Source organism: Poecile atricapillus, chromosome 8 (genome assembly GCF_030490865.1).
Source record: "Poecile atricapillus isolate bPoeAtr1 chromosome 8, bPoeAtr1.hap1, whole genome shotgun sequence".
Taxonomy (NCBI): Eukaryota; Metazoa; Chordata; class Aves; order Passeriformes; family Paridae; genus Poecile; species Poecile atricapillus.
In genome coordinates, this window is record NC_081256.1 from 7640837 (window position 1) to 8075597 (window position 434761).

General features: G+C 44.4%; 11 protein-coding genes and 59 non-coding genes across 89 annotated transcripts; 6 read left to right on the forward strand and 64 right to left on the reverse strand.

Annotated features, from left to right (window-relative positions):
- Positions 1 to 7037: 7037 nt before the first annotated feature.
- On the reverse strand, positions 7038 to 69029 carry ARMC8 (armadillo repeat containing 8). 5 transcript variants are annotated; one of them, XM_058843816.1, is made up of 23 exons: positions 68840 to 69029; positions 66888 to 66964; positions 53758 to 53829; positions 43334 to 43476; positions 43135 to 43232; positions 35715 to 35807; positions 32228 to 32287; positions 30972 to 31052; positions 29594 to 29669; positions 29418 to 29508; positions 26007 to 26067; positions 23034 to 23234; positions 21022 to 21117; positions 19582 to 19664; positions 19213 to 19294; positions 17937 to 18023; positions 16787 to 16879; positions 16164 to 16313; positions 14412 to 14507; positions 12356 to 12451; positions 11821 to 11893; positions 10789 to 10882; positions 7038 to 9536 (listed from the first exon to the last, which is right to left on the reverse strand). In XM_058843816.1, the coding sequence occupies exons 1-23, from the start codon at positions 68882 to 68884 to the stop codon at positions 9503 to 9505; spliced, it is 2082 nt and encodes a 693-aa protein (XP_058699799.1). In that variant the 5' UTR covers positions 68885 to 69029; the 3' UTR covers positions 7038 to 9502. The 5 variants fall into 5 exon arrangements, with proteins under 5 accessions (XP_058699799.1, XP_058699801.1, XP_058699800.1 ...); XM_058843818.1 differs by lacking the exon at positions 53758 to 53829; XM_058843817.1 differs by lacking the exon at positions 32228 to 32287 and having other exon boundaries at positions 68840 to 69028.
- Positions 69030 to 71876: 2847 nt separating this feature from the next.
- Positions 71877 to 78454, reverse strand: DBR1 (debranching RNA lariats 1). The gene is made up of 8 exons (XM_058844284.1): positions 78192 to 78454; positions 77979 to 78103; positions 77802 to 77882; positions 76693 to 76778; positions 76087 to 76311; positions 75178 to 75258; positions 73655 to 73800; positions 71877 to 73174 (listed from the first exon to the last, which is right to left on the reverse strand). Exons 1-8 carry the CDS (start codon positions 78386 to 78388, stop codon positions 72499 to 72501), a joined length of 1617 nt encoding a protein of 538 aa, XP_058700267.1. The 5' UTR covers positions 78389 to 78454; the 3' UTR covers positions 71877 to 72498.
- A 16216-nt stretch (positions 78455 to 94670) lies between these two features.
- On the forward strand, positions 94671 to 133963 carry PPP2R3A (protein phosphatase 2 regulatory subunit B''alpha). 2 transcript variants are annotated; one of them, XM_058843583.1, is made up of 13 exons: positions 94671 to 97010; positions 109068 to 109328; positions 111573 to 111676; positions 114117 to 114219; positions 115967 to 116041; positions 121009 to 121095; positions 123313 to 123469; positions 124880 to 124928; positions 125408 to 125497; positions 126464 to 126639; positions 127112 to 127230; positions 128000 to 128106; positions 131722 to 133963. In XM_058843583.1, the coding sequence occupies exons 1-13, from the start codon at positions 95037 to 95039 to the stop codon at positions 131810 to 131812; spliced, it is 3393 nt and encodes a 1130-aa protein (XP_058699566.1). In that variant the 5' UTR covers positions 94671 to 95036; the 3' UTR covers positions 131813 to 133963. The 2 variants fall into 2 exon arrangements, with proteins under 2 accessions (XP_058699566.1, XP_058699567.1); XM_058843584.1 differs by lacking the exon at positions 94671 to 97010 and adding an exon at positions 102334 to 102749.
- A 5256-nt stretch (positions 133964 to 139219) lies between these two features.
- MSL2 (MSL complex subunit 2) lies at positions 139220 to 154409 on the reverse strand. The gene is made up of 2 exons (XM_058844081.1): positions 153768 to 154409; positions 139220 to 141784 (listed from the first exon to the last, which is right to left on the reverse strand). Exons 1-2 carry the CDS (start codon positions 153907 to 153909, stop codon positions 140187 to 140189), a joined length of 1740 nt encoding a protein of 579 aa, XP_058700064.1. The 5' UTR covers positions 153910 to 154409; the 3' UTR covers positions 139220 to 140186.
- Positions 154410 to 164044: 9635 nt separating this feature from the next.
- Positions 164045 to 187430, forward strand: PCCB (propionyl-CoA carboxylase subunit beta). The gene is made up of 15 exons (XM_058843431.1): positions 164045 to 164240; positions 165813 to 165932; positions 168230 to 168298; positions 169413 to 169469; positions 171509 to 171622; positions 173103 to 173213; positions 173523 to 173631; positions 174538 to 174658; positions 178321 to 178402; positions 179902 to 180025; positions 181324 to 181431; positions 184805 to 184905; positions 186095 to 186193; positions 186398 to 186491; positions 187161 to 187430. Exons 1-15 carry the CDS (start codon positions 164082 to 164084, stop codon positions 187280 to 187282), a joined length of 1590 nt encoding a protein of 529 aa, XP_058699414.1. The 5' UTR covers positions 164045 to 164081; the 3' UTR covers positions 187283 to 187430.
- A 152-nt stretch (positions 187431 to 187582) lies between these two features.
- STAG1 (STAG1 cohesin complex component) lies at positions 187583 to 351456 on the reverse strand. Of its 2 annotated transcripts, XM_058843429.1 has the most exons (35): positions 351329 to 351427; positions 346599 to 346677; positions 312281 to 312415; positions 305275 to 305377; positions 296063 to 296227; positions 284465 to 284561; positions 257067 to 257143; positions 253882 to 254086; positions 251230 to 251381; positions 247059 to 247132; positions 240642 to 240765; positions 234851 to 234949; positions 231382 to 231461; positions 229528 to 229635; positions 227191 to 227305; positions 224772 to 224889; positions 223592 to 223695; positions 220713 to 220805; positions 220502 to 220591; positions 220118 to 220321; positions 218634 to 218704; positions 216348 to 216435; positions 214866 to 214946; positions 210354 to 210446; positions 207590 to 207764; positions 206705 to 206844; positions 204967 to 205068; positions 203351 to 203499; positions 202224 to 202352; positions 198675 to 198880; positions 196329 to 196500; positions 194509 to 194619; positions 193557 to 193671; positions 192146 to 192226; positions 187583 to 192062 (listed from the first exon to the last, which is right to left on the reverse strand). In XM_058843429.1, the coding sequence occupies exons 3-35, from the start codon at positions 312307 to 312309 to the stop codon at positions 192039 to 192041; spliced, it is 3774 nt and encodes a 1257-aa protein (XP_058699412.1). In that variant the 5' UTR covers positions 312310 to 312415; positions 346599 to 346677; positions 351329 to 351427; the 3' UTR covers positions 187583 to 192038. The 2 variants fall into 2 exon arrangements, with proteins under 2 accessions (XP_058699412.1, XP_058699413.1); XM_058843430.1 differs by lacking the exon at positions 346599 to 346677 and having other exon boundaries at positions 351329 to 351456.
- Positions 351457 to 352188: 732 nt separating this feature from the next.
- Positions 352189 to 358700, forward strand: SLC35G2 (solute carrier family 35 member G2). 10 transcript variants are annotated; one of them, XM_058844431.1, is made up of 3 exons: positions 352189 to 352326; positions 356191 to 356264; positions 356947 to 358700. In XM_058844431.1, exon 3 carries the CDS (start codon positions 356969 to 356971, stop codon positions 358196 to 358198), a length of 1230 nt encoding a protein of 409 aa, XP_058700414.1. In that variant the 5' UTR covers positions 352189 to 352326; positions 356191 to 356264; positions 356947 to 356968; the 3' UTR covers positions 358199 to 358700. The 10 variants fall into 10 exon arrangements, with proteins under 10 accessions (XP_058700414.1, XP_058700417.1, XP_058700416.1 ...); XM_058844434.1 differs by having other exon boundaries at positions 352200 to 352326; positions 354491 to 356264; XM_058844433.1 differs by having other exon boundaries at positions 352261 to 352378; positions 354491 to 356264.
- A 603-nt stretch (positions 358701 to 359303) lies between these two features.
- SCLY (selenocysteine lyase) lies at positions 359304 to 364680 on the reverse strand. Of its 5 annotated transcripts, none has more exons than XM_058843800.1 (14): positions 364547 to 364680; positions 363982 to 364076; positions 363798 to 363910; positions 363609 to 363709; positions 363315 to 363471; positions 362895 to 363022; positions 362623 to 362787; positions 362190 to 362296; positions 361816 to 361852; positions 361392 to 361475; positions 361144 to 361246; positions 360886 to 360961; positions 360055 to 360247; positions 359304 to 359562 (listed from the first exon to the last, which is right to left on the reverse strand). In XM_058843800.1, exons 2-13 carry the CDS (start codon positions 364029 to 364031, stop codon positions 360088 to 360090), a joined length of 1281 nt encoding a protein of 426 aa, XP_058699783.1. In that variant the 5' UTR covers positions 364032 to 364076; positions 364547 to 364680; the 3' UTR covers positions 359304 to 359562; positions 360055 to 360087. The 5 variants fall into 5 exon arrangements, with proteins under 5 accessions (XP_058699783.1, XP_058699784.1, XP_058699786.1 ...); XM_058843801.1 differs by having other exon boundaries at positions 363982 to 364134; positions 364547 to 364665; XM_058843803.1 differs by lacking the exon at positions 364547 to 364680 and adding an exon at positions 364396 to 364414.
- Positions 364613 to 368880, forward strand: LOC131581487 (uncharacterized). Its single transcript, XM_058843806.1, has 2 exons — positions 364613 to 364752; positions 365385 to 368880. The coding sequence occupies exon 2, from the start codon at positions 365418 to 365420 to the stop codon at positions 366264 to 366266; it is 849 nt and encodes a 282-aa protein (XP_058699789.1). The 5' UTR covers positions 364613 to 364752; positions 365385 to 365417; the 3' UTR covers positions 366267 to 368880.
- A 2884-nt stretch (positions 368881 to 371764) lies between these two features.
- On the forward strand, positions 371765 to 384211 carry LOC131581627 (autoimmune regulator-like). The gene is made up of 12 exons (XM_058844108.1): positions 371765 to 371905; positions 372001 to 372175; positions 372278 to 372430; positions 372529 to 372600; positions 372704 to 372817; positions 372930 to 373054; positions 373210 to 373287; positions 373579 to 373694; positions 373765 to 373974; positions 374064 to 374160; positions 374531 to 374591; positions 384129 to 384211. The coding sequence occupies exons 1-12, from the start codon at positions 371765 to 371767 to the stop codon at positions 384209 to 384211; spliced, it is 1425 nt and encodes a 474-aa protein (XP_058700091.1).
- LOC131581841 (5S ribosomal RNA) lies at positions 376556 to 376674 on the reverse strand. Its single transcript, XR_009278160.1, has one exon. It is a non-coding gene; the product is annotated as a 5S ribosomal RNA (ribosomal RNA).
- On the reverse strand, positions 376908 to 377026 carry LOC131581839 (5S ribosomal RNA). The gene has a single exon (XR_009278158.1). It is a non-coding gene; the product is annotated as a 5S ribosomal RNA (ribosomal RNA).
- On the reverse strand, positions 377264 to 377382 carry LOC131581871 (5S ribosomal RNA). Its single transcript, XR_009278189.1, has one exon. It is a non-coding gene; the product is annotated as a 5S ribosomal RNA (ribosomal RNA).
- Positions 377619 to 377737, reverse strand: LOC131581882 (5S ribosomal RNA). The gene has a single exon (XR_009278200.1). It is a non-coding gene; the product is annotated as a 5S ribosomal RNA (ribosomal RNA).
- LOC131581893 (5S ribosomal RNA) lies at positions 377971 to 378089 on the reverse strand. Its single transcript, XR_009278211.1, has one exon. It is a non-coding gene; the product is annotated as a 5S ribosomal RNA (ribosomal RNA).
- LOC131581904 (5S ribosomal RNA) lies at positions 378326 to 378444 on the reverse strand. The gene has a single exon (XR_009278222.1). It is a non-coding gene; the product is annotated as a 5S ribosomal RNA (ribosomal RNA).
- Positions 378678 to 378796, reverse strand: LOC131581842 (5S ribosomal RNA). The gene has a single exon (XR_009278161.1). It is a non-coding gene; the product is annotated as a 5S ribosomal RNA (ribosomal RNA).
- Positions 379034 to 379152, reverse strand: LOC131581845 (5S ribosomal RNA). The gene has a single exon (XR_009278164.1). It is a non-coding gene; the product is annotated as a 5S ribosomal RNA (ribosomal RNA).
- On the reverse strand, positions 379386 to 379504 carry LOC131581855 (5S ribosomal RNA). The gene has a single exon (XR_009278174.1). It is a non-coding gene; the product is annotated as a 5S ribosomal RNA (ribosomal RNA).
- On the reverse strand, positions 379742 to 379860 carry LOC131581863 (5S ribosomal RNA). Its single transcript, XR_009278181.1, has one exon. It is a non-coding gene; the product is annotated as a 5S ribosomal RNA (ribosomal RNA).
- On the reverse strand, positions 380094 to 380212 carry LOC131581864 (5S ribosomal RNA). The gene has a single exon (XR_009278182.1). It is a non-coding gene; the product is annotated as a 5S ribosomal RNA (ribosomal RNA).
- On the reverse strand, positions 380450 to 380568 carry LOC131581865 (5S ribosomal RNA). Its single transcript, XR_009278183.1, has one exon. It is a non-coding gene; the product is annotated as a 5S ribosomal RNA (ribosomal RNA).
- LOC131581866 (5S ribosomal RNA) lies at positions 380802 to 380920 on the reverse strand. The gene has a single exon (XR_009278184.1). It is a non-coding gene; the product is annotated as a 5S ribosomal RNA (ribosomal RNA).
- On the reverse strand, positions 381157 to 381275 carry LOC131581867 (5S ribosomal RNA). The gene has a single exon (XR_009278185.1). It is a non-coding gene; the product is annotated as a 5S ribosomal RNA (ribosomal RNA).
- LOC131581868 (5S ribosomal RNA) lies at positions 381509 to 381627 on the reverse strand. Its single transcript, XR_009278186.1, has one exon. It is a non-coding gene; the product is annotated as a 5S ribosomal RNA (ribosomal RNA).
- On the reverse strand, positions 381864 to 381982 carry LOC131581869 (5S ribosomal RNA). The gene has a single exon (XR_009278187.1). It is a non-coding gene; the product is annotated as a 5S ribosomal RNA (ribosomal RNA).
- LOC131581843 (5S ribosomal RNA) lies at positions 382216 to 382334 on the reverse strand. The gene has a single exon (XR_009278162.1). It is a non-coding gene; the product is annotated as a 5S ribosomal RNA (ribosomal RNA).
- LOC131581870 (5S ribosomal RNA) lies at positions 382572 to 382690 on the reverse strand. The gene has a single exon (XR_009278188.1). It is a non-coding gene; the product is annotated as a 5S ribosomal RNA (ribosomal RNA).
- LOC131581872 (5S ribosomal RNA) lies at positions 382924 to 383042 on the reverse strand. The gene has a single exon (XR_009278190.1). It is a non-coding gene; the product is annotated as a 5S ribosomal RNA (ribosomal RNA).
- LOC131581873 (5S ribosomal RNA) lies at positions 383279 to 383397 on the reverse strand. The gene has a single exon (XR_009278191.1). It is a non-coding gene; the product is annotated as a 5S ribosomal RNA (ribosomal RNA).
- Positions 383635 to 383753, reverse strand: LOC131581874 (5S ribosomal RNA). Its single transcript, XR_009278192.1, has one exon. It is a non-coding gene; the product is annotated as a 5S ribosomal RNA (ribosomal RNA).
- On the reverse strand, positions 383990 to 384108 carry LOC131581875 (5S ribosomal RNA). The gene has a single exon (XR_009278193.1). It is a non-coding gene; the product is annotated as a 5S ribosomal RNA (ribosomal RNA).
- Positions 384212 to 384341: 130 nt separating the features above from the next.
- LOC131581844 (5S ribosomal RNA) lies at positions 384342 to 384460 on the reverse strand. The gene has a single exon (XR_009278163.1). It is a non-coding gene; the product is annotated as a 5S ribosomal RNA (ribosomal RNA).
- A 237-nt stretch (positions 384461 to 384697) lies between these two features.
- Positions 384698 to 384816, reverse strand: LOC131581876 (5S ribosomal RNA). Its single transcript, XR_009278194.1, has one exon. It is a non-coding gene; the product is annotated as a 5S ribosomal RNA (ribosomal RNA).
- A 233-nt stretch (positions 384817 to 385049) lies between these two features.
- LOC131581877 (5S ribosomal RNA) lies at positions 385050 to 385168 on the reverse strand. The gene has a single exon (XR_009278195.1). It is a non-coding gene; the product is annotated as a 5S ribosomal RNA (ribosomal RNA).
- A 237-nt stretch (positions 385169 to 385405) lies between these two features.
- On the reverse strand, positions 385406 to 385524 carry LOC131581878 (5S ribosomal RNA). Its single transcript, XR_009278196.1, has one exon. It is a non-coding gene; the product is annotated as a 5S ribosomal RNA (ribosomal RNA).
- A 233-nt stretch (positions 385525 to 385757) lies between these two features.
- On the reverse strand, positions 385758 to 385876 carry LOC131581879 (5S ribosomal RNA). Its single transcript, XR_009278197.1, has one exon. It is a non-coding gene; the product is annotated as a 5S ribosomal RNA (ribosomal RNA).
- A 236-nt stretch (positions 385877 to 386112) lies between these two features.
- Positions 386113 to 386231, reverse strand: LOC131581880 (5S ribosomal RNA). The gene has a single exon (XR_009278198.1). It is a non-coding gene; the product is annotated as a 5S ribosomal RNA (ribosomal RNA).
- Positions 386232 to 386464: 233 nt separating this feature from the next.
- LOC131581881 (5S ribosomal RNA) lies at positions 386465 to 386583 on the reverse strand. Its single transcript, XR_009278199.1, has one exon. It is a non-coding gene; the product is annotated as a 5S ribosomal RNA (ribosomal RNA).
- Positions 386584 to 386819: 236 nt separating this feature from the next.
- Positions 386820 to 386938, reverse strand: LOC131581883 (5S ribosomal RNA). Its single transcript, XR_009278201.1, has one exon. It is a non-coding gene; the product is annotated as a 5S ribosomal RNA (ribosomal RNA).
- A 237-nt stretch (positions 386939 to 387175) lies between these two features.
- On the reverse strand, positions 387176 to 387294 carry LOC131581884 (5S ribosomal RNA). The gene has a single exon (XR_009278202.1). It is a non-coding gene; the product is annotated as a 5S ribosomal RNA (ribosomal RNA).
- A 236-nt stretch (positions 387295 to 387530) lies between these two features.
- LOC131581885 (5S ribosomal RNA) lies at positions 387531 to 387649 on the reverse strand. The gene has a single exon (XR_009278203.1). It is a non-coding gene; the product is annotated as a 5S ribosomal RNA (ribosomal RNA).
- A 233-nt stretch (positions 387650 to 387882) lies between these two features.
- LOC131581886 (5S ribosomal RNA) lies at positions 387883 to 388001 on the reverse strand. Its single transcript, XR_009278204.1, has one exon. It is a non-coding gene; the product is annotated as a 5S ribosomal RNA (ribosomal RNA).
- Positions 388002 to 388234: 233 nt separating this feature from the next.
- LOC131581846 (5S ribosomal RNA) lies at positions 388235 to 388353 on the reverse strand. Its single transcript, XR_009278165.1, has one exon. It is a non-coding gene; the product is annotated as a 5S ribosomal RNA (ribosomal RNA).
- A 237-nt stretch (positions 388354 to 388590) lies between these two features.
- Positions 388591 to 388709, reverse strand: LOC131581887 (5S ribosomal RNA). Its single transcript, XR_009278205.1, has one exon. It is a non-coding gene; the product is annotated as a 5S ribosomal RNA (ribosomal RNA).
- Positions 388710 to 388942: 233 nt separating this feature from the next.
- Positions 388943 to 389061, reverse strand: LOC131581888 (5S ribosomal RNA). The gene has a single exon (XR_009278206.1). It is a non-coding gene; the product is annotated as a 5S ribosomal RNA (ribosomal RNA).
- Positions 389062 to 389298: 237 nt separating this feature from the next.
- Positions 389299 to 389417, reverse strand: LOC131581889 (5S ribosomal RNA). The gene has a single exon (XR_009278207.1). It is a non-coding gene; the product is annotated as a 5S ribosomal RNA (ribosomal RNA).
- Positions 389418 to 389650: 233 nt separating this feature from the next.
- LOC131581890 (5S ribosomal RNA) lies at positions 389651 to 389769 on the reverse strand. The gene has a single exon (XR_009278208.1). It is a non-coding gene; the product is annotated as a 5S ribosomal RNA (ribosomal RNA).
- A 233-nt stretch (positions 389770 to 390002) lies between these two features.
- On the reverse strand, positions 390003 to 390121 carry LOC131581847 (5S ribosomal RNA). Its single transcript, XR_009278166.1, has one exon. It is a non-coding gene; the product is annotated as a 5S ribosomal RNA (ribosomal RNA).
- Positions 390122 to 390358: 237 nt separating this feature from the next.
- LOC131581891 (5S ribosomal RNA) lies at positions 390359 to 390477 on the reverse strand. The gene has a single exon (XR_009278209.1). It is a non-coding gene; the product is annotated as a 5S ribosomal RNA (ribosomal RNA).
- A 233-nt stretch (positions 390478 to 390710) lies between these two features.
- Positions 390711 to 390829, reverse strand: LOC131581892 (5S ribosomal RNA). The gene has a single exon (XR_009278210.1). It is a non-coding gene; the product is annotated as a 5S ribosomal RNA (ribosomal RNA).
- Positions 390830 to 391066: 237 nt separating this feature from the next.
- Positions 391067 to 391185, reverse strand: LOC131581894 (5S ribosomal RNA). Its single transcript, XR_009278212.1, has one exon. It is a non-coding gene; the product is annotated as a 5S ribosomal RNA (ribosomal RNA).
- A 233-nt stretch (positions 391186 to 391418) lies between these two features.
- Positions 391419 to 391537, reverse strand: LOC131581895 (5S ribosomal RNA). Its single transcript, XR_009278213.1, has one exon. It is a non-coding gene; the product is annotated as a 5S ribosomal RNA (ribosomal RNA).
- Positions 391538 to 391773: 236 nt separating this feature from the next.
- LOC131581896 (5S ribosomal RNA) lies at positions 391774 to 391892 on the reverse strand. The gene has a single exon (XR_009278214.1). It is a non-coding gene; the product is annotated as a 5S ribosomal RNA (ribosomal RNA).
- Positions 391893 to 392129: 237 nt separating this feature from the next.
- On the reverse strand, positions 392130 to 392248 carry LOC131581897 (5S ribosomal RNA). Its single transcript, XR_009278215.1, has one exon. It is a non-coding gene; the product is annotated as a 5S ribosomal RNA (ribosomal RNA).
- Positions 392249 to 392484: 236 nt separating this feature from the next.
- Positions 392485 to 392603, reverse strand: LOC131581898 (5S ribosomal RNA). The gene has a single exon (XR_009278216.1). It is a non-coding gene; the product is annotated as a 5S ribosomal RNA (ribosomal RNA).
- A 233-nt stretch (positions 392604 to 392836) lies between these two features.
- Positions 392837 to 392955, reverse strand: LOC131581899 (5S ribosomal RNA). The gene has a single exon (XR_009278217.1). It is a non-coding gene; the product is annotated as a 5S ribosomal RNA (ribosomal RNA).
- A 233-nt stretch (positions 392956 to 393188) lies between these two features.
- Positions 393189 to 393307, reverse strand: LOC131581848 (5S ribosomal RNA). The gene has a single exon (XR_009278167.1). It is a non-coding gene; the product is annotated as a 5S ribosomal RNA (ribosomal RNA).
- Positions 393308 to 393544: 237 nt separating this feature from the next.
- On the reverse strand, positions 393545 to 393663 carry LOC131581900 (5S ribosomal RNA). The gene has a single exon (XR_009278218.1). It is a non-coding gene; the product is annotated as a 5S ribosomal RNA (ribosomal RNA).
- A 233-nt stretch (positions 393664 to 393896) lies between these two features.
- LOC131581901 (5S ribosomal RNA) lies at positions 393897 to 394015 on the reverse strand. Its single transcript, XR_009278219.1, has one exon. It is a non-coding gene; the product is annotated as a 5S ribosomal RNA (ribosomal RNA).
- Positions 394016 to 394252: 237 nt separating this feature from the next.
- LOC131581902 (5S ribosomal RNA) lies at positions 394253 to 394371 on the reverse strand. The gene has a single exon (XR_009278220.1). It is a non-coding gene; the product is annotated as a 5S ribosomal RNA (ribosomal RNA).
- Positions 394372 to 394604: 233 nt separating this feature from the next.
- LOC131581903 (5S ribosomal RNA) lies at positions 394605 to 394723 on the reverse strand. Its single transcript, XR_009278221.1, has one exon. It is a non-coding gene; the product is annotated as a 5S ribosomal RNA (ribosomal RNA).
- Positions 394724 to 394956: 233 nt separating this feature from the next.
- Positions 394957 to 395075, reverse strand: LOC131581849 (5S ribosomal RNA). The gene has a single exon (XR_009278168.1). It is a non-coding gene; the product is annotated as a 5S ribosomal RNA (ribosomal RNA).
- Positions 395076 to 395312: 237 nt separating this feature from the next.
- On the reverse strand, positions 395313 to 395431 carry LOC131581905 (5S ribosomal RNA). Its single transcript, XR_009278223.1, has one exon. It is a non-coding gene; the product is annotated as a 5S ribosomal RNA (ribosomal RNA).
- A 233-nt stretch (positions 395432 to 395664) lies between these two features.
- Positions 395665 to 395783, reverse strand: LOC131581906 (5S ribosomal RNA). The gene has a single exon (XR_009278224.1). It is a non-coding gene; the product is annotated as a 5S ribosomal RNA (ribosomal RNA).
- Positions 395784 to 396020: 237 nt separating this feature from the next.
- LOC131581907 (5S ribosomal RNA) lies at positions 396021 to 396139 on the reverse strand. The gene has a single exon (XR_009278225.1). It is a non-coding gene; the product is annotated as a 5S ribosomal RNA (ribosomal RNA).
- A 233-nt stretch (positions 396140 to 396372) lies between these two features.
- Positions 396373 to 396491, reverse strand: LOC131581908 (5S ribosomal RNA). The gene has a single exon (XR_009278226.1). It is a non-coding gene; the product is annotated as a 5S ribosomal RNA (ribosomal RNA).
- A 236-nt stretch (positions 396492 to 396727) lies between these two features.
- LOC131581909 (5S ribosomal RNA) lies at positions 396728 to 396846 on the reverse strand. The gene has a single exon (XR_009278227.1). It is a non-coding gene; the product is annotated as a 5S ribosomal RNA (ribosomal RNA).
- Positions 396847 to 397083: 237 nt separating this feature from the next.
- On the reverse strand, positions 397084 to 397202 carry LOC131581840 (5S ribosomal RNA). Its single transcript, XR_009278159.1, has one exon. It is a non-coding gene; the product is annotated as a 5S ribosomal RNA (ribosomal RNA).
- A 4989-nt stretch (positions 397203 to 402191) lies between these two features.
- Positions 402192 to 418771, forward strand: EFHD1 (EF-hand domain family member D1). Its single transcript, XM_058844421.1, has 4 exons — positions 402192 to 402595; positions 410131 to 410278; positions 416013 to 416147; positions 417136 to 418771. The coding sequence occupies exons 1-4, from the start codon at positions 402300 to 402302 to the stop codon at positions 417268 to 417270; spliced, it is 714 nt and encodes a 237-aa protein (XP_058700404.1). The 5' UTR covers positions 402192 to 402299; the 3' UTR covers positions 417271 to 418771.
- Positions 418772 to 434761: the final 15990 nt, after the last annotated feature.

The following is a 434761-nucleotide window of genomic DNA, read 5'->3' on the forward strand; positions in this document are numbered from 1 at the left end:
AACATCCCACACCTGCCCTCCAGGTGAACCTGGGCTGGACAGGGCCCCATGTCCCACCTTCCCCTGTGCAGAACAGCCCTCCTGCTGTCCTGGGCCAGGTCAGCAGGGACAGCAGAGGATCTGCCTCTCCAGGGTCACCTGCTGAGCTCTCAATCAGGGGACAGCAAGAGCTGGGGGAAAAGCATTCCCAGGGACAGGCCAGCAGAGAGCTGCAGGCTTTAGAGATGCCTTAGGGGCAGCAGGGCACACACAGGTAGGACAGTTTTGCTCCTCAGAAATGTCATTACCTTAGACCACACACAGAAAGGCAGTGCCTGTGGTAGTGGCTTAGGAGGTTGCCTGCACAGGGGAGGGGATTTTTGCAAGGCAGTGGCTCTGCTTTAGCACTATGCTAAATCCCTGGGGAGCTGAACTTCTCCTCTTGCATGCACATCTACAGGTGTTTGAAGCTTTGGTGACCCATTACCACCACAGGCTCTCCTCCATGTAAACCTTTCCTTTCCCCTACCAGATGTTTCAGGACGGTCTTCTGCAGCAATGGTGCATCTGCTCCTCTTACAACAGCCACTAATTCTCCTCCCTGAAAGGTGTGGAAAGCAAATTGGTCAGCAAGTGCTCAGGTTGTGCTCTCTGGGCTCTGGAATTCCCCACAGCAGCATATCACCCACAATATATGTACCAGGCCCTCCTCCCCTCAGAGCTGCTCTGCTCCACAGCAAGAGGAAAACCTTGGAACAACCTTTTTTTCTGCCTCCTCATCAGCCTCAGGATGAAGCAACACAGCTTGTGAGAGGAGAGAGGTCCTGCAAAAGCAGCGTGCTGAACCTGAAGACTCCACAGGGCAGCACATTGGCTGTATATTCTTATCTGCACAGCATTTGATTACCAGCAGATACAGAGCAAATAAAATTGTCCCATCACATGTTAAAGAAATAAAACATCCTCCCAAAAGAATTGTTATTCCCACCAGCAGGTCATGTTTATTGCTATGCAACCACTGGGAAAGTATTTTTACTCACTGTATAAAAGAGAAAGACAGGCTCACATTGTCCTCTGTATTTTTCCAGAGCATCAATGGAATCAGCCTGAGCCTAAAAGGAATGTAAAATAAAATAGATGTTTCTAGAAAAGCATTTCTGCTCCAGAGGGATGCACACACAAGTGCCTGGACTCAGACACCCTCAGCTGGCTGGTACTCACCCCCCACAAACAAGCACACACCTCTGGGTCCCAGACTTAGGGGGACAAAATGACACTGGTCAGAACCAGGGGCACAGCCAGCTCACAGCTCAGTTCCAGTGCCTGAGAAGGAGGTAGAGCTTCTGCAGGAGGTGGAGCAGTGCTCCTGTGGGACAGGGATATCCATTCCCTGCAGCTCGCCTGGGTGAGTCCCAGAGAAAGAGCCTGAAAAGTGAATTCAGGCCTCCTGCCCATAAGGACTGAGACAAGTGCCAGGAGGAGCTGTAGTGGCAGCAGAGACAGGAGGGCTGAGCCATGAGAAACGTCAGTGCCCTCGGCTCTGTCCTCGATGCAGAGCTGCCACCAGCCAGGAAAGGCACCAACACACAGAGTCATCACATGGCTGAGGCAGGGAGGGACTTGTGAAGGGCTCCAGCTCCACACCCTGCCCAGGGCAGGGCTGTTCTCAGTGATGCAGGAGGTTGCTCAAGGCTGTGTCAGTTTTGAGCTTTTCCCAGAATCAGCTCTGCAGAGCACTCTGGAAACTTGTCCCAGTGTCCTACACTCACACTTGAATACTTTTCCCTTCTATTTACTTGGACTTTTCCCAGCTGCAACTTATCCCATTATCTCTTGTCCTGTTGCTGTGTTTCCCTGACAGACATCAGTCTCTGCCTTCTCCATCCCTGCCCCCACACTGGACATCTGTCCCTTTTCCTCTCCAGGGTGACCAAATCCAGCTCCTTCAGCCTCTTCCTCTATATCAGAAGCAGTATTAATGACTCTGTATAATGTTACTTGCTTAAGTAGGAATCTGAAAAGCATAGAGCAGTTGAAACCTGAAAATACATAATTATATTAATTCTTATAGATATACCCAAGCCCCCGTATGTGGCAGGTTCACTCCCAGCAGCTGCAATTCCTGCACTCCTATGGTTCAGGCTAAATATTGGAAAGATAAGTGATTTCAGCCCTTAGACTTCAGCTGATTTCAGAGGACTGGGTATTTCAAGCAGTGCCAAGTGAGATCTTACCACAGCAAAATGCAGGAGATTACTGCCAACTTCATTCCTGACTTTTTGGAACAGATTCACTACTGGTTTGCATGGACCACACCAGGCTTGAAACACATCAACAACTGCAAGCAGGAAAATAGGTCAGAAGGAGGTACAAATGGGTCCGTTTAGACACAGACCAATAGACCACATGCTAGAAGGGCTGGATTTAGCTCTGAACTAGAAATCCTTGCAAGGTTTGAAATGCTGCATCAGAGGACAAAATAACTTTACAAAATAACAAGCTAAGAATGACGTGGAGGAGTCTTAAACAGAAACATGGACATAGCTGGGACCTTGGAGGTAGCAGATTTCCCAGGGAAAAGCACTGCACAGAGGTAGAGCACATGAGGTTTTCCCAAGAACCTTGGGAGTCAGGCCTGTTCCTTGTGCTGGGGACAGTCCTGTTCCAAGCAGTGGAGACTGGACCAGCACTGCCTGGATTGCATGATGACTGTCCCATATAAATGAAGAGGACTATAATCTCCTGCTGGTCTTAACTCGGTTAGAATAGTTTTTTTTCCTTCCGTTCAGTGTAAGGGGAATGGAGAGACTGACTAAACATCCTTAGCGCTACTAATTCCTAAGAGTCCTGCTGTCCTTTTAACACAGAACAAGAGCAATTCAGTGTGCTGACCAAACCCTTACCAATGAGTCCTTTGAGACACAGCATTTCTTCCCAAAGCTCCTGGCTAGTAATGTTAATCTGTGTGGAAAATTGAAAAACACGGTAAAAGCCACAGTAGTTCATCAGGTACTATCCACTTGCTGCAAACATACTGACAAATCCCTCCAGAGGGACACACTTGCCTGAAGAGGCATTACCTGAGCACTCAGGAAACTCCTGACTGTGATTCTCTCACCTCTGTCCAGCTGATAGGGATGTCTCACAAGATCCAAGGAAAGGCAGATGGAAAGGGCAGTAGCATCCAGCCATGGGCAAGTCCTCCCCTGTTTAGTGGCACTACTGGAACAGTGGCTGCCTGGGGATCCCAGACTCAGTTTGCAGAGAGCAGTTCTGGGGATTGGCTCGGACCCCCAAACTGCGATCCCAGACCCACAGCTCCTTGTCAGGATCTCCATCAGCCTGCCCAGGGTTCCAGTTGAACCACACCTTGTTCAGGCCCAGTCCTCACAGGGTTTATGAATACCTGATTCTCCAGCACCATTTTCTCACCTTGCCTGCACACAAACTCTTCTATTTGAGATGTTTCAGCCTTGATAAACTAAACTAGTAAATACTCAGGTTCCATGATGTGTGGGCACTAGGGGGTGGTCTGAACCCAGCATATCCTTACCTGAATTCCCAGCTGTTATCTAAAGACTTCCAAAGCACAGTGAACAGAGAACACAAAATTCTAGGCTGGGAGGGGCCTTTGGAGCCCTTCAGCTAATCTCCTGCACAAAACTCAGTGTTAGATCAGCTTGCTCAGGGATTGACCCTGTCAAGGATGCCCTAGATCATTCCATACACAGCACCACCCTCTCTACACTCCCAATTCTGTTATTAGAAAGGATATCATCCTTAGCATCTTCCCCATCTTACAGGACTTGACCTTCAGTATGTGGAAAAACATAGCAAGTTAAAATAAAAAAGACTTCTTGAGAAATTAATCTGGTTTTGTTCATCCTGAACAATGAAGATTCCTAATTCCTTCCTTAGTGGGTATTACCAACTCCAACTACATTTAGAATGCAGTGGAAGACAGTAAGTTGCACCAAGGCCAGCTATTTCACAATAATTAACACCAATGGGCATCAAAGGGCTGCTAAAATCTCACAGCCAAGAATTCCAAGAGTGGAAACTCCAGTGCAAATGAAATACCCTCTCACAGGTGTTCAGAGCTGTGTCACTAGGGGTCACACAGGGCAGTTTCTCCAGGGCCCTGTCTCATTCAGCGAACAGGGTGTTCAGATATCTCATTTTATTTGCCTGTTCAGCACATGACCCCTAGCTTAGTTTTCTCAGAGAACATCTGCAGAACTACAAAATTTAATTATTCCTAGTGCTGGGACCACCCTCAGAGTGTTTCACAGAATCCTAATGAGTCTAAATGATTTATGATAGTATTTTGTGATAATGAATTTGGCCACAATTTCAACTGCTGGACTCAAGCACTGCTGCACTCTTCAAGATGCTTTGCTAATTTGGATATCCTGAGGCTGCTTGGACTTGGCTTTTCTCTAACAAAACCAGACCCCTTCCAGGACATCCCCTAATGTCCTACACAGGTTCAGCTTTCATCTGCAGATGTAAAAAATCCCAGTTTTGCAGATGTAGACCTGGATTTCCCTTCACTGCCAAAGGGGCAGAGTCAAGTTCCCCATCCCACAGGAACACAGCAGCAACAGAAACTCTTCCTACCTTCATAAGGTGCCTGTTTCCTTGTTGCACGTGTTCACATTTCCCAGTTTAAACAGTGAATAAACGAGATCATAGAGCCCATAAACTCTTCCATTATTTCTCTCTCGTGAAGACTGAACTGCTCTCTAAATTTGAAGCAGACCTGCAGAACTCATTTTTGGTTTTCAATGTTTTTGCAACATAAACTGCTCTTAGAACCCCCTTCTCCCCATCTAGTAGTTGTGAAGCATCACTAGGTCATCTATGCAGTGTTAAAAGGAAAAATTCTTCTACACCTCACCGTGAAATAGATTTTTCAGCCTTTGAGTCTTTCTTGTACCTCCCAGCTTCTCTACCTTTACAGAAATCTTTCTGAATATGCATGACCTGGTCAGAAATGTCCAGTAACTCTTGCCATCCAGGAGATGTGCCAGCCCCAGTTCTCTACTCCTAAACATGCTCTGAGCTATTACCTCACAAAACGGAGGCATTTTGGTCTCTGACAGCAGCCAAACCTGTGCAAGGCCCCAACAGCCCCAAACACAACCTGCAGCAGCCCCCTCTGCAGCCCACAGCCCTGCCTGGGGACACCTGTGACCTGCCAGATCCTCCCACACTTCCCAGCTGCCTCCAGGAACGCCTCTTCCCCTCAAGGATCTCGCAGTGGGGCTTTGCCAGCAGAATCTGAGATTCCCCAAGACCACACCCCATCCTTAGCACTTTCTGAGTTTACAAGGTCTGCTGAAGGCCTGGCTACTACTGACCGGCAGCACTACCTCCTTTTTCTTTGCGGCCATCGTTCTGCAGGAACAAGGTCCCTTGAGCAGCTGTCCCAAGCACAAAGCACTACAGGTGGCTTCTAATCACCTGGATCCAAGTGCTGGCCAACCTGCACCACAGAGAGATCTTTTTACCTGTTTCTGCTGCTCCAGCCCAGACACAGCACCCACAGTATCTCCCCGGCCCTGCTGCAGTGCCCCAAACCTGGACGCACCTTCGCTCCAAGAGCCGAGGTGCTGCTGCGGGGCCTTAGCTGCCGCTCCCTTCCAGGGCCTTGTGCAGCAGCTGGCAGGACCCCAAGGCTGCCATGGCAGCGCTGGCATCGCCAGGGCAGCGTCAGCCCAGCCCAGCCCAGCCCACGCCGTCCCTCCCCCGCGTCCAGCACTGGCTGCAGCCCGCAAGTTCAGCTCCATCTCCCCTGGGAGTCCTGGAGCAGCAGCTGCAGGTGGAGCCTTTCTGCCTCCTGTGCCTGCCCCAGCTGCCTGGCACCCCCCAGCCCAACTCACCCTCCACTCCAGTCTGCCCACCTCGCTCCTAAACTGGGGGCTCAAAGCAAGGAGTGGGATCCAGGCGTGACCGCGCAGCACTGAGCAAAGGGGACTGCTCCGAAACAAGCTCGGTCTGGGGAGGTTTGTGGTTTTCCCTCCCTCCCTGCAGTGAGAGCAGTGCCAGCGCCCAGCACTACTTTTAGGCAGGGCTGCTGCTCCTACCCCATCCCTTCCCACACCAGAGCACACCGGGCTGCAGGGGCACACCCTGGAGCTGCTTCTTGTCACCCAGCACACGACACCTGCTGGCCTGGTCCTCCAGCTGCTCACCATCCTCCTGGCTGAGCATTCAGGTTTTCATACATCAATGCCCCAAGAATGTCTCTTTTGGAGGCAATTTGCCTGCAGAAAAGCCCTGATGATTTTGACTGCCACTGTAAGTTTGCAAACTGACAGCTCTTGTGCTCACATTTCAGGAGTACCGAAGAAAGCCCTTTTAAAGCCATTTTCTACTCTTCAAGAACCTACCCTCAGGCACCTCAACTATTCCTCTGCCTGCTGTGTCACTGCTTCAGCAGTTTTGTGGAGGCACAGCATCCACAGCAATGGGTAAATTCTGTAAAAAAAAATTATTTTTTTTTTTTAAATATGAAATGTTTGCCTTTAGAATATTGTGGCACAAGCTGCTTTACACAGGTTACTTGGCTTCTTTTATTACCACAACACAAATCTGTGACTGGAACAATAGCCACATGATGTTTTATTTGATTTTTGGTGTGGGTAAAACAGTCCAAACGTGGAATGAAGCTGGTGGGGAGAGCCAAGGTCACCAATGTCTGACAGCTGGTGTCCCAAATCCCCTGCTCAACTGTTCACTTTATGGCATGTGTAACCTCTGAAAGAAGGACTCCCATCACTAGACCCAGATATAAAGAGAGGACATACTTATCAACATCCATCAGGATGGCTTTTCAGCAGAGAAATGGCCCAAGAACAGCAGAAATCCTGGTGATTCATAAGATGTCCAGACAAACTTTGCTTTGGTTCTGTAAGCAACCCTGGAATTCACAAGCTGCTGCTACCTCATTAAGTTGGGAATGCTCTGGGTGACCAGGAAAGTCAGTCCCACTGTGAATCTCAGGCCGTAGAGAAGCTGGCAAAAAGACCTCATATTTCTTCAGGAAGCTGAGAAAAACCTAGATGTTCTGGTAAAGTTCTTTTTATTTACAGTATTCTTCTTTTTGTACATACCTATAGCAACATCAAAAATTATTCACAAAGTTTAACTGAATGTAAAAATGTTCTCATCCAACAGTTTGTCCTCTCTATACCTGTGGAAAATGCCAACTGTTCTCATGCAGCAACAAGATTGTCTGAGCATTGGTTTTTAGTTTTTCTTGCAGAATTTTAGGAAACCTCAAAACTTGTACAGAGATACTTTTACTCACCTTTTTTCTTAACACCTGTAGGCACCAAAGTTCTATAGAATCAAACAGATTTGCTTCCAGAATGTGAGTTGGGGAAGGATAAGAAGATATACATAAGAACTCGAGCTCCTAAACACAGACAGGAGTGCAAATGGAGCAGGGAGATGCCCACTGGACAGTTTTGCATTTACAATACCTGCCTCAGAACTTTTTTCTCTGTTCAAGCAAAAATATATTTGATTGAATTTTATAAACAAGACTTTGCTTCTGAGCACTGAGTTTTAACAAGTTCTCACATATTTTTACTTTCCATTTTGCTCAACCCCCAAAGTCCATCATGAAACATTTGCAGAAGGACGTTAAAAAACTGCCAGTCACTTACTGCAATGCCTGGGGAAAAAGTGTCAGGTGCTCACTTTTATTTGTCTTTGAGAGTGGAAGAAGTTACATGAAATGCAGATATTCTCCTTTGCAACCAAGTGATAACAGTTATCTGATATACAGCACATTCAAATTCCAGGCCAAACTGCGGTCACATTTTCTGACACAAAGAGTTACCTTGGAAAAAAGTAAGGCTGTCATCACAATTTGACCTTCTGATTAGAAATAAAATATTTAGATAATTATCAAAATTGGTTAGCGAAGTTACAGACTTCTCCTCTTGCTGCAGCCTTCCTGAAGCTCAGTGTAAGAGAAGAAGGATTTGGTTTAAGACATTGGCTGCAAACTCTAGTGCCTGTTAGTGCTATGTAAATACAGTGTCTGGAGAGTCTGACTATGAGCTGTGGTCTAAACTGAAAGGGGACCTGGGCAAAGTCAGAACCCTGAACTGCTTGAGGAGACTGGGAAGCCACTGGGCTCTGCCATTCCAGCCTGACCTCACACAGTCCCCTTCACTTGCATTTGTGTTTCCCCCTGCACACTTGCAGGCACCATTTCAGGAATATACACAGTCAGGGCTTCTGGATGCAGTCACAGCCCACCAATTATCCAGCAATCTAAATCCATGCACATGTGTATAGCTGCATATATACAGAAAATCTGTAGCAACATTACTGAGCTATAAAACAAGACCGAAGCCCCAGTTTTTCCATCCCTTCCCCAACTTAATGCACCCAGCTGATCATTTTTGGAAATAATTTGGAAGTCGCTTAACTATTTGTGGAGAAAAAGGATGCAAAACAAAAGCAATCCCTTAATCCTGCTTGCCAGCTCCTTCTAGTCTCTGGAAGGTGTAACTTCTACAACAAACTGCTCCGCTGATATCAGTGATCAGCAAATCCTTCTGACCATGAATAAGCCAATCCTTCAGCAATTAGCTGACCAAGTTCCTGGCTGGCAAAGCAAGACCTTATTCCTGCTGATCTTGCAGCCACCTGCTCCTTTCTGGAAAGCATCAGTCATGCTAACCCTGAAGTATGAGCTTGTTTTCTAAAAATGTAAAGAAACCCAAACCCAATCCAGTTGGCCCATTCCATGAATCTGAGCATGTCATCCATACCAGGTGGCCTTGTATTGTGGCAAAGAACTCTTGGACCTTGTCAGTATAGAATGTGCTGCTTGGAATTTGGAGTCTATTGTCTCCCTCTATTTTTCTCTTTAAAAAGGAAGTATAATGTAAGTTAAGCTGAAGTTCAGAAATGCATATATTTTACTTAAAAACATTCATCTGTTCAAAATTCAAAATAAACTTTATGGGATACAACAGTTTGGTTTTTTTTTTTAAATAACCTTTCATTCAAACGGTATATAATTCAAAGTATTCGTACAGCAAACAATGGTTAACCCTTGAAAACCTGTAGAAAAAGATTTTCACACAAAAAAAAGGAAAACCAAAAGTGAGGTCTCATACCCACACACTCAGCCCGGCACACGCACGCACTCGAGCACCCACGCACCCACACAAGGCTGCAGCAAAAGCAGAGAATTGGAGGCCCAAAAGGAAAACGATGACTGATTGTTCTATCTGAGAGTCCAGGTAGCTCAGGAAAAAAAAATCTCAAAAAACCAAAACAACCCCCCCAGAGTCCTCTGAGTAAAGAAACTACCTCAAGAAAATTCTCAAGTGCACTGGAGACCTGATCATGTGAACTGTTTCTGCAAAGCAGCTCCCTGCACCTGAGAAAAATGCAGCCCAAGGTGACTTGTGCAAATATAAGGAGTCAGGAGTATCTCCTGCTATTCCTTAAGTAGACATGAGGGGTGTCCATAGATTCAATTAGTCTTTGATCATGCAAGGTACTGCTGGAGTGCTGTCTTCGCCCTGCAAGAAAGAACAACCCATTAATTACAGGAGTCTGGCTTCAGCAGCAGCAGCAGCTTCATGGGCAGGCTCAGAGTGTGTCAGCAGACAAGGGGGGAGGATGGCTGAAGAAAAGGTTCCCTCACTTTGGAAGGATCTGGCCTGTGGTAGAGAAATGCTCTGGGTGGGCTGTAACTGTTAAAGAATCCACCTGGCATCCAAGGATAACCTGATCTAGCCAATGACACTAGATGTGGGGCTCGGGATGTGTGTTATATACATACACCTTCCAAAATCTTCAAAGAGCAGTCACTGAAGAGCAATTGCTTTCTATAATACAGGTGTACCGTGAAAAGCAGGTCTTTGAGTTGAGAAATCAAGGAGTGTCAACTCAAAATACACTGAAGGCATACTAGTCCTGTTAGGAATCCTGTAGGAGTACTGCCCTCACCAAAAACTTACAGTGAGGTGAGAGAGAGGAAGGAGCCAGTCTAATAACGCAATTTATGTAATCTTAATATTGCACAACATTTTTGTTAAAACAAAACCACCTCTTACCAGTCTGGGGTTACAGTTCCATTATCACATGGGCTAATTCTGAGTTTCCTCCCACCTGAAGTGAGATGCTTTGCTCTTCCTTTGTCCCCCACAGCTCCCAACCTGCTATCATGACCTTAACAGACTTTTCCAGGACCTGATACAACTCATCAACACACAAGAAGATTATTTATTTGTTTCTTCCCAGCTTCCTGCCGTGATCACAAGCCATAATAGCTCAAGGAGGGGGCTGGTGTGGCAGAGGTAGGACATCAAAACGTTTCTGATTATCATTTTCAATGCTAATACTCCGGCATAGATTTTAAGATGAGAAGCCCTAACTTTACTACAAAGATGTCTAAGAACACTAGAACATCTTTCTTAAAACCAAGAATACCGAATTTAATGCATTTTAAAAACAACTGCACAGTTTTGAGTTGTGTTGTCTGAGTGTGATATCTTCCAAAGATCAGATTTTCTCCTTTACTTCATGGAAAAAATATGGGCTGTTGCTAACTGTAGGTGGGATCATTGCAAAAGGTTAACATAAAACCCCAGAAATTGTCAGTAACTGTTTCGGTTTTACATGTGTTTGGGAAGCAGCCAGATGATCTGTGTGGATACTAACACAGGTAACAGCACAGGTGTGTGCAAAGTTACTGCTGGGCTTAATTAGTTTAAAATAATTTAATTGTGATTAACAACTGTGGTGATCCTGTATTATCTTCATACTCACTTGTCACACAGATTTGGATCTGAGGACTGACTCAGTTTATGTAGAATATCTACTATTCCCATGTCTCGGAGTTTGTCTTGGCGCTCCTGTGAACCTGCAAGAACAACAAATCACATTGTTGGGAGTGGCACCAGCCCAAGTGTCTCCAGGAGAACAGAGAGGGGTGGGCACAGAAACCAGCTAAAGTGGGGGTAAGGAGCAATGTCCAGCTAGAGAACAGCCATGGAAACACTCCCTCAGCTCTGCCTGCTTCCCCAGAGAGCTCCAGCTTCTTTTGCTGTGCTCTGTGTCCACATGTTTGGAGCCAAGAACATCTTGAAGGCAAAAATCTTTATTCTAAGGTATCCTGACTTCAGCTGTTTTATTCTTATCTCTGTGATTTCACGGGATTTGGACGCAGAGAACACTCCCCTGGAAATGTTTCTGAGCCTGTCTTCTGCCCTCTCCTCTTCTCACCATATCTCCCTGAGCAGCACCATCCTTCAGCCCCCTCCTGGTAACCTCCTACTCTCCCAGGCCATGATTTTTCACCAAATGCCTTATCCATTGCTCCCAGTTCCACCCACAAGTCTTTTAGCTGGTTTCAGCCCAAGCCACTCAAGCCATCCATACTGTGGAAAATTTCTTTGCCAGAAAACCCCTTCTAATCCATTTATTCTCTCCAGTGAACATGGTCCCTCCAAAAATGAGTTTCTACAGCTCCTTTAAGAACAGGAAGCTCTTAAAAGAATTCTCTTCCACTTCAATTATTTTGAGGCTTCACAGAAATGCTACAGGTGAAAACCTCCCACTGTGTCTCTCCAGCTCCTGTTTATTGTCACTGTGTCCTTGTGTCTCCCCCTGAAAGCTCTCTGCATCCTCCTCAGTGTCTCCTGACCACACCCAAGTATTCCATACTACACCTAAAATGACGTTTTCCCTTACACTTTGGATCCCACTGCATTGTGCACTGCAAATTTTGATTACTATGCACCAAAAGCTTTTTGATCGGGATAGTAACATGTTTGTGCATTAATAAGGAGGGTTTCTTACCTTCCTCTTCATTCCATATGAGATTAGATATACAGAACATGGCAGCAAGCTGTAGTTTAGCATTTGAATGACTCTAAATACAGAAAAATAGAACTCAAGTTTAGAAGAAGAAATTCAGAAATTCACAAGACTTATATTTTGCCATTCATCATGTAATAAATTAAGATAGCAAAGCTGAGACTAATTCTTATCTACAACTTCTCTCAAAGATAGGGCCATAATACAAGGCACTTGAGTGGTCAATCACTTCCTTCCAAATGTTTACTGACCTCTCCAAGGTATGACTTTTCTAAGTTCATTAAATGTTTTCTATGTAGATGATGTCACTGTAATGTTTTTATAGGAAATAATCCTTGGATTTTCCTTTTAGTCAGTTCCTCTGTACACCTCTGCTATACAGAACTGCACTTACACCCCACTGGTTATATGGGAATTAAATGCATGATAGTGAATAATTCACAAAATCCTAAAGCACTCTCCCCTTTTCATTCCTGCAAAAGACCAACACAATTCCTTTAAGAGAAATCCCCCCTACCATGTAGTATTTGATTTTCTGCAGGATGTCATCATTGGTCATAATCAGTTCTTTTGCTGTCGTGCCATCTGCTATATTGGCAAGGATACACAATGTCTGAAAGAGAGAAAAACTGGGAAGTTATTTGGCACCAGATCACATCCCATGACAGCTTCCCTGACAGCTCTGAACTCAGGACAAACAATTCCTTTAATTAGTTTTAATATCTTTAATCTGGAGTTTCCAGCTTGCTCACATCTAGGGCCAATGCCAAGGAGTTACCAGCTGTGGGGAGCAGCCCTGGCCAAAAACATTCATCACCATTTTAAAATGAAGAGCAGCACTCATTAATTCATTGCAAGGAAGTACATTTTAAGTCTGTTATGGAAATCTGCAACATACAGAAAAGAATAAATGCCCTGGAATATAGAGCAGTCTGTTCTGTAGCAGTGGCTGGGGGTAAAGGAAAAACAACAAACCCCAACCATTTCCACCTTGTTCTTCAGGCCAGGAAAAGGAGAGACAGAGGCTTTTCTGCTGATCTAGCAGAGGAGTAATTTGTTTTCAACAAGTCTAATCACAATCCCAGCTGTCACCTGCAGAGGTAACTCCAGCTACTTCTGCAGGTGCTTGTTTCTTGCAAATTAGAGAAGCCATCTCACAGGATGCCCTTGAAGCACCCTGGCCCATGTTGGCACTACCTGCACAGACCTTTGACTGGCACAGCCCCTTCCCTGGCTCTCAGGGGCACCAGCAGATGCTTCACAAACTCTTTCCCAAAGAGCTCTGGAAGAACTTGACCATGTTTTCTGGACAGGCTGGGAGGACACTGGAGTATGATCAGCACTTGTATGGTGCTTGTGTCTAAGCTGCACTGTGCTGCATCAGCAGCTGCAGAGACTAATTACTTCCAAGCTGCTAATTACATCCTGATGAGGCTGGCAGTGACAGAGACAAGCACTGTCCTGCTGCAAGTAGGGGTTCTGGTGTGCAGACAGGTAGTACTGGATCTTGAAATAAGAGCCAGCTGCACCACAGGGACAAAGGAAATGCTCAGTGGATATAGGCCTCAAATTCCAAAGACCATATTCGGCCTCAGCCCTTTTCCAGACTATTTCCCAGGTATGCTGGTTCTCCTGCAAAGTAATTGAGATAGGCATGGCAAGGTAAATAACCTATGGCAATAAAGGCCATTCCTGTCACCACAGCTTTATCAGGAAGACCTATTTAGAAAGACAAACATGGTTAGTTCTCATCTGTACCAGAGCCATGGTGTCACTAAACTTGCTAGCAGGAGTCTTTGGGGATTTTTTTTACTAATTTTGCACTTAAATCACCAAAGAAGGCCTGTTGGTCTTCAGCCTGTTCAGGGATTTAGACTAGCTCTACTCCTACACTCATTTCCCAGGCTGTTTGCTACCCATATCAACCTAAGCCAAAGCAATCCTCTGGTATCTCCCACAGCTCCTTGCTCCCCCCATCCTTCCCCACTACACACCCCATATGAGGAACACAGTTCTCCCACTACCCATCTTGTCTGGCATGAGTTACCCAGCCAAATCCTGCCCACCTATCCTTAAACTGCTGCTTTAGCACCCCCACAGCAGCTGTCTCTGTACATTGGTTCCAGGATGCCATTCCCCACTGGCCATCTCCTCTTTCCCTCTGCCTTTCCTCTTGCAGATTGCTTTTCTTAAGTTTTAACTTGTCAGGCCAGGTCCCTCCCCACTTTTTCCTGGGCTCCACCAGGATGCTCTTTCCCCAGCTAGTGCTTCTATTCCTACTAATCCCTTCCTGCCATGCAATGGCCCCAGTTTAATTCTTCTGCTCTCACATCCCTCCTCTATGCCAAACCTACATTTGCAAAACCAATTTGAATTCAGTTCAAACAATTATGTAACAATCCATTAGAAAGAAAAGCATTCTTGTAGGTGCTCAGGTTATTCCTCTGACAGATCTCAGTAAAATATTCACAGCACATCATAATCCCAAACAAAAATGACATGTTGTGAACAGTAAGCATTTTTTGCTCTCTTATATTTTATTCTGCCAAGACAGCACAAAACAGAAAAGATACCTGCTCTTTGACTTCTATATTGTGCTCCCCTTCCAGAATGAGGGTCACTGCTTGCATGATTTGCTTCCCATGAGTGCTCATTATGTGGTCTATGTGCTGCCAAAGCAAGAATGAAATACATTTAGTGTAATTCCCCGGAAAAGGAAGGTACATTCCCACTTGAATCACTCCAAGTGAGGAGTAGCAACACTGCACACAGAGCACTGCTCCCAGTTAGCTCTCCCAAACCAAGAATTTATGCAGAAACACTTCAGAACATTCTTCTTCATGTGGAGCCTGCTTTTGTCTGAGAGAGCATTGCATGGGCCCTGGTGGTGCTTTCCCTGTCACCTGTAGAGGAGACACTGCTGTCCCAGTAGCCAGGCTGAGGACTGAACCCTGCTGACCCAGGCTCTAAATGGGTGGTGCTGCAGTTGGAAACAATCACTTCTCTTCTGATAACCAAGGGGTAATATCAGAGATGGGCCAGAAAACTGATGTTTCTTCTCTGGTATTTGCTACTCTTGAAGGGATACTGTGCCCAGGTCCAGTAGCCACCTTTCCAAAGCCTTAGAGGGCACAGAGAAATAAGCCAGATGCATTGGTTATTGTCTGGGAAAACTGCCCTAAGTTGACAGGGTCACAGCTCAAAGGTCACTTGGTGACAGATTATGAGAGAAGATGAAACAAGATCTACTGGATTAACTATACCCAACCTTAGGAGTGGCAGCAAACAGGCACGAGAGATGACCAGCACGTGGCACACTAAAATTCTTTAAGACCTCAGGGATTCTTGTAGGACTTCTTAAAATTGCTAAAAATGGGTTTTGATTGGAAAGCTGCTGAATGAGTTACTTTGAAGTGAGTTTTGGGTAGAGGTTGAAAATGGCTGGTTCTGGCTCTAAAACCTACCACAGGAAGCAGTGAAGCTGGCCCTTAGCTACAGATGGAGAACACCTTAAGTGACAGTGAGAATTGTCAGGGTGAATTCAATGAAAGACAGGCTATTAAGTGCCTTCACATTAAGACAGAGCTAATTTTCTATGGAGGTTATTGAGACTCAATGAGTAAAAATATCAGAAGATTTTTTTACAGCGACCTTTTTCTGGTAGAAACACAGTAAGTGATAAATGGACAGGAGAGGCTTCATGGGTTTTTTCCCCTCCAAAATGTTGGCTTGCCAAATGTTTGCTGCATCCCTCTGTTCTTCACAGGGGATTACCTTTCTTTTCCTCCATGAATATTTCTTTCTCCCTGTCAAAAACAACTCCCGAGCTTACATTTTCCAACCATTTTATTTCAGGGTGCAAAATGAATGTCTGCATTTTGTAAAGGCACAGTCCCACAGCCAAATTCACAAAGACAGTACTGTCTGTGTAGATGGATAAGAACAGAAGTATTTCAAGTGCCAAGGAAGAAGAAAGACAGGTATCTCTAAGATCTGAACCTTCCCATACACTGACTCAACGGTGCAACCCTCGGTGTTGTTGTGGACAAGTTTCACAGAGAAACTGCTATGAAAATAATATTGCTAAAAGCTAAATGCAATGGAACTGAACATTAAATGAAAATGTCTAGCTCTGATAATAATTACAATGTTTCCATGGATGCAGAGGATTCTTTCCAATACTTTCTCATACTGATTTGCACGTTTGCTTACAGATATTTGAATAAATCCAAATGGTGTTAAAACAGGAAAATGTCTTGCACAGAAGCACTGGTTTGGCTGTTGTTTGGTCAGCTTTCAGAAGGTCTGTTTGCAGCTCTACTTACTGGGCGAGTGGAGAGAAGATTCCTGAGCAGTCCCAAAGTTTTCATCAGAACATTTACATCGGAATCAGAAAGCAACTGAAACAACTGCTCTGTGCTCAGACCTCGCAGGATGTCTGACTTGATCTTCTGTTCTGCTTGAAATGCCATATTCTGAAACAGACACACTTTGAAATTGATTTTTTTTATCTGAACACCTGGGCTTTCACTCTGTTAGTAGACTATTCCCTACAAGAATACATCCTTCCTAAATTAATCTTGAAAAAAGGCTGTAATTTATGAGCAACTGCTACACAGTCAATTCAATTTCCACATTGCCTTACAGCTAACCCGGTTATTACCTGCTCTTATTTACCCCGGCATGCTACTGACACTACTTAACAGCTTCCCTGAATGATCCTGGCAACAAAATTAGTACCAGAACTGAAGAATTTATTTTACTTTATGGACTAATGGATGAAGTGTTCCAGGCTGATGCTGTTTTGCTTCTGCAGTTTGGTGGAACGACAAGCCAGATTTCAATTATGTAATTTTTAATAACAACTGACAAGTTCTACAAGATATGTTCACAAACCTTTTTAAGGAACACAGTGACAAGTGGGATTTCATTGGGGTGTCCTACTCACCATTAAAGCCCAAATGCCGTTCACTCGCAAGGCAAGATTTTCACTCTGGGTTAAACTACATAGAAGTTCTATGGCTCCTGATTCTAAAATAGGCTGAAAGAAGGAGGGAAAAACAGATCTTTACAACACTACTTAGACTAACTGCATATATGAAAATTATGTAGAAGAAAAGGGTAAAATGTAAAAAAATATCAGATGCCTTACAGAGGCTTTCAAATCTAGTACTTCTAAATATTCCTTCCCCATACAAAATCAATTTTCTTTTGACAATGTTTTTGACATGAAACAAATATCCTGACAGAAAATCCAGTATTTCACTGAAATTTGAAGTAGAAACACTGAAAAAAAACAACCCCTCACCAAAACCCCAAATTATGAAAACCAATCAAACAAAAAACACACACACACACAAAAAAAACCACTAAACCAAACTATCAAAAACCCACAAACAAACAAAAAAAACCCAAAACCCCCAACCAACAAAAAAAGCCCCATGGCCAGTGAACTGTTCTTGGCATTATTTCTGTTAATTTTCTGTCTCACAGATATAATTGAAACCACCAAGACCAACTGAAAATTTGGAAATCCAAAGTGCCCAGCAGGTTCCCACATACAGCACAATCTTGTAAATATTTTCTGTAATTAAAAAGTATTTTAGACTTGGGGAGTTGTTGCACTGCTATGCAGTGTTGATCTGTGTGTACAATCTGTATGAAATACAGACTCTGCAGAACCAGACATCCTGTACTGTTCATCTGAGAACAATAAAACCACAAGACTCAGCTATGCTAGCATTTTCAGCATTACAGTAGCAGTAATTCTCTAAGACAATGGATCACATTGCAAATTATCAGTGTGTTTTCTTCTTGTTTATGATCTTTTTAGATAACTGTGTTTTACAAGTAAAAAGGAAATGACAAAACTTCATGTCTACGTCTTTTCTTTAGAGACCAAAGTAACTGTCACAGCACTGTAAGCAGATGGTTTTTTTTTTGTTCCCAAGCTATCAGTGGCACAGGCTCTGTAACATCACAGCTCCTTAACATGTCATAAGCAATGGCTGCCAATTAACACACCTTTATGCTAATTGAACCATTGTGTAATCTCACTTCAGCCCATCCCCTTTCCCTGCTGCTGGCTAAGTACTCACCTCCTTGCTTGGAGAGAATTCCAGAAGAAGATTGCATAGCGTGGAAGATGCTACTACAAGAATTTCATTTGGAGCATTCTGTAAAACCTGCAGTCACAGAGGGGAGAAAAAGGAATTCTGTTAGTAGGATAATGAAGAGACCACTAAAATGGAATATCTGAAATTATGCTGTAGCTGGATATTCCAGACTTCAGGAGGTGCTTTGATGCTAGCAGTACAGACACAGACAATGATACACGTCACAGGGCAAGCTGGAGCAATGCATTATTTCATGGAAGTCAGATTTGAGAGCTTTCAGTCCAATTTAGCAGAAATCAGTGGGGACAGGCCCTGCTCTGCAGAGGATACATATGCAGAGGAAGCTCCAGGAGGAGCCTCTTCAACCCCTCTGTACCTCATGCTAAGCACAACACAGCAAATTCCGAACGAGCATCCTCTCAGAGCCTGAGACAAGTCATAGTCCCTTATCTCTGCCTGGATCTCCAGCAGCATCAGTTCCTAAACCAAACATGTTCCTCCCTTGTTCCCTACTGCAAACAACACTTTCTGTGCTCTGGCCATTTCACTTTTGAACAGTCAAGTCAAACTCACTTTAGGAGATTCCTATAGGTGTCAATACTGCCCAAGCCTGCAGATTTCGTCTATTCTGCATTTTCAAGATCTGTAAGATGTTGAAACTGATGAACTGTTTTATTTATCTGCATTTATGACAGTGACATTACAGGATGAGAGATGACATACATCTTAAACACTTGAATCTCACTTAATCTTGTGGAAAATTGCACTATATGATAATGTGTCTTTTTAAAGGTCTTTCTGAGCTCTTTGGTTTCAGCTATAGAATCTGCACTGAGATGCAAGAGGCAGAGAATTACAGGAAAAAATACAGATCTGAATTCTCTTGCAGGGGTCACAGACCTAGTATGAACTGGGCCATCTAGTCTGAGTCTGAAATTAAGGGACATCTGGTACTTGTAGTGTCCTGTATGAACACTGAGAATAATTTAGCTTCACTCACTGATGACAAAAACCCTCCCAAAAACAACTATGAAAAAAAGGAAACAAAAGGCCAACTAAAAACCAAGCATGAATCACACATTTGCTGATGTTGCTTTTTGTGACTTACAACTCTCTTAAGAGAAGGCCACGGGATTTTGATTTCTAGGTAATTTTTATCATGATTCTACAGCAAGGCATGCCCATTGAACGGACACCCTGTGCTCCTTGAATGGACCAGAACACTCCAGGCACTGAGACCTGACTGCTCCTCACTTACCTTCATTAAAGGCTTCCATACAGCATGATCCTGAAAACTTGTCCTGAGCTGCTGGACAGAACGGGACAAACTGTGCAAACATCTGGAATAGAAGACAAATTTTTTCTGTGAGACATGCACACCCGCATGGACACTGCTGAACACACCCTGCTGCTCCACAAGGATTACTGAGCTGGGAGGCAGGCAAGGAGAAGCCTGGGAACGGCCAAGAGAAAACCCCACACCAGCCCAGAGTAACTGCCCCTCTCCCCCAGGAGAGTTCCCAACAGCAGAACTGAGTTCAGAGCAGCTCTCAGACAGTCAGCAGGAGCTGTCCCAGGTGTAGCACAGACTGTGACAGAGGTTCTGCATGGATGAGGACAGGCTCACCTGACTGCAGCCAAGCGCACCTTGATGCTGGACTCAGACAGGCCGTTAACGATACGGTCCATCATGTTCTCGGTCTCAATGATCTGGGCCAAAGAACTCAGGTCAGTGCACAACTCAACAGCATTCATGGCTTGCTGGGTTTTTGGCTACAGTATTTTGAATGTTACATATAAAAACTGCAGCTAAAACCAGCACACCAAACTCTCTTGCCAGATTAAGTTTTGTTTATCTACAGACAATTCGGAAATTAAAAAATCTGCATTCTCTGTTCCACCGTGGCTTTTGATCATCAAGGAACAAGAAGGTGATTTTTATATATATACAAATCTTCTATCTATATACACACATATACATGGATTACCCTTAAATGTCATATTAAAATGAAAGTGAGCATGTGTGAGTGCACACAACATATACAACTACAGATCAGGTTGTAGAGCTGCGTGGATAGAAAATATCCAGTGGCTCATCTGCCATATTTAGACAAGGCCAGCACAAACACTTAAGACCAGTATAAAAGGAAGTTAATACCTGGATGAATGATGGATTTTGCATAATAAATCTACTTTAGCATGTACACACCCACTGCTTATTAAAAGCTGTGTAAAAGAAGGATCCTCACTATTAACTAAAGCAACAAAAGAGGAGCTTATGAGGTTGAATTTTGGAGATCCTGAGTGGTTCCCCACTGATAAATCCTCCTGATGTTATCTTTGCACCCTGTGTTTTTCTGCCCCCTTCCTTCTGCTTTTCCCCTTTAACCAGCAAATATACTCAGAAAACATTCCTGTCCTCTAAACTTGCTACATGACACTAAATCCATGATTAATTTAAAAACAAATGCTCCTTTTAATCATTCATTTATTAAGTTCCCTCCACTTTCCACACATTAATTTTTAACTATGTGAGTGCTCCAAGCAACCAATCTCTTTGCTGTAATGTTTGAATCACCAACAACTATGACAGTGCAAGGCCCCGTGGTCACTTGAGAATCAGGAAACAAATTCCGACTTTGTTTCCCAATATGAGCAGACTTTCCAGGGTTTATTTTTTTTTTTTTAACAGTTATTATATAATAGGATAAATGAGAACAGAGGCGTATTATCGCTCTCAGAACACAAGTTTCAGAAATTTCTCATATGCCACAATATTCCTTATGAGTAGCCAAGTACCAAAAACATTGAAAGACAACTCCTTGTGCAAGTGTAGTTCATCAAAGTGAAGATGCTTACATAACTAAACTTTTGTTATGCTCTGATAGCAAGACATTAATTTTTGTTCCAATTCTATGCAATCTGAAAGTTTATATTAATGGAGGAAAGAGGTCTCAATTTCGAGCTATTTACATCATAATGGGGAAAATGGCTGGGAGGCTGGGAATTGCTGCCTTCCAGCTGCCCCTTTGGCTGAGCACTGTCCCAGCAGCCTCCCCAGGCTCACCTTTTTGCGGATGTCCTCGTCGTTAGCCCCCAGGGACGCGTAGAGCTTGAAGGCGGCCTGGCGCAGCTCGTGGGCGTGCTTCAGGTCATGGTCCAGCTGGGGAATACAGCACAGACACCAGGCTCAGCCACCAAAGCAGCTGCAGTGTGATATTCTGATTTATTTTAACTGGTGCTTACCCACTCTCTCTCTGCTCCAGGGGCAGCCAGACGCACTAAGTGCTGCTCATGTCCACATTTACCAGCTAAATTCAATAACCAGAGCTAAGAATACGGTTCATTCCTCTGCTGAGTCACAGAGCAGACAACTTTGTCTTCAACTTGAGGCCAAAACAAGGTTAGGTTAGGTCTCTATCAAGACCATATTCAGGTAAAAGCTATTTTTATCTCCCAACAGAAACTTACAGGAACTATCCAGGAGTGAAAAATTTGGGAGAGAATCAAGGGAAATTTTATAAAGAGAACTGAAGCAAAAGCAGGAGCCAAAGTTGGTCTCTAAATCTCAGGCCATCTTAAGGAGGGTGAAGTTGGATATCAGGGAAAAGTTTTTCCCCCAGAGGGTTCTGGGACACTGCCCAGGCTCCCCAGGGAATGGGCACGGCCCTGAGGCTGCCACAGCTCCAGGAGCATTTGGACAATGCTCTCAGGGATGCCCAGGCTGGGATTGTTGGGGTGTCTGTGCAGGGCCAGGAGCTGGACTGGATGATCCTTGTGGGTCCCTTCCAGCTCAGGATATTCTGTGATTTTATGATAATTAATGGGAGAACTAAAGGCATCATAAAATAGCCGTGTTTGAGGTTGACCGTGCTTGGAACACAAATTTGGGCCCCCCGATCTCCTCATGTTCTCTTCACTGTGAGAATAATTCTGTGACTCTCACTGCCCTCAAAACTCTGTACCAAAGTGTTCTACAAAACAATGCAATCTTCAAAGTCTACACAAAATGCCAGGAAAATGACAGTCTAAGATAGCAAAGTGCTGATATAAAATAAATGTCAAAAATTAAGCTCTATGAGTAACTCTCTCTAGTGCAGCTATATTGGAGCAAAAGTATTATATAATTGTTATAAATATTTTAAGCAGACAAGTTCTCTATTTGGCAGATTTCTTGCTCACTCCTCATGTAGTTTTACCTTATGGGGTGCAATTCCAAGCACTCTGTCCAAAGCCAGCACCCTGGATTCCCAGCTGGCTGCTTCTACAGACTTATTGCATACTCAGAGCACTGTCATAATATTTAGAATTGCCCCACTCTCTTTTGGAATCTGATCATAGTTTTGATACTACAGCCAAAGTCCATTATTCCTCAATAAGTTGCTAGACTACTTTTTGCTCAGTTTTTTATACTGTAACTAATTTTTTAATATTTCATTTGCATTTTTACAGAGAATTCAAGAGGCTCTCTGTGTAGAAGTAACCCCATTCTATAAGGGTCAGAGAAATGAACCTGTATCTTGGGCCAGTTTCATAAAAAAAGCAAAGATCTGTAAGGTATTTTTTGGTACTTTCTAATAACCAGACTCAGTAAGACTCCAAGGTGTATCTGGTCTGTTTATCCAACGTCTTGCAAGTGCAGATAACTCATAATACAAAACAGTGCAAAACATACACGTTTTTGTGCTTCAACACAACAGAACCATCTCTGAACTTCAGATTTTCCACAAACCTGACCTCAGAGTTGGAAACAAATCTCTCTTCACAGGGACTATTATCTCTTATGAAGCTGAAATGTACTGGTTCCTGAAGGCAAGATGTTTAAACTTAAAGGATGGCAAGACCAGATACACACACTTTGGTGTGGTTAATGAAGTCTCCAAAAAGCAGTGACTGATATTTGGAGATATTGGATATTGGAGATATTGGAGAGTACAAACATCAAGAATTAAGTCCTGCTGGACTTTCAATTGAGGATCTCAGTCATCAGGTTTAAACAAAATTAAAAACCCATCATGAGCTCATTCATTTTCAGTTTTGCCCATTTCCCCAGGTTCAGAGCCGGGTCAGGGAACGCACCCTCTTGATGTCGGTGATGGCACTGACAGAGCTGGGGTACTTGAAGTAGTCTGCGAGCATGACGATGAGGTGGTCGGTGATGCTGGCCATCCTCTGCAGCTCCACGTCCGTCTCAATCAGGTAGGCCAGAGTCTCTGCCCCCTCCACCCGCTCCTCCAGCAGTCTGTCCTTACTGCACATTCGAACCAAGCATGGCAGAGTCTGCAGAGATTAAAAAAAAAAGGACTTTCTAGTGTAGCTACATTGATAAAGAAACTCCAGAGAAATGAAACAACTGTCCTACAGCATTGTTCTTCAGATAAGAGCTTTCACACACATACATTTCAACGGGTACAAAGACTGCACACGCAGAGGAATTGTTCAGGCATTGCTAAGTGTACAACTGGCTATTTTCAAACAACTTCTCACACAGCCAAAATGATGCAATGTTTAGAAGTGACCATGGACAAAGTTTGACAAAACCTCAAAAAAAAACCCCAAAAAACCCTCAAAAGTTGATATTTGCACAGGCTTGTTCTTACTACGTACCAGAACCAAAAGTACCTAAGCTGCCCTCAAGAAGAACTTGACCCCTCCTGCCCTTCTGTGATCCAGGATTAACTAAGGACAATGCAGTCAGAAATAATCTCAGGGTTCCTTTCCCACACACTGGCTGCCTGCAGCAGAGGGCAAGGGTGGAATACTCCTCAGCAGCATATTTGATCAACCAGAAAAGAAGCTAACCTGGAATCCAGGTTCATTCTGCCTTCCCTGACATCTCTCCTACCTCGGTTACACCCACAACACAACGGTTTCATTATACTTTCTCTACTGAAACATCAAAACCAATCAAGTCTTTCTTTACCTGAAGCTCAGTGAAAAGTACTTAACTCTGGAAAAGACAATTCTCCAAGGGCTGGGACTCTGCTCCCTCAAGCCTTCCCAAATATGAAAGTGGACAAGGAATAACACCAAGGTTTGTGCTTGTGCAACATCACCAAGTTCAACAGAGTAACTCTAGTAAATGTTGCTCAGAGTTATGTTTTGGGGACCTGAAATAACATATACCCATTGATTGTTCAAATGATTAGATAGATAAACATCTTATCTCCATTGCACAGGAAGTAGGATGTGCCTACATATTTTAGAAACCCAGATGCCACCTCAAAGATTATCACTGAAGTTGTGAATCTTGCAGGTAATCCAGTGAGCCAAAGCACCCCCTTCTGCATACCTGGCCTTGAGCAAGCAGGGAAGATTGTACATAGGCTCTCAAAAAATTATATTCATGTGGAGTGAAAAAGAAAATAAGTGGAATTCCATGTCTAAATCACAAAGACAATATACCTCTTAATTCTTTCCAAGGTCAAATGGCCTGAAATGAGTTATTTCTTGGAATTTAAGGGCTGGGCATTGTTAAGTCACTGGCTGCATGCACCCAAGAAACACAGATCTCATGTTTTTCGACACTAAGCAATTCCATATGTTTAAAATTAAACAGAAGCAAGAATTCTGACAGACACATTTTAACTGTTCCATTGGACTTACAGATCAGTACAATTAATATCATTAATAAGTACAATAAATATCATTAATATTATTACAGATCAGTGCAATTAATGCACAGGAGTAGAGGGCTGTGTAGGGGTGTAAGATGGAAAGCCACAATGCACACCTGGCCAGGAGATAAATGTCTGGAAATGGACTGTAAAGATAAAAGGAATATCTAATTTCCATGCTAGGGATGGGATGTATCTGGGTTATCTGGACAGTTCCATTATTAGGACTCCAGAGAAATCATTTCCCTTCCCATCAAATACATTATTTATCAGCCTCCTCTGCCCTTCTCAAGGGATTTTATTTTTTCCCCATGTTGCAGGCCAATCCACTACTCAAACTGAGCAATGAAAGTAAATTAAAACCATTTTGGAAACACACATCCCTGACTGGCCCACAAATGCAAAAAGTTTGATAGCAAAGGGTCAATAATTCCTGAATGTTAAAGGGGCCATGACTTAGTTCAGCAGAGGTCAAAGGATTTGTGACTGGATTAACCACAGGGACACTGCAAGTATGAGCTCCTGGAGCAGGAATCACTGGGATGGTTTGAACAAGGCAAAGGTTCTGTGCCTTCCTTCTCCCTTCACACTTTTGTCTACTCCCAAATACAACACATTTAATTCCTGAGCCTCAAACATGGATTTGTGCTGAAGCTGCTGTTGCTGTGAGCTGGCCCAAGCAAATCCCTTTACAAAGGTTTGAAATGATGGTGGTTTTCCACAGGGCCCACATGGCCCAGCACATGCAGCTCCACAGGGCAGTGTCCAGCTCTCAACGATGACCTGCCACTGCCAGCAGGCCCTGCTCCCTGTCCCAGGACAGGGCAGTTCTGCAACACACATATCCTGACCAGGGTGCAGCACAAAACGGGGGATTTAAGAAGGAAAGACGTTTCCAAAGAAGAAAGAGGTTTGCAGGAGAAACAGGTTGGGAGAATGGAATTGCTGTCCCCTGTTTGCAGGTGTTGTAAGGAGAAAGGAGAGCAGAGAATTGGAGTGTCAATTTGGAACAAAGCTAAGGAAGAGGATGAGGGAGAAGGATGCAGCTTGGCTTCCTCAGCTGCGCAGTACCAGGTGCCTGTGCAGAACAGATGCCAATATGCACACTGGAATGAACTGTGCATTACATTTTCTTGCACAGAAAGACAGGAGGGGTGGGCCTTTGTCTCAGACAGCACGTAGTTTTTTTATCTATCATTACTTGGAAACAAAGGGAAATCAGGGAACTATATTTTAATTTAAAGTCAGAAGAACTTGGTGCTTTGCAATCTTTGGTATAACAGATTTTATGCTACCTTTTATATGAAAAAATAAAATCAGGATAGACCTACATGAGAAAACCTTTTGAACAGAGAACTGTTTAAGCAGCTGTCATGGCTAGCACAAAAAGAATTATTCTGCAATTACAAGGTAGTTGAAGCAGGACACAGCTCACCTTCAGAACGATGCAGGGATCGTCCGTCCGTATTGCTCCAGCTCTGCACATGGAAGTAAGGCTGCAACAACACAACAAGACACAGTCACCTACCACAGCTTTGATGCACTTCAGCTGCTGCAGAACACCTGTCCTAATGAAACATCCTCCCCTGTGTTTGATTTAAATACATCAGAGCTTACTAGGCTTGGGCACACAAACTCCTACAGGTTCACTTTCAGGCAGGTTTGCAATGCAGGAGCAGTGATCAATACACACAGCACTGGCCACAAAGGGTCACACCACCACCCTGTCTGACCCCCCAACACAAAAGGAACAACCTGCACTAATGTAAAGGTGCAATACACTCAGATCTTCCTGCAAGTACCTGTCCCTGGGGTGTGCAGCCATCAGGAGAGAACCAGCACAGGAACACAGCCTGACAGCCCAGGCACAAACACCCAGGCCCTGCCCCAGCCCAGGAGAGGTGGAATTGTTGTGCTGCCTGTCCACAGCAGGGCTTTACACTCTGCAGAAACCAGCACACCCTCACTAATGATGAACCCAGCCAAGGCTCTGACACTGCACCAAGCCAGCATTTGTTCCTTATTAGACAACAGCTCACAGTGGACATGACAACCACAAGGTCTCACCAGCACACAGCATCAGACAAATTCTGAGTTCTTTGTTAATGTTCTTGTAAAGAGCTCCAAACTACCAGAAATGCAAAATAGTTCACCCACAAAAAAAAAAGGTGTTCTACTTTGAAGTGGTTTTGTTTTTACCTGCTCAGCTACAAGGCAGTGGAATGCAGCTGGAGGGGAACTGCTGAGTACCAGTATACCTTGTTTAAGCTTCTGAACTAACCATTGGAACTGGCTTTTATCATGTCACAGTGGAGATTAAAAAATATAACTGTATTACAGTAAAGGTAACTTAAAACTAACATGTTGGACCCTCAGTTGGGTGGGAAGTTGAACATAGGGTCAATCAGAACTGCTCAGCTAAGAAGCAGCAATATGCTCATATAACCATGTGTTTCATCATATCCCTGAGCTCCTTCCAAGGGCCCAGAGTGAGTTCCTTCACTGATCCTCATTCTAAATACAGCCACCGCTAAAAATTCCACAATCAGAACCCTCTTAATATACTACTTCTCAGAAAGTAAGAGATAAGATTTGAATGCACAGAGACCTAAACTTGTACCAACTTTTACATACTAAACTTTTATTGCCCAAGCCTTGCAGCTAACAGCAGGAAACTCATTTTCACACCTGCACAATCAGGAGGAAAGCACCCATCCTGCAGCTGCCATTTAGTCTGGTGAGACCCTATTTGCTAAGCAAAGTAGCTCTATTTCAGTAATGAAAGAAATTTTCGACTTCAGGTAACATAGGCTTGGCTTAGGTGGAAACAATTCTGGTGATTTGATCAGGAAAGGTTACTGCTTCACTTATAGCTGCAGAGCACTCTCCCATGGGGCATCCTGCTCTTTCCTCTGTCCCAACACTGCTGCTCAAGGGAAGGATCTTTGCTCCATTTCAATCAAGAGGTAGACCAAATCTACTTCAATTGTTGAGGGAAAAGAAAGGGAACTTCTTAAAGTAGTCTTGTATGCCAGTCTGGATTCAAATAGAAATTTTAGAGAAGGTTCAAAAGGAAAAAACCCTTCTAGATCTGTATTCCAAGGAGTCTAATGATAAATCAGAGGAACTGTAGATTAACTGACTGAAGATAGCAAGGTAGGAGTAAAATCTAATTTACAAGCAGGAAAAAAAGATGATCTGTGCCAATTTCACCTACTACTCTTACTAGGAAAAAGGAAGAGAGAGTCTGTCTTGGAGGCAATTAGGTAGGGGATGGACCTACAGAAGGAAAACCAGCAGGGATTTGCAAACTTCAGGACTGCTCTAAAACTGAGAGCCCTAAGAAGGATGAGTGCCCTGTGGACTAATTAGAAACCAAATCTGAAATTCAAGACACTGGTTTGTCTGCCATTTTCCTGCAATTTTCTTTTGCTGCTTTTTACCACATCACTCACTTTCATGCTTTCAAAGGTCCAGCTGAGCCAAAGTGCTGCAAAGCAACAGCAAAACCTGGGTTGTGTACCTGGTTCCTTCAATCAGCAAAGAACACCAGTAGAACTGGGAATGTCCATCTCAAAACAATCCTTAACTCCAGTCTGTCTTTATGACTTGTCAACTGCTTTAAATCTCGAGATTAGTAAAAAAAAATTACTTTTAAGTATGTCATTCTCTATGTACCTTCTGACCTCTCAAAAAACACATAAATCAATCAGAACTAACTGCTACAGTGCAATTAATTTAATTTGCCTTCTTCACTAAGAATTGCCTAACAAAACCAGAAAAACCAGACTGCTTGGGCCAATTGTGGTTGGAAGGGAGGCTGGGAGGTCCCATGACATACCTCCTACATGGAGTGGGATTACCCAAGAACCCCCCTCATACACATGCACATCACTGAAACTGCTCTCATGAATGAGTTAGGGCATCACAATCTGGCAGCATGAGCAGAGAGTCACAGATCCTACCTACCCTACCTGTTCCTCATCCAGAATCAAGAGACTTGTACTGACACAAGTAGCTGTGAAATTGTTTGGTGAACTCAGAGAACTCACTGATCCTTGTCAACAAAAGCCATCAAAAACTAAAAGAATAATCAAACAACTCATCAGCGACCAAACTCCTGAGTTAAACTTAATTTTAGTAGTTTATAGCAATGGGTGATTTTAGCTCTTTAACCCCCTGGAGTGATTTATTTCACTGCTATCAATACAAGAAAAGAAAAATGGTCCTAAAGGGTGGCAATCCCAGCTTATGGCATGAGCATAACCAGGGTGCTGCTATTATGGAACTGGGTCACATCTTGTCACTGGGTAGGAAGTCATTATGAATATGAACACACAAATGTGCCCACACCAGCAGGGAAAGCTGAAGTACAAAATTAATTAACAACATTAATTCTGCTGTATGAGCACATGAAGCCTGAAGAATAATCTATTTTATTTAAAACAGTTGAGTAGAGGGACTAATTCTGCTCTCCCATCATCTTGGTACACAGTCTCCAACACAGCACAGCCACCAAGGATAATACTTCAGGACTGTGCTCTGCCTGTTCAAAGCAAAACTTATAAAATCCAAGATACATGTGAAAACCCATGTGGCTGAACACACATTCCCCACAAAACTGCTGCCCAGTGATATTTTTCCCTGTTTATGTACAGCAAAGAGTGAAAGTTACATTACAAAATGGGGTGAGAGCCACTTGCTCAAGGATTTAGATAATGCAAACAGTATCTCTAATTACTCCTAAGATTTTACATCCCGTATTACTTTGGAACGAGGAAGAAGGGAGCAGTTAACAGTAAGGATTAAACTCCCTGCTACTTCCCCAGTTCCTGAAGACAATTACCATTTGGCTGACGTGAGCTGCATTTCAATGGGCTTGTCCCTTTGTAACATCTTCACAAAAATCTGTGGTAACAATTCTCCATCAACAGACACTGCAAAGAGAGAGAGCTCCAAGTCATTCTCATTCAGCCAGGCAAAAAGTGAGTGTCAAATCAGCAGCAGCAACATTGCACTCACCATTGACCAGAGTCATGGATACCTGGGGGTTTTCAAAGGCTAGAACTGAGAAGCATTTCAATGCCTGCATTCGGACCTGTGTAAAAACATAATAATATGAAATATTAACACTGGCTTCAAAGTAAAACTGGGCTACACTGCTGGATAGGCTTGTAGAAAACAATGCCGTATAATCAACAAGATATGGAGATGGAGAATAAAAAGCAGATGGAAACATCTAACTCACACCCCGACCTTTGTCATCTCCCTGTTGGAACTACCTTTCTGTAGGGGATGTTGTAAACTCTGAAGAAAACCAGCAAGGTTAAAACTTGGGAACTAAACAGGAAATGCTGGTCTTATTTGTAATACCTCACAAATGTGTAAAAAACAACAGAAGAACAGAAGCATGTAACAATAGCACTTTTACTTTTCAGGACTCATAAGTACATTAGAGAATCAGAAATATGTACCCTTGAGATTTCTATTTCAGAAGCCTTTAAAGGTGGGCTTAATAAAATGTCTAAAGAGAGCCATCCAACTGAAGTGATTCCAAACTAATCTTAAAACAAATATACACCGTAAGTTTTACTGCCATTACACAGCCTCAGGTACCACCTGGATGAAAAGGATGGACAAATTTCCTCATCTTGGCTCCTCCTTCTTCAGTCCAAAGTTTTGATTTAATCCATGTTTCATGGCTGCTTAGTTTCTGAAATCTTTGTGACTTCTTTTTTGACACAGGGAAGATCAACCATTATCACCTTCCCAGATCACAGAACCTAGATTAGGTCAGATATTAGTCTTTGACTTGCCTTTCTCCAGCTTCACATATTTAAACTGTACTCTTGTCTTCGCAAGTGGAAGAACTGAGGAGGAGCTGACTGTCCTGACTGCCAAGTTACAGGTAGAGTGTGATGCTTGTCCTCTGAGATGGCACTTTCAGATGGTCCAGGATGGACTTCCAAAACATAACAAGGCAGCTGAGACTCAGGGATTCAGGGAGCACAACACACAGGCAGCTGGTGGCCTCCACACATTCCACAATCATCTATTTTTAAAGGTATGACTTCCTTTTTAGGACAGACCACATTTGCTTCTCTTCAGCTTAACTTCTTAATCTCATTTATTGTTCAACAAATGAGACCATTTGGGTTGCCAAGTGCCTGTTCCTCTTTGGAGCAATGTAGGCAGCCCTGTTTTCATTACTGCTGCATTAACTTCACAGTACAATAGCTCCGGTTTTGACAGAATATGACAAGTAAAAACAACTGTTATTCTACAAATATACATCATACCTGTTTATAGCTTTGGTTCACAGGCACAGACGTTTTTACAATCTCCATTTGAACTCCTTTCATAAACATGTGTTAAACATAGAGTAGTTGTAATGTCTTACTTTGTAGGAGGTGGAGACCAACAGATGTGCGATGTTCTGAACAGCTCCATGGTTAAATAAGATTGTCTGGTGATCTGGACCCTTCAAAGGAAACAACACAGGCTTTTTAAAACAACATGTAAGACATTTCCACTATCTACAATTCATTGTTAAATATTTAAGACACATTTCCTAACATTTACTTTGTAATCAGCTGGCATAACAATTTTATTTTATTTTTTATATAAACAACTTCAACTCATATTTTTATTGCATTTGTCCTTTTCTGGTAATCATTTCCATTCTCTTCTTCAATAGGCAATGACATTAGTTCTCACAAATGAAGAAACATGGATAGAGAACTTCTGTTTCTTCTCTTCCTACTGGAAACAACTGAAAGCTCCTGATTTTCTCTACAAATTACATAAAAGATCACCAGTCACTAATGTCTTCCACACTGTTAATATTAAGCATTTTCAACAATTCTAAATGCATAAGGGAAGGGATTTCTTCTAAAACTGGTTCCAGACAGAGTAACAGTACTTTGAGAGGAGATTGACATTTTCTCTAATCTTTCATTATTTATTATTTTAGTTTCAAGCATATTTGGCCATAAATCCAGCCAGCCATCACCTATTTATTGACTTCAAGATCTGAGTTGGCAATGGCTGATATGTCATCTTTTTGCCAAAACAGCCTTTGGAATTAAACACAAATACTAAATTTTGCAGGAGAAAGGTCTCAGAACTTCTGTAGCAAGACAAGGCTTGATAAGGTTGAAAAAACACCATGAAATCTCAATACCTGCAGCCCTCAGCAGTCTCTTGCCAAAGCTGATCTGTGACTTGGAAACCTCTCTTTAAAAGTAGGTTCATAGCTCAGCTCATCTCTGCATTAAGCATAGACTATGCATATTTAAATTCAGCTTATAGGACACCACAGCATTTATCATCCCCCCCATGCATTTCCTTGGCTAATCTTCAAGTGAAGAAAGTCCCTTCACTCCTTAATCTCTTGTTCAAGCCCAGCTCTTACATCCTGGGTAGGCATCAGTGACACATTATCTTCAAATCTTTGATACAGCTGAAATCAGATTCCTCTTGCAGTCAAAAGAACATTTTTAGAGGATCTCTTTTCTCTAAGAAAAAGGCATAAAATTACTTTCAGATGTAACCTATCTGGTGCTTTAAGAGATGCTTCAGCTGCTACTGCCACCAAGAGCTTTCTACCAAAAAATGCAATTAAAACAGCATGGTTGAAGGAGGAAAACCACTTACATTGGCACACAGAAGTGGCTGAGGCAATGAGTTAAAGCCGCAGCTATGCCAGTGTTGGAACTGAAGAACAGATATTGAAATACGTGAAAAAAATGAGTGAGTTTAAAGTAAAAGAAATCATATTGCCCTAGATTTAGTAAATTCCCAAGTATTAGTGATTCCTCCATGGGATGCAAGTGGAAGAATCTGTGCAAGCAGGACAGATGCCTGTACAGAGGTGACACCTGGGTGTATCCGAGTTGCACAACTGAAAATATTTAGTCTGTACATGCTGTGTTTGCACACACCAATCAGCACAACCAGGTAAGCACTAATCCATAAAGAGGGACAGCTGCAAATATGAAAGTGAAAACTTGAGAATATGATGATAAGCATTTCCAAGCAGTTCAGGTCCCAGTTTAACAGCAAGGCTGCCTGGTTTTGTTCTATCTTGGGTACAGTGGCAGAGTTCCACTCCTCTGACGGTGATCTTGTTCTCCAAATATGAATGACTGAGGTATTTGAGGAATGGACATCACTTCTTGCACAATTTTCCATCATAAAACACCAATTTTCAAGGAAACATGAGGGTAGCATAATGTGCAAGCACCTAAGTGCCTTTGTCCCTTGGGGCAGGGATCCAGCAGCAGCCCAAGGTCACCCAAGAGAAGAAGGCCTGGAGGAAGCTGCCTTGATTACAGGTTTATCCTGGACCCTTCTCAGACACGTGATTTTAATTTTCACACGGCAATGAAATTTTTACTTATGCAGAAATGTCACCACTTTCAAGTCTAAGTTTCAAAAGTTTTGTTTTTTTAATTATTCATACAACCATGTGTTTCCAAACATATACCTTACCTCTCTAGTTTGACCACTCAAACAGTAAATTCTACCTGCTCACACCACTTACTCTGAAAACAAATGAACTGAGATAGAGAGACTCTTTTTAAAAGTAAATTTTGACTTGCATTTTCACATCCCAGGTACATCAGCCTCATTTCAGTTTACTTATTTGCTTCTATGTTGACAGAATCCTGGCTCTGTATATTAAGAACTGCATTTGCTGCTCTGTAAATCAACACTTTCCCTTGCTCAGGATGGCTCTTCTCCAGGGGCAATGCTCCCCTGCCATTAATTTTAACTCTAAACATGCAGGGAGAAGCAGCAAAAGAAAGCAGCAAAAGCAGAAACCAGCAGCAATATGCTAGGAACCAAATGATGGATTCCTAGCTCTAGAGAACTGGTCTGAGCTTTTCCAGGGAAACGGGAGAAGGCAAGGCAGAAACCTGAGAAGCCAACAGAAGATGCTGGAAAGGCAGAGAAAGAAATGGCTACACCAGATGTGAGCTGAGAACAATGCAGAACAAGGAAGGCAGGAGCTAAGTCACTATTAATTCAATTAATACATCTATTGAGATGAGGAAAAAGAGAAATAAAAGCAGCGATGCCTCTTAGAAAATATGCTAAGCCTTACCTAAATACAAAGGTTTATTTCTAGTAACTTATTGCTCCAGGGAAAAAAGTAAGCAAGGTTCTCTCACTCAGGCCTTTTGGAGGGAGATGGAGTCTTCATTTAAAATGCTGTGAATACTGAAATTTACAGTATATATATATATATATATATATATATATATATATTATAAGAATGTACTTTGCCTATTCATTGAAGTGAGAAAATCCCCTCCAAATTTCTCTTCACTGTATTAGATGTATTTTGTTCTGTCTGAAAATACAATAATTGGCATTATAAACCTGAAACCCCAAAACTAAACAAAATAGAAGGGGACATTTCAGATTTTTGCTGAACAGCTGGATTTGCCTGGGCAAGAGAATGAATTCTTGATCAATTTAATATTCGTGATGATTTGTTTACTCAACCTCAAATATTTTTCTTTGTTATGCAGCTGTTTATTCAGCAAATACGATCATTCCCTAACACTCATTCCCATCACCGTCTTTCTTTTGCAGCCTAATTTCTCCCTGTTTACACAGTCAACAACTTCTTTCCAAAAACCTGATTTTTTTCCAGACATTCACTGTAAAATCTAAGAGATTTGGGGGATGGGAGAGGCACTCAAAAACAGAATGGTGAGCTCAGAAGACCATCCTCACTTGTGAAGTGACTGGGCATTTGCGCTGTAAATAGCATTTCAGACATGCGAGCCACCAGGAACTGCTGGAGCTGCAAGGAAATAACTCCTTTGGGATAAGATGATGATAACCGTTTTCCTTTGTCCCAGCTAACAGGGTTTACATAACCAGAGCCAACCCCTGCTTGTGCAAACCAACTCTTCTACCATCCTATAGTTAGTCCTGGGTTATTTTTCTCGTAGGCCAACATGGCCTGATTTTTCACCTGTCTGAGCTCCTCAGCTTGTTAAGGAGACTTTCAAGGGCCACTTAAACAGGAGGTGCCTCACTTGTGCATTTTTCTTCCTAAAACACCAAATTTTTTCCACTATTAGGTATATATGTCAACTTTCATGGTCCAGTGTAGGATTTCATCTTCATGTTTTTTGTAAACATTTCCCTAAATATTAGCAGCTGAGTTCTATCTCTATATCCCACTAAATGGACAGTTTCAGTCCTCAGCTTCACTTAGCAGAAGAAGTGCAATAGGATGGGTGTACATAAATAACAGTCAAGGCAGGAGAACATAGATAATTAACAAAGGAGGAATTCACAGTTCCAGAGGACTCATTTTAAGTGATAAGGTAGAAAGACATTTTTCAAGGTAAATACTTACAAATTCATAAACTTAGGAACTTTCTCATTTGTTAGTACACAGTGTGTACTTTTTAGTTTTAAACTGTTACTAAAAGGGAAAGATGCTGTAAAAAGCTCATTTCCTACCCCCTCCCCCCAATTATGTTGATACAGTTATTGTATAACTCACTGGTACAGTAACTCCCAAAAAACTGCAACAATAAAAGACAGTAATGTGTAGAAACCTGGAGAGGGGGAGGGGAAGACAAAACTTTGGGGTGGAGTTGCTGCTGGTTTTAAATCAGTTTTCTCATATCAACAGAATTGCATTACATAGCAGGAATGAACATGTATCTGGATGAACCTGTAATTGATAGAGCTCAGCTGAGAATAGCATTTCTTTTCCTCTCAACCAACAGCACCTCTGAGAGAACGGTCTCTGTGTTTAAAACAGTGAAAGCAGCTGCACAACCTCTGCAAAGAGATGCTCACACTATCCTGAGACTTTCAGAGGAAAACCAGAAGTGTTACAAGATTTAAAGTGCTAAAAGTGAAGACTGATACTTGCCCAGACTGTCAGCTTTGTTTAGCAGCCGAAGCCTATAAAACCTCCATATTTGCACATTTTCTTCTACTGCAGAGCAGCATATACTGACCCCAACAAATCTGCAGCAAATGCAGAGTGGTACCAGTTCAGTCATTACTGGCCCAAAATTCCTGCCATGAAAAGTAGCACACACACACACAGTTCTTACAGGTCAGAAACACAAGTTGCATAGAGAACATGAATTGTCCTTCTTACTTTGCAGCAGTGGGAGAAGATCTGACATATGTACTCTTGTGTGTATCGAGACCTACTGAGCAGTGCCATGAGGTGGGAGATAACTGTAGCATCCTGCAAACAAGTGAGAAAAAAGAGAGTGTTTACACTGGATTTCAGCAGAGTTTCTTTGCAGTTTGTAACTTAAAGGAGCACTCCTGATTCTGCACTCAAGAGTTCTCCCTTCCACCAAAACTTTCACGGATACAGAGCAAGACCATTAATAGCATTTCATTAAAAGCTGAAGGCACAAATGACAGTTCTGAGCCAAATCCCCATGGAAAAGAAATAAAAGGTCAGTGTAATTTGAATAAATAGGAACAACAAGAATAAAACTGCAATTTGCCTCCAGAATATTTAGGACAAAACCAATAAAGGAATGGGTGGGGAAAACATATAAAAATCAAACATGGCCACTGACAGGATTAGTCCAGGAGTTGCTTTAGTGCTGTCTTACCACCAGTGTGGCTGACTTAGCTCTTCTCCCAGCTCTGAGTCCAAGGGAGAAGGGAGGGAACACGGTGCCAGCCTGGACAGGGCACAGTCCCCTGGAACTGGTTCATGGGGAGTTATCATGTCCTTTGCCTTGCAGGCAAACACACACTGTAGACACTGTCAGTGTGTGTGACACTAGTGACAGAGAACACCAAATAAATCAGCGAAAGAAAACCCTCATACTCCAGTGGAAGGTTCTCTAAGCCAAGGCAGGGGGCTGAAATGAGATGATCTCTAAAGTCCCTTGCAACCCAAACTTCTCCATGATTCTGTGGCAAGTTCTCTTCTGCAAACACATCCAGTTATTTATCTCTGTGGTGAGTTACAAAACTATAGTGTTCTAAAGCTTTCAGTTACTTTTACCAGCATGTTTTAGTGGCAGGAACTATGGTGATATTAAAAACAACAATTGAGTATTTTAGTTTGGAAAGGGATAAACTAAATTACTTCCATGAGATAAAGGAAGCTGTGCAAAGGGAAGGATTGAATGAGCCTTCCTTTCCAAAGCACATGTGCTATATTGGCCCAAAAAATCTAAGTTAGACTCTGTTTTATCTGCACAATGATGAATTACAACCCTCTGATTTAGAGAGAGATGAACTGAAATTAGAGCAAAACCTTCTTGCACCTCAGCTCCCATGACAGCACTGAAAGCAGCACCAGCCTGACTGTTCAGTGACACTATCTGCAGACAGACACACTGGTTATGAGAAGTTTTATTTCCCAATTACCTGGGAAATTTCCCACCAGACTTTTTAATATTGTCAAAATAAACATGTACCAGTCTCCCCTATTTGCACAAATATTTGAGATTATACAAAGCTTTGCAGTATTTATTTTTTTAATAATTTTTATTTATGTATATACACAATTATCATACTTATTTTAAAAAACATTTCTGCTGACAATCTAGCCCTCATTCTCTACAGAAAACAATAGGACAAGAGAGCCAAAACACACTGAGCATAAATCAAACATGTTTCTACTGCTTGTTTCTCACCAACTGGAAAGGATCAACATGCAACAGCCTCATTTGGCATCTCAGCATCCTACAGAGAGAAAGTTATTTATGAAGACTTTCTCCCAGGTACACCAGCCATATATCCATGGTCATTTCATGCTTATGTGCATACGAAGATCAAGGGACTACGTATTTTAAGCAATATTCTCAGGGTTTGGCCAACAGCAGCTCCATCTGATCTGCCTTTACACACAGCCCAAAGCCAAACTTCAGAACCCAAAGGCCGGCAAGGGACTGGTTTCCTAGCAGTGCAATAGTGGACATTCAATCCCAGAATGGATTGAATGTCAGCAGTCATCTGGTCCCACCTCCCTGCTTCAGCAGGGCCATGCCAGAGCACAGGATTGTGTCAGACTGGAATACCTCCAGTGAGAGACACTTTACACTGTCTCTGGGCTGTCTATTCCCAACTTTCTGAGTTAAAGCAAAACCAATTGATAAAATACCCAGGATTCCTCTGTGTTTTAATACATTTGACCCATTGAAACAGATTCTTGTCCTTTTCTGCAAATCTTCAGCACCTGAAGGCATCAGGCCCCATCAGTGTTCAACACAACATGGCATTCATTCCTAAGAGACTGCTCAGTTACAAAGCTCCCCTGAGACACAACCATCCAGAAGCCAGGAGGAAAGGGAGAAGAGAAGAAAGACACCCCAGGATTCACAGGCAGGAATGTTTTAAAAAAGGAGCTTCAAATTATAAGATGCAAGACCTGAAATCTCCTGCAGGGAAATCCCCGATTATGAAACCTGAATTATTTCAAAGGATTCAACTACAACTATTAAAGCAGCACATATTTGAATAAAATAATTATTCAGTTAAACTCTTTTAATCAACACAAATGAATGTGCAACATCTCTCCATCTGTATCTAACACCAGGGAAGGAACCAACAAACACTTATTTCGCATCCTCGCCAGTGACATCCTTGTGCAATGGTCCAGTTTCACCTAAAAATCCAACAGCAGTGATCACAGGAGTATTCCAGCTGCAGTTTATAGATTTTTGGTAAAGATCTAAGTGGACAGAAATTGAGCCTCAAACTGTTGGGAAGCTCTACAGTAGAGCTACAGAAATGGGAATGAAATGGCACACGTGATTTGTGTAAGAGAACATTTTACTGACCGGTGTGGCACCATGACCCAGAGGTAAATTCCTGGATGGGAAGGTTTTCATACTGGATGGTGAAAACCATTTTCATTTAGCATTTATGAGACAGGGCTGTTCTGCCACCAAACATTGTGGGAGGGTACTTGTGGTGCCACTGTCACCCCACCAATGTCATTGTACATATAAGAGTTAATTAATCCTTGCAACTAACACAGTGACAGTCCCCTGAAATTCTGCCAATTCACAAAAAAGTGTAATATTAGATATTCTTGACTATACCTTTAAGAAGCAATTCTTCATAGATATATTTTATACACCTTCTCATCATGTTCCATCAAATCTGAAGTGTTGTGAGTATGAAAAGGTTAAAAACTCTTGGGAAGTTCCAAGAGTGCTCTTTTAATGTGTCTGTAAGAAAATTGTTAATTCTGCTCTACAACTCTGCTAAAATATCCAACCTGTAAAACAATTTTGGCATGTTGATCAGAAAAGAACCTAGAAAGAACAAAGGGATGTATGGACATAACTGACTTACAACTAAATGTGAATAGTGATTAGGCATCAATGTGAGGATACATAATTCTGCTTTTATTCAGCATTGATACCTAAGTAACAAAGGATCTTCCTAGCAACCCTAGTGAGATTGAGTCTACACTCATAAACTACAGTTAAAACAATGAGATTCACAAACCCCTTAAAATGTTGACCGCTAACAAAGTAGTTCCAGGCAGCTTAGGACAAATACTTCTATATCACATATATTGTCTTGTCCATACAAACAGAACTCAGAGAGAATTAACAGTTAAATTCATCTACTTGGATCCTAATACCTAATTTCTTCATATTCCCTTTCAACACCAAAACAAAATGCATAAAGACCTATTCTTAAAACATTTGTTTTTAATTGAGGGTTGCTATTCTTTTTCCCAAGCCAGAGAACTGAAATGCTACTATCCACCCAAATAATTTGAATTCAAGCTCTATAAGCTAGAATTGATTCTTTTACAACTCTCATATTTAGGAAGCAGTGTGCACTGGAGAACATTCAGTCTTGCTCCTGGCTCAGCCACAATAAACAGCCAGAAGGAAAGAAGGAATAAGGCATGAGAGGCTGACCCAGATTCCTCCCTTAGGATCTGTGGATCACTGAGCTGTGGTGGAGCACGTGTATGCTTGGCAGCGTGGGTACATTGCTCATTAAACACCTGGTTATTAACCAGTGTAAGATATCCTGATCCTCTCAGGTGTGCCTCCTCCCCTTTACCAAGCCTGGCCAATACCAGGTGACATCAGGTTTTCCATTCCAAACCTGCCCAGGAAGCAGGAATGTCTTTCACTCATAATTTCTAGAGACTGAGGCTTCTGAAACTGATTCCTCATTGTTTCAACAGGACAGAGTCTCATCCTGCTACAGTGCCTTCACTCCCCAAACTCCTGTAAAAGGAAAGGACTCCCAGCAGGGAATGCACCTCCTCTTGCATGGCCAGCACAGCAGTCAAGGACAGCAAGTTCCCACTGCAATTGTATCTGGGTCCCACCGAGGAAGGAAAATGGAATCACAACTGAGAACATCTGTCAGGAAACATGCAGAATGCTTTCATGGGCTGGAAACATTTTCTGCCACTGAATCCATTCTTTCATTTTCAGTAAGATATCAGGAGATGAAGTAACAGGATCTCAGTCAAACTGGATTTATCTTAGTGCATCCATCTACTCAGCAACCCAAAACATACCCAGCTATGGTGAGCTGGCTGGTTCACACGGACAATAATCTTGGAATTTAAAGAAGTCTGAACATATATCTGCACCTCAACAGATATCTCCCCCTGGACTCCATGTCATTCCTCATTTCCAAGTGCAGCATGGCCACTAACTGGGTCTCAGCACCAAAGCCTGCGCCCTGCCTGTGCAGGGAGCCTCCATTAACAAGGATTCCTCTGGTACAGCAGGTCTGGATATAACCTGGTGTCACAGCTCAGCATCAGATCCTAAAAGCCTGCCCTTTCTGAGAGCTCAGTGTTCATCCAGCTCAACAAAGATGATAGAGGGATGCATCTGCACATTTTCTCAGTACAAACTTTAAATTCCTATAGGAAACTGCCCAAATGATTCCACCTCTGAAGAGTTATTTTATCCTTGGAACTGAACAGAATTAATTACACAAAACTGTCAGCAGTTTATCCTTCAGGCTTCTGTCCATAAGGAAAGGCTCAAGAGGAAAGGTGTAGTTCTGACACCCAGCACTTCTGCTGGGAGAAATATTCTGGTTACTGTGGATGATGTGCACCTGTTACAAACAGAAAGGAATGTTTTAGACAGCTTTCTTTAAAGCACTTGTATACACTGGATTTTAACTGAGAGGTCTTCTGAAACGGCCAGAATGAGGAGGTTTGGAAATGTTAAGCTAGCTCCCAATACCTTGTCTTGGAAACAGTCCTGCCCAAGGTTTGAGAGAGCATCCTCTCTCTGCAGTCAAACCATGAAAAGATTCTGGTAACGTTTCAATAGACACAACTCAAGATGCAACTTTTCAGAAGTTTTTTCCAGAACTGCTGGGCAGGAATGAAAAGCCATTGACAAATTTGGTCTCCTACCTTTCAAAACAGGACCTGAAAAGGGCAGAACTTGAACAGACCTTCAAGTGCTGCAGCTGCATAGAGATGGTGACAGCCTCCCCGGAGCTGCTGGGACCAGAAACAAAGAGGGAGCAGGGTGGCTAAATGGGAACTTTGAATTCTTCCTGTTGTTCTCAGTGTTGGAATGTCTACCATGAAGTGTTCATTAGGACCATAATTACTTCTTTAATTGCAAAGCCAATGTCTCAACTATTGCCTTGTGAAACACAGCTTGCAGCAGTGTGGGCTGGGGCTGTACCTTCCAAGAGATAAGAAAAACATATTTTCAAAGGATCTGTATTCAGTACTTTTCAAAGCATGGCTTTGAGTATCCTCATAAGAGAAGGGAAAAAAAAGGATTTTCAGAAATAGGATCTTAAACAATCATAAAGTACTTAACTTTGAGGTGTCTAACTGGAATGGGAAATGGGAAAATGGGTTTTACAGGTGAACTAAGGAGCAAGGACTCCTCATCAGATGATCATTTCCTGTAGTAATGGTTATTTCCAGGACATCCCATTTGCCTGAAGGACTGGGGGAGCAGCTGATGTCATTGCTGTGCAGCCAAGAAAGCAAAGCATGAAACACCACATCCAGTCTCTCAGGCATATTGTTGCCATGTTAGTGGTTATTTCTACAGTAATGGTGGTTCTTTCCCATTTCCATCCATATTCTACCCTTTCCTCTCCCCTCAAGACATCAAATTTCTCCTCCAAATAGGGAGCAATTAAAAGTCCTTATTGAGGACTGATCCCCAGGAGAAGATATGGACTGTTAATGGATACAGTCATCTTAAACCCCTCTCTGGATGCTGAGACCAGGAAGCAGATGCCTCTGCAGTTATCAACTCTCAGAGGCTGATTTGGGGGAATCTGGGAAAGACAAAAAGCCCTTGGATCACTCTGGAGAGGTGCCTTTGGTGTTCACACATACAATATGCATTGAGGTTTTCCATGCTGAACAATCATAAAACATCTGGAAAAAAGGCAGTGAACAGTGGAGGACAAAGCTGGTTGATTGTCTACACACACTAAATGCAAGCTGACTTTCTGAGATGGACTAACTTGCAGATCAAATTCAAAATAGCTGTACGGTGAGTCCATAAAAACAACAAGTTTGCATACCTGTGTCTAGAATGAAAATGTAAAAATTCATTGGAAAAAGGAACAGAGAACAAAACCAGATGTTGCAGCAGTGCATAACAACTAAACAAAAAATCATAAAGAAAATCTGTTGACTATTAACAGCCAAACTTTGGAGAAAGTATGACATGAGAGCCCAGCTGTGCCCTTCTCTTTAAGCATCAAGACCTCCTCAGCAAGCAACAGCTCCCTATGAGTGGGACCAGAGTGGTTCTCATTGTGGCACCTAGCTAACCTCAAGCTGGAGCTGCTCTGTGACCTCCCCCACACTGAGGCAATGCTCCCATTTTCCAAGCAGGAAGAGATTGTTGGTCCACTACAGCTTTCATTCCATGGCTCACCTTATCCCTTACACTGGGACAAAGGGAGCAGCTAAACTCTCCTTGCCCCTCCTTCCCATTAAGAGGTAGTGCCTGGGTTTGGGCAAACCCCAGAGACAGCAGTACCTTCAGAGAGGGCCTTGCCGAGTCCCCTAACCAGGGCCAGCACCAACAGCCCTGCTGGCACATGCTCCAGGATGAACTCAGGATTACAGCAACTGGAGAAGCACATTTTCTATCCTCCTGTCACTGAAATGCAAATCATACATATACCAACTAAGAGCAGAGACATTTTAGAGGTGAAGCTCTTCCACTGGAAGTGCAGAAACTGAGCAAGCCCTCTCCCATCTGGAGAGGGAAAACAGTGTTAGATCAAACTTTAACTTCCAGAAAGTAACTGTTGCCAGTACAGCTCTGATAATAGTACCTTTGAATACCATTTAGAGACAGTTTTTCCTCCTTAAGATTGCACACAAGTCTGAACGTGTAGGTATTTTCTTTGTCAGTGGGCTATGTAGGTGACCAGTTCATATCAAACCAGCCATAAATGTTAGGGGCACTGAATACCCTGAAGGGAGGTGAGGAGTGCCAATGCTGTTGCTCAAACAAGGCCTTGTTACTACTCCAGATAACAATATTTTTTCACTCCCACCCTCTCTATAGCCTTTAAAAAGACATAATAATCTGCTTACAACTTACTGTGTACAGCAGATCCTCTGGAGTTACAGGGCTGATGAAAATGGTACGGAGACATCGCAGGCAAGCTTCAATAAACTTCAAATCTGGCGATAGCAATCCTATAAATATATGGGCAAACCAAAAATTCAGTCTCATTATCTTTGTTTATTTCAGTACTTTAGGAACATTTACTAACACAGATCCGCTAAGGGATGAGTACCTTGCAATAAGGCTGGGATAATATGGCAGTCTAGGAGGGATTTGACATTGTTCTCTGTCCCCATAGCAAGGCTGCCCAGGACCACTGCACATTCTGTTCTCAGCTCTGTGCTTGAGGTCTCTTGCTGGAGTAAATACAGCAACCTGCAAACACAAGTATTTTTAGAGGAAAATTCATATGGAAGAGAAAATTTAAGTCTAAAAGAAAATAATCTGAATCCTGCTATGTGAAGGGGTTGAAAACCTTAATAGAAAGATGTAGACTGAGTAAAAGAGTAGAGTAACACTTCATTCACAACCTTTTCACACTGGGTGTTCCTACACAACTTTTACTTGGTGTAGAAAAATACCCCACTGCTTTTTCTTAAAAAGGTGCTGTCACAGTACTGACATCCAGGATGGGGCTTTCAGGATAACAGAGAGATCCCAAATTTCAGTTAAAGGAAATGAGTTTGCAGTTTGAGGCTGATGGGAAAGGGAACCTTAACCCCTGATTACCACTGTGGGGATGGTTATCTCTGGCAGTGATTTTTTCTGGGTCACAAGTGCAAAGGAACTCCAGCACCAAGTACAAGCATGGGGAGGGCTGAGAGTAATCTGAGTTTGGAACACTGAGAAATGATCACATACACAAAGAAAGCCCAGTAAAGTTTTACATGCACAAAGGCAGCTGTATTGGGGCTAAGCAGGATCACTTCAAGCCTAAGGCACATCTTGCCAATGGTACAGTTTGGGTCCAAATCAATTTGGATTATATCTACAGTACCAAGAAGCAAAATACATAATCACTGGTATGCAAAATCATCACTAAGGAAAAATAGCACTCCCTCAATCTTGTGGAATCAGGTAGCTTTGCATTAACCTCCTTTGCAGGTAACCTGCTCCTTGTATGCAGAAATGTTCAGTCAGAGAATCATTAAAGTTGAAAATGTCCTCTCAGATCATCAAGTCCAACTGTTAATCCAGCACTGCCAAGGCGACCACTGACCCATGTCCCCAAGTGCCACATCCACATGGCTTCTAAATCCCTGCAGGGATGGGGACTCCACCACTGCCCTGGACAGCTGTGCCAGGGCTAGGCAAGCACTTCCAGGAGGAATCTTCCCAGTATCCAAACTGAACCTACCTAGCACAGCCTGAGGCCATTCCCTCTCCTCCTGTCCCTGTTCCCTGGGAGCAGAGCCTGACCCCCTCCAGCTGTCCCCTCCTGTCAGGGAGTTGTGCAGAGCCAGAAGGTCCCACCTGAGACTCCTTTTCTCCAGGCTGAGCTCCCCAAGCTGTTCCTGGCACTTCAGCCCCTCCCCAGCTCTGTTCCCTTCCCTGGACACACTCCAGCCCCTCAGTATTATGTCCTAAGAAGACTTTTTTGCCCAAAAAGGATTTTTTAAAAATTCAAAAGCACATGAAATTCTGAAGGCTTTTCTCTTCCAAGGAAAGTAATTGCTATTTTCTTTCCCATTAACACTCCACACGTGGAACAAATGTTACAGCTCTGCTTCTCTTAAAGAGCAAAAATTAAACACTGACTACAATCTAAAGTCTAACATGCTTAAAATAGAAAGCCTTACCTACACTTTATAATTAGTGAAGATCAAAATTTAAGTTCCCATTTTACATACAATAAGTTTTTGAAATACTGATAATATCCTTTTCTACATCTTTAAAATAAGTCTGAGGTTCAGATCAGGTGTTCCACAGAGCTAGACATGCATATTGTAATATTTTCTATTTCTGTCTTTAAAAGACAGAACTGACACCAAGTAACATTGAAAATTAAGCAGTTCCATGACAAACTACAAAATTACAAAAAGTTTCAAGTGAGGAGAATCCACATAGTCACTAAAGATAAAACTGTTAATTAATAAAGTACTGTCAAGCATTAAAGGCAAAGATCCACATGCTTCTGTTGACCATGGGAACATCCTGGACTGGTTTGTTGTACCCAGGCTTTAGCCTACACAAATTCAGCAAAGATGTAATGCATTCCTCTTTTACATTAATATCATCAGAATAAAAAGGTAGAAAAATGGCATTTATGTGCAGGGGACAGAAGAGAAGATCATAATTTGGATTTTGGAAACTTAAAAATATGATTAAGGCACTTTCATACCTTAGCTCATAGTTCACATGTTCTAAGATCATGGTGTCTCTGCATAACCTGGTTCCCTGATCTGCAGCCTTATCCCTCATCAGCCAGCCTTTGGATTCCAAACCAGCAGAAATACTGGAACAAGGCTCTGCTTGAACCACCTCAACACACTTCTGTGTGCTTTAGGGGAAAACAAAAGCACAGACATACAGAAAAGGCATTCTAATCACCAAAAATTGCTAATGCTCTTGTTGACACTCTTCAGCCTGTGGTCCTGCAGCAAACTTCATTACAACTAACAGGAAATTAAATAAAGCTGACGGATAGATCTCACAACATCTTCATGAGCATTTTCCAAGGTTTTAAAATTCAGTATTTGGATATTTTTTGAACTTCTATAAGGCTTCTTCAGATATTTTCCACTTACGTTTATATAAAACACAACTTCTGCCATTTGTCCCTGCCCTTCTAAGAGCAATTAAGTGATTAAGGCTTTTTTTTCTCAGATGCCAGGAACGATATCCAGGAAATCATATCCAAATGAGGAAGGACAGCAAATCCATGTAGAGAGATACTTGGTCTCCATGAACAAACATGCCAAGAAACAGAAATGAGGTCAGCTGGAGGCACGATGTACACCTGGGCAAGCCATGGATTATTTTAAAGTAGAAAACTTCCAAGGGAAGCAGCTGCTGAACAAAAGGAAACTACAGTGGCTTAGCAACTAAGAGACTCAGATTTGCCTTCCCTTCAACAATGACCGAGACAGGTGTGATGCACTGGAGTCCCATACTGTAACACAGACATGCATGATTTAGATCTCCTCAATACAGTCTGAGCACCAACATCACAGTTAAAAAAGAATAGAAATGCTCTTTTTCACACTCCATCCCATTTACAAGCTCAAAAAAACCTCTCAAGTTCTTACGACACCTGGGGTGAGGAGATGAAACTCAGCACTTCCTCAAACCCCATAGGCAGGCACTATGGAGAAAGAGCCTAGGTTAATAGTTTGAGTGCTATGAAGCTTAAGACATCTTTCACTGAAGTATGTAAATAAATCAGAGCTTTAATTGAGTCATGATTATGTGAACGTTTATTACCAGTCCCCTTGCAAGGGGATGAACACACTATTTGCGGAATTAACACAATTCTTATTATATCTTATTCTACCTTGGAAGATGCTTGTATTCCAGTCCATTGCCAGAAGACCCAAAAGCTCTCCCCTGGAAAAGCCCTGTGATGAACATACAGATGAAGGCACTGCTGAGGTGAGTTACCCCTGCTGACTGACAGAACATGGAATAAAAAGTCTCTGCATGCATAGAGGTAGAATGCGCTGGAATTCCCAGTGAGAGTCAACCCCAAACTGCAAATGGAATTAATGTATTGAGAATAGCTTAAACAAGGCAGGACAACAAACTTTTTTTCCATCTGTTCTTTTTAGTGCTAAAAAGCACTACTTGTCAGACATAACAGGAAGCAATCACTTTCCACAGAACTTCCCAAAGACAGAACTAAGTATCATTTTAAAAGCATTCAGAATAATTTCTGTACAATAATATCTAAAGTGACAAATTAAATAGCTATAGATTCTTACACATGAAGACTCAAAAAATGAGTGATTTTTATGACTACTAGTCACAGGAATTTATTCTGAAGTGAAATGCCAGTTCCTCTTCTGGAAGCAATAGTAATTCCAAATATCCAGAGTCTGGATCCAAAGGACTTGGGCTACTTCTACTCCCTAAAAAGCCCTACAAAGCAAAGATAACTGCTTCTGAAACGTTTCACAAGGTGCAAATATTTTTTTTAAAAGAGCCAAGTTGAGCAGTATGCAGTGTATAAGTAGGGAAGTTGGCTGCACAGAAAGCTTTCCCTTAGGAATAAAACAAGGAGTCTCACCTTGCAGCTCTAGTAATTTATCCTAATGCTTAGACATCCTCACTAACATTAATATTCCATGAGCTCTTCTATATGCACCACATAACCTGTACCCCAGTCTGATTCTTGTTCATGTAACTAAATCCAGCTTTGGAGAGTTTCAATATCTACTGAGCTGCAAGAGGTCTGGATTTGAAACTCCACATTTTTCATGACTACTATCAATTTTTCCCTCACCTTCCTCTTTAATGATGTTTAATTTGAAAACAACCCTGGCTCCTCCCCATGGAGCCTGGTTTACAGCAGGAATACTTCCCCCAGCACCCCATGGATTCCTGTTCTTACCCTCATGCTCCCAGCTCCCTCGAGGTGTTCACACACCCCCTTCTAGAGTGGCTTGAAGGCTACCTGAGGCGGCTGCAGTACAGCCTCTCTTCGTTACTAGATCAAAACCCTCCATCCCAGTGCATCACCACTGGCAGATCTCCAGTCTGAGCTGAATCTATTCCAATGTTTCCCCCTAGGACTGTTCCATGACCCACTCAGCAAAACATAAATACATCCTTTCTTTGCAGCCATTTATACCAGAATAGGTGGGACCAACACACAGCCCTTGAAACCAAACAGAGATAAATTTACACCAACAGCACTCAGAGCTTTTTAACTTACACAGTGAATTACACTGGCTCAGTTTAAGACTATTTTTGAGATGATAAAAGCCTTTTGCTTCACAAAAAGTGTGTTAATAGGCATTACATAAAGTAACATCTTCACCTAGTCTTGCTTCAACTATCTTATCACTTTGCTCAAGACCCATGTCTTATTCCTATGTTCACCATTGGACTGCTCATTCCATTTATTTTGGTAAAACACATTCAAACTTCATTCTAAGTCTTCCAGAAACTCCTGTCTGAATTAGCTTATCAGCCAGCTTATGACCACCATCTGAACAACTACTGTTCATTTAGATAAACCAATTCTAAAAGGTTTTTGTCTGAGTGACCATATACCAAAAATCAAGCTGTTTTTACTTCCCATTCACCTGCAGTTTGAAATTCTCCACTGTATACAAAAAGATTACACTGAAGTCTCACTGAGTTTATCACCAGCCAACATCCTCCATCAGCACATGAAAGAAGGATGTCAAGAATACACTTTTGAGTAATTTTGTACAGATTTGACTCTTCCATCTCCTTGAGAACAAGTAACACAAGGTATCTTAAAGCTACCTTCTACATGGTATTTTTAAACTTGAAAGTTAAAATTCTAATAAAAATACAAACTAGAAAAGGTGGCATTAGAAGTACATCTTGTATTAACAACTTTCTTTTTCCTATCAGAACAGACACTTCAGAGATATGGGGTAGTACAGCTTCTAAACAACAGCTCTCATACAATTCTGCTGACTGCAAATGTTTGCCTTGACTCACCTGTACTCCACAGCTGAGTTACAAGAATACCTTGTTCCAGTTAAATACATCATTTTTGTGAAGAGAATTATCCCTCTTTAAGACATGTCTAACTATGCAATCAGGTCCTGACTCCTGACTTGATTTGAAGAAAAGCAAAGGACAAGCACAGGAGAGAGCCTCTGCTCCCCACCACCACCCTAGAGCAAAGCAAGCCTTGGAAAACACCAGCATGGCAGGTGAAGCTCCTTCCCCTAAGACAGCAAACCACAGCACCTGTGCACAGATCCCTACCCTGGGGAGTGCATGACGGCAAAGGCCAATGCACACTGCACAAACATCAGAACAAGGCATCCGGAAACAATTGCGTCGTGACCTCTTCAGGACATCCAAGAAGTTTGGACTAAACACTCCCTAATGTGCATGACAGACCTCACAATACTGTGTCCAAGTGCATGGAGTTCCTGGAAGCAAGTTGGGAACATGCCAGGGATGATGAAGGTCCCAGATGTGCAGACCTGATAACAGCACATTTACTAACACCCGCAGCAGAGGCCAGACCTCAGCTCCTGCAGGCACCAGGGCCATCAGGTGGGCACAGAGGAGCACTGGAGGCTTGAGGAGTTCCGACAGATCCTCAGGCCTTGCTCCAAGGCAGGATCAAACATGGAATCATTTGAAGTGGCTGTCCTGGTTGGTTTTCCAGCTCCTATTGATAGAGATCTGTGTCACTGTCACCCCAGCAAGCCCTCAGCATTTCAAAGCACATTTCCCCACTGCTGTAGGGCAAGTCCTGCTCTCCCCATTCTCTGCTCATCTGTCCTGTTTTTAACTCCACAGAACAAGACCTGCTTTTTGTGAGAGTTCGTTTTGTGTGATTATTGAGCTGAGGCAGGTCTCAGTGCAGTCAAACACAGCACAAGAAGTGGAGGTAGGACATGGTCTGAAGCACAGAGGGTGGTTCTGTGAGAAGAGCTCTGTTACACCAACTTGGCTTTTCACCCGCACTGCCAGGAGCAGAGCCACCTAAAGCATTTCCCTTCTCAACATTTTTATGAAGTTACAAAGATATCAAAGCAGCAATCTTTTAATCTTTTGGCAAGCTCTAAAAGAACACTGCCTGAAGGAATTTGATTATGTTTAACAATAAAATTAAACATAAAATTTCATGTTGGTGTGTTTACAGCCCTAGAAACAATTTAAAATCCCAATAAATTCTTACTAGTTTTCACTTCCATAGGCAACCTAATTCTGCTGCGCAGAACTCAAAATTCAAGTGATGAATTAAAAGAGTAAAGAGTCCTTCAGCTGTTCTACATGGCCTTTAAAATGTACTCCAAAGAAATTTAAAAAATTTAAAAACCCAACAGTTAAACAGAATCACTAATAAATGACAGGGAAAGGTTAAAATTAACTAAATTTAACTAAAATTCTTTGAGGTGCACCTACCTAGAGAAAGCTTTGGGAAGAAGTGCACTACCCCCTTACAATGCCAAATAATTGACTTTATGTGATAGAGTATCAGCTGGAAGGTAGAAAATAATTTCCAGTAAGGGACAAGAATGATTTAGGGGTTTTGTTAAAGGCCCTGTGTGGTTGGGATTAAGATTTGGTTTAAAAACTATTCATTCTGGAGCAAAGGAATAACTGAAGGTTTTAATGAAGTGGATTAGACTTAAAATATTGGACTCTCAGCAATATTTAGGTCAGCAATAATTTGATTCAGGTGAAGTCTTTTGTCAAAATCACACAGATTAGAGCTTCAACAGGTAACTACAACAAACAGGAAGACAGAACTATGCTCTGCTCACTGGAATTTAACATTGCCTTCCCCGTACTCTGCCATCCCCCACATGAAAGAAGGGAAGAAATTATCCCAGGACTGAAAGCCCCTGCTGGTGCCTGGATGGCAAACCAGCAATGCTGCATCCCTCCAGGCACCAAAAGCTGCTCCACAGACTTGCAATGCTGACTTATCAGCAACTTCCTCGTGCTCACTTCACTGAAGGGTTTTCTCTTCCAATTCCACCTCTGTGAGCCATTTACAGTTCAGAGGATTGGGAGCCATCAGAACTACAGACTAGATGAACAGCAATTTGGTAGATAAGAAGCCCTGTCAAGATGACTTGGAAAAGCACAATTTACATTTGAACTGATGATTCAATCATTTCCCTGAGATTTAGGCTGTAAGAGGAACTAACAGAAAGCATTAAATATTGAACTTGGACACCAAAGAGGTGTCTGATGTGGTGATAGACACAAAAGCTACAGGATTTGTTCTTATAGAACTGCTGCATAGAGGGGCACACCAGCAATTCCTGTAGACTTCTTGGTCTCTGCTAGCACTAATGTGGGGTAGAAGGAAAAAAAGGCTGAAGGACAGTACAAGTAGGAAACTATTTTTGCCAATGCTGTTGTCTTAGCTTTAAGCCGGTCTGCCACTGAAAGGACTTGGCTGTTTCCCTTCTAAACTTTAAAAATTCTATTTTCTGGCACTACTATTAAAAAGCAAGAATTTCAAAAAGTAACATTTCTGCAGCCCTGACAGGGGCCCAAGGCCAGCATTCCATGAGAATGGAAATTCTATGATTCTAGGAAGAGATATAGAAAATCACTTCTTAGGAAACAAAATCCACACACAGGCTGGCTATTTCCATTCTAAACATCCAGGGCCAAGTCTGTGCACACATTTGTACAGTTTTAACACCTCTTAGTTTTAAATTCCAGACCTGGAAATTCTGCAAGCTTTCTTCCATCAACTTTGTTTTTCCTAGCATCCTCTTCAGAACAAGCAGTCCAGAGGTGACCACAGGTCAGACTGAACTTTAAGGGGCCCAAGAAAAATTCATTTAAGGTATTGATACATGTCCCTTTCCAAAGATGACACCACTGAACAGCCAGCTCAAACACTCAGAGGGCCACTGAGTGTTTTCCATCCATTCTCCCACAGCAACTGCTTCCTTTGTAGGGAGATCTTCAAAGGACTTTGCATTTCTTTGCAATATTTTAAAATAATAGGGCTATTTCATATATTCCAGCAGCAGTATTTGGCCCGATTTCAAACAAAAGATACTTCCTAGACTTGTTTCCAAACCCCGTACGAGTCTGTTCTAATATCTGAACATACTGTTTTATTTTCCACTGAGAGACAGGTCTGTAGAGGGTCCTTGGGTCTACAGAGTATTTTCTGAAAGCTTGATGGAGGAATACTTGGAGAAGGAGAGAGAAGCAAGAAATGAGTAAATAACAAGCTGAACCACAGGACAAAGCAGCAGCAGAATTCTAACAATTCCCATGAGAGAAGAGAATCAACTTCCCATGAGAGCCTGCAACTGAACTCTGTGAAAAGAAAACTCTTCTTGAAGACTTAAACCGAAGAATGCCAGGTTGGTTACTCCTCTCATCACTGAGGGAGGGGCTTGGCTCTGCAGAATGGAATTCCACAGGCCCCTGTATTCCACCAGCTTCACTGATTAGAAGGCACATCAAAAGAGCCAATGGATTCCCACCTCCTTGACAGAGAACAACCAAAGGAGCTTTCTAATGCAAACAGTCTATAATCTAGTGAAGTCTGCCTGCAACACCTTGAGGAAATTGTAAAGCCTGAAGAAAGGCACTTGGGGGTAGATGATGCCAGGATATAGCCAGGGAGGATCATCTTTGGTCACAGTAACTCAATGTATTTCAGCTACTCCTCCAGTCTCAAGAGCCTTCTCTGAAGATCTCTAAAGAGACTTCCGCTCATTCGAGAATAACTTGTCCCGAAGAGAGGACAAGTGTGATAGTTCACCTTTTAACATTTCCCAGGGCCAGTCATTTCTCTGCAGTTGTAAATTAACTGTATAATTTACCTGGGCAGCCAGAAGGCATTAACAACAATGAAGAAAAAAGCACTTTTGAATTTTCCTTACTGGGCACAGAACAAGCAGCAGCAAAAAGCAGGATAACTGAGGGAACAGAAGTCCCACAAAACTTAAGAACAGGCAGATTCTAGATTTGGAAGGTGAAGATCTTCTGTAGCTTTTAAAATAGGAATGAGAAGAATCAGCAGGACTTGCAAAAACCCCTTAAGGCCCATTGCTGATAGAAATTCCTTAAATTTCTCATCATCTTCAACAAATGTCCATTTTCATCTCCTGCGAAGTCTTCTCTGCACCTGTTTGTATCTGGTCAAAAGGGAAGATAATCCAGCAGGTTTTGTACAGGGGGTGGCTCCACTGCTAATCCCTAGAGAATTTCAAGGGCCAGCCATGGCACAAGGTCTGTCAGTGAGAAGATACTCTGCAAATAAAAAGCATTTTTGACAAGGCAGCAGCAGCTCTCAGGCAGAACAGTTTGGGACCTGGTTGCCATTTAAGCAAAAAAGATACAGGTTGGTGCCACAATGACAGCACAAGGACTGCAGTCCTCAAGGTTTCACTCTCCATTGCTGCAATCTGAGGCTGAAAGAAAGCTGGAGGAGAAGAGGGATGAAATGAAAGCGAGCAGTCTAGGAGCTAAAGTTACCTGTTCAATTTGTACTAGTGGAATCGGGGTCCAGAAAATGTTAACATCAGCTGAAGCAGCAAGGTACAATAAAGTATGATCAATGGCTTTTAATTCTCTGAAGCAAGTGGAGCAGACAAGCAAATTATCTTAGATGTTTTTCAATATTTTAAATTAAATCTTTAACATAACCTTACACATTTTCAGTTATGAACTCACCAGGCAATTGGCTGAAGAACAGGATTAAGATACAACCACTTCCATCCATCATTAATATCAATGTCAAAAAAATAGATTTTATTCCTGAACTGATAAAGTTCAATAAAAACACCAAGACTACTTTAGAGAATTCTATGAAATTCTACATAAAAAGCATTACTCAGCAGCCTGTTCTGCAATACATGAGTTTAACAGATATTTCAAGTCTCTCTCAGTTACGTTGAAGAAAGTATTCAGTCAACTAAAATCAAAGTTAAAACAAAAAAGTGCCTGTGATCGAAGGATCATTATTCCAGACCTGCTGTGAATCAGTGAAAAGGAGAGTAGCAAAGGACATACCTTGGAACTGCTCCCAAAACAATCAAGTTGGCTTTTTGTTTGTTGTTTCCAATTACAGCATTTTTCATATCTCTGTAAATCCAGAAAGAAAAACAAACCCTGGTAAATTATGCTGAGGTACTGAGGGCTTATCTATAGAATTTACTATTTCCATGAGGCTTATCAAGCAGTATTCCACATGTCCATGCTGCAGCTACAGACTGGGTAGTGCTTCAGGGCACAGTTTCCTCAGCCCACAGGAAAACACCCCAGAGCTCTGGGATTCCACTACACCCCAACTCCTGCATTTAAGCAAAAACCCAAACTCTCTCACATGCACACCATACACCAAGAAGTCTTATTACTGAGAAAAACTAGATATACTGGTTCTTTGTGCCCATATAGTCACTAGACTTCTAAAACAATTTTAAAATCCCACTATTGGTTGGGAAGTCAAACATTGGTAAAGTATTAACTGAATAGTCTAGTGGGTGCAGAAAAAGGCAAGCTAAGAAAAAGGAACCATCACCAGTCTCTAGAGACCAGGCTTTTACTCCCCTCTTCACCCCAGGATTCCTCTCATGTATTTCACCAAGACACCTGAACATCTGTACATCAAAATCTCAGGAATAAAGTGGAAACCAGAGCATTTTTCCACCTGAGAGTCACTGCAAGGTTACACACATTACAGGCATTCATACTATGGTACCAGAACACAGGAAGCACTTTGGAAAGTGGACACTGGTTGCACACACTAAGAACTCCTGTAAAAACATGTGGTTTGCAACCTTGTTCAGAAAATTGCTACTACATCCTAGAAACTATCACAACCTTGTCTTTTTTTGTCTTCATATGAGCACACTGAGCATACATGAACATCCAGAGAATCTGAAAGCAAGCTTGCAACTTAGAACTGGTTTCAGAAAATCAAGATGATTCATATCTAGGAAGCTTTCTAGCTGTTGGAGAGTTTAAGAGCAGAGAATAAAGAGAGATCAACTTCAGGTAATTCTTTATCAACAAAAATCCAAAACTAGATTTCTTAAGGTGTTAGAAGCAAAACTGATAAGTTAATCACTATGCATATAATTTATTCAAACAATTTGGGAGTGTTAGTGGTTGCTTTAAGTGAGCACGTTTTCTTGCCTCTATATATCTCTCAGCTGCTATCTGAAAGTTTTAAGAAACGTAGAGCAGCCCTGTCCTGTAAGATCTGCCCTGGCCAGCAGGAACACTATACAGTCCTTTGGTGTCCACTGCAAAAGCAGATTTCACTGCACCAAGCAGTTGTCCCAAGTGCCCCAAGTTTAACAACTCTCTCCATTAGAGCTGTGAAAAACTTCTTAGCCAAGGCAGGCAACGCCTTACTGGCACAAACAGGACCTTCATAAAGCTCAATTAGCAAAAGGTAATTGCCTGTTCTCCCTGAATTTCTCCACGTGCTCTCTCCTTGCATACACAAGAGTACTCGAGGAATTCCAAGCTAGCTCCAAGTCTACCTGTGATCTCGGAGTTCCAGCACAGGAGCATCACTAAAAGCAGCTAAACTGCACTTCTGTGCACACCTGAATCCAGCAGAGTCAGGAACCCCCCTGCCAAGGAGCCATCACTGAACAGCAACTGCCAGCCCAGCACAGCTCCACGTAGCTCAGCATCAGCGGGAAATACCGCACCTTCCTCTTGTGTCTCCCTAAGGTGGGTAACTTCACACCACAAGGCAGGAAGTAAAGGAGAAAGAGCAAGGTCAGGAGACAGGCTAAGCTGGAAGCCCCTGAAAATTCCACAAATGGAGTTGAAGTTGTCATTAAAATCAGAAACAGTACTTCAGTGGTTTCTATGCTGAACCCTTCACATTAAAAGTAATTTTTAAAAGTTTGTGAAATACAAGAGTCAGTCCAAAACAGTGGCAGAAGCAAAGGTCAAATGTCTCAGAGGAATAAAGGAAACTGTACCAACAGAAGTGTCAAGTTCAGGTACTAAAGTGCTCAGGCCACTCTCCAGGACTTCTGAAGAGGCTGCCTCTCCCTGCTACCCTGAGGTACCAGTCATTGGAAAGCTGCACCATATCCACAATCTGCAAAGGCATCTCAGGCAGCTAAAGAGGAGACTCTAACCAAGCACTCTGAAAATTAACAAACAGATTTTGGTGATGTTTTAATGCTCTGCTCAGTTGATTTTACACCGTATTTTGTGTTAAAAAAAACAACAAACAAAACTGAAAACAACACTACCCAGCTTTTGTGACTCCTGCCCCAATCCCTAACAGAATAGCATGTTAACCTTAAAACCATTTAGTAAGTATTGCTTATTAGAATTTGATTTAGAGACCCTTTCACAAGTGGCAGGAGTATGGCCAAGTTCCATAACACTCCAGTGGAGAGGGTTAGTGAGGGCACAGTCCTGATCTGTAAATGACTCGGATGAATTTCTCTATTCCACGTTCATAAAGTTCCTCAGAAAAGTTATGTCAGATAGGTAAGAAACAGCACAAGCTTGAGATTTCTGACAGCTCCAACACGTGTACATTTGACCAACTTCAACCCATCAGGCAAGTCAAATACCTTCAGATTGGCAACATGACCAAAACCTGTCAGAGACAAGACTCAAATGTCCCCACATCTGTGTGCATTATGGCACTCCTGAGTTCTTTGCCACACTTCTCTCTTCCAAGCTGCCACCTACAGAAGTGACCCTATTCAATACACGGGGAGCCATGGATATGGAAAGCAAGAACACCCTTAAAATGCCATATTTGAATGTTGCATAGTAGTAGACTTTTTTTGTGTACTATGAAAAATAGTTATGTATTTCCATGTGGTATTTTATAGAGATTTTCCTGATCAGGAAGCTAATTGCCTAAGAAGTAAGGAGCTACCACATGCTGTCCTAGACTACCAGGTCCTTGGTGAATCATAAAACTTGGAAAAACTGAGGGCAACTCCCTTATTTGAGAACATAACCACCAACAAGTTCAAGCTTGACTGATTTCAGATCCAAGACATCATGAGATACATCCAAGGAACAAAAGTAGCAAAGATCACTATCTTGTAGGAGAGGTAACAAAGAAACCTCAGAAACTGAGTCCAAAACTAACACCCACTTTATTTCCAAATGTCAGGCACCCTGCTCCCATTTCCTCCGTGCAAAGGAGTCCTCGGCATCAGGAAGAAGGGAGCAGCAGTAACAATGCAGTTACAGGGAGATGAGAACTTCAGAAGAACAACACATCTGTGGTGGCTCCAGGCCTAACCTGTGACAGGACCATGATCCAGAGGGAGAACCAGCCTTTCCAATTCCCAGCTCCAAGCTCAGGTTATGAGCTGGCTGCCACGCACCAGCACAGCCAGAGGAGCCTCCCAAGAAAAACTCAGAGCTGGCACCCGCACCCAGAACACCTTGGCATTAGTGAGCTTCTCAGCTCAGAACAGCAACTCTGTGAAGAGTTCAAAGACAAACCTGGAGTTACACAAAACAGAGCCCTTAAGATGCATTTGAGGTTGGCTGGGTTTTTGGTTTGGGGTTTGTTTAATATCCTGCATATTAAATCCTATAGTTTAGATTCAAACTAAATTCCAAATCATTTAACAAAATAACCTGAATTACAATCAATTTAGTGCATAGATTTAAAATCTGATATTTATGCTGAGATGCATTATAGTGCAATAAAGCAATTTACATGGAAAAAAAAAAAACTGCAAGAAGGAATAACATAAGCTGCCAACAATAAAATACTGCAGAGATCCTAGCTAAGTGCTTGGGAATATTGCTTCCTGAAGTGCTAAAAACCAGCTTTTTCAATCTCTTATTGCTTCTTAAAGAAATAAAAATATTGTTTCATCAGCTCAACCCTGCGACCAATCCAAGCTTTAAGTTATGAAACAACTTAGAGACTGGAAAATCAGCAAGACTAACTCTCTTCCTACAAACTTGAGAAAAGCAGAAAAAAATACTGGGTGATGCTTATCAGCTCTAACAATGTTTCAGAACATAGGAACCCAAAAGCAATCAGTTCAATTAAATAGCTATAAATAAAGTGCAGTGCATGCTAGTATATGAACACAGCATGAGTGTTTAAAATATTTCAGGACTACATTAAACTAATTTCCATCTAAATACAGCTTGACAAGAGTTACAAGAGGAACTAATTTGCCAACTGTGTATGAAGTTCTGGTTTTATTCTAATATTTAGTGTGTAATTGTTTAAAGACACCAGATATAGCCACTTCAGATAAGCAAGAAATTATATTAAATAAAACAGTTTGTAAAATATGGTCTTTCAGTTTCGATGAAAACAAACCAATAAAAACCAACATTATTAAATGTCTACATCCTGAGAAAATTAGTAGTAAATGAAAATTACTACTGCAGAAGGAAGCTGAGACGCTGACCTTCATCCTATGCAGAAGTTACTGAAGTTCAACATCTTCATGAAGTCAGTTGTAAGTTTGGGACTCCCTCCATAGAATAAAACCCCAATGAAACAGAAGAGTGAGCTCAGGTCCTAACTGAGAAAGAAGAGACTTTCACAGCATCCCCAGTAAGCCCCCATATCTGCATCTCTCCTGCAAAAGAAATCCTGAGAAAGCAGCATGGATACAAGGACACCCACGTGACAATTTGGCTCTACCTCCATTTTTAAATATAGTAAATCAAGCACAAACAGACCAAATACAAAATTCTGTTAGGAAGCCATGGAGCTTTCCTACGTCACCTTCCACCACAGCAACACAAAAGATCTTGAAATGAGCCAGAGTGATTTGAGGAAGCAGCCACAGGAACTTCACAGAAGAGGAGGAAATAAACAGCCTGCATGACATTTCCTCATCTTACGATTTTTGAGAACAGCAGGGAGACATATCTCAGGGGTTCCTAGACAGAGAAGGGTGTCAAACATGACCTGAACAATCACAGAAGGAAAAGTAGCCCTGGGCACCTCCAGCCAGTGCTTTCACTTTTAGCAAGAAATAGCTCCAAAAGATTCTGAGCCAGTTACGCAGCCTGATGAGGCTCCCAACACAAAGCAGTCAGGGCTGGAGATTTATCTACCAGGAGCTGCCCAAAGTCACCAACAATAGAGTGACACAAAGCAGCATTCTCAAAGGTTTCAAAAACTCAAAATGCAACTTTCTAAAAAGCTGAGGCACTGGCAGCTGGTACATGAGGTACCAGGGACACAGCTCAGACAAAAACCAGCTGCCCCAACTGCATGAGAGTTTCTAAATTTCAGGATCATATAAGCAAATGGCACCTATAATGGCTGGACTACAGCCAGAAGCCCATTGTGGAGGACCTAAGTTTGGACAATTACGCTTCCTATAGCTTTTGTCTCCTTCTCCTCCTGCTCCCTTTCCTCCAGTCTCCCATTTTTATAGACAGATGCAAAACAACCTCAGGAATTAATGACCAGTTTTTGCATGTGAAAATATGTCCATCACTATTCTCACAGAATTAATTTCTAAGATGGACACTACTATGGCATTAAGCTGTTTTCTACTCCTTTGGTAAGTGGAGTGTTTGTACTAACATGATTCCTGGTCCAACCAAGTGAATAAAATGTTACAAACTCCTGCCAACTCAAGCAAACCCCAGAAGTCCTAAATCAGCTTATTTTTAAGGTCAATCATCAAGTTGGGAAGCAAAGTTTCAAGATTTCTAATCCCATTCAAAAATATTAGTAGATACAACAAAAAAGATAATTTTACAGGAGAGAACAAAACAGCACATCAAGACAATGTTACTCAACTCCCCTGAAAAAGTCCTTAGAAACTGACACAATCAACGCACAGTGCAAACTAAACAAACAACATTTAAACAAAAGCCCCTCAATCCATGATTGTTCTCAATCTTAATTCTGATGTCTCAGTGCATAAAATCAAAGTGCTATAGAAAAACAGCACCTGTCTCTAATTACAGCACTGCAGAACAGTAGAATTTAACACACAGTGCTAAAAGTGATAGTTCAGTCCAACTCCTCCATATTGCAATGCCATTGAAAATGCTTGAACTCTTATCTCAAGTATCCTCTGGAGAGGCAACTTACCGTGTCATAAGATTCCTGACAAAGAAAATCTACCAAACAGAAAGACAAGTGTTTCAGTGACCCATACCTGTAGTTAGAGATATTGATAGCTTACTCCTACTCTGAATTCATGCTGTTTTCCAGTGCTCCTCTCGCTGTGTGTGACAGACTGAAGAAACCTCTCATACCAAACCTTCACTTCCACATAGGAGTTCACATCAGTCAATTCACGTGCTGCCCTTCTGATCAAGCTTAACAATGTCAGCTCTCCATGTCTTTGGCTGCAGCTTCAACTCAAGCTCCTTTCCAGTCTCTACCTGGACTGAAAAAAGAGAAATGCTTCTTTTCCCACCTCTCCCAAGCACATTTTATTGTCTCATCCTTTGCACTGAGCCTAGATATCGTGCTACAAGTTGCATGAGATCAGTAATGCTATATATAGACAATTTACTTCACTCAGCTTTAAAAACAATGTAACCCAAATTTAAAGTGCTTGAAGTTAGTGGTGGATGGGAGTTTAGCTAACTGATATTATGTAACCTACATAAACCAAAAAAACCAAACCAACAAAACCACACGAACTATAGCTAGAGAGAGCTCTGTATTATCAGCATTTCAATTTCAGCATCAATCTCTACTATTCAACCACATTAGGTTCTAAGAGTAAAGAATTACCCCAACAGAGGTGTGGGGAAAACAGCTGCAGCTCTGCAGAACTCTCACAAATCCTCACTGAGAAAATCCCTGCTCTGTGACGCCAGATCAGCAAAACACTACTTTCACAACTGTCCCGAAACAGCCAAACCACATGAAAAGAGCAGCTCCACCACTGCTGCTTCACATGAATGACCCAAAGTATCAAATACAAGTAACTGTGGTACCTTTTTTTTTTTCACTGTCTCTATCTACCCCCAAGAACATTTCACTTCCCAGTATAAAGGACTGCCTTCAGCATTTAGCAGTGCTTAAGCAAAAATCAAATGAAATTTCATTAAAATGAGAGGTATCTGTAACACTATGTTTTTACTGCACTATTCTTCATACATTCTCCCTTAATTTAAAGTTACTTTTATCCACTGTCCCATTTTAAGATCACCACTCTTCATCTACAGAATGTTGCCCACCACAAGTGATCCACATGGAGAAGTTTACAATTTCATTCAGGACAGGAAAATACCTTAAAACGGCCTTGCAGAATGTGTTTGGCTGCTCTAGATGTGAGCTTGGAATATTGTCTGACACTGTCCACTGCACCTTAGGCCAACAACCACCAAAGGATCACCAAACCCTATTAATTTAACATAGCTGCTACCCATTAGATTATAATAATCTAAAGTCCTTCTGTCATGAAGCAAAACCTCCGATTTTTATCTCCAAAGAGCTATCAGAGCTAAGATGATGTACTGGCCTAGTCAAGCCTAAATTCCCTTTTTCAAATGGCTCTTACTAAGTTCTCATTAGAACAGAAATCCCCTAACATCTGTATGTCCATAAACTCTCTCATTCTGGAGTTCCTGGGCATTTGAGATAAAGCCTGTTTGAAGTATATTTTAGCAAGTAATTCTATGAGCTAGCCGTCCTGTTACAATCCCCAAAGAAAAGAATCTCAACAATTGACATTATCAGCTCAGCAGCAGCAACACAGCACACATACTAAAGTCAGCTGAATCATCTAGTACACAAATTAATTGGTAAACAGAGTACTGTCCTTTGCATGTTGCTACAAACACCAGCCCTTTACAGGACATTAGCATAAAAGTTCCATACAGCAAATAGAAAATGAGCTTTTTTGGAAAGCTACTAAATTCAAAATTTTTTAATACTGATTCCAATCAGTGCCAACAAGCAGCTTGGAACCAAAAAACTCCAATGCCAAATATGAAGAATCACAAACTCAGCAGCATTTCTGGCTCTGTGGCACATATCCCTCAGGCCCAACCACCAAGTTCAGTCTTGACAACACTCCCAAAGGGCAGAATTATTTCTCCCCAGCTGCCTGCTGCTTACACCCTCCCTTGCAGGCAGCCACTCCCTTTGTATAACAGATTAATACGGGGAAAGTAAACTCTGAATGGCCATGTCATGTTCAGCTGGGCTCAGCTTGAGGTCTGCTACTGAGTCCCACCTCAGGACACCTGCGACCAATGCTCACCCCATTCTCTACAGCTCCAAGAGCCAGTCTGTCAGAGGCTGCTCCTCCTCCCTCATCCAACTCTGAGCCTCAAGACATCAAAGGAACAGTATCATTACACTGAGGATAGTATCAACAGAGGGGTTTTGGAGAAAAGTGGCTTCACAGCCATCTCAAAAGCAGCAGTGAAACAGAGTCAATAACCATCATTCTCTCATAGGCTCAGAGCAGTCACTGCAAGCCTTGAAATATTAAACATCCCTGTAAGGCTGAAGATGGCCAAGTATCATAGGTACACCTGATGTTTACCCCACCTCTAAATATTATACCAGGAGTTACAATACATAACAATTTACTTGCTAAAAAAAAACCTATTCTGCATAAGCATCTTTTGCTGCATTATAAAAGCGTGCAAAAGTGAGAGCACCTTTTCTCTCTGACAGGAACACAATTGCATTTAAGTGCATCTCTCTCTCTTCCCTCTGTCTACACCATCCTTACACCTGACTACAAAAACCATTGCACTGAAAGCCCCTCTTCACAAAGCACTACTTAATTCTAGATGTTTAAGCCCTTCAGTTCCTTCTCTCCTTCCAAAATGCCTTCCTTCACTGCTCACCTCTTGAAAGGGAAAAACCAACAAGCTGAGCAGTGCTCCCAGCACCACCTAAACCTGCTCCAGTTTCTGTCAGATCCTGCAGCTTCCCAGCTCCAAGCCACAAAGAGCCCATCCTGCAGTTTACAAAGCGTCTATGAGGGACTCGGGAGACTCTTCCCTTAACACATGAATGACTCTGCACAAAAACAATGCTTCAAAAAATTACATCACTTGTTGTTAGCCAATAACACCTCCAAGTTTCATACAGGATATGCACTTACTACAGTGTACTGTCTAGGAGACAACAGAATTGACCAAAATGTACAGGGCAAACTATGACAGCCCACTAAGGATTGCTCTCTGTTTCCACTGAGCTAAGGGAATATGCACAAAACCAGAACAGCTCCTGCAGAAAACTGAGGTGCAGAAGTGACCACTGAGACTGAAAATCTGATGCAGCTGTTTGGGATGCAAAATGTGGAAACAAATGCTGTTCATCACTTAGTGTTACAGAAAGTTTGTTTAACAGACAAGAACAAGAAGCAGAAGTAGCCTCTTCACAGCCATCTGAAGGGGGATAACTGAGATGGGAATTTCCTCTCTTCCCACTTCATGAAGTTATTGCGTCTCATATTTCACAGAATTTTTGCTGTGGGCATGTGTGAACACTGCACTGATGATCCCTCCAACAGCCATAGCTGAGAACACAGCACACTATTACACAGCCATCTAAACCTGTGCCTGGAACATTTATTACAGACCCAAACTACTGATAGTTGGATTCAAAACACACAGTGTGAGGACCATGTGCCATTTCTATAGGATGTTTCTTTCATTGTGCTGAGAAATAAAATGCTCACACGAGATTGGAAAACACTTGTCTTCTAATTCCTACTGGTCATAAAGGACAGGAACAGCAGTAGCACAGGAATTCTCAGTGCACCACAAAGATGGTAATTTACAAGTCTTAAAGGATGACACCCTCTGACTGCTGAGGAATAGTCTGATGAGAAACAGCTGGAACCTTGAGTAAGCCAGGCTTGTCAGGAAGGATGCTCCTTTCAAAAGCAGCCTTGAGGTGGGATTACAGAGTTCTCCATAAAATGATATATTGCCACTTTGAAGGCACCAGGCTAAACGTAAGCGTGATAAAATGTCTCTCAAAGAAGCCCCCTACCAGCAAATAAATTAGAGGATAGAAACAGGTATCAGTCTTGCACCTGAACAATGTGGTCCTGGGCTTAACAGCAGGTGAAAAGCAAATGACAGTCTAAGGATCACAACCCAGAAATGCTTTTAATAAAAGAAATAAAATACTGCAAAGCAGAAGATGATGTTGCAGGAACAAACCTGGGACAAATGAAGCTCTCATAAAAACACAGAAATTTACAGAGCCACCTCTGTTCTGTTCCTCTGCCAATAACAGCAAAACATTGAAGAGAACCTCTGAGAGACCACAGCCTTTAATGCACTGCAGTATCTGTGTCAGGCAATGTATGCACTGCCAACACGAGCTGCACTCGATAGCTGCACACCTGACATCAGTGCTGACCTTGCAGAATGCACTCAGGGCACACTGGAGAAAACCTGAGCTCTACAACAGCAAGAGGAAAGGGTCACAGGAGCACCTGAGGAGACACAAAGCAAACCTGTAAAGACCTCTCAAGCATAAGCCTGGCCACAATGTAGAGTTCATGTTTACAGAAGGAAACCACTATAGTAACCTTTCTCATCTCCAAAGACAGTAAATAGAAGGCAAATGCACACACAGCCACACAGATGGGGGTATGGAGATGGGCCTTGAACACTTTAGTGCCCTACCAGGTACAGTAAAAAAGGCAGTAGTCATCTCAACTTTTCAAATCCTGATCAGAATTTCAGGACTTAGTGGTAGGTACCATTCTCCCCATCCTACCCACTGTCCATACCCAGATGAGCAGGATAGAAATCATGTGAACAGAAGTTCTGTAAGAAACTTGGTATTTTGAAATAAGATCAATAGACACACATGCAGCTATGGATGTGTGTCTATTGAAGGAAATGTTTTCTATTTTCTCATTAGAAGGAAAATTAAACAGGTACTCCTAACCAGGTAAAGCTTTATTTTCTGGACAAGGAAAACTCTGAACACCACCTCTCTGAAAATTCATGGGAAAGCAAAGGAAAAAAAAATAGATTTTAATCATTTAAATACTTTCAGAATATGTAATTAAAGCTTTCTCAAGTTACAAGATGAAAACTGGACTGGCATGATTTTCAAGTTCAAGAAGCATTTAGGTACATTTTACCTTTATCAAAGCTCATTCATAAGTTTGGTTTCATTATAATTACAAGGATGCAATGAAAAAAAGCCCCAAGCCCAAGTTATTCATTCAAGCATACAAAAAACAGGACTATTGTAACTGAAGACAATCTGCAGAAACAAAGCCTCTTACAACAGCCCATTTTCTGATCCTTGATATTCATACAGTTCCATCAATCAAAATAAAAAAATCTAGGTCATCAGTATTTCCAGCCAGGATGCAGGGAAAAACCAGCACATCTTAGGAAACAAAGATTTTCTGCAAAGGATGCAGCATATCTGGTAAAGCTTCTGACGGGTACTTCTGGAAAAACTTTAATCCTTTCCTACTCCACCCCAAATACCAGATCATTCTAATTTCAATACCTCTGCATATACCCTGAAATCAAAGAAAGAAGGACAAAGTAGTACTTTTCTGCCCAAAAAGAATCCTGGACTGACAGAAATTTTTAATACATATACTACTCTAAATTCCATCTTTTATATACATTTTTATATTCTTTCATATACTTATTCTTTTATATAAATTTTTCTAAATTGGACTGTCACACACCCACCCACCAATATTTCAAAAACAACACATCTGCCACAAAGGACTGGCTCAGAGTCAGTAAAGATACTCCCACAATTAAGATTTCAGCCAGAGCATCACAAATAGTTTTACCATCCAAATCTACCCTGTGAGAAATTTTGTGAAATAAATTGATATTTTCTTATCTTTAAATACAAGAAAGGATCTCAGCATAGAATCCACTGACACCCGTGGACAAGATGACCAATTTCAGATGTTACTCAAGACAAAGATACTGCCTGAAACTCCTGTTTTGGGGAGATCAGTTAGACTGCAAAAGAAGAATAACATATCAAAAGATAGGGAAGAGATTACCAAGGGTTGTGGGCTCCAGTCCTTTGAAAAGGAAGGAGAGCAGGGATGGAGCACCAGCCATGGCTCAGAGCATCTGCCAGGGAGAAAACAGGGGCCAAGTCACCCCACTGGGGCGCTGGATGAGACATCTCCTTCCCCAGGACCACCCCACCACCCTTATGAGGAGGGGACTAAGAAGGCCAAGGGGTGGAAGCAAAACCAGACTCTCCTAGAGCAGAGTTAAGAACCTGTTCATAGTTACAGCAGGGTATCAGAAGTTCTTATGCAGGAAAGGGGGTATTCCAATCAAAAAAGCTTCCAGGACAATTTTACCTAGACTGTGTTCTTCATATATTTTAAAGGGACACTGACATGTTGCCCCTGGACATTTGGAATAATTGTTTTCATCTGCTACTGGGGAACACCTCAAGTCATGCTAAGCAACACAACCAACATTCTTGGCTATTTGACCCATTTGTTCCTCTGATTTCTCCTGGTGTTTTATTAGACTGCCACAGCCAACAAGCTACTGGTAAACCCAAAAAGGTCTGGTTCCATCACCAAAGTCAGTCCTGGGCAAGGCCTCTCATTTGCCACTTTGCTGGAAAAGTGATTCTAATGGAAAGCTCATGGCCCAAGGACAGCAAGGGAACAACCAGAGCTTTGCTGCAGTTTCACTCCTGCTCCTTGTCTCACCCTCTCAGTCACTGCCCTGACTGCTGGCATGAAACACAAGTACTGAAATATAACTTGCATCCAAATTCAGGTCTACAGAAGCATTCTCTTGCAGCTTGCAGTTCCCATGGGGAGACAGAAGCCAAGCACTAAAAAAGTCAAAGCAAACACACAGGCATGGCAGCAGGGGAAAGAGTAAGAGGCAGGTACACTGACTTGGCAGTGCAGTAAGAAAAAAAGAGTCTCAACAGACCTGGAAGAGGAGCAAAACATGGCCAAAAGGCATAAATATATCCAAAAAAAATTTCAGTGCTCACAGAATGTTTAACCTCATTTCTGGCAACTGGGAGGCTGTGTTATAAACCATATGCACTACAGAGTGAGAGTCTATATCAATACTATCTCTACATCAATACTGACATATTTGTATAAAGATTTGCCAACTACATTTCTCAAAAAAAACATAGGAAGAGTTTCTTGCCCTTGACCTATCACTCTAGTAGGATCAAGTACACCTGCCCTATGCACAACCAAGAGCCCAAGAGTGTTTCAATGACTTACATGACACCTTGCAGGACTTTTTGGGGATCGAGATCAAACAATCTATCGACATAGTGGCGGCTACTGGCTGTGACCTCCTGCAGAGAGAGAGCAAACAATTGCAATAATTTGTATCAATTCATACAATGGCTTATGCAGCAGCAAGTCTACAAAACTTCCCAGGCAAGAGGCAGGGAACCCAAAGAATTATATTTAAATGTGCAGTGCATTACTGCTGGGCAACATCACACAAAGATAACACTGTGTTCAAGTGTAATCTAGAGAAGATGAGGTGCTTAACGTAGATGACAACATGGCAACTGTCAAAGCAAGTTAACAGAGAGATATTTATGAACTGCAGTTATCAGCACTGCCTTGAATTGCAATTTTATTATGTTTAATTACTATATAGAATAAAAAAACCTGGAAGAAAAAGTTTCAAAGAGCAGTTAATGTTGCTCAAGAATCATACCCACAAACAAGCTCTCCAAAAGAGGGAAGCTCCTAACAAGACATTTTTCTGTAACTTACTTTGCCACAACATATCTACATTTCAAAGCCTGTGCCACACACCTTCAATGGGACAGTATTGCCCACAACATTCTCATAGTGCTGTATAAGACAAAGCAAATTCTCTTCTCGGAACAGGACCATGCTTGTAAGCTACACACTTATGCACCACTGATTTGTTATTCCTTTTGAGAAGATCCAAAGTCAGAGATGGCAAGCATTCCAAAATACAAGGGTGGGAAAGGCAAAGGGAATTTTCCCTGCAGGTTCTCACGAACACTTGCCAAGGTGTGTTTCCATTATCTCACCTTTTTTTTCTTTTCACCAGCTCTCTTTTCATTAAGCTTTGCCCATTTTTTCTTTATGAATTTTCCTTGAGAGAAGCTCTAAGGGAATTGAAAACTCTTCCTTGCTTTAGCAAGTATCTGCTATGGGGCTGAATCTACTCCTGCTTCCCCATCTCGATGTCAAGAGGCACCAGCAGCTTCTTGCCTGTGGTCTCACATCACAGAGAAGAATTATCTAGAGGCAGCAGGGCTCCTTTGTCTCCAGAAACACTATTAAATTATGCCACGTAAATCCTACAGATACACTTTCACTGTGCAACCGAAGACAGCATTTTTGAGAACAACAACAGACTTTTAGCTATCTGACCTATGTATTTACGTGTAAAACTCTTCTAGACTTCAAAGATCCCGTAGATTTCTGTTTCTAAAATATCCTGGCTTCTACACCACCAGCTACGAGATCTGCAATATGTAGAAGGGTATTCATATGCAGGCAGTCCTCCCCAAAAAAAGTCTTCTTTTATCGACATAATCAGTTTCACGGATCTCTTAACCAACACGAATTTTTCAAAGAGAAGGAAAAGCGCCAACCCTCCGCTCTTAGGGGAGCACCCGGGCTGCACCTTTTGCGTCGCTGCTCCCAGCACGCGTGCGATGCAGCAGGACCGCTGCGCGCCCTGGGCCGTCCCCGGGGAAGGGAAGGCGGCTGTCAGAGGCTCCCGCAGCACGGCGACTCCTCCCTGCCGCAGGAGCCGGGACGCTGCGAGGAGAGAGCCCCGGTTCCGGCACCGGCACAGCCCCCGAATCGGGGCGGGCTGCGAGCCCACCTGGGAGCGCCAGCCCTGCTCCGCAGCCCCTGAGGAAGGGCAGCGCCGACAGCGCCAGGGCCCTCCGCGTGCCGAGCTGCAGCTGCCCGGGGCCGGCGAGCCCGAACCGTGTCAGCAGCGAACGACACGTCCAGAGCGCCGGTGCCTCCGGAGCCACGGAACGGGATCCTCGTAGGGGGAAAACCAGCGCCAGGAGAAGTTGCGGCGCGGGGAACAGAGGGAAGGAGCGCGGCCCCGCCGCCCGCACCGCCCCCGCTCCCGGCGCAGCCCCAGGGCCGCTCCCGGCGCCGCCGGACAGAAGGGCCCAGCGGGGGCCAAGGTCAGGCAGGGCCCGGCCCGCGGCACTCACCGAGAGAACGCTCATGCGGAGCGGCGCCTCCAGCACACACGCCATCTTGGCGGAGCGCTCCGGCACCGGCGGCGCCTCAGGCCGGCGGGCGCGGGCTCATGGCGGGCGCGCGGCGGGCGGGGGCCGGGGGTAGCGGGGCGGGCCCAGCGAGCCGGCCGGCGCCGAACCCCCGCTGCCGCCCCACCGCGCCTGCGCCGCCGCACACCACCCGCGTGCGGAACGGCGCCCGCTGTGCGCACGCGCGGGGCAGGGCGCGGCCGGCGCGGGCCGCGGAGAGTGACGGCCCGAGCCGAACGTGAGCCTGAGGCGAGCGGATCCGAGTCGAGCCGGAAACCGAGTGGAGCCGAGGGAAGCCGAGCGGAAACGAGGCGAGCCGGAGACCGAGTGGAGCCGAGCGGAGCGGAGTGGAGCCAGAGACCGAGTGAAAATGAGCCCGAGCCGAGCCCAGCCCGACTCGAGCCCAGCCCGACTCGAGCCCAGCCCGACTCGAGCCCAGCCCGACTCGAGCCCAGCCCGACTCGAGCCCAGCCCGACTCGAGCCCAGCCCGACTCGAGCCCAGCCCGACTCGAGCCCAGCCCGAGCAGATCCGAACTTGAGCCGAACACGAGCCCAAGCGCAGCCGAGCACGAGCCACAGCCTGCCGAGCCTTTGTCCGAGCCCGAACCGAAACGAACCCGAACCGAAACGAGCCCGAGCCCGCCTTCCCCTCAGCCTCGCTGCGCAGAAATGGCTTGGGCTCCTTTAGTTTGTCAATGCTGCCTTTTGTTGCCAGCATTGATTTCTTTGGTTTTGAATTTGTTTTTCACAGAAAACAATCCAGGACTTCACTAAGATGTGCTACAGATTCCCTAAGATCTGCTATTTTTCTTTATTAGCCCAAATGTATTATACAGCCTGAGGCATGGGATCACTGACTGTACCCACGCTGAAGTCAGAACTAAATGGGAGGAGGATGGTAAAACCACAAAAAAATAGCAGAAGCATCATAGCTCGGGTTCACAGCTCTCAACCAATGCCCTTCCTAAGAAAACGGAGGTTTGGCAGCTGCTAGAGATTGCACAGGATAACATGAGTACAATAAACATATCTTAGGAAGCAGTCACAAGATGACTTTAATAGCTTTAATTTAAAATTACTCCATTATGAAACAAGGCTATACCTCTTCACTGTTTTTTTCTGAGTAGACTGACGACATGCTGTGAAAATACCTCTGTGCTGGCCTGGGATGGAACAGGTGAACACTTTTCCCAAGTGCTAGTAACAGCAAAAACCGTTTTAGACTCATTACAGACACTGAAAAAAAATGCAATACAAGAGTTGTACAGAGAAATGTCTTCCATAGGTTTCTCATAAAAATTTCAAAAGTTCTCAGAGAGACTCTAAATCCTCTTTCTAAAAAGGATTGGAGACTCTAGGTCTTAAAAGCAAGTTGAAATGTGTCAGCATTCCCTAGAGTTTTCAATACTATTTGAAATATCTGGCCTTTACTGAAGAAGCTCAGCTTCTACTGAATCCTCCTTGCAGCAGAGAATCTTGCCGACAGGGAAAATCCATAATGGATGAAAGCAAGACGGGGAGGACACTGCAAACTGCAAAGAGGGTGCAAATGACTGCAAGAAAGGTCACCTCTGGAGGTCAGATATGATTCAAACTCAAAAACATTTATGTTCACTGTATTTACCAGCTGCACTCTGCTCAATGGACACTGAAATACTTCATTAAAAAGTATTTAAAGGTTGAAAAATCAATATTTTATCTTGTCCAAGTCTCGTGCTTTTTAGAAACACATTTATCTGAAGGGGGGGAGGCATGGGACAACACAGGGCAGAACAGTTTGTTTTAAAAACATAAGGAATTAGACTGAAAAGTCATGCAAGATACATCTTCTTTTCCAGTGCAGAAACCTTGAGAGCACAATACCATGCTCAGGTTCCTTGGGAGGCTTTTCAAGTCCACAACAGAATTTATATTTAAAATACTTTATTTCCATTATAGTGTTCAGATCATGAGGCATGATTAAGATTTTACCAGTGCAGACCCAGAACCCTTAAAGAGACTCATCTGCTTCAATAAATTATCTGACAGTTCAAAGCCATTTTACACACCCTGAGTGTCACACCCGGGTTACTCCCAGTTTCTCCTCATACCTAAGCACAGCTCTTTTGGCAGCCGTTCTGACAGATGAGCTGTTAATTGAACTGTTGAGAGCATTAATTATGCCCTTTTCTAGCCCTTGAATATTTAAGGTGTTTAGTTTTTGTAGTGAGCTGCTTGACCGGAGAGGAAGCAAGATGAACCCCAGACCATGGAAGTGATTTAAAGACAGAACTCCCGAGTCTGATACACAACTCACAGATGCATTTCACTCACTGCTCCCTATCCAGCTCCCTGTTCCTGTCAGGATGCTTTCTCCTTCACACTGCCTATGCCTTGGGGGAGGAAAAACACAGGAGCTTTTCCTCCTTCTCTCGGGGAAGAAGGCTTTTCCTTCTGCTCTTGGGGCAGCATGGCCATGAGGAATTCCATCTATCAGGAAGGCTAATGAATCTAATGACATATGCTTGAAAACATTGTCATTTTCATTTTTCATGAATTCACTCAGTTTTGTCCCCGTGGCCTCTTAGGCCAAAGGAGTGCCATTTAATAATTCAGGGCAAAAAAAAATAAACAGAAAACTTCCAAGAGGGTCTCTATTCTGGCAGCTCCTGTTCTCCCTCAGCTGAAGATTACAAAGGTGCTTTGGAAGTTACAGCAAATTACAGCTACAGAAATGACAAGTGAAAAGTGATACTAATGAAAATGGGAGGTGTTACTGTCTCAGGCAACTTACACACCCATCACCTTGTATGAACACAAAACACAGCCCTGATTAATCAGAGCTGAGACAGTGGTGCTATGCACATTTAGAAAGTTGTCCTTCCTAACTACTTCCATTTTAAGACATTGTTCTCAAGATTTAAGAAACAGAACAAAAGTGAGTTTTTAAGAATAGAGAGGCAGTCTTCCATGGTCCCCATAAAACCGTCATACTCCAAATCAAGAAACTTGGTTTACTATCAGAACTGTAATTAAAAGTTAATCCTGGACAATACATATTGTTTTGCTTATGACCACAAAGTTTTTCTGTGGCATGACTATCACCAGAAATAAAAATCTTCATTCTTCTATTGCTGTTTTGTTATAATGGGAATTCTATTTTCAAATATCATTCATAGGGTTATTGCGTATGCTATAGTGTATTAATAGTTCAGTATAAAACAAGACAAAAGCAATAAAATAAAATCATTTAGTCCAGGAAGTCAGACATCCTCTCACTTGGACTCATGCTACAGTTTAAGAGTTCTTGTTAAACAAGCATGGTGAGTCTTGTTCAGCTGAAGATATGGAGTATACACCATACACCAAGAACTGAAACAAAATCAAGGATATATGAGCTTTACATCCTTTGACAAAGTTCTTTGTTGAAAAAGTCTCAGCTTCTTCCTTTGATGTCTATTCTAAATCACCTTCCCCGTGAGAAGTACATCCAGTCTCTGAGCTTGAGAAAGTAACATGACTAAGATCATGTGACATTAAAAGCACACACAGTTCACTAAAATTCTCACCACCTTCCCACAGAAAGGCTGGAAGAGAACTTAGTTACACAAACTGTGAAGTTTTAATCTGTTTTATCTTCATCCTCTGCAGCATAGATAGCTTGGTTCCTTCTCCTGATTTTTTTAACACCACTGTTCCCGTTTTCATCACCACCAATGCGCTTTAATGACCTCTCAGTGGAGCTCTTTTCCTCCACCTGCTTGCTCCCACCAGACTTCTCCAGCTCCTCGTTGTTGGAGTCCATGGCATCGTCAGACGACACCGCCATGGAGTCTGGCATGATCCGGATGTCAGAGAAGCTCGTAGAGAACTCAGGAGGGTGATCAGGGGAGTGATCTACAGAGCATGTACTCAAGTCTTCATCGCCACCTTCTTCATCCAGCATTATTTCATCTGGATTAAAGCATGACAGGCCAGAATTATCTGTATTGTATTCACTGGGTTCCTCTGCTGACCCAGTACTGTCCATCTCCTCTTCCTCCTCCTCTTCACATTCACCTCGTCCTGAGCTCTCTTCTTTAGCCTGCTGGATCCTGTCATTGATGTCAGTGAGGCCAAACTGGGCACAGAACTCAGTGGTCTGTGGATTGATGGTATGAACTGGCTCCATGTTTTTTTGGGGCTTGCTGGGATCGTAACAAGCAGCTGTCAGTGTGAAGTTGCAAGGAATTTTGAGGTCATGGTTCAGCTCTTCTAACACCTCTTTAATGGCTTCTTCTGTCACACTGTAATCCCACCTAAAAAAGTGCGTAAAGTTTAAACAAGCGCAGCAAGTCAAAAGGCTCCCACCGCAGAGTGTAACCTTCAAAGATGGATTACAAATTCATTTTGCAACTGACACTTTATTCCTCAAATGCTTTTGCAGGAAGGTTTTAATTTTCTTTTGGTCAGTACTGAGACACCCTTCTCCCCACCAAGGATTATGTCAACCCACACCCATAACCCAGCCTGTTTTTCAGCCTCATGGTGTAGTTTCTGTCCCTCAAATGCTGGTATCTAAGTTTGCAAAATAAAATTAACTGCCCAGGTAGAGCAGTAAAGAAGTTGTATGCTTTAGACGACGTCTTTTGTCAACATCCTCTTTTCTTTCCAAGGCATTTAGCAAGTCCTACAGGCATTACAGGCTGCAGAACAGAAACACATCTCCAGTATAACTTCCAGTCCAGAAAAAAAAACAAAAACCTCTCATTTTCATCTCTATTTTGCAGAAAACTTACTTGGCATAGAGGCCATTCTTTTCAGGCATATTCCAGGAGCTCTGGGTCACATTAACAAGACTGTTGGTGGCCTTGAGGACTGCAATCCACTCAGCATCATACTCCAGTGAGTCACCTGCATTGGGATCATGTTCCACGTCTATTATCTACTTAAAAACACACAGCAAACAGATGTAGTGAGTTATTTCTCTTGACACGAGAATCTGATTAAAGTTTCAAATGTTACTTTCACTGTACAGGGTTTTAATGAAGTTTAAAGTACACTGAGCTAGTGGTCTCAAAACAAGTCCTCTCAAGCCAGCTCCCTATAAGGGGCTAACAAAGGACAATCAGTAACAGTAAAAAAGACATTTCTGAATTTCAGCTTACAGCAATTAAAAAGCAGAACACACTCCCTCCCTTACTGCCAGCAGCTGGATAGTGATGCAACTTAGAAATAGAATGCGCCTGATCCTAAATTCATGCTGCCTTCTGTTGGAGGTTAGGATTTTTTCCTTTTTTATTTTTTTTTTCGCCTCTTTTAGGGAATTTTTCTCCCATTTGTTGCCTAAGAGACTGGAACAATAGACACTTAAGAGAGACAAAAATGTGGCCAGGACAAGAGAGGGGGTGCAGTTTGCTATATCTCTTAGAGAGATGGGGGTGCACATGTGTTTCTCTTGGGAAAAGCAGAAGTACTGCCAGATTTAAACATATATATTATAGTAAAGAACTGTTATTACTTTTTTCCTATCTTCGCCTGAAAGTCTCATAATCTAAAAGTTATAATAATTTGGAGGGTAGGGGGTCATATTTTCTATTCCAAGGGAGGTTCCCATCTTCCTTGAAAGACATGTCTCTTTCAAACTAAGACACTTCTATGTGGATACAAACCAAGAATTGACAGGAACTGTCAATTTCAAATTCTGCTGTAGGAACACCCACTCTTAGCACAGCTATGATTTAACAGGAAATGTTTTTAAACTCTTTCATGATGAATAGAAATTAAGATCTTCTGGAGGAAGTACTAATCCAGATGAGTTTTGTTATAGGATTTTAGTCTGGACTAGGACTCATGTCCCTTTGCACAGATAGAGCCTATCCTCATATTCTCTTACATCTTCAAAGGTAGTTACTAGGGCAAATGGATCCCACCACACATCCAGAGGACAGACAATGAACCACCTTCCCCTTGGGATGATAAATAAAATCCACTCTAAGACTCGTAAAAACACTTGAGTGCATTTCAAAACACACTGTCAGCAGCTCACTCTCACAGCAAACTATTTTAGACTCATCCATGAAGTCAGGTACTTGCTCTCAGCTGGATGGAAGCGGTAAAATTAAGGAAACACTGTGCCTACACAACACAGTTTGCTTAGTTCAGGAAGAATCCCACAAAGACCATTCCACTCATGCAGTCCTAGTTTCTTTAAAATCCCTCCACTTATCAGCACTATTCTTCAACTTATATCTAAGAACAGCACTAGCAGTTCAAACAAACAAAATACTTAAAGCGTAAACCTTCTACACATGTTCATCACCTGCAGGAAGTCTCTGTGGGGCAAGCATTTATCCAGAGCCAGGAACTTGGTTGCTTTTGGTAACTCTTCTTTGGAGTTTGTCTAGGAAGCAAATGGCGTTAACACAATCATTAGCACTTATGTGAAATTTGACCACTCTAAACAAGCTGTATAGACAGGTTTAAAGGTATAATTTCTACAGAAAAATACTTTCTGAAATAAAAAATTAGCAGGGACAAAGAGAAGTACAGACTTCACTGGGAGTCTAACCGGAAGCAGGATGTAGATGATAGCAGGATAAAGCAAGAGCTACATTTCAGCATTAACCAAGGCAGCTGAGCAAATCCAGCCTTGGAGCAAAAAGAAAAATTGTAACTTAATTGAAAACAGATTTGTTGAGCCTACAAGGTCTGGAGTTACATTTTTACAGATAAATAACTTGCAAATAGGAACAGCACTGGCACTACTTCAGGAATAACTGTTTCAGCTACAGGCTGGTTTTTGGCTTTGGCTCAAGCTACCAGACCTGCAAAACTGTGCTACAGGGATCCTCCCACCCTCAGATAACCACCCTCTTCAATCACTCCCTTAGCACCTTTTTTGAAGCTATCTCCTTTTTCTCACCTATTTTGAAGTTGTCTGCCTCTCCAACAGAGCAGGAGTGCTTTTCTATACAGTTAAATTAACAACTTTCAAGAACAATAACTTCAGCTATTTCATGCTGTTCCTGAAGATTAGGGAATTACACCCCTCATTCATAACATCTTTTTCATTTACATAAAACAATAGTCCTAACACCACTTAATCTCTCATTGTTTTAACTGAGTTTTAAGATCAAAAAACACTAAATTGCTTTTCTGGACATGATTACCTGCACCAGAATAATTCTAAAGTGTGTCTGGGACCAATTCATTTTCTGCCCCACTTTACCTCGTGTTGCATGAAAGCTGCAAATTTAACGTGGAGATGTGCTGAGAACCAGTAGGTGGGTTTCAGGTGCTGCAGAAGCTCTGAAGCAGCAGGGCTTCCCAATGTGTTGCTCTCTACTTCTTGACGGAAGAAGGATTTCATTTTGAGGAGCTGTTTCTTGTTTCCGTAGTGATAGATGCTCCTTGGCCAGTCATGTGACATAAATATATCGATGGGACGCTTTAGCTGTCAGGTCAAAAAGCACATGGCATAAATACAACATCTGACAAAGAAGTTTAGAAATTACTTGAGGCAGCCACCTGTGCTTTATACTGCCTTATCAAAGAGTTCATATCATCACTATAAGTCAGGCATTCAGAGGAAATCATAGCTAGAGAGCAAGTCCTCTGCCCACAACCAAAGGCATCTTCTTCCTCATGAAAATTTTAAAAGCTTTATTTAAAAGGGATAATGGCTAAGCACAATATTCCTCCTCAAAGGACACACTCCTCAGATGTCTGATCAATGTGTTAAAGCATGTTTAGGTTCAATATCCAGCTTTAACTTCCTACTTCTAAATTAATGAAAAATTAATTACCCTTGTTTTAAAAAAGGCTTTTCACTGACCTGTTTGAGTTTGAAGACTTCAATATTCCTCACATGGTAAGCACTTCTAATGGTCTGCTGGTTGTATGGTGGGCACTCAAAGTGGCCTAAAATGTTGAAAAGAAAAATAGTTGCCTGAATCACAAGTTCCCTCCTACACAGCAGCTTTTTGGGGTCACACAGGCACCTAGTGTAATGCCAAATACAAGACTGTGATTTTTCATGATTGTTCAGAGTGCTGCCACCCACCATGAAATTACAGCGTAACAGGTTCAGCAGCAGCCTAAACATCCCTGTCACTGCCCTCAGGCACCACAGGCTGCGGAAGCGCCAACATGTACCCTGACAAAAGGGATGAGTTTCCAACTTTGCCTTGGGACAAAAAACATGAATGCCTAGCATAGCTCCTACATACTCTACAGAATTAACAGATAAATTGCTTTTTTAGTTATTGCCAAAATCTCTCTCATGCAATATTCAGGCATATAAAGTGCTCCTTTAATGACAGCAAGTTTAATTAGCGCTGACAGGTATTAGACAGAAACAAATGTTCTAGAAAACTGGTTACTTTGCAGCTTGAAAGCTACCTGCAAAGCTTCTCTGAAGCCGTTTGTTAGTAAAGATAGCACAGTACAGTAACCACAAGGACCACTCTTTCAAGTCCTGAGATCAGAAAAAATAAGCTATCTTCTACTCACTAACATGGGTTATCATCTGTGACATGACTTTCGCCACCCTTCCCAGGAAGAACTCTTGAATACACACCCACATAAACAGGAGGAACCAGATGTACTGACCCTAAACCTCAGGGCAGGACAATACACTTACACAGTGTCACTGTTATAAACTAACCATCTCACTCAAGGAAAATCAGTGTTGCACTGCATGCTGAAAGGACACTGCCATGGAAAAATCAACACTGTTCCAACAACGTTCCAAAGGCGCCTTGCTTCCTGCTGTGGTCACCGGGCAGCTACAGACTCATCTACCAACTCCAGAAAAATCCGTGTATTGAACCAAGGGTGGTATTCAGGCTAAGAGATGGTTCGGGGCTGAGCACAGCCAGAGCCTCACACCACGCCGCGGCCCCGGCTCTCCCCTCCGCGCTGCCCGCCCGGCTGCCCCGGTACCTTTCCGGTAGTCGTGAGACTTGAAGATGCCCGAGATGCCGCCGATCCTCACGCCGCGGAACCGCACCACGCCCGCATAACCTGCGGGACAGGGGAGGGCGTCACGGAGGGTCCGGGCAGGGCAGGGGCTATGGGGGAAATCGCCGGGAGACCGGGGCTGGAGCAGAGGGACCTTACCCAAGTAGTAGATGTTGGGCGCGACCCACCCGCCGTAGGGCAGCTCCTGCAGGTGGTTGGAAGCCTCGTGGTTTCCGCCGATGAACACCGTGAGAACCGGGGCTTTCTTCTCGCCCGAGTAGTACCTGCGGAGACACGGCAGCTGCTGGACCCGACCAAGTCTGCGTGGGTCAGGTCGGGAGCCAGGGCCGGGGCCGGGCCGGCGGCTCTCACCGGTAGAAGGTCTGCATGTGCCGGTACTTGGCCGGCACGGCCATGCACCGCAGGTCCGCCTCGTTGCGCACGGCCTGGAAGTCCCCGCAGCAGAGCAGCAAGTCGGGCCGCACGTTGTGGCGCCGCTGCAGCAGCTCCAACGTCTCGTACATCTTGTCCAGGGCGCCGTGGCAGCACCCGGCCACCGCCACCTTCATCGCCACCGTCGCAATGAGCGGGCGTCGCGCGCGCCTTCCGCGTCACCGTCGCGCGCGCCTTGCGTCACCTCCCCGCGCCCCTTTGCGTCACCGCCGCGCCTGCGCCGTGTGGGGGACACGGGCCGCGGGGACACAACGGGCTGGGGGCGCGGGGCCCTGGGCTCGCCCCTTCATCACCGCTGCCCACGGGCTCCCGAGAGCCCTGCTCTGAGGGACTCTGCCCTGTGACCTCCGGTGGTTCCCTCCCGCCCTACCCGAGCAGGGAGGTCGGACCCGGTGACGTCCGATGATCCCTTACAGCCTTGCCCGTTCTTCACAGAATGGATGGCCAGGCATTGGAATGGGCTGCCCGGGGAGGTGGTGGAGTCGCTGTCCCTGGAGGTGTTCTGGAGCTGGGGAAGTTAGAGTCTGAGAGGAGCAGCTGAGGGAGCTGGGGGGGCGGGGATGGCTCAGCCTGGAGAAAAGGAGGCTCAGGGAGGACCTTCCTGCTCTCCACAGCTCCCTATGACAGGAGGATGCAGCCAGGAGGAGGTCGGGCTCTGCTCCCAGGACACAAGGGACAGGACAGGAGGACATGGCCTCAAGCTGCACCAGGAGAGGCTTAGATTGGACATCAGGAGGAATTCCTCCATGTAAACGGTGATTAGACACTGGAAAATGGGCAGCTCAAGGAGCTGGTGAAGTCCCCACGCCTGGAGGCGTTTACAGAAAGACTGCACGTGGCACTCAGTGCCCTGGTCTGGTTGACAAGGTGGGGATCGGCCACAGGTTGAACTCGATGATCTCAGAAGTCTTTTCCAACCTTAGTGATTGACTCTGTGATTCTGTAGCTGGCCACTGGGACCTTCACTCTGGGCAGTAACACTGGCACAGCGATGAGCACCACGGGCCGTAACTGGTCAGGAAGGCTCGTCACACTCACCGAGTGGGGTTGTCCAGCGGGGCAGGAGCCCCTGTAGGGGTACCCGGGCTGCACAAGGAGGGCTGCACAAGGAGGGCTGTCCGGCTCCCCCGGCACCACAGCGCCCGCCGGGCACTCCCCGCACCTCCTCGGCCAGCCCTGTGGGGAGCAGCACAAGCCGTACTTATCCCTCACTGCGTGGCTCACAGACCACAAAGTGGTGATGGAGCAGCACGAACAGTGTCCGTGCACGCTGGCGTTTGAGCTGATGAAACATCGAGTCGGGGCCAGTTCAGTCTCAGGCAGGCGTGTTTTTAGCATCGCCACTATGCTAAAAAGTGGCACTGGCTTCTGTCACTTTGTAGCACACAGGGACAGGAAGAGTCAGTGACATCACCAGGGCAAGCGCGCATGAGGCGGGGTGAGAAATCGGGCATCTCCCCTTTTTCCTTGCGGGCTGACAGGCTCTTTGGAGAGCATTGATTTCCTGCTTTGGAAGAGCGGTGGATTGGATTGTAGGGCGGCCTTGTATTGTCATGTAGCAAAACCACTCCAGACTTTTTCTGCTTCAAGACTGGTTCAGAGGTTTTTTTAAGTCTTGGGATTGAACAAAATTGCAAAACCATAGTTAAGCATTAACTTGCTACTGCTTCCCCTGTAATCATGGAACCAAGCAAACATTCCTGTTCTCCTAAAGTAGCAAGCGTTACATAATGGCCTTTGTTTTGATACTAAGAAAATATGAGTGTTGTCTCCTACATTTCATCATTTCACAGTGTTGCATTACTCTGTGTACTTTGGGGCTCGTCCAAACCCAGCTGAAGTGAAGGGGAAAATTCCTCTGGCTTCCAAACCCCACAAGTCTCCAAGGGGAAAGAGCACACCACAGCACTTCGGGTGCACTTGGCTCTTTTACGAACTTTGCTTAGACCCACCTGGAGTAGTGCAAGAACTCATCAGTCCAGCACCTCTCCTGGGAAAGCTTTCCAACTCTCTGGGGAAGAACAGCAACCTCCTGCATTTGCCACCTCTCAGATTTCCTGAAAGGAAGGGGGTGAGAGACAGAAAAAGTCCATGAATCTCTTGAAGATACCACCTTACCCAGGGTACACCGTCTCAAAGGACTTCCTGAGATACCTGCCCACCCAAATTCACCCCCAGCCAGGCAAGGTAAGCTGATATTGTATTTCCTGAGTTTGTTGGCTCGGGCTCAACTCTTATATTCTTTGTGCCATTTATCCCAAGTGAACTGGTGCACAATAGAGTCTCTAAAGTTGGGTTTCTTTTATTAGTATTTTAGTATTTGTATACCACTCAGGATGCATCTCAATATCCCTAATTAAACTCAGTGTTCACTGAGCAAAACTGCTCTGACCTTTTCAGAGCACAAAGGGAATCAGCCATGCTGCTGTTTACAGGGTGGCAGCAAGTTAATGCTTAACTATGTTATTGTAGTTTTGTTCAGTCCTTCAAGACTGTTTGAAAACCCATGTGACTGAAGCACAGCTCTTTTCCAGTGCATGACTGACCCATGTTTGGCCTTGGTTTGGGTTTTGCAGTCAGTCTCTTGCCCCAGTTGCCTGTGCATATTTCTCATGCCTGAATGTCCAGTCCTGCAGCAGAGGACCAAGAGCACTTCCTGTCCTGCATGAATGGCCAGGGAACTGTGAGGCCAAGGAGGGAAAAGTCCCAACAAGCAAGTTCAGGTCAGTAGATTGCTTGGGTAGGAGATATTTGCCCTTTTGGATGTTGCTTGCCTGCACTGATCAGTAAGTAATGTTTTCTTCCTGAGCTGATTATGATAGTTTAGTACCATGAAAGGAATTTACCTCTGCAGAGAAATTAAGAATAAAAGGCATCTGAAGGGGCTGTGGATGACAGAGTTGCTTCCCTCATCTCTAAGAATGGAATGAGAAGAGCTTTTAAGACTTTTCTGTCAAGTGCTTCCTAGTGTTTTTAGAGTATACTAACAGGTTTCTAGCATGATTCACACATTACTAAAATGAAGAGGAACAGCAAAAGGGAGGCATCTGTAATTGACTTTTGGGGAGGGATAGCATGGCTGAGAAGGGAGGTACAAGGAGAAGTGCTGGGAGACAGTGTTTGTGAGGGAGAGAGAGAAACACTGGAGTGCAAGAGACAAATCTGATGTGTTCCAGCTGAGATTTGGAGCTGCCCTTATAAACTGTGAGGGCATGTGAGGTGGCAGGTTGGCCTGTGTGTGCAACTGAAGGGAGGGGCTGCTGCAACCAGACAAGACTAAAGCTCCCTTAGGAAAAGACCCCATGAGGTTGGCTTGAATATCACTGAATAATGGCTTACCTGCAGCTGTGTCCAGGTATCTCTGAGCATCTCCTCCCCTAGATCATGTCTGATGATTGCAACATGATCTGCAGTGCAGCAACACAGCTGCCAACAAAGGGCCTGCTCCGTGCTGAGGTGCTGCAGCTGCCTCCCTGTTCCAGCTGCACCAACAGGGCTCTTTCCCTCATAATTTGTACCTTTTGCCAGAAGACGCTGCTTTGCCGGAGGGCACTACTGATGGCCTCCAGCCACTGAGGGCTGGAAGCTGTCTGGAGGAAGAGATGAAGCAACCCTCAGTAAATTTGTAGGCTGTACCAGGTTGGTTGGGAGTGTTGATCTGCTCAAGGGTGGGAAGGCTCTGCAGAGAGACCTGGACAGTCTTGATCAAAGGGCTGAGGACGACAGTGTGAGGTTCACTAAGGTCAAGTGCCACATCTTGCATTTGGGTCACAGCAGCCTCTGCAGCTCCAGCCTGGGGCAGGGATGCCTTGAGAGCTGATCAGCAGGAAGGGACTCTCGGATGCTGTTTGACAGCAGCTGGATATGAGCCAGCAGTGTGGCCAGGAAGGCCAATGGCATCCTGGCCTGTATCAGGAGCATTGTAGCCAGTAGGGCCATTCCTCCCCTGTATTCAGGATTGGTGAGGCTGCACTGCATTCAGTTCCGGGCCCTTCACCTCTAAAAGGACTGTGCATATCCAGAGAAGGCCAAAAAGGTTCGGGAAGGGTCTAGAAAACATGTCCCATGAGGAATAGCTGAGGGAGCTGGGTTTGTTTAGCTTTGAGAAGGCTCGGGTTGGGGAGACCTCATCGCTCTGCACAACTCCCTGACAGGAGGCTGTAGTGACGTGGGGCCGGTCTCTGCCGTCCCTTCAGTGAGACGACAGGAGGAAATGGCCCTAAGGCAAGACAGGGAAGAATCAGATTAGCTATTAGGAAAAAAATTTCACTGTTTGAGAGGCCAGGCACTGGAATAGGTTGCCAGGTAGGTAATGGAGTCATGGTTCGTGGAGGTGTACAAGAGGCGTCTGGATCTGGCGCTGCTTGATGTGGTTTAGGCGTTACAGTGGCAGTGCTGACTGCATGGTCGGACTGGATGATCTCGGAGGTCTCTTCCAGCCTTGACGATTCTATAAGGGCGTTGGTGGCGTTCCTGAGGGAAAAACAAAGCAAAACCCGCCGTCCGCGATGGTTGGAGAGCCGCAGGCGGGGCTGAGGTGCGCACCGCCGTGAGGCGGCCCCAGGCTCGTGAGGCGGCCCGGGGGCTCTCTGAGGCGGGACCCGCCTCCGCCCCCCGCCCCCGGCGCTGGGCGGGCCCGGCCGTGCGGAAGGGGCGGCCGGGGCGGGCGGCGGAGCGCGCCCGGCGGCGGGAGCGGCGCTGGGCATGGCACGGGACGGGGCGCTGTCCCGGCGGGTACGTGCGGGCGGGCGGCGGGGCCCGGGGCCGGGGTTCGCCCTGTCCGGGACAGTAGGTCGGTCCCGCGGGGCCGGGGTCCCGGGGCGGTGTCTGTGGATGAGGAGCCGGCGCGGGGGTGCCGGTGTGGGCGCTGGCGCGGTTCTGGAGGGTCTGGCGGGGTGTGCTGAGGGCGGTGGGGGCCGGCGGTGCCGCGCATACGCGGGAGGCGATGCTCGCCCCAGACGCCTTGAAGCACCAGCGCTCCGTGGTGTCCCGGGCCGGGGCTGTGAGCTGTCCCCCGGAGAGTTGTCCCCAGGGATTTAGGCGTAGCAGGTTCTGAGCACAGCGTGTTCCCAGCCCGGGCTGGCCCGGAGGTGTTGACTGTCGAGAGCTGGAGGTTAACTCCGGTGAGGGGTCCTCAGGCTGTTCCTTTTCTGTGATCACTTGCCCCAGTACCCTGCGTAGCTGGACCTTCCGTTATCTTCACTGCAGCTGTGAATGAATACGTGGTCGTGAAAGCAGGATTTAATTTTCTTCCCCGATGTATTTCTTCATGAGCAAGAAAGGGAACAGCTTTGGCTACCAGACTTCTTGGTTCACAGGCAGATGAATTCGAGATTAAGTTGAGCATAAACTTGTGAAACTGAGTTCGAATAACGAGTGGAATGATTTATGAAGGAGGTGTTCCTGCCGGAGTAATTCTCTCTGCAGGTCATCAGACTGCGTTGGTCTCAAGTAATGTAAATATTTTTAAGCCTGGGACTAATTATATTACCTCTGTTTTTCCTGCTGAAGAAGGAAACCCTGGGAGGTGTGCTGCTCTGTGCTCCCATCTTTGCAGAAATGCTGGCTAGGGAAGGATTCCAGAGGCAGGTAGTCCCCTAAGATGTTTGCTGTGAAGGGCTGCCTACAAGGCAGGGCACATTTTTCTTGGTGGTGGTCTCATGGCTTTAGCTCACATGACGTGATGCCTGCTTCAGGAAATAACTCTTGCAAAAAATTACTTAACCATTTCTTTTAAGAAAAAGAAGACATTCTCTTGATTATTTCTTGTCAGTCTCTCTAGCTTGTCAGGTCTGCTCTCAGGTTCTGTAGGGGGAGGTTATTTTAGTGAGAACTTCGAGAAGATTGTCAGTACTGTTAGACATTGTTGTGTAAAATTATGTGTTTAATGTCTGCGGGATACTGAAAAACTGATGCATGAGACAGTGGTGAGTTATTTGGGCTTTTTCCCACTGTTTATATATCTGGAAATGGTAACACTGTGTATCAGTTACAACTGATTTATATTTGCCTGAAAATGAAAGAGAAAAGTCGAAGTTCCCTGGTGGCACATGGCTGGTTTCCATTACCTAGACCTTTGCAACCACTGTCGTGTCATATTATTTTGTACCTGTAATTTGCACAGAGGTGCAACGTTAAAGGTAGCTGTGGGCAAAGCTCCTCAAATTACAGCTGACTGATGTGTGAATGCCAAACACTGCAGAGATTTTCTGGTAAAGCATCTATTTCATTTCCTTCAGCTGCAGCCTGTGGAGCAGGTGATGAATAATGTGGCTCAGGCAGTTCAGAAAGCTCTGTGGTGGAGCCCTGCTGTCTGACACTCATTGCTGGTAGCCCTGGAGGTATAAATATGATGCTGCATGGTGGAATTTGTTTTCCCTTTTTTTATGATGGGTGGGGTGAGTGTTGGCTGGTGGTTTTTTGTTTTTAGAAAGGACCATTCTTCATAGAGAACTTCTCTGCCCTTGAATTACGCAGAAAACCTGACTTGAAGTAACTCTGAACTTGGCATGTCCTGATGCAGGACAGAGGTTGCTTTGACTTTATTGTGTAAATGTTTTCCAATACTGATTGTACTTAAATGACTGCATGTTCTTCTTCCCCAGAAGACCAGGCTTTCTCCTGTTAAACTGAACTTTTCTGAAGGTTCAGTTAGAGCTTAGATCCTGTGCTCCAAATCTGCCAGAAATGGGACAGCAAAGTAGAACTGTGGAAGGAGGGGAATTTTCTCATCCATAATTAACGTAGTTGAGTGCTGTCATAAAAAACTGTTTTCATGTGTGTTATGGGACGAGAGTCTTCCAGCAGAATTCACTGTGTATTTCCTCTGTTGCTTATGTCCCTGGGTCTGGTTTGTGGAATTTCTGAGCTAGGACTGCCAGGGCAGTTGTGACTAAGCAGGTGCTTTGCTTTGACCATATGAAACACTCACTAATGTCACATACTTTGGAAAATCAGGGCTTGAGCACCAGAAATGGATGTGTTCTCTTTTTAGGTCAAAGTGAGGGTAATACTGGAAAACATTATCAGTTTTAGTAATTAACAGTGTTAACGATTAATTGGTGTTTGATTAACATGCAAATACTCTGCTGATGGAGAAAAGAATAATTCTGACTGCAGAACAGTGTATGGGTAGGATGCAGGAGGTAATATCTGAGGTCACACATGTAAAACATGAGCTAGTTAAAAATTACTTCATTTTAATGAAGATAGATGCAGCTTCACAAATGCGAACATGGCTGTCTGCTTACAGTGAGGGAATCTTTGCATTAGTCTGGTTTTCGGTTTGTTTTTTTTTTTTTTCCTGTGTGTCTTGCTTTTCTTTTTAATCTGCTTCTATTTAAATACACAGGGAAAAGAGAGAAATTAATGGAAGTTCTCTTTACTTTGTTGTTGTTTTGTAAATCTCCCTGGGTTAATAAAGACACAAGAGAAATTATTTCCTCAATCTTACTGGGATGTCAGGTAAAAACACCTTTAGTTTTCCTTGGTAGAGGACAGGGGACAGAAAAGTTAGGCTCCCTTAAATTGTGCATTGCTTTGAGCACACTGCTCTTTGCCTCTGGGGTGGCTTATTGAAGGCACAGGCACAAAAGTCTGTAGCAGTGCCAGACTTGCAGAATGTCAGGACATGCTGCACCTTTTGGTGTAATTTGTTGCATTTCGGCAACTGCTGCTGTTCCCAGTGCGAGATGGAGGCTGGCAGGAATGAATGGGCTTGTGGAAGGTATGGCTGGTGGGAATGACAGCTCTTGGCTCCTGGGACTGTGCCTCGGAGGAGAGGGTGGGAATGCAGCACAGAGTCAGAGCTTTTCTGTGACACTTGTTTCTGACCCATGGAATAGCTGTAGAACTCCAGCTGGGGCCAGATATGGGCCGGGAACTGAGGCTGCCCTGGAGAAATGGGCTGTCACCTTAGACAAAGAGAATTTTACCCAAAATTTTGAATGCCTGAGGGTTTAAGTGACCCCAGTGTGATACATGTATGACCTGAAGAAGTTAGATATGTCGGCAATGAGAAATGCACGAGCTCTGAATAGATGGGCAATAAATGAAAGCAATTTTTTTTAGTTGTTATTAAAAGTGTATTTATTCTGCAGACCTCTAGCAGATGGCTACACTGCTACAGGAGAAACTTAACTTCCAAGTAAGTTTCCAAAAATGGTTTCAGGGAATCTGTAAATTGTAACCCCAGTGCCAGCAAAAGTTAATGACCAAGGGAATGCTGTCTTGGACACCAATCTTCCTTTGTTATTTTAACACTTAAATAAGATCACTTTAATTCATGTAAAGTGAATGGATACTCTTAATGCTGCATTAATGTTTCAGGAACAATAAATTCATCTTGCTAATATGAAATTATCTCTTTCCATATACGGTTATAAACAGCCAGGAGACACATTACTTAATCAAGCAGGCTTTCTGACCTTTGCCCTGAGCCTTGCTAATTATGTGCTTTTGAAGCTTGTTCACCTCCAGTGTTTTACTGATTGGTCACCTTATTTTCTGTCAGTGTGTCAGAGCTCAGGCATTAATTTTTCTTGTGCCTTGCTAAACTTCAGCATGTTTGTGAATGTATTTGGGTCCTGATAAGTGAGCAAGTTTGGTGGTTCTACACAGACATGGGGCTGGAATAAAAATTAATTGGCAAAGTATTTATGTGGAACGGGTTGGCGTTACGTGGAAAAATCGTGTGAGCTTTTACTCTCTTGCTGTCTCATCTGTCTAACTGGAAACCAGTCTCATGGGGCACAAATTCCTGTCTGGTCAGTTTTAGTTCCAAGACTGTGCAAACGGAAAATTGAAGAAAGGTATTTCAGAAAAGCTGAAAAGGGTGACATCTTTCCTGGTACTGTTAACTCTTCTTCCCAGCTGTCACCCCCAGTGACAAGCTTTGCACGGCCTGTGCACTAGGGCTCCCCAGCAGTTTCTGGTGTGCTCATGTTCAGGGACTCTGCTGGTGTTTGTGAAGAGGCTAAAGGCACTGGAGTATTAGATAACCCTGTCACTTAACCTGGAGGAGTTACACTGAATAATAATGCATTCACTAACTGCAAGTCAGTATTTTAAAACAATAGATTATGGTCTACTGCCAGGTTTATTTTTAAAAATCAGTGCAGACTATTATTATTGATACTAGCCCAGATCTTTTTATGTGGTGGACTTGCCTTATGTTGCTGCTGTAAATGTGGAGAGGTTGTATTTAAGTTAGTGTTGGGGGATTATTTTTCTTTAGGATAAGTCTACCAAACCAGATTTGTCAGTGTAAAAACTGACTTCTCTGAATGCACAGTGACTGCAGAGCAGTGTTAATGGTCCTGCCACGGACAGTTAGGCTCAAGGTCATGTCTGCTTGGAAGCCTGCCTTGGTAAGTGTTCCCACTGTAGTGACCTCCATGGGTCACTGCAGGAATGCTGAAGTCCAGCTACAGCTGGTAAAGTTCGATGGTCTGGAGGTCTTGGACAAGAAGGCATAAGAGACAAACAAGCAAATATTCTGCTGTCTCTGGATTTTCAGAGAGAGATTAACAAAGGACTTTTTAAATGCTTCTGAAAGGAAATGAACTGGCAAGGAGCAACAGCATAGCTTTCTCAGTAATTAATACCTGGTTAAAGCATAGGAAGGACTGTCAGCTTTTCTAGGGAAGAGTGATCACTCTTCCCTCCTGGGGGGATATGTGTTAAGGCTTGTGTTGTTGAACCAAGTTATAAATGGCCTGGAAGAGAGGCTGAGTAGTGAAGTGACAGTATATGCTGAAAATCACAGAATTAGGGTAGCAGAAACAAAAGCTGGCTGCGGTTGCAGAAGGCTCTCACAGTACTTGGTTGTAGGTACTTGATACCAGCAGATGTAAACTAATGTGCACAAAGGATAAACAACTCCCTGTGCCTGTGCAGTGATGAGCTCATGAGAATCTGTGCCGTTCAAGAAAGAGATCTTTTAAGTAATGCAGATAAGGTTCTGTGAAACTCGCTCAGCAGCAGTCAAAAACAACAAAAAAAGCCAAATAGAAATGACATCTCTAGGAAAAGAAGAGGAAGCAAACCAGCTTGCCATGGTGTAAATCCATTGTGGTTTTGTGTAATGAATAACATACCCTCCCAAAATTAGGGGCAGATAATCTCCCTTCTCCAAAGAGAGGTATAAAAACATGGCCTCTTGACTCTCTAGAACCTTTCTGGGTCTGTGGCATCCTTTGATGAGACTTTCCCAGGTTTGCTGCATGCGTGTGTTTGTTTTAACCTGCTTCTTGTGGCACTGACCACCTAGTTCTTGTGCTGAGGAGTAGGTGAGCGGTCAGACCCTATCTGCCCTTTCCATACCATTCATGACCTTGGAGATTATCTTATATCTCTGAAGTCACCTCTCTTCCGACCTGAAGTGCCTGGTCCTGCTCCATTATTCCCCACAGAATAGCTGTTCAAGACCTCTGGATCATTATTGCTGCCCATCTCTGAACCTTTTTTCTGAGACTACATGAAAATATTGGTCTCTAAAAGTGAACACCTTCCTCTTGAATAGAGTGTTCTCTCAGTAGATCTCTGAGCATTTTACGAAGGACAATAGTATCTTTATTTCCTCTTGGAAGACAAGTAGGAAGAAGGATGGAGTGAGTTAACCCAGGTGGTTTTGAGAGCAGACACTTGAGAATGCATTATCTGAAAGCAGTGAGGCTGGAAAGGGGAAAACACTATATAGGGATAATACTGATTTTTGAAAGGCAGCTCAAATATTAATTTCTCCCTGTGGTTCTCATCTTCCCTGAATACTCTGCCTACTTTGGGTTCCTGTGTCTTAAAGTATGTAATTTAACCAGAAAAGCTTATGAGAGGGGCAGTGGGAATGCTTAGAGGTGCAAAGTGGCTTCTGCACTAAGAGAACTGAATAAACTAAGAGGAGGCAGAGGGATGACATGGAGTTCTGTAAATTTGGGAATGCTGTGGACAGTCTGCATAGAGGTGTAGTGTTTGTGCAGTGTCTTAGTACGAGATCTTGACATACTGAAGCTGGTGAGTGACAGGATTGAAAGGGGTGGTGGATGTCTTGACAAAAGATGCTCAGATTGCAGAAAATTTCTGTTGAGTGCAGGGGTGCTCAAGCACATAAGAGGGAAATCCTCCAGTGGTTAATAAGTACACACAAACCACATCCAGCTTCACAGTTCTCATGAGCTGGAAACAGTTGGAGGTCAGGAGAATACTCCTGGGAAATACCGTATGTCTTTCTAATACTGCTTCTTGAGTATTGGCATTTAACCACTGTTGGAGACAGAAATGGTTTTTTTCTGTGTTCTTGTGTAATCCTGAAGGATGGGATTCATCTAATGTAACTCATCATCTCAAAACTAGATTGTTGAACTCAGTGGGGTGATCCTTCTTTTTGAGGTGCCTCCCTATCTGCACTGCCTACAGGCAGCACCAAACACTTCATGGCTATGTAGGTGAGATGAATCCCACTTCTGCCATGTTTTTGTAAGAACAGTAGCAAGTTGCAGGCAGAACTCAGACAAAGATTTATAGCAATGACTCTGAAGACATCTCTGAGTCTCTGGCACTCCTGGAAAATACTAAGAGATTATTTGATTACACTGTGTTAGTACTTGTAGGTGAGGAAATTTGTCTTCTTGAGAGCTCTTTTAATTTAGCATAAGAAAGTGGGATAGCTGTTTGTGGAACCTGATGTTGAACATGCTTCAATGGGAAATGATGACCCTTTTTCAAGAATGTGTGTAATTAAATACTGAAGCACTTGAGAATATGAGGAAGTGTCCTCTGGTTCAAATAGAAGTGCTTACTCTGAGTAGGTCAGATCCTCTAACCGGGGTTATGAGGTGAGTTGGGATTTGTAGCCATCACAGTTTGTTGCAGTTTCTAAAACATGAAATAGCTTGGAGCTAAAACCTTTTAGAAATAAAGATTCTAAAGGTTGTGGTTGCTGTGTCAGTGGTATAAGCCCCCGTAACCCCCAAATTGTTCAGGTGCAATTGTGAGCGGTTTCTTCTTCTTCTACTGTCCCTGAAATGTTTGCATGTGCATCAAATTTCTGCTAGTCCTGAGGACTGAAAAGCTGCACTTCTCACCTAAGTCCTACATATAAAATATTTCTGTTGCCATCAAGCAAAACATCAAAATATTATAAGCTGTAAGTATATAAGAAATACAGGACAAAGGAACAACTAAAGTTTTTTTTTCTTCCAAATTTCTTCAGTATAGGAAGAAAAGTTACTCTTTTAGTCTCCTGTTCCTTTTTGAGAAGTAGTAAGTTGTGCAAGTGATGGCAAGTTGTTAATCAGTTCCTTTGTGATGGGATCCATAATAATTTATTAAGTGTCTGGTTGTAAAATTTTCACTTAATTCAGCAGAACTGGATTCATTACAAAACTTTATTTGAAAGAAACCATTACTTTGTTGTTTGCCTGTCTTTTTCTTCTATAATCCATATAGCTTGCTCCAAAATCTGCTTTGCTCAGTAAATTCTAAACAAAACCCAATAATTTCTAAATAAGAGAAGGTGCAGTTAAATGCTTTTTGGTACTACAAGCCCTTCTAAGGGGGTAAGACCTGGCACCTGATTACACAGGCATGATGGTGCACCTGAAGCTATACTGGTGACTTTCCAAATGACAAACCTGTTTTTCTTTGTTTTCTTTTGCAAGAGTACCAAACTGGAGGGTTGGTCCTACCATGCCTTCCGCTAGAAACAAGCGGTTCCACAGTGATGCTCAGGCCATATCCTGGTGCAGAAAGGCTGGCTTACTCAATACTGTGCTATGGTGGTTTCTGCCTCCTGTTGCTAGTGCTGCAGATTAGTGTTCAAGAAGACTTTTGCTGAGTTAGAGGCTTTCAGAGGTATGGGAGCCCTGTCCTGTAGCTTTCTAGTCTTCAGTTTGCAAGTGCTGGCTGACAGTCCCAATCTGAACAGATTGTCATTGTTCAGTTATTTAACTTCTGCATAATCTTTGCATGAATAGAATTTCTTGTGTGTCTTGTGGAATAACCTTTTATATAATTAGTATCTGCAATAATTTTTTCCTTTGGAAAATAATTCATGTCATCTTGCAGAGATAGGACAGACATAAAGCATTATTCTGCAGTCACACAAGAAGCACTATTCATTCACAGTTTGTGTTGTGAAGCCAGTCCTGTATCCCCGGGGCTGGGTTGGTTTCGTGGCAGCACTCCTAATTACAGAATCTTTCTGCAGTGTTTCTGAACTGGGGGCTGCTCTAGAGTCAAACTGGAATGAAGTTGCAGCCTGGAAAGAGCCAAGTAGGAAAGTTTCTTGATGTATTTGGTCTTTTCATTCTACGCGAGTCACAGGTTTGAGTTAGCCACCAAGAGTCACAACTGAGGCTCAGCTTGAAGCCGTGGTCCCAGATCTGAAAACAGGGCTACTCCTCTCTTAGGCTTTGTCCTGACTATGTTTGCGTGCTGGATCATGTTCAACGGATCACACTCAAATAAAGCTGCACACTGAGCATGTCCTACCTTGGGCAAGGCAGTGGGAAAGGAGAAATTAGTGCTGCTCCAGCCCTTGAATAACCTAAGCATGTTTCTGCAGACAGTGATAATAAAGCAATTAGTAAATAATTACTGAGAAGACATTAGTTAGTGTGGTAGGAAAGAGGATATTGGGGTTTTGTATTGATGGTTTGATTACTTCCTCCTCTGTTGCAGCAGTAAAAGGTGCTGACAGCAGAGGCGGGAGGCAGCAATCCTGTGTTGGCCTGAGCAAATCTGTGTTTGCATTGTGTTGGTTTGTGATAGTAGCAGAGCAATACAGGCAAACTGGAAAGGGATTAGAGAGTGCAGCAATCATTGCATAAACACCTAAAATTGTTATTTGGCATAGCTGGCAATACAAGGTTGAACAGAAAAAAAATGGTCTATTTAGGCTGGGAATCTAGGAGACCTTTTCCTTGAAGGAATAACCTTACAGATGCAAAAACTTAATTTGCTTAAAGGTGGCTTAAAGAATTAGAACTGGCTTAGTCAGTGATGTGGTGGGAGGAAACTATGCTTGGAGTGACAGAGGAGGAGACAATGAGTAATACATTATTACTCTAATTAAGAAATAACTTAATCAAGATGTAATTATTGCCCAAATTAGGTATAAACCCAAACTGTTCTTTGCTGCTAAAAGGAAGACCAGTCTTTTCTTGCTGTGTATGACAGAGGGAGGAAGGAGCCCTTAGGAAGTCCTATGCTTTTTGAGAAGTAATATTAATTCTTCATCAAACTTGCTGTCCTGAAAGCCTCTCCTTTCTCCAAATATTATATAGCAGTCATTTCAGGAAATGCCAGAAGGCTTGTTTGAAGTTGATGGAGGCTCAGAAAAGGAAAAACAGCAGACCTCTTACCCTGATGTGTTGAAGGGAGTCCATGAATCAGTGGACTTCTTGGAGGGCTAGCATGAGTTTCCTGACAGAGCCTATGAAGGCACTGGGGAGCCAACAGCTCTTTTTGAACTGTGGATCTGATTCAGCAGAGGGTTTAGCACAGTGACAGTGAAGCCTGAGAGGAGTGAGTGGAGGGTGTGAAGTGTGTTCCCTGCCTTTGCAAGTGATGGTGTGAGCATCTCACAGTGTGAAAAGGGTTCTGTGCACGCCCTTTCTCCACTGGCACCTTGACTCACTGCAGTGGCTGGGGCACACCTGGTACCTGTGTTTGTCCCTGGGCAAGGGGCACACCTTGTACCACGGCTCATCCCTGGGGAAGGGGCACAGCTGGTACCACTGCTGTTCCCTCGGGAAGGGGCACACCTCATACCTCTGCTCATCCCTTGGGAGGGCCCTCCCACGCCAGAGGGGCTTTGGGGCAGTGCCAATGGGTGTGGAGGGGAGCAGGCCAGGACAGGAGGAGCTGAGGAGCTGCTTGGCCCGCAGCTGGGATGGGCAGGTGGCAGCCTGTTACAGAGCCCAGCATGGCAGTTAGCTCTTCGTCCTGAATGCCATCTTTTCAATGCCTTATATAATCCAGAGAACAAAATGGGAAAGGTTCTTTACCTGTGCCACTCCACATAACTGCAATGAGCAGACATGGCACATCACAAATTCCATTGAACTCTCGAATCAGTGCTACTCAATTTTAAATTAAGGCTTTAAAATATGTAAAATGTGAACATTTAGACTTGTGCTCTCCCCAGTCAGTAACTACAACAGCACCAAACTTTTAGGGCACTTGTCTTGTGTGTGCTGTGTTTGTCCAGGCTTTGAGCTAAGTTGGTAGGATGGAACTGTAGGGAGGGCAGTGCTTTCATCAGGTGCAGGCCTGGCCTTTCATAGTGCTGGATATTTGCCTTTGAAGAAACCAAAATAAACCCATGCTGTGGAGTGACTTAGCTGTGTGATATAATAATGTTTTATTAAATAGATTTCTGTTTTTACAGGAATAGAGGGTGCTCAGAATTTCACTGGGATGTTTTCATTTGATTGTTCATGTATTAAAGAAAGATGAGGCTATGTTTAAAATTCAAAACTCTTAAATCTGAGATTTGCTTTTTTTCATAACAAAGTTAAACAGCTTTTGAGTTTTTTTTTCTGGTGCAGTTCTGACCATGATGATAGGAAATGCAGCTGGAAATGACTGTGCTAAGTGTAAGACACTCAACCCCTAGTTTTCATGGGCTTAACCTTTATAAAAATGTTACTATCCTCAATGTCTGCAGCAGTGGATTTAGTGTATTAAAGATGCTGCTATTTATGGGTTGTAAGAGAAACAGTTATTCCTCCTTAAAATATATTGCTCTGGTCCCAGAGACCTTGGTGAAAGGCTGATGGAAGCCAATGTGGCCTTTACTAAAGACTGTGCATTCTTAGAGGCATTCAGCTATTTTGCTGCAGGCTTTTTGCAGCTTTTTATAATCCAGAGAGCTTGGAAATCCTGAAAGTGCTTTTCTCTACTGCCCTTTGCCTTATCTTTAGAGCCTTGGAAAGTGAAAGGCAGAAATTCACAACAGGATCAAAATGTTTTGCTCTATTAGAATTAAAGGTAATGTTTTGCTCAGTCCGGGGAGGAAAAAAAGCAAGTATGAAAAAAAAATAATGGGTAGCTAAAATAGAGCTGTTAAAATGGCAGCACACAGACAGCCTGTGTATAAATATAGGCCAGCTCCTCAGCACTGCTCTTATATGGTAGATCTGAGTGAAAGAAGACTATCAGTCTGCTCTGTTTTGTGCAGGCCTGTGTGCTGGTTGTTCTATCTGGTGCCAGATGTTCAGTAGTAGACAAAGCTGCATAATACATGACAATCATAATGACTGTCACCTTTATTTCTATTGCAGGGACCTGTATCACCAGTGTGAGAGAGGAATCTCCCAAGCACGCTGTGGATTATTTGTACATGCTACTGGATTAGCATCCACCTTTTTTATCCACCGCTACTGGATTTACATCTACCTTTTACTGACACACCCAAAAGGAGAGGAAAAGAAATTGTTGACTTGTCACTTCTGCCTAATAAGTGACTGGATTTTATGGCCTCTGCTGGAGAAGCTACCTGGATGGTTGGAAATGGAGCAGCTCGTGCTGCACCTCTGCTGAGCAAGGCTTTCTGCAAGGAATACAAGCATCGAGGTGCCTTAAGTTAAACCATATGCAAGTTGCACTAGTTGTTGTAACTGTACTGCTGAAACCACTCCAGACTTCTCCAGGGCTTTCCAAGGCAGTAGCTCCTCACACAGTTTGGATGTTTCTGATTGACATTTGAATGTTTTCATCCAATCTGGTGTGGCTGTGAAAAGTGAGCTTTTCCCTGTGAAGTTCATGGTGGGCTTTGCAGCCTCACTTCCCAGTGTGGTCTGTGCTATGGCAGCGACCTACAGGCTGATGGTGACTTCAGTGAACTGCTACAGCAGCGTGGTGGTAGAGCAGCACTCCCAGCACACTGTGCACTACTGCACAGGCTCCTGCCAGCTCCTCAAACAGGGACTCACCTGCATAGTTGCACACCACAGTGTCTGTGCAGAGCTCAGTGTCCAAGATACCAACCTGGACCATAAAATTCCTGTTCCTGAAAATGGTCTTGCCTTGGCTGGAAATGAGGACTATCACCAAATCCACCCAAATAATCCAAGAATCAAGAAGGGCTCTTCAGTGCAAGCATCCAGCAGTTTAAAAGACATTACTGGTGAGGCAATAAACCTTGCCAGTGGTAAAATAAAGGAATTCTCCTTTGAAAAGCTAAAAAACTCTTCCAGTCATGTGGCCTACAGAAAGGGAAGGAAAGTTCGGTCAGAATCTTTCAGCAGACGATCCTTTGATTTTGACTTGATTTACGGGCACTTTAACAATGATGAGAACTGCCCTCCATGTGGCTTTTTGCAGAGTCCCTCACCTGTGGAGAAATGGCAGGAGAGCAACGATGCTCCAGAAGTCACCATGAATCCTGTGGTTCCCTTCAGCCCTCATTCCTTCCCTGAAGAAAACTTCATTACCCAGATTTTAGAAAAACACAAGCTAGATGGTTCTTCTGGTGGGGACATTAAGGTGTGCCTGGACATCTTGCTCAAGTGCTCAGAGGATCTGAAAAAGTGCACAGACATAATCAAACACTGCATCAAAAAGAAGTCTGCAGATGTTGGTGGAGGGAGCAGCAATGATCCCCTGGCTAATTCAGAGATGATATACATGAATCTGATGACAAGATTTTCTTCCTACCTGAAAAAGCTGCCCTTTGAGCTGAAGACAGCGGGGCAGAGAGAAGCAAGTGACTGGGCAGAGCTGGTGAACTGTTTCCATGGTTTGCAGCAAACTCCCTTTCCCCTGGTATTTGGTGATGAGCAGCCACCCAGGTATGAAGATATCATTCAGCTGCCATCCTCAAGTGCAGTTCCTCTCGTTCTACCAGGTCAGAGTGAGGTGACAAGCACCTCCCAGTCCATCCAGACAGGTACTGTGAGCTTCACCTCTAACTCCCTGCCCGGTGTCCCTCCAGAGAGCAGCGTGAGAGCTGTGAAAGATGCTCTACCTCAGTCACCAGCCCCGAGCCCCTGCGACTGCACATCTGCCACCGAGGCACTGTACATCGAGGAGGAGTCTGATGGGCACAGAGCAGCAGGGACAGAGAAGAAGGCAGAGCAGAAGAGGGGCTGGCAAAGCCTGGAGTGCAGCTATGAGCGAGCATCAGACCTTCCTGCTGATGCTAAAGCAGAGCAGGCCAGGGTGGGAGATGCTCCAGAGAAAACTGCTCCTTTAAAACCAGTGTCAGATCCTGTGTTTTGTGGTGCCCAAGCTGCTGTCCCCAAGGGAGCCCAGACATGCAGTAGAGTGGACAAGGAGGAGATAGACAAACTGCTGCTGGACTTGGAGTGCTTCTCACAGAAAATGGAGAGTACTCTGAGGGAACCCTCTCAGAAGGAGGGTGAACCTGCCTCACTGCAGCTATCTGGCAGGCAGGGTAGACAGGCTCCACCACTGGCTCTTGAGCCCAAAAGTAAACCTGCTGATCCCCCTTCTTCTTTGTCAAAAATCATGGAAACCAACGGTCATAAAATGGAAGAGGATGACAAAGCCCTTTTACTGCGTATCCTGGGAAGCATTGAGGACTTTGCCCAGGAGCTGGTGGAATTCCAGACAGGCAAGGGGAGTTTGTCCAAGGAGAGGGAAGTGATGCAAATTCTCCAGGAAACTTTAGCAACTCCTTCACAGTCCCTACTTGCAGGGCAAAAAAGCCATGTTGGGGCCACTTCCAGAGACTCTGTTCCAGCTTCAATTCAGCAGGCCCCAGAAGTAATAAAGGTAAGAGAACTTTTGATGGAATAGTGAATAAAACAAATGTGGGAAAATGTGGGGGGAGTGTGGGGAATTACATATAAGTGATGCATTGTGCTTTGAATGCTGCAGTGTGGAATGATGTATTCAACCTGGCAGAAATGTAGCCTTTATTTAAATACAAACAAAAAAAGGAAACTGAAACCCATGAGAAAATAAAATAGGTCCTGACATGGAGTTTCACCTTTGAGCTTGACCCTTTCCTGCTGGTGCTTTTGTAGACTATTTGCTTGTGGTTAAAATGGGTCCCTTATAATAGGGTGAAGTAATAATTTATAAGTAAAAATAATTACTTTATTTCTGGGACCAAATATTGGACTTCCTCTCAGCAGTCCAGTAAGAACTGATTCTTCCACCTCTCCCTTTCCCATCTCTGAGCAGCTTTTCTTGTCCTCCTTATCACTGGTTCCAAAAGAGACCAATCCTTCATGAGACAAAGGACAGAATCTCAGAGGATTTAGTTTTGCTTTCCCTGTGAACTTTCACAGCTTCTTCCAGTTGGAGCTTAATGTGCCTGTTTTCAAAACTGGCCACTTTTGCCCAAAATTCGATGCAGTTCTGAAAAACTGCATACATGGGTTGTGTCTTACCCTACATGATGGTACTGAGATCCTTTTAGACCAGGCTTTCCAAGAGTTTCTGTTGTTGCTCTGGGCAACTTTGCTTACAGAAAATGATATTCTGATATTTCCAGCAAGGGAAAGAATCTTTTTCCTCAGCGAGTGTAGAATTAAACAGCTCTAAAATTTCTAAAGTAATCCCTTGTAATCTTGCCTTGTACATTATTTTACAAAATTTTCTAACTTGTGAGTTCAAACAAAAATGTGTTTGATGAAGTGTGACGCTGGGTTTGTGGCAGATTTTATGTAATGCTTGTAAATGGGATGCATTTATGCTGCCAAGTGGCTTCTCAGTGTGGTGCCTTGGCAGGTTGTGTTCCCCTGATCCCACCTAGCTGTGTGTTAGTTTGCTCCCAACCTGCCTTCTATGGACATGTGCTCCACAGCTCCCAGAGCTCTGCTTCTCCGTGCAGTCACACAGCCCTTGCCTTGTGCAGATGCCCAGAACCAAAGATCCTGGGTGAGAAGAGCTGTTCTGGGGAGGCAGAGGATGTGGAGGCAGCTGGTCCCCTCAGCAGTGGGCACAAGGCACTGGGCTGTTGGTCTGCACTTGCCCTGAGGTTTGCTGTTATTTGTGGCATAGATTAGGTGTAGCATCTAGGGAATACATCCATATTCCTGGACCACTCTGGATGTTATTGAAGCTGCATGTAGATTCTCAGTTGGTATCGCATGTGTGCCTCAATTATGCAAAGTATTTATTGTATTTTCTTAAGGCTCATAAAACTGTTGTCAAATAGCTGGCCACATATGCAGAAACCCCAGAGCTCTGAGACTGATGAAAACGCAGCATACCTTTCATTCGTGAAAGTTTTGACAGATTTAATATCCCTCAAATGCTAAGCAATGAAAAAGGAGAGGGAGAATCCTTCAGCCCAGGCTGTTCTCTGGCTCAGCTGGCCTGTGTTAAATCTGTGCTAACTTATACCAGCAACAGACTTCCTCTTTATCATAAACCCAATTATGATCCTCCACAGAGAACAATAGGATTACTTGCCTCTTCATCTTCAAAAGCCAAATATTTAGAAAGTAGGAAATGAATACTCAAGAAGTCCATCAGTTTTGCAGAGCACATAATAAGGGCATCACGCTTCTTTTGGGCAGGCCAGGAAGCATTGCATACTTTTAGACTGTCCAACATTTCCCATTCTGAGATCCAGTTTTCCGTTGCTTATCTCTAAACCTCCTAACTATTTGTTTTGGGATTTCCTGTTCTCTGTGCCTGACTTAAGCTGATTTTTTAGTATGTTGGTTTTGAAAAAATAGTTCAGTGAGAGCAGTACAGTTGCCTTTTAGAAGCCAGCAAGCTCCCTAGTACTTACCTGTATTTTTGTCTGTAGTGAGGAGGGCTATAAGGATCCTGGATGGACCAGCATCCAGGTTTGAGGGAACTGGGGGAAACTGGGACCAGTAAGCAATGAAGAAGGTGGAGATGGGGCTGTTGGGATGCTGTGAGCTGACCTGCAGAAATGCTGAGTGTTGAGGTGTGTTGGAAGGTAAAGACTGCTACCTTTGAGTAAAATGTCATATGCAAAGTCCTTGGAGAAGTTACTGGTGGATGTTTTTGACCTCCTGTGTCCTTGGTCTGGCACCTGTCCAGGTTGGTTTATTTGACAAAGTAAATTGAGCTAATGCTTGGAGTGGTGCTCTAGTGAAAGAACCCTAGAAAAATCTGTAAGCAACGTGGTCCTTCTGTTTTCAGAATCAACTGTGAGTGGTGCAGGGCTTTGCTGCATATTCTGCTCATGTGTTGTATTTTAAGAGTTATTGAATAAAGTTTATGAATAATTTTGGGAGCAGAGGTCAGGGCCAGACTTTGTATCAAAGAGACCCTTTTGGTTTTTGTCCCTCCACTGTTGGGGATCTCCTGAAGAGCATTTATTGTGTTGGAGTGGGCCAGAAAGAGCAGTTCTGCTTCCCATTTCTCTCTCCTACATACCTCTGCTTCTTACTGTATGATTCTGAAACCCTCTTTATACTGACTATGGTGCTTATATATAAGTTAAACCTAACTAACATTTTTGTTTCCTGCTAGCTTAGCAAGTGGAATAGCTCAGGCTGAGGTCAGATGGGTAATCCAACCGTTTCTGGCCAGGGTCTGTGGATCTGGGAGCAGAGGGTCCGTGGGGTTGATAAGACCACCTTTATAATCGTGCTGTATCTCAAGTGGTAGAGCCTTGGGTGAAGTACCCAGAGGCTGTTCCCTGTTTCCACATTTCCTCTGGGTGGGCTCTAAGTAGCTTCTGTCTAATCCTGCCTCTCCTGGATGACTGATGGAGTGGGTGTTTCTGGGACTCTCAGAAGGTTCTGAACTCCCTGTGCTCTGAAACACCATTTCACGGCCACACACTTTGCTTTTTTGCATCAAAATTTCCGTGCTGTGTGCTTAAATCAGGGGGCCCTAAGAAGGCTCAGAATGGAATTAACTGTTTCTGAATCATGGAAAGTTAAGGCTGACCTTGCAACTTTGTAATTCTGCCCCCTCATATTTCGTGCACTTCTTTGTATCGCAAATGTAATGATATTCTTATCAAGGATCTTGCATGAGGTGATTAATTGTAAAAAGTGGCTTCTATAATGTCACAGTTGCTTTAACTTTGTTCTGAAATAATTGTATATTCTCAAAATGTATCTAAAATATAATATAAAACTCTTTCTGGAAAATCAACTTTCATCTTACATATGTTAAAAATTGCTTTGATCCAATAGTGATAACATCTGTCATTTAAGCTATTCACAATTTCAAACATCAATTATTCATTACCTCTTAACACAAATAGTGAATAACATGGGGCTTTTTTTTTTTTCTGTTGGTAATGGTTACTGAAATAACAAGTATTAAGTGAATCTAAGGTATCTCAGAATGAAAGGTGACTAAGAGAGGCAATCTGGCATCTCTCACCTTTAACCTGGGTCGCCTACATCAAGGAGGGATTTCTGGGTTTGTGGTTTTTGCAGTTGGTCTGGCTGTTGAGACCAGACTTCTCTGCTGTGGGTTTTGTCCAGGTGGCTTTGAAGCTGTTGAAACAAGATTCTCTTACTGTCAATTTCTCACACTACTCTATATCTTTATTTATACCCACTTTATGTGTTTTGAGGATAGGAAGTAGCATGTTAGAAACCTGCTATTCCAAAACACTGGAATACAGCCACAGTGAGCTGTGCCTCTGGATTACTTGCATTTTTTCAGGTTATCAGTGAAAACCTCCCAAACTTCTGAGATCCTTTGTGACTTGTTAATTTAAGCATGAAAAGTACTTGGATGTACTGGATTTTTAACTAGTGGCTGCCAGATTAGCGTGTCTCTTTAATGCATACGTCTGTCAAAGGTCTCTGTAGCTGGTCTGGATGCAGCTGGAGGTCAGAGAGGTTCCTTGGGCTTCATTTCCTCTGCAGGCTGTAAGCAGAACATGAAGTAATTCATCACTTGCCACAGTTGATTTACAATAAATCACCTCCTGACATGCTGCTCCATGAGATCTGCAGCACTCCCAGTACAGTGCAGCCTCATGGGCTCTTTAGGTATTGCCTTAATGTTTAGATAAAAATTGTCAGAGAAAGAAAAACCAAATTTGTTCCAAATGTGTTGCATATGGATCTGTATATCCTTTATTTGGTGGCAGTTCCACTTCAAATATTCCTGCCTGCCTTTTTCTTTTTGGAGGTTATTTTTTCATCCCCATCTTCTTTGTGCTACTCTGTTAGACTTTGTTCTCATTTGGGCTTTGTGTTAACTTAGGGCTTTCTACAGGAACCCAGGAAAATACATCAGAGGCACGTGTCCAGTAAAAGCTTTCTATTGTGAGGCTCACTGAGATCTTTGCATTTCAAATGCAATACCTTGATGAAAGCAAGCCCTACTAGCTCAAAATTGGGTGTTTTTCTGTGTTACTGAACGTAGCATCCTGGCAGAGTGGCTCACATTTTACAGTCTAGTAGGGGAAGCACTCCATGGGACTCTTTTGTGTGGGAAGAATTGGATTTAGGCCCTTGTTCAGCACCATTCTTATGATAAAGGAGGGAGAACACACTTCTAAGAAGCCTAGGCAAAGTTAGAGCAAGGATTTGAAGTCTGCTTGCTCCAAGTTGTGCAGAGAAAAAGCAGACTATTGTCCCCTGAGAATTGCTTTGCCTTTGCCTCGTGAGAGTTACGGGGAATGTGAGTAACAAGAATTATGCATTTTGATGTCTTTAGGAAACTGTTTTCTTCAGAGCTGCTTAGGAATGACTTCATGATCATCCTTATTGCTTGGCATTAAAGGAACTAGATGATTTGGTTTTTCCAGCAAGAAAGAAAAAATGATGTTTTTTGAAAATTACAGCCTTCAGTCAAGAGTGGGAACTAATGCTGCTCCTCTGCTTCATCACCTCAGCCACAGTGACCTCAAACCACTGCCATTCCACAGGCAGGGCCCTTGTCTGAGCCTGGTTTAACTCTAGCTGAGCCTGACTGACCCAGGGGTGCCCCTCAGGTCTCAGCACTGGAGCACACAAAATAGGAACTATTGGGGAAGATGGTATATTTAGCCACTTCTGCAGAGCATCTAATTTTAGAGCTCTTGGTAGTGGTGGTGGGTGCTTCCTTTCTCATGTCACCCCTGGCCTATTACAAGCCAAGGACAGATTGTCTGTCATGTAGCCAGCAGGGAAATAGATTCACTTGTAGATCATGTTTCTCAATTAAAGTATTACAAGAAGGCAGAAGATCCTGGTGGTACTGAAAGACACTTTGAATATTGGTTAAAATAGAGAACTCTGGCTTCAGGAGTGAGATGAATTGCTAGATGTTGTCCTTGTGAAGAGAGAGAAGACATAATATGTTGAAGCCATTTGTCATTTTTTGCCTGTAAAAAAATCAAAACCAAGAAAGCAACGTGCTGGTCTTGACGTGGTCTCCTACAGAGTGGCAGTGCCCCTTCTGGAAAGGTCAACATCTGCTTAGGAGCTGCCCAGGATGATGATCAAGGAGAGTTCTCTGCGGAGAGACCCAGATCTGGGAGGGGAGCTAGCTTTCCTTTCCAAGGGCTGTGATTTTGTTCTTCCATCTCGATTCAAGAGGCGGCTCAAGGCCTTCCAGCAGGCCCAGGTTTGGATGCTTGACATTTCTTTTATCTTTTTTTTTGTATTTTTTATTGGATCAGAGAATCAATCTGTATCCCCTCTAGGCGTGTCTATTTGCAGAAAGTTATTTGCAGCTAGATACCAGCAGGTTTAAAAATAAACCTTCCAGGCTTAGATTGCTGAGTTAAAATGTCTTTGTAAACAAGGGGGGAAATTAACAGCAAGGGCAGTGATTTAATAATGGGGAGAAGTATTGTAAGTCTTGTTTTCTATGAGATTTTTTTGTGTGATTGCTCTGAATGTTTGTTGTTGCATGTTGGAAGAACCACAATGTTCTGCTGTCTGCTGTGTACAAATCTGTGCAGACCAGTCTACCTGGCTTTGGATTTTATGATTTTACCATCTCGAGGTGCATCTTTGTGCTGTTTCCTGCCCTCTCTGGGCTGTGCCTGAAGGACATTATAGAACCATTTAGTCTGGAAAAGACCCTGAAGATCACAGAGGTGTAGCCAAAGAAATGGAAATTGTATCACAGCTGTATGTTTTTGGTAAATCCCAGCTGCTGTACTCGCTCTCTGGAACAACTGACAAAAGATTGGATGTGCCAGGACACCAAATGGACGTGTAGTCACTCCAGATTTAGAAGGTCCACAGTTTGCTGAAAACGGCCCATCTTGAGCTTTATCTGTATTTAAGTAATAGGTGACCCAGTGAGGAAGTTAAAAAGTTGAGATTAGGAGCAGTGCAGCCGTTTCCTAAGAAACAGCATTAAAAATGCTCCAAAACATACCGTGGCACATTTTTTCATGCGTTCTGGTGACAGGTTAAAGTACATCTCAGAGGTTAAATCTCTGGAACGTGTGTTTTTCACTCCCTGGGGGAGAATTGGATGAGGTAATAATGTGCAGTAATGGCTTGGGCGGGGCCGAGCAGTTTGGAGAGACCGTCAGGAACCACAGCACAGCTAAATTCCCTCTCCAGATCACTAAGGATATAGCCAGGGTAGGGTTTGCAGGGAGGGCTGAGAGCTCCGGGTAGAACAGCTGGAAAAATGGACGAGGCTTTGGTCCATGAGCCTCTGCCCGGTGTGAAGCAGGAGCACTTTCGCTGCTGAGTGTGTTAGGAATGACTGGTCTGGGGCTGCTGCTTCAAGGCAAGTGAAATACTGCTGTGGGCACCTGCAGTATTCAAAAAAAATGGTCTTTTTCTTCTTTTCTTGCTACTTCCTCACACTGTGTCAACCCTTCTCTTGCCCCACAGGTCTTTCTGTGCGCTGGCTTAATTCATAACACAGTAGAGTATCATCCAGCAGCAAAGCCAAGTCTGTTTGCTGCCTTTCCAAGGGGGCTAAATCGGTTCCCATCGGACAGTGGACTTCTGGAGGTGGAGGGCAGTGATGGGAGCTCTCCCACGTGGCAGCAGTGAGCTGTAGTTAAATGTTGTGCCTTGTGGGGCTCTACCTGGGGCTTGGGATGAGCTGAGAGTAGAGATAACTGGACCCAGTAAGAAAACAAAAGTGCTGGCAGGTGAAAAGGTGATTAGGTGGTGAAAGGGAGCGGAGGGATGAGTGAGAGGTGCTTTGTGGAACGCACCGATGTTGGCCAGGAAGGCAGGGGAGAAGAGTGTTGGTAAACTTCGTCTCAGGAGGTGGAAATTTCAGTTCTTATGCTTATCCTTTGCAAGACTGTTTATGGACAGATCAGAGAGCCTCCCATAGCAGTGTTGGGAGGAAGGGAGGTCTCTAATCCAACATCTCATCTCTAGGAATTCTAATACTGGGTCACATCAGCACTGGCTTTCCCCAAGGATAGGGATTTGCCCAGCCTCTCTTGGTGACCTCTCACAGGCTCTACTTCCCTCAGTGTCCTCCAGCCTATCCCTCCCAAGCTGCAGTTTGGTTCCATTGTCACTGTAACTGCACTTCCAAGAGCTGCAGGCTGTGTTTAGCCCATCCCTTGCCTTCCCCTCGCTATCCAGGGCCAGCCCTCAGTGTCTCCTCCTGCCTGATCCTGATCCCAGCTTTCCTTTACATCTCTGAATTGTCTGTTCCCGTCACTTTTTTGAAGGGAGGGCCCTAAACTGGTCCCAGGAACCCAGATGCAGCCTGGCCAGTGTCAGACAGAGAGATAACAACTTCCCATGTTTTCCTGGCCTTACTCCTAAGGCAGTCCAGGACGTCATTTGCCTTATTTGTAGTCAGCTCTCACTGCAGGCTCATGCTCAGCCTGTGCACACCATCCCCTCCACCAGCCCTTTTCTGCAGGTCTCCTGCTCAGCCAGTGGGTTCCCAGCCTACACTGGTGCTGGGGGCTGTGTCCAAGATCTATAGGCACACTTGTCAGTGGGGGCATGTGAGGCTTCTGTTTGCAAAACTCAACTGGATAAGGCCATGAGGGACTTGATCCAACTTTACAATTAACACTGTGTCTACTCCTACCTAAATCCTTTTGGGTTTCTGAGTTGCTTAGGTAGAGTTTGTTTCCGTTTTTGTTTTGCTGTGATTGGACTTTGTTTCTGCTAGTGAGTTTGCTTTCTAAAAGAAAATATTCTCTCCAGAAATGCATTTTCTCATAGGTCTGTGATGTCTGGAGCCATGTGCAGATGAGCCTTTGTTTGCTGTCCTTAGAAATGGATAAGAAAGAGGCAGCAGAAGGTTTGTTGATGGGAAAGGGCTTCAGGGAGGGCAAGTCTTGGGTGATGGATACAAACCAGTGCTGGAGAACTGATGAGCTTTGAGGATGGCTTGTGGCCAGGTACCATCAGACTTCAGGAAGGCAGGAACTCTGAAAAATGAAAGGAGACATTAAGTCAGCACTGTGGACTGCGAGAACCCAGGCTGAGTCACTGTACCCTAGAAAAGAGGATTACAATATCCCATTTGGAAATAAAGCAAGAAACTGGTAAATGTATTACCTAGTACCCTGTTGGAGCCTGGGACCAGGAGGAAGGAGTAGAAAGAATTTGAGCACTCGATGTTGATGTTGATACTGCTTCCTTCCATGGAGTTTTCTTCTGGGACTGGCACATCCCCGGGACACAGGCTGGGATGGCAGAGGTTTAGTCTGTGCTTTGTTTGTGTAGCTACAATGAGGCTGTAGTTCTGTCTGGTTTATTTATAACACATATGTCACTATTTTTGTCTGCCCGTAAATAAATTATATGGCTGGCAAAAGGTGATATAGTGGATGGATGGATTTTTGTTAGGGTAAATTACAGAATGCTAGAGTGGTATTTAAAAATAGCCTTTAATCTCACCTTTTCTCTTGAACAAAAAAAAGAAAAAAGTTTATCTGTTAATGATTGTAATAAAGCTAAAAGATTTCTTAGACTATTTGTCGTTTCCTTTCTTAGTTGTCCTCTTTGAAAATGCACATCCCTCTTGGAGAAGTGTGTTCTGCTAGGCAAACAGCATTTAAGGCTAATTTTTTGCAATGAGAAACTGTTTATTTCCAAGGAATTTCCACAGAATTTCTTGTCATACCTATTTCTTAAATTTTTTTTTCCACAAAAAGTTGTAATTAACTTCTTCTTGTGTCCGTCGTGGTTTGCATCTGATTATAGCCATCCCAGAGTATTAATTTGTAATGTTGTTCTAGGGAACAAAATCCTCAAGGACTAGTTGCTGCTTTTTTCTCTTTGTCATAAATAGCTCATTTCTTCTAAGAGGAGGAGGAAGACAAAGTTCAAAAATTGTATTTCTATTCCTGAGGCAGAATGTGAAAAGCAGCTATCCCTGAGCAGGAGTGAGTGAGTCAGACTTACTGGGAAGGTCACTTGGGAACTTGTGTCCAAACTGGCTCCCTCCTTCAAAGCCCTGCAGAATTCCCTGTATTTCTCCTGTAGGTATCTGACCTTCTGGCATGTGTGGTGGATGTGAATCAGGAAATTCATACATCCTCTGTGGTCCTGACTTGTGTGAGCTGGTACCAAGCATTGCTGGCTCTGGGAGTACCTGGAGGCAGAAGAGTTGCTCAGGTTTTTGGGAGGTGGAGACCTGGCAGAGTTGTGTTCCAGCATGGTCAGCTCAGGCCAAATGCCATTTTGGGATGTTTGTAAAATGCAGAAGAGGAGGAAAATGGCCCAGTGCTGTTGTGCTCTGCTTGGGGACTTCTCTTCACCTTCCAAGAAAACAAAAAGACAATTTCATGATTCCCTTGTACTGTAGGGGAAGGGGATGGATTGTTACAGTGAAGAGTCAGTGTCCTTTGAAAGAAATCTTGGTTAGTGGAACTTTTTGTTAAGTTTGAGTCATTTCTCTTTGTTCCTCCCGGTGCTGGCCTGCGTATCCTGAAGAGATTAGGGAGCAATAAATTTGTTTGTGAGAAGTGGCCTTCGAGCAAACTGATGTGAAGTCTTATTATAGAAGTCAAGTGGCTGCAGTTGGCACCTCGACGTTTTCCAGCTTTGCATTGTTTGTATGAATATGGTGTTGTGAGAGACTGGCAGGGACTTCCCCTCTGCTGGGATCCAGAAAGGAAAATCTCCTGAGCAGAGCTACGTCCTGGCTGGAGAAGCCCCTGGCTGGGCAGGGCAGGCAGGGTGAGAGCAGATGGTAAAAGCAGAAGTGGTGATTTGTGTGATCCCTGAGCTGGGGCCAGCTGCTCCCTCCCTACACACATCCACTTGGTCCGGGCTTCGCTTTTGGTGCTCTGCTGAGGAAAGAAGCCAGGAGAAGGATTGTCTTTTATTGAACTCAGTCAACTGTGCTCTCAGAGTAAGTGTCCAGCTCTCCCCAGCTTAACCTCTGCCACCACCTCAGATCACCTTCATTGTCCTACTGCAGGACAGAGTGACTGCGGCTGATGCTCACTCTTCTCCAGTACTCGTGAGTCCAGGAACTCCTTGAGCCTCAGAGCTGACCCCCTTCTTCTGTCCTGAAATGGGACAGCATTTGGGAGAAGAAAGAGGTCGTCCCATTTTAAAAAAGAGCCATGAAGCAGAGGAATAAAGAGGAGGAAAATCCTTCTCTCTCTCTTCTTTCATGGGTCTCTGATGAATGGGTTATAAAGTATTATAAACTGCAGGTAAAAGTAGTGCTTAAAGAAGCTTTTACAGTTCTTACCTCTTTACCTTATTGAAAGCAAATCTGTGGCTAGTTGGGAGATTCAGTATGTGTTGAGAAAAAAAGCTCCAAGTTTACAGAAAATAATGAGGGAAAGTCAGTTCATCATATACATTCTTCTGCATTTAGTGGACTCAGACTTGGCTGCTTTATCCTGAAACCATTTTTTTTTAAAATAGTTAGAATAAACAAACTGAAAGTCGCAGCTGTATTTACTTGACTGTTGCCTTCTGAGCCTTATCACATATGTTGTTACATTAATAGAACTCTTGCATTGGAACCATTGTGCAGTGGGAAAGCCTGTTGCCTTTTCCCAAGGAGTGTCTCTGTGGGGGAGCAGGGAATTCCTCATCCCTCCCTATTCCAGCAGCTGAATTTGCAGCTTATACTGTAGTTACTTGTCAAAGTTTAAGAAATGGTCCCTCCCATGTCTGAAAAATTCCCTGGTTTAGAGTCTCATTGTGTACTTAAATACAAATGCTTTCTTTGATGCAGAGCTAGAACTAGAGATCCATTGGAGAGGGGATCCAGTGGGGATCAGCAGATCAGCCATATGTTTGTCTGAGACAGGAATGAGGAAAAGACATCATGTGAGTGCCTGATGACACTCTGCTGGCTGCTCCTAATTCCTGATGGAAAAATTGATTTACCAGTGCTTAGTACCTTTGACAAAATTAGGTCCGGGACTGTTTAAGTTGGGCACAGAATAAAAGACTTGCTGAAATTGAGAAGGAAGTCTTGAAAATCTTTTCTTAATTTATCTCTGAAGCAGAGCTTTGGCAAAACTAATTATGTGCCCAAGGGATAGATAATGTCCTTGTTTGAATGTAAGCTTGCACATACTTTAGGCAAGCTGTTTGTGTGGGTGGGTGCTCTGGTTCAGAGGGGAAATACTAAAGAGCAGATACTTTGTTGTTCATGGGGCAGAATGACAAGACCAAGACCAGCATGAGAAGAAAAAGCATTGTTCTTGTCTGTGGTCAGTGGAACACACTGAGTTGCAGTGTGTTCTCCTGTGACTCAGTAGGAAATCATGATCCACAGCTATATATGTAAAATGCTCAGAGATAGGATGGGCCACACCTGCTTTTATGCTAAATTCACACTGGTTCATAATGCAGAAATTTTTAATTGCCTATTTAAGGTGCATTTTTATCCCCATGCCATGATTTAATTATTGGTGGGCTTTAATTTTCTCCTAATTACTGGAAGCACAAACTGTTTTCTCCTGCTCTATGTACCATGATGTTAAAATGTGTTTGTTACTCATTGTATTTTCAGGCTCAAAGTAAACAAGAGAAGAAGGCAGGAACTTCATCCCCAGCCCCTCTGCAGCCTGTGGTTAGCACTTACACTCCTCTGCCTGTGAATAAAGCCACCAGCAGTACCCCTGTGCCCATAAACATTCCACGTTTCTACTTCCCTAAAGGACTCCCAAATGTCTGCACTAACCATGAAGAAATCATTGCCAGGATTGAAGAGGCCTTTACAGAGTTTGAAGATGAAAAAGCAAACATCTGTGAAATGGGGAAAATTGCTAAGGTAACCACTGATGGTCTTGGAGATCTTTTACAACCTTAATGGTTCTATGATTCTATTCTTTAGGTTTTTGATTTTGGGAGATACTTTGTTTTAGTTTCAGTCTATCTCACAGCTGTTGTAGGGCAAAAAAAGAACTGTTATCCTTTTGATCTGAAGTTTTTTGTTTAGATTTAGATAATAGTAAACAAAAATGAGCTCAGTTTGCTGATTGTCACATCAGATGTGTGTGTTTGTTCTTGCTTTGATTCATGAAGCAGTTCTCTAAGATTTCTTAGTAAATACAAATTGCATTTTTGTTTATTCCTTCATATTTCTGCCCAGAAGATTGAGAAGCTCAAAGCAGAAACTTGTCTGCCTCTTTGGCTTCAGGTAGTATCAGCTGCCCTTTTTGTGGCCTTTTGTAGCTGTCCTGCTCAGCTAGCATGAGCTGTAGGTTCTATTGCAATGTTGTGTGAGGAAGCAGCTTCCAGCCTCCAGCTCCCTGGATGTGGAAGGGGGAAATGTCCAGTCAGCCCCCAGCCCCTGAGCCGTGCAAGTTCAGTATCCACAGGGCATGTGGTACAGCTGGGGATGAGTTCTGCCCTCAGGGGACAGCACACAGCACTTGTGTGGGAGCGTACTGCACATGGTCCCTTCTATTTCCTTCTCCTTCAGCTGCAGTTTGCAGCACTGCTGATCTAAAACCAGCATTTATCAGACACATCCTGGATGATCAGCTTGTCCTGAATGAGTCTCTGGCACTGTAAACTGAGCAATTATGCTCTCTCCAAGAGCAGCACTTGTTTTGCAAGAAGGAAGGCTTTCCTGAAAGGAGAGACTAGTTGGTTTTCTTTATTTTTAAAGGAATACAGTCTCATTATTTGTAAACCTGCTCTGAAAATACGAATAGGAGATCTTCTTTGCTTGACCAGAATATGTTTGAACAGGGAAAAGGAAGAGGGTGATGCAGAAGAGACTTCTGCCTTTCCATCTGGTCTCTACACGGATGTGCTCCCTGCCACTTAGTTATTGTAATGCTGGGTTCTGTTCTGTGGGATTATTGTCGATGGTGCCATTTGGAGCTCTGAAATAAATGCTTCAAAACCAGCTGCACAAAGAAAACAACAAAAAATAAATATCATTTTTTCCTCAGAGGAGCCAAACACCTGGAGAGGCACAGCTACCTGACATAGAAATGGATAAATCCAAAAGCAGTTCTTGGGCTGATTAAGATTCTCAAAGAAATGTGCAGGTGTGGACAAAGGGATGAGGATGGACTTGCAGGATAGTCCTGCTTAACAGGAGAGGTGAAAGAGGCTTTGTGGCAGAATGATGCCTCAACTGCTTCTTCAAAACATTCCTGCTTCCATTTGTTGTAACATCCTTCTTGCAAGAATCTGGCTTGAGTCAGCTGCACTCCCTCCGAAGCCAGTGTTTTGTGGATATTCTGATAACTTGTCTGGAGTTAGGACAGTGGCTGGAAAGGTCTTTGTGGTAAAGAGGAGGTGCTTGACAGTGTGAGCAGCTGAATGTTTGACACCATTTCCAAGCCAAGCCTTGCTTTGCCAAGGCCTCAGAGAGTCCACAATGCCAGAACTTTCATGGACTGCCATTGAGAGCCAGCAGCTTCTGCAGAGGCTGGTTCAAAAGTGCTGGTCAGGGAGTCCTTTGGCTGGAATCATTCTCTTTCCATGTGTGCTTTAATTTTTGTGTTCCCCTGCTGAGACCTTGCAGTGTTGGGAAGAATGGACTGTGCTGGGTGGAAGGTACTGCACTGAAAATTGCAGGATGAGGTTTACTTCACCTTTAGGCATTTACTCATTAATTGTCTGTAATTAAACTTGAGGTTCCCTTGCTGCCTGTGGGAGATCATCCCTATCATACGAGAATGGGCTGTCCTCTTTTAGGGTGGGTGGATGATGTAGCTGGTGTGAGTGTCCTTCTGCAAGGAGGTCCCTGTCTCTCCATTCTACTTCCTAGGGAATTGTGCTAAACAGTTCAGACAAAGCTTAAGAGGTTGAGTAGTCCACATCCTTTTCCTAGCCTGAGAGGACGTGTTTCTCAGACACTTGAAAAGGTACATGACAAAGTAGAAAGTTATGTGTGAATTCTCAACCTTGGCATGCAGTAAATGGCACACAGGTGAATCAGAAAACCATTTTGTTTCCCGTATGTAAAGTCTCAGTGGTGAATCTGGTGTGTAAACAAGCAGGTTCTCCTTGGGACTGCTTTTATATTCCTCCTTGCCCTGGTTTTTCCTTACAGATATGTGGCTGCCCACTCTACTGGAAAGCACCTCTGTTCAGTGCGTCAGGGGGAGAGAGGACAGGACGTGTCTCTGTGCACTCTTTCGTTTCCATGTGGAGAAAGTGAGTATAGCAAATGCAAAACTCTCTTTCTGGAAGAAGAGATCAACCTTCCATACAAGTATTTTTATTTTTTTCTCCTTCTTTTCCTCCAAGCTTTTAAAATAATTTTTCTCTTCTTTAAGCAGCTTAAAAAATCTCCATCAGCTTAAGATTTTTTTCCCCCAAACTCTCTGAACAGTTGTTTCCATGTGACATCCACAAACTTGGAAGTAATTGTATGGATAGTAAGATGTTTTGAGTTAGTTAGTGTATAAAATATATTTACAAGCTCCCCAGAAATGTTAGCTGTTCTGAGATAGCTGGTAGTTGTCTGTGGGTTTGGGGTATATTTGTGCTCAGCCTTATTGCTTTACACTGGTGCACTAAGCAAGTGCCATTTGGGAATTGGGAGAGATGTGTGATAGTTACAGGACATAAAGAGGAATGTGGAAATATGCATCATAATACAACTGGGTACTCTGGAAGCTTTACTAGTTACTGCCTTCCCCAAGCAAGCTGTTGAGTTCACCTGTGGGGTTTGACAGCCCACACTGTGGAAATGGAGAGCTCTGGATGGATGCATTGTGCTTGGAGTCAGCTCTGATGTGGAGCAGACTTGGTCTCTTGCCTAATCTTTTTCCCTCCAGGGCAATTCAGGCTTTAGTGTACTTTGTGAGACACCTGAACAGCATCTCCATCTCCTTTCCAGAGAGAGTTTTAATTTTTTACTTAACAATTGCTCTTAAGATTCTTGATGTAGCCTTTAACCCTGAATTCCCAAAGTATTTCCTGTGATGATGTTGTCAAAACAGCTTCTTGTTACCCTGGCAAAATTACAAAAATGTTAGGGGTGACTGTGATCTCTAAGTTTGTCTTGACACAAACAATATATTTTCCTTCCTTAGGTTCCTCCAATTACTTCTAATTAATCCCTAATGTATGATACCACATTTTCACTTCTCTGACTTTCACATCCTTCAGATATTTACAGCCTGTGGTCATGTCCCTCTTCTGTATCCTTTTAACTACCCCATTTCCAAGCCAAGCTTTGTATGCTTTTCTTACTTAATTGCTCTTTTAGAAATATAGTATTTTTTTATCCCTTCCTTTCCCCCTCTGACAGTTAGAAAAACTTTTCTGGCAAGCTGAAAAAAAGAAGAAATGTAGTATTTCTGGTAAAGTTCAACTGCAGCTATGTGAACACAGGTGTAAATTTAAACCAGGTATCTCTAGTTGCTGAAGCCTATTTTCAGTTTTCTTACTAGATGACTGACTTCTCAAAATGTCACATGCTCACTGCTTCTCAAGTCTATAGGAATTGCTCAATATAAAACACTTCTGAATGTCAGATCCTGGTTTTGGCTAAAACAGGGCTTTGGGATTCATCTTTATGTGCCAGATTTTTTTTAAGGTGAAACATTAGCACCTCTTTCTGCAGCTGATGTAGAATATATCTGTTAATTGACAGCTACCATTAGATGAATGTGCAGCCAACAGAATTCCTAAATATTTTTTTGCTTATTTAAAAGGACCTTTTTTTTTTTTTTTTGTCAAGTCTGGCTTTCCCAAGGTGATGAGGCCAGAATTCGCAGGAAACAAGTTAGTGTGATCTCTGCTGGAGAACTACAGCCAGTTCAGTACTATGTTCATACACTTTCAGGAGAGGAAAGTGGTGAATAATCACTCACAGTAAATGATCACAGTGCATTTGTATTTTCACACTTAATGAAGAAAACAGTGTCGTTTTCTGAGTTTCCCTAATACTATGTGAACAACATAGTGTTTGAAAAATCCAAATGTTGTGTTCTGTTAGCAGTGTTTGGTAAATGGCATGGAGTTCCTCTCTTCATGAATTTCTCTGGAGCAAATCACATACCTGTGATGCCTTTGGCCAGTGCATTATTTTGTGTGAGAATAAAACAGAGACAAGAACTGGTGTGTCAGATGCATGCTGCCAACCAAAGGGGACTGAGTTTACACACTTCTCCAAATACTCAGTCCTGCTAATGCCCTCATTAGGCTGTTCTCTGTGGCTTTGGTGCACAGCTCCAGATGGGCTATAATTAACAGGGCATGCCCTTTTTCCTTCTAAAAAGTGATTTTTCTGGGTGAATATTCAGTGCCTGTAGTTTGGCAATCTCCCCAAATATTGCAGTGTAGTGAAGGGTTCCACTGAAGAGCACATCCTGTGGCATCCCATTGGGTTAGTGCTGTTCTCTTGGAGTGAGCCTGCAGCATTGGCAAGAGTCAGGTTACTTTGATTCCACAGGTGCTTAGTAAGAAACCTGCTTTACTACAGCAGTGTTAACCTGGAAAAAATCCCCTCTGGGTGCCCTGGTGCAGCTGAAAGACTTTAAAGGAAGTGCTGGTAGTCCCAGCACAAGTGTATCATGCTGGAAGACCTTTGTGACCCTCCTGGGACACCTGGCAGGCTGGAAGTAACTCCTCCCTTCTCCTGCAGAATCCTGCGGAACTGCCACGACGATGCCTCCAGGTTCACTTCCCTTCTGGCAAAGCCTGGCTGTGACTGCCTACAACAGGAGGACTTCATCCCACTGCTCCAGGTACTGCCACAGCTCTGCAGGGATGGTGGGCACAGAGCTATGTTCACTTGGCACCTTCTTTATTTCCATGGCATTAAATGTTTACCAAGGATGAGAAGACCTTTGGTTTGAGCAGCATCTGGGTGGAGTTAATTTTGGAGAGAAATAGAAATAAGCTTTGTAAGTGCTTAAGTGCCAAACCAGCTGCTAAAGGCACTGAGGACTGGTCTCTAGCCAGGATTCATATTTATCAGTGCCTGGTAACCAGGCTGGAATTAAACCCATTTCTCTATGTGGATATTGGGAAAAATGCTTGTTGCTGTTGATAGTCAAGCACAATATAAAAGCTTATTGGAAAAGTTATAAAAGTTGCTTGGCAAGACAGTTATAATTGAATTTGTCTAGCCAAACTACCAGATATAGTATCACATGGAAATCTTGGCAAAATTTCTGCAGTTCCAGTTGTTCTGTATATGCCTCTAAACCTGATGGTGCACAAATCTCACTGCTTATTTTTTTTCCCTAATATTCAGGCTAAATCTACACATCCTCATTTCATGTCTTTCTTTCCCTTCCATTAATTTTTAATAAAGTACAGTTGTTTTAATTATTTGTGGCCATTTAGGCAGGTTCTGGGTAGCCTTAGGACTTCTCTATAGTGTCTGTAAATCATGTCCATCTGCTCCTCTGATCAGCTATTGCACTTTTTCTGATCTTTTCCACACATCCCTAGACTTCTCACACTGTGTTGCCCTCTGGGTAAAACCTCTGTGGAGATGCTGTTTTGGGGAAAGATTTTGTGTCTGCACTGGCTGTTTCTGTCTCTCAAACAGAACTGGAGCTGGGATGAGTAAATTTTCTCATGTTGCTCTTCATCTCTTCTCCACTGGGCACACTGCCTTTCCTGGTGGATTGCAGCTCTGCTCTTCAGTTCCTGGTGCAATCCAAGGCATGCACAGTCCTGTCTGTCAGTCAGCCAGAGATCAGCAAAATTACCCTGATTTACGCCACCATCTGAGACATCCTGTTATAGTACCCAAAATTTGGGCATGTCACACCCCTGAGGGCACCATGGCATGGAACGGCAGAACTTGGAACACCTTTAAAGGGTAGAGGAGTCAGACATGGAGAAATTACACAGGCATTGATTCATACAGGATCTGAACTGATTCATTCAGGATCTGAGCAGTTTCTCCATGGATTTGATCATGCAGATTTGGCATTGTGAGCCAGTGTTTGACTTATAAAAAGCTGGTCTTGAGAAAGAGGCCTCTCCACACATAGTCCAAGTGAATTTTGGAAAAGCACTAATTGTATCTGTAAGCATTCTGAGGCTCACAGAGCTTTCATTGGACACAGGAGTCTTTCTCAAGGAATGTTTATTTCTGACACCTAGTTCTTACAAATGTTAATGTCTTCAATGAATGGAGGAAAACAAAAATCTTGGAGAGGAGATAGTTGCATGGTCAACTAATTAATTTTTGTCTCGTTCAATGAAAATGAGTTTTCATCTACTCACTAACTCTCTTCCTTTGTTTTTCTGTCCTTAAGTAAATCAAACTGGCCCACCAGGTGCGTATTGCCCAGCAAATGCATTATATTACTGTAATAGAAGGTTCACTTGATAGATAAAAAGATTGCAGTTTTATTGTTAATGCTGCAAATAGTTGCAAGAGTAACCAAAAATAATTGGTTTGTAAACCCAGTAAGTTCTAAACATTAAAAGGAGAAGAAAATCTATTTCATTTCATTTTCTCTTACCTTGCAGGATGTGGTGGAAACACATCCTGGCCTCACGTTCCTGAAGGATGCTCCGGAGTTCCATTCCCGGTATATTACAACGGTAGGCTGCCTGTTTGATCCCCTGTGATGCCTCTGCCTCCCTTTGGGATCTGTCACTGTTCCTACCAGAAAATCCTTCAGTTAATTAAAAATATAAGTGTTTTTGATATTACTGATCATGAGGTATTTTAACAACTGCTTCCAAAAGAAAAGTAATCTGCTTGTGTGTGCAAGGGGTTATTCCAAAGGTTAATAGTGGTTGTTTCTGGTCTTAAGCAAACCAATGAAAATCTTTTTTGGCCTGATGAATGGAAAATAAGTTCTTTGGTCTTTGGGAGCTGCTAAGTCACCCTGAATTGTGTTGGGCTGCCGAGACATGGAAGGCTGCCTGTTTGAAGGTTTTTGTCATTGAGGCTTTGCTCAGTACAAAGTGCTCTTTGCCTCCAGGGGTCTGCTGTCTGACCTTTCTTTTGCCAGGACGCCTCTCCAGGCTCTCTCTCCCCAAGCTTTTGTAACTGTGCTTGTGGCTGGGGTTTGTTTCAGTAGCTTTGTTCCAGCTCAGCAGTCAGTACTTAGGCTGGTATTTTACCTAAGTGCGTTTGCAGGTTTTTAAAGCCTTGAGCTTGACTCATGTTGGTCCGTGAATCTGGATAAAAGGTATAAATGTTGGGAAGTTTTATCTCTGCAGCAGTAACAAATTCAAATAATGACAGACCTGGTGGGAGCTGCATCCCAATAGGGCTCAGGGCTTAAAGTTTCTCCTGTTTGCTTGCCAGGGCCTGCCTGGGGCTGCACCACACATGGCAGCTGGGAGGCTCCTGGCACAAACATGCTTGTTCCTTTCCTGTAAGGAGCAGATGGCACAAAGACACTTCTTCAGGGCAAACCCTGAACTAATGAAAATATATAATGAGAATCCGTTCTAAATGTATTAGATGTATTTGAACATGATAGTGAACAGCAGTGTATAATCAATGTTTAGTCCCTGTGGAGCAAGGCAACATAAGCATTAAGCCACAACAGGTATAGGAATGGCCAGGTAATTATGGAGGCACATGAATAGGTGAGTGTGGAAAAGTCCCTGTGGCATGTGCACCCTGGTATTTGGTGTTTCAAGTGCACTGAAGGGTGAGATGGAAAGGTTTAAGGTCACACTAGGGTTGGTTTCTGACTACAGTATCCACAGGTCAATGCCATGTGTGGTTGCCTTGGCTGCTGACAAAGGCAATCCTCTGCATCTGCTTTTATGGGTTCTTCTTAAGCCACACACTGTTCCTGTATTTTTCAGGCAAAAAACAAATGTCTTTGTAGAGTAATTCCTCACATGATCACCCTTGCTGCCCTCTGGACTCACCAGGGGCACTGCATGGTGTGGCTGAGGCCAACTGTGTGAAGCTCAACTTCCACTTCCAGATAACTGAAGTGCAGGCTGCTACTAAAGGGCAGCATCTTTTCCTTCCTCTCTCCTTTTGCACTACTTCCCTGGTGCCTTGTCTTGGTGCTCTGTCACCAAAGCAGTCACAGAACCAGACTTTCATAAGTACATGAAGTTCCTCAGAGCTTCTTGATCCTGCTTGTATGTCTGCTGTGCTTTCCTGCTGCAGTCGGAGCCTTTGGGCATCCTTTACTGGCAGTGCTGGGACAGAGGTGGATTCCGAGGCTTGCTCCAAAGGCAGCAGGGGAATGCTGGTGCCTGTAGCTGAGGAAAGAGCTGTGGAGCAGCACACCTGACAAAGGTGAGCTGCCTTTCAGCTCTCAGGACAGCTCTGGGGGTCTGTGCTGACAGCAGAATCCCCCTGCGCTGGAGCAGGGCCAGCCCCTGGGGAGGCAGGAGGCTGCTGGGCAGGCTCTACCCATCTGGAGGGACAGCACTCAGTCCTCTGCAGCAGTGACTCTGCTCTCTGATAGCAGGAGTTCCTATTGCTCACCTCTCCTTTCACAGACAGCACATCCCTCTTTAATGTTACAAAATCCAGTATTTTCACCAGGAGGCAATGAAGGAAACAGCTTTATCCTTGGATTTTGAGACCACTTGGATCATTTTCATTGTTTCAAGGTAGAGTGCCTTATACCTCCTTACAGAGACAGATTGCTATATTTGCTGCCTCACAAGAATTACAGTTCACGTTTGTGTTGCAGACAAGGGCCATAAAGACACATGGCTTTGTGTTCATTGCTGGGTACAGCATCACTTGGCTGAAATCTCCTGGAGAATGACCTCACAGTCTAGGATGGGTAAGATGTGAATGCACATTTCAGTTCTTATTGCCACCTCAGAACCTCTTAAAGGGGCTTTTTGGACACAACAAGCTGGAATTTTATCTGTATCATATCTGTTTTATTGGTCACTGTATTACTAAACCAGTTGTGTTTGTTTCAACAGAGACAAAAGCTGGTGAAGATGATGCAGAACAGCACAGAATGTCCTGTGGCATTTGTTGTAAAGCTTTAGTGTGACTTCTACCCGAGTTTTCAAACCAGGCTCAGAGTTAGCAGTGCATGCTGCTTTTGGAAAGCTGTGAGCTAAAAACAATTCAAGGATTAAAGCTTGTGGAAAAGTACTTCAGTTTATACAGTAGCACCAATGCAAATGTGTAAGGGGACAATGGCCACAGGGATTAATAAAGGTTCCTGTTTTGTCCAGAAATGGTATTGCCTTTGTTCTTCTGTGGGAAGATTGGGGAAAGGTCTGGAACACATCCATGAATGGTTTGGGCCTGGAAGTCAATTACATGAGAAAATGGGCAACAAGAAAGAGTCTCCTCTTTCCAAAGGCTAATTAAGAATTTGATTCCATGATCCTTGTGCCCTCTTCCAACTCAAGATAGAGTCTGAATCTATGGCTGTGTACTGAACTCAGACAAATGAAGCCAGCTATGGCCTAAGTGACAAGTGTGACTTGCATGCTGCACATCATCTCAGGCTGGGTAATGATGTTCTAGGATGTTTCCCAAATGTTTTTTTTGACAGCTTGGTGTTTACAACCTGGAAAAGAAAAAGAGAAGTACTGAGATTTAATAGTGAGATATATACTATATACTGGCCCAGGGAAAAACATAGGCCATTATTTGAATAATAAAGCCTTCACTGAGTGACTGGACATGGTAAGAGACATGAAAAGAGATCCCATTTTACCTCTGAGTGGCTTATTTTTACAAATAAGTGAGGAGATGGAACATCTTTATCAATGTGGTCTGGTAGACAAACAGTTTGTGTCACAAATGGGAATAGTTGTCTTTTACTACCCTGCAGGCAGAGGTAAAGAAGAATTACTGGTATGGGGTCCTGTTTCTGATTCTTGGGATTGCTATTTTTGAGTCCTTGGAATGGTGTGACCACCCTGTATTTTTGAGAGGTGCTACAAAGTTGTCAGGTGTGATAATGGGTGATGTGTGAGGTGAGACCACTCCAGTTTCTGAGCTCCTGTGCAAGCTGACAAAGCCAAACAAAGTCCAGAAATAGAGATCAGAATGTCAGTGGCTGCCAGAGGCATGAAAGAAGAAACAAACATTGTGCTTAAGACCAGAAAGGATCATTGTGATTACCTAGTCTGACCTCTTGTGCTACACGGGCCACAGAACATTGCTCAGTGGTTGCTACAGTTAGGATAGATCTGGTTTTTTTGTCTGTTTTTAATTAAAATGACACCCAGTTTTAAAAGGGTATCCACCTTTTAGGCTTGGAGTGCTGAAGGGCTTGCAGTGTCACCAAAAGGTGTCATGTTCAGCTAAGATGAATCTATCAATTCTCTCTCTTCAGGGTACATTTGAATCCTCACATCATTCTTGTTGCTCTCAGAGTTGTGTGCGCGGTCATCAATTACTGTCTCACTGTGTATCCCAAAGCACACTGTTGGGAGCAATCTCATACTTGGTTCTGGATCTGTTCTGGACTAAGAACCAGCACTTGTTTGACTGAGTCCAAAGATGGCTCTTCAGTAGTGGTTGCCCACTTGAAACTAGTTCTGGCTAAAAGAGAAATCCATCCCATTGTATCTGCTAACTGGATTAATCCCTATAATGTTCACATTGTTGTGTAAAGTTAATTTTTGTGTTGGAATAGTGTGCACTAAAGTTTACCAAAATTCTGGGGTAATGTGCAAACATGTCAGAGACATCAAAGGTTTGTAGTAGATTTGGTCCACAAGGTTTCAATGTTGATAGTCAAATTAATTCTATTCCTCCTTTCTCATACCAGTGCTATTTATATGTTGTTGTTTGCCCTGTTAGGTTTATTGCATGTGCTTGTTCACACATTTGTTTTCCCCACTCTGTGATGAAACTTGACAACTGACAAGGAGCAGATTGGGAAGGGCTGTTTGGTTTTTGAGGAGCTGGGGAGTGAGCTCAGTCTCACACTGGGAGCTGTTTGCTTTTGGCTTCTGAGGGTTCTGTGCCTCTCCCCCATGATTTTTGCTCGCTTTCACCAGAGGCAGATCTGGAAAGGAGGCAAATGAGGTTAACACCTGCCCCAAATAATTGCAAACAGAACCTCTCCTGCTTACTTTCAGCAAAGGCACTGGGAACATTGTTACAGGCAATAGAGGCATTGTTATAGTTACAGTGGGTCAGACATTAACTGTGCCTTTCATTTACATGTCTTGCTTCCTCTGCAGGAACCAGAAGAGTTGGAAGTTTCTTCTTTTTTTTTTCTTTTTTTTTTTTCCCTATAACCCTATTTTATTGGGGATCCATGCAAACTATGTCCCCTTAAATGTGAAAAACTCAAAGTGATTCAGCAGCACTTTGAACATGTTCCCTGACATAAATAATACATCTGCATGCCCAAAGAGCCGAATTTAGAGCAGTGAAAATGTTTTCAGACTAGAAAGGGATAATACTGTTTAAGAAGCAAATGTTGCTTTCAGACTGTGTAGTCAGTTAAAGATAGTAGTATTACAGAAAAATCATGAAACATTTTCAAAAGAGGCCTCCTTAAGATGAGTGAATAAACCAAGGTACTGCATTAAAATTCCCAATCTGCTGTGTTTCAGGAGTTGATTTCAAGAGCACTGTTCATATGTTGCAGGTTATACAGAGGATATTCTACACAGTCAATCGATCCTGGTCGGGGAAGATCACTCTAACAGAGCTGAGGAAAAGCAACTTCCTGCAAGTACGTGGGTTTCTGTGGGAACAGGATCTAGAGTGCAGCATTCCTTGTTCCTGTGGCTGCATGGTGAGGGAGCTGTACCTGGGCTGCAGTGGGATGAGCCAGGTGCTCACTGCCAGGAGGCTGCTGGGGCTACTGGAGGAGCTGTGTCTGAGTTGAGATGAGAAGAGCAGGGACAGAAGTGGCCCCATGGCACTGAGAGAAGGTCAGGGCGTGAGGGTGCTCCAGCTCTGAGGCCACAAGGAGCAGCAGCCTGACTCCTGGTCCTGACAGCAGGAAGGGAAGCAGGACACAGCATTGCTCCCATGTGAAGTGGCTCACAAGCAGCCAAGAAGAGCTGCAGGAGTGCCAGGTGTAGGAGAGCCAATTTCCTGTCTCCTAGGCAGCCCTCAGCCCACTGACAGCTGGTCAGGAACATCTCTGCAATTGCAGGACGAGGCACCTCAGGAGCTGATCTCCACAGGATAATGAATAGAGCTTAGTTCTTGTTCCAGTGCCTGCAGTGTGTCCTTATGTCATGATCTGGATCTCTGTCCTCTTGTGTATTTTGCCCAAAAGAGCATCAGGTTAAAACTGTCCCAGCCTGCTCCTGTCCAGCCCAGTCTAAAAAGCCAGAAAGTCTTGAGGCTGAAAGGTGAAGGACTGGCTAAAACAGTGGCATTTCCCTCCTGTGTCCTGTTTGCCCTTCCAGATGTAGTATACTGTCTTCCTCAAACCCCTCAAGTATGAATTTGCTTTCTTTCTCCTTTGAGATGTCATCTCCCCTACTTGACCCCATCAGCTACTGGAAAAATTAGTGCTCCTTTGAATTGGCTCATGCCAGTCCAAGCCCTGGGATCCCTGTTCCTTCCCAAACAAATAAATCTCCCCAGATCATTCAGCATCTTTATTCACTCATTTTCTCCCCTTAAACACTCTATTTTTCTCCTTCCATATCTACTTTGCCTTTCATCTCCTGCAGCAGGGAGGTTCAGCTCCTTGCTGCATGTGTAAATCACATCTTTGGTTGTGAGCTACAAAATTAAAAAATAGTTATGGCAAAAGCTCCCCAAGTGATTGTCATCTGTAAATAGAGAGGCACGCACAGTCTGGAGAGGCCAGTGAGTGATGGATCAAAGGTGTTGAGACTTGGGTGTCAGCAAGTCAGAATACTGCAGGTCTGGCAGTGCCATCCTGTTATCCCTGCCAGAAATTTCACTGAACCTGGTGGATAGCAGGCTGTGAGAGTTTTGTTTGGATTCAGTTGGATTCCTTGTATGTGGAGGTGGCTGGAAGTTGATATTGAAATACCAGTGCCAACACATAACACAGCATCTGTTTTTATGGTTTATGGGCAGCAGGGCCACTGTGCCTGCCTGCTTGGGGACACCATTCCCTGGGATAACTCAGGCTGTGTTTTGCCTGCTCCCTTGGGAGAGGCTGTGAGAGCAGGGGAGGCCAAGCCTGCAGCTCACTGGAGCCATGATTTATTAGACAAGAAGGCTTCTGGTGTCCTGTGGCCTCAGCACCAAGAAGAAAAGTAGGGAGGTGACAGTGGGAAACATGCAATGCCCTGTTGTTGCTGGGAAGGGGACAGGGAGGTGTAAAGTGAAACATGAATCCATGAAAACATGGATATTGGCACTAAATGTTACCTAGTAAGACATGTCAACAGGTGTTAGGGTTGGACATCTGTCTGAGCCTCCCAGTTAAACCAGAATGATTCCTGCAACAGCACAGGGGAGTCGGTGTGATTAGTTTGGGGTCCATCCCACCTGTCCCAGTGCAGGTGTGAGTCTTGTTCAAGACTTTATTTTGCCCTTCAGGAGGCAGACAGGGATGTATAATGTGTAAAGACATATCTCAGTTCCTGTGGAAATCTGTGGACTTGCTGCTGGAAGTGGCTCTCAGAGTCTCTGGTGCAGGTCAGGATTGTTTCCCGGACCATGGATCCCAGCTGACACAGCACTCTGTGTTCCTGTTTCTCTGCCTCACTTCACTAGAGCTGAAAATGAGCAAAACTGGTTGACAGGAGTAGCAGAGATGTTGTGCTAAGCGGGATGGCCAACCCAGGTGCTCTGTAAATACCTGCTGAGGAATACAGCAACCACATCTTTTGGGGAAAGGCTGCACTTTGGGTTAGTTCTCAGGGCTGTGTTCACCCAGCTTCCTGAGAAACTGGAGCTCTTCAGCTGCCTCTTCATCCAGGTTTAATTTCCCACTGTATTTGTACTCTTTCAGACTCTTGCTCTCTTGGAAGAAGAGGATGACATAAATCAGATCACAGACTACTTCTCCTATGAGCACTTTTATGTTATATACTGCAAATTCTGGGAGCTGGATACTGACCATGACCTTTACATCAGCCAGAAGGACCTGGCTAGGTACAGTGATCAAGGTATGCTGCCTGCAAATGTGCTGGAGTGAGGGCATTGCTGAAAACAGAATGTTCCTACTGAAGAATAAAGCCTGCTTTTGATTCGGTTGATTTGATACCTCAGAGAAAAAGTTTTAATGTAGCCACCCATCTCTTAAATAAACATTGATTTAGAGAAGTTGTACAAGCTTAGACACAGAGAGCTGCAGGACACACTATTTTCTGCATGAGTAGCTACAGATGGAGCTCCTGTTAATGTGTGGGTCCCTGCCAGGAGGACAGGCTAAAATAATGTCCTGAAACTTGTTTATTATTTACTGAGGGCTTTGCAGGAACTTAGAAGTAGGGACAAGAAGCATGATCCTGTGTGAACTTCAGAGATTGTTGAAGTGCAATCTGATTATGCATGAGAGGAATCCAGAGTCCAGTGAAGCCTGGGGGATTTCAGCTTGCAGATGGACTCTGGAGAGTATCTCTGCAGTTCAGCATGGAACTTCCTTTCCAGAAGCTGAGCAGATGCTATTTGTTTTCGAAGGTTCAAGGGCCATAGATAATTTAATGGAATAAAAATTAACTCTGTGGGGCTGAAGAAGTGCCTCCCTTGGGATGGGTGATATGGGAGATTGGTCCCTGCTGGGAAGCTGCAGTGTGGAATAGAATATTTGTTGTACAGGAGGCTTGAGATCTCTAGGGTGCTGGGGAGCCAAGGATTAAGGGGAGAAGCCATGGGTGCAGTGCCCTATGGTGTCAGCTATGCCAGGGCACCTGAGGGTAGAGCAGACTGGGTCTGCCTGGCTGCAGTGCCAGAACCGTGCCAGGACCACAGGAGTGATGGAGAATGTGTAGGAGGAGTCTAGGTGGGGCTTGGCTGCCAGGGATGGTGTGGTCACTGTGCAAATCCTGCCCAGAAGTGGTACCTGCTGCTTGGCTTGTGCTCTGCCATAACAATCTATCTCACATTTCTCCTGGCTGGCAGAGCTTCACCTTTATGCTGGTGTTTCATGGTCTTCCCTTCCCTGTAGCATGGTTTCCACAGCCTGTCCTTTCCTCAAAAGCATTTTGTAGGAATTTGATGTGTCATTTTTGCTTGATAATTGAACTTCTTTTGCAGTACACACTGGGATAGTCTCCTTCTTCTGTGTGACAGATCCTACTGCAGCAAAGTAGGAGCAACATGCCTATTTCCAAGGATGCAGATAACAATTGCCATCTTTGTGGGACAATGTGGTGTTTGGAAGGATACAAAGGCAGATGCACTGGGGGAATCATCTTGAGGTTTTAGAAAATGCTGCTAAACAGAGGGTGGTTACACAGGCAGTGTGGTTAGAGCCTTCTTTTAACAATGAGAAAGGGCTTTGTGTGGATTCAGCATGAACAACTGATTGTAGTTATTCCTGTGAGCTTCATTTTCTCTGTTTTCCTTGTTTCCAGCTTTGTCAAACAGAATCATTGAGCGGATATTCAGCGGTGCTGTGGTGAGGTGAGGAATAGCACGTGGCTTGGGGAAAGAAGGGAAGGGAGTTTCTGTCAGGCTGAGAAATACAAGTTATTCTCAGCAATGCCCCAGGTCAGGATGGTTTCCAACAGGGTGCTCCAGATGGAGCTGCCTGAACATGGAGTGATAATTCTAGGTATCTTAAGAAAACAAAATAAAAATCCCATAGGATGGGATAACTGGGCATAGCTGGAAGACATGGCACAGGGATAACTGGAGAGCACTGCTTTGAAGTCTCTGAAAAGGGATTGCTGTGGGAGAGGAGGTGGCAGATGAGCTTCAGCTCTGCAGTGATAAAAGGCAGCAAATGCTGTGCCTGGTGCTGCAGGGTGCAGGGAGTACAGGCTAAATAGGTGACAGTGCCCCATTTTCTCTCACTAATGATTTGAAAAATATCTTTGATGGCATCCTAAGTATTTAGGGGCCTGGTGATTTTAATTTTTTTTTTCTGCTCTGTCTTCTAGAGGCACTGAAGTTCAAAAGGAAGGACGCATGAGTTACGCAGATTTTGTGTGGCTCCTGATTTCGGAGGAAGACAAAAGGAGTGCTACAAGGTGAGACTGATTTCTGTGTCTCAGTAAAAACATTGAGATGAACAAATAAGATATGGAAACTTCTGTGACCTACCACTTTCTCCAAGAGAGACCAACTTGTGGTCTGGAGCTTGTTAGGAAGAAAAGATCTTACTGGTCATGGTTGATCAAATCATTTGCCTTTCTTGTGGAAAAATTGTGTAGAAGCAGAGTTTTCTTGTAATTTTTTATGTCTTGGTAGTCACCAGTGCCTTTGATCACCTCATGCCATAAGGCACTGGCTCTGAGCACACACTCCTGAGGTGCCAGCAGCAGCTGGGCACATCCCTTCACAAGTGGATTGGGTGTGTAAGGAGGGTTTGTGGGGCAACTTCACTGTGACACTTTGTAAAACCTGCCTGTGGCCTGGTTTGTACAGCCAGGGGGAGACTGCTGTGCAGGGGTGATCCAGATGTGCACGTGAGCACAAGGAATCTTGCGCATAACAAGAGAAGAAGAACGCAGAACTGCAGGCTTAGACCCTCCAGACAGGAGGAGGGATGCAGAATGCAGCTGCCTGAGAGCTCTTCCTTGTGTATAAGGGAGCAAATGAATGCATGACACAGCTGCCTTGTCCCTCACCAGGGTCCCTGCAGTGTCCTAGGCTGAGAGCTGGCTCTATTTGGCCAACTCTTGCTGCTGGGTCAGACAGGGACTCCCTGCCTTACGTGAGTTCCCCTTGGGCTGCAGCACAGTTGAACACTGGGTACAGGTGAGACAGGTGATGAGTGTGGCTGTGCTGCTTGCAGCCACCTGGGAGACTAACAGGAGATACTTGGAGTGTTGGCCTGTGCCCTGACCCTTCCCAACGCATCTTGTCATCCCTAGGTTTATGCCAGGGTGTGGCAGAAGAGCCTTGGGGGGTGGGTAGGGGGAATGTGCACTGCTGTAGTCTCTGCTGTGTGGATGTCCCAGGGCAGTGCTGCAGTGTCCCTGCTCTGTTCCCAGCATTGAGTACTGGTTCCGCTGCATGGACCTGGATGGGGACGGGGTGCTGTCCATGTACGAGCTGGAATACTTCTATGAGGAGCAGTGTGAGCGCATGGAGGTGATGGGCATAGAGCCACTGCCCTTCCAGGACCTGCTGTGCCAGATGCTGGACCTTGTTAAGCCAGAGAGGGAAGGTAAGTTCTGTTTAGGCAGAGCTTTCGCCCCCTTTCATTTGTGGGGGATTGAGAAGGTAAAGCCACTGCGAAACCCATCTACAGGTAGAGCCCTGGTGAGAGTCCCAGGGCGGAAATTACTGCACATTGGGCCGTGATGTGCATCAGGAAATCTGTAATCTAACACAAGAGAGCTCAGGAATTAAGTGCCTGGGACTGAATCAACAATTCTTGTGTGCTCCAGCTTTGGGATGTGCTGACAGTCTACACTATAAAATTGAACCATCCCCTTCATGCCTTCGTATTTCACATGAACGTCAGAGGCCTCCATATGTATGTGAGATTTAAGCTTAATAAACACACCCATTTATTGAGTAATGTTAAAATCCTTGACTGACTTGGGAAGGAATTTTGTGCTATTGAAGCCTACTGGTGTTACAACTAAAACTTCTGTAAGAACTCAGTAACACAACCATGTGGGGTTTTTCTGTAGGACGAGTAACCTTGCGAGACCTGAAGAGGTGCAGAATGGCTCATGTGTTCTTCAACACCTTCTTCAATTTAGAGAAATATCTGGACAATGAACAGAGGGATCCCTTTGCAGTGCAAAAGGTATAAATCACCTTTATTTCTAAATAAGGAAATCTCACATTCATCTTTGGAGTGCTCCTGGATGTGGGGAAAATCCAGCTGAATAAAAGAACACTTTTTTCACGAGTACAGCTTATTGATTGTCTCCCAGAAGCCTTTTATCTTCTCAAAGTACAGAAAAGTGCAGGGGATGCCAAAACCAGCTTACAGTTGTTCCCACATAATCTCCAATAGAAACCTTGTGGCTCCATGATTCAAGGCTTAAATACATCCCAAGACAGAGCCACCCTTTTTGTTTGCTTGTTTATTTGTTTAAACTGGATCATCATGAAAGCAGTCAAGTGGGACCAGGGAGATAATTTACTATCCCCATTCTGTAGTTAATGGCAGAGGGCCAGGTATTTATAGAGGTGTTATCCTGTAATCTTCTCTAAAACTTGCTCTAACATAGCAAACTGTAGAGTCCCTTAAAAGATCAGTTACAATTAACCTTTGATGGACAGATCTGAAACCACCAAGTTCTTCTGTCCTGTATGGAGTGCACAGACTGAGCTAGGGCACAGCAAGTGCGTGGTTGTTACATTTCTGAAGTGGAGCAGATGCAGTTTGTTGGCATCTCAGGTCACATGCTGAGCTTTACCGACCCTGAGAGGTATTTTTTCATAGTCCTTTCTGTGCAGATATTAAAACACTCCAAGATGATTGTGACTGTCTCAGTTAAGGCAATTTTTGCCTGGCTGTTTCCATCCATTCCTTACTACCCTAGAGGCTGACTGTGTGATCTCTTTAGGACATGGACAGCGACAGCCCCGAGCCCTCAGACTGGGACAGGTATGCGGCTGAGGAGTATGAGATCCTGGTGGCCGAGGAGTCTGGGAATGAGCAGCTCCAGGAGGGGTGAGCACGGGCCTGGCACTACCCTGGGCACTGCCCTGGGCACACACAGCTGCCTCCAGCTGGGCTCTGGGGGGAGCAGTGCTGCCACTGCCAGCAGAGGGAGTGGAGTAGTGGGATGAACAATTGGACTGGACTCTGGAGCACATGAGGCCCGGGACAGCTGCTCCCTACAGCAGGAGTGGAGGAGTGTTGGGAGGCAGCCACTTGGATCAGCTGCACACATCAGTAAGGGGGGAAAAATGGCAAAGCCTATTTCTTTTGGTCACTGTGCAAAAACAGAGATCAAATAACTTTTACTGGTCTTGGCCATGTATTGACCATGTCACACTGTCATAGATTAGAAGCTATAGCTCTGTTACATTTATTATACCTAGCAGAGATTTTCTTTAGTCCAACTTTGTCTATTAGTCTGTGTTTTTCATAAGTTATACTTCAATATTTTCATTCATTTACTAAGTTTGTTGAGACTTTTTTTAAACATTTGGTTTCTTCAATACCTACACTCAGTTTTCAGCCTTCAGTAAGATTCTGGACAGACACACCAGCTATCTTTAGCCAGTGAATTTAGGCAGAGCAGTTGTTCCAGAACTCCTCTGTGAGCTTTCTGCAGATAAACGAAGACTTGGTCTAATCTCCCTTTAGATTTGTGTCTGTGTTGGCATCTTGAGAATATTTTTTTCAGCCACTCAAAGAATGCTTAGCCTGTGTTAATCCTGCATGATTCAGGATTGCATCCAGTCTTAAGCAGTATTTATAGAGCCAGTAGAGTATTGAAAAGATTGCATCACTTTCAAAACTTCCCACACTGGAAATTGCTTGGGATAACAGTAGCACCTACTAATTAGGCACAGAGATTTGCAAAGCTATTGAGAGCTGCTCCCCTCTCTGCCTGTGCATTTGAACAGCAACAGGCTGTTCCCTCAGCCCCTCTGAGCTGCCTGGCCTTTCTGTGGTGGATGGAAGATGATGTAGGGCAGGATGGAAGATGAAATTGCTGCATTTCCTGCAGCTGTTTTGCAACACCTGTGTCCTCAGCACAGAAAAGAAACAGGAGGCTGCCACTAAAGCTTCATGCAGGATCATAAATTCCTAAAGTCACCAAAACCAGGGGAAGAGCGATGGGTGATGTCAGATTTTTGAAGCTGGTCTGAAGCAGCTCTGTGTCTTCCTGCAAAGAGCATGTCAGCAACCTGGCTGCCAGCCTTTAAGAGCCCCTGAAAACCTCTGTAGTCATGGCAGCAGGATTAGATCTCATTTGTGGAGCATAGCAACAGACCACGAAGAAAAAAAGAAAGGAAAAAGAAAAACAAAGAGCTGGATGCCCAGACAAATTTGCTAGAAAGACCCATTGAGTTTTTGCACATACATTATTTCTGCTGTGTTTTGAGGATGACAGAAACAGGGAGTGGAGACAGAACCAAGACAATTCCTTGGTGAGCTCTGGGAGAGACTGGAAGATTTTTGGCTAAGTTAGCTGGCAGAACATGGAATCTGATCTTTGTCTTATGAAGACATTTGAAAACAACCATCATTCAGCAATCACAGATGCATTAGTGTGTCCCACTTCTGTGATTAGCCCTGTCCCTGTTTATCTGGAGGGAAAGTTTCTAAAGCCAATCTAAAGCTGGCTGAGGCATGCCCAGGAGAGAGCCCTGCTCCCAGAATGGGAATCTCATCAAGGCAGTGAATATTCCCAGTATCCACAGATACTTCCAGGATGCTGGACTCCATCAAGAGCTGCAGTCACCAAAAGTAAGAGGAAGGTCTTGTCATGCTTGAGACAACAATAAAGCATCACATTTCACTGGAAGCTTCAGCTTCCCTGGAGTAATTTCCCTCCTCTGAACAACCTAGAGTTGCCACAGATGAGTCTTAAGGAATGGGTATTTAACCTACATAAGCCCATATTTGTTTTTATGGGACTGAAATTTTGAAACTGGCCTGGGAGGAAAGCAAGGATTGATTACCTTTAGTGCTGATCTTGTTCGAAAGCATCCCAGAGACACTCCTTAGCTATAAAGGTGGAAAGCATTTATTCCAAGATGGGAAAGGCAGGCACTGTTGAGCCTTAAGGAGCAAACCAGTGCAGTGGAAAAGAAACTCACTGGGAAAGGACAGTGGGAAGTCCCTTTTGAAGCAGACATGAGAGGGTTTAGTGCAGAAGCAAGACACCTGAAGAAAAAGATTATAATGGAGCTCCAGCTACTGGTGACTGTGCAAGGCAGGGAAGAAGTCACATTGCATTTGTAGGAGAGAAAGGGACAAGGCTAACAGAAGGGGTGGTAGAATTGCAGGAAAAGGAGATAAAAAAAGATCATTCTAAGAACAGCATTCAAATGGAAATACAAAGTTTTCCTCAGCTGCATCGCTTTAAACCAAGGAGAGATTGGAGAAGCTGAGGCACCTGCAAACATTCCCAATCCATTCCTGGTGGGGAAGGCAGGGTGACACAGTTCCCACAGGCATCACTGAGGCAAGAAGGGTGCAAATTGCACATACTTTGGCAACCTTGCACACATGATCAGAACAGGTTTGGTGCGGGATCCAGACCTTCTCCCACTTATGCAAGAATCCAGAAGGTGGCAGAATTACTAAGCAGGTACTTTCCCTATGGAAGAGAGAGGACAGTGTTCTCCAGGAAGGTCTGGGCTGGTCTCCACACAGGGAGCTTCCTGCCTACAGCAGGACAGACCCTGACAGCCTCCCAAGGGTTTGCTGTTCCTGCATATGGGTCAGCCAAGGGAAAAACACCACAGGAAGGGGTAGACAGCTCCTTCCTGGCACATCCATGCTGGGCTATCAAAGAAGTTCACCTTTTTGCAGCTCAGTTTACCAATGAACATGAGAGCCATTTCTGTGCTGGCCATTGGAGCACCTGCTCCAGCATCTCCTTTGTGAGCAATCTTGCTTTAGAACAAAAGGAAGAACTTAAATTTCTTGGCAGCCCTGCAAAACTAACCCATAGTATGTTGTGACTGAACGGAAACATCTTAAAGACATCATTTCTTGGGACTAGGAATGGGCTGAGAGCCCCAGAGCCATATCCTGTGCTGCAGGGCATGGAACCCAACCAGCCTGGATAGTGCAGCTGGAGCTGGGAATTCGCACCAAACCTCCTTGGACCATAAATGCTCAATCCTGGATACCAAACTTCAGACTGAGGGAGAGAGGAACATGAAAGCGTGGCCACAATTGTTGTTGTATGTCTGTCAAAACACACGTCAGCCAGAAGATGCATTGGACCAGGTGTTTCTAAGCCAAGGCTCCTCTGGGGCCTGGGGCTGTGGCTGGATGACTTTATTTCTACACTGAACTATTGAGGCTCTGGGAGTTCCTGAAAATTGTTACTGAAGCTGGATTCAAATTTTCTAATGCTAAACACCAGTGAGAATTTGTTCTGGAAGCCTCAGATGAGGCTGGACAGGAGCACAGATCCATGTCTGCTGTCAGAGTACTGATTACTCCCACCCTCTTCCCCATGCCTCAGGAATCTCCTCCTCGAGGTTCACCTCTCACATGCTACTGCATTTTAGCCAGCTGGCTTAGTTAGACACTGAAATAACTGCTGTGAAAACCAAAGTACAGCTTTTAAAGACACACCTTTTGTCTTTGCAGATCATGTGAAGAAGACTATGACACAGATGAAGTCTTACCTCCCCCTGAAACTGGAGACAAGTCAGACAAACTAGTTATCTCAGATCTCTGAGCATAGAGAAGTGGTAGACAGCTCATGTCTTTCAAACTGGATAGCATTCAGTCCCAAGGCACTTGGGGGTTTTCCTTAAATCTGTCATTGGAACAATGTGCTTTATTTTGTACACTGAAACTTGAGACCCCTTTTTGTCTTCCTGTGTAATTGCAATAAGGTAATTTCTATGAAAAGGCTTTTTACAATGTATTATTGTGCACACTCACTGAAAATGGTGATTGCACCTTGTTTCATTTATATATAAATTCTGTTATGTCCCCAGATGTGCAATAAATGCCAGCATCTAACGATTACCTGCAACAGCTGCATGCAACATCGATAGTGGTCGTTTCTCAGTCAGTTCTGTCCTATGCCACTCTGTCCCCTTGGCTTTATACCAGGAGTGACAAAAGAGCTGCCAAATTAACTTAAATGTGTGTCTAGAAATCTTTTAAAACATAGGTCATAGTGAAGTTCTTTTTTTCCTTCCTGTCCTGGAAATGAAGGGAATGTGCCTGTGCATGGGGAGAGTGAAGTCCCTTTGTGCTTTGCCCCCAAGCTCTTAACACTGGCTGCTGGACTGTTTCACTGCTGTGGATCTGAGAGCAGTTTCAGCACTAGACCACGTCACGTTCTCTAGGAATCTGAGATAGAGTTACCTGTTCTATGTTCCCTCCTGTGCTGATCTGCCTCTGGCCAGAGCTTTGTCTGTGTAGATTTCTATTTGGTGGAAGTGTTTTGCAGAGTATTCACAGCAAATATGGATCTCTGCTGTTGAGCTACCGTGTTGAGACTGCTGTGCTTGGTGTGCACCGGTTCCGTCCATTGCTGTGTTCTCCTCCTCTCCTGTAGTCTTCTTTAACCTGTAGCCAAGAGACTAAGCTGAGATAATGAAAAAAAAAACCACCTTCTTTTAACTAGTAAAGGAATTAGTCTGTATTATTGCCAGAATTAATTTTTCTCCCGGCTCAGGGAGGAAATGCTCTAACTAATGAATTCTTGCTTTAAGTGCAAAATTAAACCATCTTCTCCCTAGAATCAAAAGTGGTATCTCTGCTCCCAGCACACACTGCTGCTGCAGCTGTCCCCTCCTGGCCAGCAGGAACTGTCTGTGGTTCAGCACAGGGGTGATTAGAATAAATTCTTAATTTTAGCCCTCATACAATCAGGTCTGGGCCCTCCCATCTGTGCCCAGTGTGTAATGCTGGGCTGCTGTGTGTGCACTGTATCATCTATCTCCTGTTACCTCCCTGTGAGAGCCTCAAGCTGTGCCTCCTGCCAGAATTCCTGGGAGATGCCTGCCCTGTTCCCAGCAGGCCCCTGCTGCCCTCCCTGGAGGCAGAGCACAGCCGGGCAGTGGAGTGTCCCCAGGGACAGGACAGGATCCCTGCGGTACCTCCAGGGCTCAGTATCCAAATGAGGAATGGGCTGATCACTCCAGTGCAGTCTGGGCTTTTCCAGGAGTCTCTGAAGCCCAAGCCCTGCCTGCCACTGCCCAGGGGGATGTGCTGCTGCCTTCCTGGGGTCAGAATTCTCCAACAATCAAACTCGGTAAGAGAGAAGGGTTTCAGTTGAAATGACCAGATGCACGCACACCGCCCAGGATCCTGGACTTGGTATTTGGGAAACTTCTGGATGCCCACGTTGTTAGCAAAGGCCCTGCCAGGTGATCTGCATCCCATAGTAACAGATGAAGCAGGGAGCACTCTGACCAAGCCCCTGGAATGCAGCAAGCACACAGTGGGTCTGGATGCCTTCTCCATCACTGCCATAACCTCGAAGGGAAAATCTTCCCTAGGGTGATTCCACAAATGCCCAAATGCAGAACCACTGAGGAACTGACTGTGGGAATGGACACAGGATGCAAGTCCCACAGCTGCTGCTTGTAACCTGCTCCAGCCACGTTTCTCTGAGAAGAACCTGGGCACAGCAGGAGTTCACCCGTCTCTCACTGCCCAGAGGGGCCTTTCAGTTTGATGTCCCTTTACATCTCTCCAAAGACTCAGATTCCTCAAAAGGAACAAAGAAGAACCTAACCCCATTCTGGGCTGAAATAGAGCCCTCATGGTCCTCCAGCAGTAGCAATACTGCAATGTCTCATTTGCCATTCTGTCATCCACCACTTCAGGGTCTTTCTTATCTGCCTTTTGCAGAGGGCCTTTAACTCAACCCATCCCTGAATTCAGGCTCCCACCTCACACCACAGCAGCCTGAACTGATGCCTTTCTTTGCAGAAGTCAGAACCCAGAGTCTGGTAAAACTCACCAGCTGCCTTCCCAAGGTTTGGTTCAGTTAATGGAGACAGGAAGCTGATAGCTGCTCTGCTGAGCCCAAACCCAGCCCCTCTCTCCTACAAACAGACAGTACTGCAACAACAACACAGAGTGAATCCAAACCCAATCCATGCTTTCTGGTAGGTCAACACAAGCTAATCCATAAAACCCTCCAATTCACAGCAAATGTTTTGCATTCTGCATGAATAGGACAAGCTGCAGAAGCTGCTGCTACAGTGGTGGCAGTGCAAAATCTGCAGTAATATTCCAGGAATGGAAATCCATTCTCTGTCCCTAAAGTACTTGAAAATAACCATAATTCAGCAGGCACAAGTGCATTAATAGAGGATGTGTTCTACACCCCATTTATGACTTAGTCCTGTCCCCAGCTGTTCTGGAAGGAAGGTTTGTAACTCTACAGGATTTAAGTGAGGTAAATTTGGGAACTCCTGTCCTACTTCTTTGCATTTTTCTGTGATATTTTTCTGAGATAGTCAGATTTCTTTGCTTGTGTCCAGAATCCCTGCCCAAAAGATTTGTAGGAGTCCCTTGGCTCTGGCTCTGCCTCCTGACTCCATGTCAGTGCCACTTCAGATGTTGCATCCCTGGAAGGACACATCCTGCACTGTTCAGTGCACATCCAGCTCACACCGAAGGCTTTTTCCTTATGAGTAGTCAGAAAAGTGAGTACAATTCAGTTCTGCATGATAAAAATGTGATTGTGCTTATTTGTTCTCTCTAGTCTGCTTTTGTCTAGCAAAATGAAGCCGTGTTCTTACAAACCCCTTTTTGCTGTTGTATCATAAGTATTTTCTCTCTGCAGTACTAAGATGGGAAGTATGGCTCAGTATTACTGCTAGAATGGTACTAGTTGGATTTTTTCTTTCTTCTAAAATCTCGGTAGTATGTGCTGCACCCCAGTTTTTGGCAGTGAACCCTGGGCACTGCTCCACTTCCCCTCCTGCCTTAGAGGGGCAAGTGCTGCAGAACAGACATGGACAGCAAAAAAAGGGATTCCAAAGCCTTCCTGCTCTCCTGACCCAAGGCTTTAATGAAGCTGACTCAAGACACTCTAACCAAGGTACTGGGCTTAGTTTCTGAAACAAAATAGTCCTGAAAGACCAACGCTAAGTTCACTGAACTGTCCTTGTAACAGCATGGATTTGGAGTTTCTAGATCAGTATCTTAGGTCTATGCAAACAAAACTGAACCTCAGTGATGAGCATGAGCTACTGTAAGAAAAACAAACAGAGCTTCCCCTTGTGTGCTCATCTTCTCACTGTATCATTGGGTGAGGGGGTTAGAAACTGAATATTTAATAATAATAATAAAGGTTCTCATACTTTGTAAAAGTAGTTTTGGAGACATTTTGTGGTGGCATGGTTTGATCTTTGTATTTTTACTTTATATTTTCTTCTTTTTTGGCAAATAAAGGATTTTTGAATTTAAAAAGGAGAACCTGTCTCGGTGGTGGGGTAGAGTGTTACTGCTCACTTCATCTCCAGCTGATGTGCCAAACTCTCCTGCCCTGCTGTGATGAGTGCACACCACCCAAGCACCTGCAAGCAAATGCCTTCCAAAGCCAAAATCCCAGGCTTCTCAAAAATACTGTGATAAAGCAATCTGACCACTTACCTCTGGAGCACTGTCCCTGTGATGCCTTACCAAAACACCCAACTCCCTCACTTTAACCTGTCCTGAAAAAAAAGAAAGAGATAGCTCCTGGATCTTTCACAAGTGGAATGAGCAAGCAAAAAAAAAAAACCAAACCACCAAAAAAACCAGGGAAAACTACTACTGCCTTTTCTATTTTACCTATATGCAAATGCTCAAGCAGAGTCAGTGTGTGTTCTTCTATTGCTTCACCAAAGGGTGCCTAAATCTGTCTATAGAACTGTCACCTTTTGGTGAGTTTCTTTAGGGTATCAAAAGCACTTCAAATTTTAAATTGAAATAGTTAACACCAAAGATCTGCCTGTGATGTTCTTGGTAGTACTGGTAACAGCTTCACTTGCCTTTCAGAGGGGATTTCCTCAGCTGTGCCACACATTTGGAATGATTCTTATAAAGGTGTTTGTTCGTATCCTTTGAGTTTTTCAATTTAGCAAATAAAAATTATTTTCTAACTGACTTATATAGATAATATATAGATAATATATAGATCATTTATATAGGTAATTTAAATACTAATTATCTGGGGAGGGGGTGCTTCTTGCATGCAGTAAAAGGATGCTTCTGTGCTGGCCCACACCAGCTCTGCACCATCCCTGTGCCACAGCTGTGGGATCTGTTCCTTGAAACTCTCAGAGTTTCACAGAGGGAGCAGCTCCCTGCTGTGCCAGAAGTACCTGCTTTGGCAAACAGGCTTTTCGGGTTTATTGCTCTGTAACTCTGCAGGTTCTTCCCACACCACCAAGTGCTGGGTCTAGCAGGGGCAGCCCCGGGCTGTGCTGAGAGCACCAAGGGGAGCCTCTGTGTAGGAGGCAGCTGGTCCCTGCCACCTTTGTTCCTGGCAGTGTTTTCAGCTTCCATGCAAGGGACGAACATCTGCAGGGAGAGGCTGCTGTGCCCCCAATGTCCCTGGCTCTGGACTGTGGTCAGACAAGCCAAGGGAATGAGAACAGCTCCTGCTGGGAGAGCCACAAGGTAACACATCCAGGAGTTAATTTTTTGTCTTCCTGTCCCCCCTCATCTGGGATTTAATCCCAACCCCTGGTTTGCCACAGAATTGTTAAGGCTGGAAAAGACCCCCATGATCACCAAATCCAACCTTTGACAAAGCTCCACCCTGCCCTCTAAGCCCCATCACCAATGGCCACATTGACTTGCATGTTTCAATGTTTTTGAACATGTCCTGTGTGATACCTGGGAAAAGCCTTTCCACTCCACATGGAAGAATAGAGGGCATCTCCTCCTTGTTCAGAACCATGTTCAGATCTGGATGGTCAGAAGCACCGTATTTTGTACCACTACACGTGACCACAAACTGCTGCTTTTTCTTTTTGACGCTGCTCTACAAATCACAGGGTTTCAATGACATTTGGCAGTTAATCCCTGCCTTCAAGGGGACTGGAAAGAAAACTGAAGTATCCCACGCTTCCTCTGTAAGAAGTCCCCAGGCAGCTCCCTCTGTGCTAATGCTGAGAACAGCACCCCAGATCCAGAGCCCCACAGGAGGAACACCAGGAACTCCAGGCAGCCCAGCTGGGGCCAGGCTGGAGTTCAAACAATCATTGAGCTGCACCCCACCAGTGACTCTCCAGCTCCTCAGGATGGCAGCAAGGACAAGTCCCTCTTGGGCTGTGCTGGCCCACATTCTCACCCTGCTCTCTGCTCAAGCCAAGGCAGGAAGGCCCCACATCAAGAAGCTGCCGTGGAAGGAATGCTTTCCCAGCTGGAGCTGCTGGAATTCCTGTCAGCACCAAGACGATCCTTTCCATTGCTCAGCTCACAAACAACTAGCCAGGAGGGCAAGGAAACCAAACCAAGCCAACCCTAATTTAAACAATTAGAGAATTAATCATCAACACACTAAGTAGTATTTAGACAGTGAGTTCAACATATGCCACACTGATGCCTTCAGCAGTTGCAAAATAGAATTAGAAAACTAACATTTATTAAATCAATTTGAATTTTAATATACATTTCAAGAATGTGGCAGCATAAAAGGAAATGTTTTTAGAAACAACCTGAATCTACCATTTGCAGTTTTACATTAACCATCAGGGCTCTCCTGTTGATGCTCCGAAACACTCTTGACCTAAGTTATCCAACTTTTGGTACCACATTGAATGCAGCAGTGAGATAGTAAAGATTCCAAATACTCCCACATTTCTGGAGCAAAGGTACTTTGTATTTAATTTAATGAAAGTCCTAAAAATGTACCATCAACAATCTTGGCAAAACTGAACAGCTCTGCAAAAGCATTCTGACACAACCCGTGCTGTGCAGCCACTCCCAGACTCCGGGTCGCTACTTCGCTTACACGTAGTGGACTAATAAACAGATTTACATTAGTAGGTCACGATCAAACCACCAAATTAGAGACTTGTAGGATCCCTCTGGGTCAACACAAAAATCACATACAAGTTTAACTAAATACATTTTAATAGGACATCGTTAAATCTCATGAGGGCTAAAAAACACAGATCTTAGGTACTTGGGTTGGCAAATAAAGACAAGAATACTAAGAAGCATTTTCCACCATTTACTCATTATCAAAAATATTTTTCAACTCTTCTTGCAAAACAAAAACAAAAAAGTACAGACTGGACACATACATCACATTTTTCTTCCTATGGCTTTAACCCCCCACCCTGCCCACCCCACAAAAAAGACGGGGGGAGAAACAAACCGAAACCAACAAAAAGCTCTGACCACATTCACAGAAAATGACACCATGGTACACTACAAAACAAAAGGAGGTGCCATTTGTGTCCAAAGGGTTTTGCTCATTTCTCGGTGAGGAACCGTCATTGTACGTGCTTTGTGCCAAATCAAAGCACACCCAGCGCCGGGCCGGAAAGCACCACGGGGGCTCTGCCTGAGGAAAAGGGAAGATGGAAGCAGGAAAGGAACTAAAAAAATCCACACTATTTAACATGCTGCTGAAACAGGAATGGCCTTTAAAATCAGACACTAATGTTTGTGTTCGACTCAGCCCATGTTCGGGTTGTGCTCTATCATTCCAAGAGAATTTCTGCTTTCACAAAGAAATCTCAACTTTTTAGGCTTCCAACGAAGCCCTGAAGGCACAACTAAATATTGTGCCTGCACTCTTATTTAGGGATTGCGCTGAAATAAACCACTTTTGCACAAAGCTGAATTCCTAACAGGAATTCTTTCACTGTAACACTTTTCCAGATAAGCTCGACAACTTTGTGGTTTTTTTCTGTTTTCAAGCCTTTTGGCCCAGGCTGAAAAGAAATGACCTTCAAAAGCTGCTTTCAACATTTTAGCAAAAAATGAGATAGGTTCAGGGTGGAGTGAGTTATATATAGCTTATTCTGTTTAGCAAACACCCCAAAAATATGACCTTTGATCACCCTCGATCCCATGCCCTGGCTGGGAGGTGCCTGTCAGTGAGGAACTCACCTCTGCAGGAGGGGTCCCAGCTCTGTTACAGACCTGATAAAGCAACCCCCCAGTGGTGGTAAGTGCTGCAGAATCTCCCTGTAGTCCTGGCACTGATCAGCACCAGAGGGGAGAAAATCAGCCAAGGACTCCCTGTAATCCACAAAACCCCTTCTCTACCCTAGAAGCAACAGCAGTAAGACAGCAGGAACTTTGGAAAGGGAGAGGATGGTGCTAACAGAACTTGAGCCTTCGTAGGGTACCAGTGATGTTCTCCTGCAGCCCAGCCCCTCAGTGACTTGTCACACACAGGGGGCTGGCACAGAGGGGCAACTGAGCAGGGACATGACCTGTGAAGTGTCAGGAAGACACACCCCAAGGATGATGTCATTACCAGGATGGGGTATCCAAGCTGGAGCTCGACCTCTGCATCCACCCAACCCTGCTGAGCCTCGCCTGCAGCCTGAGACGCCTTTTGGCCCACCAGCTTGCTCAGTATTATTTATTAATCTTTTTTTAACTGTCTGCTGTTTAGTAGAGGGCACAACCAATTCTCACAATCAGCACTACCCACCCTTTCCGGAGTGTATCCCCCAGTTCAGTGCGGCCCTTCCCACAGGAACATCAGGTCATTTCCTGCTTGTGGTGACAGTAACCCATCAAATGATTATTCTTCTACACCATCATCTAGCACAGCTGAGATGCACTATCTGGATGCTACACCGAAGCTGAAGCTTTGACTGAGCACAAAGCATGAGCAAGTACAATGAGGTCAAATATATTCCTTGTCAGAAGATCGTGTGATAAAATCATTTACATCAGCAATCGATCTCAAACTATGAGGTGCTGTAAGAACTAAAACAGTTTTAGGGTAACTCCTCCATTATCTGCAACTATTTCCCAGACACTAATACACAGAACATAGCAATGAAAAACACTTGATACAAGTGATCTAAACGCAGGAGCTCCAGCAAGTTAAACAGAACCATAGCTGCCTTAAACCTGTAGCAGTTCCCCTACGGATGGCAGGGAAAAGAAAGAAAGGTTTAACAGTCATATCTCATGTCTATAGCTTCATCCAAACTTTTCTCATCGTGTGTACTGGCAGCTAAAAACGTCGTTACTGGTGACCCTGTCACATTGATTACACTGGTGCTTGTGCTGGCATTGCGCACGGCAATGCTTGTCACATTAATGCCCAAAGTAAGCCGAGTCTGCTCCAAGGCCTTTTCTGGCACTGCAAAGGCCTCCAGCTTCTTCTCCCCGTTAGCCATGTAGGAGTTTTGGCAGCCACGGCATATGCAGTCAAGGCAGGCTTTGCGGTTAGAGTAGCAAGGGCAGCGTTGGCCACGGCATGTAAGAACACTTGGATTTTGGGTGGCACGACCACATTTACACCCTTTCTTTTCTTGTGGCTTTTTGTACACAGTTTTTGTTGGGCTTCCTGGCATAACATTACTGCTGGGAACTTTCTCCTTTGCCTTATCTTTTGTTTTCAGCACCCCTGGTTTGGCTTTTGGGTGGGATTTCTTAGGGGCATGTTCTAAGTTCTTTTTCATGCTTTTGTTAGACAGGAGCACAGTTTTACTGATTTTGGGAGTAGTTCCTCCATTAGGTACAGTCGCAATAGGCTGCAAAGACATTTTATTTTCCTGTTTGACTGTCACAGGAGCCGATGCTCCCAGCGTCGGGCCACAGATGATGCTGGAGATGGGCAGAGGCTGAACCTTCTCACTGTCGCTTTCGGAGCGAGAGCGCTTCCTGTTCAGCTTTGCCACCTTGGGTGTGGCTGCCGTGCAGGAGAGCCCATGAGGAGAAGCATCTGTGGACATGAAAATGTTATGGCTGAGGGGAGGGGGGGAGAGCTGCAGGAAGGGGCCGTTGGCCATGTTTGCCTCCAAGCCAGGCTGCAGGTTGGAGTCGCACACCTCGCTGCTGGACACGGTCTCCAGGCTGCGCAGCACCTCCTCGACGCTGAGCAGCAGCGACCCGCCCGGCTTGATGTCCTCGCTGAAGCCGCAGATGTCGATGCCCGCGGGGCACAGGTCGCTGGTGGCCACCGTGTCACACACGGGCTGCAGGCTGCCGGGGATGTCCTCTGTCTTGATGTAATCACCGGTGCCGCACACATCGATGGCGCTGGCGTGCTCAGGAGAGGGGATGCTCACGCCGAGCTTCTCCACCGACAGCCCGTTACAGGGGGGCAGCCCGTTGATGACAGAGCCCCGCAGGTCCAGGCTGGGGGTGCTCTCGGGCAGCGCCGTGAACCCCCCCTGCGCGTCCGTCGCCAGCTCCGAGGTGGAAGGGACTGGGGAATGCGTCAGACACAGAGCCAGGGCTGCATCCGAGGATTTCTCCGTCTCCTCGTGGAGCGGCGCCCCATCCTTGAGCAGAGCTAGCAGGTCTGCAGAGCAATCCACGGCCTGGATGATGTCCCGGGCCAGTGGTGTCTGCGTGATGTACTCACACAGCTTCTTGTAGCAGTTCACCAGGATGCTCAGCTGCTTGTTCTCCTCAAACTGCTCGTAGTCCTTGCACCAGCTACACGAGGGCTTCATCATCATCTTCTTGCCTTTACACGTTTTGCAGACATAATGCTGACAATTGGAGTTGGTAGGAGCAATAGGGTCTTGTAGCAAATTTCCTATGGGAAAAAGAAAGAGGAAGATTACAATGGACTTAAGGCAGGTTTCTGGGACACTATTGGATGAATTTCCTGTACTATCAAAAGAAGTTACTCAAAAAGTTCAGTTATTCACAAGAAAACATCCCATCCAAACAACTTCCTGTACAAATTCTCACATGTGCCAACCTGATTTTAAAACATTCGATAAAATTTTAAGAAAGCCATCACACCATAACTTGTTGTGTGCTGCAGCCTTTAGAAACATTCTCAACTACACTACTACTGATCGACTCCTCCCCTTCAGCTTTTTCCATGGAAACTTACAGAACATACAAGATTTCTATGAATTTACCCAAAGTGAAAGAATAAACTCCCATAACAACTTACTACAAAGATTTTAATGTAATTAGTAAAAACAAATGGGAAGAGAGCAAAGGGAAAACTCCGAAAGGAATGTAAAAATGATGAAATATCCACCCCTAAAGAGAAGACACAGCAGACTTTGTGTTATTTTCCACTTAGCATTTAGTGAAGCCATCCAAATAAAGATTTTTTTTTCAATATTTTACTGTTTAGAATAAAAAACTAATAAGAATCAGCTAGTAAAGGAATCCACACACCCTCTGACAGCCCAGAAAGTTTCAGACCCCCAGCACTGCCAGTCTAGAAGGTTCTGTCTGCCGATCCCCAAAACTATGAAAACGTGGAAGAAGGGTTTTGGTTTTCATTATGAACAACTCAAATATTACCTAAGGATAAAATATGAAAGAACAAGTGAAACTAAATTCTGTATAGAAACAATCCAACTAGTTCCTATATCCAGAAAGTGACACTATTGCTTTGCTATTTCCAGGCAGCTCTAGGCCAGAAAGATATTCCATCTCCTAAATTAAACTGCAGAGTATCTATAGTCCTCCCCAGCAACAGGCCTCCCTCCCCTCCCAGCAGCACATTCTCAGCTTTGATCAGACCCTTCTCCCATAAGGAGCCTCTGCTGGATGAGTTACAGCCATCAGGGAATTCCCACCCAGATTTTCCGAAGTGAAAACAATCTGCTGCAACAAGTGAATAAAATTAAACCACTTGGGAAGAGGAAGCAAAGTGTATATTGATATATATATGTGTATATTGATATCAGACTAGGATAAAACCCCCAAAATATCAAAGGCATTTTCTGTCATTGCTTACTTCTCTGATCCCTTTTCCCTGCATTCCCTGATCCCTCTTTGGGAAGGGGCTGCTCCAAGTCCTCCACCTGAGCCATCATTCAGTGGGTGTGGCTTGATGTAAACCGGGTTTTGAGCAACAAATCACAAGAGTCAGTGCTCAGGTTGCCATTACACAGTAATTTTTAATAAGAGGAGAGAAATACAGTTGTTCAGCAAGCTGGCAGGTGGCACAGACAGTGGCACAGAATGAGCCCTGCTGTAACAGTGTGACAAGACCCCACCAGAGGAAGACAGAAAACACTCATCATATCAAACTGGGAAGGTTTAAAGCAAACAGATGGAACATGAAGTCATATAGTCCAACTTGCAGGGGGAATTATTGGGTTTTTTCCCCCAAGTTCCCTCGAAATGACACAATATAGCAACAACACAGGCAGAGGCGGCCATTGTAGCCCTAAGATGGGACTGGATTTTAGGACAGAAGTTCCCTGAAGAGAACAAAATGAAAACTTTAAATCCCACCAGCTCCTCAAAGTCCTCTCTTCAGCAGAGACTTCACCAGCAATGGTCCAGCCCCCCTGGATCTTGAGTCCAACAGGACCAGCATGAGCTGTGCCCTGGCCAGCGCCGACACTTCAGAGCCTTGGGACTACAGTGTTCCCAGGGCCAAAAGCCACCAGCGTTAATTAATTCCCAATTCATTAATGACACAAGCAGCTGGGTGCACTCCTCATCCACCAGAAACCTCTCTTGGCTCCTCAGGACAAAAAGGCTGAGTTAAAATGCTTTAACTAAAATGCTAAATGATGCTAGAACTAACATCCTTCAGAGATGGCACCAAATAAACAAGATACCACCTTAACTTTTAATTATATTTTAAAAAAGGCATCACCAACAGTGCATTTTATTTCTCCCAAAATAAATCTGGCTGAAACTCCTGAATAAGTGCAAACGCTAAAAGAGGATACAGGAAAATTTAAATTTCTGGAGGCTTTGAGGGAAAAAAACCAGACAGACTGACAAGACAAAACACTTCACATGCTCTCACTGACTGGAAGAACAGTGCAAGGTCTATTCCCAGTAAATGCCAGGTAACCTACACTGGAAAGACATTAGGAATGTCTGAGCTGTGGGAATATTTTCTGTTTCAATTTATATCTCATTGAATATTCATTCTTTAAAGTTTCTCTCTGGTATGGATTCTGTGGCACTATCACTCTCCTCAATCTTAGTACTGTCAAGTTAAAAAAAAGTCAACCATGAGATGCTAATTTCCCATAAAATTAAGTTTCATTACTTGTAATAGTCAGGGAGGGGCACTAAGCAGCACAAACAGCATCTGAGCTGCTTTGGAACCTCCAGGTTTTGCAGTGCCAAGATCTCACTTTTGCCTGGTGGCCATCAGTGCTGCTTCTCTCTAGAAATTGAAAAATTTATATAGATCTCCAAGATATAAACATGGTGGGCCCTGAAGTTAATATTTTCCCATACTTGTAACTTAGTATTTCTCTAAGCTAAATGTAATTTTTCATTTTATTGTGCAGCCATTCACCTACATTGAGTAACTTTCCACAGTTACTCACTGCAGACCTTCAGTCTTACAGCCCTGAGTAGCCTGGTGTTACTGAACCTTGCTCTGTCTTTTCTCACCCTCTTTTTTAAGGGATTTATCACTACACCAAAAGCAAAATCACATTCTTACAAGGCCTCCAATAAGAAGCTTTCCTTCCACATCAGCTCTTAGCTATCCTGATTTCAGAAAGACTAACTAAACACATACATTAATATCAGCACTTAAAATTAATAAGGAGCATATACAGAGGAAAAATTTTTAACATATTATTTACCAAACATCCTGGCTGATCTGAAAAGGGTGTCCAGGGAGCAGGGGTACTTAAACCACAGGGAATACTTCCTGCTGAGGTCCTTAATGAGCATTATTTCACAGCCACAGAGACAGGGGAAGCATTTGCAAATTGTGTCTCTGAGACCAAAGGGAGGAAAAGAACTGGGAATCAAAACAATTGTTAGGTGTTTGTATCCAGCAAATATATTCCTAATGGATGAAATTCACTGGAAAAAAAAGGCTTGAACAGGTACCTCCAGCCATTCTCACCTATCCTCAGGAAAGGCAGGAAAGGGCTAAACACAAATATCTAATTTAGGGTCCTTGGAAATGCTACTGGAACATTAATCACTGAAAATTATCTTGGCTTTTCCAACAACCCAAAGTCTTAAGAATTATTTCATTATTAAATCTCAATTTCACAAAGTAAAAAAAGTAAGTCACATTTTTTTACAAATACAAATGTATCCCTGGGGTTCACTGCCACCGTCTGTCAGCCTTTGATCTTGGCTGCACTGGGATCACCAGAAGTGCTCTGGTGCTGTGGTGCTGAGCCAGCACTGGGGGCTGGCCAGCCCAGCCTCAAAGCCACTGTGGCATCGAGGGAGCTCACCCACCAATCTGTGCCCACCAAACAGCACGGTGAGCACAAGTTTATTTTTAAACCATGATTACAGAAACAGAAATGCTGAGCCTCTACCAAGCTCTGAGGAGCAGGAAGCTCTACCCACCTGAAGCACACACAGACTTCTACATGCCAAGGACCCCAAAGTCATATCCACAGCTGCAGCTTTGACAGCAGCACTGCTACACTTGTCAGCCTTTCCATATTGCGATTAAACATCATCTGATTGTTTCTACTAAAATATTAGCAACAGCCAGAAAGCTCCAACAACTTGTCACGTCCAAGCTTCAGAGCTCAGGAGCTTCTGAAGGACAGGAACAGGTTCCCACCAACCGTGATACCACTGCACAGGGGTTTGTGCCCAGCCACCCCTCTACCTGCAGCTCCACAGCTTCAGCTGCAGCACCGTGGGAAGGAAAAGCCCTGCTCTCCCCACCACCTTCCCTGAACTACTCCCTGCCACACAGCATCCTCTCACCCAAGAAATGATCAGCTGGAGCCCACTGAAGAATGAACAGCAGCTCAACGAAGCTTTAAGGCAAAACACAACAGAAAACACCCTCACAAAAGCATCATTTCCTGAATTGGATAAACCCCCTAAAAGCACTATTTGCAAAACTATCTGATGACAGACAGGCAGGCATATGATGAGCAGCAAAAAAGGTCTGCCAGCCATCTGCAGAGGAATACAACAAATGTGTGGGATCTGTTTTAGAGGGGTGGGAGATCTGGGTACTTCCTAAAAAACAAGAAAACTGAACACATTCAGACTCACAGAGGTTGGTGCATGGACATGACAGCAGGGAAAAATCTCACAGATCCCAAGTCCTAACACCCCCCAATTCCACACCTACACTCGGGGTGGGCTGGACCATGTTGGATTTGATGCATTTCACCAAAACTGCACCAAAGTCAGGAGCCAGATGCCCCAGACCCATGTCTGTCCTACCTGCTGTCCCAGGTAGAAAAATGCTGGGCAGCTCCTCTAAGTGAAATCTCCTGGATCCCCTGTCACCCAGCAGTGCAGAGCATTCCCAAAGCACATTCCCAAAACACATCTGCATGTGCAGCGGCCACACTCTTAGCTGAGACGCAAACTCATCCTTGCAATATTCCAGGGGCAAAGCTCTGCACCTACGGCTACAGAACACGGCGTGGAGCTAAGGGCAGTTCACAACACTACAGATGTGTGATCCTCCTGTGGGCTTTGACACAAGGTTCTGTACAGAGATGCTGTTCAATTCAGCCAGAAAGTAGAAATGAAAAAATGTTCCCCAAGACTCCCAGCACAGAACTCTGAGAAACAATGAAAGTTTCCCTGTGAACTATGAAAAATTATTTCTTCCTGCAAACACCACCCTGCCCCTAGATCAACCCAACCACACCACCAGAATTTGACCAAGGCATCCACAAATACTTATAAATTCCTTGTTGGGTGAAATAGAAATGAGGGGGACACAAAAAAAGCACTAAAAAAACCCCCAAATCAACTAAAAATATGTATCTCAAAATTTTATCACAGAAAACATTCTACTGGCTACTGAATATTACTTCACATCCTCCGTGAACACACAGCTATGAAAAATTGCTAAAGACATTATTACCTTCATATAGGGACAGTTGTGACTAATAAATTAATGTTTGTCTAACTCTTTGAAAAAATAAAAACTGCACTGTTTTTGCCTGAACACCATGGGAACCCAATTTAACCATCATCAGAAGACAGTGAGACTATTTTTCTTCATATCTGGAGAAATACAGTCAACTTCTTTAGCTGAAGTTCAAGGAAAAAAACTACAACAAATTGCATTTTAAGTGCAGAAGGGACTGCCTTGTTCTTTTTGAGTCCACCCCCCACATAAGAAACAACAGAACATTTTTACTAAGTCCTGTATCAAAGTTATAGTTCTGTTTGAAAGTCCTTGTGTTCACAAAGTCCCTGACAGGAAAAATGCTAAATGTATTTTTAACAAACTAGGTGGTAAAGTTCAAACTTTGAGGATTTAAGAGGATGGATAAATCAATCTTTTTCACCATGCAGTGTAAAATTTTCACATAATGATGTTTTCCAAAAGTCACAATTGCTGTATTTTGAGAAGTTTCAAATAGTAGTTACCATTTCTCCTATGAGTATAAAATAATAACATGTTTCTAAGCTGCAGAAACACAAGAGTTAGAACTTGCTTTGGAAGCTATAGATCAAGTTCATCACATTCCCATAGCAAACAAAAAGCAATGAAAATCATTTTTCCACACTGAACAAAAATGCTTGAACATGAGAATCTTAGAGTGGAGTGTACTGTCCAGGGCCACAGTGTGAGAGGGAGGCTCGTGGGCTGTGGCTGCGAGGCTCAGGAGACACCAAATACCAAATTATATCACTGGGGGACTCTGTAATTCCTCCAGGAGGGCAGGGGAATCTTTGCCCTTTGCTCCCTGCACCTCAGGAAAGGCTGTACTGTCATCACTTCTCAAGGCATTGCCCAGCCCCAGGGAATGTTTTCTGGCCTTACAAAAGACTCCAACACAATATCCAGGAACTCTCAGTCACTCAGTCCCTATTTAGATGGCCTGATGTGCATTGTAAGGTAGCAATGAAAACAAAGGCAGAGGAAGGTGTGCTGGACTGCTCTGTGCCCACTGACCAGGACAGCTCAGCCATCTCAATAAAGATGCCTCTTGGCAACACATTAATTCCTCTTTAAACACTCGGGAAAACAATCGGTTTCATCAATATCCTCAGGCACCACCAAACCCATCCATCACCTCCCAGCTCCTCAAGCAGGAACATTCCTCTCCAGTCCCAGCACAAGACAGCACTGCAACCCTCTTTGGAAGCCACTGTCAACCAGCTGCCACCGAGGGGACCACAGCTACTTCTCTTCCCACTCAATTTTCTTCTAAGGCAGAGGAGTATTTTTAGTTTAGAAACCAATTTAAATTCTACTGGCAGAACTTTCTGTTATCAAAACTTCTGCAGTACAATGCAGACAACCTTGACAAAGCAGTTCTCCCAGGAGTCACACACAGGGTTTGAAAACAGGAAAGGGAAACAAAGTTGAGTAGGGAGATTTTAAGAGGAAATCACCCAACATGTTCTTGAGAAAAAATTGGTGTATACAGAGATGTACAACTGGACATTTTATAGACAACTGCTCCCCAGACCAAGCACAGAGGATCTGCAGCAGAATATATTTGATAGGTACTTAGTCTTTAGTCAATGCTCCCTGATGGTTTTTTCAGAGATGCTGATTATTTTTCAGAAGTATTTTGGCAACCACTCATGCCATTTTTTAGGGGAAAATAATGTACTTTTTAAAACTACCAGTAGTTTTATTTACCGTATTTCTCATAACTGAAAATAAAGAAAAGAAGAAAATGTCAATGGAGAAAATACCTAAAAAACCCCACAGCACCAGACCAATTTTCAAACATAAAAGGCAACTCTGATCTGGCAGCGCAGATCACGAATCAACCCTCACTCTCCTCAACCTAGGGAGAATGGACAAGGAAGAAGTTCTAAGCTAAACTTTTCCATCACAAAACTTAAAAAACTTACATTCTCCACTCTAAAACTCTGTTATCCGAGCCCAACTTAGCCATGGCTCACATCCCCAACAGAAACTCCAGTATCATCCATGTAATTAAGTTTTATTATAATGGGAATTCCTTTCTTGTCCCTTATTCCACGTCTGTGACAGGAAACTGATTTTCCAGGAAGTTTCCATCTGTTTAGGTGTCACTCAAGTACCTCCCTTTCTCCGAGGGAAGTTCAGTCTGACTGTCCAGGCCCAGTTCACACCATTTCCCAGTGACAGAGTGCAGCCCACAGCACTGAGCTCTTCCTGGCACCTGGAACCACACCCCAAGAGCTGCCGACCAGGGAAGGGCATTGGGGGACACAGGGACTGCAGAAGCAAGGGAGAATTAGCTCAGAGAGAGGCAAGGAAGAAAAGCCTTCACATGGATTGAACGGCACAAAGTGGAAAATTTTACACAACTGTATACCACCAACTATGGGGACATTTTAGATCTAGTGCCAAGTATAATTGATTATAATATGTAATTATATTATACACTCCATTCAACTTGCTTTGGCAATAAAAAACTCTCAAAACAGGCTATTGCTTTTACACAAGAGCAGGAGGGAAATAACACCCTTACACTAATCTTTATATAGAAAAACAGAAGTCATCAGCTTTTCATTTTATTTTTTTGGCAATCCATGCCATTGCTCATGCTTGGGAGTTGCTTCCACAATGCTACTGCACCACTGAGCCTTCAACCCCCTGGCTAAAAGTATCAAGAGCTGCCTCAGAACACCGGATGGAGTTCTGTGAGGTACCAGTCAGTGCTGCCATGGATTTCTTTGTTCCTCTCCCCCTAATCTCCCTAAAGCCACATGTTGTCTCACATCCCCTTACTGGGATTACAGGATGTTTAAGACAAGAACTGTATTCTCATCCTGTATTTCCCAGCACCAGCTGGGTTCCCAGCCAAGCATAAAACGTTGTCCTGCAGACCTGCCAGCTTCCAAGAAATCTCTCAATCAGGAATAACAATCTTCCATATACTTTTGAAATCTTTCAGAGATTTCCAAGATGAAATTTTCTATGGATAAAAAACTAAGCTGATCTGACTGGCAACAGTATCTCTTACAAGCATTTCAACTGAATTTAGAGAAGGCTGTTAATGCTGAAAAGACCAATGACTTGCAGTTACCTGCAAGGTATCTGAACCAGAGAATGGCATTGCTAGGTTTATCCCAACAGACAGCACCTTTAAAACATAGAATGTTTTAAATGTTTGTTGCATAAATTCTACTATGCTACTTTTAAACTAAATGTGTTATTAACATGCAATTTTATAATAATCACTTTATTCCAGAGGCTGAAACTTGAATTTCACATCCTCAAAACACACAAGGCACAGCCCTTCTGCCTAATGCACACTTGGGAGCAGTTACTTTCAAGTTCTAAAAGCTCTAGGAAATATTGTCTTATACATACCTATAAAAGGATGATGTATTACCGACAGCACTGTCCAGGAAACTGTCACATGATCACACTTAAATCCTAGAAACACACACACAGCTGTTTCAGCTACAGAACTGAACCCTTATCACCCATCATGAGGCAAGAGAGAGACCTTGAATCCACCCAGAACTGATTCAGCTGACTTACACTGACATACTGTATTTACATTTTGGCTTTCTACTGCTGCAACTCCATGTGTGCCAATCTGAATCTGAAATCAGAGCTTTAATTAGAACTTCATAATTATGTGGGTCCAAAAACTTCTGCCACCCCCTGCTATGTGAGCTGGTGTAAAAACTATGGGATCACAAGGAAATGAGCTGGCTTATGCCTCATGCTTTGGGAGCACAGTGGAAGCCCAGGAATGTTAGCAGATTTATGTAGCTGGCACTCATTTCTCCTAAAAACAATTCCCTAAAATTAAAGGGACAATCTTGACCATGGAATTAATACCTACAGCATAAAAAGCGTTACAGAGTGCACTCCAGAGAGATTACACACTGAGAAAAAGCTGATGACATAAGGAGCACTAATTTGTGGAGTAACTTCCCAAGGGAATTCCTAGAAGCCCAGCACTTGAGACTTTAACTACTTCTGATACTTCCTGCAGCATTTCTCCAACAAAGCAGTTTTAAAACCTTTGCACCCAGCACTTGACAAAGATCTGTGCAAGGAAAGTACCAGACACTCCAAGCTCCATGTACATGGACCCAGAGCCAGGTATTTGGATCTCATAGTCTAAACATAAAAACAGGGCAGAAAGAAGAGAGCATCTAAAAAGCTTTCAAGTATGAAAACAAAAATCCCAACCCAAACCCACACTACACAGTTAGCTCAGCTGGTGAGAGCAGGGTGCTGAGAACACCAAGGCTCTGGGTTCAGTCCCTCTACAGGCCACTCACTAACAGCTGGATTCCATGGCCCTGGTGGGTCCCTTCCAACTCAGAATATGCTGGGACTGTGAGTGAGTTTTAGGTGTCCTAGTGCACACTGTCATGATCTCTCAATGTAGCCTTTACTTCAGTACTTAAATTTTTATCTTTTAAAACACCAAAGCTAAAAAGACTTTGATGGTTGCACAGGCTTTAATGACCTGAAGTATTCAGAATGTGTAAAAAGTGTAACAGCTCAGCACTAAGAGAAAAGGAACACAAAAAGCAAATGAGAAAAAGATGGGCTGGCCTTTACAAGTCTGAACTGCAGATTTGCGACACTTGGGAACACCACAGTGAGCAGTTTTGTGTGGGGCAGGCCCACTCCCCCATGACCACCTCATGTTCAAGACAGACACCTGAGTAACTCTGTTTTACTCCATGGCTTCACAGAGAGTGTGGAATTTACTGAGGCCTCTGGATACTAACACACCACAAACAGGAGTCCAGGAGGCACAGATAAGACTGGTTAATCAGCTGTAAGCAAAACATTTGAACTAAAGAGCAGCTCTAGTTCTCTGAAAGCTGGCCACAGTAGGAAAAAAAATATACACCAATGGAATAACCTTAATATTCAAAGAAAATAAAGGGTCAAGAGACAAAGTGGAACCATCAAGAGGTAGTTTTTGAATAGGAATATCCATGGAAGCAAAAGGAAATAGAAGAAAACTAAAAATGTGGTTTGCTCTACCAAACTAAGAGTGACAGAAAAACCAAGTAAGAAAAGCTGAAAAAGGGGGGAAAAAAAGCTCAGGAATTTGGGTAGGGACAAATTAAAGATAGACAATTTCAAGAGCACAGAGTGTAAAACTAAGACTGCCAAAGGCCAAGAAGGAAGAAGGCAAGGAGAACAAAGAACACATTTCAGAAGACGAAGCCCAAAGTGGAGAAGCCAGAGAGCACAGCAACACAAATATCTTATTTAAAAAAAATCAGAACAATATTTGCATATTTTTTGGCAAAAGCAATTCGGTGACTGACTAAAAGCAGGAAGAATTTATGGGAAGAAAGCACAGCTGGGGTTAGAATCAATGGGGCCTAAGGTGATACGAAATAAAAAGCAGAGATGCATCAATACGAGCATCGGGATTCCATGAGGAAAAAACCTTAAGACAAATTACTTCAGGAAATGACGATGCAGAGATCCTGGGAACGGGCTCCCTCTTTCCCAGTGCAAACAGATCTCTATTTTCAAAGACTTTAAGTGGGAGGAGCCAGTAGCAAGAGGATAGGAAGCATCTAACGCTACTTTAGCTGTCTCGACAGTTAAATCCTGATCCTGTAAATAAATAAAATATTTAACTTTCTAAACCCCAGTGATTCAATTCAAATTCAGTGTAACCTATACATCGGTATCGACAAACACAGTGGGCATAAGACCATTCTGTCAGGAAAATACAAAACACAGACAGGGCAGGACTTAAAACTACCTGAGGGAGAAGAGGAGAATTACAAAAATTCAACAACCAAGAGGTCTAACAGGTCAGAGCCCCCTCCCGACTCTGACCAAGGCTTCAAAGGAAGTTCAAGGAAACCTCAGTTTATTCCAGAGCTTCCTCCCAGGAACGGACACATGCCCCCACTCCATAAACACAGCAGAATGCAATTCCTTCGCAGTATTCCCCGGACTATAGCACCGAAATTCCGGATACTGCCTTTGCCCACAGCACACAGAAGGCTCTTTTTTGGGGATGGGAGTGGGGAAAGCCCAGCACGCTTCCAGCCTGTTTGCTTTTTATGGTAATTATTGTTACAGAACAATTATCTACTAGGCACAAAAAAAAACCCCAAAACATTATTGTTTCTGTCAGCTCAAAATTCCTGGCTTTCAATCGGAATTACTGATTGTTTACATTTCAAGGAGGGTAAAAAAAATTTACGAAGTTCCTCTTCCCCTGCCTCTATGGTCTGTATATGGTTTTGGGTATCTTTTACCACACTCGCTCTTAGTCATCGTTTTTTTAAAGCGATTAACTCCAATACACCAGGGTATTTCAATAACCACTGACAACTGCCGTACCCCTGACGAAGCCGTGCTCATAATAAAGAGCTGCATTTTGAGGCAAACACTCTCTCCACGCCACTACCGCCTTCGCAGCGTGCGCGGCTGTGGAGACACAGCCCCTGCCGCCTCCCTGCCCTTGTGACCGGCCCTGCCCGCGGCTGCCCCGCGCCGGGGGCGGGTTTAGCCCGGGCTGTTCCCACTCCACCGCTCCCGAGCGCCGAGCCGCCCCCCCGGCGGCCGCGGCACCGGGGGCTCCGGGCCCGGCAAACTTTGCTGGGAGCTGCCCCGGGCCGGGCGAGGCGAGGCCGAGCCAGCCCCGGTGCGGGCCCAGGGCCGTGCGGGAGCCCCGGGGACGCTCATTGTGCAGGAACAAAAGAAAGATCCTCACCGCACACGCAGCAGGAGAGGGATTGCCTGAAGTAGGGCAGGAGCTTGTTAATCTCGGAAAAGGACTGGGGGTCCGCCGGGTCGTAGTTGAGCACCAGGCGGCTCGCGGACACGTAGAGAGCAGTGGCATTCACCGGGTTCATCGCCGCCGCTCGCTCGCCGCCGGCTGCGCGGTGCGAAGAAGGTCTGCGCGGGCCGCGGGGGCAGGTGGCCCCGGGGCGGGGGCCGGCCGGGTGTCACCTTGGTCCGGGGCCACCTGGAGCCGCGCGGCAGCGCCGGCGGCAGCGCGGAGGCCGCGGCGGCCCTGCCAGAGGGGGCCGCGCCGGCTCCTCCTCCGCCTCCCGCGGGGGAGGCCTCGCTCCGAGCGGCGGCTCGGCCCGGGCGGCAGCGGCGGCGGCGCTACTGCAGGTCCCTGCGGGCCATACCCGCCCCGCCGCGGGGCCCCTGCTGCTGTCGGCGCCTCCCTCAGCGGCGGCCCGGCATGGCGGCGGCCGCAGGCAGGATCCGCGAACGGGCGCGGGGCGGCGGCGGGGCCGCGCTGCCCGATGCGGCGGGAGGGCGGCGGAGGCACCCGGGGCTCACCGCGGCCGCATCACCGCGGCGGCGGCGCCGCCTCCTGCGCGGGGCCGGTGGGCGCGCGGGCAGGGCCGGGCGGGCCGCGCGCGCTCCGCGGTGGCGCCGTTAGATCCGGCCGTCACTGCGGGGCCATCGCCGCCGCCCGCGCCGCGCATGCGCGCCCGCAGCGGGGCGGGGGGGCGCCGGCGCCCTCTAGCGGCGCCCGGCCTGGCAGCGGGGGCCGCGCGCAGGAGGGCGGGAGGGGCGCGCGCCGCCTCAGCGCTCGCCATGGCCCCGCGAGCTCCTCGCGTACAGGGCTGGCCTCGCACAGCCCCTCACGCAGCAGCGCCCCCGCACCAGCGCCACCGCCCCGCCGCGTCTCGGCTTTGCCCCCTCACGGCGGCCGGGCGCGGACGCCGCGTCCCGCCCCTGTCATGGCGAGCGCCTCCGCTCGGGCTGAGGAAGCGGCCCCGCCTCTGCCCTCAGGCCGTGCTGGAACCTGCGGCCAGGCCTGTCAATACCTTAGGCTGCCGGGTGACGCTCCGACCCCCTACCGCCGGCACGGAGCGAATCCGGGGAGCTGTGGGGCCTGGCAGCTTTTGGGAGAGGTGGCGCGGGAGCTGCGGAGCGCACAAATCGCTCAGCACTTCGCCAACCCCCCCACGCACGGCTCTGTGGACAGAAGTTTGTCATAAGTGTTCCTGCTGGAGACCCCACGTATAGCACAGCTGTGGATGAACTGGCTGAGGGCAGGTATGACCAAGATAGAGGCAGAGGCGGGACTTTTATCGAGGGAACTTGTTTTATTTCCTATGTAAGCACCAAGGCCATTCCGCAGACTTCCAGATCCTGTGTTGCAATGCTGCCAGCACCATCAGGCAGCCCTCTCCCTGCTTCTGTGTTTGGCCTTTTGGGGAATTGCCTGACAGAGCTTCTCCTTTTTCCTACTTGGCCCTCTGTTCACTTAGAGTTGCCCATGTGAAACTAACCAAGGAGTTCCACCTGTATCTTTTAGTTCCTTGTTCACTTCATGTATCCCCCCAACTTTCCAGCCCAACACAAAATGAGTGTACACACAAAATACAGGAATTTGGATGTTGACTCTAAATACTCATTTAGCATTTGTGGTCCTGATCAAGAAGCTCATTCCCTACCTGGCACTGTTCCCACTCGGGCCAGGTACAGGCCGTGTGGGTGCATCTCTGTATTACCATGCAGACCTACAATAATGCTCTTCTGCCTCCCAGCAAACACTCAGTAGCCATCTCTGGACTGTAACTCCTTGCATGCATTGAATCCCCAACCTGACTTCACTCCAAGGCATCTTTGTTCTCACCCTCAGCCTGCTGTTACATTGCCTGTAAAATGCCCAATTCCTTCTTCAGCTTACTGCCAGGAACACCTTCTGTGCTCAGCCAAGCCAACAGACAGAAATAACATCCGAGCAAATTCCCACCAAGTCTGCATTCTCATACACACCTCCCTGTATTACTCCTCTGCCAAACTCTGAACACACTGTGTCCTGAACACTCACAACCCTTCCCAGCTCCCTCTCATGCTGCTCTAGCTCTTAGGCAAGGAGCTTACTTGACACCCAACACCCAGTCTTACCAGTCTCGTCTAATTTCTGGGATACACTCCTTTGAGGTATCATCCATGGGCTAGGATTCAGCAGTTGACAGCAGGAGGGTTCCAGGGCCAAACCTCAATATCCCCATCCACAGCATTAACCTGCGCTGTTCTGGCACTTACTGATGGACCTAAATGAGTAGCTCTGGATTCCATCTAAGGACAATTGCAATCCTGGCAAAACAGATAGTATAAACTCTCTAGAACTACAAAGAATTATTACTCTTGAAAATTATGGTAATAATAGAATATGAAACTGCAAGAGTAGCAAGACTGACTAGGTCATACCTTTTAGACCAGAGGAAGGCCGTAGTGCTTTTCTTTCCCCCATTATTGCTGGCTAATCTGCTGAATTTCACTTTTTTTCTATCCAGATCCTTGAGCTCATTTGTAATAGTTCAGTCCAATAAGCAGATATAATTTTTCTTGCCTCTGTTGATCATTTCTTCCAGTCTGTAACCATCACTATCCTGCAAGAGGAGTCCTGCTGTCTCAGGAGGGTGGGTTAGGGCCTCAGCTGTTTGTGACCACTGAGACAAATAGGGCGGTGATAGTAAATGTGAGAGGTTGATTACCCCCACCCCATCCCCAGCCTCTCTGCCCCCGGGCTTGCTGCAGCCCTGATGTGCTGCACCTGTGTGACCCCCATCAGGCTGCTGAGAAACATCCAGGTGGGGAGCAGTTCCACTTGAGTCTTCTCTGCTGTGCCTTAGGAGTTTCTTTCAAGCATGAGAGCTGGCCTTTTCCTGATCCCTGACCCTGTGTCTGCCCTGCTGGCTGTCTGCTTTGCCCTTGCTGCAGATGGCTGCTGGTCAGGAGCTCACCCTTCTTGCTGGTGCTAGCCCTGCTTTGCTCTCCTCACTCCGTTACCATGTGACTCTTGTAGCTGATAGCACTGCCCCGCCTGCTTTGCTCTGACCTCCCATTCTCACCTTTCTCCTGCAGCAGCCACCTTTGGTACTCCCTCATGCTACAGCCTTGTGGGACAGTCTCCCTCCCAAGCCAGTGGTAGGTGCTTAATGTTGAACAAGCACTGAAACACTCAATAAACCATTGAGTAAATCACCTTGTTGTTTCACTGGAAAATAAGGGTGGAATAAGAATGTTACTTCAGTTTCCAGTTCCTATCAGTGCTCTGCTGGTGGCTGTGTTTAGGGAAAAACTAGACTCCTTGCTCAGATTAGGTTAGAATTGCTTGTTTGACTTGATGTAGGCTTCCTTCTGTGTCACTGCATTTTGAGTATCGTGAAGAGAGGCAGGGTAAGATCAGAGGGATTGTAACAGTTCCAACAACACAGTGTTTTCTGGCCTGATGCTATTAATGAATTAATAAAACAAATCAAACACCAACAAATAGGTAATCATAGTAAGTGCAGAAGAAAGGAAGAAGAAGCATCTCCCACAGCTTCTAAGAAAGACACAGACTGACTTTGGCCAGAAAGCAGTCAGAGGAGCTCAGGATGGCTATCGTAACTCTGCAAAGCCTGTCGCCCTTTGTTAAGCGATCCACTGCTACCTGCTCACTCTTGTTACCATCCCAACGAGACACAGCTGCAGAGACCGCTCCTGCTATACAAGCTGCATCAATTCAGTTGTTTGTGCCTTTTTAATTTACCTTGAATTTGTCTCGTAGGATTGTCCTTTTAGTTTTGTAACTCCCAGATATTCCAGGGGGTGCCCAACCATGAAATGCCTTTGGAATCCTGGTAAAGCAGAGCATACTCCCAGTCCATTGGTTTTGCCTCCCTTTTATATTCATGAACAAACCATAGACTTCACCACTATAACAAATTTTCTCCTCTGTGTTCAAAAGTATTCTTTTATGTTATTCCAGAATGGCCATGCTTTTTAGAAACGTATTCTGGTTGCTTACTAATCTCTTATCAATATCCAGCTCTGAGAATTGCTGGATTTGATTTGAGAGGTTCACAACCACAACACCAGGGACACCCTTTTTTATGGATTATAGGTGTGGTTGCAATGGCCCTTTCATTGAAGTTCACCTCCACATGTGATGAAGCCAATTTCTGCTTTTTTAGTTGGGTCTGGTTTTTTCTAAGTTTTTTGTTTTGTTTTTTTTTTTTAGGTAATGAAACAAAACAAAAAAGGCATCTCTGTTATCAGTCTTGAGATCTGGAATAGTGCAGTACAATTTGTGTCATTAATGGTAGGAGGAATTCCTTGTTCTAAGCCAGAACATTTCTTACCTGTTGTTGGACATTGGAACATTCAAAGCTGTACAGTTTTATAGCACTGCCTGTTAGACCCACCAGTTCTTCGTAACTCTGTGTGGGGTTTTGTTTGTTTGGTGTTCTTTTAACTATCTACCACTTTCAGAAACACCCAGCAAACAAACAGGAATCTATTCGTGGTTTGGATCCACAAGGACCTGAAAGGAATATTCCCCAACAATTTTAAGGTCCTTTGGATCTCAGGCCAAACCCCACCCATTACACCATTGTTAAGGAGTCTGCTTATTGTTCTCCACAAGCTAGTCACCCACAATTCATTTACTTCATTTGGGTGATATATTTGAAGGGAATTTTCATGGGATGAATTTGTAGGGCATCTCTTCCAGCATTTATTATTCAGCACACCTTTCTCTTTCAGTTCTCCCAGCCCTTCCCCAATTTGAACCAGGCTAGTAGGTGTAGCTGCAATAGCTTTTCTCCAGCTGTGTAAGCATGTCTGGCCTAATAGTTGTTCTATTTGAATCAGCATCAAGTATGTGCATTTTGTATATCATATTAGATCTTTGGTAATCAAATTCCTTTTGTTGGTATTAAATTCTATAAGCAGAAGTCAAGAGATACGTGTGTGCAACTCTGAAGTTCTGTCAGGTGAGATCAAATCCCTCTTTTTCAGTTTGTTTTGCCTTATAGTTGTACTTAAATGGACCATGTGAGTAAACTTTATATTGCAGTTAATGAAAAAAATCTGTTTAGCTTACCTTTCCAAAGTGTCACAACACAGATTCCAACACAGATTCCCAGTATGCATGCTAGAACCATAGAAGAAGGAGGGCATTGATAAAGCTCCCAGCAGTCCACCTCCTCACTGAAGCTGTTAATGTTTTTCTGATGTTGCTAAACAAAGAAAGTAAAGTTGCTCTCTGGAAATAGAGCTGTAAATCCAAAGACAGCTGTTGGTTGTTTAGGCTGGGGGTTCTTGTTGGTTTCTATGGGCTAGGAGGATCCTGTGCCCTCTGTCAATCTACTCCTGCTGCAGCTCTTACACCTGTTTGCCGGCTCAGGTTTGGGAGGGGCATGTGAGCAAGTTCTCCATTTGCATAAATGAATTGACATAATTGAGCTGGCCGTTGACTTTTGCTTCCAGGCGCATCCTCTTCTTCCCTACTGCCCACTGAGCTGTGAGGCTGAGAAGTACTACAGAAACTCACACTCTTCCAAAACATAAATTTTTAGCTTGGTGGCAAATAAGTCCAGGCAAATAAGTATTACTGTGACTTCCTAAAGGTGACTTCTTAGATCCATATGTCCTCTGTGCAGCTCTTTTTTGACTAGAGCATTTCTGGTGTCCTGTAGTGAGAAGTCTTGGGCCTGATGTCAGATAGATGGTTAATCCACTTGGTACTTTTCTTATTCTAAGACAACAGCTACATCTTCAATAGGTCCTTTGTAGTGACCCCCTGACAAACCCTTTATCTTCACTTGAAGGCCTTCTGACAGGCTTTTTTGAGAAAGCAGTACAGACTGATTATTTCACTGTATTAAAGAATATTAAGCTCTCCTTTTAACAATGCAATACAAGTATTTGATAGTTGATTAAAATATGTAATTCATAGAGCATCTTACTGAGACAATCTCATGTTGTACAGCATGTCTGATGTAATCACAAGCAGTCACTTCTGGCCTTAGTATCTATAAATCCAGTTTTGGAGATGTGCTCCTTTTGTGAGTGCCCAGCTCGTCTCTGATGCGGGTTGTGAGTCTGGTCAAAACCTGTGCTTCCAGGAGTGCAGGAGTTTTGTCAGAACAGGCCTCTCACTTTGGAACAGCCCAGAGCAAATAGAGATGACCTGGATTAGCACTAAATAGTTGAGCTGATCCTGAGCCAAACTGCTAATGCAGAAATACTCGTTCAACTCTGCATATACTCCGGTTTATGGGTTTAGGGAGAATCCTACTGTACATACAAGAAGAATGTGCCTCTTAAACACCCGAGTTACCCCGCTGACTTTGATGACTTTGGGTGGTTCCCTACAGGAATACAAACTGATGATGGAACTGGGTTTTATTCCCTACTTCTGTTTACCAAAACCAAGCACAAATTACTATTTGACTGAATATGGAAAAATTTAATATCAGGAGACTATTTTCTCATGGTTTAAAGTCCTCTTTTAACTGGATTTGGCTTCAAAATACTTGCTTCTTTTTCACTGATTTGCATTGTGGGGGCTTCTTGAGAAACCGCCTGGAGAATTTTCAGTTTCTGATGCATCCTTGTGACAATCTCTAGCTTGACAATTCTAACAATAATGGACTGTACGAATGACTGTCAGAGCTGAGTCTAGTATCCCATTTCCAAAAGCAGGCAGTGACAAATATGTAGGGAACAGTAATAATACTGTAAGCATATTATGATATTTTCCTAGCATAGTCTTCCAGCAATTTGTGTCCTGATGACCTACAGAGACCAGCAGCTCCTTTCATTTTATACTCCTAGGTAGATTCCTCCTCCATTAGTGTGTCCAGGACCTTCTGACTCTTTGGCCACTACTGAAAATGGAGCTGATGTTTTTGCAGAGGTATTGTGAGCTTGTTCCTTTTGTGAACAGATGTGTATTTTTGGGGTTTGGTTTTCCCCAGTGTATCTTAACATCTACCTGAATTACATTTCTCTCTGAGCTCTGTAAGGTGAATTCCTTTTACTCTAATGACAGCTTAATTTCAAGAGCTCCTAATCAGGAAAGTTCTGAAAGGCCTCTAGAAATCTGAGTTATTATATGAACAGGATCTCCCTTTTATATGTTTGACTTCACTAAATAAAGCCACTAGATGTATATGGCAGGAATCTGTACAAAATCTCTGCCAAGTGTTCCCCAGTATGTCCTGTTTATGTGTTTGCTAATACTGGGTTTTATGGGTGGAGTTGGTGGGCTTTTTGGCATTTTGCTTCATAATTCATATTGGATTTACAGGTTTTAAGTTTTCTTAGGTCCCTTAGTGCCTGCCTTAAAAACTGACATGACAATAGCCACCTACCATGGGAGTTTTTAGCAAGAGACTTTATATTTAAGTGAGTTATCACTGAAGGACCTTATAACACTGAGGTGAAAACAGTTTGGTCCTTAAGGATTTCTTCTATAATTTAATCTTCACTCTTTGGGGTGAAATAGGACCTTCAGTGTACCCAGTAAACATCCAGGTAAAAACCCAAGAAAAAACAAGCTTTTTAGCCCAGAAATCTTCTCAAGTTCCTTTGCACTGAATTCAGATAAAACAAACAAAAAAAATTTTTATTTTATTTTTTTTTTTTTAATAGTCTGAACAATCCCTTTAATCTTGGCTTGTCTTATTGCCAGAATCTCTGGCATGCTTCCTTTCTTCTCAAGTATTTGAAAAAGAATTTACTAGTTTTCATACTTCCAGCAAGTTGCTTCCAAAGGTATTTTTTGGACTCTTCACCCTGTTTTTTAATATGTAACCTGCAACTCTTGACAATTCAGTCTCCCCCTCTACTCTTCTATTGGGCATAACTTCAGCTATCCAAAGAATGCCCTTTTGCCTCTGCTGAATTATTATCATCAGGTTCAAAGAGGGGTTGGACAAATTCATGACCACTAGTTCCAGACACAGAAACTAAGGGGACTAAAAATCAAGTGTAAAAAGGAAGTACAGAAAAGTAAAAGCAAGCATGGCTCCCCTTGCCATGTCAGCCTTGTCTTCCAGATGGGGGCTTTTTGAAACCCCTTTGTTCCCAGAATGCAGATTCCCAACCTCTTTTAGATGTGACCCATATTCTGAATAGTGGTTATTTTAATTTCTGAAGTCACAGAGTTGCTCTTTTGAGTGTATTTTTAATGAAGAAGCTATTGCAGGCAGCCTGAGTGATGCTGAACCCAGGTGAGGGGGATAGTAGAAGCTTTTGCTTCAAGTATCTGCTGTCTGATTTCTGCCTGGGCTGTTTTGTTTCAGGAGAAACTTCCTGAGTGGGGAGGGTGAAATGCCTGTTTGGCTGCTGCCGAGGCGCAGCTATCTCACAGATAGGTCAGGAATGCAGCTGGCATCCTGCAGCTACTCTGGCTGGGGGCTGAAACAGCCTCCTGCTCAGCAGTGTGTGGGCTGAGCTACTTGGTGCCTTTCTTGTCCTGGTCTTCACTGCCAAAATCTCCCTGGGCCTTTGTGCTTGCAGGCAGGGCTCAAGGAGAGGGCTCCTGTAGTGGGGATGATTGAGTCATCAGCTACTGAGAAAGTTTGACACATTCTAGGGGACCAGACAGGATGATCCAAGTGGGTGGAGAGAGCTGGCTGGTGTTGCAGTGATGCCACAGTTATCTTTGAAAGGTCATGGAGATCAGGGAGATCCCCCCTGATGGCTGGGGAAAGGCTGGGCTTACTCCCATCTACAAAAAGCCTGGGGGACTGTAAGGTGATCCCCCTCAGTTTGGTCTGGGAGGAAAGCCATGGCACAAGTGTTCTTGGCTGCATTTTGTGGTCACATGGAGAAGTTGATTTGGAATAGCCAGCATAGATTAACCAGGAATAAATCGTGTGACCAACCTCAGTGCCTTCTGGTGACAAAGTGAGGGGTTCTGTGGATGAGGGAAGAGCAGTGTATGTCAGGTGTCTTACCCAGGGCAAGGTTTCTGACAGGATCTCTTGCTATACAGCTGTATCCAGGCTAGCACATTATGTTGAGGAGGGGCAGGATGATGGTGAAGGGCCAGAGCACTTGCCCCAGGAGGAGATGCGGGGGGACTGGGCTTTATTAGCCTGGAGTGAACACTGGGGACATCCCTAGCAGCCGCTTTCTTGTACTGGAGAGCCTGTGGCTGTCACCTCACTAACCCCGCCTGGCTGAAGGGGACAGTCAGAGGACAAGAGGCAGCTGTCCTAAACTGAAACAGGGCAGGTTGCTACTGAGTAGAATGAGTGTAGGGGGATCACTTCCCCATGGAGCCAGTCAGGCACTGGAACCCGGATTGGGAAAGGTGTGTCAGCCTCTGTCCTTGCAGACTTTCTAGGTTCAACTGACAAAAGCCCTAAGAAAACTGGTATGAATTCAGGGCTGAGTCTGTTCTGAGTAGGAGGCTGGACTGGAGCCTGAGAGCCCTTTCAAAATAAATTATCGTACAACAGCTTGTACATGCTATGTAATCCAAGAATTTCCATTCTTGGAGATTCCTCAGACTTGTGGTATCCACAGGGCCATGCTCGTGCATTTCATGTGTGATATGTGCGAACTTATAGCAACATTCACCTCGCCCTACTTGGAACTGGCCGGTGTTTTGTTGGTGGTCGGTGTCGGAGGTGGCCTACAGGGGTAACAAATGATCTGCTGCACAGATGGCTGTGCCTGCCCACTGGAGAACTGCCTGGGAGCCGATGACATCAGATCTCTGGATTGCGGATACACTGCAGCTCGGGCACTCGCTGTGTGTGCTGCGTATTCCCCGCGCATCCTGACCCACTCCCTTCTTAAAGGGTCTCGATTCGCCTCATCCCTCCGAAAGTGTGCCATGACAAGAGCCACAGTGCCTGAGGAGGCATAGGAGGCGGCACAGAATCGGTACCGGTGTGTCACAAGGACTGTTTTCCTAACAAATACTTTCTGGCATTTGGAACAAAGCGAGGGCAGCTAATCTTGCGAGCTGACACCTCTGCTTGCCTCCCCACTTCTGAAGCGCCACAAATCTCTCCGCCACACAGGAAAGAGGGAAAAGCCGATGCCTCTTCCTGCTGGTCTCTGCGCACAGACAACAGCGATGAACAAGCCTGCCGCGGAGTGCCGGGCTCGGGCAGCGGCCTGCGCCGGGCCCCGTGCTGGCAGCAGCCGTTCCCGGGCCCCGCGGAGCCGTGTGCCCCGCACGGCCCTGCCGTAGCCGAGACACCCGGGCGGCGGAGCGGGGCCGGGCTCGGGGCCGGGCGCGCAGGCGCAGCGCCTGGACATGGCGGCTGTGAGGGTGCTGCGGCGGGCGGTGGGGCTGTACCGGGGCCGCGCCGCCTCGGGGGCCCGCTCGGCCCCCGTGCCCCAGCGCATCGAGGAGAAGCGCCGCGCTGCGCTGCTCGGCGGCGGCCAGGCCCGCATCGACGCCCAGCACAAGCGGGTGAGCCCAGCACGGTGGGCGGCGGGGACAAAGCCCCGTCCTGCTGCCGCCGGGCGCACGCTCGCCGGGGAGGGCAGGCCGTGCACGGCGGGGCTCCGCTCGGCTCTGGGGACTCGCGGCTTCGCGTGGAACCTGCAGACGCCCTTTTGCGGGAAGCTTTCCTCAAGCAGCACTAAAGACTGCATTGCCTGTTACTCTGAGTAGAAAAAAGAACAATTGCTTTATTAATTCCTTCGCCTCAGAGTGGTCACCGAGGTTGGCTGTAATATGTAGGAGAGGTAGCGTAGACAGAAGTTGCAACTTCTGCCTGTCAGTGTGATGGTAAGTCAGTTGTAGGTTGCTTAACACTTCTGAGCAGCAGCTTCATCTTCACATCGCTGTTGCAAATTTAAGCTGAGATGAGAGCAAAGAGTTAGAAGAGTAAAAAGAAGGCAAGAACAGGTGGGAGGGATGACAACAGGTGGGTGTTTAGTCTCCTGCCTCATTCAAAATTTAGGCAGTCCTGATGTGGGTGACAGCAGAGGTTTCCCGTTTCTATTTTCTGTTTATTGTTTCTTGCTGGGACGGCCCTGGCGATACCACGATGGCTCGGTGGCTCGTAGGCATCAAGGAGGTGGGAATGGCGATTCCCATGAAGGCTCCCTCAGTGATCAGTCTGCCTGTCAGCAGTGTGCCTCCCCAGTCATACAACACCTGAAGAGAGTTCAGCCTCACTAAGTTGCATTCAGGACACTGACATACCAATATACAAGCATTTCTGCATGTCTAGGGCCTTGAACAGCTTATGTTTTATATAAACTCAAACTATGGCTTCCCTTAGGCTTTCCTGTGTTTGCTGCTTTTCATGATCTTTTTGCCTACTGGTCAGATGTTTTGTAGAAGCTGAGCTGTATTATGTCATGTTGGTGCAGGGTCACATCATCCCCTAAAGGAAACAGCCCAGGTGCCCTGCCCTTTGCAGACAGATGTTTACCATGATTGGAAATAACAGATTTGTTTGGTAGGTTAAGAACTTTGCAGGCACTTTGATTCTGTTCTTGGCCCTTACCCTACTTTTGCCTGTAACAGTGTCCAGCAGGAAAAAGAACAGAAGGATTTTGTCAAAAGATCCCTGCAGGCTGACACACTTCCCTTTTATTTACTGTAGTCAAATAATATTTGAGTGTGGTGAATTGAACCCTGAGCTGTTGGAGTGGACTGCTTTAGCTGTGGAAGGGTTCCCTGGTTAAGAATATAAAAAAGGCCTTTATAGCAGCATTTAAATGTGTAAGCAAAAATAGTTGTGATGCATTTATATCCTGTTGAAAAGTCTCTGCAATTGTTTCCTTTCTCCTGTGGTAGTGCTGCTCCCACAGTCAGCCTTCTTTTCAGAGTCTGGCTTGCATTATGTTTGTTTTTGAGGAGGATAATCACTACACAGGCTATTTCCAGCTTTGAGGGCCTGCAGTTACTTAATGGACCCAGTCTAGCAGATCAAGTGAGGTTTTGCTTGATTAAACTGCATCAGCTGGGGGTCAGCAAACAACCAAAACCACCTGACGGCTCTGATAATTGTTGCTTGCTCTGTTTCAGGGAAAGCTGACAGCAAGGGAACGAATTTTGCTGCTGTTGGACCCTGACAGTTTTGATGAATATGACATGTTTGTGGAACACAGATGTACTGACTTTGGGATGGACTCTAGTAAGAATAAGGTAGTTTTATTTCATATAACTCTTGTTTTTGTGTCCTTTGCTGTGCAGCCAGCCTGCTGGTTGAAAATGAGCTCTTCTGTTCACATGTGACTTTACTATTTGTTTTCTTTTTATGTATAATTTTGGTTTGTAAATTTGTTCTAAGTACTCTCAGTTTCCATTTAACAGCTTACAGAGTTTTCTGTTGCCTAACTTGGTACCTTTTTTATAAGGTCACCTGTTCAGTTTAAATACTACCTTCCTGGAAATTGTCTTATATTTGCATTTTAAACAGTAGAGGAGGCTGCAGAGCTTTGTTGGTGCAATTTTGTCAATCAGATAAGAGGAACAATTCAGGGTAGATACTTCTGATTCCCTACAGGTAGGATTAGAGTTATTGGATGAAACAGCTCAGATCGATATTTATGCCTGCCAAACTACAGTCATTAAATCCTTTAGGGCCTTACAATCTGATCTGGATGTTTGGAGGTCCCAGCATTTGTACTGCTCTGTTAGCCAGCTACACCCTGCTTGCTAAGGCACTTTGCTTATGTGGCCATGTATCCTAAACCAGCATGATACAGGGAGTTCCACACACACGGGGAAAATCCGTGGTTCCACAAAGTCTCTCACCGTAATGTTGATTCCTGATAATGTGCTACCTGGGAAAAGTGTTCTCTTGTGGTTTGGTAGAAGGGACCAGTGAGCTGCTGGTCAATGGCTGGTGCTAATGTGCCTGTTCACCATTAATCTTCCTGTAGCCAAAGGCTGTTGGCTGTGGGTTGTGGTGTTGGGTGAGGAGCTGCTCTCTGTGTGCCCTGTGCTGCACACAGTGGCTACAACTTCTGTTTGTGGAGTTTCTAAACCAGTTGGTTGGGTTTCAGTCCTTTAGGTTGTAGGATTGCAGCCTGTGGATGAGGGAGGGGACAGCAGGGTTCCAGCAGGGGCACTGGGAACAGCAAAGGTGAAGGATTTGTTTGTTGTTGACAGAAAGCTGATGACACTTGGTGTTGAGAAGGATGTTGTGCTAGACCTCTTCCCCTCTCAGGGAGTAGCAGAGCAATCATCTTTTTTCCTCTACATTTTTTACTCTGTTCCCCAGCAAACTGAAATAACTGCCACATTGCCTCTCATCAAGTTACTCCATGCTGCATCCCACACATATCAACATTGTTGATAACAAATTGCTGTTCCTGAAAATAGGAGGAGCAGCACAGTCCTGAGTGTGACAATAGGGTTAATTTTTTCCCTTGTGCTTCAGAATTCACCCTTGAGTGAGCTGCAGATTGTGTTTACAGAGCACAGTTTCACAACAGATGACCTAACTGTAGCCACTGAGCTGGAATATTGGTTTAGCATTGAGTTTCTCAGAGTCCCTGGAACTTTCTGAGAGTAGGGTAGGACTTGTGTTCACATCCAGGCTGCTCTGTGGGCTTCTGGGGCTTTTGGGAGTCACCTGTACGTGGCAGTGGCTGAAGTACAGGCATGTGCTGCTGTTCTGTGTGCCAGGGGCTGAGAGCAGTCCTGTGTGTGCAGCCTGAGAAAAGGCACCAGACAGGTGTGACCTTCCTGACAACAGACCACCTGGGCATAAATGGCCCTTAGAGTGGGCCTGCACCACACACTTCCCTTTTTTCTTTTCTTTTTTTTTCATCTTTAGTACCAAACAACAAAAAGATTGTTTTTTTTTTTCAGTGCCTGAAATTCTCTTTTTTACTGACAGCCCAGTAAAATTCCTTTCCTACTCTTGTCTCAAAAGACTTCTATATATTTTCTTTACTAGAAAGTGATATAATATAGATGAAGCACATTTTTTAAGACTCATAGGCTCCATTTCCTTGGCCAGTTCTTTCTTCCCTTGTTTACAGGGGGAAAATGGGACAGGTCAAGTTCAAGCATTTGAGGTGACTGTGATTATATTTTTGGACCTGTCCAGGGTTGTTTTTTATCCTGTATCAACACCTCAGAGGTGCACCATGTCCATTCTTTCAAAAACATCAGCTAGTCCTGATAAAAGGGTACATCCTGTCTCTGAGGATATGATTTGCCTTAAGTCCAGAAGTGGTAAATTTGAAGGGAAGCTGTTAAGTTCACTGATCTTTAATGCATAATGAATATGTGATATTACCTCTAGTTTTCCTTTTCAGGGCTGGGGAAAATCTTTGTGGAGTCTGCACTGCAAACATGGAAGATAAGATTTCCCAGGAAATCAGTCTTTGCTTTGTCTTAGTAGGAGTTTGTGGAAATTTTATTGGATGTCATTGTTGCTTTGATTTTTTTTTTTTTATTTTCAGTTAATTTATCTGTTTTTAATGCAGTATCCTGGTGACAGTGTGGTGACTGGCCGTGGACGGATTAACGGGAGACTAGCTTATGTTTTCAGTCAGGTAAAGTTTTACTTGTTTTTAAATAGTGGGAATTTACCCTTTGAAATAAGTTCACAATAGTTCAGTGTGGTCATGTAGCAATGTGGAAGGAAGCAGTGCACCCTCAGACAAGAAGAAGCAAAAAAGCTTGTGATAGATAGCATATAAATAGATAAAATATATTTTTGTATGTTAAAATATATTTTTATATTAAAATAAAATTATTTCAAAGGAAACATCTTAGGTAAAGACTTATCTTGGTCTGAAAGAAAGGCTTTCTTTCAGATCATTAGTAAGTGCTGCTCTGTTCTGGGCCACAAAGTAGCCTTTGTTCCGTTTGCTTTCATGGCCGAAGTGGCTGTTGCTGTGTTACCTTGGAGCAAGGGTACAGTCTGCCTTTTTTGTCTTGGATGTGTGCTCCTTCCAAGGAGAGACACTGTTACATGGGGCTGAACATGTGGAGAGGAGCCAAACACAAACCTTCATTTTAGAACACAACTAGAGGGCAGTTTTTGTATTAGTAGAATTTAAGAGTGCTCCTTCATGATACACCCCTCCCTTTTTATATTTAAAGACCTTTTTCCCTCCAAATTAAGCTGTCTCCTGAGATGCCAAACCTTTTTGGTTCAACTGTTATTCGTAACAGAGACATACAACATAACAGTGATAACAGAGACATGCTGTCTCTGTCCATACAGTTTTTGGGGCTTCTTTAGGAGTAAGACTTAAGTGGGAATGCAGCAGAGAAACTTCCCAGGAGCTGGCTCTGGGCTGTGTTTGTGCCAGTAGGTGTCAATATCCTCTTTTTCTTCTGGATCAGTCCAGGGCCTGTTAAGAGATCTTTCTGCTTAGGCCTTTTGGCTGGCATAGTCCCTACAGCACCCCAGAGCATAATAACTCCTGGACATAACTCATGAGTCTAGAATGTTGATGTGTGTCCAGGATTGCATTTCCTCCTTGTAAAGGAGGCTTTATTGAGCTGAGATGATCTGCAGGCTGCACTGAGGGAGTCAGTTGTTTTGAAGCAGCATACCAAATATAGAGCACTGTAGGGTTATATTATTTACTGGCAATAATTGACAACATTTTGCCAAAATTATTCTTTCCCTTATCTGAAAATTTGCTTTACCTTCAGGATTTTACTGTATTTGGAGGCAGTTTATCTGGAGTTCATGCTCAGAAGATCTGCAAGGTAATATGACACAAGAGAAAATAAAACAATTTTCAGCATCCTTTTTTCAGTCTGTTGTGATAATGACTTTAGACAAAGTATTTGGTGACTTACTTTAGTGGGCTCTGACATGTGCCATGCCTGAGAGTGGTGCTTCTGGAAACTTTTTTGAGTGTGAGTGAGCCTTTCCAGGTAATACACATTTGTTACATTAAGTTATCTCTTCTACTTTACTGCAAAGGATGAGAGACTTGCCAAGTACAAATATAAATGTACTACTCATTGTACACTGGAGAAATATGAAATTAATTCAGAGAAACTTTTTCCTCTAAAGAGTGTGCTGTCAAAGTGTGTAATAGTTAAAAATAAGCAAATGTAACAAGTAAACAGCCTGAAGAGAAACAGTTTTACAGCTTGGAGGTCACCTTGACCCTGAGATTTTCTCTTATCAGACACTTGTGGCTATTTATTTCTATTTGTCTGCTTGTCTTGCTAGAAGAGTTTTTGAATCCCAGGACTGGGGAGACAAGAACTCTTTCATGCATGAGTGTTGAGTGATGCGATCTGGGAAATCTTCCTGAATTTTCTTGCCATGGAATCAGAAACAAGATTTTTGGTGCACAAGGCCTTTTATGCTGTGGAAATAACTACTCTTTGGCATAGGCTCCTCAGGAGTGTGTGGGTGTAAAACTAGAAAACATGAAGACTTCGGGCTAGATAACAACTATTTGATTTTACCAGGGTTTGATATTGGGAAGGACTTGAATTACCCTTTAACACTGAAGCTTTGTGGTGTCTGTACTGGGGAGGGATGGAATGGCACTGGAATGATGGGATGCTTTCTGGAGGGTTTTCTTTGATCTCTTCTTTCTAAAGCAGCAGGGTCTGATCACAGAACTAGAAAAAATGTGGGTCCTTCCTGGCTGGTGCTGTTCTTGGTGGGCTCCAAAGCTGGAAGGCTCTGAGGACATCAGTTGTTTTGGGGTTCAGTCTTTGAGGTGTGTTTTAGAAAGAACTTGGAAGAGCCTTGAGAAAGAAAGTCCATATATAAGTCCCTGGAAAACAGCAGAACGTGTCAGTGAATTCTAGGACTGTACAGAGGTGGTTACCACCAGTTCCTGTTTGGGCTGGAGTTTTGGGTCTCCTGAGATACCACTGACATGAGTGGCACCAAGTGTGCTATCTGTGTTTCTAGGCAATATAAAATTCAAGATTGATTCTACAGGCACTCTGAAAGATGGGAGTGGAATTGTAAATCACTTAAAAAGTTAAAGATTGTCTAAAATAATTTTATAAGAATGATTAAAAGAGCAGGGAAAAGCAACTTCAAATTTGAAAATGGAGATTAACTGATGTTTTACAAAAATTATTTATGAGCTAAAGCAAATCTTGATGTTAAAACAGATCTTAACATAATGTGCCAGTGCTGTAGTGTTATGAAAATGGCAAATATTTTATTGGAATTCAGTAATCAGGAATATTTTGTGCAAGGAATGTAAGGAATTCAGTCCTCCTACTTAAGGCTCTGTTGTAGTATTGTTTATGATCTTGAGGCAAGTAACCAAAATGATCAGAGTCCTAGAAAACAGGATGTGGGACTGAATTGATGGTGCTTAACCTAGAAACATGAAGAGGAACATGAAGACTGAAGGGAAATTTGAGGTACTTGAATGTTCACAAAAGTAAAGGCCAAGAATAGCTAATTGGTCTCCCTCACTGCTGTGTATCAAGACAAATGGAATGTTTAAGTTTCTGGAGGAAAGATTTAATTTAATCTTCCCAAAGAAGTTCTAAGGTAATCAAGCATTAGAATATACAGCTTAGAGAGATTCCACAGCCACCGCTGCAACAAACTTTGAAGAGTAGATGAGGAGATGATTGAGGTGCAGTTGAGGCTGCTTATGAAGAAGGGGAAATTGTCCCTCTCCCGTGACAGTGTCACTCACACTGCATTATCCATCTCCAGTGCTGAGTGTGGAGATGCACAGCTGGGAGGGCAGATATTTTTTTGGGGTTTAGCTTAGCTGGGCCAATACTGAGGAGTTTGTGTTCATCACTAGATTATGGATCAAGCTGCCATGGTTGGAGCACCTGTGATTGGGTTGAATGACTCTGGAGGAGCCCGTATCCAGGAGGGAGTGGAGTCCTTGGCAGGCTATGCAGACATATTTTTGGTGAGTAGGCTGCTGGATGGACAGGGAGCTTGGCATCCATAAAGGTGGGCAAAACATGCAAGTGGGTGTTTGTAAGTAAATGTTAAAGTTATCATTCTTCTTCAGCCAATGGATAAAATAGTGTGTGAAACTCAAACCTTGGTTCTCTTGGCTTTGCGTAAATGTACCCATGTCTTAAACAAGGGTGATGCTGAGCTCTGTAAAACTCTGTGATCTAATGCATAGTGAGAATGACAGAACAGGCAATTTGCTTAGTTGGAAGAAAACCCCAAGCAACTACTTAACTTCTTGGTTTGTATCAATTTTGAATTGTCTGCGTTGGGATGTAATTTCTCTGAGCATTTATCAGTTTGAGGCAAGTGGGTACACCATAGTTCAGTGTTTTTTTGGTTCTGATGCACTATCAGCTTCCCTATGTCTCTTTTGAAATAAAGATATGTTATCAATTTCACACAGCAGTTATTTTCAATAGGGCTTGTAAAAGGTGAAGGATTTCCACTGGAGAAAGAGAAACTTAAAGTAAATTAAGCACTGTGCACTGACAGACTGGAAACTTGAAAAGCTCAGATCATAAGCAGTGAAGTGCTTGTTCTGTCAAGATGGGGGTTAGGAGGGAAAACAAAATAGAGTTTGCGGCAGCAGGGAAAGAAGGCATGCAAGCCAGAAAGATTTCTGTTCAAAGAAGCATGCAGGTCAGTGTTAACCTTGCTGGTTTGGGATGTCCAGTGTTGATTACAACTGGTGAAAGATGTATGTTCCCAGAGGATTTTTGTGGTTAATGCAAGAATTTTTCCCCTAGGTGCACTGCTGCTCATTTTTTCATGGAAATGATATTCTTTTGTATGCCTGCTAAAATAGTTTGCATCAAATTGTGTGCACAGAACACTGTCCTGTCAGTAGGAAAGTAGGTGGCATGTCAGGTCAGTCAGATGCTGACAGGTTTTGGGGTGGTGCAGTCTGGAAGGAACAGTTACAGAAGTCTTTGTGACCCAGTTGAGCAACAAGCAATGGAAGCGTTTTTTTGGATGACACACCATCCTTGTTGGATGGCAGCCATTCACTTTTGTGTAAAATTCAAGCTGGTGCAGAAACCTGATTTTAAAAGAATCTCTCCCCTAGCTGGTCAGTAAGATTGCTTCTACCTCTGAGCACAGTGTACCTGCACATCCAAATGTCAGGAACATCCACTCCTTCCTCCAGGCTCAGTGCAGTTTTTGCCCCTGCAGTATCTGTTGAGGTGGCTCATGTTATCTCCTCTGCAGTCATTGTATGGTATAGGGAATCAACTGTAGGGAAACAGAAAGGAGAAAAACAGAAATAACACTCATTTTGGTTCAATTTGCATCAAGAGATTCTCTCCAGATATTTGTCTGCCAGTAGATAAAACAGTCACTGTGATGGTGAATTCTTGGCAGGACCTGGGCACAGATTTAAAGACACATTTCTTTGGTAAAATCAGATTTTTTTTCTCCTATTTCAGAGAAATGTTTTGTGTTCTGGTGTCATTCCCCAAATCTCCCTCATCATGGGTCCTTGTGCTGGTGGAGCTGTGTATTCTCCTGCCTTAACTGATTTCACATTCATGGTGAAGGTAAGGGTGTGTCCTGAGCTGCTGCTGGTGATGGTGATGACACACTAAGTGACCACATGCAAATGGGTATTTTCTGAGATGATTTTCTGCTTTGAATTTTTATTTTGCATGAAAAGTTGAGAAAAACTTTTCCAAATAACTTGTGGACAATTGCATCTTCAGTAGATTTTTAGTGCAATGCAGCCTTTTTAAAAAATTTGTCCCTCTGTTCTTATTTTGGGGGAAGTCTCTAGAGGCTGTAGCTGTTCCATAGGTGCTTTTGCAGCTTGGCTCTGGCATTCACTGTTTTTGCTTTTCCACTTCCCCCAGGACACATCCTACCTATTCATCACTGGGCCTGATGTGGTGAAGTCTGTCACCAATGAAGATGTCACCCAGGAGCAGCTGGGGGGTGCAAAGACACACACTGCAGTGTCTGGTGAGAGCTGGGGGCTTTACAGAACATGCTAATTATGTACAAAGTAAATGTGAGTAGTTCTGGCTAAACAGCCCATGCAGATGAGTCTAAGGGACAAAGCTCTGCCTAAGCACAGGGTCTAGCTCTGCACATGCTCTCCTGCAGCTTCTGTTTAGTAACAGAACACAAAGGAGGGAAAGTGGGAATATGGGAGAATTCTGGGATTTGGAAGAGAAAGTAGCAAACCCACAAAAGATGCTAGAAGTGGGAAGACTGTCAGGGGGCAGGGGTCAACAAAGTCAGCCTGGGGTGAGGTTTTTTTGTTTGTTGTCCAGACATTTGCATGGGTTGAAGGATTCTCAACAGTCCCTCCTTAGCTCACTAAAGTGATTGATTGAACTGCTCAACTATAAACCAAGTGGCAGTGTGAGCTGAAGCACTTCTCTCCTTTTTTCCTCTCTATGAAAACGTTTGTGAGTCATGAATCTTCTCAAGACTCAAATGACTGTGGGATCTCAAATTCTGTGTGAACCGAGCTGACGATGAACCAAAACCACACACACAGATGCTACCCAGATCCAGCCCTTTTATGAAGAGCACTTGTAGTCCAACACTTGAGTGCAGCACACTAACCTGGACAGGGTTCCAGAACACTGGAGTCCTGCTAGGGCTGTGCCAGCTGATAAACCACTTCACATCATTTTAAATATGAGGTCAACAATGCTGACCTGTTCTGGAGGAAGTCTGATACAGCACGTGTTTTCTAGATATTTTTAGCTGGTCAGATTTAGTGGCTTAAGACTCCTCATTGTTAATAGCTCAAGTTTAAAGAGTCTTGCTGTTGCTTGTTTCTATCTTTACTGGTATGTATTTGGAAAGGAAAGCGTGCACGATGGTTTCCATACCTGCTTTACTGTGTCTGTGCAGGAGTTGCACACAGAGCCTTTGAGAATGACATCGATGCTCTGCTGAACCTCCGAGAGTTCTTTAATTATTTACCCCTGAGCAACCGGGATCCAGCTCCAGTCTGCGAGTGCCATGATCCCAGGTAAGGGGAGCCTGCCTGAGCTCGGTGCTCTCTGAGCACTGCATTTCATGGCTTCTCTGGCCTAAGGGACACTGAGTCACGGGTGTTCTGTGCCTGGGATCTTGGCAGATAATTCTGCATTCTGGTATGTGAATATGGGAAGTTTTCCAACATGTGTGTGTTCACTATTAGGTAGAATTCTGTTTTCTGAAAGGGCTGTTGTCCAGGCTGTGTGGAGAATGTGGGGAAAATCAATCTGTCCAGGTGGGCTGCCCAGTCCCTTGGAACAAGTGAGAGAGGTAGGAAACAGCACAGTGAGTGGCAGTGGGGAGAACTTGCCCTGTTCTGTCAGCTGTGTCTGTTGGATGAGTTCTGCTCATAAGGGTTAGAGGTGGGCAGGCAACAAGGAGGCAGAAAGTTTTGTGTGTTATGTACTTGTCTCAGGCTCACTGTGGAGTTGGCAACATAATACAGAAAAGACTTGAGCCATTTCAAGAGTGGAAAAATGGCAACTGTCTGGACTTTTATCAGGGAATTTTTCCAAGAGCTGAGAGACAGCCAGAGAGACAGCACAGGGCACTGAGCAGAGAGCCTTGCTAGGACTGGAAGACAGAATGTAAGTAGAGTAAAAGTATTTTGACCCAAGCTCCAGTTGCGCTTGAAGTTCAGCCCTTTCTGTAGGGAACCCTCAAGAGGCTGTTGCACTCTCCTGCATGGGAGTGGTGCCTGAATATGTTCCTTTCAGCTCCTCACATGTGTGTGAGGTGTCTTGGGGCTCTTCATGTGTGATGATTTTAACATGTGAGTCTGGAAGGTTATTTCCTCTTCATTCTTCACTGTGCTTTTCAGTGTCTGTGTAACAGTTTGTTTGGGGAGGTGCTTTTGGATTGATTTACAAATCACTGTGCTGGTCCCTGAGATACATTTTTCACTTTTTTAAAAATAAATTTGCCACTTTCTTTAAGAAAATGGCCAGACAGGTGAATTAATTACTAGTCCTAAATTTTTCTGAGGTAGTTGTTCATCTTTAGGAGTTCATTAAACTGTGGTGGTCTGATTCTGTTCTGTTCTTGACTGTTCTGGTTTGATAGTGACAAAACCAAAGCAAATCTCTTGTATTATTTGCTGAGTTGGGGGATTATCTTTGAGGTTATCATGATTTTTATAAGCATTCAACAGGTTGTACTGGGATAATTGCTCTCTATAAATTTGATTTTTGTATTTTAATTTCACTATGGAAGCAACAGTCCATTTTTTAAATCAATGTACTTTATATCAGACAATTTTATGTGTGAGAAGCTGTCAGGTTGTAGCTACTAAAGTATAAGAGATTTGTCTCCCTTAAGAAAAAAAGAGCTAATCTTTTACAAGGCATGAGATATAGTAAGTGCAATTTGTACTAAGAACTTGAAATTAGTAGCCTTTATACATGTGAAGGCAGATCTGTTTGTTAAATTTGCCTGGTTTTATAGCAGCATCTCCAGTAGTTCTCCCATTTATGGTCCTAAATGATGCACGGATTGGTATTATTTCATCTGGACATTCTGACATCTTAATAGATTCCTTTTGCTGGGGATTGTGTTTGATCCTTACAGCTGCTCCAGTCCCCATCCATTTCCTCTAGAATAATTACTTTCTTATTGCATTGTTTTCACACCAAAAAAATTGCTATAAATTAGGCAAATCAAATGTAACCTACTTGTGCTTTCATTGTGAAGTCCTGGGGCTGTTGGGAGTTGTTTGGTTGGTTTAGTTTTCCTTCTAGTTTGGTAAGTTCTTTTTGGTGTTGAAAAATGCCAGCCCTGGCTGCTGAAGCTTGTGTTGGGGTTGTTGGTGGCCTGGGTTCCAAGGATTTAGAAGATCCTGCCTTTGGGAGGTACCTGATGCATTGCATTTGCTGTATGGCATAGTGGGATTTTACCTCTCTCTGTGTCTCTACAAACTTCTGGAGGAGGTTATTGCAAACTCTTGGTAGCCGAGTGCATTTTCACTTCTGCATTGAATGAAACCGAGTGTCCATCCAGCTGTCACAGGCTTTAACAATGAGTAGCAGTTCTGTCCCATTAAGTGGGATCTGTAAGAAACACCTTTTAAGCCAAATGAGTGCAGCGGCAAGGTCCAGATGTCCTGTGTCTGTAGATATTTGACGGAGATTTTTCAAATGTGGTATCCTGAATAATGTCTTCATTTTGCTGATGGCTCTTTTAATGCTGTTAAAATTTCCTTCAGCACTGTGCATTTATGGGAGCAGTAATTTCATTTTCCCACTTCTATCCTTTGGGGTACCACAGGTTGCAGGGCAGAGCTTGGAGCGCATCTGTATCTACTTTACAGACAAGAAAGTTTGGAATAGTTTTTATCTTAGGGTTTAGTATGTTAAAACAAATTTAACTTCTTCAGATTAAGGCTCCACTGTATCATTTTATGGAAGTGTTTGTATGCAATATTTGTATTCTGTGGAAAAAGCACTTGAAGTGTTGCTGTTAGCTTTGTTCTATAAATAGCTGTGCTTCTTCCCTTCCCTGCAAGGGGCTGTGCCTCCCTCGTCCCATGTGTCTGAGGGAGTACAGAGACAGCCATGGGCCTGCACTTCTGTCTGATTTTGTCAAACCACACATCACTTTCTTCAGTTTTAAATTGTGTGTCTAGAGCCTTGTGCTGTCTTATTCAAAATGTACTAAAGCATGACATTGTTAAAATATTAATTCAGTAAGAACTCCACAGAAACTCCATTTGTAACAAACAGAGATCAGTGTTTTTATGGAATAGCACAGACATACTCCCTGAAACCTCAGTAGCAACTCATAAAAATTGACACCCCTGCACTAAATCCTCAGACCCAGTGGGTGCCACTGCTGAGTGGGTCCCTAATGAGGGTAATGTGATCAAAGGTGGGGAACTGATCTTGTCACTGCTGATCGCAGGACAGTGTCTCTGTTACAGGAAAACTCCACGTGAAAATGTGTCACTCTAAGTGACACTCTAAGAAAGTCTTTAAACGCAGCCAGTGAAGGGAAGATACAGAGTGTCTTTCCTATTTTTTTCCCCACTCTCTGCTTGGTTGGGGACGGGGAAATGAACATGGAAAGGTTTCCTACAGCTCAGTGTGTTCAAATCCCCGGGTGACAGCGTGGGTAGGGCAGGGTGAGTGTAGAGTTCCTGAGATCCTGGTGTGTGACAGGGAGCCTCGGGCCGCCCCTGGAGAGGGGCTCTGCCTGGCTCGCTGTAGGGACCCGGCTGTGCTGCAGCCGCCCCTGACCTGCTGAGCGGTCCTGCAGCCTCCCGGCCGTGTCCCCGGCAGCCTCCCGGCCGTGTCCCCGGCAGCCTCCCGGCCGTGTCCCCGGCAGCCTCCCGGCCGTGTCCCCGGCAGCCTCCCGGCCGTGTCCCCGGCAGCCTCCCGGCCGTGTCCCCACACCCTTCTGTCCCGCGAGCCGGCAGTGCCCCCTGCAGCCCGGCCGTGTCCCCACAGCCCCGCGGGCCGTGCTGCTCGGGGCTTCCCAAGCACAGGTGCCTGTGCAAGAGGCTGCTCGGGCTCAGGATGCCTGAGATGAGGAGAACCGGTTATTTTCCTCATATTTGAGGCGGTTTCCAAAGTTTCCGAGAGGTGGAAATGTTTACCCGAGTTTTTGGTCTTGGTGTTCATTTGGTCTTTAAATGTTGTTGCTCACGCTTGTTCTCCACAGTGACCGTCCGGTTCCAGAGCTGGACACCATTGTCCCAAGTGAGTCAACCAAAGCCTATGATATGCTGGATATCGTACACTCTGTAAGTTTGATGGTGTTCAGGTTAAAGATGCATATATTACATTCTGGGTCTAAATAATTGAGAAAAACCAGTAGAATAGCACTGAAGATACAGATACTATTACTTATTTATTTCAGTCTTTATAAGTGACTATTTCCACCTGTGCAGTAGCTGTGAATGGGCAACAAAAACTGCAGGGGAAAAAAGATTTTAGTAGAATCCCAAGATTTGTTTTTCAGGATACATCTTACTCTGTATACACCGCTCTACAGATGAAAGATGCTGCAATTCAGTTCTTTCTGGGGTTAGAACCTCCCTTGAGTTGTTTGGCGCCTCCCTGCACCTTGGTGCTTCTGTCTTGGATTCCAGCACTTATATATAAAAGTAATAAAGTATACAGAATGCAGAGATTTACCCTTCCCTGTTTCTGGTTAGAGACAGTTATGTACATGCACAGTACAAGAAAATACATGTTGTTTTTTTTAAATTACAAAATTTGCAACTGGCTCCATTTAGACTCATTTTAGCAAAAAATGAAAGCAAGCTTAAGGTGTTTTTAATCCCTGGATTCTTCCACTGTGAATTTCCACACTATGTGTAAATAAAGTTAAAAGGTGGCATGAAATAAAAATCATTAGGTGAATTAGGAGAAAAGCCCCAAGTCCTCCCACAGATTTTGGGAAGTATTAAGGGAAGAAATAACACCACTTTTATAGTGCTTACATTTTTCACAACTTTTTTAAGACTGAGGCTAATGAAATGACTGGCACACTGCAGTGTGTATGGGAACAGCTGCCATAAACAGATGGAAGTGGGGAATCCTGCTGGAAGCCCATGCAGCCATGTGTAGGTGTCGCTACTGCTCCATGGATAATTCTGATCTGTTGGAACGTGTGAGTTCTGATCGTTCCTCATGCACCAGGGCTGTCTCTTGGCAGGGCACACACTGAGCTCCAGCCCGAGGGAAGTGCAGCCACACAGGTGTGTGCTTCCAGGTGGATGCTGGCTGGACACTGTATTCCCTGCATTCTCTGGGACACACCCAGCACTGACCCTGGGGCAGCAGGGCTGTGCTGGCTGCTCCAAGAAAGGGCTCTGAGCTTGCCAAGAGAGATTACATCAAACGTATCATGGGGAGCCTCTGAGCTCCAGGAAGTACTGTTCTGTCACTGGAAATCGGTCTGTAAGGCTGCTGCTAATTACTTTGTGAGAAAGAAGTTCTTAACATGTGATTTGCATTTCATTCTAAGCCAGGAAGAAAGGCTCCCTTCAGTCATAAAGGTGTTCCCTGATGGATCCCTTAACGAACTGTTTTGGTAGTTTTTGCAGGACTATGTAATTCTTGCAGTGAAGGCTGCAAAGACTAAAAGGTTTCTCTCCCTCTCTTTCCTTCAAAATTCTGCAAGTTCTGAACTGTTTAAAAAGTTCCAATACTAAAGTAACTGAGTTTGTGTTTGCCTGTGTATTTATGCACCTCTGTCTGGCCTCATATGGGCTCTGTCTGCCTCTCCCTTCTGCAGATTGTGGATGAGAGGGAATTCTTTGAGATCATGCCGGCCTATGCCAGGAACATTGTGGTGGGATTTGCCAGAATGAACGGACGGACTGTTGGGATCGTGGGCAACCAGCCCAAAGTAGCCTCAGGTTAGAGTCTAGTGTGAGACTCTCAACAGTGTCTTGCCTGTGTCTCTCTCTGCATGCTGTGTAAGGTCAGAGCTGTTGTGTTGTGTGCTCCTCCACTCATTCTGTGTTTTTCCACTGCTCGTTTTGTCTTTAACCTCACTGTAATGCAGCTGTGAGCTGTGAAACGAACTGCAAACCATTTATTTAGTGGCTCAACAAGGTGATCTTGCTCCCAGGTAATTGAATCAGTGCTGCATCCAGCCCAAGAGGAGCAGCAGTTGCACACGCAGTGGGGGAGAGGGGGTGGGGGTTGGGGGAGAAGGAAGAGCACCAATTAACTGGGTTAATCGTAGCATGGAAACTGTACACTTCCTTCCATGGCAGCAAAATCCCTAAAACTCATCTGTATGGTGAGGGGACTTTGTTATCTCTGTTATCACTGTAGCTGAACAGTGCAAAGCCTTCAGATGCTCAAGTGTGGAACTCTTGACCTCACATGGTTTCGATCTGAAGGTACAACGTGCAGCTCTAGCTAAGATCACCTTTCTTAACTATCCAGGGATTTTGCTTTCCCTCCTTAAGTGAATAATTTCTGAAGTGACCTTCCCAATTGGAACTTTATGGTTTACTCCTTGTTTTTAATTCTTGTATCTGTTTGGGGAAATCAGATGACCCAATACGGTGTTTCATTCGTTTCATCTCTACAAGGTATGACTATCAAGACACTAGAGAAGGTTTTAATGTAAATTTAATCTTTGTTTAGTATTTTAAAATTTAATAGCTCTTTTTAATGTTTCATATAGATGCTTTGATACAAAATGTGTTTTGCTTTAGTATAGCTGTGCATAACATAATTCTAAATGGCACTGAGACAGAACAGAAACACTTTGAAGTGTGTCTACCAGAAATGCTGCTCTTTCACAATATGTTATTGGACTGTTTAATGTTTGGGGTTGTTTTTTTAATGGAAAACTCTGTAACCTTTCAATATGACTGATCTGAAAAATACTAATGAAGAGAAAGTTACAGAAAAAATATTTTAAATTACATGTATGTAATTAAACTGTTACATTTTGGGATAGAAAGTCTTTGCACACAGGGATCAGAAAAATAAAATGAGCCTTTGAGTGTAGCTTGTTCTGTGATCTTAGTTCTAAACCAGGAAAACTTCATGGCAGGTAATCTCCACATTATCTACAGATAAGCTTTTCCTTTGTTTTAAGAAGAAAATACAGCTAAAATAGTGTGATTTTGAGTTACCTTGAATTACTGTAGATCCCTGGAGTTGCTAACTCCTTTTTTTGTGTTCTTAACCTCAGGATGCTTAGACATAAATTCTTCCGTGAAAGGAGCCCGCTTTGTTCGGTTCTGTGATGCCTTCAACATCCCCCTGATCACGTTTGTGGATGTCCCTGGGTTTCTGCCAGGTATGCCTTATCCTTAGAATTTAGTGTGATGCATGGTGGTGTTGGTGTTAAAAACCCATTTTCAGGACTCTGAGAAGACTTTTGCTGCAGTAGACTTAAATAAACCAGGTTTTAAAATCCCACTTTTTGGGACAGAAACTCTGTATTCTAACTACATTAGTCATCACAAAGGATAGTAAAAAAAAGGGCAAAAATTGTAGGAAAATGAAATAGTGCCTGACTAACCAGTGTGTTCATGAGTTACAAAGCTTTGCTGGAGTTACCTGAGGAGAGAGACACATCATGCAGTCAGGTAATACTGCAGTCTCCAGCAGCCTGGTAGAGACACTGGGATGGCCAGTTTGCCAGGGCCAGGCTTGGGGATACCATGCTCTGGAAAGCTCTGTCCTACTGCCAAAAGCTGTGACTGTGACCTGTGCAAGGAAAAAAGCAGGCCCTGCACAGGCTGTGCTGGGCCAGGGGAGGCAGTCTAGTGCTGTCCCCAGCCCTTGGGACACGATGAGCGGAGAGCTGGCACCGCCGGCTCTGGGCAGGGAGCAGTGGCAGCCGGGGCCACTCGAGGATGTTCCACCCACATCTGCTGCAGTCCCACAGCTGGTCCTGGCACGTGCTGCTCTTCAGGCTCTGCTGCAGCAGGATAACCTGCCTCCTCCATCTCCTGTACCTACTGCCCAGTGGGGGTGTTACAGCCCCCTTGCTCAGACCTAGGGCTAATCCAAGGTTCTTTTGCTCTGGATGGACACAAAGGAGAAAATCCCAACCAAATAGTCTCAAGAGATAAAAAACACTAAAGTTTACTGGCAAACTATAGAAAATTAAGGAATATTTGCAAATGAGTAAATGCAACATAACATCACTTATCACAACATAGACAGACCATTGAACATAGAAAACCTTTAAACCCATTCAATGTCATGTTCTGTAAGAATAGAGTTAGAAGAAAGAGGGGAGAAAAACAGGAAGACGGAAAAGATACACAAAAACAGCTCCCAGGTCCTAGGTTGCAGTGATGTAAAACTCTAAGATGAAGGCAGGGTTAAAGGACAACATGCTTTCCTCATGGTCAGGCTTCTTAAAGCTTTGGCCTATCCTGGGTCTTCCTCCCTGGTGGGACTTGCAGTCTCTCAGCCACTCAGGCAACTCTGGGGCAGCTGCCTTCAGTGTGCCATGGCTGACAGACACTGTGGGGCTGGGGGTACAGGGGGCAGGGCTACAGCTCACCAGAGCAAGGTCTGACCCACCCACCACCATGCATTCAAAGCCCCCAAGATCCCTCGGAACAGATTACCTTTTCCAGCCTCTGAGGGGACAGGATGAAGCTCTGAGGGGAAAAGTGTTTTCATTTGCTTTGATTTAGTTATACATGCCCCCCCCGTGTCTTTGATGCTCCAAGACACTCCTCAGTGGAAAATGCCTGTGTTTAGAGGTACATTGGTGAGGAAAGGGCTATGATGAGCCTGCTTTCAGCACAGGCTTGTTGAGCAGGTAATAATAAAATGACCCATTACAAAACAGGTTGAGAGAGGACTATAAATGTTATACAATCAGATCTAATGTTAATACTGTTGTATAAATCATGGTTTACCTTGAGGCCTCTGTAGTTCTCAAGGCATCAGAATGTGACTATTCAGCATTCCAGTTCTTGCTTTAACACAATGGAGTTGGCACATTTTAACCAGGAGTTCCTCTCCTTTCTCCCCAGTGTAGGCTCAGCCTCCTCCTCTGATATGGGCCAGGCAGTGGCTTGGTGTAAGTGGACACTCCAGCAATCCAGATTTCAGCAGTTGCTCAGAATCCAATAACTATTTTCATATAGCTAATTCAAAGTACTGACTTGATATTGCACAATAGAATGTTGGTTTGAAAGCATGTAAATGGAAAGAAAAAAAGACAAACCTGAAGAGATGAGACCTGAGGTTTGATTATGATCTGTTGTGTTAAGGAATTTGACAAGATTAGCCCATTAGCATTAGAAATCACAGATTAAGTAACAATTTCTGAAGGTGGCATTATCATCCCATCTCCCTGTCCAGTACAGAAGGAGAAAGCACCTGTCACACTGGCTCACAGCAGTGTACAAAACTTCTCCCAGCATCAGTGACCCAAACACTTGAATAGCCCCAGTTTTCACAAGTGTGCACAGAGATGACATTTAAGGTGTTCATAACCTGTAACTGGATAAAAATACATATTTAGAACAAGGCTGGGACTGAATCTGTGGCCAGAAAAGTTTCTGTTAATTGGTCATGGCAGTGTAAATACTTCAAATGACTGAAATTACTTCAAATGACTGAATGAGCTTACACTGGAAACTGGCTGCTCTGTTTGAGGTGTGCTTTAGAAGCAGGCTGTGACTAGAAATGGGGTCTGGGAGTGCTCCCCAGCTCCTGGCCTGGGTGTCCCACCTGTGCTCAGGCTGCTCCTTGGGGATGAACCCCCCTGGCTGTTCTGATTCTCACTGTAGGGTCTGTGAGCTTGGCAGGTCCCACTGGCTGCAGGGAAAGGCAAGAACCAGAAGCGAAATTGCAGCTGAGAGCAGACATTTGTGAATGTAGATTGAAATTTTCAGACACTCAATTTACACCTGAGGGGAAACAGTAATGTTAAGCCAGCAAACACACTACCAAATAAGTTCTTCAATCTCACAAAAGGATTTTTACTTACATTTAAAAAAAAATCTACAGAACACCCTCTTAGAGTATTTGGGATCATCTCGTGTGCTAAAACCTAAAGTCAGGAGGTGAATAAACTGCAATAAAGTTACTGTAGAGTTACATCCAGTGTTCTGAAATTCATAGTCCTAAAAATAAATTACAAAGGATTGCTGATTCCAAGTCCAATTAGGTCCGCCTGTCTTTGGGACAGAAGGGTGTTGAGCATCCTGGATGGCTTGCATTCCTGTTTGCTGCCTATGATCATTCTCCAGAAGCACCTGCTGTGGAATTCATACTCTGTCTTTTAAGGTCCATCATCCTGGGCTGCCTTGAAGGACAACTAGGGTAGGTCCTCAGTGTGGTAGAGCAGCCAAGCTGCTTTCTGTGTGGTCTAGATAAGAGGGGGCTTGGAAGATGAGGTTTCTGGAGAAGTGACTCTAGGCTGTTCCCTACTGCTGTTCACATCTGGAGTCTTGAAAATGCTCTGACTGTATTTTGTTCCTAGGAAGGTCCCATCTGCTGAGCTTTGCTTCTGTGACCTTCCATACAAACAAGCTGCTCTGATTTTTGAGTTGCTGAGTATCTTGCAGAGAACACTGCCTGGCATGATCTTCTCCAGGGTGTTAACATGGCTGTGGTGGTGGTGAGGTTTGCTGCCGGTGATGGATAATAGGATTGTGTGAATTCCCTGGAGTGAAGCAATTCCTTGTCCTTTGCAGGCACGGCTCAGGAGTACGGTGGGATTATACGTCATGGCGCCAAGCTGTTGTTTGCCTTTGCAGAGGCAACTGTGCCTAAGATCACTGTCATCACCAGAAAGGTAAGCTGGCAAATTCCATGGAGTTCTTCTTTCCACTAGTGGCAATTTTAGTTAAACCAAGCTTTGTCTGTCCCAGTGGTGCTTTCTATCATTGTCACATCTCTGTTTGTCACATCTCTGTTTGTCACATCTCTGTTTGTCACATCTCTGTTTGTCACATCTGTAACACTTTTTTGTATAACGTTACAAGAGGCCACTTCTTCTATTCCCAGACCACTACCTCACTTCCTTCTTCTTCTTGTCTCAGCACCCTTCTGAAACTTCCAGTTTCTGCTCCCTGCATTCTCTCTGGAATGCCTTCACTCAAGTACCTGTCCCATGTCACCCAGCCTGTCTAAGGACATGCCATCTGTTTGCAGCAATTCTGCTTTCTCTTGTCTTGATTCCTGAGCCTCCCTCTGCAAACCCTGCACTGGCTGCATCTGTTTTCTGCTGTGCCTGCAGGCTGAACACTCATGTGGCTTCTTTTCCTCCCCAGACTTCTGCTATGCTCTACCTCATCTTTTCTCCTAAGGTACCCAACACCCTACTGCCATAAGCTCAGGCTGGTACCTTACAGTCTTAGCCTTCTCCTGGCTGCTCTGCCCCTCCTGCTTGCTTTTCTGATATGCTTTTGGCTTATCATGGCAAAAATAAAAAAAAACCTTTCTGTTCTTTTGCCTTCTCTGAATGTTCCTAGTATTTCCATGCAGTACTTTTCAATCCTGCAGCCTTGCTGCACCATTCAGTACTGTCCTGACAGGGACTGCACTGCAGTTTGCTCTGCAGTCCTGCAGTATCTGTTCATCACTGCTGTCTGGAGCATTTCCAGTTCCAGAGTGGAGCACTGCAGAACCCGAGTGCTGTATTCCCTGGCCAGGAAATTCCAGAAGGACACTGGCTGGTTGGTTTGTGTGCATGTGCAGGGTGCAGGTCGAAGCCTGCTGGTCTGGATACACACAGCCCCCTCCCTGCCTGCCTTGCAGAATGGGCTTGGTCACCACCAGCAGCCCTCTTCCTTGCTCTTTTGGGGCTCTAGTTGAAGTATGTCTACTCATAGGAGATTGCTGCCACAAAATGGAGATGCTCTCCTTCAGGTAAAATCCAGCCCCAGCTGCTTGTCTCTGGAATAGAAAATGCTGCAGGAGCAATGCAGGCTGTTGCTGCTGCAAGGCCACTCCTGGAGTGGATGCCCTGGTTTGTGTTACAGGCCTATGGGGGTGCCTATGATGTGATGAGCTCCAAGCACTTACGAGGAGATGTGAATTACGCCTGGCCCACAGCTGAGGTGGCCGTGATGGGAGCCAAGGTGAGTCCAGGCCCTTCTCACTGTGGTGCAGCAGTGCCCTGCCAGCAGCACCAGTGCCATGCCAGCACTGTGGGGTGTCCTGGTGCTGCAGGAAGCAGGGATGCTCCCAAGCCCTCAGCTGGAGGGCACGGCTGTGAGGTGGGCAAGGGTTAGCAGGGCAGAGGGCTGAGGGACTACCACTGACCCGAGCCCTTTTGTTCCCAGGGTGCTGTCCAGATCATCTTCAGAGGAAAGGAGGCAGATGCAGAGGAGGAGTATGTGGATAAGTTTGCAAACCCCTTCCCTGCTGCCATGAGAGGTATGGTTGTCTCCCACACTGTGTTCCACTTGGTTTGCCATTGCGTGGGGATAAAGTTGTGCTATTGAGTAAATCTTTAGTAAAACCTGGAGTAAACAAGCAAGTTATTTAGGTAAGATTCTTGTATCTGAGTTAGAAAGGTGATGCATAACTACAGCCTGTACCTGTGGACAACATCTGGACACAAGACACCTTCAGCTGCAAAGAGCCTGGTGAAAAGTGGGGACTGCTCTGCAAAGTGCATTTTCAGTTGTGTAGGTAGTAGAAAGTGTCTCAAAATTCAGCCTTTTCCTTTATAGCACAGGTGCTTTGACAGTCTGGTATACAGCCCTAGATGCAAAGCAGTGGCCTGAAGAAAGAGTAGGGCCCAGTTCAGTTATGTTCTCCACAACTCTCAGAGTAAGTTTTTCCACTGTTTTTACTTCCAGTTTTGGAGCAATAACTGTGCTCTAAAAGGCAAGTTATATTTAAAATTTAAAAATTGACTCAGGAATGTTTTCTTCTCAGGCTATTTTAAATTTAGGTAATTTATGATTTGTGAAGTTATTTATTCCAGCCATTGTTTTGATTTTTCTAACTTATGGGTTAGCCTAGATATAGAAGGCTGGGAGGCAAACACTTCATGGTTGGTCAGGTTAAGGTTTTTTTTTTTGTTTTACTCTTTTGCAGGGTTTGTGGATGACATCATCCAGCCTTCAACCACCCGCACACGCATCTGCCATGACCTCGACGTACTGGCCAGTAAATCCCAGTCCAGTCCTTGGAAGAAACATGCCAACATCCCACTGTGAGGGTGAGCAGGTGCTGTCCATGCTGGGAGACATCCTGAACATGAATTCTGATTAACTCTCTGATTAATGGAGGTCGCTTGGCAATAGAAACAGTTATTTTCATTTTGATTTTGCCAATAATCATCAATAAATCATACTATATATTTAATTTGGGGGTCTGACCAGCTCACCTCTCTAAACCAAAGGGTTTTTTGGTGGTTAATACTCAACTTGCCCTTCCCTGTCTGCAGCAGGTGAACTGTTACTAATTGCTCAAGGTCAAACATTCAGGTAGGGCTGAGCACCTCCTGCTGCTGGGAAGTTGGACCCCTGTGGAGTTCAAGGATTTTCCACTGGCCACAGACCTTGGTGTCTGACTCCACTTCCTGCACCACTGACTCAAGAGAGGAAAACCCTAGCTTTGGGATTCCAGTGCCTGGGGACCAGGCTCTGCTGATCCTGGGCTCAGTTGTTCTGTTCCTCTGTTAGTCTGGCCTGTGGCAGCTTTTCCCTGCTGGCTACAGCAGCTGGGTCTCAGAGCCCCACGACAGAGGTGGGCAGCAAAGGGGAGGCACAGCCAGCCCCCTCTTAAGGATAGCAGACAAAAAATAGGAGTTTTGGTGTGACATGCCAACCCTCCTCCCTCAGCAGAGGCTGGAACACAGACGGCCAGAGGTCCCTTTCAGCCTCCTTTCTCTGGGATTATTTGCCAGCCTCACCAGGAACCACTGCAGGAGGTGTTACTCTGCTCAGCCCTGGGTCTGTGCTCACCTGCTCAGTAGAAGCTGCAACTTTTCTGCAGCCTCAAGGCAGTGAGGAACAGCCACTGTCACATTTAGTGCTGCTGCACCAGCTGCCAGGCACGGGAGGTGCTGTAGTAACCTGGTTGCTGTGAGTAACTCACATTTGTTTTGAGACAGAACCTTCCTACCTGCACTGCAGCTGCTCACTCCCCAGCACGAGCCTGAAGGAGGAGAGAGGTAGCACAGCTGTGTCCCAGGTAGCTTCTCTTCCCAGGAAAGTGCAGTGAGTAGAGCTGTGGAGCTTGGAGTCTCAGCCTGGAGGGGGGAAAAACAACAGCCAAACATCATCTAAAAGCACAATATAAAAGGAGCATTTCAAGTAGGAGTCCCAACTCCCCAGGGTTTTGGATGCATGGGAGGCAGCACCTTTAGGTTGCAGACACACTGGCTGTCCTGGCTGCAGCACATTCAAGGGAGCTGCATGAGCCTGCATGTCTGTGTCTCAGCAGGAACAGGGAACAGAAGCCACTACAGCAACAGGGGAAGGTAAATCAAAATGTTACTGTTTTGGGTGTCATGGCCATGGTGGGAGTTCTTAGTTAACTGTGAGCAAATTTGTAAGGGTTTATCACGCCCAAGAAGATTTTTCAAAGGTAAAGGTGGTTTAGAAGCAGAAGCTGTGATAGGTGAAGGGATACATACACAGCTTCCTCAGCTTCATCAGCCTGCCCAGAGTCAGAAGGAGACACTCCATGAGAAATCCACTTGTCATAAAGAGAAAAGTACAGCTTTGTTAGTTGTTTCCTATCCTCAGTAGTGCTACAGACCCCATCCTCTCTCCCAGCCCTTGCCAGCACAAGAGTTGGGTTTTTAAATCCTCTCCATTTCCAAACAGGCAGTTGCTGTATCAGGACATGTTGCAAACAGGCTTGAAAGCTGCTCTCATCAGGCTTCTGAGAATTTCCTCAAAGTCCAGCCACCTAAAAAAAACCAAGAGGTACAAAATGAAATCCCGTCAACAGCGCACAGCACTTGAACTTAGCAGCAAGGCAAGGTACTTACTGTGCTCCTCATGCAGCAGGAGTTGCCATAACTTACAAGCAGTTGGAGACTGAGCTTTCAGGCTCTGTCTTGAGAGTAGTTGAGACTTTGAATCATCCCTGTGCCTCAGCTGCTGCATCTTGTTCCTTTTCCTGATTCCAGGGAATTTTCCTTAGGGAGTGGGGCAGGTGATAAACCAGTTTTCTTTAGCACTACAGAGATTAAATCATTCATGGGTTGGACAAAAATAGCACCTTGCTCCTTGAGACATGGGAGTAACATGGACATTCTGTTTCAGGAACCTGTGAAACTTCATTTAGCCCAGCTGGTTGTTAGAGCTTTCAAGCCTTTCCCATGGCAGTTTCTTCCCAGAGATTCCAGGTCACTTCAGACGAATAGGGCAGAAGAGAGAAATTCTTCTCAAACCTTGTGGCAGTTCAAGAAATTGTAAGTTTTGTAAGTGTGGCACTTGCACCTGGTGTGGGCCCTTTCCAGATTCACAGCAATCTCATGTTAACCACCCTCTACCCCCCACAACCAAACCACACCATTGTGGAGGGGAGGAAGAAGCCCAGAGTGGGTCTCCATCCCTCTTGAGGCTGAGTGGGTAAGGGAGTGGGTACAGGTCTGGTTGTGAAGCCTGGACTACATGAAAGCTACCTGTCAGTTTTGCCTTTAATAATTCCTTGAATTCCTACTACTAAATGGGATGACAAAATGTGATGGTCCAAACAATCACTTAAAAGAAAACTATAGTGAAGAGGGTGCTCATCATACTCATGATTTTGAATAGTTTATTAAATGAAAGGTGAAGCATCAGTTTTAAATTGTACAAAAGGAAAAAAAAAACCTCATATTGTAAATGTACAATTTACAGAATTACTAGCAAAACCAATCAAGGAGACACTCATAATACAAAAACCTATTGACTGCAAACTGAACTGGAGACCCATTGCAGGTACCATGATAATAAATGTTTGTTATACAGTATTCTACAATGTTAAATTAGGAATCAGTTTTCCACACAGAGGACTGTGAAGCACAAGGTTTGTCTGAGACTCTGACTCAAACTGGGCAGCATCTGTTGTGCCACCATGCTCACAGAGTGACCCTGGGACAGGTCCTGCAGCCATTCCTGCCCCCAGGCCGTGGGGGTGCACAGAAGGAGGTAAGAGGGTTTATAAAGTTCCAGCTACTTCTTGGGATCAATACATCCCCAACCCACACTAAGGAATGGCTGAATTACCTGGTCAAACATTTTTGGCAACCGTGTCCGAGAACTGCACGTGTTGTGAGAGCCAAGCTCAGCTGGGTGAGGTGCTGGGCTGGGTGAATTTGGGCTCTTTCCCTGCCCATGCTGGGCACTGAGGGGTTGGGCTGGTGTCCAGTAAGCTTGAAACAGAAAAAAGCTCCGTGATTATTCTGCAGCTGCTAAAACTAATGCACCTCTGAAACTGCTGTGCTCCAAGTGGGTCAGTCTGCTTTGTATCTCAACTGCTACTGAGTGCAGAAAGATGAAGGTTTTGGGGCCAATTGTTGGAGATCTGGAGCTGTGGAAGGCCAGCACTGCTGGTGCCAGGCCAGGCTGGGTAAGGAGCAGCTACTATGTCGACTCATAAAATCGAAGCATAATGAAATTCCAAATTATTGAAGACACTGAAAAATATCTTAGTACAATGAATTAGCTGAGAATGTTTTGGGGGGTTTTTTGGAATTTTTTTTGACGTTTTTAGCTTTTTTGAAAAATCATATTTTTTTTTTTTCCAAAGAATTACTCTCAATATGCACAGTTAACACTGAAAATGTAGCTGTATTCCATTGTAAGCTTAAGAACTTCACCATCTAAGCACAAATTTCTATGCAGCACATACAGTACTTCTAACTGGCAAAATTAATTTACAAAAATAGCAGAAAAGGGTATTTACGGCATGGAAAGTAGACTCTGTTTTATGGTACAGTTAAAATTACTTTTAGTATGCTAAAGTGATCCTTTCCCCCACCCTTGAACTATTTTTTTTTTTTTAATAGGAAAGTTGCTGTTTATGTACCTTGTGTTGGCAGGCTTGAAGTAGGTAGTAAAAACAGCAAAGTGATTACTTGAGAACCGTTTGTGTGTTTTACTGAGAATACTTTATTTGCTGGTATAAGTTGCTAAAAATGCACAGAGCAAGTACCAATAGAAAATTTACTGTTTTTGTGTCCCCATGTGCTATATAAAATGAATGTTACACAGCATCTGTTGGAAAAGTGGCTTCATGGACATCTCTTACTTTATGTCCCATTATAAATAAAAATAAATCTTCTCAAGAGTATAAAATCTGGGTTTATCATATCAGAATCTGAAATTTTTTGGCAGAGATGCACATCATTAGAATTCTAACCTCTTCTCTGAGAGTGTTCTTCTCCATGCCTATGAGAGGACATAAGCGTACCATAATGTTAATCAAATCCAGTGTGTTCCAAAACACTTTTCCGTAGCCAGAACGACCTGCTTACAGCAGCCTTGCTAGTCAGTGGCTGATAGGCATAGGTTTAATAAAAATGGCTAGCTTTGAAAACATAAAAAGGCAAATGTTAAAACTGTTTTAAATTGTACAGCAGAAAAATAAAGTTAAAAAGTTCTGTTTTCACTCAATGTTGTTTTCAGAAAACATATGTAGAACAGTGTTTATTTTGACAGCTGTCTTAACAATTTAAAACTTCCTCCTCATACAGAAAAAAAAAAAAATCCGTATTAGGACAGTCAAGAACAGGGATACAAATGATTTTTTAGGTCAGCCCTTCTGAGGTGACTGGATTGGCCAACATTCCCGTGTGTCATTAAGAAGCTCCTCTTCTCTCCGTCCCTACACCAAGGGGTTGACCTCAATCATTTGGTTAAAAATCAAACCGTATCACATCAAAAATGTGGTTTTCATACAAGCTATCACAGTATATAGGCCTCTAGCTCTAAACAATAGAGTTCCAAGTTTGTAAAAGGTCTTCGCCAGACTTCAGAACATGGGCATGCCAAATCCCTGGAAAAGGGGGGAAAAAACAGCGGTTACGTGGGCTGGGACAAGAGCAGAGCTGAAAGCAAGCACAACAAGGCAGGCCTTACTGAATCGTCCTCGATGATCGCTGCCGAGTCGAAGAAGTCCGGCCGCAGCTCCGCGCGCTCGCGCCGGTTCCGCGACGGCGGCTGCAACAACGGGAGTTGGAACAGCACGGGGCACAGGGAGCCCTGCCGGCCACAGGGCCACCTGTGCCTGCCCTCACCTTCCCTCCCAGTGCCACAAAACCTCTGGGGCAAAGGTGGGCCCTGACAGGACAGCACTCCCTCAATTCTGTTATTGAAAGAATGGGGTAAAAGCTGAGGGATTCTAATTCTAACTCTGTGCTCACAGTTAAGGACTTGCCTAAGGCTCTTGCTGACTTACATCCTTAGATGTTTCTGTATTGGGACTAGGCCAGACTGCACAGAAACTCTCTCTTAACTGTCTTTATACTTTAAGTTCATAGTGAAACTTGAACTCTGATGTGGTCAAAAATGGATTTACCAATAAAAAGGGTACTGAAGATACTGAAATATTTCTGAGGCTTAAACCCTTGATGGTTTCCTTCCCCAGGAGCGCAAGAGTAAATATAAGCCTCACCAGCTCGATCAATTCTTTCCTTTCCTTGCCTTGGATGTTACTTACTTGGTAATCACATGAGTGCTGGCAATAACCTGAGTATGCAGTAGCCTTTCTCAAGAGACTGCAGCCCAGTCCTAATATAACCTAGGGCTTATTGTTTGGATGTCAAAGGAGAAACAGAAAGGCATAAAAATGGTGAGGTGTGTAAAGCAAACTGCTCCTTTATCCCATTTTACAAGGGAGCAGTCATTCCAGAGGGGAGGCCAGGTAAGGTTCTAAGTGCTGCAAGGAATTTCTCCCAGCAGTCAGCGCAGTACTGGAAGGGACTGAGGCTGCCACTGATAATGGGACCTGTTTGGGAGCAATTCCTGTTGAAGAAACTCCCACCCACACACCAGTGCCTGTGCTCCCTCCCGCTGTGCCAGCAGGACTCTAGCTGTGCCCTACTGAGACCTCAAGTAAGGATCCCCTGCCCAGCCCACCTCCTCAAAATCATACTAACCAGGAAAGGGAAAGAGAGGGACCGCTTGGCTGTGCCAATCTGACACATTGTGGCTGCATAAAGAGCTGTGTTAGCACAGCCTGTAACTCATAACCTGATTCTTGCAGGCTGACAAGTACCAGGTGTGTGATGCTGCTGCTGCCTGCAGCTGCCCAAGAACAGTCTTGGGGAGAAGGAGCACTAAGCAATGCTCCTTGTGTGGCTATGGAACAAACCCACTGGGCTTGAGCCTGCAGCTGGAGGCTCTGGGAAGTGCTCACATCATTTTTACTCTAACATTCAGACAACCAGAGGCCAGGCTCAAAATTCTGAAAATTTTTGTTTACACTTCTAAAATTCCTTTAAAATTAGCTTTTAACTGTTTTAAATTGCCATTGATAAGATTTACTGACCAGATCAATGACCATTGTGTCCTCAAATTCTTCGTTCATGTCCTCTAGCTGGCCTCGTGAGGACATCATTACATCTTCAAAGATGGGCTCAGCGTCATCTTCCATTAGACCTCGTCTGATTAAATAAAGAGAGAGTCATTTCCAGACAAAAATTTCCCAGCCTTGATCTTTGTCATTGAAAAGAATGCTCAAATCCTATCATTTAATGCCTTCACTCAAACCCTGATGCTGAGGGTAAAGCCAACAGGCTCTCTGTAATACCAACAGGAGGAAAATTGCACATAAACTCCCCTCCCCCAAGCCCTGGCCCAGGCTAAAGCAGCAAGTCCCACTGACAGCACTATGACCAGTAGTTAAAGTTGTCCCCAACAAGAACAGGGCAGTAACTCCTCTTGTGTTTGCCTGCCCTTTTACCAAGGAGCAGTGACACTGTTTGCCAGGATCACTGGTAAAACCCTGAGACTGCAGCAGTGCCTTCAAGCCCAGTTCTAAAGGCTGTAAGGATTCCAGCCCCGCTGCTGAAGGACTCAGTGGGATCAGCACAGAGCATGTGGTGCCCCAGTGTTCATCCACGTGTATTTCCTCCATTACTGCACAGGGGGATACCTTGGCAAAAAAAGCATGGAGAGCACAGACACAGGAACAGGCTCGTGGGCAGAGCTCACAGGGAATTACGCAGCACACAAATCATGGAACCCCTCTGACATGGAAGCAGCTGAAGGCTGGGACAGAGGCATGGGGAGCTGCACCCTGTCACTGGGCCTGGTGTCTGGCCACAGTCAGAGAATGGCAGTGCTGGGCTGGAGTCGTCCCAGCATTACAAACTGTCCCCCTGCCTTTACCATGAGGGTGACATGGCACAGAAATGATTTGCAACCAACAGGAAAGGTAACATTTCACTGTGCTGTCCTGCACATGGTTCTGCTGAAGGCATCAGGCTGTGACCACTTACACTGCGTGCCTTACGCCACTTCTGCCTTTCATGTAGTTCATTCCTGTCCTGTCCTTTCGATTGAGATCCTCCAGCTTCTGCTGGCCCAGCCACGAGATCTGCATCTGGGGACTGACACACAGGGAGTAAGTTAGGACCGACAGCAGTAACAGTTCTGAGCTGCCTATTTTGGGGCAGTTTCTCTCTCCAAATTCTGTGTCTGGTCATGCTTCAGATCAGGATAATTAACTTCCATCCATCATTGTACACATCTTCTGGATTCCCTTCCAGAGTCTGTCTCCTCTCACTGTATGTGCACAAAAAAATCAATTAACTGTTGCAATAAAAGCAGGTATGGAAACACTGACATTGTTCCTCCATTAGGGACAGGCACCTGGAGCAGGAGCACCTCTAAAGTTTATTATTATTAAATAGTACTTCACTGTGTCACTCTTCTGGAGCAGCACCAGGTTTTATTGTACTATGCACCCTTGCACCCTAACAAGACTGACAGGATAAACTGGGATAACCCACGGGAAAACAGCCTAGAACCACACCTGAATATGATTAACCTGTCATTGATTAAGCAGCTCTGTAGCTGTGGCAAGTGTTAGCTCTCCTAAGTTGACCTGGAGGACATGTGACAGCCAACCAGGGCTGAACAGGAAGGGTTCCCATTCCCTACTGTCAGTTCACACTGGGAACTCCCACCTGGAATCCCACTCTTGCAGGGAGAAGAGAGGTGCTCTCTGCCCTGGCTCACCGTTCTGTGCTCACAGCACGGCCTGAGACAGAGAAAAAGGGGGCTCGAGTGCTGAGCAAGAGCCTGCTCAGCTCCCCCAGGAACACGGAAGGGTCTCACACAGCTTAAAGCTGGCTGCTCATCAGGCTTGAGAGGAAACCACAGCACTGGGAAGCTGTCCCACTTCCAGAGTAATGGAATGGTCACAGACTCAGCTGGGCCAAGGGTGGGATCAGAGGGACAGAAAGGAAGTTCTAAGTTTAGTCTGGTTTTACTGCAGAGTAGAAAATTCTTAAGGAGAAACTGAAAGCCTCAACATCTTCCTCATCACCTGAAGTTATGGCCCCACCTGGGAAGGCAGGAGATAGGAGGTAAATCCTTGACCTCAGAAAGGCAAGTAGGAGCCATGAGTGCAGCCCTCCCTAGCCATGGGACCAAGGAGGATAGATGCTCTGGGAAGATGTGACCTGGGCTCTGCCTGGGCTGTGCTGCTGTGTCCAGCCAGGGTCACCAACCTGTGACCCACAACCAGCCTGTGCTCACCTGCTGCATCCTGGCAACACCTGCTGCCAACACCCACAGCCATGCAACCACTGACAGAAACCAACCAATGTTTTCTCTCTAAATGGAGGTGATAAAATGGGAGCAAAGGGACAAAAAGAATATATAATTAGGACAATTACCCAAATCAGGAATTACTAGCACAGCAGCTGGAAATCCAGAAGGAATTAGTCAGGGTGTCAGGAGAACCTAAACTCTGCTATCAGGAAGGAGGAAAGAAAAGAGAGTATCTACAGGTCTTCCAAAGAAACAGTTCCACCCAGCTGGGACACAAACACTAGGAGGATTTAACTGGAACTGCATGGCTATGCTCTGAGATAGTTTTAACATAAGGAACTTCTACTATTATTTCATTACAAGATATTTTTCCTGAGACCTGAAGATAATCCAAGTATTGCTGAGCTGTAGTCAAGGCATTTCCAGGTGGCTTTGCAAATCAACACTGCATCTCTGAAGCCACAGGCTAAGAATATCACTATAAACCACAAGCAATTCCTTTGCCTGGCTGACTGTATTTGATGGTGAAATTCCAACTTACTTGTGTAAAAAATCCTGTTCAGATCCCTGCTCCGACTCATGCTCCTGGATCTGCTCTCCCATTTGTCTGGTGTTCTCTCTCAGGACAGTGGAGGTGAGCTGAGGTGCCTGCAGTGCCCCTGGAGTATGGATGTTCTCATTCCTGTTCAGCCAGGAGCCTTCCAGGCTCTCATCTAGAGAGAGAACACTGAAATCACTGCTAATTTCTGACCACATGCAGGGCAGTATTCAAACAAGCGTGCACTAAGGGATCACCTGGATAAATGCTTGGAATGATAAGATTTTCAGTTTTGGTTTTAGATTCTGTTGTTTTAAGTATTATTACCCCCTATTCCCAGCAATAACAACAATTTAAAGGGAACAAACACAAACCCCATTGCAAACAAAGTCATACTGCAGCACAGCCTCAACTGCTGGGTATCTTGAACATAAACAACCAAGGTAATTCCCAATTCCTGAGTTTATAATTGGAGACTGTTAATCTCATGCACCTGTAGCAACCAAGATACAGTTAAACATTAAGACAATGTGGAGCACAAACCCCAAAATCTGGTCAGTCCAGATCTTTGAACTGTCAGAACCACTGGATTGGAGTAGGAAGGGGACACTGTACTCAGTGATAAAAGTGAGATAAAGATGACTGAAGGTCTAGCTGGGATCCTGTGCTTATGTTGGGAAGGGAGCAAAGCAGAGAGGAGGGAAGAGGGAGGACTTGAGAATGGGTTAGAGCAGGAAGAGTGCAGCCAGAGACACACAGGAAAAATTCAGTTACTGGAGTGAAAGACAGGAGATGACAACAGAGATGACAAGATCACAGATTTACTAACAGGAAATGTGTGGTGAGAAAAGTAGATGGGGATCTCTTTGGATCTGCTCATTCTTCTATTGCCTTTTACTACCCTTTAGGCATAAATGTCTGAAAAGCAGTCTATTTCATAAATTTATTTTTGAATCATTTTTATATTAAGGATTATTTTTTAAAAACCTATTGATTTTCTTAAGGAATTGTCAAGAAATGTCACAGAGCACATTTCCTCTCAGAAGCAAGAGGGAATACTCTCCAAGCTGGTCTGTGCTGGATTTAGGTGAGAAAGGAACCAGAAGTGACTGGATATGGTTCTTGGATGCCACAGTAGTTTCTGCAGTGACCTTTCTCCTGTTCTAGATCTTTTAGAGTGGAAATTAAAGAAACAGAAAAAAAGGAGATTCTCAAATGCCAAGTGTTGGAAATCAATTCTCCCTTCTATTGATCACTGAAAGAGGGTGACACAAAAGAGTATGAGGTAAGCAAAGCCTAAAAACTGCATCTTAATACTGAGATTTGCCTTACTGGGAAGCAAAGATGCTACTACACCTCCCAGAGTAAGGAAAAAAAAAAAGAAAGAAATACAATAGAATGAAAATGGCAACAAGAGGAAAGAAGAAAACCTCAATAACTGAATTCTGTGAAAATCTTGGCATCCTGAAAGAAGAAAAACAGTGCCTGAAGAAAGAAGCCAGTGTTTTATGTACCTACACTCGAGGCTAGCTGTGAGAAATCAAAGGACTTGGTGAAGGTACTGCTCAACATGAGCCACAGTGGAAAATGGACCTGGCTGCATGGGCAAACTTTCGAGGATTATTTTGGGAAATTCCTGTATATTCAGGCAAATGGGCACTAGATTCCTTACTGAGGGGTTACTGTCATAGATACTGACCCTGGAAAAACTGAAGTTTAAATCCTACTCACATCTACTGCATAGTGGAACAACAAATTAGTATTCACAAAAGTCCACACTACATCACCTGTACAGATTGACCAGGAACAGATGCAGCCTTGTAAGAAATTTGCTATCACAGCCAGATTCCTGATGAATGTATCAGAGGCCCCAGAAAGAGTAAATGCAGAGAACACTAGATAGCAGTACTATTCTAAACAAAAATGGTGTCTTTTTAATGTTCCCTAATGGCTCTGAAACAACAGAGATCTGTTACCAGAATTTCTGCCTGCAATCTGCTCCAAATCCTTGAGAACTGCCCAGAGGGAAGCACAGGCAGAATCCCAGCAATCCAGGAGTGAGAAAGAGCAGGTAACTTCACTAACACCTCTTCCACCAGCATAATGGAACTAAACAGTTCTGACTGCCAATTTTGGACAAGACAAACAAGAACAGGGAGCTGTGGTGGTATTTCCCCTAAAGACATGCCCAGGCCTGACAGAATCTGTACCACAGCTGCCTTGGTTCTGGCCACATCCAGAATGTATCACCTATTTCTGCATGAACTAAAATCGTAAATTTTTAATTAAATTGTAAATCCCTCTCTCCTAAGTGTCCAGAATGACAAAGCCCTGCACCCCCTCACCAACCTTCCACTCTCTTTTTGTGGAGGGGGGGTCGGCCCTTCTTGTTCCTCACAGAGGAGGCCTTGCTGCTGCTGCTGCCGCTGTTCACAGACATCCTGTCGTCCTCGCCACCCGTCACCAGCGAGTTCCGGTACGAGATCAGCGGCAGCCAAACGTCCTCTCTTCTCTCCATCATCTGCTCTGTCAGGAACTTCTCCAAGTAGGTGTGCCTGGAAAAGAAATACAGGGAGTACAGAGGAGCAGCAATCTCCCCACAGACACCTGGATATGGTCACTGTGTCAGCAGCCAGGCTGCATCAGAGCTGCTGCTGCCAGGATGAAGGATGTCCTTTGGCATCCTGGAACAAGAGAAATGGGTTAGTCAAATGCAAGCATTTATTTTTCCATAAAAAATTTGAAGACCTGGTCCAGTGCCATGAGAAGTCCAATGCACAAGTGTTAACTGAAAGGAGGAGTCAACAACTCCTTCCTGGTCTGGAGGCCATAAGAACTGTTTTCTTTTTCCACTGATTATTTAATTATGAACTTAGAAGTCACCTCTAAAATGAACATGCAAATCTACTTAAATGTAATTCTAATATGTTTCAGGCTGCAAATGTTCAGAAGTTTGGTAAGAGAACTCAGGTACTTCAGCATCACTTCCTGCACCCCTCAGTCACAATTTCCTTTAATACCACTTTGCCAGGTTGGCAGCAGTGGGAGTCAGCTTCACATATTCCACTTGGAAAAGCATGGATTTCCTCTGTTAGCTCATGGCAGCTCGGAGCTTGCTCCAGAACAGGCTCCAGAACACACTGCTCATGCCAGGGTAACAATCACATCAATTTTTTGATTCAATGAATGATGTAACTTTGTTCAAGAAACAGCAGGTTCTTGTCTGCTGTTCTATTGAATATGGTCAATGTTTCCTTCTTCCCTTTTTCATGTGTATATTAACTCCCAAACCTGGCAGTAATGGGAAATTCTTCGTGTATTCTCTATTTTATGGTACCCAACCGTGCCACTTGAGTGCTTCACGGCTTTAGAGGATCTACCTGCAGAAGAGTCTTGGAAAGTAAGAAGTTTTCTGCCTCCAGTTTGTATTTATAGAACCAGATTGCATGTTTATGGTCAAATTGTGAAGGATGAATATGACGCCACCTGGGAGCTCTTTCCTGCCCAGATGCCAAACTTGAGACATCTTCTGCTCAGCATTTTGGGGGAGCTTCACACTGGCAGTTCTTATCAGTTCTGAATTTCCTGAAGTGACAACACTATGCGGAGGCTCTGACTCACCTGACACTCACTAGTCAGTGTCCAGACTAAGTCAACTGTGTCTTTGAGAGAAATAAATTTAAATAAGTGCCTCCAAGGACAATCTCCTCTATTCTGTCCTGTGTTAGTTCCTCAGGATTTCCCTGCCTGTATCTGCCTTAATGGGTTTGTAACAGTGTTAGTACAAATTTTTTTTTCTCCAGCTGTATGAGTCTGGCACCTTACATGAACAGTTTTATGTGAAATCCATAGACTAGAATAAATCCATAAATGGCTATCACCAGTTCTGAAGTTACTCATAAAATGAGTAACCATATTAACAGGCTAGGAAAATTAAATTCAATCAATGTTGCTGCTTCACTCCCAAACTGGAAGCTTCTCCCTTTTCTAGCCCCAGAGAAAAAAAGCCAGCAGCCCAGCAGAAGGAAGCAGAAGCCCTGTGGAACAGCAGCGTGTGCTGGACTCTGCCAGGAAGGGTGTTCTGGAGCAATGGCCCAACACCTGCAGGCTCTGGGGTGGATGATTTGGGGGTTGAGGCAGGGAAGCTAAGCTAGAGAACGTGGGCAGCCACGTGTTCCTGAGACTGAGGGCTCCAGGACACTTCTGGCTGCAGGCAAGAGGCCATTGCTGAGTTTGGGGAGGGCCTCTGGGAGGGAGGGAAGTGATCCCAAAAATGGGACTTCTCCAGCAGATGGTGGTCACGGACCTTCCTGCACACAGGCAGCCCCTGTGGTGGGAGAGAGGTCCCTATGGATTGGAGGAGCTGCAGAAAAGGGCAAATCCAGCATCCCAGTCCTGTCCTGTCAGTGGAGCACTCTGGGCAGGAGTGGAGCCACCTCCACAGAATCCTTACATGTCAGCAAGTTGTGTCATGGTCACCACAGCCTGTAGGGTCTGGGGCAGGGCTGAACTCATCCCAACACAGAGTCTGGCACAGATCAGAGAAATCAGGCCATAAAGGACCTATTTCTTTTCATGGTCATCAGATTCAGCTGAGGTCAATAGTTCAGGTATAGATACTCCACCACAGCAATCCTTATAGTCCTGCAGGAGCAGCCTGCAGCTGTATATGTGGGCAGGGGAACCTTTAAAAAAGAATTTAAATGGCAACAAGGTGAAGGAACAAAATGTCCCCAAGAACTGAATTTCACTCAAAGGCTCAGGTTAACAGAAGCTGTCAGGGACAGCATGATCTAACTTTAAATATCAGACACTGTAAACTTGTGGAAGGGATGACTCTGCTGAAAGGCTAAACTTCACTAAATTCAACAGGAAACAGACCAGTGGCACTGAGACCACCATGCAGGAGAATCTACTGTTCAGCTAGGAAGACAAACTATAAAATCCTGTTATCCTTAATTTCTGTCCTGAAGAACAGGATAGAGGCTGACAAGATTCCAGGATATAAAAATGAAGAGTGGATGCACAAATGGAGTGCCAAGACAGCCTAGCTGGATCATCCCATTCCCTAGCTCATGTAACTATTTGTCTAACAATGTTTGCTGAATTGAGAAATTATTGATAAAATGAAATAATGAAATTGGTTAAAGTGTGTACATATTAAAAAATATACAAAGTTAACCAAGCTGCATTTCTTACTGAACAGATAAAGCTGTAATGTTCATAGTTGTTAACCCTAACAGAAAAGAAATGTCTTTACAGAAAAACATCTGTCAAATCTTCACAGCAAGGTCTGACAGTCAGTTGAGGTCATTCCAGTTGATCTTTCTGACTAACACTCAGTGTGGTCACATAACTGACTGCACAGACACCTACAATCATAAATCAGCAGATCTGGCAACTGCACTTTTAAACTGGTCATAAAGTTATTCAGTGAATTCAGTTCCACACTGGGCACATAGTGCTTGGCTGATGTTTGAATGGAGTCCTCTTCCAATATATTAAAAGAAACAAGTATAGGTTTACAATTTATGTAAATATACAACAGAAACAGCTGTTACTGCAGTGGTGACAGCCTGTAAATTCCCTGCACTGCTAATGTTTAATAATTTCTTTTCTTCTAGCCTAAAAAAGGACTTTTTATTTTCAACACCCCATGAGAAATTTTAAACATTGTTTTGGAATATCTCAAATTCACCTCATTAGTGGGTCTGATTTTTCTTTCCCCATTTATTTTTACTACTTTAAGACATAAAAGGACAAGTAAGTATATATGTGAAATGCCTCAAAGGGACTTTCTGCAGCCCTGGTTAGATTGTAGAGACCTCAAAGGAGAGAGTTGAAACCCACACTGCAGGGATTAACAGAGGCTGAGGAAGAAAACATAGCATTACTTACACAGTCTTTTTGTCCTGTCGCAGGAGTTTGGAAGAAAATTCACTAAGCACTTCCAGGAAAGCAAGGTTAGGAGGTGGATAGTCTTGTCCCTTCTGATTCTGGTATTTGAAGGCAAACTCTATGCCATCTCTATAGTACAGAAATATTAACATGTTCAGACATTTGCAACAGAAAACAAAAAAACCCACCCCAAAACACCAAAAAAAGCAAGCAAAAAAAGCCAACTTGGAAACCAAACAAGTTGCCCCACATCTGAACTGTGATGAAACTGTTTGTACCCTCAGATCCCATTACAACGCTGTTCCCCACTACTAACAAACAGCTGCTTTTGGACAAAGGGGAATGCAGAGTTCCCTGTGGATTTGTGAGGCCCCCATTCAGATAAGCACATGGCCAGTCCCTGTAAGAGAGTACTTGCCCAGTGTGGGAACTGGGCAGGTGCAGCCCAGGGGCAGAAGTTCCATGGAATGTGTCAGATCAAACAGGAGCCAACCTCTGCAGCCAGAGCAGAGAACTGAGTCCCCAGAGCAGGGACACACTCAGCTCTGCTTTGTCATCTGGGACTAAAGAGAACACTCTCCCTTCCCTCACCCAGCAAGGCACGAGTGTCCCCTGACTCCTGCTTGGCTAAGGACAGTATCTGGTGCATCCTGACCGAGCCACCTGAGTCTCTGAGACTGCAGACCTTAGCACCTGAATTTTCTATGGCATGGCAAAGTCGTAATTTAAATTTACCAGAACCTTTCCACACTTTTCTATGCAGCAGCTGCATAAAAGTTCCAGTCCACTTTAAATGATTTCCAAAATATTTTTGGAGTATCTTTTTATAAAAGCCCTTGGTTCCTCCAGAATCCACAGTGGTGTGGAACAAAGAACCATCCTCAGTTGTTAGACACAACCCACCTGAGATAAACACAGCCTTGTCAGTAAATTCCAAGAAATAATTAGGTAGCAGCTAGTTCGTTTCCTTTCTACCTACATACATATAGAGCCCTACAGTTAAAAGTAGAAAAAAATATATAATTATTCCATGGCCTGTTGAGATTATGTGCTTTTAGAAAGGGAATGCCAAACAAGAAGTTCAGTCTGAAGTAGTATAAAAATCTAGTTTATTTACCACCACTCACTTGTGTAGTGTGGCCACAGCCTCTCTTGTCTTGATCTGATCCAAGCCAAAAGTGAGGGCAAACCGCCTGGCCAGCTCCTTAATGCCACTGACGTGGGCAGATGTCCTGTCCAGGTTGGGACCTTGCTCCTGAACAAGCTCATTGAACAGCTGCAGAGAGAGTTCAGAGGTTGATATCTGTGAGACACTTTTATTGAGAAAGACTTGGGCTCTAAACCTTTTCCATCTGAGAATGGCCTTTGTGACTGTCTCTTTGTGAAGAGACATAACATAGTCCCTGTCACTTGCCAGAATTTTTTCTGCCCCACTGCTGTTTGCCAGCTGTCCCCCATCTTGTACTTGTGTGGAGTTATTTGGGTGGAATTCTGCACCCACCTTCCCTGAATCCCATGTATTATTCTCCCAACTCATCAAGAAGGTCCTGCATTTTCATGCTGTTCTCTTAAGCACCTCCATCACCCATCAGATCAGGAGGTGCTTTGAATTTGGTGATCAAAACTTCAGCTCCTCCACTGTAGCCTCAGTGCCTGTCTGCCCAGTACTGCTGCCTCAAAGGCCCTCCCAGCACAGTAATGGAGTGCTTGGTGCTTTTCCAGCCAGTTCCACCTCTCCTGGCACTGCCATTTACACTGCTGAGAGTACCCTGGCAGCCAGTGCCAGTGATGATATTAAATCAGGCTGGATTACAGTGACTGTTTCTCTCATCTTCACAAGCTCTGTTACCATGTAATTAATGACAGCAGCTTAATTTGACAGGATTCCTCCTTGACAAATCCACACTGGCTGCTACCTATCACTGAGGCACTTGCAAAGAGCTCCTCATTACTTTTTCACAGAATTTTGTCAGGCTGATTGATCTGTGGCACCTGCTTCCTCCTCTCCAAGTTTTACAGACAGGAGTGGCTTTGACACTCCCTGATTCTTCTGGAAGTACATCTGTTCTTCTCAGGTTTGCACAGATCTCTTTCAGCTTCCAGATTGCTACAGGAAAAAACTTAGGAAGGAATTTTGGGAGGTCCAGCTCATTTGAGAGCATCTAATTAGTAAAAGTAATTTCTCTGTGAAATGGCTATAGCTGGTACTTCAAGGGCCTAAGTGGTATTTAGTGCACTTCGAGCTGCTGGCTGATAGATTTCATCACCAGACAGTAATTTACAGTTGATGTAAAGCAAATTTTTCCAGGAAAAAACATGTCTAACACTGTTGAAAGACTTAATTAGCTTGAAATTTGAAAAATTCATCAGTGTTTAGACAAAGTATAAGGAAGATGCAGCAAATTACTTCAGCAAATGCTAAGAAGAAAAAGCCATCCTAATTCTTCCTGTTGACTCGGGATCAATAAACAAATGCCAGGAATCAGCTTGGACCAAATGGCTTCCAAGGCTCTTCTCTCCCTCCCTTCCATTTTATGTGCCCAAACTTTGCCAGTGTGGGCCTATGGAGACAGAGATTACTGAGACAAAGGAGAAGTGACAGACTGAACTGGGGAGCAGGAAAACGAAGAAAATGTCCTAAGGAACTGCAGCATTTCTGCTTCCCTGTAAAGTGCACCAGAGGAAATCCTGGCCAGGGCTTTTTGCAGTGAGGCATTTCTAACAAAAAAATCAATGTTCTTACCTGTTGCAAACTGAGAATGAGTGTCTTTGCACACTGGATTTTATCAATTTGCCTGGTTTTGCTCAGGGTTTCCTTAATGATATCTCCATAGTCATTGTAGTACTAAGAAGAAATGTGAAAAAAACAACAGAACTTTAAATCAAATCTCTAATACAATTTCTCACAGTTTTCCCAAGAGAAAGATTACTTTTAATTCTTGATTTGAAAAGGCAGCAGTTGCTCAAATCCAGATTTTTGGTGGGAATTTTTGGTGTGAGTGAGAGACAATGTTTCAGTATGAAAATTTAAACTGAACCCTGTGATAAGGTAGTGAACTTCTGTATTTATTATCTTTTGTAACAAGTATGTTGAAAACCAAATGAAAGAAGATCTCCTGCCCCAAACTAAGCACTTGATGAAGGTGACCCATGGCTGCCAATTCCAACCAACAACATGACATTGATCCAACACCCCCTTATGAGGCAGGCGTGAGCTCCTTGAACACTGAGGGCAAAGGAATTCACTGAAGCCAGAAAGTGGAGTAAGGAATGAGTCAGAATGGAGTCCTCTTTATGTTAACAGAATGGTTGCTGAAAGCCACAGCCTATGGTGCTGCCCATTTGGGTAGAAAAGCTGTATTATCATTACAAATTCCAAGCTGAGAATAAATTCTTTTTCCCAACAGTGCTCTTTCAGCCTCATCAATATCTCTGCGTTTGTAGTCACTTATTTTTATTGCCTTCAAAATATTGCTTTTGCCTTCTTTGGTACTAATTTAAATTAAATTTCTCTCCCTCTCCCTCAGTTTTAAGAGAAGAAAGGGCGTGGGGAGAGAAGCCCAGCCTAGAGCAGCAGGGAGGGAACTCGCCTGGATGGTGACAGCTCCAGTTTCAAACTCCCACCCTGGCAAACAATTCCTAAGCAAGACTAACCCTGACTGATGGCTACAGTGTGTCCTGGGGATTTTATTGTGCTCTGTACGCCTGATGAACAGGAAGAGAATTTCAAGTTAAACCCTTTACGTTTCACGTCAACATCTCAAACAGTGTCTGGAGTAAAGGATCTGTTCTGTTTTCCAGTTCTTCCCCCTGAATTGTCACCTCTGTGATGACCAGTCCCCTGCAGGGACAGGACCTGAGGGGTCAGTGGCAGGACTGCTGAGGTGCCTGTTCGGGCAGGAAAAAACTCCCATGTATAGGGGCAGCAGGAGCTGAGGTCCCTCTGACCTTCACTGGGCCTAAAAGCTCTGTGGAAGCAGTGGAAGTTGAGAAGATCTTCAGTTACCACAGACCCACTTACAGCACAACCATACAGAGCTTCTTTTCCCTGCTGTCCTGTTTAAAGCAACCTCCTCTCAGAAGAGCTCTGCTGCCTCATGGCAAGCACCAAGCCTGAGAGACTAAAAGTGGAACATGACATGGAACAGGTAATTTATTGGGGATTCTAGAGATGAATCTGAGGAGCAGGGTAAGAAACTGTAGAGTGGGGCCTCTCTGGAAATACTCAGCACCTCAGGACCAGCTTTTGGTGCTGTCATAAATAAAAAGCTTATGTGCTACAAAGAGGCTGAGGTCATTGCTCACTGCTGCTCAGTGCCAGGTCTCATTTAGAAAGGAAAAACTATTACACAGGATCAAATAAAGCTGAAAAAGCTTTGAGGAGTGTTTGGGCTGTAACCACAGTCCTGGCAGGGATGGCAGGAGAAGCCCTAACACTGCAGACTGGGCTCAGTCAGAACAGGAGGATGCACAGCCTGTACCTTCATATAGTGTTTGAAGATATCTGCTGCTGCATGCATATCCACAATGTCATAAATTATCAGCTTGCTAAAGGCAGCCAGAAGGTTTCTTCTCTTATGTAAAGCTTCTATTTTGTTGGCTTCATCTTCTTCATCTCCCTCTGAAAGCATCATCAACAAGAGAATGTTTGTAAGTAACTGTTAAATTCTAAAACATTATCAAAGGGGAGCTTTTAGAAAAAAAAAAATCAATTCTTCAACATGAGGCAAGCAGGATTGTTGGGAGATAAAGGTGATACATCTTAAGTCCTGCCTACTTCAAAACTTCCAGGGAAGTTTAGGAACGTGACACACCACTGACCAAGGCTGCTCTCCATAGTCCTGAGGAGATCCTGAATATAATCCACATGGAACTGAGTCATTTATTTCCTAAATCCTGTAAAAGGCCACAGTGAACACTTGCTGAATGCTCTTGATTAACTTCTCAAATGCAGGACATTCAGAGAGGCTCCATTAACATGACTAAGCTATAAATATTTAACAAAAGAAAAATCAGAAGCACCAGTACTTCTGCATGCCTTGGATTTTCAGATGTGAAATTAATGGCTCTGAACAACAGGAAGTAAAATTCACTTGTAAGAAGCATTAACATTGAATGGCAATGCCAGAAGTATTAAGTCCCTATGCAAGACTTCATCTGTGAATGAAAAATAAACTACACAGATAAAATCTTAAATATAGTTATCATATAATATAAGCATATTCCACAACTTATAAAAGAAACTTCAGAGCAGAAACCTTCCAAAAATGAAGTAGGAATACTTCTGAAAACATCTGAACAAACTGATCAGAAAATTCTATTTTCTCCTTTCTTCTGTGTCTGTTATGAAAAAAAGCTAAACATACCCATGCTCTGATTTTCATCATCTTGGTCAATAAACACATGATCCATCACAAAACTGAGAAGTTCTGACTGGAGGCCTGAGTCTGGATTGAACACCAAAGGCTGGAGCCCTTCTCGACCTCCCGTCATCAGCTGGTGACTAAAAATCATCAGGAGATCACAGAGCAGCATGAAAGCCTGAAAGGCAAAAGAGAATGACTGCAGTGAAAAGTCAAGTAAGGAAAACTTAAAATACCTTTGATCTAATTTCCAGATATTGCCTGCTAGTATTAAACAGCTTCTTAAACTGTTCTCAGGTGTAGTTGTTTATGTGCTGTGAAAAGTATTCCATAATGGTTTCCTCTAATTTGGAATGCTGTGCCTTTGGTTCCTAGGTCAGGAACTGTGGTTATCACCTTCTCCATGTCCCAGATGACCTATATTAAACTTCCATTTCTTCTCCATGAAAAGAATTCTAAATGTACCTCTGATCCAAGGCCTGCAGCCAAATTTGTAGTAAAGAGAAGACACCTCTTTTGATAAAAAGTCAAAAAAATCAAACAAGTAAAAATATGAACAGCATTGAGGGAAAATTCAAGCTGAGTCACTGTCAGGCCCCAAAAATACAGACAAACAGCCACAGCAAGGAAATTCTTGCAGAATTTCATCAACAGCTCTTGCAAAAAAGAACCAAGTTCATCTGCACAGCTTTCAAATCCAGACAAAAGCTAACCCGAGCAGAATTGTCCATGATTTATGTTCATTACTGTTAAACCCTCATTACCTGAGACAGAAAAGAAGGCAGATGTCACTACCTTCCTTTCTTCCAAGGGCTCATTCCTGCATGGCAGTAACACTGTTTTGCCCCCAAATGGCTTTTGTTGGGGTCTCACAGCCAGCTGTCTGCATTTGATCACATTCAGCACCTTTCAGAGGCCTTTTTATTCATAGCTTCTCTATTTTTAACTTTAGGTTCTAAATACTTTACAAACTAAAAAAAGAAAAAACTAAAAAAATCTGCTGAACTTCCTAGTGGCTCCCTTATTTCTGAATGAGCTACAGTCAGGCAAGAACAGATGCAAATCATTGTAAACTATGTTCTGTTGAGGCCTTAGGAACAGATGTTGCTATTTGGGATTTTTCTCCCCTTGATGCAAAAGTCTGTGATTCATTCCAGTGATGATCTCACCTGCTCTAAACTCCCTTGATACTCAATGGAACTGAAGCTCTTCCTAATGCAGACCTCTAAAAAAGAGCAGATGAGTAATGCACTGCTGGTGCTGAGTCCTGTCCAATATAAAGGCAGCAGTTGGCTTAGTCACAGGATATTTATTTCCCTCAAACACTCATAGAAAAGTTGAAATGTTTCAATCCTGTTTCTCTAAATACTTCATACGGTTTTCCTTCCTTTAATATGGACACCAACTTTGTCTGGATAGAATGTCTGGAGTAAGGATCAAGTATGGTAGGGAGACAATACTATTTGCACATGACTCTCAAAAAGAATCCAGTAAAACAAGAGGAATAAGTAGCAGTCCTGCACTCACAGAAATATACTTTTTGAGTTAGAAAACAAGAGTAAATCATAGAAGAGTCAGCTGGAAGGGGTGCCTGGAGTCTCCATCCAGCCTACTCTGCCTGGGACACTTGCTGTCTCTGGGTCTGGTTGGGTGTGGATTTGTCTGGCTGAGGCTTGAAAACGTCCCCACAACTGGGGACTGCAAAGGACTTTCTGAACAAAAGTCTAAATTGGTGGCCACTGGTAAAAAGAGAACAAGCCTATATTAATACACCCCCAAGAACAAACCACTGCAGGCATGGGAAGGAACATTTGCCATTTGCTGAGGCAGGAAGGATGTCAGGTCCAGCTTGAGCTGGAAGGGAGGTATTTGCATGGAGCTAGAAAATATTTTCACATCATAAAGTATTCATATAATATGCCAAGAGTAACTACTCTGAATATTAAAAAACAATTACTAAAGTAAAATCTGCTGGAAGCCAATGACACACAAGTCTTTTAGAAATATATAAACGACTGACATCTCTGAGCATTTAATGTTTATATTTAGCAACCTGAAGAACAGAGAGCAAATGCCCAGCAGAACTATCTTTAAAAGAAATAAATCTTTATTTTATATATATATATATATATATATAATATGTATTTATTATATATATAATAAGTCTTTAAAGAAGTATTACCTTTTAAATACCACAGGCAAAAAACACAGGCCAGTTATTAGTTATGTTCTTTACAAAGTCTGGGGAAGTCTGATAGAAATGCCATTTGTAGACAAATAAAATGTCATTGACATAAATCAAGGGTATATTCACATAACCTCAGCTAACAAACCAGCTACTGTGTCCTGCAGAGACAGACTTAATTATTTCAGTAAACGCTTTGATTCAATGGAAAAAAATCTAAAAAGATTCAGCCCATTTGAGGTCTCAGTCACCCTCCCAAAGTGCCTATTTCCATCTCTTAATCCAGTGTTTACAGGAAGAGTCTTTCATCTGAGGTGACTGAGTTAGATGCCTGAAGTCACAAGGGCTGGAAATGAGCCTGAGCATCAGATAATCTTTCTTTACTGTTAATCAAAAGTTAATTTGTCATGAGCTGTGCTTTGGAAGTTCTGTTAATACAGCTGCTTTTCTGGGCTGTTTTTTCAGGTTTATTTAGACAGGAGCACAGATGATTTTGCTTTAAGTTTGATGTAATGCTGTCTTGAGTTTTACTACAATTTAACACATACACTTTTCTAAGAGTGTGACAGACATTTTCTTTACCTGTTCTTTGACTGGAGTGTTGACATTTGATAGACACTGCTGGCAGACAGCCAGGAAGGATTTCACAGTTTTCCTCAATACCAACAAGTCCTCCTGGAAAAAACATTAAAAAAGAAAGTATAAAAAAATTAGTAAGAGGTTTCTCAGAGGAAGCAAAATAAAGAAATGGTGATGATTTCATACATTCAACAAAAAGCTGTGAAAGAAGTAAGCTATTCAAAGCGAACACACAAAGAAACTGTCCCTTGGTTTTACAGTGATGAAGAACCAATCACTGAGAAGAAAATGAGAATCCCAAATTAAATGGAATGTGATGAATTCACAGCAGGATGGTTGGCCCATGCTCTGCAGACCTTCGCCCAGAGCAACCCTTTCAGCTTCCACATGGAAGAGAGAATGTCCTGCAGAACAACCTCCAAGCAAATGTGAAGAACCTACATAATGCACATGCAGTGTTTTCCTTGCTGAAATGTTTTACTGATGCTGGCTGCTCAGCCCATGTGTCTCTGTTCTGGTTTTAGCTTTTCTTATGTTTCCTGCCACGAGTTCTCGTTGCTCTGTGTTTACTGCAGAGCCTTTTTGTGGTCCATATGTTCTCCCTGTGCTGGTTCACAGCACAAGATAGGACTGTCAGCATGCCCAAGCACCCTGACAGTTCCTAAAGCTCTGAATTTCTCATCACTTCCAATGGAGTGAGTGGGATTTGCTGATATGGACACTGAAGGTCTGTGCACTCCTTCGCCTTCCTATTCCTGATCAGTTTTTCTCTGATGATGCAGCCATGGTGCCACTGCATTACCCTGCCATTACAGAATCAGTAGGACAGATCTGCTCTGTTCTAACCCACAGCTTGCCATTAATCACCTCTCTTTTTTCCTGGATATAAATCTTCCATTTGGCAGCATTAAGATGCCTCTTTTTAAAAGTTTTAAATTGTATTTTGTTCACCAATCAATCTGTACCATCCCCATTTTCAGGGCCTTCCCAGATGACTGACAAACATGACCCTTTTTTAGCAGAGAACAGATCTCTCCCAGAATGCATCAGAAACTATTCCACTGTGCAAGGATTGCTCACCTACAATTTTTCTTTAATATATGGATCAGTTTTGAGCTACTGAATATGAGCTACATTAAATTCAAACATGCACCTGAAATGCAATGTGGTATCGATGTCTTACAGACATTGGTGTTTCAATTAGTTTTCTTCTCAGTCAAAAATGCAACCTTGTCAACAAGAAATTAATGTGTTTCTTCCAATCTTAGCTGTCGGCCCTTCAGCCTTGTACCAACTGTGTTGTCTATCTCCCACTCCAAGATTCTACCTAGAATCTAACTGATTATGCCAAGCCAATCAGTTCACTGTTATATAATCACCTGATTCAAGCACTGGGATTACAATCACTTTCATGCTTTCTACTTTCTATCACAATTACCATCCATTTAGATGTTCATGAATTCAAGAGAGAAACTAAAATCTATGGAAAAACCTACATGCAGGTTAAAAAGGGAATGAGTGTGTCTCCCATTTTTCTTTCTGTCAAAGTGACTAACAGGCAGGTACATGGAATTTATTACCCTCTCTCCTGACAGCATAGCATGATAGAGATTCATACTGAAAAGTTACAGACAGCAGGAGAAAGCCCAACTGAACAGTGCAATGGAGCCATCTGGAACTCTTCTGAACATGGAGAAATCCCCAGACTACTGAAGAGTGGGGATTTTTTTTCAACAGAGAAAATGGGAAGAAAAAAATGAATTAGATTTCAAAGCCTTTGAGCATTCTGGGGTGCACAGCCCAGGCTCTTGAGGTGTGAGTACCTGATCTGCCTTCAGCAGCAAAGCTGCTATGAAACCACGTTATCATCCTGTTGTGGCTGTTAGACAAAACCACGGGGTCACAACTCTGCAATTTAACTGCTCCATGGCAGGAACTGGAATGAGCTGCTGAGAGCAAGGACTGGAGTCTGTGCCACCACCCAAATCCAAACCAGGGTGTGCAAAAGACCCATGTCTACAATTCTTCGGGTACTTTATAGCTTGAAATTAAAGCTTGACTTTCTCCACTGAAATAATTTTAAAATGCTGTACTTTTGCTGTGCTCATCTCCCAAACCCCATCCTCTTCTCTGTATGTGCTCACTGCTTTTCCTCTAAAGTACTTATTATTTGCAGTATTAACTTCACAGTGTTGAAGAACCCTCAGCTTCCAACCGACTGTGGAAAATGGTCCAACCTTTTGCATCTTGTGGCTTTTTTCTTCCCTTCAGCTTTTTGTGTCTTCTGTCATCATGCCCATATAAATACGAAAAGTCACCAAGTCACCACATTGTTCTTTAAATCCCTTAAATCCCCTCTCCTAAGTCCTCTGCCCACTAATCACACTCCAATAGCCATGCATTTGGCTGCAGCTTACTCACATCTGGCTCACCTCTGTCTTGCCTCTCAATGTTTGCTCTAGTTATGCTTTATTTTTACTATTCTAGGTTTTAGAACTGTATTTTTCTGCAAATATTTCCTTCTCAGTACATACACATACAGTGCAAAGTACAATGTCCTGGGTACCTGGGACATGGCTGAAGAAATCCAGCTGGAAACAGTGCATGTTCTAATCCCCAAGTCTCTTGCCTCAAGACTGTACTTGCTCCCCGAGACTGACAAATGAGAGAACTCCAGGGGACAAATTACCAGCTTCCTCTGGAACCTCCCTCAAACCCCTTTCCACCTGAGGAGGAGTTTTCCTCCGTGCTACAACAGGCTGCTCCCACAAGCTATGGAGGATAAGCTTTCTTCCCCCAGTACAGTGCTGGTTACCCCAAAGAGCACCAGTCTGCACAAGCAGCCCACACAGCCTCAGCCTCCACTGAGTATGGAACAGAGGGAGACTGAAGGTTAAAACATCAGACTGTGGATATTTCGAGTCTTACACATTTCATTTTTTCATGCTACAGCTTTCCTTTCAGTATGCAATTTTTCCTTTTCAGATTTTAGACACCAAGATGACTCCACAGAACACCCTTCTCTCCACAGGCTAGCTTGAAGAAGTGCTTCAAAATAACTCTGCCCCAACTGTCTGCTGTATTTAACTCACAAAATCTTTGTTATTGGGCAGAGAATTTGGACTTCCTTAAAAATTCAAATAATCACTAATTATCACCCTTCTGCTAAAATGTCTTTGATACATTTTTATGATGATAAAAATGTATCAAAGACACTCCCTTTGGCTCTATTTACAAATTATACTGAACAGTGAGGGGCAACCTGCAGAGCACCTCCTGGTAATAGCCTGGAGAAACAAGAGCTCTGTGTATCTTGGGGAGGGGACTTCAGTAACCTGTGACCAGCTAAGAGCAAGTTTGGAATTTGTAGGTGTTCATTAACATTATAGAAGTGTCCAATATTCTGGTCCTGTATTCTGTAGAGCTGATAGTTATCCCAGAGATGTGCTGTACTCGCTGTTAGTCAATTATGTACTGTTAATAAATCAACGAGCTGACCTGATCCTAATTAGATTTAAACAAGAGTTGAGCTTTTCCCTGCCACACACATGGAGGCTCGAGTCCAAAACATCTGGACCAGGTAGGGAGCCATGATCAAGAACATACCCAACAGCTGTAATATGAGGTATTCCTCATACAGAAATGCCTGAACACAAGACAAAAAATAACTTCATTCCAAACAACTCGGTTCCCAGTGTATGCCTATGGTTGTCAGGTATGACTCCACCACAGAATCAGTACAAGATACAAAAAATACTGAGCAATTCTGAACTGTAGCCAGGGAATTCACTTTGAAGGAAACCTAACCAGAATTCCCCATCCCACCTGCAAACTCCCTGCAATAAAAGGTACGCCTGATGGATGCAAAGCACATGTGAAAAAATGTAAAACTTACCAAGATACTTGTACTTGTTTCCATCTTTTATTCCTATACTTAGAACTCCAAAATGTTCATATACTTTATCCTGTGTATTGACTGCCTAAATGGGACCTCACTAGGTGAAACAGAGCAGCTACTACTGCCAGCATGAAGTCAAACAAATGACCCAGCTGGCAGCAGATGAACATTTCTTACAAATCAATCCCTCCATCTCTGATCTCTCAGTCTGGTTGTTCAAGGCAAAGCTAAAAAATCATCTTTGAAACATGAGCCTGGGAACAAAAACTCATAAATCCATGGGATACAGAAAATCAAAGACTTAGGATTAGTTTTATGACATATTATAAATTCTCTCCATTTTAATCTTTTATCTTCCTTCCCCACTAATTCTCCTCCTAACTCTCTTACTACCTCTCTGCTCTCACCTCTCCTCTATAGGTACCGATGACCTTTTCCTTCCCTGTCAGAGTTTACCTGATTTGTATCTAAATAGAAACCAAGCAATTGCTTTCAGCTTGTCTTCTGCTTTGTAATCTTCTGCTTTTATCTCAACGTTACATAGGAATCAGGTGTAATACTTTTCTAGCTAAGCTGGGTTCTGTCAGTAAAATCTGTATGATCAAATGGTCACTTACTTTGGAAGGAGAGCCCTCAGTGATTTTCACCAGCTGCCAGAGAATAGAGTAGTGGGAACACTGCAGTGCCTGGACAACGATCTGTAACACAAGAACACACAGAATCTCAGCATGCTGCTAACAGCAGGCACAGCAGGAAGTGTATGGAAAATCTATCATGCATTTTGTGGTGAAAAGACAGGAGCAGCTCTTAGAACTTTTTCTTTTCAAGGGCATCACGTTATTCCTTGGTTGGTTTGGTCCAATAAGAAATCAGCCTACTAGAGGCAAAAAAAAAAAATACTGTGTAAATGCTGGGAAACACCAGAAAACTGTGCACTGAGGTACAGCAAGAGGGGATGTGACAGCGTGACAGAAGTACAACCCAACATCTACATCTCTCAGGTCAAAAGCATCTGTTTAAATACCTCTAAACCTAGCTTCACTATTAAACAGCCTGGAAATCTGTTCCACTGTCAAATGAACACGTAGTCCAATTGCTAAAAAAAGGGAGAAAATACAACTTGTCCCATGGAGAAGACCAGAGTCATATCCATGGTGCCCAGGAAAGCATCCATGGTGTCTCCTGAACAGTTCAAATGCAAATTACGTGCTACAAGTGCCAAACTCCTCTGGGATCCCTGCAGGAAGAAATACTGAACAGAATTCAGATTTCAGGACCTTTCCCCTAAGATTTTATGAAGGCATTTGGAGAGCCACACACTGTCAGACCCAGAAACTGAGGATGGCTGGCAGCTGCATGGACAGGTTTTATCTGCCAGCCCTGTCCCTCCAGGTAGCACAACTCCAGCATGAAGCAGCAACTGCAGAGAGGACTTTCACACACTGTGTGACAATGCTTCCTCTTAGGGTCCTTTCTACAAAATTCTGATTTAGAATTTCATGAGAATTAATTTTTTTCTAAATGAAGCTGAGCTAAAATTAACAACTGACTTCTAACTGAAATCAAATCAAAACTTAAAATGTGTTTAAATGCTGAAGTAGGAATTCTGCCATTTAAACAGGAATCATGGGAGAATATGAGATGGTGCCTGTGCTCATCCATGAGAAACAAAAACTCTGAGAGAACAAAGTCCAATATATGTTCACTAAAAGAACTCCACTAGGATGTCCTAATTTCCTGGTTTTTATTAGCTTTCATCTAACCTCCAATGCACAATAATAATTTGTGATAATACTGATTGCAGCCAAGGCTTACAGTGTTGGGTTTCAGTGTAAACACCAGGATTGATGCACTGCTTTTCAGAGTCAGGAACATTAGCTATTCCCAACTTTACAGCTGAAAAAGGTGAGGGAAGGAGCTCAAAAATCACAGAATCCAAGGTTTTCCACCTCTTAGACAGCACTTGACTCCACTATAAATTTCATTCCAAGCTCTTTTTTCCTACATCACTGAAGTGCACTGAACTTTAGAATTTCTGTACAACCAGACCCTTCAGAACCTTGGACACCCAAGTGATGCAGTACAGGTGTTATGGGTACCTGTTCTGGCATAGCTCCGTGTTCAATTCCAGTTCTCAGCAATCTGTAGCAGTTACTGAACAAATCCCATTTGGTGAGATCATGAGCACTGGAACGAGAGGAAATAAAGAGGGATTAATTGTGTTCCTGGAACCCCCAGCTTTGGTGGGAGCTTTGGTGGTTTCTATGCCTGACCAAGCAGCTGCACAGCAGCTCACTCCATGCTAAAAGCACAAACCAGGTTTTCTGATAATCCAGGAAAAATGTTTTATTACATGGGAATTTTGTAGGGAGGAGATAAACTTTCTCCATACCATACACCTGTAAAGACTACTTAAGTGTAGCTGCTTCTTCACTCTCTCTGAGTTATCTTTCCGCTTTTGGAAACACTGACAGAACTCCAGAAAACCCTTCCCTGGCATTGCAGCAGAAACTACAGCCAAACTCTGTCAATATCTACTGAATAAAAATGGCTTTAAGCAAAATAAAGTTGTATATTTTTCTACTGTCTCATTTGGAGAAAAAATAATACACATTACCACTAGATATTAAATACCCTGAATATCTGAAGTGAGACAATAGGCATGATAACACATGGACATGAGATAGAGATGGTGGTTGCCATCCCACTCACTGTTCCACATTTCAGTTGCACCAACCTGATTTCATCAGTGAGAGGAACAAAAGTGACATTAGGAACAAATACTCTACAGCCTTACAGACCTCAACAGCTCGTGAAATGGTTTTTTAATAGAGAAATGAGAAATACAGAAGAAATGGAAAAACAGGTTGCCTGAAAGACAAAAACCCTCTCTCAGCAAGTAAATTTAAGTTTAAAGCATTTTTCTGCAGTGGAAATAAACTGAGATAATTTGAAAGAGTTTATAATATGTCTATAAAAGAGCAAACTAGCTCAGAATAATCATAAACTTGCTGACTGAAATACCCACCTGGAAGAAGGGATACTGAGACTGAATTGGGACTCTCAACTGGATGCAGCAGCCTTTTGCATCTGATTCATCCCAGCACCTGGATCACTCAGCCAAGCTCACTCCTCCCATGGCTGTGCCTGCCCTGGGTTAAATCATTAACTGCCCTGCTCAGCCAGAAGGAATAACTCTCTAGAGTTCCAAAAGGGACTCAATCAAGAGATTGAACTCAGGACTGGGAATGTCCAGGTCCTGCTGGAAGCTCTGCCATGAAACACCTCCCACGCTGGAGTGTGTTAGCTGTGGAAAATGTCACTGGTAAGAGCTTCCCAGAAAACACATCAGAGTGCACTGTGCACCCCAGGGCTGCGCCATTAAAGCCAAGGTGTACCTTAACTTCCAGCTCAAATCCACAAATATAAGAATAGGAAAACTTAAAACAAAATATTGGAACTAAATATGCAAAAAGTGAAAACATACTGTGTGGACTTAGATGGTCTTTGAGGTACTAAAATAAAATGTTTCATAGATAAATTAGAGGCTGCCAGAGAGCTGCCTCTGACTGGTGATATTAAGCAAAGAGATGTTGCTTCAATAAATCACAGGGTTGCCAGCAAGGCAGAGTGGTACCTCCTTAATTACAGCACTGTAATTAAAGCAGTAAAGTCTCCTTGGTGTGCAGAGGCAGATATCTGCACAGATTATCCTACAGAGAATACGAAAGGAAAAACTGTCTCGTTCCTGTTTTTTCAGTTCGGAAATTCCTCATCAGGCAGCCTGCACAGGGGCCATGCCCCCACAGCCGGGGGCACTCAGCTCCCTGCCCTCAGCCTGGCCTTACAGCTGAGCTCAGGAAGGGCTCTTCAGCTTCCAGAGCTGAAAAATTCACTATGTAACTATGTACAAGTTACACACAGCTTTTCAACTGCAACTTTCTTAAAGCACAGCCTCTGCACTACAGTTAGCTATATTCTGGTACCTCTTTATCTCTTTTGAGCTGAAGTAGCTCAAAGGCATTGAGAAACAGCTTCCTGCAGGCTCTCTTAAGCTGAGCCCCAAAGCACAGATGGCAGAGAAGTGTCCCTTGTGCTCTGACTGTGCCATGCAGAAGAGCAGGACCTCTAGTAACTTACTCATGGGTGTAAGGGCATTGGCTGCAAGGGAGGGGTGCCACTTGAAAATCCCATCTGCAAAGGTTATGGCACAAACTGAGCAAGGACAGATCAACCCAAACAGTTCTACTGACAAACCACCAGTCATTCCTCCATCTCCACTTCAGATTTCAGGCCATGTGATCTCCTTTCCCCACACCTGACACTGCTGATACTGGAAAGGATAAAATTAGCATCACAAATCTGTGAGGGAAGACAACACCCACTTGTGAAAGGATGTCAACCTCTTCAGTGTGGAGAGCACATTGTATATGTCATCATCATCAGCTTCTTCTCCCTGCAAAGGAAAGGCAATCCATGAGGAGAGCCCAGCAGTTCAGCCCAGTACATTACTGCACAGGCAGGAGCAGCTTCTTAGGGGTTTATACCAATATGAAAACTGCCTCCAACTTTTTCCAGTGACTTTTATGTAGATTCCATAATATTTAAATAATGCCTGCACAGCACTAAAAAGTAAGATCATCTAACAATATTCAGCATTATCACTGTGTTAATATCCAAACCCATATCCGTATCCTCTATGGGTAGAAATCATTCCCAAGACCAAAATCAGAGTTCTAGCTTATTTTACAAAAAAGGACTGAACCACCAGCTTTAATCACCAGCTGATGAACATGCTACAACATAATTTTAGTACTTTTTTAAACTAAACAGCAAATTCTCTTAGAGAATCAAGTAAAAACAAGGTATTTCCAACCCTAATTTTCCCAGCAATTTTCTAAAATAAGAAAAACTGCCAAACTACTACAGTGCCACATCTCCTCTGTGTTGTGGAAGGTTTCCTGCATGTGCTGCCTTTTCACTAATGCACATTTCTGCAGCTATACAAATATTTTAATTTATTCTGCAATGTGACAAGGCGTATTTACAGTGTGCCTGTATGTAACACATTATGTAAAAAATAGGAAAAGGAAAAAGGCGTTTTTTAATATGCCATTCTAAATCAGGGACTTAGCTTATCTTTCTCTAAATGTACACCAAAATTAAATGTATCTGCCACAGCACAGTGCATGACTACAAGGAAAGAAAAAGGTTTATGCAGCTCTCATGTTTTGTTTAAAAAGCATGAAAATTACAACAAATTAAGTAGTGCTATACAAAGTTAAATTGCTTCAAAGGAAGAAAAAATTAGTACAGTTTCTATTCGTATTTAATGGATTCTGTCTTTCGCATTTTGAAGAGTAAATTCTTACAACTAAATCCCAGGTAATTCCAGGTTTCAGACCTGGATCTTTACTCTTTCCAGGGCTCTTTTAATATGCCATTATACATATTTTCTTAAATCCTCTCTTCCATTCTAAACATAATCCAATCTTCATTTTGCTGCCCGCATATATATTTGGGACTACTGGAATCACTACAAACATTAATGTAAATACAACTTCCTCCGCATTTTCCATTATCTTTCACCCATCCATCCATTAATTCCTTATGTGGACTGTTTTGACACTCAACTAAATTTTCAGAAGCAGGACTGTCCCACAGTCTTAGTCTTCATCAATGATTTGAAGGCTTAATGGCTACTGTAAGGGACTTTCCATAGGGAGAAGTAGCTCCAAATAGTTATGAAATTGCTGCTGCTGCAGTTCATCTTCAGATGGATAATTTCATGGCTTGCTAAGAATATTTTTCTGTAGCCTATCCTAGCATATTTTAGGCAGTTAACTTCAATAATTTTAAGAAAACAAACCTCCTGCAGTAGATCCTCAACAGAATGGTTAAATCGATCCACAAATTCATCAATAAGTTGGCTGTGAGCTATGTCAACTCTGTTCTGGATGGTGTATTCCTCACTGCAGAGGATGCTGTAGGTTTTGCTGCAGGCTTCCAGAACATCTGATTCCACATGCTTTTCCACAACAAACTTAATCTGCTTCAGTAAGGCATCCAGATGCTGCAGAGCAGAAAAGAACTTCAGCTTTCCCCTCAATGGGACAACGACACTGAGCAAAGCCACTGCCAGAACACCCAACCAAGGCTGCATTGTTCACGTGCCAAACAAAGGCACAGCACTGTGGGGCTGAACAGTGGTCACACCTGAGAGCAAGCACACTTCCTGCCCAAGGCACCATACCTTTTCCATTCTGCCTGTGCTGTAGATTTCCAGGTCAAAGTACTGAGGGATTTGCAAGAGGTTTGCAACCTTCTCGGCGTCAGCGGAATACTGGAACATCATGGCAACAAAACAAAACAGGGAAGTAAAAATAAACTCCTGCACTACAGAATGAAAAAGTTTAAAGACAGCTGTAAATCCCAGTGAAAGACTGATTTTGTTGAAACTGTACCTTTGATAGCAGCATGGGAAGTGCAATAATGAAATGCTCAGTCAATTTATTTCTGTCATCTATCTGAGTTTTTCTTTCTTTTGCTGTTAAGACCTGGAAGTGATCAAACGTAACTACAGTAAATAAATTTTCTGCATATAGCATTCATTAACTTTTCTGAACATTGATTACAGACAAAAACATGCAAGTGTATTTTTAATAAATCAAAAGAGGAGGGAATAAAAAACTCAAAACACATTTGGGCTGAAGAGTGATTAAGTGGGAGGACCGTGTGTCCTAAGAAGCTGTGATTGAAAAGGAAAACACCGTATCACCCAGCATGACATTGTCTCCACACATCAACATCTTTTTAAGACTGAAATTCAAATATAACCCAAGTCAGTGGAAGTTTTGCAATTGCTTCCAACTGTACTGAACTCTGGCTTTCACACATTTAACCAAGTGTTAATGTAAAACCTCAGGGCAAACTGAAGTATAATTAAGAAAACCAAAACCAAACCACACTGTAACAATGATTTTCATTAGCAGATTGATGGCCTCCTCTCTTAAGTGGAATGGAATTCTCAGTGAGAATGTGCATCCAAGTTCACAGTGAGGTACTGGAGCACTAATGCTGTCAGAACAAAACCCCCTAGAAAGAGTGACCAGAGAGACAATAATCAAACCAGCATGCTTCATAAAAGCTCAGATCTGGCTTCCTGGCTTCAGGAAAGAAAAGAATACGTTTGAAAACAAATAGTGATAATAAAATACTCAAGTTAGTTATTGATTCACCTACAGCCAATCACCCAGACTGCACAGTAACGGTTACAAGGTAAAGTCAGAGGAGAAACTATTTCACAAGGTGGGTGCTTAATTAGCAATCTGTTCCCCTTTCAACTCAGAGAAGAAGTCGGTGGGATCATGAGACAGGACAAATCTCCAGTGACAATTACCATCCCACAGCTCATGGTCTAACTGAAAAGAAGCAAAAGCTAAGTGTCACCCCTACGTGGCCCTCCAAGAGAGAAGCAGCAGCTGGACAAAAGGCATGTGCCTGGATGCCAGGCACTGTGCCAGCATGAACCCAGAACAGCCATGGAAGCGAGGGGGAATGGATCAGTGACCAGGACCACTTGCACAGGGCTTGGTGCAGGGATGCCCCAAAGCAGCCTCAACCCCTCCACACTCACCAGGGCAACACCAGCCAAGCTCAGAGCAGTGCAAACCCAGGTCAGAATCCCAACCCCGACAGCCCAGTCATGTTCTGGGACCAAATACTGCTGTTCCCTGGCAATGGGAATTGATCTGGATCCCCAGCATGACTTCCAGGCTCTTTGGATCATCCTTCAGAAGGTGGAATTTGTTTTACTGATCTGTTCTCTTTAGCTCCAAATACAGACATTGAAAACTTAACACTAAGCAATTTGCTGAACTTCAGGGAATTGAGCTGTAGATCTCTTGAGAAAGAGAAGATACCTGGAAAGTTAATACTGACATTATTTGGTGCTTCAGACAGAAAACATCAACACCGTATTTTTTTAAAAAATAAATTTAAAGGTCACTTTGACTGCTAGAAACACTTGCAGCTTGAGACATAAAAAGCTATGCTTACAATACAGTTTTCATAACAAAAGATAAGATATGCTTGTGTAAATTTCAGTAAGTGCTTTCATGGATTCCCTCCTTAACCCTGAAATGTTTTAATAAATTTGGAATTCCTAAGAACGTGCTTTATAAATTAAGGATCATAAAGCATGTTTAAATTGATGGTTTCTTGGAGCTTTTCCTGGGATGCTGTTTCTGGACATGAGACTAATCTGCTCTGGCACATAAAAAAATTAAGAAGTTAAGTAACCACATTATTTTAGCAATAGAGAATGCCAAGACTCTTCAGATTTCATCTTTATTAAATCTGTGGCTTTAACAAACTAGTTATGATTATTTAGAATGGATGCTAAAAGAAGTACCATATGTTCACGTGGGTTTATTCCATTTTTGTCTATCCTAAATAAGATGGGGACTACCAAAAATCAGGGGAATATGTTTAAGAAACTGAGACTGATTTGGAACATGGATGCTGTATTTATGGAGAATACAGCTGAAAGCCTGTTATTACCCTGATCCTGTGACTTATAATGAAGTGTTTAAAACTGCATGCCCAGCCTTAGGAATGCCCTTCCACTGGTGCTCAAACTGTCACTATAAAATAAACTGAAAAGGCAGTTTGGCCAGAATGTAAAGTTCTGAAATTTTTAGGGCACTCAGTGGAAGAGGCCTACGAGAATGGATCCCTAAACCCAGAGACACATTCAGACTGGTCCCAGTCCCACCCCTCCTGCTCAAAGTGGAGCCAGCCCTGGAGTCATCCTGGAGGATCAGGGCTTTGTCCAGTCAGTTCTCAAAAACTACCAAGCATGGAAAGGGCACCAACTCCCAGTACCAGTTCCAGTGCTTAAACACCCTCATGATGAAGATCCTGGTGACTTTTGTGCAAATTTTATGTTAATATTAGCAGCACATTTGTTTTTACCAAAGACAGCCAGAGGTAGTCTGCTCTGCTCCTACACTTTCCACTCTAATCTAGCTTTAACATTAGGGGCTGATGATGTGGGTACATTACAAAAATAAGGCAGGGGTTTGATAAAAGGAACATCCAAAAATATAATAAAAAATACTTTTAAGCTGTAAATTTATATTGCTTAACTTGGCAATGCAAACTCCCAAATCAAAGAGAAAACCAAACATGTCCAGAAACAGAATTTCTAATATTTTTCTTAGAAGTGTTCAGATGAAACAGCAAACACCAGTGAAAAACTCTGCTGCAGGAATGCCCAAATGTGGTGTTACAAGTATCTCCCATGCTCTGGTGACAGCCAGGCAGCTGCAGCCCCACTCACCCTCTTGCCAGTGCCCCTGCCCACGGGGGGATGTGCCTCGGCAGCCTGTCTGATGGTGCACACCATGAGCTCAATCAGAGCACTCTCCTGCCGGTCCGACATCGCTGCGGGGAGAACAGAGCATCACTGGGGACACGTCTGGGACAGCAGGGGAACACACAGCAGCACACAACACCGCACACAAGGGAGCTCTGTCACATTTATCGAGGCTCTCCTGCCTCCTCTTTCATTTGCCTTTTGCATCATCTCAAAATGGACATGGCAGAAGTGAAAGAAGCACAGAGAAATGTAGGCTGGAGAAAAGGATCAATGAAAGGGAACATAAGGAAGATCTACAAAATAAGGCAGAGTCGTAGAAGACAAACAGTGACAGACAATTCACTATCACTTCCTCATAAATTCTCTGCTCTTTGGCAAGTGCTTCTGCTGACATTTGGAGGATCAAACCCCACTAGGCTAAGGAAAAACAAGGAAGCAAAGTGCCTAATTTCCTAAGGATATTACCCTTTTGGTAGCAGCTGCATACCAAAAGGTCAGCTTTTGAAGCATGGACATGATGAGCACACCTTGCCAGCAACATTCATTTTTCAAACACCTAAGCCTTGTGAAGGTTCCTGAAGCAGGAGAATCCTGAGGAATTACAAAGGATCTTGAATGACACTCATTAACCTTAGGGATGCTTTGCCCCCAGCCTCCCTGGCTATTTTGTGCACCCAGGTCTATTATTAGCAAAAGGAAATCTGAAACTAATGGTGAAATATTCCCCTCTGGCTTTTCTCCTGAGAATTCATTGTGTTCACATTGCCTGGAAAAGTCCCATATTTAACTAGCATCACCTGAAGTGCTTGTTTGTTCAAAATTCTGTTAGTTATTTAATTTATTGAAATAGTTATTTAAACATTCAAGCAAAATCAAGTATTATCCTTTAATATCAGGGAATCAGAGTACAGCAAACTTTTTGACAAAAAAAACCTCCAGAGTACAAATAAAAAGAAAAATACACTACAAACTGCTGCTTTTGAAGGAAAGTACATTAAAAACAGATTAACCCAAAATCTTCAAATATGCTTTCCAAACAAACCACAACATAAAAAGATCTTTTGCTATGGGTGGCAGAGGTATTTAAGGAATAATTAACAATACTGTGCAATATCAAGGAAGCACAGGATTCAGCCAATACCTTCTTCTCCTTGGACTGGCTCCTCCAAGAGCAATTCTGTCATACATTCCCAGTCTTTCAGCAGTTCTTGAGAGCTCTCCCACAAGCTGTCCACCAAATAGGCTGCATGTTCATGCAACTAGAAAATCCAAAGCAATCATCAGTACAGCTCTTGGTGTAAGCACCAGTTCTTCAACTTTCACAATCACATGGCCACAGAGTGCCTGGGCATGCGTCTTATGTTAGTTGGAAAGAACATTCAGTTTGAAACTAATTCAGGAAGGTTTTTTGAATGACTGAATTTCTGAATCCCAACTGAATGACATCAGTGCAGTGGGGTTATGTTTTAATAGAAATGAAATAAAACCAAACTGAGCTTCTTTGCACAAAGCTCCTTGTTTGTGAAAAAATCTTTCCCGGAGTTTTGACCTAGAAGCTGTAAACTTACCGTCCCTCACTTTCTCACTGCATTATAAAAAGGAGAGATGGTGAGGCATGAGAGTTGTATTTGTTTTGAACAAGCAATTGGTTTTCATACATGCTGCTATGTGCTCATAAAAAAAGAGTAAAAACCTTGGTGATTTAAGGGCATATAGATTTAACACTAACTTCAACTGCAAAAAATGTTTTTATGTGAATTAACACAACTGTTGTAAAGTGAGAAAAATAATCCATAGGCTTCCGCTGTTTTCTAAACTGATCTTTAACTACTACCAACAAGTAACAAGCACAACGTGCAGTTTGTGGTTGCCACGGACTGACTCCTTAGCTAGAAAACATCTCCAAGTACAGAGAAGGAGGTGTCAGTACATTCCCCTCCTCTGTTTCTGACAGCTTTGAGTAAAATGTCACAGAGTAACTGCTGCTGGGCAAGGTTCAATCACTAGATTGCACCCCCAGGCTGCAGCGTTAACTTGTCCCACCCACATGCAAAGTCCCAATTCTCTTACTCTTTACTAAAATTGGAGTCGGGATATTCTACTTGGTTCCTAACAAGTCTCTCAAAAACAACCATAGCAAAAACTGGCCCTGAGAGAGAAGTGACCCTCAGGGAGCAGCACGGGAGGCCCTTTGCTGGTATTGGCTTTGGGAGTGGAGCAGTTTCTTTTCTCTTCATAAGAACAAAGTCAGTGCTCAGTAACTCCAGTCACACGCACTCAGATCTAAGGTGTCTACACTGTAAAACACAATGAACTGTACAATTTAAGTTTTAAAGAAACTTGAACTAAAAATTCATTCAGGTGGCAGATGGAAGGCTCACATAGGTAGTGACATTTCATCCAGATTACTTTGCAGGTTTTATGAGGTGTTTCCAAAAAACAAGAACACTCTACCAAAATTTTGTCCTTCCTTCTCAGCAACTCTGAGTGTTTTCATTCTCACAGTCAAGTCTCTTGTTCAAGGCTTCATAACAATTAAAATAACCAATTTTAGTATTTTTCCTTTTGCTTTTTACCCAAAATATACTGCCTCTATTATATTTATATACTAATATACTTCCTCTAGAGAAACATTTCTGTCATTCCTTTCTTTCACTCTACTTATCAAATCAAATGTAAAATTTTGAACCTTCCCCCTCTATCTTAAGAACATCCTGTACCTGACAGTATCTTCTTCAATTTTCCTCCCTCCACTGCCATTCCCAATCTGTATTACTGTTACTACATGTACCATAAAATTTCCCATATAAATGTCTCTATAAATCATGGGCACAATCCCATCCTGGATGTGTTCATTAAACACTTCATGTCACCACATCTATGCTTGTTTTCCTCATCCTCCAATGTTTCCAAGATGCATCTGCATAAAGCCCTGAAAGATCTCATCTCATCTCATCTCATCTCATCTCATCTCATCTCATCTCATCTCATCTCATCTCATCTCATCTCATCTCATCTCATCTCATCTCATCTCATCTCATCTCATCTCATCTCATCTCATCTCATCTCATCTCATCTCATCTCATCTCATCTCATCTCATCTCACAGCTGACTCTGCTCTAAGCTAAGGACCCTCAGGTCCTTCCCACTCTGAGTTCATCTATGATTCTAATCAGAACTGGAGATACTATGCAATTTTTGTTCCATCTTGATTCAAACTATTTTACTCCACAAAGAATAAGTCCAGAGGTGTTCTCCTTGCATGGTTTTGTAAGCAAAGAACCATTTACATTTGTGTGCAGCAATGCACCCTGGCAGCCACCAAAGCACCAGCAATGCAGTGTGAGTACAGTGGGGACATGCATGAGTTAAATAAACCAGGAAGACATTCAGATCAATTTCCTTAATGGACAAGAGAATGGAGGGGCAGGGAAAAGGGCTTACAGTATTTCTGAAAACATTAAAAAAAAATGAAAATAAAGACAACTTATTACTGTATGTTGATAAATCACTATTTAAGTTTTTATTAAACATTTAAATGTTAAAAATTACTTTTTTACCTCACTTTCAAGAAAGAAAAGAACCAACATTCTAATAAGGTTTCCATTTGGGCTATTTCGCCCCCTCCTCTTTGCTAGAGCCTCTTCAGCTTGGGGATCATGTCTGCTGAACAGCCTGAAAATAAGCAGAAGGAGCTCATGGCTATCACAACAATTCTCATTTCTGCAAGAATACGAAGAGCATTCACTCTTAGTAAATTTGTTCATAAAACAGCGCAAGTATCTCAATATTTCTTTCAAGGGAATATTTCCTCAAGGGAAAGAGGGCACAACCTCTGCCTGTCTGAAGAGACAAATTTATCTTCAGTCTTTGAGTTCACAAAGCTGGAAAAATTTCACACAGGAAAAAGTTCTCCAAAGCCTACTTATATTGAAGGCTTTGCAGAATTTTAAGTATTTGCATCACTTGTACATTTTTGCATTTATAACTTACCCAGTCTTACAGTGGAAGCAGCACCTACTGCACCAGTGTGCCAAGAGCTAAGGTTGTATCACTCTGGCTTGGACATGGTACAAGCAAACCTGACATCCATCAAACAGCCAACCTCAGGTACCAGGAGCAGCATCAAAGATAAAACCAGCTCCTACTCATTTTTGGGGTTTTACAGTAAGTGACACACTCTGCACTCAGTTCTCTGATGCATGGCCCATCCCAACATCCTCTCAATGCTCAAATTTTCCAAGAGACCTCAGGTATGCTGGTATAACTCTTACAGCAATGACTGTTTTACTTGGAGAAGTTTGAAAGCTGTTCCTGACTTTTACAGTGAAATCACAAAGCAGATTAACACATGAAACACAGAATTCTGATTTCACTGCTGTAACTCACTGAAGAGAAGGATAAGTTCCACACAAATGTTGTATTTTAGTTAAAAACATTACCTCATCCCCCTGCTTATTTTAACAGATAAGCAATGAACACCTCTGCAGGTGATGATAACTTACAACCTGCACCTCAGGGCTGAGCCAGTGATCTTCTGTATTTGGTCATCTTTTATATCCTCTGTACTGTTTGCTTTCCTTTGCTAAGCACAGAGAGCATGTCTGACGATTATCACAGAGAAAGTGATAGTGAAATGTATTAAATTAGGTGAGATAAATCACACCTCAAGTGCCTGAAATAGATTCTAACTTACTTAACTGGAGATTTTCTTTGGAGAAACCAAGACAAAATTAGTTAAGAATGGGACAATCTTGTCTTCATGCTGTTAGCCTTGAGACACATTTACAGAACACAGCTTAGTATCTCACAAAAGAAGTCAGAATGAAGTTTTTATCCTAAGTGCAGTGAGGTGCAACTATGTCGTTATTTACCTTTGAGGCATTTTTCAAAATTATTTTGTCACATGTTGATTAATAAAGGAATTTTAGTGTATATTTTTAATGAGAACCTAACCCTTTCCAATAACTAGTACAATGTCTTGTTGGTAATGGAGATCTGCACATATATTCCTTGAAACGGACAGTGCTTGATCAGAAAGCTGGAATTCCAAAAATCCATCAATGAAAGCTTACAATTACAATGTGGAGTTGTAAATCCCTAATAAACCATAGAGAATTAGAGCATTGGCAAAGAAAAACAGATGTTTTTGTGTATTTTTTCCTACCTGTATCTTGGCATGAAAAAATTAGACAATCTGGGTTCTAAAAAAATCCTCTATACATGTAATAAAAAAATCTAATGTCACAACCCATGAGGGGAAAAAATCAAATTCCTGCTGAAAGACTTTTAACTGCAAACAATAAAAGGAAGAGGTTAACTCCTGTGATGTGGCAATGCCCTGGTCACAGTTACTGGGGTGATGTGACTCACATCCATGGAAAAGCTGGCTCATGTCCTTTGGAATAGTGAGGACATGAGAGATGTAACATAATGCAGTGTATTTTCAGGGGAAGACAGCGAGTTTAGAAACGAATTTTGTAATTATTGTTACATAAAAACCTCTCAAATTCAAAACAGAGAAATAAACTGGCTTAAAACTTGCTAGAAATTTTGACTGTGTATGTATCAGGTAGATACCCCAGAGGACAGCTCCAATATATGTATCTTATCACACTGGGAATTCAGCAAGTGCTGCAGGACTTAAACCTACTTTAGAAGTTTGTGCAGCCTTTGCTAGGAAATGTTATCTGAATTGTACAGCAAGAAAAATGTATATTCAGTTTCTTCAAGTCCTCAGATCTTGTTTAAACAAGAGAATAAAGTCTGTAATTTAAATTAAATACCTGATTTGCTAAATTGCAATGTTTTACTCCACTGCTTCTTTGCTTTTTGATGTTACCTCTCTAGGAAGCAATCACAAATCTGGTCTTATTCCAGGGCAACTAATGACTTACTTTTTGTGGAGGAATTCCCCAGCTGCTACTGCCACAGGCCGGTGTGCTGAGTACACCAGGTGATAAACATTCTCACAGTCTTCATTGGACAGAGCCTCCTCGCTCCCACTGAAAGAGTCACAGTAACACCTGAACTACAGCAGAGGTTTCATTTCCATCCCACACCTCCCACAGCTCACTTGGACCAGCTACAAAGTTGGTTCATTTCCCACAAAATCCTACATGGTTGAACAAGGACTTCGAGCTTTGGTCCAATTTCAGAATAGAGAAGTATTTAAAGGGCCTGTAAGACTGGAAGTTTCTCTGATTTCCTTCTCCCAGTTGTATCAATAGAGAGATAAAATAATATTATGAAAGGATCAGAATCACTGCCATACAAACCCTCCCCTGCTTATTCCTTTAACCATCACACAAACTTCAATGCACATACTGGAAGATGCCAAACACTCATCAAACATCATAAACTGGAAACCTGGAATCACAGAATCCTTTAGGCTGGGAAAGACCCAGTGCTCACTGAGTCCAACCATTAACCCAGGTCCTCTGTGTTCACCACTAATCCATGTCCCCAAGTGCTACATCCACTTTTGAACACTTCCCTGGGCAGCCTGTCCCAGAATATTAGCAAAAATGATATAAAAATACCAGCACTGTCACAATCAGGATATTACCTCCATCCTTGTTTAGTTGGCATCCATCAGAACCATTTATGTATCAGGACTCTAAATAATTTGGCTTCATACAAGGCATAATTTTAATTGGTCATTCTCCATAAGGATTGCTCCAGACACCTTTTTGGAGTTCCTATCTGCCAGAATATTGCCCTGTGCTCTTCAAGGTGACCCTTCTGGTGCTAAAGACATTTAGCTTTGCCTGTGCTTTCAACAGGCAACCAAAAAGAAAGCAGGAACAGACAAAAAAAAAAGTGCACTGGGTAGTTTTTGACCTTAAAACTTACTGTGTTCCCAAAAATTGCTGATAATGCAGAGATGTGCTCTACACATCATTTCAGATCATATTTGTTATATTTACTTTAAAAATATAACAGTAGATGCAAGATTTAATTTCTTGATAATATTACAAGGCTAATCTCTTTAAAAAAGAGTGACCCAAAAATAAAAAGCTGAAGTATAGTCTTCTTTACTAAGGAAATGATAGTGTAAACTTCATTCAAATTCTGCATGTCCAAAACCATTCTTCTAAGTGGAGCCACTGGATATAAAATATGAAGCAAAACTTCTGTGCATCTGCTTGTAAACCAGATGTTCTTTAATACAGTTTTTAATAAATATAAAAGCCTAGCAGTGCCCCTCCAGGTGCACTCTCATGAGGCTGCTGGGGACAGGCTGGTTCCACATCAGCATGTGGGAGGATGTCTGAGGTGCTCCTTACCTCAGGGGAGCCACTGCATCCCCACATGGAAAAGCCTGGAAGCAGGTGTCCTACCACGTGACACTTTCCAGCTGTGTCAGGAAATCAATCAAATCTCCCTATGCTGCATCTGTGTTACTGCTGGAGTTATTCTAGCAAGTGTAATCCACAGACACTCATTTTGGGAGGACAGTTGTTCTGCCCTTGGCAAAAGGTAGAAATGCCCTTTGGCATTCTTCCACATTATGGATGCACTGATGACTCCAAAACATCCAAACATTTTTGAAACTTTGCCTCCTATATTTCCATTAAATTAAATATCTTACTTTAGCTTCATGTCCATATTATGTGTTCAGTTCAACTTCATACTAAGTGTAAAGTAATACATTCACTTCAATACACAAGCAAGGCACTCAATTCACTCAAATGTTCCTGGTTTAGGTAATTTTCCAAGGGAACACAAGGGTTTGGAGCAGCACTCACTGGAGGATGAGCGTGACCAATCGAATGGCTTCCACAGCAACATCGTACTCCTTGTCCAGGGTCATGGACACAATGCGGTCCTGCAAGGCAACTCTAGGTCAGTCACAGGGCACAACACAGCACAGCCAGCAGGTGGAAAATTCTAGAGATTACAAAATAAATACTTTTTGGGAGAAAGATGTTTCGACTGCATGCTGACAATGAGAGCCCCTCAACATTACCCAGCCTTTTAATGTACCCCTCAGCTGTGTGCCATATGCACAGTGGAACAACAGGAACAAGTGCTTCAACAGTCCTTATCCTTGTGTGTTTGCCAGAAAGGGAGGGAGGAGACTTAGGAGTTACAGCACTGTTCTGGGTTGGATTAATTTAACAGGTCTTTCCTGAAGTCATGAACTTGGGTTGGACAGCAGCAGAAAAACTGCCCCACTTCATTCCCCTGAATGAAAGGTGTAACTTCCGGCTGAGCAAGTTCCAACCCCTATCTGCTCAATCTGCCTTTACAGAGATTCCCTGTACCATTGTAAAGCAGCAGAACAGGGCACAGACCTGTATTTTTAAGCTGAGATACTAATTCTCAGTGTCCCTGAAGATCACTTTTCCTTTCTATATTAGGCTGTGAACAAGGCAGACTGAAGAGGCAATCTCTCCTTCTGCTCCCAGGTTGTGGAGACAGCATAGGGTGAGAGATGAAGCACTCTGGCACTGACTGCAGAGGAGTTAATTCCCACCTTTTCATATGGGGTCAGTTAATGTCTGTATTGGACAGGACATCTTAATGGAAAATAAAAGTCTTCTCTTTGATGGACAAATTTTTGTTTTGATGGACTAAGCTTATTTTCCACCATATCACCTTAGAAACACAAATGCTGGAAAGAACAGGCATTTTTCACAGAAAAAGAGACAGGATCACATCCTTGTCACAGCTCTCTGGAAGATGGTGAAATATTAACACACCAGTACAAGGCACTATGGATCAAATTAATTTATTCTTTAAACAGTTAGAAGACCTCTAGAGAGATTTCTCTCCATTTGAATGGATTGAGCTGAACACTAGCTGAACTGTGCAGGTCGATTAAATTCTGATGAAGAAATATAAATAAGCAGCCAAGGAACTGAAAATGGCAGTTAGGTCAATTATTTTTCAAAGAGGTGGTGGTGGAGTCTGTGGCAGCAAGACATTTAGCTAATGTATCAGAGATTCAAAAAGCATTAATTTGGAACTTTGCTCCATCCTCGTGCCAAAGGCCACATCCCTGACAGCACAGCTGTAAATCCAAGTCCAAGCATTTGGGCCAAGCCAGCTTTTTGTTCTCTTGATGTGGCAGAAACTGAAAGTGATTAATGATTATGTTAAATAAATCTGTTCTCTAGGCTCACAGAGACTTTGAACACACCTTTTCCTCTTACTTTTTTCATAATGATACAGATTTCTGTAGTAAAACCAGCTTTTATGGGACAGAAGAAAAATAAATTCCTAACAAGGCCCCCTTCCTTCTGAAGCTCTTTGACAGAAATTAAAATTCCCTGTCCAAGCCAAGCAGCAATGGACAGGCTAACCTGGCTTCCTTTAAAAGAAATGTCCGTGCTGTGAAAGGCAGAATGTATTTGGGGTTTCATTTCATGTTCCTGTAGTTTTCCTGGAATATATTACAGAGTAACTATTACCCAAAGTGTCCCAAATTGTCCTGAAAGTTTTGTGGGTGCATGGGAGAGGTTCAGCCTCAAAGAAGTCTCTTCCCTTACAAATTATGGGATCCTGACAAAGAAGCATCCAGCATATTTTCTAGTAAAGAGAAGTAGATGAAGGCCCATGAGAGCTTTAGTGGCCTATTCAAAAATAGGTGCAATTACAGAAGCAGCAAATATAAACAAATCTAAATCTGCACAGAGCGAAGAGGAAAAGCAGCAGAGTTGGAGGCTCCATTTTTCTGGTTGTCCTGTGAGGATAGAGGAAACCAGACTTATGGAGGCATTAGAGAAGAAGTTTGAGGTCTGAACCTGTTTGTCAGGTTCTCTCCTACGAGAGGAAATTTTGCCTTTACTGACAGTCCCAGAAAATGGCTTTATAAAATTAGAAGAATGCAGGCTCTTAAGTGGTCCCATAAAATGATCTGGTTTTATCTCCTACTTTAGTCAACTATACTTAGTTCATTTTCATAGATATTTATTTAATCTGCCCTTTAAGATTGTTATCTTAAATGAAGGAGACTATCAATAAAGAGTCTGCTCTATTATATAATTATCATTTGGAAAAAAGCCTTCCTTAATATATAGGCTTTACTGAAGGTTAAGCATCTTTTTTCAGCATCACAAGTGAATGTGGTAAAATGCTGATTATCATGTTTTTATAAATTGTTTACATACAGGAAAATAGGACAAATTTCCTTTTTTTTTTTTTTTTTGTTTTCTAGATCAGACTGGAGGAGTTAATTGTGAAATGGCAGACAAAACCAGTGAACCGGCATAAAATCTACAGGGAGAAGTTTAAGTCTTGTGCACAGTATTCATAAATATTTTAATCTCCACTTTTCTAAACAGAATTTTTTATCAGCATTATAATAATGATTTAAGTTAAAATAAACCAGTCAGCTCTGTTTCTTTTCTAAACAAATTTTTTCATCAGCATTCTAATAAAGATTTAATTGAGATAAATGAGTTTTTCCTTGGGGGTAGCCTTTGCCACAGTAGTGTGTTCTGCAGAACACAAAAGCCATGGGGAGATGTAGCAGCTGACATGGTGGCAGGGCCTGAAAAGTCTCCTCACCAGGCATCCAAAAAAGAGCAGGAACAATTCCACACCCATCCCTCCAGACAGTTCACTTGTACAATAAAGCAGTCAGACCACAAAGTGAATTAAGAGCCACATTCTTACCCAGATATTACGCAAAAAGTTTGTGCTGATAAAAACCCCGTGAATTATCCCCCCCAGCACTTCTCTCCTGAAAAGCCAATCCGGCTCAAGGGGTGTGGAAGCATAATGTGAACTCCTGTTCTGCAGCAAGGCCAGTTCACTGTGTAGAGAGGACTGTGATGCACATCCAAGTGACTCTCCCTCCAAACACAAGCACATATTGAGCTAAAAAAGCTGTGTAACAAACAATCTTTCATTATAGGCTGCTACTTTCAGCTATATTTTAAATTGTGTAATTTAAATTGTGTACATCCTTTTAATTCAATAAATCGAACATTAAATAAGTACAGGCAGATTGAATAAGGACAATATAGAAGCTATAAATAATACATACAGACAAATAATCATCCTGGTTAAGTCTGACAAATCTTCCAAGATAAACCCTGTGAAATGGACTTGGCTTAATTTCAGCATTCAGTAACAGTTTTAGTAGTGCAGTTACAAGCCTCCTCACAAACTAATGACTTTATTCTTAATAGATGTGACTCAAAGACCAAAACAGGATAATGACACTTTTACTTTTGCCATCCTTCCAAAAACTGTATTTCCTCTTACCTTGAATCTATTAGTGAACAGCTCCAGTTTGGGAAACAACTCTCTGTTGGTATACAGACTCTGTAGAGCTTTCAAACACTTCAACCTCACTTCACCTTGCTAAATAAAAAACACTGAGATTAGCTGTCAGAATACTTTAACCAAATGCATATGAATATTAAAAAACATAATACTGTCATTTGTTTAATGTAATTTAAAATTTTATGCAAATGACCAAAGCCAATTTGCAATTTAGCTAAAAACCAAAACCCACATGCAGTCACCTACAATGTTAAGTTACTTCCTATTTGCATATAGAAAGAATTAATGTGTCATCACTTAGACGTCTGTTAGCGCTTCCCTTTCAAGTGGTTCCACAAAAAGATAAAGAATGTAGCAAGGAAATCCAAAACAGAGATGTAGGCTCTCCAGGTGGCTGGTGCAGGCAGTGTTGCTGCTTGTCTTCAGGCAGGAGCCCACAGGCACCTCATGACTGACAACTCGTGCTCACAATCAGCACTCAGGGGCTCAAAATGACTGGGCATGGGCTCAGCAGCTCAACCAGCTACCAGGGCAGGGACACAGGGCACACACATTGCATTTGTTATCCCCAAATGTTTTACATTACATCTCTCACAACAGGACAGCACTGGCTGAAGGATGCAAAAGGTGTGAGAGATCCTCCAGTGGGGAGCAGGCTGCTGCCACATGTGAACCACAGGAGCCCGTGGGAAAAAGGGTGGCTTGTGTCCCTATGTCTGAGCTGTGCTGCTGGCAGCAGCTCATTCCCAACTGCTCTTCAGCTGGAGATTGCTTTGGTGTGGTGGGCTGCAGCAGGAAATGTGGGTGTCACAGGACAAGGTCTGTGCATCAAGGCTTGTGTCCTACAGGAACACTGCTGATGAAGAGAGGGACTGGATCCCCTGTGCTGCAGGTGGACAAATCAACTGCACCATCTTGGCAAATTGGATTCTTTTTGAAAAATATTTGTGGATAGCGAAAAGGTTATAAACACGAATCTACTCAAATATGATCTGTAGAGTTCACTGCAGTGTCAAGTTTATGGAAGTGAAGACACTACCAAGTCTAAGGCCTTAAGATGCTCAAGAACTAAAGTGAGCTACTGAACTTCATCAATAAAATTCCATACCCAGAGGGCTTCATGTCTGAAACTGTCTATTCCAGAATCCAGTCTGTACTTAAAAAGTGCTCACACTAAAAACTGAAAGAACATTCACAAACTGACATAAAAACAGAAGACAAAAATCCAAATTTTAAAGTTTCTTTCCTCCTTCACACCTATTTAAAAATTTGAAATAGAAGACAAAAGAAGCACAGAAGTTGGATTTTCAGAAGTTGTTCCATGAAGAACAACTGTTCCTGAGAAATTATCTTCCTATATCCATGAGGAGTGTCTGAGCAATCATGCTCTCTTCTAGGGATTTTTTTGACTACCACAGCAGAGAAAGTCAGTGAGATGAAAGCTATGTTTAAAGGGATCTAACATAAGATCTTTCAAGGTACAGAAAAGAACTTTCTTGAAGAAAAATTATATGGATGTGATCAACTGCTAAAAAAGCCCAGAGAAATGCTGCCTGACATTCTTTTTTAATGGCACCTCTGTGGTAGTACCAGAAATGGTGTCTCCTCTCTTTTGTGGTGCTCATAATGCCCAGGATGTCTGGAATCATCACCACTCACAGGACACGAGCCTCTGATAGCCACAGCTTACTGAGCCCCAGAGGATCAAGTCCAGGTTAGTTCTGGCCTGTATGAACACTGTAAGGCACAGTAAGGCAGCAGCTTTAGTTACAGCTGCACTGGAGCCTGTCCCATCTCTGAGTCAACAGCCAGATGTAAAACTCACCCACAATGGGACTCAAGACCTGTGCAGAATGGGCTCACACTGTTTGGGCCCATAGAGCCCAAAGGCCTTGGAGACTTCCCCAAACTCCATGGATCAATGGTCCCAGAGCTCAGTCCAGGCCCTGTATTGGGCTCTCTGTCAGTCCGGCAGGAAGCACACACTGAGCACATGCTCCTTGTATGGCTCCTTACATGCCCAGTGAGAAGACTGCAGCCAGGTCCTAACCAAAGTGTCCTGGACAAGATCTGAGGAGAAGGGACTGCAGGAGCAGGTGAGGAAGAGAGAGAGAAAGGTTTTTACACCTGGTCCCTCTGGCTGGGAGCAGGACCAGGAGACACAGAGGCAAACCCTGGAAATGACTGCTCCTCTGGCAGAAGAATGATGAAGGAGGACTGACTCTCTGTGTCTGTTTTTTTTAAACTGTTTTCTCAAGGATGGAATTCACCTCTCTAGAGGGGGAAGAGCTCCTGCACATCAGCTTGCTAATCCTGGTAAGAAGGTTTTAAAACAAAGTCAGTGGAGATGAGTGGCAGGAATGCCCTGGGAAGCCTGAAGGGCAGTGAGCTGGACAGGAAGCAAAGAAGGGTGAAGGTGTGTGTGGATGCACTCCAGTCCAGACTGGAGGACTAGCAATGTGCCATAGACCTTCAACAGGCTACACACAAGATGGTTCTTCCTAACTGTGAGAATCATCCACCTCACAGGAGCTTTGAACACCCCAAACACCTTCTAGCAAGAAGTAATTGGGTGAGAATGCTCAAGTTAGGGTGATTCTTTAGAAACTTATGCCAGCATAAAAGCTGCTAACAGGGATGGACAAGAAGGCCAGCAAGAGACTTAGTAAACTAGAGATGAACTTACTTTAACTTATTTATTAATTACTTAGGAGGTCAAGCACAAGGGGAACAATTGTTCCAGAGGACCCTGGGTTCATCCTTTTCACAGAAACAGACAATAAGCAAAGTAAGAGGAATGCAAAGAATAAAAAAGCATTTTGTTATGTGTTAGGAACTGGTTTTAAGAACCATGACTGTCCAGGTATATCTAGAGATGATTATGGTTTCAAAACAGTTCCACACATCAATGAAGTAGGTGAAAATTAAGACTGAACAATCTAATTTTAACCCTTTTATTTTCAAGGGTTTTTTTTAATGCAATTATATAATAGTTTACACACTTTTAATTTATGCTCCCAGCTAAAAAAGATGCTTAAAAGCAGAGGAAGGCAAAACTTGAAAGCCACATTCAAATAAGAATCTATAAAAAACAAAAATCACTATAGACATTTGTTTGAAATCTGGGAGACATAATTAACAAACAAAATATAAGGATTTTCCAAGTTAGAGAACTAAACTCTATTCTACCTCTGAAAGACTACGTTGGAGCTACTACAAAGTGTAAGAGCTATTCTTCCCTGTGGTTTAATTTGTATGTCTTCTGAATTAAAATATGAAACTGCTCAGGAATCTCCTGCACTGCTGTTTCCTTTTTGCAACAGCAAACTTCCAGAGAAGTTAATAATTTTGGGGTGACTGCTGTTCATGTGAACTGGAAATAGCTTATGGCTATTGCCTCAGCCTTCATTTTTTAAACACCAATTATAGCAAAAATTATCTCCTGATCAAAGCAAAGCAAAATCAAGAAACTTGGGTACCAGCTGGAAGTTTTTTTCAGGCGGTGCCAATGAAAACCATGATGTTAAGGGATCTTGTATTTCTGGAGGCTTTGCATTTTCAGTTGGCTCTTATTCCATCTTTTTCCAATATATTCTTCCTATTGCACCTCCATCCTCCGTTCTGTGCCTCCCAAAATGTCTCTTTCTCTCCATTCTCTCCCTTTTCATCCTTTGACACCTGCCCCAGACTCTTCCCCATTCTGCCTACAGAATCTCACTCTACAGATGACAAATCCACCACATCAATAAAACCCCACCACCTATCAGGTGGACTGGGACATTAAACACATTAGTGATTTAAAGACTTAGAATCCCAAGACACTTCTGTGGCCTGCAACAAAAAATCTTACAAAACAGAGGCAGGAGAGAAATCTCATCGAATTCTGCTGTGTCTGGTACAAATGGTCCAGTTTTTTACCCTAATACTGTAATTCAAAATTTCTCTGATATGAAAGGACAAATTAATTTTAAAAAAGCTGAGGTATGTGTTAAGGCTGCAGCAGATGATTAGACCCTGGCCTGAGATTAAACTGAAGAGGATGTGAGAAAATACTGCACATGATATGAGAAATTGCTGTGACAGATGAGAGTGTGAGATTCCACAGATGGGTAAAGGGAGTGATGTGAGAAATGGACGGACTTCAGAGACACTAGGAGGGGGCTGAGAGCTGTGAAGTGCAACCCCACTACATTCCAGAGGTGCTACTTTGTGGAAATGTTCTACAAGGTTTAGAATGTGCTCCCAAAAATCCACTGCAATTATTCAAGGGGTAATTTATTTAAATTACAAGTCTTAGTGAAACAAATCCCTCCACACACCTTAAATCCTGATCCTCCAACCTGAGGAGGTGACCTATTTACTAACTTGAACAATGATTCTTCTCCTGGAGTGTGGCAGCTTGTGAGGCACAGCAGTGTCACCAACAAGGGAGACAGAGCAGCAGCTCTGTCCCTCCAGGCACTGCCACAGCTGTGTTTCCATGTCCAGCATTCACTGAGACAGTGCAGTGGCTCTGGGGCAGGCAGCTCTGGGGCTGATGGAAGCAGTAAGCAGGATCTTCCTCCTGATCAAGTTTTGTTCAGTGAGACCTAATGTAAAAGTTTGGGGAAAATTTGTAAAGGAAAAGTTTGAGAACTACAGATTTGGAAAGAAATCACTTGTCTAGAGGATACTCTTATCAAGTGAAGTGCTCGTCCAAATGAAGGAAGATTCAGATTCTTGGCAGCAGTAGTTAAAAGAACCAGCATCAGCAGCTGACTTCTATCATTAGTGAAAGCCAACATCTGCATAACTCAGAATTCAGCATAAGAGTGACCGAGTCAGAGCCTAAATATTAAGATGATGCTTGAAGTTATTGAAAAAAGTATTATTTTTAAAGAATCAGCTGTTAACTATGAGTTATGCAAGTCATCTGAAAGAACTTGCAGACTTACAATTTTTTTTCCAGCAGTGCTCCTAGAAAAGAAGACTAGTCTGAATCAGGATGCTGGAATTTGACGAGCATTTCAACAGCACTCTAAGTCTCCTTTGTATTCCTTGGATAGTGTTAGCAAGGGAATTCAGAGTAAAACAACTGATTCCAGTGGTTTTGGTGGGAGTGGGAGCACAGCCAGTCCCATTGCTGCCTGGTATATAAAACCTCCCAGGCAGAATTGCAAAGTCCTCTGTCAGCACCCAGAATGGGCTCCTCTTGCTGCAGGAACTGGGTGGATACCATCAGAACTAAGAACTGTGCTGAGCCAGAAAAGCACCTCTTTTCCTTCAATCTGGTGTTTCAACAGTTTTCTTAAGAAAAAACTAAAAAGATTCTTCAAGGAAGGACAAGTGAACTGAGGAGAACTCCACTGGTTGTGGAACCAGTGGTGTCTACTGAGGGCCCAGAGATCTCCTTTTTTCCTCTAACCTTTGGGTAATGTAAGTGGAAGACACATGGAAATCCCTTTTCCATTCTGCTTCAGACACAGAGGCTCTCAGGGGTGCTCTGAGGAGACTTCTCTTTCTCTTGTAATCAACAGAAAAGCCCCATGGAAGGATTTCTGTCAAGATACTTCATCAGAGACTGGACACATGAAAAGCACAGGGACCAAGCAGACTGGGAGTATTGCCTCCTAATTTGAGCCAATACCTGGAAGTGACCTGATTGAAAGATAGCAGGTGAGGAAACAACAATCTCTCTGTAAGCCAAGGATGACACTGTGCTGGGCAGCAGCACGGCAGCAGCAGCTGCCTCCAGAGCACTCTGCTGAGTGTGGGAATACACAATACTCACCCTGTCATGTAGTGTCCAGCCAACATATTTTAAATAACTATCATTCAGGAAGGCATCACTGTACATTTTCATCCAGACACCAATTTCTTCAATACAGACAGCTCTAATCTCAGCAATAGCATCACTAATATGGAAAAAGAAAAGAACAAGGATTAGCCAGATTACAGACACATATACTTCTCATTCCTATAGCTATAATATTTTGCTTTTACTTGTCATGAACCTCACTATGTGAGGCCTGTCACTGTTCTTACTGCCATCTCACCGATTTTCTGTTCCTCGACATCCTTGAACTCACTGATCTAATTATTTCAGAGTTTATATATGCTCCTACATTTCCTCTACATAGATAAATTCTCACCCTAGTTTGCTTCTTAGTCTATTACTCCATCTTTAACCTCTCTCTTTCCAAAGAGAATTATGAACCCAAGTTATAAACCTCCTCTGGGCAATAATTTCTAAAACAGCATCACTGACATTTGCTTTGCAGCCCTGTCTCCAGCTCGAGGTGCAGAACCATTTCAAGGTAGGTGAAACTATTTGGTTTAGCCAAAGGCAACTGCCAGAGGAGCACAATGGAATTTACTATACAAAGAGATCTCATTTCATATTCCCCATGAACACCCCTACTTCCCCTTGAGAATTTTGCACTTCAGCATTGGTTTCTTCCAATTTTCTTGTTTTGATCCTACATTCTGACTGTGGCAAGTCATGGAAGAAGCAAAGACATATCTCAGGCAGACCTATCAGCTGCTCAGTGAGGAGGGGTGGCAGGAAACTGGAGAGGTCACCTAAGGAGAGTGGATGGAAATGCTTTTCATCTGAGTGGCACTTTCCTGCCTGCCTGACATGGAGCATGGCATCTTTACTAATAATGAAACAATGGGAAAAGAGATGGGGGCCATCTGTCCCTTCAGTAATTCCATCTCTGGGACATCTGTTACCATGAGAAATCACTTGTGCCACTCCAGCTGGCACTGCCTCACAGTTCTAAATTTCAGCTGTAATACAAGAAGAACACAAAGAGTCACTGCACAGAAGAAGGGACTGTCTGGTGCTTCACAAACACTGTACTTGCTTGTAATTGAGACCTTTGTTTTGTATTTTTATTTTAAAAAAGCTTTTTTGGGAAAGTAATAAATATTAATTTAATTCTAAACCAGAGCCCCAAAATGAAATATAATTTATGGGAAGGAAAGAAAAATTCCAAGCTTCAAGCAAGAGAATTATTGCAAAAATGAGAAAACTGCATTTTTATGAAAGTCAGCAATTTTACAAAATACAAATAAAATGCATTCACTCTTCTGGTCAAGAAACTGCACAGGTTCATAGTCCCAACCCAATGCAGCAAATCCCTGGTGACTCCATACTGGAACTATGTACTTCCCTCCTGCAGGCTGGCCCAGCTGATCCAGTGCCTTTGTCCTGTCCCTGACCTTCCAGAGCCTGAGCTGGAACCCACGGCTCCCACAGGGACCATGAACCAAGCCCAGCATCACACACGGCCGGGGGCACTTCTCCAGGCAAGTCCTGGCATTTGAATTCAGCTTGTAGGGAGGAAACTGTACTGCTGTAACAGCAGAAAAGCATAAGCAGCATGTAATCCGTTTAATGCAATAACATGAGGGGGACACCTGTGTGAGTGCCACCAAACCACTGTCATTGTCTCTCTTTGCCTGTGAGAAACATTAATTTGAACAATTTCCCAACAGCATCAGTAAATCTGGCCTGCCCCAACTTTGTGAAGGCTCTGTAATCCCAGAACCAAGGAAAGAGGCAATCCACAATGGAGACAAGCTGCACTAGGAGCAGGGCAGGACATCAAACAAGCTGCTCCCACCCGGGATTTCTCAAACAGGTTTAAGTGTAAAGAGCAATGTGCTAAATATCACAATCACGGGTTAAAAACTGCATTCCTTATGGGAAAGGCAGCCATAATGAAAACAAGTTTTAGTTATGCTTAATTTAGTTTTAACTATGACTATAGCCACATATATATACACACATATACATATATATATATATATGTATATCTGTGTGTGTACTTAATTGTACATTGCTTCACACTGAAGTAGATTAGCAATTCTCTTATATGGAGTTACTTTTAAACTATTTTAAAAGCAAAATATAGTTGGAAGAATGCAAGACTTATGGAAAAAACCCGAAGACTAGTAAATATAAATCAAGAAAAGATGAGGAGCCACATCTGCAGCAACACAAAGTAGTGAGGAAGACATTCTTCCTAGGGGATGACAGCCTGAGTCCTCACATCCAAGTAAGGTTACTTCATCACCTTATAAATTTACTAACTGTAAAGGATTTTGGAAGGATTCAATGGCAATCCCAAAAAGAACCTAAATGTCAACAACTATTTAATCATGCAGCACAAAGCCAGCCAAAGAGCAGGAAAAATCGTGTTTTTTCTAAGAATGCATTCAAGCTTCCCTAGGCAGACAGTGAAAAACTGCTTCTTGATTCAAAAGCCTTCTCAGGGATCCCTTGGCACTACAGACTCACTCCAAGCTGCTAATTAAAAAAAAGAAGAAAGAAAGGAAGAAGAAAGCTATTCAGCTGATTAAGAGATTAAGTATAACAAGAATTTAACATCTCTAGTGTAATTGAAAATAAGACAGAATCATGGCTAAGGCATGTGAGACCAGCAAACAGACTCAAGGTGCTGGAGAAGCAGGGGAACTTGTGAGACACCACTTCCCACCCAAATCACCTTCCAGGTAACTATCACCAATCAGAATCACTTATGTTCCTCCAGGAATCGCTAACACAGACTCCATGCCCATCCAATGCTGTATCAAACACAATACAGCCAAAAAACTCTTTGTACATTTACTATCAATGTGGTAATTGCTTGTCACTAAACTGTAATTCTTTTCTTCTAATTTTTGTACAGTTAAATACCTTTAGCTTCTGGTCAGAGTCACTATGAATTGTTTAGCTTTTTGAAAATACACATTAATTCTGGATGATACAAAAACATAAATACTAATATACCTGCACTGGAAGTGTTTTTGGAATAATGAATGCATGATGTAAGCTTGTCAAATGCATATAGAAAGAAACAGAATCTAGTCCAGCATAGAGGTGAAAACTAATGTGGCATCTACGGATCTTAGACATGAAATATATTTAACCGTTTTTGCAGCACAAACTGCAAAGCAAGGTCTACAAGAGGAAAATGTTTGCAGCACAATTCACAGTCCAAGTTCCTACTCTGGGTAAAGAGATCCTCCATGATGCAACTTCTGATAAGATTTGACAGAAGTGATTCAGATAAGAAATTCTGCATTTCCTTTTGAAATCTTGGCTTGACAAGGCAGGCCCATAAATCTTAGGACAAACCACAGCAATGTCAGGAAACAGATTTTACCAGTGCCACTCCAAGTGCCACTTCAGCGTACCTTTCATGCCGAAATACACACAAGAATTGTGATTAAGGCCAGAAGTATTCAGGACCTGAGTCACAGAGACTCTGATGGTTATCTGGAAAACATCAGGTGCAGAGCAGTGTGCTCCTCAGGCTTGCTGGAGTGGTTTCCAGCTTCAGCTCCAGCTCACAGGTTCTTTCAGTCTGTTTAATCATAAACTCATGAGGTTAATCACAACTAAACTGAAAGCCCTCTAAGCAAGCCTGGCTGATGTGCAGTGCCTTGGATGCTCACATCCTACAGCACTGCCAGTGCTGAGTCAGACCAAGGCATGACCTGGGGATGAGCAGCGGAGCAGGAACTGCTTCAAGGCTTCTTGGAAGCTCCTACAGGAGCCTCACTGCTGTTGTTGCACCTGCTTGCCCAATCTAACCTCTGGAGATGCTGCTTCTCACACCTTGTTCTGAAACAGCCAGAACTGCAGATAACCATCAGAAGACAGTGGTATTACTCAACAGGCAAACCAGTATGAACAGAAAAATACAGGTATTTCTGTCAGTGGGTTGGGCTGAGAGTTAATTTACAGGAAAACTTTCTAACAAGGACAGAACCAAGGGTGAATCACTGCCTTGAGCTTCCTGTGAGATGGAAACTCGAACTCCCACTCAAGGAACAGGAAATGGAGCAGCTGCACAGAACCACACCACTGCCACTTGGGCAGAACTGGGCCCATCTCTTGGGCTGCCTGTCCATTTAGAAATCTTTTGAAAATGTAATTATAATGAGAACTAGACAAAAATGTCTTTTATACTTCTTTTTTTTCTATGACTCTCATCTCTGGACCTTAATTAGGACTCCACAAATCCAATTTATAACCTTATAAATTTACTAACTGTAAAGGATTTTGGCTGAGGAAGGAGAAATGGCAACATGCAGTGAGGTGGGTACATTTCCTGCATGCTTCTTAAGAATATCTCAGGTTTTGACCAAATCTGCTGCTCACACTAGACTAGCACTGTACCTAGAGAACTATTTAGCTATTTCTGCAATTTTGTTTTTTTTCTTGATGAGAGAAGTGAGCACTGAAATCTTCCAGTAAATTGGAAGCCAGGCTACAGAAAGAAGATGTAACCTCACTGCAACACTTGTCAGAAGACACATTCTGAGTGAAACAGTTTTGGGGGTTTTGTTTAGGTCAAGGACTTGTTATTTAAGCTACAAAGGTCACTAAGCATGAATCACTGTGGCTGAGTAGGAATCATATTGAAGGATGGGACCTACTCTCTGGGAATAATTGAAATAACATTCTTTCGAAACCATCGCCACTTGTGCATGGTCTACAGACTAAAATCATATGACGTTTATAAATAATTCCAGCTATTTGAGAGAAGGAAGGTTCAGGAAATTAAGAAGTTATGAAAGCAGATAATAGTTCAAAATCCTTTATATCTGATCCCTCCTGGGCTTTGTTGTCAGTTAGCTGGGTCTCACACAGACATTTTCCCCCTCCATTTTCTCGTGCAGCTGTGAGTGCAACTCTGTGCTCTCTGTCGTGTACCATTACTCGTAGTTTGGTGTATGTTGTAAGAGACTCTTTGGGGCTTAAAGGTCAGGGATGGCTAGTGCTCACACAGGTGGCTCTGGGGGCAGGGTGGGAACAGGTTCCTCCTGACCCCTCTGAATAGAGGCACAAGTGGTGCCACCACCTGTCTGATTTCAGTCAATTCCCCACTGGTCTAACAGGGCCACCATGGACACCTTTTACAAGAGCATGGATGGATTTTATTTATTTGGCGTCTCTTCTTTTACAGCAACATCATCAAAATCAGGTCTTCACCAGTGGTGGCAGGAGGCATGAAAAGAATTTTTTTTACAAAAAGAGGATTTCAAAAGAAAAAGCAAAAGCACCAGAATGCAGACCACCAAAGGCTGAATCTTTTTCCAACCCCACATAAGAGCATGAACTACTAAGAGAATATTTTAAAGCAACATTTTGTTCAATATAATACACTAAGTTCTGAGGGGATAAAAATGGAAAAACTCTTAGAATTTAATTTCTTCAGCTTTTTTTACCTATGCCACGAAAGCTGCTCTCCTAACAAAATGATGTCAGTGCTATGCTGACCTAGCACACTCATTTACCTGCTGGCTCTGCACACCCATCCTCCTCCTGCTAAGCAGCTCAAGGCTTCCTGACCATAAACCATGAACTTTCTTTCCACACTCAGGTACTGAGGAGATGCTGTCCAACCCCACTGTGCTGCTCACACTCACACATTTGTCAGCAAGAGCACCTTCCCAGCTTCTGTGTCTTGTCTCCAAATTACAACCATCCCTCTGTCCAACTGAACTATGGCTTCCTCTTCACCTTCTAACCCTCTTCTCATACACCCTTTTTTCCTGCCATTTTCCTAAAAGATTCCGTAAATTATAAAGTTCTAAAGCAGAACTGAAATCTTAAAGGTTAATTGCATGGTTTAGTACCCTTGAATTTTATCTTTTGATTTCAACAAGTCAGTTAACATTTAAAGAGCTGGTTGCACCAAGGTGATGCAGATGCTCTGAGGCATCTTGCGACACACAACAACCCTAAATCTATTTTAAAAGACTTCTGCTCTCTGGTAAACCATATTCCAAATTTGCTATTTACACCCAAGACATACAAAAGGAAATGCAGGCTTGTAGGACAACTGCTATCCTATGATACACAGTAATTATTTGATTATTCTTATGTCATTTTTGAGCTCCCAACATGGATAACTTTTCTTTTCAAAATGCAAAGATTCAAAGCCCATATCTCCCACAACCCTTTCAAGCTGTCTACTGATTTAAAATAGAATGGTGTGGATGGCTCTATTGAGTAATTAATAGAGGTTACAATTTGTATATTCTTCCATAATTTCAAGTGTTTTTGACAGTGACCTTGCAGCATCTAGAATATTACATCAGAAGAAAAGCAAGCCAGAAACTGCCCTTGACTTTCCTTATGACCACACTTCGTTAGCAGAGCCTACTGGAACATGCATTTTCTTACCGGTATCTATGAACAAATATACCCTTAAAAATAGAGTTCATCATATTTTCGATTTCATCTTGGTTTTCTTGTAGCTGTGAAAAACAAAACACAAAATAAATAAAAGATCATTGCTTATTATAATTTGGTATTCTGCAATTCCCTATTGGGAAAACTTAGAAGACCTTTGAAGATCACCCAAGTAAATTCACCGTTTCTGGTTTTCTAGCACACGCCTATATTGTGTACATATACATACAAATATTTACATTTATATATTCAATGTCTTCATGGAAGAAAATTAACATTCACTACAAACATCAATTTAGTCTCTCAAATTAGTTCTTTGAAGTGATCATCAACTTTTGCTACTGAAAATGAGACAAGTAGAGACAATGTGTGCAGTAATTTCAGCAGTGCTCTGTTCACAGGGAAACAGAGCTGAGTGAATGACAGCTGCAGAAACAAAGCTGGTTACAGATTAGTTTTGAAAAAAATAATGTTCTATTTAAGGAAAGGAGTTGAATATCTTCTCAGTCTTAAATAAAAGACTGTCAGTCCCTTAAACTTCAGAACCCCACAATAACTGGGTTTCAGAAGATTTCCAGGACTGGAGCACACCTGATATCCAGGCCTTAGGCTGCAATAAACCAAACCCAATTCCAAATGAAAAGGTGCTATGAGCATGCTTTTATAAATAAGAGCATTCTCTTAAAAATCTTTTCAGTTCCTGGGTAATATGAGCAGGTTTTGCAAGTACTATGGGAAGTGTATCTTGTGTCAATTGATATGTTAACACAACTTGGAATTAATTACAGTATTCTCATACTGTCAGATCTTGTACTAAACTAAGTATAACTTAATTACACCTAAATGCAGCTTTGTTAATAGATGTTAAAAGATGACACCAATTTTACCCAATCAGCTTTTGGAGCAGCCACTGTTCTTCCATCAAGGTGTTCATTACAGCCCAAGCATGGCACCACAATGTGGGAATGTAAATTTGCCCACATTCTCACAGTAGGAAAACCACAACAGAGCCTTACTAATTTAAAATATTTTATGATATATGCATAAAATAATTAAACCTGTATAATTATGGATGTATATATTTAACAAATAAAAGGTTTTAAAGCCAGAGGCAAAATTGTGATCAGCTGGTTTGACCTCCTGCATGGCATGAGCTCTGAAACACTTTCACCTGAGGGCTTCTGTTTTTCAGCCAAATATTTCTACTGCATCTTTCAGCTCTAGTAGCTTCAGACCTCAGGGAGTAAAGTCTCCCAGTTCACGAAAGTTTAAGGGGGTGCTGTCTCCATTTTGCATGTGGAAGAAACCAGAGCATTGAGGGCTTTTGACTAAATAGTCAAAAGCCTGCTGAAGAAACTAATTTCACAGTAAAAGGGATTATGTACAAAGGGAAGAGCTGGGTCCACACCAGCTCTGCATACATGAACCAAGTATATTTAGACATGGCCTCTGGGAAAAGCACTATTTGCAGCATCAGCTCAACCCAAATATGTACAGACTAAATGCTTGTTTGAGAATTCATAACCCAAAGGGGACTGTGAGTTCGTAATCACTCCTCAGCTGGATGACTCCACAGGCTACAGGCAGGGAAACATATACAGCAACATGGGGGTAGAGACAGCCTAGCACAGGTTGTGCAGTAAAATGAGGATGGGAACAAACCAAGAAGATTCAGGAGGCTTTCTGAAAATCTGCCAGGGCCCTGGGAGTGGAAACTCACACAAAACTCAGGGAATGATTTCCCGGTATAAAACAACACCAGAGAAGACTGGTAGGAAACTGATGAACTTTCTGAGCCATGAGAAAGTTGAGATTCTGAAAAAAGTGTACTTTGACATCTCTCTGAGTATAAAGTGAAATAGCAAGGTAGAGGCCCAAGCAGCACAGATGAAGGGACAGGCTTCCTCCCTCTTCTTCTGCACAGAATTTACAGTTCTCTATAAACATAGTGAATTATCATCTGGTAGAGGTATCCAAATGCTGGGGCACAGCTGGTGTGGAAGCAGAAACAAAGGTTCAGTAGGTACATCTGAGATCCCTTTTACCTCTGCGTACTAACTTTTAAAGGATACAGTTCTCAAATGTATTTTAGATTCAGTAATGAATTTTCTCTGAAACCCTAACTGCTTTCTACACTTTCAAGATTTTTTAACCCATGCACTTGAATCTGAGTGCTTAACTTCAAGCATCTTAAGAGAGCATCTGTGTCTTAGTACTCCTGCTCTTACTAATGCAAAAATTATTTAACACCCCCCTCTTAAACAGAATAAAAAAATGAGGGAAACGTGCTCTTGTTGACTCTGCAAGCAGGTTTGGAAGCACAAAATTTGAATTATTACTGGCAGATACTAAAAAAGACAACTTTCCCTGCTTTGTGGCATATTGCTACATAAATCATCCACTTGAGCTGAAAATCTTGTTGATAAGACAGAGCTCCACGCATGGCTCTTCCACCAGGCTTGTAGATGATGGCATGAGAATGAAACACTTCAGAAAGTGCTCAATCTCCTCTGCTTCAGACTAACTCGCCACACTCAGTTGTGAACTGTTCCTCTATCAGCTTATGAAGACACACATGCACATGTTTGTGCTCAGGAGGGGTTGTTAGGATGGCACTTCATCAAAGAAGCAACTGAGGAAGTGCCAGCACAGAATGCCACTGTCAGTTCAGAGTATTTAAACACTGGGAATATACAGTATTATGTCAGGAATTCTTCCACAGAGCATTAAGCCATCTAATCCTAATAGATCTCTTCTGCCCAGGTGCCCCTGGGGTGCTGACCCCACGGACATACTCAATCTGGCTATTCCCAGGCAATGCTCTGCTCAGCTGTCATGAGCAGTGAGATGAGAGCCCCTGAACACACAGAGTCAAAGGCAAGGACTAAGAAATGCTCCTTCTGCTGTCAAGGCTCCCAAGCCCCATGCAGCCTGAGCATCCTTGCTACAGCTCCCCAGAGAGAGGATGTCCTACAGCTCTGAAAGAATGGCTGGGGGAATGGGCACAGAGGAGTCCCTAACCACAAAGCCACCAGCCCAAGGTAATCAGTGCAATTAATCCTCTGCAAATTCAGAGCAACAATCAACAAATGTGGACTACAAACTCTGTTCCACCTATTTTGCTTTTTATAATGCTCTGGAACGCACATTCAATTTAATATTTAATTACAAATGTTTCTCTTGCAGTTTGGGCAGGAGAGATTGTTCTTGTGTTGTACCTTATGCATGTTTTCAAGAATTATGAAAACCAAATAAAGTTGTGGTACAGATCACATATATATATATAAAATAAAAAGAAGTATTGTGATTATCCCCAAAGACTACAAAGTCAAGCAATTCTGAGTCAAAGTTACACCTAAAGGAATTCAGGGTGCACACAGGCAAAGCACCCAGACATCCTTAATTGCCACAGAGTAAAACAGTGGTGGAGAAAATTCAAAACTAATATATTAAAAATCATACATTTAAGTCTAAGCCACACAAACTTTGATTTTTCAATTTCTCTTATGAGTTTTACTTGGCATCTTTACACATTATGGTTGTTTGGGTGTATGTGTATTAATTTTCTACTTGTCATCTTTAAATTTAAGTACATCTCTAAAACTGAAATTTCCTCTGATATAATACTTTATTTAGAGATAATTACAGAAGCCTTCTAATGTTTTTTCTCACCTAATGCAAGACTGGTACTTACTAAAGGTGACTTTAATGTTTCCCTAGCTCCTTCTCCCTGAGAACAGGTGCTATAGCCTCAACTCCTGTGTTTCCTGCAAGCAGCTAAAAAAGAAGTACTAATGAGACATTGTGGAATAACTGCAGTGATCAAGGGGAAAACTGGGCAATGCAGGGAGGGAGCTGAGGATCCTCTTGCCAGAATCTTTCTGCATCTTCAGAACAGTGACTGCTTACAGTTTGAGACTCTTCCTATCTGGTCATACATAGAAGCCTGAGAACAGAATTCTGCTTGTGTGCAGAACTGCTCCACAAACTCAACTGAATGTGGCAATGCAGGAGTTAAGTAGTGTGCTTGAGACCACACAAATCACCACTGCAGAACTAAGCTCTTTCTCACTCTGGTACTCAACTCACAAACCGCCCTGGGCTTTCTGTTGGAGGGAATGTTGGACATGAACCAGGAAAAAAAAATTGTCTTTTCACTTGCCTCTTTTCTTTTCTGAAGCAGCAGCTCCAATCTTTCATTAGCTCTTTTGCCAATCATTTTGTTTCTCTCAGCTTCATACTGCCTCTGTGTATTGTCCTGATGAATGCTCAGGTTTAAGGCAACATTCACAAGAGCAGTCATAAGCTTCATAGCTGCAAAGGCATAAGACAGATTATGACTCTTTACCTGCAGTCAGAGTTCAGAAAGTATTTCCTCAGCAGACCCATACTCAAAGCAAAAAGCCTCTCGACCCTGGCACAGCCATCTGGAAAGGCACTTCCACCCAGGCAATACCCAGGTCATTGGCCCATGGTCAGAAAGCTGAGTCTACCCCACACTGAGCTGCAAGGCAGTGCTCCTTGCTGTCTTCTCCAGACAAGCTGAGTGCACCAGGGAGCCAGCAAGTGAGCCTGCAGCATCAAGGCACCATGAAGGCAGCTGCTGGGGAGATACAGCTATTTCTGCACGGAAGAGTACTAGCAGAGATGCATCCATACTAAGGGTGACCTTAACCAGTGGCTGCTGAGGACAGCTCAGTTCACAAGGGACCTCAGCACAGCATCTCTGAATGCAGGTCTGACACTGCTCTAAAGTCAGCTGTACAGCCATATAAAAATGCAATTTTTTTTTCACACATGGTGGATATGATGATATTGTTTGTGTCTGCTTTTCAGCACTAACATTTATTTTTACAAAAAAACATTAATGAGGGTTTTTCCCAAGTTCTGTGTGGTTACACAGTAAAACACATTTTACAATATTAAAAAACCAGCAAAATAATGCAACAAGCTACCACATCCTCTCTGCATGCTGTTCTAAATATGCAGCATTGCTTCAAGGTAGAAAAGCAACCACACAAATGGAGAAGTGAGCTACTTGTTTGATTTACACTGCTATGGCTCAAAACTGGTAACCTACAGGTACTTCTTCCTACAGTGAATCATCTCTCATTCCAACTGACTAGCATAGAGGAAAACTGAAAACAAGGACCTACAAACACTCCTTCAAGAAGAAATGCCAGGCTACAAGTGGATTTTCAAAAACTTTATCAAGACTGAGCTCCATGGCATCATGTTGACCTCTGCTCTTTGGGACTCCAAAACAATTAAAAGTACTAAAAACAGCTTGAAGGAAATTTGTCGAATCAAAGCAAAGCCTCAAGCTTGTTACAACAAGCAAGTAAATAAATAAATGGCATGTATTGTCACTGGTAAATGCTAAGATCTTTGGCAACTCCCATCCATGATGGGCATCCCTGCACCAGCCCATGCAGGGATGGACCAAACAATCCCAGGGACCAGAGTAAAGACCTCACTCCATAAATTCTTCCCTATGAACCAATCAACCACAGTCTGAGCAAACTGCAAATCAAAACCACGCAGAAATGCAGACAGCATCAGATGGAAGGGAATATAGTTTAAATAACAGGCATGGGTTTCCAGCAGGTTATCTAGGCTCAAACAGTGCTCACCTTGGAATACTGAATTTGAAGAGGAAACTCCAAACCTGGAAGCTTAAGCCTGTATAATTCACAGTTTTACCATCCCATTGCTAAGTATGGTGAAAAACACAAGGGAATGTGTTCCCAAAGGAGCTCAGTCACTGTGAGTTGAAGGCTTTGGGTTTTAGTTTTAAAATCAAAATTCACTCAAATCTGGATTTGTTTTTTCAATATCATTGGAAATCTGCTCCTTAATTTGATTCATAAGAAGAAATTAAATTTTAAATAAATTCTGATTGTATTTGTTTAACACTGGGTATTGGTACCCTTGAAACTGAAAGTATGTGTATGAGGCTGATTGCAGAAAGACTAAATAGTGATAAATACTGGCCATAGAAACATTCAGATCATGACAAATGTCTGCTGTAAGAGTTTCAAATATCTGGCATGATCTATGAACCTTGCAATAAGATTAATTTCTCATCACCTGACATGACTAGCTGTAGACACCCATCCCCAAACCAGCCACCCTAATAGTGCTTTACAATTGAGAAAAACAGTTCTTTGTAGAGAGCAATTCATCCCTCTTAGAGAATACATCTCATATAGGTGTGATGAAATACATAAGCAAAGCCCATTTCTATCCAATGATACACCCAGGGCTTTCCTTAGGTGAGACAGCTGCACTGAAAGGTGGTGTGGCTGCAGGCAAAGACAGTGAACCCTACTACCATGCCCCAGTAATCCCAAACCTTATGCTTCTCCAGAGTTAAGGCACAGATTATTTTTTCTGGTGAACGGAAGCTCTTTGATAATACAATTATCCTGATACTTCTTTAGAATAAATTTTATCCTGATACTTCTTTAGAATAAATTTATACTCTAAAATATAAAATTACTCCAACATTTTGTACAACAAGTGAACAGTTAATAATAAAATACAAGACATAAGCATGCCACTTTTGATTCTCAGCATTCACTGCAGGACCTGGTGATGACAGGCATCCCTAAGTGCCTCAGCACACTACTTTCCAAATAAAAAATGAGTATTTTAAGTATAGTTGTACCATATATGGTACTTGGATTTGATGAAGCTTTCCACAGTTTTAATGCTGGTCAGGGTCCACCTCAATCCAAATTACAAGGACTTCTCGCAGTGGACAAGCAGCAGCAAGTTCTGTGACAGAACCCTCCTGTGGCAGCTCACTCACCAGCCAGTGTGCTGGTGTGCCGGAAGGCCCGGACCTGCGAGTCGGAGAGGCCGGTGAGCAGTGAGATCACCGTGTCCATCATGTACTCGTCGTAGATGATGCTGTACTGGCACTGCCGGATCAGCACCCCGATGAACTCGCAGAAGTTGGAGCGGAACTTCTTCCACTGAGGCCCAGGCATGGTCAGGGGATAATCACCACTGTCCTGCAGAACAACAGAAGGAAAAGATCAAGTATTAAAGGTCTCCCCATCTAATTTATTTTAATGTTAGCACAGCCATTGTGGTCTAGGGTTCTAAATGAAACATCATCTTAGTTCCTTCAAACCAAGGAAGAATAACAAATAAAAACAGCACATTATTCTTCAATAAACAGGGAGGCCCATTAGCATGACAACACTTTTGGAAAGACATCATTGTAACTGTTTTCCACTTGCACTATTGGCTCTGTATAGTCCAAAATAAGTATCAAGATTCAGTTCTTTTCCTTGTATCCTCGGTTAGGAAGTGGGAGCAAAGGATGAGACAGGAATATTTCGAAGTATTTAAGGTCAAAACCTAAAGAAAGGCTTGTATGATTGACAGTTTGTGTCATTCTCCATCCCCATTTCAACTCTAGGTTAATATTCTAATCAGCTGGCTGCCCCTCCCCCTAAACTTTGCTTTGCTGAAGCTTACAGTTGAGTATAGTTTACTCAAAATTAAGTATCATTTCCTTATCAGAAAGCAAACACTGCCCTGTTTTATCTTGTAAATGCAGCCTTTTTCTAGTGTCTTCTGATGGCAGTAATGGAATTTTTACTACAGATTCATACACTTCATCTTCAAAAAATTATTACAAGATTGGACTAGGCATGTTCATCTAATGCCTCTCCAGGTCTGCTCTTACTACATCCACTATGTATACTGCATTACAGGCAGACTGTCCCCTCACAATCAGAAAATGCTTTCTCCCTCAGTGAAAAAAAGTATAAATCTCCCTGATCAGGATTGTAAGTGTACAACTGTAAGATTCATTTATAAGCCAGTTCCAGAGTATCCAAAACATCAAGGTAGTAATGCTCCATCCTGAATCTCTCAGCCAGGATAAGAAGTCAGTACTACCAAAGTTATATCCATTTGTACACATTTATTCTGTGGTTTTGTGAGGAACAAACTTTCTTCCTCAGGACTTATGACCCAGACTGAAACACGCAAAGGCAGCAACATCAGCACAGAGGAGCTGCAATCAAACATCTTGAACCCAAACTTCATGAACATCCCACTAGAGAAAACCCTTTAGCCATCACACTGAAGCAAATCACATCCATTTCAACCTCACCAAAATAACCTGATGGATCTTTACATGTGAACTTTGGTACATAATATATGCTTTCTCAAGGTGTGTGTAAATGCAGTCTTTTGGAACAGATCCTCATAATCTCTAGTGCTGTGTGTAACTACTCATCTCTGTATGGTGAATTTTTAACCTACAATTACATACCAGACAACACTTTTGAAAAGTCTATGGAGACTGTCCCATGAATACCTCATCTGGCTGAAATGGGAAGAATAAACTTACAATAAAGTCACCATGGATCTTTTATTCTTGAATACTAATAAAAACGTGATGTGTTAGTGACACTGTCACAATACTTGATGGCCCAGTGCTTAGAAAATTAAAAGTAAACCAAGTCTTTGTTCACCTGCCAATTCTAGCACAAGAATTATGAGAGAATTCACCTACAAAACACCTGTACTCCTAAGCCAAGCAGCCAAACAGTGCAGCCAATGGATGTCCATGGAATTCCCTGTCCCAAAGTGAACTTTGTGAACGAAGTTATTTCCAGCATTTAAATCCTGCACAAGCATTTCTCCACTCATGAGGAGGAAAATCAATACTTAATCCCAGTCATAAATGCAAAATTCAGGATAGCAGCCAGCTGATTCCTGCAGCACTCATGGAACAATAGGACAGTTTGGGATTTCTGAGGTACTGGAGGAGCTATTACAGGTGAAATGCCAACAGATTTCAAAATATTAACGGGGTTGCAGCCTAGGACTAATGGTTTTATGCTTTTGTACTAAGCCCCACAAATTCTCTCACAAATCCATTCAAACGTTAAAGCAAAAACTAGAACTGAAACTTTTTTTTAGGACTATAGAAGTTCTGAAAAGTTTTAGTAATGGAGAAAGACTATGTACCAGAAACTGTAACTCTTTGAGAGATGTTGCTTTCAATTGGATTCATAGGAAATTTTTCCTCCCGTGAGAAAAAACTTTGGCATTTTAAAAAAGATTCTTTTGAGAAATACTTTCTTCATCAACTATGGGACAATCACACAGCAAAAGAAGCACCCCTATGGCTGTAGTCAGGCATTTACTGAGACATTTTGTTGTTCAAGGCCATGGCAAAGAAGGAAATTGTGTGTCAGTACATTCTGAAGAAGAGCATTTCTTGTATTTATTGTTTTCCTGCTTAACTTTCTGAATAACAGCACTGGCATTTCATCTAGAAATGGTCAGAGACACTGCTGTCCTACAGAAATTCCTGCTCCAGCTTTAGTTTTCCTCACTAAACAAAATGAGTGCTCAGAATATTCAGCTTTTTATACATCAAAAATCAAAGAAAACACAGTTCAAAAATCTCAAAGCTAAAAAGCATCCACCATTAGGAACACGTTTATTTTGACAGAAGATACCCAGTCTGAATTGTAATTTACTTGTTTCAAAGAAAATGCTCAGATCTTCTGAGAGTATTTCTTTCTGTATCACTGTTCCAAAATGATAATTTTCATGTCAAGTTCCTATTTGGTTTAAACTGGCATTTAAAATGCACAAAACATTAATTTGCACAGAGAAAATAGAGCAGAATGCTGTAATCCTGCCGCATGAATCTGATGTGTCAGGAATCTGGAGCTCTTTGCTGTATGATGGCACTCCCAAGAGCTGAAGTTCAGCACCCAGAGTGCCAGCAGCACTCTCAGTGGGATAAGAGCTCTCCAGTTCCTCTTCCTGCCTACTCTGATGAACCTCTCTCTGCCCTGTTACTCTGCACCCAACAGCTGAAGTTGCTGCTTTGCTTGTCAGTGCCGTTTCCCATACTGAGACATTATTTTTCCACTGGCCCACTGCATTTTTAATTTAAACCAGAAGTATATGGTAATATAATTCATAATGCTTCAAACGACTATTTGTATACTCTACCTCATCAAATTCTTCTGTCATTTTCCTTATGATTTCTGCATTTTGCATGTTCCTGAACATTTCAATTCTTACCGTACCTATAATGTAATGAAAGAACAAAAAGAAATGAACACAACATGGTTTTGCTACATTACATCAAAATATCAATGTTTTTTGCTGGTAAACAAATAGTGATACATATAAGACTACGCAGAGTGCAGCAATAACAGGAATGCTTTGAAAAAGGCTGTCTCTTGAAGTAGGGAAAGAGAACTCATCTATCCTGTAATGTGCTTTCAAACAAGGAATTACTACCACTTTCCATCCTTTCACTCTTTGCAGCCAAGCAAGTGTGATAAAGCAGTGATAACCTTGGAGGACTTATGTCATGTCTGCAGCTGCCCAAGGCTTCTAATTTTGTGTGCAAAATGAAATGAGCAGCATCTTTCAGTGTCACGGACACTCCTGGTGGTTCTGCACTTTCCATGCCGAATGTCCTGGATGAGAAACCCATGTTCTCCATGCACCGACTGGGGTTTTCACACTGCTCAGCTCAGGACCAGCATTTGTTGACTGAGGCACATCTTCCAAACCCAAAGGCTCCAAAGGGCTCAGTCAAGATGTGAGCCAGCTCAGCATCAGAAGCAGCAACTGTATCTCTGTTATTCTTTCATGCAGATTTTCCATTCCCCCTTGTTACCTAAATGCTGGAGTTGATTGGATTGATTTTTCATTGTAAATCAAAGTTACCAAAATCAAAAATAGAACAACACAATAGCTGCAAATGAAAATTCTTGTGTCTTGATCAAAATTCACTCATTATACAAATAAAGTATTTGGGCCCATTACTGCCTCTGCAACTAGACACTATCTAAATATCTAACCATATAACCCAGGGCAACGTAAAGATTTTTTTTTTGCTGCTCCTGCATGATCTTCTCTTCATCACTTGACAATCTTCTTTTGTTAATGGAGGAAATTCAGAAAATTAAGCAAACTACAGAGCTACAAAATCCATCCCAACGTCATTAATGTTACAAAGAGTAAGTCTCTCAGCTTTTGCAAAAAGTTCAACTGGATTAATGATCCACTGCATGGATTCAAAAATTCAGACCATAACAGAAGCAGCTTAATAGCTACCAGTAATAGTCTCTCTACAAAGGACAAGTAATTTAAACATACTAAATATTATGCAAATGGTTTAATTCTGGTATTTTATTTCTTTAAAAAAGAGCATTGGAAATATATGCATTTCAAAACATGCAAGCACAGAGCACACCAAGTCTCTATGTTAGTATGGGTACAGTTTTACAAAGCAAATTAAATATCGATTTCTTGAATTGCCTTTGCTTCTTCATTAAATAATATTTGTTATCTATTTCATACTGAGAAATACTGTCAACCTCAGTTCTGACAATGGCAATTTAAATTTGTGCACGGTAATTTCCATATCATTAATAAACAATTACTAATGCAATACATCAACATAAAACCAGGAACCCAAGAGAATACCACCATGTGGCAGCTGAAAATGTATTTCTCAGCTTGGAAATCATCTTGCAGATATATTTTAATCTCTCCCCTGATCCTGAAAGTTTTGTTTTGGCTAAATGAAGGAGTTTCCCAGTATGTCTCAGAACAGGTTCTATTGCAAACCCCCTCTGCTGCAGGAATGCCCCTTTCTCTCATGGCATCTGCTGCTCTTCCCACTGGCAGCATACCCCTCAGTCAAAGAGTAACCTACTGATCTTTGCTATTTTACTGATTTATAGCCCTGATTCTAATTTTATCCATATCTATTTGTGGCTTTTTCTAATAACCTGCCATAGTCTCAGTTTCTCTGCAGTCAGGGCCAGGCTGTTTACCTTGTGTGAGCAGAACTGAGAGAGCACCATCTCTCCCTGGGCACTCAGAGGGTGTCTGATCCCCATCCAGAGGTGTCACAGGTGAGGATGGGGAGATCCTCCAGCAGCTTCCAACAAACAATGGTGCAGTTCTCTGGGACCAGGAGGCAGGAGTGTGCACACTGTGAGACACACTCCTGACATCTCCCAGGGCTGCCAGGGTGGGTAAGAGCTCTGCACTGCCAAGGGAGCATGAGCAAGGGCTCGGTGTGGAGAACAGCACTTACCCACTGTCCTGTCCCATTCTTTCCCCCACTTTTCAGGACTCAGTTTACAGAAGTCATGGAAAGCACAAGGAGTGTTTCTGCTTATCTGGCAGTAGGCAATGGCTCTGGCCTGACTGCTTTCCCTTCCACCACCTCTCCCCCACCCAACCACACCACAGCCCCATATGTTTTTCTGGCAAACTCATTTAACACTGGGAGTATGCTACAAACACTTTGCTCAGATTTCATGTTGTCACCACTACATTTCAGCACTTCAATGGTCAACATTATTCAAACTCATAGTTTTTATGACTAGTGAAAAGCAAAACTTTTCCATTTTTCAGGTGAACCCTTAAAACATTAGATTATCTGTAAAGTACAACTGAAGGAGTGGCATGCATTCTTGAAGTCTTTACCTTACTCAAGTTGCTTCATGTCCTTTTCTAACCTGAGTTTTACCTCTGTCATAAAGCTCTCACTCTATTTAGTGAAGAGAATGGAAATCGTCTTAATCCATTAAAAACTGAGAAGCCTGTTTGACTTCAGGACTAAGTTCTCAGTTAAAAACCTATTTACACCCATTGTGTTTTCAAAAGTCTTCTCTTTGACATGTAAGTGTATTTCCTTAATGACTAAATTCCAGTATAACTTTCAGCTGAAACAGTTATCAATATAACTTGTCAATATCACAGCGCCCAACGTAGCCTTTAAGAGTGAGAAGAAAAAACCCACACAGAGCACAAAACTTAATATCAATGAGAGAAGAGAAGGAGAGAGAGAGAAGAGAAGTGAGAAGAGGAAGAGAAGAGAAGAGAAGAGAAGAGAAGGAGAAGAGAAGAGAAGAGAAGAGAAGAGAAGAGAAGAGAAGAGAAGAGAAGAGAAGAGAAGAGAAGAGAAGAGAAGAGAAGAGAAGAGAAGAGAAGAGAAGAGAAGAGAAGAGAAGAGAAGAGAAGAGAAGAGAAGAGAAGAGAAGAGAAGAGAAGAGAAGAGAGAAGAGAAGGCAGAGGAAGAGAAGCCTATAAAAAACTGGGTGAATACACCTTAAAAACCCTAACTGTGTACAAAACCAGATAGAGTATTTCTGGGAGATATAACACACCATGGACTCAGTGGGTTGAAAACATGTTTAGAGTGAGAGTAACTGGTTTTATTAGCAAGCTCTGTAAAAGCAAAGCAAGCAACAATAAAGATCTCCAAGAGCTTTATAGGATGTGTAAGCCTCGAGTCTGAGCAAAAACCAGCCTTTACTACCAGGAGTTGAACAGGGTTCCCTTGGGATGTGGGTGGTCCATGACTGCCTTTCCAGCTGCAAACAGGAGCTACTGGTACTGACCACTGCTGGCAATCAGGGAACACCATCCCCACCAAGTGCCACAATCCCATGGCCCTCCTGCAAATGGCAGCTCTGGAATTTCTACAGGACAAGAAATGCTGGATAAGGAAACATCAACTCTAGCAGCCCACAGTCATTTACTCCTGAAAATCTAAACTGCTGATGGTAATAAATTATATACTATGGAAGATACTACCTATAATATATGGTCAATTTTCATCAGTGGGACCTTTATTCACGAAAGCTGCAGACAATTTCATCCCTTCTCTTTTGGACTACCTGCCCACGCTGAGTAAACTGCAAGAAAAACAACGGGAAAATTGCAGCTCAAGACCTGAGATGAATGGATATGAAATAAGCCCACAGTCTCCTGCTGAAGGAGGATTAATTGTGGTACCTTAAATTTCATGGTAATGATGTCTCAAAACACAAAAACTGGAAAAACAGGAGAAAGATTTATAGAGGCATTGAGAAGAAGGACACACGGAAATTTGCCCAGGAAAGTACATGAAAAACACAATGTGCTCTTTTGCATCAGCTCAAAGTCCAATAGTGGGGACCACAGCACCAGAACCTAATTGAAATTGCCAAGAGAGGGCAAGTTTAATAAAACATTTGTGAGGATGGATGGTGGTTATAGAACTGCTGGATAGGAAGTATTTATCTCCCTTGATACCATTCAATGTGCAACTCCTATACCTTTTGCCCCACTTATAATTTAGATCATAAGAAATAATCCACTTCTGTAATGTCCTTAAGTGCAGTTTTCAATCATCTGAGAAGTGGTACTGACAAATTCCGTATGACAGATGAGAAAGACTGAAGTCAAACCATCACATGATTTCTCAGTGCTCAGCCTGGGTCAGGGATACTCTGCTGTGGTATTTCTACTGACTGCTTCCAGAAGAGAACTGCCAAAAAAAGAGAACTAACCAAAAATTACACCAGCCAGTAGAAAAGTTCATTTTCTGTGACTTTGCTCACGATCATGTAAGAACACTGAAGTAGCTCTTACCTCATTGGAATCAATAGATGTTAATCATTAATTTTAATAGAAGCAGTACTTGGGTAGTTGACAGCATATCCAAATAGATGATGAAACTCCTAAATCCCCCCCAGGGCTCCTGACTTTCTATTGACTTCTGTCACCTGAAAACTGAAACTCTTTGCTGAGACCAGACGGTCAAGACTTGAGAAAGGACATCAGTCTAAATCATTTGGTTGAATTTCCGCACATGTAGGAATAGAAGTACTCTTTTATTGATTTATTCCCCAATTCTTCCTGCTGCATGGACTCTATACTGCCCATCTTCTGCTGCCAATGAAGCAATATTCAAAAGACAGATGCTTTCCTATAAGGCACACAGCCAATTCATCCTTAGAGCAGCTTCTGCCTGTGAACTCTTACTGAATGAATCAGCAAGAATCCCAGTGGAAAAATAGTACAGTCTTGTGCAATTAAAACTTCATTAAACAAGAATCACAGATAACTTTTAAAAAGAATTCTAATGGTTAACCTAAGTCTATCCTCCTACAACAAAACCATAAATATGTTTGAATGTGTCCTGTGAAAATCTCTTTGCAATTTGAAGGCCTTATACACAGTACAGCCATGTGAAGTGCACTCTCTTGCTGCAGTCCAATTCTCTGATTGACTTCTGCTTATCAACTCTATTTAGGCCAGAATAAAATTTTGTTACACTTCAGTTTTTACGTATGTGAATTAATTGCTCTGATTATAATCATCATGCTCCCGCAATTCTTCTATCTTTACCTTTAGTAATTTGATTTTTCAAATTCCATGATGATTTTCAGACCATTGCACAGCACATGAATAAAACAAGTTTTCCCTTGCTTTAATTCCTATTCCTCCTTTGCTTTAGGTTGCAGTTGAGCCTCAGATAGAAATCGTGGAACAGGACTCTTATATTTTTGTTTTGGTTGTGTTTCCCACACAGAAATTTTGTATCTATTTTTCTCCTCCTCTTTTGAAGACCCTTATTGTTTTGTTCTTCATTCTGCTCTCATAGAACTAGGACTATTATCATTACTGTCATTATTATAATTATTACTCTCATTAAATTTCCATCCCAATGATGAGAATTTCCTCTAGAGAGGATTTATTTCCCACATGTATTCTTCATTTTCTGTATCAAAAACTTGTCAGCACTAACATTTTAAGAATTCACTGGACAATTTTTAACTTGCTCTATTCTACTCCTTGATGGCACCTCACTAATTTGAGTCCCTCTCCCAACCTTACTGTACACCATGCAACTCTATATACCAAGTATAAACAGTGAAGCTTTTGTATCTGGCCTTCTTGTTTTGATGGCACATAGGAGATGTCTCTAGCAGAAACTCCTGGCCTTCTCTCCCCTTCTGTCACCTAGACATCTTCAAGAAAGTTATTCGGGATTTCAGAACAAATGTAAAACATTACACAGGACAAGGATTTAGTGGCAAACCCCTTTTCCCTGAATTTTCAAATTTTGATTTTGCTAAAAAATCCTTCCATGCAATTTTTGGAATTGAATGAAGACCAGTAAAAGTCATTACAGAGAACTACATTAGCATTGCCACCTTTACTGCAAGGTGCTGTTAAAGCTGGGAAAATTTGAAAGGAAATCTTGACTGTGGAATGAGGAAACTTTGGTTGTTAGAGACCTTTCACTGTCCTTATGGCCCTTTAGTGCTCTCTGCTCCCAGTGCCTGACTGCCACCTACAGAGCCCACTCTCTGCCCACGATGGCATGTACATCCAACAGACACTGTCACTGGGAGAGAAGAGGACATTCCAAGGGACCACAACCAAAGCATGTCCAATTTTACCTCCTTCATTACACCGGGCTCAGAAATCCACTACTATTCTGGTTCATGTAACTTAGATATAAGGAAACACTTTGTTCCTACTGTCATTTAGAAACTATCTTAATTGTTTCTGTTGTCCTTTCACACCAGACTTAGCCTAGAAGAAGACATCTTGTCCAGTATGGAAATCTCAATATATTCTCAGAGTTGATAAAAAATTTTAGCTTTAGGGACCAGACCTAGGCAGTGTGGATTTATGAAAGGCAGGCCCTGCTTGACCAACCCGACCTCCTTCTATGACCTGCTTAGTGGATGAGGGAAAGACTGTGGAGGTGTCTACCTGGACTTCAGTAAAGCCTCAGACCATTTCCCACAGCCTTCTCCTAGAGAAACTGGCTGTTCGTGGCTTGGATGGGCAGAGTTTTCACGGGATAAAAATCCAGCTGGATGGTGGGCCCAGAGAGCAGTGGGGAATGGAGCCCAGGTGGTTGTTGGTCACAAGTGGTGTCCCCAGGGGCCAGAGCTCGGGTCAGTCCTGTTTAGCATCTTTAGTCATGATCTGGATGAGGGGATTGAGGCACTCTCAGTAAGAAGGTGCAGGGAACACCTAAAGGGAGATGGCAGTCAGCTGGGGATCAGTCACTGCTCTCAAGTAACAAGCCAGAGGACAAGAGGAAATGACCTCAAGCTGTGCCAGAGGATGGTCAGGTTGGATATTAGGGGCAATTTCTTCACCAAAACGGTTGTCCAGCTCTGGCCCAGGCTGAGGAGGGCAGTGGTGCATCCCCCATCACAATCACAGGGATTGAAAAGCCATGTGGATGTGGCACTTGGGAACATGGGATAGTGATGGCCTTGGTAGTGCTGGGGAAGGGCTGAACTCAGTAGTGTCAGAGGGTTTTTCCAATTTAAGCAGTTCCATGAGTCTGTGCTTAAAACAATCAGTAATGTTAATACTGTCAATATCTGTGAGCATCATTAAACGTTATCAGTAAATCTTGGAGGATTTATTAGTTTTTTCTTACTAACAGGGGTCACTGTTCCAAACAGTGGAATTTAATATCAAATCCCTGCTATTTCTGATACTCAAATTCAACAACAATTGTTTCATATTAAGAGCAATTCTGTAGTTCACTTAGAAGTTCAAAGTTCTGAATGAGATTAAGGAGTTAATAACTTTATATACATAAGTAGCATTTCATATGATTTGAACTGCTAATCTCTTTTAAAATCCAAAATGTTATTTGAATCAGAAGATAACAGTGATGGCACTGATTCCCTCAGTACAAGTATGTAAAGAAATATATTGAAGATAATCAGAGATTTTTATGGAGAATGATGTATGTCACTGACAATCCAGTTATTTCTCCTTCCTGAAAAGAAAAAGTACATATTCTTATAGCATAAAGAGATAGGAACTTCATCCCTACTTTAAAGAAAACAGATCCTATGAAATTCTGAAACTACAATTATGCGTGAGAATTTGTTACTTGCTTAAATTATGAGTGTCAGAAGAATAAAGGGAAAAAATAAAGAATTCAGGAGTGACCCAAAGAACTACACAGCACTAAATGTGACTTCTGTATCGGACTGGGAGGTGTTGTACTACAGATCTGGCGTTTCTGTTCAAGGGTTGATGCTATTTCTGTCAAGTAATGCTTCACAACCCCCCTGGAGCATTATGAGGCATCAATAGCCAGCTGAAAGTCATACATTTATGCAACACAGAGACATTTTCACAATCCTACAATGATCTCCCTCATTTTCTTAAAGGAGCTGATGTGCAATAATCATATGCAAGAAAACTTTCAGATTAATACCAGGAAAACAGAGATAGCAAAAATGGTCAGTTTTTAGAACAGAGTGAACACTACCAATAAAACATCTACGTAAAGATGTTGATAAAATATGTTCCATAGCAGATATAAATGCTTTGAAAGAAAGGATAATGATGAAGCAGATAGCTTGCTGGTGACACAAGTATTTAGAACAGCTAGACTGACAGCTGCCAGCCAGCACTGCCAAAGGATGTCATAGGCAGAAATTGGTAATATGTTCTTCAGGAAGAAAGCATGCTCAGTCCCCAGACTGCTAGTAGAGAAAGAAGTAGGCCTACATAATTCAGTGCATCAGAAACAGTACACCTCATGTGGTTAAGTCTTAAAATTTTGATAAAGGAAACTCCCTTGCTCTGGGTTTAAGGCAGATAAGGCTGGTTTGAAATGGTTCTATAGCATTTGCACTTGCCAAGTGTAAGATGCTTTGCATCCTCAGAGAGACAATTTGCATGAAGCCACATAATTACCAACTAAAGAGGCTAAATTTGCAACCTAGTATTTTTACTGAATTATTTCATAAGATAGATCTTTTCATGCTTTGATGACTTAAAGTAGCAATTCTCATACAGCACCAACCTCTTTGTCAGGTAACTTTGAACAGCAGTCACTAACATGAACATGAGTGAAAAGCTGAGGAGCCTTTGCTGCCCCAAAGGCAGCAGTTTATTCTGGCAATGTCTTACAGCTTTTGCTCTTGGAAGCCTCAGCTCTGCAGTCACCCCACAGCCATGTTCTGCCCTGCACTGTCCCGGGTCACCCTGGCTGAATGAGGAATCTGTGGCCACAGAGGACACTCACACTTGAGGAGAGAAGTAAAAGCACACATCCAAGAAATGCTCTGCTGAAACTTTCCACCTGTTTCCCCAGGGCTGGTTCCAAGGTTCATTTCTGTGAGCACTGCTCACACTGTGCTTCCTGCATATGTGTTCTAAGCAGACTTTTGTTAAGAAGTCTGGTGGATGTGACGAAACAAATTAACTTTGGGATTCCTGTACTCAGCAATCGGCACGGGATGTTAGGCAGAATGCAAGCACAAGTAAGCATCACACAAATGTCACATTTGGCAGTAGTTCAAGTGTACCCAAGCTGTGCAGTGCTAAGGCATGCTGTGACTATTGGATTTAACAGCTGATAGTGGATCCATCATCTCTTAACTCATTTGTACTTTCCATCTCCACAGAACTTTGCATCAAGGCAACCTGCAGTTTAGCCCCATACTCCTTCAGGAGGTACATCATTGTATTTCAAAAATTACTGCTTTTTATTGACAAACCAGAATCTTTTCTTTTTCCAATGCATGAAAAATTATTCTTGTATTTGCCATTCTTTCCCACATTGCTTGGGTTTTTCTCTTGAAATGTGTTTATCTTTTAGGAAGTGGGATGGTTATAACTGGATTCAATGTTCAAGGTGTAGGTGCAATGTAAGTTTGAGAGAGATTTTTTGTGTCTCATATATGTACACATAAATTTGCCCTTTATTTCTAATTCTTAACTTTGCCTCTCAGAGCACTGCCAAGCACACAAGTTGTATTTTCAGATTATTCACAATGACAGCAGGCTCCAAGACCAGAATGTGAGTAACTACAGCTTATCAGTACACGTGTGGAAGCAGCCTTTGGCTGCCTGCTGTCAGAAGTGACTCAAATCCAGCAATATAAACATAGGTAGTGTGGAGGCTGAGCTCCAAGTTAAGTGTGAGATACAACAATGTAAATATTTGCACTAAGTCCATTTAGGTCTATCTCTTTCTGAGTGCCTTCATCACAGGCTGCTTTCACATCTGCTCTCCCCACCTCACCTACCCTGTGAACAGGCCCCACAAAAGCTTCCCTTTGAAATGAGGGGCCCAGTGTGAGCACAAGTTCTTCCCTCCTCACAGAAAAACCTGTCTGTGTGCTTAAACATCTGATCTGAGGGGGCAAAGACAGTGGCACCAGGTGCTTCTCAGTGGGTTCAGGTGAGAGGACAAGAGCCTGACAAGCCAAACACGAGCACATCCCTGCTGTGTAAGCATTTCTGTAGCACCAATGGAGAGAAAACAGTATTGCCATTGCTAACAAAAGGCATCCTACCTGTGCCCTGTCCCTGGGGCACAGCCCCCATCCTGGGCTCTTGGGGGAGTTTTTCCACTAGCCACAAGTACCTGCTGAGTGAGCAGGGGCTTGGCACCAGGTGTCTCTTGTTATAACACAAGCTTAGGCGTAGGATAATGTAATAACAAAGGCCTTGAAAACATCCAATCTGTCTGATAAACTCATTTCAAGGGAGAGCAATTGCTTTGTACCACTACTGTACTTTCTACAATAAACCCCAGAGCAGTTTTTAACGAGTACTTCTTGAAGGAAAAATAATGTATTTCTGTTCCACCACACTGGAATATGTTTCATATACTATAGATTCTTTATTATGCATTCTTCTGGATAGCTAAAATATTTAATCCACCAATTTTAAAAGCAGTAAGTAAATAATTACTATATTAACACAGATTATTTATCCCTGTTCTACTTCCTATGATTTTTACCAAATGCTGTCCATAGAAGGACAAACTCAGAGCTTCTTAGCTTCCTTAGAAGTCTAGAGTTGTAGAATAACTTCAGGTGGCAGGATTCCTGACTGTCACTATCCAAACTCTTCCCAAAGCAGATATCCCAGCTAGATCAGGTGAGTCTGAGCATGTCCAAGGACAGTGAACCCACACTAGGCTCACCCACAACTGGAGTTCTGCCTCCAGTGCCTGACCACCTCATGGCAGAAATGTTTTCCATCCTAGTCAAACTAGAATTCCCCATGTTTCAACTTGTGCCTGTTACCTGCCACAGAACTGCATGAAGAGTCTGCAGTCTCCTTCTCTTTAGTCCTTCAATAATTGAAGGAAGCAGCAAGATCTTCCTTCGGCCTTTTTAAAACTGAGCAATGCTGCTGCCCAGTTTCTCCTTGCACAGTAGAGTGAGGACTCCCCAGAAGACCTCCTGGAAATCCAGGCTGACTCTTTTAATCCCATTACACTTACCCACATTTCACGCTTCAAAGAACCTCAAGCTCACTTTCACAGAAACCAAGGACATTTACTTCAGTGTACACCCTTCTTCCACTTTCTATGGATGTCTCATCTGCAGGTTCCCAGAGCTCAGCAGTAACCCACATTGTCAGCAGAGCAACATGCCTTCTCAAGTTTTTTATTAAAGGTATTTTCTTTATCAGAGAAACAAACCTCTTGTTATTCAGTGTCAACATCTCTCCAGCTCATAAACAAAAAGCCATAAAACATGGTACTTGCACTTTCCAGAAAGTCAGAAGGCAAAAGACGATCACAGGAGGATTAGATAGCCAGTCTATCCTCTTTCCCTCAGTCTTTCTGCTTTCCCTGATGGAGTTTTGATCCTTTCCTCAGACATCTGTTACTCTTATTTCTACCTGTATTTCTCAGTGTTTCTCAGAAGTAGTAAAGTAGGGAAGACGAAAGGCAAGTCCTAATAAATACAAAAAAAGAAGTTATTATCTAAAGATTTACAATTGATGTGACAGGCTCCAGAGTCCACAAAACATAGTATCTAGTAATAAAACTAAGGAAACAAGAGACCAGACCTTTTGTGCCACACCTGAAAGTTGCCAAAGATCTGATAGAGCTCAGCAAGCCATATGCGAGTCCCTTGCAGCTGCTGATGGACCATCATACTCTGCTCCTTCCTCACCTGCCTCTTCTCCCTTGAGAGAACTGTGCTTTCTTCATTTTCCTCAAGGAAGCTTCTGTTACTTGCATGAGAGCTTCCCAGTCACAGCTCTGAAGAAATACCCTCAGTTCAGGGTCTCTGCATTTTCTGTAACTGTTTGCTGCTCCAGCACATGGAAGGGAAGGATCAGCACTACAGGGGGTGTCTGCATTTGGTATCTATACAGTGCCAAACCCTCTTAGCAATGGCACACCAAAGAGACTGCTGACCTCCAGGTTACCCAGAGCCAATCCTTATTTTTCAGTGTTCAACAGCATCCTCCAGCGAGCCACAAGGTCAGGGCTGATTGGTATCCTCCCATACCCTTCACTTGACAGAAAAAAAGCCAACACGTTAAACAACAGAAAAACACAGGCCTTGTAAGCACTGCAGAGCTGCTGCAGAACGGTGAAGAACTTCATCTGTCAATTTGAGGAACGCTGGTCTCCTTCAGAAAGGGAGACTGGAGATACAGAAACATCATGGAAACAACTTATATCTAAAACATTTGATTTTCCTCTTTAAGTGAAAGCCACCATCTGCCCACAACATTTCTATGCTTTTTTATTAACCTGGAAGAAGGAAATGAGACTTGGATGCACCTCTGTCTGTTAACTGTGCTGCTTAATAAATTCTAATCTTTTTGTTTAACCAAAGCTGCCTGGTCTTGGATATAAAGTGTCCCAACGAATTTTACAAAAGCAGGTCATTGAAAGGAAGCCAATGAGGTCATTGGGGAACAGTGTGAACCATGACCCCAATCTCTGTTAATCTCAGCCACTCACTCAGCTGGAGATGGACAGGAACACGCACTGGAAATGCTGCTGCTGCTTCTTCTTCAGGAACAGCTTCACCTGTAGCACAACCACCTCCTGCCCAGCTGTGTGTCCCCCCAATCTTTTTTGGAGTTACACAACATGCAGAATGCTGTCTCTTATACTCTTATGCTGCACTTCATGAGCACATTCACCTGCTTTTGTATAATTCAGATTGTTACAGATATATTAGAAATCCCTCTTCATTACTTCTGCTTTTCATGAAATCACTTATTTAGACTATATTAAAGACCAAAGCATTTACTGGCAATGACGTGTGAAAAGACAATGAAAAAAATTAGCTGAGTTGGCACAAAGCAATGTCTTTATCTTTCTCCCTCCTCATTTAAAAAATAAACAAGATGAGAGGAACCCTCCTTTTTCATATAATTATTTCTTCCTGCTTTTCTAGGAAACCAAACCATTTTCTCTTAGCTCTTAGCCCATTCCAAAGCCCCTTTTTACCTTCTGGCTGTCTGAACCATGTATAGAGCTTTTTTCTGTAAGGAAACACAAAGAATTTGAGAAGTCACGTGCAAAAAAACCCCTTATCTTTGTGCTTAGAAATTAAAGCAGAAATAAAGAAGTGCTAAACTTCAGATGCTGTGTGTAACCTTGACTTAGTCTCTCTGTGTGTCAGCTTTGGTGAGTCACCAACCTCCCAGGGCTGTCTGCTGTTCTGTGTGGGTTCATTAGCACAGATACCAGAATGATCTGGGAACAGGAGCTGTGGAGGTGACATTGTTGTCTCTCTGATGTGTGCAGCTCTGCTGCGGCCAATGAACCCAGGAAGAAATGCAGGAAGGGGGGTTCTTACAAGCGGGTTGATAAGGATGCTGCAGGCTGCTTTTGCTTTTACTCCTGAGGTTCCTGTAGGAGTCTGGACAATTTAAACTATCTCCAAGATAGTCCCTAACTGCATATTCCCCATTTTCCAGGTATCCCCCTAGCAGTCTCGTGGATGAATGTACAAAAGAGCAGCACATAAACAACTGTAACTCCAGGTACTCTGTGACACCGTTCTTTGGGTATGTAAAATCATAAACATAAGAACAAAGGGCAAAGCAGGAAAAGGGCCTTCCTTGTCAAAGAATATAAGGAAGAGGGCTCAGGCTCCAGTCCTGTGTTTTCCTTATTGCAAATATGTATCTATCAGAAAAAAATCAAGAACTTCAAGTTTCCATTCCATGAGCTTTAAGAAGTCTAAGCACTCTGAGCTTAGTCTTTGAGCAATCTGAGGAGGAACAGGAGACCAGTAACAGCAATGGTTTAAACATGTCACGTATAATCTGAAAAACCTCCCCTCTGGGACTGACACAGATTCTCTATTTGCTGCCTCAAAAGCTTTTGATATCAATGACTCTGTTCATGGACTGGCCATTTCCAGAGCAGAGACAGGATCTTTACTTAAAAGGGATTTACAAAGATAAGTAGAAAAAACCCTGTTGATAAAACATCCTTAAGGAACACTATAGTTTTTTAATTTTTGACTGGAACTTGGCTACTATAGAAAAATAAGAGGAAGCATCATATCAAAAGTCAAGTTAAAACAACACAACGAATAGTTGCTTAACATGTTTTGGCATGGGTAAGAGAATGAGAGAGCATGTATTAGAGCCAAAATCCATAAAAGTCTGGATATGCTTCTAAAAATACTATGCAAGAGGGAACTGTCACCTCAGAATTGAGAAAAGATAAACTGCTGGAACACACAGAGATCACAGCAAGTGTTGACAGGACAAATATAAACGTGAATGTGGAAACAGGAGCAGAAAAAGCTCAACATACAACATGTTTCTCAACAGTCTGTGTCTAAGATTCACTAAGGAGTATTTGAGAGCAAAATATAAAAAAGATTTACCTGTATAAACTTATTAATACTAGAAACCCAAAACTTTACATAAGTAATAAAGCAGCAGGCCCTGAAAAGAGTGCTGAAAGACAAATAGTAATAAACGGCAGATTAAATACAAGAGGGAATGAAAAGTCTGAGTATATTAATTAACATAAAGATAGTGGACTCAAGAGGGAAAATTAATCAAGTGCTGCTAAGGAAAAAGGAAAGAAGAAAAAACACAGAGGAACACTGCAAGTAAAGCATATTTAATCAGAAAAATGTCTTAAATTCTGAGTTATAACTCCTCTTACATTGCTTTGGATCCTCTACCTTACAATTTTAACTACCAGAATTAGTTGAAATGGTGTATTTTGTGCAAATTAAAAATGTCGTGTAAACACCATGTATTATCATACTATTCCTGGTAGATATACAAATGCAAGACATAGAATAAAGCAGCCAGCTGACTCACAGAATGGTTTGGGTTGAAGGGACCCTAAAGCTCATCTCATTCCAAGCCCCTGCCATGGACAGGAACACCTTCCACCAAACCAGGTTAACGAACCCTGTAACTTCTCTGGTTGTGTCTTACAGCTTGGTGGAAAAAATCTTTAAAGGGGGAAAATACAGAGTTATACTGTAATACAAAACATTTTAACAGACCCTTCTTCAAGTATTTTATTTTGTTAAGGGTATGCAGTTTTCTCAGTATTTTATAACAAACAAGATTTTTTTCCCCTAACTTTCAGAACTTTCAGCAAATTTTCCTTTTTATGACTTTTCAGAGCTCCCTCTACCCCACTGTAAGTTTGAGATGTCTGGAAGCCTTAATATCAGGATGCCTTTCCTGAAACATGCTCACATTTTTAAGTTTAACCAGAAGGCTGAGTTCTCTATATAGTACCCTTTTTTTTGAGCATAACTATATTCTTGTTCTTGTCAACATAGATTCTTACCTATTAATTGCTTTCCTGTCCTTCCCCCATGAAATTGTCCTTGAAGGTCACATCATAAACACCAAGGGGTGTTACACTATGGATCATCTGCTTGATGAGAATATACAAAAATTGAGTTACATTGTAATTTCTGGCCCTGTTCAGTGGTATGTTCTGGCTCCATCATTCTGTAGTAGCTTAAAGCAGTCCTCCAGTGTATTCATCAGGTGAAAAAACTGTTATTTTGGCTGTTGAAGGAAAGCAAAACCACTAGGATGTACACCTGCCTGCCTGCCTCTCTTTCCTCCTGCTACCTAAGCTCCGCTGTGGAGATGTGTCCTCAAAAGAACACATTATTCCTTTCTTGCAGTTTTCAGAATCCATAATTTTTTCCTTTGCCCTTATACTTTACTGCATTTAAAAGCACAAGTTTACCGTTCCATCCTTCATTCCACTGTTACAGATGTTTTCTCCTCCTTGCATTTTCCCTACAAATGAGACTTCATACATGTAATTAATTTTTATAGGTCACTAGTGAGACCTTGTAGCACCTTCCAGTGCATAAAGGGAGACTGGAGAGGGACTTTGGACAAAGGCCTGGAGTGACAGGACAATGAAGAATAGCTTCCCACTGCCAGAGGGCAGGGCTAGATGGGATATTAGGAAGGAATTCCTCTCTATGAGCGTGGTTAGGCCTGGCACAGGTTACCCAGAGAAGCTGTGGCTGCCCTTGGATCCCTGGAAGTGTCCAAGGCCAGGTTGGATGGGGCTTGGAGTAACCTGGGATAGTGGGAGGTGTCCCTGCCCATGGCAGGGGGTGGAACAAGGAGCTTCAAGGTCCCTTCCAACACAAATCATCCTGTGATTCTGTGACATTTAATACTGGTTGCTGTTACTACAGGCTGACAAGAGTAAGAAAGAGATGCAAGGGCAACTGCACATTTTCACAATCCCCACCAACCATCTTAAACTGCTTGCATGAGGTCAAAGTCTCCAGCTCCCTAAGGGTTAAATGCATTTTTCATCACAGTATGATGTTTCCCCCTTCTTTCCAGTCAGAAAGAACTGGAAGCTTTGCTCAGCACAGGCAGAAGGGAGCACTTCCTGGGCTGAGGACTACTCTCCTTCCCAAAAAGCAGCCAGTTCTTCCCAAGGAAGCAGCCAGTTCAGAACTCTATGAAGTGATTTTTACACACAGCACATAATTGATGAATAATCCTGCTGTTACAGGCTACCATGGAAACCAGAGGGGGAAAAAAAGGCTGAATATTAAAATTTGAGAGTGAGAATATCCATCACTGCTATTAGACAAAATGGTTTGCAAATGCTGCTATTAATGGGTCTGGGCTGGAACCTTTCATGTTAGCCACTTTCTCCTGTAAGTACAAGTGGAGCTGAACACAGGACAGGGAAAATATTCAAAAATCTTTACAGGCCAAGTGTACTTATACACCACAAAAAGGAGTAAAAAAGAAGTATCTGTTTGACAGAAGGGTAAGCAACTCCAAAGGCAAACATCAAAAATTAAATTCTAATCCATGGGTTTAGTTAGAAGTTGACAACAAATACATTCAAGAGTGATACATCAGAATACACTGTTTCTTTATCATTAATAAAAATTCTTATTCTTTCAGAATAAGCATATGACACCAGTAAGGCAAATTTCTGCATCTCTCCATCAACAACAGACCTTCACTTTTCAGTTCTACCCCCACAAAACTGGCATCGTCAGGGGAAAAAAGGGGGGGAAAAAGTGAGAAAGAAAAAAACCCACATTAATTAACAAATCTTGAGAAGAAAGAGTTAGTCAGCTTGGCTTTCTGAACCATTATCACTAAGATAAAATTCTTTGTAAGGCAGATAAAAAATTCATGGCAGTTGTTTGTTTATCAGGACTTAAGATTCAATCTGGTACTGAAATACCCACAGGTGATACCAGTAATTGAGTGACATATATTTTCTTCTCTATATTAATGACAAGGTTTACGTCTCCTGGAAGCAAGTTCCATGGTGATTGGTTGAAAAGACAATTCAACCTGTTGCAATGGTTGGAAAATTATATACCGAAGCCAACTCTAAACCTTCTCACTATTCTGAGCAAAAAGATACTCCATCACTGGCCACTTACCCAATTCACCAAATTATAAAACAAGATATGAAAACAAATTGATTCCTTTCCTCTGAACCTGAAAAGAATGTGGTCTGCTGAGATTCTATTGATGGTGCCATCCCAGGATGAAATGATGCTGTCTAGACAGGCGTTAACAGTTGAATGTATTTTCTTTTCTCTTTAAACACAAATATGTCAGTGAATGTGACTCTTAATTTGAACTGGTGGATGAAAAACTGACTGTGACCGAGCAGTTCGTGCTCACAGCCCACAGAGCCCCCACCCTGGGCTCATCCCCCATATCATGGGCAGCAGAGCAACAGCGGGGATTCTCCTCCTCTGCTCAGGCTGCCTCCAGCCCTGGGGCTCCCAACACAAGACCAGCATGGAGCTGCTGCAGCAAATCCGGAGGAGGCCACGGACATGCACCAAGGCCTGGAGCCTCTCTGCTCACCCCTCTCTGGAGCTGGGGGTGCTCACCTGGAGAAGGGAAGGATCCAGGGAGACCTGAAAGCCCCTTCCAGTGCCTAAAGGGGCTCCAGGAGAGCTGGAGAGGGACTTGGGACAAGGGGTGGAGGGAAGGACACAGAGAATGGCTTCCCACTGCCAGAAGGCAGGGTTAGGTGGGATATTGGGAAGAAATTCTTACCTGTGAGGGTGGTGAGACCCTGGCAGATGTTACCCAGAGAAGCTGTGGCTGCCCCTGGATCCCTGGCAGTGTCCAAGGCCAGGTTGGATGGGACTTGGAGCAACCTGGGATAGTAGGTGTCCTTGCCTGTGGCAGGGGTGGCATAAGATGAGCTTTAAGGTCCCTTCCCACCTAACCCATTTTACAGTTCTGTGAACTGCAAAAATCACTTAAGATTTTTGTTTTGTTAGGCCACAGCTCTAGAATAACCCCTCACTGCAGATCAGAAGTAAATTGTCTTCAAAGTCTCTACAGACAGAATTTTAATGATATCCACTATGTTTCCTAATGATAGGGAACAAGAAGTGAGAATCTACAGCTGGTTCTAAACAGTAAGTAAAACCAAGATACATAAAATACTAAATTCTTGTTACAAGACATGGAGTTAAGACTAAAAAGGTCACTGAGCAACTTGACTGTTGCCATTCAGCAACAGTTTCAGACTCCAAAAGTGAGACTCCCAAGATCAGAGGCTAATTTAAACAATGGCATGGGATTCCATGCCTGTTTTGGTTGTCAAACAAATCTGAAAGGAGTACTTTGAGGACTCTGGTTGACATCTCTTCAAACATGTCATGTGAGCAATATCCTTGGAACCAAAGGAGCTCCCTAAAAGTACACTGTGGCACACAGAGCCACTGCCTACTGCAGGACTTCCATGGGAAACACAGATGCTCCAGTTGGTGAGATTCTCTATTTTTCATTTAAAAAAAGAGTTTTTCTTTCCAAAGTTAAGTCCAGCTCTAATTGTAAGAAAGTACTTCTGGTTTTATGGAGATCTGTGGAAACAGACTTACCTGATGTCTTAAATTTTGCACTTTTCAGTCTTCTCCACCATAAGGAAAAAAATAGCAGCTTACAAGTTAGGCTGTGAGAACACAGGAATAACAGCAATACTTTGTTAACCTTAAAAGATGTTGTTTTCTTGAAATTCATCTGCCTCCTCTTCATCAATGAAAAAAATGTCACTTGAAATGGCTAATTAAAGTGACTTGAAGAACATAAGCTGAAAATCGAAGTGGGTGGCAAAGAAGGTTTGAACCAACAGTACAGAAACTGCCATTATTTATGTCACCTCGAACTGAAATTCCACTACATCTGTATCTATGTCACTAAACATATATACAGTTTGTTTTCACTCATATAAGTTGCTGACAGTATTTCTAGGCCCTTTTACCTAAGTCACAAGAACTTTGAAGTTATCCAGAACATTTATTTCAATAATGATGAAATAAACAAAACAAAGAGTAGATAGTGGCAAATCTGACAAACTACATTAAAGGTTTTCCAAAAAAATGTAGAAGTTTGTAGAAGGCTTTGTAGAAGCCAATTCCCACAAGGGATGGTGCCTATTAAAGGCCAGTGACTGCTCCTAAGGGAAAGGACTCTCTTAAGCCCCAGATGCTTTAAGCTTCATCCCTTCAAAGCCAATGATACACAGGTAGAGGGCCAACACTAGTAGTTGAAAGCTGAAATTTAAGCTACTGCCATTACCAGAAAGAAATGCAAAACTCTACACCTGTGTCTGAGCTGGTGACAGTCACCCAAGAACTGGGCTCAGCTCTGCTGGGCTTATCAGTCCTTAAACAAGAGAAGGGAGACTGCTAGCCAGGGAATTCCTGACTGCTCCTTTGTAAAGGCTGTACAGACACCATTTTCCACCCTTCCAGACACCCAAAAACATTCCACCACATTACCTGCTCCATGCAATTAAGGAAAGACAAGGTAAAGGTTATTTACAACATTCTGTCCTACAATGGCTTCGACTCTGGCAGTGCCAGAAAATGCTGTAACTTCCAGTTAAAAGGACATGAATTATTGTAAGGCTCAGCTGGTCATAGTTCAGGTTAAAGACAACTGAGGCAATCTGATCAGACTGATATAAATAAAGAAAGAAGTAGTCATGGCAGAACGTGAGCAGGACTGGATCTGCTTCAGAGTCCACTTCTTCCAATTTAAGGCTCTTCTTTGAAATCCAAGCTTTTTTTTTTTCCTACATCCAGCTACTACTGAATGCCTGCAGATTAAGAGGATATTTGATTTGGTTTAACTACTCTCTTTGTGCCAGAGATACCACGTTTTCATTAGGATACAGACCCTTTCTTATCATCCCCATCTCCTTCTCTTCAGACATAATTACTACAGTGTATCAGCCCTGCACTTTATCAAAAAAGTCTATGGCTTCAATAAAGCAAAGGAGAGAGAATCATAATTACAGTGTTTGCTAAGAGAAATATAATTTTTGCAATTTAATTCTTACCCTTGGTCTGCAAAAATTCTGACTAAACCTTCAGCAGAATTTGCATCTTTGGAAAGGCCAGAGACATGAGTACTTTTCCAATTTGTAATCCAGTCAGAAAAGATCTAAGATCTAGTGGTATTGGGTTGCTTTTTATAATTAGCTCTTGTCTTCTCAGGAAGCACCTGTCATCTACAGTAAATCCAGCAATGTGTATCACACACAGCTAGCAAACTCATACACTGACATAATTCGTTCACAAGCCTGAGAATAATACTGTCAAAAATAAATCAGACTAAGGCTTTTACTCCCCTGCTTAGTACAGAGGGTGTTCCTCCTGTAATAAATTCATACACAATACAGAAAAAAAACCCCATAAATAAAGAGGAAATGGCACAGATCTGGCTAGTAAGGCAGCAACTATTCGAAATTACTAACACCAAGAGATATTTACTGCTCTTCTCTTGAAAAGCTGTAGTATTAAAAGCATGGTCTAACTGAGGCTGTCTTCAAGTTTTACCTCTGTAGTCACGTGAGTAGTGCTATTTCGCAGATCAATATGAATGTAATTAAATTAATATAGTGGAAAACAGGCAAGAATATTTGAACTCCTTGCACAATTTTTCTCCAGTGAGCAGTGCCAAAAATAATTTTACGAGCTCTGAGTTTAGTAGTGGACAGGGGCAGAACACAGACTTTGTTCCAAGCTTAAAAGGAGTGTTTTCATTTTCAGCAGAGATTTGAACTTATACAGAACTAGCAGTGCAGAATTCATTTCAAAGCTAATTTGTCTTTCCTTACATTATAGACTTGCTCCAAAATACTCTAGTACCACGAGTTCTGTCAATTATTTCAATAAATTTGTTCTAAATTATTTGAAAGTTGGTATTAATTCATACCCATATATTAGTTAATAGCTGATCTTAAGCTAGCTCCTTCCTTTTTGGTCTGCTGTTGTACATGCAATGTAAATAGTTTACAAGTAATAAAGAAAAATATGTTTGGTTTAAATTACTGTTGCTCCTGTTATCAGTTCATAGAGGGAAATCTTGGACTGCAGTCAGAACTCAGCACAGGAGGTATTTCATTCAGATTTTCAAACCACAAACCAGTGTGCCCTTCCTTCATGTCTCCTGCACTGAAAGTAAATTACAAGTACAAATACATTCAGCAGCAAACAGGAAGAAATAGTAAAAACCTTTTTGATTTAAAACTATACACACAACAAAACCGAAGCTTTAATTTCCAGAATGTCAACAGATATTAACTATTTGTACTTCTTCACAAAAACTGATTTTGATGTAACCATAACTGTCAAGTGTCTGATATGAACTTTTTAACTTTACCTATATTCATTTAAAGAATTAATGAAACATTTAATGTATGCTTGGTAATGTGATTTACCTTCCACCTGAGCCATTTGCATCTTATTTTCAGTTTGCATTTTCTAAGCTTTCACTTCAAGATAAACACACTGTAAAAATTACCTCAAGGCTCAGAAAGAAGTTCAGCTCTTGTTTATCTACACTACACATGAAATTAAGATTAAGCCAATTCCATCCTACAGTCTTATCCTCCAATTTTTGAATGTGGCTAACAGCATGTTTTTAACTGCTTTATAGTTATTGGGGTGCATTTATTTCTTTATACTATGCATACAAAATATTTCAGAAATCCTTGACATTGCTATCACTTAAATCCTACACAAGTAAGTAACAATTTTTCAAAATGTATATTAGTTCTTACTTTGCAACATTCTCCCCTATATTCACACACTGAAAAGGCATTTTGTTGATGAAACTGTGGGAAAGCAGACTTTATATACTTAATAAAAATACAAGCTCCAATGCAATGAACTGCAGTATTTTCTAATTTGGTCATAATACAAAATATTTATGAAATCAACTTCTTAATAATAATTGAATGACTGAAATGGTAAAGCCTTTTAATACTGAAGTCAGCAACATTTGTCACTCTCTGCAATTCCTTGCAAAAGGTTCATATGCAGGGAATTAGATTTAACAAAGTTTTCTTTGTGGTCCATAACATCCTGTAGAGAACAACGATTCCATCAATCACAAAACAGAACCATGGACAACTAATTTTTTTTGACCATTTCTCTAGTTATCATGTTATACCCCCTATTAAAATATTATTAATAAAAGTAAATAACACTATTTCCTGGCTAACTCGCTTTCTGGAATTCTTTCCAACAGCAAAGCAAGCACTTGCTCACTGCTTTTGACAGACCATATAATGGCCACTCTATGCTACTTTTTCCTGGTTTTAGCCTTCAGTTTCCTTTGGCAAAGCAGATATCTATTAGTTTGCCCTTAATTAAGCTCATTAATTAGAACATTAATAAAAACCAAAGTTATCAAGGTAACTCAGAACTCCTGCACTTATTGGCTTAGTTTGCACCATTCAATCAGAATTTGACAGAAGATCTAGAATAGGTGAGGAACAACCAGGCACTCAAGGAAGGTGGGAAGAGAGTGTGGAACCCCAGGTGTTTAATTCACAGGAAAAGTTCCACAAAGGAGTCTGGCTTTAAGCCCCTAGGGAAAGAGTCATAGACAAATCTCTGTTTACTCACAACCAAGAAAAACCCAGCCTTAAACAGCACCAGCAATCCAGGCCAGCAGGTGACAGCTGGAATATTTGCTCATCAAAGACCACTTCTGAAAACCTGCTTTAAAATGTATGTTTCTGTCTTACCCAGCAGAAAATAAATGAGACGGAAGCAGATGGATGGGAGAGAAGGAATGGGAATAAATTCACTGTACACTTGAAAGCAGTCAAGTAGCTTCCTCTTCAATTATGGGAGACCCTTTTCCCCTACAAAAGAAAGCTGCTTTTCTCCCATGAACTCAGTGGCTGGTTTTCCTACACAGCTCAAGAGGCTGTTTCAACCACTAATTGCTTCTGGTTAGGAAAAAAAATATTTATTCCACAAGCATGGCTCTCTGCCTTTAAAATGTAGAAAGGTCAGAGTGCTCGAGGAGCTTTCTGTTTGTTTTCTATCAATAACAGAAGGCACGAGCTGACAGCCATGCAGATACCCAAGTCAGCTCTAAATCCAGGGAGCTCCAGAAATGGAAACAGCCTGGTTGTCATAGCAGCAGAGCAGGATACCTGAGCTAATTACTCAGTCTGAGAGGCAGAGCTAATTAGGCCTGATGCAGCATCACACTGACACAGTTATAATCCTTCTGGGACCTCACGTACATATTGCTGATTAGACATTTCAGTTTGCTTGCAAGCAGCTCAGAGAGCTCGGCACTCAATGCTGTGCTTTACATAAACATTCAAAGAAAGAAGAGAAAAAAGGGGGAAAAGCAAAAATATGTTTGTAGAAAGAAGAAAGCAAAGGTAAAGAGCTCACAAAACCTCCCAGAAAACTCTGAACACTGATCTGCAACACTTCTGCAAGGGAGGGTGTCTAAATCCACAATGCTGCAGACCAAAGCACAACAGTGGAGATGGAAATTTCAGTAGTGTGGATACTATCCCAGTCCAGTGGCACTTAATTGAAGAAAGGGCTTTACCATTACAACAAGCTTATGTCAAAAAGTTCCTTGTTACCTAATAATGAAAACTCTGAAATTTTGCTCCTGACTTAGAAATAAGAAAGTAAATGCAACACCACCTGCTTTACAGATTGTAAATCCTATGGAAAATAAACACCTACTACCAACAGACATACCTGTTTTATTTTCAAGGACTTCCATCAGCAATTTTACTCTTTTTCCACAAAGAAGTAAACACTTACCTTTTCACCTTTTTAAGGTACTATCTGATACAAGATCTTCCTTCTAGAAGCAGCAACACATTTTAAAAGGATCAGAAATAAAACATGAATGGGTGAATGTATCTGTCCTTGTTAACCATTTTGTGCCACAGAAATTCAGCAAAACACAATGGAAAAGACTACACAGACAAGCTGTGAAAGGCAGGGATTTTTTGTATTTTTAGAAGAAAAAAACAAGCAAGATAAAGAAAAATTCTTTACATAACCATTGCACTTCTTTGTAATCAAAATTAGCAAAGGCAACATATGTACAGATTGAGCAGGCACACTAGAGGAAAGATGACATGACAAGTGACCAACTCCCATGCAAACCTGCTTATTTAACTGAGATGTTTTGACAAGAAACTTCTCATTTACACTAAACAGCACTCTAAAAACACAGAAGGATTACTGGAGTCACACTAAAACCTAATCTCCTATGTTTTTAATTGATATACATTAGATACTCAGAAGAGTTGACATGACAAAGGACAGACATACTTGAATATGTGGTGCATATTTATTGAATTTTAAATTGCACAGATCTTTTACATTCACCTGCAAAAGCCACTAATTTAACAATTGTTAGTATTAACAATTTACATAATATGCCTGCTTACTCATATCTACAATAGATCACTTCTCATTTCAGCAACAGCTACAAGCAAAGCTGGAAGATGCCAAGAGGTTCATTCATCTATGCTGCCCAAGAGAATGAGATAAATACACAAAAATCAATGTTTCAATGTTTCTCTAAACAGAAAGATATTTTTTCTTAGGGTCAGAAGTGCTTCTAAATAAAACAGTTTGGTATCTCCATTTCTAATTAAAGCTATTAAGTGGGAACACACTCTTCCACCTGCTCAAAACTTCTGAAAGATACATCAAGCTAAATGTACTTTACATATATTTAGATGTCAAGTGATTCTAAGCACTACTGAAACGGTAGATTTATAAACTTAGCATCACAATTCCCTGAGAAACTTCATCCCAAGTTAGCTGTCCTCCTCCCTTCAGTTAATGATCACAAACTTAGACATATTCTCAGCCAGCATTTAGATCCAACTTTGGGAAAGGAGGATGGAGAATCCAAGACAATGGTAGTGGAGCAAACTGAAAAGAACAAAATCAAGGAAGATAAAGCAGTCATTGAGATTCACAAGGGGCTGTTATTTATCAGAAATAGAAATAAGCAAGAATGTCAATGAAATCTCTAAAGGGAAATAAAGATGTCATAATATATCATCTACCCATGAAAAAGAATTTTAGTCTTTCTCACAAGATACAAAACAACCCCCTATTTCTCACTTCCATAAAGAAAAGCTTGGTATGCACTTTATCCTAAGTGGACTACCAATAAAATCCACTCTCTTCTGATAAAGCTCTTATTTATATATTTTAGAAAACAAGCATATTACTGGAAACCAGAAAGAACTGCACTGTTTGCCAGGCTTTTAACCCTGTTCTACAGCTGTTACTGTAGCCATTGCAAAAAAATTCCAAAACAGAAATAAATCTCTCAAACACACTATAGACTTGGGGACTAAGTAATTTCTGCTTCCTTTCTCCTACTGTTGCAGTTTGGGACCAGAAGGCACTGAAAGAAGCTCAGCAGAGATAGCCCTGGGATGCAGAGCAGAGCACTGAAAATGGAAAGTCACCATTCAAAGAAAAGCCAAGTAAGTCAATGACATCAGGCACTCGCAGCGCTGCTGCCTCCCAGCCAATAACAGAAAGCTTTTCTGGGAAGCACTTGCTCCAGTAGCATATGGCTGACAGTGGGCATTCAGCCTGCATCACTCACCAACAAGGGGTATAAAAAATAGGAATCTTATCAGAGTGCTGCTTTCTCTAATGAAGAGAATGAAAGGGAGAATAAATTAGAGAGCAGCAGGGGAATGAAGATATTTATGACATGCCTTCACCAAGAGCTTGCATCAACAAGAATATAAACATATGGCCAAGGATGCCTTTGGTTTAATGCTGCCCAAATTCTTACAAGTAAGCTTGTAGAGTGGTTTTTTTTTCACATACACTTTCAGGAGTTAAAAAAAAAAAAAAAAAGAAAAAGAAAAAGCACACAGAATACAACTACTTTCACATAAGCTGCCAAACACAACTGAAAAATGTTTCAGGGGTTCTGTGTGAACAGTGCAGACATTGACACAGGCTGGTAACCTAAGCCCTAACCTTCAGCTCTTTCACAGAATGCTCCCAGAGATTCAGTCCCTCCTGTCATCCACAAAATACGTTTATTTCCTTCAGCTATGAAAAAGGGTTGCTGAAGCTGCTAATGGTTCCTATTTCTTTTCTCTGATACTCTTAACTACTCAAGACTTCACCTTACACTTAAGGAAGAAAAAGGACTTCTGTCCAGACCATTTAATGCCTAAAGGTGTATTCCCACATCAGATACAAAACGAAGAAAAAGAATTTCTGAATTGTTGATTGTTTTCAACTCTATTCCAAGTAAATTCTAGGAAGCATCAGAAAACAGTAGATAGTTTGGTTCTGGGCACTACAGACAGAGTGAAGCTCTGTCTCTTTTCAAGGCTGAGTTAACTGAAAAAAGACAACACATGAAAAATTCATTAGAAGGCACAGTGTGGCAACAGAATGCTAGAATGGCTGACTGCTGCATGCCTGGTAATGGAGACTGCTTAAGCAGGGTATAAAAGGCAGGGCACTCGCTGCTGACGTGATAAAGTATTACAGAGGAATAAATAACTCTGGTGCCTCATCCACAGAAAATCTTTCTTGCTAAGAAAAGTGAACCGAAGGCTGACTCCTTCCTCTTCAGTTAAAAAAAAAAAAAAAATTTCCTAAAAAGAAAGAAAAAATATCAAGTTAAGGTATAGTTACCAACTAACTTTTGCAGTTTGAAAATTGGGAAGAAACAGAAAGGGGAAATATACGCCTACCTGGAGTACCAGATCTTTTGTCTCCTGTTGCTGATGAGTAGAGTGTCTCTGTGAGGATTTGTATACTTTAGCATGATGACAGGAAAGTGAGAAAGAGAAAGGGTAGCCCTTCACAAACAAGCTTTAAATAATGTTATTCTGGAATGCAGACAATATTTCTATACAAACCATGCACACAAGGAGTATCAATCCAAGCGTCTCCCCCATCTTTACCAGCATTTGCATTAACACGTTTGTAGGTCAGATTTATTCTATACAACTTGTTTCCCATGTTCTGTACCTCGACATCCTGAACACTGGATAAAGAAGTTGATTAAATCCAGAAGTGCTATGTCCCTGTCTTGTTTATATGATTCAATCCAGTCGTCCACCACAGACTGTCAAGAAAAAAAGAATACTTATCAGAGACTCTTAAAAAGTGTTTTATTAAAGGCAAATGATTTATTCTTTTCAGAACATAATTTTGTAATTTAGCATTTATTTTGTATAATTATACATGTGTACAAAATCAGAAATCTATGCACCTTCTCTCAAGGTGGAGACAGAACAAATATAGTTAGAGAGAGCAGAACTATATGCACCATTTTCTGGTATTATATTGTATAAACACAAGTTCAGATAGAAATTACTTTAAATCCTCCAAACTACTTAGAGTATTTTTTCAGTTTTAAAATTGTGTTGAAAAAACCAAACACTGTTACTCCAGAATGACCAACATATATTCCCAGAAAATGGATGAGTAGAAATACTTAGAGATAAATACTGATTTTCTATTGCATAGTGAATATCTCAGTATTTATAAAGGCCAAAGTAGTACATCAGTCACCCAGGAACACTGTAAATAGTTCAGGAGAATAAAAATATAATGAGGAATACACAGTAAATAAAATAATACAGAGAAATTTGACTTAGGGTGTTTGTAAAGCTACTTGGATCACAGGATAGGAAACTCAGTTTTTAATTGCCCTCAGAACTACAGTTGGCCAGGAGATATTTTTATTTATATGTATATATATATATATATATATATAAAATCTCTGATATTCCAAGCTCCTGAGCTACATAAACACTGTAGGTAAGGAACTGTGTATATTTAATGTAATCAAACACTTGACTTATTTTATGAGGGAAAAGACAAACTATTTTGTTCCGCACATGCAACAGCATTCATTAGGAAAAGCTTGATTATATTATCAGAGCACAACTTGCAAATAGATTAGTTTATTCTGGACAGTTCAGGTTGACAATGAGTTTCTATAAAATTAAATTTAAAAAAACCACACACACACACAAACACCCCACCATGCCCAAACAAGTGGCCTCTAGCGTGCTGAAAAGGATTTAATAAAAAAAAACAACAAAAAAAACCCAAATAATTTGATCTTTTAGAAAAATCAGCCTTTTTCTTGATTAGTAGCTGTAAGGAGTGATCTTGAAAAATCCCTCTGCAGTTTCCACTTATCCAAGTGCAAACTCCCAAGACTACCAGTGGGCCCTTGGCAGGTGAATTAGGAAAAGGATGCAAACCAGTTGTGTATGTACCAGATACACAGAACTCTGTACTGAGCCAAAGCTCTCCATGTTTAACACACATCACTACACTCACCCTTGAGCCAGGAGCAGACTAGCGATACTATCATGTTATCTAACAACCAGCGTAAATCTCTCAACATCCAATTTGCCAGGAAACTCAGTTTTCACAGGTTTTGTCTCCCAAAACACACACGCGCGCGCACACACACCCTGTAGGAGAAGCAATCTTAAAAAGGGTCCATCTGCTACTTAGAAGAAATTAGCAAATCTTGGCCTCTAAATAAGCTTCACACAAGTTGAGGAAGCATGAAGCAGCAGTACAAAATCACTTATTTAGAATGTTATCTCACTGTTATTTTATCATGAATTCAGACCTGTTCCTGGAAGTATCAATCATTTCAATCAATCAGCAAAATTCTCCAGGGCACATAAACCAAATGTAGCCAAACGTAAAAAGTATTTACTACACCAAATATTGACAGAGCTTAATGACCAGGCTGTTGGTGTACTACCAATTTACAAGATTTGTTTGAACAGCTCTGTTACTGTAGACATCAGAACAACATGCAATTGCCAAAGTTATTTTTTACACTAAAGAAAACAGTAGCTGTTCTTGGTCAGATGACAGGTTCACTGGCCTACAGTTTTCCCTACATGCAGGGAAAAGCTTAAGAAGCATAAGGGCAAGAATACACTGATATTTCTGAGTTACTGTCCCAGACCCTTAAAACAGCAAATTTCTTCTCTCATGGATGTGTCTGTCTAAACCAGCTTTATATCTACATCATCTTGCAGCAGTATGCAAGGGTTAATTAATTATTCACTGCAAAATAAAAGAATAATTGTGTTTTAAACTTGCCAATTGTTAGATCCATTTGGTGTGACCCAATTCTTATGAAAGAAGGAAAAAAACAAACCCCAAGGCCCTGTTTGCATTTTCCATGCTTCCATCTGGTCACCTCTTTCCAGGCAGAATAATCCTACTCTGTGCCATGTGGCTTGCCCAGAAATAATTCTGTATCTTTATTCTTGCCCACTCCTGTCACACATCTCTTAACAGTTTCTGAAGTCTACTATACTCTTCTTTGAGCCTGGGAAACCTCAGCTGTTTCTCCTGAGTGTTAATAACTAGTTTCCCAGCATCTGTTCATTATCCACAGCTGAGTTTCACAGAAAACACTCCCCATGGAAGTAAGGCTGGCCCAAGAAATTCCCTCCCACGTTCAGTCCTACTCCTGTTTGTTGCTACAACACACTGCCCCTTCAGCCATACCACTGCAGCTTCTCATGGACTGTGCTATAAATACTGCCTGTGAACCCATCTGGATTTAAAAAAGGGGGACACAAGGAAAGAAGTGTAAAGGAATACCTTTAAATTTTGCTTCTGCTTCTTTTATACAATTATTTATTTATTTTTGCAGCACTATCTCAAACTGCAGCATCAATGCAGCTCCTCTCACTTCTATTTTATGTCTCTTGTACAAAAAGAATTGTGGGGGACACATTGTGTCCTTGGGCACTGGGGGCCCATTCTGTCCTACCAGTTTGGCACTTGCACTTTCAACCCAGAACCATCATGCAATTTACAGAAAAGTAAGAAGTGGCTCATCTCCAGACTTGGAGACCAGACTGGAGGCAATGCAGTCTTTAGTGGCAGCAGTAGATAAGAAAAGCAGAAAAATCAGAGTGAAGGTTCTCCAGAGGGATATCAAGCAAAGACTGTCTTGACCTCCCAGACAACTGACAAAGCTGTAAGTAAAATTTGAATTTGTGGGACCATCTGATCTAAGCTGGCATGCACAAGCTCCTCAGTGCCTTGGCACTCACCACTGTGTGCGACACACATGCACAGTCAGTGTTCAGGGAGCTGTCAGTGTAACTCCTTGCTCTGAACAGGCATCTGTGGAGAGCAGAGAGGGCTCCTGCTGCACAAGGCTTGCGTTTACCCCAGGAGAGCCCCACTGACTGAGGGGCTGAGGGTGACAAGTCACATATAGGCACTTGACCTGCCAGCATCAACACAGAGACACAGAAACTGCATTCACTAAGCCCTAAAAATCAGTGCCCCAAAATAACACCCACAGACCCACACATTCACCCCTTCTTACACACTTGGCATGCTGGCTGCCTAATTTTGTTAGAGATTACAGTTTAAGGCAACAGGAGATAATGAAGCCAGTCTACATATGCTGCAACAGTTGGACTTTAATCAAATGTTTGACTTTTGATGTAACAGAAAAGAGCTATAAGAACTGAAAACACTAGATGAATAAATAAAACACACCTCAGACCCAAAAGAGAGACAAGTATACACTGAAACAAGACAAAACAGCAGTAACCCAAATACCAGGAAAAAAAATTGAATAAAAGCAAAAAAGGAATCAAAGCAGGGGCAGCAGTGTAGCAAATGGTGCAACATGCAAGCCTTGCCAGAAATTGAATTATTTTGCATAAATATGCATAGAGAGAAGGACTCCCATTAAAAACAACTATTTCTAACCAACGGGCCCCAGGTTACAGCAAACCCTTTTTTTAACATAATCCAAGAGCAAACTCAGGGAAATGACCCACATTTGATCAACTTGCCCAGAGATCTCCTGTTCTTGCCCCTCCCTGTCACCTGTCCCAAGCACAGACCATTAAATCTTGAAGGCACATGTGGTGACAGGAGGGAAAGACCAGGTGGCCCTTTCAGAAAGGAGGTAGCTACAAGCAGGTTCCACCCCCCAGCATTCATCCTTACGAGTCTCCCTGCCTACTTCCACAAAACATCTAGGAAAGAAGGCAGCAATAGATTGCATGAGCTGCTCCAGTGGTACCCATCTGCTTCCAGATGTTTTTACCTTCAGCTGCAGTGGGGAGCATGAATTTACCATATGGAAATGTGCACTTACATGCTGTGTGTGAAATACATAATAAATTCAGCATTCTGGGGAGGCACAAGATCTAGAGGACGTGTGCTGCAGCCTTCCCAGGGGCAGCACATCCACGCTTTTGGGATTCACCAACTTCAAGGCACATGCACAAGGAAAAGGCTCCCTTGGCAACAAGCTCAATTACACAGATAAAACCTCCAAATGACTCCAGTAACACCAACAATCCTCCTCCACTCCCTGCTGTCAGGACACATCTAGACACATACATGCATCACATCTCTGGGACAGTCAACAAGGCTGTACAGGTACATTACAAAAATAAGACTCAGACTTTTTTTTTTTTTTTTTTTTTTTTTTTAAATTATGAAATTGCTTCTATTCTTATGAGAACTGAGTAAAAATTCAAGGTGTCCTGCAAATGGCAGATGATGTATAGTACAAATACAGAGTCAGTACAGAGATTTTCCAAAGCTTCCAACAGTTTTCAAGAGAATGTCACAGAACTGAACTCTCTGATGAGGCTGTTTTAAGAACTACCATGGAACATAATTTGAAGAATATGCCAGGTAAGAAACCCTATAGAACTAAGAAGCCTAAATTAAATCAAGCAAGTAGCAGAATAGATCCACAGTCTGAGTAAACAACTTCAAATCGATCAACTTGCAGAAATATTGACCCTCACATGTCAAAGTCTGCTAAAAGATAAACCAAAGCATTTTACAGTACTGAAAAGGAATAGCAGCTTGGGGCTTCCAGTAAAAGCAAGTCAGATGCAATGAATGAAATAATGAAGCTAATGGTCTTATTACCTTCTCTAGGCTTTGCAGCTATGAATCCACTTCATATTCCTTCAGTGTGAGAGAATTCAGGAGCATTAAGCACTGAAGGAACCAGAGGGACTGACTACAGAGGACACATTGCCAGTTCATGTAAATTAGCACAGTCCCACTAAATATTAATGAAAGCTGATTTCAAAAAAAGCCGATTCACAATTTCAATTAAGTAACAACCTGGCAACCGTGCTAAAACAAAAGGGAAAACAAATGACACCATATACAAAGTGCATGTTAAAATGGAAGATCTGAGTCAACTGTAAACCAAGGCAAATTGAGTATATGGAACTTTAAATAATTTGCCACTTCATACAATTGATCATGGACATGCTTCATTTACAGTGAATATGAAAGAAAAAAAATTACTCTAGAATGTGTGTGCAATGTGTTTACATCAAGGTAGGAAAAAATCCAATAATCAAAGCTTACACTAACAACTTCTGCCAAAATCCCAGTCACTCAAATGAAATTTGAAACTGATTAAAAAGGGAATGCACAGTGAAATTAAATATTTCAATAACCTGTATGAAGAGCAACTAAAATAGAAAAGTAGAAAATATACTTTAACAGATAATAAGAAGAACTTAGTACACTTAAAATAAGGACCCAGGGGAAAAAAGACAAGTAGTGAGAGACTTAAAACACTCAGCAAAAATATTTTAAGTGAATCTGTTCAGGTTGGGTTTTTAAAAAAAAGAATAAAAGACTTTTAAGGATAAATTTTGTAAAAACTGAAGAAATTACACAGATGGCTACAGGGGAGAAGGTAGTTCCTAATGTGTGAAAGTGCAATTTAGATTGGACAGTAAACTCCAGGATGAGTGCCTGGCTGCATTCCAAACTGCAGTCTAATATACACCCAGTGAAAACCTAATATAAGGATAATAAAAATGAACTGCAGCTTAAGGACATGCACTTCGTTCTTTTTCTCTAAGGATCATAATTTTAAATTATGAAAGAGTTCATACTTTGCTAAGACCTATCATGCACTTCCTGAGAAGCCAAAATGATTCCTTTAAAAAAAAAAAAAAAAAACCAACCAAAATCTCACTATAGATAACAGTAAGCAAAAATGGAAAAACTTGTTTTATGCAGTGTCTACCTATGTAACTTTTTATTTTCTGAAGCACACAGAAGAAAGGAATACAATCCTAGAAGTATTTCTTCCCAATAAAACTAAGGGATTTATACTCTCCATACAGGATTATCTATTTGGAATTTTGTGTAAATAAATATTTCTATGCAGTAGACTGGGTATTAAATATCATTACACAGGGAATTCAATGTAACATGTTACATTGAACCATTTGGGAGAAAAAACCGCTACCCCAAAAAAAATAAATTATTTCCTTAAGAGAATCTTAGAATGGTAAAGGTTAACTGGAATTACACTGAGTGCATAAAAGGTACTGGGAAAATTCTGCTTTCAAATGGACTAAAATCACAGGAAGTCCTGAGGTTGAGCACTCTTGCCCAGCAGACCCACACTAGTCAGAGGAGCAGTTCCTCGCTTGAGTGCTCAGAAAAGGTGGGTGCACCATGCAAAGTTCTCACCAAGATTTTCTAAGGTGGTACAGATTTTCTAAGGTGCTCATTTCTCGCAGTTGACATGTTACACTGTTTCCAGGGGGCTGTGTCTGTTTAAACTGAGCCAATCATGGGCATGAATGATGTTACAAAGCATCAAAACTGCTCATAAACGTTAAACAATGGAATGAAGAGATACTTGGAGGAGTGTTGAAACAAAATGTAGTTATTCCAGTCAGAAACCCTTCAATTTATTAGAACACATGATTCATACTACTTTGCTAGAATAGTTTGTAAAGGGTTCACAGATCACCCCAGACACTTCAAAAAACATCAACATTCTAGAGAGACAAAGACTTTTCTGCCTTCAAATATAATGAGTATTTTCAGGTACAAATGCTTTCACACACTGCACTACTGGCATTTGTGTTCACGTTAACAGCAAAATCATCTCACATCTTATTAAATCACAAGGGAAAAAAAGCCTTGTTTGATGACTGCAGAAAAATTCATTTGGTATTAAGGGATACTCCTCTAATTAATTAATGCTTCATTTGGTGGCTAAATTGTTCCAAGTGTAACAACTATAAAAACATGTACCTAGTTTTGATTTTTTTTCTTCTAATTCAGTACCATACAATCAAAAGCAAAGCAAGATTAGGCTACAGAAGAAATCTGCCTAACAAAATGAAAATATTAGTTTAAATGTTAATAATAGATGCAGTCATTTTGCCCAGTAAACTTTAAAGCCTGCATGCTGAAACTCCTACAGAATTTCTGAGACAATCTGGGGAAACCCTAAGTTATAATCCATCCTTCAAGCTGGAGAATACAGCAGTTAAAATACAATAAAGGACAATTAAACTAACCTTGCCTTTAACACAAAAAGCATGGGTAATACTTAATGTATGTCTGTATATTTTTAATCTTCAAAGACCTCTGATTTCAGAAATAGCTGAGGGAGACAGAGATGTGATCCAGCAAAAAACTCTTTTAGATGGAGAAAAGAAACTCAGAAAAGAGAGAGCCTTTAAGACCACTGAGAACACAGACACCACAGTGGCTCTGAGCTGCAAAAAGTCAGAGGTAGAGAGAGTACCTAAAACTCATTTTTGCCATCTTATTCCCTTTCTGCCACTGTCAGAGACAGGCTGTTGGGCTTTTGGTGCAATCCAGTTAAAGCTGCTCTGATGTTCTTAATCTCAAGGATCTATGTAAAAACACACGTAATTCCTCCTGCATAAGGTAAATATGGTTATATAATCACTCTAATCAGGAATAAGTCTGCCAGAGATGGATTTCTCAAGGCAGGGTAAGCACTGCTACAAATACAGCTTTATTTGGACAGGGAGGGAACCTCAAAGGACACAAATCCTCATGTGCCTAGATGAGCAGGTAAGAACAGTGAGGAACCCCATGTAGCTTTGATTTCTGGAAAGACAAGGAAAAACTGGTGGCACAATAAAAAAATCCATTTCAACACACTAGATACTTGGATACTTCTCTTAAAATACTTGCTGGCAATATAATGCAGCCATATTTATTCTGAACTATGTCTAATCAACACCAAGATTACCTTTTATTAGCTGAGCCTACGCAGAGGCAGCAATTTTTTATGGTTTTTTTCCTCAAAATCAGCCCCTACTCTGTAGTAAGCTGCCAACACCAACTGAGGGTGCCTGGTAATGCATGGAGTATTGCAGAGACATCAAGGCACAGATCTGTTCATGTTTTAGTACTGAACACCTGCTAGGATTACTGATGATGCATTCTCTGATGTTCAGGGGGAACAAAATCCTTTGCAGACAAGGAAGCAGAACACTTCTGCGCTCTGTTTGACTACCAGTAGTACAAACTTCACTATAGATAACTGGTCATAACTAACTCATGAGAAATTTGCAGTCTGAGTCCTAAACAAAATCTGATCTCATCACAGTTTCTTTAGTCCCTGTCATCTTAAAAGCAGGGTCAGAGACCAATGTAGAAATGTCTGCATATTTTAGCTACCAGTCAGTCTCTGCCTGGGTGGCTCAGCTGGAAGAGCAGAGGCTCACCCAAGCCTTCATTCCAACCAGCAGGCAGCTGAGCACGTGACAAATGCTGATAGAGACCATTCAGCATGTGGAGGTTCAAAGTAGGGAAATGTAGAGAATATAGCTGTCACCATAAAATGATATAACTAAAAAATAAATATATGGAAGAGATAAATGACAAAAAGCAGAAGAATATCATGTTTGACTATGAAAACAAAAATCACTGAAGAAATTCTATGAACAGCCTTAATGGAGTAACACCTGAAAATGTACCTGCAGAAAGCATGAGCAGAAGGTCATGTCACACTTCATACACAGAGAGCTGCTGACAGAACAACTTCTGAAGCACTAACTGTACAAAAGGTTACAGAGCAAATGAAAAACATTGACAACCGTCTGATACCAACTTAACATGGGCATCAAACAGATATACAGAATTCAAGCAAGACACAAGCAGCACCCCATGACAGAGGAAAAGATTTTATGCAAAGAACAACCCTGAAATTATGTATACTTCAAATACAAAAAATTTAACTGATTTTATTTCTGTGGAAGAAGCAACCAGCCTGAAGAGAAGTAATAAACAAATCCTGCTGTGAGAACAAAAATAGAGAAGCTTAGAAGAAGTGAAAATTGAATTCAGCAACAGACTTTTATGAATTGGCACCACAAAGCCAGAAAAATCTAACAACTAAAAAAAATTCTGAGAGCAAACAGCAGGAGCAGATAGACCAGAAACAAAAGCACATGATTTCTATGTAATCTCAGAATATTTCAACTGAATTTTCCTGGGTTTTCATTGCTGAAAGCAAACTTAGGAGCACTAGAACAAAAAAATTAATTATATAAGAGGGAATTACAAGTTCATACTACAGGGAAATAACTAAATATTGAGAAATAATATGTTCTGCCAAATACAAATATATGGCACTTGTTTGAAAACTGCAATATTGACAAAATTGCTAAAATTGAACAAAAAAACCTACATCAAAACTATGAAAAACAAATATGCCAAGCATTCCTAATTGTTACATCAAAATCCTAATATATTACGGAAAAACACAAGTATAAAGACACTAATAAGTTTGGTTTAAAGAACCTTGGTTTCACATGCGATGATTGTGCAAAAGTGCAAGTTAAAAAATATTAAATCACATTTTAATTGCATTCTCTTTCCTGCTGTAGGGTTTCTTTGATTTTTCAGAATATTTTTACCAACAGTAAATCTTTCAAAGGTGCTCAAGTGATGCATACTCCTGAAATTAGGGCTCAAGTAATTTATGCTTTTTTGTACCCCAGGCCTTCATATATCTCAAATACAAAAGGCTTATTCCTTTACTATTTGCATATAATCTCACCCCTGCTTAAATGGTGCTGTATACTTTTCCTCCTACCTGCAGGCTGGGCACGTTACGCTTGTGTGTGTCCTATGCATATGTGATTTGTGGATACAGGTATATGGGAATATACAGACAGACATCCACCTACACATGCATATACAAATTCTCCACTTCTAAAAACAATTTATTTCTATCTGATTTCCACAGGGTTCTTAATACAAACATGCAGACAATTATTTTTTTTTGTATTTAATCTGCAGAAGACTTGTTTCAGCATCTCTTTTGATATAGATAAAAAGTATCAAAGTCAATACCACATACACACAGAGTCATCAAATATCAAAGCAATTGCCCATTCCCTTCCATTTGGCTTCTGCAAATATCAATAACTCTAAGTCAACTATACTGTACAAAGTATATTGTATGTTCTGTACCACAGTAAAACCAGAAAATAGACTCCAGATGTTTCCTCAATTTCTGCCAAAAACAAAACTTGAAAAAGTGCTGAAAACCAAACAAAGTTGGAAGCTCTGTTGTAGGAAAAAAAAAGACATAAGGAATCCATAGCTTTCTTAGGAGTAAATTTGTTCTGTCTTCACCTTCTAGATAAGAAGGGTCAATCCTGAATAAGTGTAAACACAGAAACTATGAAGAACAAAACTTCTCATTTCCTTCCTGTGTATTACTTCTTTAAAATGACATCTCAGACTTTCCACAGATTTGAGACAGGAAATGTTCAACAACTTTCACTCATTTGAAGTATATGATGCCTCTGGGACTTAAAAGAGGCTCAGCTTTTGGCTACACCAGAAGTAATAATGAGATTGGGACTTAGCATAAATTTTCCTAATTTGTACTTTTCTCATGTTAGTCAGCATCAAAACAAGCTAACTGATACTGGCTAAGTCCTGTGTTCTTGAAATGCAAAGTAAAGGAGGTTTGCTTAAACAATCCTTCAGAGTAGGAATGACTGTCAGCTTTGCATGAGATGAAAAGTGTTCTGGGCCCATTCTTTCTCCTTTGAGTATCAAAACCAAGAGCTGCAGCACAGCAGCTTACTAAAACCACACAACACTGTCAAAACCAATCCTCTGTGCAGGGTCTTGAGGTGTGACTCACCTGGCCCCACACATCCTGTATAGACCTCTGACCTGATCAAAACATAAGCGGATAAGAAACATTTCTAGAGGCAACTAGGATGATCTTACTTATTATACAATGAAAAATTTGCCTTCAGAATGTGTCAGTGTTTTCCCTCAGACCCAGTGGAAGTCTAGGGAAATAGTTTAGCCTTTACCTACTGTCCTGATGGGGACAGCAGGAATGCAAGTTCCGGTGCAAAGGGCTCCAAACTGCTTGTGTGAGCAGGTATTCTTGAAAAAACAAGTGAACAAAAAAGGCCTGGGTTCATCATTATTTTCATATACTTTTTTCCCATATAAAGCTTGCTACAGGATATACTTTAATGAACTTCTTATTATCAACAGATATTTTTAACTTCAGAGTAATGAATCAACAATGGAGAATTTGAAACACATGGATTTCTGACAGGTCTCTTGTTCTTCAGCAGGATACAGCCCTCAATCAGAACCCACTCAGTCCTGTACTTTATCATATGCAGTCTGTTGGACCAATGCAGTCATGAGAAAATACTACTGTTTACAAAAGCACAGCTTTGACTGGGCTCCAGTCAGAATACACTGAATTGTGAGGAGGAACACAAGTAGACATTTTACCTGCATAGCACTCTTTCCCAGCTTAACCACCTCAAACAAAGTGACAGGGTCCCCTTCTCCATTCTGCTGCGGGTGGCCATTGGCTCTCCCACGACTTGCTCCTCGAGCTCCAGCGTCGGAACGCCCCTTGTCCGCTGGAGACTTCCGGGGTTTCTTAGTGGCAGACTGGGCAAAGAAAACCAGCAGAGTGAAAGTTTATTACAGCAACATCTGAAATCACCCAGCATTTCTTTATAAATGATCCATAAACATTACAACCTTACACCCTCACACACATTTATACACACAAAGATCACAGGATGAGCCAGGTTGGAAGGCATCTCCAGAGGTCTCCAGCCTGACCTCCTGCTCAAAGCAGGGTCAGCTAGGAAAATCAACCAGGCTGCACAGGACTTTATCCAGTCATGTACATAAAATTTTATTTATCAGTAGTTGTTGAGGGACTATTTAAAAGCCACTGCCACACCAACATAAGTAGTGGTCACCCCAAGACACTGATGGACTCCCAATGCTGGAGCTCATGTCAGTCCCCATGTGAGTCTTACACAAGACAGACATTGAGAATAACTGGTGATCTTAACTAATGAGCTAAGACAGTAAGTTATTAAAAATACATTTGCCACATTAATTTTCTGTATTTTCATTTTCATACAGCTTTTATAAGAAACTGTGTACATAGTCAGCTCTTCAACTCAAATCACCAAATTTGTACAGCCAGATTTCGTAGATCACCATAACAGCCTCTTGCTTCAAAATTTTGAGTTAAAATGTTTTCCCTTTGAGTTTAAATTATTTAATGTAAATTTTCTCTACATTCTTCAAGGTTTTAATCAGGTGGTATAGACACCGTCTGTTAAGACTCACCTACTGAACAGTTTGCTCTAAATTTAAGTCACTTGTGAAACAGAAACAAAAAAAAATTCTGGGGAAAATAACATCAGATTTCTTACTTTCATATTCTATTCTTTCTCCCTACCATGAGGCAAACAAAAGCAAAATCTGCTGTTTCCCACAGAACAATGAAGCTATTGTGAGGAATTATATTAAAGAAAACAACACACAAACAACTCAAAAATTAAATCTTGGACAATATCCTTATGACACCGTTTTACTCAGGTATATTGTCCGCTGAGTTTCTATTAATGCTTTTAGTAAAGAACACAAAGTCAACATTTTCGGTTGCATATTAAGAATGTCTCAATGTCTCAAGACACATTGAGAATTCTACTGCAGAGGAAAGGAATCTAATTTCTGGCAGAGAGCTGCCAGAAGACAGCCCTGCAAGTCCAGCTTCCCTCATGCTTTAAGAGGGATCCCTGCCTTAAAAGAAGTGGGGCCAGAGGGGTGAAGCAAAGGGCAAGGTAGAGCACAACCACCTTTTGCAAATATTCAATTAAGGGCTTGCATAGAAATGCAAGCCAGAAAGCTTAAAATAATGGTACAATCTCTGTGAAGTTTTCTGGATAACATTTGCACTTAGGATCAAAAGAGTATCTCCCTCAATGAATTTTTAAATATGTGCAAAGCTCCCGGTAACAGCAAGAATATTATCAACATACAACATGTTTAAGTACTACTGAGCTTGAAAGATATGTGATCACTATTTATTAAAATGGGAAAGAATTAGAAGTAAATTGACTCCTTTGAGATATATAACCCATACACTTACTCCATCTGGGAGACAGTAAGCATTTCACCTAGCTACAAGAACTGCTAAATGAAAGCTTGAATGCAAACTCCCTCTACAGAAACTAATGCAAGCCCCCTCTACACTCAGTTTTTCTCAATGTGTAATTGAAAGAGGCATTAAACACTGCAAGGATGAAGGGAAAGGCAGTAAGAGATGGATGTGACACTCACATATCCAAAGCTACCTTGTTAATGAAAGCAATGTGAAAAGGCACCTGTGTGAGTACCTGAGCATGAGTACTACAGACACAGGTTCAAAATGTGCAATCACTAGGCATATAAATGCCTAGTTTAAATTCTCTTTGTCAGGTATCCTGGGAAAAGGGAGGTGCTTTGACCACGGCTCCTTGTCTGAATTGGAAGGGCAAGATCACCACCGAGCCCTCGGAAGAGGTACAGAAATAACTGACAGGTGTACTTCTGACAAATTACTGGATAAAGCCAGATTCTTCAAGTAAATACCTTAATATCCTGCCCTTGAATTAACACCAGATGTATTACTGAATCTACTTAAATAAAATTTCTCTCTGGTGTAGGTTTTCTTTTGGCAATGAGAACATCTCTCAGAGTGGAGAAAAATCTTGCATATAACAAAACCCATTGTGTATCCAAGCTGGGGTAGCAAAATCCAGATGCAGGATCTGTATTGAGTCCTGCCTCTAGAGACAAAACAAGTAGACAAGATGCTCCACTCAACACTGAAGAAAGTCCAAAACGTGAATTTTCTGAGCTAGGAAAGGATTAACATTGTCTTCAGGTGGGGTGGAAAGGCACTAGTGAAAGGACATCCACCCTCCAGCACTTCCACCCAGCAGGCATCTGGCAGGAAGCTCAAGTTCAGTCTCACTCCAGAGTGTGAATATGAAAGAAAGTCATATATAGGCCCTCTACCAACTGTTTGGTGCTCTAAAGTTTTGCAAGCACAAAGTACATGGCATTCCTTGGTCATTAACACACAATATTACAATGCAGTTGTCAAACATTATTTGCACATAATGTCTCTGAATTTACATCAAGAAACTTTGTAGACCATGTTGACAGGTTTGAGCTTCATACAGGTTCCTCCCTCTGAGCACAAAGTTCAGTAGGAAATGCTACTTCAAAGAGACCAAATAGCCACTGGAATCATCTCCCCAGGGAATCTGGAGGCTCATCAACATTGGATAATTCAGATTCAGCTGGACAGGCTGCTAGGGCATCTTTCCTAGATTGTGTTTTCGCCAGACAAGGTTGAACCAATGATCTGTGAGGTCCCTTCCAACCTGGTATTCTATGATTCTATCCCAGGGTGGAGACATCCTCCACCACCACCGGAGCAAGTGAAGGAAAAGGCAGGACTGGTACATCCGCAGAAACACAGAGAAGACTCGTTCATGGTACAGAACATCTGTGGTGTATCTCCAAAGGCAGGGTGCTCTTGGAAGTAGAAGTTGCAAAAGCTACAAATCTAAGAATTATGTTTGTTTTTGAGGATGACAGGCACAGGTAACGGTGCATCCCAGAAAAGAGACACATACACTCAGAGGAAAGGGTGATCCTTCTGCAAAAAAAAAACCAAAACCAGAACCCATTCTCTAACACCATGAAGAGATTCCACACAGAAACAGACCTGCTTGAGGCAGTCCCAGTAAACCTGTCAGACTATCACTGACAGCTCTAAAATGAAATGTTTAATAAGATCAGAGTGAAAATGTAGCAGGTCTCCTCCCCCGGATCCACCTAATGCTCAACAAGACACAGGAAAAACAGAATCTCTGAGTCCTAACAGGAACAAAAATCATTATTATTGCACACCATTTTATAGCTTTCAGCCAGAAAGTTCCCCCCTGAAGTGGGGGAATTAGGACTGACAAAGGGAAGGATAAAGCAGCGTGACAAGGTAAGAATGCTTGAGGCTTTTTAATCACACCCCCCAAAAAAAAGCTGCATGGAGCTGAGAGGCTGCAGCAGTTGCATTTGTGATTTCACTCCAAAACCCAGGACAGCTTGGCTGGTGTGATATCAAAATGAAACAGAAATTACTGATGATTTTTGAAATCTGTGATAACAAAAGCCTAGAATTTATATACACCAGCATTAGGAAATTCAGAAGTTCCAGAATATGCCACAGAAGCAACAACCAAAAATGGCCATATTGATTGTCACATACCTTACCTGTTGCTTTAAGGCTTCAACAGATGCAAACAGGAAACAAAACACTCACCTTGACTGCAATTAAACTAGAATGATGACGGTTCAAGATTTTCTAACAAATTAGCTACACAATACTTTTCCTTTTATGACTTTAAAATTACCAAGAAGAAAATAAACTTACCCACATTTGTAAAATCAAGTAATACAGTGAAAATTAATTCACACACTACCAAAAAAAAAGTGAAGGTGGCTTGACGTTTTACATTAACATTCCCCAAGTTGATGTGATGCACTTCAGGAAGAAATAAAGTCCTAGAGTCAGTAACTTCACTTAACACACCACCTGGAAACAATGACCTGTATGTGCATTTACACTGGCAGTCATTTAGAGGAATAAATATCCCATTTCCCAGGGAAGGTGGAAGAAGCTTTGTAACCTCCATTTGAATAAGACTGAAGAACTTGCCTCTCCAAGGCACCAGCCCCTCAAGAGGCTCTGTGTTACAGGCCTGTGTTAAGCAGAAGAGTAATGCCTGAGGTCTTCATGAATTAATTCTGATTAAAAAAAGACTGCGACACATCTCATACCATCATCACGGTTATCTAGGGAGAAGGTTCTTGGATTCCAACAGTCCTGTGGACTGTTTTGGTCATAGAAACAAACAAGGTGCTACCTGTGAAAAGTTTCATCCTACAAATAAAGACAGGCGCATGTCCCCTAACACCCAGTGCATCCAGAGCTGCTTCAGCTGCAGCCCTTGCAGTTTAGGATGAAAAAAGTAGGAGTGTTGGGGAGTGGTGGTGCTATTTTTCACCCTTATTTAAAAATCTATCAAGAGTTCTAAAAGTCATCTTAAAGAATCAAGAGAGTACACTATAAATGCTTGAATAATTTCAATTCCTCTAGCTGAGGCATTTAGTACCAAAAAAAGATTTCTTTCCACAGAAAAATTAAGAGTAGATTGCCAAAAATACAAGAACCATCCTATCAAAAGCTTAAAAAGAAAACTAATTCTACAGGTAACAGGATAGAAAAGTCTTCACAAAGATGCTACAGATGCACTGCATTTCTACTGAACTACAGACTTCCTTCATTTGTAAGGGACAGACCTAAACCACCAGGCAGCAGGCAAGCTGAAACAGGACACTGATGTAAGTCACACCAACCACAAACCTCCACTGCTATGAAAAGAAATTCTTCTAAGAGGATTCCTCTCTGTTATTAATCAGGACACGTATGACTTGGAACTAGAAGCAAAACTCAATCCCCTGCTGTATCTAACATCTATACTGCAAGATAAAATAAGACCAGGAATCTGCTGCAAAATTAAAATTTCCAATATGAATGCGAAGATAAGGCACTGTGGTCTGTCTCCTCCATACCAAAATCTACAAAAGGACCTGAAAGCAAAATTGTACAGGCTTTTCTGGGGACAAAAGCATCAGAAGTGCCTTGTTTCATCTTGTTTTAAGTGACTCTGAGTATGGATGAGAGAGAAACCAGCAGAGATCTCCAAATTGCCACCTCTGGAACAGACAAACTGATGTTTCTCCCTGTACTCTGAATTAGAGATTAGAACTGTCTACTCCTACCTCAAATCTGAAACACAGCCAGGGATCTTTCTCACTGCCTCAACCTCCAGCAGCTGAGGTTTAAGCCAGGCTGTTCTGAGCTCCTGGGAAAGTGAGGCTGAGCAGCTTAAAATAAAGCATGCCAACAATGCTGAACAAAGTGTTGATCCAAAAGAGGAGACAAAAAAGGATGGGTAAATAACTGATCTGAGCCTGAGCTCACTGATGTGAATACTACGCTGCATCATAAGCCCTTGTGCTTTCAAATCCCCTAGAACAGGAGAGCACATCCATACCCATGTATTTCAATAATGTAGCAGGCAGAGAGGGCAATTTGGCCAGTATTACTCAGGAGCTTCAAGGAGAGGACTGTTAGAATTCACTCCTTAAATAGATCCCCAGAATTCATTTAAATACATACCGAGATGGTATCACAAACGTGCACCACAATATCCTACTGGCTGGACAGGTTCAGCTCTTGGCCAGTCACTCCATGGGCATCTGCTCTAGGAGACTCAGTGCTTAGGAGGGTACTTGGCCAATAGCCAGCCCCAGCCACTAGAGCAGCCCCTGCTAAACTCACAGCAAGGGCAGGGAATTCCAAACAGTCAGGTTTGATTCTGAGAGCTATTCTGCAAGACCAATGCACTTAATCTATTTGCAAATTGACTCTCTAGACTACTCAGTCAAGTACTCATTAGAACAGTGTATAGAAGTGAAGGGGCTACTTAAACAGCAGTGCTTTAGAATGGAATGACTTGGATTGAACAGAAATCCTAAAAATCAACTAGCTCCAAGTGTTTTAGAAAGTAAAGGCACCCCCAAAGCATTACAGTTCTTTATGAACTGAAGAGGTATTTGCTACAAAAGAAGTTTTTCATAAGCACCATCTTCCTACAAAGGTCTCAAATCAGCAGAGGATGTCTTTCTTTGGAAAACAATCTGGAAAAATCCTCTTGTAGTACTGTATCTTTCTGATAAAATGTCAAGTCCATTCTGTGACACTCAGCAGAAACCTGTTTAAAATACATACATATATTTGATGGAATACATTCCATGCAGCTCTGTAATAGGATCATGCAGCACAAAGTAAAGTCCCTTTCCAAAAGAGGTCAGTATGTTTATGGCAGATGTGCCACTGTAGCTGTGGTGGCCTAAGGACTTCAACAAATCGGCATTTACAGGAAGAGATTAAATCTTATTAGAGCATATTTTAGTTAGAAAAAATTCCCAGCCACAGAAATCAGAAGAGCCTTTGGGCTACCCTCTTTAGGTCTATAACAGAAATTAAAATCATCTAAGCTAAATCTCAGTTATGAAAAACATTTCTGAACTTAACTAAACCTTTCAATCTGTTTCACATCTGGCAGTAAAGGTAGGTAGTACCTGTGAGGGAAACAAAAACTACAGTAGTGAAGAGTCAGGGGTGGGGGGTGGGAATGTCACAGCTGCACCTCCTGTAAGAACCAGGCAGTTCTCCTGAGGGAAGTGACTGGGTTAGCAACATGGTTTGCTAAAGCAATACAATTACCAAGTCCCTGGCTCTTAACATCAAATAATGCTGTAAATTCAATTGCCTAGATTAGCCTTTCCAAGGTTTTTGCATTTCTCCTCTAGACATTAGACATTGAGTGACTTTTTGCTTTAGGAGCTCTTTTTTTTTTTTTTTTTGGTAGAAGAATCAAAGGAGAAATTTATCATGAAGTAAAATGGAATAGGCACCTAAGAGAAGCTGTGCAGTCTCCAGCCTTGGCAGTTTTCAAAATCAAACTGGAAAAGCCATGAGCAATGTGGTCTGATCCCAAAGCTGCCCCACTCTGACTAGGAGGTTGCAGTGAGATCTGCTGAGTCCCATTCCATAAATGACCATGTTGTTTTTCTTCTCTGAAACTCTTCCAGTCCTAATATATGCTTTCCTGAGATTTTGGGATGGAGGTCAAAAGGGAAAGAAAAAGTAGAAGTGAGAAAATTCTTCCAAATTTTGACAAGCAACAGTTTTATAAAGGACACTGTATTTGTTTCATTCTCTATTTTCTTCCTCTAAGTTTTAAGACTGGATTTGGGGTTTTTTGACTCCTCTTGAGCGTTAAGATGAAGCCTCCACAGAATCTCTCTTGATAACCCTAAGGTCTTGCAGCAGCAAGCAGCTCACAGCCCATCACTTCGTGAATGAAGCAATGGCTGCTTCCTCTGCACGTTCATCACATGACAATCATACATACCTAATGAGCCTGGAGTTGTTCTAAGCAAAATGAGCAATTCCTCCCTTAGAAACCTGATAGCAGGACCAGCAGAGTGCTTCAGTAAATGTTCCCATAGGAGCTACTAATAAACTGAAGCAGAGGAATGAGAAATGCTTTTTGTAACATTCACCTTTCCCTTCCAGTGAGTGTGGGCTGGGTACATAATACCCCTAGTGTTGCTACAACCCCAATTCCTATATTGTGACAACATTCTGGGTTAGCAATCAGGTTGCTTTTTTTAATTAGAGCTACAAAACCCCATAGATTTGCTAATGAAGTATTCATAAGATAATTTTTCATTTTATCCTTTGCTTACAAGCTATGTAAACAGATAAGCTGCTCTCCTTAAACACTTAAGGCTTGCTCTGAAGAGGCTTCATGTTCATGAGCAAATCCATTTATCTGATGAAGAATACATGCATCATAGGAAAGTGTTCAAAAGCTTTCAGAAAGGAAGACAACATGCCTAGAAAAGACCAGGATTTAAAATGTTGGCACCCTGACTAAGTCCAGAGACTGTGATGCAAAATTGAAAACCAACCGTAAAGAGGAATTTGCTCCAGGTTGGCCAGCATGCCTGAGGAACACATGGATCTGTCCATTCTTACAGCCTCACCAAGCCCATGGTTTGAGATAAGCCTTAGGATCAAAGCCCTCAGGGTTAAAAAAAAAAAAATCTTCATCTACTAGTGCTATATAGATGGCACATTCATATTGTGACTTTATTCATAGAGCAACAATAAGAGGTGAATCAAACAAACACAGAGAAGCTCCCACCAAGTCTTACTCTGTGTACTTCAAGCGATACAGCCAAAAGAACCAAACTGATATCTTCAAGAACAAAGATGAAGGACAACATGACACACAGAACTTTCCCTTTATTTTCCAATAAATTGGCTATTTTATAAAATAAATGAAAATAAGAGAGAAAGCCTCCCTAATACCCTGTGTAATAGAGAACTGTTTCTGTATGTTCCTACTGATAGGCCAGCAGGGACAAAGACAACCTTATCACCTACTGCATTATGCCAGAGGATTCGTTGAAGAGCTCCCATTCTGTAAGTAGAATGCAGTGCATGTCAATCACATGACTTCTAAAATAGATTTTCTCAGGAATCTAGTAAATATCATGCTGCAATTCTTCTATTCACATTAAAATATTATCAGTAATAAAAAGATGGCTCAAATGGCATTTGTCACTTAAAGTCCATTACAACTTTCAAGAAGAAAGTGGCCGTACTTACTGAAGTTATTCTCATATCTGCAAGAATGTTGTAACAACAGTAATAACAAAACTGTATTGTTCATGAAAGCAGAAGAAAAATTAATAGCTATTATGAGATCATTTTTATGCCCTTTTTTAAACACTCCAAACATTGTTTGCACATCAATTTGATAAATATTTCATACTACAAGTCTTCATGAAGTCTGACATAGGACTCATTAAAAGCCTATTTATGTGACCACAAGATGATCAGATGAAAAACGAATCTGCAGTCAATTATAAATAGATGCATAACAAAACAAAAATAAATTACATAGATGTATAACAAAAGCAAAACAAATTACACATACTGGAGGCCTGCCAGGACGGCCCCTTTTTCTTTTTCCTTTGACTTCTGCATCTTCAAGCTCACTGCCAGCATCTGAATGTGCAGTAGTTTCGTTTGTAGAATCCCTAGGGGGGGAAAACATTAGATAAATTCAAATTATTTGAAATCAACAAGTAATCTGTAACTGACCAATTAAATACTTAGTCCTGAGCCAGAAAACAAATAACAAAAAAAAGTCGGCATTGAAAGGCTTTCCCCATTTATTCTGCAAACCAAGGACAGAGCATTGTTATCCCTGGCAAAAGGCCTTCCCTTTTCATTGGCTGCAATGTCATTTTATTGAATGGAATTCCTTAAATTAATTTTCATTTGAAAACATGTTACACTTCAAAACTGGCTACATTACCCAGCATATGCTCAATTCATCAATCCCACAATGTATTCACTACCAAGAACTTCCTTTTATTCTTTGTAGCTGCTTCTGAGCTGCTCTCAAGGCCCCAAGAGTAATGTGGAGTCCAATCCAGCTGTCTCATCATTAGCAAAGTTATACAAGGCTCCACACAGCTTACACCACGCTCTCACACCCCAAGACTAGGGGCATGGGCAGCTGTTAATAAAGAGGATTCGTGCTGACTGTGAGGCCCAAACCCAAAAACTCCCTTTGATCTGAAGACATTTATAATTTTTGCAGTTAGAAAAATATTTTCGCTTGTACAATGGAAAAGCTTTGACATTGTTCAACTCCTATTAGCAGAGAAGCCCGAACAATAATTTCTCATTTGTTTCCATTTCCGAGTTAAGATCATGGTAAGAAAAAATAAAATTCCTCTGATTTTCACAACCCCTCCCAGTCAGATGCAGAGGTACTCCTCTGCCTTCCAAATAGATGAGGATGCTTGAAGAAACTCACATTTTAATTGATCTTTTGAGGCATTATATCTTACCCAAGAGCAGTTCACATGCAAAACCCCACTTGTTACTGGTGGGCTTTAATTTTACTGTGCATGACCACCAGTGCACCAGATATCTAAAAAATTTCATTTACAACTAATAATGTCCTAGATTACTCAACGATGGGTCAAGTGTAGTTATAACCATAGACTTTAAATCCAAAATAATTTCATTGAAGTGAAAAGAGTTCAGTTGCTGTACAACCTGTGCAAAGGGAAGGTGAAAACCAGACTTATTCCATATTTAACAGAGCTTCAAACATCAATGGCAGCATTAGTGATCTGCTCTAGAGAAACTGAGAAACTCCAGCAAGCCAAGATCAACACAGATCTTCCAGGTTGTCTGGGGATTATTTTGTATTTTGCTCTAGAGATCGGGAATACTTCACAGATTTGTTGTATCACCAAGAAAGCTGTTTAACAATGCAGAAAGATATCACTGTATCAGAACTGGGAATGTTCTCATACTCCTCTTTACTGAAATTACTGTATTGCCTAGGTCTGCTGTCACTTAAATAATTCTGCAGAACTATGATGAATTTCTAATATTAAGACATTGATTTCCTACCTTTTCCTACTTGCAAGCAGAAAAACATCAAGGGGTCCACAGAATCTTTTACAAAAGCCAGAATGCAGAACATGTATGAATCTCTTTTACTGAAAGTAACTTCAGTGGATTATCTCTAAATACTCTACACATCCCAGAAAATCAGGCACCCTAGATGAAAAACCACTATTCAAGTGCATTTGAGTTCACAAATTACATGCTTGTAATGCAGTACCTCTACAAAATATTGAAAATGCAGCTTTGTTGTGATACAATTGAAAAGAAGCTTTTTCACTTCATAAAATATGAAATTTGAAAAACTTAGTATCAAGCTGTGTATTTGGAAAAACACACAAAAATATAAAAATACTAAAATCAAATAAAAGGTACCCCAAACAGAGTTCAAAATTGTTTGGTAGATTAGGGCCACAGCAGAGAAAAGCAATGCAGTAACTACAGCTGAAGACATGCTTATGCAGATGGATGTATCTAGCCTTTACTCAAATACCTCGTCACACTGCAAGTCAATTTGACAAAAATGTACATTGGTTCACAATGGCAATTTTAATAGATTCTGAATATAAAAGTAAGGAACCCCATAAAAAATATTTGTTCCCTTCTGTTGCTGGAGAGAAATTAAAACCATTCTCTATTGCTCCCTCTAAAAAAAAAAAAAACAATTTTTTTCTCTCTGGTCTGCTCAGATCCTTACTGGAAAAGTTTCAGGCATGGTGTGTCTATCTAAACAATACCCACACTACTGGGGAAATCTGTGCTTTGCTAGCTTTTAAACTTGCACCCCTAGGATCATCAGGATAAAAATTTCTATTAAAAACAGATTCAGCAATCCTCCTAGGCAAACAGCTCAAACCCTTCCCTTGAAACACCAGAGCTATATAAATAAATTACACTCTACTACTACTTCACATGCATCTACTCCACAGAGAATTTGACTTTCCTATACAGCCTCAGTCTGGTCTAGCACAACCTGCAAATAAATTTGTCTATTTAGTTCTGGAAATTTCAAATCTTTCCAAATACTGCATATGAAAGAAACAGTTATCAACCACCTTCTATTCTTTGCCTTAAACAGATTTGCCTTAAACATAATTTTCTATTTTTCTGATAAAATTTCTCAAATTTGCCGGAAGCCTCTTTGGCCAGTTCCCTTTTTAGGAAAAGCTCAATAAATTAGTACTAAGGGTGAGATTCATCTAATCTAAATTAGAAACATATGCAATGCAGAAAATCTTAATGTACAAGATACCTCACGCTAAGGTCAGTGTTGAAAACTGGTCAGACAGTTTAAGTCTTATAAATTTTGTTTTCTCTCCACTGATAATAAGGTGATCAAGACAAGCAGCTTGAATATAAATGTTTCAAATTAAACTAAACAAAACTCACCCTAACAACATGTGAGGAAGAAAGGAAACATCTTTCCAGCAAAGAATATATGTAAGCAGCAAGAGGAAAACACCAAAAACTAGATTCCCTTCAGTCCTCACGTTATTTGGAGTAAGGAGACAGGATCAAAGACAACCTGCAGTCTTTAGCTGGTTTCATATGAAAATAAATGTAATTTCAAGCAGCAAGGAATTCTGTTTGAATCAACCAACTCCTACACGAAAAGGCCCTTCCAGTGTGGCTGTGAGCCCCTTCAGTTTGGGAGGTAGTGCCTCTTGCTTCTGTCCCAGCCTTGCAGTTGCTCTGGGTACACACATGCCCCTTTTTCTCTTATTTCTGAACTCAGAGCAGCAGTACAGCATCTCCTAACTGCCTGCAGTTCTGACAGTTTGTAACACTCAGTGAGAGAAGCAGCTGGCCAGCATCCATCTCCCTCATTCCCTACACATCTTACAGAACTGTTAAGAAGTAATTTATCTGGTGGCAGTTATCCACGTCTTAATAGACCAGAATTATCCTGTCCTCATTCCACGTGTGTGTGACTAGGCACCTGAGGGGGAAACTTTGGCTTAGTCATAATTTATCCTTCCTGAAGCTGTTGGAGGGAAAATAATCTGGGCCTAAGGAAACCTGCCTCATCTAAGGAGAGGTGGAAGTGCCTAAAGCTAAACCTTTCCTCTCTTAAGACTCCTTTGAAATGACAGGGACATGAGAGAATTTGACAGAGGTGGGGGGGAACCTACAAGATAGGGGTGAGCAGAGCAAAGGAGACAAGTGATAAGCTTTTTTCAGGGCTCAGGTATACTCTGCTTTGCTTTCTGGTTTCTGTGGTGACTAAAGCATCCTAGAAAAGTGCAGCAACTCCAGAATCCCTTCTAAAAACTCCAGATATTATTCTAGAGTTATAATTACTAATCCTTGACACTATCCATGTTAATGAAAAGTTAACAGATCACTGGGCAGCCCTTGACCACGTCATGCTTCTGAAAAATATGTTTCCATTAACACAGTAAATTTCACGTCTCTGTAAAACAAACTAAAATTAATTTACCTTTCTTCTACTATTCCACAAAGCCCTAGTTATAGAGTTTATAGATCATGCCCCTTTAAAAACATACCACAGCAAAAACCTGTGTTTATGGATGGTTTTGTAAAAAAAAAAGAAACCAAAACACTTCGTAAGTTTTTATCTCTGTTTGCTGAGGGGCTCACATTCTGGCAGAGATAAATTCAGTAATTGCTACCACCAGATTCAGCCTTGTGAAAAAAAGCATTCATGAAGAAAAATGGCTAAATGCACAGGCTCATGAATCATGGACGAATCAGTTCTCATGGTCGATTTTCAAAAAATCTAAGGAGCAAATATGAGCCATGTCATTGAGAGAAGATTCACACCTGTCACACAGATCAAATACACCAGATGTTTTCTCCAAGCATCTGAAACACCAGTAAGTGAAATCCTGTCTTTACTGCGTTCTGAAGCCACTTCTATGAATCTAGAAAGGTTAAAGATTCTCCTTTCATGTTCCCTCGACAAATAATAATTTGGGAGAGAATATATAATATGGTCCTAAGCAATGTATATTAACATATCAAGTTGGCTTTAGCATTGTTTCTTTAAAGAGGATAGCCAAAAAGATTACAAAAAAGAAGTAGAAATTAAGGACAGGAATGGGAGATTATATAATCCTTCAAATAATTAATTTAAGAGCTAGAAAAACCTTGGTTTTCTGTGTTGAACTGGACTGTGTCTTCCCGTATCTGTAAATGTGTGAAGCTAATACCCCCTAGCCCAAAAATTGTTTCAGGTTTCCTCAGCCTTAGCCAGCGCTCTTCCTGATGAAAGCCTGGCTGGGACCTTCTGAATTAGAATTTATCACTTCCTTTGATACTTCATCCACACTAGCCAATGTTCTTTCTGAGCCCTCAGGAGAGACCCAAAACTTTTATGTGCAAATTATGCTGAGTTTTGTGTAAATTGAAAGACCTCCTCTTATTCAAAAGCTATCAAAACTACATGTATTGTTGAGGATGACATCTCACCAACACTTCACAGAGCAGCATTAAATTATTCCCAACTTTACCAGAAAAAACAACATTCATGTTTTATTTCACTCTTTCATTTGCTTAATATCAGTGGTTCTGACTAAAGAATATGCCAGTATATTTAAAGTCCCTCAGGTTTTTCAGCTGGTGTGTAGAGTTACCAAATCCATTAATATGCACTTTTTAACTTCAAACTCTGTGATATTCCATTCACTTTTTAAGTCCATCTGGGTTCTTGAAGTGCAAATGCAAATATCCCTTTCCCACCACTACCATCACAGATTCTCCTAGATTTTTTTTCTTGGCATATTTGACAAACATTCCCTCACTGCTTAAATGTGGCAAATCCAGGAAATATGAACCAAGAAAATGTTCTTCCACAACTAATCCCTAAGCTAACAAGAACCCCCTCAGGCTGACACCCCGCCCTCAGCGCTGCCCATCAAGGTCATCCCCAGCTTTAGCCTGTACTCATCCACAACTAAATTTTTTTAAAGAGGTTTGAAAAATACAAGAGAAAACTGTAATGCAAAGCATGCTATTAATAATGTTAAGACAACTTTGGTTTCAACTGTCCAGCCATTCGGTTTCTTATATAACAGGCCTTGAAATCTTAGCTTGGAATGCCACTCAACCCTGATAACTAAGGTAAAAAAAAAAAAAAATTAGAAAACGTTCCAAGCTAAAATAAACATTAGATAGTTACCAAGTTTACCTGGCACAGGTGCCTGGCACTGGCAGCACGGTGGTCACACATGGAGCTCTGTGAGGGGATGGCTGGGAGCTGTGTGAGGGGATGGTGGGGGGCTCTGTGAGGGGATGGTGGGGAGCTGTGTGAGGGGATGGTGGGGAGCTGTGTGAGGGGATGGTGGGGAGCTGTGTGAGGGGATGGTGGGGGGCTCTGTGAGGGGATGGTGGGGAGCTCTGTGAGGGGATGGTGGGGAGCTCTGTGAGGGGATGGTGGGGAGCTGTGTGAGGGGATGGTGGGGAGCTCTGTGAGGGGATGGTGGGGAGCTCTGTGAGGGGATGGTGGGGGAGCTGTGTGAGGGGATGGTGGGGAGCTCTGTGAGGGGATGGTGGGGGGCTCTGTGAGGGGATGGTGGGGGGGCTCTGTGAGGGGATGGTGGGGGGGCTCTGTGAGGGGATGGTGGGGGGCTCTGTGAGGGGATGGTGGGGGGCTCTGTGAGGGGATGGTGGGGGGCTCTGTGAGGGGATGGTGGGGGGCTCTGTGAGAGGAGCCCATGCTGGAGTGGGCTGGGCACCCACACTGGGGGCATGAGGGGATGGGGTGGCCTGAAAGGATGAAGGTGAACTGAGGTAAGGACAGAGGTAGAATGAACACCTGGTAGCTTTTGCCTTTGTTTTTCACCATTATCCAAATCCTTTTTGATTAGCAATAAATTAATTTTCTCCAAGCCAAGCCCCTTTGGTCTGTTGTTATTTTCCCGTCATTACCTCACCCCATGAGTTTCTTCACTGTATGGTCTCTCCCTGCCCTGCGAAGAGAGGAGGAACTTCCAGTCTCTAAAATTCCTTCTTCACTCTACTTGATTTACTCTCCAGCTCCTCCTATTACAAATTTCTTTTCTTCCCAGTAGCTCACTATATGAGTACAGCCATATTCCCATGTGCATTAGCCACTCCTATTTCCCAGGAGGACCAAAACATGTTCATGACACTTGCTATATTCAACTGTAGCAGGCAAAGGCTTTTTGCACAACAAATTCAGCTCATTTTAAGAAAGTACACAACTGGAATACACAATATGGTCCATTAGGAGCAAAACCAATACATGCTGCTGAAATCTTACAACATTCAGAAGCATAAAAGTAGAAAAGACCTTGTTTTGCTTTGCACAGCAAAGTTAAATCTCCATACAGAGAAAGAAGTATTTTTTAGATTAAGTGTTTTGCAGTTTTTTTACAGTTTTTCAGCACATGAAAATACAGGAGGCCTGGAACAGTCACAGTAACATGCACTTCTTTCAAGCTTGTGCTTTCTCCTCACAATCACCTCTCTGTTTACTTTAACCTTTTTAAAAGCCAAGATTTCAAATGTAGAAAGAAGTGTATACTCACTGTAGTACTGGCAAATCTGAAGTAATCATTTTTGCAGGACTCTTGGAAGTAAGAGCTGCATAGAACTCCTTCTCAAAGTTACTATAAGACAACTACTTGGAAACCTCTTTCATGAAAAGAATGTCAAAGTCCAGTCTGTAAGAGAGAGAAAAAAAATTTTTAGATGTGACTCTGAAATAGTAATACATTGAATTAAATATGCTGTCAACAAAAAAGGTCAATTTTTAAGAAGCATCACTATTAAACCACAAGAATTTTGGAATGGATGACTTTGAAACAGCTGAATCATGTTCTTGCATTCAGTTTTTACATTTCTGTTTAGGTAACTTTGTGCAATTAAATAAAAATTTAAAAATAAATGTTCTGCATTACATCCTGTACTTGTTTACTAATATATGTGTGTTTAAATGGCACTACACCTACTTAATCAGACCCTCTGGCTTACAGCTTTATGTAACTGAATTTCAAAGAATAGTCAGAAGCTGTGCAAGAGTCTAACTGCAGCAGAAGGTACTTTAACTTAATGAAACTGAAGTTTAAATAATAAAGTAGACTGCATCTGTGGTGTCACTACACCCACTAGTAACATTTCTCTACCCAAAAGGAATTGACTAATGGCAGCAGATGTGACTTTACCATTAAATAATGGCACAATGTGACAGATTCAATAATCTTCACTGTAATAAAACACAGAACTGCCATCCTAGTCTTCCAGAAAATGCAAGTTCTGGAGAAACTAAGTACATTTGTTCCCGTCTCCCATTGTACAGGTCCTGCCGTAATATAAAGAGCTGCCTGGAGCACTGCAGTTCAGCAATGACAAGGAATACCAAGGACTCTACTGTGTGTTTTTAAAACATGGAATATGCTCAAACTCTTTTATTTAAATACTTAATTTCCTCTTGATAGGCATTTTTTTCTTGTGTTCTAGTAGCTTTGCACAGGGCAGGAGGACAATCCAGCCAGGAAGAGGTAATGTAACCTGCACCAAATGAAGGATCTAAATGAAAGTGCACCTTTCTAAACAAAAGAGTACAGCATACAAAGCATAATTTCCATCCTACTACACACACATCAGTGTTTATTTACCAAACCATACAGAAGAACAGACTTTTCTACCTCTTCATATTACAGTTCCAACTAGACTCACAGTTGCATACAACTAGTTCTTCCAGTACTTACTACTTTGCACTACCAACAGTTTTACTTACAGCGCCTCATTGTGAAATTTACCTTTTTTTACACCATACAATTAGCAAGCCATTTTGTTGCAAAACACATGTTAATAAACAAAAACTTTGTTTGGAGCTAAAACCACCACTCTAGCACTAATGGTTTAAAGGGGCCAATAGACGAGGCTGGTGGAAAAGCTCTCCACTTTCACTATTAGACAGAAGTTAGTCTGAGTTCACTGTGAACAAAAATGACATATATGCTATTTGTGCTATTTGCATAAGCATTTCTTCATTAGACACTGCTCATTACTGTGTTTCAAAGGATGTGATTGCTCCTAACAGGGGCAATGACTTGTCCAGTCAACAACATAAAACAACTACTTCAGACACTGGTAAGAGTTTATCGGAAACACAGCATTAGACTGAATCAAGTTCAAAGTTGACTTCCTATATGAAAAATCAAAGGCAATGTTCAGATCTCTGAAATGGGGAAGTTCACTACAAGTGGAACAAGACTGATGAAAAAAGTATTTTTCTGTACTCATACAAGCATGCACACAGACACACACACACACTTCTGCTAGCTGGACCTCAAAGGAAACCAATCCATCTTAGATCTCCAGATTATCTAATTCTAGCAGGATTCATGGTAATCTTACTTTTCAGAAAAGCTTTCTAAAGAAGTTCAAGGAAATTTATGTGTGCTCCATGTAAGGCAACTTCCACAGACATTTATGGCATCCTGCTCAACTGCTACGTGGGATTTATTTTTTTAGTTTTCTTTTTTAACCTAATCACCCTTCTGAACTGTTGGCTGTGCATGCTCACATGTAGTAATCAGCAGCATTCAGCTCTCTAGGGAAGTGTTCTCACACACAAAGAAAAGGATACTTGCTCAGAGATATCTTATTTGAAAAGCAAAGTCCTGACTTAGAAGTATGGAGTGAAGGGTGTAGAGAGCCAGAAGCAGAAGAGAGGACCAAGGCAGCTGGACCCACAGTGCTAAGGGCAGAAAACCTGACACCAGGGAACTGCAAGGGCCCGTGCTGTTTTCTCCCTGTCCTTATGCTAAGCAGGAAACTGCAAAACAGGGCAGGAAGAAAACACCCCTCTGTGGTAAAATTCAGACTGGACCATCAGAAGACAACAAAATTACGCCTCTGCACTCTTGTATTAATACAGCCAGTGCGTGACAAAATACAAGAACTGTTTGACAACTGTGGAAAATTCATTGATCCTTATGGATCACAAATATGAACTTTTGTGTTTTTCTGGTTTTAATAAAAGAAATATCTGTTTCTGAAAGATGATGTTCTCATAACCAGGAAAATCAAACTCTCCCCCCTTCTTTCTCTCCTTCTGCCTGAGAACAAAGTCATTGATAAAAAAGTCCTGAAAGCTTGAGACACATAACCATTTTGTTACCTGTCCTGAAGAACAGAACAGAGGGAGGAATACTTCATACTTTGGCATTTGGGGTTATTTAAACTATGATAAACACTATACAGTCCTTTAACATGCAGTCAACTGCTTCTATTTTAGTTTAGAAAAAAAAAGTCTGATGTTTTCATTCAAACCTAATTATAATGACCTTTGTACCTCTGCAGCTTTTTGAACCTGTACCTCTATATTTGAAGATGACATAAATTTATGCTGGTCCTGTTAATATTACCTATAGAGGAATATAAAGCAGGCAGCAGAAGACACCATTTAGTTCAAACATACAATGGGAAACAAGTAAACGTTTCCATTTTTTGCCTGTTTTCCAAGCATGCACAATAATCAGGGCAGACATAATGATCATTATATAAAGCTGCCTTTATAAAAAACATATTTTCTAGTAGATTGTTTGGTTTATTATAGTGTTTATTCAATAGCGAGCTCATCATGAGTTCAGTTTTAAAAAGACTCTAGGATTTTACAACACTGAATCCAATCAATATATCCTGTAGTTTTTACTAACACACAAAGCTACCCATATTTTTTGCAGTCCTTAGGTTGTTTGCCTCTCTGGTGCTGAAATAATCCACCCATTTTAGCCAAAAAACAAACAAATTAAAAGACTGACAACATCCTGACAGAGTCCTTCCAAGCGACTCTCAGCAACAAAACCAAATCAAGTTCAATTAACTCTATTATGGACTAAGTACCTACATCTTATAAAATTGAACCCAAAACTTAAACAACAAAGAAAATCAACTAAAAAATCTAGCAATTACTACATTATTAATTCCTTTGGCTAAAAGATACCCAAAACAAAAGGTAACAGGTATTAGGCTGACTTTTAATACAAAATCCTTTTCTTGTTGACCAAGTCACCTTATCCCTTCCAAGTGCAGAATATATTCAAACAATGGCTCATACAAATGAAGCAATGTCTTCTACAATTAACTGGCAATGCCTTTACCCCCTTCCTTCATTTCCCATTTCTAATGACTCTGCTCTCTCCCTCCGTGCTCCCTGCTGGAGTACATGATGGTGCGTCATGCCCCTGCACAGCACCAGAAAACAAGACATGGAAAACTCTAGTTTTTCATAGTTTAGAGATGAGATTTGTCACCTCAATATTCTTGCCCAAAACCTGCATCTGACTGCTAGGAAAAGACATCAGCACAAACAACAATCCTGCACCATACACCCAGGCAGAGCTTCCATCAACCAGATGAGAGAGAAGAGAGGATCAGATGCAGGCAGATCAATTCTAGCCTTCACTGCTTCATCCAACATCTTGGGCACACCACAGAAACCTTCCTGCCCAGTTACCCATCTGCAAAGTGAAAATGGTATCTAGAAATTGCAAGTGTGAATTCTAAATCCTGCAGGAATAGAAAAATAATCATCAGGAACTAATCTTGTAACAAATTTACCAAATGCCGTGATGCGTTCTGCATCACTCAGGAATCTTTGTTTGATCTGGATTAAATATTTCTATAAGCATAAGCTTTATTTCTGCTATAGGTTTGGAATTTGTAACATATTATTCATTTTGACCCTATAGCAACTTGATTAAAAGCCATATTAGATCACCACTCCCAGCTCTGATTTTGAAAGCACATAGCATCATTTAAGGCCAAACAAGGCATAACACTCATTCAGCCCGTCTTTAAAATAATTTCATTGAAGTTCTGTGCACAATATGTATTTCACTCTATCACATTATAATAAGTACTTATACCAAAATTGAAAGCCCAAATGATAGAAAAATTGTCACTGAGCACTAGTGAGTCTCTCACTTCTCATGGTGCATAGCAAGCTCTCCATGTGTCTGCAGCTTTCCTAATCCAGTCAAACCATGACAGAAGAAAGAAATATCAGCATCGACTAGGCTAGCACTAGCAGGGCAATGCTTCACTTCCTACACCCATCAAAATCATCCTGGATATATTATTAGTAGAACCCCACATCCCTCTCCAGAGTGCCTGTGCTGTTCTTGTTAGCCATTCCGGTACAACCTGCAGCTCCCAGCCTGCAAAATGTTAAACCCAAAACCCTGGGAGAGCTGTTTAACACACCAGATGTTTGTGCTGCCGTTCAGAGGGACCTGGGCAGGCTGGAGCACTGGACACACAGGAATCACATGAAGGTCAATAAAATGTACGGCCAAGAATCACACAGCGAGGCTTGTAACAAAACTGGAGTATTTAGCAGATTTTTATTATGATTGACTGAAGTTTCTTTTCTTCCATTCTTTAAAGGTGTCACAAGACATTTTACCCATACCTGTGGGATCAAGAACTATCTAGTGGCAACCCCTAGCTGTCCATTTAAATTGCCTTCAATTGCAGTTGTCTCCTCAGCTGCACCAACATGCAGATCTGACTCTCCAGGCAAAACAGCTGTTGCTGACTCCTCTCACCAAATGCTTTTAGCCTAGACAGGTCCTGACCAGTCAGCCAGAAAAATCATCTGAAGTGTCACATCATAGCATGAGATATTATTCTGTGCTCTTCGACATTCCAAACTCAAGACCTTGCACTGAAAGGCTACACAAATCACTTCTTCCAGAGCTGGGAATAAAATCTGTACGTGACAAAAACATCCGAGTCATACTACCACATTTCTATACTTAGTTTTCTGTCTTTAAAAACGTGTGAACTGCCAAAACCAATCAGTTATTTCTGTATCTTATGCTGCCGTTTCCAAAAGGTAGCAGCTAATTCCTGTACTGTGCTGGTCTGTGCCAAGGCACCGACACCAAGATCACACAGCAAAGCTGATACAATCTTTTAACTGTGGCTGTAATAGCATAATTAATTCAAATGTCACACATCACTCAGAAATTGTTTGATCTCCAGTGTTTAGTCCAATAGCTTTTAAATATATTATCATATATTGCTTCTTCTAATGCCTAGGATGGCTAATATTAAAAATACTAATCAATGCTTCATGAAAACAATTGCCTGTAGATCTGGCTTGCTCAAGAACAGAAATGTTATCATTTCAATTTGTAATTAGAATATTTTTAAGTAAGTGTAAATTTGATGGACTGAGCATATGAAAACAAGCTTGCTTTCCTTTTGTTATTCTTACAGATTCTTCAGACGTAACTGCTCCTTCCTCTGTGGACACTCCATGAGACACTTGACCTGATTTTCTGCAGCACTGAGCATTCATAACTGTGACTGAGATCACCGGGGGCTATGGGCACTCTGTCACTCATAGGGCAAATAATTATGGGCTGATTGCACAAGACTAAGAGCTAAGGCACCGAGTTCTAATGTTAGTCCAATACCTGAATGATTAAGGTCGAAATCAACAACTTTCTCCTTCCCATCTGTCCACTATGATAACATCAGCTACTCACCAGCCTCATGCCTACCTGCCCTGTACTTAAAGTACACAAAACAAAAAGGGCTCTATAAAGATACTTCTACTGTCCTCAAGCTGTGACAATGAATAGATGGACCCTTGAACCCTTCTGCTTTTCTGCACTTCCATTTCCAAAACTTAGGAGTCTTGAGAAGAGAAACTCAATTGTCTTTTTAAGATGATGCAAGAGCATTGACAATCATGAAAAAAAGTCCATGGAACAAGTTTTAAGTTGAGAAAGATTTTGCTTATTGTAGAAATTGTGCAGTCAAGTCATCCTCCAAACGGAAGACTGAGCAATCAGTAAAAATTTGCAAAAGACTGAATAATGAAAGGGACAGTCTAAGTGTGAGTTATCAAGACAATTAAAGTTATCAAGGTAATTAAGCGCTTGCCCCCAAAAGGACCATCCTGCTCAGCTGATGCTGACTCAGCTCACTAAAATGACCTAAAGCTTCTTCAAGTTTTGCACAGTTGATTTCAGTGGGCCAAGCCAGTGTTCCAGGACACCCTAACACACCTGTGCACAGGAAAGCAACAGGAAAATAGAGCTGGACATAGACCAGACTGAAAGAGGATGAATTCTTCTCCCATGTGTAAAAACTGTTGCAAAGGCAAAGGAAAGGGAGAATAAAGTGTCTTTCTCAGTGGGAGCACAAGCAGTGGGTTTTAATGCAGCAAGGAAAACTCAGGTAAGACACATACAAACCAGGTAATGACAAGTGAAGCTCTCCAATAGTTTGCTCAATCAAATGTGAATTACCCACCACTGAATATTTTTGCTTTTCCCAAGCAGATGCATCTTGTTTGTCACATGAAACAGGCAAAGTCTGTGGTGAAAGCTTATTCTGAGGAGCTTGAAACAGCTGGGAAAAAACAGACAAGGCTTTTGGGACACAGCCTGCTTTGGGTCTGAAAACATGGCACAACGAGAACTGTGCCTGCTGGAGAGAAAGGCTGGGGACTAGGCCAACTCTCCATACCTTTTCTCATCCTTGTCTCTTCTGGTGTTTCTAGGACTTTTACCTTCAATCAAACCCATGTGTGATAATAATTAACACTAAATCCAGTGATTAAATTCACACTCAAGCACTGCAGTGAGTGCTCATGCTTAGAAAATAACACACATCTAGAGGAAGGCAGGAATCCCTGGTAGTCAGATATGTAGAGGGCCACAGAGGTTTTAGATATTCATCTCTGAGCAGCACAAAGCACAGCAGGCCAGGAGCTCACACTGTCTGCAGGCACACCAGAAGCACTGTTAATAGATTTTTATGCTACCTCAGAAAAGTGTTTACTCATCTGTAATTTTTCTCAGCAGTGGACATCTGGTGTTCTATTATTCATTGCATCTGGAAAATTGCCAACAATAAAACCAATTTTCACAAAAAGGAAGCAAAGCCTGACATACAGAATGCTAGAATAAAGGAAAAGACTCTCAGAATGGTTCACGTTTTTGTTCTCTGTTCTCCTCATATGGGGGACTCTGAGTAGAAAAGCCAAAAAGAACTGCAGAACATTATTTCCAGATTATAAAAGAATACAAGCATTTTGAAGTCACATATAAATTAAAAACTCTGGGAAATGACTGATTCTGGTACTCATTTGGACTTATGGGGGAAGTGCACAAAGGCTAGATGAAAACAAGGTCGCTAAAATAATAAGCTGCTAAGAGAAAGGATATTTAATGATTAATATAGAGACTTGTATGTATTAAGTAAAAGAAAATGTAGGACCACTCTAATGTGTAATAGCCCACCAATTTGCTGATAGGAACCTTTGTTACTGTCCTCAAAAGAACACAAATTCATAATGGTTCTTCAAAAAAAGAAGCTGGTCTTGAGGACTTGGCTATAAAGCATTCCCACCACTGAAAACTGATCTTTCAGGAAGCCAGCATCTCAGACTCCAAGCTTTGGAGGAGCAGCTCCATCAACTCCTTCATTACCAGACCCATCAAGATCCACAACCTTGCAAAGATGTCCTGATCCAAGACCCTCAAACAGCAAAGATTTCTGGCCATTATCTCAGAGTGGCTGAGGCACTGAAAGCCTCTCCTCAATATTCACATCCACTCCAGAGATAAGCCTTACAAAGTTTTAGGCTAATGTTATCAGTTCAGGAACTGGAAGATCCTGGTGTACCAGCTTTTCCAAGTCCAGGGAATTCAGCAATGCTCCAATGACAAAAACCCCATGGATTCCTGTACTACTGCCTGTCTAACAACAGGTTGCCAGCTCAGCTTAACCCTCAACTTGATGCAGCTTATTGGCATTTGTTCCACTACAGTTCTTTATTCACTCAAATATCATCTTCTTGTGTACATGAGGGTATGTGGATATTTTAAAATTATTAAATAATGTTTCAAACTGCTCAGACGTGATGTTGCATTTAAAAAAGGGATTAGTAAATCCAATAAGCATTTCATAAGGAGCATAATGCTACCTCTCTGCAGTGAGGCAGCCTAAATACCCTTGCTTTTAGTAACCATTTTTACTAGCATTAAGTGGACAGGAGTTCCACTGATGCTTTTCATTTAAGCAGGAATACATTTCAACAGGAAATATAAGAGCCTTTTTAGTCCATTGTTAATTATTTTTGGCCCAAGTAACTCTTAACCAAGTAAATGATCTTTAAAAAAAATCCCATTTGCTTTAGCATAAAAGAGACTTCTCAAAAGAGGTCATGGTAGCACAGATTTTATGATTCTTGATTCTTGACATTCTGTGGGACTACTGACAGAATCTATGGATGTACCACAGAGAGGGAGTAATTTTCACTAGCCAGAGAACCTAAATTATAAACAGCTGAAAAGCTCCTCCTAAAAAAGCATTTGTGAAAACTGAAAAATAACCAAAAAAAGGAGCAGAGGTAGACCATAAAAGCTTAGGTTATCAAAAAATATCATTATATATATAGATATAAAAACTACAGAATCAACCTCTACTGCCCAACCCCAACAACTTTCTTGACAAACTTCAACCTGTTATGAAACCAGTCACCCTCCACCTACATCTTGTACCACAACAATCCCTCTTTTGAACCAATCCACAACTTGCAGCCTTTCAGGGTAAAAACCACCTAAGTCCCAAATCCCACCATGTCCCAGACAAGAAGGAAAAAGCTGTGAGTAATCCCAAATCCTGTCAATAGCAAAACAAGCAGGCAACTCTAACTTGATTCTTCCTCATTAAAATTTGCTTCAGATTCCCTTCTCAGTAAATTAATCAATGGTATTCTCCTCAACCAGGAATTTTCTTATGTGTTCCCCAAGACAGTGGCTATGCAGGTCTTCCTAGAGACCAGATGGTCCAAGGAATCCAAGGAGAGCAGATGGAAAAAAAAACCCATCACAACACATTAGAGTATTCCCCTCTTCACCACCCACTGAGCTGGTTGCAAGACAAACTACACAATTTAAATCATCCCTCCATCAAACCATCAATGCTACCACAAACTCACTAAGTCAGATCACCAATTTCCCATTGACCATATTTTACCTTAAGAACTTAAAAGTAACTCCAGAGTCCACATGCTGCTAAATAGCCCAAATCCATCCTAACCTGACATTGCCTCATTCTAAAAGCAGTGGATGAGACCCATGAACAGGCTGAAATCCTAATGGGCTTACCTCAACAAATATTATAAAGGTACAACCAAGCCTACTCTTCTTCTGAAACATACAGATGACATGTATTTTTCCTCTGAAAACTCATACACTTTCAAAGCCATCCAGTATGTGACACCAAACAAACACCTCTAGACCATTCCCAAAGCCCACACTGAGATTGGTTTCCTGTCCACCAAGCCAACACCTCCTGTCACGAAGCCAACAATATGAAACTCAAACAAGCCATAAAGCGGAGGCAGTGCCCCAAGAGCCTGGGCGTGTCCTGTGAGCACTCGGCGCTGTACCTGAACTGAGCCAAGAGAACCTCCCCAAAGACTCCCTCACACAAAAAAACCTACCAACATTGCTGAACAAACCTCACCAACAGCACGTCCTGCATTAGTACACATGGCACTTTGACCTGTAGCAGCAGTATAGTAAAATCCTTCACCGCAAAAGCATACATTAAAACATTTATTCTCATCTGCCTTAAAACAACCTGACCACCACAACAAAGTTGTGAGGAAAAGCACATTTTTTTCCAGTGGACACATACAACCATGCTGGAGCTAGAAATAAAAAGCCTTGCAAGCACATTTCCCAGGTGACCTCATACTGCAACCAAAATTCAAACCTAAATCCACGGGCTAACAAAATTCCCCAAAGCCCAATGGCTTCCCCAACACTGCACAGGTGAACAGCAACAGGACAAGCAGCAAACAAGGAAATGATAATTTGCCAGAACACTTCCCAGAACAAAATCACTCCACTCTTAAGTTCTCATTCTTGATTCAAAACACTTAGGAAGGTGCACAACTGGAAAATAATAATACACATTCCTTTTAAATAATTGACTCATAAGGGAAAGTGGCTTTATCCCACATTTGTTTCCTCCATCCCTGTAACTTATCTCTCTGCCCTACAGGCAATATCTCCCCACACCTCCGCAGAGCTCACAGCAATGAATTGCTTTCTACCTGTACTGAGCTTGAGGATTGTGGTTTTATTTCAGTCTAAAGCAGTGTGATTGAGGAGCTTGCCTACTTTTTCACAATGTCAATGTCAACTGACCTAAAAAATACATTACCTGTACCTACAAGACTTTCCTGACTGAGATTGAGATATGAGGGAGAAAAAAAGAATCCAAGGACTCAAGAAATAAAATATAAGCTAAAATAGGGATGGCTACCCACCAACATTTCCTAATGAACTCCCTAACACAGATATCACAAGAAATCAATGAAATGATAATAACTTAGTTCCTATTTCTTATTAAGTACTATGTACAACTTCTGCAACAGGCCAAAAAGCAAGTAGGGAAAAGACAAATTAGCACCTGGAAGAGATTTAGTTTAGTTCAGTAAATAATCCTGAAAAAAAAAAAAGCTTTATCATTCAGAAATTAATTTTGGTTAGTCAAAAATCCAGAAAGACTAGCTGGGGGGGGGGGGCAAAACTGCTAGCTCTTTTTTATTTAAAAATGCCTTGCATAGCACAATAATCCCATTAAAAGGGAAACTTTCTAGGGGAAAAAAATGTTTGAATAAACCCTCAACATCTCTTACATTGCTTTTTCATTGTTCCAAGTACAGGAATGATGAGTGAGTACAGATGGAAGATGATGATCACACTGTGTGGAATCAATTGAAAGGCCAGTTCAAACTGGACAAACTGACAAACCAAACAAGCATTATCAGAAATACAAGAAGGAGAGGAAAAAACACAGAAACCAGTGCATGACCTGGACAAGAAGCTAATTCAGTCTCCTTTCTTAAGGATTTCAAATCCAACCAGGCTGTTTGCCCTCCATCTCCTGACCATTTCTGGCTGTAGTGCCAAAACCCAACAGGCCTGACAAAAGGACAGTACCTCAAAAGGGGATTTTTGAAAGGAGGCACTGGCTGAGCCCAGTGCTCTGGCTCTGCAGAGCTGCTTTTGTCCTGTTTATCAGACACACAGCTCAGAGCCCACATGCCCTGCCCAACCCAGGCCAGGGAAGGCGCTGAGATGATGCTGTAACAGAGATGGTGAGCACAAGGTCACAGATGAACTGTGGATTTACTGCAGTGCAGCACAGAGCAGGATCACCAAAACATGCTTTGCTAACTGCACTGATCACACAACAGCTGATTTCCCACCATCTTCCTCACTGCCCTTTCAGTATCTTTCCTCCTGACTCACTACAAATACTTTACTTTGAAGGCATGGTGACAACTCAAACTTCAAATCTATCACTAATTTCCTTGGATACTCTAAATTGCAAACACTGATGATTTTTTTTATAATGGTATCTTGCATTGCTTACAGAAATACAGGAACACCTCTTTTTAATTCTGAGGAGTTATTTGACAAGCAGATGACAAAAACTGGAATTAGTGTGACAGTGTTTGAGTAAGCATCATTCATTTTTGTGCTCCCAACTTTAAAGCCTAGCCAAAAATACTTTCTCCTGATAACACTGACAGCAGTCCTTCCCCCTAGACAAGGAAGAATTTTTTGATCTAGGAAACACTTACTAAAACAGTTCATTGGACTAATGCAGTAGTTTTCAGCCTAATGAAATAGCTTAGCTAAAGCTTAGCCAAAATGGACCATGTAGAAAGAGACAGAAGAAAGATCTTGTCTCCCTTGGAAATGCTGCATCAGATAAATGCTGCTCCATGATGTTGGTAATGAAGCTATCAACAATTCCAGTATGAACTGCCAAAGTGCTTTATTTTTCTAAAGATACCCAAACAGAGAGGAAACCCTGTGGTACTGGAAAACTGGAACATGGGCTTTGCCAGCAATCTAAACCCATTACCCTCCTGTAGGAAATTAATAATGCCAAACCTATTCCCCACCTGATCCCCAAAAATAGTTAATCTTGACTGTGAATTGAAGAATCCAAGGATTAATCACCAGAAAGCAGAGCAGCTGCAGTGAGCAACCTCACAGGTAGCAGACTAACAGATGAAATCAAGAGCCACAAACCAACATCTCTGAGGGATCCAAGAACAGGAAAAACATGGGATCCTGAGGCTATCCTGATACAACCAAAGCTTGTTCAGAAGTGTGCTGGGAGGTTAGAGGCAGCTGCCTGGTTTGTGTCTATGCAAGGTCAAAGCTCCATTCGGGACAGAGTGGTGAAGTTAAGGTCAGTGTTCAGAGCACAGTCTTCAACGTGTGAAACTTAAAAACTGCTACTCACAGAAGTCTCTACTAAGCTACAGTGATGGTCTCCAGCAGTACCAACCTTCTGCTTACATACACACAGCCATACAAATCTCTTCCCTGAGAATGACAGACTAAGAAAAAAAGAAAAATTAACAGGTGAGAAAAGAAAAACCTCGTGCCTAGAAGAAAAGAGAATCATCTTTAACTATCAAACACAAGACACTGGAAATAGAAAAAGCACAGTTCTCTCAGCACTGCTGGTAAGATTGAGTGAAACTTAACAGAAGCTCTGGAAAAGAGAAGCTGAGGCTCTCCAGTGAGGGGGGAAATTCCAGCAGCTGATCCACACAGGAGGATATTTCCCCCTGTAAGGCTTCTTGGCTTTTGTTTTTGCAGAGAAGAGAATAGACCACATAGCTTTAAAAATTGAAGAATTTGCAAATACTTTCTTCTGTGCTTCAGAAAGACAGGCAAAGGATTTTCAGTATCTTACACAGTTATATAAAATGAAAATGCCTCCAGTAACTGATATTTGAAACTGTCAGGCTGTAAGAGCAAGAGTGAGAATATTTTGAAGTATTTCCTTAAACAGATTCTCAACTCCCATGAGATTCTCAAGAGCAAATTCTAGCTAAAAATTGTAACCCCAGGAATTAACTAAGGGAAAATTTTTTCTAGGAACAATCCTTAACAGAAAATACAAGGAAGACACAAGTTTTCATTTTTCTTGTACCTGGTCCTACCTCCATTTCCTTACAAATTATTCAAATAAATGTAAACATTAATCTATAAGCATTGCTTTCACCCTTGAGGCAAAGTCAGAGCAAGCTTTTCCAGAGCACACAGTATACACAAGTATATTTAATAAAGCATTCAGCAATCATTTGAATACTTTAAAAGTATCAAGGAAGTTTTTTTCCAGGGGTTACACCAGCACTTGGCACTTCCAAAAATCAAGTTCTCAAAACACAGAGAACATTACTACATATCAGAGAGTAATAATTAAAACAAACAAACAAACAACATGGAACAGATTTTTTTTTTTCAATAGGGTTTTGGGATGAGGTTTCATACAATGGTTGAACCAATCTGATTGGTTGCTGTTGTTTAAAATGCAGTCCCTGCTTTTTCCTCTTGCTCCTGACCACATGTTCCTACTCCTTTTTTGCAGCAGCAGCTTGGATACTCCGAGCAAACCAGTGAACACTGGAAAAGAAGAGAAAGGAGCAAGCAGATCCAGTCCTCCTGCCCTCCCTGCTCCCATCCAGGCAGCAAAGCAATTCTACCATATTGGTTCAGATGAAAATGCAGCACAGCTTCTTCATGGCTTTTGCAGAACAAAAGAGGCAATACATAACAAAGTCCACATTAAGCACTCCACACTGTAATTTGAGAAAAATCTATTGGATTACAATGTCAGAGTACACTTCCTACACGTTACATCATTTTCATTTATCACCATCTAGAACATGCTCCTGTAAATCATTCACCTTCTATTATCTTAAGGCAGTGTTAATTCAAGACTCAAAACAATGGCCTAGCTATAGGTTGATCACTTTAAAAGGAATATATGAATGCTCTCTAATCAGAGCCGTAAAAATTAAAAAATTAAGAAAAACCCAGGAGACACTATTAGAGAACTATTTCAGAGAAAAATACAAAGAATTTGGGATAGAGTCCTCTGCACACCACTATTAGCTAAGTTTCAGAGCAAAATGAAAAGCAGAGTTAGTGGAAAATAGCATCTGAATGAATGTTTGGGAATGCCAGTCACTACCATCCATGTCCACTGCCCAGAACATCAGGCACCGTGGCTCCTCCCTCCTATGGCTGTACTGGCATTTGACTTTCTGCCCATTTGTACAATCCAGGAAATTATCTAGCAATTTTAGAAACTGTTTTCTAATTGTTTGTATTTGGATCAGCTCCCTGAACTGGCTAATGCCTTGTTTGCACAAGCACAGGACCAGGGCTAGGGTAGAGACAGGAACAATCAGGAGAGAACAGGACCAGGAGATCTGCATTGGCCTGAATTGCTACAGAAATGCATGTACCTTGATGAAAGATCTTAAAAAAAGAGGGGAAACCCCCCAGTTTCTCAAAATTCCAGTGCATGCTAGAGATGTACTTCAAAAATAGGTGTCAATGCTCAACAAATACAACAGATTACTTTTGGATCAACTGAATACGGATTCCTTTCCAAACCAAACTCTAAAAATGTCCAAGAAAAAGCAGAGTCAGATTAAGGCCATTTGGAGGCTTTATAATAATCTTTACATAAATAGAAAGAAAGCATCTAATTATAGCAGATGATAGCCAGTTTCTTGACAATACATGCAATATCCTAAGTAAGCATTTTCTCCACAAAATTCTCTTACGCTGTTTTGAGGGGAGAGGACAGGGAGGGGGGAAGGGCTACCCCGTCTTTCTGCCTCTCCCATTTCTCATTTTTCTACCAGTATTAGTCTGCATTAACAGCCAAATCATACACACACACTCACACAACACTGCCAGTGACCTACTAGAAAGTTGCTATAGCAACGACTGCTTTCAGAAATACACGTTGTGCATTTTAAGTGCCATCATAGTGTAACTCATCTGTCAATTAATAACCATAGCTCACAGGAACATACCACATACTCCAAAAAAAAATTAACAAATAAACACAGAGGCTTTATGTCCACATAAGGAAGTACTGGGAAACCCAGTGTGGGCTTAGACTCAATACCAATAGAAAAAATGAACAAATGACACATATTTAGCACCAAGATGTAATTCCCATATTCTGTTTAAGTGCACACAATTAATGAAGTATGAAAAAAACTTCATTTCAGTCTTAAAGGGGGAAAATCACTCATAAATATCATTAAATGTCTAATTTAAGCAAGTTCAACTTAGTTGCAAAATAATCTACAGTAACACACAGAAAATATAATTTAATTTAGGTTTCTGTTACGTGTTTTGAGTAAAATCTCTAATAAGAAGCAATGGTTTTGAAAACACATTGAGTAAACAAAAAGCTGAGTATCCTCTTTCAGCCTCAGCACACGTCATGAAATCCTGTGGCCAGGTTATTTCTAATTAGCCATCAGACTAAGTCTGTGGCATTGTCCCTTTCTCTGGATGCAGGTGTCCAGCAGTTTTTGGTGATAAGTGTTAGATACAAAGCATAAGCACAGAAAAGAACTAAACATCTAAAACGCCAATTCACAGAGAGAAAAGTTCAAGAAAATTCAACTAGCACAATTAGAAACTCAAGAATACTCCAGTACTACCCACAACAGCTCATTTCCTGCTGTTTCCTCTCACAGCCCTGCCTTACACCAGCAGCTGATTTTCAGTCAAGTGTATATTCTAAGTTCCAGTTCTTTGCCTTTCTCAGCTACAGCACATGTGCTGTCCACAGACTGTTACTCTGACCAGTGAAAGGTCAGTGCACTGCTAATTGCAGAATATTCTCTGTACAGAACATGTACAGAGATGATGTGTAAGTGTGAGCTTTGCAGAGACCCTGGATCACCAAGGGCTGTCTGCATAATAACATGCTGAGAAAGCCTGCAGAGCTTCCAAGCTCCAATGTGACCTTTAAAAGTGTTTCAATTTCCTTTCTCACATCCTCTAAATCCAGTTCAAACTATTCTCTCACATAACAAAGATAAAAATCGTTTTTCCTGTTGTATTTTCTTGTTTGAGATGAACATCAAACTCTCACAGCGCCCAGTCTTTGACAATATACAGGTATTGATGCCAGCTGAAATCCTCCTGGGTGTCAGAAAACAGACACCCAGAGTAAGAGACTGTGCTGGTTTCAGCTGGAGTAGAGTTAATTTCCTTCACAGGGGTTGGTACAGGGCTGTGTTCAGGTTTGTGCTGAACACAGGTTGTTAATGGTGAGATTTTTCTGTTCTCGCTGAGCTCACACGGAGCCAAGGCCTTTCCTGCCACCAGGCAGGGCCTGAGGGAGCCTGGGACGGGACACAGTGACCCAAACCCACCCAAGGGATATTCCAGACCTCAGGACTTCATGAACAGTACATAAAGTGAAGAGTGAGGAAGGGGGACATTTGGAGTGATGACATTTGTCTTCCCAAGTCACTGTTACCTGTGCTGGGGCCCTGCTACCCTGGAGGTGTGGAACACCAGCCTGTGGGAAGGCTGAATGAATTCCTTGGTTTCCTTTGCTTCTGTGTGCAGCTTTTGCTTTCCCTGTTAAACTGGGCATCTCTCAACCCATGAGCTGTCCAGCTTTTACCCTTCCATTTCTCTCGCCAACCCTGCTGGTGGGGAAAAGCGAGTGACTGCGAGGCCTGAGGTGCAGTGGCTGGATGGGACAGAAATCCTGCCCAAAGTTCTGCGTGACCTCAGGGAGCAGCTCAGCCTGAGCGAGCTCCAGCAGGAACCCTGGCCTGGTTTTGTGTGTGCAACGATTCCTACAGGGACTTTCCACTTGTCCTGCACTTCACAGGGAGGATTTTCTAAAAACCATATCACAACTAATCCTTTTAGCTTGGATTACAAAGACCACCTTTGAAAGTCTGATTCTTACACATATATAAAATACACTGTGAGAGAGCTGTGAGATACACATCTCCTCAAGGCAGCGAGGCCCAGAGGCAGGGGTACAGGGGCAATTCTATCTCACTGCATCTGGCTGACAGCTCACAGGAGCAAAGCAGGCACAACCAACCAGTTTCATTTCTAGTTATGGTTAATGTAACAATCTGAAATGTCTCTGAACAGCAAGAAAAACACTGCCGTAAAATTTCTTTTCTCACATCAAGATTGAAGAACTTTTTCCCTCTTACCTGTGGACAGCTGGCAGCAGTCATGAGGCAGAGGGCTAGTTAAAAACTAGTGTTTAAATACAACAATAAAGTTTCTCTTAATCTTTCCCCTGAGATACCAACAGACACAGATCTTCAGGTTTTTTAACAGGAATTTTAAACTGGAATTTTTTTATTTTTTTTTAAATCCAGAATTTGACTGAGCACAGTTTCATGAATCAAACCTTTAAATAATTGAGAACAGCAAGATACCCTAATCTTCTAAGTTATTAAGAAGTGGTGTCATTTTCTGGCTAATTTTTTTTAAACACATCTACAATAATAAAAATACCACGTGGGGCAGAAGAAAAACCTGTAAAGACCTGTACTTCTACAGAGGCCAAAAGCCTAGTCACAAGACAAATGCATGTGCATAGCCACACTCCCCAGAACACTCCCAAAATCTGTATCTTCCCAACTGCTTGTATCTACCCACGTTAGATTTTGCATTATTATCTTTTTAGGTGATAGTTTTCATTCCCTAATATTATATGTATAGGGGGGTCCTTTCTTATTCAAAAATGTAGCTATATCCCACTCTGACAAACCCCTCTGATAATAAACAATGCAGGTCAGCTTTCACTACCACCTACATTCAGTACTGTAAGTTCCTCTCATGTCTTTCCAAATCTACTTCTCCCCTCTGGACCTTTCCCTTTGTTCAGGACAAAATCCCTGCCTGTCTTGACATCACCCTGGTATCTCCATGCACCAGGTGAGTTTCACAGAGCAGTGGTTCCTCAGCAGTTAGAATGCCATAGCCATCCCCACCTCTCCATCCACACAGCCAAGGGCATGCTGGAACCAGCTTTTCAGCTTCTCCTTTGCATTTTCAGGAGGCTGGTTTCTCCCACAGACCCAGCCAGGGCCAGGACACCTCCCTGTCAGGCACCACCTTCCCTCTCTGCTTCTTTTCCTTCACTGACCCAAATGAAGGTTCCATCCTGTCCTGTCCCAACCCTCCCCTGTTCTGGAGTCTGTGCCCCGCTTTACATTCCTGTCAGCAAGATACACCAGCAAACCTTCTCTAAGTATCCATTTCTCTACTTGGGGCTCAGATACTTCATATCTCTTCCTCAGCCTCCTCTTCTAAGAAACATTTCCAGTTGAAAAATAAAATATCCACAATTTTAAAATACAGTCCTCTGAAACATTAAGTGCTGCGGACTACGCTGGCAAGAGCACAGTGTGGCAAACAAGGACAGAAGGATGGAGGGAAGCTGAGTGCACCTTCCAGCAGCAGCGTACGGTGAGTTCTGAGCTCACTCTTGAACTGTGTTCTTACCTACCTCCCAGAACACTCCCCCTCAAAAATAATCTGCTGACTACCAGACCTTCAGGTCCATCATTTCTAGAGTTCTTTTGATCCCAAAGATGTACCTTTTACATTTTATCCTGTACACTGCCGCTGTCTCACTGTTAGAAGGTGATACAGCCCTGGCCTTCACACAAACAAGACGTTTTACAAAATCCCACTGTCCCTTTCTGCATAATTTGCCTGTGTAATTAAACATTGAAATTCTGATACTTATCATTGAAAATTCATGTGGTCCTTAGGCTTCCACTTTTTCTTCAGATGGAAGTCGAAAGGCCACATTAACGCCAGCTTTGCTATCAGGATCACACAAACATAACAAGTTCTTACTAAATTAATACATTAGCACTAACATGAAAAATTGATGGTTTAAATGAATCCTACATAGCTTTTCTCCAGTGATCTGTTCGTCATTTAAGATAATTCCCATATTTTAATTCTTAAAAGATACTTCTAATAAGGCTGTAGGACAGTCTTTCCTTTTATTTAAAGGTTGGATTTCCTTTCTGTTTTTAAGCTGTCAATGGTTATATTTATTAGCTAACTAGAAATAATTTCCATTTGCCATCAGCACTGCATAAAGCTCAGTTTGCACTGGAGAGTCAGATTTGAAGGTGTCAAATTTAACCTGAAACCTCAAATGAGCTGAATTTTTCCCCAGGAAATGAATAATTTCTACCAACTAGCTGCCAAATTTCAAAAAGTAATTAATACAAATAAACTGCTTCTTAAATTAGAAGTAAAATACTAATCCATAACAATTTATACAATATGCATGAAGTATAATAAAACCATATTCCCTCTTATGATCAATGTGCATTCCCATTCTACTGCCCGAGGGTAAGAGGCTGAGTGCACCAAGCCCTCTGCCCTCACCAACCAGAGAACCTAGAAGTGTAAAAGCAGCAGTGGAACCACCTCCTGATCCAGAGAACAAGAACAGTTATTGGTACACAGACTCTTTCAATGCAGTAAATGGATTGTGTGGCTTTGGAAGAGTCAGGCACAATCCCACTTTAAAAATAATGAATTTGCAAGAACACATCATGTGCCATCAAATCAGATCCTAAATCTAATCAGCTGCTTTGTGGGGATTTCTGAGGAGGTACAATACATTTTTCTCTCCCTCCTGCTGCGTTTCCTGGGAATATAATTGTTCCAGTTAAAACTGTGATGAAGATTTTCTTCCAGAACCAGAACATCATTTCTATTTTCAGGAACCACAGTATCAAAAGTCTTTGCTGCCATGCTGATACACTGATAAAAGCTCTCTTTGTAGAGTTTGGCCTGAGACTGCTGCACACTTACTCTTCCCTTCTGTTTGTCTTTTCCAGCAGTTCCACAAGCTGTGGAAACAATGAAGCTTGGTTCTGCATGGATTACTGTTCTGTAACTCTGTGTGGATTCTCTAACAACAACTGAAATCCTGCTCTTGCTTTAATTTAGAAGAGTATGTAGAAGAGGGATAGGAAAGAGATGTTAAGAGAGTAACTTTGGCCAGTTATCTGCCTTCACAAAAACTGAAGGAATTTGTCTTTTGGACACCTCCCACCTCTTCCAAATTTAATTGAAATTAGTGGCTGTGCTGCTAAGAGACATGCAGCAACTCAATCCTTCTAATGCATTTAAATAACATGTTATGTCAAACCATAAAAATCTGAACCCCTATTCAAAGGACCAAAAATTAGCAATATTGAAGTACCCCGAGTTTTTCCCTTGTCCCCTCTGTCCCATTGTCCTGGCAGTGACAGGAGTGACTCAAACACTTGCAAAGCCACACTGCCTGAGAGAACCAAACTGAAAACCACAAATCAGCAGAAGGTGACATCAAACTGCCCATACAGATAGAAATCACCAAGAACAAGAGAAGCCAAGACAATCTCCAGAAAACAGCTGTTAAAATTCTTGGGTTTCTATCCAAGTAGCACGTATTTGCCAAGAACCTTTAAGCTTCTTTTCTACCTTAAAAGCACTTGGAATAAACACAGACAATTAAATGCAGAACTGTTTTAAAGGATTGACTTCTCTGTTTCCAAACTAATACACATTCAAAGGTTTGTTCCAAAAATCTTCCAGAATTCAGCAGTCAAAAAACTCTTAATCCCAGAGCTTTAGTAGCGCAGGATTTAATGCTCAGCATTTTACCCTTCTGAGTTACTGGTCTTTTTACTTATTTATTTTTTAGTGCGGAAAAACAAAGGCTCAAGAATTAGAGAAAGCAGGTGATAAAAGCAAAAAGACTGATATGTGGCTTCTAATAAACCATACCATAATCTCAGAGAAGAGGAAGTTGTTAATGACTTCTCTGATAATATGAAAAGCAGTAGCAGGAACAGGCAACATCAATGAATGCAGAGGGTTTAGTAAATCATGATAAGGGTTTAGGATGAGAGGCAGCTTCCTGGTCCAGGTCAAGTTGATTTTGTCTGCTGAATGAACTAACAGCACGATTGCTTCCAGAGAATAATTTGAACACATTAATACTGACAGCCTCTCTAACTCTGAGTTGAACCCGAGAAATTATGAAGTACTGTATTGATCAGGGTCCTGCTAAGAGAAGTGCTGAAGAGCACCTAATTGCAGTGTTCAAAAGGAGTGCTCTCAGAGCCCTGCCACTACTTTGTGGAAAATTCAGTCCAGTGATCAAGGCAATATCCATCCACCTGAACAGCTAGATGTAACAAGAACAAACACTTTCTGATTTGAGGAAAAGCCAACTAAATTTTTTTCAGAAATACCTCTCAAGGAAAATGCAGTGAATGTAAAACTTACAGCAAAAAACATTTCCAGAATTATTTGTTCAGGGACATATGAGATAGTAATTCTATTTTGGGTTTCAAAAAGAGTGACTGGACATGCTCAAACTCCATTTAGGGGATGCATAGAGCCTAGAACAGCTAGAATTCAGCACAAATCCTCCTGTATTCCTAGAGAAAGGCAGTGATGTTCATTAGGAGTCAATAATGCTGGTGCTAATCAAAGATTACTCATCAACATTCACAGGTATCAATGAACAAAGATTATTCATCAATAAACACAGTTTAAAATGAGCTCTGCAAGTCTCCCTGTCCCAAATTATTTAGCCTGAACCTTCAAACCTGCATGTGCTAAAGAAACACCACCAAAATTTTAGCAGAAAGGGGCACATCTTGGTAATCAGGAAAATCAGGTAATCAGTGAAAAGCAGTTAAAAACCAACTTGGTGGCAAACTGAAAGGCCCCATTCTATTCACCTCATCTTACCCAGTCTAACTGAGCAATGTACTTAATCCAGCTCAGTGTCACTGATGTACCATTACCTGTCTGCAAGGGGAGAGGGTGGATGGCTCAAGAACACACGTAATGTAAATCTCTTTTGGAAAAGTGCCATTCCAGGTGACAACTCAATATTAAGACAATCCATTAAGCCTCTGCTGAGCTTCTGAAGAAATTGGTGAGATTTTGTAACTTCTTGCCATTTCCCAGGAGCTTCTTGGCTACTGTTAGAGTTTATCCAAAGGCCTGCAGGTGGATAGGGAGGTTGCCTGGATTTTCTCTGACTGTTCCATGAGAAGGTTCCAGCACCAAAGTGGTCATCCAAAGCCAGCTGGAAGCAGAGCTTTCCTCCTTTTCTCCAGGGAGTTGCCATTCTCCTAGCAGTAGTAGCCCAGCAAGGTCAGATTGAGAAAAGGGTGCCAAAAATATTTCACCAGCTAAAAATCAGGAAGCTGCTTGATTAGGCATAAAAGTATAGCTTTTATTTCAGCTGTGATCTCAGAAGCTCTAAAATAGAAAAATTCCAGAAAATAGAGTAGACAAAAAATTCTCAACTTAGTCGCTAATCCACTATCAACTGAAGTATAAAATTAGATAAACATGCAAAGGACTATCTTCTCCAATTTTAGTAAGGACATGGGACTATCTCAAATTATACTATGCATGAGAAGAGGATAGTCTAGTTCCTTAGTTATTCAACTAAATTCAGTAAGAGACAATAAGAATTTAAAAGCAGATTTTTCTTTCTACACTTCCCTTTGTGAGCTGCATGAGGATTTTCCTTTGCTCAACTTTAATAAATTTTATATATTAAAATAGCATCCTTAATTACTGCTTAGTGCTTCTATAAACTTTTAATGTCCAAATTTTATTCCAGCCATTTTAATACCCATAATTAGCTCGTCCCGATTTTTAATGCAAAATACTATAAATTACTGAGTACTGTAACATTTCCATTTTCTAATAGTAAGACAGATTTTTAATATTACAGATATGACAGGTTCTCCCATTTAAAGTGGTTGAGCTTACCTCCCTACTTCATTACACAGCTCATGTTCAATACACTCCAAATTGCCAGTGGCTCTTTTCACCATTAATTACATATTTCAAGTCCAACACTAATCGATTTCCAGCCCATGACCAACAGAAAAGAGCAATCCCACCTCTTATTTTTTACCTCAGCCTGGCCGGTTCTGCTATGATTACCATGTTCTCCTGTCTCTGTCACACTCAGCTTTCTAAATAATGGGTTTCAAGCAGGATACACTGCTTTCATGTGCATTTGTAAAATCTATGGCAAAACACATTATCAGTCTATCCCAGGCCCACAGGCACTTGGGAAGGAGCACATCCCTGCAGGATTGCTAACTGGCCTTCCCACACCTGGCTGCAAGAGGAAACACAAGAGGAATGGGAGCTCCAAAAGCTGTGCAAACTAGTGCGATTCCCAGCACCGATTTTTATATTTCTTTATCAAAAAATGCTCTGGTATTAATACTGACAAAGAGAGAAAAGGAAACTGACTGCCTTTTTGAACTGATGCTTTTAGGCTTATTCCTCTTTTGCAGGAATATGGGGAATTACTTGTGCATCTGCTATGGAAGGCACCTGTCTTAGCTGCAGGCTGAAATTTGGACTTCACTGTGCACTTAGAGCAGGCGTTCAGCACGCCAAAACGCATATGCTGAAAATCACACAACCTTCCTAAGTACAGAAGGTCCTGACACCTCCCAGGGAATTCACAGGTAATTCCCAATCAGTATGTGGAGCACAAACTCCACCGTTTAATGTGTTTGAGGTTTTTATGCCTGTGGGTTTTTGCTCTTATATTCTTCAATTAAAAAAAAAAAAAATAAAGTGAAGTCAAATCCCATCCACTTCATATTTCTGTAGGTACCATTCAAAACCAGAACTGTAAGAAGGATGTGATTTCGTAGACAAAGCACCATGAGCAGATGTGAGACAACAGAGAGCCTGGACATCATGTCTAATAGAACCTGTGGGTACTGCACTTTTAAAAACCAGCCTGTTTCAGTGCCAGCCCTCTGAACCTACAGCACCAGTGAAACCCACCCAAGCACTCCCAAACCTTGAATCTTCCTTTGCAGTCAGAACTCAGGAAACTCTTCAACACTCCCATGGTTTATTCATTTTATATACTGTATATATATTATAAAAAATATTATGTTTAATTGTATGTTTTATTCACATATTAACTGCAGTCAATACAGCCATCTTGCAGTTCCAGAGACACTGGGCATGTTAACAGAATGCAAAATAAGACAGTTACTAGTTTCGGCAAAATTTCCCACATTGAAGCTAAAAATATCTCTCCAGAATTCCTAGGGTAATGCTGAGAAAATTGTGTCTTTTAATCTATAAAAAGTTTCATAAGCTCCTTACCACTGGGCACAAAAACCTCTTCCACTTTCATTTATTCCTCAAAGGAGGGAGCACTGATACATGAACACATTGAGCTGAGATGGAACAACTAATGTTTCTGTAGCAGGAGTGTCCATGTGTTCTTTACAGACAGAAGATATTTATCTGACATGAAAATGCAATTTGGCAGCCACATTTCAAAAAAGATTGTCATTTAGAGTAGCTGCTGACCTTACTAAAAGAATGAACTGGGAGAATGAGTCATGAGATTAATTGACAAAGGAAGAATAAAGAAAACATAGTGAGATTTCAGTTCACTAGAAAAATGGTACCCAGCACATATTTCAAAGTATCATTTTTAACAGGAGAGGTTTTATAATTCTTTTTATTATTTAAAAATTAACATCTAAAAGGGTATTTATTATTGCTTGTTCTCTATGGTACAATTTAATTTCTAATCTGCTTGCAAACTCCCAGACTGATGAAGACTTGGATAAAACTAAACCGCCACAACCCCATTACAGGGAAATGGAAGAGAAAACAATTAGCACAGTAGTTAAGTACTGACTTGCAAACATAAGATGATTTCCTTAAGTCAACAATTGACATTACAAGAGCAAGGCAAGATTGAAATGAATTGTTGAAGTCTATCACTTGTTTTCTGAGCAGAGCCCCCAAGTAACAGGGGAAAACAAAATCTTTAATGTCTAAAAGTTCCTAAGCAAAGATGATTTTAGGGACAAACCACTGTCAGGCAGCTGGTGAGATTGCTGCTCCTGACACCAAACGATCCAGTTCTTGGCTGTGAGAAGCAAGAAATTCTGCCTTGTTTACCCCACATTTAGTCATTTACCTTCCCCTTCCTACTGGCTGTTGGTCTGTTAAAGTGTTTCTTTTTTTTTAATTTCTTATTTTAATTTCAGATAAGAAAGTTACAAGGTTGTGATAAAACAGCACAAACTTTTTCTTGTTTCAACATTAAACTGTTGAGTCTGTTAACCAAAAACTTAGATACAGCCACTATGAAGAGGAGGGACAGGAAAACAGTTTTGGAGCTTGATCAAGGAAAGTATTCTTAAAAATATTGCAGTCTACAGAAAACAGAGCAGAAGAGAGACTGGCAGAATTGTGCGCTACGGGATGAAACCAGAGATAAAAACATCCTAAGACTGAATGGATTTTGATTTAAACATTTAAAGCTCAAGCTTCTTATACACACACAGTGCCAAACTCTCAAGAGATCTGAGAGCAGTTGACTTTTTTTTACCTTTTTTTTCCCCAAAAACCTTTGGATTTTTGTGGGCTTTTAGAAGGGAAAGTAAGAGATTGATGGTAAGGCTCCTCCTAGTCTATGAAAAAGGGAGATATATTGGTAAGATAAGTGATGTAATCATGGAGATGAGTTTCCCTGGGAGGTACACTGGAAGAATAAAGTGCTGATGGCTTCCCAGCTGCAATGATAGGGACTAAAACCATATTCCCAGAGAACTAGCCAAGTTCCTTGAGCACTCACTCACTCTGTGCTGTACTCTGTGCTGCCCCACCCAGTAAAATGTCCAAGTATACAACAAAGCGTGCTCCATCAGGTTGGGAACCACAGAAGTACAGACCCAAAACATCAACAGCTTCTCCAGCCCAACCCTCAGTATACCAATTCCCATCCTCACACCACAGAGCGCTCTCTAACCTGCAAAGGTAAATCCCTGTCTTCCCAAACATCTCTGCCAACACTCCCCAGCACAGCAGCACGGCCGGGGAGCTCCAGCTGCACAGGGAGGACATGTGGCACCAAAGGAAGGTTGTTCAGTCACCATCCCCTGCATTTTTCTGCTACTCAAAGTCCCGTTCATCTGCTGACAAATTTCCTCAGCGTGTTTCCAAAACACCTGTACAAGTGCAGCGGCTGTGATGGGCTGGCCAAGGCAGACGGCACCGCTGACACACACACAGTACCCCCGTTCATCCCAGACCTGCACAGAGCACTCGTCCTCTCTCCGAGGCACAGCCTCGAACAGCTCCAGCCCTGCCAGGAACACAACCTCGTGCTCCAAGGACACAAACTGCTCTGCAAGGAACCGGTAGCAATGGTCAGGGGGACAGAGGCTCATCAGTCAAAAGCAGACACTTGGGGGTGACAGGGGGGCAGCAAAGGTGATAGCCTGTCACCTAAAAAAAAAGAGGTGGGAAAGCACTAACTGACAACAAAAGAGCACTAAAAAATACGAAAGGTTAGGTATGTTGATCAATATAAAGCTACTAAGTGAACAAAATTCAGTAAAGCCTAAAAAGAACAATCTAGTTCCGTTTCTTTACTTATAAACTGATCAATTTTTAACTTTCATTCCACCTCTACCGATAGTCCCACGACAAATTAGCTTGTAAAACTCAGTAAAAGGTAGCTTCAAAATAAGGAAACAAGGAGTGAAATCCAAGTTTCAAATCATTATGCACTCAAAACAGTAGCGTACCAAAGCAGATCAATGTCTGAAGCTATTCCCTGAAGATTATAAACTGATAGGAAACAAATGCTGTGATATAAAGGATTCAGAATTCAAGCAGACAGCAAATAAATTTTGCTAATGATGTCACAACTAGAAGACTGGTTTCAAAGCTCAAAACATCTCTGCTTGGTACAAAAATGTACCTTCAGTTTGGAATAAACAAAAGCTGCAAATGCTATCCATGCTGGAAGACAGCTGTTTCCTACGAAAATTTTAGGGCAAGTCTGTGAAAGACACAGATTACATCCACATTAAATGCATCCCTTCTTCATTTTTTTAGCATCTTTTCATTTTCTTCCCCAGTTTTTTCTCTTACAGCTGCTACCATACTTTAACCACAAAAAAACCCAAGTTTTCTTCCCGTATTGTCAAAGTCGTCACGAAGACTTGTACCATTTTATAATAACAAAAAAGCAGCATTTGAAATCAAAGGAGGTGAAAAAACCAATGTTCCATGTATGCTTCCAAGAGCTTGATGCTGAACAAACAAGGCAGCCTCTTTCCTCAGTGCTGTTCATGAATATTGAAGACTGCAGCTAATCAAATGACAGCACAGACAACTGCATCAGCCAGCAGCATCCTCACACTCCTCCCCAGGAGCAAGGGGAGAGCCCGGGCTCCTCTCTGATGCCATCTCAGCCAAGGATTGATCCTGTGTTTGTGCTGCAGCCCCTGCTAACCACACAAGGGAAGCTGTCCCTGTCACAGGCCAATAGCCATTTGTTTCACTAGTGACAGTCGCCTTCCATGTGGGTTCCCAGGGCAAATATCCATTTGTTTCGCCAGAGACAGTCGCCTCCCGTGCGGGTTCCATCCCTCCCTCTGTAACAAGGGTGACTGTGTCTCTCGGTGAAAGAATCCAGAGTGACTCCAGATACCCAAGCACGACCTCTGGGATGGCCTGCAAAGCCTTCCATGAATAACAAGCAAGAGGATGAGGGAAGAGCAAGGGACTCTTGTGAAGAGCTCGTCACAATAAATAAATAAATGAACAATTTACCTTGCACCACTAAATCATCAGAACAGAGTGCCCAGTTTGGGGGCCCAGGCTTTGAGATATGAAATGCCAGGAGAGAGTCTACAAAGCAGTAAGCTGGGTCAAAGGACAAGAAAACCAGAGGAAGAAGAAAACACTGAGAAACTGAAAGACCCGGTTTGTGTTAGAGCTCGAGAAAAAAATATGACAACTCATGGACACTAAGGTACACCAGAAATACCTCACTGTGATGAAATAAAACCCAAAAGTTAACTGCAAAATGTGTCAGTTAAACACTGGAAACAAACCAGTCAGTAAAAATATATAGCTAAGCTGCTTAGGAAATGCAGTGAAACTTCCAGCAACTAAGAGATTAGACAAGCGTTGTCAAGAATACTGTGAATTGTCACACCCAAAGACAGACAAAGGGATTAACTCAAGCTCTCGCTCCATTGTTTTTTTATTCTGTGTTCTTCCAAGAACAAAGAAAGCCCAGGAAGAGCCACAAAAGTAAAAGTAAATAAATAACCATCCTAGTACAAGTCCATTGTTCCAGTAAAACACAAGACTGACAGAGGTCTGCAGCTTTTATATCCCTTAATGGCTGTAAAAGCAAGATGGTTTTGGACTTAAGAGTCGTGATCCTAGAGATTCCAGCAATGCACAAAACAAATCAGTGAAAAAAATTCAAATAAAATAATTAGAGAAAAACACACTCCACCACTTCTTTCATTAAATAAAACCAACAGTACCAGTCTTCCTTTACAGCAATAAAAGTATTTCCAGCATCTATTCTCACAACACAGCACATTCCAGTTAGAGGATGGAGACGTATAAGTGATAAACACTTTGCAATTTTTCAAAAGTAAACTATTGTTCTTAAAGGAAAATAATTATAGGACTAAATAACAGAAAACTTCTGCCTGAAAGCCAGGAGTAGAGGACTGCAGAGCAGGTATTATAGGAAACTACTAACCACTGCAACATTTTGGGTAGTAGTCCTCAAGAAATCATACTGCAGGGTTAAATCCCTTAAATACAGGGAAATTCTTAACAGCTGCAGGGTAAGGAAAAAATATTTCAAGAAAAAGAACATGATGGAGGGTGGTAGCAATTTTTGTCATCACATATCATGCACCTTAATTTAAAATTAAGGGAAAAAAAAAAGAGGTATACTGTCCGCCAAGGCAGGAACCTTCCACCTGGGATCGCAGCCAAACTGAGACACTCTGTAGGTGCACCCTTCTGTGCACCCTCAGAATGCACTCTGAGCACCACCAGCTCTGATCTCAACACCACCTCTCAGCTCTTGGCCAGGTTAAAAGCACATGATTTTGCTCCCTTATTTCATATTCCACATTCTCAACTGCCCAAGCACACAATGTTGTTATATCCTGCTGGGTTTACTGATCTTCCCATCCGCTGTCTGTTCAAGTTCCTCTGAGATTTCATCCAAAATAAATGTTCTCTCCTAAACAAAGTTAGGAAAAACATTTGTTCCTTATCTGAGCCCTCGGTAACTTGCCTGCTTTGGAGGGAAACAAGGATACAGCACAAAAGACACCCGACTGACAAGATCCACCTTTTGGCAACTTTATGGCAAGAAATCAAGAAACCAAAGCCTGGTTTCCAAACCTGGGGAGTTCTGCCTCACACAGTCTGGTGTTCAGGAATGGCTTCTGTTCACAAGTAGCAGACTGATGTCTGCCCAACTCCTGTCCTTGCCAGAGTTGGAAGGATGCACTGAAGGTTACTTTCCATGTGACACATGCAACCTGCTCCTATGCAAAACCTGCACAACTACAAAATCTGCAAGAAAGAGATATCTGAGTCAAACCAAACTACCACTTACCATTTTGCAGACAATCATAAAATGATCAAGCAATGTGGATTTTTCTTTTTTTTAACAACTGAGAAACAACAATCTCATTAAAGCCACAGGCCTTTACCCTAAAGTATGAAAACTCAGCAGGAATTTCCCGCTGAAATCCTTAGAAGAAAATGTATTTACCACACCTAAAAAACCTAAACAAAACAAAAACTAACCAACCAAAAAGAAAACCACAAACCACAACACCAAACAAAAAAACCCACCTTAATTTCATATTCAAAAATCAATTTGAATAACTTTTCTTAAAACACCACAAAAATAAGCAATCTGCAGCTAAAAACTTAACACAGGACTTTCCAGTCAGGACAGTCAATTTGTCAGTGTTATTTGAAACAAGATGGGAGTAACTGCCTAACAATACCCATCTCAACCACAGGCGTGCTCATCTGAGCCATCCATAACAATAAGAAAACCAACATTCCCCTTGAGGATTAAAAAAAATCCTCAGCAACCAAGTTCCAAACTGCCTGAGCTTACAGCTAAGGAAAAACAATACAAATGAGGCTGCCCTGTGTATTAAATTTTTGTTCTTTGTTGGCTATTAATAGGCAAATGTGGTGAATGTAAGATGATATTCAGATAATTTCTAGCCTTTTACCAGCATGTTCTTCCCTTCCTTCCCCACAGCTTTTTGTCTTCCCAACCGAGGCCCCATTTCAGGGAGCTCTGACTGCAGCATCAGATGCAGGAGCTGCAGGAAGGGCAGGACAGGTTCTGCACTGCCTCAAGACACTCATGCTGCTCTTGGGTCTTCCCTCAAAGAGCCTGGCAGGCCACCAACACCAGCAATAGCTTGACCAGAGATTAAAAAAAGACACCTCTTTCTTATATACATATATAAAACAAGCTAGTTGAGGATCTGCAGGAGCTGCAGTTTCTTGGCACAACATCACAGCTCTAGCCCAGCTGCCGCCATCACGGATGGGAACAGCCTGTTCTGCTCACCCCTGATGCCTCATTTAGTGCTAAGAGAGCTCATCATGAATTTATTTCTTCTGAAGAGCTGGAAGTCACCGGTTTTGTACATTCCCATGCTCTTTATTTATGTGATTGTTCCATTACAGCTTAGTTCCACAAGCTCTTCCTTGTGTCAGGCTCACATCAGCCAGTACCAGTGAACCTGCACACAGGCTCGGGATTCCAGCAGCATAAATAACTGCAGTGGCACACTCTGTGACACTTCAGTGGTGCTCCTTGTCATTTTCCAGGCCTGTGGGTGAAGAGATCAGAATTAGAGAACTACAAATCAGAGCTGACTGTCCCACAGGCTGAATGCTTTTTGTGACCACTGCCACACAAAGTCATTATCTTTTGACATTGGCCTGAATGCAAGCACGAGTTACAAAGAGGAGCAATACGTGGCCTTCAGGACAGAGGCAGACACAATAGCTCAACCCTGGATGTGGGTGTTACCAATGCATGACTTTAGGTCAAGGAAGTTGTTTGAGGGACAGACAACAAAGGAGCTGACTGCCAAAAATTTATGGGCGAGGAAGATGTGAAAGGTTATTCTCAGCTGAGTATTTCACAATAAAACTCTGTCAGTGACATACCCTGCCAATAGCACATTTACTGCAGAAAAAACTGGTGGGTACCTCCCGCCATTGCACAGGGGCTCCAAGTCCTGCATGAATGCTATGGATGATGCTGATGAATGGCACACTCTTGCAAAAGGCCTGGCAATCCTCAACCGTAGAGATCACCAAGAAAACATTCTTAGTCTAAAGTTTAGAAAATGATACATATTCAAGTCTTAGCAGTTTTGTAAAAACACATTTGCCTTGGGGAAACAAAATGTCCACGAAATAATGGCAGCTGCAAGTGACAATTCCTCCCTCCACCTTTCAAATGTGACACTTTGCTTCTCTTGATTCTTATCCCTCAGCCTTATCTCTTAGCCCTTGTCTTTCCCTCTGAACTTTCCACCAGGACACCAACAGCTCTGATCCAACAACCAGCAATGAGAAATCAGAAAAGTCAGGCATACCAATGGAAAAGGCTTGTCCTCCCTGCTCTAATGGCTCTGGCATTCACATTTACCTCCAAGACAAGAAATTCCCAATTCATTACCCAGTCAGGCAAAAGGATTTACATAAACCTCCACACCAGTGCTTTCTGTCCTTGATGCTGGCGCTCAATATGAACTTGAGTGTGTAAAAACTTCCCTTTGCAAAGCTAAAACAAGCATCTTCTCTGGTTTCTTTTGGGAAGAAAACTAAGTGTAACAATTCTGTATCGAAACACACCTTTCCACGTTCTGAGCATGTCCAGTATCTTGTACAACAGCACAGTAATTAGCATTCAAAACTTCCCTAGACCACTTTGAAACAGGAATTAAATTTTAGCTCCATTTTATTGCTTTTTCAGAGAAAACTGTTGCAAATGGAGCTTACAGAAACTAAAGGTATTTAAAAAAAAACCAAAAACCACTCCTCTGACAAGGGAAACAAAAGAGATGTGTAAACCCACAGAAATCATGGCATTTCTTCTGATCAGTTACACTGACCCTTCTCAGAGGGATGGGAAAGGACACATTATAGGTGAATTCTATTTGATTTATGTAAATACAAGCAGAACAATCAGATAATGCTAAAACAGAAAAAGAATCAAAGAGCTTAATGGAAATGCTAAGATCGTGGAACTGAAAGGAGCTGAAGAATAAACAAGCCAGTATCTGAGACCCAAAGGGCAGAGTACCCAAAACTGTGGCCAAGTCTGGGGAAGAGCTTCCCTCCTTAGCACTGGAGCTCTCCTTCTCCACCCTCACTGCCATTGCCAGAGCACTTTGTACAGCAGGGCACAAGGGTTACAGATGGCTGAGCACAGTCTGGAAGCAGTCAAAGGCAGCTCTGCGTGCAAGGATGATCTGTGCAGTGGTGATTTGCACTCCCTGTGCTACATTATTTGTTTTACAGTATCACTGCAACCATTTGTTTGGGTTTCTTTAAGCCCAGAAGCCAAAGGGAACAGGCCTACAGGTGAGTATTCTGTGCATATATCCTTCTCTCTATCCTTTTCTCCACTATCAATAATTATCAGTACATGGACCAATTTCCACTGAACTCAGGAAAACAGAGAACCTGAAATATGTAAGTACCTCTCCATTGTTAAAAATATTAATTTTTTAGAAGAGAGATGATTAATTCCTCTCCCACAAGCAATGTCCTATTAAAGCAAAGGTATCGGAAAAACAAAACTATCAGACACCAAAGAAGTCACATAATTGAACTGGGAAAAAACAGCCTTCAAAATAAAATTCTACTGCTTGAAGCAGTGCTTACTCTTGAACACAATTTATAGTTATGTTTACTCTCTCACCTAACACTGATGCTACAGCCTAGTGAGCCTAATTTAGTAGAAACCATTCTAGAAAATAGATCTGCAGGCAACTAAATAAACTACAGTATTTAGAAAGGGAAATCAACCTTCTTTTTGTATAGGAAAGTCAAGTTCCACAAATCTACAGGATTTCTCACAAGGCCCTCCCTTACACCAGTGGACAGTACTTGACAAAGCCTGCTTTAATTTCCAAGAGACATTTAACAAGATTCTTCAGAAAAGGCCCTTAAAGAAATATAGCTGCCATGGCAACAACAGGCCGTGCATGGACAGGTTACCTGGGGAAGGGACAGGAGACAAAGAGCAAACCAAGTGATCATCTCTGACAACTCAGAAAAGCCCCAGGGGAGTCCCACAGGAGAAGGTGTCCCTGAGGACATGGAACAAGATGATCTGTAAGGTCCCTTCCAACCCAAACAGCCCCAGGATACTGGGAATGTGAGCTGGAGGCCAGACTGGGACACTTCCATCCAGAAAAGAATGCCAACAATGTGCTGATGGCACCAGGCCACTCTGGTAGGGCAGGACCAGCCACAGGAAGGGAAGAACAAACACAGGCTGCAGGCAGCAGAGCTGCCAGGGGGCGTTCAGTGAAGTCAGAGTTACCCACAGAATCCCAGCCTTACACTGAGCAATGGGCTCCATGCTGAACACCCACACCCAGCACAGGCACGCACAGCTGAGCCAATATGAACCTTCCGCCTGAAGGATCCCCATTCCAGGACCATTTTTCTGCAAAAATATTCCTGCCACTGACCTTGCATCACTTCTCTGAACTCCTGACTCTGACAGCCTGACTCCATTCACTCATTGAGCAGAAAAACCTCCCTCCCAAGCAGAGGAGTTTGCCAGGTAGGGAATTGAGCTCCAGGGAAGGTCAAGTGAGCAGCAGCACAAAGGGAAGGGAGATCTGTACAGCTGTGGAGACACAGATTCCTCTCAGCTGAGGCAGGCTGGCAGAGCAGCTCAACCATCTTGTGCAATTCCACTGGCAGCAACCAGCTCATGTGCTCTTAATGAATAAATCTAGAAATTAACAATGCAAAACTGGCACATTGAGTATGCATTTAAGGTGGAATTCATTACCCATTTGCAAATGAAGTTTCATTTTCCACTTATAAACACAAACATGTTGGTATCTTCCAGGTCCTTGGGGATTGTAACCCTAAAAAGAAAGAGAGAAACCCTCATGTGGGGGAGAGCAAACAGACACTCAGCTTGTTACTTGATTTTGGTTTCAAAAAACACCTCCACATGGTATGCTTTAGTATGTAAAAATGTATCCAAGATTAATTGGTTGGATTTTTTTTTATTTTATTGTAAAAAAACAGATGACATTTAGAAACATTTCTGACACACAGCATAATTCCTAAGTAACTCCACAAAGAAATATCTTTTTCCTGTGAGCTGAACAATCTGTCAATGCTGTTTTCATTCAGCTAACCTGCCAATATAATACAAGTCTGCCATTTGTAGAGTTACAGAATATAAACTCACTAGATTTATTTATAGAATAAATAACATATCTGCTGCTGAAACCTTGCACAGCAAGGAACACAGTTGGCTGGGTGTTCCCTCATGCTGCTTTCTAGTAAAACATGACTTTTGAGAACCACCTGAAACAACCTGCCCTTCAGCTGAAGGGGGACAGGCTTAAGAATTCCACCTCCTGCACCTAATTCTGAAATAAATTATTAATAACTGTGTGACTGCAGCTCACAATACACTCCCACATCAAGCCTTCACGTCTAATAATGCTGACAGCTGTGGCTGAGAGCATGTCCCACCACACCATGTGCAACCTTTTTGTGTCTTTTAAGACCAAATTCCCCTCTGGGCAGGATGAGCAGCAGGTCAGGGAGCAGGTGCTGGTAGTTTTGGGCAGCCATGGCTCCCAGCTCTGGGCACAGAGAGCAGCACCCACCAAAGTCAGGGGCCTGAAGGCATGAAAAGCCTCGTATCTGCCCTACTTGTACTTCATTTGGAATTACCTGCATTTCAATATAGGCATTTTCTCCCCAGATATTCCAAAATTAAGGCAGTGTTACCAAATTTACCAAGTTCATATCATACCTACAGTTCAGAACAGGACACAGGTGACACTGTTTGGGCCCTGATGGATCTCTTGTCCAAGGCATCCTATTTCAAGCACACTGTTATTATTAAAAAGCATTTTCCAAACTATGAAATGCCTGCAGGGATGCAAACAAGGAAATGTGGCAAAGCTGGTAAAGCCAGGAGCACATTTCCTTCAAACCTGAGTTCCTGGGTATTCTCTCACAGTGACACATGAGCTGCCAAATGCTGCAACCATTGCCTACAGACAGACTTCCAACAGGACATGTCAGAAATTAAATTAGCAAGTCACTACAAAACCACAGCTGAAATTCCCTCTTGCAGTTCCTTCCCTTCAGCTCTTTCTGCAAGTTGAAGTCTGCCTTTAAAAAAACAATCAGTGTGCCTTCACAAAACAGCACTTATTTTTGAAAGTGTATCTTCTGAGTGAAAAATTGCAAGAGGTCATAGTAACACTCTCCAAACCACATATTTTCTAAGGGAACAAAGAAATAGGTTTCTGTGTTCTGCTCACATACTGAAATCCCAAACCAACAAAACTGCGTCTGCATGGAAAAGCAAAATACTGCATATCCCTGGATAGAAACAACAGAATAATTATCTGCTCGTGAACTCAAACTTGGTAGGATTTCCCTTTCTTCTCCAAGAACAAAAACCAACTCTCCTCCTTTCTGGTTTTAGCCAAATGAGCAGACAGAGTGCCACTGCAAGCAAGAGATGACAACCTGCAATTGGAGTTTCACAACTCCACTGATAAATGAGAATGACTATAAGTAAATCCCCAAAACTTTAAAGAAAGCAGGAAGTATCTTGCAGACATGAGCTGGCATTTTAAGTCCTGAAGTCAATACAGCAGATTTAGATAAGGCACTTCCTTATCTGGGCACCAGATTCAGCATTTTCTGGGTTTGACTCCAAGCACCAAAAGCCAGAGCCTCATCCCAAAACTCCAAGGTGCAGCACGGGGAGATGCCAGAGAGGCTGATCACCCATTCAACACTGCTGCATGTGAATGCTGGCTTTGACATTCCTGCACAACTTCAGTGGATTTTGCCCCTTTCAATGTCTTGTGGTAACTACAGATCTGGTACTCTGGAATTCTCAGCAGGGTAGGAGAGGCTTTTGTGCATGTTACCAGAAAACAAACCACCATATTACTGTAAAGGCATGTTCTCATCCCAGTGTAGGGACTCTTCTTAGAAAGTCATCTCAGTTCAGCATTTCTCTCGCTGCATCCTTACACTTCTATGGGCTCACCTGCCTACTAAAATGTTATTTAAATTACCAGTACACCAACTTGTATCAGAGCATTTCTTTACAAACAAGGAAAAGAAACGAGAGATTCCACAGTCACCAACACAAACTCAAGGTACATTTTGTTCTTTCAAATGAAAAATATTCACTTGTTGAGTTTTGGACTACCCCAAGGAAAAAACATTGTCAGTGCATCCAAATATGAGCTATAATATCGTTTACAAACCTTCTCAACTCTCAAAAGGTGCACTGTAGCTGCAGAAGAAGTCACGTACAAATCTGCACTACATGAAGGACAGGCTATGGACAGGGACAGGAGCTGACAAGCTCAGAGACCCCAGTCACACAGCTCCAGTGGCAGGGTTTCAGTTGCGCTCACAACTTTGAACCACAGCATACTGGGTGGGGACACTTGGCCAGAAATACTGTCCCTCAGTGAGCTAGTAGTAACTCCAGCACTTTGTAAAACGTTAGGAAGCACCAGAGGCCATGGACTGCAGGGGCTGTAGATGGATGAAGTGCTCTGAACCTCCAGAACTGGCACTAACTGTTCACCCAGCTTCAGAAAGGCTTTGTTCCCACTACCCATTCTCACTGACGTAAATCCATGTGTCCATCAGCGGCAGCAATATAGAATTTGAACTGCACACTCTCTATTGAGCAGACAGTAAAAATTGCATCCTCTCTGATTAATCACAATCCTGAAGTCAGCCCCCCTGCTCCTGCTCACAAGGAAATCCTGCTGCATCACGGGTTAGCGTGTCATTTCAAAACCCTCTGCACCCCTATGTGCATTTTCTCAGGCTTTCCAACAAAAAGTCACCACAGTTGAGTCAGAAAGAAAAAAAAAGAAAGAAAGAATAAACTGTTTTCTAATAGCTGGTTTCTAATTCTGTAATAGGAAGAACTTCTTCACATGGTAAAAACACCTTTTGACATACAACCTGCACAGTGCCTTGTGGCCCAGTGATTTATTCACAGGTGGATGGGTTATACTGTAAAAACACTCATCAGATAACCTTGATATAGCACTAGGCAACACCAAGCTGCTTTGGATCCAAAGAATCTGCATTGATCCTTCTCTCACACCACTCCTTTTTGACAAGTATAATAACATGGGAAAGTTACTGAACCCAGACATTTAATGTCATCCACCCCACCAAACATATGACACAGTTTAAGAACAGTTGCATTGGTGGTGTGACTTGAAGAAGGCTTTTCATTCCTAAACAACCTCAACAATAGATGTTATCACTAGATTAACTCTGGGCAGCTACAAAATTGTACGAAATGCAACTAAAATAATCAATACTTACAAAGCAGCTCAATTCAGTTCAATTAAACTCACACTGTCTTCCCAGAAACTAAGTTTTTTGACACTGGTATTGGCAGTCATGTCCCTTTAAGCTGCTCCATGGATACTACAACTATTTTCTTTCTCCCAAGTCACACTTCCTCCCAGCCACGGCTCACACTCCCTGTTCCACCCTAGGAACACAGGGAGAGCTGAGTGCTGCTGTCCACCACTTCCCGGGATGGGCCAGGTACCCAGTGACCAGGACCCATCACCGAAGCCTTCCACTACTCCATGCACAACCTTTGCTGTGTTTGAGTCCAACAGCGCAGGACCCCAACCTGGTTTTGTGCTTCTCCCCCACTCCCAGCACCGGCCAGAGGGCACTGCCTGCACTTGGCTGCTCCTGGAGCCACTGATCCCTGGATCCCGGCTCCGGTCCCGCCACCCCCGGGGCTCAGCGCGCTGCTTCACCCGTTTAAAGCCCGGGGCAGCCCCACGGCTGCGTGACACGGTCCCGTCCCCCGGGCCAGCCCAGGGGAGGCCGCTCGCCCCGGGGCCACCGCACTGGAAACTCGGGAATGAGCAACAAGAGCGGCGGGCGGGGGTCCCCGACCCCGGGGCTGCACCCCGGCCTGGCCCCTCTGGATTCCGGCCAGGCGCTCGGGCGCTCCCGTGGGCCGGGCCGGGCCAAAGGCGGGTCGGGCCGCCCACCGGCTCCCGGAACTTTCCCTCCTCCGCCGCCGCCCGGGGCCGGCCGGGGGCCGCCGCCACCGAGCCCCGCGCGGCGGAAGCGCCACCCCCGCTCCGCCCGAGCATCCCCCATCGCCCCCACGGGCCCGCCGCGGCCGCCGCCACCCGGAGCGGGGCGCAGGCCCAGCGGCGGGGGAGGCCGGCCCGGCTCGGCCCCGCGCCCCCGGCAAAGCCCCGGCGGGGACAATGAGATGGCGGCGAAGAGCGCCGCGCCCGGGGGACCCGTTGCTCCGGCAGGAGCCGCCCCGCCCCGCGCCGCCTCCTCTTCCCTCCCCTCCCCTTCTCCTCTCTCCTCGCACGGGCAGCGCCCGCTCCCGGCCCGGCCGCCGCGGAGACCGAGCGAGCGAGCGAGCGGCCCCGGCCCCGCTGCCCCCGCCCCTCGCGCCTCCATCTTGGATCGGCGCCTCCCGCGCGCTCCCTCCCCGCGCGCCGCGCTCACCTCGGGCCGCGCCGCGGCGGCGCCCCGGGAGCGCCCCGGGAGCGCTGCGGGAGCGGCGGCGGCGCGCGGGGTCCGGCGGGCGCGGGCCGGGGCCGGGGCGGCGGCGCTGGCGGGGCCCGCGCGGGGCTCAGCGGGGCCGCGATCCTAAACCGCCACCTGGCGGCATTTCCGACCCGCCACGGCGCAGCCGCCCCGCGCGCCGGGCGCGCAGCGCCCCCTGCCGCCCGCGCCGCCGCAGCGCGCGCCCGGCCCCGCGCCGCCGCGCCGCGCGGAGAGGAAGGGGCGGGAACGAGGGCAAGCGGCCCCGCCCCGGCGCGCGCGGCACGCGGGAAAACGTCTTTCGCGCGGAAACGGCCGCGCGTGCGCCCCGTGCCCACCAACACCGCCGGGGGGGGGGGTGGGGTGGGGGGGAAGACTGTCGGGACAGAGCCGGCAGGGACGCCGGCAACGGCGGAGGGGGCGTCTGTCACGACAGAGCGGGGGTGGGCCACGGCCCCGGGCCCCGTGAAGCGGCGGGGCCAGGGACATGGGCGAGGGAAGGGGGTCGTGGCTGTCGCGACGGAGCAGGGGCGAGAACCCAGCGTGGGCCGGAGCGCTTTCCCAGCCCGCGGCGGTGCCTCGGTGGGTGGGCGGGCCCCGCGGCGCCACGGCGGTGGCAGTGATGTGTCTGGGGCCGAGCGGGGCCGGCACGCTCCGCCATGGCGGGGGCGGGCGCGGAGGGCGCGGCACGGAGAGGACAGAGCCCGGGCAGCCACCGCCCTTCGCCAGCTCCTGCCCGGAGGGGCTTTCCTGGAGCCGCTGCCGGGGTTCCCATGGAGACGCCCCGCGTCCTCTGACGAGTGCCCTCTTATCGGCGACAGTTGCCATCGCGGTTGGTGCCGCCCTCCTCGCCGCGCTCCCGGGCTCGGTTGCTTTGCAGGCGACTGTCCCCTCCTGCACACCCCGCGAGCACCGCTGGCTGCCGGGGGTTACAGATTGTTGGGAGAGGATCCGAAGCAGTGAGTGAGGTTTTTCTAATCTCGACCTGTTATCTGCTGTCGTGGACCGAAGGTGCCGTCTCGTGCTTCGCCCCATTGTAATGTACCTCTTAAAGCCTTTCTTACATCTAACTAAGCTGTTTTCCTGGTTTCCTCTGCTGCAGGGGACTATATTTCAGTGTTGATGTATTCTCTGTTCTTTCCCCCGTGCCTGGAATTGCTATCTGAATGCTATGGGTTTGTTCAGATAAGGGTTTTTGGAATGGGAAGTTTGCAGGCAAAGTGGCTCTTCTCCCAGAATCACTCAATGCAAGTGTTGCTGCTGCAGAGGTAGGAGCTGCAACAGGCATGAATGGAGAAATTAGAAAATAGTATTTTTTCATGGAAACGGCTGCAAATGGAGACGGTATTCAGCAAGAGAATAGAGAAAGCAAAGGGAATTAAAGGTATGTCCCATCAAAGGAGGTTGCTTCAGTGAGCTACCACAAACAGAGGTCGTTTTTTGGGTAGCAAAATATTATGAGGAATGTACTGACAACTCTTGGACTTTAGCGTAGGGTTTGTATTTTTATTCAGTGAAGGCTGTGCTGGCTTGTCCTTCAGGCAGTGCTGCTGGATGTGACTCAATTAATTTGAAGACACAGGATATTGGTTTGTTGGTTTGAGTATAATATTTGCTCTTGTGCTTAAGTGCTAAAAACTCCTTTCATGTAATTGGTCCTTCATTTTCTTAAATACCTTTTGCTATTCATTAAATTTTAATAAAGACTCGAGTTTCTTGGAATGTATTTTTGATCAAATTGATTTATGTCAATCTGGCTAAAAAGATAAAGGTACTCGTACACCACACAAGTGTAGATCCCTCAGGATGTGCAGTTGTCTGAAGTATGAAGCGCTTAAGAATTTCCAGGTGGCTTAATGGTGTTGAAACATGACTTTTGGAGATTTTCCTGCACCTGATAAGGAATCAAAAGAAAATCCCTTATGCGGAGAAGTCAGTGCACACGTGTGCTTAGTGAAGGTGGCACCAGTTCAGTCAGTTCCGTGGGTTTCCAGGGGTGGGTGGGTCTTTGTGTGATATTCAGGGAGAATTGTCAGTCTGTAGTTATCCTGTAGAGACTGCTCACAGCGCTCTGGTAATTTCAGCCTTATCTGGTGAGGATTGGGAGATTTTCCACAGAAGGAGCAAAGAAGCATTCCTGTGGGGCCTGTCTTTCAGAGTGCAGGGGTAGCTGACTCATTCCCAACTCCGTATCTGTAGCTGGAATTGCCATGTCTGTGAGTCTTTCATAATAACACTTCAGTAACATGACTGATTTTAATCAATCTGGTAGAAAATGAGAGTATTTTTTTGTGAATTTATTCAAGATTGGTGGTTAGAATCACGAGACTTAAAAGCCTTCGTTCCTTCAGGTACAGAAGGAGAGTTCAGGCTGGGAGTATCTAGCCCCAGCAGTCAGGGGACAGATAATCACCTACTTCCACCTGACTAACCAGCACTTGTAGTGGTTGAGGGAAGGAGGGCAGTATTCGGGGATTTTTTTCTTTTAAAAGAAATCATGGTTTGTATTCTATCAATGATCTGTGCCATTTATTTGATTATTTGTTCCCCCAAGGGAAAACAGGGTTCACACTTTGAAGTCAGTGATTTCAGTGAGCTGCTAATTTAAATGGGTGTCCCGATCAGAATTGGGAATGTTTGTTTTGTTATATAACTTGAGAATTTTGCACATAGTGCTTCATCTTTAGCCTTGTATTAAACTTGATTCAAAATCAACTTGTGTTTTTAATCGAAAATGCAAATAAGCCACATTAAGTTTCCAGATATGAAGGAACACTAAAAAGCTCATGTCATCTCCACAAAAGGCATGGGCAGAAAGAGAAGTAGCAAGTTTTCTGTATAGGCTGTGCTGATTTCTGTCTATTTTAAATTTGTGTCAGGGACACACATAATGGATCTGGGATATGCCCTAATCCCAGTCTCTATGGAAAATGCCACAGGTTAAGAAAAACAAGGTCACCAAAAACTACAAACAAATGTACTGTTGGCATCACATTTGTCATACACTCAGTATTTAGTTGGGAAAATGAAATTTTGGGCTAAGCATTCCTGTTATTTATTTTGTTGTTCTTTATTACTTCCCATCTCCTGCCTTTCACACGTGTTTGCCCTTCCCCTTTCCAGATTGCCAACTGTTCTGGTTCCCAGCTGAGCAGTCCTGAGGGAGCAGCTCTGTGCAGAACAGCCATTTTGAGCTACACGCTCACCATCTATTGTTTTCCTCCAGAGAGATCCCTGAATACATTGCACAGGTCCCGTGCCACATTCACAACCGTTGTGTTGAATTTGCAACTATTTGTTGAAAGAAAATGTAATCTAAAGCCAGGAAGCAAGAAGGTTACCGTTGTATGCTCATGCTAACAAATGAGCTATTTTGGTTTTGTTTTCAGGAACAGTTGCAGCGTTTACCCAGCTGTTTCTTAATGAGATGAATGAGTTTACCCAGTGGTCGACCGTCAATCTAATAATAATTCCTGTTGTCCACTTTTGTCTTCTTTTCCTCCCACTTATTTTATTCACGATCCAGTATGTTGTGCCTTAAAGCAAGAAAGTCTTAATTTTTTTAAGGCTGCAAGGCAAAAGTGCACAATGAAAATGCTAGGTGAGAAAAGCTGTGCAGGTGAAAATCACTGCCTTCCTAGGCTCCCTCAGTGCGGTTTACATTTGCATGTTAAAAGATTGGGAAATGAACAATTTAACTGAAGGAAAAGTGAAGGTATCAGGTGAGCCTGGGGCAGATTTCTGGCAGGTGTTGGTAAATGTTGATGTGTTTGAAGGGCCCGCTAGCACAGCTGATTCCCAGCTCTATTTGCTCTCCCTGGCGTTCATCCTCTCGCTCTCAGGTTCCTTGCCCAGTAAGCTGCCCACGGGCACCCTGGAATAGTCTTTACCGTGCTGGGCATGCTGGGTGTGCTCTGACCCTGGGTCTGCAGCAGAAAAACGGGAACAGCAGTGCTGGGCAAGGCTTCCTGAGAGACGAGGGGGACTCGAGATGGTCCTCAGCCCCTGGTACTCGTACAGGTCCAAGCCGGTGCTGCTGCTTCCTCCAGAGCTGGGACTGGTGCCCGCCCGTGCCCCCGCTCCCGTTCAGCCCTAGCAGGAGAGCAGGGACTCGGCTACAGCTCAGTTGGGATCTAACAGGGGGTTAATGAACACTCAGCCTGTGAGGAAAAAGGCAGATTGTCCCATTCTCATGTAAATTAATTTGAGAGACACGGGCAATGCTTGGCTGTCACAGATCACAAGCACAGAAAATGCCAAGGCTGAACCTGGCCGCGGTATTCTCAGTGTTTCTGTGACGAACTATTGCCTGCACTTTCCCATTACCTTTAGACCTGCGTTGTCCCCGACAGTCTGCTGTCCACTGGCCAGCAGCTGTGCTCTTGCACTTCCAGGACCCCCAGGAATGCTGCGGCCCTCCCTGGGGACAGGGACTGTCTGTAGCCATCCTGCGGTGCCACCGCAGAGCCCAAGCTGCTGCTGGCAGAGCTCGGCTCGGGGGGAGCTCGGGCAGGGAGGGTGGGTCCTGCTGGGCTCCCTCTCCTCTGCAGCCCGTGGGGCAGCACAGCAGGCGTGGGAGGGTGGATTGGCTTGTTGTCGAGCTGTAGGACCCGTAGCTCACAAGCCACCACTTGTTCTTTGGATCAGTTCCCTCAGTTACTCTAGGAGATGGCTGAGGAGTGGTTTTGACAGGATGCCACTGATTGCTTTCTCTCCATCTAAAGTGGTTTGGGGTTTGAGCCTCCCTTGGGTTTTATTTTCTGTGCCGAGATGGTTGTAACCTTCCCTGCTGGTACCTGAGAGCAACTGTTGTTTCTGTCTAGATAGCCCATCGAAGATGTAGATGATGAAGAGGTGTTTTCCCCCTCTGCCTTGGGATCAAATGCCTCTGTCACAGGTATGGTCTACACAGGTTTTATCTGCTGGGGTGAAGAGAAGGCAAGGAAGGTTTCATTGCTTCTGCTGCCTCTTCACTTGGAAAGCTCTGCACAGATGGTATGAAAAGTCATTTCAATGACATTCCCCTGACTTAATTGAACAACTGCCCCACCCCACATCACAGGCACTGTTTGTGTAGTGAGAAATGGACAGAAAGGTTTAACACTGTCCCGGTTGTGTTCAAAGATGTGTTGATATCCATATGAAAACTGCTGACTTGCCCCTATTTCCCTGTGTTACCCTCTGTCATCTCCTCCAGCCAAATTTCTCCTGTAATCTTGTAACACTGGTAAGCTATTAATAGTACATAGTTACAGGGTAAAAAGCTTCGCAAGAGAACTTTCTTATTAGAATATACTAGAGTTCATTATGTATACCATACATAAGGACAAAATATGTTATTTTCAAAAATTAGTGACTGAAGTGCCATGGTTGACTTTTAAGGAGATCCAATTGGCCCTCAAAGCCATCAAAGGTATTTAGCAGTTACTCAGTGGAAAATTAAAGCAAAACCAGGAACAGGCTACTAGTACTTGGAACTAGTTGATTAAAAACAGCTTGTAAACACTAAAAGCACTTACATTCGAATGAATCTCTCACTATTCATTAAATAACAGTGTATCTCCATTTTTTTTCTTAAGACCAGGGCATTTCTCTAAGGAAATGGATACATCTTCCGAAAAATACCCAGTCAAAAAGCGAGTGAAAATTCATCCCAGCACAGTAACAGTGAAATACACCTCTCATTACCCCCAGCCAGGAGAAGAGGGATACGAGGATGTTAATGAAGATACTGGAGTATTTATGGAGGATAATCCTAAGAGAAGACTATTGAATGATGGGAAAAAGAGAGAAAAGACTTTTTTTGGTGCAATAGACACCAATCCAGCACAACTGCCAAAATGTGACGAGGTCGGACAATCCCAACATTTCCCTGAAGGAAATGTACTGCAATCCAGGAAAACATGGGCAGTGCTTTTTGGGTCTGCTGTGGCTCATGGATGCGTGGCTCTGATCACAAGGTTAATTTCTGACCGTTCCAAAGTGCCATCTCTGGAGCTGATTTTCATCCGCTCGGTCCTGCAGCTGCTGTCCCTCACTGCTGTGTGCTACCACCACGAGCCTCCCTTTGGCCCCAAAGGCTACAGGCTCCGGCTCTTCCTCTATGGGGTCTGCAATGTCATCTCCATCACCTGTGCCTACACCTCCTTCTCCATAGTGCCCCCCAGCAATGGGACCATCATGTGGAGGGCCACCACCACAGTGTTCAGTGCCATTCTGGCTTTTTTACTCATAGATGAAGGAATGGCTTATATAGACATAGTCACTGTCGTTGGCAGTGTGTTCGGTGTTTGTCTCATCATGATCCCCAACATTGTTAAGGAGGAGAACTCTTTGCTGAGCACCTGGAAGGAAGCTTTTGGCTACACCATGACTGTCATGGCAGGTCTGACCACTGCCCTCTCCATGATAGTCTACAGGTCCATCAAAGACAACATCAGCATGTGGACAGCGCTGTTCACTTTCAGCTGGACGGGAACAGTGTGGGGAGCATCCACCATGTTCCTGCTCCAAGAGCCCATCGTCCCACTGGATGGGGAAACCTGGAGCTATCTCCTTACCATCTGCCTGTGCTCCACTGCAGCCTTCCTGGGGGTCTACTATGCCCTGGGCAAGTTCCACCCCGCTCTGGTGAGCACTGTGCAGCACCTGGAGATCGTCATCGCCATGGTCCTGCAGCTCCTTGTGCTGCACAGCTTCCCAGGCACATGTGATCTGGTCGGGGCAGTGCTTATTTTGGTGAGTGTTTTTTTCCTTGCGTGTTATAAGCTTTCCTGGAAGGAGTTCAGAAGGCAAGATTATCAGGAGATTGTGGATTTGTCCATTAAATGAATGTTGGTTTTCAGTGTCTGATTCTGGCTGTGACCATATGGAAATGACTCCTTTCAATTCCTGTGTCTGAGTGTAGTGGCCAGGCCCTTTCTCTACCATTTCACTTCTCAGCTGATGTAGCAATGCTGGTATTTCCAGGCTCCCATGCCAGGTGGATTTGTTCTGCTGCACACAACCATTTTGTCATGCCCAAAAGAGTAGCTCACAGCATGCACAGCCAGCACAGGCTGGCCCACTGAAATGTGGGCCAAGCTCTTCTTGACCTTCTCTGGATAAAGCAATACACAGGGACTCCAAAGTGACTCTCATTCATGTGTGCTGTGGTAGTAGGAAGATGAGCAGCAAAACCATTACAACAGTCAACCCAAATTGTCATTTCCTCTGTAATGCTTCTTAAGCTTTGGCTGTCATATTCTAAATGGAGCAATGCTGAATTTCTGTGGCTAAAACTTGCATTTCCTGTGCGTATAAAGAAGTCAGTAAAGTTTTTTGTGCTTTGTGGCTAAATTTCTGCCTGAAACAATGCACGAAGCCCAGATGTCCTCTGGGGGAAAGTAAGCCCCAAAAGCTGAATCTCTGGTTGTGCCACAGCTGTGACAGGACCCCAGGAACAGTAAGGTCCATGACAGATCAAAGATCTAGCCCTGTGGCAGACCAAAATCTCTTCTATTGAACCATGTGTTCTAAAGGAGGTTTTGACTATTATCCAAGGGAGGGGAAAAATTGGAGAAATAAAAGAATGCATTTGAGATGGAGATGTGAGCAGCATGGTAATACTGACCAACCTGTGACTGTCAGTATCAGTCAGGATATCAGTATGTCAGGATCAGTGACTGTCAGTCAGGGTGCTTGGATCCTAAAACTCCAATAAGATATCAGATTTGTCAAGAGCCCCAGGGTTTTATGAGTTCAAATAGTATTCCTGGCCATTCTAATGTGTGGCTGTAAAGAGAAAGGCCAGCATCTGTGTCCATGGGCTCTGTGCCAACCAGGCCCTGCAGCCACCTCCCACTCCAGCCACCTGTACCTCTGTTCTGTGTGACATGAGCGTTTTCTGAGGGAAAAGGCATCACTCAGATGGCTCCAACTGGTTCCACTTCCAACACAGAAGATACATTTTACTTGTGAGAAAAAGCAGTAGTTAGCTTTATTCCTATGAATACCCAGGGAGACCAAGTTCCCTGACATCAGCCAGCCCAGCTGGCAATGCTTCTGATCCATGTGACACTTGTGTCCTCCAGTGTTGGTGATGCCACAGAGCCCCTGGGCCACATAGGGTTCCCTCAGGTGCTGGCACAGTCACAGCTTCCTGGACAACTGTTTCCTTGAGGAGCAGGTGGAGCTGGCAACAGGAGATCTGCCCCCTGTAGGAAGGACATAAGAAAAGGGGAGCAGATAAAGCAAAGCAGTGCTGGGAAAGCTCTGCCCAGCCAGTAATCAATCCCTTTGACAGCTTAGGGCAGAGCAGTTCTCAGCCCAGAATCCTGCTGTGCTTCTATCAACTCCTTATTGCACTCTGGGGCAGATGGTCTCTCTTCCTCTGGCTGCTCAGGCAGCAGGAAAGCTTCCTGTGTGGAAAGCAAACAGGTCACGAGGCTCCTCCTTCAATGGCTTCCACGCCTGTCCCTCTGCAGGGGCTCAGGTGTGCCAACACATACGTGTGCGGGCACCCAGCTAGATGGCAAACCAGGGGCACTAAGCAGCAGGACTCCCCAAAAGCCTCCACTATGCAGCAGGGAGTCCTGGGCAAGCCCTGGAGCTGCCCCAGCCCCAAAGCAGCCAAGCCCCCTCCTCAGAACCTCCCCCTGCCACCCCTTAGCCCAGGCAGCTCACACCCAGGGGTCCACCCCAAGAACCTTAGTGGTGTCCACGGAGCAATTCAGGGGGGTCTATGGAGCCTGGTCCTGCTCCAGCTGCTCCACAGCCTGCATGAGGTCCTGCACAGCCCTGTCCACATCTGCCCGTGTGGTACCACGCCCCACGCTCAGCCTCAGCGCATTCTGTGCCACCTCTGGGGGAATCCCACAGCTCAGCAGCACTGGGGAGGGCCTGGAACACAGCCAAGAGGAGGAGGTTGGACTTGAAGGCCGAGGAAGCTCCACACATCAGTAGGGATCCTCAACAAGTGAGCCACAGGAGGAACCCCATCTGCAGATACACTTCAGGACCCTTGTTTGCTTTCCAGGGGTACCCAGTCCCACTGGGCTTCTTGCCCTATGGAGGATCTGGCTCTTTTAAGAAGAACTTGTTCCATGTCCCTGTGGGTTGGCAGCTCTGCCACATCCACGGGTAATTGCTCCAGACCAGGCCAAAAGCACCCACTGTCCCCATATCCCCTAAAGAAGCCATTTGGAGACCCAAGCAGGGCTGGAACAGCCAGGCACACACAGACACAAGGCATGCTCTCTTCTGGTAGTGCCAGGAGTTCAAAAGTACTTCCAAGCTCAGCTGGATCACCAAAGCTGGGAGGGACAAACTCCTTCCAAGCAGCAATCGAGCGTTCCAGCTGTGTCTCCTGCAATAATCCCCTTCACAGCCCCTCTGGAAAGCTCTGTACCCTCTTTGCTCATCACACAGGTGATGCTGCCCAAGCCACCTACTGTCCCTTTCCCTGTCCTGATTTCTGTCCTTCCCAAACCTCTGTCCTATGGGAAGACACCCAGGGGCTGCAAAAGCCATGTGCTCACCGATCCCCCTTCTCAGAGTGGCAGGCAGCCCCGACGCTGGCGAGGAGCACCTTGCAGTGAGCCAGCACCCTTCGTCCTGCAGCACAAGCAACACAAGAACAGCTTTCCCAGTGCCAAGGCTCTCTCCAGGGGCTACTCCTGCCTGACCTCCCTGCCTGAGCCACACCAAGTGCCCGCCAGTCTCAACTACAGCTGCTGTGAGGGACGGGTGCTTGGCTGTGTGTAACCATCACAGGACAGCAGTAGGATAAGAGCTACCTTGAAGGCCTGGGCCCAGGATGGAGAAGTTACAGGTGTTGCAGAGTCGCTTGGAGCCCTTAAAGTGACTGTTGAAGCGAATCCTCTGCTTCCCAAAGGATGCCTGGAGAAATCAGAGGGCTGTGAACCTCTCTGGGTTTCCAAGCAGCTCTGTCCTTATGACGGGTTAAGCAGGGCCAGAGGAACATACCCACCCTGCTCCAGGCCCCACACCCTGCAGTCTGAAGGAAAGGACCGGATGTGCTTACCTCCAGTGTGGCCTCCAGGTAATCCCGGACATCCCGCATATGAGCCTCATAGGCCTCCCAGTTCTTGTTCACTAACTCTGCAGCCTGAGAACACACAGACAGGCTTCACCAGTGACCCTTGGACACCTCCCTTTGTGCATGGTTCCCAGGATGTGAGCCCAGCCTGGAACAGCCTCTGCAGTGCCAGGTCCCCTGTGTCCCCTCTCAGTGCCCTGTGCCATGTGAGCTGGGTGACTATCAGGGCTGCAAACCCACGGCAAGTGCCCTAAAGAACCTCCTTGGATTGGCACCAGAAAGTCCCACCACCTTTCCCAGTTCACCCTCCCTCCCATATCCTGAGTTTGTCCCTTCTGTTGACCAGGGAGCACAAGTGTCTGTCTGTGTGCTGGGTCTGCACCACTCACTCCTCACCATCCCAACTGACCTGGCCAAGGCCGGCAATCATCGGGGTGTTCTCAGTGCTGGAAGGGAACAGGAACCAGTGAGTTGTTTCCCCAGACCAGAAACCCAGCTTTGAGACACAGACATTCCCTCATGGGACCCCTCAGAACTAGCAGGGGCTCGTGGACACCTCTGTGAGGTGGTTGAGAAGGAGGCAGTTCCACCCTGAGGTTACACCCTTTGCAGAGCCTGAGCTCCAGGGAGTTTCCATGCACAGATCCATTTCCCTGCCATGCTGGGCTGTTCACCCCAGGGCTGGCAATTGACAGAGCTCCCAGCTCAGCTCAGGCAAGGCAGCCCACATAGCTTGGCCAACAGCCAGAGGCCCAGATCTCCAATAACCACCTGTCCCCTTACCCTGGCCGGAAACTCCTCTCCTGTCCCCCTCCGAAGAGCATGGGGTGCAGCGGGGTGGCGGTGCCAGGGCTGCGGGTGTACAGTGCTCCAATCCGTGGGCCATGGAACTGTGGGGACAGCTGTGGTGACCCTGGGGACACTGACAGTACTGACAGACTGCCCTCCTGCCCAAATCTGAATGCCCTCCAGTGCTGGCTCCTGCCCATTGCAGAGGCACAAGCTGCTGCAGAGCTGCTCCCCATCCTCAGTCTCCTGCCCCCTAGCCCAGACAGGTTCTACACAAGCAAAGTCTGTCTGCACAGCACCAGTTAGCAGGAGAACTTTGGCCAGTGTGAAGTACCAAGCTGTGTGGGGAACCCTAAGTCCCCCTGGCACCCCAGCAGAGATGTCACACAGGGTGATCTGCAGCTGGGCCACACAAGCAGGGCCACACCTTGTGTCCCACGATGGTCAGGTAGTCCACACCCAACTCCTGCACATCCACACGCCCCTTGCCAATCATCTGGGCCGCATCGGTGTGCACCAGGATCCTGGGCAGCCCCTCTGCTGCTCTGTGCTGGTTGAGGGCAGTGATGCGCTGGCTCAGCTCTGCAACGGGCTGATGGCAAGAATGAGGGTCGGCATCCCAGAGACTTTCTGCCCCCCTCTGTCACCACCTCTTTGCTAGGACATCTCCCCACCATCCCCCTCGCTGCCCACACTCACCATGATGACACCAGTCTCGTTATTGGCCAACATGAGGGAGACCAGGCAGGTGTTTGGCCGGATGGAGGCCAGGACATCACCCACCTCTGCCTGCCCACTCCGTGGGGACACGGGCACAAAGGTGGCTTCTGCAGGCCAGGAGACAAGCTCTGAGGCTGGCTGGGTAGGCTGTGAACACTCAAGGCTGGCCTGTGCCCCACTGGGCAGGACAGGAGTGTGCGGACAATGGGAGCACAGGCACATAGCAGGGAGGTGACACATCCAGCCTGGGAGAATATGGGCAACCACAGGGAGAAAGGGTGCCCTTCCCCATGGGGAGAAAGTGGAACATCACAGAGCATGTAAGATCTTGCCCCCCTACAAAAACACCAGCAGAGACAAGTGCCCCATTCAAACCCCATCTGTGCCTGTGCCACTCACCAGCCAGGCCCTCCCTCCCCAGCTGCTCCAGCAGCAGGCGGATGGAGTCGTGCTCTACACTCGATGTCACGATGTGTGGTGTGCCCCGCCTGTCCCCTGTCCCACACTGGCTCTCATGGAAGTGCCTGCAGGCAGTGTGGATCACCATATTATTTGCCTGAAAAAAGGATGGAGACGGAAAATGGAGGCTCAGAAGGAGCACAGCACCCTTCATCTCCGTCCTCCTCATGGCAGCTTGCTGGAGAATGGGTGGTGGGCAGGGATTCCCAGGAAGGGGGTCCCCCCTGCTCCCACCTCTGTGCCCCCCGAGGTGAAGACAATGTCCTCAGGGCGGCCTCCTAGCATCCTCGCCAGGCTCTCCCGCGCGCTGCCGATGAGCTCCTTCGCCTTCCTGCCTGCAGGACCAGATCTAGCAGCTCCCGAGGGCTCCTGCCACCACGGGGCCCAGCCCGAGGAGGTGACATGGCCCATCCTGGTCCCTACCTGCGGGGTGGGAGCTGCTGGGGTTGCCCCAGGCCTGGCACATGGCATCCCACACGGCCTGAGCTGCCTCGGGGGCCAGCGGGGTGGTGGCGTTGTGGTCCAGGTAGACCCTCCTGTAGGGACAGGGGCAGATAAGGGGTGCTGGGGGGCACAAAGGGGAGCACGGGGCAGGGCAGGGCCTCACCCCTCCAGTGTGTCACACCGCGCCTCCGCCAGCTCTGTCTCTGCACCCATCACTGCTGTCACCGTCACCGTCACCGTCTCGCTGCCGTCACCAACCTGGCATCGTCGGTTACAGACATGTGGCTGCTCATGGGGGACCAGGCACCTGCCCTGCCTGGGGCACCACAACCACCCATCACCCTCCCGCCTGCCCCACAGCCATGGCACCCACCAATCAGCTCCCTGCTTCCTGCCCCACAGCCATGGCACCCACCAATCAGCTCCCTGCTTCCTGCCCCACAGCCATGGCACCCACCAATCAGCTCACTGCTTCCTGCCCCACAGCCATGGCACCCACCAATCAGCTCACTGGCCACTGCCCCCCTCCCCAGCATTGACCAATCAGCTGCCCCGCACTACCGGACCCCTCCCTCACCCCGCTCCCGCTGCCGCGCCGCCCAATCCGCTGCCGCCATCCCCATTGGCCGGGGCCCCGCGAGCGCACAGGGCTCCCCTTGGTCCCCGGCGGGCGGCGCGCGAGCCCCCGTCCCCTTTTCCCCCCCCACGTCTCGGCGGGTGTCACTCACGCGCCACTCTCGCGCGTCCCGAGGCGGAACGGGCGTGGCTCTCCAGGCGGTGCGCTTCCGGCGCGCGGGAGGGGGCGGTACTTCCGGGACGGACGCAAGGCCAGGGAGCGGCGGCGATTCCCCTCGCCAAGATGGCGGCGGCACCGTCGGTCCGGTTCCCGTGCCGCGCCCCGCGCGGGCTCTGCGCCGCGCTCCGCGCGATGGCGGTGAGCGCCGGGCGGGGGGCGCCGGGGTGAACAGCGGCCACCTCCGCGCAGGGCTCGGGCGGGCGGCGCTCGGGGCCCGCCGCGCCGTGACTCAGCGCCGCACGGCGGAGGCGGCCTCGCGTGCCGCGCCCGGTGCGGGGCCGAGACGGAGGGAGCTGCCCGGGGACGCACCCAAGGCGGCCGTGCCTCGTGGCTCCGTGCCCCGGGCGGGCCGCGGCAGTGCGGGCCGTGCTCCGGGCCGGGGAGGGGGGGTGGGGCGGGCGGGTCGGGCGCTGTGGCGGGGTCAGGCGGGCGGAGCCGCGAGCTGGGCACGGCCGGGCCGGAGCTGCGGCCGCGCTGCGGCCCCGGCGTGCCTGTCTCGCTGTAATTGATAAGGCGAAGTGCAAAACTCAATTAAAGCCGAATTCCCGCAGGCAGACGCGCCGTATTAGGCTCTGGGAGCCGCTCCGAGGAGCGATAGGCTCGCCGAGCAGGGGCTGGGATGGGCTGGGCTAACGCAGCCGTCCAACAGCGGCGGAGCGCCGCAAAGCCCCGCGTCCCATTGGCCTCAGCACGGTTTACATCGGCTTGTTTCTGCTGCGTGGAAAAAACTGCCTCGTTTGACACACTCCTCTCTTTCTCCTGTCTTTCAGGTTATGTCGTAACCACAGAACTACCGAGCAGTGATGGAATCACTGGACACTGAGGTGAGGGCACGGAAGACCCTGGGGACTGTGGAATACGTGGAGTCTTCGGGCTTCGCGCAGGGGGTGCTGCCCACCAAGAAGGATGTGGTGCAGAACATGCTGTACCTGCTGCAGCCCAAGAGGGCCGGCCAGGCCCAGCGCTCCAAGGAGGATGCGGCCCAGCTTCTCGCAGAGCACCTGCAGGAACACTGGCTGGTCTGCAATCTGCACACCATCGCCACGCAGAACATAAAGAAACTCATCCTCAAAATGTATGAGGAGTTCACCCGATTGTACCAGACCAGGAAGCAGAGACAGAACCAGGCTTTTTCTGAGCGGGCCGACAGATTCAATGAGAGTTCAGAGAAGCTCTTTGACGTGTTTTGTACAGACACACAGATGAGGGATAAACTGGAGGAGTACAGTGGGATAAAAATGACCAGCATCGAGTGGAAGTTTCTGGAAGATCAGAGGAATGAGAGAAAAATGTACTATGAAGATTTCACAGAGAAGCAGGAGCTGAAGATGATGGAGAGAAGGCAGAAGATACAGTGTCTGGAGCACTTCAGGAAGCTCGCCAGGGAAGAGAAGGAGAGCAGCAAGGCGAAGGAGATGAAGTACAAGGGTGAGGAGCAGTCGGATGAGGGCACAAGTGTGGATGAGCTGTACCCTGCGGAGGAGGAGAACGGTGGTGCCCCGGCCTTCTCGCTGCGGGGCCGGCGGAAGCGCCGCTGCACCGCAGCCGCCACAGGCACTGACCTGCCCCTGGAGGGCGAGCACATACGGATGAGCATCCGCAGGGTCAGGCCTGGCTTCTACGAGACTGTGGAAAAGGTGAAAAACTGCTAGCGCCCGCCACGGAGAGCGGGCAGAGCTGCTGGAGTACAAGGTGGCAATGCACACGTTAGGCAAGTTTGAAATCCCACCATCCATTGGAAGTGATTGTTGTAGATCCACAAGCCAGAGCACAGGAACATGCTGCCTCCAGGGAAGAGGGCTGGGATGATGACAATGGCAACAAGGACTAAACCACATGGATTTGGAAGGATGAGCTGTCAGCAGCCAGCGATGCCAAGGCTCAAATGCAGCGGATGATCCAAGGTTACGTAGCACATAAGCCTCTTCTTTCAAGGTCCTGTCTGCATCCGTGGGGTTTGGAAGTCTCTCAACATTTCTGAGCCAGTGGTGGCCTAACAGCGTGAATCAGGACTCGGATTTACTGCAGGGTGATAACTTGGACTTGTTGCTAACAGAAAATCCGTGTGCTGAAGAGCCCTGGCTGCAGTGGGGGTGAAAGGTGCTTGGCCTCTTCCTGCGGGAGCTGGTGTTTCTGCCAGGAAGGAAGTGGGTTTGCAGCGTGTGTCACCAGCCCTAGAGAGGCACGCTGTGCTTTTGGAAAGGGACTGCTCTCCTGCTTGAGGAGCAGGCAGAGAGCAGGAGACAGTGGAGTGCTTTGGCTGTTAAAGCATTGGTGATTCTGAATGTTTTATTCTAGATTCTATTTTACCAACGTTTCCTTGATCAGGATAAACCTTCCCATAACTGGATGAGTTTTATCATTAAGTTCCCTAATCTAGGATCTGGGGTGTGAATCCTAAATGAAGTGGTAATGTTTTATCTTTGGGGGGAGGGGGTTAACATAGGAGAAAATGCAAATTGCATTATTTAGTTTTAAGATGAGAGTAATTTTATAAACTGTTATACTGCATTTTTAGGACATATGGAAGAAAAAGCCTTCCCAGGTGTAGCTGTGGTGTTCACAGCAGTATGCACCCAGATGTGGGCTTGCTCTTCCACCCCCGAGGTGGTGTAGACCAGCAGGGGGGGAGATGGTAGTTTTCCACCCAGAGGTTGTTTGAACAAGTGTGACCCTCTTGCCCACGTATATCCTGAGCAGTGATGTATCTGTGACTTTTTTAGTTAAGAGTTGCTTTATTGGTTTTTAAAGGTGAGAGACTTGAACTTCCAGTGAAACCCAGTGCTGGAGATCTCTCTGGTGAGATGCGCAAACCTTGCCAGACAGCACTGAAAATGGAAAACCCCCAAGTCTCTTACTTGTCCACAAAAGATCTGTGGTAGAAAGAGCGCAAACTTGCCTGGTTTTAAAATTTACCTTCCAGTGTGAATGTTGGTTTCCCCACTCCAGTATCTCAGCTTTTCCCCGTTTCTTTCCTCTCCGTCCTGCACATCATTTACTGACGTTAACTCGTGCTCTTTCATTCTTTGGCTTTTGCTCCCTTTAACAATAAATGCATGTACGAATAATTTTGACAGTTCATTTACTTTTGATGAATCAGTCCTCGGACTGCTTTGAAGTCCTATGCCAAAGGAGGAATGAAACTCAGAGCAGCTGCTGGTCCCCTGGAACACGGCGGCCCCAGCCGGGCTGCCCAGGCAGGCTCCAGCCTCAGCCACCTGGCATGGATGTGTCTGGCTGTGAGCTGCGTGTCCCTTTTCAGGGACCCTGCTCCTTAGTTCCAGGGTCGTTGCTCTGTGTCTCTGACAAGCTCTTCATGGTAAGTCGCTCCAAAGTATTTAGTGCCCGCCACGTGCTCTGCGCCATTCGTAGTTTTACAGGTTTGGTAGCAGCACCCTTGAGCCTCCGCTGCCTGAGGCTTTGCAGCCTCCCTCCATCTCCTCTCTCTGATGTGCTTCACTGACCTCCCCATGCAAATTATGTCACGTTTAAACTATTTGCCTTCCAGCCCGGAGGTGCTGGATTGAGCCTCTCACTGGGTCTCTACACCAGCAGCTCTGTTTCAGCAGGGAATATAGCCAAGCTCAGACCTCGCCAAAGTAGAAGTTTTTTAATAACTGCTGTAAGCCCCCTTTTTATTACAAATATAGCTGACAGTATAAATGCTTGTGTGTAAAGCAAATCCATCAGGGTTGGCTTGGATACAGAACACAGCTGTATAGTGCTTTATGATTTTCAGGGATTCAGGGAATTTAAGGTTGTCAAATTTGACTTCCTGTCTACCACAGGGAATTACATTTCATTCAGAAGCCCCACACTCAGCCTGCTGGTCTCAGTTGAACTGAAATGTCTGACAGAAAGTCAAGCCACAGGTGTCAGCAGTCTGCTGTCTTCCTTGTTATCTACTTAGTGATTAGTCACCTTCACTATTTCAAAAAAAGATGAAAAAAAATCCGATCAACTTCTAGGCTGTGATTCTTTTTCACAACATCCTATACAGGCTGAGCAGAGTTTGTCACAATGAAATCATATTTGGGTTTTTTTAACTTGGTTTGACTGTGGATAGAGCCAAAGCCTGGCTCTGTTTCTGCTGCAACAGGGGAAAATTTCTAAATCATGTGTTCTGGTATTCTGATTACTCTTCTTTGGGACCATGGTGCCTTTTTAATCAGGACAGTAAATCTTGTCCTAGGATTCTGTACTTTTGTACGTTAACAGTTGTTGACTTTCCTTTTTGGTGTGTCCCAAATAAATTAATATAACATACATCTGGGCTTTTGTTTCTTCTTTCTAAAGGGGGAGGAAAGAGGAAACTGAAGCTAAAGTAAATCTCTGCTTCAGCTCTCCTTCCCAGGCCCTTGCAGGAGCAGCTGGGATGCATGCAGGTGGAGCTGCTCCCCTCCAGACCATGTGGGGTGGTGGTAGGCCAGCTGCAAGAAATTGGGATCTGGCACAGGGGCCCTTTTTTTTCAAAGATGCTGGAGCCTGGGGCAGCTGGAGGTAAGGGGAGAAGAATAAAATCTCTGCACATTGTGGCAGTGTTTCATGGGGACTCTCAGTGTGCTTCAGGTGTGGTGGGATTGGTATCAGAGACAAAGGTAAGGGACTCCCTGCCTTCCTGGTGTGATCCCATGCATGACTGTTCCACTGCTGCCTGTTCTCTCCTGACTGTGGTTCAGGGATGTTGTTTGAGATGAGTGAGGGGCAGTTGTGTCCAAGGGAGACATGACAATGGTTTGCACCACAGGACTTCAACAAGGAAGGGAAATTGGAAAGGAGGAAATGCTGGAAGGGGCGTGTTTGCATCAACGGCTTTTGCAGGAGGGAATTGAGGTGCATCCCAGGAGCTACAAATACTTTCGCTGGATGCTGAGTCACTGATTTTACTGGGGATTTGGGGAGGAACATTGTCAACCTTCAGCCCTTGAGTCCTGGTTTCTGCAGGGAGAACAGTAGAAAGGAGAGAGCATCCTGAAAGCCCTGTGCTCCAGCCTGGGGCCCTGGCAGCCAAGCAGGGGACGTGCCAGCCCCAGTCAAAAGCTGCCCTTTTGCAGCCCTTACAAGTTCCTTAGAGCTGCCCAGGCTGGCCTTGAGTGAGGTTGTACAGAAACCACCTGATTTCCCAGCATGGATGTGCCTCTTCATGTGGCCACTGCTCTGCCTCCTTCCCCTCTCAGAAAGGGGAAGGAACACAAAAAAAACAACTCAAAATGCAAATCATGGCACTACTGAGTGGGCTGGATGTGGAAAACAATGTCTGTGACTCAGCACAGAAAGAGTCACATAGTTGGAATTTAAAACAAGTCCAAGCCCAGCAGTGTGGGCATATGGCTCATGGAGTGCTGGGCAGTGCCTCCCCACGAGGGAGCTGGGTGGGCAGGGGGAAGTGCCAGAGCCTTGTCTGAGACCAGCTGTGCCAGACAGGTTAACACAGGGTGACAAACTTGCAGGTGGGATACTGGGGAAAACAGTGCTCCTGGGAACAGTGGAGCAGACCTGTGAGGCTGTATCACAACTGTGCTTGTGCTCAGTGCCTGTGACCAGGCTTGGGCAGAGCTCCAGGAAGGGAGATGAACCTCCTGTGTCACCTGACACCCACGTTTTTTCCCCTGGGGGGATGCATGGCACGGATGGTGGCAGAGCTGGGCACAGAAACCCCCCCGTCCCCCCCCCCCCGAATGCTGACAGGAGCTGCAGGGTGAGCCTTTCCATAGGCAACCACATTAATTTATTAACCAGATTTATTAACACATGCAAGGGTATTTCCTGCTCTCGCCAAGGGTGTTGTCTTGTTATTCTTCCTGAGCTTCTTGACAGCAGATGCTTCCTCCTGGCACAGCTTTGGAGCCAGCAGATACTGCTCCAGTCTTTTAAGACACAGCAATGAAAGTTCCTCCCTGTATCCCCTTGTGCTGCCCAGCAGCGTCCCCTCTTGCACCGTGCTCTGGTCCTGCTCAGGTTGGAGTTTGCCCCGTGGCCTGGGAACAGATGTACACAGCCACAGCACCCTTGGCAGAGCCTGTGGGGCAGCCCAGACACACCTCCAAGAGGGAGGGAGACTAGAAATTGATTCTGGGGAAATCCAAACGTCTGGGACTTGGGGTAGGAGCTGTTGAGCTTTATCCTTCCCAGCTACCTGGTACAGAGCAGCCATGCCCCCAGACTTTTCTATGCCAGATGCTTTCAAGGAGTCAGCTTCCCCCTGGCTCCACACTTTTTTCAGCTCTGTATGCTCAGTTTTGGAAGTGGGCACTGACAGAGATGTGGGCTGCACCTGCCCAGGTGTTCCCTGGGAGTACTCGTGGCACTGCCATGGCTCTGGCAAAACGTTTGCTTGTTCAGCATCCTCAATTGTACCCCTAACACACCTTTTGTGGAGTTGCTTTGTGTGTCAGTGCTTCCTACTGCCCCACAGAAGCTGCCTGCAACCTCAGGAGACCAGTTTGCTTAATTGGCCCAGTCTCCAGAAGCATTTTATATCCTTTTGCAGGCCAAGGTGCACCAAAATCACTCACATCTTGTCTCCTCTGTCTCTGGAATCCTCTGTATCTGTGAGCACCCAGGCAGTTCCTCCTGTGTTTCTATCTTGAGACATACCACATTGTCCATGCGAGATGCTGGGAAGGGAAGTGGAGATTGTGGGGGGAGGACACACTCAAAAGCACCCACACCCTGACTCCCTTTTGTTGCTGTCACACCCCCAGCTGTTGGGCCCTTACTTCCCACATGCTCCTGCAGCCGAGTTTCTGAATGAGAGAAGCAGGTCCTGTGGAAAGTCCAGAAATTTTGGGAGGCTGCCTGGGTGACCACAGATACGAGAGAGGTGGGAGCCCCTCGCCAGGACCTCACTGGCCCCCTCTCCCTCGTCACTCCAGGATGGTCCCCGCGGGTTGGGTGTCCTTGACCAGCAGCACAGCCGATCCCACGCTGGCTGCTGCCGCCCGGAGCTGGGGTGGTGCCTGACCTTAAGCCCGGGGCTGGGGGGCTGGGACAAGCCCAGTGCCGCCGCGCGGGAGGGCCGGGTTCAGGTTACGGCCTCGTACAGAAATGAGTGGGGCTGCGAGAGTCCAATGAGGTTTCTGGTGCCGCGGCAGAGGTGTATTAAAGGGGAGTGCACGGGCGGCTGAGGGCTTCGGCAGTGTCCCCGGGCATGGCGGGGCCGGGCAGCGACGGGGACCTGCGGCGCCTGCTGAAGCTGCACCGCACCGAGATCGCCATGGCAGTGGACGACGTCTTCCCACTGCTGCATGGCCTGGCTGACCACGATGTCGTCCCTGACCACATCTTCAAGGTGAGGGTGCGGAGCTGGACAGGACGGTCATGCTGTGGGGGCTGGGGCCGGAGGAGGGCCGGAGGGCAGCCCGTAGGCCGTGGTGTGCCTGGCAGGAGACGCTGAGCCGGACGGAGCGGGAGGGCTCTCACCGCGCTTTCCACGCGCTGCTCACCTGGCTGCTGGGCCGCGACGCTGCCGCAGTCCGCGACTTCTGGGCCGTCCTCTTCAAGGACTACAACCTGGAGCGATACTCCCGGCTCCGGCCTCTCCGCGGCGCCTTCCCCAGAGGTAGCAGGGGCTCAGGTGGGACTGGCACCACGGCGGGCTGACAGTGGGCAGGGCTGACAGCCAGGGTGCCGGTGCCTGTCCCCGTCTCTGTTCTTCTTGCAGAGGTGGAGCTGGGGCGGCAGCGCCGTGGAAGGCGTTTCTCCCCGAGCCCCACGGCACCGGCCCCACACAGACCCCAAGGCAAGAGGAAAGCCCCTGAGGAGCGGGACAAGGCCCGGGCAGCACAGCCTGCTCCACGGCACAGCGCAAGTCCTGGTATGGAGACCCAGAGCAGGATGGAGACGGGCCAGGGTGCTGCCCCCGAGGTATTGGAGGTACTGTGCCCCCTGACGCCCATCCTCACAATGCTGCAGGGCCCCTGGTCAAGGCAAAGACTGTGAAGAAGCCGGAGGGCACAGATACCCCTCGCACTTCTCGTGCCAGCGGTGAGTACCAAAACCCCCAGGGCAGCTTCTGCCTTTGCACCCTGTTTGCCCACAGCCGTGGGCAGGGGCTGCCCACCCCACTAAGCTGCTCCCCTGCCTGCAGCTCTCCAGGCAGTGGCTGCCTCGGTGCAGAGAGCAGTGGCTGTGGCAGGTGGTGAGGTACCTGTCAGCCGTGGGGCCATCGAGGGCATCCTCATTAAACATGTGCTGGATCCACGTAAGTACAGCACAGCCACCTCCTCCCCAGTTTAGTCCCCAAATTCAGGAGCCACCCTCTGGTGGGCAAGGTGGGGAAGGAAAGCTGGAGCTGCCTCTGGCCTCTCTTGCAGGCAGCTCCAAGACAGTCAGCAGAGCTGAGGATGAGCCATATAACCCTGCTGCCTGCGAGGAGCCAGAGGCCAGGAGCAGAAGCCACAGCCTGAAGCCCCCTGCCCAGCCCAAGGCATGCCAAACTGTACAGACACCCCCCTCATATGTTTTGACCCCCATCTTGTGCAGCTGCCAAGGCTGTGGCAGGGGTTTGTTTCTGAATGGTATCATAGCCATGGCCTGGGAGTGTCCCCCAGTGCAAGCGGTGCCTCTTCAAGCCCCTTCTTGTGTTGCCAACAGAACAGGGAACCCCAAGTGCACCCCCAGGGCCAGCTGCCAGCAGCCACTGCGTTCAGCCAGGACCCTGTGCCCCAGCAGGTGAGCCCTGGATATGACACCTGGTGCACCCCCAAGAGGAACTGTTGGGGTTTCCCTGGCGTATCTATTTGCCCTGGCCTTGAAAACGAAACCCAAGGCTCAGCTTCTGGGGGTTCACCAGGTTACGACTCCCAAGAGACAGGCAATTTTGCCACCCTGAAAGGACTGGTATGTTTGGTGAAGGGTGGGTGATACAGGGGGAGAGGGCAAGGGGGATGACAGACCTTGCCACAGCCACGGCTTCAGCCTGTGAGGGTGGCAGTGATGCCCTGCCCACTCCCCTGAGGACAGGAGAATGAGGATGAGTGTGCAGCATGCGGTGATGGTGGTGAGCTCATCTGCTGTGATGGCTGCCCCAGGGCCTTTCACCTTGCCTGCCTGGTGCCCCCGCTGCCCCACGTCCCCAGGTGAGTCCCAGGGCACACAGGCCTGCTAGTGCCCCCTGCCATTCCTCACTGCACTGCTCCCACTGTGCAGCGGGACATGGCGATGTGGCTCCTGTGTGGAGAACGTGACTGAACCAGGCCAGCTGCTGGAGGCAGACTTGCCTGTGGAGAGACCCCCCGAGATCCTGGGAGACGCGGCACGGGACACCCAGCTGGGTGGAGTTGAGGGAAGCGTCTGCAGCCGCTGCTGCACCCAGATCCCCACTGCCCGACACTGTCCTGCTCCCAGTGGGGACCCCAGGTGAATCTCCCATCACACCCCACATCCCAGCCTTAGTTCCTCCCTGGAGGGGTCTGCCCTGATGGTCTGTGTCATCCCTGATTGTGTAGGGGGCTGCTGCTGTGCACATCCTGCATGGGCACCCTGGACACAGGTGGCGTGGGCACCACGCCAGCAGCTGGAGACCAACTGCTTCCAGCAGCCAAGGTCAGCACAAGCTGCCAGGAACGGGGTGGGAGAGGAAGAGCAGGGCCTATGGGGAGCAGGAAGGTGGAGATGGGTCAGGTAGGGTGAGGGATGGGCTGACACCACATGGAGGCAAGTTAGTGAAGCTGTATTGGGGGAGCATGAGCTGGACTCACACCAGGTGATGGCCTGAACCAGCCTGACCAAAGGAGAGCAGGCTGAGGGCGGCAAGGGAGCTGGAAGGACATCTCTTCATGCACAGGCAGAGGACAGAGCCCTTGGCAGTGACACTGTGCTGAGCCGGGATGAGCTCGATGTGCTGCTAGGTGAGGTAAGACTCCAACAGGCAGATTCCGTGCAAAGCGAACCGTGTCTCTGGTGTGGCCCACAGGGTGACATGGGGCTGTGGGTCAGGCAGCATGTGCTGGGAGACGCCACAGAGGAAGGATGTGGTATGGGAATAGTAAATGAACAATGGGGCTGTCCCACAGAGCACGTGGGATGGGATCTTGCAGTGGGCGTTCCAGACCATGGCACGGCCGCTCGCAGAAACACAGGGGCTCCTTGCATAGTGCACAGATCAAGCAGCGGACTCCACATCGCAAGCTATGAAAAAACAGCCTCTGAGAAAGATGCAAAACAAAATGCACACAGGCATCATGGCTGCCCAAAAAACACAGAAAAAACCACAAGAGAATATACCAATGTCGTGGTTTTAAAGCAGTAACTAAAAAACTACTTATTTCTTGCTATGAGATATGGATTAGAACAAGAGCAAAACAGGCTTAAAACTTAAAATGAATAAAGAAAGTTTATTAACAAAACTACAAGAATAAAAACACCAGAATAAACTTCCAGAATACTCTTTTATCCCCCACTACTTGACCATTCTTTTGTAAACGTGACAACATAGAGACAGAAAAACTTTAGAACTTTGGTGGTTAAAACAGTCCCAATTCCTGCTACAGTCTTTTAATCAGTCTTTGTAGAGAAACAGAAGTCTCCTTCTGTTAATCTATGGAGTTTCTCACAAGAAAACTATTTCTGTTATAGTTTTCTATTTCCCTGATGCCAGCTGCCCAGAAATCCTGTCATCAGAGCTCACTTCTCCCATTTCACATCACTCTGAGGTGTGTATGGGCCATGAGTCTAGGGATGTCATTTTAAGGATGAGTTATTCAAAGGCAAAAGTCTTCATCTGTCTCTGTGAGCTTCCCTGGAAACAGTTTTCTCATTGTCTCAAGTGGCCTCAAATCTTCGCCTCACTCTGTTCCAGCACTTCACTGTATCACAGTGACTCTTTTTGCTCAAAATACAAACTTTGAACACTCCATTCCTCCCTATATACTCTGTCATGAATTAAAGGAGTTTTTTCAGGACCTTATTGTCCATCTCCATAGCTTTAACAGAAAAATATTTCAGCTTATAAAGCATCTCCTTATTCTCTACCTTTTCTAAAGTTTCTTTTCTTTACTGTCTCTGATAGTTTATAAAGTCTCTTTACATGTTGATTACTCTCTTTTTCTCTCTCTGGATAAAAGGATTAATCTGCAAGTCTCATCTGGGTAATGAAAATCTTAAAATCTTAAGAAAATCTTAAAATCTTGCCCAGGCTTTTGTAGATGGTTCTGTGATCTCTGCTGGAGCAGGAGCTGGAGCTGTCTGTGACGGAAGATTCTTCATGGCTGCTCTGGAGAGTGTGGTCACTGTCTCAGCCTGCCGCAGGTCAAGAGCTTTTTTCCTTTCTTTACTCGGCAGTCTCTGGTGAATTCAGTCACAGCAAAAACTGCAGCCGAGCCAGGGACCGGCCTGGCCCGGCCAGAGCCCAGGGCAAGCCCCGCAGGCCCCATCTCCCGGCCGGGAGCCGCTGGGCCCAGCCCAACCCCTACCTGGGCCACATGGCCTGGGCAGAGAACAGAAGGCCAGCAGAAGCTCTGTTGCCTTTAACAGCCAGGAAACAAAGAGAACAAGAGTGCTCTGACTTTACATCTTAAGGAGGTGTTCACAGGTTGACTTAACTTTTTAATGGTCAAAACTGCTGTCAATTCTTAGAAATGACCGATAATTACTCAGGAGAAAAGACTCTCATCAGCCACCACCAGCTTCAATTTCCCTAGCTCCCAAAGCTATCTTAAAGGTAAAGCCACCCCATGACAACCAAAAATACTGAGACAAAGGAAAATGACAGGTCACGCCAGTGACACTCAACAGAGAACACGCACAATGAAAAAGGGAATAAATAACATCACAGACAAAATGCAAAAAATTATTTAAAAATTATAACAATACCACAAGAAAAAACCCGTTGTTATTAAAGAAATGATAAAAAGATAAAAATACAAATTGAAACTATTCCAAAATGAAAAGTGAAGTAGACATAAAAATGTCAAAAATGTCAGCACACGGATGCAAAAGATGCCTACAACACCCGGTATTCCCAGGCGGTCTCCCATCCAAGTACTAACCGGGCCCGACCCTGCTTAGCTTCCGAGATCAGACGGGATCGGGCGTTCTCAGGGTGGTATGGCCGTAGGCACCTCCCTCACTCTCTGCAGCGCTCTTCAGCCCACACCACCACCTTCCTACCCTGACCCGCAACCGCACTTACACACCACACGGTGGCCACACCTGGCCATGGGACACCACAACCTACAGCCGCAACCTACAGTCCTCAAGGCACAAAAACTATACAAACCACGCATGCCAGCACTCTCCTGCTCCTTGCCACGGCTGCCCAAGGAAAATAAGGGACCACACGCAGCAAAAGATGCCTACAGCACCCGGTATTCCCAGGCGGTCTCCCATCCAAGTACTAACCGGGCCCGACCCTGCTTAGCTTCCGAGATCAGACGGGATCGGGCGTTCTCAGGGTGGTATGGCCGTAGGCACCTCCCTCACCCTCTGCAGCGCTCTTCAGCCCACACCTCCGCCTTCCCACACTGACCCGCACCAAACTTCGCAAAAGACACACGAGGCACAAAAGACGTATCACCCTAGCGTGCCAGCACCATCCTGCTCCTTGACACGGCTGCCCAAGCAAAACAAGCGACCGCACACCCCTCACTACGGCTGCCCAAGCAAAACAAGGAATCTGCAAACCCACTTGCCTGCATGCAGCAAAAGATGCCTACAGCACCCGGTATTCCCAGGCGGTCTCCCATCCAAGTACTAACCGGGCCCGACCCTGCTTAGCTTCCGAGATCAGACGGGATCGGGCGTTCTCAGGGTGGTATGGCCGTAGGCACCCCCCTCACTCTCTGCAGCGCTCTTCAGCCCACACCACCACCTTCCTACCCTGACCCGGAATCTCACACACCACACGGGCGCCAGGCTTGCCCATGGCACAGCACCACCTACAGCCGCACCGAACACCACAAAAGACACACGAGGCACAAAAGACGTATCAGCCAAGCATGCCAGCACTCTCCTGCTCCTTGCCACGGCTGCCCAAGCAAAACAAGAGACCACACAGCAAAAGATGCCTACAGCACCCGGTATTCCCAGGCGGTCTCCCATCCAAGTACTAACCGGGCCCGACCCTGCTTAGCTTCCGAGATCAGACGGGATCGGGCGTTCTCAGGGTGGTATGGCCGTAGGCACCTCCCTCACTCTCTGCAGCGCTCTTCAGCCCACACCACCACCTTCCTACCCTGACCCGCAACCACACTTACACACCACACGGTGGCCACACCTGGCCATGGGACACCACAACCTACAGCCGCAACCTACAGTCCTCAAGGCACAAAAACTATACAAACCACGCATGCCAGCACTCTCCTGCTCCTTGCCACGGCTGCCCAAGGAAAATAAGGGACCACACGCAGCAAAAGATGCCTACAGCACCCGGTATTCCCAGGCGGTCTCCCATCCAAGTACTAACCGGGCCCGACCCTGCTTAGCTTCCGAGATCAGACGGGATCGGGCGTTCTCAGGGTGGTATGGCCGTAGGCACCCCCCTCACTCTCTGCAGCGCTCTTCAGCCCACACCACCACCTTCCTACCCTGACCCGGAATCTCACACACCACACGGGCGCCAGGCTTGCCCATGGCACAGCACCACCTACAGCCGCACCGAACACCACAAAAGACACACGAGGCACAAAAGACGTATCAGCCAAGCATGCCAGCATCCTCCTGCTCCTTGCCACGGCTGCCCAAGCAAAACAAGAGACCACACAGCAAAAGATGCCTACAGCACCCGGTATTCCCAGGCGGTCTCCCATCCAAGTACTAACCGGGCCCGACCCTGCTTAGCTTCCGAGATCAGACGGGATCGGGCGTTCTCAGGGTGGTATGGCCGTAGGCACCTCCCTCACCCTCTGCAGCGCTCTTCAGCCCACACCACCACCTTCCTACCCTGACCCGCAACCACACTTACACACCACACGGTGGCCACACCTGGCCATGGGACACCACAACCTACAGCCGCAACCTACAGTCCTCAAGGCACAAAAACTATACAAACCACGCATGCCAGCACTCTCCTGCTCCTTGCCACGGCTGCCCAAGGAAAATAAGGGACCACACGCAGCAAAAGATGCCTACAGCACCCGGTATTCCCAGGCGGTCTCCCATCCAAGTACTAACCGGGCCCGACCCTGCTTAGCTTCCGAGATCAGACGGGATCGGGCGTTCTCAGGGTGGTATGGCAGTAGGCACCTCCCTCACCCTCTGCAGCGCTCTTCAGCCCACACCTCCGCCTTCCCACACTGACCCGCACCAAACTTCGCAAAAGACACACGAGGCACAAAAGACGTATCACCCTAGCGTGCCAGCACCATCCTGCTCCTTGACACGGCTGCCCAAGCAAAACAAGCGACCGCACACCCCTCACTACGGCTGCCCAAGCAAAACAAGGAATCTGCAAACCCACTTGCCTGCATGCAGCAAAAGATGCCTACAGCACCCGGTATTCCCAGGCGGTCTCCCATCCAAGTACTAACCGGGCCCGACCCTGCTTAGCTTCCGAGATCAGACGGGATCGGGCGTTCTCAGGGTGGTATGGCCGTAGGCACCTCCCTCACTCTCTGCAGCGCTCTTCAGCCCACACCACCACCTTCCTACCCTGACCCGCAACCGCACTTACACACCACACGGTGGCCACACCTGGCCATGGGACACCACAACCTACAGCCGCAACCTACAGTCCTCAAGGCACAAAAACTATACAAACCACGCATGCCAGCACTCTCCTGCTCCTTGCCACGGCTGCCCAAGGAAAATAAGGGACCACACGCAGCAAAAGATGCCTACAGCACCCGGTATTCCCAGGCGGTCTCCCATCCAAGTACTAACCGGGCCCGACCCTGCTTAGCTTCCGAGATCAGACGGGATCGGGCGTTCTCAGGGTGGTATGGCCGTAGGCACCTCCCTCACCCTCTGCAGCGCTCTTCAGCCCACACCTCCGCCTTCCCACACTGACCCGCACCAAACTTCGCAAAAGACACACGAGGCACAAAAGACGTATCACCCTAGCGTGCCAGCACCATCCTGCTCCTTGACACGGCTGCCCAAGCAAAACAAGCGACCGCACACCCCTCACTACGGCTGCCCAAGCAAAACAAGGAATCTGCAAACCCACTTGCCTGCATGCAGCAAAAGATGCCTACAGCACCCGGTATTCCCAGGCGGTCTCCCATCCAAGTACTAACCGGGCCCGACCCTGCTTAGCTTCCGAGATCAGACGGGATCGGGCGTTCTCAGGGTGGTATGGCCGTAGGCACCTCCCTCACTCTCTGCAGCGCTCTTCAGCCCACACCACCACCTTCCTACCCTGACCCGCAACCACACTTACACACCACACGGTGGCCACACCTGGCCATGGGACACCACAACCTACAGCCGCAACCTACAGTCCTCAAGGCACAAAAACTATACAAACCACGCATGCCAGCACTCTCCTGCTCCTTGCCACGGCTGCCCAAGGAAAATAAGGGACCACACGCAGCAAAAGATGCCTACAGCACCCGGTATTCCCAGGCGGTCTCCCATCCAAGTACTAACCGGGCCCGACCCTGCTTAGCTTCCGAGATCAGACGGGATCGGGCGTTCTCAGGGTGGTATGGCCGTAGGCACCTCCCTCACCCTCTGCAGCGCTCTTCAGCCCACACCTCCGCCTTCCCACACTGACCCGCACCAAACTTCGCAAAAGACACACGAGGCACAAAAGACGTATCACCCTAGCGTGCCAGCACCATCCTGCTCCTTGACACGGCTGCCCAAGCAAAACAAGCGACCGCACACCCCTCACTACGGCTGCCCAAGCAAAACAAGGAATCTGCAAACCCACTTGCCTGCATGCAGCAAAAGATGCCTACAGCACCCGGTATTCCCAGGCGGTCTCCCATCCAAGTACTAACCGGGCCCGACCCTGCTTAGCTTCCGAGATCAGACGGGATCGGGCGTTCTCAGGGTGGTATGGCCGTAGGCACCTCCCTCACTCTCTGCAGCGCTCTTCAGCCCACACCACCACCTTCCTACCCTGACCCGCAACCACACTTACACACCACACGGTGGCCACACCTGGCCATGGGACACCACAACCTACAGCCGCAACCTACAGTCCTCAAGGCACAAAAACTATACAAACCACGCATGCCAGCACTCTCCTGCTCCTTGCCACGGCTGCCCAAGGAAAATAAGGGACCACACGCAGCAAAAGATGCCTACAGCACCCGGTATTCCCAGGCGGTCTCCCATCCAAGTACTAACCGGGCCCGACCCTGCTTAGCTTCCGAGATCAGACGGGATCGGGCGTTCTCAGGGTGGTATGGCCGTAGGCACCCCCCTCACTCTCTGCAGCGCTCTTCAGCCCACACCACCACCTTCCTACCCTGACCCGGAATCTCACACACCACACGGGCGCCAGGCTTGCCCATGGCACAGCACCACCTACAGCCGCACCGAACACCACAAAAGACACACGAGGCACAAAAGACGTATCAGCCAAGCATGCCAGCATCCTCCTGCTCCTTGCCACGGCTGCCCAAGCAAAACAAGAGACCACACAGCAAAAGATGCCTACAGCACCCGGTATTCCCAGGCGGTCTCCCATCCAAGTACTAACCGGGCCCGACCCTGCTTAGCTTCCGAGATCAGACGGGATCGGGCGTTCTCAGGGTGGTATGGCCGTAGGCACCTCCCTCACTCTCTGCAGCGCTCTTCAGCCCACACCACCACCTTCCTACCCTGACCCGCAACCACACTTACACACCACACGGTGGCCACACCTGGCCATGGGACACCACAACCTACAGCCGCAACCTACAGTCCTCAAGGCACAAAAACTATACAAACCACGCATGCCAGCACTCTCCTGCTCCTTGCCACGGCTGCCCAAGGAAAATAAGGGACCACACGCAGCAAAAGATGCCTACAGCACCCGGTATTCCCAGGCGGTCTCCCATCCAAGTACTAACCGGGCCCGACCCTGCTTAGCTTCCGAGATCAGACGGGATCGGGCGTTCTCAGGGTGGTATGGCCGTAGGCACCCCCCTCACTCTCTGCAGCGCTCTTCAGCCCACACCACCACCTTCCTACCCTGACCCGGAATCTCACACACCACACGGGCGCCAGGCTTGCCCATGGCACAGCACCACCTACAGCCGCACCGAACACCACAAAAGACACACGAGGCACAAAAGACGTATCAGCCAAGCATGCCAGCATCCTCCTGCTCCTTGCCACGGCTGCCCAAGCAAAACAAGAGACCACACAGCAAAAGATGCCTACAGCACCCGGTATTCCCAGGCGGTCTCCCATCCAAGTACTAACCGGGCCCGACCCTGCTTAGCTTCCGAGATCAGACGGGATCGGGCGTTCTCAGGGTGGTATGGCCGTAGGCACCTCCCTCACCCTCTGCAGCGCTCTTCAGCCCACACCACCACCTTCCTACCCTGACCCGCAACCACACTTACACACCACACGGTGGCCACACCTGGCCATGGGACACCACAACCTACAGCCGCAACCTACAGTCCTCAAGGCACAAAAACTATACAAACCACGCATGCCAGCACTCTCCTGCTCCTTGCCACGGCTGCCCAAGGAAAATAAGGGACCACACGCAGCAAAAGATGCCTACAGCACCCGGTATTCCCAGGCGGTCTCCCATCCAAGTACTAACCGGGCCCGACCCTGCTTAGCTTCCGAGATCAGACGGGATCGGGCGTTCTCAGGGTGGTATGGCAGTAGGCACCTCCCTCACCCTCTGCAGCGCTCTTCAGCCCACACCTCCGCCTTCCCACACTGACCCGCACCAAACTTCGCAAAAGACACACGAGGCACAAAAGACGTATCACCCTAGCGTGCCAGCACCATCCTGCTCCTTGACACGGCTGCCCAAGCAAAACAAGCGACCGCACACCCCTCACTACGGCTGCCCAAGCAAAACAAGGAATCTGCAAACCCACTTGCCTGCATGCAGCAAAAGATGCCTACAGCACCCGGTATTCCCAGGCGGTCTCCCATCCAAGTACTAACCGGGCCCGACCCTGCTTAGCTTCCGAGATCAGACGGGATCGGGCGTTCTCAGGGTGGTATGGCCGTAGGCACCTCCCTCACTCTCTGCAGCGCTCTTCAGCCCACACCACCACCTTCCTACCCTGACCCGCAACCACACTTACACACCACACGGTGGCCACACCTGGCCATGGGACACCACAACCTACAGCCGCAACCTACAGTCCTCAAGGCACAAAAACTATACAAACCACGCATGCCAGCACTCTCCTGCTCCTTGCCACGGCTGCCCAAGGAAAATAAGGGACCACACGCAGCAAAAGATGCCTACAGCACCCGGTATTCCCAGGCGGTCTCCCATCCAAGTACTAACCGGGCCCGACCCTGCTTAGCTTCCGAGATCAGACGGGATCGGGCGTTCTCAGGGTGGTATGGCCGTAGGCACCCCCCTCACTCTCTGCAGCGCTCTTCAGCCCACACCACCACCTTCCTACCCTGACCCGGAATCTCACACACCACACGGGCGCCAGGCTTGCCCATGGCACAGCACCACCTACAGCCGCACCGAACACCACAAAAGACACACGAGGCACAAAAGACGTATCAGCCAAGCATGCCAGCATCCTCCTGCTCCTTGCCACGTCTGCCCAAGCAAAACAAGAGACCACACAGCAAAAGATGCCTACAGCACCCGGTATTCCCAGGCGGTCTCCCATCCAAGTACTAACCGGGCCCGACCCTGCTTAGCTTCCGAGATCAGACGGGATCGGGCGTTCTCAGGGTGGTATGGCCGTAGGCACCTCCCCCACCCTCTGCAGCGCTCTTCAGCCCACACCTCCGCCTTCCCACACTGACCCGCACCAAACTTCGCAAAAGACACACGAGGCACAGAAGACGTATCACCCTAGTGTGCCAGCACCATCCTGCTCCTTGACACGGCTGCCCAAGCAAAACAAGCGACCGCACACCCCTCACTACGGCTGCCCAAGCAAAACAAGGAATCTGCAAACCCACTTGCCTGCATGCAGCAAAAGATGCCTACAGCACCCGGTATTCCCAGGCGGTCTCCCATCCAAGTACTAACCGGGCCCGACCCTGCTTAGCTTCCGAGATCAGACGGGATCGGGCGTTCTCAGGGTGGTATGGCCGTAGGCACCCCCCTTACTCTCTGCAGCGCTCTTCAGCCCACACCACCACCTTCCTACCCAGACCCGGAATCTCACACACCACACGGGCGCCAGGCTTGCCCATGGCACAGCACCACCTACAGCCGCACCGAACACCACAAAAGACACACGAGGCACAAAAGACGTATCAGCCAAGCATGCCAGCATCCTCCTGCTCCTTGACACGGCTGCCCAAGCAAAACAAGAGACCACACAGCAAAAGATGCCTACAGCACCCGGTATTCCCAGGCGGTCTCCCATCCAAGTACTAACCGGGCCCGACCCTGCTTAGCTTCCGAGATCAGACGGGATCGGGCGTTCTCAGGGTGGTATGGCCGTAGGCACCTCCCTCACTCTCTGCAGCGCTCTTCAGCCCACACCACCACCTTCCTACCCTGACCCGCAACCGCACTTACACACCACACGGTGGCCACACCTGGCCATGAGACACCACAACCTACAGCCGCAACCTACAGTCCTCAAGGCACAAAAACTATACAAACCACGCATGCCAGCACTCTCCTGCTCCTTGCCACGGCTGCCCAAGGAAAATAAGGGACCACACGCAGCAAAAGATGCCTACAGCACCCGGTATTCCCAGGCGGTCTCCCATCCAAGTACTAACCGGGCCCGACCCTGCTTAGCTTCCGAGATCAGACGGGATCGGGCGTTCTCAGGGTGGTATGGCAGTAGGCACCTCCCTCACCCTCTGCAGCGCTCTTCAGCCCACACCTCCGCCTTCCCACACTGACCCGCACCAAACTTCGCAAAAGACACACGAGGCACAAAAGACGTATCACCCTAGCGTGCCAGCACCATCCTGCTCCTTGACACGGCTGCCCAAGCAAAACAAGCGACCGCACACCCCTCACTACGGCTGCCCAAGCAAAACAAGGAATCTGCAAACCCACTTGCCTGCATGCAGCAAAAGATGCCTACAGCACCCGGTATTCCCAGGCGGTCTCCCATCCAAGTACTAACCGGGCCCGACCCTGCTTAGCTTCCGAGATCAGACGGGATCGGGCGTTCTCAGGGTGGTATGGCCGTAGGCACCTCCCTCACTCTCTGCAGCGCTCTTCAGCCCACACCACCACCTTCCTACCCTGACCCGCAACCGCACTTACACACCACACGGTGGCCACACCTGGCCATGGGACACCACAACCTACAGCCGCAACCTACAGTCCTCAAGGCACAAAAACTATACAAACCACGCATGCCAGCACTCTCCTGCTCCTTGCCACGGCTGCCCAAGGAAAATAAGGGACCACACGCAGCAAAAGATGCCTACAGCACCCGGTATTCCCAGGCGGTCTCCCATCCAAGTACTAACCGGGCCCGACCCTGCTTAGCTTCCGAGATCAGACGGGATCGGGCGTTCTCAGGGTGGTATGGCCGTAGGCACCTCCCTCACCCTCTGCAGCGCTCTTCAGCCCACACCTCCGCCTTCCCACACTGACCCGCACCAAACTTCGCAAAAGACACACGAGGCACAAAAGACGTATCACCCTAGCGTGCCAGCACCATCCTGCTCCTTGACACGGCTGCCCAAGCAAAACAAGCGACCGCACACCCCTCACTACGGCTGCCCAAGCAAAACAAGGAATCTGCAAACCCACTTGCCTGCATGCAGCAAAAGATGCCTACAGCACCCGGTATTCCCAGGCGGTCTCCCATCCAAGTACTAACCGGGCCCGACCCTGCTTAGCTTCCGAGATCAGACGGGATCGGGCGTTCTCAGGGTGGTATGGCCGTAGGCACCTCCCTCACTCTCTGCAGCGCTCTTCAGCCCACACCACCACCTTCCTACCCTGACCCGCAACCACACTTACACACCACACGGTGGCCACACCTGGCCATGGGACACCACAACCTACAGCCGCAACCTACAGTCCTCAAGGCACAAAAACTATACAAACCACGCATGCCAGCACTCTCCTGCTCCTTGCCACGGCTGCCCAAGGAAAATAAGGGACCACACGCAGCAAAAGATGCCTACAGCACCCGGTATTCCCAGGCGGTCTCCCATCCAAGTACTAACCGGGCCCGACCCTGCTTAGCTTCCGAGATCAGACGGGATCGGGCGTTCTCAGGGTGGTATGGCCGTAGGCACCCCCCTCACTCTCTGCAGCGCTCTTCAGCCCACACCACCACCTTCCTACCCTGACCCGGAATCTCACACACCACACGGGCGCCAGGCTTGCCCATGGCACAGCACCACCTACAGCCGCACCGAACACCACAAAAGACACACGAGGCACAAAAGACGTATCAGCCAAGCATGCCAGCACTCTCCTGCTCCTTGCCACGGCTGCCCAAGCAAAACAAGAGACCACACAGCAAAAGATGCCTACAGCACCCGGTATTCCCAGGCGGTCTCCCATCCAAGTACTAACCGGGCCCGACCCTGCTTAGCTTCCGAGATCAGACGGGATCGGGCGTTCTCAGGGTGGTATGGCCGTAGGCACCTCCCTCACTCTCTGCAGCGCTCTTCAGCCCACACCACCACCTTCCTACCCTGACCCGCAACCACACTTACACACCACACGGTGGCCACACCTGGCCATGGGACACCACAACCTACAGCCGCAACCTACAGTCCTCAAGGCACAAAAACTATACAAACCACGCATGCCAGCACTCTCCTGCTCCTTGCCACGGCTGCCCAAGGAAAATAAGGGACCACACGCAGCAAAAGATGCCTACAGCACCCGGTATTCCCAGGCGGTCTCCCATCCAAGTACTAACCGGGCCCGACCCTGCTTAGCTTCCGAGATCAGACGGGATCGGGCGTTCTCAGGGTGGTATGGCCGTAGGCACCCCCCTCACTCTCTGCAGCGCTCTTCAGCCCACACCACCACCTTCCTACCCTGACCCGGAATCTCACACACCACACGGGCGCCAGGCTTGCCCATGGCACAGCACCACCTACAGCCGCACCGAACACCACAAAAGACACACGAGGCACAAAAGACGTATCAGCCAAGCATGCCAGCATCCTCCTGCTCCTTGCCACGTCTGCCCAAGCAAAACAAGAGACCACACAGCAAAAGATGCCTACAGCACCCGGTATTCCCAGGCGGTCTCCCATCCAAGTACTAACCGGGCCCGACCCTGCTTAGCTTCCGAGATCAGACGGGATCGGGCGTTCTCAGGGTGGTATGGCCGTAGGCACCTCCCCCACCCTCTGCAGCGCTCTTCAGCCCACACCTCCGCCTTCCCACACTGACCCGCACCAAACTTCGCAAAAGACACACGAGGCACAGAAGACGTATCACCCTAGTGTGCCAGCACCATCCTGCTCCTTGACACGGCTGCCCAAGCAAAACAAGCGACCGCACACCCCTCACTACGGCTGCCCAAGCAAAACAAGGAATCTGCAAACCCACTTGCCTGCATGCAGCAAAAGATGCCTACAGCACCCGGTATTCCCAGGCGGTCTCCCATCCAAGTACTAACCGGGCCCGACCCTGCTTAGCTTCCGAGATCAGACGGGATCGGGCGTTCTCAGGGTGGTATGGCCGTAGGCACCCCCCTTACTCTCTGCAGCGCTCTTCAGCCCACACCACCACCTTCCTACCCAGACCCGGAATCTCACACACCACACGGGCGCCAGGCTTGCCCATGGCACAGCACCACCTACAGCCGCACCGAACACCACAAAAGACACACGAGGCACAAAAGACGTATCAGCCAAGCATGCCAGCATCCTCCTGCTCCTTGCCACGGCTGCCCAAGCAAAACAAGAGACCACACAGCAAAAGATGCCTACAGCACCCGGTATTCCCAGGCGGTCTCCCATCCAAGTACTAACCGGGCCCGACCCTGCTTAGCTTCCGAGATCAGACGGGATCGGGCGTTCTCAGGGTGGTATGGCCGTAGGCACCTCCCTCACTCTCTGCAGCGCTCTTCAGCCCACACCACCACCTTCCTACCCTGACCCGCAACCACACTTACACACCACACGGTGGCCACACCTGGCCATGAGACACCACAACCTACAGCCGCAACCTACAGTCCTCAAGGCACAAAAACTATACAAACCACGCATGCCAGCACTCTCCTGCTCCTTGCCACGGCTGCCCAAGGAAAATAAGGGACCACACGCAGCAAAAGATGCCTACAGCACCCGGTATTCCCAGGCGGTCTCCCATCCAAGTACTAACCGGGCCCGACCCTGCTTAGCTTCCGAGATCAGACGGGATCGGGCGTTCTCAGGGTGGTATGGCCGTAGGCACCTCCCTCACTCTCTGCAGCGCTCTTCAGCCCACACCACCACCTTCCTACCCTGACCCGCAACCACACTTACACACCACACGGTGGCCACACCTGGCCATGAGACACCACAACCTACAGCCGCAACCTACAGTCCTCAAGGCACAAAAACTATACAAACCACGCATGCCAGCACTCTCCTGCTCCTTGCCACGGCTGCCCAAGGAAAATAAGGGACCACACGCAGCAAAAGATGCCTACAGCACCCGGTATTCCCAGGCGGTCTCCCATCCAAGTACTAACCGGGCCCGACCCTGCTTAGCTTCCGAGATCAGACGGGATCGGGCGTTCTCAGGGTGGTATGGCAGTAGGCACCTCCCTCACCCTCTGCAGCGCTCTTCAGCCCACACCTCCGCCTTCCCACACTGACCCGCACCAAACTTCGCAAAAGACACACGAGGCACAAAAGACGTATCACCCTAGCGTGCCAGCACCATCCTGCTCCTTGACACGGCTGCCCAAGCAAAACAAGCGACCGCACACCCCTCACTACGGCTGCCCAAGCAAAACAAGGAATCTGCAAACCCACTTGCCTGCATGCAGCAAAAGATGCCTACAGCACCCGGTATTCCCAGGCGGTCTCCCATCCAAGTACTAACCGGGCCCGACCCTGCTTAGCTTCCGAGATCAGACGGGATCGGGCGTTCTCAGGGTGGTATGGCCGTAGGCACCTCCCTCACTCTCTGCAGCGCTCTTCAGCCCACACCACCACCTTCCTACCCTGACCCGCAACCGCACTTACACACCACACGGTGGCCACACCTGGCCATGGGACACCACAACCTACAGCCGCAACCTACAGTCCTCAAGGCACAAAAACTATACAAACCACGCATGCCAGCACTCTCCTGCTCCTTGCCACGGCTGCCCAAGGAAAATAAGGGACCACACGCAGCAAAAGATGCCTACAGCACCCGGTATTCCCAGGCGGTCTCCCATCCAAGTACTAACCGGGCCCGACCCTGCTTAGCTTCCGAGATCAGACGGGATCGGGCGTTCTCAGGGTGGTATGGCCGTAGGCACCTCCCTCACCCTCTGCAGCGCTCTTCAGCCCACACCTCCGCCTTCCCACACTGACCCGCACCAAACTTCGCAAAAGACACACGAGGCACAAAAGACGTATCACCCTAGCGTGCCAGCACCATCCTGCTCCTTGACACGGCTGCCCAAGCAAAACAAGCGACCGCACACCCCTCACTACGGCTGCCCAAGCAAAACAAGGAATCTGCAAACCCACTTGCCTGCATGCAGCAAAAGATGCCTACAGCACCCGGTATTCCCAGGCGGTCTCCCATCCAAGTACTAACCGGGCCCGACCCTGCTTAGCTTCCGAGATCAGACGGGATCGGGCGTTCTCAGGGTGGTATGGCCGTAGGCACCTCCCTCACTCTCTGCAGCGCTCTTCAGCCCACACCACCACCTTCCTACCCTGACCCGCAACCACACTTACACACCACACGGTGGCCACACCTGGCCATGGGACACCACAACCTACAGCCGCAACCTACAGTCCTCAAGGCACAAAAACTATACAAACCACGCATGCCAGCACTCTCCTGCTCCTTGCCACGGCTGCCCAAGGAAAATAAGGGACCACACGCAGCAAAAGATGCCTACAGCACCCGGTATTCCCAGGCGGTCTCCCATCCAAGTACTAACCGGGCCCGACCCTGCTTAGCTTCCGAGATCAGACGGGATCGGGCGTTCTCAGGGTGGTATGGCCGTAGGCACCTCCCTCACTCTCTGCAGCGCTCTTCAGCCCACACCACCACCTTCCTACCCTGACCCGCAACCACACTTACACACCACACGGTGGCCACACCTGGCCATGAGACACCACAACCTACAGCCGCAACCTACAGTCCTCAAGGCACAAAAACTATACAAACCACGCATGCCAGCACTCTCCTGCTCCTTGCCACGGCTGCCCAAGGAAAATAAGGGACCACACGCAGCAAAAGATGCCTACAGCACCCGGTATTCCCAGGCGGTCTCCCATCCAAGTACTAACCGGGCCCGACCCTGCTTAGCTTCCGAGATCAGACGGGATCGGGCGTTCTCAGGGTGGTATGGCAGTAGGCACCTCCCTCACCCTCTGCAGCGCTCTTCAGCCCACACCTCCGCCTTCCCACACTGACCCGCACCAAACTTCGCAAAAGACACACGAGGCACAAAAGACGTATCACCCTAGCGTGCCAGCACCATCCTGCTCCTTGACACGGCTGCCCAAGCAAAACAAGCGACCGCACACCCCTCACTACGGCTGCCCAAGCAAAACAAGGAATCTGCAAACCCACTTGCCTGCATGCAGCAAAAGATGCCTACAGCACCCGGTATTCCCAGGCGGTCTCCCATCCAAGTACTAACCGGGCCCGACCCTGCTTAGCTTCCGAGATCAGACGGGATCGGGCGTTCTCAGGGTGGTATGGCCGTAGGCACCTCCCTCACTCTCTGCAGCGCTCTTCAGCCCACACCACCACCTTCCTACCCTGACCCGCAACCGCACTTACACACCACACGGTGGCCACACCTGGCCATGGGACACCACAACCTACAGCCGCAACCTACAGTCCTCAAGGCACAAAAACTATACAAACCACGCATGCCAGCACTCTCCTGCTCCTTGCCACGGCTGCCCAAGGAAAATAAGGGACCACACGCAGCAAAAGATGCCTACAGCACCCGGTATTCCCAGGCGGTCTCCCATCCAAGTACTAACCGGGCCCGACCCTGCTTAGCTTCCGAGATCAGACGGGATCGGGCGTTCTCAGGGTGGTATGGCCGTAGGCACCTCCCTCACCCTCTGCAGCGCTCTTCAGCCCACACCTCCGCCTTCCCACACTGACCCGCACCAAACTTCGCAAAAGACACACGAGGCACAAAAGACGTATCACCCTAGCGTGCCAGCACCATCCTGCTCCTTGACACGGCTGCCCAAGCAAAACAAGCGACCGCACACCCCTCACTACGGCTGCCCAAGCAAAACAAGGAATCTGCAAACCCACTTGCCTGCATGCAGCAAAAGATGCCTACAGCACCCGGTATTCCCAGGCGGTCTCCCATCCAAGTACTAACCGGGCCCGACCCTGCTTAGCTTCCGAGATCAGACGGGATCGGGCGTTCTCAGGGTGGTATGGCCGTAGGCACCTCCCTCACTCTCTGCAGCGCTCTTCAGCCCACACCACCACCTTCCTACCCTGACCCGCAACCACACTTACACACCACACGGTGGCCACACCTGGCCATGGGACACCACAACCTACAGCCGCAACCTACAGTCCTCAAGGCACAAAAACTATACAAACCACGCATGCCAGCACTCTCCTGCTCCTTGCCACGGCTGCCCAAGGAAAATAAGGGACCACACGCAGCAAAAGATGCCTACAGCACCCGGTATTCCCAGGCGGTCTCCCATCCAAGTACTAACCGGGCCCGACCCTGCTTAGCTTCCGAGATCAGACGGGATCGGGCGTTCTCAGGGTGGTATGGCCGTAGGCACCCCCCTCACTCTCTGCAGCGCTCTTCAGCCCACACCACCACCTTCCTACCCTGACCCGGAATCTCACACACCACACGGGCGCCAGGCTTGCCCATGGCACAGCACCACCTACAGCCGCACCGAACACCACAAAAGACACACGAGGCACAAAAGACGTATCAGCCAAGCATGCCAGCATCCTCCTGCTCCTTGCCACGTCTGCCCAAGCAAAACAAGAGACCACACAGCAAAAGATGCCTACAGCACCCGGTATTCCCAGGCGGTCTCCCATCCAAGTACTAACCGGGCCCGACCCTGCTTAGCTTCCGAGATCAGACGGGATCGGGCGTTCTCAGGGTGGTATGGCCGTAGGCACCTCCCCCACCCTCTGCAGCGCTCTTCAGCCCACACCTCCGCCTTCCCACACTGACCCGCACCAAACTTCGCAAAAGACACACGAGGCACAGAAGACGTATCACCCTAGTGTGCCAGCACCATCCTGCTCCTTGACACGGCTGCCCAAGCAAAACAAGCGACCGCACACCCCTCACTACGGCTGCCCAAGCAAAACAAGGAATCTGCAAACCCACTTGCCTGCATGCAGCAAAAGATGCCTACAGCACCCGGTATTCCCAGGCGGTCTCCCATCCAAGTACTAACCGGGCCCGACCCTGCTTAGCTTCCGAGATCAGACGGGATCGGGCGTTCTCAGGGTGGTATGGCCGTAGGCACCCCCCTTACTCTCTGCAGCGCTCTTCAGCCCACACCACCACCTTCCTACCCAGACCCGGAATCTCACACACCACACGGGCGCCAGGCTTGCCCATGGCACAGCACCACCTACAGCCGCACCGAACACCACAAAAGACACACGAGGCACAAAAGACGTATCAGCCAAGCATGCCAGCATCCTCCTGCTCCTTGCCACGGCTGCCCAAGCAAAACAAGAGACCACACAGCAAAAGATGCCTACAGCACCCGGTATTCCCAGGCGGTCTCCCATCCAAGTACTAACCGGGCCCGACCCTGCTTAGCTTCCGAGATCAGACGGGATCGGGCGTTCTCAGGGTGGTATGGCCGTAGGCACCTCCCTCACTCTCTGCAGCGCTCTTCAGCCCACACCACCACCTTCCTACCCTGACCCGCAACCACACTTACACACCACACGGTGGCCACACCTGGCCATGAGACACCACAACCTACAGCCGCAACCTACAGTCCTCAAGGCACAAAAACTATACAAACCACGCATGCCAGCACTCTCCTGCTCCTTGCCACGGCTGCCCAAGGAAAATAAGGGACCACACGCAGCAAAAGATGCCTACAGCACCCGGTATTCCCAGGCGGTCTCCCATCCAAGTACTAACCGGGCCCGACCCTGCTTAGCTTCCGAGATCAGACGGGATCGGGCGTTCTCAGGGTGGTATGGCCGTAGGCACCTCCCTCACTCTCTGCAGCGCTCTTCAGCCCACACCACCACCTTCCTACCCTGACCCGCAACCACACTTACACACCACACGGTGGCCACACCTGGCCATGAGACACCACAACCTACAGCCGCAACCTACAGTCCTCAAGGCACAAAAACTATACAAACCACGCATGCCAGCACTCTCCTGCTCCTTGCCACGGCTGCCCAAGGAAAATAAGGGACCACACGCAGCAAAAGATGCCTACAGCACCCGGTATTCCCAGGCGGTCTCCCATCCAAGTACTAACCGGGCCCGACCCTGCTTAGCTTCCGAGATCAGACGGGATCGGGCGTTCTCAGGGTGGTATGGCAGTAGGCACCTCCCTCACCCTCTGCAGCGCTCTTCAGCCCACACCTCCGCCTTCCCACACTGACCCGCACCAAACTTCGCAAAAGACACACGAGGCACAAAAGACGTATCACCCTAGCGTGCCAGCACCATCCTGCTCCTTGACACGGCTGCCCAAGCAAAACAAGCGACCGCACACCCCTCACTACGGCTGCCCAAGCAAAACAAGGAATCTGCAAACCCACTTGCCTGCATGCAGCAAAAGATGCCTACAGCACCCGGTATTCCCAGGCGGTCTCCCATCCAAGTACTAACCGGGCCCGACCCTGCTTAGCTTCCGAGATCAGACGGGATCGGGCGTTCTCAGGGTGGTATGGCCGTAGGCACCTCCCTCACTCTCTGCAGCGCTCTTCAGCCCACACCACCACCTTCCTACCCTGACCCGCAACCGCACTTACACACCACACGGTGGCCACACCTGGCCATGGGACACCACAACCTACAGCCGCAACCTACAGTCCTCAAGGCACAAAAACTATACAAACCACGCATGCCAGCACTCTCCTGCTCCTTGCCACGGCTGCCCAAGGAAAATAAGGGACCACACGCAGCAAAAGATGCCTACAGCACCCGGTATTCCCAGGCGGTCTCCCATCCAAGTACTAACCGGGCCCGACCCTGCTTAGCTTCCGAGATCAGACGGGATCGGGCGTTCTCAGGGTGGTATGGCCGTAGGCACCTCCCTCACCCTCTGCAGCGCTCTTCAGCCCACACCTCCGCCTTCCCACACTGACCCGCACCAAACTTCGCAAAAGACACACGAGGCACAAAAGACGTATCACCCTAGCGTGCCAGCACCATCCTGCTCCTTGACACGGCTGCCCAAGCAAAACAAGCGACCGCACACCCCTCACTACGGCTGCCCAAGCAAAACAAGGAATCTGCAAACCCACTTGCCTGCATGCAGCAAAAGATGCCTACAGCACCCGGTATTCCCAGGCGGTCTCCCATCCAAGTACTAACCGGGCCCGACCCTGCTTAGCTTCCGAGATCAGACGGGATCGGGCGTTCTCAGGGTGGTATGGCCGTAGGCACCTCCCTCACTCTCTGCAGCGCTCTTCAGCCCACACCACCACCTTCCTACCCTGACCCGCAACCACACTTACACACCACACGGTGGCCACACCTGGCCATGGGACACCACAACCTACAGCCGCAACCTACAGTCCTCAAGGCACAAAAACTATACAAACCACGCATGCCAGCACTCTCCTGCTCCTTGCCACGGCTGCCCAAGGAAAATAAGGGACCACACGCAGCAAAAGATGCCTACAGCACCCGGTATTCCCAGGCGGTCTCCCATCCAAGTACTAACCGGGCCCGACCCTGCTTAGCTTCCGAGATCAGACGGGATCGGGCGTTCTCAGGGTGGTATGGCCGTAGGCACCTCCCTCACTCTCTGCAGCGCTCTTCAGCCCACACCACCACCTTCCTACCCTGACCCGCAACCACACTTACACACCACACGGTGGCCACACCTGGCCATGAGACACCACAACCTACAGCCGCAACCTACAGTCCTCAAGGCACAAAAACTATACAAACCACGCATGCCAGCACTCTCCTGCTCCTTGCCACGGCTGCCCAAGGAAAATAAGGGACCACACGCAGCAAAAGATGCCTACAGCACCCGGTATTCCCAGGCGGTCTCCCATCCAAGTACTAACCGGGCCCGACCCTGCTTAGCTTCCGAGATCAGACGGGATCGGGCGTTCTCAGGGTGGTATGGCAGTAGGCACCTCCCTCACCCTCTGCAGCGCTCTTCAGCCCACACCTCCGCCTTCCCACACTGACCCGCACCAAACTTCGCAAAAGACACACGAGGCACAAAAGACGTATCACCCTAGCGTGCCAGCACCATCCTGCTCCTTGACACGGCTGCCCAAGCAAAACAAGCGACCGCACACCCCTCACTACGGCTGCCCAAGCAAAACAAGGAATCTGCAAACCCACTTGCCTGCATGCAGCAAAAGATGCCTACAGCACCCGGTATTCCCAGGCGGTCTCCCATCCAAGTACTAACCGGGCCCGACCCTGCTTAGCTTCCGAGATCAGACGGGATCGGGCGTTCTCAGGGTGGTATGGCCGTAGGCACCTCCCTCACTCTCTGCAGCGCTCTTCAGCCCACACCACCACCTTCCTACCCTGACCCGCAACCGCACTTACACACCACACGGTGGCCACACCTGGCCATGGGACACCACAACCTACAGCCGCAACCTACAGTCCTCAAGGCACAAAAACTATACAAACCACGCATGCCAGCACTCTCCTGCTCCTTGCCACGGCTGCCCAAGGAAAATAAGGGACCACACGCAGCAAAAGATGCCTACAGCACCCGGTATTCCCAGGCGGTCTCCCATCCAAGTACTAACCGGGCCCGACCCTGCTTAGCTTCCGAGATCAGACGGGATCGGGCGTTCTCAGGGTGGTATGGCCGTAGGCACCTCCCTCACCCTCTGCAGCGCTCTTCAGCCCACACCTCCGCCTTCCCACACTGACCCGCACCAAACTTCGCAAAAGACACACGAGGCACAAAAGACGTATCACCCTAGCGTGCCAGCACCATCCTGCTCCTTGACACGGCTGCCCAAGCAAAACAAGCGACCGCACACCCCTCACTACGGCTGCCCAAGCAAAACAAGGAATCTGCAAACCCACTTGCCTGCATGCAGCAAAAGATGCCTACAGCACCCGGTATTCCCAGGCGGTCTCCCATCCAAGTACTAACCGGGCCCGACCCTGCTTAGCTTCCGAGATCAGACGGGATCGGGCGTTCTCAGGGTGGTATGGCCGTAGGCACCTCCCTCACTCTCTGCAGCGCTCTTCAGCCCACACCACCACCTTCCTACCCTGACCCGCAACCACACTTACACACCACACGGTGGCCACACCTGGCCATGGGACACCACAACCTACAGCCGCAACCTACAGTCCTCAAGGCACAAAAACTATACAAACCACGCATGCCAGCACTCTCCTGCTCCTTGCCACGGCTGCCCAAGGAAAATAAGGGACCACACGCAGCAAAAGATGCCTACAGCACCCGGTATTCCCAGGCGGTCTCCCATCCAAGTACTAACCGGGCCCGACCCTGCTTAGCTTCCGAGATCAGACGGGATCGGGCGTTCTCAGGGTGGTATGGCCGTAGGCACCTCCCTCACTCTCTGCAGCGCTCTTCAGCCCACACCACCACCTTCCTACCCTGACCCGGAATCTCACACACCACACGGGCGCCAGGCTTGCCCATGGCACAGCACCACCTACAGCCGCACCGAACACCACAAAAGACACACGAGGCACAAAAGACGTATCAGCCAAGCATGCCAGCATCCTCCTGCTCCTTGCCACGGCTGCCCAAGCAAAACAAGAGACCACACAGCAAAAGATGCCTACAGCACCCGGTATTCCCAGGCGGTCTCCCATCCAAGTACTAACCGGGCCCGACCCTGCTTAGCTTCCGAGATCAGACGGGATCGGGCGTTCTCAGGGTGGTATGGCCGTAGGCACCTCCCCCACCCTCTGCAGCGCTCTTCAGCCCACACCTCCACCTTCCCATACTGACCCGCACCAAACTTCGCAAAAGACACACGAGGCACAGAAGACGTATCACCCTAGTGTGCCAGCACCATCCTGCTCCTTGACACGGCTGCCCAAGCAAAACAAGCGACCGCACACCCCTCACTACGGCTGCCCAAGCAAAACAAGGAATCTGCAAACCCACTTGCCTGCATGCAGCAAAAGATGCCTACAGCACCCGGTATTCCCAGGCGGTCTCCCATCCAAGTACTAACCGGGCCCGACCCTGCTTAGCTTCCGAGATCAGACGGGATCGGGCGTTCTCAGGGTGGTATGGCCGTAGGCACCTCCCCCACCCTCTGCAGCGCTCTTCAGCCCACACCACCACCTTCCTACCCTGACCCGGAATCTCACACACCACACGGGCGCCAGGCTTGCCCATGGCACAGCACCACCTACAGCCGCACCGAACACCACAAAAGACACACGAGGCACAAAAGACGTATCAGCCAAGCATGCCAGCACCATCCTGCTCCTTGCCACGGCTGCCCAAGCAAAACAAGAGACCACACGCAGCAAAAGATGCCTACAGCACCCGGTATTCCCAGGCGGTCTCCCATCCAAGTACTAACCGGGCCCGACGCTCTTCATGTTCCGAGAATTAAACGCGATGTGTCTGTCAGGCTGTAGGTTTAATAAATTCCTGAAACAGTTTAGGTTTACTTCCACGCCGGGCACGAAGCCTAAGCCCCAGGTTTCGTGTGTGAGGAGCATCTGGCGGGGCACGAAGCCTGAGCGGAGCTGGGTCGGGCCCGGTCCGAGCGCCGGGCCGTGAGGGGCGGTGCGTGTTTGGCGGGAACACGACCGTGTGGATCGGGCGGATTTCCTCGTACTACGCGGGGTTAGCGGGTCGCGATTGGCAGATCCATCGCCTTCCTCGTGCTGACATTGGTGGCGTTTGACGTCCCGCCCTCAGATTCCCCTCCCTTGCCCCACAGTCCCTACCTCGGCCCGACAGACTCTATACCCCTGCTCTACAGACTTTATCCCGTCCCCGCAGACCCTACCTAGGCCCACAGCCCCTGTACCACCCACAGTCCCTTCCGCGGCCCACTGTTCCTACCTTGGCCCACAGTCCCTATCCTGGGCTACAATCCCTCCCCAGCCTACAATCTCTCCCCCAGCCCACAGACTGTACCCTGGCCAATAGTTCATATTCTGGCCCCACAGTCCCAATTTCAATCCTGCAATCACTAACCCAGTGCTAAAGTTGCTACCTCAACCCTACAGAGATTTCAGCTGCAGTCGTACAGTGACTATCCCAACATCACAGTGATGCTGGCTCCAATCCCACAAGGTTTATTTCACCAGCTCCATCTTTGCATGTTCCCGTTGCTGCCAAGTGAAGCTTCTCCTTCTTGTGGAAGGGTCTTCACTGTGCTCCAGATCTTTGAGGTTCCAACTTCAACTCTGGAATGCATATTCCAAATCCAGCCTGAAAAACTTTATTTCAGGTCTAGCCTCACAGTTGTTATCTCAGTCCTACAAAGATTTCGGCTCCATCCCTGAAGTTGCTATTCCAGCCCAACAATCCCTCTACCAGCCCTACAGTTCTTATCCCCACTCTGCAGTCATTTAAGTTTATCCCTTTGTTTCTCTACCAGCTCCACTGCTTCAGCTTCAGTTCCACATCTTCCCACCACTGCCAGGTGAAGATGCTCCTGGATCAAGGCTGGATCTTCTTTTCACATCCAGCTCTCTCATGCTTCAGCTCCAGCTCTAGAATCCACATTTGAGCTCCAGACTGTCACGAGTGGGAGTGGTAACTTCAGACAGAATTTATTTAAGAAGCCCTTCCACTGTGTTATAAGGTGCAGAAAAGGATTCCTTTGCTTTCTCAGAGAGAGATGCCTGGGGCAGCTGTAAACAGTCCCAGCTCTGGACTTTGCCAACAATTAAAGTTTTACAACTTTGGCCCACAGGTTTTAACGACAGCAAATCAGACATATTTTTATAAGAACGAATTATTTATTATGATAAATGATTAGACAAAAAGACCTCAGAAATATTTACTAGACACTATAAAAGCTAAAACTATTATTCTACAAGATAGGATTATGCATTATATCAAAGCAATATTAAAGCAATTCTACGAAAGCTAGCTAAAAAAACCCTTATTAGAGACTGATGAAACTCACCAACGACTGTGAACAAATCTCCTCTAACCTTTAGAAGTATCCTCGGTGAGCATCCCTAAAACCCAAGGGAAGAATCTCCACACGCTCCTATTAGAAGAACCTACTACATGGAAAGTGGACTGGACTTTCATAGCGTGAAGGAGTTGACCACCAGTGATATGCCTGCAGATCAGTTTAGCAGTTTATCTGCCAAATCTTTGTCTTGTTATCAGCAGGTTGATTTGAGGCTGGTCTGCCAGATTGAGACAGTGTGCCAGATTTTTAGCATGATTCAACACCAAAAAACAGCACATGATGGGCCTCTCAGCCCACCATTGGTAGCTGAAAGGGCATTGCTTGAGTTGTTTGACCACATTTCAGGGCCGAGCATCCTGTTAAACAGCCTCACAGTCCCTACCCAAAACCCACAGTGATTCTACCTCCAGCTACACGGGATTTATCCAGCTCCAGAGTTTTCACTGCTCCACATTGATTTGGGTCTGGATTCAGCCCCAGGGGCTTCAACATACCCTCTTGCCCCACAGCCCCTGCCCTATAATCTTTATGTTATTAAAACATCATATATCTAGTAATAGAAGTTTAAAAAATAGAATAAAGTAAAAATATGGCAATGCAATAGTATAATTAAATCTTAATACAACGAGAATAATGTAAAACTGAGATAGTAAACAATAAAATACAATCAGTAGAAACTTAACCTGGATCTAGACCCAAACTGATGTGGAGCAATGGAAATTGTGGGGCTGGAGGTACATAAATCCTATGGGGAAGGGGAGGGAACTGAAGCTTGAGGGCTACAGGAGCTGCCAGGAGGGTTCCAGGCCTCCCAGTAATGGTACCACCCACAAACTTGGAGTGGAGGTCTCAGAGCCAGCCCAGGAGCATCTTTTGGGATGTGGGACCAGGGGCTGAGCAGTTGTTTCCAGCAGCTAATGCTGGCTGAGGGGCCTGTGGGCAAGTGGGGTACAGGGCAAGGTGTGTACTGTGGACCACTGCTCATTTGCCTCCAAAGCTGGGGGCCCATTGGGATGAGAGTGGCAGCTCCTATAGATATTTAAGTGATGACAGTGATTGATTCATCGCCTTGTCAACAGCCCTGGAGCAAAGTGACAATCAGGAACAGCTTTTAGCCAGAGGCAGTGGAAAGCTGAGGAGCTGGAGCTGAGGCAGCAGAGCTGTTGGTGACATCGAGAAGGTGGGGCTTAGGGTAAAACCACTGGGGCTAGATAGGGGCTGTGGAGCCAGGATAGGCACTGTAGGGCTGGAGCTGGAATATGGATTCTAGAGCTGAAGCTGAAGCATCAGAGAGCTGAAGCTGAAATGAAGATCCTGCCTTGATCCAGGAAGGATCAAGGAAGGAGCAGCTTCACATGGCAGCATCGGGAAGATGCAGAGCTGGAGCAGAAACATCAGAGCTGGTAGAGAAATAAAGCTTGAGGGGCTGCAGCTGAAATCACTGGAGCTGGGATAAGGACTGTGTGGCTCTGATAGGAAAAATGGGGCCAGGAAAACAACTTTAGGGATGGAGTTGGAATCACGGAAGGGAAATCCATGCAAACCTCTGCCTTACCTTGCTTACCTTTCCCCTTCCCTTGCCTCTCCTACCCCTCCCTTGCGGCTGTCTCCCACCCATAGCAGTGGCCTGCAGCTTTATTTCCACCAGATGGCAACCTGGCTTTGCAGTTGCCGATTTCACCCTCAGCTACTCTTCTCCCTGGGCACCCTGCAGGTACAGAAGCGCCTTGTGTTGTTGTTCCTCTTCAGGGTGGCCAGTGACCGAGGCAGAGTTCCCCGCCCTCCTCCCCATTCCTCTCTGGTGGAAAGGACGTGTCTCCATCATAGACATGGCACCGCGTGAGGGCAACGAGGTGTGGGCATAGCACATTCCACCCCTTCTACGCAGCAGCCCTTTTCCAGGCATACCGAAATATGAATATATTTAAATATACCCGCAGTGGCCGTCCTGTGTCACATGCTGTGATAAACCTGCAGCCGTCCTGACCCTCCCGACCCTCGTTGGGGCAGCCTAGAGCTGCCCAGACAGTATGTAGGAGCAGGGTGGCTGCAAACGGCCTCATCAGTCATTTTCTGAGTAGGTTTGGTGGGAATGAGCTTATCCAAGAGGGTCAACTGTAGGTCACCACATCAGAGAACTGCGTACTACCTGCCCGGAGGTGTCAAACAGCCACGTAACAGACGCTGGGACCGGTTGTCTGTGACGCACAGGCTCGGGCACGCGGGAGACATAAGCAGGCGGCGTGTCCGAGCTGGTTCTTTTCTCTCCCCCTCCTCCCCAGTGGGTAAATCCCATCAGCCGCCACCTAAACCGCCCCACGCCAGCCCTAATACCATGTCGGGTACGCCATCAGGCTCACATCAGTCAGACGAGGGCTTGACAGTCCTTGCGGTCGGGCCGGACACCCCTGCGAGAGCCGGGGAGACAGCAGGGATGGCATCGGGCACTGATCTTGGGAAGGGGCGGGCTGGGTGGTGGGAAGAGGCCGCCTGCTGCCCATGTTCTCTGGGGAAGGAGAGGGAATCCAGGCCTAAGCCGAGCTTTGTCCTAGGCTAATTTTAGACCAAGGAGGTAAGAAAAGGGAGGCGCATAGAGGGGCTTAAGGGGTCCCTCTGTCCTGGTGCCGGGCAAGCCTGATCTCCGCCGTCTCTGCAGCGCCTGGTGAGCCGACGGAATCCCGCTGCTATGCCCGGGCGCGGGAGGCTCCTGGTCGGGCTCGGGGCTCGTCTCGCCCCCCGGAACGGACCGGAGCAGGCAGCATTGTGGGGTGCACTTGATCTATGCATCCCAGGGCCAGTGCAGCGCCCTGCTGTGGGGTGCAGGGGAGACCTGGCGAGGACCTCCTCGATCCCTCGATTGAGGGATGTGTCGGAGAGTGCCCATGGAGTGGGGGGCTCCCTGCATGAGGACGTGTGGAGACAGCCTGTGTAGGTCACCTAGGTGGAGGTGGCTACTGTATGGGAGAGCACACATGCCAGAGATCAGCCGGGGGGATGCCGGCACACCACATCCTCGCATATCGTGGCGATAAACCCCATAATCCCCCTCCCCACCCCGCCGCGCCTCCTTAAGTGCCCGCCTCGTCCCGGCCTCCCTCCGCCCCGCCCCGTCCCGCCCCGCTCCCGCCAAGTGAAGGAATAAAGTTGCGCATCGGGGCGGGCGGCCCTGGCCGGAGCGGAGCAGGGCTGAGGGGGCGGTAGCGCGGCTAGCCGGCGGGAGCGCCGGGCCATGGCCTCGGAGGAGCTGGCGCAGAAGCTGCAGCGGCGGCTGCAGCTGGAGGAGAGTGGGACAGTGGCGGAGGATGAGGCAGAGGCGGTCAAGGGCGCGGTGGCGGCCGGGGAGGTGGAGGAGCGGAGCTGCCTGACGGCCAGTGCGGGCGCAGAGCTGAGCGCCAAGCTGTGCCGGCGGCAGGACATCAACGAGGGTGCGGCGCAGCCCCGGCGGGCCGCGGTCTTCAACCCCTACACCGAGTTCAAGGAGTTCAGCCGCCGGCAGATCAAGGACATGGAGCGCATGTTCCGCCTGTGAGTGGGGTGGAGTGGGGCGGGGGGCTCGCTGTCCGGCCCGTGGGCTCCGGGGCCGGGGCTCTGTCTTCCCGCGCAGCCCCTCCCGGGTCGGCCCCCGGGGGCACATCTGGAGGAGGGCTGCCCGCTCTCGGCGGCATGCTCGCATTTCTCCGCGGTTTTGCGGTCGGGCTGGAGGAAGCCGCGGCGCGTTCCCAGCGCCATCTGATCCCCAGATTGTCTCTGTGCTTTGCTGGGGGACTCGTAGAGTTTGCCTGGGGCTCAGCCCTGCGTTTAGCTCATGGCCTCTGCTCTTCCTGGGATTGGAACGGTGGCTGTTTGTGGTGGCACCCAGGAGCTATGGCTTTGCGGGACGCTCTGGGTGGGACGGGGGGTTGTGAGAACACAGATACTTTTCTGCCCCACACCCTGGGGCACCCGGTGGGTCTGTGTCCCGGGGGCTGGCAGAAGTGCTGGACATTTTCCTGAAACAACTGCGACCCTGAACGTCCCCAGCTGCCCTGCTGGCTCTGCCTGGCAGTGTCCTAGCTCCACGCACAGTCCTGTCTTCCAGGTTTGGCGCTTCCTACCATGCACCCAAACAAAGGTTGAGCACAGATTCGTTTTTCTACCCGCTTCGTGGGGGCTGCGATGGGGTTCCCCTCCCAGCAGGAAGGTTTGTGTCAAAGTCAAGCTGCTGCTAGCAGCAGGGAGAGCTGCTCCTGTAAGCAGAAGGGCTTGGCCCTCCCCGAGACCATGATCGTGCCCCTTTCTCTCCTCCAGACCATGTCCTGGCTCCTGCAGTTAGACTGTGTCTGGGTACCTTTGTCTGCGCTCAGATTTCCCTCCAGCACCACAGACCCATGGGCTCCTAGGTGTCTGTGTCCTCAGAGCCACATGAGAGGCTGCCAGACTGGGAGGAAGCTGCTGTGGACAGGAGGTGGCAGGACCACAGAGCAAGGTGTGAAGGTGTACTTCACCTTACTGAGGTGATTGAAGTGAGATTTGTAAGTTGTCAAATCATTGTTCGCCTAGCTGAAAGCTGCCTTGGGCACCCTGAATTGTTGCGAGGAGATCAAGAGTTAGTTGAATGCTGCTGGCTCCCAGCGCTGCGGGGTGTTGCCTGTCCCAGCCGGGCTGTTGCCACAGGAGACCAGGCGATGGGCTTTTGTGAGCTTACTGGAGTTTGGAGTTCTTTGTTGCACAGGCAGCGTTGTGTTGGCAGCTGATGTGGGAAGCGAGGTGGTCCAGGCGGGACTGCTGCTCCACTCTCTCCTGTGTCCCTTTTGACTGTGCTTAAAGGGGATCCCCCTCTATGGAAGGCTGATACATGGTGCTGTGAGGATTGGAGGACAAACAATGCAGGCAAGGCCTGAAAGCTGGGGGTGAGAGCCTGGACTGGGCAGCAGCACTGCCTCAGTAGGGAAGAGGAAAGGAATGGCGGTGGTTTTGGGAAATCAAAAGTGGAAGAGCTGAATTGCAGCCTGATTTTTCAACAATGAGCTCATTAAACGCCAGCCTTGTAAGCAGGAAAAGCAAGGCTTTGCAGTTGAATGCTAATCAGCTGGTCAATGTAGCTGGAAAGCATTGCATACCCTGTAGGAACTGCTGATGCCAAAGGGGGAAGAAGGTGGGCTGCATGCTTCCCGGTTGTGTTTCCTGGACATGCAGCCAGAGAACTCTGTCCTGGTGTTCAGTGTTACAGGCACCTGAGGTTTGCAGTGGAAGAGGATCTGGTCTTTAGTCCATCTGCTGCCAGTGACCTGTCTCAACTATTGGCTGACATCGCGTGCTCCATGAGGAGAGGAAATGTTCCCCTTAATTCCTGTCAGTCAGAGCTTGAGTTAATGTGATTAAGGCTTTAATTTTCTGTATGGCTTATTGGCCCTGGCCACTGCAGCTCAGGGTCTTTCTTACATCCCTCTCTCAAAGGCTTATTTTTTTCCTTTACTGTCTTCTCATTGCCATAGGATGCCAGGTTTCCAGTAGGAAACTTCCAGTCCAAAAAAAATGTTTATCAGTCTAGTGGGACTTTTAAATCTGTAGTTTAGACTAAATTTGAGCCTGTGGTCCTGTGCATGATGTGGGCTGTGTCATGGTGCTCCAGCTGAAAAGATGACCTAGTGATAGCAGCTGCCCTGAATGTCTGTTATGGCATCCCATGGTATGGATGGTGGCTGTGACTGCCAGGGTGGAAGCAAAGAACTTGTCTGAAAGTGGGACTTCCCAAAATATAGTTCTCCATCTGGGGCTGTGTGCTGCTAGCTATGCCAGGAGCATCCTTCCAAAGCAGAAATAATGCCTTTTGCTCTGGCTGCCACAGCTGGGCCCACTTTTCCCCCTCTCTTGTCCAAGCCTCCTCTTATCAGCATCTCTCCTTTTTGGCCCCATTCCACTGGAGATAGGGTGCAGGTATCTGCTGGAGTGCTGGGTGCAGACAGCTCTCAGGATGGATATTTTTTTTGGCAGAAACCAGGAAGTCTAGCGCTCAGGTTAATTATAATGTGACCTAATTAGCTGCCTATTCTAACAATATGTAAGGACTGTGGTAACCACGATAACCTCTCTTTCCTGAGTTGTCTGAGTGAACTCTTAGGGCCTCTGGAGACTCACACGCTCCTTGGTGCCATCTTTGTCCAGGAAATTGGCAGAGTTGGCAGTGAGGCTCTGCCTGGCAGGAATGACCTTTATGAGAAATGTAAGGGGGAGGAAAACAGACAGCAGCTTCATCTGTGGGGTGTGAGGGAGTGGAGAAATTCCAGTCTTGCTATTGCCTTTTATATCTAGGGAATTTCATGTGTTGCCCACACATTGCATAAGTTCCTTGCATCTGGCTGATGGGAGAAGCTGTGATGTCCCCTTGCCCTCCTGGAGCCACTTAGGAGCCCCTTTGCCAGGTGCCCCAGCCTCTTCTGACATGCTTCAGCAGCCCTGCTTTCTCTAGAGCTGTCATGTGCTCCATGTGACTGGCTGCCTCTGGTCTGTGACCGGCTGTTTCTGGACTTCAGTGGGCAGGAAGGTTATTACCGTGGGGACTCAGCATGGGCCTGCGGGTCTTGCCCAGCATCTTGGAGAATATCTTAGTGGAGGAGACTCTCATCTTGCCCGCATGTCTACTTAAGAGCAGGAGAGCTCCTTCTGCCTGGATTGGGGAGGATGAAGCTGCATGTGGCTGAGGAGCCTGTTCCTGTGCCCACCCTGGTATGGAGGAATTGTTTCCAAAGCTCTTGGCAACAGAATAGGATATTCCATTTGGAATGGACCACCAGTGATCATATCTAGTTCAACTGCCTAATTGCTTCAGGACTAACCAAAAGTTAAGGCTTGTTTTTAAGACCATTGTCCAAATGTCTCTTAAACACTGACAGGCTTGAGGCACTGACCACCTTTCTAGGAAGGCTGTTCCAGGGTCTGACAACCATCTCAGGCTTATAGAAAGGCTTCCTCAGGTCCAGTCTGTTCTTTCTCTAAGGCAGTTTTGAACCATTCCCATTTATCCTATCGCTGGATATCAGGGAGCAGAGATTGGCACCACCTTCTCCATGTGAGGTGAAACACAATGCTCTGAGGGAATAAAGTGCTACTTAGGATTTGAAATATTTAAGAGGAGATTATTACTTCAGCATCATTATTCCAACTGCTTTATTTCAAAGCCTCAATTAAGCCATTGCAGCATATAGGAACTGCAGATCAAAGTACAGGTGTCCATAGTATGTGAAGCAAGGTAAGGTGCAGCAAACATGTACAGGGAGGTTTTCATTTCAGCTTTTCTCAAGGAATGTAAATGTTTAGCAACTGCTCTTTGATCCTTCAGGATCTGTGTTTTCTCATTCAATTGTCCTATTTGTTAAGTGGAGTTTTAGAGGAAGGTGACTGCAGAGTCACTACAGGTGATGCAGTGCTTGGCATCTCCTTTTTCCTCCCTTCCTGATCCTTCTTTCTTCTGTGGTGTAACCCCCCCAGCACCTGTGTAACACCAGTGCAGTGCTGGTACTTGGGCAGTAATTGTAATTGTGTAACAGACTTCATGCTCTTAAGCAAGTCTTTTCAGCAAGTATTCCTTCCTTCCCCCTGATTTTGTCTCTTGCTTTCCTCTCCCAGTGCTTCAGCAGCCAGGCATGCTCCGCAGTCCGGGTGAAAGCAAGCCAGTGTGAGAATCTGGGTGCATCCTTGTTGCAGCAGATTTTGGCAGCCACTGCTGTATCTGATTTGCTGCCAGGAACACTGCTGTGGCAGCAGCGTGGCAAAGCTTTATTACAGCGGCCATGGTGCCTGTACCTGCCTGCGGCATCCCAGCCGCACAGGTCACAGGTGGGATCTGCTGTAGCCGTGGCACTGACCTGCTGCTGGAGTGGCCTTCCTGTGACATGAGATGTCTGTGCCTGTTGGCACAATTCCTCTCTGTCTGTAATGCCTGCACATCACTCAGGTGAGGCTTGGCTCATGTCCCAGGGAGCTTTGAGCCTGAAGGAAGCAAGCTCTGGTGTCACAGCAGGACAGTACACTGGTGAGGCTTGCCAGGCACCTGAGTGCTTCATGCTCTTGCCATGCCACTCCTGGAGTACAGGATGGAATGGCTCCCCTGCATGCTGGGGTGTGTTTAACTTGCCCTGGTGCCTTCTGCCAGCTCTGTCTGTGAAGGTGCTGGCTGTCCATCACCAGGGCAGGGCTGTGCTGCTGGCAGCTGTGTGTGAGGCATCTGGGGCTGGCTGAGCAAGGGCCCTGAAAGGGGGCTGCCAAAAGGCAGACAGGGGAGTTTTATGATCTCTCGAAAGGCAGGCTGTGGGTCTTGGGTAGGACTGAGGTGTGCTGGAAGCATCAACTAACTAGAAGGATGCAGTCTGCATTGTGCCCCACAGTGCTGAATGCCTGTGGTCTGCTGGGGGAGGGTGGTGGGGAGTGAATTGTGCTGTTTCTGATGCCCTATAAGTATGCCTCTCCCTAAATAGTCTGGCTGTGCAGCAGCTGAGTGGCTGTACCCAGGTCCTAAAATAGTGCAGCTGTTTTAAGAGGCGAGGGGGCAGGGAGGGAACGCAGCAGTTTGCAGGGTGCTGCCACTGAGTTTCAGTGCCCCTCTGTCTGGCTGTCTCTGAGTGCAGGGGACTGGTAACCTGATTTCTGGGTGCTTCTCAGCACCAGCTGTACTCCGGCCCAGCATGCTCAACACCCATTGTGTGGCTGGTACAGAGTGCTGCTCTGCCAGGCCTGCTGTTGGCAAGACCCCATTTCTCACAATCCTGGCTTTGTCCTGCCTCTTTGCAGGGATGAGCCCTGAAGCTGTGCCCCATGCTTAACCCTTTCAGGGCAGTGTACTCACCCCTGGGCCAATGTTTACCTGCAGGTAATAGCCATAACAGGAGGGTGAGATAAGAACTGCAGGCACAGGCTGGGCTTGTGCCCTACTTCTGCCTTCATCTCTTACCCAGAGCTTCCATGTAGGGCTGGGCAGTGTCCCAACCCCAGATGAACAGCCCTTAGAGGGGACATTGATATTATTTTGCTTCTGCACCCAGCCAAAGGGCATTATGAGCCTTCTGAGCCCCCAAAAAACCCAACCCCAGGTGCCTCTCTGCCATTGCACATTTTGCTGCTGTGTCTAATCAAAAGCACTGTGTCTCCAGCAGTGACAGCTCTGCACCCTTTCTCCCAAACTTGAAAAAAAAAGCAAATTTACAATTAAATATTCCACTTACTATGCTTTCTGTGATGTCTTGGAAGTGCATCTCAGCTCTGGGCTGGGTAATGGCTGTGAATGTGCCATAATTAACTGACACCTTCCTTGCTGTGAAGACCTTGCTGCACTTCTTCCCTGTGATATCCCAGGTTTATGACCTGGTTTCTGCTCTGATGGAGGTTTCTTTCCTAGTTTTTCAGAAAGCAGTTCAGCTTGGTGGGCTCATGGGGCTTGCTGGGTGTACAGAGAATGCAGGCAGATAGGTAACAGGAGTTCTGTGCCAACCTAGTCTGGTAGTTACATCCCTGTCATTGGGAATCTCTTAGTCCTGGGACCCTTGGAAACTAATAGCTACAGATTATCAGAAATAGTTATGGGGGTGGTGGGACTCTGGAAAGTCATGGAGACCACCCTGGTTTGGGGGAAAATTCTGCTGTGACTGTGCTCATGAAGGCAGAAGCAGAGAGGTTGGCTGCAGCTCTGCCTTGTGCTGCTCAGGCCTGTATGCAGTTTCGGGCAGGTGGCTTTGTTCGTGCCTTCCTTTGCCACAGCTTCCTCTGTGGCTATGAGGTTTTTCAGCTGGAAAGGGCTTTCTTCCAGGGTAACCACAACTGTGCAGATCTCTGTCTGAGATGGCTACAGCCCTCATTTCTTTGGAAGAGAGCTAACAGTCAATGAAAGATGATGGGTGGGAGGATTTGACTGGCTCCTGCCCACTGGAACGCTTCAGCACTGTGCCTATGGTTTCCTTCTGAATGGTTGAAAGGATTTAACTCTGTCAGGGTTGAGATGGTGGCAGGGGTGCAGTGGCAGGCTGTGTGCCAGAGCTGAGCCCAGCTTGGGAGACCCCCGTCCTCTCCTGTGAAGCCAGAGCTCTGTGCTGAACCCTGATGGCAAGATCTGGATGAAAGAGGGCTGTTGACCAGCTGATTACAGAGCGCCCATCCCTGCAGCTTTTGGACTTTGAAAGCTGGTGATAGCCCTGGTGGGTGTGAAGTGCTGTTTGCTGGATGGACCAGATGCTTTACCCACACCCACAGCAGATGTTGGGAGGAGTTGGTGCACAGTCCCAGGCTGTGCACAGCAGATCGCTTGCTGCCTCCCCATCCCTAAAGCACTCCTCCCCTTGCACTGGTGCTCTCCTCTGAAGAGTCCTTGCAGTCCTTGGTGCTCCATTGGGAGCATGGTCCCACTCTAGTCTTGCTCCTGGAGGTGGGCACTGGTTTCTTCTGCTAGCCTGGCCCTGTGGTGCAGCCCTGGTACCACAGCCCTGACTAGGATTGCTATGCTCCCTTGGGACTGTCTTTCTGCTCCGCCTGGGGACGCAGAATAAACAGCTGCCCTGAAGCACGGTGCTTGTTTTAGTACAAAAGCATTTTGGACAGGAAAGATCTCAACAGCTAGAGGGGGGAGTTTTGCTTACAAAGAAAGATTGCTTTCTGCCAAGAGGGTCTGCTTGGTCTCTGTTCCCTGTTTCTCCTTGAAACTAGCAGGAAATCTGGCAGCAGCTGATTATGCATGCCTTTGCCTCACCATGTTGTTGGTGCATGGTGTAAGCTGTGTGCAAGTTACCTTTGTGCTGCACAGGCAAGTGGGTGAAATGGAAATCCCACTGAGATAAGCTGAGTTCTTCCATGCTCCTTCTGTGTGGGTCATTTGGTCTGAGTTCCCTTAAGTACTTCTCTCTCTGGTGAGACAGCTCTGAAAGCTGACAGCTACTTCCCTGAGCTTAATATATCTCAGCACTGGCTATGTCATGCAGCTTCCCCTCTCCCCTGAGCTTTGAATCACACAGTGACTTCATCCATGTGCACGGTTCCTCTTCTGGAGAGCTGAGTATGGGGATGATGATGGTTGACCCCTTCCCCTTTGCACCCTGCAGGTATGACTCTGGACGGGATGGATATATCGACCTGATGGAGCTGAAGCTGATGATGGAAAAGCTGGGAGCCCCGCAGACTCACCTGGGGCTGAAGAACATGATCAAGGAGGTGGATGAAGACTTTGATGGGAAGCTCAGCTTCCGTGAGGTGAGGGTGGCTGCAATAACAGACAGGGATGTGGCTGCAGGGCTGAAGGAGGAGGCAGCTGGACCCTGGAGGCTGTAGGGAGCCCTCTCCCCTCTGTGTTTTTCCAGTGGTGGGGTGCAGTGGAAAAGCTGGTGAGCTTCCCCATGCCAAGGGTGCGGAGCGTTGTTAACCTCCATCTTCACATGACCGTCATGGTACCTGATGCCAAAGCTCTCCAACTTCCTTGCTTGCTTTGGGAACACATTTGAGCCCTGTTGCAGCTGCTGGGAGTGCTCACTGAGCTCCCTGTTATAGGTGGAGTTCTGTCCCTTCAGTTTCCAGGTCTCATTGCTTGGCTCCTGTGGTGCAGCAGCTGAGACCTCATTTTAGGTGCAGTTCAGGAGCTCTACTTGGAGCAGCTCATCTCATGAGCCACAAAAGGCTCTCTCTTCCAGTTTGTATTGAGACCCTCTCTGCATCATGCAGTGACCAGCCGTGGCAAGCTTTTTGAGGGGTGGTCACCTCCCTGCAACAAAGAATAAACACATGGATACAGCAGTTTGCTACTGCACGCTGGCTCAGCAATGACACTGCTCAAACAGGTCTGTCTGTTACCACTGTATTGTGACAGCTGTGAGGACAGGCCAGGATCCTCTTCCAGGCAGAGGAAGAGAGGAAATTTGAGCAGTGACCTGCATGTACTCAGGGGTACCCAAATCATCTCAGGAGGAAGAGGGAACCCAGGTACCAAAAGCTCCTGTTGCATCATTTCCTCCTCTCAGTCTTTGAGAGCTGGCTTGGTTACAAGCAAATGTCACACTGGCTTTCTGAGTTAACCCACAGCCCCTTAGGTAGAAACAGCAGGGGCAGCACTTCTTACGTCCTGCACTGGTTTTGAGGGCTGTGCTGCTTCCTTCCGTCCTGTGGGATGCCTGTGGTGGGCCCTGAGCATCTGGGCTCCCTTGTTTCTGCAGGCATGATGCTCTCACCACACCTCTTACAGGGTAGGGCTCAGAACATCAAGCTCTCCATTGTGGGAGTTTGAGAGCTTTGGCAGTGCTGGGAGGGAGGATGAGCAGCCAAGGCCTGCGACTGGTTGGGCTGGTTGTTTCATGAGGGGTGACTGTCACTCACAGAGCTGCTGCACCATCTCTCTCCACTGGCACATCACACCATCTTCCTCTGCTTTTGTGCCCCAAGGGCTTTGTTTGATTTATTTCAGTGCAAGAGGGCAGCAGGAAAAGACAGAGACCAAGGACTTGGGTTACAAGAGAGGGGGAAGGATATGCAAATCTGAGAAATGAGACCCTGTCCCTGAGTTCCCTGCTGCCCGGTGAGAGGTGAACTGGAGGTAGCAAAGAATCCAGTGGAGCAGGAAGAGCACGGGCCCATGGCCTCAGGTCACTGATTGCCAAATCACTGAGTAGGCTGAAGAGCCCTCTGTCGATGTGCATTCTGGGCCACCTTCATTCTGGGTGAAGAGCTGGGGACAGCCTCCAGGCTTGCTGCAGGGCCTCTCCCATGGAAGAGAAATGCCTTTATCCTCAAGGGCCTGAAAAGTGCTATGATGTCCCAGCATGAGTGATATGACACAAACTGGCAGAGCAGCTCCTCTTCTGCTGCCACCTGTTTGGAGCACAGGCAGGGGTGCCTGTGCTGCCAGCCCCTGGCATGTGGCATGCAGCAGCTGGTGCTGTTGAAGTGTTTTGCTTCAAAACAATGGTCATGCAACTGCAAGCTTGAGTGGCTGATGGTTCGGAATGAGGGAGCATCACTGGCAGAGCTCTGGGGACAAATTACACAGCAGTTTTGGCAGATACCCAAAGCTTCTGTGGTAGAGAGGAGCAGGATGCTTCTTGCCTTGCTGCAGGTGTGCCCTGTCCAGCTGCTGTGTTCAGGCAGAGGGCTGATGGGGAAGCAGGTTCCCTGGTGGGTTAGGAGGCCTCAACCATCCCATAGGCCTGTCCCATTCTGCTTCTCATTGGTGGTGACAAGCAAGCATGTGGAGGGTGACTAAGCTGATTTGAGTAATTCAGATGATACCAGGAGAAAACTGGTTTAAATGAGTGTCTGAACACAGTAGGGTGCAACTATAGTACTGGAGGGCTCCCGTGCCTACCCAGAGAATACCAAGTCCTGGCATATCTGCCTGATCATACTCTTCTTGTGGCCTGGCCAGAGAATTGGTAGGGATCTCATTCACTTGCAATAGATCACCTTTTTCTACTGCTTTGAGTAGTGTCCTCCCATCCCAGATAAGCTGTTGCCTGGCAAGCAGGCTGCTGACAAACCACAGGCCCTGTTAGGAAAGCTGCCTTTTACCATTGACCTTTGAACATCCACCAATACATTAACAATTAACTGTACAAGACTCCTGTTGTGACTCAAGCAATGAAATTTAGGCTTAAAAATATTAGGTCTAGTGGGAGGAAAAAACCCTACACCTCTGACTGTCTAGTTCCATCATTACCACAGGAAACCAGAGTTAATTGCTGGGATAGTAATGGGTAATTTGAGCTGCTACCTAGAACCCACAGAAATCCACCCACTGCCCCCTACACCCTCTCCAGCTGAAATGTTGACCCACATGATGTGTTTGCTGCCAGGGTTGGTGCAAACCACATCCTTACATAGTGCTGCTTTTCTGGCAAGCTGCTGTCGCAAGGCTGCTGCTGACTGTCAGTCCCACACCTTTTCTTTCATGATGCCCAGCCTGGCTTTGTGGGGGAGGTCTTGGATCATGAAGGATGTGAAAGCAAATACAATTTACCAGGTTAGTGGGTTGGAAAGTGTGGGTCATGTTGTCCTCTTTGAGAGCAGAGTTTTGAATGGTACCTACCTACATTATTCACATGCTTCTCTGTTGACATTTCCTTGAGACTTAGCTGTACGTGGTGTGTCATGGGCCCAGCAAGGGTGTTACACAGGCTAGCAATGGGAGCTGAATGCAGATTGCTGGTGTTCTCTAGCTAGTAAGGACCAGTACCTCAAGGTAAAGTGGGCTGCAGGCTGTGTGCTGGAGTGATTGCTGCTGAGCTCCTTTGCGAACCAGCATGATCTCCCATAGTCCACCTTGCCAGATCCTTGGGACTGACATTATGCTCTGTCCACCCTAACCAGTGTCTTGGTCCCAAGTTTCCTTAAACTCAGCCTGCCCTTTGTGGCCACAACAGCCTATATTCTAGATGATTGCATCCCTTAGTTTCAGGATGATTCATGCTCACTTGTACTCATGACCCAGTCCCTCCCCAGGTGACAGCTGTATCAGACCTCAGGATTGTGCTGCCTCCACTGCTCTTTTCCAATGCCAGGAAGTGGGACTTTAAGGGTGGAGCAGGAGGAAGCATGACTAATTCCAGCCTAGCTGCCAGCCCTCTGTGTCACAGTGCCTGGTAGTGGCAAAGGGGAACTAGCTAGAGCCCAGTGGATCTGAGCAGAGGGAGAGGATGTCTTGGGGAGGATTTGTTTTCTTTCCAAGCAGGATGCTTTGCCTGTTTGGCAGTGAATCATTTATTTCTTACATGTGTGCATTGGGTTTGCATGGCCAGGTTCTCATAGCAGGGGGTCTGCAAGGAGTGGCTTCTATGAGAAGCTGTTAGAATTTTCCCCCATGTCTGGTAAGCCAAAGCCAGCCAGCTCCAGGGCAGACCTGCCACTGACCAAGGCGAGCCAATCAGGGATGATACTAATGCCTCTGTGATAGCATATTTAAGAAGGTTAAAAAGTTACCATGCAGACGTAATTATGGCCAGAGAAGAGAGGAGTGAGAATATGTGAGAGGAATAGCTTTGCAGAGACCCGGGTTAGTGGAGAGAGAGGGGCAGGTGATCCAGGTTCTGAGGCTGAGATTCCCCTGCAGCCCATGGTAAAGACCATGGTAAAACAGGCTGTCCTCCTGCAGGCCATGGAGGTCCATGGGGATGCAGAGATCTACCTGCAGCCCATGGAGGACATCCATGCCACAGCAGGTGGTTGCCTGAAAGCAAGATGTGAATCTATGGGAAGCTCATGCTGGAGCAGGGGAAGGGCTCTTTTTTCCCTGCACAGTGGCAGGAACAACCTGTGAAGAATTGACCATAACCCCCGTTCCCTATCTCCCTATACTGCTGGAGAGAAGAGGTGGAAGCTAGCAAGCAGGGAGGGGTGAGGGGAAGATGTCTTTAAGAATTATTTTACTTATCATTACCCTGCTCTAATTTTGTTAGTAAAAAATTCAGTTAATATCCCCAAGTTGAGCCTTCTTTGCCTATGACAGTATTTTGGTGAATAATCTCTCCAGGTCCTTAACTCATGAACTTTCATTATAATTTCTCTCCCCTATCCAGATGAGAAGGGGAATGATAGAGTGGCTTTGATAGCCTGGCATCCAGCCAGGGTCAACCAACTACAATGTGTTTGGAGAGGGAAAAGTTCCCTTGCCAAGCCCAGCCTGCTTTCTGCTTGCCCTGTGCTGAGTGCTCACAGGTTAAGAGGCTGTTGTGTGGAGCAGTGCCTGGTGAGCTGCCTGTGCAAGAAGGCGGCCAGCCCTGCTGTCATCTCCACACCCTTCCTCATGGGAGGCCTTCCCAAACTCTTGCATTCCCACCAGCTTCTTTGAGCAAGCTGAAGCAGGGCTGGCTCAGTGTGGATGCTGGGACTCTGCTGCCCTCCTCTGGGACAGCTAGGGCTGTCCGTAGGAAGCAGCAGGCTACCCAGCCTGGCAGTCTGAGGAGCACAGCCCTGGAGATATTTGATGTTCCTGTGCAAAGGGATTTCAGGGCAACCCTACCTCGTATCTGCAGCCCTCTGGCCTGGCTTGAAGTACTGCATTGGCGTGGCTTTGTTGCTTGTGCTCCTTTTGTACCTGGCTTGTCCTTGTGTCTGTTCTCTCTGCGCTGTTCTGAGCACTGAGACACCTCCTGGGGTCACCAAGAATAGCAGGGAGTTAGTTACAGGACCTCTGCAAGTACACCTAGAGCTTTCACATCTTAACCTGGAGTTTGATTGGCAGGTGGATGGTGGTGCAGAGGTTTTGATTTTTAAGCAGACAGGTTTTTTTCCTTCTTTAAAACGAAAACACAAATTAAGCTTTTGTGGAATGAGATATAACTCTTATTTTGTTTGCTTCCCTTTGCAATTCATTTCCCAATACACACTCTGCTGTAGTGACACTGGATTTGTGCAGTGCAGGACAGAACTTTCATACCATCTTGCTCTGTGGACACTTGTTCAAGCCACTCTGTCACAAGGGCATGTACACACCTGGGCTGCTATTCTCTATAAAAGGACTGCACTGATGCCTTGGTTCAGGGAGCCTGAAGTGAACCAGAGGTGTGTTTACCCTGCTTTCATTGTCATGGGATGTGACGTAGGTCCCTAGAACACTGGAGAAGCCAGTGGAGGGCTTGCGAGTACACCATTAGGGTGTGGGGACATAAAGAGCTATATCTGAGCCTGCCCAACAGTTGTACTGGGCAGGTGCAGAGGTGGCCTCCTTTCTCTGGCCACATAGCAGCCCAGACTTGGTAAGAATTGTGCTTTACCCAGGGCTCTGATTCCCAGGAAACTTTCTTTTCCTCTGAGATTCGTACTGCTTTTAGTCTGTAACAGGACTGTGTACTAGAGCACAAGCTCCTTGGTACCACTTGGTTTTTATAGACCTGGTTTCCTTTGCTGAAATGTGAATTCCATCCCTCTCCAGGTGATTGTGCTGTTTGTATTTTAAGTTGTTTGAGCCTCAGAGAAAAACCTGAATATCTCTTCTCTGTCTTGCTAGTTCCTGCTGATTTTCCACAAAGCTGCAGCTGGGGAACTTGAGGAGGACAGCGGCCTATTGACTCTTGCGAAGCTCTCAGAGATAGATGTGTCCATTGAGGGAGTCAAAGGAGCCAAGAACTTCTTTGAAGCTAAGGTATGGTGTGGCACAGAGGAATATGAAAAAACTCAGCTGCAGCTGAGTTTTCTTTCAAATTTTGTTGGACGCTAGCTAGAGCCTTTCTGTGGCTCAGTCAACACACCAGAGCAATGTAATTCAGTCTGTGTTCTGGATCTTACCCTGGTAGAGCTGACTGCCTGACCTGTGTCTCTGTGGCTGGGACTAGGTTGCTGACCTCTTTTAAAGACAAAAGTGTCCTGAAAACTAATGCAATAAGGACAGTGTTTTCCCATTTTGCAAAACCTCCCTCAACCAGAACACTCTGAGTTTAGTGGTGAACGGAGTGTTTTGGAGTATAGTATTTCAGACATCTCTTTCTCTGTAACCTTTGGACTCAAAATCATTCTGCAGGGTCCTGGGGTTGGCAGAAAGAGCTGTACACCATCCGAAGCTGACAAAGCACCCTTTCTGAAAGCTCTGTTGGAGAGAAAATAATCCTACTTGTTTATATAAGAAGTTTTTTCCCAAGAGCCTAACACAGCTATTGCACAGCAGATGTACTGAGATGAAAGCTGGAAAAATAGCCAGCAAGTAAACAATGTCTCTTTGATCTGCAGATTATCCATGGTGTAGTATGATGTTCTCAGATTTGGCTGTGATTCAGAGTGTTTTCTGCAGTAGTTTCTTCCACTGCGTACTCACAGCCTATGCCCTGCTGCCTGCTTATGGAAATAATGTATGTGACCCAGAACTGATGGCCTTGTTTTGGTCACTTGCTAGTGACTTATTAGTAAGTAGCCTTTCTTTTGTTGATGTTAAAGTCAAGGAAGGTAACAGGTATGGGGTGTAAATATCCAAGCACTGCAGTGTAATTAATACTTGAGCTGTCCTGACAGAGGATCCCAGCAAGCACTGGGAGGTGCAGCAAGCAGTTCTGTGTTGCTCATCTGGGAGTAGCTCAGGCTTTGGCTCTCCCTCTGATGCAAGGCTTGACACTTGTTTATTTTCTCTCTGTCTCATAAAGGCTCAAGCCCTCTCCTCAGCCAGTAAATTTGAAGCAGAGATAAAAGCTGAGCAGGATGAGCGAAAGCGGGAAGAGGAGGAAAGGAAGCACCGCCGAGCAGCTTTCAGGGAGTTAAAATCTGCATTTACCCAGTAACCAACTAGCCAATATGCACTCTGAAATTGCACACAACTTGGTACGTTTCCCAGATCAGGGCTCTGACTTGGACAGAACTGTTTGGATCCTGCCTAAGACTCATCACAGCTTTGCTAGCCTTCCTTTCTTGAAGATCCTCCTGAGCTCCTAAGGGCACAACTCTTGCAGCTACTATGCATTCATAATGATGTGAATAGTAGGAGCTGTGTATAGGCTGTTTGCTCTGAGCTGTTACAAGCACATCACCCTAAAGTAGAAACAGCAGGTAGCAAATCATGGGTGAGCACTGACAAGTGTCATGTTTGCTTACTTCATTATTTCCTGTACATCCTTTTTCTCTTAATCCTGTACTAATTCATTCCTTGCTGACAGGCAAGTAGTGAGGTCTTGTGTAAATCAGGGTGTACAAAATACAGCTTGGCTTCTGTATATTTGTACTACTGTTGGGTGTTGTCACCCTATTCTTATTTCTCAAAGCCCCATGCCACAGGCACTGTGAAAACACTGTGAAGAGAGATAATTACTAGGGATATGGATCAAATTCACTTATTTCCTGTAGCATTTTCTGCCACCCAGCATGTTGAAGTCTTCCAGTTTCTCTTCTCTGAAGTGCCATAGTAACAAACCCTTCGATAAGAGGCGAGATTTCCCAAGACTTCAAAGGGAAAAAGCTGGCTCTCTTAAACGAGGAATAGAAAACAGAGTTGCCTGACCATTTATCTTCATTCACATTCCATCATATTTAGTGTACTGTACAGCTTCACTGTTATTTTCCAGCCTTAGGCAGCTGTATCTGTTTTTAGGGGGTATTGTCAGCTGGACAGTGCAATTGGATGGCACACTGGGGTTTTCTATTTGGAAATTTGCTCATAGCCTGAATCATCAAGGTGACACTGATTTCATTAGAGGTACAACAAAGGACACCAGCACAGCATACTGAGCAACCCCTGCTCAGAGAGCAAAGAGGTGAGCACATTTAACTGAACTGAATTTTGACGGCTTGCATTATACTATTAGCCATTTTCTCTTGGAAATACGGGAAACTCGACCACAAGTGTTGAGATACCCACTGCTTGTGTGGATATAAACATGGTCAGTCATGGCAGGGGAGCTTCCCTCAGAGACCTCTCTCAAGACATAGATTTGCTCAAATTCTGCCTCTGCTATTGCCCAAATTCATGGCAAAATGTTAATTTTTTTTTTTTCCAGGACAAAACTCACCAGTCATCTTTTCACTTATCTGTTTTGCTTCTTAAACTGTGAGCACTAAACTGTGAGCATGGAATAATAAATAGAAAAACCTCTACTCTTTAATGTCAGGTGAAAGAATTGCTAAACGATTAAACTGTGTATATATCTTCACAGATTATATTTTATAAATCACGCTTTTTTAGCTGAATATTTATAATTAAATGTTTTTATACTTTACAACAAAGCAGATAATTTCATCTTCAATTATTTCTCCTGTTGCTGAAATGTAAAAATAAAGCAGTTATCTCCAGTCTTGTCTGTGGTTTATTTCAGGTCTTTGAATATAGTATTTTTCACAAATTATAGTAGTAATCTCCAAAGCTTGTCGTCCTGACTTGGATGAGTGGGAAAAGAATTCAACTCCTTCTTGGTAACACTTCCTCTTCTGCACAGCAGTTCTGGTGTAAAAAGCGTTCATGTTTGTATTTCCTCAGAAAGGGACATGGCTGTATAAATACTTGAAATACTGCCCACTGCTAAATGTTGACATCTGAAGGTTGTGAGCCTTTCCTTATCTTAAAATAGCCTCTGTGTCAGCCCCCATAGTGCCCCAGCTAGGAGCTGGGCAGGTCACTTCAGCTAGAATTCCCTTTGCACTTCCTGCTTCTGCCTTTTTTAAGGGAGAAAAAGAAAAATACATGGATATCTGAAAACGTGTCTAAACATTTTGTTTCTACTATTGCTGATCTGCTAAGCTTTGCTGGCATGGCCACACTGAGGAGAGGATTCAGGAAGAGGTTTAACCATGCCTCATTTCAGGTCCAGTGATGAAATAGAAACCATAAATATTTTATCCGATGCAGCTCTGCTCTGTGCTAATACATTCACTGTGTCTATGAGTCCCCAGGTCTCAGAGGTCAGGTAAAATCAGGGTGAAGGTTCCTTAGTCCCTATTTTCCCAGGAAAATTGTGACACTGCAGCTCTTGATTTTTGTGGGGTTTTTTTGTTTGTTTTTTTTCTTTACAACATAGCAAGCACTGCTGAGTTGTGCTGCTTTGCACGTGCAGCTGGCTAAAGAAAAGAGCCCAGGACTGCAGGAGAGGAGAGTGGGAAAAGGCTTTCCAGTTGATTTATTTTAATAGAATTGAGTCAACTGACAAGTTTCAGTAAGGAAATGAACATTGTCTCTGGTTTTGTTCAATTCAAACAGGTGCTGTTAGTTGGAATCTGCATTCAGTGCAGTGAGCAAGAAGTGCTTTTGCATGTGCATTTATTTGGAAGTTGCAGCAATGTGTGTTTTGAAATTAGCTTTGCAAAAATGGACATTGGGAAATTAATTGCTTTCTAAATTGTTGTTTTACTGGCAATTATTAGACTGGATAACAGTGTCATTACATTATGCATAAGTACTAAAGAGAAGTTGTGTAGCTGTATTTCCCACCTAAAACCATGTGACAACACTTGGTTGTATTTACCTGTAATTTGTGTATTACAATCCTTGATGCTCTGTCCTTTTATGCCTGATGTCACCACAGGTGGTTCTCAAAGGTCCTTACAATCCCAGTTCTCTTTAGTGATGCCTGCTGGTACATTAATACCTGTCTGGTATTTCTGATGTGCCCCAAGTGACTCAAGTCTGTGATAGCAAGTAGACAAGCTTGATGAAAAGCCTGTTGCACTTAGTGGTCTTTCTCAGAAGGGACAAATACTTGCCTGCAGTCACTCATCTAGAATGGAAAGTTCAGGTAGTCCTTGATCCCTGAAGGAATTTTGTTTAATAAGGCAAAGTATTTTGTTTAAGGCAAAGTACAATGGAGGAGTCACTAGCACTTCAGCCAGCATAGAGGGTGGGTTCAGCCTGTCTGGATGCTCAGATTGCAGTGGATTTCTCAAGGATGCTCCTGTCATAGTCATTGCCATTGGCTGCAGGAGACAGCTTATGGTAGCAGGAAGTCTCACCTGAAGAGGTTGGTGTGGTCACAGTGGAGAGAAAGAGATGGTGTGATCAAGCTCCTGGTTCAGGGTTTATCTGTGAGGATTAAGGTGACAAAATACCATTTTAACTTTATGGGAGCATCCAAATAAATCCAAGACATCTAAAAGTAATTGAGTGTTGCAGAAGTAGCAGCTTGTTTGTGGTATTCTGTCTTTCAGCACAAGCCACCTGAGGTGACAGATGCATTGAAGTGACTGACTAAAAACTGCAGTTGGCTGTTTGCCTGCTTTGCTGCCATTATTTTTAGGGATGTAACAAATGAGGACATGGAAAACAGGCTGCTGAGAAGACATTGACTCTTCACAGACAAAATCCCTGGTTATTTCAACAACGAGGGGAACTTCTCCAAGTAACAAAATGCAGGAGTGGCAAGGGGAAACATGATTATGACACATTTTTTTGGGCTGCTTTGTGATCATTATTTGTCATTTCAAAGCTGTGTTCTGTGTTCATAGCTCTACCAGTGTACTGAGGGAGGTGGGCTCTTGCCTCCAAGCCAGAATGGCTGAAAGCAAGGGGTTAGGAAGGAAATTTTATAGTTTGTTGCAAGGTTTATAGTTTGTTTCCCTGCACTTGGGTTTTTAATAGTGTGGGTGAATTGGCACAATAATCCAGGATTCTGAAGTACATAATGCCCTTGGTACCCAGACTGGCTGCTGGGGTGATTTCACACCTACACAATATCAGCTGACATTCTGTCATTGAGCCATGCAGGAATTTTACCACACGGGTACAGTCTTGAATTTTCATGAGATTCTCCCTGTTCTGCTTGAATGAATTGTGGAAGATTTAAGATGCATCTGCTATTACCAAAAGATTGTCATCTGAGTTCCCTTAAGGTATTTTACAAAAATGCCAAGTTTTGCAGATGAGGCATGTTTCAGAGGATTCTTGTTTTTTTTTTTTTTTTTTTTTTTTTGTTTGTTTGTCTCAGTAATATAATGTTTGTGCTAACTGGGATAAAAAAATTTCTGCAAGTGCTAAATATCTCCCATATCAGATAAAGGCTGTCTTAGAGCATGTGAAAATATTTTTGAGTTCTCAAACTCACATTTGATAAGTAGAATAACAAGGCACAGCTGCTTCTGCAATGAAATTGGAAATTCTCACTGACAGCTTGAAATGCAGCATTGCCTCCCTCCCTCCCTTTATCATTATTAGTATTGGCTCAAGCTGTGTGACAACAACCAGGGGGATTGAATGCAGCTTATCAGAGGCCAGCCCTTTTCTAGGGAGCTTTGCTTTTCCATAGCAGCCTCCTAATGGAGAAATTCCATTCTAAGGTTTTCGGGTGAGATAGTCCTATGTAGCTCTCAGCTAAAAATAAACCCCAAGAATTACAGGCTTTCAACCCATTAGCTCGTAAAAATCACTAGTATTCACTGTTGCATCATTTTTGGCTGTCATTCAGTACACAATGACAAGTATTTATTCACCTAGAAGAGGATGGAGAAAGCTACATTCGTTGTGGCTGACATCATGATTAGAGTGAAACTGTTTCAGCTGAAAACGGTTATACCTTCAGCAGTGCCTAACAGCCAAGAATAGTTTTTTTACTACTGGCTGAAGGAACCACATGGGGCTATTCTGCATCATGTACTAATATGGGTTTGGGGACTAAAAATAAACTGGTATTTTTAGCTGGAGAAAGTTTGCCTCGAGCTCCTGATTTTTCCATCAGAAGAGTTAAAATATGTATCATCTAATGCCATTTTTCTGTCAGCAGCAGCTGCCGCTGCCTACCAGGGTGACTCCCACGGCAAAGTGTCCTCGGGACTTCTCCAGTGCCCGGGCGAGAGCAGGTCCAGCCCTCGGTGCCTTGGCACTGTGAGAGCTCACACACGGTGGCTTCTCACAGAGTTTTTTGTGGCCACCGATAAAGCTGAATTGCCCCATGGAACCACGCAGAGGAAACAGATAAGGCTGGGAGCCCACACTACGAGGCTGAGACTGCCTATGTGTATATGTGTGTGTGACAGCGGTAGAAGGGTGGCAGAATCATCGAATCATTCAGGTTGGAAAAGACCTCCGAGATAATCGAGTCTAACATGTGACCTCGTCAACCAGACCAGGGCATTGACTGCCACGTCCGGGCTTTCCTTAAACACCTCCCTAAACAGCGACTCCACCACATCCTTTGACAGCCCCTTCCAATGTCTAATCACCCCTTTTGTGAAGAATTTCTTCCTAGTGTTCAACCTAAACCTCACCTACTGCAGCTTAAGGCCATGTTCTCCTGTCCTGTCGCTCGTTCCCTGGGAGCAGAGCCCAAGCCCCTCCCTACGGCTGCACCCTCCTGTCATAGGGAGCTGCGGAAATCAAGAAGGGCCCCCCTGAGCCTCCTTTTCTCCAGGCTGAGCCCCGCCCCCAGCTGCCTCAGCTGCTCCTCTCAGACTGGTGACCCTTCCCCAGCTTCATTCCCTTCTCTGGACATGCTCCAGCCTCTCAATATCCTTCCTGAACTGAGAGGCCCCAAACTGAACACAGGGCTGAAGGTGTGGCCTTACCAGTGCCAAGTACAAGGGGACCTGACGCAGTGATTTGATTACCGGGGGGCTTGGGCAGGGCGCGGGGCTCCATCTCCCCTCAGGGCTGTGAGGGGAAGGGGAGGCGGTGGCGCTGCGGCGGGTTCGCGCCTCCAGCAGGGGGCGCTGGCGGCCCGCCCCCCGCGGTGACGTCACACAGACGGTGGGCGGGAAGCGCCGCTGCTCATCCGGGTCCCGCGGCGGGGCCTGGGGGCGTGGCCTCGCCCTCACGTGACGCTGCGTGGCGGCGCACCCGCCATCTTGTGTTGTTGGGTTGAGGAGCCGCCGCGGCTGTGAGGGACTCTCCGCCCGGGAGCGCAGGTAACGCCGTCCCGCCGCCGCCCGGCCCCGCTGCTGTCCCGGCCGGCCCCGCCACGCCCCCGCCGCCTCGCGCCCCGTCCGACCACCGGCTCTGCCGGCGGCCCCCGTCCGCCTCGGCTGCCGCAGCACCGAGGCGCCCCGCGGCCTAACCGGGAGGCGAGGCCGCCCGGGGGGAGGGGGGGGTGCGCCTGGAGGGCCCCCCTGCGCTCCCTATGGGCCTGTTCAGGGGTCGTTGGAGTTGGGGCGAGCGGGCCTTGAGGTCTCCGTGTGGGTCCTTGGTACTTGTCAGGCGGCGGCGGGGCGCCCGCGGCTCCTCACCGCCCTCCGGGGCCGTCTCCCCTCGCACTGACCCTTGTGAACTCGCTCGTCCCCTCCCAGCCCAGCGGGAGCGCCGCGGTGAGCCCCGCTTCGAGCACGCCCGGCCCTGTCGGGTTACACTGGCCGAGGAAGGAGGGAGCTCCGAGCCTTCCCCCGCGCAGGCAGCAGGGTGTTGGGAGCAGCGGTGACCGGCAGTGTTTGACTGGAGAGGCCTTGGCAGGCTGAAGAGAGCATCGATCAGAATTGTGTACGTTTGGTATTGATCCAAGACAAGTAGTTTCAGTGTCAACAGAGTACTTATGGCTCTTTCAGTTCTCTGTGATTGCACTCTGAATTGGGACAAGGTGTAGGCCAAAAGGAGGCATTGCCAAGTAGTGCTTCTGGAATAAAAATCCACGTTTTCCCCAGTACCATTCAGTTCAGCGTTCGTGGTGTGCTGCTTTTACTGTAATTCTTGAATATCTGTTTGCTTGGATGGGCGGGGAAAAGACTTCTGAATTCTGATTATCCTCTAACTTCTTGCTGCTCATTTTATTTTCTTGCTTCAGGAGCTGATTTGGGCAAGTTCCTGGAAAGTACGTGTGAATCTTTTTTTTCTTATGACTCTGCTGGTTGCTTTTGTTCTTAAGAAACTCTAATAAATAAAAGTTAATTTGTCGTTTTGTGAATGGCGCATTTGGTTAATACACAGTGTGATAATTGAAAACCTTTGGAAACAAAATTGGTTGCAGTTGTCACCAAGAAAAGCTTCGTTTTGGTATTTTTAAATTTTGTTATTGGGTGGTGACTGCAGTAGATACTAAGAGCGTTATTACTACCAGGTGTTTGTTTTCTTGCCATGCATTTGAATAGGTATCCTCTGAGCAGTTAGCTGATGCTGGTGTGAAAACCTAAATAATCCTGGGGGTGCCAGCAGAAATGCTGGAGTGTCCATGGCCCTTTCTGCACCTGCTTTGCTCCCTAGATTCATGCAGTTCTACAATTCAGTTGATGTCAGTGGTTGTGTATTGGTGTTAATTTCTCAATGAATGTGTGATTTAGAAAAAAAAGGTTGTCTAATAGTCAGCTAAATTAAAGAGAGGGCAGAATTTTAACCCTGGAAGTTGGATGTCACCTTTTATGTTGAGACTTTGATAACCTGCTTCAGTATCTGGCAATATTGTGTGTAAATACTGGAGTTGAATGGTTTTAAGAGCTTCTCAGGCTCTCCTAGCTCCTGGATACAGGAACATGCCTGGGGACATCTGGTCGCTGTATTTCTTTTGGAGCCTTTTTCTGGATGGTTTCTTGAGCCCTTATTTCAAAGCAAGAGCATAGAACTAAATTGTGGTTTTGGAACAGGTATGATTTGTTTCACAGGGTACTTTAAAAAAAATTGATACCACAGTAGAAACTTGGAATCTTGCAGACACTCTGTTACAGGTGTTGACCTTGAGGGTTGTAAAATATCCTCAGGTGCTCCTATTAGCATTTTTGCATGCCTTTCTAAAACATACAGTAAACTAAAACTCTGATCCCTGTGCTTATATAAGTGAAAAAAATGCTTTTAAATAGGCAGTTGCGGGCTTTGTAATTAATTTTTTCCTTATTGTTTTACTCAGTTGAGGAAAAAAATTGTGTAAAAACGGAGAGTGAAGTAGGTTTTGGGTATTTTTAAGGAATTGAGACTAAGCACCACTGTATCTCTGCTAAGGCAAATTGTCTGAATTAAGTTCTCTCACAAAGTGGAGTTCCTTGTACCTGAATGTAAGAAAAAAATTGTCGGTTTTTTAAAATCTATAGGTACTTCATTAAAATAAAAACAACCCTAGTTGTCAGTCTCATGGAACAAATTGTGAAAGCTGAGTGGCTGAAGGCTTTGCTGGTACATCTCTGTGCTGAAAGATCTTTTTGTTTTTAAACCTGGAAGGGAAAGCATTGGTTCAGAGTAACAGATGAAGATGAGCTGGGCACTATGATCTGTGCTTTCCCCTTTGGCCTCTCTCCATTTATTTGTTTTAATTACTAAGAATGTGAAATTTGATTTTGCCTCCTTTAGTATGGTCTTGCAAGTTCAAGTAACTGTCAGGTATATGTTTCTTACTCTTTCATTGAGGTCTTTAAAATTCTTCCTTAGGACTTTTGAAAGTATATTAAGTTCTCTCTGATTTAGAACAAAAAAAATCCATTTCCTTAGTTTTTCTTAATTTTTCTGTTTTTCTTACCTTTTTTCCTCTTCAGTGCTTCTGCTCAAAGATTAGTGGAGATAAACTGTATATAATTCATGATTATAGATAGAGCTGTGGGGCAGAGCAAGGGAACCTTCTCCCTTCAGAGCTTGCTAAAGAGCCATTGGATGCCTTGGTGAGGAGAAACCTTTTTCTTTATTTACTGAGGAAGCATTTGCCTTGAAAGGGACTCTTTCTTTGTGTGGTTTTCTCATCAATTTATTTTAATTTGTAGGGTGATATTTGAAATCCAAGGTGTGTGAAATGCTGCAGGGGGATGGGGTTTGCTCTTATGGGAACAAAATCAGTTTCCTGCCCAGTTTAGCCTCTCCTTGTATCTCTTGCTCTAAACTTTGGAACTTTTTTTTTTTTTTTTTTTTTTTGCATAAAGGATCTGGCTTGAAAATCACCAGAAGTGAGAAAACTTAGCAAATTTGCTCAAGGTGTGCCTAAGTTATGGATGGAACTAAGAATTAAGTGTTTTAAGTGACAAGGTCTGTACAGCATTGGCCCTCTTGTGGTTGGTGCTAATATGTGTGTGGATATATATAACTAGTTCATCATGGGGATGTTTAATACCATTATTTTTTCATGTTTAGCTCAGATGGCAGCTGGAGATTGTAGCAGGCTGAGGTCTTTGCATAGCTTTGTTAGGAGCTGAGATTGCCACTGTGTGTTGATTACAAAATGTGTCCACTTCTCTTTTTTTTTTTTTTCCAGAGGGAGGGCTTTCATTCCATTTTCTCTAAAGGTGATTAAACATTCTTTGAATTTAAACACTGTAGATATGGCTTGATGCCTGCGTGGGAAACTAGGCTGCCACTGAAATTTGTCTTTTCCTCTTTCTTCCTTATTTATTTATTTATTAAAAAAATATGGAAAAGAGGCATAGAATTATTTTGATGCATCTGAGGTTTTTCCCAAGCTTGAAATCAAAGTGTGTTTTTTCAGGAGTGAGCCTCTCCTTTAATCCTTAAAGCTTGTAAGACATAGAAGCTGGATATGTAGACCTCAGGATTATAGACAAAAGCAGGAGTCCCATGCGCTGTGTAGAGGTTGTAGAGTGTGTAGGTCAATGAAAAATTTTGGTGGATATTTAGAGACTTGTTTTAAAGTACTGTGTTGTTCACTGCTTTTTGGATCACTTACTAATTTTTGATTGTCTCAGTTATTAAAACAGTGCATTATCATAATTCTCTTTGGCCATATGTTTAAAAAAATCTAGGGAAATAAAGAACAATAACTCGGTGGCTTTAGTAGGCCTGCTTGTATATGTAAGTTGTCACTATAAACCTTACATATACAGTTACAAACAGTGGTTAGAAAGATATTTTTGTAGTGTTAAATAGTTACTATTCCCATGAAAGTAAGCATGATGCACTGCAGTTAGAAGTGTTTTGTTACTCGAAATTTTGTCCTTTTTATTCAGTAGAGAAATACTTGTTTCAGGTTGCAGTTACAATGAAACAGGTTTTTTAATTTCCTTCTCTTCCTGACAGTACATGTAAATTGCATTCTGTTAGTAATATTTTAAGATAAAGATACTGGCTTGTGTCACTGGGAGACTCAGAGGCTATGGATGTCCATGGGTAGATCAGTTTGGGTGAAAACAGATAGGATCCATGTGTTGCTGGTATGTTCATTCAGACCGGAAGAAACAAGGAAGAGATGCTCTCTGGATACTCCAGTGATGACTTTGGGTGAAGTTTTGTGATGATAGCTGAGTAGCTGAATTTACATGTCTTCAGCCCTAGGATGTCATATGGCAAAGAGTTGGTTTGGCTGCCAAGTAATGGATTTATAAACTGATTTTTTTGAGCCACGTGTGTTGGAATCTGAGGATGATTTAGTTGGAAGAGCCTTTGGTGGTTGTCTGCTCCAGCCTGCTGCACAAAACAGGGCTGATGTCAGTGTTAGACTGTGTGTGACAGAAAGTGAGTGAGGCTGATCATGGAATAGCATATGGCAAGGTTTTTATGTAAAGAAGTTATTTCATAACTTGACTTAATAAATCAGAGGCCCCATTCAGCCACCATTGAAACCAGTTAAACTTTTATGGTATGCTTAGTTAATGCTGAATCATCTGCATATGTAATTTTCTTTGTAATACTAAGTTTTAAGAGTACTGAGGCCAGGATCAGGCTACTATCACAAGTCAGTTTACAAAGATATGGTTCTTAAATCAAAACAAGTGATTTTTTTTTTTTTTTTTAGCAAATTTTGCAAAAATGGATAAGCTGTTAAAAAGCATTGTAATTCATGTAGTCTGCAGTCTGATACACATTCTGATTCTCTCTGTTAGAATATTTTTACTAAACGCTCACTGTTGCATGTTTGTTTCCTGAAGTATAGGATGTCTCAGAACTGCATGAGCAGGAAACCTCAAGGAACAGGGTGGGAGGGGAGGGAGAGAATTTCCAAAGCCCAAAGAAATGTTGGTTGTTTAAATGACATTTTGAAAATGAACCCCTGAACCCTCTCAGCAACCCAGATCTGTTAATTTAGTGAATGTAGTCTGAAGCTGTGTTCTTCCACTTTGGAAATATGTATGGGCTGTAAAACGTATTTGATGAGTGGGAGAGGTGGTGCAGTGGGTTCACAGTCTGGCTGCTGGCCTTGCTGGGGAGCAGGTGGATAGGCTTGGCATCCTGATTGGTAATGCCTTCTGGAAGGGCACAGACAAAATAGTTACCTACCAGCAAGTTTTCCATGTACAAGGTAGACAGATGTGGAAGTGATTTTTTTTTTTTTTTTTTTTTTTTTTAGCTGGAAAGTGAGTGCTGGCAGGATTTTTGGATAGGATTTGGAACGAGAAACATTTGTGTTCCAGCTGGTGGCAAGGCCAAGGGTGTGGTTCCCTGACTCTGCTTGGAGCTTAATCGCTGGTGTCTGCCTTTGGCTGGGAGTCTAGTAATAAAGGTGGAGGTCACACTGTGTTTTGGTTGGTAAAGTGGAAAAGCATTCACATTTGGCTGTACTCAGGTGAAGCAAGAAGTGGATAGCAAGAAGTGGATAGCTCTCCAGCCTACCTCTAACCACTAAGTTCACTATAGTAGGTAGGAAAGGAGGAGAACATCTGGAGTTGTGTTACTTAATGTTCTACATTTTCTTGGACTTGATTATTTGGTGTGTAGGTTTTGTTAGTCTCTTATGTCATTTCTATCCTTGAAGGGCTACTTGTATTTGTTGTTCTTGACTAGGGTGTAATACCTTCCAAGCTGAGGTGCTCCATGTGATGTGAAGCTCCATGTGATGAGGTGCAGTGAGCAGAGGAGTGCCAGTTTGAAAGTGCCATTTGAGGTAGTCATGGACAATTTTTGATGAGAAACTGCCAAGAGATTGAAATACTTTTGCAAGGGTTTGAGACAGGGAGGTTATAAGACTTCTAGAGATTAAGAAATGTAAGTGTAATAGTAGAAGTGTAGTTTCTGGAGAAGTGCATGGTTTGGACATTGTTCTCTTAGGAAAAACTTCTTGATGTGTGGGTAGATAGGCCTTGGAAAATTCACTGCCTTTATCAGGAATCAGGTTTGATAAGCCAGAAGGGACTCTTGTGACTTATCTGGCATCTTGTATAATGTGACTAATGGATTTTTTTTTTCTGATTAATTTTCTATTTAAATTAGAACATATTTATTCAAAAGTAATTTCACATTGATCTAAAACCAACTAGCTTTGTTGATTATCTCTGAATGCCTTGTTTCAGTCCTTTCACTGAATAAACTTGGGTCTTCTGATGTTTTTACTTGAGTGATCATTTACAGACTAAGATACTTAATTTTTTTCTCAAAGCTCAGTAAATAGAGCTTGAGTATGTTGTTTTTTCTTCTCACTGTAAGGCATGTCTGTCAAGTTCTATCAATTTTTGAACACCTGATTTATCAGCTCTTTTGCCTCTTGCAACAGAAAGGATACCGTATCCCTTCAGTGGTAGAATTTGGTGTATATTTACTCTGCATTTTCTTTTTCCTGGGTTAAGTTTTTTTTCATTAGCTCTTCTAGTTGATGTATCATATATTCCTTTATCAGTTGATTAATGTCACAAATCTTATCATGGTGTCAGGACTGTTTTTCCAGAATAGTCTTGCATTTTTTATATATCACCTGTGTTTTCTGCTTGTGAGTCTCTTGACTTTGCCTTATTCAGTGCAACCTGCTGTACTGGATGGAGTCATTGAATAATTCATGACAGTAGTATTGATGATGTATCATTTCCATTATTTACCATATCCATGTTTATCATCCTTAGGTTTTAGAAGTTCTGTGGCCAGTGTTACAGATTGTGTAGAAGATAGCGTCTTACCTTTTACTTCCTTTTGAGAATTTTGTTCTGAGATGGGTTGTAGATTCTTCAGAAGAGAAAGAAAAAATTAGGTTGTGATGATTTGAGACTTCTTGTGTGGTTCTGAATGATTTTGTTCTTTTTAACATTCTACTAAATTGAAATGTCCTGCAGAAGTTAAAATCTATCTACTTGCTCAAGTAATGACATTTCTACTCTTAGAAAAGTATATTTTGATTGCATGTCTTCCATAAATCTATGTTGCCTGGCCTTAATTATGTCAGTGTCCTTTAATCAGTGTTGTCTGCTTTAGCCAGTGATTAATATCAAACAGGTTGTGTAGCCACCTGAGTCATCCTGTTTACCATTGTACTTCAAAGGTGGCTTGCATACAGTTGTCGATCATCTTTAATATTTCAAGAATTAGAGAAAATCAGCATTAATTATTCAGTCAACCTGTTAATTTTTTTTTTTAAAACACAGTTGTTGGCACTAGCATTAGCTAGGTCTAGTAGCTGTCTTTGGAATGTTTTCTTGCTTGTGGAAGGTGAAATTTTCTCATCTTGATGTAATGTTGCTTTTAAACGGTGGAACACTGCTGTTAATTCCTTCTCCATATTTATTTAAGGAGAACCCATTTCCTTGCACTTAAGTCTGTTCATGTTGGATTTCTGTTGTGTTCTTTGGTTCTCACATTTTCATCCAATTTCTAGGTTTGAAAGATTCTATCATACCTACAGTAACAGCAGAACTACCTTGAAAAGAAAGGATACTTTTCTTCCTAAGCGTCTCTGATCAAAGAAGAGACAATTTAAAAATAAGAGCTATGTATAGGAGGGATCAGTGGTATATTTTTTTTTTCAAAGGTTTAGGTTTCCAAAGTTAATAAAAAAACCCTAAGCATGCTGTGGCCCCAAAGCTGCATTGACAGTCCAAAACTTTAAATTATTTTTTTTTTAATTTTTTTTGTCTCCAGAAAAGATTAGATGGTCAGACCTGAATGCAGCCATTGCTTAAGCTTAACTAGGAATGCTAAGAACCTCTCTCTTGGTAGTCTCTACTCGGAACAGCAGAACATCTTGGTGAGACAGGTAGCCATGAATTGCTAGCAGAGTGAATTCTGTAATGGACACGTAGAAATTTAACATTGCCTGAAAATCTTCATGCAGGTGCCTATCAGTAACAAATGAGCCTTAAATGGCAATTATGTGAGATTGAGCAAAGTCTGGAAAACATGGTGGTTTTGATCTTTCAAATCTCTGAAAACAGCTTTTTGTCCAAATACTTATTTAGCTAGCTGTATGTTTTAAATAAGATACCAGAGCTTATGGGCAAAATGTGCCACAGTAATTGCAGACCTCCAACTGAAATATCTAATGCATTTTAACACATGAATCTAGCTAGTAGAATCAAGTTCTGGCTCGTGTCTGTAGCAGATGTTTGAGAGCTTTAATATATTTGTAAGGTACTAAATATAAATAGTGAGCTTGAAAAATAATTTAAGAAACTAAGCTTGGTAAAATAACCATTGTTCCTGAAGTGAACCAGTGAAATGAGTGTTGCTGATGGCAGCTTCTGCATGTATAATATTACCTGTTAATTGTGAGTGAAAGACACTTAAAGGCTTCATGTTATTAGATTGCAGTTTGTGTCTGTTCAGAAGGTGGACTTCTGACTTTGAAAGTACTAAAGAGCAGACAAAATAAAGGTTTTTCCCCCTTGCCAGCCTGCAGGTTGTTGGTGGGGTTGATGTGATTTCTTCTCTTTTCACTCCTGCATGCTGGTGGCTGGTTGTGGTTGTTACCCCAGGAAAACAGGGTCCCAAGTCCAGTTTTATGAGCCGGTTCCCCCAAGATATGCAGGAAAACCCCAACTGTAGAGTTGACAGCCACTTTGACCAGGTATTGACCTTATTTGGAAAAATGTTCTTGTTTGGAGGATTGGTGGGAAGCACCAGGTAGCCACCTTGGCCAAGCAGTGGTGCTAACTGGCCATTATCAAAATATTACCTCAGTTTCTTGCTTCAGATTGAGGCTGCCCATGTGCTCTCTGCCCATATAAAAATATGTGGCTGTGGAGATTCCTTGATCAGTAGCCTTTGATTTGTAGAAAACCTCAACTCACAGAACTAACTGTTCAGGAAGGGGCTTTTCCCTCATCAAATTATATCAAGGAGGAAATATTAGGTATATATTGTTTTTGTAATTTGCCATCTTTGTTTAATAAGGAAGTAGCATTTTAATAAAGACCAAAATCAACATTTCTGCTATTAATATTGAATTTTAAGACCTAAGAAAGTGATGTAGATAATAAAGATGTGATAGGTTCACGCCTTTTGCTTAGCCAAAATGGTTAAATTTGTGACCTGATCATTCATTCCTCTCTCTGAATACCTCATCCTTTTTCTTGCTCCACCCTGACTTTTGCCTCCTATGATGCGAGTGCTGCCTTGTCCACTCCAACTTGCCTTTCCAGTTAGTACAGCTTCTCCTGCACACAAGCCAGGTGTGGTGTGCAGTCACAGTCAGAGGTTCCTCTCAGGTTGGTTTCCATTCTTTCCCCTTTTTGGCTTCCAGTTTGAGAACCAGTGGAAGCAGAACAGGGTTTCCACTCCCTCTGTTTCATCTGCTCTGACGCGGCTTTAAGTGTTTTCCTCTGGTGCACATGCTGTCTTAGCTTTCCTGAGCCTTTTTCCTGTTCTCTGCCTTCCTCCTCTCAAATCATTGCCCATTTCCAGGGTGCCTCTTATCCAGCATTTTTTTCTCAGCCTTGCCTGTAATTTTTTTCATGTGTGTTTTATTTCTGGGTAATGTTGTCTATTCAGTTCACCTGTCACACCTATTCAGATCATCTCCACATCTGTTTTATTCTGTTTTGGGGGGATGTATTCAGTGCAATTTCATTCACTTACAGTTGTCTTGTTTTCAGTTCAAAATTCATGCAGTCAGAACTTCTAGGGATGAAGTAACGTACCTGAATGCAATACAGAAGAGAAAGGGTTCTGTGGCCAAAATGAGGGATAGGGAAAGTCATTTAACAGCTCACTGGGATGAGACTAGCATTCTTGTAGGTACTAAACTGCTAAGGAGTCTAGTAGAGAAAAATGACACAGCATCCTCAATTTTTTGGGAAGGTAAGAGGCTGAAGAGCGGGGCTGAGTGGGTCCAGAACCAGTGAACAGCTTGATCCTGACTGGGTTTTAGTGCTTTGTCTTTATATCTGATGCTTTTCAGCTGTGTTTTCATTATTAAACCCTGAGTGCCAGCCTTTTTTGGTATTACTGATACTAGACTGGCTTTGATGTTCAGAGTTAAAGAACCCAGGTTCCCTGGTGATGCACATGTATTGATCTAAAAACTCTTCACCCATGCCACCCCCAGAAGAGGGATTACAGGCATTGCAGGAAGTGAAGGGACAGCCGTCCAATTAAGGCTTCTGGGAATTGTGTTAGATGCTTGTCTCTGCCCAAGTGTGCATGATAGTTTACTTGAATTGCACCACAATATTTTCTCTTGTAACTTCTGCCTGTTGTCTTTGGGTACCTCACCTTTTATTTTGATTTGCAAGATGGTGAGTGGATATACCTTGAATGTTCTAATGAGCTGTCAGCTGCTTCAAAGTGGCAACTCAGATCAGACTTGAGGTCTGATCATCTCAGACTAGGCCTGTGAGAATATCTGTATTTTTGTATTAGCTTTTGGTGCAGGTAGTAGGGATAATTCCATTTAATTTACTGTGAAAATAAAAACATTAAGATTAGTATATTAATTACTTTGTGGGACAAAGAAGATACTGCACGTTGTTAAAGTATGTAAGGCAAACGTTAGTTGGTGGGTTTAGGCTGCAGGGAGTTTCATAAGCATTTGTAATCTTACGCCCAAAGTATTTGAGTAAAATCTACTCAGTCAATTTTAGCATATTTGGTTTTAGCATGTTTTGTCATTTTCTAGCTTTGAGGACCTTGATTTATTTTCTTTAACTTTAATATCATTGCTTCTATGGAATATATAGGAAAAAAAAAAGTTTCTGTTTTGTCTTGTTTTTTTCAGTAACTAATGCCCTTTCCACATCTGTCTCCCTGGATTTTTTTTCTTTTTCATCACCTTTTTATGCAAAGTATAAACAAACTCATGGAGTTCCTTATTTAGTCCCTGCATCTGCTAAGGGATGTGGTTCTGATACAGCAGTTTCCTCCCTGATGTTATGGGTTCTTGAAGTCTAATCAACCAATGTCTGCAGATGATGCTTCAAATTCTTCTGTTTCTTGGGCTGTACTATCTTCCTCTGCAGATTTGGATTTGGCTGCTGCTGGAAGGAAAGAGGAGCTGTATTTATTACTTGAAAAGACACTTCTCCAGAACTGCCTGGGCTGGACTTGCTTTTGTTAGGGAAAAGTTCATAGCCTTATTTTAGTCTTGTTCTTTCTTTCCTGTATGGCTTCATCTGCTCTTATCCATACACTCTGGATATGTAAGAACTTGACCTGAGCTTTGCTAGTCTGCAGGACCTACCTTGGCTAATTGCAATGAAATTAGCTGAAGTCAGGCTTTTTTTTTTTTGTTTGTTTTTGCTTAATGAAACCAAGAATGAAAGAAATACTGCCATTTGCCTGCAGAATTTTGGAGGATGTTGTAGCATTGGATGTACTCA

What these genes read in the sequence shown, in the direction of transcription:
- ARMC8 (XM_058843816.1), bottom strand. Translation starts at nt 68,884, where the DNA reads ATGGCGTGTGTGCTGGAGGCGCCGCTCCGCATGAGCGTTCTCTCG. An exon ending in GTGCGCTTGGCTGCAGTCAG is followed by an intron (nt 19,295 to 19,581) that starts GTGAGCCTGTCC and finishes CTTCTATTCCAG; the next exon opens with ATGTTTGCACAGTTTGTCCC. An exon ending in AGAAAATCAAATACTACATG is followed by an intron (nt 11,894 to 12,355) that starts GTAGGGGGGATT and finishes TTCTGTATTTAG; the next exon opens with AGTCATTCAAATGCTAAACT.
- DBR1 (XM_058844284.1), bottom strand. Translation starts at nt 78,388, where the DNA reads ATGAAGGTGGCGGTGGCCGGGTGCTGCCACGGCGCCCTGGACAAGATG. An exon ending in GCCCAACATCTACTACTTGG is followed by an intron (nt 77,883 to 77,978) that starts GTAAGGTCCCTC and finishes CCTGTCCCGCAG; the next exon opens with GTTATGCGGGCGTGGTGCGG. An exon ending in AAGTCTTCAAACTCAAACAG is followed by an intron (nt 76,312 to 76,692) that starts GTCAGTGAAAAG and finishes TTGACCTGACAG; the next exon opens with CTAAAGCGTCCCATCGATAT.
- PPP2R3A (XM_058843583.1), top strand. Translation starts at nt 95,037, where the DNA reads ATGGTGGGCTTTGCAGCCTCACTTCCCAGTGTGGTCTGTGCTATGGCA. An exon ending in AGGCCCCAGAAGTAATAAAG is followed by an intron (nt 97,011 to 109,067) that starts GTAAGAGAACTT and finishes TTGTATTTTCAG; the next exon opens with GCTCAAAGTAAACAAGAGAA. An exon ending in GGCTAGGTACAGTGATCAAG is followed by an intron (nt 123,470 to 124,879) that starts GTATGCTGCCTG and finishes CCTTGTTTCCAG; the next exon opens with CTTTGTCAAACAGAATCATT.
- MSL2 (XM_058844081.1), bottom strand. Translation starts at nt 153,909, where the DNA reads ATGAACCCGGTGAATGCCACTGCTCTCTACGTGTCCGCGAGCCGCCTG. An exon ending in CCTCTCCTGCTGCGTGTGCG is followed by an intron (nt 141,785 to 153,767) that starts GTGAGGATCTTT and finishes TTTTTCCCATAG; the next exon opens with GAAATTTGCTACAAGACCCT.
- PCCB (XM_058843431.1), top strand. Translation starts at nt 164,082, where the DNA reads ATGGCGGCTGTGAGGGTGCTGCGGCGGGCGGTGGGGCTGTACCGGGGC. An exon ending in TCGACGCCCAGCACAAGCGG is followed by an intron (nt 164,241 to 165,812) that starts GTGAGCCCAGCA and finishes GCTCTGTTTCAG; the next exon opens with GGAAAGCTGACAGCAAGGGA. An exon ending in TGGACTCTAGTAAGAATAAG is followed by an intron (nt 165,933 to 168,229) that starts GTAGTTTTATTT and finishes TTTTTAATGCAG; the next exon opens with TATCCTGGTGACAGTGTGGT.
- STAG1 (XM_058843430.1), bottom strand. Translation starts at nt 312,309, where the DNA reads ATGATTACTTCAGATTTGCCAGTACTACA. An exon ending in AGGTTGACATCCTTTCACAA is followed by an intron (nt 216,436 to 218,633) that starts GTGGGTGTTGTC and finishes CTCTCGTTCCAG; the next exon opens with TGCTCATGATCTCACCAAAT. An exon ending in ACACAATGGTCATTGATCTG is followed by an intron (nt 192,227 to 193,556) that starts GTCAGTAAATCT and finishes CCGTTGTTGCAG; the next exon opens with CCGCCGTCGCGGAACCGGCG.
- SLC35G2 (XM_058844431.1), top strand. Translation starts at nt 356,969, where the DNA reads ATGGATACATCTTCCGAAAAATACCCAGTCAAAAAGCGAGTGAAAATT.
- SCLY (XM_058843800.1), bottom strand. Translation starts at nt 364,031, where the DNA reads ATGGGTGCAGAGACAGAGCTGGCGGAGGCGCGGTGTGACACACTGGAG. An exon ending in TGATTGCCGGCCTTGGCCAG is followed by an intron (nt 361,476 to 361,815) that starts GTCAGTTGGGAT and finishes GTGTGTTCTCAG; the next exon opens with GCTGCAGAGTTAGTGAACAA. An exon ending in CCTGGGCCCAGGCCTTCAAG is followed by an intron (nt 360,962 to 361,143) that starts GTAGCTCTTATC and finishes CTTGTGCTGCAG; the next exon opens with GACGAAGGGTGCTGGCTCAC.
- LOC131581487 (XM_058843806.1), top strand. Translation starts at nt 365,418, where the DNA reads ATGGAATCACTGGACACTGAGGTGAGGGCACGGAAGACCCTGGGGACT.
- LOC131581627 (XM_058844108.1), top strand. Translation starts at nt 371,765, where the DNA reads ATGGCGGGGCCGGGCAGCGACGGGGACCTGCGGCGCCTGCTGAAGCTG. An exon ending in TCCCTGACCACATCTTCAAG is followed by an intron (nt 371,906 to 372,000) that starts GTGAGGGTGCGG and finishes TGTGCCTGGCAG; the next exon opens with GAGACGCTGAGCCGGACGGA. An exon ending in TAAACATGTGCTGGATCCAC is followed by an intron (nt 372,818 to 372,929) that starts GTAAGTACAGCA and finishes CCTCTCTTGCAG; the next exon opens with GCAGCTCCAAGACAGTCAGC.
- EFHD1 (XM_058844421.1), top strand. Translation starts at nt 402,300, where the DNA reads ATGGCCTCGGAGGAGCTGGCGCAGAAGCTGCAGCGGCGGCTGCAGCTG. An exon ending in GGAAGCTCAGCTTCCGTGAG is followed by an intron (nt 410,279 to 416,012) that starts GTGAGGGTGGCT and finishes CTGTCTTGCTAG; the next exon opens with TTCCTGCTGATTTTCCACAA. An exon ending in AGAACTTCTTTGAAGCTAAG is followed by an intron (nt 416,148 to 417,135) that starts GTATGGTGTGGC and finishes TGTCTCATAAAG; the next exon opens with GCTCAAGCCCTCTCCTCAGC.